Source organism: Antechinus flavipes, chromosome 4 (genome assembly GCF_016432865.1).
Source record: "Antechinus flavipes isolate AdamAnt ecotype Samford, QLD, Australia chromosome 4, AdamAnt_v2, whole genome shotgun sequence".
NCBI lineage: Eukaryota > Metazoa > Chordata > Mammalia > Dasyuromorphia > Dasyuridae > Antechinus > Antechinus flavipes.
Window position 1 is genome coordinate 347,378,309 of NC_067401.1, and position 544,318 is coordinate 347,922,626.

Genomic DNA, 544,318 nt, shown 5'->3' on the forward strand with positions numbered 1-544,318 from the left:
AGGAAAGCAAAATGCTAAGAAACTATTTTTACAAGATATCTCTGATAATGGTCTCAATTCTCAAATATATAGAGAACTGATTCAAATTTACAAGTATAAAAGTCATTTATCATAAATGATGATAGGATATAAACAGGTAGTTTCAGATAAATTAAAACTATTTTAGAGTCTATTGAAAAATGCTCTGAATCACTATTAGAGAAATACAAATTAAAACAACTCTAAGGGACTACCTCATATTTTTCAGATTAACTAATATAAGAAAAAGGACAAGAGAATAAATATTAGAGGAGATGTAGAAATTTTGGGGCACTGACACTCCATAAGTGGAGTTAAGAAATGATGCGAACCAGCATGAAGAGCAATTTGGACCTATTTCCAAAGAGCTGTAAGACTGGGCCTACCCTTTGATGCAGCAATATGACTACTAGGGCTGTATACCAAAGAGATTTTTAAGGGAGAAAGGAGCAAGGAAGAACATATTTGCACCAAAATATTTATAGAAGCTCTTTTTGTGGTGGCAAAGAATTGGAAATTAAAGGGTGCCCATAAATCGGAAAATGGCTGAACAAGTTATGGCACATGATTGTAATGGAAGATTACTGTACTGTAAGAAATGATGAACAGGCTAATTTTAGAAAAAAACCTAGAAAGTCTTATATGAATTGATGCAAAGTGAAATGAGTAGAATCAATTGAACGTTGTAAACACTAACAGCGATATTGTGTGACGGTCAGCTGTAAATAATTTAGCTATTCTCAGCAATTCAACAAACTAAGACATTTCCAAAGGGCTCATGATGACTCCAGAAAAAGAAATGATGTCTGAATGCAGATCAAAGCATACTATTTTTCACTTTTTGAATTTTTTCATGAATTTTTTTCTTTAAGTCTGTCTTCTTTCACAACATGACTAATATGATACTATGTTTTGAAAGATTGAACCTGTGTAACCCATATCCAAATTGCTTACCATTTCTAGGAGGAAGGGCACAAGAGAGAAAGAAAATTTAGAACTTAAAAAAATTTTTAGATGAATGTTAAAAATTATCTTTATGTGTATTGAAGAAAAATAAAATATACATTTTTAAAAACTATATAGCTATATATTCAGATAGCATATTCTTACCATTTACAGATGAAGGCAGCTACTAAATACTTTCCCCTTGATTCTTAAACTTTGGTATTTAACAATTTTATCTTCCAAACTTTGAGAATTATTCACACCCCTGATCAAGAAATGCTTGTGCTCATTTTACTGGCTATTAAAGGCAAGAAAAGAAGTGAAAATACTGGCTGTTGGCATTCCTGGTTTCTAGCCCCACTTCTGAATATACCTGTATGAATTTGGATAAATCTCCTAAAATGAGAGTTGATCAATGTTAGATGTTCTTAATCTTTTTGTGCTATGAATTAATTTTTTAGCCTGATGAAACCTATAGCCTCCTTCTCAGAATATCTTTTCAAATACTGAATTTCATAGCTTGCAACTTTGGAGTCAATCCTGGACTCCACACTATCTAAACCCCCAATCTCTTGCCAAGGTCTGTCAGTTTTACCTTTGGGACATCTCTCCATTATGTCTCCTTGTCTCCTCTGACACTGTTACCACTATAGGCCCTTCTCACCTCACATATGGACAATTGCAATAGCCTTTCGGTAGATTTGCCTGTCAAGTCTCTCCCTCTCCAAACCATCCTCTATCATTCATTATAGTCATTCTCTAAAGCGCAGGTCAGATCATGTCCTCATTTGATATACTCTAGTGGCTCCCTATTGCCTCCAGAATCAAATTCAAAATCCTATTTGACATTCAAAGCCCTTCATAGCCTATCCCCCTCCCAGTTTTTTTACACTTTATTCCATGACACATACTAAGAAGCCAGTGACACTATCTCAGCTTGGAGCATTTTTTTCCTTTCTGTGTCTCCCATGCCTGGAATTCTCCTTGCTCTGCTCTGACAAAGAACTTCCCTAGCTTCAGTCCCAAATAAAACTCCATCTTCTCCAAATCCTTTTAATTCTAACGCCTTCTTTCTGTTAATTAATTTCAATTTATCTCGACAAACTAATGTTGATCTTCCTAATGATGCTTTCTGAATTTATCTAGTCTGGACTTTGTCCCTGGAGTCCTTACCTGAAAGCTTTCCACCTTGGAAGAACATGTAACATCTCACCACTCCACTGACAAAACGTTAGTGATTTCACAGACACTTCTATGATATTAGGAAGCATCAGAGGATGCAAGGTCATCAACAACCATTTTATAAGATTTCAATCACGCCTGACTTCATAATCCCATTAGGGGTTTTCTTAACAAATTTCTAGAGAGGTTTGCCTTTTCCTTTTCCAGCTCATTTGACATGAGGAAACTGAGGCAAATAGGGTACGTGACTTGCCCAGAATCACACAGCTAGTACTGAGGTTGGATTTGAACTTGGGAAGATGAGTCTTCCTGACTCCAGCTCCAGTATTCTATCTACCTAATATGCCCAACTAAACACCAAAGAATTATATCGTCCTAATTTCTTTTGACGGTATGGTTTTAGGTTTTTCTTCAAAAATCAGTTGGTGATTGAGAAGCTTTAGGAACTTGATCGAGTACTGGAGTGACCATGTTATCTAAAATAGAAATGATTGCATTTTTCAGAATAAGGCTCACAATTCACTTGAAGCTAATCAAAGTTTTCAGTTCATTTTCAACTAAATTGACAGGTGGTAATTTCTTATAATCACACCATTAGCTTTGTCAGTATTTAGCAACAGATTCTACACTTTGTATCCTTATTAAAATCCATTTTGTTTTGATGATGAATCAGTATACAAATATGTATGTGTATGTATATATGTATATATGAGTGTGTGTATAGATATGTTACATATAACTATGTCATACATGTTACATATATTATATCAGAAGCATACTAATATACATTATACACACACACACACACCCATATATTGGGCAGTTTTGTGGCGTAATGGATAGAATGTTAGACTTTGAATCATTAAGTTCCAAATTTAAATCTCCCCCATGGACAAGACACTTCTCTTTTAGCCTGTTTCCTCAGCTGAAAGCTGGGGATAATAGCATTTATCTTACAGGTTGATGAGGATCAAATGAGGTAATATTGTAAAGCACTTTGCAAACCTTAAATATGTTATATAAAGTGTGTGTGTACACACACACACACACACACACACACACACACACACATATATATATATATATATATATATATAGAGAGAGAGAGAGAGAGAGAGAGAGAGAGAGAGAGAGAAAGAGAGAGAGAGAGAGAGAATGAATATATATATATAGTATAAGGTTGTTTCCAAGGTCTGTTTTGCATTCCCAAGTTGTTAAAAGATTTTTCTTTTTATGCTGAAAATAACCAGAGGTCCATGGACAAATTTCTACTTGGCAGCCATAAATAACAAGAGTTAAGTATTTTCCTTGAATGAATGCAGAGTTCTTGTAAACATTTCCTCATATTCTCTCAATTGCTTTAGATGTCAACCCTTTTGGGTCAATGAAATTCTAAATTTAGAATTTAACCCCCTAGTCAACATTAAAAAAAAAAAAAATCCTTAGTAAAGTCTCTTTAATGTTGGTTTAGATGTGCAAGGGAAATAACTTGTGTTATCCATCCTTTTTAAAAATTTCTAGTGCTCAGCTTCCATGAAATGGATTGCTTATGGAGATATAATGTCTGCTCTGTTCCTTTTTAAGTCTGTGAAAAATGTCATCCTGGTTAATAGGGTGATTAAAACTCTTTATGCTTCAGGAGATAAATGTGATTATGTTTGTCATATACTACCCAAGATAAAGACAGCAAGGAAGGCAAACTTGAAATTCCATAACATTTCCCCTCTTCCATATCCAGGAACATTCAGAGCTCAATACACAGATGGTACTCCACATAAAAGAATAAGATTATCTGTTAAACATTTTTCCCTTCCATTAACCAATTTAACAATATGCTTCTGATATAAAACGAACAAATGACAAAATCTTCTGACATCTAAATTCTGCCTATAGAAAAACACTTTTATTAAGATAGTAGGATTTTCACCTGTGATTTTTTTTTTTTTGCCTTTAAAAAAAATTCACAGTCAACAAAGGGAAATAATTCTAATTGTGGATACCATATCTTCCCATCATCTCATCTCATTAGGCCTCTTGATTCATGACCATTCTTAGAATGTTCATAATCTCAAACTGTTCTTAGCATCTTTTATATTTCTGTTCCCTCTTCTTGAAAGTTTTGTTAATATCAATTAGATCATATGGGTGACATTTGACAAAAATGAAACTCTGACAAAAATCTCATAATAAAAAATCTTCTAATTAAAAAAATTATTCTGCATGTATCCTCAGTTGTTCCCCACTAAAAGAGTATAGTAAAATCACATAGTACAAAAAGGTTATATGTAATCAAAAAATATATACATAAAACTCTTTCACGGGTATGGATTTAGAAGCATATGATAGTAAATGAAAAGCTGGCCTAGAAAGCAGGACCTGATTCCAAATCTCATCTTTAACGTACATTGGCAATGTAAATCTAGGGAAATCATGATACTTCATTAAACTCTCAGTTCACTATCAATCTGCAGCTGCTGGGTTTCAACTCCCTAGAATGAGATGCTGAATACCCTCCCCCACTAGTGTCTCCCTTCCCATTGCCCTTTCTAGATTTCTTTAGATTTCTTTTGAGTGTTGCTTTCTCCCATTAGATTGTAAACTCATTGAGGACAGACTCTTTCTTTTTCTTATTTTCTTAATAAATATTTATTCAATTCAAAATGTTTATTTAAATCAAAAAAATATTTACTAAGTACCTATCATTTGTGAGGCCCTGTACCAAGAGCTACTCATACAGAAAAAGGCAAAAGACACTCTCTACTCTTAAGGAATTTATAATCTAATGAGGAAACAACATGCAAACAAAAGTAGTCCAAATAAGCTATATACAGAACAAACAGGAAATAATTAATGATGGGAAGGCACAGGGATTAAGAGAGATAAGGGAAAGATTCCTTTAGGAGGTGGATTTTATTTAGGATTCAAAGGAAGGCAGGGAGGTCAGTAACTGGAGCTAAGGAAGGAACAAGTATTCAAAGCATGGGGGAACATCCAAAAAGAACACCCCAAACTGAGAGACAAAGTATCGTGTTCATAGAACAGACAGGACAGTGTCACTGGCTTCAGAGATTGTGTCATGGAATAAGGTGTAAAAAAGATTAGAAAGGTAGGAAGGGGCTAGGCTAGGAAGAGTTTTGAATGCTAAATAGGGCATTTTGTATTTGATTCTAGAGGCAATAAAGAGCCACTGGAGTTCACTGAATGGGGGCAAGGGTCATATGACCTCACCTGTGTTTCAGAAAAATCAGCTTTAGTGGGTAATGGAGGATGGACTGGAGTGGGGAGAAACTTGAAGCAGGTAGACCCACCAGGAATTCAGGAAGTAATTCAGGTGTGAGGTAAGGAGGGCCTGAATTACAGTAGTGACAGTGTCAGAGGAGAGAGAAGGCGTAACGAAATGATGTCACAAAGGCCTTGGCAAGAGATTTGGGAGTTGAGAGACAATGTGGAGTCCAGGATGCTTCCAAGGTTATAAGCCTGGAAGCATGGAAAGATTGCCCTTTGCAATAATAAAGAAGGAGTGGAAAGGGGCAGGACAGGGAATGTTAAGGGGAAAGAACATGAGATCCACTTTGGATATACTAGGTTTAGGACAACTACTGGATTCCAGGTATCTAAAAAGTAATTAAGGATTCAAGATTGGGAAAAGAAAAGCAGATCAGGGAATTTTCAGTACAAATAAAATAATGTTGCCTCTAGGCAACTCTCTAGCACAGCAGTATCAAGTGTTGAAGAGCTTCACTGGCAAAGGAGCGTTCCCTAGCCCAATAGTATCAAACACATGACCATATAGCTCATAGCACAACCAAATGTACTCAAAGCAGATTAAAATATAATGAGGAAACATGTAACAAAATAAAAATATAACAAAACATAAGATAAAGTTAAGATGTGTTTTTCTAAGTCAAAATATAAACCCACAGTAACCTGTATCTTGTGTTTGACACTACTGTCTTATACCAATGACCAATTTTTTTAAATTGGCATCGATTGGTTTAACACTAAAAGCACATTATTTGAAGCATATTTTATTTCCTTTCTTTTCTGCTTATTTTGAGTTAACAAGCTCCATACCATCTGTACATGTCCATCATCTTCGATCTAAATACTCATTTAGTATTTATACTCATTTTTAATATGTCTTCAATAAAAGCATTTGTGAAGTTCATTATGTAGAAGTAGCCACAATACATGCAACATCTACCCTGCCATTTATTTTGCCAATTAACACAAAAAGCATTTTCTGCACTAGTTGTCATCAACATTAAAAGGGAATATATATCACACAACTTGTAGCATACTGAAGGAGATGCTACAGTGGGGTTTACAAAGAATAAAGGATACTTCCTGTACTCAGGGGCTTATAGTATAAAAGTTTATTTCAAACCACGGTCATTTAAATAATTAATTAATCAATTATGAATTACAGCTCTATTTTCTTAGAAAACCTTGACTTTTTTCCCTTCTCCCAACCCCTTCTGTGGATCTGCATCTACATGCAAAGAAAAACAAGAAACTTGAATTTTAGCTATAGGTGGTTACAGGTACTTCCAGTACTGCTTACTCCATTTTGTCATATAGACCTAGAGGCACACTAATCCATCTATCAGGGTTTGTAACCTTGATGCATATTTTAAAAACTATCACTTCAAATGATTTTCTGATCTTTGTATTTGTCTTCTCCAAACTTTTCTCATTTATGTTACCTAGTTTAAAATGAAAGATGAGTGAGATGAACCTTGAGATGATATATATGTAGTATTATAAATTTTACTCTCAATTTCTTTTTAGTCTTAGATTTTTGTAATAAGTTGCATAAGAAATCCAAATACTGATTACAACTTGTTTAATCACAATTCAGCAATTTAAGTGTGGCATCATGGTTTAGACAAAAATGCTAAATTATGCACTTGACATTTAATTTTTTATTTTTTATTAGAACTAAAAGGTTTCATATTAACAAATAAATTTCAAATGTACTTTATTAGACCTGATAGCTGACTAATTAAAGCTTAAGCAATCATAAAAGAAACTTCAAATTTGCATTTTCAACCAGATGTTATTTCTCTGAAAAATTTACATAGTAAAAAATATTTTTCTTGTTTCTTTAAAAACTTTTAAGTCTGATAAATACAGTGATTGCAATTAGACACTGTTCTCTATTAGTTTCTATAAGACACCACAGAGCAACAGAGAATGTTTTCTTAATGATGAATTACTTAGAAATTTACTCACAGAAAATTCATTAGAATTATTAGACTAAATATTGAATGTTAGACTCAATAACATGTGAGTTTGGGTTAAAAATATTTGTTAGATGTGTGGATTTAATATTGTGCTATTTTCACTTTGATGATTAAGATAAAATTATGTTTAGGTAACTGGTTAGGTAAGTGTTTAGGAATCTGGTATCAAATTATCTACTAAATGTACACTTCATATTAGTGACAGCATGACAAAGACAACAAATTACTCTCATATTATATTAATCTGTTGTTTTTTATTTTCTTCAAAGCATAAAGACATGTAGAAATATATTGAGTGGCTTTTAAGTAGGGCACTGAATGAGTGAACGAAGGGCACAAAGCAAAGGAAAAATCATTTCAAACAAATGATCTAATATTATGATGTGCACTAGAGGTGAATAGTTGAACAGCTTAACTGGCTTTTATTGTGCCAGGTACAGCCAGATAATCACACAACAACATGAGAGCTTCCTGGAATTAACTCATTTAATTTCAAAGAATGAGTCACTATTATTTCATTACTATCTATGGCCATGCTAGTCAATGAGCATTTATTAAGCACCTACTACATGTCAGGCATTACATGTCAGTTCTGGAGATAAAAAGAAAGACAAAAAATAGTCCCTGATCTCAAGTAACTTATTTATGGTCTTAAATTTTTTTTAATGAACCATCTTTAAGTTTTAGCTTAGTCCCAACCTGGTGGTGAGAAGTATCAAAGGTTTTTAAATATTTTTGTCAGCATATTTATCACACAATTTGGCTTTTCAAGTGAAAGACTTGTTTTTAAAGTTTATAGAAATATATCTAACTTTCTATACTAGTATATTTTCCACAAAGGAAAGTTATTTATTTACTCACAACTAATGTTCTTTGAAACAACTCTCAAATCTTGGAAAACATGTAATCCCGTTTGATTCCAAGATAAAGCAAATGCAGAATGACTTTGAGTTTTCATAGACTATAGTGAAGATGCTGAAAGCCACAGAGTCCATGTTCTACCAATGATTTGTTCACTTTTCTGAATAGAAATCAATTTGATCTCTTTTTCCTTTAAAGAGGATGGCTATTTTAGCATGTCCAAGCTACTTCGCTCTAACAATCTCTTTGGCGTTCTTTCATGCTAATCTCATTTGGATTTCAGTGCTTCCTCCCATTCGACAGATGACCCAGGGTTCTTGGGAATCACTGGAAATATTGATTGCATTTTACTCTGAAAGTCTTTCATCTAAAAGAAGAAAAAAAAAAAATCAGTCATCAAATGTTAAAAGGAGCGGTAAATATCCAAAGCTCTTACAGACTAACACCTTTGCTGACTAGATAAAATTGCAATGCTCATGGATAAAGACCACAGAGTAACACCTGAATATAAACAACTAGGATCAAATTTTGGTTCTTTATATATTTATATATCTATATATCTATATATATCTATATCTATATCTATATCTATCTATCTATCTATCTATATATTTAAATCCAATGGAGTTATATGTAAGAATATACTTTATTTAAGAATTAGGATTACAAAGTGATGAAGTTTTTTTTTCAACCCTAAACAAACATACCACAATACCCTAAGTGACTGTTTCCCCTTTTACTGAAGCCACCTTGGCAGACTATACAATTACTTCAATGATGTTTCCTTTGCTTAAAACATTCTGGAAACTCTTCCTCTGATAGTGTCTTTAAAGCTTCTGGGGTATATATTTCCAAAATATATCAAGACTGTGTTTAATTTTTGTAAAAAGGCAAAAGCTATCTGAAGCTAAGTCTGATGAATAAGATAAATTAATAACTGATTAATAACATTTTTTGTTAATAGACCCCCAAGTGTTTTTTTGAAAGAAACATTCTGTGTGGTTTAAAAACTTATTCGAAAAGTTTGAAACAAGTTTCAAGAAGTTTCAAACCTCTAAGAGGAGGTTCCAGAAATACTTTAGAATAATGAATGAGAAGAATAATGGAAAGTCTCAGAATCTTTGATGTTTTCCTCAGCCTCCAATCCTATCCCTCTTCAGAAACTCTTTATTTCTGAGAGTATATATCACCTTTCTTCTAGACTCCCAGATTTTGAAGGCTGGCATTATCTTATTGCTCACTCTAGAACCCCATATATCCAGTCAGTTGCCAATGGTTGTAGTTTTTAATTCCACAATATCTTGATTTGACTCCTCTCTAGTCATAGGGTAACCATTCTAGGTCAGTCCTGAATCAGCTATCATTTAGATTACTGCAATAGCTCAGTAGATCTTTTCCTTCTCTAGGCCATCACAGTTACCAAACAATAGAAATGAACATATCATTCCCATCTTACTCTCATTATAACTGACTCAAATAGGAAAAAACATACATATTCAATATGGATAGAGAGATCTATCTTACCCTGCAGAAAAGCATGAAGGGAAGGGAAGAAGGGGGAAGGATGAGAGAAGGGAGGGTACATTGCGGGACAGGACTGGTCAGAAGCAAAACACGTTTGAGGATGGATAGGTTGAAAAGAGAGAGAATCGAATAAATGAGGGAGGGGGAATATAGTCAGCAAGAATAATTATGAAAAGAATTTTCAAGTTGTTTTTTTGATGAAGCTCTTTTTTCTCAAATGTACAGGGAACTGAGTCAAATTTATAAAAAATAAGAGCCATTCCCAAAATTGATAAATGATCAAAAGATATGAACTATGACCAAAGGGTTATAAAATTATGCATATCATTTGACTTAACAATACCACTACTAGGCATGAATCTCAAGACATTAAAAAAAAAAGGAAAAGGATCTATCTATCTATCTATCTATCTATCTATCTATCTATCTATATGTGTGTGTGTGTGTGTGTATAATAATATTTATAGCAGCTCTTTTCTCAGGGTAAAGAACTAGAAACTGAGGGGCTCCTCAACTGGAGAATAGTTGAATAAATTGTGATATGTGATTATGATGGAATACTATTGTTGTATAAAAAACGATGAGCAGACTATTCTCAGAAAAAGTCAGAAAATCCTCCATGAGCTCATGCAAAATGAAATATACTATGTACAAAGTAATAGGATGATCAGCTGTGAAAAAGACTGTTATACTCAGCAAAAAATGAAGGACTTATGATGAAAAATGCTATCCATACCCAAAGAATGTGTGTGAATACAGATTGAAGAATACTTTTTTTAAATTTTATCTTTCTGAAGGCTTTTTTTGGAGGGAAGGAGTGAAGATCTATGTTTTCCTTCATAACAAGACTAGTAAGAAATGTTTTGCATAACTTCACATGCTGCTCAGGGAGGAGCGAGAGAATTTGCAACTCAACGTTTTAAAAACAAATGTAAAAAAAATTGTTTTACATGTGACTGGAAAAATTACATACATGTCTATAATACACACATATACATAACTATAAATGTGTGTGTGTGTGTGTGTGTGTACATAAACAAACAAAAGAATAGATAGGATAAATAAATAAGCAAGCAAGCAAGCATGTTACTCTCTAGCTCAATAAGCTGAAAAAGTTTTCAGGGCGAGGGGGGGGAGGAAGAGGGGGAAGAGGAGGGGAGGAGGGAGAGCCAAGATGGCAGAGAGGACACATGCTTCATTCTGACTTCCCTTCTACCCTCACTATTGATTACCAAATTCAGCCTCTGAAATAGTGCTTGATTGGTAGAATCCACATATATTGGGAGTATAACAAATTATCAGCAGAAGATAATTTGGTAGATTGCCATAAAAGGTCTGTCTTGATTAGGCAGGAGGAGGCCAGTGCAGACAGGGAGGCAGAACACGGAGGCTAGCATATACTGAGCAGCTAGGGATGGGGGTGGTCTCCAGGGAGGACTCTACCACAGGTTGGCTGCTTTGCTTTTGTTGCAAAGCAGTAGATCAGCAGAGAAGTTACACAAACGCCAAAGGTAGAGTGTACTCCAAAACATCAGAGTTTCACAGGACCTGGCCACAACCCCCCAGCACCAGGAGTGACTCAGCAGGACCACAGCGCAGTCACATTACGCAGCACTGGGCTTTTGCCCAGGGCAGTGATGTTTCTGCAGGATAGCTACTGTTCCTCAGCTCACAGCTCTTCCCAGGGCAGTCACTCTAAGCAGCCCGTTCACAGGACAGGTACCGTCCATCTGTCCCTGTTCTGTACAGGAAGCTGGGAACTTCCCTGCCATGAGGGCAGATCCTAAGGGCTTTTAAAAAATGAGTAAAAAAACAAAGTGAGCTCTAACTATAGATAGCTTCTATGCAGAAAGAGAGCAGATTTCCAACCCTGAAGAGACTAAATAGCAGACAATCTCCAGACAAAAACCCAAAGGTGGATATAATCTGTTCCCCATCACACAAGGCTCTCCTAGAAAAAAATTATAAAAGATCTTAAAAGACAGCTAGAAGAAAAATGGAGAAAAGAAAGGGAAGCTCTGCAAGAGAGTATGGAAAAGGCATATAACTCACTAAAAGAAAAATTTGATAAAGTGGAAAAAGAAAACAACTTCCTAAAATGTGAATTGGAAAAGGTAAAGAACTCCCAGGGAAACAGAATTTGTGAAATGGAAAAGATAAAGGACTCCCAGGAAAGTAGGATTTGTGAATTGGAGAAAGAAAATAACTCAGTTTAAAAAAATTAGTGAAATGGAAAAAAATTCCATAGAGCAAAACAACTCATTTAAAATCTCAACTGGACATATACAAAAAGAAGTAAAAAAAAATTAATGAAGAAAATAACTCATTAAAAATCAGAACTGAACAAATGGAAATGAATGATTCATTGAAACATTAAGAATCAGTCAAGAAAAACCAAAATAATAAAAAAATAGGAAAAAAAAGTTAAATATCTACTTGGAAAAACAACATGCTTGGAAAATAGATCTAGGAGAGAGAATTTAAGGATTACTGGGCTCTCTGAAAACCATAATGAAAAAAAAGATCCTAGACACTATTTTCTAGGAAATCATCAAAGAGAACTGGCCAGATGTAATAGAATCAGAAGGTAACATGCCATTGAAAAAATTCATTGAATACCTTCTAAAAGAGACCCCAAAATAAAAACTCCAAGGAATATTGTGGCTAAATTTCAGAACTATCAGACTAAGGAAAAAAAAATATTACAAGCAGCCAGAAAAAAAACAATTCAAATACCGAGGAGCCATAATAAGGATCACTCAGGATCTAGCAGTTTCCACATTAAAGGATCGAAGGGCCTGGAATCTGATATTCTGAAAGGCAAAAGAACTTGGAATACAGCCAAGAATAAACTACCCAGCTAAGCTGAGCATTTACTTCCAGGGAAGAAGATGGACATTTAATGAAATAGGTGAATTCCATTTATTCCTAATGAAAAAAACAACAACAGAGCTAAACCAAAAATTTGACCTCCAAATATAGAACTCAAGAGAAGCATAAAAAGATAAAAATAACTCTTGAGAACTGTATTTCTGTTACAGGCATACATAAAGACCGCTTGTATAATTTGATTTTACTGTTATAATATTTTTTTAAAGGGAATTAGACATAGAAAGGGGATTGTATCAGAAAAAGGGAAAAGTGGAGGTAAAAAGAGGGAAATTACATCTCACGAAGAGACAAAGAAAACTATATATTAGGACATAAAGACCTTAAAATTAAATGCCGAAAGGCAGAACTGGTAAATGCATTCTTTTCAGATCATGATGCAATAAAAACTACATTCAACAAAAAGCTAGGGGTAAATATACCAAAAAGTAATTGGAAACTAAATAATCTCATCCTAAAGAATGAATGAATCATAAGACACAAATAATAATTTTACCCAAGAGAATGACAACAATGAGACAACATACCAAAATTTGTAGGATGCAGTTAAAGTGGTAATAAGGGGAAATTTTATATCTCTAGAGGCTTATTTGAATAAAATAAGAGAAAGAGAAGATAAAAAAGAAAACTAAGGCCTGGTTTTATGAAAAAACCAACAAAATACATAAATCTTTGGTAAATTTGATTAGAAAAAGCAGAGGAAAATCAAATTGTTAGTCTTAAAAATGAAAAGGGAGAACTTTCCACCAATGAAGAGGAAGTTAGAGCAATAATTAGGAGTTACTTTGCCCAACTTTATGCAATAAATTTGATAACCTAAGTGAAATGGATGACTACCTTCAAAAATATAGGCTGCCCAGATTAACAGAGGAGGAAGTAAATTGCTTAAATAATCCCATTTTAGAAAAAGAAATAGAACAAGCTATTAATCAACTCCCTAAGAAAAAAATCCCCAGGACCAGATGGATTTACATGTAAATTCTACCAAACATAAAGAATAATTAACTCAATACTATATAAACTATTTGAAAAAAAATAGTGAATGAAGGACTCCTACCAAATTCCTTTTATAACACAGACATAGTACTGATACCTAAACCAGGTAGGATGAAAACAGAGAAAAAAAAATATAGACCAATCTCCCTAGTAAATATTGATGCAAAAATATTAAATAAAATAATAGCAAAAAGATTACAGAAAATCATCCCCAGGATAATACACCATGACCAAGTAGGATTTATACCAGGAATTCAGGATTGGTTCAATATTAGGAAAACTATTAGCATAACTAACTATATCAATAACGAAATTAACAAAAACCAAATGATCATCTCAATAGATACAGAAAAAGCATTTGATAAAATCTAACATCAATTCCTATTAAAAAACATTTGAGAACATAGGAATAAATGGACTTTTCCTTAAAATAGTCAGGATCATCTATTTAAAACTGCCAGTAAGCATGTATGTATCCCCATATATAATGGGGATAAACTGGAATCATTGCCAATACCGTGTTTCCCCGATAATAAGACACTGTCTTATTAATTTTTTTTTGGACAGAAAAAACACCAGAGGGCTTATTTGCAGGGGAGCGCTTATTTTAATGAACATTGACAGCAATTTTATTAAACAGGTAAATGTGAACAAAAAAAGTACCTTTATTCAATAATGATCATGTCATCTTCTTCAACAACATCGTCATAAGTGTCCATACCCTGAATTCCGTCCTGGATGTCTTGCGCCTCTATTTCCTTCAGAAGAAGTGGACCCAATCTGTCATGCCCACCAATATAGCTCTCTTTAAATGAACATGTCTTATCCAGGTAACCTACTCATAGTGCCTTGGCGACATAGCTGTCAGTAATTTTATCCCATGACTTCTTCACCCAAGTCACGACTTCTTGCAGACAGGGCTTCACAAAGTTTCCACGCTGATTTCTTTCCATTCTATTTTCAATGTAGTCATTGACTTCCATGCGCAAATGGTCCTTGAATGGCTTGTTTATTGCAATATCAAGGGTGTGGAGATAGGCAGTCATTCCTGCAGGAATCATTCCTTGATCTATTCTTCTCTCTGCAAGGAAGTTCTTCATTTCTTTAGCGTGGTGAGTGCTGGCTGAGTTCTTCTTTTATCCTCTATCATGCCCCCTGAATTCTTCTTTTATCCTCCATCATGCCCCCTCATTCCCTCTTACATACTGGGTTTTTATGTTGTCCTGCCTCAGCTCTCCTCCGCGGCACTGCTCTCAATGGCGCCAGCAAGCAAATCACTAGGGAAGCACAGAATGACAAGCTCACTGCTGCAGCTCTGATTGGATGCAGCTTGGAGCGCGGCATGCGTTTCACTCGGGGGTGGGGGTGGGGGTACGGTACATACAGAGGGTACCGTAATGTAGCGTGTAGCGCAAGGGATCACCTTCACTACAGTAGCAATCTCCTAGGGCTTATTTTCGGGGGAGGGCTTATTTTAGAGGAATCTTATACAGTAAGGGGAGAGCTTATTTTCGGGATAGGTCTTATTTTCGGGGAAACACGGTAAGATCAGGAGGGAAACAACGTTGCCCACTATCACCATTACTATTTAATATTGTATTAGAAATGCTATTTTCAGCTATAAAAGTTGAGAAAGAGATTAAAGGAATTAGAGTAGGTAATGAGGAAACCAAATTATCACTCTTTGCTGATGATATGATGGGATACTAAGAGAACCCCAGAGATTCTATAAAAAAGCTATTAGAAATAATCTATAATTTTAGCAAAGTTGCAGGATACAAAATAAATCCACATAAATCATCAGCATTCTTATATATCACTAACAAAATCCAACAGCTAGAGATCCAAAGAGAAATTCCATTTAAAGTAACTGCTGATAATATAAACTATTTGGGAATCTGTCTGCTAAGGGAACGTCAGAAACTGTATGAGCAAAACTACAAAACACTTTTCACACAAATAATGTCAGATCTAACCAATTGGAAAAATATTTAGCGCTCTTGAATAGGTCGAGTGAATATAATCAAGATGACAATACAACCTAATCTATTTATTTAGTGCTATACCAATCAGACTCCCCAAAAATTATTTTAATGACCTAGAAAAAAATAATAACAAAATTCATCTGGAAGAACAAAAGGTCAAGACTTTCAAGGGAACTAATGAAAAAAAAAATCAAATTAAGGTGTACCAGATCTAAAACTATATTATAAAGCAGCAGTCACCAAAACCATTTGGTATTGGCTAAGAAATAGATGAGTCGATCAGTACAATAGATTAAGTTCATAGGACAAAATAGTCAATAACTATAATAATCTAGAGTTTGACCCAAAGACCCCACTTTTGGGATAAAAATTCACTGTTTCAGAAAAACTGCTGGGAATTGGAAATTAGTATGGCAGAAACTAGGCACTGATCCACACATAACACTATACACCAAGATAAGGTCAAAACGGGTTCATAATCTAGGCATAAAGAATGAGATTATAAATAAATTAGAAGAACATAAGATAGTTTTGTAGTGGCTAGAAACTGGAAATTGAATGGATGCCCATCAATTGGAGAATGGCTGAATTAGTTGTGGTATATGAATGTTATGGAATATTATTGTTCTTTAAGAAATGACCAGCAGGATGATTTCAGAAAGGCCTCGAGAGACTTACATGAACTGATGCTGAGTGAAATGAGCAAAACCAGGATACCATTATACACATCAACAACAATACTATATGATGATCAATTCTGATGGACGTGGCTCTCTTCAACAATGAGATGAACCAAATAAGTTCCATTTGTTCAATAATGAAGAGAACAAGCTACACCCAGTGAAAGAACTATGGGAAATGAGTGTGAACCACAACACAATTTTTCCACTCCTTCTGTTTTTGTTCACTTGCATTTTTTAAATTTCCTTCTTAGGTTATTTTTACCTTATTTCTAAGTCCGATTTTTCTTGTGCAGCAAAATACCTGTATGGATATGTGTACATATATTGTGTTTAATATATATTTAACATATATAGGTCTACCTACCATCTAGGGGAAGGGGGGGAAAGTTGGAACAGAAGCTTTTGCAAGGGTCAGTGCTGAAAAATTACCCATGCATATATCTTGTAAATAAAAAGCTGTAATAAATGAATGAATGAATGAATGAATAAATAAATAAATAAAAATGAAAAAGTTTTCTCTTGCATTTAGGATAAAATTCCTGTTTGGCATTTAAAATATTTAACAATCTGGTCCCAAACTATCTTTCCAGATATTATCTATTAGCCCCTTCCTACACTATATAGTTCATCCAAACTCTGTCCCATGGGACTAAAATGTATTCTTTCCTCATATTCATCCCTTAGAATTATTATTATTTTTTAAAAATTAGATTCATGCACTACCTTCCAATGAAGCCTTTTTTGAACTCCTTAGCTCCTAGGGATCTCCCTTTTAAAACTTACCTTATATTTATTTTGAATATACTTATAAACATACATATGGTGTTTGTCCCTTAGCATATAAGCAATTTGAGGGTATGTATGCCTTTAGATTTTCAGATTCTAGTGCCTGGTACACAGTAGGTGTTTAATAAATGTTTGTTGACTAGAAATTTTCATTTGAACATAAAAATGTTAACATATATTTCTTAAAACCCCAAGCCAGTGCCATGTTTATTTTTGTTCCTGCTTCCCAACGTTCTCAGAGATATGAAAGTAAGTACAAAAGGAATTTATTAAAGCACATCAGAAAGTGGAAAATGAATAGAAGCAAATAAAGACAAAGAAAGGGAATATTTAAAAAGTAATAAGAGTTCAATGAATACTATCTTAGAATAAAAGAAATAAAGGCTTAGAACATGGCAAACAATGAATAACAATGAAATGAATTATACTTTGACAGGAAAAATTCATTTTTCATGTGGGAAATCATTCCAGAATTTTTGCCTGTGTACACTCAGACCCTTGGCTTGTTAAAACAAAAAATATCAATTTATATAAAGCTAGAAGAATCAAAATGATTTTCAAAAATGGAATAGAATTAAAATAATTCCAACAACTTATTTAAACAAGTTTTTGACACTGCAAGCTAGGAAATAAGTGGAGAAAAGTACAATACTAACTATAGTAATTTTATACAGAAATTTAACAGATTTAAATCAAATGCATTAACTAGAAAAGACCAAAAGATCATAAAAAACTTCTTGGTTAGAAAAGACTTAACAAATGAGAAAAGTAGCAACCAAGGACAACATGAATTTACTAGATTTTATTAGATCCAAAACACTGGATTTTATTAGAAGAAAAATATATTTGTAAAACCTTATGAAGAAGGATAGTAGAAGAGATTATAGTATCATCATGTAAACTGAGAAATCAATGAAGGGAAAATAAATATAAAGAAAGCTTGTGAGAGACCCAACTAAACAAAGTCATCTTAGAATAAAATTGGAACTACACCCAGCGAAAGAACTCTGTGAGATGACTAAGAACCATTACATAGAATTCCCAATCCCTATATTTTTGTCTGCCTGCATTTTTTATTTCCTTCACAGGTTAATTGTACACTATTTCAGAGTCTGATCCTTTTTGTACAACAAAATAACGGTTTGGACATGTATACTTATTTTGTATTTAATTTATACTTTAACACATTTAACTTGTATTGGTCAGCCTGACATCTAGGGGAGGGGGTGGGGGGAAGGAGGGGAAAAATTGCAACAAAAGATTTGGCAACTGTCAATGCTGTAAAATTATGCATGCATATAACTTGTAAATAAAAAGCTATTAATAAAAAAAAGAATAAAACTGAAAGGACAAAAGAAGGAAAGATTTTTATAATTTTATAATAAATCCTTTTCCAGATGTGCAAAAAAATGAGGTAGAAATGACACTTAAGAGAAAAAAATGTGAAGACCATCTAGACAAGGTCAAATGTACAAAGAAGAGATGTAGCCTGGAGAAGCAATAATTCTATAGGAGTTGAGAAATCAATTCTCAGGATATCTTAAGGAGAGAAACATATCAAAGGCATGGGGAAATTCTTGGACCTTATTATTATCAAAAAGGTGATCAAGAGAATATCAGTACCAAATTATATGCCCACTACCCTATCCATGAAAATAACAGACATATATACTAAGGAATTCCTCAATGAGTATGTTAATAAGCAGTCTTCTGCAAGTAACATTCCATAACCAATTACATTTTTACCATCATATAATTGACTGATGGCTATAAAGAATAAAATGGTTCCCGGCACATAACTATATTTAAAATTGATTCAATAGGGTAAACACTTCTTTAAGGTCTAATTGCCAATAAATGCTATCTATACAAATTATACAAGATTCCTTAAAAGATTTAATAACAACAGGTAACATAGTTTAACAAACCTGGGACCACTAACATCAGGGGAAGCATTAAACAGGGAGATATGCTTGCAAGAAGTATACATCACTGTCATGAAAGAAATCTGAAGTACAATACAAGTTGAAAAGAGATTCTGTATAGACGATGAGGTGCTCTAGATATCCAATCATAAGTAATATTGTGTTGATCACATCAAATCCCAAATATTATTACCAAGTCACCTGAGTAAAATCAATAATCACAGGAGGAGAGGAGGGGGGATGGAGGAGGAGGCAGAGGAGGAGAATGCCTACAATCCAGTCTATTCAGCTTTAGGAAATTCCAAAAAGATTTAATGACTCCCAAATTCCCACTGAAAGAAAAGTTCTGCTTCTTAATATCAATACCCTATAAGAATAGTCATTCTTAATTGATAGTCAAAAAATATGAACACTCAGTTTTCAGAAGAAAAAAGCAAAACTAAACATAGTCACATGAAAAAATGTCCTATATCATTATTGTTTAGATAAATACAAATTAAAACAACTCTAATATACTATCTCAGACCCAGCAGACTATTTGGTAGAAAAAAAAATAAATATTGGAGATGTAGAAAAATTGGGACACTCATTGCTGATGAGTTGTAAACTGATCCAACCATTCTGGAAAGTAATTTAGAAGTACACCCAAAGAGCTAGAATGCTGTGCATACCCCCTGAACCAACAATACCATTATCCCCTTCCTCCCCACTCCTTCCCCCTTCCAAAAGGGAAAAGACCTATATATATAAAAATATTTATAGCAGCTTGTGTGGTGGCAAAGAATTGAAAATTGAGATGCCCATCAACTGGGGTTTGGCTGAACAAGCCATAATTTATGATTGTGATGGAATACTATTGTGCTGTAAGAAATGACAAACAGGATGCTTTCAGAAAAATCTAGAAAAAACTTATATAAGTATAAAGAGAACTTTATATATAGTAATAGAAATTCTGTATGATGATCAACTGTGAATGACTTAGCTATTCTCAGCAATACAATGATCTAAGATAATTCTGAAAGACTTGTGATGAAAAATATTATCTACCTCCACTGAAAGAACTGATGGAGTCTGAATATAAACTGAAACACACTTTAAAAATTTTGTCTTTTTGTTCTGTTTTCTTTTGCAACATAGTTAATATGGAAATACATTTTGCATATTAGAAATGTATAATTTCTATCAAATTGCCTTTTCAAGGAAGGAAGAGGCGAAGAAAAAAGGGAACTCAAAGTTTTAAAAAATTAATGTTAAAGTTGTTTGCAATAGAAAAAATAAAATATTAATATTTATTTCTGCTAAAAAAATCGATACATCACAGAAGAGTTAAATTTTTAAAAGGACCAATGGAGAACATGAACATACTGTAAAACATTACAAACAAGGAATTATAAAGAAAAATGAAATAAAGAATTTCATTAAATAAAAGTATAAGTGAAGAGTAACCTATTTATGTGGCAATAGTGTGACATAATTGTTGGACAGCTCATGTATTTCTACTTATAATTATAGTATCAAGATAAAATCAAATTTATTGGAAGTCAAGAGTTGCACATATACAAGCAAGTATGAATTACAAATAACATGGCTGGAGGGAATAACCAAAATGATTAGATTATAGAGTCATTTGGCTATTTGAGAAAGATCTCAATTTTCAATTTTAAAAAATCATTTTTTGAGATATATGAAGAAGTTTTTACTACACTAACAAACTGTTCTCTTTTATGTTAGAAGATATATACAAAACTGACTCATATGACAGGCCTAATAGGAAACTAACATTTTTATATATCATATAAACTATAATTTCAAACTTTGCTATATTCAGCAACCTTCATCTAAAAACTAACAAAAATAATATATAGTCCTCATTTTATGGAACAGATTTAAAACATCAAAATTGATTATAAAGCAAACCTTATGTTTCCATTAATTGCCATTATGAAATTGAAGATACATTTCCCTTAGGAAAAAAAGATCATTTAAATGTCTAAATAAAATGAAATAATTCTTGTAAAATACTTTGTAAATCTTAATTGCATAAATGTTAGTTATTATTATAATTAAATTGAAAACTTTTGGTAAGAAAGTGATTAAAATAGTTGTCAATTCTATAGTATGTGAATATTACTGTTTTACTATTACTTAATTTTTATGACTGAGGTATCCTCTCAATTTGTAGCTATCTAAGATTTTTCTCACACCCCTAAGATTACCATCTTATTAAAAATAAGATTTACCATCTTATTTACCATCTCTACATACATGGTCTCTTCTAATTTACTTTTTCTTGTTCAAGTATTTACAATGTTCAGTAATGCTGAGCAGCATTAATACAGGTGAGCTTAACAAATTATATATTTATAAAATTCTCTATGAAAGTTCCTTTAGAAATGTAATTACCACCCTTAAATTAAATTTCTGATAAACAATGATAATATATCTTTATCACAATAAAATCCCATTGAAATGTTACTGCCAATAGAAGAAAATAACTTTTTTGAAAAGTAATGCCATAAATATTACCTATTTATGTTTATCATAAATTAATCTTTTTGTGGAGGAGCTGGATCTGTACATTCACTGATGTAAGGAAATACCAGTGATGAAATGTTTTTCTACCAATGCTGAATATGTTGAATAGCAACAGTTCTGCAGTTTATAGTCTCAGAAAGACAGATTATGCAAGGTTACATGGCTAGAGTATGGGCAAGGTAGGACTTGAGCTCAGTCTTTTCTCATTCCAAAGTCAGCTCGCTCTCTCTACTCTGCTATGCTGTCTCTCCAATACTTTTGTTCATAGGGCATTATTTGACCAAAAGTATATTACTAGCTGTCTGAATTGTAGCCTTCACTCAATATAATCACATTTCCATGCACCAACTTTCAATGAAATTTTTTAAATTAGAGAAAAACTTTTGTTGTTCAGTCACTTAATTCGTTTCTGCCTCTCTATGACTCCTTTAGGATTTTCTTGACAAGGATACTTAGAGTGGTTTGCCATTCTGAGGAAACTGAGACAAACCGGGCTAAATGAAAACCAGTCACACATTGATTAGAGTTTGAAGCCAGATTTGTACTCAGGAAAATGAGTCTTCCTGATTCCAGGTCTAGTACTCTATTCACTGTGCCAACTAAAGGCCACAGAAAATATACTCATTTGAAAACTCTGAATGGATGCCATTTTGTTTCAAAATGCTGAATAACAAAACCAAAACATAAATGTAAATTGAATCTTAACTTCACTATTTTCAACAACATCTTCCTGATTACACAGGTTTGTACTTAAGTGTTATCTTCAATTCCTCATTTGAACTTGTTCCACATTTTCAATCAGTTGCCAAATCTTAATCTGGCTATTCTGACAACTCCAGAATACTCTTTCACTTTCCCTCTGCCTTCAACACTTCAAATGCCACTTTCTAGATGAAACCTTTCCTGAGGATGTCCCATCCCACCCCCCCAGTATCCTTCTATTACCTTTCATTTATTTTGTATACATATATTATATATACTTATATATGTGCATATTGTCTCCCCCAGTAAAAGGGATAATCAATTTCATGTTTCCCTTTGCATTTCTGAATAGCTATTATTTACACAGAATCTTTTAAAATGCTTATTGATTTTTTGAAACCTAAACATACCAAATTTGGCCAAAGTAAACTCAAAAGTATAATTTCATGAAACACATAAATACAAAATGTTAGGCAGATAAAAAGACTTCATTTTCATTCAGTCAACAATAAACTGCAAAAAATAATGCTATAATACAGCACTAGAGTACTTGGTGCTCTGTTCCTAAACAATGTCACAATTTGACATGTCATTGTATCATAAGGAAGTTACTTCAATTAGCCCATCTTCTCCTTACAATATTTCCTTAATCATGGTACAACAGAATATTTTTCTATCTTCACAATGAAATATTGTGATAAGCTCCTCCATTCAGCATGGCAAGGTAAATGCTAATTTCCAGGGAGTACTACTGACAAATGTCAGCTTGATATAGTTTAACTGAGAACTGCTGTTTAGTTTACAATGCAGATGCCAGAGCCTTTCACTTATGAATAGGAGTTAACATCTATAGTACTCCTGAGATGAGAGCTATTTGAACATATTAATTTATTTCTATTATTATATTAGCATATATAGTAATATAGGACATATAATCCCAGCTTTCCATTTTTCCAAGTTGCCCTAAGCAGCCTCCTTTTTATCTAATGATACCCTCTTGAGAAACTTTACTCCCTTCCAAATCCCTACCATCTCATATGCAGAAAGTTTAGAATCTATACTCAAGTCAATTGATTTAGAAATAAAAGTTAATGTGTAATGTTCTGAGAAATACAATCTTTGAAAGTAATCATTCAAACAGCCAATTTTTATTATAGTGAATAACATTACAGCACAATTCAAAAGTAATCTTCTATTAACAATGAAGTAAAGTGAGCAATAGGAGTTGATTCTACAGCCCTTACTTAAGTGTCAAAGCAAGGGAATTTTGCCAGTCCCAGGGTGTTGCTAAGACCCTACCCAATAAGATCAATTTGTAACATGTTTTGATTTAACAACCCAATATGCTCAGTACCCAGAGGCAGTTTCTAAAGTGATTTCACTAAGTTGAGTTTTATTTTTAGCAACTGTAAAATTTAGTGACACTGTCTTTTGCTGCCAAATAAATTACAGTAACTGTTCCACCTCTGTCAAGATTCTTTCTAAAAGCCAATCATATACTTTATTGCATTAAATAATATCTAATAGCTAAAGATCACTGTTATTTTCCTATCTTAACCTGATGATTCCATCTCATCTGGCAAAATCAAGAGCACCTAAAAGCAGCTTCCATTTCATAATGTCTTTTTAATGTGCACTGCTGACAGTATGTCACGGGGAGAAAAAAAAAAGCTTTAGGATTGCTCCATTAGGGAAAGTAGTTGTTAAGTCTTGCTTCGAGTAAAATGACAAAAAATAAGTTTCTTGATCAAGTGAATCCTAGAGTTAAAGTTTTCAAACACATGTACTTTCCAATATTCTTGCATTATTAAGCCAACCTAGATTTCTAGAAGACTTAGTTTCCTATATTTAGTTCATGTGTCAACAAAAAAAAAAGCTTGTATTAATTTCCATATGATAATTAAAGTCTCTAAAAAGAAATATTAATTGGTAGCAAAATATGGTATACACTTATCTTGTCCTTCAACATTTTTATACCCCATATAATCTCTGCTCAATTCTGGAGTATTCATTTTTGTGTAAGTGAATAAGTACACCGTTACTCTTACTCCAGTCTTCTTTCTTATCATTAATGTCACTGAGAATTCTGGAGATATGATAAAAAGTGAGCAAAGCTGAGAATAGACATACTGTGAAAAATTCACTAAATGTTCATTTTGGACAGCTATAAATCTTTATACACAGTAGGGGCGGTGTTACCTTTACCCATAATTAAAAACTATGCTTTTAAAATTGAAAAGAGAGGCCAGTGGTACTTTCTGTTAAAATAGAGAATGATTTTAAATAAGCATAAAAATAAAAACTTTAAAATTTTTCAAAATTTCAAATTTGGATTTAGATCACTTATTACAAAAAACAGAAACAAAAAAAATGAGCCAAACCCACCACCAACCACCACATAAATACTGAAGGTTAAATAAATAATAGTATAGTTAGCATCTAACATTATTATATCATACATGGAAATGCTCTTCTAAAATCTTACTTTAATGGTTCCCTTTGATATGGAACATCTCAAAAGTTGGCTCATTAGAACACGTCCTACATTTAATAAGGGAGTCCATCAAAATACTATGCATATTGTCTAAAGACAGACTAAATTCTGAAAGTCTCATTATTAGAAGACTGGATGCTAGGAGATGAATTTTTTTTAGTCAAAAACATAAAGTTACAAATACAAGCATATTCAAATTAGTTTTAAAAGGTGGTTTGGGAGAGAGAACACTAGCAAATAAGAGGGAAGGGTCAAAAAAGGCTTCATGTAGAAGAGGCTATTTGAAATTCATCTTAAAGGAAGAGAAGGACTCTGAGATAGAGAGGAGGAGGAAGGCATCCACAACATCAAGTGAAAAGGAGATGGATGTTGTATGAAGAACAAAAAGAAGGCACATTTGGCTGGACGACAGATCGCAGGTTACGGAATAATGTTCAATGAGGAAAAAAAGATTGAGGCCAGGCTGTGTAGGGCTTTAAAAGATAAGACATGGTTTACATTTATTGGAAAAGCAAGACAAAGTCACTCAAGTTGGTGGATAAGATCTTTCCAGACCTTCAACTCAAATGTTTAAAACTGACATGATCTTTTGAACAAAATCTGCTCCTCCTCTCAAAATCACAATAACCCAAACTTCTAATTTCTCTCCCTCAATTTCTAACATTCAATCAACTGTCAACTGTCCCAAAGACCCAACCTCCACCATATCCCTTTCATTCACTGTTAGATATAGATATAGATTCAGATATATTCAATTCAGACATAGAGATGATCATCCCTTAATGTAAGCATCATCCCTAAATGTTCTACTTCCATATTCATGAATTCTAAAATTCTTCTATCTTCCATCTTTCTCAATGATTAAACTTGTTCTCCACCCTCCCTGTAAATCCTTTGGTCTGTTGTTCAATCCAATACTACTGTCACTATCTACAACCTCTGTTCCTATTCACATGCTACTGAATAGAACTGGGGGAGAGGGAGAAATCACAAAATTATGCTAAATCCACTACAAATTTATGTTATCTAATCTCACTAAATCTTGAATTCAGCAAAATAATTCTTCTACTCCTCCCTAATTGATGATAATAATAGCATTTATATAGTATCATATGGTTTATAAAGCACTTTATGAAAAATTATTACATTCTCCATACCAGCATCTCCAAACCTTTTCATTTCTCTTTCAAATTTCCACAGCACTTTACCTGTACTCTTCAGATGAAGGCTTCATCAGACCTAATTTCACACTTAACCCAAAAAACTGAAACCATTCACCCAGCTCCTTCTTCTCCCTTCCTGCTCATTTTATATCATTTGGACTTTGCTCCCATCCCACTCCATCTCCTCCTTCCCTATGGTCTCCTACCTTTGATTCCCACTCCATTTTCTGCAGAAGAAGACCCCCCCCCACTATTGTCATTGTCTAACTTTCAATTTCTGTAATAGCTTCTTCCTCTTGACCTAACATGTCTCTACTATCATTAAAATACTTTAATTTGTTCTACCTATTCCACTTTTTATCCCATCTCTCTCTTTTCCTTCAAGGCTAAACTCCTTGAAAAATCCTCCACATTCCTTTCAATTTTCTTTTAAAACTTCAATCTGATTTCCAACTTCATCATTTAACTGAAAAATTACTTTCCAAAGTTACAAATAAACTCTTAATTGCCAATTCTAATGGACTTTTCTTGATTGAAATCATTCTTTTTTTTTTTAATTTTTTATTTAATAATTACTTTATATTGACACTAGTTTCTGTTCCGATTTTTTTTTTCCCCTCCCTCCCTCCACCCCCTCCCCTAGATGGCAAGCAGTCCTTTATATGTTGGATATGTTGCAGTATATCCTAGATACAATATATGTTTGCAGAACCCAACAGTTCTCTTGTTGCATAGGGAGAATTGGATTCAGAAGGTATAAATAACCTGGGAAGAAAAACAAAAATGCAGATAGTTCACATTCGTTTCCCAGTGTTCTTTCTTTGGGTGTAGCTGCTTTTGTCCGTCATTTATCAATTGAAACTCAGGTCTCTTTGTCAAAGAAATCCACTTCCATCAAAATATGTCCTCATACAATATCGTTGTCGAAGTGTATAATGATCTCCTGGTTCTGCTCATTTCACTTAGCATCAGTTCATGTAAGTCTCGCCAGTCCTCTCTGTATTCATCCTGCTGGTCATTTCTTACAGAACAATAATATTCCATAACATTCATATACCACAATTTACCCAGCCATTCTCCAATTGATGGGCATCCATTCATTTTCCAGTTTCTGGCCACTACAAACAGGGCTGCTACAAACATTTTGGCACATACAGGTCCTTTTCCCTTCTTTAGTATTTCTTTGGGATATAAGCCCAATAGAAACACTGCTGGATCAAAGGATATGCACAATTTGATAATTTTTTGGGCATAATTCCAGATTGCTCTCCAGAATGGTTGGATTCGTTCACAACTCCACCAACAATGCATTAGTGTCCCAGTTTTCCGCATCCCCTCCAACATTCATCATTATTTTTTCCTGTCATCTTAGCCAATCTGACAGGTGTGTAGTGGTATCTCAGAGTTGTCTTAATTTGCATTTCTCTGATCAATAATGATTTGGAACACTCTTTCATATGAGTGGTAATAGTTTCAATTTCATCCTCTGAAAATTGTCTGTTCTTATCCTTTGACCAGATTGAAATCATTCTTGATTCCCTTCTCAGCATCTTACATCATGGATCACTTTTTTCTGGATACTCTCTGCTCTCTAGGTTTTCACAACAGTATTTTCTTTTCTTGTTTGACCACTTCTTGGTCTCCTTTGCTGGATCTTCATCCATATCATGCCCACTAATTACAGCCCTCAAGGATCTGTCCTGGGTCCTAGTAATTTTATCTCTATACTATCTTACTTGGTGATCTCATCAGCTTTCAAGGGTTCAAGTACTATCTCTACACAGATCATTTCCAGATCAATATATTTAGTCAGTCTCACTTCTGAGTTGTAATACCAAATTACCAAGTGCCTTTTAGATATCTCAAAATCATGCCCCAGGGCAGCTAGGTGGCATAGTGCATAGAGAACCAGCCCTGACGTCAGAAGGTCCTGAGTTCAAATCTGACCTCAGACATTTAAAACGTCATAGCTGTGTGACCCTAGGCAAGTCACTTAGCCCCAAGTCATTCCATATTTGTGGTTATAATGAAACCCATTTTAGGGAAGAAGCAGCAGGAGCTGGTATAACAATGTGAGACTTTCTGATCTTGAGACAAGAGACTATGGTATCAAAATCAAGTCTGTCCAAAGAAATATGCTGGTTTGACTAGCAAATTATGAGATGAGATTAGTTTGGGTAAGGGGAAAAAATATGAAGGTAAGGCTTTGGGCATATATGACAACCCTGGGTTAAGGGGTGAATCTTTGAGTGGAGCAAAATACAAATTTGTCAACTAACATTTTACTTTTTTTATTCAATAGCATTTTATTTTTCCAATTACATATAAAAATAGCTCATTTTGGTATGGAGAATGTAAGATTTTGAGTTCCAAATTTTCTTTTTTCTCTCCTTCCCCTTTTTCCTTCTTTCCCAAATTAGCAACAATCCAATATAGGTTATAAATAATATTTTATTCTTAATAACTTACAAATTATTTTTAATTTTATTTTATTTTGCTGAAGCAATTGGGATTAAGTGACTTGTCCAGGGTCACACAGCTAGGAAGTGTTAAGTGTCTGAGATCAGAGAGAGCTCAGGTCCTCCTGAATTCAGAGCTGGTACTCTAGGCACTGTGCTACCTAGATGCCCCAAGAACTTGCAAATTACTTTTTATTACTTTGTTAAAAACAAACAAACAAACAAAAAAACTCCTTTTTAATAAAGAAAAAAATAAAGTAAATGTGTTGGTAGAGATTTTTGCCCCCATTCCAAAATGTTAAAAGTATTTTATCCTTTAAAAAGTTTCTTAACGAAATTAGAATGTGAAATCTTTGATTAGCAAAACAAATTAGAGTAGATTAAAAAGCAGTGAATATTTAAGCTAAATTTGAAGAAAAAAAAAACTTTCATGAAACCCTCCCAAAATTTCTACTAGAATTTTTTTTCCAAGTCTTTATTATAGGTGGAAAATCATAAAATATGGCACAATGGATAGAGGACTTCCCTAATTGTGTGACCCTGGGTAAGTCACTTAACCCCAAATGCTTCAAAAAAGAAAGAAAGAAAAGGAAAGAAGGAAGGAAGGAAGGAAGGAAGGAAAGGTACTAGATCTAAAATTATATTATAAAGCAGCAGTTACTAAAACCATCTGGTATTGGCTAAGAAATAGACTAGTTGATCAATGGAATAGGTTAGGTTCAAAGGACAAAACAGCCAATAACTTTAATAATATAGTGTTTGACAAACCCAAAGACCCCAGTTTTTGGGATAAGAACACATTATTTGACAAAAATTGCTGGGAAAATTCGAAATTAGTATGGCAGAAACTAGGCATTGACCCACACTTAACACTGTACACCAAGATAAGATCAAAATGGGTTCATGACCTAGGCATAAAGAATGAGATTATAAATAAATTGGAAGAGCATAGGATAGTTTACCTCTCAGACCTGTGGAAGAGGGAGGCATTTATGACCAAAGAAGAACTAGAGATCTCTATTGACCACAAAATAGAAAATTTTGATTATATCAAATTGAAAAGTTTTTGTACAAACAAAACAAATGCAGACAAGATTAGAAGGGAAACAATAAACTGGGAAAACATTTTTACAATCAAAGGTTCTGATAAAGGCCTCATTTCCAAAATATATAGAGAATTGACTCTAATATATAAGAAATCAAACCATTCTCCAATTGATAAATGGTCAAAGGATATGAACAGACAATTCTCAGACGAAGAAATTGAAACTATTTATAGACATATGAAAATATGCTCCAAATCATTATTAATCAGAGAAATGCAAATTAAGACAACTCTGAGATACCACTACACACCTGTCAGATTGGCTAGAGTGACAGGGAAAGATAATGTGGAATGTTGGAGGGGATGTGGGAAAACAGGGACACTGAAACATTGTTGGTGGAATTATGAACACATCCAGCCATTCTGGAGAGCAATTTGGAACTATACTCAAAAAGTTATCAAACTGTGCATACCCTTTGAGCAGTGTTACTTCTGAGCTTATACCCCAATGAGATACTAAAGAAGGGAAAGGGATCTGTATGTGCCAAAATGTTTGTGGCAGCCCTGTTTGTAGTGGCTAGAACCTGGAAAATGAATGGATGCCCATCAATTGGAGAATGGTTAAGTAAATTGTGGTATATGAACGTTATGGAATATTATTGTTCTGTAAGGAATGACCAACAGGATGAATACAGAGAGGACTGGCGAGACTTACATGAACTGATACTAAGTGAAATGAGCAGAACCAGGAAATCATTATATACCTCAACAACGATACTGTTTGAGGATGTATTCTGATGGAAGTGGATCTCTTCGATAAAGAGAGCTAATTCAGTTTCAATTGATCAAGGATGGACAGAAGCAGCTACACCCAAAGAAAGAACACTGGGAAATGAATATAAACTGCTTGCATTTTTGTTTTTCTTCCTGGGTTATTTATACCTTCTGAATCCAATTCTCCCTGTGCAACAAGAAAACTGTTAGGTTCTACACACATATATTGTATCTAGGATATACTGTAACCTATTCAACAGGTAAAGGACTGCTTGCCATCTGGGGGAAGGGGTGGAGGGAGGGAGGGGAAAAATCGGAATATAGGTGAGTGCAAGGGATAATGCTGTAAAAAATTACCCTGGCATGGGTTCTGTCAATAAAGAGTTATTAAAAAAAAAAAAAAAAGAAAATTAAGAAAGGAAGGAAGGAAAGAGAAAATCATAAAATATAAATTGTAGCTTTCAGTTATGTTTGTAGGTTTTATTTCTTTCACTCACAGTTACAAAAAGAGAAGCTGATAATGCATAATATCTATAAGTTCTATCACAAACGCCAAGGTCCTGAAATTATTCCCCTTGCCTACAAATTAATTTGAACTATAAGTTTATAGTTAAAGCTTAAAAAAAAAAAAGGATCTCATTATACATGGCAATAAGAAGACTATATGATGATCAATTCTGATGAATGTAGCTCTCTTCAACAATGAGATCATTCAAATCAGTTCCAATTGTTCAGTGATGAAGAGAGCCATCTACACACAGAGAGAGAAGACTGTGGGAACTGAGTATGGATCACAACAAATCCAAGAGTGCATTTTCACTCTTTGTGTTGATGTTTGTTTGCATTTTGTCTTCTTTCTCAGGTTTTTTTTCCCTTCTTGATCCGATTTTTCTTGTACAGCAAGATAACCGTATAAATATGTATACATATGCTGGATTTAACATATTTTAACAAATATAACATGTATTGGACTACATGCCACCTAAAGGAGGGTACTGGGGGAAGGAAGGAAAATTTGGAACAGAAAGTTTTGCAAGGATCAATGTTGAAAAATTACCCATGCATGTCTTTTATAAATAAAAAGCTTTAATAAAATAAAATTTAAAAAAAGATCTAAATCTCTTCTTGAAAAAGAGAGAGCTGGATGCTGATCCAAAGAGCTGCTTGTCCTCCAAGGAGTCCCACATACCTACTCCAGCAAAAATCTGAAATTCACACCAGATCAAAATATCTGATAAGAAACTAGCGTGACTTCAATCATCCCAGATTGTTATCAGCCAGAATCCTGCAGGTAACAGAAAAGGGTCTCTAGCAAAGCCAGCACCAATGCAGGCAAAGAAGATCAGCCTCCCAACATGAACAGCATAAAAAAGACCAGAAACACACACATAACTTGCAAGGCCCTGTATGCCTAGAAGCAGTAAAAATTAAGGGCCCTCCAAGAAAGTGCTAGGGAACTTAGGAAGCCCCAAGTATTAAAATCAGCCAGAGTTGACTGACTCCAACCAGGACAGACAAAGCATCGTGGACTCTGAGATGCCAGAAAGGGTTCTGAAGAACTAAGGTTCTGAACCTCAAAGATTCGGGGGGGGGGAGAAGGGGGGAAGGGAAAAAGGGAAAAGGAAGGAAATAAGCATTTATAGATGCTTACCTACTTTGTGCCTGGCACTGGACTAAGCACTTTCCAATTATTATTTTATTTTCCCCTTTACAATTATTATTTCATTTGATCCTTATAACAATTCTGCAAATAGGTACTACTATTAACCTCATTTTACAGACGAGGAAACTAAGGCAAACAAGGTTAATTGATTTATCCAGAATCTAACAGAAAGAAAGTGTCTGAGGCTAGATTTAAACTCAAGTCTTCCTGACTTCACAGCCTGCACTCTATTCTTTGTACCACCTACTCCTGGGAGACAGAGGTCAATTCAAGAACTCTGAGGAACATGGGGCAAGAACAAGCAGGGCTGACTACTGCCATCCAAAAGCCCAATGTAATATAGCACTCAGACCCGTCTAGCCCCTTTCTAGGAACTAACACTAAAGAGATGAGTAAATCAAAGACTACAGACTAGTATAAAATACTATTGGAAATCTAGAGATTCCCCCAAAGAAGGAATAATTAACAAATTAAAGCAAAGACATAAAGGGGGCAACTAGGTGGCACAGTGGGACTTGAAGTCAGAAGACTTGAATTCAAAACCTGCCTGACTTACTATGTGACCTTAGGTAAGTCATAAGTCATAATTTCCTTGTGCCTCAGTTTCCTCAACTGTGAAAAAAAGGAATAATAGCACCTATTTCATAGGGTTTTATGGAAATAAAATGAGTCAACTTATGTAAAATACCTTACAAACTTAAAAGTGCTTTAAAGTGAAACAGGACGGTAAAAAAGTAAAGAATTAGAAGAATAACAAGATTACAAGAGAAAACAGTAAACCTTACCCAAGTTATAGTCAGGCTGAAATTGAAATGGACCAAATAGAAATCAATGATTCCATGAAATATCAAGAAATACTGGAATAAAATCAAAAGGTTGAAAAAAATAGAAGAAAATGTGAGATATCTGTGATATATATCTCATATTTTCTTCTGTTTTTTATATCACAAACAACATAGAAAATGGGCAGAGACAATTTAAGAATCACTGGACTCCCTAAAAAAAGTATTTTTTAAAAATTCTAGACATATTTCAAGAAATCATAAATATATACTGTCTAGATCTGTTAGAACCAGACATAGGAAGAATTCACTATTCACTTTCTGAAAGAAAAGCTGAAAGGAAAAATCCGTAGATTATCACAAGCAAAATCCAGAGTTCCTAAATTAAAGGAAAAAATGCTTCCAAACATCCAAAAAGAAGCAGTTCATATATCAAGGAACTACAGTTAGAGCCAAAAGACCTGGAACATTCGTCTACAGGTGGGAGGAATACAATATTTCAAGAGGCAAATTAAAAGGGAAAAAAGAAAACAATCTTAAGGGTACTCTTGTTAGAATCCTAGTGTTAATTCAACTTGAAACAAGGTAATAACTCAAGGGAGATGTTAGAATCCTAGTGTTAACTCAATGGAATTGATACAATGCTTGTGTTCACACCTTTAGAGAACTCATATAAGCAAGAAGTATTTAAGTACTCATTGGAGTTCACACTTTTGGGAGATTCACAAGTCAGTATTCAGTATGAGATTCACAAGCCAGAAACTCATAATCCCACTCTCAGATCCCATAATACCACTCTCTCTCGGAAGACTCAATCTTTGAGATAGCATAAAAACAGCTGAGCTCAGTCAGCCTAGTTTGTTGAAAAGATTGAGAAGGGAGCCTCGGTCAATTCAGGAGAAGCCCTCTCTCGGAGGCGCAACCAGATTCATTCATCCCACTGTGGTGGCTGGCCTCCTGCACTTCCTCCACTGAGACCAAGGCTGGTCTGAAAGGCTCTCCAGAAAGCTGCCCAGCCCCAGGCAAGGAGACAAGACTCAGAAGGAGCACTCTGGGAGATTGAGAGCCAGAAGCCCTCTCTCGGAGGCAAGAGAGATTTATTCCATCTTCCACTTCTGTGCTGGCTGGAGCTGAAGAAAGCAGAGGCAAAGGACAACTGCAAGAGCTCTTGGAACCAAGCAGAAAGATAGGCCTCTAGGAAAAACTACCCGGGCTATGGAGGAAGCAATAAAAGATCTGAACTTTTAACATCTGGCTGCATTTGAGTGATTATCACTTTAACTGAAACTAAGGCTGCCTCCAGAAAACCTCCCCAAGAAACCTGCTCTTAGAGAGAACCATCTTATATTATATTTTAAAGAAGAAAAAAACCACATATTCTCATAAACTGGGAAATGGTGAATCAATATGGCATCAGAATATAATGGAATATTATTAAACTATAAGAGATACCTACAAGAATCCTGGGTAGTATGAACATATACAAAAGAAAGTTAGAAGAACCAAGAGAACAATTCATACAAGACCAACAACAGTGTAAAAAATATCTCTGAAAAACTTAACAATTCTGATCAATGAAATGACCATCTATATCTTTAAAGGATCCAATTTTCAGGGAATCTAAGCTATCTATTATCCTTCTAATTCTTTCTTCAAGAGTTTATAAATTCATTTTAAAAATATCTTTACTCATTTCTCCTAAGAATTCATGAAGTTCTTTAGAAAATCTATATTTGGAATATTGTGTTCAGTTTAGGGTGTCATAGGTTAAAAAGTACACTGATAAGCTGGAAAATGTCCGAAGAAAGACAACCAGGATGATAAAAGGTCTGGAGTTCATGTCACATGAAGATTAGTTAAAGGAACTGGGGACGTTAAGCCTAATCAAGTAGAAGATGATAGTTTTTTGTTTTGAAGTATCTGAAGGCCTAACTAATGGAAAAGGGATTCAATTTGTTCTATGTGGCAGAAAGCAGAAACAGAGGTAATGGGCAGAAGTTGCAAAGTAGCAATTGCAGGATTTAAAACCAAGAATTTTTTTTAATACTTAGAATTGTCTAAAAGTAGAATGTTTTTCCCTCATTGGAGATCATAAGAGGATGCTGGTCAGTGGGGATTCCTTTCAGATATTGGTTAAAACCAACCAGACTGGTTGTCAAAGGCCCTTAAAATTCTGTGATATACAAAATCAAAATGCCCCAATGTATGCTTAATGAATAGAAAGTTATTCTTTGAACCCAAAAGCATTCTCTTAAATAAAAAGAACAGTGCTGAAACCAAATTCCTTAGTTGTTATTTAAAAATCACAAAATTAACAAGGAGCTTCTGTTCAAAAACCAAATGGAGTAACTAAGCAATAACTTAAATATAAGTCATAGAATATGTCTTTTTTTCAGTGAAATAAAAATTTTATGTGCTTTGAAAAAGTTACTTATCTTAATTGGTTAGCAGATTAAAAAGAAATAAAAAGAATTTGAAAAAGTAATACTATAATCCTTCCCCCCAACAAAAAAATTTTATTTGGGGGCCTTAGGCTTTAACTAGAGACAGTGCTTATTGATTAATTTGTCCCTTTCCTTGGTATTTATTTTCCCTGCCACAATTCTATTTATTAATCATTTGAATCCAAGGAAACATACATGAATAAAGTGATTTGTGCATACAAATGATTTTCTTTTTGAGAAGAGATTTTAGTTATTCCAACACAAAAGAATATGTAAACAGTCATTTTGAAACTTAACTACTTCTGAAATATGTTATTCTAGGAATAATTTGTCCAAGATCTAAACTATTATATTTGAAAAAAAAAAAAAACCAAAAGACACTTTATTCCATGATACATTTTAGTAAGTTAATCCCTCAGTTACTTAGAGATAAGACTTTCAGCAACCCAACCATTTAGAAAAGGCCAAGATCTCACAAGAAAATGAAAAAGATCTCTGAAGTAAAGCTATCATAAAGTTCAAGTACTTCATTCCATAAGAGAGGCTTGTTCCACCCTAAGGCCTTCATAAGACAATTGAACAGTAAATTGTTTTTACTATAGATAAAATAAAATAGGCTAGCAGTGACACAAAGGAAAGACAGGATAAAAAAGTAACTATAAAAAAAAGTCTATTTATTTTTATATGTACAAGGCAAATTGTATTAATATACCTCAATAGCTCTTAAGGGCAACATGGTACTAAAGTCAAGTATAGTAAGCCATGCTCAAAACAATGTTCTTCAATTACCACGGAACTTTATTCAATAGATACTGTTTATGTCAAGAAAGTATGTAAAACATTTGTAAATAATTTCAACCAAAAAAGTATAAAAGATTTTTTTTTTTACCTAAAAAGGTGACATTTCAATTATCTGGAAAATTTATTTGATATTGAACACCTCATTTCCTGATATCATTATTGTGTATACATATATAGAAAAAGGAATTTTACTGTTATTTGTATACATACAAAAAGAATTTTCTTAAAGTTTTAAAATTATATTTAACAAGTTATAAGTGTAGAAGTGTAACCAGTAACATTTTAAATAGAACTTGGGAAAAAGTATCTTTTGAAAATATGTATCATTAGATATTCAGCTCATACTTCTCTAGATCTCTTTCCCTCCATATGTTCCTTTTCTTTTTCTTTTTCTTTTTTCTTTTTTGGTGAAAAGTTATGTAAGAAACAAGGAGGAGAAGTCATTCATGTTAAGATTTTTTTTTTTAATTTTAGGATAACAAGCATTTTTAGGATGATTAAACTCAATTTATGCCAAGCATGATGTTTTTAAGGTTTTTATGACCAAGTTTATCTTTTTTATTAATTTCTATGTTTAGATTCCCAAAATGCATAGGGCTCAATTCCTCTTTGAAAAGAAAACTAGTGGTTTAAAAAAAAAAGACACTTGGAAATGTTCCCTGAATAGCTTAAGTTTTCATGAAAATGCAAACAATTGCATCAATCATTACTTCTTTTAAAATTATTGCTTATAATTCAGCCTCACATTCACCAAACTGCTTTTTCACATTTATAACAAATAGCTTTCCTCACCAATATGCTATGCCAGTTATAGTTAAAACAGAATTTGAAATAAGGGTTACAAAGATATGTTCTTGCCATCACCGTTTTTAATTTAAAATAATTGATCCATAACACTAACTTTAAATAGTTAAAAAGTTACTTCAAAAACACATTCCATAAGCCTTAAATTTACAAAATATCCAAGAGCACTTACAATGGATAGAACTGTCCTCTGATGGAACAGTCATTCAAAGATCACTGTGATTCTATGTTCACTGATTTCTAATAAGCACTATCAAGAGTCAGAACAAGAAGGAACTAGACAGGGCACTCTGACATGTAGTAATCAGAATATGAGCTTCAAGTATGCACCCTGGGAAGAGAAACTCGTTGGAAATGCCTTGAGAGTACAAGAGTACAGTGTTTAGGAAGCAAAGAAGAAATGCAACAATCGTTATTGAGATTTCCTCTCCAGAAGCAGTGAAAATCAAGGCCACTCAGCAACCTCTCAGTGTTAATCTTCAAATTTCAACTTTCTACTGTATAGTAAGTGGAAAATAATCTTTTATAGGCCCCAAGGCAACCAACTAATGAAAATGAGAATTCTGGTAGAGTGTCAAGGAAGAATTATCTGGATAAAATTTGAAGAATGGCAAAAATAAAGAGGAAATGAAAGAGGGCTGGGGAACGTAGGTAGGGAATTCGAGGGTGGGGGAAGACGAGAACAAACATTTAAAAAATGCCAACTATGTGTCAGACACATGTGTTTTACAAACATTATCTTATCTGATCCTCACAACAATTCTGAATATACCCATTTTACAGTAGAAGAAAATGAAATAGACAGAAGTTAAATCACTTGCCCAAAGTCACACAGCTACTGGATTTGAACTTGTCTTCCTAATATTAGGCTCTATCACTATAACCTATCTCCTTAAACTGTGGTTCTCAATTCCATATATGGTCTCTTAACTAAATGTGAGGGTTGCAAAATTATGATTTATTATCAGCAAGTGTTTGATTTCTATATTTATTTTATATATCTCTATATCTGGGGTCACATACAAATTTATTGGGTAAAAAGAGGCCACAAGTGGAAAAAATTTAAGAAGTTCTGCCCTATACCACCTAGCTAGTTTGGAATGCCAAACATTCCACCAAGGATTAAACATAAGGAAAGGAGAATGAAAGGGGAAAAAAAATCTTTCTGAGGTATATCTAGAGACCTCTAGAGAAGATACTCAGAGTTCTAACTAAGAATTCTTGCACTTGAGAAAAATTCAGTGGAAATGGTCAAGTGTCTACTTAAGTAGACAGGAAAGAGAGGTCATGGAATTTAAGGAGAAATCAGGAGGGCAGAATGTTCAAATATATGAAATATTATATTTAAACATATATTAATATTGTTACTTTATGTGCAAACATTCTGAAGGTCAAATGAGATATCTGTAAAGCACTTAGCATAGTGCTTGGCATACAGCAGGTGCTATATATTTATTTCCTTTCCCTATCAAATTTGGAAATGATTAGAGTACAGAAGAAAACTATAAGTTAGATTTTAAATTTATTAGACAGGAAGAAGAGTGATTCTTAAGTCCATAAATGACAACAACAAAAATTTGTAAAGGATATAGTGAAATTTAAAGCTTCTAATACTTTAGGACCTCTTTTAAAAGATCTATAAGTACTCAAGAATTTGGCCTAATTAGTCAATCAACAAGCATTTATTAATTGTCTATGCTGTAAGTACTGGAGACGTGTGTGTGTGTGTGTGTGTGTGTGTGTGTGTGTGTCTGTGTGTGTGTGTGAAAAGAGACAGAGAGAGAGAGAGAGAGAGAGAGCGACAGAGAAACAGAGACAGAGACAGAGAAAGACAGACAGAGAGATGGGGAAGGGGGAGAGGAGAAAAAGAGGAGAGGAGAGAAGGAAAATGACTATATCAATTGTTGCAGATGGGTCTGTGGAGGACCATCCCAGGTTCAGGAACCCTCCTTTGTCATACCTTAAGACCAAACTGCTCCTGAGAGTTCTCTGATGAGTTGACCTTCAATGTCAGCCAGACACAATCAGCTCAGCAAAGAGCTGAACTAAAATTGCACTGCAAGAATAGTAACAACAAAAACCTTTAGATTCTCCCATAAATACAGACACTGTTAGGGGAAAGAGCGGCTTGCCAGTGGACATATGCACAGTGGGAATACACACAGCTAAGGCAATGTAGATCCCTGCAGGACTCCTGCCACCTTGCTCTCAATCTCTAATGATGCTTCTTTACACTTGGCTCCCAGCACTATTTTCTCTGAAGTATGGACTAAGCTTAACTAATAAAGCCCACATGCTAGCACCAAGAGGATCTTAGGGTGGCTAAGCAGGATCCTAGCTCCAGGTACCAGATTCTTAACTTCTATCAACAACTAGCATCTTCCACCCTGCAGACAGACAGACTCCCTTCTTGAGTGCCACAGACAACTCTCCTCAGAGATGACTTGCTTATTATTTAACACAGGCCCAAAAAGCATGGCTAATTCTTTATGCTGATTGCCAGGTGTCTCCACTCTGTTCTCAGCTGTCTTTATCTAATGGTCAAGGCTGAATAATCCATTTTAAGTTGGTAGAAGAACTTTTCATACTTCCTAAATGAGTAAAAGAATAATCACTTGTAGTAGCCAAGTTTCTATAATTTTCTCAGGTTGATTTATTAATTTCTTGACATCTTGTGTGGTTTTTGGAAAATTCCTTAACATTTTCATTTTACAAAGTAATTTGGGGAAAGGGAGGGAACTACTAGCAGTTGGGAGGATACACAAAGACTCCAAGATGGCCCCCAAGTTGAATTCTGAGGGAAATCAGGGATTCTGAGAGGCAGAGAAGAGGAGGGAGTATATTTAAGGCATGAAGGACAGTCAGTGTAAAAGCAGGTGTCATAACTCTGAGATACCACTACACACCTGTCAGACTGGCTAGAATGACAGGGAAGGATAATGCGGAATGTTGGAAGGGATATGGGGAAAACAGGGACACTAATACATTGTTGGTGGAATTGTATTGGAATCCTTACAAAGTGTTAAGTCATTAGAATTGATAGACAATAATTATCTAATTTAGCATGGTTCAGTATGATTGAGCTGATCCTATAAGGAGATGTTATGGGCCAGAACTTGAAACAAGGTACTAAGTGGAATTGAGGAGACAATGTTTAAATCTAGTTTAGAATTGATTTAATCCTACAACAAATAATGGTTTTCCAGTGATATAATGATTGGTGTGTACTCAGCGTACAGCATATAAGCAAGAAGCTCTCAGGGCCAAAGAGCGCTCTGGGAGACACAGAAAGACAGAAGCCACATTCCACCTTTGTGCTGGCTGGAGACATTTGGAGGGAGCTAGGGGCTGAAGCTCAAGACTTTGAAGGACACAATAAAGGACTGGATTTTAACTCCTGGCTGCATTTGAAGTGATTACTACTTTAAACTGAAACTAAGGGTGCCTCCAGAAAACCTCCCCAAGAAACCTGCTCCCACAGAGAACCATTATATATTATACAAAAGAAGACAACACCACAGAATTGTGAATACGTCCAACCATTCTGGAGAGCGATTTGGAACTACACTCAAAAAGTTATCAAACTGTGCATACCCTTTGATCCAACAGTGTTACTACTGGGCTTATATCCCAAAGAGATATTAAAGAAGGGAAAGGGACCTGTATGTGCCAAAATGTTTGTGGCAACCCTGTTTGTAGTGGCCAGAAACTGGAAATTGAATGGATGCCCATCAATTGGAGAATGGCTGAATAAGTTGTGGTATATGAATATTATGGAATATTGTTGTTCAATAAGAAATGACCAACAGGATGATTTCAGAAAGGCCTGGAGAGACTTCCAGGAACTGATGCTGAGTGAAACGAGCAGAGCCAGGAGGTCATTATATACTTCAACAACAATACTATATGATGATCAATTCTGACGGACCTGGCCATTTTCAACAATGAGATGAACCAAATCATTCCAATGGAGCAGTAATGAATTGAACCATTTACACTCAGTGAAAGAACTCTGGGAGATGACTAAGAACCATTACAAAGAATTCCCAATCCCTATATTTTTGCCTGCCTGCATTTTTGATTTCCTTCACAGGCTAAATGTACAATATTTCAGAGTCTGGTTTTTTTTGTATAGCAAAATACCAGTTTGGACATATATATTTTGTATTTAATTTATACTTTAACATGTTTAACTTGTATTGGTCATCCTGCCATCTAGGGGAAGGGGTGGGAGGAAGGAGGGGAAAAATTGGAACAAAAGGTTTGGCAATTGTCAATGCTGTAAAATTACCCATGCATATAACTTATTAATAAAAAGCTATTAAAAATTTAAAAAATAAAAAATAAAAGTCACGTATCTGCACAAAGAAAAAAAAAAGCAAGTGTCATATATGAGGAACAGCAAGGATAGTTTTGCTGGACACAGAGTGTGGGCAGGAAATTAATGTGTAATTTAGAAGGGAAAGCTGGAGTTATTATGACAAGCTAAATGGGAAACTGAGAACTTTATAATTTGAATCTACAGGTAATAAGAAGTAACTGAAGTTTACTGAGTAAGGAGGGGTGGGGAGGGTGGGGATATGGATAGACAGACACTTTCAAGCAGTGGTTCTCAAAGTGTAGTCCAAAGAATTGTTGGGGGTCTCTGAAACAACACGAAGATACTGAGAACAAAAGTTTGAGAATCACTTCTTTAAAGGAATCGCTTTGGAAGCTCTATAAATGGATTGGAGAGGGAAGAGACTTACGATGGGAGACCAATTAGGAGACTACAAATAATTCAAGTAAGAAATCATAAGTAAATTGATCATAATGGACCAACTGGTTTGGCCATTTCCTAGCTTATTCAGTAGGAGCAGAGGAGATGGATGATGAAAGTAAGCCAGGGTTGGATCTCACAAAGCCTGAGAAGTGACAAAAAAAGGGGGGATAGGATCCAAGAGGAGAGGAAAGTGTAGAATTGAACTAATTATCTGCTAGATCCAAACAGGAAAAACAAAATCTTTGATGAATATTTTATTTTCCTGAAAGATGGACAACTCATAGTTAGTCCCCAAAACTAAAAAGGATGAAGAGAATAACCTCAATATTCTTTGGGGAAATTAGGTAACATTTTTAATAACACCAAGATCTTCTCTGAAACAAAGGTCATCTTTTTTAGTGGGTGCATGCAAACAAAGAAGTGTATAGAAAATGTACCAGGGAGGAGTTAGGTGGTGCAATGGATAGACTGAAGTCAGGAAGACCTGAGTTCAAATCTGATCTCAGACACTTAACACTTCCTAGTCATGTGACCTTGGGCAATTGCCCCAAGCAATTGCCTCAGGAAAAAAAAAATGAAGAAGAAGAAAGAAAATGTACCATAAAGGATTTTATCAAAGAAATGTATGCACAGAAAAATAAAAGAATACATACTTTCCTGGTATTATGAACAAAGTATTACTGATAAACAGCTCATATGCTCCATTGGTATCCAGGGAATAAGCTGAATTTAGAGGAAGACTCCACCACTTTTGTTATATAGGTTTATGGGAGGACATGAGGAAAAGTCATCCATGAGAGGTTAGTACTGATGTGCTATCTGCTTCACAAGATGGAATATTTATATTCACAGATCCACTGACATCCCTTTCTCATACATTTGTCACATATTTTGCAATTTGTGTAATCTTTTTACTAGATTGCAGTTCATGTATTCTTTTTACTATTTTATGAACTCCATAATGAAAAGGACCAGATCTTTTTAAATAATTGTATAACTCCCAGTTCTAAGTACAGTGATCACAGAATGTTATAAGCATTTAATAAATGCCTGATTGTTGAAAATCTGCCCTATTATTATCTAGGTTTTAAGGGCAGGTCCCCAGTGAAGAAGTCAAAAATGTAAAATCAACTCCCTTTGAATTATAAAAGGACTGTATATAACAAGGGATTCACACAGTATGTGTATGTACAGATAGTCAAAACTCACTCTCTTTGGGTTTTTGGCAATCTGAAACAGAAAATCAATTTTCTCCTCACATAAAAAAATGGAAAAAGAATGGAAAGGTAGAGAATGCTAATTGTAGAAAAACTTTTTAACATTTTAAGGTTTCAAATTTTCTGACGCTCTCAAGTTTCAAAATCAGAACTAGAAACTCTATATGCTTTCTGGCTTTAAGGCAGAATTCAGTATAAGTAATTTTTCTGTCTACTTAATTTTAGTGAACTCCAGAAGGAAAAATCAGGACAGTTTAAAATACTGGATCATGAAGAAGAGACTACTTGATTGTTCCTAGGTATCTGTTCTTCATTATATTCTATTTTAAACCTTATCAATTAAGATAATTACCAAAAATATTTTTTAAACTAAATTTTTAACAGAAAAGAACGCTGATTTGTAAAAGCACTAGCTATATCTGGTTGTAGTTATTATCCATGCTTGTGTTTTACATTAGCCATTTAGATCATATGACCATGCAAGCTTCACTGCTCACCTGGGTGACAAATTACCTTCTATGCACAGAACTTAGAAAAAAAAATAAAGTCTTTTGAGAGTTAGTCTTGCCAACATAAACTAAAAAGATGGAAAAGGTCACGCCATTTAAACAACCTTTTAGGTTTAAATTGGCTTTCTCTGTATGATTTCCTACTGGGAAACAAATTTACTATAGGCTGACACAAATATTGCAATTTCTATTGTTAAATTATTTCATCATAAAATAACAAATTGGTATTCAGGTCTGTTGATTAACTTCCTATGAGTCTGGTTAGCTGAGTAATTTGAGAAAATGGAGTTTCTATGTTATATGGCCAAGTGATCAGATTCTAGAAATCCCCAGACTTTTTAAAAACTTATACATCGTCATAAAATAGTTACTTACATATGGAAAAATCTTTTTTAAAAAGACTGTCAGTGCTGGTTTTCCACTGTGACATCTCAGAGCTTAACAAAGCAACACTGACATGGTAAATGATTAGTTATCCAGAATAAAGGGGAATGGGGATTGGTTCTGTGATTTCACTGATAAAGCAAACTCTTGTATGAAGAAACTCCCCACTCCCTCCCTCTTCCCAGCCCCCATACACACACACATACACTCCTTACCAATGCAGGTCAGCATTTTTGCTATAATTTGTAGTTTTAGAGTGTTGCCTACAATACTGAGAAGTTAAAAGACTTGCCCAGGATGCCACAAACAGGATGTGTCAGAAGCAACACTGGAATTCTGGTCTTCCAAACTCATAGGTCAGCTTTTTCTCCCCAATGTCAGCTGCTTCTTTTACAAGGTAAGGTTTTAATATAATGAGATTGAAAATCAGTATCACTATTTTCTAACTAAGTTTTCGTGACTTTGCAAAATATAACAATGTGAAACTATTTTTATGTTTTAAAAATGTTCCAATAAGGTTTTGTTTTAAAAACAAGTAATGAATTCAAAATAGCGCAGAACACAAGCAGTATGGATCACAGAATGAGAAGAAAACATTACTTTTAAAATATTTTTTCCTTAATCGCAGAGATAATTTTCTAGTATTTCATAATAATTTTAAAGTTTTAAAATAGATTGAAATATATTATGAAATTATCTCCATTCTTTATTCCACATTCTCTCTTATCCTTGAGATTTTACTAATTACAGGTCTTCCAGAGGGCATGAATTGTGTCTTTATGATTTCCAATCATATTCTCAATAAATGTTGGCAGTGAAAATGATATGAACTTTCATTTTTGTAGGAACCATTAATCTGAGAAACAGAATGTAATGTTAGACTAGGTGCAAAATAATATATTATTTTAATATCATAATTGCACTGGAAATTTGCTTCCCTAAAACTGAGAAAAAAATCTACCCCATTTATTCAGCTATATTTAACTATTACCTATAGCTGAATAAACAAATACAAACTACTCCAGAAATATTTTCAAGTGTCACTAACTATGGGTCATTTTATTTATATGTTCATAAAAGAAAAATAGTCCTAAGTACAGCTGAAAATGATGAAACTACAATCACAGTCCATACCTTCAGCTGTATCTTCTCTAACACCTTGATGGCAAAAGAGTCACTCGAAATTACAATTATATAACAGTATTAATTAATAGCATGGGTTTACTTTAGTCCATTTAAAAGATTTAAAAAATGAAAGATGCTGATAAATTATTTTTAAAATAGTTACTACCATGAAGAAGATATTTTTTGCATTTAGAATGTAGTAAAAGCAGAAAAGGCTGAGAGTTAGAGTCTGTCTTGATGTGAGTTTCAGTTCCCCCCCAACTAGCTTGCCTCAGTTTCCTCATTTATAAAGAGGAGGCAATTATTTGTACTAATTTTACTGTATTGGATGTCCAGCAGACATTTTAAACTTAGTATGTCCAAAACATAACTCAATGCCTTTCCCCCTAAACTTTCCCACTTCCCTATTATTGCCCAGGGCACCATTCCATCCCCCCAACTCTCAGACTCACAACCGAGGCTTCATATTCAGCAGTTCAGTCTCTCCCATACCAAATTTGTTACCATTTCACTTCTGAAAAATCTCTCAACTACTCCCCCTCTATCCCCCCCAATTCTGACACCACCCTGGTACAGGCCTTTACCACCTCCTGTCCAGCCCGCTGCACAAGATCCTCTCTACTCCACCCCATCCTCTACTCACCTGCCAAAGTGCTTTTCCTAAGGCTCTGATATTCCTACTCAAACTCCACTGGCTCCCAATCATCTCCACAATTAAAACCGAAAATCTATTTGGTGCCAAAAGCCCTAAAGGATTTCATCCTAAACTTGCCCCAACTCCTCTACTCTTTCACCTTTCTTACACCTTACTCCCCACAACATGTACTTTTCAGTTCAGTGACAACGGCCTCCAGGCTGTTCTATGAACAAGACATCCCATCTCTGGGCTGCAGACATTTTCTCTGTTCTCCATGCCTGGAATACTCTCTTTCTTCATCACTGCCTCCTGACTTTGTTAGATTTTTTTTTTTTCCAAGTTGGAAGTCAAATCCCATTTTCTAAAGGAAGCATTTCCCAACTCCCCCTTTTTTTCCTAGTGCTGCTCTGTTAATTATTTCCTCTTTATCCTATCCACAACTTGTTTGTACAAATTTCTTGGCTATGTGTCCTTTTTTTTTGTATACAAGTGCTTAGGATAGTACCTGGCAACATAGTAGATATTTACTAAATGTTTACTGATTACAGACTAATTGTTGATTCCTTTTAAAGGAGTTTTTATAAAGTGGAAATGAAAACACAGGATTGGATTTCTAATTTCCATTAGCTCTTAAGTTCAGTAAGCTTATTTTTTAAAAAAATGACCAAAAAATATAAATGGAAATATCTTTATTCTTTTCAAAGAAATAACCATAAGGTTTGGCTTTGTTTTCTTATTTTTTTTAATCATAAGGATTAAAAAAAATAAGAAGAAAAAGCCAACAGAAAAAATAGTCTGAAAGAACTTGAAGAGATGTGTTTACTTCCTTTCGTGGCCAGCAGATGTAGCTGTGGTTTAAGGTAGTGAAAGTAAGCTTTTTTTTTTTTTTTTAAATTAAAAGCTCTCCAGGTCAGTCATCAGATGGCACTTTTCCTTGAGCTAGATCTACCTGAAGTCAGCAATTTCACACTGAAACATAATTAGATTTACTGTGTGAATTACTCCCCAAAGTGCCTTGATTCTCTATCTTGCCTTATACACACAGACCTGTCTTATTTCTAACTATATGCTAATGTTTATATATTAAACATGTTTTCCTTATTCATAGGGATTGATTTTTTCCTAAGAAATGGTGTTGATAAAATTTGATCACAGACAACTATAAATTTCCCTTTTTCTAATATCATAATTACCACATATATGTATATACTCTCTTGACCAAAAGGTAGAAACTTGAATCCCTCTGATTTCTATGTATCTGTGTGGAGAGAGAACTGAAGATTAAATTCTCTCACTGTGTGACTGACTACCGATAAAGAATTACACAAGAAAAATGACTAAAAGATGTTAAGCCTAGAAAATAGTGGGCTGGTCATACAGGTCAAGAATGGGACTGCCTGTATAATCCACTATACCCACACAATGTCAGTAGATCCACAGAGCTCCTCTAGAACTATGAATGGCTCCCCTGTGGAGGATTTAGAGGATATGAACAACAGTTGCACAGGAGGAAAGAGCATAGATGGGTTCTGACCTACAGTACTAGATAGAGTGTCCATGTAAATAAAATCACAGAACTAGTGACCAAGTATTACACAGGTCATGTGACCAAATGATGGAAGATGAGGCCTTTTCTACAATGTTCACTGAGTCCCAAATACTCTTCCAAAAGAGAAAGTATGTGCCTGAAGAAAAGCAATTACAGCTATCTCCACAGGCCAAAACATTAAAATATATAACAATGTAACACCTTATAAAAGCAGAGAAAATTAATCCAATACTTGTTCATTCAGCAAATCCCACCACAAGCCCCTATGCTCTTGACAACTAACAAAACCCAGCCTTCTGACGTGTGCTGGGATCTACTTAGAAATTTTCCAGCTGCAGCCTTGGTTTCTGCCACCATAACCAGCTCTTGTCCTCACCCCATCATCTTGACAACAGTAACAAGCAGAAGATCTCAACTCTGATTGATATAGAAAAGCAGACGCAAACTCTGCCAAGGGATGCAAAACTCTCCCGGAGAACAAAAGACAGAAGGTAGTCAGACAAGGTACCAGCTTGTATGAGGGAGGGATGAGGAGGAACTAAGGCTGGGTCAGCTCTGAGGTTCAGGTTCAGGAGAAATACATTCAAAAAGGGAAGGAGTCAGAAAGTGAACAAAAGGGGAATATAAGAAAAAAATGAGTAAAATTAAAAAGGTCTCAGAAAGCTGGCAAACTAAGCATCCCCTGTGCCTTAGCTATACTACTACTAGGCAAAACTTAACAGGATATCTTTTTAAGGAATGATGACTAAACAAATACTAATAGTCAAACAATGGCTAAACAAATTGTGGTTTAGGAATATATGAAACATTATTGTGTTAACAAGAAATGATGAAATGGACAGTTTCAGAAGAAACTGAACTGATGCACAGAGAAGTAATCTACTAGAAGAGCCATTCCAGAGAAAAACAACTTTGAAAGATTTTAAAATTTTGATCAACATGATAAATCACAAATCCAAAGAATGAAAAACACCTTTCACCTCCTAAGAGAAAGGTGACAAACAAAATGGAGAGAGACAGAGGAGTATTTTTAGACATGATCAACTTGAGAATACACTTATGTATCCAGGGCTTTATTTTTCAAAGTTTTTTGTTTTTAATTATTTGCTCAGTGAGAGAGTGAAGGGATATATTGAGATGTTCAGATTACTTTTTTAAAAAGAAAATAAAATCCAAAGAATGTTTATGTTGTGATACCCAATTATTATTTCATGATAATTTACTGCTATATAGTGGTGTTGCTCTGAATTAAATTTTAAGTACTGAACCACACTGCCAAAAAGCAATAATGAAAATATACTCCATCATCTTATTAAAAAAAAAAATTCTCAATTCACTGCCTAAATGGGGTTGGGACTGCTATTGACATTACTCTTATTGGGAATGAATGAGTAAATACTTGCTGACAAAAATGATGTGTTCAGTGTATAAAATTTAAAGTGGACATCATGGGGTAGAGCCAAAATGGCAGAGAGAAGACAGGTCTTTGAACTCTTCCTGGCCTCACTCAGAATCAACACCAGATCAAGCCTCTAAACAGGAGTGACAGAACTCACAAATATTTGGAGGGTAACAAATTTCCAGTAGCAGGTGATGATATAAAAAAGAAATTAGGGGGTATCTAGGTGGTACAGTGGAGAGTACTAGCCCTGAAGTTAGGAGGACCTGACGGGTAAATTACATTACATGTAGAAGCAAAAAAAAGACCTATTACAGCTGAGTGAAAGAAAGGAGAGAGATGAGCACTGTGTGAATCTTAATCTCATTTAATTTGGCTAAAAGAAAGAATATCAGACATATTTAGTTTGATATAGAAATTTGTCTCATCCTATAGAGAAAAAGGAAAGGAAAGGATTAAGTAAAGGATGAGGCTAATAGAAGGAAGAAAAGAAGTAAAAGGGGAAAGGGATAAGAAAGAGGGGGAAGGGCTGTAAAAGGGAAGGGAAGATTGAGAGACATGGTGGTCAGAAGCAAAACACTGATGAGAGAAAGAAGAAAAGGAAAGAGAAACATCTAACTTGCAGAAAATAAGATGGTGGGAAATACAGAATTAGTAATTTTAACTGTGAATGTGAATGGCATGAACTCTCCCATAAAACAGAAGCAGATAGCAGACTGGATTAAAAGCCAGAAATACCATATGTTGTTTACAAGAAACACATTTAAAGCAGAGTGATACATATAGAGTAAAGAATCTATTATGCTGCCACTCAAGTAAAGTGGACACTAGTGTTTTTAAATCATTGCAATGCACTGCTTGACTTCTTGAGAAGAGAAAATAGAAGAAAGTGAATAGGAATAGAGAGAAAAAAGATAGGAGTACAGAGCTTGAATGGCCAAGTGGAAAAATAGTAATTAGTGAGTTAACTTTTTTTTAATAGTAACTTATATTTTACATATATATGTAAAACTGCTAAGCAAGGAGAATCTCAAGTGAATAACTGATAAATAACAATTTTGGCAACCCTCTACCATTATAATTTTGTTTACATAATTACTAAGTACTAAAAGAATGACAATTTTAGATTAATGCTTCAAATTTTTTATAATGAAATTATAATGAAATTGACCAAAGAGATCATTAGAACTGACTACTTTGAACATATAAATTATTCTCTGGTGAAAACACAACAAAACCAAGTCAGGCCCTTATTAATTCCTTTATTAACTCTGGGCCTAATCCCAGCTACTTTATGTGCCTGGAAGTACTTTTGTCCAAAGAACTCTGAGTCCCAGGGCCTGTGCTGATATTTTTGGCTATGGTGGGTTTTCAATAAGCCATTTGTATTCATCAGAAAAGGTAAAAGTATAGCTGCAGGTGCACTTCCATTGCTCAATATATAAGACAAAGGTAGTTTGATAGATTCTGCCTGCATAGCTTGTGTTCAGAAGGCATTAAGACAGCATGTTAGCTACTACATTTCAAGAATACTATCATTTTTTGTGATCAAAGAAACAGTCTGATCAAATTAGGCTAACTAACATATAGGGGGTTGCTAAGGTAGTATCACAGTAACTGTTTTACATTTCTGTTTCTCATTCTGTAACACCTTAGTTTAACATATCTAAGAAAATACAGTGCCCAGATGAAGATTTTGGTCAAAAAGTGCTGAGCTCACAATGAAGCCCTCAGGATAGAAGAGGAACAAGGAAGACCTTTGGACAAGCAGAAAGAGGAAGAAATAAAAGATGAAAAATATTAAGAGGCCAAAGACTGAACACAGGAGAAGATACACATAGACAGATAAATGATATAGATACATAGGTGAAAGTGTTGAGCAAAGTAAATACATTATAGGAAAGCAAAATAAAGAAAGGATCTGGGTTCAATGGTTGGAAATCATGGGATAGAAAAAAAGCCTTCCTGAAAAGTCAGGGAGCAGTGGACAACCTGTGTTGTGATTGAAGTAGAGTGATACCAAGTGGCAAACTACACACAATAGCAAGTTGTTTATATGGTCCCACCTGCACAGTTTATACTTAGTGCATGTGCAGTGTTGCTTTGATTATATAAGGGTATTAGGGGATATAAAGGTGAAAGAATGAGAATAAACGGACTCCATATTTTCACCATCATCAGGAGTCTCGCCTCTTCTCTCTTCCACTAAGACAGTATGCTTTTTCACCCTAGTGTGGAGCTCTAGAAAGCAGAACACAACAATATCCTACTTTGATCAATGGATTATTTGAGCTATTTCTATTCATTTAGAAAGGGAAGAAGAAATGAATAAGCAAACTGATGTCTAGAGAACAGCTAACATTAATAGCTATTAGCATTTACATTATCATATGATAAATGCAATAAAGAGTTGTAATCCTAGTGTTACATAAGATTCAAAGGGAAAGTTGTCACCACCACAGGAGGTCAGGGAAGGCTTTAAGAAGGAGGCAGCATCTGAGTGACTTTACAGGATGAGGAGAAATCCAACAGACAAAGAGAAGGAGGATATTCTAGGCAGGAGGAACAACACAAAAAGTTGGAATATGAGATACCAAGGGCAAAATAACAAGAGGAAATAAAGAAAAGTCGATAGCAAATTGTCATGAGTATTGAATGCTATGGTCAAGATTGTGAAGTTTACTCAGGAAGCAAGTGAGAAGTTAAATATTTTTGAGCCAAGGAGTAAAATGATCATATCTATGTCTAACAAAGATTATTCCAGCCATGCTATAAGGGATAGAATCACGAGGAAGAATGGTGATTTAGTAATCTCAAATAATAACTGAATTTGGGGACTATGGAAAGCTTCAGGAATATTTTAGCCTGACTTACTCATTTTTCAGATGGAAAAAATGAAGATTTTTCAGAGGCTAAGTGTCTTATCCAGAATCACACAATCTCTAAAAATAAAAATACTGATTTCAATGACTATAGTGGTTATGGGAGGTTAGGAGAGCAGAGCATCAATTTGAAAATGTTTACCTCATTTTAAACTAAATTAAAAGTATTTGTAATAAGTCATGGAAGGATTTAAGCAATTTTATAACAATATGACTTTTGGGGAGAGATTTTTCTTTTCTTTTCAGCAATGTTTAAAGAAAAGAGGAATTATAAAAATCATTACTAATTTCATTACTTTTATTCACATATCAACATATAAAATTTATAAAATATGAAAAAAATAAAAATATATTGTCTTTTTGAGAAAACTACTGAGAAACTATTGTGACTGCATCAATAATTCTTTTACTTTTTTTGATATAAAATTCAAACTTCAGAGAATTAAGAATAGAGTAATTTTTATGATGGAATAACTACAAAACTCTTTCTACTTACTTAAAAAACCACCACAACAAATGTTTACATCTCCTTAGGTCAATTTATCAAATAATTTGTATGTCTTAAAGATCACTAAATAATGTGGAATTTTTAAATACTTTCAAAATGCATTAACATACTTTTAAAGTATGCTTGTGAAATCTGAAATCAAGTAGCATACTTCACAGAATTTTATAACTGATAGATGTAAAAGTCTTCTAGTCTGGGAATGTGTGTGGGAGGATATGGCATATGAACTTGAAAGGGAAAAAAAAAAATTACATCTTTATGTATAGCATTTTTTTCAATTATTTAAAATCATTATTCTGAAAAAAGGCCCAGATTCTTTACCAAATTGCCAAAGGGATCCATGATACAAAAAAGATTAAGAATTCCTGAGTACATTCTTTTACAAAGTGAGGTCTAGCTAGGTTGGTTAAGCAGTTTGTCCAAAGTCACAGGATTACAGAGAGGCAGAAATAGGATAGAACCCAGGTCATTTATATCCCTTGCTATAAGAAAAATTAAAAATTTTTAAAGGGTCATTTTATCACGTTATATATTATATTCAATTACTTAAATCATTGTCTTGTGTCAGTTTAATGTACAATGAGCACTAGTGAGAATTTGGACAACTTCAGTGGGCTCTATGTACATATGTGTGTTAGAGAGAAAAAACTAAAATTAGCTAAGTTTTTAAAATCTGCAGCAGATAGAGTGGTTATGCATACTAAGGTTTAGTTCAGAGAAAACAGTGATGGTACTTACACTGTGAACTCCTAAAGCTTTCCAGATGGCAAAACTGATTACACCAACACCACACCATGCGTAAAGTGACCCCCAACCCAACGCTCGCAAGGCAAGAGAAGAACCGCTCTCTGGTAAAGCAGCTGTGGCAGTAATTCCCTGGAAACAAAAACAGAATAGCAGGAGAATGAGGTGAGTCAGAATCATAGATAAGAAAATTAATCCAAGAATAAAAATTTATGAGCGAAAATCATAGACAGTACTACTAAAGACCTCACAGGCCCCTGAATGCATTTTACAGATGAGGAAATGAAATCTTGGGGAGATTAAGTGGCTTGTCCAGACTCATACAGCTAACAAGTATCTGACCCAGGATTCAAATTGAGGCCTTCCTGAGTCCAACTCTGGTGTTCTATCTACTAAGCCACTGGGAAAATGGCCAAAGGAGAGGTTATTCCAGGGACAGCTTTCCACCCACTAAATAAATAATACAGTAATAGCACTTTAAGATAGGTGAGGTGTTTTACGTATGTTATCTCATTCAATCCACACAAGAACTGTGAGGTAGGTGCTATTATTATGCCCTTTACAGATGAAGAAACTGGAGCCCAATATGTGAAGTGAGCTCTCTGGGGTCACACTGCTAATGTCTTAGTGGGAGCAAACTCATGGGTTCCTTACTGCAAAATCAACCTTCTATCTACTAAGTCAGCTAGCCGAAAGGGCTCAAGTCAGAGAATCCACCACAAAGTAACTGCTAATGGTAGCTGTTTTTAACTAGGCCTTTCGATCTTGCCCAGGCTAGAAGTATAGTGCCCACTTGAGCAGGAGCCAATCCCAATGATCTGCAAAGAAAGCTTGACCTGCTCCATTTCTAACCTGAAAACATTCAATCTTCCCTGGGTAGTTGGGTTCCTCCCCCATCCCTTTACCACACTGCTGCCAGACTTAGTACAGACAGGTGATGGGGTTTTATCCCTGCTGCTGCTCAGATTTCCTGAGTTCAAGAGATGTGTCAGTCTCAGCTACCTTGGTAGCAAGGATTACAGGAACATGCAATCATGTCTGGCCCACCAAGTTAATTCTTAAAGAAACAATCACTGAAGACCAATTTACCATCCTCAAATTCTTGCCCTCCTACCCACCCTCCTCTTCTCACACACCCAAACAATCAGCTTCATATAATGGAGATAAGGAGAAAAGTGTCTCAATTTTTCAAATATTTGGCATCTTGTATTAATAACTTTCTTACTTGATACTTTTTGTAGTTCTGTGTATTCTCATAATGTTTGTGTGAAAACTAACCTAATTGGTTACTAATTTAAGGCAAGAACTACGAATTTAAACCCTCTCACAAAGACCATATGCTAACCCTAGCAACCCTAAATTCAGCAAAGAGAAAACTGGTAGTCAGTAGAAGAGATGAGGCTGGAAAAAAAGTGTGCAGGCCTCTCTTTTCAATGTCCTGAGGCACCCTTTTCTTCACCCCTTCATGACCAGTTCCCAGAGGAACAGCCAAGGGAGTTTAAAGAAAAGAAGGTTGACAAACAGGTAACTTAGAATCTCCTAAAATAAGATCCCAATTGCTCACCCTTACCTGCTAAGAGACAGAGACTATATCTAGTCTTGGTGAAAGATGACAAAGAACAAAAAGGACTGAAGGAATAATACAAAAGCACAAGGCTTTAAGAAGGAAAAGAACTGGCATCAAGAAGAAAATTTTTAGAAAGTAAATAATAAAAAAGGCATTGATAAAGAAACAGACAAAAGTTGACCAAGAAATGATCAGACTTTCAGAAAAAGAAAAGTTTCAGTGCAAAAGTACTTCATAACAATGGAAAATAAATAAAAATCTCTTGAGGAAGAAGGTACCACAATCAATTCCATAAGACTTCTTCAAACAATGAACCAATTCTAACAATCTAAAAAATGATATAGAAGAGCATTCAGAAAATTAGTAGTTACCCTTCACATTCTTTTAGACCCCTTAACATGATATCATTATGTTAAAAAGTCAAGTTAACATGTGTCTGTGGCTGCTCAGCCACACTGAGTTCAGTGTTCTATCACAGGTTGGGCACAAAAATCCAAGTAAACATTTGAGATAGATTTTCTAACTCTGTACATCACAGACCACAGAACTCTCTCTGATGGGCAAGCTGTGCAGTCCTGTACCAGTGTTTCTCATGTCAAATAATCAATTCCAAAGTTAAGAGACATCTTGAGTGTCCTTGTATCATTTTTTCCTGGCTATCATGTAAGTGTTTGCCCTGTATAAGTTCTCCATAAAAGACTTTCTTGGCAAGCATGAGTTAGGCATTCAAATAACATGACCAATCCATCAGAGTTGCGCTCTACAGTAATTTAAATACATGATGGGTTAGTCTGAGAAAGGATCTCGGTGTCTGGTATCATATCCTACCAGGTAAACTTCAGAATTTTCCTAAGACAATTGAAAAGGAAACAATTCAGGTTCCTGGCATGGTACTGGTATATGATCTAGGTCTCATAAGCATGCAATAATGAAGCCAGCACAACAGCACTTGCAGACCGTCAGACCGGTAGTTGATCTAATACCTCTTCTCTCCCACACATTCTTTCAGAGCCTCCCAAATACTGAGCTAGTTCTGACAATGTGTGTGACAACTTCATTATCAATGTGTACAATCCTGGAAAGTAAGTGAACTTATCCACCTTATTCAAAAATTCTCCATTTCCTATCTATGGTTTCATATATGGATGGTGTAATGTTGGGTAATGGAGCACCTGTGGGTTTTTTTGATGGTGTTAGGCCAAAATTAACACATACAGCAGGGACTTAATTCATACTTTGTTGTATCTCAGCTTCTGAGGCTGCATTGAGTGTATAATGATCTGCAAATGCAAAATCATCCACCAATACTCCCTCCGCTTTAATCCTGGCTTGTAGGCTTTTCAAGTTGAAAAATTTATCATTAGTGTGATACTTGAATTTGATACCATGCTCATCCTCATTGAAGATATTTGACAACATGGCTGGAAAATTAAGTGAAAGTATAAAGAAGAGGAAAAAATTAGAGTTCTGGCCAGAAACTAAAGAAGTTAGAAAAGACAGAGAGGCATGCTTCACAGCATTCAATTATTTCCCCTCCCCCCAAAAAAGGCCACAGAATTTGAAAACAAAAATGCAAAGGAAAAAGGAAAAATGAAACAAAAGATTAAAAGTACACGTGAAAACTCTAAAAATCAAAAAAACAGAATTTGAAAGAATGTAAAAAGATTCTACTAAGAAACATTCCAGAAAAAGGAAAAACTATAATGTAATGACTTCAAAGACTAATAATGAAATTAAACTTTCATCTTTTAGAAGAGAGGTGATAAAGTAAAGAAAAAGGAATTAGCGGATAATGTCATATATTTAAAAATCATTAAGGAGACCAAAGCAATTTTGTTATTGTAGTGATAAAATGCATATATACATACATATATATATATACATATATAAAATAAATTAAGCATTCTTTATATAACTAAGCAATAACTGACCGTGTACCAAAAACTAATTTTATGTCAGGCAGTGTGCAAAGGTGCTAGAAATGCAAAGGAAAAAACCCTCCCATCTAGTTTTCCACATATTTGAAAAGTCTGTTGAAAAAAAAATTTTTTTAAATAGCACCTTGAAGATGAAAACTTGAATGCCATACTCCAAGAAATCATTCAGAAAAATTGCTCAGAAACAGTGTAAGCAAGAAGCAAAGTGCTGATTTAGAGCAGTTTCTTAAAATTGTAGATTTTAGAAATCTCAAAAAATTTGGCAACAATAAAAAGTATCTAATATTCTACCAAGATTTAATTCTTTATGTAAAAATAAACAAGCACATTTATTAGTATGCACATTTGCTTTCATCTTTAATAAGTGGCAAAACTGTATGTATACCAAATAATTATTATAAAATAAATTTCTTTATGATTTATCATCAGTCAATTATGACATATAGCTATTTCATATTTGTAAATTTTTATTTGCATATTATATACCCAGGATCACATAAAAATTTCTTGGGTAAAAAGGAATCATGAGTGGAAAAAGTTTAAAAAGCCCTGATAGAATTTCATACATCTATTGGTGACCTACGGAATATCAAAAGAAAATTGAAATAAAATCCTGTCTAACAGGCTACAAAGATTTATACAAGAAATCATTCATTAGAACCAAACTGGATTTATACTAGGAATGCAAAGATGGTTCAAAATTAGAAAAACAATTTAGTCATATTAGAAATAAAACCATTCAAAACTACAATTATTTCAATAGATGTAAAAAGTATTTGAAAAAAACACCATTTACTTGTGCTAGGAATCTAAAAAACAAAGGAGGGAACTTTGTTTAATATCACTAAAAATATCTAAAACCAAAATCAAGCATAACATGCAATGGAAGTACACTAAAATTTTAATATTTTGTTTTAACTACACCAAATAAGGATAGATTTAAAAATGAAGAAAACATTAATTAAAAAATGTTGACAAGAAAAAAATAAGACTGACAAAATAGAAATAGGAGAAAGAGTATTTGAATGCCAAATAGAGCACTTTGTGTTTCCTCCTGGAGGCAATATAAAGCCATTCCTGAAATGAAATGTCATTTGAAACACTAGCAAGAAAAAAGTAAATAGATATATATTACATACATATCCACAGTTCTGTCTGATTATAATCTTTTTTTGTTTAGGCTTTATTTTAGCAATTCAATTGTCCTTACATTTTCCTTTATTATTTCCCAGAACTTATTTTAAAATTTAAATATCAAAAATTCTTAATAAGATAATGAATATTTGCATATAGTGAATCCCCAAACCATGTTGTAAATACTGTACTACATTTTACAAGACTCTCCTGCATATAACTACATTTAGTATATACTGCTATCTCAATATTAGGGTGTATTTCATCTTCTTAATATTTACCTATACTTTTCTGAGGAAGTAGCTGGCAAAAATTAATAATCCTTTATACAAGTATAGATATTAAAGGACAAGACCATTAAGTAACTTACTCAGAGTTAATTGAAAGTCAATAAAACAGTGAAGAATAAAAGTTCAATAACTCTCATCAATCTCATTTTTAGAGAACATTTAAATTAAATCAAACTGATTTACTCATTAGCTCAAAAGATACATTTTAATCATGTAATCATATTTCCCTTACATTTTTGATATATGCTATAACCTTAGAAATATAATTTTCATTTTTATAAAATTAACACAAAGCAGTGATGTAATTTTTTTTTTCAGCCTAACCTTGCAGTTATCAGAAAACTGAATAATTTGGTTCTTTTATTTACCTAAAAGTGAAGCAGATACTTGAGGAGTTATTGGGAACTTAGTCACTTCCAACCAAACAGATTAATAATGCCTATTGGGAGAATTTGGGGAATTTAAGGGATGTTTTTTCTCCCTTTGGTCATTCTACAATATGAGACAAGATATTAGTACAGTGGAAAGAACACTGGATCTTGATTCTGAGAATCTGCGTTCAAATCCCACCTTTTCTACTTACTACGCAGGTGACAAGCCTCGTAGACTCAGTTTCTTTACATGTAAAACAAAGGAGTTGGATCAGATGGCTTAGGAAATCCTTTCCAGTTTTTTGTTTGAACAACTAGCATTGTAGAGAATGTTTTTTTTTATTCAACCTAAAATTCAATGTGGTAAGCTCCTACTGTAAAAATTCCTTCCACTAAAGCAAACTAACAGTTAAAGGGACCATGCCCTAGCCATATACCTAATTTGTGTCAGAAGTAGGCTTTGAATCTAGGTCTTCTTAATTAAATAATTGCCAAAACTTATAAATTATCTATATAACTAAAGCAAAAACCAGATATTTTTAAATTTCCTTTCAACAAACATGCCATTTAACTATAATTTTCTATAATTACTATAATTTTCAAATATTAAACTAGTCACTAATTTAAAATACATGGGGCCTTTTTTTTAAAAATCAGATTTACTCTGTCAATCAGATCACTGAAAGAAATTTTAAATAATTAATCAGCATTGTCTTTTTTTTATTATTATTATTCATATGTAGGAAAAGAGAGATAAGCCTTCCATCAACCAACATTTACTAAACTAATAACCTATTACTCTTTTAACCTTCCTAATTACTCAAGTCACTTCGAATGAACAAAAATATTCCTTCTACATTTATGAAAGAAACTATCAGTGTTAAAAACTGATTGTCACTTTAGTAGTCTCTAATCATATCTTTGCTTAAGTTCATTCTTTCTAAAACCTTATTAAGTATTAATTTCTTAAATGACTTACCCTTACCTGAAAAAATGATTAGAACTGGTATCCATGAAAAGATAGTGCTGTATAATCTTTTTGTTGTTCAGTGACTTTTTACTTGTGCCAGATAATTTGTGACCCACAAAGATATTGGTTTGCCATTTATTTCTCCAGATCTTTTTGAGATGAGGAACTGAGGTAAACAAGGTTAAGTGATTTGCACAGGGTTACACAGCTAGTAAATGTCTGAGGCAGGATTTGAACTCAGAAAAATGGGTCTAAGCACTCTATCCACTATGCCACCTAGCTGCCTACATAACCATATAGCAAATTATTCTTTAGCAGTTAAATCTACTAACTAGTATCAAGTTAAAAATAGTGTCCAATGACAGATCAGTAAATGCAAATACAGGGTGTTATTTCCCCGAGTCAAGTTAATTGATTGCAAAGTTAAGACTAGAAAATGTAGTCTCTTCGGTTCTGATCTGGTTCTGGTCCAGTTCTGGTCCCTTAATAGCAAACTACATCAATTTCTCTCAAAGTTCCTATGAAAACTAAAAGCTAAAAAAATGAGTTAAGCATTATCCTAAAAAATACAATAACCCCAGTTTATGAATGGGTTGTGCTTCAAAAACTTACTTAGAAGTCAACTGCTTGGAATTCATGACATTTTCCTATAGAATTACTATAAATGATGATTAAGTTCTCAGCCTAAACCACAAAATCCACCATGTACCTGAAATAGTCATTAAAAGTAAGGTTAGACCTGGATCCCAGACTCATATGAATACTGAATCCTTGAAGAGGCCAGATTAAGAAATCAACTCCTTGAAAGTCCAGTAGTATTAATGAAAGAGTTATAGGATCTGAGCTGAGTCTTTACAGGAAGTCAGAAAAGCTTGGAGGCACTTAATAGTGCTTAAAGACAGCATCCAACCATAGGGTACAGCTCTAGAAAAAGCATGGAATCAGGAGATAGAATTCTGTGTACAAGGAACATCAATAGATTATTTGTTCTTTGACTATAAAGTACAAGGATGAGAGTCAAGGGCAAAGAGACTGAAAAGATAGAAAAGCCAAGGTTATGAAAAGTTTTAAATGCCAAACCAAGGTTTTATATTTGATCCTGGAGGTAATAAGAACCTGCAGAGCTTTTAGCAGTGTCAAGGGTAGACCTGAAATCCAGGAAACCTAATGTGAATCACTTCCTATCTGTGTGACTCCAAACAAATTACCTAACCTCTCAGTCTCAATCTCTATTGTGTAAAATGGGAATAACACTCACCTCACAGAATTGTTATATAGATGAAATGAGATAACATGGAGCGCTGAACAAATCTCCTAAAGTACATGTTTGATCATGCCATCTTTCTACTCAACAAATTCCAGTGACTCCCTATTATCTCTAGAAACAATTATATTGTGAGCTAATCAATCATTCTGGAGAACCATTTGGAACTATGCCCAAAAGGCTATCAAACTATGCATACCCTCTGATCCAGTAGTGTTTCTACTAAGGCTTGTATCCCAGAAAGATCATAAACAAGGGAAAAGGATCCACATGTGCAAAAGTGTTTGTGGAAGCCCTTTTAAATACGTTTTTTCTGGTGATTAAGAAGCCACTATTCCTAGGAGCAATTTTAGTATTAAACAGTTTAAGGGTTTATTCCTTTATGCAATTCCAACCCCATCTAATTATAAATATCTACATGACATCTCTTTACCTTGTAATAGAATTGAAATTTTATTTGAAAACAGGATATAAATTTGTCCCCATTTTTAAAAAGTGTTAAGGGACAGGTCAATTCTCTGAGAGCTTCCACAGCTGAGGATCATAATATCTGAAGGAGTTGTAGGGCAGCCTTTGCTGATACAGGTGTTGCGGACTGGGAATGAGATAAATTGGAGGCAGAGGGAAGAGGAGAGAGGTCAGACAACAGCAACAGCCTCTCAATCTCCTTGTATCATCCTCTCACAAGAGAAGATCCATTCTGCAGGTTTGGGTTGGAATCTTTACAAACTGTTAAGTCATTAGAGCTGATAGAGACAATAGTTATCTAATTTAGCATGGTTCAGTATCCTATATCGAGCTTACAAGGAGATGTTTTGGGCCAGAACCTGAAACAAGGTACTAAGTAGAATTAATTGATACAATGCTTGTGTTCACATCTTTACTCATTGGAGTTCACATGTTTGGGAAATTTCAGGGTTTAGTATGAGATATCTGAATTCACACTTCCCTTGAAGCTCTTAGGGCCAGAGAATACGTTGGGAGATATCCCACAATTCCACTCTCTCATATATAAGAAACAGATAGAGGCTCTCGGAGAGCCTCTACATGGAGAAGGGAGCATCAGTTCAGTTGAGGAGAAGCCCTCTCTTGGAGGTGCAACCAGATTCATCTTCATCTCACACCACTGTGGTGGCTGGGCTCCTGCACTTTCCCCACTGAGACCAAGCTGGTCTGAAAGGCTCTCCAGAAAGCTAGCCGAGCCCCAAGTGAAGGAGACACGACATTCATTCCATCTTTGTGCTGGCTGGAGGCTGAAGAAAGCAGAGGCAAAGGACAAGCTGCAAGAGCTCTTAGAACCAAGGAGAGAGAGAGGCCTCTAAGAAAAGCTAACTAGGCTATTTTGGAAGGAGAAAATAAATGTTTGAACTTTTATCACCTGGCTGCATTTTGAGGTGATTATTACTCTTAACTGAAACTAAGGTTGCCTCCAGAAAACCTCCCTGAGAAACCTGCTTTCACCCAGAGAGAACCATTACGTTATTTTAAAGAAAAAAAACACCACAAGTGGCTTTTGTGTATTCCAACATAAAAGGAAGAACTTTTTTTTACTTAAAAATCAAATGAAATAAGAATTATAAAGCACTTAACATAATAATAATTAAGCGTGTAAATGCTTAATACTTTGTTTTAATAATTAATCCTTAATAATACCTTTTGAAACTAACAACAACAAAAATAACTTTAGATTCTATGTATATATTCAAAGATCTCTTAGAAACACCATCAAAATATCATTCCATATAGCAAAAATAATACAGATGCAAATGAATTATTAGATCACAAACCTTATTGAACCACTGAGGGCTTTTCTTTTTAGCTAATGACAAAGTGGTAAGAAAACCAGCCAGCATTCCTGCAGCAGCAGCTGTACCAAGAAAAATTCCACCTGTCAAAGAGTAAATAAAAAAAACTTAATAACCTCAGAAAAGTTTAAAAAAAGACTAAAGGAAGATTTCAAAAGAAAATTTAAGACATGCTCTGCACTCATTTATTTTAAAAAATCAGAAAGAAATGTTTATCGTCTATCCTGCAAAGGAGAAAACAGAAAGTTAATACAACTGTTTAGGATCTATATTTGTGTAAAGCCATAGGCTAGAAAAGTGATTTTTTTTTTTTATTTTGTTTTTCCCATTAAAATAAGCTCATTCTGAAAAGAGCAATCGAGGTCAGTTTCAAGGAAAATGTACTGAATGGAAGTCAGAAGTCCTGATTTCAGATCTAGATTCTGCCACTTAACAATGCTTGGGCAAGTTGCTTAATTTTTCTGAGACTGTTCTCTTCTGCTGCAGAAGGGGCTACCCAATATCTGCAATATCACCAGTGACGACCGCCGTACCTACCTCATAAGGTGACTGAGAATACTTGGTAAGCCTATAAGTCCTAACCAATGTGAGATAGTATTACACCTAAAGCGCCTTCCCCTCCCCAGACCCTACTGTCAGCCCTGGGTGTTGTTTTGGGGCTGGTTTATCTGGTCCTTAGGTTATCTGATTTTCTACAGATGGGAAAACCGAGGCTCAGAGCAGAGAGGTCTCCGCAAGCCCAACGGGTCGTTCGTTAGAGGCAGAGCCGAACTAAGCTGAGGGTCTACGGCCCCAGGGAGGAAGGGGGCGCACTAGGGTTTCCGCTCAGCCTACGCCTCCCACAATCACAAACATAACCTCTAAGGACAGCGCAGCAGCGCCGGGGGCCTGGGCAGAACCGCCCGCGCCGGGGCCGAGCTCAAGGCTCCTCAAGGCTCAAGACAGCTGCCGCGCGCACCTTTCACCAGAAACAGCCGGTTATCCGATGCTGCAGGCTGTTCCAAAGACTGAGGAAGGCCCCTGTTCCCGGAGCTCACAGGCTCCATAGTTGGATGGCGTTCGAGCCGTCCACCAAGTGAGCCCGGGTGGAAACAACGAAACCAGAGAAAGAAGTGCCGGAACGGTGCAACCGGAATCCAGTAGCGGGCAGGTCCTCCTGCTACCGGGTTCCGCCCTTCCACTTCCGGAGACTGAGCTCCGCGTGCTCTGGCCCCACCCCAATCTACCTCCCGGCTTCTGCGCAAACTCGCCATCGCGCCTCCGCTGGAGCACGTGGCTTAAGAGGCTATGTTCCTTTGAGCGGACCCTACTGGGTTAGGAGTGATGAAGAGCAGACGTATAAATACAAAGTATATATTATTAAGTAAGACCTTAGACCTCAAAATTCTGTTATTATCTAGCCACTGGATTAATTTTAATCCACTTGTTGCCGATCAAAGAGCCCAAGATATCTTGAACTCCTAGCATGGTTTATTAAATGTTTGGATGGATGGATGGATGGATGGATGACTGTTCATATACCACAATTTATTCACCCATTCTCCCATTGATGGGCATCCCCTCAGTTTCCAGTTTCTGGCCGCTACAAAGAGGGCTGCCACCAACATTCGTGCACATACAGTGGATGAATAAATGAATAGTTGGATGAATGGAATAATGAATTGATGGGTGGATAGATGGATAAATGAATGGATGGAAGACAAATGAACACTTGAATGGATGAATGAATAAATGAATAGTTGAATGAATAGATAAAATGATGGATGGATGAGTGAATGGTTAGATGGAAAGAGATAAATAAATGGTTGGATGAAGAGATAGAATGATGAATGAATTGGTGGGTGGATGAATGAATGAATGGTTGGAGGAATAGACACAAATAAAATATTTATTCAATACTTACAATAGCAAAGTTCTATACTGCATCAAATGCTAAAGATACAAATTGAAACATAAGAAAGCCCTTTTGCTCTCAAGGAACTCACATTTTTCAGAGGGAGACAACACATGAAAAGTTTCAACTATGAGTCAGATGGAAAGGAATTATGGTTCTTAGGGTACAGAGGTAAAATAATACTTCTTTGATGTCATTTTCATTGATAAGATCATATCACTTTCTGGTGTTGAACCATTGGATAGTACCAAAGACTTTAGTGACAAAAACTTTCTTTTCTAAATTTTCAGTAGATGGGACTGGTGCAACTACAGAAGTTGTGACCAGGCTGCATTTCACAAAGGTTGCTTCAGGCATTGGGATTGGGAGCATTGCTATTCCCAGGACTCTTGGGGTGAGCTCTCTCCATCAGGGTCTTCAGGGAAATGGTAGTCAAGGTGGTGAGGGTAGTCTAATCTGCTTGTCATATGCTGCCTCTTGTCTCTCAAGATATTTTGTTGCTTCAGGTAAGCTTATTTATCTACCTTGTACTTGGGAATTGGTGGGGATGGCTGACTCTTTCTCCACAGGAATTCCTTTCCTAGAAGATGCTTATGAAAACTAGTCTAGAAGCAGGAAAGGTAGGGAAAGAAGGGGAAAGTGCTACCACTCTCAGTATTCATATATTTATCTGCCTATTGGGTGGCAGTTGATAAGCAGTTGTTGCTAATAGGCAATAGGGAAAATTGAACCTTTTTTTGCACAATGGAGAATGAGTTTCCACAATGGCATTCTTGTCCATTCTTTCATTTTACAGATGAGATAACAAAAAACAAAAACAAACAAATAAAAACAGTTTCTCAGAGTGTTATAAACATAGTTTGTGTCAAAAACAGAATTTAAACTCAGTGTCCACACTCCAAATCCAGTGCTTTTTTTCTCTCCCACTTCAACCCCCATAAATGTTATTGTGCTGAACCTATATGAGGAACAGCTAGTAAGCTAGCTTAGGAGAAATAGCAAGTATATAATGTGACATCAACCTAGAAATATAAGTTAAGTCATTGTTATAAAAATCTTTAAATGTCAAGCAATGTCTAATACTTTCCTACTATATGACAGACGGTGCTAAGTGCTGGGAATTCAAAAATAAAAGGAAGTCACTGATATCAAAGATTTCACAGTCTAATAGGGGACACAGTATATAAAAAACTGTTACAATCAAGCTACATTCAGAATAAATTTGGAATCGTTTACACTGAGATGATGCTAGAATGAAGAGTTCAGGAAAGGCGTTTTTTATTTTTTTATATAGCTTTTTATTTACAAGATATATGCATGGGTAATTTTTTTCAGTATTGACAATTGCCAAACCTTTTGTTCCAATTTTTCCCCTCCTTCCCCTTACCCCCTCCCCAAGGTGACAGGTAGACCAATACATGTTAAATATGTTAAAGTATATGTTAAATATAATATCCATACAGTTGTTTTGCTGCACAAGAAGATTGGGACTTTGAAATAATGTACAATTAACCTGTGAAAGAAATAAAAAATGTAAGCGGACAAAAACAGGGATTGGAAATTCTATGTAGTGGTTCACACTCATAGGAAAGTCTTTCTTTTAGAAGGTAGGACTTGAAGGGAGACTGGAGCAGATTTGAGAAGGGGGTATATTCCAGGTATGGAGGATAGCCAAAATGGTCAGGGTTAGAAGATGAAGGGTTTTTTTTATTATTATTTGAGGAATAGGTAGGAGATCAATGTTATTGGATCACAAGATATGTGAGAGAGAAATTGTAAAGTGTGAGAAGTCTAGAAAGGTAAGAAGACCAAGTTAGGAATAGATATTAACATCAACCAGAGGATTTTATATTTTATCCTGGAAGCGATAGGGAATCACTAATGTTTTTTGAATGAGGGTATGTATTAATATAATCAGGCTTTATTATTATTTATTTAGTATTATATTTTATTAATTTAATTTATTATTATAGTCAGACTATATGCTTTAGGAATATTATTGAGACAACTGAGTGGAGGATGAACTGGTTGGAGAAATTAGAAAACAACCAGAATACTATTGCAATAGTCCAATCTCGAGGTGATTGAAGACCTTTACCAGGCCTTTACTCAGATGAGAGGAGTTAAATTTAAGAGATGTTGCAAAGATAAAATCAACAGGTCTTAGCAATAGTTTAGACATGGAAGGTGAAGGAAAATGAGGAGTTAACACATTGTTTGAAAACCTGTGTGACTAGGAGGATAATGGTTCCCTCAGCAATAATGGAAAAGTTCAAAAGAAAGGAGGGTAATGGTCCAGTTTGGGGCATGTTTAGTTAGGAACCTGTTTTATTTTAGTGATAATAAAGATCCAATGGCTTTCTCATTGCAGGAAAGGTAAGTAGAAGGGAGAGAATGTGGATCAGAAAATAAAATAAAATTTAATTTTTAAAAAAAGAACTAATGGTCACTGAGGTTTCTTGAGATAAGGTGATACAAGGTGTCTGATCTGTGGCCTAAGAATATCAATGTGGCAACTTATGGAAGGAAAATTAGTGATACTCAATAAGCCTTTTTTAGTGCTCATTCTGAACCTAGCACTGTAAGAAGATCTGGGGATACAAATAAGAAAGACAGTCCTTGTCTTTGAGGAGCTTACAATCTAATAAAGGAAGATATTACAAAAAAGGAAATTGCAAAAAGAGGAAAGGATGAGAAGTAGCCAGCAGGTGAGGAGGGGGAAACGATGAAGTAGAATCAAAAAAGGTGGTGATTGGTAAATTTTGAGCTTTTTTATAAAGGGATGTTTGAGAAGTCAGAGGAGTTAGGCAAGTAAAAGTGACTGATGAAATATTGAACACCAAAGCTGAAGCAATCTCTATGACAAGATTTACTAGTGATGATGATGATCCTGGGGGAAGCTTGTTGTTCCTAAAATACCAATACCAAGCAGAGCAACTGGTGGGAAATGAAAAGGGTGCTGTTTGGGGAGATGGAGAAACAAGATGGAAAAGATGAACAGATTATTAAGATAGTCCAGGTGAGAAGCAAGTAAATAATGAGGGCCTGAAATAAGATGGCTTCATAAGTGGATCACTGAGTGATTTAGCAATAGTATATTAGTTCTTCACAGATTTGACATAACAGCCACTAAATCCAAGAAGAGTCCTTAATCCTCAAAAGTTTGTAGTTTAAAACCTATAGACAAGCATTTTTCTAATTCTTGGAAAAGGCAGACAAAAAACCTCTATATAGTGCTATTTCTTCAGAACTCAAGGCTTCCTTTCCTTTAGCTGGAGGTTCTTCATCCTAGGCATCAAGACCTTTAGAATAAAGAGCATGGTAGTTCTAGCATGCTTATGCTTTCTGATTTAGCCTTTTCTTTGAACTATTCTTCCTAGTTCTGGCTTTAGGTTCCTCATTTAGAGACCTCCCCTTAGTGTACCATGATTATCTACTTATCTAATTTTCATTTCTGAATATTAAGCTATAAGGTTATGATTATTTGCCCAATAGTTGCCAAACAGTTCAAAATTTCAAGGATTTTTCACTTTTAATAGCATCTCTCATTTGTCTTCCAGTTAAATGAATGAGTACAAAAAAGATATAAACAAAAGCTAAAGGCAGTGAGCAAAGTCTTTTATATTGACTGAATTCCTGACCCTTTATATACTGATATGGAAGGATCAGATGATCATTAGATTTACTTCCAACACTGTAATGTTTTCTACAAAATGTAATGTTCTCTGTTGAGGTTTTCTTGGGGTCTCTGGGAGCAACCTTCGTTTCAGTTCAGTAATCACCACAAGTACAGCCAGGTGTTAAAGTCCAAATCCTTTATTGTCTCCTTTAAAGTCTTATCTCCTTCACTTGGGGCTCGGCTAGTTTTCTGGAGGCCTTCCAGAATCTTGGTTTCAGTGGAGAAAAGAAGAAGAGCTTGCCACCAAGGTGGTTGAGATGGGATGAATCTCTCTGAATCCAAGGGCTTGTGCTCCAGCCTTCAGCCTCTAGCCTTCTGTCTGCTTTTCCCTGACTTTCCCTGACTGAGGCTTCTAGCTTATAAACTCCACATTGAGTACAAACCAATCATTATATCACTAGGAAACCATTATTTATTGTAGGATTAAATTGATGCTAGGTTTAACCATTGTCTCCTCAATTCCACCTAGTACCTTGTTTCAAGTTCTGGCCCATAACATCTCCTTGTAGGATTAAATCAATCATACTGAACCATGTTAAATTAGATAACTATTGCCTCTATCAATTTCACTGACTTAGTACCTTGTAAGAATCCTTTGTTTTAAGTTCACAGTTCTGGCCCATAACACAGCACTAAATCTATTACCCTATGATCTTATCATCATCATCATCATCATCTTTTCCTCCTCTTCCTCTTTTTCCTCCTCCTAGTTCTCCTTTTCCTGCTTCTTCTCTATTACTACCCACCTATTCATCCCCTTCTCAGTGAATAGAAACCATCTCTTATAACAAATATCAGACTAACCTTATTTCCATTTTTGATAGGGTTAACAAGTCAGTATATCTGAGGAATGTTGTAAATAGAGTTTACCTCAATTTTTAGCAAAGCTTGAATGTTATTCTAATGAAAGATGAATCAAATCAGACTTAGTTGAATGATCTGACTTAAGAAAGTCATTAGAGGTTCAATGTCTACTAGAAAGAAGGGTGCCATAGAGATGTGTTTGGGCCCACCGTGTTTCACATTTTATCAGTGACATGGATAAAGGCAGAGATTTTTATTAAATTTGCATATAACAAAATTGGAGGGTAAAGCTAACCTTGGGTGATAAGAGTCAGGATCCAAAAAGATCTTGACAGAGTATATCATGGAGCCAAACTAAATAAGACAAAATTTAATTAGAATAAATATAGAGACTTACAGTCAGATTAAAAAAGAATCTCAAAGGTTCATGATGAGGGAAGTATGATGGGACAGTAATCTATCTGAAAAATAATTGGGTTTATTTGTTTGCTTAATGTCTGCAATTCAACAAATCAATTGAATCTACAGTATTGTGTGTCAGCCAAAAAGCTAATATATTCCTGGATTACACTATGAAAAAATTCAAGAATAAGGAGGTCATAGTCCTCTTAAACTATACCATCATGATTCAGCCACCTTCTTACCCTGGAACAGCCTTCCACCAGGCCAACCTTTCTTCCATTGGTGAACTCCTTCTGAGACCTCCATTTTGGAGACAGCCCAGGCCAATCCTGTTTCATTCTCCTCCCACCTGTGTTTCTGATTTTCTGAACTTTGCTCCAACACGCCCTCCCCCCTCCCAATCCTATTCAACTCTCTTTAATAGATTGTCTTCCCTCATTAGAATGTAAACTTTTTGAGAGCATAGGCTTGTCTTTTTGTTTGTTTGGGACACAATGCATAGCATAGAATAAATACTAACTCAGTATTTCTTGCCTTCATTGCTTACCTGCTTGTCCTAATCAGATTATATTTGGTGTAACATGTTCAGTTCTAAATGCCATAGTTTAGGGAAATTATAGATACACTGGAGAGGTTCCAGCAAGGATAGTGGAGGCAATTAGGTGACTCAATAGATAAAGTGCTAGACCTGGAATCAAGAGAACCTGAATTGGAATCCACTAATTAGCTTTGTGTCCCTGAGTAAATACTTAACCTCCATCTTTTCTCAAATATAAAATCCCAATAAACAGCTACCTCTCAGGGTTCTTGTGAGGAAAATGTGAGATAATATTTATAAAGCATTTTGCAAACCTTAAAGCTCTATTTAATAAGTAGCTATTATTATTTCTATTAGTAGTATTATCATCACTATTGTTAGGATTGTTTAATTTAGAAAGAAGTTTGGGGGAGGATGTGATGTGTGTGTGTGTGTGTGTGTGTGTGTGTGTGTGTGTGTGTGTGTGTGTGTAATTTGAAGGTAATCTCAGAGTGAAGACACTAACAATGAAGAAGACAAGAAAAAGGCTTTTTTGCAGAAAGTGGATGATTTTAGCCAAGACTTGAAGAAAGTCAGGGGAGCCAGAAGACAGAAGTGAAGAGAAAGGGCATTCTAGACATAGGAGGAAATGTACTGACGCAGAGTGATGGGGTGTCTTGTGCAAGGAAAAGCCAGAAGGCCAATGACACTGGATTATAGAGTAAGTGAAAGTAGGAAGTAAAGAGTGAAAAATCTGGAAAGCTAGAAAGGAGCCAGTCAAGTTATGAAGGACTTTAAAAGCCAAATAGAAAATAGAGATTAAGATATTTGATCCAGAAGCAATGAGTCAAAGTTCCAGAGGCAAATTTAGACTTGGTATAAGGGGAAATTGCCTTACAATTAGAGCTATTAAAAATGGAATGAGCTGTCTCAAGAAGTAATGGATTCCCTTTCATTAGAGGTCTTCTAGCAGAGATCTTTTAGATATATTGTAATGGGGATTCTTTTTTCATGCATAGATTGGACAAGCAGGTAGAATTTCCAACTTTGTAATTCTATTCTATAAATAAGCCTAACTATAATGTATATTTTTATGATCAAATAAAACTTTTGTCCTTTGCAATCTTTCATTCTTTTGCCTCTTTTTCTGCATTTTTTAAAATTAAAGCTTTTTATTTTCAAAATATATATGTGGACAATTTTCAACATTCATCCTTACAAAATCTTGTGTTCTAATTTTTTTCCCTCCTTTACTCCTACTCCCTCTCCTAGATGGCAAGTAATTCAATATATGTTAAACATATTCTGCATTGTTTTTTACATAGTTGAAAGAATTATAGATATTGCTTTTATAATTCTACTTTTTTATTTCATAGCATTTTGTTTATATAATTATATTGTTCTTTATAGTCATCTTAATTGTTTTACATCATTACGTTGATGTGCTCCATTTTTTTCACCTGCTGTCCTTCTATTGGATAGCTTACAATCCTCTTATTTTGAACAAAAATAAGTTGGCCTATGGAGGCTAATGATTTGGCCAAGATCATGTGGGCAAGTATTCCCAGAATGGCTGCAAACACCCAAATCTTCTAATCCCTAATCCAGGCACAACACTCTTTACCTGAGAGACTGTTAACACTTTAAAAATAGCCAAACAATTGACATTTTATTTATAAAGTCTGAAATGTATAAACTTCAGAGAAATAGCAGCTAAACACTCAGCCTTTTATGTAGCTATAATGAACAATGCTACACAAAGATTTATTAAAATAAATCACTATGGATGGATAAGTACTGTGGGTGCCCAAGAAGTCGAAACCATTTGAATAATTATACCTGCAGTTATTCTTGTCTTAATCGCCCTCTCCTCCCTTTGCATTCTTTATATAATAAATGAAATCTTTAATCCATACCTCACAATCAAAGCTATGGGTCGTCAATGATACTGAAGCTATGAGTACACTGACTACGAAGATCTTTCATTTGACTCATACATGGTACCTACCCAAGATTTGATTCCCGGACAATTCCGACTTCTAGAGGTAGATAATTCAGTAGTTCTTCCCATAGAACTTCCAATTCGAATGTTAATCTCATCAGAGATTAACTTCTGAAGCTGTCCCTTCTCTAGGGTTAAAAGCAGATGCTATTACAGGACAATTGAACCAAGCCACCCTAACCTCCACTTGCCCTGGAGTTTACTATGGCCAATGCTCAGAAATTTGTGGATCCAACCACAGCTTCATGCCTATTGTACTAGAAATATCAACCCTAAAATATTTTGAAAACTGATCGCATATAATGCAAACATCTTTGAGAAACCAACATAATACTTAAGTATTAGCAGAGCTTAATATTTCCTCAAAGCCTATGCCTCAATTAGAAACATCAGCTTGATTTCACGTTGCCGCCCTCACTCTTATCAATATCTTCTGCTTGTTCCAACTTCAAATCATTGGTATTGAAATAATTTATATTTATCCCCCAGAAGAAATCCTCAAACTCCCAGAAATTCCGTTCCTGTCAGAACTAGAGGATATGGACTTTTCAACAATGAGATGATTCCAGCAAATTTGCAATGGAAAGAGCCATTGGCATCCAGAAAGAGGACTGTGGGGGCTGAATATGGATCACAACATAGTATTTTTATCTTTTTTGTTGTTGTTTGCTTGCTTGCTTTTTTCTTTCTCATTTTTTCCTTGTTGAGTTGATGTTTTTTGTGTAACATGATAAATGTGGAAATATGTTTGGAAGAATTGCACATGTTTAACCTATTGAATTACTTGCTGTCTAGGGGAGGAGGATAGTGGGAAGAGAGAGAGAAAAAAATTAGAGATAAAGCATACATATATAGATGAAAAGGAAAACTTCATGGGGCTATCCCCCACCACTGTTGTTGTATGGTTCAAAAGGAGGCAGAATAGATATTTCCTTCCCTTTCTCTCCCCACTCTTCTCCAAGGGAGGCTTTAATTCTTATCAGGAGGTGAAGCAGAAATTTGGGCCCAGAAGCAACCATTCTGCTCTCCTTAGGTAGAGGGGATATTGAATTAGAATTATATCTATCTTGTTACATTAAAAAATGTTAGTCTGTGGGATGTGTTTGGTTCTATCTAACTTCTGACCAGTGTCACTATTTTGGGGCTAAGGAGGACCCAAGCACTATAGCTAATGATACAAATTTTTTTTCCTACTTAATACCAATTCCACAGTGAATCCACAGTGAAAAAATCCACTTATCCAAAACATAACAAAACAGAAATCAGAGAAAGTATGCATAAGATAATATAATCCAGACAAAACAAAATGAGAGCTTTCTCACTGGAACTGAATTAACTCAGCTCAACCAACAGAGAGATTTCTAGACCTTGTCCAAAAGGAAACTCCCTAAGTCTCTAGTACAGCAGGCTGGAGATATGAACATGATGAAGCTCCTCTCTTATCTACCCAGAATATTTTCCTTCAGCTGCCTAAATATATTTGGCCCCTACTATTTTCTTTTTAAAAGCTGGAGGCCAGAAACACTCAAAGCAATTCAAAACTTGAATAGCTCTGCAGAAGGCTGAAGAAGGCTGGAGCTCTCCTACTCTTGCCAATTCTGCCCCACCCCTCAGAGATGGCATTCATCTCCACCAGTGAGGAGAGATTCTCATATCAATAGGCTTTGGGACAAGGATTACACAGATAGAAGTCAATTCAATATCATTTGAAAAGTAGGCTAACACTGGGACCTAAAGAAATCTAGAAAAGTTTCCAACAGGATATGACACCTAAGCAAAATTTTGAAGGAAGCTAGAAGTTCCAAGTAGAAGTGAGGTGAGTGCATTCTAGGCATAATGAATATGTCAGTGCAGGATGCAGAATAAGGAATGCTGGTTTGAGAGAACAGCAAGTAGATCATATTAGCTTGAGCACATAGTGTATGAAGAAAAGTAATGTGAGATAATGCCAGAAAAATGGGTTGGAATGTATAAATATATATACATATATATAAAGATTTTTTGATATAAAGATTTTTTGAGTCCTGGTTGTTTTCTCTACTTCTATGGGACTCAACTCAAAAGCAGAGGATCAAAGGTATTTCTCTTACCACTTTAGAAATTCATAATTTAATTTTTTTAAGTTGCATATCTTCCTAAACTACTGGAAACAAGCATGGATTTTACATTTACAATTTTTTAAAGTAATTTAAGAAACACCTAATGGCAGCCAGCAAAAATCAATCACATTACTGTGAATAGAATAAGTGTTATTCCTTTTTTAAAAAAAAGTATCAAATTAAGAATCAGAGAAGTTAGGTGATTATCAGCAGACAGCTTTAATTTTAAAAATCACATACACACACACACACACATTCAAGTCTCCTAGTCTAGAAGATATCTGCCTGGATAGTGCATATTTGTGAGGGAAGTAGCATTCTAAAGCAAAAAAGCTGCAAATGTACAAATATCCTAAATTAAGATATTCAGCAAAAGAGTCCTAGATTATCTAGCATTTCTTTTGGCTCCCATCAGCACTACCCAAGCTGACAGTTCCATCAAACAACCCTGCCTGGTACAGAAGAAAATTCAATATGTTCATTTAGAAAGATTCCTAAGTAGTCCAAAGGCCACATACAGGAAGACTGCAAATGGGAATCAGATCATCTGGAATGATACAGAGCTCAAATGTTCTATGAAACAAATAAAGATCAGCTATTTCTATTAGGCTATTATTCAATTTGGAAACTGAAATAGAAATTGATACAAAATGGGAGAGACTACTAGGAAAGCAATCCCATCAGAGAAAGGGTACACAGCTATTCTGATGTATCATTCCATTTTACTGGAAATTCATAAAAATTACGCCCTCTGAGCACATTCTTATTTTAAACATTTTGGCCTCTTTGGATCTTATTTTGTGTTTCTGACAGCTATCTATACCTGCTAACATACTGCATTTCCCAGAGTTCTGGGAAATTTCCCAGAGTTCTGATGGCCTCACCAGCAATGACTTGTGATCATAAATGCTCTAGGTTATTTCACCTTTCTCAAAATCATTGTTTCCATACCTTAGTTTCTCCCTCTTTGAAGGAATAAAGTAAAATGGTATATTTTTTAAAAACCCAGACCTAGAACTGATACTAAGTGAAATGAGCAGAATCAGAATTTCATTGTACATGGCAATGGCGAGATTACACGATGATCAATTCTGATGGACAAAGCTCTTCTCAACAATGAGACATTTCAGGCCAATTCTAATGGACTTGTGATGATGAGAGCCCTCTACGTCCAGAGAAAGGACTGTGGGAACTGAGTGTGGATCACAACATAGCATTTTCACTTCTTTTGTTGCTGTCTGCTTGAATTTTATTTTCTTTCTCATTTTTTTCCTTTTTGATCTGATTCTTCTTGTGCAAGATAATTGAATAAATACTTATACCTATATTGGATTTACATATATTTTTACCATGTTTCACACATAATGGACTGCTTGCCATCTGGGGAGGGGGGGCAGGGAGGGAGGGAAATTGGAACATAAGGTTTTGCAAGGGTCAATGATGAAAAATTATCCTTGCATATAATTTGAAAATTAAAAAAAAAACTTAAATTAAAAAAAAAAACCTAGCACTATCCTATGCTAGTAGTCTCATGAAGACCTGTGAAGACTAAGGACAGTATCCATAAATGGGGATATTATTTCTGATTATGAAAGATCTCTGAGTCTTCCAAACTGTAACACTTCAGAACTAAATAAAAATTGGCAGGCTATAGAAACAAGATACAAATTTTTAAATAAAGAGCTAAGTGAAAAAGGTAAGATGCAAATATTTGAATGGCCAATGAAAGATCTTTCTGGAGCCACAAATATATGACTCAGTCATATTCTTTATCTTCCAGAATCTGCAACTGTTATTCTATTTCAAGTGTGTCCAATACTTCATGGTGCCATTCGTTCACCATTTTTCCCTCCAGCTCCTTTGACAAATTGAAGAAATGAGGCAAACAGGATTAAATGATTTTCTCAGGGTCACCCAGATAGTAAGTATGAAGGCCAGATTTTAAACTGAGAAAGAAGAATCTTCCTGACTCCAGGACCAGCACTCTATCTGCTGTATTATCTAGCTGCCCCTAGAGCATGTTACCCTAGAGAACTAAGAATAGACATCTTAGATAAGATTTTTCTCATTTTCTGAGCTAAAACTTTATTTCACTCAATTTTAAAAGCTTACCTACACTTCGATATTTTTTCCTTTGCTCTAATGGGAATAATTTCTACAATTTTTTTTAACATTTCCTTGAATCAATGAGTTTGCTTAATATTCAAAATTGTTTTTGATCTTAATAGTATCTGTAGAGAGAACTAAGCTAGCCAATGTGTTACTCTTCCTTTACAGGATCCAGGGAAATTGGCTTTTTTCCAAGTCCCTAAAAAAGCATCATATCCTACATACAAATACTAGACAAAAATATTTAAGATATGTGTAAGAGAGATTCTGGTATAATATCCCTTTTTGGAAATAAAAGAACAAAGGAATGATCAACCAGCTACGGCTGACCTGAATCCTTGCTTCTCTTCCTGAGCTAAGATATTGGCTATACTTTTAAACAGTGATTTCCTAACTATCCACCAATGAAGAGGAAATTAGAGCAATTATTAGGAGTTACTTTGTCCAACTTTATGCCAATAAATTTAACAATCTAAGTGAAATGGAGGAATACCCACAAAAATATAGATTGCCCAGATTAACAGAAGAGGAAATAAATTACTTAAATAGTCCCATTTTAGAAAAAGAAATAGAACAAGCTATTAATCAACTCCCTTAAAAAAATCCCCAGGACCAAATGGATTTACATGTGAATTCTACCATTTTAAAGAACAATAACTCCAATACTACATAAGCTATTTGAAAAAATAGGGAATGTAGGACTCCTACCAAATTCCTTTTATGATACAGATATGGTACTGATACCTAAACTAGGTAGAATGAAAATTGAGAAAGAAAATTATAGACCAATCTCCCTAATGAATATTGATGCAAAAATCTTAAATAAAATATTAGCAAAGAGATTACAGAAAATCATCCCCAGGATAATACACCATGACCAAATAGCATTTATACCAGAAATGCAGGGCTGGTTCAATATTAGGAAAACTATTAGCATAATTGACTATATCAATAATCAAATTAACAAAAACCATATGATTATCTCAATAAATGCAGAAAAAGCATTTGGTAAAATCCAACACCCATTCCTAATAAAAACACTAGAGAGTATAGGAATAAAAATGGACTTTTCCTTAAAATAGTCAGTAGCATCAGGAAGCATCATATGTAATGGGGTTAAATTAGAACCATTCCCAATAAGATCAGGGGTAAAACAAGGTTGCCCACTATTACTATTACTATCCAATATTGTATTAGAAATGCCAGCTTTGGCAATAAGAGAAGAAAAAGAGATTAAAGGAATTAGAGTAGGTAATTATCACTCTTTGCAGATGATATGTTATACTTAGAGAACCCTAGATAATCAACTAAAAAACTATAAGAAATAATCCACAACTTTAACAAAATTTTAGGATACAAAATAAATCCACATAAATCAGCATTTTTATATATCACTAACAAAATCCAATAGCAAGAGATACAAAGAGAAATTCCATTTAAAATAACTGTCAATAGTATAAAATATTTGGGAATCCATCTACTAAGGGAAAGTCAGGAACTATATGAGCAAAACTACAAAACACTTCACACAAATAAAGTCAGATCTAAGCAATTAGAAAAATATCAAGTGCTCCTGGATAGGTTGAGCAAATATAATAAAGATGATAATACTTCCTAAACTAATCTATTTATTTAGTGCTATGCCAATCAAACTCCCAAGAAACTACTTTACTGACCTAGAAAAAATAATAACAAAATTCATCTGGAAGGACAAAAGGTCAAGAATTTCAAAGTAATTAATGAAGAGAAAAGTAAATGAAGGTGACCTAACTGTATCAGATTTAAAACTATATTATAAAACAGTGGTCATCAAAATCATTTGATATTGGCTAAGAAATAGAGAATTTCTTAAGTTCACAGAACAAAATAGTCCATGGCAATAACAATGTAGTATTTGACAAAGCTAAAGGCTCCAGTTTTGGGGATCAGAATTCACTATTTGACAAAAACCCACACCTAACACCATATACCAAGATAAGGTTGAAATGGGTTCATGATTTAGACATAAAGAATGATATTATAAATAAATTAGAAGAACATAAGATAGTTTATCTTTTAGATTTGTGGAGGAGGAAGGAATTTATAACCAAAGAAGAACTAGAGAACATTATTGATCATAAAATAGAAAATTTTGATTATATTAAATTTTAAAAAATTGTACAAACAAAATTAATGCAGACAAGATTAGAAGGGAAGCAATAAATTGGGAAAACACTTTTACAACCAAAGGATCTGATAAAGGCCTCATTTCTAAAATATATAGAGAATTGATTCAAATTTATGATAATTAAAGCCATTTTCCAATTGATAAATGGTCAAAGGATATGAACAGACAATTTTCAAATGAAGAAATTAAAACCACATATAATCACATGAAAAACTGCTCCAAATCACTATTGATCAGAGAAATGCAAATTAAAACAACACTGAGTTACCACTATATACCTGTCAGATTGACTAAAATGACAAGAAAAAATAATGACAAATGTTGGAGGGGATGTGGGAAAACTGGGACACTGATATATTGTTGGTGGAACTGTGAACAGATCTAACCATCCTGGAGAGCAGTTTGGAACTATGCTCACAAAGTTATCAAACTGTGCATACTCTTTGATCTACCAGTGTTTCTACTGGGATTATATCCCAAAAAGATCTTAAAGGAGGAAAAGGAATCCACATGTGCAAAAATGTTTGTGGCAGCTCTTGGCTGTGTCAAGAAACTGGAAACTGAGTGGATCCCTATCAATTGGAGAATGGTTGAATAAGTTATGGTGTATGAATGCTATGAAATACTATTGTTCTGTAAGAAACGACCAGCAGGATGATTTCAGAAAGGCCTGAAGAAACTGACATGAACTGATGCTGAGTGAAATGAATAGGACTAGGAGATCATTATACATGGCAACAACTCTATGATGATCAATTCTGATAGACGTGGCTCTCTTCAACAATGAGAGGATTCAAATCAGTTCTACTTGTTCAGTGATGAAGAGAGCCATCTATACCACAGAAAGAACCATGGGAATAAAGTGTGGAATAAAACATAGCATTCTCACTCTCTCTGTTATTTGCTTGCCTTTTGTTTTCTTTCTCAGTTTTTCTTTTCCTTCCTTCTTGATTTGATTTTTCTTGTACAGTGAGATAACTGTATATATATATATATATATATATATATATATATATATATATATATATATAGGATGTAACATGTATTTCAACATATTTAGCATGTATTGGACTACCTGCCAGCTAGGGGAAGGAGTGGGGGAAGATGGGGAAAATTTGGAGCAAAAGTTTTTGCAAGGGTCAATGTTGGAAAAATTACCCATGCATATGCTTTGTAAATTAATTAATTAATTTAAAAAAATAAACAGTGCTCTCCTACTCTCTACAGAGGTAGAACACATAGCATTCCCAGGGAGCTAAACTTTCAATAATCTGTCTATATTACATGAAAATTAGGCATTTCTGTGTTAAGCAATCACATCTCAATTACATGGAGGAAACTCCTACTGCAGAAGCTCCCTCCCTCAAACGAGAGTGACAATTCACCTTTAATGTAGAATCAAAGTGTTACCCTGAGGACACAATCAATCAAGTGGCAAATATATATTAAATATCTAGGATGTGCCAAGCACTGGCTTGATGATGAAGAAATAATTCCTATGCTCAAGAAACTTACATTTTACTAGAAGTAACTACATACATGGCCACCTATATTTATAATATTTACAGAATAAATATAGAAAGAATAAGTGAAATAATAGAATATAAATGAAATAAATAAGAATAATCAGAGAGAGAAAGCACTTGCAGTTAAGAAAATTGGGAAAGGCTTGTATAGAAGAAGGTAGTGCTTGTTCTGTGTCTTGAAGGAATTGATAGATTCTATGTGGTAGGGGTGAAAAGAGAGTATAATCTGGAGAGGTTATTCAGCTAATGCAAAAACATGTATAGGAGATGGAATGTTGAATGTGAGAAACAGAGGTCATTTTTTTTTATTATTAAACTATAGAATGTAGGAAGAGAAGGAATATTTAATGAAGCTGGAAAAGAGAGGTTGGAACCAGTCTGTGAAGAGCTTTAAAAGTCAAATAGAAGAATTTATATTTGATACTAGAGGCAACAAAGAATCACTAGAGTTTATTGAGTATGTTCCCTATGAACATATAGGAAATCATTTTTGGAAGTTAAGTGGAGAATGGATTTCAGTGGGGAGGAAAAGAATGAAGGAAAGGAAGAAAGGAGGAAGGGAGAGAGTTGGGAGGAAGAAAGTATGGGAGGAAGGAAGGAAGGAAGGAAAGAAAAAAGAAGGAAGGAAGGAAAAGGAAAGGAAGGAGAAAGACTAAGCAATTAAAAGGGCTTAATAAAAATAATAAAAGAAGTATTCATTTAGCATTTACTATGTATATAGTATTGTGATAAGCATTAGAGATACAAATAGATGAATATCAGTCTCACCTCTTTAGGAACTAATGTGGTATGAGGGAAACGATGCATATAAAAGATTTTAGCCACAAATCAGATGAAAAAGATCCATTTTTCTTGTACTGCATTTACAACACACAGGTTAATTCCTCTTCTATAACTTCATTTCAGCTGATAAAGTCACATCAGTTTCTGATGTTGGTCAGTGCCAAAGACTATTTCTGACAGTGTCAAGTATTTTGGTGCTAGGAACTTTCTTTTCTTGGTCTTTAGTAGCCATAGCACCTATAATAGCAGTTGCCAGGCTACATCTCCACAGAGGTTGCTTCCCAGGATAATAGCTAAGGGCTCTAGGCTGGAAACATTTCTACTCCCAAGACTCTTGGGTTTAGGGTTTGGAGCTGTCTCCATCAGGATCCAAGGAAAGATTGTAATAGTCTGACTGGCCTAGCACATACTGCCTCCTGTCTCTCCTTACAGTACTTTGCAGGATCAACTAGAAATAGGGAATGTAAAAGAGGGCTGGATTTGGAGGAACTGGGTTTGTCTCTGGGATATACCCTTTGAAATGTCTGACAGGTAGTGCTTCAGGATTGGAATTCAGGATAGACTGAGATTGGTTATGTAGTCATTGAGTCATCTGGATAGAGGTAATTAATTAATCCTAAGGGAATTCATGACATCACAAAAACAGGTACAGGATAGAGTCTTGAGGAGCCCTCAGAGTTATAGGATGTGGTATGCATGATGAACCAAAAAAGCAGAATGAGAAGGAGTAATCAGGTAAGTAAGAGGTTAACCAAGAAAAAAATCATGTCATGAAAACCTAGAGAAGAGAGAGTATCCAGGACAACAGTGTCAAATGCAGCAGGAAGGTTAAGATCAAGGAAAACTGAGAAGAAAATATTAAGATTCACTAGCAGATGATATGGTTATATAACGAATGTACATCATAGGCAGTACTTTAATGAAGGTTTCTTTGACTTTGATGGCTGCTTCCCCCTCTGCTGCCCCTCTATTTTCTAAAATCATATTAACTAAGAAATACAAGTCCTTTAGGATGGAATGGATAGCACCCTGTGCCTAGAGTCAGAAAGACCTGAATTCAAATGTGGACCTAGTCACTTATTAGTTGCATGTCCCTGAACCAGTCAATCCTTTCTCCTTCAGTTTCCTTAACTATAACATGAGTTTAATAATAGCACCTATCTCCCAGGGTTGTTGTGAGGATTAAATGAAATAATATTTGTAAAGCATTTAGCACAGTGACTGGCACCAAGTAGGTATTAAATAAATGTTTGTTTCCATCCACCCATCCATTCTTCTATCCCTTCCTTATTTCTCTTCTTCCTTACTTTCTTTTTTCTTTTCCTCTTTCTTTCTTCCCTCCCTCCTTTCTTCTCTCCTTCCTTCACTTTTCTTATTACCTTCCTTCCCTCATGTCTTTCTTCCTTTCTTATTTCCTTCCCTTATTTTTTCTACCCTCACTCTTTCCTTTCTTCCTTCCTCCTCTCTTTTTTCTTCCTTCCTTCCTTCCTCATCCTTCTTCCTTCTTTTACTTCCTTCCTTCCTTCCTTCCTTCGTTCCTTCATCTCTTCCTCCCTTCTTTCATTCTGGAAGTTCCACAATATTCAAAGGCTTAATGTAAACAGTACAATATCCTCTGTGAAGAAACATCTGAACAAACTTTACTTTGTGCTTTCAGTATTTTTGCTGTTTGGTACATCATAATTGTCAAATAATTCAGCTAAGGATTTTTTTAAAAGTCATAACTCAATTTGAAAAATGCCCTTATTATTTGAATAGAAATATTATGTAGGTTTCTAAGGAATCCACTAAGTTTTCTGATGGACATCCAGTAACAACATTTCTGAAAAGCAAAGAAACAACTAAGAGTTAATTTCATGAGGAAAAACTTTTGCAAATGTTAATCCATTAGCTGGCATGTGTCTTCTGCATTCTACTTAGCCATTCATTGCCTTCTGTGGCCCTCACAGCCAACTGATGTAAGATACTAATGTAAGTATCTTTGAAGGGTTTTATAATCAATAAAGTGCAATATAAATGGTAATATTTCCTCTTACAATGAGCTGAAAATAGACCTCAGAAGCTTAAGTCTCATTATTCATTACCACTATCATTACTTATCTTGTAGAAACCTATTCTGTAAGTGTCCATGTTGAATAATATAATTTTGTCTTTACCATAGTAAATAGATAAAAGTCATCATTAGAGGTTCCTGCTCTTATTCTTTTCTTAATTGTAGAGTGCAGTCTTTCTATCACTTCCTATCTCAGGGGAATTATTTTTTGTTAATAATAGTCTCAAATTTTCCTGATAATTATCTTATTTCCCTAGTTATAAACTATCTTCTTACAAGAGTGAGATATAGTACTTCCTTTAATGTTGCAGCTATTTGAGAAGTAGATTTTGAAGAAACTTTTGAAATTGTCTGATTAAATCCCTATTTTTGAAAATGAGGAAACTTGAGCTCAAAGAGATTAAGTAATTTATTCAGGATCTCAGAGGTGCTAAAAAGCAGAGTCAAAATTCAAACCCTGGTTTCAGATTTCATAGTGTTCTGTGTCACACTATTTGTCATTACTATTAATCTTTTAAAGTGTTTCCTATTTAAAAATATCACAAGTATACCCCAACAAAATATATTTCAGCTCATTTATTATTATTTTTCTTAAATAATCATATACAGGAACAATACATTCACTCACATTTAGCATTCAGTGGTCTATAAGCACATGATAATAATATCTGTGGTGTCTACTTCACAGGAGTAAATTGGGGACTTAAACAGGTAACATATGGAAAGTGATTTGGAAACCTTAAGGTGTATTTAAATATATCACTTGGAATTGTTAATAATTATGCTTTTCTATTAATGATCCTTTCTACCAGTAGCAACTTTCAACCACAAAGATGAATTACTTCAATTATTTCAAAAATATTATCCACATAGTTCAGTTTTTCAATCTTTGAAGACAGAAGTATTTGAATATGCCAAAATTTGATTTTTTGTCATATGAAAATTATAAATTATGTACTACTAAATAATAATACCTTCAATTTTATTTCATTTTTATAGTTTTAAAATGTTTTTAGATTATTCCATTTGATCTTTACAACAATCCTATGAGATAGTGGGGGATACTTCCCTTTATTTGACCTGTGAGCAAATTGAGAGCCAGAAAAGTTATTTAACTTTTAAATTAATTGATTTACCTAAGGTTATACTTGTAGCAAGTGCCAGAGAAGGGCTCCTTACTCCAAGTCCATTGCCTCACAGAGTTATGAAATAAGTAAGTCAGAAAATACAATCAAATTCTAATTAATCAGAATGCTTATGGAATGGAATGTTTTGGTTAATTTAATTTTCTGGTTAATTGGGTTACACAAAAAGCCCTTTTTGTTTCTACCATTGTAGTTATTCTAATCCATTTGGGGTTTAGAGGGGATTCTGAAGAAGAATTAGAGCATACATTCTATGTTTAAAGCAATGTCTTTATTTAATTTCATTACAGTTTAAGGGAAAACTTTTCAGTTTAAGTTGAAATATTCAAAACCAAGAGAATAGAGAAGGAAGTTGGGTTGAATATGCCACATTGAGCCCAAGACAGCCCATGAAAATTGTTTGTTTGTTTTTAAATCAAACCTTCTCATCAATTTGTTTTCTTACAACATCTTTTCTCCTAAAAATGCCAATTAATTCCAATTCATCTAGCTTCCTGAAATTTCTGATTAATTGAGGTTCTACTACAGTTATTAAACATTGTACTCAGTTCATGACAATATAAGAAATAAAAGGAAGAAAAGAAATTTCTACTACCTTGGGGGAAAATGTCTCCATTTAGACAGGAAGTCAAAATGTAGCTAGCAAAACAAAAGTATAGTCAAATGTGACATAGACCATAAGATTGAAACTTAGGAAACAGAGCTAGGATTAGTTATTGATACATATGAAAAAGAGTCAAATTATTTAAATGTTTCTATATTTGAAAATATATATATATGTGTAGCTTTTTAAAAAACAACTTGAACATCATAGTTTTGTGGATCTATCAAATGTACATCAATAGATACATCCACTGTAGTGCAGATCTCAATTTAGTCATGCCTTTTTTACTTTGTGGATTATTATCTATATCCTCCTAGAAATCCTCCATAAAGGGATCCTAATGGAATATTATTGTTCTCTAAGAAATGATGAGCAGGATAATTTCAGAAAAATCTGGAAAGACTTATATAAACTGGTATTTAGTGAAGAGAGCAGAGCCAAGAGAACATTGTTACATAGTAATAAAGTATTAGTCACTTTCCTCTATCTCTTGACATTCAAGGGACATCAGATAAGCATTCAAGCTATCAATGAGTCTTTGCCCTCACTTCTAGACTGGCTTACTTTTTTTTGTAGTCGAGTATCTCTATGATGAATTGATAATAACATTTATGCCATTTCTCCTTAGTTGTTTTGGGGGTTTTTAATAGTAATATATTATAATCTGTTCCTGCTTCCCCCATGCAACCTAATCATTACCCTTTGTGTGACCTGCAGCTTTAATTCTTCAAAGACTTTAGTATTGCATGCTTTGTAGCATCAATAGAAGAATATTGACATAAAAATATGGACCTTTATTCAGGCATAATACAGGAAAATATACATTCACCAAAAGCACTTCATGGAATATATTCAATGAATCAACTAAATGGAAAAGTAATATATCATACTTAGTGAAGCATTCCAAATACCATTTTACTGATTGTATCAAGCAAAATCATTCTAGGTCCAAAGTGAGATGCATAATCATTCAAAAAATTCACTTAAACTATACACATAAGAAAAACTAAGTGAATGAAGATTGCATATTATTCAGACTATTGCATACAGTTGAATGAGAAACACATAGCGCCAATCCATAAGAACATATATATTTGAAGAGATAACTGTGAATAGATAATGAGCTGGCTCAGAATTGAAGAAGGGAGAGAAAGCTGTCTGGATCGTCTTCTGGGAAGTTGTGCAGTTATTTTAATGGCCTCAAACTTCTTCCTGAAACAGCTTTTTGATAAAATTTCTTTAATTCAGCTCTCCAACTATGTCCCTCTCTATTAAATGATAGATATTAAATGATAGGTATCCATGGTTACATCTCACTGGAGGGTATATTTACTTTTCAGTAAGTATTCCGTGTATTTCACTGAGATTTTATCTTTCTTTCTTCTCTTTGATTTATTTCTGTTTCTGAATATAACATCTTAGGCTGTTACTATATAATCCAATAAACTGCTTTATATAGTAAATTACACAGCCATTTGGAAGATAGTGCTTTGTTTGTGTTATGTCTACATGGCCCAGTGCCTTGTAAAAGAGAATTCAAGGCATTTGAAGGGTTCCCTGCAGAAAGGATTGTACAAAAATTAAAAGATTAATCCATCTATAAATTTCACTTAGTTAAAAAACTTTCATGACCCAAATCTATTGTATTTATAGATTACTAACAAAATAGTGAAAAGCTTCCTAGAATGGAAATCAGAACTAATTTTCTTTCCTAATTTTTCTACTAGTTAAGCTTTGTGATCTTGGAAAATCACAACTACTCTTTGAGCCTCAGTTTCCTCTTTTGCTAAATGAAGTGACTGGACTAACTTTTCTTTAATGTTCCATTGAGTTTCTCTGATTCTAAGAACACCAGTGGGTTATAAGATTATCTTTAGGGTCTTACTTTGTAAGTTGAGCCCTTTCCTTGTTCCTTTATTGTATGGTCAGACTACAAGTAAGTACTTGTTTCACTTTGCACTGGTTGTCTGAAATCAGGGATGTGCCTAGAATGGTGGAAATGTTGGGCTGCAAAAATGGCTTAATACAAATAGGAAGCCTCACTTTCCCATAGCTAATTTTGAGTTGTTTTTCACATTTTGACAGAAGAGGAGAAGCAGCTATTTGCTTAGAAAAACTTAAAACATGAATAAAAAGCCTTTTTAGAATTCTCAGTTTCCTAGGTTTTTAAAGCTATAAGGGAACTGAAAGATCATCTAGTGCAATCCTTTCTTCATTCCAAACAATTAGTGTAAAGGAACTTCAGTTCCCTAAAAATACATTCTGGATTAGTATAGTCTGGAAACAAAAATAGAACAACAGAAGACTATAATTTATTATGTAAAGCCCTCCTGTACATTTCTCCTTATTTGGAAGTCTTTCACTCGATTACTTCTCCTGCCCCCCAAACATTTAGGATTTCAACAAAATCGTCCTCATTAAGAATGAAGAATCAGGTAGCTCTTGGCCCTGCATCCAATTTTGTTTTTCTTTTCTTAATTTCTGTCAGAGACCTAATTGTCTGTGACCATAAAAATAGGTCACACACACACACACACACACACACACACACACACACACCAAACACACCAAACTCATACAGAGTACAGTGGAAAAACCAGTGAATTTAGTCAGAAGATCTAGTTTTGAATCCTATCTTTGGAACCAGTCATTCAGTTTTCTTAGGTATAACATGAGGAAATTAGATTAGCTGATCTCTAAAGTCCTTCCTAAATCTAAATCTGTGATGCTTATGTGACATATTTATTTGATACACTTGTCTAATTACCATCTCCTTACTCTATGTTTTTTCACTGGTTATTTTTCATGCCTGTTATCATCTTATTTCTCACCTCCACCTCCTGCCTTCCCTGACTTTCTTTAAGAGTCAGTCCATTATATCCCAGAGATCTTAAAGAAGGGAAAAGGAGCCACATGTGCAAAAATGTTTGTGGCAGCCTTTTATTTGTAGTGACAAGAAATTGGAAACTGAATGGATGCCCATCAATTGGAGAATGACTGAATAAATTGTGGTATGTGAGTGTTATGGAATATTATTGTTCTGTAAGAAATGACCAACAGGATGATTTCAGAGAAGTCTGGAGAGACTTACATGAATTGATGCTAAGTGGAATGAGCAGAAACAGGAGATCATTATACATGGCAACAAGTAGGCTATACAATGATCAATTCTGATGGACGTGGCTCTTTTCAACAATGAGTTGATTCAAACCAGTTCCAATTGTGCAGTAATGAAGAGAAAGGACTATGGGAACTGAGTGTGGATCATAACATAGCATTTTCACCCTTTCAGTTACTGTTTGCTTGTATTTTTGTTTTCCTTATCAGGTTTATTTTTTCTTTCTAGATTCAATTTTTCTTGTGCAGCACAATAACTCTGTGTGTGTGTATGTGTGTGTGTGTGTGTACATATATTAGATTTAACATATAATTTAACATAGTGAGGGGGTGGGAGGAAGGAGGGGAAAATTTGGAACAGAAGGTTTTGCAAGGGTCAATGTTGAAAAAATTACCCATGCATGTGTTTTTGTAAATAAAAAAATATAATAAATAAATAAATAAATGAAATTTTAAAAATAAAGATTCAGCCCAACACTCCTTTCAGTAGTGGCAAGAAACTGAAAATTGAATGGATGCCCATCAGTTGGGGAATGGCTGAATAAGTTATGGTATGTGAATGAAATAAAATATTATTGTTCTGTAAGAAATGATGAGCAGGATGATTTCAAAAAAACCTGGAAAGACTTACATAAATTGGTGCTTAGTGAAGAGAGCAGAACCAAGAGAACATTGTTACATAATAACAACAAGATTATGTGATGATCAATTGTGATGGACTTGGCTCTTCAACAATGAGGGAATTCAAGGCAATTCCAATAGACATATGATGGAAAGTGCCTTCTGCATACAGAGAGAGAACTACGAAGACTAAATATGAATCAAAGCATAGTATTTTCACCTTTTTTTGTTATTGTTGTTTGGTTGGTTTTTTTATCATGTTTTTTCCCTTTTGCTAATTTTTCTTGCCCAGCATGAAGAATAGGGAAACATGTTTAGAAGAATTGCACATTTTTAACTATAATGGATTGCTTGCTGTCTTGGGGAGAGGGGCAGAGTGGAGAGAAGGAGAAAAATTTGAAGCACAAGGTTTTGCAAAGGTGAATACTGTAAACTATTTTTACATGTATTCAAAAAAAATAGGTGCTATCAAAAACAAACAAACAAAAAAAAACCCCTCAAATTCCACCCACACACACACTTTCTATAGAAGGCTTTTCTTAGTTTCATCTTCACACTGTCAACCCTCCACTCCCCCATGCCTTCACTATGAGATTACTTTTGATTTACATTGTATATATCTTTGTATGTACATAGTTATTTGTACATTATCTCCCTTGTTAATATGTAAGCTCTATAAGGGCAGGCCACATATTATTGCCTTTTTTTGTATCTTTAATGTTAGTACAGTGCCTGGCACATTGTAAAATGCTTAATAAATGCCTGTTGACTGATTTAACAGAATGACTTGTTATTCTTACACTCTACAATACAAACACCTGTACAGGAAAAAAATTTTCCCTAAAGTCCTGAATAATCACATCTGACTTCCTTCTATTCTTTCTTCTGTTGCCATTCATCCTACTCATCAGCTATCTGTTTCAGTGACAGGAAACTGAAAGCATACAGAAACTAACTGCATTTGGAAAAAAAAAATTATGAAATATTTTATTAAAAACTACACTGAATGTCAAGTATAACTTGGTACACATGAGAAGTGAGTACATCAATCAAGTTATCCCACCCCATTTCAAGTAAGTGGTAATTGGTATACCTTGGTACCTTAATCTAGTGAGAATATATATTAATTAATCTATCATTCAAAGACTTTCGAGAGACTACATGCAAAAAAGAAAAAATTCTTGATCAATTGGAGCAATGTTATATAGGAAGAATATCTGGATTGGCAGGGGAAATTTGGTCATACCCTGAGGGAATTGTTATAAAACCAGAAGCCAATTCAGAACCAGAGATAGATTTCCACAAGCAGAGGGAATTTTTTACAGGCTTTTCTGACATCAGGTAGCTCATCATTTCATATAGAACAATAATATACCATTACATTCATATACCACAACTTATTTAGCCATTCCTCAATTGATAGGCCCCCACTCAATTTCCAGGTCTTTGCTACTATAGAGAGGGCTATTGAGTTTTAAACCTTGAGAGGAATCAATTGGAGAGAGAAGAGTAAAGCTTCTGATCTTGGTCTTATTAATCTCTCTTTCCCTCCTCTCCACTGATCAGAGGAAGACCTCATTACCTTTGGAAGTTTGGCACAGCCCATCTTCACATCTTCACATGAACTGGATCAGTCAATGGTAGTGTCTTTATCATAAGCCAAGGAACAAAATGGACACAAATTCTAAGCTCTATACAAAAAGCCCAGCCAAAAAAGTATGCCATTAAATGACAGTCATATAAGGAAGCACATTGGTAGCGGCTAGTGAGCTATCCTACTAAGCAAATAGCCCAGAGAGCCCTCAAGGCTATCCTCTATGTGAAAGAACCAGTGTTTCCCTGATGCAGCTTCTTCTCAGCCACAAGAGAAGACTTTACCTGAAAGAAGACAAAGTTGCCCCTGATGCCTGATTTTAAAAAGTGGAAAAATCCTGAGAGAGCCTATCTCAACATATCACAAAATCACAAAAATAGATTTTTTCTTATATGTGAAAATGTTATCAATTCTTTTTATTAAAAAAAATCAGTATTTTATTTATCCCAAGATACACTAAAAAGAATTTTTACATTTGTTTTTAAAACTTTGAGCTCCAAATTCTCTCCTTTTTCCTCTACATCCCCCAAGAATTGGTGGAGTCTTTCAATTTCTACTTTACCCTCCAGTTCTAGAATATCAAGATAGTTTTCCTTCATAATTTATTGAAAGATGATGTTGAGTCTCTTTTTTTCATCATGGCTTTCAGGTAATCCAATAACTTAAAAATTATCTCTCCAGTATATTTCCCTGATCATTTGTTTTTCCAGTAAGATATTTTATATAGTTTTCTATTTTTCCATTCTTTAAATTTTAATTGTTTCTTGATTTCTCATAAAAGCATTACCTTCCATTTAGTCAATTCTAATTTTTAGGGAATTATTTTCTTCAGTGAGGTTTTTCCATTTGTCCAGTTCTTTTTAAAAAATAATTCTTCCCTTTACTAGCTTTTGTACATTTTATCATTTGATCCAATCGGGTTTTTAAGGAGTTAGTGTCTTCAGTATTTTCTTGTGTCTCTTTTGCCAAACTGTTGACTCATTTTTCATTATTTTCTTGCATCACTTTCATTTTCTCGTCCCAATTTTTCCTCTACCTTTCTTATTTGATATTCAAAATCCCTTTTGAGCTTTTTCATGATTTGAAACCAATTCATATTTTGCTTGGAAGCTTTGAATGTAGGAACTTTGTTTTCTTCTGAGTGTTTTGATCTTTCTTGTCATCATAGTAATTTTCTATGCTCAGAATTTTTTTCTGTTATTTGCTCATTTTCTCATTCTACTTATTGACTTTTTAGCTCTTTCTAAAAGTTGAATTCTGCTTTCAGGGTCAGGGAATAATGATCCAAGCTTCAGATATTTTGTGTAGCTGTTTTCAGAGATAGTTCTAGGGACCTGTAAGTTTTCAGTGTTTCCAAGGTGATATGATTTAAGGAAAAGTGTGTTTACTACTCTCCTGTCTTGTCATCTAGTCTGTGAATGATTTCAAGCATTCTTTTCTGTTCTGGAACTGTGACAAGGTCCCTGTTCCACTGTGGACACAAGCTCTGGTATGCTCATGCTCCTCCTCACCCAGGGACTACCATTTAGGATTGCAATCTGAAAACAAGTATGGGGGAAGCAGTGGAGTCCTTTGTCAGTGCTAGCAAAGACAATCTTCTGACCAATGGTTTGACCCCCTTACTGTTGGTGGACTGAGGGCTCCAAAAGCATCTGGTACTGCTACTAATTCAACATCTCTCAGTTTACTGGGGCTGGGGTTGTGTTGTCACAGCCTGTGCTGGGCTGTGCTACCCTCCCACCTGGGTGCAACAAACCTTTTCTGCTGATCTTCTAAGTTGTCTTTGGCTGAAAAATTATTTTACCCCATCCTTTAATTGATTCTACTTGAGAATAGGTTTTTTTTTAAACAGAAAATATATGAGTATTTAGGCAAGTGGTGATGACTAGAAGCCAAATAAGTTCACCAAGACTGTCAAGCTCAAATAAACAGATTTCCTTTCTTAGCACGGTTATATTAGCAATCAGTAATGATGCAGTGAATAGAAGCTTGGTTTCAGAGTCAAGCCCTGCCATTGACATATCCTGCTTCAACTATCCTGTGAAAGTCACTTAATTTCTCAGTGTCCCCAGGCTACGGTTACAAAACAGTTGACCCGTACGAATTAAATCAGAGGTCTGAACACAAGTGAAAAATATAGACTAGTACATAAAAGAATGTTATAGACATAGTATATCTGGATTTTCCATTTCTTATACAACCCCTGGGGACATGGTAGCAAATGAGGCCTAATTAATAGTATAGTTAAATGGATTCATAACTGGTTGAATGATTAAATCCAAAGAGAGTTGATGGTTGACTGTGAGATTAATGTTGATGATACCTTTAGTATTGTGCCATAAGATTAAGCCCTTGATGCTGTCTCAATTCACTATTTTATTTATTTTATTAAATTTTTTTTAATTTTCAAAACATATGCATAAATAATTTTTCATCATAGTGTCATCAATTTGACCCTTGCAAAATCTTGTGTCCAAATTTTCCCTTTCCCCCACCCCATCCTGTAGATGGTAAGTAATCCAATATGTGTTAAACATGATAAAATATATGTTAATTCCAATATGTGTATACATATTTATATAATTATCTTGCTGCACAAGAAAAATCAGATCAAAAAGAAAAAAATGAGAAAGAAAATAAAATTCAAGCTAACAACAACAAAAAGAGTGAAAATGCTATGTTGTGTTTCCACAGTCCTCTCTTTGGGTGTACATGGTTCTTTTCATTACAAGATCATTGGAACTGATCTGAATCATCTCACTGTTGAAAAGAGCCACATCCATCAGAATTGATCATTGTATAATCTTGTTGTTATCATATACAATGATCTCCTGGTTCTGCTCATTTCACTAAGCATCAGTTCATGTAAGTCTCTCCAGGCCTCTCTGAAATCATCCTGCTGATCATTTCTTATAGAACAATAATATTCCATAACATTCATATACCATAACTTATTCAGCCATTCTCCAACTGATGGGCATATCCACTCACTTTCCAGTTTCTTGTCACTACAAAAGGAGCTGCTACAAACATTTTTGCACATGTGTGTCCCTTTCCCTTCTTTAAGATCTCTTTGGGATATAAACCCAATAGAAACACTGCTGGATGAAACACTGCTAGATAACCCTTTGGGCATGGTTCCAAATTGCTCTCCAGAATGGTTGGATCACTTCACACCTCCACTAACAACACTAACTAACTATTAGTGTCCCAGTTTTCCCACATTCCCTGCAAGATTCATTATCTTTTCCTGTCATCTTAGCCAATCTGAGAGATGTGTAGTGGTACCTCAGAGTTATCTTAATTTGCATTTCTCTGATCTATAGTGATTTAGAACATCTTTTCATATGACTAGAAATGGTTTCAATTTCCTCATCTGAAAGTTGTCTGTTCATACCCTTTGATCACTTATCATCAATTCACTATTTTAATTAATATGTGGATAAAAGATCTGAATGACATTATCATCGAGTTGACATGAAGCTGAGACCTAATTTACTGAATCACTGGATCCGTTTCCAAAATGATCTTGATAAGTTGAGCCTAACAAGATAAAATTTAATAGAAATTAAAGTTCTATGCTTAGGTTTAAAAAAATAACAACACAAATACATGATGAGAGGGATAAGACACAAATTTCAAGGGACTGAAAATTCAGCTTTGGTTGTCAACAAAGCTACAATAGCAAGCTTTATTAACAGAAGGTTAGTTTATAAAGCAACAAAGACAAAATATGTACTAGTCATAGTATATCTTTATTATTCTATTTATTTCTTAGTGCTACATTTTAAGGATACCATTGACAACCTTTAACTTTTCCAGAGGAAAATAACTAGTATGCTAAAGGGACATATCCCATATCATATGAAGCACAGTTGATTAATTGGAATGAAGGTGAGGTGTGTTTACATAAAGGAGGAAACAGATTTAAAGGGCCAAGTATATTCAAATATTATATAACTAATAATAGTACATAGATGATGAAATGGCGACTCTCAGAAGCCAACCAATATTAAATTGGAACTAATTCATTGTATCACTGAATTGTTATCCAAAATAATCTTGATGTGTTGACTCTAACAAGCTAAAATTGTTGGGAGGACTGATAAGTGGAAAAGAGGGCTGACTTATTCTGTGCTTCTTCAAAGAACAAAATTAGGACCAATGTGTGGAAAGAAGGTAAATGTCAACTTATTATAAGAATTGTCTTGAAATTAGAACTGTGCAAAAATAGAATGGGCTGCCTCATTAAGAGTGATGTACCTGTCACTGAAAGTGTTCAAAAAAAAAAGAAATTGGATGACTATTTGTCAGGTAAGTTGGAGAAATGATTCTTAAATTGGGAAGGAGATTGTACAAGATAACTCCTCTAAGGCCGCAGAATCAAAGAGTCTCAGAGTCGGAAGCAGTCTTAAGGGTCACCTAGGCCAATTCCCATCTGAACAAAAATCCCTTCTTTAACATATTCAACAAGTGGTTATCTAAGTTTTGGACAAATACCTCCAGTGAGGGAGAACCAGGGGTGTGCTCAAAATGTCTCACAACTAGATTTTTAAATTTTGGAAATCAGAAAATGCTACAGATCAGGGCTTGATTTATGGTTTTGCTTATTGTCTAGACTGAAGATAATAATGGAGAAAATGTTAATAATGTAGATTAAACTTGAAAGTAAATTAAGAGGTGACACACTAGAAAGAATACCAGTTCTAGACTCAGGAAGACCTGAGTTCATTTTTTTTATTATTATTTCAGTAATATTTTATTTTCTAATGACATGTTAACATGTCATGTTAACACCATAACATGTTAACACCAAACAATCTGATAGAAATTATACATGTATAATCATTTTAGCCATATTTCTATATTAGTCACGTTGTGAAAGAAAAATCAGAACAAAAGAGAAAAACCTATAAGAAAAAAAAGCAAACAAATAAAAGGTGAAAATAGTGAATGGGACTGATTGGATGAAGTAGTTCTCAGTATTGAGTCTGTTCCCAGAGCTGGGATCCTGGAGGGATTGGGGGGTGGAGGGGTAGGGAGTGGTAGTTAATATGAACTCTAGAGGGATGAACTTTGAACTCTGGGATACAGGAATTAGTGAACTGAGGAAGTGATGTGACCATGGAAGGCAGCCAACATTAGCTACCATTGGTCAAGGATGATTATGTCCTTTTAGTCTACCCAATGAAAAGGCTCAGATCTTTTGCTTTTAAGTCCTGGACAAGGCAGAAGCTTGCCAGGTTCCTAGAGCACATGTTGGGATGGCTCCCAGGTGTCTCTGGGCCTCTCCCTGCAGGGAGTAAATAAATGTTTTCTCTTTGTATCTGAAGATGTCTCTAATTAATTGGGAAATGGGGTCTTGCACCTCATCTGTCCCACACAGTAGTGTACTTTGATCTGCATTGTTTCCATGGTTCTCTTTCTGGATAAAGATAGCATATTCTATTGCAAGTCTATTGGCTCATTGTATTGATAAGAAGAACTAAAGTCTATCATAACTGATCATCACATTATCTTGCTATAGCTGTGTACAGTGTTCTCCTGGTTCTGCTCTTTTCACTCAGCATCAATTCATGTAGTTCTTTGCACGTCTTTCTGAAATCAGCCTGCTCATGATTTCTTATAGAATAACAATATTTCATAATATTCATATACCATAACTTATTCAGCCATTTCCCAATTAATGGGCATCCACTCAAGTTCCAATTCTTTGCCACCAGAAAAAGAGTTGCTACAAACATGTTTGCACGGGTAGAGAACCTGAGTTCAAATATAATCTCAATCACATACTATCTATGTGGGCAAGAAACAACTCCAATTTTCTACGAAAGAAAAGAAAAGAAAGTACATCATGCATACTTCCCCCCCTGCCCCATCCCAGAGCCAGTCATCAAACATTTATGAGCATTTTACTGGGAAGAATCCTTCCCACTTCCCATCCCCCACCTTCCCCAACCACTTCTCAGGGTAACCCATTCCATTTTTAGATATCTCTAATTCTTGCCTTGTTTTTTACTTATATCAAACCTACATTTGCTTTTTTTTGAGATTTCCATTCATTTCTTCTAACTTTGCCCTGTGAAATTAAGCAGAACAAACCAAAGACAGTAAACCATCTCCCTCTTAAGACTTTTCTTCTCTAGGTTAAACATCCCTAGATGCTTAATTAGTCTTTCCATGACATGATCTTGAGGTTTTTCTTCATTCTAGTTACCTTTCCCTGGAAGGCTCTATAGCATATTAATGCTTTTGCTAAAATGCAGTGATAAGACATCTCATGTGGTGTGGCCACAGGGATTCTCACCTTCCAGTCCTGAACACGGCCTTTCTTAATGAAGCTATTTCATATGGTTAACTAGTAGGTCTTTGCTGAAGAAACTGCTCCCTGCTTTGTAATTTTGACATGGAATTTTTAAAAATAGAAATATAAAATATAAGACTTTATATTTATCCCTATTCATTTTTTTTCTCATTTTCAACCTGTCAAGACCTCTTCACATCCTAACTTTCTCATCCAGTAGATTAGAAATTTTTTTCAGCCATTGTGTCATTTGAAAATTTGATAGACAAGTCATCTATAACCTTATCCAAGTCATTTGTAGAAATGTTTTATAACACAGAGACAAACACATCTCTGGGAACTCTTTTTTAATTTTTCTTTCTTTTTTCAGTTTCCTTGTCTTTACTTTTTTAAAATAATGTTTTACTTTTCCCAATTACATGTAAAGATAATTTTTAACATTCTTCTTCTTTTTTTAAATTTGAGTTACAAAATTTTTCCCCACATTCTTTTGTCTCCTCCTCCTTCTCTGAGACGCTTTCAAGAGATATTCTTCCAAACTGGCATTGAACAATTAATGGCTACTCTTTCTATCTGACCAAATTTGTATCCATCTAGCTTGAATATGCTCCATCTATTCTACAAGGAGAACATGAGAAACATCACTAAATTCTTTGTGAAAATATAGCTGATAGTTTGATATGATATCTCATTATTCTAATTTCATGTAGAATAGGTCACACCAGATTAGCCTCATTTCTTTTCTTGATTCTCAGTGAAGCTGTGCTTATTTTTGTGATTACCAATTCCTTTTCCAAAAGTTCACTAAACATTCATTTAATAATTCATATTAAATTTTTGCCATGAATGAAAGTTAAATTTACTGATCTATAGTTTTCAGGCTACAATTTGTCTTTTTAATCCTATTCAGGACAATTTTTGATCTTCTAATTTAATAAAGTACCTTTCCCATTTGTTATTGTGATATTTCAAAGATTTCCAATAGTAGATGGTGATGATGATGATGATAATGGTAACCAGTACTTTAAAATTTGACAGAAATCTTATCCTCATGACAAGCATCAGAAGAACATGCTAAATCCCTGTTTTATGTATGAGGAAACTGAGGCAGACAAAGATCAAGTGACTTGCCCAGGAGCACACAGATAGTGTATGAAGATGTATTTGAACTAGGGCTTTTCTCCAACAGAGCTTACAAGAACCTTCATCCCTTTGTGTTCACCCTTAGCTTTCCTCAACATCCTCATCTCATTCTGAGCATAGTGCCCCAAATGTTCTTTTAGGTCTGCACCAAATTTCCTTTTCTTTTTTTAAATATTATTTTCTTTTTTCCAAATATATGCAAACATAGTTTTCAGCACATACCTCTGCAAAACCTTGTGTTCCAAATTTTTCTCCTTTTCCCCCCATGACAGCAAGCAATCCCATATAAATTAAATATGTGCAATTCTTCTAAACATATTTCCAAATTGTTTTTGCTGCTCAATAAAAATCAAATCAAAATGAAAAAAAAAAACACAAGAAAGAAAAACAATAACAAAAAAGTGAAAATACTATGCTATAATCCACAGTCAGTCTCCATAGTTCTCTCTCTGGATAAGAATGACATTTTCTATCCCAAATCCATTGGAATGACCTCGAATCATCTCATTATTAAAAAGAGCCAAGTCTATCACAGTTGATCATCACATAATCTTCTTGTTACTATGTACAATGCTCTCTTGATTCTGCTCACTTCACTCAGCATCATTTCATGTAAGTCTTTCCAGACTTTTCTGAAATCAGCCTGCTCATCATTTCTTATAGAAAAATAATTTTCCATTACATTCATATGCCATAATTTATTTAGCCACTCCCCAATTAATGGGTATGCCATTACAAAAAGGGCTGCTATAAACATTTTTGCATGTGTGGATCCTTTTCCCTCTTTTATGATCTCTTTGGAATACAGACCTAGTAAAAACACTGTAGATCAAATTTAAAAACTCTCTGGGCATAGTTATAAAGTGCTCTCCAGAATAGTTAGATCAGTTCACAACTCCACCAATAATGCATTAGTGTCTGGGCCACATTTTCACAGCCATTCTCCATTATCTGCTTCTGCTTCTACTTTCTGCACATATTTAAAAAACAATCAGTGAACTCCCCATAACAATTTCTTAAGACAACTCTCCTTTTCTCCCTTAACTTATCTCATTTTCTCTACCATCCAAATTTCTTTCTTACAATGACTTTTCTTTCAACTCTAAAATTCTTTGTTTCTCTGAATGGCTAGAAGTTGTGTGATAGATTTCTAAAGAAGGATAATTATCGTTTAATTTAATTTAAACAGATAATTTATCTGTTTGTAGAGCATAGGGTGAAAGCAGAGTATCTAAAATAAAACGATTCTCATAATAAATTAATACTATTGAATACTTCTGCTAAGCTATATTTGCAATATTTCTAAATGTATCAAGTCAGGGACAACAATTCAGTTTAACTTATTATAGCTCTTTAAACTTACTCTTTTGCAACACTAAAAAAGATTCTCATCCCAAAATCATTTGTCACTATACCCCTTTACAGGCTTACATATAACAACTGGAAATTTGTCAATGCATTTGAATCAAGAAATATTTTATAAAACTGAAGGAAGAGTGGATAGGAAAGTGAAACTGAATAGAAACATAGTGAGGTTTATCTTCACCACATAAAGGAAGTATTTCATTTTTAAAAGACATAATCCCAGTAGCATAAAACTATAGCAAAAGAAATCAATCTGTTAAAAAATCTACTCTAATAATAGCACTAGTATTAAATGACTCTTTGAGATTTTCAAAACACTGTCCGTGTTATTTCATCTTATATTCCCAACCATGCTGGGGAAGTATATGCAATTATTATTCTCATTTTAGAGATAGAAGTTATGTGATTTGTCCAGATAGTAAGGATCTAAGGCAGAATATAAGTTGAGGCCTTCCTGACCCTAAGCACAGCTCTGTAACAACTAACCACAATGTCTATCCATGTGAATCTAAGCTATCTCTTATTAGTTGGAGATGGGGATGAAATTGGACACCATCCACATCAGTAACTATAACTCCAAATTTGAAAGGGTCTCTGAAAGGATATTTATTAAATTGGTACTAACATCCATTTTGTGGGGAGAGTTGGCAATTCTTTATGATTTAGGCCTATATAAATAATAATAATAAATAGCTAGTATTTATTAAGTACTTTACAAATATTATCTTAATTTTCCTCACAACAACTCTGGCAGCTAAATACTATTATAATTCCCATTTTATAGATGAGGAAATCATGGTAGACCAAAGTTAAATGATTAGCCCAGTAAATGTCTGATGCCAGATCTGAATTCAGATATCTCTGACTTCACATCCAGTACTCTATCCACTGTACCATGTTGATGCCTCTAAGTAAATGATACTTAAAAGTAAGGAGTACATGTGAGACCTCTTCAGATAAACATATTTCCAAATATATCCTTTTAACTACCTGTCCAGTAGACTATACTTCTATCAGAAGATGTCTATTCCTTTGAATAAAAAGCTTTTAACTCTTTTGAGATTCCCTAATTAAAATAAAAATGTCCCTAAGAGATAGGTTACCTTTAGTCCCTAAGAGTTAACAGTTTGGAGTGAGCTCAGATCATAGATACTTGTGGAAAAGAAAAATGTCAGAAAAGAAACATTGGAAGAGAAAGTAGTAAGGGGTCAAGTGCCAGTTGTGTATTTCACTTTCTTGACTATGGTACCTCTGGTATAATCCTAAAAAACAGTTCTAGAATATTTAGTCTCAGACTTTATGGACACTGTGATATTTATTCTGGGAATTTATTACTTATTATGTACTTATGATGAGGTTAGTAGCAATGCAGAGAGTTGAAGTATCAGAATCCTCTTCTGGTCAGCGCAGGTTCAACAATTCACAAACTTGAAATATTAATGGCAAAAAAGGAAGTTTTATTGTTGGTACTGCAGAAGTCAGCTTTTGCTAAGAAGACTGACTCCCAAGTGACAAGGTCTTGGCAGAGAAATAAAAAGGAGTTATCACTGAGAAAAGAATATCATCACAGCGGGCAGGGGTCCTGGCAAGCAGCTATGTCAATGAGAGAGTGTTTCCTTGACAAGGCATAGTCCTGCTTTGGGCTTCTGCAAAGAAACGAATTTAAAATTGCCCTTAAATAGGAAATCTGAGACTCTACAACTGACAGGACATGTATACAAGTGTTAATGGGGGAAGAGCACAAGGTGATACAAATTTTCAACCAGAGTAACTGCAAAAATAATGATATTTTTAATAGGACTAAGGAAGTAAATCCAATTCAGTGAATATTTACTATATACAAAGTGAGAGGAAGTATAACTTGACTTAGAGTTAAAAAGACCTGGGGTATAATCGTGGGCAAGTTACTTAAACTATCTGATCTATAAACAACTTCCTTTACAATTATTCAGGAGGTTACAGGCAAGTTTTGATTTATATTTAATGAAAAAACATCCTTTAACGTGATATTAACATGTGTATGATACCATGTGAGTCAAAAAAAAATTTAAGTATCTACTATATGTCAGGTATTAGCAAAAAAAAGGACTGGACTTTTGATTTTCCTCCCTTCAGATCCTCCACATGATTGTCCATTTACTTCCTCTGTTAAAGACCTTATCTCATACTTCATCAAAAAAATTAAGGCCACTTGCCTAGAGCTCTCTTCCCTGCCCTCCGCTTTTAGCAGAATCCCTCACTTCATATTAACAGGAGGAAAAAAAAAAACCCATTCACCGAGAACTGTCTCTTCTCCCCATCTCCTCATTATACATCTATCTGATATCATCATCCCCTTTCTCTATGCTTAAACACACTATCAGACATGACCCAAAAAAGACTGAACAATGATAAGAGAGGAAAAGAGATGTCCATATATAACCATAATATTAATTAGATATGAGGAAGTGAATAGGAAGGATCAAATAAAAAAGCATAAAAGATTTTATATAGGTTTATATGCATATATAGTATGTATGTGTGTATATGTGTGTATATACGTATATACACACATATTTACTTCATGCATTGTAAAGTACAGGCTAGCTCCTTGGAGGGCTTCAGGATCAGCCAGAGTCCTGGATTCTGGAGTCCGAAGTCTCCAGTCTCTCTCCTTCTCCTCCTGTCACCAAGTGCCTCTCACTTCTCTCCCTCAGCCCTCCAATCCTTGCCTATGGTTAGAGGAAGGATTGACCCTTCTAGCAGGGTCCCTTGCTCTTTACTAAGTTGCAAATTGATTTTGGATCAAAGAGGGTTGTTCAAAGTCCCCTTAAACTCCTGAAGAAATTCCTCTGCTTTTTCCAATATGGAATTGGACTATTGTAAGCAGTCTCACTGGACAGATTATAAGAATTATTGGAGGGAGAAGACAGAAGACCTGGCTTCAAATCCAGCCTCAGATATATCCGCTATGTCACCCTGGACATATCACTTAACCTCTGCTTCAGTTTCCTCAACTGCAAAATGAGGATAATGACATTGACTTCCCGAGGTAATTGTGAGTATCAAATGAGATCATCTTTATGAAATGCTTACAAACCTTAAGACACTATATAAATTCTAGCTCTTATTAATAATCAATAATAATGCCGAATTATTGCCACAGAGGTAAGAAGTAGCAGAGCCAAAATTCACACCCAGTTTCTCTCATTCCTAATTCATTGATTCAATTCACTAGAAATTTCTGTCTCATAGGATAAGATGAAGAGTGATGGGGAAGGAAACTCACAATTGAAAAAAAGGAGGTATCAGGAAGATCAGAAAACATCAAGGCTGAATCTGAATAACTGAGGACATAGTAAATCATGTTTACTTTAGGTGTATCTAGTGACTATGAATGATTAATCCCTTGGAGTTTAGAATTAGCCAACTTTTATCTAGTGCTTACTATGTGCTAGGCCCTTCTTTACAATTACTATCTTATTAGATTCTCACAACAACCTTGGGAAGTAATGTTATTATTATCCATATTTTATAGATGAGGGAACTTAGGCAAAGCTTAAGTGACATTCTCATAGTTAAACAGTTAAGCTGGATTTGAACTTGGATCTTTCTAACTCCAAGCCTAGTGCCCTCTATTCAATATGCCAGGTAGCATCCCACAATTTTTTCTAGGAATAGCTTGAATACTAACAAGTTGTTGAAATAGAAGTTACCCTAGAAACTCAAAAAAGAGTACCCTAGCAACCCCTACTAAGCTGTTTTTATTCTGTTCTGTCTCTAAGATATTCTTGGACCAGATTGTTATGATTTGTTGATTAGCTGGTTGTTCCTTCTGAATGGAAAAGACTGCACCTAGAAACCAAAGACCTTGATAATATAAAGACTTAAAAGGAACAAAAGGACAGCCCAGCAACTAGCATGTTTCTGTCATGGAGTACAGGATACATGTTTTTGTTTTTTGTTTGTTTGTGTTTTCTTTTTTGCATGGTTTCCCTCCCCCCCCCCTTTATCTGATTTTTCTTATGTATCATGAAGAATATAGAAACACGTCTAGGAGAATTGCACATGCTTAACCTATATTGGATTGTTTGTTGTCTTGGGGAGGGAAAAGAGAAGAGAGAAAGGGAAAAATTTGGAACACAAGGTTTTGCAAAGGTGAATGTTGAATATCTTTGCATGTATTTGGGAAAATAAAATATTATTAAAAAGACAAAGGAAGAAAGGAAGAAAAAGAAGGAAGGAGGAAAGGGAGAAAAGAAGGAGGGAAGCAGGGAAGAAGAAAAGAATGGAAAGAAGGAAAGAAGAAAATAGAGCGTAGCATACATTGTGACATTAAAATCTGTTAGGTTCAACTGGTTTGCTTCAGCATTTCCTCCTACCATAACTAGGTTACCTTGATTTATATTATCATCCTCATATACCATTTAACCCATACCTATACCCTCTACAACACTGCTTACAAGTCAAGGCAACAATCATTTATTAATCAACTACCAGTGCCAGGAATCATGCGTAAGAGCCAGGGATACCAAGAAAAGCAAACATAGTCCTTACCCCCAAGAAACTGGCATTCTAATGGGGAAGAAATCAGGTAAACTATTATATACATACAAGATATATACAAGATAAATTGGAGTCAATTTCCAAGTCAACAAGTTGAGAAGAATTTATTAATTGCCTCTTAAGGGTCAGGCACTGTGCTAAATGTTAGAGATATAAAGAAAGGCAAAAATGAACCAACCAAACAAAAATAGACCCAGCTCTCAAGAAACTCACAATTTTTTAAAAAACAGTATTCTATAGTTTTCGTGCTGCACAAGAAAAATCAGTTTAAAGGGGTAAAAAACACATAAAGGGGGGGAAACAAACAAACAAATAACAACAATAAAGAGGAAAATAAGATGCTTCAATCCACATTCAGTTTCCATAGTTCTCTCTCTGTATGCGATTGACATTTTCCATCCCAAGTCTATTAATTGTTTTGAATCACCTCCTTTTAAAAAAGAACCAAGTCCATCACAGTGGATCATCACATAATTTTGTTGTTACTATGTACAATGTTTTCTTGGTTCTGCTTACTTCACTCAGCACCAATTCATATAAGTTTTTCCAGGCTTTTCTGAAATCAATCTGTTCATCATTTCTTATATAACAATAATATTCCATTACATTCATATACCACAATTTTTGGTTATGGTATTTGATTCTACATTCTCTATGTCTATTTTTGGTTGAGGAGGGGGGCGTTGTTTGTTGTTTAAAGCAGAGAATTAATAGTTAAAAGAAGTTTTCTTATAGGTCATTAGAGACTTCTTTTACCTTGCTGAGAGTTAAAATTCTATTCACTAAAAAGCTTATCTTGTTCAAAGTTGCCCCTATAGATATTTTTCCACAATAAGAATATAAATACATTATAACTGAAACCCCATTATAAAGAGACAGACTTCTCTTCAGAGTCTTCTAATGGATCATTCATTTATAATATATAACATTGTTTCATTACTAACTTGGAGAAAGCTAACTTTTGTTAGTTTGTTGCTAACTTGAAGGGGAACCTGAATCAATACATGGATTGGCAACAGTTAAGTAGAAAGAGTGAGCAACTTTCAGAGATTTGATGTATAACAATGTGTTTATTCATTTGAGCCAGAATACTTGTAAACAACAAGGTTGATTTGATGAAAATGATGGGGAAAAATAAAAAAAACTAACAAATGAAAAACAAGAACTCCACAGAATTTACTAATTCATCCATCTCTAAGAAGGCAGCATTGAATTTCATCAAAAGTAAAGTGCAAAGATTAAAGAGATTCAGGATACTTGCCTCAATAAGGAAACAGATGAAATGCAGTTTTACACTGATAACAATCCAAAGAGCTGTTATGATGCCCTAAAGGATATTTATGGGGAAAAGACCTATGGTGCATCTCAGTTTCTCAGTGCAGGAGCCATATTGATTAGTGGTAAAGACATGACCCTGCACAGATAGGCCGAACACTTCTATAATATTCTCAATAGACTGTGACAGCAAGAGATAAGAAACAAGGTGGAAGGTCAAATGTGGTTTTCTCTTATTTAGACAATACAAGTCTGATAGGAAGAGGTAGGATTCTCTAGCAACCCCAATTACAAAATTCCTTTGGGAGAAATCCCATAACCTTGGGGAAATAGTCTCACTCTGGAAGACTGTATGGGCTTCTAGAGGATCTTGGGATTCCCTAGAAAATAGTGGATTGACTCCTTAGCAATCTGAAATTTAATTTATTTTATTTGGGGGAAATTCTAAATCCTGTGGGGGTGCCACTATGAATGTTGAGAACTATGGGTCCATATTGAGGGGGCACTCAGCAAGGTGAGAAGAAAAATTGTATTGATTATTTTAATTGATGGATTGCTATGAGTTCTTTTTGGGGGGAGTCAGTTTGACAGTAGCTGATCTTCCAAGCAAGCCTGGTACATTTTGCATGCTGCTGAGTGTGCAGAAAGAGACACTACTATTGTATGATAGAGAGACTGCTGAGTGCAAGACTGTAATGTTCATGAGAAACTTAAAGTAGTTCCAGAGAGAGAGAGAGAGAGAGAGAGAGAGAGAGAGAGAGAGAGAGAGAGATGTCTACATCTATATCTATATCTATATATCTATAAAGAGAGGAGGGATGAGAGGGAGAAAAAGTACAGATATATAGTGGAAGCTAGGTCTTTAGGTCCTGATTTCCAACTTGCCTTCCTACTAACTTCAAAGAGTGAACTTCTTCTTGAGTAATAGTGTTCCTTCTCTCCTGGTCTGAGCTAAGATCTTATCTTATTTCCAAATGAAAAGCTCAGTGTGTCTTATATGCTCTTTGCAATAAGTTTAATGTGTATAAATGTTCAATTTCTCTTTGCTGTTTTGCTTAGCTAAATGGATTTAATAGCTATTCACTATTTGAGATTTCCTTGTGTGTTGTCAGCATTTGGTAGAAAGAGACTAAGCTAATTTAAAATGAACTAAAAGCTACCCTTTGATGATGGGGGCAGCCTTCCTTCTGGTGACTCTAACTCCTAGACCAGAGATATCTGAGAGAGGCAAATATCTTGGGTTAGATTAAATCTAACCCAATATCCCTCTTAGAGACTGGAGAAAAGAGCTCTTAATCTTGATAACATTCCTGCAGTCTGTCCTTTTCCTCTGGGTAATCCTTGATTCTCCTTGTCTCTTCAGAAGAAGGCCAGACCTTGAATCTTATCTATCCATTTTGTGCCCCACATTTAGACAGCCCATGTGCACATACAAACTTTATTTTTGCATTTTTTGTAGGATGAAACCAGGATTGTCCTATACTCAAAGTGCATATTAGCTGAATATTTACATGATGGCTGAGGGATTTTTTTGTCAACATCTCTAGAAACCTAAATATAAATTATATTTTGAGATTCCCAGAAAAAAACTCTAGGCAAAGAATGAGTCAAAGAGTGATTTTTGAAAAGAGCCTCAAGGTTATCATATTAGTAGTCTGTCACCTTCCCCCACAACTTCCTCTTCCCATATCCCAAAGATTCAAGGGCTTCTCACTTGACAATCAGTATGAGAGCTAGGGAGAATGGCTCCATATGTATAGATACATATGTATATAATAAAAAGTATTATTAGACTGTAATTCTATTACCTTCCCCTATTAGAATGTTAGTTCCTCATTATTTTTTCCTTTTTTTCTTTTTAAATTTTCTTTAAAATTTAATAGTATTTTATTTTTCCAATTACATGTAAAGATAATTTTCAATATTCATTTATGTAAAATTTTCAGTTCCAAATTTCCTTTCTTCCCTCCTTTACTTCCTCCCTCCCCAAAACAGTAAGCAATCTGATATAGGTTATACATGTACAACCATTTTAAACAAATTTCAAATTAATCATGTTGTAAAAGAAAAATCAGAACAAAGGGGGAAAACCATGAAAAATAAAAGGCAAACAAAAAGTTGAAAATAGTACATTTTGATCCTTATTCAGTCTCCCCAATTCTCTCTGGATGAAGATGGCATTTTTTCATCCCAAGTCATTGGAATTATCTTGGATAAATGTATTGTAAACTCCTCGTTAGAAGGGATTGTTTATTCTTTGAATTGTCTTCCTTATGCCTAACACTGCCTGGAACATCATAGACATGTGATAAATGTCTATTTAAAAAAAATTGTTTTTCCCTTTTATATTCTTGTAAGTTCATTATGAGGGTCCTCCACATACCTTCCCTCTACAGCAACCTAGGGCCTCCAGGAGGAGAAATAACATGTCATCTCTCTGTTTTGTTTGTTTTTTTGTTTTGTTTTGTTTTGTTTTGTTTTGTTTTTGGTCTGTCTCAGTCTCTAATTCTTTCTTTGTCTCTAGGTCTCTCTCCCTTCCATTCTCTTTTTCTCTTCTCTCTTTCTCAACTGGGGAAACGAAGGAGGGGGGGTAAAATAGAGCAAGAAAGATTGCAATTTGGGTTCATCCAGCAGCTATTTTCTGATTATCTTAAATAATATAGATTCCTACATGGAATTTCTGCTCCATGATTCAAAGTATAGGGGACAGCTTTATCTCTAGGTTAGCCTGTTATAATTCTTCTTTGGTGGGACTGGATTATCAGTATTACTGCAAAATAATTTAGTTTGGGGTAACTATGTAGGGTATCACCATCTCTAGATAAATTGCCATTTTGGTCAACTGATCAGCTTCCTTTAAATTTGGAAAGCAGAAAACTTTCCACCAACACCTGTTCAGCCCAAGTTGGATGAAAATATAATTTCCTAAAATAGCTTTACTAGGTGCCAATGAACTGACGGAGTAAAGGAGACTGACTATTCTTTCTGGCTCTGGCCCAAAACCTAAGATCCATTATGGGAAAGACTGAATAGGTTCCATGGTGCTGATTGATATCCTTTCCATTTAGGGAGCATATGGGAAGCAGCCAGGAATATTTGCCCATAGAAAAAGACCAGAACATTGTGTTACTAAGAGGATATGTCATAGAACAAAAAAGAAAGAGAGAGAGAGAGAGAGAGAGAAAGAGAGAGAGAGAGAGAGAGAGAGAGAGAAGAAACAAATACTACAATAACAAAATTTAAAAGTACCACTACACTAGGCACTGTTTTAAGTGTTGAGAATACAAAGAAAGGCAAAAACATGGATCCTATCCTCAGGTAGCTCACATTCTAATGAAAAGCAGCCACCATTCTCTAATCTAGCAGTCAGGATAAAATGGAAATTATATGACCAGCTCAGAGGGGATTATCCCTTACTGTTTCTGCTTTTCCTTCTGTTAGTTACCCCTTTCCTTTTCCCTTTTCCCCTCCTCCTTTCCTGTAAGGTGAGAGTAGTTTCTCTGTAAAACCAAGTATGTCTAATATTCTCTCTTTGAGCCAAATCTGATGAGAGTAAGATTCACACAATGTTCATCCTCTTCTAAGGAGAATTATCAAGATACCTCATCCTCAGGTTTTCTCTGAAGTCTTTTCATTTGGAGAAAACAATGTCTAAATCCTCAATGCCACTTGTAAATGGTGATAGACAAAGACTATTCTAAAACTGAATTCTATCTGACTCTGACATTAATTTTGTACCTATCTTGTATGTAATTATATATACATATATGCATGTATATATGTGTGAATGGATATGGATATATGAGACAGATAGGTGGTCTAATAGATGGAGTTCCAGGACTGAAGTCAGGAAGACATCTTTCTGAGTTTAAATCTAGCCTCTGACAGTTACTGACACTTATGACCCTAGGCAAGTCACCCTCTTTTTTCAGTTTCCCCATCTGTAAAAAAGAGCTGGAGAAGGAAATGGCAAATTATTTCAATACCCCAAATGAGGTGATGAAGAATCAAACCTTACTGAAAAAGACTGACCAACAATAACTAGAAGACACACAAGTAAAAAACAATATGCTCAGGGATATGGATGGAGATTACACATATAAGGAATATGTATGATGGCACACAGATAAAAGAGACACATATGATTAAGTGACATGCTTAGAAGTTCAACTCATGAATTTATTATTAGTACTGCCATCTCCTGGATCTCAGTTGTTTTGTTTGTCCTTCATTTTTCAAGAAGATCAATGATAACATGGGCTGCTATCTTGATTCATGGGTGAATTGAATTCAAGTGAAGCAGAGTTCTACAAAATCATCATCTGAGTCAATAGAAATCCAATGACAAGATAAAAGTAAAAACAATTGAAATTGGTCCAGGATCCAGCAGATAACCTTGATGTTTTCAATGGCTGGCTAAGCTCTAAGAACTCCATAGTATGTGATTTAGCCATCTTCATCACTCTTGGAACAAATTATTCTCATCCATTCATTCTGCCAGGGGAAGTCTTCACATGCTAGATAGATATCCCCTTAAGCCACTGACAGGTTTAAGGCCTGTTCAGTTACCCTGGTTAGCCTGCTTGTCAAGATGGCTTATTATATAAACAATATAATCACTATATATGCTATGGTTTCTTGGAGTCATAGGTGAGATTTGGGTGACATTATCACACAGCCAAGATGGTCAGAAGTCTTTTCATTATACAGCTAGGTTCCAATGAGAGAGATGGAAGAACTCTTATTTTCTTATTAAAGAAGTTGGGATCATCCTCTGATCCAGAGTGAAAAGGGGGAAGTACCATTAGGAGCTTAAGGAAAAGCAGTTGAAGTATCTTTATGGATCTATATCCCAAAGAGATCATTAAAAAGGAAAAAGGACCCACATGTGCAAAAATGCATGTAGTAGCCCCTTTAGTAGCAGCAAAGAACAGGAAACTGAGTGAATGTCCATCAGTTGGCAAGTGGATGCCCATCACTTGAAGAATGGCTGAATAAATTGTGGCATATGAACATCATGGAATATGTTCTATAAGAAATGATGAGCAATAAATTGATTTCAGAAAAACCTTGAAAGACTTACATGAACTGATGCTAAGTGAAGTGAATAGAACCAAGAGAACATTGCAGAAACAACAAGATTATGTGATGATCAACTGTGATGGACTTGGCTCTTTTCAACAATGAGGTAATTCAAGACAATGACTTGTGAGGGAAAGTCATCTGCATACAGAGAGAAAACTATGGAGACTGAATATGGATCAAATGATAGTATTTTTATATATTGTTATTGTTGTCTGTTTATTTGCTTTTCTTTCTTGTTTTTTTTTCTTTCACCTTTTGATTTGATTTTTCTTGCACAGTATAATGAATATGGAAATATGTTTAGAAGAATTGGACACGGTTAACCTATAATGGATTGTTTGCTGTCTATGAAAGAAAGTGGAGAGGAGATAGGGAGAAAAATGTGGGACACAAGGTTTTGTAAAAGTGAATATTGAAAACTATCTTTGCATGTTTTGGGAGAAATAAAAAGCTATTTAAAAAAAAAAAGGAAAAGAGGTTGAAAGCCAATATCACTGAGAATCAATCTGATATGACTAAAAGGAGTTGCATGTGAGGTTTAAAAAAACCATGAATTTGAAGTGAATAAGTTAGTCTGACCTCGTGACTTCTTCCAACAGCATTTAGAAGTTCAGAAATAAAAGTAGAAAGGGCTGAGAAGGGGAGAGGGACACCTAGGAATGAAGACTGTTTGGAATGAATGGTATAAGGACAAAGGACCATGAAATTTGAGGATGAATAGTGCCTATGTAAATGAATAAAGTCAAAGGTGTAAATGGAGGAAATGAAGGCAAGAATGCAGATTATATAATGGGAAAACATGTAGGAATGGAAGAACTGGAGGCTGGGGAGAAAAATGAAAGAAACAATAGTGGAAAGACCATTAGATTTGTTCTGATTTTCAAGTGAGAGGACTTAAATTCGAATCCTAGTTCTGTTAGTAATAACCTGTATGATTTCACACAAGTTGTTTTTTACCTCTTTGAACCATAATTTCTTCAGCTTTAAATTGAGGGCATTGGACTTCAGAATTTTGAAGTTTCCTCTGAGCTCTAAATCGATGATATGATAGTATAATCAAATTTAAATGGAGTGAGGTAGCAGGAAAAATGGAAGGTGGTGGTTGATATATACATATATATGTATATATCAGTAGTGAAGAGAGAGGGGAATTTAGTCATTTAAGATCATAGAGGTGGAACAGTTTGGGGTGATGAATGAAATCTAAATTTCATGTCACTATAGGTGGCTGAGGTAGATAAGAGATGGACATTATAGGAGATAAGAAAGTTAATAAACTGAGGAGTTGGGATACTGGAAGAGACAACAACATAAATATTGAGATAGCAAGTTTTGAAGAGAGGATTTAAGACAAGACCATGATCCAAGTTCTGAACTTCGTACTTCAGTAAATATTGATGAAATATCTACTGTAGGCTAAGCACTGAAGATACAAAAAGAGGCCAAAGACAGTTCATGACCCCAAGGAGTTTACAATCTAATAGAAGGAGATTATATATATATATAAAATCTAGAGGGAAAGCTCTGGAATTAAGAGGGATTAGAAAAGATTTCCTATAAAAGGTAGACTCCTAGTTGGGATTTAAGGAAAACCAGATTGAGTAGTTGGAACAAAGAGGGGAACACAGGTATATGTGATAGTCAGAAAAAATGCCTGATGCTGAGAAATGGAACATCCCAAAGGCCAGTGTCCATGAACAGAATGGGGAGGTATAAGAAGACTAGAAAGGTAGGAAGGTGCTAGCTTATGGAGGCCAAACAAATCATTTTATATTTGCTCCTGGAGGCGGTAGGAAGTCTACTAGAGTTTACTGAGCAAGAGGGTGACATGATCAGACCTGAGTTTTAAAAAAATCACTTTAGGAGTTGAATGAATTGGAGTAAGGAGACTTGAGCAAGCAGACCCACTCAAAAAACATAAGAATAATTGGAGAAACACCTGGAACTTGGAAGACGGCAAAAGGATCTGGTCAGGGAGATGTAGATTGATAGACTGCACTTTGTAAGAGATTATTTTGAGAAATGGTCTAAAAGTATTAGTGGCGAGCAAGTAAATACCTGTTCCTTCTTGCATAATTTCTCTTCTGGAAAGGATGTGATAGTAAATGTTTAACAACTGCATCTCTAGGGGGAAATACATATAATTTATATTATTAATATTTTCTCTATAATTTTCTTATTCCTAAACAATCAACAAAATGATGTAAATGTTCACATTGAACAATTGGCTCTCATAAACATTTTGAATGGTTCTAGTACATTTCTGGACTTGAAATAAGAAGTAACTCAAACTGAAGAGTATAAAAGGAATGAAGTATTTTAGGAGAAAGCCATTTTTCTGTGATCCAGAAGATAACTATGAAATGAAGTGAAGAGATTGAAGAGGGCTTTGTTAACAATAGTGTTGGGCTTCCATCCCACATAGGCAGAGATGGTACAGGGCATATTTGGATTTGGAGTTGAAAAGACAGGAGTTCAAATTCTGCCTCAGACAATTACTAGCTGTGTGAACCTGGACAATTTATACAACCTCTTTTGGCCTCTGTTTTTTTTGTCAGTAAAATGGAATTACTGGCATCTACCTTATTGGGTTATTGTAAGGATTAAATGAAATTGAAGAAAGGACCCCAAAACTAAAACTGCTTGAAGGAGAAAATCTCCTTCAACTCTTCTTCAGTGAGGGACCCCCCCCCCCCCAGGAAAACAAAACAAACAGTTTCATTCTGTTATCTAGGTGGGGTTGGTTTGGTCCTGGGCAAAAGTATTCCAACACTATTGAATTAAAGAAACTCATTGAATTCTATTCAAATTCCAGCCCAAGCTGAAATCCAACTTGTAGATGAGCCAACTTGGGACTTCATCCACTAGCACCCTTCAGCTTGTTGCCAAAGCTCCTATTATAAAATCCTCTTTTTGCAGAAGTTCTAAACATGCCATGCTATGCCAAGGAAGCCTCTTCCCAATGGAATAATATTCTTTTCCAGTGCTATGCTCTCTTTATCCTCACCTATTTCCCTAACGAGATCTTATGCTTCTCTGTCAGGATTTCTAACCTTACTTCCCAATTCCTATAATAAATTTTCTCAATCTAGGTTTTTGGGTTTGTAAATTCCTTTACAGGGAATCCCTGCCCTTGTGCCAAATCCCAAGGGGATGCAGGGGAGCAAACCTCTCCCTTTAGTTCCCTGAATCCCGAACCTTATCATTTAACTCCCTGACTACCAGAAACCCTAATCACATTTTGGTTCCCTAAATCTAGACCTTATCATTTGGTTCCCTACAAAAGAGAACCCCAAAACCTAAACCTCATCACATTTTGGTTCCCATACCGAGAGCCCCCCAAAATAAACTTCACCTTATCAAAATGACATATATAAAGCATTTAGCTAACATTTATATGGCCCTTTAAGGTTTGCAATCATAACCAAAAGGAGGTTTAGTTGCTTTGCCAGCTTGTGGATATAGGTCAAAGGGAGCAGTAGTTCCTTTAAAGAATGCATCTTCTAAGGCTCTCCCTGTCCTGGAGGCTCAATTATCCTGGAGACAGTTCCAATCACTTAACTACCTGGAATTTTCTAGATCCCTTTCCTAAGGCATCTTTTGGCATGTCCATACTTTCTGTGAGAAGGTGCCTCCTAAAAGTTTCTAAACAAAAGCTTGTGCAAAGTAACTGTCTCAAGTTGACAAGAATTCACCAGAAAAATTCTCCTGTCCACTACTGCATCAGTATACAAAATGAGGAAAGTGGTAGTTCTATTTAGTTCATGTTGCCACATCTAAGGAAGAACATGGACGAAGTGAAATGGCTTCAGAGGGGGATGATCTAGTATACATATGAAAATCAGCTGAAAGAAACTAGGAATTTTTAGTCTGCAGATGAGCTAATTAGGGAAGCAGAGGGGGAGGTGAAAAAGAACAATAGTGCAAGCAAAAGGCAGCATTAATATAGGGCTTACTATGTGTTAAACATTGTGCTAAATGCCTTACAAATATCTCAAATGAAATATTATTGTCCACTTTACAGATGAGAAGATCAAGACAAAAAAAGATTTAGTAATTTGCCCAAAGTCACATAGTATCTGAACCAGTTTTGAACTTAGATCTTCCTAACTCTGGGCCCAAGTCTAGTATTGTGCTACCCACTTATGAAAGACACAATATCAGTCTATAAGTATTTGAAAATAGTAGAAATTGCAAAGAATCTGGTTTAGATTTCTTAACATCTTCCTAATAATTAGATCTATCAAGAAACTTAATGAGCTGCTTCACTTGTCCTCATTAAATTATTATTATTTTTTCTTTCTGGAGGAGTCTGGATGAACATTTGCTTTGGTATTGTAGAATGATTCTGGTTAATATATAATGTATTAAAAGGTTTTGCAATTGTCAATGCTGAAAAATTATCCATGCATATATTTTGTAAATAAAAAGCTATAATTAAAAAAAAAGAAAAAATGTATAATATATACAAATATATATATAATATATACAAAAATGTATAATATATCTCTCTGAGATACTATGAAGAAGGATATGAGGTTGGGCCCTCCTTCCCTTTTATCTGGGTTATTGCAACAAAAATCTGCCCTTTGGTTTCTCTGCTTTAAGTCTCTTTCCCCTCTCCAATCCATCCCTATTAGCTGTCAAAGTTTTCTTCTTAGAACACTTCTGTCCATGTTATCACTCTGCTGAACAAATGTCAGAAGCACTTTACTTCCTTTAGAATCAAGTAAAAAGTCATCGATTAGGAATTTAAGGCTCTTCACAATCTGAATCTAATCTATCTTTGCAGTCTTTTAATATGTTACTCCAGATATACTGACCTTCTTGCTCTTCCTCATACATGCAATCCATTTCCTGCTTCTGTGGCTTTACATAGATTTTCCTTCATGCCTGGAATGTACTTCCTCCTCTGCTTTAACTAGTTTCCTCCAAAAGTTCAGTTCACAGGCTGTCTTGTAAAAGACTTCTCCTGCTCTGATGGTTTCCTGACCAAATTACCTTTATTATATTTATTTTGCTTATGTTTATATGTATACATGTTATTCCTCTCAATAGAATTTAAGCTCCTTGGGGACAAGGAATGTCTTTTTTGTCCTTACAAATCTATCAGCCCAGAACAATGCATGGCACACTTTTGTTCAATTATTTTCATTTGTGTTTCTGCCCCTTTGTGAGTGATTCCATTTGAAGTTTTTCTGACTAGGCTACAGGAGTGGTTTGCCATTTCCTTTTCTAGTTCATTTTTACAGACAAAGAAACTGAGGCAAACAGGATTAAGTGACTTGCCAGATTTGAATTGAGGAAGATGAGTCTTTCAATCTCTAGAGCCAGCATTTTATTTACTGTGCCACTCAGCTGCCTCATTGTACTTGTTTATAAATACTTACTGAAAGATTTATGGATTGAGATACCTCCACATCAGGAAACAGGCTAAAATCACATAAGTTGTAGTTGTGGGTCAAGATTTACTCTGACTCCAAGTCTATCATACCAACTGCCTAATGCAAGTATGATTATTCCTATATGCTATCTATAATTTATTATCTTAGAAAGTTACCTGGGAACTCAACAACAACAAAAGAATCTTCAAAACTTCACATGCAATTGGGGAAAATTAAATATTACTTTAAAAGTGGATGTTATATGTAAATAAATTTTAAAAAAATTTTTAAGTTATCTGACACTTGGAAGAGAAATGATTTATCCAAGTCATAAAGTCATAAGTGTTAAGAAATAGGATTGGAACATAGGTTTTTCTAACTCAAAATCTAGCATGTTTATCACCACAGCCCTGAGGAGGAAATTGAGATTCAGACTGCCCAAGATTGTCACTTAGTGGAGGAGCCTTGATTTGAATTCACTTTTAAATTTGGATTGCAAAGATTATTTTGTCTATAATTCCTACCCCTTAATCTCTAAGGCTTGGGCATTGTACACATACTGATTTTCATCATCGTTGGTGACATAAAATGTCTTAATTTTAACAAATATTTATAGATCCTATAACTCCCAAATAATAATAATATTTATGCATATATGTATATGTAAATAGGCAGTCCCTAATTTACCGAAAACAGTTCATATTTGTCACATGTGGGTGGCCTATTGATCAGAATTTTTCTTCCCGGAGTTGTGTATTCTTTTCTCTTCCTTTCCTGTACCTAAGGCTGTGCTCCACACCCACCCCAATCTAGTTTCCAGACCAGCAGCTAAGTGCACCTCTTCCAGAAAGTCACTCCTTATCCCTTCCTTCTTTCCTTATAGGCCACATTTTGCTGATTTATTTATTTTAAACATTAAACTTTTTTTTGAGTTTCAAATTCTCTTCCTCCTTCTGATACCTTTCCTACCTGCTCAGATAGCAAACAATATGATACTCAATGTAAGAATGAAGTAATTTCGCTGAATTTCTTCCCCCAGACTATTGTTTCCAGTGTTAGATGGGTTAGGAGTGCACCTGCTAGAGTAAGTGGATATTTGTTCTCCAATAAGATTATATTTTCTGCAGGAAATAATGTTACACGCGGTGTTAGGGTTTATAGAGCATAGTATTCTACATCCAGGATGTTAAAGGGTTAAATAAGCTTTTGTGGAGTGGCCAGCGAACCTAACATTGTATCTATGAGAAAATACATTGAATTCTAAACAATTAATTTATGCATTTTAAGGACACCTTCTGAGAAGTTGGGGAATGCCGTTATTTTTCAAGCTACTTTTCCTAAGAACATCATGTCATTCCGTTTTAGGTAGCCATTAACTGCTTAATCTTCTCTATGGTCCTCTGCTTTGCTTTGAAAATATAAAACAAACCCCGCTCTTTCTGAATCTGATTCTGGTTTTATGTCTCTCCTCCATTAAAGAATTTAACCACATTAGCTATGTATATTTACATTTTCATTCTTAAAATCTTAGCTTAGTTGTTTTTTTTTTTTTTGGGGGGGGGGCGACCTATAATCCAGTTACTATTTATCTATTTTGTGTTTTTTTTTTCTCCTTATCACAACCACCTCGCCTCAACGTCCCTCCTCATTTTTTCACCCCTCGGAAATCAATGTCAAGACATTTAAGCACTTCACTGTGCCCACGAGGGAAAGTCATACTTCAAACTCTTCCGAGGAAAAAGCAATGTAGCAATTACTCGGTCCATTCTCGCTGCGAGGAATGCTGGGGTTTGTAGTCTTTGTGGTCCCCAAGTTGCAATTTTCGGGGCCAGAAGCAAAAGAATGAACTACAAATCCCAGAGGGCAGAGAAAGGAAAGTGTAAAATAAGAGATGGGAGGGGCAGAGGTCCCTTCCCTCTCTTCTCCACCCCCATCCTTTTATCTAACTACGCGCAGCTTGGCGAACTGTGGCATGGTCTCCTAGATCTCCCTGGCTTGCTTATTCGTCCAGCCGAGTGACGGCAGCAAAGCGAGGGAAGAAGGAAAGGAGGAGGCGGAGAGAGAGAAAGAGAGACTAGCTCCTCCTGCTTCTTTTAATGTCAACTGGGGGAATGGGTTGATTTGACACATTCCCAGTTGCTGGGAGATTACTCTGTGGTTATTAGGCTGGGAAGTGGAGGGATGGATGGGCGTGAGAGGAGGGAGAGGGGAGGCAGTTCCCACTCCGGCTGCTGTAGGGACTCCACAAAGAAAGAAAGGAAGACAGACAGCAACAGACAGGAATAAAAGGAACAAAGACTGAGGTCTAATACTGGGAAAGGAGGGGTGGAAAAAGACAGAGAACAGCACAAATAGGGCTAATGATAGAATCTATTATTTTGGGAGGGAAAAACAGAAGCTACTCCATTCCCCTGTCCTTCTCCCTTCCCCCTTCTCTCATTCTCTCTGCTTGGAGAAAAGAGCCTGGAGTCTTTAGTAGCAAGAAAGAGGAGTGGGAAAGGCTAATCTAGCAAAGACCTCTCCCTATGGAACTGGCTTCCTTGGTGAAAGAGAAAGAGGAAGTGAGCTTCTCCTGGTTTCCCTTTCGCGATTATGAGCATCAATTATTTCTTTAATTACTCCAATTCCCGGTCTCCCTCAGTGTATGGACGCCTCCCGCGATTCAGATGAAGAACATGAGGGTTATGTGTCCGTAAATCTCTAGGTTACTGGGGATGAGGACTCCAGGAAACAACCTGGAGTGTGAGGAGTGAAGAGACTGGATACTTTTTCTCTTTGGTTTCCTTCCCCATTCCCCTAGTAGTCTAAAGAACAAAGTGAGTCTCCTGGTTAGCTTTTTTGTTTTTATTTTTTATTCTTTGGTCCGGTGGCAGCTGCTGTGTATAAGAAGAGGCTTCCCAGCAGGGAGGCGGACAGAAGTCTTTGAGTGAGTGTGTTGCGAGTGCAAGCTGCCTAGGAGGCAGCCGCCTAGCGCCGCTTGCTGGGGGTGTGACCTTTGCTTCTCTCGGGGGCGAAGCGAGCTGAGGACCCCCGCAGCTGCTCTTCAGTACCACGCACAGCTCTGGAGCAAGGAGCAGGCGAGTGTGTTGGATCCCGAACAGAGACTAAGTCCTGAAGTGATGGGGGGCTGCATGAGCACGCTGAGACTGTGGGAGCTAAGCCCAGGGCAGGAAGGTTGCCCCAACTGAGGGGCTTAACCCCAAAGAAGGAGGAGAAAGAGGAGGAGCCCGGGGGTGCAGGAGCAACCACTCCCGCTCCACAAACGCTTACACCCATCGCCCACTTCTGGGCCGCGAGGAGGCGGAAAACCTCTGAAGCGCCCGCTGGAGCTTCTCTTAGTAGGAGCTGGGGAGGGCATTTGCAAACAAGTGTCTGTCGCGGTCTACCAGAAGCCCACCCCCGCTGGCGTACCTTTTCACTCTGGGACAGGCTTTTACCGGGCGAGCGGAAGACATTCAGCCACTCGACACACAATCCGCGAGCAGTCGCTGCCGAGATCTTGTCCTGCAGCTCGTCCTAGTCCATAGTTCCAGCTCCGCCGCGGCGGCGCAGGGTGTGGAGAAGTCCTCTTTGCAAACAGCTAGGCAGATTGGGGGCTCTCAGCGGGACTAGTGCCTGAGCATTTACAAGGATCTTTACCGACAAAAGCAACGTGGTTTTGTTTTGAATTTTGTTCTGCTTTCCTTCCCCCACCCCGGGAAGCTTCGGGGGTGGCTCGATCTACCTCCCATTTTCCATCTCTTTCTCTCGGGAGAAGAGCTGCCGCTTGGAGAATGGATTATAATAAACCTGGCGAAGGGGAGAGGAGCAGCTTGTGAAGCTCTGTACGAGCCCACCGCCGCTGCCCCTAGAGTTGAGTACCGAGCCCGCTACCCTATAGATATCCCCCAGCAGGGGTCATCTGGAAGAGGAATTTAAAATCAACTATCAGAGCGGAGAGAGGGGCGCGGAGAGGAGAACGAGTGTGTTGTGGTGTGTTGTGTGTGTGTGTCTGTGAGTGTGAGCGCGCATGTTTTGTATGTGCTGGAGGATGTCGTTTTTCCTTCATTGGGCTTAATTCCATGACCCCTCTAACACGTGATAGAATTTAATAATAGTGGGGTGGTGGGGGTTCCTTCCCTGAGGAACCTTTCTACTATGACAGCCTTGATCTCTAAGGGGTTAATTAACTTGGGCTACTTGGCGAAGTTATCACTAGAACGGTAACCTATTTGGGGAGTTTTAATTTGAGTTTGTGCTGGTGACCTAGGGACTCTAGAGAGTGGGGTTGTCTTAGTTAAGTGGTTTGTGCTTTTGGGGGGGATAGGGTGGGGAATTTGACCCCCCCGATAGTTTATCCTCTTTGATGACTCCTGGAGGCGGTGGGCCGATGAAAGACTGCGAGTACAGTCAGATCAGCACTCACAGCTCCTCTCCCATGGAGTCTCCTCATAAGAAAAAGAAGATCGCTGCCAGAAGGAAATGGGAGGTTTTCCCGGGAAGAAACAAATTCTTTTGTAATGGGAGGATCATGATGGCTCGGCAAACAGGCGTCTTCTACCTGACCCTTGTCCTCATCTTGGTTACTAGCGGACTCTTCTTCGCATTCGAGTAAGTGAACCATGCAAACCTATTACCCCTTGGCTCATGCTTCTTACTCTCACTCCACCTCTTTTATTTACTTTCGTTTTCTAGCTACTGTATATGTTATATAACCAACTCGGTGGGAAATTTTTAGGTTTGTTTTTGGATCTACAGAAATAATGCTCTCTTATGGCAGGTTTCTGAGAACAGAGGGAGAGTGCAGTGGGTACACACTTTGGTGAAGTCCCTGTGGCTTTACTGTTCTCGGGATGAACAGGGATGGAGAGTCACTGGTAACTGATTCTTTACTTTTTTCCTCTGATAAGTTCCAGAAATTGGCCAATTATAAAAAGTATTTAAAATTCACTGATAGGTAAAGACAATTGGGGCTTTTTGTGGCACTGAGCATCAAATCTTTGGTGCACTCGAACAGGTTATGGGAGATTTTGCTATTTCAGGTATGTAAATGCAACCAATCCAATATGAATGTGGATGATTGTAGTTTTAACATCTCTGAAATGATCAGTCTTTTGACTAATAGTTTATTTATTCCTGTTTGAATCTAAAATATTTCTTTGGAGTTGCCTCTTCACTTATCAGTAGGTTTTAAAAACAAAGTGTCTTCAGGAACAGGTGATTATGGAGACTTCAGGCCTTTTAACAGTGATGAAATTGAAGGCAAACTTATTCTAGAACCATCTTGATTTACTGGGAACAGAATACATGTGGCTTGTTTACTATTTTCAAGAAAACCAGATTGGGTCAATTGTAACTCTGCCCTTGTGCCAGTTTACAGAAGGTTTTCTAATTTATTAATAGATATTAAGTAAAACACTTTGACTACACTCCAGAACTAAATCAATGAATATTATGGAGTCCAATAATATGAGGTTAGATTCTTCTTTTGAGTCTTAGATGATAGATGAGCTCATGGTAGTTTGTGGTTGTTCCATATCTCTCCATCATGTGTGTAAATAGAGATATAGATGGATATTCTTTTAGCCTCAGCATCTGAGCTACCATGCAGGAATGATGATACTTTTTTTTAAAGTACAGATCCTCAGTTGAATCAGGATAATTAAATCAACAATGTTTACTTTGGGCCCTGATAAGTAGATATGGCTTTGTATCTTGTATTTCTTTTACCAAATATTGCCTGGAATACAAGTGAATAATCTCTTGAGAGGGCATTAACCTTCATATAGGGATATCTGAATGAATGAAATGAAATGAAATAATTTGTGTTTGAAAATTCTGCTAAGCTGAAGAAAAATTCTTTTTGAAGTAATGCAATCAGGATAGATTACTACTCTCCTTCCCTTCAATTTTCCCCATGTACTCCAGTTACCTACCCCTATCTTCAAAACAACAAAAAGTTCTAATTTAAATGAGTTTTCCAAGTGTTTCCTTAGAATTTAATAATTAAAACAATGTTATCTTTTTTGAGAATAAGTAGTAGGAAGTATTCCTGCTTCCTACTGGTGGACTAGTGATGTGTCTAGAAGAGGCCAATGTAACCAAAAGCCAGGGAGCTGTTCTGTTGTGATACTGCTGCTACCTTGCTGTGTAAACTTAGGATACTTGTTTTTTAAATGGAACCATTGAAAAGGAAAGCCATACATAGGCAATTTTTATGAAAACTACTGAATGCTTTGAATTTGAGTTCTAATGGAAAAGTCATCCATTTGAAGATGGACTACTAAATAAAATTCATTGTACTAATAACTTCTTATGAAATTTGTCTGAAAGATCACCAGTATTTAAGACCACATATCAAAAGATATGTTTTTTTTGTAGATTCATGGGAAAATGTACATGAGATCTTTGTTTTGATTTCATCTACTTTTCTATCCATTTTAAATATACAGATTTCTTAATTTTGTGACTTTATTGTTGAGTTTGGGCCATAAGTAAAATAATAAATGTTTCAAGTCATATACACTAACAACTCCACTTTATCATTAAGAAGTCCTTAAGTTATTACCAGCTTTTATTTTGTCTTCTTAAGTACAGCATCTTATAAAAATACCATAAATTCATTTTCATTTCTTGATGTGTTTCCTCATACTGCAGGGTATGTTTTTTTTCCTAAGTAAAAAGTTCCTCATAGTCATCACTAGCAGGTTGTTAAGGATCTTGCTCTGCGTCAGCATTGTATTAACTGGTGGGTGTAGAAATAAACGCTTGTGCTAGGATTTTATTAGCTACTATTTGCAGCAACATTTTAATATCAGCTATATGTCTGTTTATGTCATTCTTTCTGGGTTTGATTAGGTAATTTTGAAATTCAAGGAACCAGGTCATTCATCCTTGAAATAATGGTTCAGTGAAGAATGTTACTTTTGGAAACTATATAAATAACTGGATTCATATAGTTCTTGGAAAATTGATTTTTTTTTCCCTTAAGAACATATGCTTCCATATTTGCAAATATCCTCCACTTATTGCTGGTAATGGCATAGTGAAATAAAGTAACTTTGGTGAAATCAATTCCAATGTGTCTACTATTATTGCTGAAAGAATAGGATTAGTTACAAAATTGATGGAGATACTTCAATCATTTTCTAGGACATCCTACCTCAGCACAGAAGAATTAGGAGGCTTTTTCAAAAGGCAATAATAAGAATCTCAGCTCCATTTTTTGATTTGATATTGTATTCCTAGAACTTCTTTCAAGGAGGGAAGGGCTGTTTATATGTTGCCTCTCCCTAAAACCCCCCACAAAACATAAGGAATATTGATGAAATATAAGAGTATTTCAGTGATATGATCATAACTATCTTTAAAAAGATGGCTGAGAAAGCTGATTATGTGGACTATCAAAGTATCTCACTGTTTCCTGTTATTAGTAAGAGCCTCCAGACTATCTCTACAGCATAGTCAATCACATCTTTCAGAACTGTAATTTGGAAAGAACAGTGGACATTATCTTTGTAGCATGATAAATAAAGAAAATATACTGGAAGTACCTTAAAGACTGTTAGGTGACAGGTGTTAATATCGTATGTGTGGAAGTAATATGTGTAGTCCCCCCCTCCCTGCTAATGCTCATCCTTGCAATTATGTGACATATACATTGTATATAGTTTGTATATAAATAAATGTATGTGAGTGTGTGTACATGTTATTTCCCTTAATAGATAATAAACTTCTTGGGGCTAGGAATTATTTTATTTCTATCTTTTTTTCTCTTAATGGCTGGCAGAGTAGATGTTTAATAATTGCTTTTTTATTGATTCACACTAATGAGAAAAATAGGAATAATGTATTTCAGAAGTATTTAAACTTGTGTTTCAGTTTTTTATTTATAAAGAATAGTAATAAGATATAAGAATCATAGTCTTATGAAATCTATTTGTCTTAGAAATTAAAAATGATTTGAATATTTTTCTAATTCTTTTAAATACCTACATTTGTAATTTAGTAGGTAGTATCTGCCCAATTGTGTAAATGAGGAAGCTGAGACAGAAATGAGAGTTGATTTTCCCAAAGTTACTCAACAAATTAGCAGAAGCTGGGAAAGAACATATATCTCATTTCTCTTGGAACTAAGTCCAGGAATCTCTCAGTTGGTTTTTTTTTTTTTTTTTTTTGAGTGCCTTAAAAATATAAAGTACTTTGTAGCACATATGTACTATGTGCTATGTACTAAAGTACTATGTACACACATATATATTATATAAAACCCAGCAACAACTAGGATAGTTTCCCATGTTTCATTTTCTTGACTTTGAATTCTTTACTTCTTACTAATAAAACTCTTCTGATATTTATTGACCATCAAGGTTTTATTGCTTTCTCTGTTAGCTGGCTAGGGTGGTGTTAGGTAATTATTTTTAGGCCATGTCTGCATAAACATCAAAACTCTTTATGCAGCATAAGGGTGGTTATAATTGTAGGCAGTCATTTCTGTATAGCAGAATTATTACCTTCTGCCAAGAAAAGTTTTGATTATAGGTTTTGTGGAAACTAGTCTATTCCAAAGCAGTGGAAAATAATTGTCAAGAAAAGACACTTATAATCATCGAGATGCTATACCTGGTTACTTGTAGCAGTTTTAAATAGGAACTTAAATGAAACATTACTTTGGTTCAGATTTGGTTTAGAGGGTAATTTTTGATGGTTCTATTCATAAGTTTTGGGAAATAATGTAGTCTTGTTTCAAGTTCAAACTCTCTTTTCTATGACTTCATGCTTTTTTTTTCAGGTCAAATTCTTTTTGAATCAGATGTTCTTCCATTTTCCCACTTCCTTCTTCATTCTTCCTTGCTTTCCCCCACTCTCTTCCTGTGAGGAAATACCTTTTATTTTTTCTGGGATTTTTGTCATCACTTTTTAGGACTGACTTGGCAGGACATTTGTTTCTTACACACTAATTCAGTAGCTACCATCAAGTTGTGATTTGTTATGACCTTGTTGCCCAGAATGGCCAGTCTTCTCATTAGAGGCTGAGAAAGACTGTTTAGCACATGATTAAGGTAAATAATCCTTTCCTACAAAAAGAAGCATTTTAATTAATTCTTATATTTTGTTATGTTAATACTTTCTTTTTTATAATTTATTTTTATTTTTATTTTTTGCAAGGCAATTGGGACCAACTGACTTGCCCAGGGTCACACACATATAGGAGGTGTTAAGTGTCTGAGGTCAAGTTTGAACTCAGGTCCTCCTGAGTCCAGGGTTGGTACTTTATCTACTGTGCCCTTTAGCTGCATCTATCTTAATAATTTCTAAAGACCAATTGTGGAAAAATAATAGCTTCCATTTAGTAGGGATAGGAACTGGACCTGTGATTTCATTGGTATATGGAGGTCATAGACGATGAAATTTTCTCTACCTATGCAAGTCAACACTTTTCTTGTGAATTATAATCTCAGGGAGTTGACTAGGGTGAAGAGACATAAAGGAATTTTCTGACAACCAGCATGTGTCAGGTATGAGACCTAAATTAGATCTTCCTGGGTTTGAAGTGAAGTCAGCTTTTCTATCCACTACTTCCCTGTTACTTCTTTCATATAGTCTCTTCCTTAGTAACTACTTGTTAACTGGCACACAATTTACAGTAAAATTTAAGAAAATACAAATACTTCAGTACATTGAAGTACTTTGCACTCTTCCAAATATTCATTTGGTTTTAGTCAGTATATATCACTCTATTTTTCCCTACTCCACTATAAAAAAATAAACCTTTAATTCTTAGTCTCAGAGTATTTTGGACCACATTCAAAGCTCTTCAGGAATCTTTTTTCTTTCTTTTTTTTTTCAGCTAGTAGAATCTTAGAATTTGAAGGGTCATTTTTTTCCAACTTCACATCCAATTAAGGAATCATCTTTATAATAACTGACATGTGGTTTGTTATCTATATTCTGCTTAAACACAATCTCTCTCAACATGCTTTTCTTCTTCTGCTAGCTTTTCATGATTTAGATTTTTTCACCCTTATTGACCACGCAAATTCTCAGTGTTTTGAGGGAAAAGCTGACTACAGTCAACACTTTTCAAGATCAGAAACTAAAAGTAATATCATGGGTGCATATGTATTAAGTTTCTCTGTGTCTTCCCTGAGATTGTATTTTTCCAAGCAAGAAAATATTTTTCTTTTTCTGCATGGTTACCTACCTTCATTTTCCTGCTATATAAATTTAGTGTAAAGGTTAATTTGAAATTATCATATAATTTGGTATTATGGATGTACCACTAAGCCTGGAGTCAGCAAGAACTGAGTTCCAGTTTGGCTTTAAGCACTAGATTTATGACACTGATCAGGCCATGTAATTTTTATTTGCCTCAATTTCCTTTATTATAAAATGGAGATAATAATAGCATTTACCTTTGGGGGTTGCTGTAGGATCAAATGAGATAATAGTTGACATATAGTTTACACGCTGTTAATGCCACTGCTGCTGCTACTATTACTATTCTACAGCTTGCCTAGTAATTTTATAACCAAGGATCTGCTAGAGATTTTGATAAAAAATACTTTTAATTCTTAAAGCTTATTCACTTTCTTTGTACTGATCCCCCCCACCCCCCACCCTCCAACTCTAGGCAAACATTTTAAAGTAGATATGAACAGATCAGAAATATAGTAGTTTTCCTCATACTCTTCAACTAGGCTTTTAAAAGCTGCTAACTTAAATTCTTTTGAGGGGTGGTTGTCAAAGTATGTAAAAATTTTTATGGATGGGGATGGTATGTGTATGATAATGGGACATGCAACAAGCTGTCTTATGGCTAAATGCCATATTTTGGCATTTGTCTTAAGAAAAAATCTAAATCAGTAAAATCATGCCAGTATTAGTGCAAGTCACTTGGAAAGAGATTTAAGCCCATACGTTCAACTTTAGTATTTAGGACTTCTCAAAAAAATGCAAATTAATTTTCAATTTTGATTAATATGATCTAAAGTTTTTTGGGAGCCAGTATTCCTCTTTATAGACGTATTATCCCCTTTAGCTATAAAGTAAATGGAATTAAAAGATGGTCACAGGAAGTTATATGTATTATTGGGCCACCAACTTTCCAAATATAATATCCTCTCACTTCTTATTCTTAACTTCATGAGATACTGTGGATCATTTACTACTTTCTAAAGCCTTCTTCTCTCTTTGCTTATATATCATATGATTTCCCTTTTTCTTTGTTGTTTTCTTTTTTCTCTTGTATCGTATCATAAGACCAGAGTCTCCAAGTTTCTTAGAAGTCATTGAGCTCAACCTCTTCAATAATACTTTAAAAAATGGAGGCTAAGTGATTTTAAGATTATGTAAGTACATATGTAGCAGAGTTCTATACTTTAACTATGAATGTTCTTAAAGCTTAGTTTTATTCCTTTCTTTTTCCTGCATTCTTTACCTTCTTTGACTTACAATTATCAGAATTTCCCCTACTACTTGTCTTTTTAAGTTACTAGAAGGACCCGCAGCACACCCTCACTTGAATCCTCCACTGACACCTGAAATGTAACTCAATGATTCTTCCTAAATGGGTATTTCTCATGTTGCTCTAACTCTCAAATATATTTTTGTTCTTTTAGTCCCCACAACTGTATTTTCTGAATTATTTTTGAATTCTCCTTTCTTTTCATATGTACTCAGTAATCAAACTCACCAAATTTTATTCTGCAATAATTATTCATTTATCTGATGATTCAAAAAATATTTGAGTACCTACCATGTGTGGGTTTTTAGAATTTGTTGTTTCCCATTTTTTCAGTGGACCTTGTTGCTCTTACTTGTCCACCTACTGGTGCCTTCCTCCTATTTACCTAGTACATATCTTGTATGTGCATAATGGTTCTCTTGGTTGTCTCTCTGCATTGGAATGTGATCTCTTTAAAGGAGCAGACAAGTGCTTTTGCCTTTTCTTGTATCCCTAGGTCTTAGTACAGAATCTAGCACATAATAACTTCATAAATATTGTTGGTTGATTATGAAATCAATGGCTTCAGGGGTTCATCTCTTTAAGTCTGGATGGCCTACAGCCTCAGAACTTGTCTGTCTTCCTATAATTTTTCCCTACTCTTTGGTCCATATCATACCAGAATAATTTTTCTCAAACACAGTATTTGTCATATGTATAACAAAAACCAATTTAAAATATCTAGTATATATGAATCAGAGGAAGTTCTAAAGATTAGCCAGCATTTTTTTTTTTAGAGTAAGACTATTACATTTTCTGCCTCTTTAATTTTTCTTAGATCCAGTCATGTTCTACTATTATTTTTTGATCTGGTGTCTAAGTTGTGGGCTTCTATAAATTCATATTTTTGACTGAGTAAATATTCGGAGCTTAATGGGCTCTCATTGACTATAGTGTACCATTTCTTTACTTTTTTCCCTTAATTGAATAAAATTATTTATTAAAAATAATTTTTACTTCTTTGTGAGAGAGCTAAAGTCATCCTTTGTTGAGAAGCAACAGGACTAGGCCTTCGTGTTCATGTTTTTGAAGCCTTTGATGTGAGAACTATTTACCTTAGTCACAAAAAAGGTATACTTGTAGCAATGAAATCAAAGGTTCACTTTTTCTTAATGTGAGAGAAATACTTTAAGGCAGGTTAACCTTCCCAGCTTTGTTTGGGGAACAAATCAATTAATCATCAAATATTTATGAAACTCCCACTATATGCCAGGCATTCTGCTAGGTGTTGGAGTTACAAGTAGTACAAAAATGAGAATGCCTACACTCAAAAAGCTTGAAAGAGGAAGGGATGAGAGTGATACAGTATGTTCAAATGTAAGTAAATACAAGGTATAAACAATCAAATAATTAAATGATTTGTTGTTCAGTTTGTTTCATTTGGGTCCAACTCTTTGTGATCCCATTTGAGAAAGTTTTACCATTTCCTTTTCCAGCTCATTTTACAGATGAGGAAACTGAGGCAAGTAGGATGGAATGAATTGCCCTGGGTTCACAGATCTAGTAAGTGTCTGAGGTCAAATTTGAACTCAGAACAACCTGACTTCCTGACTCCAAGTCCAGCATTCTATCTACCTAGCTGCTCTAATTAAATAAGAAGTGCCTTAATAGTTGGAGGAATTTAACAATGTCTCTTGAAGGAAATAACTCTTGATTTGAAACTGAAAGGGATGGGGGGAGGTGTTTTAAATCAGTCAATTAGCTGGAATTTTAAAAATGTTTATTAAGTGAGTGACACTTTGCTAGGTGTTAGGGAAAGAATTACAAAGAATGAGATAATCCCTCCTCTTAAAGGGTTCTATTCAAATAGAGAAGGTAAGAAGCCTACAAATCTATGTGTATATATGTAGATATATAGACATATTTATATGTATAGATAGTTATAGATCTAGCCATATCTATCCAGTGTTGTAGGTGTAGATAGATCAATCTATCTATCTACAGATTAAATATAAACAAATACAAGATAGCTATGGAGGAAAATCATAAATAGTTGAGGGGATCAAGAAGTTTCCTATAAAAGGTAGAACATAGGCTAAAGTTGGAAGAAGAGATGGATTCTGTGAGGAAAGCATGATGAGGAAGGCCTGAGTTCAGACTTGGGGATATCAGAAGCAGGGTATGGTGTAGAACAAATAGAGAAGGGTACAACTTGGCTCTATCACACAGTTTGAGAGGAAGAGTAATGGCCACAGAGATTGGAAAGTTAGATTGGAGCAGGGTTGTGTAGAGCTTTGAAAGCTAAACAGAAGAGTTTATGTTTACTCTTAGAGGCAACTGGAAGCTACTATAGTTGACTGAGTTAGGGGTGTGACATGATCAGATCTGTATTTAAGAAAAATTACTGTGGTATTCATGTAGATGATAGACTGAAGAGAGGTGAAACTTGAGGCAGGGAGACCAATTAGGAGGCTGTTGCTGTCTAGGATGAAGTTTCTTAAATTGTGGGTTGTAACTCCATATGAGGTGAGGGTAACTGAATATGGGGGTCATGAAATTATGATAGAAGAAGATAAAAGAAGATAGGAAGAAGAAGAAGGAGGAGGGGGAAGAGGAGGAGGAGAAGGAGGAGGAGGAGGAGGAGGAGGAGGAAAAAGAAGAAGAAAGAAGAAGGAGGAGGAGGAGGAGGAGAAAAAAGAGGAAGAGGAGGAGAAAGAGGAGGAGGAGGAAGAAAAGGAGGAGGAGGAGGAGAAGAAGAATTGGGGACCACTGAAACTTTTTGAGTAAGAAGGGGGATGTGGTCAGACTCATACTTTAGAAAACCTGTCAGTCTAGCCACTATGTGAAATATGGATTGGAAAGGGGAAGGATTGAATGCACGAAGACCAATTATTGTGTAATAGTTCCACTGAGAAAGGATGAAGGTCAAAAATAGGGTGATTATTGGCATGAGAAGAGTGATAGGCATGAAAGTGAGATGTTTAGGAGATAGAATAGACAAGTCATGAGAGTGAAACTTGAAAATGAACCTGGGTACCTGAAAGAATGGTGGTGGTGTTCTTGTCAGAAGTAGAAATGGGGAAAATAGAAGTAAGGATAGATATAGAGCTTAGGATTGGAGGGCTATATTTTTGGAGTCTTCATGGTGATGATCCCAAAATTCATGGATTTATCCAAGAGGGAGAATATATAGAGAAAAGAGAAATGGGACATATATACCTATGGATTGGAAGCAGGAAAACATGAATGATGATCCCACATAGGAGAGGGAAAAAGAATACCATATAAAGCCCAGTTCACATAACCGAAGGAGAGAGTGTTCATAGTGCCAAAAGCTAAATGAAGGTCAAGGATGATGAGGACTGAGAAAGGATCCCTGAATTTAGCATCATTGGTCCCCTTGGAGGAAGCAAAATGGGTTAAATGCTGTGTACAGAAACCCTGATTGCAGAGGATTGATAAGTGAGGGGGAGGTGAGAAAGCAGAGAAAACAAGTGTAGACAGGTTTTTCTAGGAGTTTGGCTGTGAAGGGGAGCAAGCAGAAAGAAATTGTATCCTGTTTCCAAGTGCCAGTCATGCCACACTAAAATCTTTTCTCCCTAATGTAGTTTAGAATTACCATAGCATGTAATTTAAAGCAAACAGTTACTACATGTAGAGATCTTTTATGCCAGCCTTCTTTTCCTACTTAAAATTTATTGGAATCAATGTAGAAACGAGCCTGCTGTATTTTACGAAATAAGTTTTTTTTAAATTTTGTATGTACTCCAGTGACAAGTGTTATGTATACAGGAAGAACCTAATAAATGTTCAATAAATAATTGAATGAATGAATGTCTAGTGGTTGGTTGTACCATGAGCTTGTATAATAATGTTTATTAAATGAATGAATGAATCATTGTGTATTGTATTCAAAAACAATGAGCTAGCAAAAGGGCAGACGTCTTTGTTTTGATGATTGTTGTGTATTTTGACTCAATGTTTTGTGGTCTCACATAGAAAAGGGGAGCAATAAAGGTTTGTTAGAAATCTGCATTCCACCCAGAGGTTTTGATTTGTGATAGCTTCTCAATCATTAATAGCTGGCTTTTTGACCTGTGTGTCTACAGAGCTTCCTTGAAATGTAGAATGAGGTAATTCATGACCTCAAACCTCAAGTTAAGTTGTGACTTTTGAGTATCAGAGATTTGTGCAATTTAAAACAGTTCCTCTACTTATAATGGTACTTCTTCTTTTGGCCTTTAAATGCTGATCATCTCCTATATAGACTTTACTGGGTGACAGATACTGCCCATCAAAGCTCTTGTGACCTGTGCAGCCATATATAAAATTAAGGTATGATCATTATTGAGATGACAACCATTATTATGATATTTTAAAATATAAGTCTCAGCCATGTTAAATTCATAGTCTTATACTTTCTATTTTACCATATAGGCAGGGAGAAGATTATTTCCTTGGGTTGTCTCTCATGGCCATAGAATTGACAGAAATTCAATTCCTCCTTCAGATGATAGCCACCTTAATTAAATTCTAGAATGATCCTTCAATGCTAGAGGTTCTTAACCTCTCTTGTGGCATGCCCCCTTGTTGTAATCTGATGAAGCCTTCTCAGAATAATGTATTTAAATGCATAAAATGAAGATGATAAGCAAGGAGATAAGTTATATTGAAATACAGTCATCAGAGTATTAAAAATAGAAGTTCATGGACTCAAGGTTAAGAGTTTCTGCTTTCTATGCATTCAGTTAGTATGAGTTTATTTAGGATAATATGACAGTATTTGTTCTGTCAATCACAGGCAAATATGCTGTAAGTAGATATATATGAAAAAGATGTGCTTTCTGTTTACCAATGCTGAATGGCATGATATGATCTGCCCTTAGCCATTACACCATTATGATATGGCCAGTACAAGAATGCAGTTGGTTTTGGTTGTGCTAGTGCTATGGACCATGACAATCTTAAACCAGTGAGTAGTTTTGGGAGGCCTTGGTGCTGGAGGCAACCATGTGTGCTTCCCAGACCCCAGATGACCCAAAGGCTACTCACTGTTTATTTGCTCAGTTATCCCATTCCAGAGATGAAGTATACACCAAGTTCTCATTTAATCCACATCCTCTTCTAGCCAGGAAGCAATTCAAATTGTATTCTTTATTAAGACCAAAAGATGAGAGTTGGAATGGTAAAAATGCCAAAAGGCAGGCTCCCTTTGCTAATTTCTCCAGCCACAGAATATGCTAAACAGAAAAGGCTGAATGGTTCACCATAAAAATGTCATGCCATTGAAAATTAAGATAAGACACTCCTCCAGAATGAAGCAGATAGGAAGTTGTTTTTAAGGAAGTTTCATGTATTTGTTTGTTGTCTGGGAGGTGACCTTACTTGATGACTTCTCCCTAACATGGAATGTTAACTAAACAGAAATAGGGTGGTAAGAAAATAAAAGCAGTCACTCAAAATATCCTAATAACATTTATTAAGTGCTTACTGTATGTAAGACACCATGATAAGGGGACAGGGATGTGAGGAATGGTGAAACAATCCCTACCATGATCTAATGGGAGAAACAATATGTAAACATCTATGTTTGAATCAAGATACATATGGAGTAATTTGGAATTAATGTTAGAGGGAACGTACTAGCCTTCTAGGGAAGTAGGGAAAGACTTCTTGCAGGAATTGGAATTTTAATTCAGATTTGAAGGAAACTAGGGAAATCAAGATTCAGGGAAACGTTTTTTCAGGCATGGGAATTAGCTAGTAAAATGCCTAGACGTTGGAGCTGAAGCATCTTGTACAAGCAACAGCAAGGAGACCAGTGTTACTGGATGTGAAAGTATGTGGAGAAGAGTACATTTTAAGAAAACTAGAAAGGTAGAGGGGGATCAGGTTATGAGGAACTTTAACAGCCATTTAGGGGATTTTATAAATGAATTGCCCCCTTTCCTTCTCATTTTTTTTTTCTGGCTACTATGTGGACTCCTCCTTCCTCATTTTTCCGCACTGCATTTGGTGGTGGTAACAGAGCTAAAGATTCTGATGTAAAGAGCCAGACCCTATGAGGTTTCATTGCTATTCAGAAGTCATGAGGAGTTTACAGAGAGTCTACATATACTACAGAAATCTGAAATTTCTCAGGAATCGTTTGGTCAGTTTCTTTTAAAGAGATCGCACATGTCTTTTAAGCAAACACATAGATTGCCTTTCACTAGTAAATTTGGGATCTGAGTTTTTATTTGGTTTCATCATGTTTTCCAAATGGAATAATGTGAGAGTTAGAGATAGTCTAGAACAGAAGTTATTAAGGTGTTTTGGATCCCTTTGACAATCTAGTAAAGCCTATGGACACCTTCTAAGACAATTGTTTTTATATGTATAAATAAAATGTTTAATTACAAACAAAACCAATTATATTAAAACAATTAGAAGCGCAGTTTTTAAGGAACAAATTCATACACTCTGGATTAAGAAACCCCAATTTAGAAATGAGTTTGAAGAAATATTTTTTTCTTTTGAGCCAAGAAGAGTAATAAAACTATTTCATCTGGATATAACTGTTTATTGTAACTTGTGTAGCTGTAAAGATTTATCTTCTTCAAATGGAATGTAGACTTTGCCATTGAAATATGTTATTTAAAGATATGGTATATTTTTCATTCACAGAAATTAATTTCTCCTTAATAACTTTTATTTTATCTCTTTCTCTTCTTTCCTTCCTTCCTCCCTCTCTCCCTTCCTTCCTTCCTTCCTTCCTTCCTTCCTTCTTCCTTCCTTCCTTACTTCTTTCCTTCCTTCCTTCCTTCCTTCCTTCCTTCCTTCCTTCCTTCCTTCCTTCCTTCCTCCCTTCCTTCCTTCCTTCCTTCTTTCCTTCTGTCCACAAATGATACTGCTATTTACAATCAGTGTGAGGAAATATAATATAGTGGAAAGAGCACTGGACTTGGAGATCAGATTCTCTTTCTCCTAAAATAAGCATTTCTGTGTCTCTTCTCCATCTCCCAAACTTTTCTCAATGTTCTCTCCATAACATTTGTTTAGAATTATTTTTAAGGAAGTTGAAAGTAGTTTGGTTGAGCTCTACTTTGTAATCCAACAAAGCATGTCACTTCAATAACATGATTTTCTATTTCCACTTATCTGAAAAGCAAATTTTTCTCTTAGACAACAACCCACAACTGTGAACAAGTAAAAAAAAAAAACTTTGTAGAATTGAAAGAGTTTATTGGAGTCTTGTCAGTAACACTGTATTTTATTCTATAGGTGAAACCTCTCATTTCTTCAGAGTCAGTACATTCTTCCTTAAGATACAGTTTAAGAAACTTTCTTATCAGGTTTCCTAGCATGTGATAGATTATTAAGAGGGGAAGCACTCAGCCTCTTAGAGCCTGGCAGAAAGACAGCAGTGACAAAGGATGGCTGACTGGATATGAGTCAGATAATCGAAAAGCACCTATAGAACTATACTATATAGCATGGTCAAATAATAGATATTTATAATGATGATTGGGGTTTTGAAAAAAAATGGTAAATTCTTTTTTGTAGCCTCTATTTTAAGGAGACAAAGTAGTTGATGTAGTTTACAAAATTTTTAAGAATCAAAAAATGATTAAATTAAAGAAAAAGCTTCAGCATATGAATGTATAGTATTTGGTTATCTAGGAAATTCACTCATATGAAGTACTTCCTTCTAGAAGGAACTCATATAAGGAAGGTATTACGTTATTGTGGTACATCTTTTCTAATTTTTCTCATTTTCTCTTTTCACCTTGTGTGTGTTTTATCTTATGTTTTATCTTATGCTTAGTTTAAGATAAATTTACTTGTGGAATCTGTCATTCTTCTTAAGCCAAAGGTGTGGTAAAGGCTTTACTAATTCATTTATGGGGAGCCAAACATGAAATGTTTCCTGAGCCCTCACATAAATTTCTGCTTTAATCTGTATGGATAAGTCAAAGGAAGTAAATAGTGCATTAATAATAATAATTATTATTGTTATTATGCATTCTGATACATTTTAATCACTTCTCTTGTATTACATGGCTTATTTCCCCAAGATTCTTATTAAGAAGCTAGAAAAGCAGTAGTAACCGTACAGTTTACTGTGATGAAACATGAAGAATAGGAATGTTTAAGTAAGATAATGAAGAAATAAGGCCTTGTATCCAAGTCTTTTGGCTTCTAGTCCTGAGTATGCTTCATTTATGGAAATAAGCCTTATAAACTACTAGCTCTCATACTTTTCCATTTTTCTGGGTTTTGATGACAGTTCCATCATATTTCTTTTATCATCCCCCTATGGGGAGATCATTCATATCCTTCAGCAAAAGATTTTGCTGTCAAGTGTCAAGATTTTCTTTGTATTTGAAGGAGAGCTAGTGATGATCAGGTAGTTTCTTTCCTTTTTCTTTAGAAATGAACAGTACTATCCCCAAAGAGCTATCAAAATGTGCATACCCTTTGATCCAGCAGTTTTTCTACTGGATCCCAAAGAGATCTTAAAGGAGGGAAAGGGACCCACATGTGCAAAAATATTTGTGGCAGCCCTCTTTGTAGCGACAAGAAACTGGAAACTGAGTGGACGCCCATCAGTTAGAGAATGGCTGAATAAGTTATGGTATGTGAATGGTATGGAATATTATTGTTCTATAAGAAATGATCAGCAGGATGATTTTAGAGAGGCCTGAAGAAACTTAGATGAACTGATGCTGAGTGAAATGAGCAGAACCAGGAGATCATTGTATATGGCAACAACAAGATTATACAATGATCAGTTCTAATGGATGTAATCTTTTCAACAATGAGGTGATTCAGGCCAATACCAATGATCTTGTGATGAACAGAGCTATCTACACCTAGAGAGAGCACTGTGAGCATTGAGAGTGGATTACAACTTAGCATTTTCATTCTTTTTATTGTTGTTAGCTTGTATTTTATTTTCTTTCTCATTTTTTCTTTTGATCTGATTTTTCTTGTGCAGCAAGATAATTGTATAATTATGTATGTATATATTAGATTTAACATGTTTAACATATATTGGATTATTTGCCATTTAGGGGAGAGGCTGGGAGGAAGGGAAGGAAATTTGGAACACAAGGTTTTGCAAGGGTCAATGGTGAAAAATTATCCATACATATGTTTTGAAAATAAAAAAGCTTTAGTAAAAAAAGAAATTAATAGTACTTTGAAGTCCCAAAATATTATTATTACTATTCCCCCGTGTGGAGGGGGAACAGCACATAATAGGGACATATATTTGTAATCTTAGCTACCCTAGATGCTGAAGATGGTGGATCTCTTGAACTCAAGAATTTTGAGCTAAAGTAGGCCATGTTAATTGGGCTAAATTCAGTGTTATGATAAATGAAGAGGCACCAGCATGCCTAAAGTAGGACCCAGCTGGTCCATGTTTGAATTGGCCAATAAAAGTGCTGGACCAAGAGTCAGGAAGACTCATCTTCCTGAATGGACTACTGTTTCTAAAAGTATGATTCTGGGTAAGTCACTAAACTCTGTTTGCCTCATTTTCCTTATCTGTAAAATGAGCTGGAGAAGGAAATGGCAAACTAAGTATCTTTTCTAAGAAAACCCAAGAAGTCATGATTGAAAAATGATTGAGCAGCAACAAAGAATTAAAATAGAGGATTCAAACCAAGGTATTCTGACTCAAAATCCAATGTATTCATTGCACAGTGATTCCTCCTGCAGGTAATACCGAGTGATAAGGTGATAAGGCAAAAGAACAGAAGAATCAGGGGCTAGGGAAAGAGGTAGTGATTTGTGGGAGGTTTTTGTTTTTAAGTGTTACTGTGATCACTTCCTAGTGCTTTGAATTACCCTGTAGATTCAACTTAATTAAAATCTTCTATGTAAATCTTTATTGATTCTCCCTAGCTGCTAGTATTTTCCCTTCCAAAACTGCTTTATGATCTTTTTTTTTTTTTTTTGTATTCTGCACATACTTTTGTGTTCAATTTTTCAGTGTTGTCTGACTCTTTGTGACCCCATTTAGTATTTTCTTGGCAAAGATGCTACCATAGTTTGCTGTTTCTTTCTCCAGCTCCTTTTACAAATGAGGAAACTGAGGCAAATAGAACAGTTAAATGACTTGCCAAGGGTTACGTAGCTAGGAAGTGTCTGAGGCCAGATTTGAACTCAAGAACATGTCTCTCTGACTCCACTGTATTACCTAACTGCCCTCCATATACTTACGTACATATTATCTTCCATCTAAGTTCTTGGAAGCCCAGAATACTGAAAAAAAAAAATACACATCATAGGTGCTTAATCATTGCCTGTTGATTGTTGATTGATTCTGTTCTTTCCAGAGATGGCTGCCCATTCCATTCCCAGTCCAAAAAACATTGCTGTAATCTAAGCAGTGCCTTAGATTGTCCTCTCCAACTTGGAGACTTGGATAAAGATTGCTAACAATGATGACTATGCAGTCTTTTACTGACAATAATGCCCTTGTGTGAAGGAACTCTGGCTGTTGCTCAGTTAAGACAACAGATTTTAAGCAAAAGAACACATTTTGATCTTCAACCAAAAAAGATATTCATTTTGAGATTTCCTATTACACAGTGTTCTGTTCAGCATCATTCATTATTTATTTGTTAGTTTTTATTTATATAATCCTTTACAAGGATTTACAATTTCCTTAAAAGGAGAACTCATGGTTGGACAAAGAGCCATAGAAATATGGGGCAAAGTAAAATTTTCAGTAGGGTTGTTTCAAATAATATAACTTATAAATTTAAAAAAAGTTAAAATTAATTTTTTAAATTATTCTAAGTGCTGCTAAATTTAAAAAGTTTAATGTTATTGCATTTCAATCATTAATGGGACTAAAGTTTATTAGGCAATATGAGCATACTTTTCTCTTTATTACATATTTTTTAAAGTTTTCACAGTTAGTAATCCTCTGATACAATATTATCATTTTTCAGATGACAAAACCGAGGCTACGGAGAAGTGAATTACCATAGTTCACACAGCTTTCAGCATTGGACCTAGTAGAAAACAAACATTTCCTAACTTTTCAATCGGTGATTCTTTCTACAGCACCATCTTGCTGCCCTCAGTTTGTTTAACCAAACATGAACAACTTATATTGGATTACTTGCTGAATTGGGGAGGGAGGAGGTAAAGGAGGGAGAAAAAATTTGGAACACAAAATGTTATAAAAATAAATGTTGAGAATTATCTTTACATATATTTAGAAAAATAAAATACTATTGAGGGGGAAAAATGTATAGTGGAAATAGAAAAAGAAAACTGTTTATCCCATCAGTTAATATTAAGCATTTTCTATGTTACAGACACTGTGACATAGAATACTATCACATAGAATACTGAGGATACAAGTATACAGAATGAAATGATCTCTGCTGCAATAAGTACATATTCTTAAGAGCTATTAATAAAATATAATTTCAACAAAACAGAGCTATTATGTGTTTTGTTTTTACATTCTTTTTTGAACAGATTAATGATCAGATCGTTGTATAATACCTGGCACTTAATAGATGCTTAATAAATGTTTATTGAAAACTTGTATTGGAGGGCAGCTAGATGGTGCATGGAATAGAGTACTGACTTTGGATTCAGGAGGACTTGAGTTCAAATGTGGCCTTAGGCACTTAACACTTCTAGCTGTGTGACACTGAATAAGTCACTTAACCCCAATTGCCTCACCAAAAAAAAAGAAGAAAGAAAAAGGAAGGAAGGAGGGAGAGAAGGAAGGAAGGAAAAAGAAGGAAGGAAGGAAGGAAGGCAGGCTACTTTAATAGAAAGGTCATGTATATGGCCTGGTTAATGAATTGACTGATGTTTATCAAAGGCAAACCAATCAAATCAATCAGTAGTTTGTGTCTGTATTGATAGCCTTATTTCTATTTTAATGATTTGTTCATTTAATTGAATATTTTTATCTCCATTAGGAAATCTTAGCGCATTAAAGCATACAAAACTCAATTTAGCAATGTAAGTCACCAACATAATGAATCCATTTGTCCCTTTAAAGAAACTTATTGATGCATGAGATATTCTAATGATGGTTGTGATAGGAAACAAATTGAAAATGGAAATAAACACAAGGGCACTTCTCTCTATTTGATGTTCTTTGATATATTTTTACCATTTGGCTTTAGCAATAAAATAGATAAGGAGCAGCTAGGTGGCAAAGTAGATGGACAGCCAGGCCTGGAGTCAGGAAGAATTATCTTTCTGAGTTTAAATCTGGCTTACATGTGCTAGCTGGGCAAATCACTTAACCTTGTTTGCCTCAATTTCCTCATCTGTAAAATGAGCTGAAAAAGGAAATGGTAAACCACTCCAGTATCTTTGCCAGGAAACCCCTAATCGGATCATGAAGAATCAGACACAGCTAAAAAACAAGGCAAATGGCTATAAATCCTAAAGTTTGTTTTCTCTATTTCCTTCTTTACTTTACTTCCTTCTTCTCAATGCTGATGTTTGAGATAGCTTATATGTTATAGTGTCACATTAGCTAATGAGATCTTACTTGTTAAACTAAGCTAAGCTAATGAATTCTACTTAGGTAATCAGCTGGAAAGAAATGATTTTTCTTTTTTGGTATTCCTGTATCACCCAACTTACACATTGTGAGCTAAAAATTCATTGGTAAGTCAGTTGCTTAGAATACAGAATGCATTTTTTGAGTAGAAAGAAGAACATAAATTGTATTTAAGTTCTCAGGCTAGACTGTAGAAGGCTATTTAATTTACATCATAGCTGAATTTCCATTAATGGTAAGAAACTGAATCTGGGCTTTTTCATATGAAAAGCATATGAAGAGAAAGAAGAAGCAGGGTTTCTTTTCTTTCTTGGACACAGAATACTTCCTAAGAAATGAAATTTATCTTTTAATTATAAAGTTAGAATGCTCTATCTCTTGTCTTAATGCTTTTTACTACCTCCTCCATGACTGGAATATTCTTCCATCTCTTAGGTTGGAAAGGAAATTCATTCTCTCTCTCTCTCTCTCTCTTTCTCTCTCTCTCTCTCTCTCTCTCTCTCTCTCTCTCTCTCTCTCTCTCTTTCTCTCTCTCTCTTTCTCTCTCTCTCTTTCTCTCTCTCTCTCTCTCTCTCTCTCTCTCTCTTTCTCTCTCTCTCTCTCTCTCTCTCTCTCTCTCTCTCTCTCTCTCTTTCTCTCTCTCTCTCTCTCTCTCTCTCTCTCTCTCTCTCTCTGTCTGTCTCTCTTTTGCATTGGCAGCTAGATGTCTCAGTTCTGGACCTGGAAGTAGGAAGATCTTCCTGAGTCCTAATCTGATCTCAGACACTGATTTGCTGTGTGATCGTGAACAAATCACCTGACCCTGTTTGCCTCACTTTCCTTATCTGTAAAATGAGCTGGAGAAGGAAATAGAAAACCATTACAGTTTATTTGCCAAGAAATCTTCAAGTGGGATTATGAAAAAGTTGGCCATGATTGAAACCTTTGAACAACAGCAATGATTTTTTGCTTATGAGGAAACAGAGGTCTCCTCTGAGGTCAAACACCTAATTGGTATAGCTGGGATTTGAACCAATGACCAAGTAGTTCCAAATCCATTGGTCTTTCTGTGAGTGATGCTATCTTTTTCATCCACTTTTGATCCTTTCTCTAGAACCCCAGTTGTTAATATCCTTCTGAAGTCTTACTAAGCCTGACCTGTGGTGTTGTTTCCTTGATGTTCTATAATAAGCACTTCTCTCCTCTCATCACCAATGAAGATTTTTACTCCCTTATTGTCTTAGCCAGGTATAAGTTGCATCACAATTTGTTTCTCTAAATGTGCATGTGCACTAATAGGTAATAACTTGTCACTCAGTAACTATTCAAGAGGTCATTTCTAAATCCAGGAGTTTTCTGAACTTTCTTTTTTTTTTTCTATTGCTTGAGTCTTTGGTCTTGTGGATTTAGTTTATTGATTTTAATTGTTTTATTTATACGATTATTTATATTTTATATGTATATATTATTATTTATTGTTTAACTAATTAAAAGTATGCGAAGATGTAAGTCTCTTCCTCAGACTATTTTGCTGTATGCACTTTATCTCCTTGTCCACCTACCTCCCCACCCCCATACACAATCCAGTCCTCCCACTCAACAGCTTATCCTTCTCTAATTTAAAACAAACAAACAAATCCAAGGCACAACTGGATTTTTGGATGAGAATTTAAATTTACTGAAATTTGGATTTATGGAAGTTAGAATTGTTACACAAGCCACAATTCTTAAGTTTACATATAAAAGCTTAAGTTCACAACAAGAATGAAAATACCATTTTCTGAAATTTTGTTAAGTACATGTGAATTTTATTACCTTGGAAATCTAAGTGAAAAAAGAATTTTCTCTTCCAAAGTTGTATTTTTTATTAAGATCTTCTGGGGAAAAAGTGCTTATCTCATTGGTTATTGCTGAATTTGTTGTTGTTCATCTGGAATGACATTTGTGTTTTCTTATATTTCCTCTGCTAAATAGACTACAGCATTCTGTCAGTCAGGTTGTCACTTACCTCATCCTTCCTCTCTGAGAAAACATCTATTTCACTCATTTTGTTAAAAACTTTGAGGGCTGAAGAAGTTTCCTATTATAGTAGTAAGTTTATTACTTTAAAAAATCTACTATTGATTTCTTACTGCCAAGTAGGATCCTGTTCACATCTTACTTAGGGCATGCCCTCATTTTTTCTGAATCAGGCAAAATTTTCTAATTAATTTACAAGTTGGTAAGTTCCAGCTTATTATCTAAAATGTTTAAAATTTCACTCCATGATAGATATAGGATCCTAACAAGATATTCTAATTACAAAAACATTTTATTGCAAATTTGCTGTTAAAGAAAGAAAAATTTTACAAGCCTAGCAAGTATTTATGATGTTTATAAAGTTGATGTCTCTTTTTACATTTTAATAATTTAGAGGGTTTCTTTATTACCTACATATCTTAAATGATATTTGGAAGTCACCAAAATCCTTGACACTATACAGTGGTTCAACATCAGAAACAGATGTGGTTTTATTTATGGTAATAGCACTAAGAAATAGGATATATTTGTGTTTTACTTCACCTCCTATTAGTATTAAAGTTCTTTGAGAAAAGGAACAATCTTGCTTTTGGGGGGAATGAAGAAATGGGGGAAAGGTCCTGAATCTTCTTTGTTTTTGGTATTCCCAGCACTTAGTATAGAACTTTGCACATAGTAAGCCTTAATAAATGCTTTTAAGATTTATTTCTTCAAAAGAACATTATTAAAAAAAATAAATATAATTGTATTACATAGTTTTACAGATTGTTGTTTTTCTTTTAAAATATCTATTACAAATTCTCAGAGGTGGAATGGGCCTCACAGCTTATATATGCCCCAGCTTAAACAGTGGGTTGCAACCCCATGTTGGGTCTCATAACTGAATTTGGGGGATCACAAAATTATGACTTATTATCAGTAAATATTTGATTTGTATATCTGTTTTACATACCTATATATATGGGTCATGTAAAAATTTCTTGGGCAAAAAAGAGTTCTGAATGAAAAAAGTTTAAGAAATCCTGATCTAGTCCAGCCTTTAGCTTGTCCCTTGTACAATTTCTCTCAAAGATTGTGATCTAGCTTCTGCTTGAAGCCAAACCTGACAATCTATTCTAATTTAACAGGGCTCTAGAAGTTGAAAAACTTTTCCTTATATGGAACTGAAATGAAACTTTAAAACTTCAAAGTTCTACTATGTAAAGCTGAAGCAAACCAATTCCAAAGCCTCTTGTATATGACAGTCCTTTAGATTTGAAAAGATAGTTGTCCTGTCCCATTTAAATCTTTTTTATTCTAGGTCAAAATCTCCACTGATCTTTGCATTACCATGATTTCAAGTTCCCTGGTCACCTCCCTATGACATACCCTCACTTAATAATTTCCCTTCAAAAATGTGCCTAGAACAGAACAAAATACTCTAGAAAAAATTTGATCAACAGAAAGTTAGTAGAAAGTCTCCTTCTGGACACTATTCTGTGAATATAGTTAAAAGTTATATTGGTTTTTTCAGCTGCCATGTCACTAACGCACATTGAGGTTACAATACACTGAATTTTTATTTTTTATTTTTTATTTTTTTATTTTTTTTTAATTTAAATTTTATTTTATTTAATAATAACTTTGTATTGACAGAATCCATGCCAGGGTAATTTTTTACAACATTATCCCTTGCACTCGCTTATGTTTCGTTTTTTCCCCTCCCTCCCTCCACCTCCCCCCCCCTCAAGATGGCAAGCAGTCCTATATATGTTGGATATGTTGCAGTATATCCTAGATACAATACATATTTGCAGAACCAAACAGTTCTCCTGTTGCACAGGGAGAATTGGATTCAGAAGGTAAAAATAACTCGGGAAGAAAATCAAAAATGCAAATAGTTCACATTCGTTTCCCAGTGTTCCTTCTCTGGGTGTAGCTGTCTCTGTCCATCATTTATCCATTGAAACTCAGTTAGGTCTCTTTGTCATAGAAATCCACTTCCATCAGAATACATCCTCACACAATATCGTTGTCGAAGTGTATAATGATCTCCTGGTTCTGCTCATCTCACCCAGCATCAGTCCATGTAGGTCTCTCCAAGCCTCTCTGTATTCATCCTGCTGGTCATTCCTTACAGAGCAATAATATTCCATAACATTCATATACCACAATTTACTGAGCCATTCTCCAATTGATGGGCATCCATTCATTTTCCAGTTTCTAGCCACTACAAACAGGGCTGCTACAAACATTTTGGCACATACAGGTCCCTTTCCCTTTTTTAGTATCTCTTTGGGGTATAAGCCCAATAGAAACACTGCTGGATCAAAGGGTATGCACAGTTTGATAACTTTTTGGGCATAATTCCAGATTGCTCTCCAGAATGGCTGGATTCGTTCACAACTCCACCAACAATGCATCAGTAATACACTGAATTTTTAAAATGAGATATTGTCTTCTTGCATCTCTTCTGGCTAGTACTTGTGCAGTTCATTTTTTTCAAACCCAGCTTTAGGACTTCACATTTATTCCTGTTAAATTTTGGTTAGTCTATTTTTTTTTAGCCTAAGGTTTTTTTTTTTTTCTTAATTCCTTATTTTTATTCTAGAAGTGGGGGGCAGGGAGAAGTAAATTAGAAACAACTGAAGGGGGAAAATAGCATTTTCCCAAAGCAGAAAAGTACTTAATCATTCATTTCAAAACAAGCGCTTATTAAGCACCTATATGCAAAGAAGGAACTGTGCTTTAAATCATGTGTACAAAAAGTCTCATACTGAGCTTTCTTTTTGTTTCCCTGGTGAGTCACATTAAGGAGAGTTGAGTGTTCCTTAAGTGGTGAAAGAATGCTTTGAGTAAAGACTGTTTTTCGGGCACCTTCTTTTAAATGTCAGTACCCTGGGATGAAGTTACATTAAACTGAGGAGATAATGTAAATTTCATAAGACCCCGAGTAGATTCACTTTTTTTCCTTTTTTCCTTCTCATCTTAGTTGCAGTGATTTGAATTTACCTTCTTACTGACTTAGACTGAATTTGTGATTGAGTTTAGATGCTGAGAGTGTGCAAGATACAATAGAATTCAGGAAAGGAGCTAAGGAGAGTGTTCTCTTGGGTCTGAAATTTTGTCTAAAAGTCAGCCCCCTTTCTATTGGTAAATGCTATAATTAGTCTCTTTGAAAATCGATGGTAGCAGTTTTCTTTATACTTCCTAATGATGGGATCCTAATGATGTTATGTTAATGTGTTTCCTTTGAGTGTAAAACAGTCAGAATTATGGCATTTAAAGGAATATTCAAATATTTGACTCTAGGGAAATATTCCAGTCATAACATATCTTTGATTCTAGAAAAATACTCTCTGAACAACTGTCTACCACATTTGGCCAACTGAATCCTCAGGGTCTGCTAGTTAGAGTTCATAGTCTCAGGTTCTCAGAATGACAAGTGTCTTGTGTGTGTGTATTAATAATGTGAATAGCCAAATAGCAAAAGCACTTTCAGTACTAGTTCCCATTTTCACATGATTGTATCTTTTAGATTGTTCTTAGGACTAAGATACTCAGAGTTTCTCTGTGATTTGTTAGGGACCATTTTAAAAATAAAATCTCTTGAGGGAGTAAAATTTCATGGGAACAAAAAATAGACCAGGGGTTCTCGAATAGATGCCTGTCATATTCTTAAATACTAAAGTTTTTAAAGAAAATCACATCAGCATTCTTTGAAAAACGTACTCCCGTCTTATAAAATAATTAGCATATCAGATCTGTAAAAGACCTTAGAAATTGACTGACCCAGTGTCCTTCTTTTATTTCCTGCACATGGTAGTTTAAAGAGGCTGTTACTTCTTTCTCACATGCACTTTATCCACATACATACTATCCTTAGGAGGAGGGATGCCAACAGATTGATCTAATTACCTAAACAAATAAAAGATTGTTACTAAACTCTCCCTTCTCCTTAATATGTCTGATGGAGGAAAAATGCCAGGTAATTTATGGCATCTTACTCTTTCATTTTGAGTAAGCATAGGCTTTCCACTTTAGCCAAGCCATTCTCAGACTAGCTGCTGGGTAGGGAAAAGTCCCAACAGCTGGTGCTTTGGGTTGTGCCTGCTGGGACAAGGTAGCTTGGGAATTTCCAGGTGCTGTAATAGTCACCCCTCCATAAGATGAGACTGGGGCTCCTTCCCTTTCTTCTTTCAAAGTCTCAGTAATAACTACTCCATGTTCCCAGCCTTCACTTCCTTCATTCCTTGTAAGTGGTGGAAAGGCAGTTTCTTCAGCACAGGAGCTACAGGGAGTGAAAAATAGTATGGAAACGGGACTGTCCTTCCCCTTGGGCATGGTTCTATGTGTTGAACAATGGCATTGAAGTTATACATTCTCAGACCACACATGGTTAGAACTAATTTTAATGATTAAATTCTTATTAAATATTAAAAGAATAAGAAAGAATCATAACATTTGATATTTCTTGATATCTCCAAATTTGCAAGTTCAATAAATTTAATTTTATATAATTCAAAGAATTTCTCAGAAATTTGCAAAAGAAAAACAATGCCTATCCTAGGTCTATTTTTTTGTTCAAGTGAAATTTTACTCCCTGAAGAGACTTTTTTTTAAATGGTCCCTGACAAATCACAGAGAAGCTCTGAGTATCTTTGCCTAAAGAACAACCTAAAAGGTATAATCATGTGAAAATGGGAACTCGTACTGAAAGTGCTTTTGCTATTTGGCTATTCACATTATTAATACACAGTTATGCACAAGCCAAATGTAACTGATTTTTAAAAGCCTTACATTATTATATACCCTTTTTTGTTCATCTACTGCTGGGAAAGTTGCTACTTCATTCCAATTCCCACTTTCTACTTTAGTTCAAGACTGACTAGAGTATGAACTTAAAACTAAACAAACTTTTGGCCATCTAGCTAAGGGAACTTTCACCATTTGCTTATCAAGAGTAGAATAATCAGGAAGTAGATGTTTCTTGTAGGTGTATGAACATCCTCATAAGATCTGCCCTACAAGATTTTGTGATGGAAACATTGATATGGCCCCAAAACAAATATCCTCTGAAGAGGCCATATTTTTTCCCCAAACATGGCTTGTGTAAAAGTCAAACTTCTTAGAAGTAGCACTGGACCTGAGTTAGGAAAACCCCACTTCAAATCTGATCTCAGCTACTTAGTAGTTCTATGACTGGGCAAATCAGATGATCTGCTTCAGTTTCCTCATGTTATGGGGATAATATTAGTATTATTTACCTCATAGGATTGTTGCGAAGATCAAATGAGGTATTTGTAAAGTTTTTAGCATGGGACCTGGCATAAAGTTGGAGCTTAATAAAAGCATGTTTTCTTTCTTTCTTTCTTTGCTAGTCTCAATTTCCCAGTCTTCATTAATTTTCTTTTACCTGCCAAGATACTAGGAATATCATGTTGGTGTTGCTATTACTTTTAGGAAAAATAACAAGTCTTTTTTTTATAGAGTCATAGAATTTCAGTATTGGAAGGAAACACAACAGGCCATTGAGTCTAACTCTACAGCTGAAAAAAATTCCCCTTAAAAACTTGCAAAGAATGGGCTTTAAATTTTTGCCTGAAATCCTATGAGGGGACTCACTTGCCTGAAGCCACTTTTTCCACATTTAGATTAGTCTAATTGGGATCAAATTGAACAAATGTAATCCCCCTCTTCTGCTGGGAAGGCTGGAAATTAGATACTTTTAAGACAATCATCATGGTTCTCCCTGGGCTTTTCTTTCTCTGGGTTCAACATCCTTAGTTTCTTCAACTATTTCTCATTTCTAATACAATGTAAACTGGTTGTTCACCTCTGAATGCTTTACAGATTATTGCTGTCTTTCCTTAAATGTGGAAGAGGACCTCTCAAAAGGTCTGTCACTATTGTTTACATGAAAAATTTATGTAATTATTGTTCAGTATATATCTAAACTTTTTTGAACATACTGCTTTTTTTCCCTTTCAGAGGGATTTCATCATAAAGTATATCCTATAATCAAGAGTTGCTGATATTTGGACAATATAGAAGAGTCAAATAAATAAATAAATAATTTGGAAAAAGTTTATTTTGAAAAATTTAGTGATGTCTAGGGAATATTCTAAAGTCTCAGTTACTTTATGGAGAAAAACTATCATTATTTCCCACAAAATGACCTTTTTTTGCCTTTGTCCAAGACTGGGATGAACAGACCACATATCCTGCTCCTCATGTTATATTTAATGGTGCATTTTAAATGAATTAGTTTTGACACTTCAGACCTGATTCTTAGACTCAGAAAAGGTTAGGAAAGATGTGGGACAACAACAGCAATTCTCCCCATTTCCTACATATCCCATGTTGCAGAAATAATAGATCATCAAGGAGTGACTGATATGGGAGAACACTTTGAAGTTGGATACCTTTCAGATGCCTTCTCAGCTTCTCCTTTTATTCTCCTTTCCTATTTGAGTTTATGAGTCATCTATTCCATTGAGGTTGGGGAGAGCTCTGGTTTTCAGAAAAGGATTGATGAGATTCTAATATGTTACACATTCCAGGTAACAGAACGGAGCTATCTTTATATCTTAGGTGGCACAGTGTATTTGGCTCTAAACTTGGAGTCAGTTCTAATCTAGGCTTGAATACTGATTAGCTATGTGACCCTAAGGCAAAATGCTTAAAAGCTCTCTCTGCCTCAGTTTCCATATTTGTAAAATGAGGAGAATGTTAGCATCTAACTCCCAGAATTATTCTGAGGATGAGATAATATTTGCAAAGCATTTTACAAGCTTTTAAGAGCTACCTATATAAATGTAGCTCTTGTTAGCTGTTGTTCTCTAAAGTGACTAATAGTGCAATTTCAAGTTCAGGGCTGATCAACAGGGAATTTACTTTTGTGAATGTTATCTTTTGTTGTAATGAATATGTTTTATAAAAAAAGTTCATTGTATATGAAAATTCATATCTGTAAAGATTCCTCTTTTTTAATTATAGGTTTTTATTTTCAAAATATATACACGGATAATTTTTATATTCATCCCTACAAAACCCTGTGTTCTAATTTTTTCTCTCCCTTTCCCTCCTCCCCCAGTCAGCAAGTGATCCAATATATGTTAAACACGTGCAATTCTTCTATATATATTTACACAAATATCATATTGCCCAAGAAAAACCATATCCAAAAAAAAATGAGAAAAAAAACAAATTGCAAGCAAACAATAATAAAAAAAGTGAAAATACTATGTTGTGGTCCCACTGTCCTCTCTCCGGGTGCAGATGGTTCTCTTCATCTCAAAACCATTGGAATTGGTCTGAATCACTTCACTGTTGACAAGAACCATGTCCATCAGAATTGATCATCATAGAATTTTGCTGTTGCTGTGTATAATGATCTCCTGACTCTGCTCATTTCACTTAGCATTAGTTCATGTAGGTCTCTCCAAGCCTCTCTGAAATTCTTCTGCTGGTCATTTCTTACAGAACAATAATATTCCATAATATTCATATATCACAATTTACCCAACCATTCTCCAATTGATGGGCATCCACTCAGTATCCAGTTTCTTGCCACTACAAAAAGGGCTGCCACAAACATTCTTGCACATGTGGGTCCCCTTCCCTCCTTTATGAAGATTCCCTTTTTATAGGGAATAGTATCATCACAATCATCATTGACAGCAGTTTTCAGTCTGGGTGGTTTAGCAGTCATAGCCCTGGGCATATTTGGCACACTCCACTGGGTAGCAGAAGGTATAGCAACAGGTCTAACATTTTCAAGAGCATACACAAGTGCAAGAGCTGCCTCTGATTCAGACTCAGTTGGAGTCCACTGCTGATAGGTAGTTGTAGGCAACTTTTATATGTAATGCCCACATAATAGTAAACACTTTTTTATTTTCATCAATCAATAAATTTATTAGGTATCTGTTGTGTGCCAGGCATTGTATTATGTGTTGGGTAAACAAAAGTAAGTAAAATATAACAGTCATGACCCTCAAGGAGCTTATAATCTAGTGGGCCAGAATTTCGGAAATCCCTAACTTCCGAAGTTCAACACTAAATACAGTACATTTGAAAGGCTGGTTCTTCCCATTTTGAAAGTATGTTCCACTAAAGATTCCACTAAAAATTAATAAGTGCAAGATCACAGCAAAATATATTTTAAATGCATAAATGAGATATTATTTTGAGTCTAGTCAGCTTAATTAAATTGGTTGGCTTCCTTGTGAATTTGTGTTTTTTTAGAAAGAAGAATTAGTCTTCATGTTTAAAAGGGAAAGGGAGGCAGGAAATATGACTTTGGCAATGCAAGACCTGCAAAATTTAATAGCTTTGAGTATATGGGAAAAAATAATTACAAAGTCATTATCAAACATCTTGTAGAGAACAGGCTACTGATTAAGAGCCAGAATAATTTTGTAAAGAATTAGATTTGTCAATAATTTAATCTCTGGCTACAGTAGCAAGTGTGGTAAACGAAGGAAGTAATATTTCCTAGTTTTAAGAATCTTTGTTAACAATAACAACTACTACAAAAAATACAACTTATTTAGCATAGAGTGGATAGAGCTCTCTGTCTGGGGTGAGAAAGAACTGAATTCAAATTTGATCAAGACTTTAGCTGTGTATCATTGGGCAATAAGTCTCAATCTCTGTTTGCCTTAGTTTCCTCACCTATAAAAAGGAGATTATAATAGCACTTTCCTCTCAAAGTTGTCATGAAGATCAAATGACAGATTTATTGTGAAGTGCTTAATGCAGTATCTAGAGCATAGCAAGTACTAGATAAATGTTATTTTCTGTTATGATGATTTTATTATTGTTATTAATTTCTTTTGGGTCCTTTTCTCCACAGCACTCTTCACTTATCATGAAGAAAAATGACTAACTATAACCTAAATGATAGAGCAGCCTATATAATAGTCTAACATTTGGGTAGTCCTCCAGCCCTCTATTGAGAGGAGTGTGGTATTTTTGTTTCTTTGACAACATGCTGGTTCATTCAGGTTCTTTTGGGAGATAATGAGTGGATTCTTTCAGCTTCTGCTTTGCCCTCTGTGTCTAAAAACTGGGAAGTTTTCTTGAAGAGTGATGTCTATACATTTCCACTCCTTCTGTTTTTGTCCAGTTGCATTTTTGATTTCCTTCTCAGGTTATTTTTACCTTATTTCTAAATTCAATTTTTCTTGTGCAGCAAAATAATGGTATGGATATATATGTACATAATATATACATATTATGTACATATATATCCATACCATTATATCCATACCATTATTTGTATATGTGTGTATATATATGTGTATATGTATATGTATATACATATATATATATATATAGTATTTAACATATACTTTAACATATTTAACATGTATCGATCTACTTGCCATCTAGGGGAGAGAGTGGGGGGAAGGAGGGGAAAAGTTGGAACAGAAGGTTTTATAAGGATCAATGCTGAAAAATTACCCATGCATACAATCTTGTAAATGAAAAGCTATAATAAAAAAAAGAAAAGTGATGTCTATGGTGTGTGTGTGTGTGTGTGTGTGTGTGTGTGTGTGTGTGTCTCCCCATGTTGTGTCTTGCTTTCCAGGTAGTCCAAGGTTTCTTAAATTATCTCTTCTAGTTTTGTTTTCCAGTTCAAGTTTTTTTTCCTATGAAATTTTTCACATTTTCTTCTATTATTTTCAGATATTTGACTTTGTTTTGTTATTTTTTGATATCTTGTGGAATCATTAGTTTACATTTGGCCAATTCTAATTTTCTTTTTTTTTTCTTTTTTTCTTTTTCTTTTTCTTTTTTTTTTTTTTGCTGAGGGGTTAAGTGACTAGGGTCACACAGCTAGGAAGGAATTATTTTCTTCAGTAAGATTTTGTACCTCTTTCTCCCCCCAATCCCCCACACCCCCCCAAAAAAACCTTTCTTCCCTAATTCTTTTCTTTTCCCATTTTCCTCCTACAGCTCTAATTAGATTTTTTAAATAATTTAAAATCTTTTTAAAATTTTCTTTATTTAATTTTTCTATAAATTCTTTTTGGAGTTGTGTCCAAGGTGCATTTTGGATGGTATATTTTTATTATCTATTCTCTGGAACCAATAATGAGCACCATCCTCTAATCTAAGTCTAATTATCTTTTAATGTTATATTCTGTTACCTATTTGTAGGTATACAGAGGATACCATGTTAGAACTGCCTGGGTTTTGCTCTAGAAAGAGCCAAATTTAAAATGATCTTAGTGAATTGGAGGATGGGAGATAATGAGGTTAAATGAAATTTGTAAAGGAAATTTATAATCAAGTTGAGTCAAATCAACAAGCATTTATTAAGCACTTACTATGTGCCAGATATAGAGAGATTTTGCCCTCATGGAACTTAGATTCTAATGAGGGAAGACAACTTCCCTCTGAATTGGGGAGGAGTGTATCAGAGGAGAGACATGGTATGTGGTAAAGAAAGTTGAGGGAGTCAGGAGTATAGCCTGAAAAGGAATGAAGATTAATGGTTGTCTAGACATCCTCCTTCTGGTTCTACTTTCTTTGCTTATTTTAGCAAGACTTTTGAATCATTCCTGGACAACATTCTCATCAAATACACTTGGAAAACCTGATATTTAATCAGATCAGTTGCCACTCATCTGCTCTTTAATGTGGAACAAGTTAACTCACCTCACTAGATTTAATTTTCTCATCTATAAAATGAAGAAAGTAAAATATATGACTTTTGTAAGGTCTTTCCAGATTATGCATACTAAGGTTATGGAAGGATATGGTTTAGACCACATAATAATTAGATCTACACATACAAGTGTTTGTAGGTTAATGGTTATCAATGTGATCATTGGTCTACCACACTATAAATATATGATGGTTTATGGTTTGTATTGTCACACACCAGATAACCACAGTCCAGTATGGTTATCAGTAGATCAGTATTGTCAGTCTGGAGAGGGGAGAGGGTAGGTAAATGCAATATAAGAGGTTGGTCCTGAGCTCAAGGTAACTTAAAATCTTCATCAGTGATAGAGATAATGGAATAGGAGGTATGCAAAGGATGCCATATTAAAACTGTCTGGGTTCTGCTGTAGAAAGAGCCAAATTTAAAATGTTCTTAGTGAATTTGAGGATGGGAGACAATGAGAATAAATGAAACATAAAAGACTTGGAGTGAAAAAATAAAGAGTATCCATCATGCTTAGCACTAGTTTGGTCCTTAATAAAATACTGAGTATGGTTCTGAATTCAATAGTTACAGAAGGGAATCTTAAAGATCAATAAAAGGTTAGAAGATAAGGAACAAGATACAGTTTTCCTGCTTATCCATTTTAATTAGGTCTTTCTGCCCACTTGCTGTCTTGAGAGTTCAGAAGCTACTGTTACTTCTGTTGCCACCATCCAGTCCCTTCAGTGGTGTTTTATCTACATTGACTCTGGATCAGTCTCTACCTTTGTGTCACAGATCTTTTTAAAAATCAATTAAGTTAAGTTTTTTTATTTTCAAAATATATGGAAAGATAATTTTCAACATTCACCCTTGCAAAATTTTGTGTTCCCAATTTTTTCCCTCCTTCCCCTCCTCAGCCCCTCCTGTAGATGGCAAGTAATCTGATATATGTTAAACATGTGTAATTCTTCTATACATATTTCCACAATTATCATTCTGCAAAAGAAAAATCAGATCAAAAAGGGAAAAAAGAGATAGAGAAAAAAAAGCAAGCAAACAACAACAAAAAAGGTGAAAATTCTATGTTGTGATCCACATTCAGTCCCCATAGGCCTCTCTCTGAATGCAGATGGCTCTCTCCATCACAAGTCTATTGGAATTGGCTTGAACCACCTCATTGTTGAAAAGAGCCATGGTTGTGGGCAGCTAGATGGTGCAGTGGATAGAGCACTAGTCCTGAAGTGAGTAGAACCTGATCTGACCTCAGATACTTAACACTTCCTAGCTGTGTGACCCTGGGTAAGTCACTTAATCCCAGTTTCCTCCATGAAAAGAGAGAGAAAAAGACAGAGAGAAAGAGAGAGAGAGAAAGAGAGAGAGAGAGAGAGAGAGAGAGAGAAACAGAGAGACAGACAGAGAGAGAGAAACAGAGACAGACAGAGAGAGAAACAGAGAGACAGAGAGAGCGTGCGCGTCATGGTCATCAGAATTGATCATCACATAGTGTTGTTGCAGTGTACAATGATCTCCTGGTTCTACTCACTTCACTTAGTATCACTTCATATAAGTCTCTCCAGCCCTCTCTGAAATCATTCTACCGATCATTTCTTATAGAACAATAATATTCCATAACATTCACGTATCATAACTTATTCAATCACTCTCCAACTAATGGGCATCCACTCAGTTTACAGTTCCTTGCCTCTACAAAAAGCTGCTACAAACATTTTTGCACATGTGGGAGTTTTTCCCTTTTTTGTCATCTCTTTGGGGTATAGGCCCAGTAGAAACACTGCTGGATTAAAGGATATGCACAGTTTGATAGCCCTTTGGGCATAGTTCCAAATCACTCTCCAGAATGGTTGGATCAGTTCACAGTGTATTAGTGTCCCAGTCTTCCCACATCCCCTGCAACATTTGTCATTATCTTTTCCTGTCATTTTAGCCAATCTGAGAGGTGTATAGTGGTATCTTAGAGTTATCTTAATTAGCATTTCTCTGATCAACAGTGATAAAGAGCATTTTTTTTTCATTTGGATAGAAATACTTTTAATTTTTTCATGTGAAAATTGTCTGTTCATATCATCTGACTATTTGTCAATTGGAGAATGACTTGTATTCTTATAAATTTGAGTTAATTTTTTATATAATTTAAAAATGAAGCCTTTATCAAAACCCTTAGATGTAAATTTTCCCCCCAATTTTCTGCTTCCTTTATAATCTTGTCTGCATTGGTTTTGTTTGTATAAAAACTTTTTAACTGAATATAATCAAAATTATCTATTTTGCATTTCATAATGCACTCTAGTTCTTCTTTGGCCATAAATTCCTTCCTCTTCCATAGATCTGAGGGGTACACTATCCTTTATTTTTCTAATTTGCTTATAGTATCACTCTTTATGAATAAATCATGAACCCATTTAGATCCTATCTTGGTATAAGGTTTTAGGTGTTGGTCAAAACCTAATTTCTATCCTACTGTTTTCCAATTTTCCCAGCAATTTTTGTCAAATAGTTCTTATCCCAGAAAGTAGGGTATTTAGGTTTATCAAACATTAAATTATTATAGTCATTGACTATTATTACTTGTGAACTTAATCTTTATTTCTTAGTCTGTACCAAATGGTTTTGATGACTGCTGCTTTATAATATAGTTTTAAGTCTGGTACAACTAGGCCATTTTCATTTTTTTTTCAATTAATTTCCTTGAAATTCTTGACTGTTTCCTCTTCCAGATGAAATTTTTAATCATTTTTTTCTAGCTCTTAATTTCTTGGCAATTTGATTGGCATAGAACTGAATCAGTAGATTAATTTAGGTAGAATTGTCATTTTTGTTTTATTAGCTTGGCCTACTCATGAACACTTAATATTCTTTCAATTGTTTAGATCTGACTTTGTGTGGAAAGTGTTTTGTAACTGTATTCATATAATTCCTGATTTTGTCTTAGCAGATAGATTCCCAAATATTTTATATTATCTACAATTATTTTAAATGGAATTTCTCTTTGTATCGTTTGCTGCTGGATTTTGTTGGTAATATATGGAAATACTGATGATTTATTTTGCATCCTGCAACTTTGCTAAAGTTGTTAATTATTTCTATTAGTTTTTAGTTGATTCTTTAGCTTTCTCTAAGTATACCCTCATATAATCAGAAGATCTTTTTTTTACTTCCATCTTAGGACATAAGGGACATAAGAGGAAATCTCATGTCTTGGGCTGGAAGAATGTTTCAACCTGACCTTTTGTTGGGGCTATAACTCCAGAATTCAATTTAAAAATTGTTTGAAAGGGAATATTGGAATATCTCAGTCAGTCGAGTGTTTGCTCTATTCCATCAGTTTGGTTCCACTGCAGAAAAGTTACTTTTAAAGTGCATTAAAATTCCATGTTTTATTTTGGACTCAGTAAAATTACTGAGTTTCCATGTTTAGAAATTCAATGCCATATAATTGTATCATAGACTCTACTGGAGAAGTAGACTAACATTACTACGAGTTTTGAGAAGAATTACTGGAGAGTGATGTTTTCTGCAGCAGGTAGGAATGTTGATGGATGATGTATGGTATAAGGGAGAATCATTTCTCATGGGTGTTGCAACTGGAGAGATAATCATGGTGGGATCAAAGGAACATATTTAAAAAAAGAATAAGGAATGTGGTCAGTTCTGTCAGCACTTGTGACTCAGACACAGGGAATAGAAATAAGAAGTAGCAAAAGTTCATTTTCAAGTAATTACTTTCGTGCTTCTGAGTCCGATTTCAGGTTGCCACAACAGACCCACCAGATTGTGTTTTTGAATGCTGAATGGTGGTTGGCCTCCAGCTTAATTTCTTTCACACCAGTCAGAGAGACATGGATTTGTAATATGTCTTTGAGTTCTCCAGACTGAGTGACAGAGACATACCAGTTATTCACCTTATCTGTTGGCTATGACAAATCAGCCTCTTAATAACAACCAGGATGGTCCTTTTGTCTAACTCTGGCTTGATGAGATAAATGTCTTAACAGATTCTATTCCAAATGAACAGTAACCAACTCAGATAGATTTTTTCAACCAGATCAGTCCATTGATCTGTGTGAGCAACAGATCTGGGCTTGTCAGAGTCAAAACTATTGTGTTCGTAATTCTTCATCGCCTTTCTTTTGGAAATAAGGTGAAAGGTCTATAGGTTATTTGAAGAATCTGGGTAATCAGAATTGTACCCAAGGCACAGATATATAAATCTTCTAAAAACATTTTAACCTTTAGGAAAATTTCCTTCACAAGTTGAGACAGCCCATGTTTGACATAGCACAAACTACCAAAACAGTTCAAAAGATCAAACTATCAGATACCACTGATTATTTTGTTATGTGTACATTTTTGGAGGCAACCAGGGTTAAGTGGCTTATTGAGAGTCATTGTTTCAGTGAAATGTCTGGAGTCAGCTTTGAACTCTGGTCTTCCTGACAAGTACCAGTGCTCCATCCACTGTACCATCTCACTGTCTCAGTACCACTGATTATTGAAGTAACAGCCTCCAGGCAGGTCTGAGACTTGCTATTTTTGTATCTGAGACACATTGTCTCAGATATAGTCTCCCATTTCCTCTCTAAATGGAATTAGTTCACATAACATTTGTACTGAAAGCCTTATATTTTGTTTTTTATTTATCTATGTCCACCCCTTATTTGCTTCTTCAGCTCGTTTCTGAGACCTTGTACCATGTAGCGTCTATAGGAAAAGCTTAATAGAGTGTTAAATGTAGTGCATTTGAACAAATGGTGCTTTGCAACTGCTTCATGAGTGAATGAGTTAAATGACTATTGGAGTGTACGGCATCTTGAGAAGTGGTTTCCTAGTGTACCATGGAATGAACTTGTGCGTGTCTGGCTCTATCAAGGATAATATTGTAAGCTACTTGAGGACAAGGAGTGCTTAGTACAATTCAAGGTACATAGTAAGTGTTTAATAAACATATGTTGATTGGTTGATTAAAGAAGGTGATGTTATAGGAAATTCAGGATCTCATAGGTTTATTTATATTTTTTAAAATCATTTTCTCCCTGATCTGATGTGAATAATGTAAAATGAGGAGACTAAACCCTGCAAAGGGGATGGAACTGGAGGTGACAAGGGCCTGGGTTTGGTTGATTGAATGATTATTTGTCCTTCATTCTCAAAGAGGACCAAAGAGATGGGGTAGGGGGAGTGATATGACATGTGAGTAATTGGGATTAAGTGAGGAAAGACTTTGCAAAGTTGCCAGCCTCACTTTCTTCTCCAGAGTCATCTGGGTCCAGTGGCAAGCGATAAGTAAGAATGATTACAGATGACTTTGGATGCATATTGGAGAATTAATGGTTAAAGAAAGGGAGTGTAGAGAAATTAGTAAGAAACACTGACATCATTTACCATCATGGAAACGTGTAGTATAACATTTCCAACTCTCCTTGTGCAATCAGTCTATCATTGAAGAAGTGTTTGTTGAACATCTGTTGTGTATCTAACACTGATGTTAAAAGTCTTAGGGCATACAAAAAGCACTGTAATTGGATTGCTATACCTTGTCTTGATACTATTGACTTTTAGAAAGAGGCTGCAAGCTATCAACCCCACTTGAAGGGAAATTTATACAAAGCACTCTGCCTTCCTTCTAGATAGGCTGCTGATGAACAGGGGGGAGCGAAATTATGGTAATTGAAGAACGAAGGGAATCATCAATAAGAGATGATCAAAGTGCTGTTAGACATGTCACAATATTAGGGATCTTAATGAAACAAAAATAAAATAGAATAAGAAGTAAAAAGTTTATTCAAATTTGTCAAAAGAATCACAGCTCTCAGATTTCCCCTCTGGTATGGGATCAGATTATAGCTAGATAGATTAGAAATTACCTGATAGGAAGAAATTCAGAAAATGTATAATTTACTGATTAAAAAAAATCCAAATATGATCAGCAAACCTAAATTTCCTTTTTGGGGTTAATTCTATTAAAGAAAACTTAAGTTATAATAATAATAATAATAATGACAAAAATAATCATAGCATTTTTTAAGGTTTGCAAATTTCTTTACAAACATCTCCTCATTTTACAGATGAGAGAACTGAGGTATACAGAGCATAATTTATTTGCCCAATGATTTGTAGCTACTAAGCTTTCTGAGGTCTTCCTGAGGTCTTCTTTTCTATTTCACTTTGGATGCTATTATTATCCTCTATTAATTTAAAAGGTTCTTTGAATCAAACAGGTTTTTCTTATAGAAGTTGAGGATGAGATTGAGGGAATGGAAGGTAATGACGATTTGTTAGAATATCCTGCCAGTATAAGCCTTTTTTCATATGAACTGCCCTTAAGGAATAATGTATCTCTTTGACTGGGGAAAGGGTTTATCTGGCAGTGGTTTAGTTAAAGAAATAATGAGAGAAAAAGTGTCAGTGGTACAGATTTCATAAGAGACTTAAGGCCAAGTTACCTTTTTAAAAAATTTCTTATGGTTAAAAACCCATCATGAGAGTTTAATTTCTCAGCAGTTAATTTTTCTCCCTGTTTGGAGAGCTCCCTGGAAAATTAGAATTAGCATTCCCTGGGAAGACACAATCAAGAATTGGATGTACAAATCTTTTTCAATCTGAGTACATTCAACATGCAATACTTAGGATTTCCAGAAAGATATGTCAATTCATTTTATGCAATCAGAAACCCTAATTTAAGAAATTTTGTGGGGTGATGGAGATACTGTGTGATATTGCAGCCCAGGTGCAAGTACATCATTAGTTGGTTAGTTCTATGGTCTCAACAGGGTGGGTACTTCTTTCTGGAAAAAATATCTTAAATCATTTTTGCTTTCTCATTATGTGTAATTCTTTACCATACTTTCCTAAAAATCATTCAAAAATAATTTTTCTCCTTCCTCCAAAGGATAGTGATTTTATCTGAGTCCTAGGGGTTCATGGATACCAGTGCAATTTTGAGGTTCTCCTATTCTTTAAAAAACATTTTTTTACTGATATTTTTTCCAAATACATAGAAAAATAGTTTAAACCTTCACCTTCACAAAATCTTGTGTTCCAGATTTTTCTCCCTCTTCTTCTCCCTCTCCCCTTCCCAAGCAATCTGATATAGTCTAAATGTGTGCAGTTCTTCTAAACATATTTCCATATTCATCATGCTGAACAACAACAAAAAAATCAGCTCAAAATGGGGAAAAACACAAGAAAGGGAAAAAATAGAAGCAAGCAAACAAACAACAACAAATGTAAAAACACTATGCCATTATCCACATTCAGTTTTCATAGTTCTTTCTCTGGTTGTGGATGTCACTTTCTATCATGTCTATTGGAATTAAGGTTCTCTTCCTCTTTCTGTGTGACTACCTATCTTCTTGTCTGATCATACATGTTCTTGATGGTAAGTTTTATGACTCTTCCTGTTCAGAAATTATCACTGGCAATGTGCCACAGCTTATTTACAGCTAAAACTTTCTGTTCTTCACAAGACACTCCATTTCCTGACTCCAGGCATTTTTATTGGCTGTCCCCCTGCTTGCAATATTCTCTCCTCATCACCTGGCTCCCTTCAAATCTCAGATAAAATCTAATCTTCTGTAGAAGCCTTTCCTTGTTCCCCCTTAATGCTAGTGTCTTCTCTCTGAGTATACATTCAGTTTACTTTATATCTTCTACAGTTATTTGCATTTTGCTCCCTATCCTCCCTCCCACCCCCACCCCCATTAAATTGTAGGAATTGTTGGACCTTTCTTTGTATCCTTTGCATTTAACCTAGTGCCTGGCACATAGTAAATGCTTAAAAGATGCTTGTTGGCTAACTACCTGGCTTTATTAGCTATTTTAAGTATCTAGACAGAAGGAGAAAGTGGGGAGTAAGGTCCTAAGAGCTGCAATTCTGGATTTCCAGTTGAGAGAGAAATTCTTATGATCCTGGAAGCTAGCAGGGGAAATTTTAGAAGCAGGAGAGGACTGGAAAGGAGAACATAACTGCTAAGTAAAGACTACACTTCCCCATATTCCTGCAGGCATTTCGTTTTTGGTACATTAGTGGGTCATTGGATTGGAACCACCAATCCAATACCAGTGATTTGGAGCAACATGATTTATTTTTATAACTACATTGGGATTTAATTTAACATTGGACTTTGTTAGTGTCCTTTATGCAAGAAGGTCTCCTACATGGAATTTTTGAAGACTGGTTTCTTCTAAATTTGTTACTGGAGTTTTAAAATTAACTCTTGATTATCCACACTAATGAAGAACAATGGGGAAGATAATTCAAATTTTGTTCACATTTGGCTTTGAGTTTTAGAGAGAGAATTTTATTTTTTAAATTGATTTGTTTTAATATGTCTATAATATTAATATATGTTCATATAGTATTTGTTTTTATTTATATGTATAATTTTATACATTGTCTATTCCTTTAATCACACTGACAATAGATAGCCAGGAAAATTAGAAGAAGTGAAACTTTCCTAAGACTAAAAATTTTCTGCAGTCTGATTCAACATAACTAGTATTTATTTGGTACCCGGGACATGCTAACTACTGTACTAGGCACCAGGAATACAAAGACAAAAATGAAAGGATCTTTTCTCTCAAGAAATTTCATTCTATTGGAATTGAGAGATTATGCAGATAAAAGAGATATAAATCTCCTAGGGTCTCAGATGCTTGTTTTTGAAAGAACTACTAGAATTGTGTTTATAGAATTTTTGGAGTACTGTTGACATACTAGTTTAGATGAAATTAATCAATAAATTAATTTTATCCCTTCATTTAAACTTTCTCATGATGGCACTGTCCTGTTCTGTGCTGCCATTTATTATGATCAAATGAGTTGGAGAAAATTATCTAAAAATAATATAGGGGCCACCTAGATGGCTCAATGGATAGAGCACCAGTTCTGAATTCAGGAGGACCTGAGTTTGGATCTGAACCTAGATACTTAACACTTCCTTTGTGTGATCCTGAACAAGTCACTTAATGGCAATTGCTTCTCTCTTCTCTCCCATTTGTAATTACTAAAGAAATCATGTCTTGGTATATAGTACTTATGTGAGCTTAGACATGTCACTTAACATCCATGAGCCTCAATTTTTTTCTTCTGTCAAAAGAGTGGAGTCTAGAGAACATGGCCATTTAACATATATTAGACTACTTGCCATCTAGGGGAGGGGTAACAAGGAGTTACCTTGTGTGTAACTGAAACACAAGGTTTTGCAAGAGCTAATGTTGCAGAATTATCTATAAATATGTTTTGAAAAATAAAAAGCTTTAATAAAAACATTAAATTAAATAAACTAATAAATAATATACAATGTATTATAATAAATAAATAAATTATTATTAAAAATTATATAAAATAAAAAAGAGATGGCCACTGAAGTAATTACTTAAACACTTAAGTACTTCCTGTGTGCTGAAGAAGTCACAAAGATAAATTAGATATAATGTTTACCCTCTGAGAATAAAATCTAGCAAGAGAACAAAGATAAATTAATAAAATATCAATTAGAATATGATAAGCAGAATATATAATTTTCTGCGAACAGGTAAGAAGGAGAAATTATTCCTATATGGCTCAATAATTTTGAGTGATGGAAAGGCCTCCAAATTATTAACTTGTTCTGAGCTTTGGGTTGATGTAAAAAAAGACAAAACTTTAAAATTGTAGTTAAGCCACTTTTACAGTCTTAAGCTTCATCTATGCGGTGATTTCTCCTTAAGCCAAACAACTTCTTAAATTATTTTCCAATTTGAGACTTCTATGAACTGATGCTTAGTGAAGTGAGCACAATCAGGACAACCTATGCCATAACAACCACACTATAAAAATAACCAACTTTGAAAGATCTGTTAAGTCTGTTTGGTGCAGTGAACCTCCATTATTTCAGAGGACCAATAATGAAGCCTGAGAGATGATGGACTAGATGTACAACTGAGACACTGCTTTTGGAAATGGCCAATAGAGGATTTATTTTGCTTAATTGTAATATTCATTACAAGAGTTTTTCTTTCCTTTTTTTCCTTCTTCCATCAGTAGGATATAGAGAAACTTTATTTTTTAATTGAAAAATTTTAACTAAAAAAGAAACTTTCTAACCCAAACTTCTGTCAATCTCTATTGTTGTGATTATGTCCTTTTCCCTGGGAGTGACATGGTATGTAGTTGAAAAAATGTCAGAATCTTAAAGGTAAAGATGGGAATAAAATGACCTAGGTACTTAGGGAAAATGGGATCTAGTCCCAGTTTTGTGAATGAATCATCTGTGTGATGTTTGGAAAACTATTTCACATTTCTGGTCCTCAATTTCTTCATCTGTAAAGAAAAGGGAATTGAACTAGATGATCTCAGGACTCTCTTCTAACTCTAAAACTATATTATACATACTACTGAAAAATGATCAAAGCCCATAGCTCTCTTTAATTAATAATGGCAAGCATTTTTTAAACTTAGCACAGTACCTGGCAAATAGTAGACAATAAATGTTCACTGATTAACCAATGTAGCATTTTAAGGTTTGCAAAGCACTTTGAAAATTTCTCTTTTTATGCTCACAACAACTCTGAGAGGAAAATTCATATGAAGAAATTGAGGCTAAAAAGACTTGTTTAGAGCCCCACAGCTAGAAGGTATCTGAGGTTGGACTTGATTTCAGGTCTTTTAAACTTTGAGGCACCTAATATGAAAAGCACACCAAAATGCATGAAAAGTGCTTTGTGAACCTTTAGTGATTAGTTTATAGGCAGCTAGGTGGCTCAGTGGATAGAGAGCTGAATCTGAAGTCAAAAAGACTCTCTTCCTGAATTTGAATTTGGTCTGAGACAGTACTTGTGTGACCCTGGACAAGTCACTTAATCTTGTTTGCCTCATTTTCCTCGACTATAATATGGGGATTATAATAGCACCTTCCTCTCAGGAATATCTCCCAGAGATAAATAATTGTAAAGTACTTAGCACAATGCCAGGCACATAGTACATGTGCCATATAGAATATTGATATAATTGATCAACTAGACTATAGAAGTCCAGAATTCTATGAACAATTTATTTCTTCTGTTTCATCTGAAAATCCAGCTTCAGTTTACTTGGAATGTTTTTTATGGAATTTTAGACAATTTTGGACATAGAGATAGGAAGGGGAAATGAAAATACTTTAATGATAGGATTTTTAAAATTTTGTTTTTGTTTTTCACAGCAATATTTGCTTCTGGATGCCTAGGGAAATAGAAAAAAAAAGGAGTTTAGATTTTGTCCACTTATGTTACATTATGTTACATTATGTTTTCTACTGATCTTTGGCCATTGTAAGAGCAAATAGAAATGAGTGCAACTTAGTTATTTTAAAGTACTTAGCAGAGCAAGAAAATTGAGTCCATAGAAAGACAAAATAGCAAATTTAATGTGAGAGATGACATTATAGTGGTCATTGAAGCACTTCAATGGGCATCTGGAGACCAAATCCTTATTATTACTGAACCTTAATTGAGGCACAATTCAACTATATGTCAATTACCATAATGTCTTCTTTTTCTCCACTATATTAAGAGTGCATTGCATTTCCTGCCAATATATTGGTCAGGTGAAGATGTGATTAGTAAGAGAGTCAGTCTAGAATCAAACATTTCCTTCTTTTGAAGACACATTTAAGGTTACGGAGGCAAGTAGTGATATTGGAAGATCTTGCTAGTGGTATTGTATGTAACTTCATCCCCGACCACCAACATTTAAGAGAAGGTGGCTAAAGAACAATCTTTACATAAAAGAATTGATCAACAGTGCTTGAATTATACACTCAAGATGTTGACATTGTATATGCATGTACATAGTTGAAGTTTTAAAGCTTTTACAGCATCAATCTTACAATATTTTCAAATTCACAATATTATTGGGAAAAGGCTTAGGTTAGTGAGATTAGTTATTTTTTTATTTTTTTATTTTATTTGTTGATACTAGTTATTAAAGAAACCATCTACTCCCTCTTACACATAAGGAAACTGAGGGCCAGGAGGTGAAGTAACTTGCCTTAGTAGTAAACCCACATCACCTAACCCCAAATCTTTTCATTCCCCCAGAATTGCCCCCGAATATAATCATTCATTTCTTACAGCACTTAATGGTGGTTAAAGCACAGAATGCAAATAAAGCAGACTTCTGGTAGCTCAGGCCAAAAGCTCTCTTTATATACTCTTTGTGTTGTCTACTTACTCAGCAGAAAAGTTATCATTTATAAAGCAATTTAGTACTTTATGTCCTCAGAGGATAGGCACAAAACTAGGAACCTACCTATGTGAGCTTTTTCTTTAGGGTTTTCCAGAGAACCAAATATTTTTCTCTGGTTGTGCTGATATTCTAAAAATGGAAGAAATTTCTCTAGAGAATGAAGAGACAGAAGTGGTTAATAAGATTAGATGAAGAATATTGTTGCTTTGATGATAGTTTTTTTTTTTTAATGTAGTGAACTTTTTACTTTTCTCCTCTGTCAAATGTTTATTATTTTTCTTCATCAAGACAATGAACCTTCCAGAAATCCTCTTTGGCACCCATTATCTCCATTTAATTAATTGAGGAAGGGCTGGGGTTGACATGGTCAGACTTGAGCTTTTGGAAGATTATTTTGGCAGAATGGGGAGAGATATGAATCAGGGAGACCAATCAGCAGACTATTGCAATAGTCCAAGTATGCAGGGATGAGTCTACAAGAGAAGGGAAAGCAACAGTGTGAGTAGAAGAAAGAGGATTTATATGAGAGATATTGTAAAAATGGAAATGCAAAATTTGATGACAAATTCAAATGAAGAGTTGAGCATGACACCAAAATGGGTACTGAAATTGAGAACCTGGATAACTAGAAGGATAGTAGTGTCCTTGACAGTAATAGTGAAATCTGGAAATCTGTGGGGTTTAGGTGGAGAGATAATTCTATGGAAAGATAACTAAGTGAGGTATATAAATAGAGAAAAGAAAAAGGTCAAGGACCAACCCTTAGGGAATTCCCATAATTAGGGGGAATCATCTGGATGTAGATTCTGCAGTGGAGACAGCAGTCAGATGGGAGAAAGAGAACATGCCATGAAATCCTAGAGAAGAGAGAATATCAGAAGAAGAGGAGGAGGATATCAAAAGTCTTCTGAGGGGTCAGGAAATAAGGGTTTTGAGAAAATCCATTCAACTTGACAATTAAGAGTTCATTAGTAACTTTGATGAGGGCAGTGTCAATTGAATGATGAGATCACTGCTAGGTGGCAGAAGGTTTAGAAGAGAATGACTGTACTTTTCCCTAGATACCTTCTTGCATAGACTTAAAGGGGGAGGGAACGTTAGAGTAGAAAAAAAGTTTTAGGGAACCTCACATGTCAGATGTTTGGTGATTATTGGTAAATTATGACCACTATTTGATGATCATTGGTTCATTATGATAACTGTTTGGTGATTATTCATTCATTATGACTACTGCCTAGTTATATCCTAGCATTCAAGGGTGAAAATTTGGAAAATGTATTGGATAATCACCATAAGAAGAAATATGAAATTCCTCTGGCGAACTTCATGAGGACTCTACTCGAGATAAAGGACATTGATGCCGTTTCAGAGTTGTGAGTTACTGTGACAACATATATTCCTTAGACATGTGCCTCACTCTTATTGTACTTTAAATAGGTGCTCATTCTCCCCAAAGAGAGAATGTATATTTATAGGGGAGTGTGCCTCAGATTTGCAGCTTTGTAATTGCTATTCTTATTTTCCCATTTCAGTACACATTTTTGTTAAGACCTAATTGAGTGTACTGGTTGATTATTCATAGAAGATAAACAAGCAGAGGTTCATGAACTGTACTTTTGGGGAGGTGGTACTGCAGAATGGATCTCCTATTGCTGAAAAGTTTGAAGAACCTATATAAGATGGGAAAGCTTTCCAGAGGAGTTACTACATAAACTTTTAATATTGGTGCTTTTCAATTTTTTTTCTGTTGTGAACAGAGTACTATTAAGCTCTACCTGTATATATTATTGACCTTCTACTTTCTGTGATTTCAAAATTCTGACATATACCAGATTGTTGTATAATATCAATTATTTACGGAAGAAGTGTATGTGAGGTAGAACTCTTGGACAAAATTAACCTTAGACTTCATGTTTGCATGCTTCTGAGGAAATTTAAGTAACCAGAGGGCTATTTCCATTCGGTAAATATCTAGATTTCTTCCTGTATGCAGGAACACGAATCTCTTTGGCTACAGGAGAAAACACAGCTTAATATGGTGCATTTCACTTACTTTACTCTTTTTTGGGATGGGGTGAGGGAATAGCTAAATTTTTTTGGCATTCCATTTTAAGACTGATAAGGGAAATGTTTTCAAAAGCTAAAGCAGCCATGCTGGGGTTAGCATTCTCTTACTTAATAGGATTACGAGAATAGTGCTCACCTTAAGTGTCACTGGCTTGTCACGTGACTTGGGGTCTTGGTTTCCCCATAATTTTTAAAAGATAGGAGTCTAAATATTTTTTAAAATATTTGGTAATAACATTATAGATGTTAGAGTTCAGACTACTAATTTAGAATTTGTGATCAGTCAGGTGCTAAGATGAAATCTATTTTTGCTTCAGCAGATCTCTTTATATGTAGTATAAGTGAATGGGACAACAAGATTGAAAGAATATTTCAAATATTTAGAAAAGGGAATAATTATCTTTTTGGTCTGTAAAAATTTTTATTGATAAATTTTGTTTTTATATTACCTTATTTTTTTCAAATATCTCTCTCCTTTCTCTCCTTTTGAGAGAAACAGCTCTTATAATAAATTATAGAAGACAGGTGGACCAGAATGGGGCCATACTTGGGATTTCTTTCAGAAATAGCTAAGGGATAGGATGAACAGATTTTGAACTTGGAGTCAGGAAGATCTGAATTCATGACACTTACCATCTATTTCATCTTGGGCAGATCACTTTATTACTGTCTTGGTTTTTTCTGTAAAAAGTTTTATTTGTAAAATGAGAATCATAATAGAACCCACTCTTCTCCCATGGTTGTTTTGAGAATCAAATGAGATAATATTTGTAGTGTTTTGAAACTTTAAATCATTATATACAAATGCTAGCCATCATTATTGTTATTATTATTATTTATTTTTAATTGGTACCAGGAACTCCCGGTGAAGAAATTTCTTCTATCAGTGCAGATCATCACCTATATTTCTATACTTTTTTTTTGGGGGGGGGGGTGGGCAATGAGAGGTTAAATGACTTGGTTGGAGTCACAGAACTAATAAATGCCAAGCTGTCAGCAAACTTTTTTTAAACTATGATCTATATTATATATATATATATCATATACTATGATCCAAAAACTATATTGTGTTGGGGATAATTCTTTCTTCAAATAGCTCATGTCTAATGGTAGAGATGACTTGGAAATTCCTAAATAAATACAAGATAATATGGAGAATTGATGGAAAATAATCTTAGACTTAGCAGCTGGGGGAACATAGATATAAAAGAAAGCCTGGGAAGCTAAGAAGTGGAGGTAAGAGAGCTGAGCATTCTAGAGGTAGGACATAGCCAAAGCAAAGGGATTGTGAGGAACTTCCATTAGGCCAATTTGACTGGATCATAGTATGGAGGGGAGTAGAGTATAAGACTACGAAATCAAGTCAAGAAGCATTTATTAAATACATACTGTATGCCAAGCAACACACTAAATGCCAAGGATGCGAAGAATGACAAATTTCTACCTTCAAATTGCTCCCAGTCTGAGGAGATGAGACAACATGCAAATAACCATCTACAAACAAGCTATGGGGGCCACATAATCAGCCGTACATTTTAAGAATCACTTTGGCAGCTGAGTAGAGTTGGAATAGGGACAAAGTTAGGACCAAGAGGCCATTGTTCACCAAAGCAGGACTTGAGCTCAGGTTTTCCTATTCATTATTTTATCTTCTCCACAAATAATAAAATAATTAAAACTAAAATAAAATGGGGAGGGAAGAGAAAGTAGTTTTAACCAAAATTTTTAAAAGGCAACATTAACTAAAACTACTACTGATTCACTCAATATATAGAATGTGACCTAGGCAAAGTCCCCACCTTTTTTATGGAATAAAACAAGCATCACATAACAGTATAATTTAAAAAAAAAGATTGAACATGAAACTGCTGATCATTGTGTGCAACTTGCTATTGCTTTTAAATAAATAAATAAATAAATTTATAATAAAGTTATCATATGAACTTCTTTTTTTCTTTCCTTTCCCCCTTTTTCCCTTAACCCTAACCCCTAACCTCCTTCCTAAAAGTGGCTACCATTATGTATATGTGTATACATATGTATGTATGTAAGTATGTGCTTATTACTTTCTACATCAGTCTTTCTATGCTCCTTGTTTTCAAGAACTCTAGAAATGTATTTACCTATTTGACAATACATCTTTGTAATAAGGATTTTGTTTTTCTTCTTTTCTCAGTGGGAAGGTTAGAAAAGTAGGAGAAAGAGAAGGTGGATATTCATTTGAAAATAAAATTTAGTTTTAAAAAGAATTTCTAACATAGTTATTATAATAATGGCAATAAAATAATTAACAATTTCCATTAGCTTAGAGGGTTATGGTTTTTATCCACATATATTAATTCATTTGAATCTTCAGTAACCCTATAAGGTAGACAAAGACAAGTATTATTATATCCTTTTTGCCCTTGTAGAAATAGACACAGAGAGAGGTTAAGTGCTTTGTTCAAAGTCACATACTAAATAAGGAACTGAGCCAGCACTGGTCTTGTGATCAGTGATCTTTCATTATATCACAGAAGTAATAAAATGAAATTTCTTTTTTAAAATCTTTTTTTAAACTTTGGACTTTACCTTAATTGATTTTATAATAACTTTTTATTTTTCCAAATACATGCAAAGATAGTTTTCAACATTCACCTTTGCAGAATCTTGGGTTCCAAATTTTTTCTCCCTTTCCCCTCCCCTAGATAGCAAGCAATCCACTATAGGTTAAATGTGTGATTCTTCTAAACATATTTTCATATTTGTCATGCTGCCCAAGAATAAAATGAAACTTCTTTATAAATTATTCTGTAATAGACTATTTTCCTCCCCTACTTGATCATAATCATAGGATTTTATAGCTAAAAGGGAGATTAGAGAATATTTAGTCCTAACCTCTCATTTTATGAATCAGAAGGTAGATATTAAGTGACTTATCCAAGATCATTCAGATAGTAGCAGAGTTGAGACTAACCCTGGTATCTTAAGGTCATATATCATTTACGCAGTGCTTCGCAAACATTCAGGTGCTATGAAAATCCTAACATTTACTATTATGAAAGTGGGGATACAGGTGTGAAGTGTTAAGATGTGTGTCAGAGCCCTTTCAAGGGCTTGGTAATTCAATGCTTGGTAAAATTGGAATGTATGCTGGCTTGCAGATATTATTTTCAATTTATTTTTTTAGGCCTGATGTAACTTAAAAACATGAACTTGTTAGAGTATGGATTATTCTGATAACATTTTCCTAAACTAAATAAGGAAAATTGTTTCAGTCTTATTTTACAAATGAGAAGATTCAACCCCAGAAGGAGTTTGTGATTCTCTTAAGGTATATATCCTTATAGACTTGAAACCAAAAATGGATAAATGGCTATTCCCCTGAAAAATGTGACTTAAGAAAAAACAAACAAAAAAACCAACCAAATGAGTCATTATACTGCCTGTTGTCATGCTTATGTTTTCTACTGACTTCAATAAAAGCTTGGTTGTGCTAGATAGTCTTGTCTTTATAAAAGCAGTAGAAATTTTGCTTCTGAATTTTAGCAGAACTTTTACTTATAGAAGTATGATCTTGTACTAGTCATAGACCTCTCTTTTTAAATGTTGTATTATCCACTGACATTAAATTCTGTTGATATTTGTGAATAAAACCATGGGGGAAGGTATTTAAATTTATTTTTTCTTCAAATTAAGTTTATAAGTGCTCAGAAAGAGAAACACTTCCAAAGCTCAAAGTCCTTTTAAGAAGAATATTACTACTGCTTATGTAACTGCTGGAGCAGCAGTAATGAGATTTTTCATTGTTTTTTTTAAAAATTGTTGTTTTTCAGTAGAAAAGAAGAGTCAGAGAAGTGGAAAATTGGCAATTGGCAAGGGATATCTAAGATAAACTTTAATTTTGACCAGGAGAAATAGAGTCAAAGAAAAGTATTCTTTAAATTATAAAAAGCTGCACAAATGTCAGCTGTTATTATTATTGGGTATTATTATTTATTGTTTTTATTGAATATGGGAAGTAGCTTGGTATGAGAAATAGAGCACTGGTTTGGGGTTTTCTGGGTTCAGATCCTGTTTCTGACATTAACAAGCTTGTGAATTTATGGCCAAATTATTTAATCTCTTGAGCCTTGGTTTCTTAAAGGTGTAAAACAGAGATAATAATACCAGTACTACTTACTCTTTAGGATTGTTATGAGGACTAATTGGGATAATGTATTCAAAGCACTGCAAATCTTAAAGTGATACATATGTATATATGTTGTACATATATTTATATGTATAAGCATATTCATTATCAGTTATGTTTTTCTTCAGTGCCATTTTGAACCAGAGAGAAAGAAACAATAGGAATAAGCAGCTTTCCTGAGGCTGAGCTTGTATATCTTTAATGGGAAACTATTTATTTCCTTAATTAGCAGACTTAGTCAAAACTGATGTTCTATTCTGATGACAGCATCTATTTTTAAAAGTTTGCTCATAAAGGCTTTTAGAAATGTGGCACTAAATACTGAAGTATTGTGATTCTGGAAAAATTCAAAATTTGAGGTAGATCTTCTAGGAAGAATGAATTTGTGCCTAGACATTGTAATTCTTTAAGTTTTGTTTCAAAAGATATTTTCCCAATGTTAATATGGAAACAGTAATTATTTTTTAAGTTTTATTTTATTTTTAATTTGTAAAATAAAATAATCATTTCTATAACATAGTATAATAAAAAAAGATGATTACAAATGAAACTGAAAGTCGACCATGTACAACTTGCTATTCCCTCCAAATATATAACAGTTATGTAAATTTCTTTTTTCCCCTTCTTTCTCCTTCTACCCCAGAGATGGCCAGCATTAGACACAAATAGGCATAAATATGTAAAATTATTCCATATATCTCTTTATCAGTTCTTTCTCTGAATGCAGATAGTGTCTTTCTTCATATATCCTTTGTAGTTTATTTGGGCATTTATAATAGTCAAAATAACTTAGACATTCAAAATCATTCTTAAAACAATGTTGTTATTATTATATACAATGTTCTCTTGGTTCTGCTGTTTTTGCTCTTCATTATTTCATACAAATCTTTCCATGTTTTTCTAAGATAGTTGAGCTCATCATTAATTATTTCAAAGTAACATTTATTCTAATAGTTATCTTTTAATACTAAAAATAATTGGTTGTTTTTTGTGCATGTGCTTTGTGATATGAAATCTCTATTTAGAATAAACTTAACCAATACCAGTTTTTGTGACAACTATTTAAATTGTACAATTGATTCTTATGAGCAACTAAACCCCCTTTAGGGGCTCTCTTTAGCTCGGAAATTTTTATAAATTTTTTGTGTCTGACTAATCTGGTGAAACCTATGAACCCTTCTCCGAATAATGTTTCAACATTCATAAAATCAAAAACTTAAAATTGCAAAAAAAAAAAAAAAACAATTGAGCTAGTTACCAAACATATTGCTAAAAATAAGTTTATGGACCTGAAGTTAATAACTCCTGTTTAGACAATTTGATCTTATTTTAGTGATGATACACCTCACAGTTTTAAAAGTACTTCTGAACCTATGACTAAATATTTACTTTACTATGATCTTTTTTCAAGAAGTTAACAGTTAAAGTGCAGAAAAACTTCTTTATAGCATAACCTCATTTATAACATGATCCTTAGGACAAGGACCTTAAAAAAAGCAATAGTAGGACTCTGATTTTTGTCTAATACTAGCATTGCAACAAAAAAAATAGTATTATGGATCTAATAAAGCACTTCTTTGAGGTACACTGTGATCATATGAACATTTAGCCCCTGCAGGGTTTTTTTTTTCCTGTTACATTATGCAGTTTTTTTTTTTTTAGGATAGTGCTTAACTTTAATATTTTCTAATAGAAAACGGGTTTAAAGTGCTAGGGTATTTCTTCCATGAGCCAAGTTCATTTTTTCACTGGTCACTAAATATAGCCTCACTTTACTTTGTCACTTTTGTGTTTCTTTTCATCTCGCACAGATGTTAAAAAACACAATAAAGTGACAGAAAAATATTTCTCTTCCAACAACATAGATTTTTACCTCCGTACCTCCATTATGTCTAGCCTTGACTATTATTTCTTTTGTGGAAGATTCCTCAGGAAATTAAACTAGGCTTGTAAAAAAGGGAGGCACAGGGCAGTTATTTTTCAAATTGATAATTAGTACACTGATAGCAGTTTAAATTTGTTCTGTGCCTTAATCCTGTTATTGATGCAGTAGAAACAAAAAAAATTGTTTCTTTAATAATAGTAATAATGTGAAAATCATCTTATTTATTTTTATGAATACAAGACACTTTTGCGAACTGAACTTTAATTTTTCTTAGTTCTTCCTGTCTTCCAGAAGACTGTACTGAAGATGGGAAGAGCACAGGCTATTGGAGCTTTAAGCTTACCTGTGGGAGATATCCTAAGTGAAGAAAAATTTGTTTCTCCTGATCTGCCTAAAACAAAGTACCTAATCCAATCAAGTATCTTTCTTCCCCCACTACCCCTTAAAAACAATTGCTGAGAGTTGGGATTTGTATCTTTTCTAGATGCAGTGAGTATAGTTCTTAGTACATTAGTAATAAATGCTAGTCAGAATAATTCAGATACTTTGGATTGTGATTTGATGTTTTGATTGTTTTCTCAAGTTTTTTAATTTCTTCCTCTTATGACTGGCTTGATAGAAGTGGTGTCAAGGTCTGAGTTCACAATGCTTCTGTTTTCTGGGATGTTTCAGTTGGCTTTCAGTGAAGTATGCATTGTAGTATGGTTTTATTTGAGTTATGATTATAGTCATTATATCTTGGTTGTCAGTAACAACGAGCCACTTTCTTTCTCATTTGATCCCTTTAAAGTTCCTTTCAGAAGGATATGGGGACTGCTTTATTCTGTCACATGGAAGTGATCCTGGGTTCTTGAAGCTTATGCTTATAAACTCAATTAGGTTCTACCAAATGAGAAAATTTTCATGTACAGATCCAGTGATAGACTGTTCTCCAAAGACTTAACTAATTAAGTGCGCAAAGGCTTATTGAAAAAAGACAGCAAGTAGTGATTTGGATTATACAACTTATGAATAAATCTATATCATAAAACAGCTAACTAATGGATAAAGGGAATAGAGGTATGGACATGAAATTCAAGAGATCTGAGTTCAAATGCAGACTCAGACACTTGATAAATCACTTTACCTCAGTTTCCTCATCTTTAAAAGGGGATGTTAACACCTGCTTCCCAAAAGTTGTTGCAAGGAAACAATGAGATAATATTGAAAAGTATTTTGCAAATTTTAGAACACTACATAAATGGTAGTTACTGTTGTTGTTGTTATATATCTGTAGGTGTATACTAAAATATAGTGGATTTGTGGTCTGTGTGGATGGAGGTAATAACCACCTTGCTGAAATCACAGATCTTTTGAAGTAACTGAAATTTAGCTCACTGTGTGTGCTTGAATCAGTACCCTCCCTCCAACTCCCTTAATCAATATGAATGGTCTTTTTAAATGGGAAATTTATGCTGAAATTTTCTATGTGCAAATATTGGATCTAAGTTCTAAGTCTGGGAGAAGACATAGTGGTCATCAAGTCCCACGCCCTGATTTTATTGATGAAGAAACAGACCCAGAGAGTTTATAATTCACCTAGGACTACACAGATATTAAATGATAAACACTAGGATTTGAATTAATGTCCTTTCTATTTTTGTGACTGTATAGTTTGGAAAAAGCTGAAGATGCAGGAGAGGCCTGGTGAATCTATTCTTATCTTGGTGTTAGGTCTTATCCAATTATTTAGCCACAACCCACTGTTCTTCCTATAAATGATGCTTTACTTAGCTTTTTTTTTTTTTTTTAAAAGTAATACAAGTCAAGTTGTGTTGCCAGCATTTGTGGATAGAGGTCACTAGCTTCAGAAAAGCATGGGAGTGATCTATAGGATCCTGAATTCACAGAAAATCTTGGAAGGGGTTGGAGAAAAAATTGTTAAGGAAATAAGAGTCACTAAGAATGAAAATTGGCCTACTTTTCATTTCAGACTCTTCATTCTATTTTCCCATCTTCCTGTCTTTGCACATGTTTCCCACATGCTTATATTATGCTGCCTTTTCAGCTTTACCTTTTGGAATCCCTGGCTATATTCAAGGTTCCCTTCAAGCGCCACCTTTTTGTGACCTCAGCTCTCTTCTGTTAATTGTTAGAAGTTTCCATTGAAATTACTTTGCATTTATTTCATATATTTTGAGAATTTATTGTTATTTTCATTTTTGCCATTATATGACCTATATAAAGTGAGTACAAAGTACATTTTCATATTATCAAGCATTTGTGGCTTTATAAAGATACAGACTTCTCTTTTTTTTTTTTTTTTTTTGCAAGGAATGCAACAGGGAATAGCATCTGTATGTGAGTTTTTTCACAAATTTGAACAAATTGCTTCATTGGTTGGTGCTGGATATTTTTCATAGGAAAGAGAGATTCATTTAACAATTGGTTCAGCTTGAAAATTATATGACTAGGTAGGGATGTAACCTTGTCTTTTGTTTCACTTCTTGCACTCCTGCTAAAAATTAGCAGTGTTATTGATTTTCTATATTTGGTAAAGCTGCTTCTGGTAATAATTGTAAATATTTAGTATGGTAATGGCTGCTGCAAGAACCAAATGAAATTCACACACAGATTGTGTGTGCATGTGTGTGTTTGTGTGTGTGTGTGTGTGTGTGTGTGTGTGTAAAATTACTCTGAAAATTTTAAAGTACTTTATAAATATTAGCTATTATTATTCCTGTTAAAATTTCAGAATTAATCTAGCAGTAAATTGATAGGTTAATATTATCTCTTATAGACTATCATATCAGAGGAGATAGAAAAAGTATCCCCATTTCTTTACTTTAATATTAAAGTAAAAACATGCTGAAGTAGAGTTTGCATTGATGGTATTGTTTTTTGTTATTTTTTTAGTCTTTTCATTATTTATATGTTTGTTTAATAATAGCTTTTTATTTTCAAAGTACATGCAAAGATAATTTTCAATGTTCACCCTTGCAAAATCTTTTGTTCCATATTTTTTCTTCCTTCTTCTTTCTATTCCCTCTCCTAAGCAGCAAGTAATGATGGTATTGTTTCAAAGATATATTTTGGACTTTCTTTTAAAGCCTCATAAATCATTTCAGAATGGATCAAGAGAATAATTTTATATTTATTCATTCATTTAATTAAGAAATCCTTAGTGGACACTGCCAATAAGCAAGGCACAGTGCTAAGCACTAAAAGGAAATACAAAGATATACATGAAACAGTTTCTTCACTCAGTTTTCAATCTAGTAGAATAAATACAAATAGGCAGAATGCTTTCCGTCAGGGTCAGCTATAATCCTGTTCTTCATTTCAACAGTGTCATAAAAGGTAAAAACTTGATTGTGTCTGAAATATTCAGGTTTAAGCCATATTTTTTTTGAAAGAGATGACAAACTGCTTTTGGAACAACTTGCTGTTCCAATGAAAATTTTGGGGTGGAAGAGGCAGGCATTCCTCCAATAAGTGATCCTTTGATAGACTTCATTGTAATTTAATTCAACATTTAACTTTTCTATCAGAGAAAGTAAGAAATGGTCCAACTGCCTCTAGGCATAGAAAATTTTTGTATTGTTTCATGCTAGAAACTTAATTCATCCAAGCTGTTCATGCAGAATTTTCTGAATGACAAAATTAGCTGTCATACCATTTAAACCATTGGTCTGAGCCACTTATTTTAGCCTATAGTGAGCAGCAAGATAATACAGGAAAAGCAGACTATGGAAGATCATTTTCCTTTGCTTTCTTCATGAAGTTAACACACATTGTTGACATTTAAACATGTGCTGGTTTTTTGAACATTTTTGCTATATTAGAATCCAGATGGTCTTTCCAAAAGGAGCACAGTCCCTGCTGATCAAGTGGGAAGTCGAAAGAAAATGCTGCTTCCTGTATCAGAATCTACTTTGCAGGCCAATATGAGAAGTGGGTAGGGAAGGGTATGCAAGAGACTAAGAAAATGGAGAATGAAAATGTCTGCTCAGGAAAACTTGATTGCTTCATGATGATGATTTTCAGATTGTCACTCACTTTAGTCAAAGCTACAACTAAAGCATTTTACTATCCAAGATGCAAAGTTCTGCTATTTTTAATAAAGTTTTTTGAATTGTCCATGGTTACTTTTCCAAACTGGCAACAACAACAATATTTTATCATGTGATTTAATATTTGGAAAGCTAGCATTTTTTATGTCTAATTGTTTGCTTAAAATTTATATAATAAGAATTTAGTATTAAATACTGGTAGTTTTCATTATTAACTGTGGCCAATTTGGCCTTTATTATTATTATAGTGTGTCTTTTCTTATATTTAAAGATTAGTTGTTTTGACCATCTCCTTGATAATTCAAAGTATTTTTGGTTACTTGATAATAATATCTTATCTAGTAGATGTTCAATAAATGTTTGTTCATAGAATGAACAAACATTTTGCCAAGATTTTGCAAAGAAAACAGTCTGCTCCTTGCATTCATTTCTTTCCACCCATATGAAAAGGGCCCCTTGCCCTCTATTGATCAAGCCTCTATATCTTGGCTGCTGGAACTTGGGGATAACCTTGATAGCAAAGGGTGATATAGGTGCACCCAAGAAATTGGGTTCCCTGCCTACCTCTGGTTCTGATGTTTCTAAGGTTTTATGATTATTATAACAATTTCAAAAAATAACTTTCCTAACCTAATGATAAGGACAAATCAAGGAGATCATATTTCCGAGAAATACATTATGTGTTACATTATAATATTTTAAATTTTAATTGACTATCTATGTGATTTTATACTAGTTACCATCCTTGGGCTTCAGTTTTCATATACATAAAGTGAAGGAATTGCATTCAAATGTTCCTAAATTCCTTTTCAGCTCTAAAATTCTATAACCCTAATTATGGTTGTCCGCTTGTAGTTAAGGGTAAGAGGATGTGATATTTAATGGGTGTGAGTACATCTATGCTTTCCAGCACATGTGCACATGTGCGTGTGTGTCTGCACACATACACACACACACTATGTAGAGCATAATTGGTGGGCCTTACTAGCCTTGACAAGTGTTTCTTTCAAGAAGAGCCTTTAAAAAACAAAATGTGACACCACACGTGGTGTGAAAAATGTTGAAAGCTTTGAAGTCTTCCAGTTGGCTAGAGTGAATGTTTCCTGAGGGAACACTGAACTTTTGTGTAAAAGGAAACACAGCAGTGACTCGGAAAAAAGTTATTTCTTTTTGTCTTTTTAATTGCATCAGCATGTACCTTAGCCAAGTACTAAGCTTAATGAATAGCTGGTTGCTCATTTATAAACCCATGTGGTAACTTTGATGATGCCCTGGTGTGTGATACTTATGACACATTATAGTTTCATGTCTAATGAATTTTGGGGGGAAGCAATCAAAATTAGAATTATCCTTTAGTTGCAAGATGTAGTTAACTCTTAAGTTTTACCAGTAAAAAAATTTTTAAGCTCAAATCTTTGAGCTCTTGGCTAAATATGTACACACACATATACATTCTTACATATACAAGACCATCACAAAAGGAACATAGTTTCTTGTATACATTCATATCTAGATTTCCTTCTTAACCAATCATCCCATTTCCAGTCTTTTCTCTAGTCTTACTCAATACATGATATAATCAGTCACAAAGAGCCTTTAGTAGCGTTCATTTTCTGTTGGCTAAAACTCCATGAGCTGCATTCAATATATCTTTGTAGTCTTTTCTGATGTGACTCCCTTTGTGGACCCAGTTTTAGACCAGGACTTCTTAAACTTTTTCTACTTGCAATCCTTTTTACCCAAGAAACTGGGTAAAATACTATTAAATATATTTATTATATTAATATAATATTAATTATAATTAAATACTATCAAGTTCATCTCCATAAACCTACAAAGTGAAGGCTAGATTATTGGAGGACGGAATCTTCTTCATATTGATGTTGTTTCACAAGAAGCAAATGAAGAGATCAATTATTTCCTTTGATTTATGAATGGAATAGTCTTGGCAATTAACTCATTCGTGCAACAAACATTTATTGACCATATACTTGGTAAGGCATTATGCTAAGTGCTGTAACTCACTTCAGGCTAAGTGCCTGAACCAGATTAAAATTTAATTGGAAATATTTAATAAAATAAATAAAAATACAATATAACACAGAGAATGTTAATGTGTGGTTTTCTAAGTCAATATCTGGCCAGCAGACATCCTTATCTACAAATTAATGGCTCATTTTTATTTGAGCTTGACACCACTTGTTGTATTAGGAAATAAACATGAATGTTCCTGTCCTCAAGGAATTTACACTCTATGATGGAAGACAAGACATACATAAGTAACTACCATAAAAACAATGTAGTAAGTAATAAAGTGAAACACAAAAATTTTTCTATGGAAGTTCAGAAATGGGGGAGATCACTTCTGACTTATAGGGTAGAGACAAGTTTTAAGGAATTGTCACTTGAGCTGGACCTGGAAGACGGGGAAGGATTTCAGTAGTCAAAGACTGAGTGGTACAGTGTTCTGAGGCATGACATGAGAAAAGATACAGAGGTAAAAAAGTGTAGGTAGACAGTAGTTAAGATTATCTGAAACCCAGCTTATTAAACTATGGGTCACTATGCCATATAGGATCTCATAATTGATTGTGGGGGGGGGGCAGTGAAATTATTATTTATTATCAGTAAATGTTTGATTTGTACACCTATTTTTATGTACCTATATAATCCAAGTCAGGTAAAAATTTCTTGGTTGAAAAAGGAAAATAGTTAAGAAGCCCTGGTCTAAAACTGGGTCCACAAAAGGGAGTAACATCAGAAAAGACTGAAAAGATATATTGAATACAGCTTATGGAGTTTTAGACAACAGAAAGTGAATGCTACTAAAGACTTTGTGACTGATTATATTATATATTGAGTAAGACTAGAGTTTGTTGGATGGAACACTGGACCTAGAGGCAGTGAAATCTGAATTCAAATCCTGTTTCAGATACCTATTACCAGTGAGCAAATCATTTAACTTCTTTCTGCCAAAGTTTCCTTAGATATAAACTTATTTTCTTAACAACAGCCTTTAGCTCAAAGGATTATTGTAAGTATAAAATAAGATATTTGTAGAGTCCTTTCTAAATTTAAAAGTGATATATTAATGCTATTATTATAATAATTATTATTATTTTATATCATCTAGCTTTTCCTCTTTATACCTCCTCCCCTTTCCCAAAGAGCCATCTCTTATAATAAATAAAATTTTAAAAGTAAAAGAAAAAAATAATCTAAACCAATCAATATATTGGAAAAATACAATGTGACATATAATATTCCATGCTTGTGGACTCCTGCCCAGACTCTGCAAAGTAGTGGTCTTCTTTGAGGGATGAAGCTTTTACTTTATAATTTTTCAGCATTCTTTTTTGACTTTTTTTGTGGTGGTGGTTCTTTCCATTTGCATTGTTCACAAAATACTTTGAAAATGGAATTCCTAATATGAATTTACTTAGCTTACTAAAACTTTATCCTCAATTATTGGGTGCATAAAGATCAACAAACAGCAAGCTTACCATTTTGAATTATAGAGAAGTGACAAGCAAAACACTTGAGGTTTGCTATTTTCATTTACACTATTTATAGACCTATTGGCTTAATGACTCTAGTTCCATCCTAATGTCAGAGAATCCTTGTATTTGTATGTGAGAGGTCTATCAGTGTTTCACATAAGGAAAAGAAAGCTGTTTATAGAGTTTTGTTCCTAGGCTGGTAGAAAAACATGGGATTGCCTTTTGGATTGTTTCCTGAGTTTTATCACTGCTTTAAAAAAAAAGAAGAAGAAGAAGAAGATGCTGAAAGATAATTAGCACATTATGGTGGAAAGAACACTGGATTATTGTTATCATGTATAGATGTATATCATTACTGCTAATAATAATAAATAAAAACATCTGGCTTTGAACTCCACCTATGACATTTTTCCCCCCTGAGGCAATTGGGATTAAGCGACTTGCCCAGGGTCACACAGCTAGGAAGTGTTAAGTACTGGGGTCAGATTTGAACTCAGGTCCTCCTGACTTCAGGGCTGGTGCTCTATACCCTGCATCATCTAGCTGCTCCTGGAACTCATTATATAATGTTGGATGAGGCACTTGGTTATCTACGAGCCTCAGGTTAGGTTTCCATTTCCAAATATATGATTCTACAGTGATGATGATGAAGAATGTCTTTGAATATTAAAGACTTTTCCTTTAAGAATTTTAGGAGAATTTTGTTCTCATTTAGGGCAATAAGAAAAGTTGTTAAACATAGTGTGAGTGATGGATATAGATGAAGACTTTGAAAGTGGATGAAGTGGACATTAACTCAAGAAATCAGCTTGGTCTTTAGATTTGGCAGGTGAATAAAAGAATACTGAGACTTAGAGTGAAAACAATTTAATACTTTTTTCACAGCACTGCTAGGGGGTAATAACACCTACCTCTTTCTAATAAAACCTAAGATATTTCATAAAACCAGTGCCTTCAGAATTAAAAGGGATGGTAGTGGGTCTAGGCTGCTTGCTGTAAGTGTCTGATCATATTTTTCTGTTTTTTTAAGTTGTATGATATATATTTTTAACTGATTTTCCCAAAATACTCTCTACTCCACTGATTTCTCCTTTGTAACCAAGAGAAAACGTTCACAGGCTCATGTAATCATAGATTTACAGTTGAAAGCAAATAGGGGTCATCTGGTTCAACTTCCTCATTTTATAGATGAGGAGACTGAACTTACATAGAATCCACAACTTCCAAAATGACTGCATTGGACAGAGCTCACCACATTCCTCTTCTAGCACTGCCCTTCCCCCATCCTCCCTACAGACCGGAGGGAAGTATGCTAAAGCATCTGTTCTCCAGTACCAAGATTAGCCTGACCTAATAATCAAAAAAGGACACACAGGGAGATAATACGACTGACTACATTAAATTAGACCAATTCCTTTTGTAATAAGGTCAGATTTAGATACTTGAAAAGATTTTTAGATTAATATCTGGACCTTGAATTGTACTTGGAAATGCACTGGATGTCAAGTGTAGTTTATTCTTTTCGGTGTGCAAACTACTGTGTATTTGTTGCATCTTTTAAATTGTTTTCATGAGCATTCAATGTACAACATGCTACTGGAGAGTCAATGCGGAATTCACAAAAGTGTGGGTCTCTAAGTAATAACTATATTAAACTCTATATTTAGGCACAGTGGAGTAAAGAAGCATTTCTATTTCATTAGCTATTAAGAATCCATGAGAAGATATATATAAAATCTCAACTAAGGAAGTCCAGATTTCTGCTGCCCCAGTTTTACATATTCAATTCATATTCTCATGATTAAGAGCAGCAGTATTCAAACCCTGAATTTTTGTAGGGAACAAATTACAGGTACCCAACATGTTACTATTGGTTACAAGGTTTTAGAATATCATATCCTATGGCAGGTGGCTAAAGCCAAAGAAGTGACAATGAATTTGGCTTTTAAGGAGGCGGGCAGTGGGATAGCCTTTGTCCACATTTTTTTTCTTATTTAATAAGTCTAAAATATTGTCCAAAATGGTGGTGATGTCCAAGAGCTTTTTTCATTTGGAATCCGGCATTCATGCTGAGTTTGTCACTTTGCAATTTAGGGAATTAAATTACCAACAATGAGTTCTTGTCCCAGCTGACTTGAAATCCAGAGAATGCCATTTAATTCTATTTTCTGTCACTGTGATTTCAGCCAATAAATATTCCATTTCTTCCTCATCAACATTTGTTTTGAAATTTCAGATCTTTAGATATTTCCTTCACCACTGTTTAAAAATACTTCCCACCTTTAGCTTGACTTTGAATCACTTTAATAAATTTACTAAACTGCTTTATTTAGGGTCTTTAATAAATTGCTGGATGCAATTTTAGAGTTATGAGCTTTTTTTTTCTGTTGAGAACACATAAAAATGGTTTAGGGCTTGCTAGATGGAAGTGTTTGAGAGGAGTCCCTAAAGACTGAGGGGGAAAAAAAGAAAATATTTTATCTCGGAGTTATAAATCAATTAATTTAATTTCAATACCTAGGAAGTTATTAGAAAAAATTATCAGATAATCAATTTGCAGTTAGAAGAAATAGCTGATATGAAGGAGCAATTGGTATGATTTTGTAAAGATTAACAGCTTCTTTATATGATAATGCAATTAAGCATTGCAGCACACCAATGAATAGTTAAGTTTTGTGTAAGCCTTGAACTCAAATTCCACCTTAGACACCTACTAGCTGTGTGAGCTTGGGCAAGTCACTTTAACTCCTCTGTGACTCAGTTTCCTTATCTGTAAAATGAGCTGGAGAAGGAAATGGAAAACCACTTCAATATTTTTGCCAAGAAAACACCAAATGAGGTCATAAAGAGTCAGACCTGGTTGAAGTGACTGAAATATAATAATAATTGAGTGATAAAGTATGGTAGTGAATGAGACATAATGACCAACTACATAGACATGGAGAAAGCATTAAAACATTAATTTTTTGCACTTTACTAAGTCTTTTGATTCTGTCAAGAATGACATGTTCATGAAGAAATTTTAAATATGTACTCTAGAAACATAATTACTATTAAATTTAAGGGAACATATTGGCAGAGCATCTTTAGTAGCTTAGCATCGGGTCACAATTGTAAGCATCTCAAAGGCAGGGACCATACCTCTTCTACTCACTGCAGTGCCTAGCACAGCACCTTGCATATAGTATGTACATAGAAAAAGTAGTATGTTGTAGGGGAAAGAGGACTGGGCAAAGATTCAAAAAAAGAAAAAGAACTTAATATAAATCCAACACAGATTGAGTAATATGATCATAGATCAGTCCCTTAAGTTCTATGAAACTAAATTTAATCATCTGTAAAATTGAGAATAATAATTTTTTTTTGTTTGTTTGTAAGGGAGACACTTTATAAAATACTATTTAAATAGTATCTGTTATTATATGTGCTCATAATGTTTTGATGAATGAATGAACTTTGTTAAAGGGTTGAACAGAATGTCTTTCACAGCATTCAATGTTGGCAACAACCTGTGCAAGGTTTGGGCTTGCTAGGTGAAAGGGGCTCTTAAGAGACTAAATGGGAAAACTGCGTATCTTGGGTTTGAGAATCTCCTCAATCGATGAGTAACTACTCAAATTTTCTAATTCTTTACTACCACAAAAAGAGCTGCTATAAAAATTTTTGTATAAGTAAGTCTCCCCCCATCCCATTTTTATATCTCTTTGAGATACAACCTAATAATGGTACTGATAAGCCAATTTTTTGTTACTTTTTACGCACAATTCCAAGTTATTTCTCAGAATGTTTGGATTTATTCACACCTCCACTAACATAATATTAGCATCATAGTCTTCTGATAGCCCCACCAACACTATTTACATCTGTCATTTTTACTAATTTGCTGGCTCTGAGACAAACTTAGAACTATTTTAATTCTTTTATTATTAGATAATTGAAGTAATTTTTATAAAATTGTTAATAGTTTGCAACTTCAAGTACTATTTGTTCATATTCTTTGATCATTTATGAACTGGAGGAAAGACCTATATGTAGGATCATTTAATGACCAAGGTGAAGGAAGGCTTTATCAAATGCAAAGATTTATCAAGTTGGGCATAAGTTCTAATGTCTTAAAAAATGAAAAGACAATTCATAATGGCTTTGATGAATTGAATACATGATTCATAGTACTGGGTGAGCTTTCTTTGGGTCAGGTGCATATTAGTACATTGACTTTCTTGACTTCACCAAATCTAACACTCTTTCTATCCTGACCCTGAAAGATACTTTTCCCCTTATTCTCTAATTACTAAGGTTCTATCTGTATCTCCACTTTGAAGAAGTGCCCTGGGCAACCATATTCACTCCTTGTCTCCTTATTTGTTTCTCCTCCCTTCTCTGGATGTGAATTTCCATCATGAGTCTTTTGAAACTCTCTTGGATCCTTGTATTGTTGAGAACAGAAGAGTCTATCAAAATTGATCACCAGAACAATAATCCTGAGTTATTATTTAAGATACAGCTCATTTTGTCACTTCTTTCATAAAACCTTCCTAATTTCAGCTGACAGTAACCAACAATCTTCTCCTTTGACCTTCACATAGCATTTGATTTCGTAGTTCTGTAATGGATTGAGTATTATTGCATTTTATTTAATGTATTTTAGTTACATATGTATATATGTATAAAATCTTAACTTACTAGATTGTTATCTTTCTCAATGAAAGCAAGGACACATGTCTTATCTATGAATGAACAAATGCTCAGAACGCTAGGATCTAAACTTTGTATCTACTCTTAGTATTTAATACTTCACATACAGTGAATATTTGATAAAGTTTTGTAAAATTAAAAAATTTTAACAGGAAAACTGAGAAGTCACAGCATACTTGGTAGGGAAAAGTGATGATATTAGATATAGATGAAACCACAGATGTAGAAGCACCAATCTGAAGCCCTTATCTACATGTTAGCTTTTTCCAGGCAAAATTATTGCCCCTTTTTGGTAAATTTTTTGGGGGGAAGAGAAGCTCTTTAGTTGTGATTACTTTCAGGTGTTCTTGTTCCCATTCCAAATATTTTGTTAATTTGGTTACTTCTTCCTTGATTCCTTAGAATCTTCTTGCTACTTACAAATGCTGGATTGGCAGATGTGTTGTGTGGGAGTAACAAAAATTTCTTATGTTAATTTCTTTCTAGCTAGCACATGTGCCAATGTAAATGTACCCTCTTGGACACAACCCAGCAACCCTTTTCTTAGGCTTTTTTATAAAAGCTTTCCATCCCCAAAGGGTCTTCATGTGCTTCATGAACTGATATGCAAAACATATTTGTATATGGATTTAATTAATTCCATTCTTAAAATGCAGGATTAAATCAGAAAGGGGAATCCCTCTGCAACCCCATTTCAATTCTTTCTTTTTGTGGGGAAGAGAGAAAAGAATTATCAAAAGAAATCCTATAAGAAAAATGTGTCTATGGAATAGACATTAGAAGTCAACAAACAAACATCCTTAGGCTGTAAAAAATAATCAAATATTTAAAGCAATCACAAATCTATAATAACTATATCAACTTAACCTAGTCCTAGAAAATCTCAAACTTTAAATCTTGTCCTGTTGCAAAATCAAAGCTCATGCTAAGAAGGTCTATGTCTAGATGAACTTATAAATAAATTTGTGATATAAATTTAAAATTTGGTCAGGACTGTTCTGTTATAACAGGATTTGTCCATTTGAATGCTTGTCTTCAGTATTTCAAAGTATGTGATATGTGCTATGTGGTATAGCGGGAAAAAAAAAAAAAAAAAAAAAACACTGTATTTTGATTCAGATATCAGGTTTCAAATCCTGGTTCTAAAAGGAGGTTAAATGATATTCCCTAGTCATGGAGATGGAATTTAAACTCAGATCCTTTGACTCCTGAGTGCCTCTTCTTTGGTTCACATAATACTAATCCCTTTTATTTTTTTCTCAAATTCAGGGTTTGGAGGAAATTCCTCATTTTGTGTTGTATATACAACATCCTTTGAGGGCAACATGAGAAATTCTGTCTGCCAAACTATATTTATCTCATAAAATTTCTTTACAGATTCATTTGGATATAGTGACGTTTGATGTTCCTAATTAGACCTGGTTAGTAATGCCTGTATGATGATATCAGTCTGAGATTATATACCCCTCCTGCCTTATATCTGTTATCCTGAACCTAAGTTAGATACAGATAGAGATGGTTGAAGATGCACTTAAATTTCCTTGGTTGCTTTTTATGTACTATCCAACTTATCCTACCAAACTTCTTGACTTCTGTGTGAGCCCTGAGAGGCTAGTAATCCTCTGTGCTGTCTTTGGTTGGTTTTGATGATTGGGGAAAGTGGGGAAAGAGGTGTCTGCTTTCTAAATTTGACTGCTGATCTCAGTCTCTTAACTAGCCATTAGTTTTTCCTTTTATTTCTTGTAGTTTTTGTTTGTCTTTCATTCTCAAAGAGGATCAAGGACTTCAGGAAAGTGATGTCTTGATTTGCAAGTGAATTAGATTTAAATGAGAGGAGGATCTCTGCAAAGTCACCCAGATTCACTTTCTTCTCTAGAGCTATCTGATCCAGTGGCAATACATAGATCAGGATGACTGAACATGGTCTCAAATATCTGATGGCAAGATTATGAGTTACAGTGAGAAGAACACTGGTTTGATATCAGAAAATAAGGGTTTGAAGTCCATTTTCAACATTGTTTACTTGTGTAATCTGTGACATGTCATGTCACCCATCTTGGCCACAGTTTCCTTATATGTTAGAAGAGGGGATTCCTTCTAGCTCTAAATTCTTCTGATCTTAATTAATTAATTTTCTGTCTCTGTCCCTCCCTCCTCCTCCTCCTCCTTCTTCTCCTTCTCTCTGTCTCTCTGCCTTTGTCTGTCTCTTTGCTTTTCTCTGTCTCTGTCTCTGTCTTTCTCTGTGTATCTCTCTATTTTTCTCTTTCCATCTGTCTCTGTCTCTGTCTCTATCATATTGTTTGGACATTAAGAGTTAGTTAAGTGTCTATATAGTCAGTATGTATCAGAGAAAGCTTTTGAATCCAACTTTTCCTGACTTACACCAAATTGCTCTTCTCTTTGTGTATGTGTAAACATACGCAAAATATATTGACATTTGTACACACAAACATATATGAAATATTATTAAAGGGACTTCCCCAGGCTTATTTCCTCATCTGTAAAATGAGGGGGTTGAGGACTCCAAAATGTCTTCTAGCTATGATTCTATAAAGCTAAAATCCCTTACTTTGTCCACCGACCCATCCTACTGAACATCCTGAGTGCTTTTGGACTAAGAGAGTACAAACAGTTTGGAAAGCCAACGGGCTGTAGCAATGGGGAGAGAGAGAAATGCTAGGGGTGGCTGCTTATGTTGTGGGTCTAGATTCAACATGATTTCTCTTGAGATAAATGAACACAAATGTTTATTTCTTAGCTGTTAAGAGTCTCACCTGTTATCTCATCCATCTTCAAAAACAAAGTTTCCAGAGATGACAAGGAAAAGGATTTGTTTATTGGTTGGTTTAGGAAAAATTTTGTGAGAAACTTCAGTATGCTATAATCTTATTTATTGAAAACCTTACCTCCGAATTCGCCTACTTTCATGTTTCTTAGCATAACTGTGTTTTGTGTGAGTAAAACTGCGCTCACAATTAAATAAGTGAAGGAAGGTAACGGAACAGGCTGAGCCATGGAGTATTTTGAATTCTGACCCACTTGAGAAGTGCCATTGAAAGTGCCACACTGCGTGTGTCCTGGAAAAAATCTCAACTTCTCCATGCCTCAATTTATTCATTTAATAAATGGTAATAATAATTCATACCATCCATCTCAGAAGAGACTATTGAGTTCTCTGTGGTTGGGGGTTACTAATACTTAGAAAGTTCTGTGAAAACTCCCAAGTGGAACATTAATTGCCAAAGCAGTAACAGTGACTCTGCTAATAACAGGCTTTTGCTGGCAAAAAAAGGATGAGTAGATGAGAGAATACAGAGATTTTCTTTCCTAGGTTTCATAGATTTCCTGCTTTTCCCAACTCCCACCCTCACTCCCACCTCCCTTTATTGTGCTATTTGATTTTGACAAAGTAAATGCTATTTGCATTGACTTCGGTGCTAAATATTATTTGTAAAGCTATTGCTGTAGTTCCCTAGCATTTTGTTTTCTCTCTTATGTAGAAAGCATTCCCTTGAGTGTATATTAGATATGATTCATTTTATCATAGAAGTAGCTTGAGGGTAACCCAATTGCTAATGCGTTAAGCTCTTTCTATCAAGTGTTGTCTGAAAAATAATTTGATGTTCTAAGTCTTACACTTAATCAGTAGGTCTCCTGATTAAAGGTACCCAAATTGCTAGCAACATTCTTGCAATTTTAGTCAAAAAACTCCCTAAAAACTAACTAAATAAAACCTTCATTTTTTATTTGATCATGAAAACATGGTCAGAATACATCATTAAGTAAAAATGAAACCGCATTCTTCAGCAGTTACAAGTCTGATGTCAACTGAATCAACTTTTTGTATGAAAATGGGACTGTCACTAAGACTGTACAACATCAGTTCAGTCCAAGTGGAGTTAAATAACTATATCATTTATCTCATTCTTTCTTTCCATTTTAATTCTCTTTTTCTCCTTCCTAATTCATATATCTAAAGTTGCTTCATCTGAATAGCTGACCTATATAATAAAATACTTTTTTTAGGAAAGTATGTGATTATAACATGTGGGCATTGTAATGTGTGATTGTAAGTCCTTAGGACCTGAAAGAAAGTGGCAAATAGGAGTTTTACTTTAAAAAAAAATTAAAATAAGTCATAGTGCCAATATTGTACTTATTTCAATTACTGGATTGCTGTTGTCAGTTAATAGCATTATGGTGTAATTGATAAATGTGGAAAAGATACTACATGGTTTTGTAAAGTTAAAATCAATAACTTTACATATACATAACATATAGCATGTTAAGGTGAACCATCTGTCTATAAATAATTAATGTTTCATATCATGAAGTCAGAGAGCTTATTGAGAACTTATTTCTGCATTACACTGTGGGAAATGAAGGTAAAATGTGGTTCCTTCCCCCAAGGAGATTACAGTCCAATTGGAAAGAGAAAACTAAGGCACATGAAATGGAAAGTAAGACATTATAAGATTAAATGCTAATTACATGGTACAAAATAATATATTCTATGGGAGTTCAGTGAGGGCTAGAGTAAACCAGAAAGGCTTTGAACAATTCAGTCCAATTCAACAAGGATTTATTAAAGAAAAAGAAAAAAAAAAACCTAGTTCTTGAAGAAAGTAAAAGATTCCAAGATGCACAGAGGTGCCTCTTGAGAGGCTGCATCTCAGGTAAATGGGACAGTCTGCACAAAGGTACCCAGTTGGGAAATGGAGTACTGAATTTGGAGATAGCATGTAGGGTAATTTGATTGTAATGTCGTGTTTGTTAAAAATAGCAGCATGAAATAAGCCCAAGAAAATAGATTTGAGCCAAATTAAATGCCTGCTGAGGAGCAATGGGGAGTTAGTGAAGGTTCTTGGAGGCATGGTCATAATTAGGACCTGAAGAAGACCACCTTGGTAGTTTTGTGAAATGTGGAAGGGGGAGTGATTGAAAGCTGAGAGTCCAATTGGGAGACTGTTGAAAGAAGAAAGATATTAAATGATAAGGGCTTTAAGTGATGGAGGCTGTGTGAATTGGAGAGCAGGGTGGGGAGGATATAGACATGCTGTGGAAGAAGTAGTATTTGAATAGAAAAAAGGGAGAACATTTTGGTCACGGATAACAAAATGAACATAGTGTTTTGGGAGAAAACTGATTGGAGAAGAAGTTTTGTATCAGGTGATAATGGGAACTAAGGATGAAGTGGGGATCATGAAGGGCCTTCAGAGTCAATCTGGAGGACTGTAGACTTAGTCAGCTCAGGTAATGGGATGTCTTCATAAATTTTCAGCAGAAGCATGCCATAATTACAGCTGAACTTAAGATAGACCGATATTCCACTGACATGCTGTTCGTCCTTTTTTTCCCCAAAAGGATCAATGACATCAGAAGAATGTTTTGACTTGCAAATGAATTGGATTTAAGTAAGGAAGAGCTGTGCAAAGTCATCAGCCTCATTATGTCCTTAAAGGTTATTAGAGTTTAGTGGCAGGACATTGGTCAAGTCAACAGGCGATGTCCCAGAAAGCAATGGGACACCATGGCTTTTCAGACCAGGTCTTCTCCAGATCTCAGCTTATCTGAGGCAAAACCCATTCAATAATTAAAGGCTAGAAAAACTGAGGCAAAAGATGGCCTAGTTTGCTTTCACAAAAGAGTCAATCTGGAAGGGAAAGATCCTCAGAGTTTCTGGCTGAAACAGGAGCAGTTGCTATTTACACTCACTCTGAACCAATGAGCAAGTGAGGCTTGAACTGGGACCTATTATTGGCCAACTAGTGATAGACCACTGACAAGTAAAATGAATTTAAAATATGAGTCTAGAGGGAAGGAGCAGAGCATCTAAGAGGCACCTACTATATGCCAAGCATTGGACTAAGTGCTTTCAATTATCTCATTTGACTAAAGTCAAGGAAGTCTTTTAAGAAAGTGCTGTTAGCTAGAGGTTGATAAGATTCTGGAATAGGATGATGGTAGTGGGAATGCCATGACATACATAGAAAGGAAACATTTTATTTATTTTTTAATAATAGATTTTTATTTTCAAAATATACGCAAAGATAGTTTTTAGCATTGACTCTTGCAAAATCTTGTGTTCCAAATTTTTCTCCCTCCCTTCCCTCATCCTTCCCCTAGACAGCAAGTAATCCAGTATAGGTTAAACATGTGCAATTCTTCTGTATATATTTCCACATTTATCATGCTGCACAAGAAAATCAGATGAAAAAAATTAAAAAATGAAAAAGAACAAAAGCAAGCAAACAACAACAAAAATGATGAAAATTCTATATTGTGATCCATCCTTAGTTCCCACAGTCCTCTCTCTGGATGCAGATGGCTCTCCATCACAAGTCTGTTGGAACTGGCCTGAATTACCTCATTGCTGAAAAGAGCCAAGTCTATCACATTTGATCATCACGTAATCTTGTTGCTGCTGTCTGTGTACAATGTTCTCTTGGTTCTACTCACTTCACTTAGCATTATTGAATATTCCATAACATTCATATACCATAACTTATTCAGCCATTCCCCCAATTGATGGGCATCCATTCAGTTTCCAGGACCTTGCTGGACTACAAAAAAAAAGAGCTGCTACAAACATTTTTTCACATATAGATCAAAAGGAAATATTTTAAAGAAACATTCAACAGGATTTTTGTTATAGTCTATGAGTATTGATGTTTTGAACTAGAAAGCTTAGCTTGGAGAACTTGGAGACTTGACTAGTAAATGCCGGGGTAGATTTGAATCCAGATGTTCCTTATTCCAAGCCCAGCTCTCTGTACATTATGCTTTGTTCACTTTCTTTTCTGAAGGAACAGAGGCTGTATCTGTATTTCTATTCCTATAAGAGACTCTCACATGAGGAAACTCACTCTAGTAATGGAGGTTATCACCTTCTTTGAAACTCAAGTCATATTTCCCTAGTGCACTGAGTGATTAAGTGATTTGCCCAGGTATACCTTCAGAGTCAGAACATGATCACTTATCTCCTTGGGCCCAAGTGCAATTGCTTCTACTCTCTGCCTCTTGAAATCATAGTAACCTCAAATTAATAAGGTAAATTCATGTCATTCAAAGGGGTATAAGAGTTAAAGTAATTCTTCCTTGATTTCCCTCCTAATTTCTTCACTCATAATGCAGCAATTTTGATTAGACAAGGGATGTAATGGTTTATTAAAATAAACCGAGTCATGCTAGAGAGAAGTGAAACCTTGGTTTGTCTTTCTTGTCTCTGTCTTCTTCCTGTTACATCTCTATTTCATGTGGTTTCTGACCAAAAGAAAAATTTCTATTTTTAAAGCAACAGAAAGATGCTTTTCATTCTCGGGTTAAAGAGGCACACAGTTGGTTGTTTAAAGCTTACAATGCCTCCCTTTGCTTTATCAGTCTTGTTATTAAAAAAAAACATAAACCTTTTTCATGGTCTTAGGATAGTGAATGATTTGACAGAAGTCAAAGATATCTTGGGTATAAGGAGAAAAAAACCTAATTTCATCCAATGAGCTAAGACTTTTGAAATACTATAGCAGTTATCTGGAAATCTTTTAAAAAAATAAAGATTAGTCTGGAAGCAAAATTTCCTTGTTGCAGTTCTGTCATATAAGGACTTTAGGTAGTTTTTTTTTTCTTAAACTATATTTAGATGCTGAAAAAATAAATAGCTGAGACAAGATGTTTTAGCTTAGAAAAACTCTGGGAGAGAAAAGTTAGGGTGTAAAACTAACTACTTCCAAATGACTAGTGTTAAATAGTAATTAAACCAAGGCATCAGCCTCATCACCCTTCTCTCAACAAATGTGTAGGCACAAATTGATCTCTTGAGAATAATTTTTTTCATTGGTTCAGGGTTCAGCCACAGTGTTGAGTCTTTTAAAGGATAAAACACTTTGTGGAGTACACTGTCTGAGAACAATTATGGTTTTGGTGATTATCCTTCATAATAATACCAATGAAAACATCTTTTAGAATTGCACATTTAACCTATATTGGGTTGCTTGCTGTCTTAGAGAGGGGAAGGGAGAAGAAGAGAGAAAAATTTAGAACACAAAGCTGTGTTGTTTTTTGTTTTGCAAAGGTAAATGTTGAAAACTATCTTTGCATGTATTTGAAAAAATAAAATACTTTAAAATACCTTCTCCTTGGTAGCAATTTTCATATGTTATCACATTTGAATCTCTCGACAGTTCTGTCAGATAGAGATCCTTAAAAACTAGGTTGAAAGTGGTGTCTCTGTAAATTTGAACACAGCTCCTCCTTTGACTTCCAGTTCAGTGTCTGTTTTATTTTTGCCTCTCAGCTTTGGACTCATCTTGTTTGTAATTGATACTTGTTGAATTTGGGAGAGTGGAAAGTTGATTTCTACTTCAGACCTTACTTACCAGGGTTTGGCTTTTTTGAGTGCAAATCAAATGATCCTTTGCTGTACATCACACATGCTTCAATCACTTACATTTCTTATATGGATAATTAGAGAAGCATTCCTATCTAAAATGCTCACCTTGAACTTCTCCAGGTAGCCATAAATATCCTACTCATCCTTAAATATCTTAATCAAATTCCATCTGATTACTGAAACCAGTTTTAATGAATCAGATTCACATTGATTTCTGTTTTCCAACTTCATTTCTATATATTGTTTATTTTGCATAATAAATAACATTTTATATTACATTTCTTTGGTATAAACCAGTGATTTTACTGATAAAAGGAACTTCTGAAAAGAAAACTCAGTCTCTAACAATCTGAGCTAGCAACTTCTTTGTAATTTTATGTGAATGTGTGTATACACATTTACACACACACACACACACACACACACACACACACACACATCCTAGACCACTAGGGCTGAAGTGACTTGCCTATATAGCCTGTTATCTGTCAGAGTTTAGATTTAAACTTACATCTCCTTGGCTCTGAAGCCATCTCTCCCCTCTCTCTATTATATCACATTTTCCCCATATATACTATGATACAGTAGATAGAATCTTTATTAAAATTTATGGGTAATAATAATCTCATCACGATACTACCAACTTAAGCCTTGATTGACACTATATCCCTCAACTTCCTCTCTTCTCTGAATGCAGGATATCAAACTTCTTAGGACTTAAATTTCCAAATCATTGCTCTTTCAGGTATTGTATTGCCATTAAACTTTGTATTGGATGGAGAAGTATTTTGCCTTTCATTCCATTATATCCTATAATTAATATGATATGATTTAGTACAACTGGTATTGTTGGAGTGGGAATAAAGCAAGATGGGGTAATGATGGTTACTCCAACTGAATGTTTTTCTGCATAAATTGGATTAAAAAGAAAACAAAAAATCCTACCATTAGATGATTACTATACATTAGTCATTATACCAATTCATAGTTCTCCAAAATCATTTTGCTCACCCAAGTCCTATTCAACTCATCTTATATTGATTTTCCTCCCTGACATTTCCCAGGACTTTGGTCTTTTTGTAACCAGTCTTTTTGTAACCATTCTTATCTGTTGTTGGCTACACAAAACTGAATTCATCTAGGCAAGCAGTTTAAGTGGACCCCATACTGTGCTAGGCTCTGTAGAGGAATTCCAATTAAGAAAGGGGTAGATTTGTCCTGGTTTTCATTTTCTTTGGGGAGATAAGACATAATATGTATATGAAATAATAAGAGAGGAAAAAATGAGGCAATATATAATCAAGTTTTAGATTGTGTGGCTCAGATGGTATATTCTATATACTGGTCTTGAGAACAGAGATCATATCCTGTTCTTGTTTGCATCCCTATAGAACCTAGAATAATACTTTACATAAACAGCAACTGAATATATATTTGTCAATTGGTTAATACTGGGTTTTAGAAAAAAATTTTTTGGTTGCTTTGGGTTATTTAGAAAAAAACATTCTGGGGGAGGCAGGTCTTGAGTTGAACTTTGGAGGTTGGGTAACATTTAGGTTGAGGAAGTAAGAGGTAATATGAGCAAAGAAGGATATGGAAGGGAATGACAATTGCCTAGGGAGATTGTTAAAGAGAACTGTCTTGAGAAGACTAATAGAAGAAAGTATTTGGTTTCAACAAATACTTGGAAATTCCCCCTATAAATATAGATCTTCTGAAAAAAGAAAAAAAAAAGGAGAGACAAAATGAAATGCTTTTGACAGCTTCCCATTTCCTGTAAACTTATTTTTTATATTTTTTTAAGCTTGTGATCTTATGTCTGAGTTTGTACATTCCTATCCCTAGTAATCTAATTGCATTGACTGGTAAATTCAGTTATATAGCTAGCTGGCCAACTTAGGCAACCTACTAGTTTGATTTCCTTTTTTCCTCTGATGCCTGCATCCAATGAATGGATTAGTAATGAAATTACCCAAAACCCCCAAAATTACCAAAACTAGCTGTTTGGTCATCTTATAGGCACACCTGCTGAATGCAGGATATCAAACTTCTTAGGACTTAAATTTCCAAATCACTGCTCTTTCAGGTACTGTATTGCCATGAAACTTTGTATTGGGTGGAGAAGTATTTTGCCTTTCATTCCATGATATTCTATAATTAATGTGATATGATTTAGTACAACTGGTATTGTTGTACTTTTGCTCCTTTTCCATACAAAATGTACTAGGGAATGAGAGACAGGAATATTAAGAAAATCACCCAGTACAACATTTCCTTGAACCATCTTCGTTTTCTGCTTTTTCTATGAGAGAGTAAGAGCTTTATCTTATGGTACATCTTAAAACACGGGGTAACAACTAGGGTAAATATTTGGAAATGTTAGTAAATAAATTTATCAGAAAAGAGATAATTCAGAGCCCACTGAATACTCATTGAAACTTTAGGGTTTCTCATTCTCCCGGTATCTGAATCTCATTCCTGTCCCCAGGAACTATTTCTCTGTTGAAATAACAGAACCTGGCTTGGTGGAATCAACAAATAATTGTTAAGCTCTTACTATATATAAAGACACTATGCTAAGTTCTGGGGATACAAAGAAAGACAAAAAAAAACCAAACAAAAACAACATGTTCCCTGCTCTGTAGGAGTTCCCAATTCTAATGGAAAGGAGAACATGGAAATAACTATGTACATATAGAATATATACCTTATAAATGGAAGATAATTTTAAAGAAAGGGACTTCAATGGAGGAGTGAGGTTGATAAAACAGAAAAGCCTCCTGAGGTGGGATTTGAGCTAAGTCTTGATGGACAGATGAGAATGATTTATTTCAAAGGCCATGGATGTGATTAAACAGGAATTGTGGCTATAGGTTGGTCACACATTAAAAATGCCATGATCATCTACTGCATCCTGGGCTAAACACCCTGAATGGTCTTACCATTGTACTTTGATGACTATGGAGGAGAGAATGAGACTGATAACTTTATGCAATTCTGTCTCACTTAAATCCAATTCCTGTATAAGTTAAGTTTGTGATGTGGATATAAGGTGTACTGAAAATCCTAAAGTTCTAAATTAGCTATGTGATATCATTAGCACCCATGATGCTTTGAAAATAAAGGACAAAAAACAGTAAAGGGAAATGAGGTGTTAGAGATGAGGAGGGAGGGTGTTTCAAGAATGGGGAAAACTAATACAAATAAAATGAACACTACTTTTTAAAACTTTTTTTATTATAACTTATTATTGACAGAACATATGCATGGGTAATTTTTTACATTATCCCTTGAACTCACTTCTTTTCTGACTTTTCCCTTCCCTCCTTCCACCCTTTCCCTACATGGCAAGCAGTCTTATACATGTTAAACATGTTAAAGAATATCTTATTCACAGTATATGTGTGCAGAACCAGACAGATTCAGAAGGTAAAAATAACCCGGGAAGAAAAACAAAAATGCAAGTAGTCCACATTCATTTCCCAGTGTTTTTTCTCTGGGTGTAGCTGATTCTGTCCATCACTGATCAATTGGAACTGAATTAGATCTTCTTTTTGTTGAAGAAATCCACTTCCATCAGAATACATCTTCATATAGTATTGTTGTTGAAGTGTATAATGATCTCCTGGTTCCGCTCATTTCTCTTAGCATCAGTTCATGTAAGTCTCTCCAAGCCTCTCTGTATTCATCCTGCTGGTCATTTCTCACAGAACAATAATATTCCATAACATTCATATACTACAATTTACCCAGCCATTCTCCAATTGATGGGCATCCATTCATTTTCTAGTTTCTAGCTATAACAAACAGGGCTGCCTGCACATACAGGTCCCTTTCCCTTCTTTATGATCTTTTTGGGAGACAAGCCCAGTAGAAACACTGCTAGGTCAAAGGGTATGCACAGCTTGATAACTTTTTGAGCATAGTTCCAAATTGCTCTCCAGAATGGCTGGACGTGTTCACAATTCCACCAACAATGCATCAGTGTTCCAGTTTTTCCACATCCCCTCCAACATTCCGCATTATCTTTCCCTGTCATTCTAGCCAATCTGAGAGGTGTGTGTATAGTGGTATCTGAGAGTTGTCTTAATTTCAAAAGCTCATTATTGATGTGTTTTTCTTTGATAAACTTAGTGCCAATGGATTCCTGAGTTTATAATAATTTGGGACTATTTTGAAAGTAGCCAATGGGAAAAACCTGTGACCTCCCTTCTCAGCATGCTGCTGTTTTAGGACAGAGAAAAGTAGCCAGTGTTTATTTCACAAAAATAAAGCTATATCTTCTTACTCTGACATTTTGATGGACCCATGATTTCATTGAGGTGGTTATTCCTGCCAGTGTAGATCACAATCTCTACATCATCTCTTTCTACACAAATATTAACCCAAAAGATAAACTTTTGTGTGGAAAGAACTTTCTCTGGAACCCTTAAATTAATATCTTGGTACCAGGATAATACTTAGGCTTCCCATTTGCTATTATTTGCTCTCGTTGCTTTCTTGCTTATTTTCTTTTTTAGTCATATATGTTCTCAACAATATTTTTAGATCACTTCTTGAAAATAAGACATCATGGGTAATATGCTGTGGCCTACTTATGTCTACTATAGTTCTCTTTCCCCTCCTATTTCATGTTGATGTGAGGTAAAATTTATGGGAATCTTGAAGTAGGAAATATTGAAATATGGTCTGGGTTAACATTCCAAAAATAGTTGAATAAATATCCCATTCACCATTCCATTCCTTCCTGGGAACATTCCTCACTCTTATAGCAAAAAGGATCTTTTTCTCTCATTTGTTATCTTCTCAGTGGAGAAGAGATCCTATTGTCCATTGCTTAAGGAAATGAGAAAAAGAAAGACAATTCTAAGATTCAATCAATAAACATTTACTAAGCATCTACCGAGTGCCAGTTACTGTGCTAAGTGCAGGGATTACAAAAGAAAGAAGTCCTTGCTCTCAAGGAGTTTATAATCTAATGGAGGGAACTGGAAAAGGAAGGAGGAGTGCAGATGGAACATAGAGATGGGTCAAAATATATCCCTATAATCTCTGTGATTATAAGCAAGAATGGAAACAGGAGTTAATCTTTATTAAAAGATAAGTCACTATCCTTGATCTAGTTCTCTAAGAAAAGCATTTTGTTCTTGACTGGCCACACACTTTTCTTGGAGGCTATCAGGAATCTGGAAAGGGATTTAAAGAAAATTACTATTTCTTCTTATTTTTAGTTTTATGAAAAAGGATATTTTTAATATACTTCAATGATAATATCATGGCTATTGACACTTGTTGGTACTTTTGTTGAAGAGATGTGTTTCTGTAATAAACAGTAAACATGGATCACTAGATCATAGATATCAGAGCTGGAAGAGACCTTAGGGACCATTGAGTTTATCCTTCTTTTCCAGGGAGGATACTGAGAACCAGAGAGGGAAAATGCTCAGTCAAAAACATCTGAGGCAGGACCTGAACCTGATCGTCATGATTCCAAGAACATTTTATATACTCTGCCATGCTGCTTCTCCAAACAGTTTGAGATTCATTCATTCATTCCCCAAATACTTATTAATTGTCCTAGTATAAAGCATTGTGTTAAGTGTTGAGGATATAAAGGTGTTATAACAATTATTGTAATGTATATATTATAGTTATGCTATTAATATATTAATATAATTATAACAACATCAACTAACATTTACATAGCACTTTAAGATTTGCAAAGCACTTATACAAATAATATCTCATTTTATCCTCACAATAAATAATCCTGGGAGTTAAGTGACATTATTATCCCAATTTTTATAGATGAGGAAACTGAGACAAATATGTTAAGTGATATGCTTGGGATCAGCACTAATAAGTGCATGAAACTCAGATTTTCCTGATTCTGATTCCAATATTCTGTCCCCTATACTATCTAGAATATCTATACAGACATCAATCTCTAGGTATATTTGGATATATACATATACATACATATATTTTGTACATGTAAATAAATAGGTTTATTTATATATATAAATTTATATATGTAGACACCTCAAATTCAGACTTTGCTTTTATGTTTCTTCTAATCTGTTAATACTTATATGATCATTATTATTCAGTTTAGCTCCTTAACCCTCAGTTTCCTCATCTGCAAAATGGGAAAGTTGGACTAAAAGGTCTCTAAGGTTCCTTCCAAAGCTATGTTCTTAGCAGAGAAGTTACCACAGACAGATCTGCATAACTTATGGACTGGATACCTGGGCACATCTGGGGAGAGTATGATTGTTCTTTTAAAGAAAGTCTCCCATGGCACACAATTTATAAAACAACTATACAAATAATGATATCAAGAAGAATATATTGAATATAAAGGAGAAGTCCACATCCAAGTACAATGTGATATACTATTTTACAGCTAAAAGGAATCATTTAAGAAAACAGAATCTGCATGCGGATAAAATGTTACTTTTTAATAGAGAGTAATAGGGGCAATTAGGTAGCCCAATGGATAAAATTCTGGGCCTGAAGTCAGGAAGACTCATCTTCCTGAATTCAAATCTGGGCTCAAATGCTTACTAACTCTGTGATCCTGGGCAAATCACAACTCTGTTTGCCTCAGTTTCCTCATCTGTCAAATGATCTGGAGAAGGAAGTGGCAAATGACTGCAGAATCTTTGCCAAGAAAACCTCAAATGGGGTCATGAAGAATCAGGCACAAATGGAAAAAAAAATGACTGAACAATAGCAACAATAAGACAGAAAAGGGAATCTCTCACATTGACATTGCTGAAATGAAAACCTTCCAAACTTGGAATTCAGATTATTTTCTTACATGCATTATTGGGGAGGAATGAAATATTGCTGAGTGCTGAAACATAGGGAAGGTGGGAGGACAGAGGCCATGAGGATCATCCACAATGGGAGTTCTACAAAATGAACAAGCTACCGTACTTATTCAGAAAAGGATGATTAAGACAGTTATTGAAGAACTGTTCCACGTCACCCCCAAAGAAAGAACAAAGGAAATAAGCATAATTTGTGGCAAAAATAACTCATTTTGGTTACTGTCAGTTCTTTCTTTACAAATCGTAGGCATAGATCATCATCATCAAGTTATTTAAAATTTATATTTAGTGTTTGAATATATTATTGGGATTTATAGCACATATCCTTTCTAGATATATTTAATTTTGTTTGAAGCAAAGGCCAGGAGCCTGCTTCTCTGGGATATTGAAGGAAGTATTCTTTTTTAGGGAATGGATCCCTTTTTTCTTCAAAATTTTATGATTCAAAAATCTGTGATTAATAAAAATTATAGAAATTCAAGTTTGGATGGCATTTTGTTTCCTGGGACTGTGGATGTCTCCATGGACACCTGTAATATCGTGACACATAAAATCTATGATTTCAAGGTTTCCTGAGGCAGTTAGTTGGCTTACTGGATAAAGTGGTCAGACTGGAAATACGAAGACCTGAGTTCAAATATGGCCATAGACATAATCCTGGGCAGATCAATTAATGGTTTTTTAGCTCAGTTTCCTGAACTTTAAAATGAAGTTAATAAGAGTACTCATCTCTCAGATTTGTTATGAGGATCAAATGAGAGAATATTTCTAAAAAGTTGAGCACAGGGCATGGCACAAAGTAGACACACTTATTCCTTTCCCTTTCCCAGCAAAGTGCATTACCCTGGCCCAAGGATCACCAGCATCCTAGAGACCTGCCATAGCTTAACAGACATTGAATTTCCTGGGGTGAGGTTGAACAGATTGACCAATGTCATCCGTGTTTATGACTAGTATGATCCACCAGTCCACTACTCCCTCCTAATTTAGACCTTTTTGTAAATTCAGAGTTCTTAGCATGGCCTTGTTTTGTTTTTTATTTAAAAAAAAAAAAGAAAAAGAAACAAAAAATTTCCTTTCAGTAAAGGAACACTCTCTAAATGTTTTATTTTGTGCATTTAAAAGCATTATTCTTAGAAGAGATCAATAGGTTTTACTAGACTGTCAAAAGGGGTCCAGGTGACTGGATAGAATACCTATGGCTTTGATGGATCCAGGTAGACTCAAATTTCTTCCTAGCAGCATGATCCAGGGAAAGACATTTAACCTCTGTTTGCCTCAGTTTCTCAAGTGTAAAATGAGAATAGCAACAGCACCTACCTCATAAAGTTGTTGTGGGGATCAAATGAGATAATTGTAAAAAAAAAAAAAAACACACACACTTAACCTAGTGGTTGGCACATAGCAAATGCTATGTAAATTCTTATTCCCTCTCTCCTCACACACCAAAAAGTTAATGATCCCTGGCCAAATTAGTATGCAGTTACTAGTTTTCATTTTAATGTTACTTTAATATTAAGCAATACTCTTCCAGTTCATCATAGCGTTGCTTAATGCTCCCTACCACAAGCAGAATCGTTTATTTAATTTTATGCCCAGATTCAAAAAGCTGCATTTATAGGGTTTATTTCTTTAGATTCCAGAAATATATTGCTCATTTTAAAAAAAATGGTAACCATCATATGCTGCCTAAATGTGGATAATGTAAGCCTGTTCGTTTAGTAGAGCTTACATTACCTTCATTGATGTGCTGTCAAGGGAGTTTGGACTATGGATTTCATAACCTAAATTAAAAAGAAGGATGTTTGACAAATCTTATAGAGATCACCTAGAGCATGAGAAATGTTCTTCTTTATTTGAGCCCAGAATAACTACATGCTACAGACTCATTTGTACCCCTCCAAGTTCACATGATGTTAAATATTTTTTAACAAAAACTGCCTGTCCAAAAATTCAGTTATAAACAAGATTTATTCATGAATAACAACGTAAGTTGTTATTCATCTTGACATCTCATGGGAATTAGGGAATTTTCTTCAGAGTGGAACCCTAAAGGGACCTGTATATTCATATTTCTCCTATGAGTTTAAAATGCTAAATGGATAGACCCCATTTTATAAATACAGTGATGCTTCATTATTTTTGAAATTTTATTATAAAGATTTATTTTTGGAGGGTTGGTTTTTTTTTTTTAAGTACCTACAATTTCACTGATTGGGAACTCCCTGGTGAATTATTTCTCTCCATCACAACAAACCAGCTACTCCCCTGCAGCTTCTTTAAGAGAATTGCAGGTGGGATGGGGAGTGAGGAAGAAAGAAATGGAGAAGTTAACAGACCATGTCCAAGATCTACCCAAACTCTAAAGAAGGAAGAAAAGAAGGAAAGAAGGGAAGAGGGGGAGGGAGGAGGAGGAGGAAGAAGAAACATCCATTTTATTAATCACCTACTATATGCCAGGCACTGTGCTCCCATCGGAGAAACAGGCAGTTATTATACCTATTTTACAGATGAGGAAAGTGAGGCAAGCAAAATTGAAATGAGCTGTCTAGGGTCGTTAGAATTAGCAAGTTTCTGAGGCTGGATTTGAATTCAGGTCTTTATTTTCTTTCTGACTCCACCTCTAGCATTCTATTTATTCTGTCACCTATTTGCCTAATGTTAACAATATCAAAATATTACGAGTGAGATATTAACAAAAAACATTCATATATTACCTTTTCAACTGCTCCCAAACTCTGGGCCTCTTCGCTAAGTTAACTTTATTCTCCATTGCCATCTCTACCTCTGCTTACCTGCTGTTAAGCTCTCTTCTATTTGCCTTAATAGGCTGGAAGTTAATGGCTTTCCTTGTTTTTCACTCAGAAAATGACATATTAAATGTAGACTGTTGAACAAAAATAAGGTGGATGCTGCTCAGTTTCCCCACATATTTCCTTTCTAAGTTCTAGGATTCTACAATTTCGTATAAGAATTTGCCCTGCCAGTCACTACTATCCTGACTCTTCATTTTTCTATTGTTGAATTTATACATATGTGTCCTACTAAGAAGACTTGGAGAGACATTGGAAACAGGTACAAGAGGCTTTTGGTAAAATGTCTATTTCCAGATGATTTAGAAATACTAATGGATGCGTGGGAGGAAATCAATCAGTCTAGAGTCAAGAAGACCTGAAATCCAGTTATGTCTAAAAAACTTAATAGTTGTGGGACCTAGGAAAGTAGCTTCATATTCCTCATCTATAAAATATAGGTAATAGCACCTACTACCATAAGTTCTTGTGAGAAAACATTAGATAGTATTTAGGAAGGGTTTTATAAACCTTAAAATTCTATATACATGCAGCTATTATTATTATCTATTAAATAGATTTATATTCATGCAATATTTATATTCTAGCCAGAATAACTTCCTTCAATAACAATCCAGAGAATAATTTTTCTGTTGAAATTCACTTATTTAAATATAAATGGTTACAAATTTGACTAACTAGTGATAAATATTTAACATTAACTTTATAGTAAATTAGTTCTCATGAGAATCTAGTTTATCTTATGATCCCAAAGAGTAATCCTCAAGCTCCTTCCAGATATTTTCTTGTTAGGCATTCTCCACTCTCAAATCCAGAATTTTATCAGATACATTTTTCATTATGACTACCGAGGGAAAGAAAAGAAAGACTACAACCCAATTCAATTGATTTTTTAAAAATGTCTCTAATGTATCCTCAGACTATTAGACCAACTAATTTAAAAACAAATTGAGACTAGCACTCAAATTCTTTCCCCAGCACAATATCTTTTCCCAGTTCTGGAAATTTTTACATTTCCTACATCTGGGTGGTGGTGGTGAAGTGTTATTGAATAAAAGCTAGAAGCCAAGTTTATTTTATCTTTTGTTAATGCTGTGCTTTGCATCTAATGCTGTGTTCAAATGCATTTTGATCCATAGTTCAATCACTGGATGTCAATTTCAATTGAACCAGAAAGCCTGCTTTCTTGGATTTATTTAATAGTTCTATGGATGATGCCCTTGGTTACTTTAGACTGAAAATAGGTCCTTTGGTTTGGATGTTGCCCATTTTAATACTCTTATCAGCTGAAGGGGCTTTGTCAATTTTGTTTCCCAGAAGCAGGTTTGTGGTATAATCTTTCCTTGGGAGGTGCTACCAGACATCTGTTAGAGGCAATAAAGGGCCTTTAACATTAAGTCAGCGTGGCATTTATCTTTCGCATTACGTTTCCTGGGAAGTTTGCAAAGCATCTCCTAATCTAAATTGGCACGACATAGGAGCACTACAGAACTTCAGATGCCTACAAAATACAGCCTTAGTTTTGGGGAAAAAAATTGTACTGGTGTTCACAAGAGTATGAAGGAGTCTTAAGGGGTGCAGAATAATGGATCTCTGTATTCTCTGATAAACAAATGCCATGATTTTAAAAGACAGAGAAAAGGAAAAACCTATTTCATCTTCCAGACCATATTATATAAAGAGGTTTATGGTGATTGGCTGATTATTGGGTAACAAAATTAGAGAGGGAAGGCACTTGAGAGATCATCTATTTCTCATTTTACAGATGGAAATTGAGTAACTTGCTCAATGTCACACAACTACCCTGACTTTGAATCTAAAATTCTTTTCTACTGTCTCATGTAGTTGTTTCTATTTGATATAGAATTAGAACTGTAGACTTACAGAGAATGATTGAGGGATAGAGGTCATCAAGTTTCACCCCATCATTTTTACAGATGATCAGATTTGTAGGTGAAATAGCAAGATATTTGGAATTGTATCACTTGGATTCAAATTTTATCTCTGCTTGACTATGGGCAGGTTATTAAACAACTTTGAGCCTCAGTTTCCTCATTTGTATAGTAAGGGAGGCCCGGACTAGATGGCTTTTTAGGCCCCTTCCCTTTGATGCTAGAGGTTAAGTGATTTGTGCAGAGTTGCAAAGCTATAGTTACATGCCTCTGACTCTTTTAGTTTCCTGACACCCAATCTACTGGTGTTTCCACTGCATCCCCAAAGGAAATAAATCAGTGGTTGCAGGACTATTTGATTAAAGTCTTAAACCTCCATTCTTAAATATGAAATTTTATATCCTTTTGGTGTTGGGAGTGATTTGGAAGGAAGCCCACAAGGCTAAAAGAGGGATACTTCAGAAGTCAGAGGGTAGACAATGATGATGATGAAAGTCTCCCCCATTCTCCATCACCACCTTGACTCTCACAATGTTCTTTGAAGTTAACAGTAGTCATAATTAACAGGACATACAATTGCTTACTATAGGAGCAGGGTAAGAATGGCATGCCACAGGGTAACTAACCAAAGCTCCTTGCTGTTTTTTAGACAGCAGGAATCAGTTAAGAACCAGAGTAATTTTCTTCATGAGGAATATAATGCAGTCTTTCTTATAGTCAGCTGGGGACATAAGCCATCCTTGTTAGGAAGAGAATGACTACCAAACATAACATCACCCCTTTCTCCTCTCCCCCTCCTTCCAGTTAAAGCAGTTAGCTTTGGAGGAAAAAAATAAAGGAACATCTTAGTCCATTGTCTGCTTTGGTTCTATCAACACTTATCTCAATGTCAGATGATGAGCTCAGATAGCTGACAAGGGTAAATCCACACCCCCTTAGTGAGATTTTTGGGGAAGGAAGAGATAACATCAGAATAAGAAGATAGTAAATAGATATTCGGCTTTTCACAGTAGTTTTGGTTTTCAATCCAGTTCATTTAATTTTATAGTATTTTAGCTTCTGATTATTTTGTAGGGGTCAGAGCAAGTTACAACAGCCTAATAGGCTATACTTTTTGAAGTAAGTGGGCAGTGCTGTTTCATGGACCCTCACTGTCAAAAATCTTTACATTTTGCTGTAAGCTGTCACCAGCCTATCAAAAACAGAGAAACCAATTTGGACAAATTGAAAGAAATTTATAAAATATAAGTGAAAATAGAGTAAATTGACTTTAAAGTATGGCATTTGTCTTCAAACAAGTTCATAGAAATGTTGTTTTGAATAGAATGTGGAAAAAAATTAGCATGTCTTTCACCGACCATTCCCACCCTCTTTTCCCCATGACCCTTGACAGCTCTTAGCATTCCTGTTTTCTGTAGTCACCCTCTATCAAATTGATTGATCTCAGTTTAGATCTTGATTTTTTTTTCTTTTCAAATGTGGGAGGGTTTTTTTTTTTTTTTGGGGGGGGGAGTTGTTTTTTAAGGGATAGCGATGTTCAAAGCAATTTCTGATGGTTGTTAACAGAAAAATCTTTTCCCCCTTTCCTTCCTCCCCTAGTTCCCATGGTGATTTTCTTCATTTGGTTAAGCATTGATTTTGTGTGTTTTAATTAGGATCTAATAGTCCCCAGGAGCAGAGAGTACTGCCATTTAGGAGTTTTTATTTTGTTAATGTTTATATGACACAAAACTGTAAACAAATCATTTTGGACCTATTTGTAAGGTGGATAGAGAAGAGGAAAAAGACAGAATACATATTGTTTTTTGCCTCTCTCACCCCCAACAACAGTCTCCAAAAACCCTTAGAGACAGCCTTGTAAAATAGAGGTTCTTAAAATTCATTGAATTTCACTGCTTAATCAAGATTAAGATTCCAAACCAATTACCAGAGCAGTCTTAGATTGTATATAGTTTTGAACAGGTGGAGGATTGAGAGGTATTTCTGAAAAAGAGGCTGTGAGACAAATTTATATGAAGCAAATACTATTTTCCCATTGGTGTACCTTGTCATTTTAGAAATTACTGAGTAATGTGCAATTCCAATGTCTCATAATGGTGTGAAGGTGACCTTGGTTTCTTGAAAGCTATGCTCTTGGAACACAAACATTGGCAGTTCTTAGCCAGCTGAAAAGGCTTCAGGTACAGACTCGGGGATGGAGAGAACCTGGTGATGGTATCTCAGTCTCAGTCAAACTCATGGTCTTTTTTCCCTTAAGCCAGTCTTCCAAACTCTCTTTTGCTATCAAGGGTACCACCATCCTTCCTGTCGCTCAGGTTTGCGATCTCACTGTCAGCGTCTATCTCAGTTGAATCTTCCCTTTCATTCATCTCACACATAACTAATCAGTTGCCAAAACTGTGGAATTTTGTGTTACACTTTTCACATATATTTCCATTTCTCTAATCCTACAGTAAAGGGGAAGAGAATGATCATTCATATAATGTCTTACTATATGCCAGGCACTGTCCTAAGCCTTTCTTATAAATTTTATCTCATTTGAGATGCATGATAATACTTCAAGGAAGATACTGTTATTATCCCCATTTTACAGGTGAGGAAACTGAGGCAAAGAGCACTTAAATGACTTGCCCAGGGTCACACATATACTAAGTATCTGAGATTGCTTTTGAACTTAGGTCTTCTTGACTCCAGATTCAGTGTTCTATTCCTTGTACTACCTTGCTATCATTCTAATTCAGCTCCTCATGCAGTAAGCCCTGCACTGATCTCCTTGGCTTTAGTTTTTTCCTTATTTCAATCCCAGCTAAATGATGCACTGAATAGACTACCCAGCCTGGAGTTAGGAAGATCTAAGTTCAAATCCAGCCTGAGATAGTCACTTAACTGTGTTTGCCTCAGTTTTCCCATTTGTAAAACGAATTGAAGAAGAAAGTGACAAACTACTCCAACATTTTTGCCAAGAAAATCCATAATGATTGGGGTCTTGAAAAGTTGGATATGATTGAAACAATCAACCAACAAACTCCAATCCATTCTCCATACAGCTGCCAAAAGGTTTTCCCAAAGTATATGGATTGTCATTATCTATTTGATAAATCTATTTGTTATCTATTTGATAAATGTTAACTTCCTTATGACCTCTAAGATCACATCAAAACTCTTCTGTTTGTCATTTAAAACTCTTTGCAATCTGATCTCTTTTTATCTATCTAATCTCTTCCTCCCATACACTAAGATCAGTGATATTGGCTCAGTTGCTGTTTCTTTACCGTGTTTCATTTCCTCATCTCTCATGGCTCTTTCCTCTTCCCACTTACTGAGCCCATATTAAGATTGCCTTTTCTTCACTTCTGCCTTTTAAGAGTCTCTGGCTTCCACAAAGATTAAGCTCAAACATCTTCCTATAGGAGTCTTCTCAGTTGGTATTGATCATCTCTTTAAGACTATCTTCTATTTATTCGGTTTATGTCTTGTGTGTACTGATATATGTACATATGTCTCCTTTTAGAATGTATGATCCTTGAGGGCAGTGATACTTTTCTCCTTAATATTTAGTGCAGTCACATGATAGGGGCTTAATAAATGCTTGTTATTGATTGATTGAGAAGCTTATGGTCAGAAAATTTGCCATGGCAACTTATGAGGAATTATGTAATGTGATATATAATGTAATATAAACTTTGTTTAGTATAATTACTTCAGTTTCATCCGAAAATGTAATAGCACATTAACAAATATCAGCTTCCTTTCCTTCTTCCATCTCCTCCCCACATACACTCTGATCCTAGAAATGTCCCCAAGCACATGTAAAAAGGCCTCTGAAATCTAGGCAGAATGCTTGGACATTTTCATTGTAAAATATGTGGATTGTAACCTTCAGAATGGATAACCTAGGAAAAACTGAGAAGGGAGCTCCAGAGATGAGGTCACATAATTTCTTGATGAATTCATGAGTGAATGATTGAAAGAAACATTTGTTGTTTCTATGTTAAATTCAATTTACTTGCAAGTCAAGACATCACTTATTCATGATGTCATTGGTGGTTTTCTTTGAAAAAGAAGGACAAACAATGACAACATGTTCTAAGTTTGCTAAGCACTGGAGGTATAGCAAAGTGAGATAATCATCCCTCTCAAGGAGCTCATAATCTAATTGGAGAAAACAACATATTTAAATATATATATATATATATATATATATATGTATATATATATATATATTTGATTTTTCTTTAACTTCTCTATATTAAAGTATAATTTGAATTTTTAGGACTTACATGTGAAAGAAACCTCTGAAATCATATAATTTAAATTTTCTCATTTTATAGATAAAAAAATTAAGATCTAGGATTTGAACTTGGGCTTCCTGACTCAACACTCATTGTTCTTTCCAACATATCACAAATTCTGGAATTAGAAACCCATTCAGTAGAATAGTGATGCTAATTATGAAGCAAGACCTTTGAGTTCAGTTGACATGAAATCTCTCCCTCCTAGGTAGAAAACGGGAATATAAATTTGGTTCCAAATTTTTCATTACACCCTTGATTATAAAATAACTTGCATAAAAATGGGTATGTTGTACAAAATTACTTCATTCTACTCACTCATTATAGAAAATGATTTTGAATAAATTGGGAGTAATTTAATTCCAAAAAGAATAATAGCTGCTCACTACCATGGAATATTATTTGTTATTTCTTACTTAAAACTATACCCATTAGAAAATGGTTACTTACCTTTGGTGAAAATAACAAAAGAGGTAGGGGAAAAAAGAGTATTCCAACAGTCTTTAGCTACTGAAGCTTAAAACTTCACTAAGGCTTTTGGGCCATTCTGTATATTTATCTTATTTGAGATAATAAGCCAAATGTACATGATATCAAGATCATTTCTTTTCCCCAACTCCAGGCTTAGCAGGAAGTTAAATAAGTATTGACTGAACTTGTCCATGTGACTTATCATGGAGAATATGACATCACTAGATTGGAACGGAGAAGTATACTTTGATGGGTCAGAAAGAGCTTGTTCATTGGTAGGGCTAGGGAATTCCCAGGTGGCCATTAGCAAGGGCACAAGCACAAGTCGCTCTACATTGCATCTCATTGTAAACTGTACAGGGGATTCCCTCCATGCAGATGTGACTACAAATACTTCATAAAATGAGGAAGAAGGGGAGTTTAGTTGACATAGGGCAACCAGATGGTTTTAAATGAAAGTTCCCTTCTGGCCAGGGCCTGGTGAGATTCTATGAATAAATTTGATTGTAAATTTTAATCCCTCATTGTTGAAAGATGATTGTTACTAAAAATAGCTATAATTGGAACAATAAGTTAAGGAGCCAGACAAAAGAAGGCTATGCAGATCATTGTGAGTTGGGGAAGTTTGTTTTCTTAAATGCATCATATGTGTCCTGTTTGTTATGAGACCTACAACCTTCGTGGCATTCCAGAAGCAAAAGCATTCTCCATTGGTGGTGATGGGGGCGGAGCAGATTCTCTATTCACATATATGATGATAAGTAACAAAAATTATTATGAACAGAGTTCCTACATTTTTGTCAAGGTATCTAAGTTATAAGCTTTCTATTTATTTTAATGATTTACTCTCTTTACTATGTTCTCTTCCTATTTTTCAACACTTTTTATGTTGACTTATCTAGGTAGGTCATCATCTAGATCTATCTATCTATATATATATATATATATGTCACTATCTATAGATTTGGGCAATTAATCATTAAGTATATATTAAGAATCACTTATTGTGTGTCAGGCTCTGTGCTTGGAATCAGGGAATGCAAAGACAAAAATGAAATAATCCCTGACTTCTTGGTGAAGGGCTAACATTCTGTTAGGAAGATAACATGTGTATTGATAAATATATATATATAATACATGCAAAAGAAAATAAAGGTAATTTTGGAAGAAAGGAAATGCTTCTTCAAGGACTTTACATTCTAATGGTGAAGATAGCACACAAAAAGCTTATGAAAGAGACAGAGCGATGAAAGGTTCCTGTGTGAGGTCAGAGTATTCAAATCTGGAAAGGAATAAGCATTGATCAGTTTAGATCCTTCCAGAAAATGGAGGCCCAGAAGAAATTCACAACTGATAAATGGGCTGTTTGAGGGTGAGGAGACCCCAGACACACGTGGAGTTGCCAAGATGAGATTGCAACTAAGGCTTGGTATTGAAGATCAGAAAACCCTTTATATAAAAGTTGGAGCTCAAACTGAGCTCTGAAAGATAGAATGGTATCTAAAAAGGTTTGAAGAAAGAATTGTTTTTTACATTTAGTACCCAGCTGCCTGGAAAAAACAGGAAGTTATCAGATACTGTCAACTCTAGTCGTGGTAGAAAAGGCCAGATCCTCAGACAGCCTATTATCCTACCATAACATTTAATTTGTAAGCTTTTTTATTGTTAGAAGTAATTTTTAAAGATCTTCAATAACCTGTGAAGCAGGAAGAATAAATATTAATGTTTCCATTTTACAGTTGAATAAAATGATGTCCAAAGGGTTAAATGATCTGTTCATTATCAGTGAATTTTAAAGTCAGGATTGGAACCCAGATCACCAACTCCAATCCTCTGTCTCCTGCAGCAGTCACATAATTGTTATCTACTCATGTGTATCTATCTTCTGCCATCACTGCAATGGTTCTGTCTTAAACAATCTGTCATTCATAAGGCCCAGAGATTAATGTACAGTGTTTTTTAATTACCATGTTGGGTCAGATCAAGATCTTTCCTCTGATGATGGCACTTGGGGATATTTTGAGAAATGACATGGTCGCTCTTCTTCAAATCCAGCCTCAGTAGGCTAGGGTGTGACCTCCCAAAAATGGCAGTTTCTTGTAATGACTCATGGGATTTTTCATGCATGAATTTAAACATTTTCAAACCTATTTATATTTTTAGTCTGCACCAACTCTTGGGAGTAATGAGTCCCATAAACTTACTACTTACTATGTAAAGTAGAATTATTCTTGATTCTAAAGTTACCTCTTTCAAAATGCAAAGGATTGCACCTAGTTCTGTCATTCCAGATTTGGCACTTTATGTAAAAGTGATGAAGACATAATTGGAATGGGCTTAAAGTTTCATTTTCATAGACATTGAAAATAACCCCTATATTGCTTTTTCTAGTTTTCATTCCAGATTTTGGAAAGAAAACTATATACTGTTGGTATTATAATAGAGCTTTCAAGCATTTTAATAGCAGAATCACCTTTAGATTAAAAATTTGCTCTACTTTCTGGCTAATAAGAAATTATTTTTTCATCTTCCTTTGTTGTCAGGGCTGTTACCATACTGACAAATCCACATTAGGAAAAGGGGGAATTACCATTACTTGTCACAGATTATAGATCTTATGAATGAAGTCTTTGTATCTTGTTGTATTTAGAGAAGGGTTATTTTTACGGGCTACCTTTTCTTTCCAGGAATACCCCCATTTTTATTTCACATTTCAGTTTCCTGAAATATAAATTAGCATACTTATCTAATCTTTCCTTCCATCATATGTCTTTCCTAACCAAAGGAAAAGGATTATTAAATGCTTTGTCCTGAATTCAGATTTTTCCTTTAATATATCCATGAGGGTGGGGTGGGGAGCAATCTCTAGATATGCTTAATTTCTTGTCTTACTCAGCAGACTTTATTTCTATGCACCCCAGAGAATAAGAGAAAACCTGCCTCATTTCTAGAGTAGTTGCTAGTGATGTTAGGAAATAGAGATCCCCAATGTCAATAAGAATAATGGTGCTTTATTAGCAGTTCCTTTCCAGAGGAGATGCCTGATATGAACTGCAATCATACGCATGTGTGGGAGAATATATTATTTGTGTGTATATACACATATATACACACACATATTCATAGACACGTATGTGTGTGTATCTATAACTGCCCCCTTTGGTGGAAAGTTGGAAAGTACATACTAGATAATATAAGAAAATGGATCATAATAGTGGTTCTTAACCTTTCTTGTGTATGTGCCATAGACTCCTTGGGAAGTCTGGTGAAGCTTTTAGATCCCTTGTCAAGAAAAATATTTTATAATGCATTAATGTACTATGATTACAAAAGAAACCAATTATAATTGAAGCACAGTTATCAAAATATTCAAAACAAAGTTAAAGGACCCAGATTAAGAACTCCTGTCATAGAGTTTTTCCTGCTCCTTTACGATTTAGATATGACACTGGTAGGCACAGATCCAGGAGTAGTCCTTCTTTGCCATTCCTTTTTTCTTAATTAAGATGGATGCATAACACTTTACCTGTTACCCATAGCTAATAGATAATAAGGTGATTTAAAAAAAAAAAGATTGAACTAATTAATTAATTCTCTTGAATTTTAAAGTTCATTTGAAGCCATACAGACACATAGGAAAAAGTCAAATGTACTATATACCAAAGCTTCTTAAATTGTGGGTCATGAACCTATATGGGATTATGTAACTGAACCATTTATATGATCAAATAGTCTGCTAAAATTTAATTCTTTATATAAAGATAAACAAATCCATCCATCTTATTAGTATGCAAATTTGCATTTGTCTTTAATAAACAGTAAAATTATATGTATAACAAAGAAATGTTTTAAAATAATTTTTTATGATTTCTTATTAGTAAATTCTTTTATATACCTATTTTATATGCCTCTATATCTGGAGTTGTGTAAAAATTTCTTGGGCAAAAAGAAGTCATAAAAAAGTTTAAGAAGCCCTGCTTTATAGTATAAAGTATCACTATATATCCCCTGTCATTTATTTTATTTTTTTAAGAGTCCTAATCCTAGTAGGGTTTTTTAAATTTCAGAATCAAACAAAATTTTAAAAATAATCATATCATTTTAGGGAGAGCAAGCATGACAGTAAATAGAATGCTAGAGTGATAGGAAGACCTAGATTTGAATCCTGCTTCCAGAAAGATAATAACTGTGGGACCCTGTTCAAGTTACTTTATCTTTCTGAAATTCTGTTCCCTCATCTGTAAAATGGGCATAATAATAGCACATGCCTCAGAGAAATGAGGAGCAATAGAAGAATATATAATCTTTGCAACTCTTAAAGCATTGTGAGAATGTGAATTGCTTTCATAATCATCTTGTTCTTATTACCAACTTCCAGTATTGGATGAAACTCCATCCTCATAGGTATTACATTCAGGTGAGGGTTTTTTGTGGGGTTTTTTGAGAGATCAACTAGAGAGTTACTGATTTTTTAAACAATTAAGATTGCCTTCTACATCTTGAATCTTGGACTCTGAATATGAAGGAAACTTTAAAGCTACCTAGACCAATTCCTCCTAAAGCAAGGATCTCTCTACATTATTCTTGAAAAGTAGTGCTCTAGCTTCTATTCTAAGACCTCCAGAAATGAGATCCTTAACTGTTTTCCAATGAGCCCATTCTACTTTGGGATATCTCTAATTAGCTAGAGAGTTTACCTTTTATGGAGCCAAAGTTTGACTCTCTATGACTTTCACCCATTATTTCTAGTTCTACCCTCCCAGGTCAAGTAAAATTTAATCCTTCTTTCCTAAAGAGAGTCCTTTATGCACTTAAAGAATCAGATGAAGTCTTTCTTTCCCAAGCTAAGATTTCTTCAGTTGTATGGCATGCACAGGTTTATGGTATCTCTTTTTCTCCTTGTCCCACCACAATGTTGGTTGCTCTTCTTAGGATATACATCAGCTACTTCTCAATGTCTTTTCAGTAATGCAGCATCCAGAACTGAATATAATATTCCATTTATGGGCTAACCAGGGAAGAAGAAAGGAGGTTTACCCCTCGCTTCTCTCCTTTTAAATTGTACTTTTGTGAAAGTCTACTACTGGATTACCTTTTAGACTGCTATATTGCATTGTTCACTCCTATAGAACTGTTCATATTTTTGCCTTCTTGTACATTTGTAAATTTTGACATTTTGAATTTGTGTACTAAATAACTCAACTGAAAAACAGTGTGGTATTAGAGAGTCAGGAAGACTTGAGTTCAAGACTTAACTCTGATACACATTAGTTCTGTGACCATGGACAAATTACTGTATCTCTCATTAGCCACAAACCCTTCTTTAAGACAGGGGTTCTTAAAAAAAAAAAAAAAGACAGGAGTTCTTAACCTGCAGTCCATGGGCTTTTGTGCACTTGAAAAGGAAAAAAAAAATCATTATTTTCATTATCCTTAAACTGAAATTTATCGTTTTCTTCAATTTTTCAAAAACATGATTTCAGAAAAGGGGCACCAATAGCCTTTAATACTCTTCCAAAGGGGTCTAGGACACAAAAATGATTAAGAACCTCTCCTCTAAGATTAAAAATTACAGAAGGTCTCCTTTGTGGATAGATTTTGCATACGGAAGTCAGCCCCAGGACATAACAAATCAGAGCAATTTAGAGATTGCCAAGCTTCTCTGGGAACCAGACATACCCATTCACATCCATTCATATATAATCAACCATGACCAGACTATGTCTGGCTACCTGGCAACCAAATCCTCTTTTCTCTCCCATAGGTACCCTTTAGGTTCTACAGTACTTTTTTTCCTTTTAAGGTTATTCTCAATATTAATTCTAGCCAGATTTCACCTGTAGGAATGGTTGTAGGTGAAGCATCACACAGCATGATTTTCTCACAGCCTGCTTCTTAGAAATAGCCCTGGATATAAGTGTACTAAAGGAGGAATCAATATTTTTTTTATTCTGAACTGAAGAAATAGAGCAAGTATTTCCATAACATAATAGAATAGAAAAAAAAGATTACGTATGAAACTGCAAAATCTATTATGTACAACTTATAAAGTAAAGTTATCATGTAACTTTCTTTTTTTCCCCTTTATTCTTCCTTCTCTAGAGGTAGCTACTCTCTCTCTCTCTCTCTTTCTCTCTCTCTCTCTCTCTCTCTCTCTCTCTCTATATATATATATATATATATATGTGTGTGTGTGTGTGTATACATATGTGTGTCTATGTGTATATGTATATATATAATATATAAACAAAAATATGTAAATATATGTAAAAATCATTTTCTATATATTTCTCCTTATCAGTTCTTTCTTTAAATATAAATAAGTATTAACTACATATATCATTTGTATTTAATGTGGGTATTTATTGAAGTCAAAATGACTTTTTAAAAGATTTTCTTAAAACAATATTGCTGTTACTATATACAATATTCTCTTGGTTTTCCTCATTTTGTTCTTCACTATTTTGTGCGAGTCTTTTCATACTTTTCTAAGATCATCAAACTTATCATTTATTTAATATTGACATTTCTGGGGTTACTATTTCCACAAGGCATTTTTGATCATGACAGGCCATATTATACCAAATACATGGGAGATGGTGAGCTACTCTCTTCTCCAAAATGGCAAAATGGCAAAAACATACAGGCCACAGGACAATGTCTGGACTGTTTCAGTCCTAATCTAATAATTATTCTTTTTTAAAGATTCAGGAATTTATCCTGCATCATATTCTGTAATCCAGAAACTTTTATTCTCAGTTATTTACTTTTCAAGAAAGATTCTAGCTGACCACTCAGCTTAACTTCTAATAATGTAAGGAACTGTATTCAATGGTTCTGCTAAAACAATACTCCTAATTAATTGTGGTTCATTCAGAAATGGGATGTATTCTATATTATGCTTTTTAGCTGGGGAGAAGGGAACCATGAAATTGCCAAAAACAGAGTATCATATCTACAGAAAGGTTGAAACAATCTTTCACATAAAACAATATATATACAAACATAAACAAACAAATAAATAAATACTATTTAAAATAAAAACAAAACTTTGGAGTTATAACCCGAAAAGACAACATCAGGGAAGTACAAGATGTTCCAAAAAGTCTTAGTATAGTTTTAAGCTGTTAAGGCTTAAACAGTGTGACTCCAACTTAGATTTAATGTTCAAAGGTATAATAATCTAGATCTGACATTTTCATCATTTGCTACTGGAAAGGGACCAATGGTGGCTTGTTACCACGTAATTATTTGGCACACCTTTAAGCTGTTAAGGCATAAAACTGTACTAAGATTTTTGGGACACTTTATATTTAAAGTGGGAAAAGATGAAGGGAACATTGTGGAAGATGAAAAATAGGTGACCCTGAAGCAGTTTTCTGTTAGCTAAGTCATCAATAAAATAAAAAATGCCAAATGCTGTTGAAGGATAACTAAGCTTTGGAAAGAGAAATAGCAGCAACCATGAGAATGGGATATTCCAGAACCAAAACAATGATTCTAACTCACCTTTGATTTCTCAAAGAAGTATCCATAAAGGATGCGTGAAAACAACATAAGTCATGTTGCTGTGTGTATCAGACTTCATGGGTGGCCTGATTCAAGATGCTTTTGCTGCTCCAATTAGGGGAAAGGACTGTTTCTCCAGTGTTTACAACACATATAAAGTTTACAGATGGATACAAGAGCAAATAATTCCTGTCTTCAAGTCAAAAGCCAACTATTCAAGGGCCTTTCAATTATTCTCAAGGTATTTGACCAGAATTTCTCAGGCTTTTCTTAATTTTGGTTACAAAATTATGCTTCTCACACCCCAAGTTTGAGATGCTCCTACTGCCAGTATGTTCTTTTATTACAACTACAAAATTGCAAACAAATGAACAAAAATCCAATCCCCAAAATCTTTAGCATTGCTATAATATAACTAAATTATTTTTCAAACTATATTCTTCTTTGAGGGAATGGGAGGTAAGACAGGGAACATTTACATTAAGGACAAGAGTGTGATGGTGTTGGGAAAAGTCTTAGCCTCTTCTATTTATTACTTGGAGCAAGTCACTTAACATTTCTGGGCTTCAATTTCTTTGTCTCTATACAATATAGGATTTGTAGAAGATGATTATCTAAGGTTCTTTTCTTCTGAGTTCCATTATTTTTATACTTGGGAGAGTATACATTTATCAAAGGTGATACTAAATGACCCAGCTTATTAATTCTTGGAAGAACAAAGGGATTCGGATATTTCAAGGCTCAGATAGTGATTAGTAACTCTTCTTTGCCAGCCATATGTCCGTTTACTCCTGTAAAATTATGAGGACGTGGATTTTAGACATTTTTTTTAACTTGCTCATTCTCAGATTTACTTATAATCACATGAATGAATCCTCTCTGGTGGTCCACAATGTCTGTTCTGCCTATTTTTTCCCAGGGATTTCTAGTGAAGGAGGAAAAGGAATTTCCATTGTACAACCACTCTCTAGAGGGAAATACCAGCATATGTTCAGAAGTCATTTTGCTTTGGTTAAAGCCATTTTATTATGTGAAAAGGAAGAGGTTATCACAGGAGGATGTGATCTAAAATTAAGAGTTTGAGAGCTAGAAATAGCTGGGAAAATAGCTGTCACCATGTAGAAAAGTGAACCTGTTTCACTGAGCACAGCAGTTTGAAACTACCTATGGTGAGAAGACTCTTGACCCATAGGTCTAAGAGAGAGAGAGAGAGAGAGAAGGAAACAAATGTCCTTAATAGCCTCCAATATCATGCTAGCTCAATGGCCCCCATGAATATCTTGACATATGCTGCCCAGTGATGGGAGAACAACTCTGTGGTTGGATGCTTTAAATGCTAGAATATATAACCTAGTGTGCCTCTGGTTGGGATAATTTGTATGTTCTAGGAAAGCAATAATAGAAATAGAATAGACTACCTTTTCTTCTCCTGGACACATTCATTCCCTCAATCCTAAATAGTCCATTTTATAGATTTATTACATGTTGTTCTACATGTACTCTTCAACCAACTGGGCCAATTAATTATTCTTTATACAGTGTTCCCAAAACTTAAAATTGTACTAAGATTTTTCACACATTCTATATATGATTTTTCATCCCCAATTTCTTCTAATTCCTAACTTCTTTCTCAGCTCAGTTACCTATCAGAGGCTTACAGTAGAGACTTTTTCCATCCTTCTCTTTGTACCCTCATTGCCCAGCACAATTCCCAGCACAATGTCTGGCACATTTGTTGAGATGAATCAAACATGTTCAGGAAAGTAAAATTAGCTCCCATGTCACTGAGAGAAACATTTTAAAATTTGACCCTTTGCTTTGTACCATTCTGATGTACTTATCATGGAATATTGTGTTTTATAGATGTTTGTGCTGATACATGATCCCCTTTTTGATTTCAAGCTTTGTGAGGGCACACAGGACTAGTTTTACCCAGACTTAGCATATTTCCTATCACCTGGCACAGTGTTCTGCAAACAGAAAGCACTTATTAGAGATTTGGTTTCATAAACAAAGGAAAGAGATAATAGCACTTTAATTGTGGAAAATCCTTATAAGAATTCTGGCTGAGATTTAATATTTCAGCAATTCAATTCAATTTGACTTGATTCAACAAGCATTTGTTAAGTGCTTACTGTTGCCAGGCACTCTTTTGGGCACTGGGAGGCAAAGATAAAGCCTCAGAGAGCTGATATCCTATTGTTTCGATGACTATAACAACTGGACTTTGGCATGAGGTGACTATGCCATTTGGTTCTCATGCTCTGTTTCCTCTCTTTAGATGTCATGTCACCAAAGGAAAGACAGTTACCATTAGTTATAAAGATGGTTTTCATGTCAATTCTGGCCCTCTTCCCACAGAAAGTCTGGCTTTGCTTTAGGGTTATGAGCTGGAAAGTTAATTCATAAAATTGAAGCGATTATCCACAAAATGGGAATACGACAGCATCAGCAATCAGAAGGAATATATTTTGTTTACATGGCAAAGCACCATAATTCCAGTGTTAACATCAGAGGGCCTTCTGCGTGCTGTTGAATCCATGAGATAATCTCCTAAGAGCGGATGCTAGCTGTTTGTAGTACATTAATATGTCAGTGTTAGTCTAAAGGCAAACACAATTTGAATGTGTGTACAATTCCTACAGAAAAGGAATCAGCTCCTCCTTTGTAAACTTTCTGATCACTCTGACAAGCAAAATGGATCAAGCTGGGTAATTTTCTACTTCTGCTTTTCTCCCCTGTCGTTTGTTTGTTAGGCAATAATACTTTTCTATCAGAGAAACTGAAAAACATGCATTTGGGAGGGTATGCGATTCCATGAGTTTGTTGTAGAAAAGTGATGAAGGCTTTAATTGGGGTAGGCTTATGTTTTAGTTACAGGTTTATACAGATGGCAGCTTTAATCTAAGCAATGTTTGAAGTTTTCTAGCTTTTATTGAAACCAGCTGCAGACAAGAGGAGTCTCAATTTTATATCTGAAAAACATGATCAGAGGCACTAAGTAATGAGGTGGTTGTGCATTAGACCGCGCTTTTGTCATTAGCCCAGAAGAAAATTAATATTTCACAGCTACTGTACTTTGGGAAAGTAAGCATAACAAGAAAAGCAGGAGTTTTGAAGACATTCCATCTATTTTTAAAGCTGAAATACAGTTTTAGTTCAGAATATATGCCTACCTGATTCTGAATATGGAAATACCCTAAATAGTATGTTTAATATTCCTTGTCCAGTTGAAAGAGTTTTGCCAATTCTATAGAAAGGTTCATTGCAGCGTATAATCTCTTTGTTCTTTTCCTAAAAACATCTTAAGAGGATTCTAGCTAAAAGACTGTATTAAACTTCCCAGAAAGCTGACAAAGGAAAGAAATATTTCTATAATCATGAATTACCCTAGGTATGTGGTGATCATTTTTGCGCTTGAGAATGAGAATAAAATAGGAAAATTAATACTATTATATTTTACCTCCAGGCCCTTTGCTGTTTATTTGTATTTTTTTTTAACAAGACACTGGAGATTTGTGACTTCTGTTGAGTGCATGGAGAGGTGTGTCAGTAAGTGTTTAACCACAAGCTCTCAAGAGAAAAATGTAGCAGGACACATTTTTGTTTTATTTCTTAAATTCAGAATAAAATAAATATGATTTTTAAAAATTTTATTTGTATTATTAAAATTGTCTGTTTTTTGAAGTCTTAGGCCAGCAAATAAAGCAATAAATCAAGCTCTGATTTACAGCATCTGTAGATTTTTGAGGTGTATATGCTCACAATGTAAATTTAACAATTGACTTTCCTGAACTGACTTCCCCTGAATGTCATTATTTCCACGAGATCATAGCCCCTCTTTGACCTTAGTAAAATTATCTTTGTGGGTTGTCACATTCTAAATAAATAATAATTGAATAAGAATAAATAATTAAATAAATAATGAGTCTTTCTAGATGTACCTGGTTGCTGTTCAATCAGTTCAGTCATGTCCAACTCTTTGTGATCCCATTTAGGGCTCTCAAAGGATTTAGCAAAGATATTGGAGCGTTTTGCCATTTCTTTCTCCAACTCATTTGACAGATGAGGAAACTGAGGCAAATAGGGTGAGTGACTTGCCACAATGTTAGGGTAGATTGGAACTTAGGTTTTTCTGACAATGGGTTCTATGTCCTATGTACTGAGCTACCTACCTGCCCTAGATGTATCCAGGTTAATACTTAAATGACAAATATGGAGTTTACTATCTCTGGATTTGTATTCTTTGCCTTTCTACTTTGGTAGTTAGTAAACAAACAAGTCATTATTGCTTATATGTGTAAGACGGTGCGTTACGTGTATATAAAAAGAGACAAAATATAATTCCTGCTCTCAGGGAGCTAACATAACAGGAAAGAGAACAAGCAAACAAATATGTGCAAACAATCTATATATAGGATAAATAGGAAATAAGAGGGATTGGGAAAGGTTTCCTGTAAAAATACGATTTTAGTTGGCAGAGAGGAGGGAGAGCATTTCAACTATGGGGGACAGTCAAAGAAAATGCTTTAAGCCAAGAGATGGAGCATCTTGTTCATTGAGTAGCAAGGGCCAGAGTCACTGAAACATAGAGTATGAGTTAAGAAGTAAGATGCACTAATTTATACTTTAATATATTTAACATCTACTGATCATCCTGCCATCTCGGGGAGCGGTGGGGGGAAGGAGGGGAAAAATTGGAACAAGAGGTTTGGCAATTGTCAATGCTGTAAAGTTACCCATACATATAACCTGTAAATAAAAGGCTATTAAGATAAAAATAAATAAAAACAAAAATATAAAAAAAAGAAGTAAGATGTAGGAAGAGTAGAAAAGGTAGGAAGGAGTAAAGTTATAAAGAGCTTTGAATATCAAACACAGGATTTTGTACTTGATTGTGGAGTCAATTGGAGTTTAGAGGGTATGAAGGTGACTGGATTAGACTTGTGCTTTAAGAAAATCACTTTGGTGGCTGAATGAAGGATTGAGAGACTGGAAGCAGGCAGATCCACCAGAAGACTATTGCCATAGTTCTGGTGTAAGATGATATGATCCTGTACTTGTTATTATCAGAGGAGAGAAGAGGGTATGTATTAGAGAGATATTGCAAGAGAGTTAGGAGGGAAAAATAATGAGTTCAGTTTGGGACATGTTGAGTTTAAGATGTCTATTGGCATCCATTTGGAAATGTCTGAAAGGCAGCTATACATGTAATTTAAGAGATCAGCTGAGAGGTTAGGGCAAAATAAATAGATTTAAGAATCATCAGCCTGGAGATGATAATTAAGTCCATGGGAATTGATGAGATCACCAAGTGAAGAAGTAGAGAGGGAGAATTGAAGAAAGCCCAGGACAGAATCTTGTGGGATATCCAGGATTAGAGATCATGACTTAAATGAGGATCTAACAAAGCAAACTGAGGAGAAACTGGATAAGTAGGAGGAGAAATAGAAAAATAGTGTCCTGAAAAAACTAAAGAGATGAGTATCAAGGAGAAAAGGGTGATCATCAGTCTCAAAGCCTACAGAGGAGTCAAGAAGAATGAGAACTGAGAAAAAGCAATGGGATTTGGCAATTAAGAGATCATTGGTAATTTGGAGAGAATAGTTGTGGTGAAATGAAGAGGTCAGAAGCTAGATCATAAAGGATTAACAAGTATGTGAGGGAAGTAGTTGGAGGCATGGAATTATTGAGAGTTTTTTTTTTAATTCATTTTGAATTTAAATACAAATAGGCAAAAAAAACTCACCCCCAAATCCAATTATTTCCATGTACCCAGGACAACATAAAGAGAGCATTCAGTATGAAACCATAAATTTCTATTTCAGACTGTTTACTTTAAAAAAATTAATAAAGATAATTTAATAATAATAATAAAATTATTTTCAAAGCTACCCTAATTTTCTTTGCTTCATTCAAAGTTTTCTTTTATTCAGTGCTTGCTATGTACTTTTTATTTCTTTTCTCCCTTTTTCCCATACTGCTATAGAAAAGTCTACAATTAAATACAAGCACACATATGTGTATGTGTATGTAAAATCATGCTATTCATACTTCTATTTATCAGTTCTTTCTCTGGTTGTATCTTCCTTGAAAGGTCCTTTGTAGTTGGTTTGAGTACTTATGATACTCAAGATGAATTAGTCATTTAAAGTTGTTCTTTAGACAATATTTCTATTATAATGTTCTCTTGGTATTGTTCATTTCACTTTTATTATTTTCCATGTTTTTTCTAAAAATCATCCAGCTCATCATTTCTTATAGCATAATAATATTTTATCACAATCATGTACTACAACTTGTTTAGCCATTCTCCAATAGAAGGACATCTATCATTTAGCTTATCTGAGAGTGATTTTAATTTGCATTTCTCTAAATCAATAATAGTTTAGAGCATTTTTATATTACTATATATAGTTTTGATTTCTTCATTGAAAAACTGCTTGTTCATATTCTTTGACCATTTATTAATCAGAAAATAATTTATATTCTTATAAATTTGACAAAGTGTTTTGACTATTTTAAGTGAGGATTTTTTAGAGATGGAGGCATATTTATAGGAAGTGAGGAAAGAATGGACAGGAAGATATTGAAGATAAGTGAAGGGAGTAGGGATGATAGAAGGAGCAATAGGATGGGATGAAATGGAATCACTCAAATAAAGAGAGGAATTAGTCTTGGTAAGAAGTGAGGTCATTTCATCATGTGGGACAGGGCTAAAGGAGGAGAAAATGGTAGAAGACGTCTGAATGCTATGAAATGAAGAGGGGAGAAGAGAGAGTTTCTTATAATTGGCCTCAATTTTTTCTGTAAAATATAAGATAAAGTTGTTTGTTGAGACAACAGGGGGAGAGTAAAGAGCCATGAAAGAGCCATGGAGGAGGGCTGAAAAGGATTGGAAGAACCACCGTGGAGAGTGAGATGATGAGTTAATAAGGGAGATATAGAAGGATTGTCTAGTATCAGCAAGGGCTCAATTAAGGTTGCATAACACACATTTGTAGTGGACTCAGAATGTTAGGAATTGACATATTTTCTTTTCTACTAGCACAACCTTTGAGGACTCATGGTCTTCCCATAATGAGACATTAGAATAGGAATTCAGTGGAGGATTTATTTATATTAGTGAATCAAAAGGTTAAGGAAGTTTTTTTTTCCTTCTCTTCCTTTGAGACAGCATAGAATAAAAAAATATATATTAATATAATAAAATGGAAAAGAATTTAATAGAATAAAAATTTTACTTGGAGGCAGGAAGACCTGTTTCATATATTTACTAGATATGGGTCTCATTTCCTCATCTACCAAGTGGTTATAATAATACTACCTTCCTCACAGCATTGTTGTAAGGTTCAAATGAGAGTATGTATAAAGAGTTTTATGAATTTTAAAGCACAATATAAATATAAGCTATTATTTTTCTCTTTCAGTAGCATCAGGATGCTATTTTGATTGTGAGACCAATTTTATGACCTATAATATAGAAAGTTTGTAACAATATAGTAATCTGCCCTTTAAAATAACTTTTGGTTAGCAAGTGTGTGATGATTTTTATACTCAAATTGGTTTTTAATTAAATGCTGTTCACTGTTCTAATACATTTGTCTATTTAAATCAAATTGATTTTTAACACAGAATTATTAGATAATTAAAGTAATTCAGTGCCACATCTTGGATTAATAAGAAGGTACTAATTTAGGAGGACATCATTGAAAAACTTTGCGTAAAGCAAGTGGTAAGAAATTTGTATTTCATTAAGCATTCACTGACCTCTATGTCACAAGTAGAATGTGAAAGAAAAATTTTGAGGATTCTTTGGTTCATTTTAATGGGCTTATTTTCAAAGAGTGAGGTGGTTTCATTCATTTCTCTTTTTTTTATTTTATTTATATATCTAGAAGGGACTTTCCAGGATAGAGGCAACATTGGCTTTAGATGACTGATTTCTGGGTTCCCAAAGGCTGTGTGATTGCTCTTACTGTACAATTCCAGGGTTAATTAACCCTGAGGTATTGTGTTTTTAGTAGTGAACCCCACACAGGTTTGCTCTTCATTAGCAATTAACCAACCAGACTTAATTAACTTTTAGAAAAGATATTCACTACAAAGTAAAGAGCATGAACAGTCACTACAAAAATTTCTCCTAATAACTTGGGAACTCTTCCAGAGATCTTGGGATGGGGTGGCAAGGGGAAGATTGGGTATAAACTTAGAGTACAGAGGTGATAAGTGTACATGGAAAAATTAATGGCAAAAGGGTACCTCACAAATCTTGGTGCTGAAAATTCCTTTTCAATATCTGTAGAGTCTTCATGAATTCCCCATTAGTTCTTTGCTGACCTTAGCACTTGTGAGACATTAGTCTTAACTTTGTCCTCATATAATATAAGCCTTCAGCTATACATATCTGCAAATGGACTCATTTTTTTTAAAAAATAGCTTTTTATTTTCAAAATACGTGCAAAGATAGTTTTCAACATTCACTCTTGCAAAAATTTGTGTTCCAAATTTTTTCTACTTCATTTCCCCTCATCCCCTCCCCTAGACAGCGAGTAATCCAATATATATTAAACATGTCAATTCTTCTATATACATTTCCACCATTATGCTGAACAAGAAAAATCAGATCAAAAAAGAAAAAAATGAGAAAGATAAAAATCAAGCAAACAATAACAAAAAAGATGAAAATACTATGCTGTGATCCACATTCAGACCCCATAGTCATCTCTCTTTATCACAAGTCTATTAGAATTGGCCTGAATCACCTCATTGTTGAGAAGTGCCACATTCATCACAATTGATCATCATATAATCATGTTGTTGCCATATACAATGTTCTCTTGGTCCTACTTACTTCACTTAACATCAGTTCATGTAAGTCTTTCCAGGCCTTTCTGAAATATTCCTGCTGGTCATTTCTTACAGAACAATAATATTCCATAACATTCATATACCATAACTTATTCAGCATTCTCCAACTGAAGAGCATCCACTCCAAACTGACTCTTTTTATATGATTTTATGATTGCTTAAACTGGTACTAAGCAGGTTATATCTGGGAATAATTAGACTATAAGTTCCTTGACAGCAGAGATTGCCTTTTGACTTTTTTTTTAATACCCAGTACTTAGTACAGTACACTAGACATAGTAGGTCCTTAATAAATATTTATTGGTTGAGTGGACATACTCCAAGGATTGATGTCTACAGTCCAACCCACACATCCTCCCCAGTTTATGAAGGCCTTTTCTTGCTATAAGATGGTGAAATGGAGTAGTAGCTTTATTTTATAAATTAGGAAGTTTAAGCTCAGAGGAGTTAAATGACTTTCCTAAAGTCACATAATTTGAAATTTGAGCCCATTCTTATGTTCTTTTCAGTATAGGAGCCATTCCTGATTCAGGCTACAACAACCTCACCAAATACAACTCTGCCTTCATGTCACTGAGGTTAGAGTTTCAGTGCTCCGACAATCTGGAAAATCCATGTTTAAAAATCCTTCCTTCATACCAGAGAAGTCTGAATTTTTTTTCTTTTTCTCTTATGGGGGTGTTTACTGTATCTTAGAAAATTTCGGTTAAATATTTGGTCATAGACTCTGTATTGTCATAGACTTTGTGTCTTATCTATGGCTTCTGCAAATCTCCCTCCAAATTTTCATTTAATTTCTTATGCTGACCCACAATATATCAAAACCTCAGTGGCGAAAGTCGAGATGTAAAAAGGATAACTGTACTTTGCTGCCTTTCTATCTAGTCTAGAGTTATTTCTTTCACTTTTTGACTTTCCTGAGGTCAACTTAAACAGCCTGGAGATGGAATAATAATAATAACTCCTATGTGTATATAACTTTTCAGTGAACAAAATCCTATATATGCAGGTGTGTGTGTGTGTGTGTGTGTGTGTGTGTGTGTGTGTGTGTGTGTGTGTGTGTTTCTACAAAATCAAGTCCTGGTACTTAATAACTGCTAGTTATTTGACTAAGTCATTACTACTGGATAAAGTAGTAAAATACTTTCTATTATTTGTCCTCAGTTTACCTTTTTTCAAGTTTTATTGGGTATCCCCTAACCTAGTATCAGTATTTCAGAACTTGGAACTCACCTTTCTTGTCCGGGGGCATTTTCTTGGTCTTTTTGCTTTCTCAGCAAAAGTTCCCTGAGTCTAAATGAGTTAAAAATCAACTAATTTTGCCAGAGGCTCCTAGGTTCACTATAGCTATTCTTGGAGATATAAACAAAAGAAACCATAATTGCCTTAGATCACTGTTTACTCTTGAACTTGCAAAGGCTGTGATGGCTGGCAAGTAAAGGCTCCCATTTTAAGTTCTAACCTGAGGGCAAAGACAATTACCTCCACGTGGTTAGAAAATTTACTCAGGAGGACATTTAGTTCTTCTTTCTCCTGTTTCTCAAGAGCCAAAGGATGACTGGAACAGAGAGATTCTTAACTTTTTTTTTCAGGATCATAGACTCCTTTGACTGTCCCATGAAACATTTGGAACACTTCTCAAAATAATGTTTTAAGTAGATAAAACAAAATACATAGAATAACAAAGAAAACTAATTGTAGTGAAATTCAGTTTCAATAGGACAATTCTTTTTTATGGATTGGTGAACAATTATATATATATATATATGTATATATGTCTATATTGACATATATACATATATAATTTTCCTGTTACGTGTAAAACTGTTACATTTGTTTTTAAAACTCTGAGTTCTAGATTCTTTCCCCAACTCTTCTCTTCTCACTGAAAAGGCATATGTGAAGTTGCAATAGCACAAATTCAAAGACCCAAGTAGAGAAATTCTAGACTAGAGCATGAAATTAGTTTAAGGGCTAAATTTTTTTTTCATATATTTGATGAGAATCTGTCAAGACAGTGCTTCTGGCCTTTCTAAATAGACTTTGGAAAAGTTGAACTTTGACAGAAGCAAAAAAAGCTAGAAGAATTATTCTATTCTTGATCACGCAGGGAGAGATATAAATTGGTGGGGGTGACATGAGTGAAGTAGTTTCAGCAGCTATCCATTTTGGAGAGAGAAATCATTTTCCTTCTTTGTTTTTTCTGGTCTACCTGTCCTTTTTATGTGTACTCAAAGGCCATGAAGTTTTCCATGATGTTATTCCCCAATCCCACCCACTAGGTACTAATGAGCTTCCTCTTTAGGACTCTTAGAGTACTTTGCTTTGTGATGTTCTAATGTACTTGTCATATAATTGTAGCCCTTATTTCATTCAGTGCAGAACAGCTGTGGTGCTATGTTGGAAGTGTATAGATCAGTTGGTTTGGGCTTCATGCCAGATTTGCTGGGTTTCTCTAAAATCATCTTGACTGAGTTTATATCCTACTATCAAATCATACAAGGACATGCATTTTAAAGCAAAAAAATTAATAGGGATTAAAATAATTAAAGGAGTAGGGAAAAGCCTTTTCACAATATATTTTGAAAATTGGGTCTCATTCCTCTGAGTGAATCATGGGGAAAACTTGAAAACCAAATTGACTATCATCTCATGTTCTAGTATAGGGTATGGCTAATGTGTCTTGCATGATTGGATCCAGGAGTGGGAAAATATGAACCCATTTGCAGTATTTGAGTCATATAGTAGGAAGCCCTGCCTCTTAGCTTACTTTAAAGAGTTCTTGACAGCAGGCAAGCAGACTGTACTACTTCTGTGTCCCCTTCTCTTATTGGGCCCCCATAATCACCTCCTACATATGGGTTTCCCTTCCCCCCAACTCAGAAGTCTGACTGCACCAATCAAAGTATGTGATTTCTTATGTAATTGCCTTTTGTCTCAAAAAATGAAATCTTGGGAAACTCCTCCCGATGAACGAGACATCCTGGACTTGGACATCATGTTTTTAAACATCCTATTTTCCCCAAGTTAATCATGCCTACTTCTCCTCCTCCTCCTATTAATAGTTAACACTTATATGGTATATTAAAGTTTGCAAACTGCTTTTCACGTGTTATTTTCATTCTATCCTTACAATAACCCTCTGACATAGATACTATAGTTAGCACATTTTTCAATTGAGAAAACTGAGGTACAAGATAACATCAAAGTAAGTGTCTGAAATAGGATTTGAACTCCTCTTCCTGACTTTGTCTAGCCCTCTGTAGACTGTGTTTGCCAGCTTCCAGCCCCACTATCTAAACGGACTGGTCCTTTCACCATTTTTGATAAATCTGAACAACAAAAAAAGGTACTGCAGAATAGTTTATATCATATCTTCTGGACAGATACCATCTTTTTAGATTATAAACTTGAGGGCAGAGACTATTGTGTCTGTTTTTTTCTAAACTTTTTGCCTCCCTCACCCTGCACTAAGCAAAATACTGTGCAGTAAGTGATGGTTTTGTTACATTTGTTGCAGAAAAGAAATTTAACCTGTTTCTGGATTTGCCACTGACTTGCTACTCAGTTTAATCTCTATTTCTTCATCTGTTTAAAAAAACAGACTACTTGATCCCTAAAGCTGAGTTTAAGGCTTCTCCCACTTTCCTATATAATAATACCTATTATCAATATTTCATGTCAGCATGACAAAAGATCATACCCTATATACCTTTACCTCATACCCAATATACCTTTCAAGGTGATTGTGAGGATAAAATTAGTTAATATACATTCTACTCATTTGATGTAAAATGCATTTAACATACTTTAATATGTACAAAAATCTTCATGTTCATTATTCATCTCATTTGTTCCAATAAAAAGTCAGTTGTACTATGAATATAATTTTCTCCTAATTACAAATGAAAAAACTGAGGCACAAAAGGAATTAGGGGACTTGCCTGTGGGTAGGCAATTAGTACTTGAGTCTGGTTTTATTGACAACAGGTTGAGTCCTCTCTTACACTCTACTACCCATACTACTTTAGTATCACAGAGGTAATAAAGGAACTTAAAAAGCTTAAAATTGAGCCATTTTGTTTACATTCACAGCAGGGGCAAAGGAGTACTATATATGGATCATAAGTCATAGTTCTTGGAGTTGGAAATGATTTTAAAGTGAATTACTCTGACCTCTTATTTTAGAGGTTTAGCAATTGAAAATCACATAGCAGAGGTAGAATGCTCCTTTTATGATTTTATATTATTTTGAATTGAAAAGCTATCTGTCTTTCTGTCTATCTGTAGAATGGATAGGGAACCAGCCTCAACGTTAGGGAGAACTGAAGTCTGAGTTCAAGTCCTGCTTCTGTGTGATCCTGGGCAAATAAGTTAATCTGTTAGTGATCTAAGCATTTCATTAAAACTATTTGTCAGTTTGCATTGGTAAAGGGAGTTTCCTACACCAGCGAAATCACAGGTCTAGACACACACACACACACACAAACAAACAAACATATATACAAAAGAACCAAGTTGATTTTCAGTATTCTTATTCTTAGTATTCTCAAATTTTGATCAGTAAGATATAAATTAATGAGTGTTATTTTACAACTTTAATTCTGTTTTGTAATCATTATAAAATTATATAATCATATAAATTATGTTTTCTATATTTCTACATAACTAATAGCCAATAATAAATTCTATAGCACTTAGAGGTTTGCCAGTAGCTTATTCTCTGAGTGGATAAATACCTTTTATAAATGAGTATCTGTACTACTCTAGGTATATTTTAATGGGGCAGTTTTACTTATTCTATTCTATAAACAATTGGGTAGACATTTTCTCTGTCAGCTCACTAGGTGGAAATGCCCAAGCTAGCAGACTTTTAGTATGGACTCAGCAATAGGTTGCTTATCTTTCAAATGAAGAGTCTGGATAAAAATATGGAAAAGCTTAATGATAAGAGTAAATTTTCAACCACATTAGCTTATTGGAATTATCTCTTAAAAGAGACAATGTGGTTAAAGATTCACCTGTGGTATTAACTTTTTCCTGATTTTTATCCAGGCTTTCTACCTCAAAGATAAACAGCCTCTTGCTGGGGCTATGGTAAAAAGTGTCTAGTCCGATTGGTTCTGAATTGGGAGCAATATATTCCATTTTTTTTCTTCTTAGACAGCCTGGAGCAGGATCCCTCAACTTCTGGGGGCTCACCAAATTGATGCCATACTTAATGCCAATTCCAATTAGCTTGGCTTACTTCAGCTTACAATTCCTGAGCTCAAGAGATGCACTAGCCTTAGCCTTTCCGGTAGAGAAGAGATTACAAGTATGAACTAACCTAGCAAGCAAAAAAAATTTAAATTATGTTCAATACTAGATATTATTTAGTCATCACTCTTAGCTTCTATTTAATGATACTCCCAACCTGTATAGAAGAAAGAAAAAAATCAAATTTTGAATAAATGTGATTTTCTTAATCTTTCCCTTTCTGACTTGTCTTATTTTGTTTTCCTCTGTCCCATCCCCCTATTAGTAGTAGAACCTTTCCTCTTTAAGGTAATAACTTCCTTTTGATCTCTCTGTGTCTTATATTTATTTACTTATTCACATCTTATCTCTCCATTCGTAAACTTCTTGAGGGTTGGTTCTGTTTCTTTTTTGTATTTGTATTACCAATGTTTGGCACATAGTAAATGATTCACAAATGCTTGTTTATTGATTGATTTATTTCCAGCTTGGTTCTCTCATTTATAGGGGTGATAAGGAAACTCTGAGTTTAGGGAATACTGGGGGCCAGAAAAGTTATGTCTTGCTTTGTTTGGTTTTCTCTTAATACTTCAGTGGCTCTGAAATCCTATATCGAAATGGGTACTCCCTTCATAGTATATCACAATATACAGATCATGTTTTTCCTTTCTTTCATCCTTTTTAATTCTTATTCAGGTCATTCTATACATCATACAGGATTTCCCCCAAAATCCGGGGGACACTTCTTTGGCTTGTCTGTTATTTTATGAATTACAGTGCAAAATTTGCACAGGTTCTCTATCTGTTCTCCTTTGCTATCGCCTACCTCCTTTTCTGCTCCTACATCCCTTAGTAAAGACTTTTATGCCATGTTTATTCTCACATATTATTGGTATCTTTCTCTTATCCGTTGGGTAATCTGTGGGTTTTGTTGTTATTAACATTATGACATGTAATCACATGCCCTCAGTAGACAATATTGATCTTTTGTGGTGGTAAGCAGCTTAGGATCATTGAAAGCTCCATTCACTTTTCTGAGGATGATGGAACTCAATATCCTTCTTTTGATTCTGAGCCCAGGTCATTATCCATCTGCAGCCCCTGTCAAGACATATTCAATTCAATTTTCAAGCTTCTATTAGCTGCTCAGACTATAACAATAACCTCCTAATTGGTCTCTCTATCTCCAGTCTCTTACTTTTGCAATCTGTCCTCCACACAGTTGCCAAATTGATTGTCCAACAATGTCCTTCCCCATTCAAGAAACCTCAATGGCTTCCTCTTGCCTCTAGGATAATATCTAGTCTCTTTGATGGGCTTTTATAGTCTTTCATCCTCCAATTACAGCCCACCTCTTTCTGGGCTTATTGCCCATTATTCTACCTAGTCATTCTCTTGTCCACGTATACTAGGCTGCTTGCTGATTTCCCATATGCAACATTTCATCTTCCATCTGCATCTTTATGCATGCTGCTTCCATTGCTAGAATGTACTCGCTCCTTACCTTCATATCATAGAAGTTCAATTCAAGTCCATCTTTTATTGAAGTCTGTCTTGATTGGTCATATCTTTCCACCAGATACTATTTTGTGCTTAATTTTTCTATATATAATTCCCCACTCCAATAGAATGTAAGCTTACTGAGGGAAGGAATTGTTTGTTTTTTTTCTTTAAATCTCCCATGCTTACCACAGTGCTTGGCACAAAGTTGGTTGCTTAATAAATGCTTATTTTATTACATTGAAAATAAATGCCAATGACCTACCTTAAAAAGGCCTTCCTATCCAGCTACAAATTATAATTAAGACAATATATATTTTTCAGCCACATTTTTCTTTGGCAAAGTGGAAGAGATGTGCCAATCTCTTTTGAATGATTGTGATATTGTGTAAGGAGGCCAAATGATCTTTCTAGTCTCAATGAAATATGATTTTAAAATATATTTTTAAAGTCTTCAATACAATTTTTTTTGACTTGATCACCTGGGTGGAAGCTTAAAGAATGTATTAGGTGACCCTTGAAATTTCCTCTCAGCTCTGAGATGTAGTGAAAAGGATAATCCTTGGCAGATAAGTCACTGAGTAATTAGATTGCTAGACCTAGGGATCAGGAAAACCTGAGTTCAAATTCCATCTCAGAAACTTGCTAGGTAATTAGAACATTTAATTTCTGTTTACCTCAACTTTCTCAATTGTAAAGGGGCTAATGGATGCACCTACCTCTCAAGATTGTTGTGAGATCAAATGAGATAATATTTGTAAGGTAATTAGCACAATGCCTGGCAATAGTCAGTGCTATGTAAATGCTTAAAATTACTAAATTCTCATTTTCTTTCCTTGGAATATCTCAGATAGTAAAGAGGAAGCAGTGTGCTAGAATAGCAGGAACCTTGGGTCTGGAGTCTTGGTACCTAATTCAAATCATGTCTCTGAAACTTACTACCAGCAACTCATTTAATCTTCCTGGAGACTTCAGTTTTCTCACCTATAAAATGAGAATCTTGTATTAAATAACTGTTAAATTGTATAATTAAATTGTACTTTTTTTGATACAAGGGGATTAGTCAGTTGGTTTGCCTTTCTAAATACTTCTTGCAAAATCAAAGAACCAGTCTACTACAAATCTCAAATCAAATTCAAAGGCAAATGTGTTTGGAAAATTAATGACCTTAAAGCATCTCCTTCATCTGGTTAAGTGAAGCTGAGCTTTGGCAAAGCAAGAACTTGATCTCAGGTCTTGTGTGGGTTTTCTAGGGTATTATTTCACTGTACCACCTTGATAATAAGTAATTTGGAACTGATATTAAATGAATGTGGTTTGCTAATATTTTGGGAAGACAGGAAGAAATTTAGTACATTTTACTAAAATGGAAAAAATGATTCTAAGAAGAAAGGAAAAATTCTGTAGAGGCTTTTGCAATGTGATAAACTTAGGGAAAACGTAGATGCAACAAGGAGGGAAAGGAACCTGAATTTTAGTCTTGACTTGGCCCTAAGTGTATAAACTTGATAACCACAATGTAAACCTTAACTCCTCATTTTTCCCTCACATTACCTATATCCAGTCAGTACTGAAATTTTAATATTTCTACCTCCCCACCTCTTTCATCTATTCCCTTCTCATTCCCCATACTACTACACTACTACCACCTTAATTTAGGCCTTCGTCACCTCCTTTTATACTGTATTCTTGAACTATCTTTTCTAATTGTTTTTCCAACTTTAAGTCTCTCCTCCCTCCTATCCACTTTTTATAGAGATGCCAAATTGATTTTTCTTATGTGAAAACATGATCACATCACTCACCTACCCAATAAACTCCCGGAGTTCCCTATTATCCAAAGACTTACATTTTGGATTTATGAATAATAGCCTCAGAGATGGATTTGAATTCTATGTTTGTCTTCTTTTTCCCCCATATAATTTTGTTTACTGATGGTACCATACAATCAAACACATATACACATAGCATAAATATTCCCCTTGAACAGTGTTTACACCAAGCTCTTTCCACTAAGCCCTTTGCCTCTTTCTTATCCTGTTCTCACCAAATGTGTCTTTTCTCTGTCTATCCTCACTATCACTCCAAAAGACATTTCATATTCCTTTCTTACATCCCATTCATATCTGTCCTTTTTTTCCTTACCTATGCAATGAGAAGAATGAACTAGATCATTCCAATATCCCTCAAAGTTTCAGTTTTTTGAAACCTTCCAAATGTAGTTTATTCTAAAACATCAATAAAAAAGTACATATAACAACAAATCCAACATCCTCAAATATAAATGTCTAAGAAAAGGACATTTTGAATTCATTATGTTAGATAATGTAAGAACTCTGTTCAATTGTCTTATTTCATGTATTCAGGAGTGTGGTATTTAGAAATTTGAAATGTGTGTGTATATATGTGTGTGTTTATTTTATGGGGAAGATACCTTTGAATAAAATTTCATGAGAGGGTGGGGTGGACCTTGAAAACTAGAAAATAAATGTGCAGACACATCGAGGAAATGGCTAAATACAGGTGAATCATTCTTTAGAATGATGCTTTTGTGTCATGTGAGAAATAAGGAGAATCACAGTTCCTTTTAATATAAAAGTGAGGAGGAGATAGACTAGGCTTCATGTGTATTTGCTGAATAGTCATAGCAGTCACTAGCCACCCACAGGGTGGCTGCTGATTCAGTCTGTGCCTTTTTGTTTCCTGACATTATATTCCAACACACCCATGCCTTCACTGTTTGCTGAGCACCACTGTGTCTGTCTATTGTTGTGTTCCCCAACTATTTATTTTGAAGCTGCAGTTGTTTGAAGTACCATACTTCAGCACATCCTTGGCTATATCTACATTTGTCTTTTGATAAGGCAACATTCTCATTGTGCTATTAAATTTGTTTTCATCTAATTACATTGTTTATAGGAAAATGACTGAAATAGCTCATATTTGTAAATCTTGTACAAGTCTATTGTGTCTTACAAGGAGAAAATAGTCAAATCTGGCCATAATATAAGTTAAGAACTTGTTTTTCTAAGTGCCTTTTGTAGTGTTGTAACAACAGTAATAATAATACATTTACATCAGAGGAGGAAGAGTATATAGGATAGAGGCAGATCTTCCTTGGAGTCAAGTAGACAGTCATTTATGTCCTGATTCTGACAGGAAATGGTTTTTCCTTAAGTTCTCCATGGCCTTGGCAACTCTTTAAGACTCTTATATTGCCATTCTACAATGGCAGAGTTTTCTTGACGGGACTTTCCTTTACCAATGAAATCACAAGTTTGGTCCAATAGTTAGAACTTTTATATGGCCCTGTCCATGGTGCTTTCCCCTCAATGGGTTCCTGAGCAAAATAGTAGAAATAGTATTACCTCTCTTCTGTGACTATGGAAATGTTAAATGACCTGCTCAGGGTCACAGAGCAAAAAAATGTCAGATGTGAGATTCAATCCTAAATCTTCTGATTCTAAGACCAATATTCTTCTTAGTAAAACAAACGATTTATCTTATTATATGGAACCTGGGTACCAATGATATGTTACTAAAACTAGGGGCTAGTCTGTAGAATTGAATTTTTTTTTTTTTTTTTTTTTTTGCTGAGGCAATTGGGGTTAAGTGACTTACCCAGGGTCACACAGATAGGAAGTATTATATGTCTGAAGCCGGATTTGAACTTAGGTCTTCCTGACTTCAGGGTCAATGCTCTCTCTATCCACTGTGCCATTTAGCTGCCCCTAGAATTGAATTTTGATCTTTATTGTTAAATTTCTTGCTATAGAATATGAACTGTAATTTGGGATATAGCATAAGTATTTTTCAAGTAACCCTAGGAAAGCATTCTTCTGACAAAAGGACTTTGGTTAGAGAAGTATTCCATACCTTATTGGAAATGATTTTGATCATAATATCTAACTTTTGGATCTGGCTGTTAATTGCAACATTACTTAACTCTTGATTGATCAGGACATTTTCTATAGTTAGTCATCAATAAATGCATACTAATTTGAGGTAATTTGGAAACAATGCAGATTTTCCCCATGATCTGCTGTGAAAATGTGTGTGGGTACAAAGGACTGTGGTCTTTGGTCTTTCTTATACCCCCTAGGGCTTAGTACAGTACCTGGCACAAAGTAATCATTTAATAAATATTTGTGAACTGGCTGACGATGGAATTCTATATAAAATGAAAACATTAACTTCCTTTAATAGTTCTTTTGATTCCTACTCTCATTCATATGCTTTGAAACACTATCAAGGGTTGAGTGATTTTTATCACATTTGGGGAACTGGAGAGAGATTCTCTAGATAATATGACAAAAAATTAGCTTATGATTGTAATCAGTTAGAAATTTGGATCTGGAGGCTATAAGTAGTATAATGATATGCGGTTATTGCTTTTCATGCTTACTGCTGTACAGCATGTTCTGTTGGTCCACTGAGAAAATCTGCCTTCTTCCTCTAAATCACTATTGATCAGAGAAATGCAAATTAAGACAACTCTGAGATACCACAGCACACCTCTCAGATTGACTAAGATGACAGGAAAAGGCAAGGACAAATGTTGGAGGGGATGTGGGAAAACTGGGACACATAGATTGTTGGTAGAATTGTGAATGTATCCAGCCATTCTGGAGAACAATTTGGAACTATGTTCAAAAAGTTATCAGATTGTGCATATCCTTTGACCCAGCAGTGTTTCTATTGGTCTTATATCCCAAAGAGATCTTAAAGGAAGGAAAGGAACCCACATGTGCAAAAATGTTTGTGGCACCTCTTTTCGTACTGGCAAGAAACTGGAAACTGAGTGGATGCCCATCAGTTGGAAAATGGCTGAATAAGTTATGGTATATGAATGTTATGGAATATTATTGTTCTATAAGAAATGATCAGAATGGATTTTAGAAAAGCCTGGAGAGACTTACATGAACTGATGCTAAGTGAAATGAGCAGAACCAGGAGATCATTGTATACGACAACATCATTATTATATGACAGTCAGTTTTGGTGAACATGACTCTTTCCAACAATGAGATGATTGATGCCATTTCCAATTATCTTGTGATAGAGAGAACCATCTATGCACAGAGCGAGGATTGTAGGAACTGAATGTGGATCACAACATAACATTCTTACTTTTTTTGTTGTTGTTCACTTGCATTTTGTTTTCTTACTCATTTACTTTCTTTTTTTTTTAATCTGATTTCTTTTGTGCAGCAAGAGAATTGTACACATATGTTTGTACATATTGGATTTAACATATATTTTAACATGTATAACATATATTGAATTCCTTGCCAGCTAGGGGAGAGAGTGGGAGGAAGAAGGAGAAAATCTAAAATGCAAAGCTATGGTCATTGTTATCAAATTATCCGTGCATAGGATAATTTTTGAAAATAAAAAGTTTTATTTAAAAAAAGAAAAGAAAATCTACCTTCTATTTGAATTGACCAGCAATGTCTTTGTAGTCCTCGGGGACCTTACACTATCATGCTGAATATTTCTCTCTAAATGAAAACTTCTCCCCCTTGTGCCCTAGGGAAAATACCAAATAATCTTTTTGAAAAACAAACCAAGAACCTTCAACAATCCAGGAAAGTACTAATAATGTCAATGTGAGAGACCTTAACCAGGAAGTCATGATAATGCTGATTGAATTCTTAATATTTTTCTATTAAGGTAGCATGTTTAATGTGATTTCCTTATAGTGCACACCAAAGTGTATTGAAATCCAATGTGTTATTACTCAGAAACAATATAAACCCTGCCATTCTGGGCTTTCTTTCATAATTTTTTAAAGAATATTGTTTTTCTTCATACTGCTTCTCTGTAAGCATTTTGGGGCAAGGCTTACATTTGCAGGCTTTTGTTATGCTTTTTTACATATTATTTTTAGATATGATATCTGGCTGGAAGTGAAAGATAGTATATTGTTTATTCAAAGAGTAGGAGAAGGTTCATGTTCATTAAAGAGAAATGACCTTTGGAGATGTGTCAGATAGTTTTCCATAAATTTCAGTATCAATGAAATACTTCTTTATAGGCAATTAAATTGGAGATCTCCTTCCCTGCCTCTCCTATCTCCCACCACAATGAAAGCAAGTTCATGATAGTAAGGTTGATGTTTCATAAGATGTAGCACTTTACCATCATACACTTATTTAAAACAACTTTACAATCAATTGTGACTGACGTAGGCAGTATCCTTCTAGGGATAGTCAGTGTTGTTTGATTCATAAAGAAAGTGATAGCGGGAATTGGACTGTGACTGAGCCAAGAATGGGATTTAGCCTCTTTTCCCCCTCCTCTCCTGAACCACTTTCTCCCTTCCCTGGGAGGTAGTGAGGAGGTAATGAATAGGGGTTGGGAATGTACAATGTGTTCCCATTACATTGAAGGGACAAGATTCTTTCTTTTGGAACTCCTTCAGATGTTTTTGCATGATTTGATAGCTTTTTAAAAAAACACATCTTATTTCTGTAGTAAATGGCAGCTTAATGTGTTTGTACACTGGAATGGACTCACTCTGGCAATTAGGCTCTTGGATAAAATCATATTAGAAAAGAAATATGCCAAGAAATCCCTCCTCTATTAGTTTTTGTTTTGGAATTATGGGTAATCAGGCTGAAGGAGTTGGGGTGATTTAGTTAATTTTGTGATGTGGCAGAAAGCCTGGTAGAGAAATTTGGGTAGATTTCATCCTCAAAATGAAAGCTGGAACTTCTTCTACATGTTTCTATCCTGGAGACTACAATATAGGGGCAGAGTGATTCAGCTCAATTGAACCCACATTTATTAATCCCCTATTTCATTTAAGGCACTGGTGATGAGGGAAATAGAGAAATGAGTGAGGCATTGTTTGCCTAAAACTGCATGGAGTTTACAGAAAAAAGTAAATGTACAGAAATAACTACATTAGAGATCAGGATATGAGTGTTTAATTGTTTTGATAGTTTTAGCAGAGGTTTTTAACCTGGGGTCCATGAACTTGTTTTAAAAATATTTTGATAACAATATTCTTGTATAATTGATCTCCTTTGTGATTATATGTATTTTATTTTATCCATTGCAAAACATTATTCTGAGTCGCCTGTGGGTATCACCAAATTGCCAAAGGAGTTCTTAACTTTCCTGAAAGTTGAGCTTCTGATTTAAAGTATAGAGAAGTCACAGCTAAGTAATGAATTCAGTCAGGGCAGGGCTTGCTGGAAATTATTGCTGAACTAGGAAAAATAGATAAAGTGTTCAGTAGGGAGAGATGTTGGGGTGAGCATTATGGATACATAGAAGACAAGATTCACTTTTACTATTTCATTGCCTTATTTAAAATTTTATTTATTTATGTGGAAATTTTATTGTGATATAGCTTAGCTGAGCTTGAATTAAGCCATGAAGAGATAAATTTTTTTAAGTGTATTTTCTCATTGATACTGTCTCTTGTATTGAAATTGGAACCCCCCAGTGATTGCAATTTATAAACATTCAAATGAATTATCATTTAGAATCTATATTTTAAATCTGTCACTTTTCTTCCTTTTAAAAACAAGAAAACTAGAGAGGGATATTTTTAAAGCCTTCATCCATCTTTCTCTCTAGACAATTTTTCAAGAAAATAAGATTTGTGTTCCATTTATTGGCATTGTAGAAGAAGCCTGTTGTTTGAAAGTATTTAAACAAAAGATTCTATACCACTTTTATTCACTGTTGAGGCATACAGTAAGTAGTATTCTAACATTTCAATAATTTGTGATTTAGCTGGCGTTGTAGACTCCTTCTGACACAAGGGATAGAACACCGGGCTTGAAATCAGGAAGACTCATCTTTTTGAGTTCAAATATGGCCTCAGACATTTACTACTTAGACAAATCACTTAATCCATTTGCCTTAGTTTCTTCAGGAAATGGCAAATCACTACAATATCTTTGCCCAGAAAATACTATGACTGAACCCAATTCAAGACTCTTACCGATTGATTGTAGTACCTCTGTGACTTGATAGATGTTTGTAGACATCTCTATGATTAAAATATCTATCACTCTAGGGCTAACCAGATAATAAGCTCTTCACATTTAGCTAGCCTGGTCCTTGGATAATAGACATATAGCCTCATAACCAGGTCCATCTTCAATACCTTTCTAGCTTAGCAGTACCTGTAGAACTTGTGTTCTTTCAAGAATAATCAACAAATATTTGCTGGAAAATTTGGAGTCACCTCCATTTCACACTGGAGTAAGATTTTGACACCAGGAATCTCATTATTTCAATGGTTATAGCCCATCTTGTGAATTTGCACTGCCTGAGATCCTAAATACATAGCAGTGCTTGGCAAATACTTTCTGAATCGACCTGAATTTGTCTGGCAAAATCCTAACTACTTATGGATCCAGTGTTACTACTTTACTTATTTGTTTGTATCTGCAAACCTCAGATGGAGGGGTTGGAATGAGAGGTTTTTAAAGTGTGTGTGTGTGTGTGTGTGTGTGTGTGTGTGTGTGTGTGTGTGTGTTTTAAAGACACTTTACCCCAGTGTTGGTTATGAGTTAATTCTTATGCTATTATTAAAAAGAGAGTTGAAAATAACAATTAATCCAGTTTAGAGAGCCAGTACTGATAACTGAAAATTATTATTTTTCTGAAATTTTGGCACCTGAGATAAATATAAGAATATGCTCAAAGCAAAAATCATAAAGGATTCCCTTATTGATTTGGAGGAGAGAAACAGGACATGATGGAAAAAGAGTTTAACCCCAGCATGCCATCTGGTAGATAATAGGTAAACTAATTATTCTTCCTAAGTAGTCTCTAAGTTTTTATTGTTTTTAAAAACATGCAAAGGAAAAAATGCAAGTACTGTCTGAAAGAAATCAAATATTACCTTCTAGATTCTCCAAGGTTTAAATTCAGTGCTTGGGACAAAGTACCGGTCACTCCATCCTAGTTATCAGTCTTGGGTTTGCTGGAATTTAAATTAGTTGTGAAACTTTCACTTATCTCTGAAGCAGAAGATTAATTGATTTGTAATTGATCCTTCAAAAAAGCTTATTCCTTTGGCAAATGTTGTTACAGACATGCTTTACAAGTGAATCCATCAATCTGCAAGCATTTCTTAAGGTTTTATATTTTTTAGTAATTTTCGGTTGTGTCCAACTTTTCATGACTCCTTTTAAGGAGTTTTGGACAAAGATTCTGGAATGGTTTTGGGCAAAGATCCATTTCCTTTTTCAACTCATTTTATGAATGAAGAAACTGAGGCAAATAGAGCTAAATGACTTGTCCAGGGTCACCCAGCTAGTAAGTATCTAAAGCCAGATTCTATCTCAGACCCAGAACTCAATCCATTGTGCCATATAGCTAGCTGAAGGACATAGCTTTCTACATGCTAAATGCTAAGGATACAAAAAAGAAAAAATCAAAACTTTTCCAATAGTCTGATTCTAAGTGATAGATTCCAGTATCCTGCCTTAATATCTTTTCTTTTGGCTCCAAAGGAATAGCATACACTAGAATTTTTATTAAGACTTTTTCTAGAATGCAGAGTCAAGACCCAAGAGTAGAAGAAGGATGAAAGTTATTATGAAATGCTGTGAACTAATTAGATTTCACTCCCCAGTAAGACAGTTTTTAAAAGAATCATCACAATTATTTAATGCTTTTAATAATACCCAAGGTGTGACAGCATTTTGGGGGATAGAGAAGCCAGATCAGCATAAATAATTCTTATCCTTGCCATATCGCCTTGTTCTGCACACAGAAAATATTGACACTAATGGGTTATTCTTGCAATCAACATACATTAGAGCTGATTCTCTGATTCTCTATTTCTAGATTATATTCTTCCTTTGAATTTTGATGTTGGACTTGTCCTAAGTAGCTTCTCTCTTTTTAATCCCTCTCTGGTTCAAGACAGATCAGTGATCTGATTGTGCATTTCAGTCGTTTGGGACAAGTTTTAGGTAATTGAGACTGCACTAATTATAACTGAACCAGAGCCAGGTGGAAATAATTGCCTGCCGTCACAGACTTTTCACTTCTTATATTGGAAGCCAGCAAGGTCAATTGTTTTTTATTTCAGAATATTGTCTGTGAAGGCTGTCCCACTGGAATCTTCCTCAAATCAACAAAATAATTCATTCTAACAACACTTATTGTGCCTACCATGTGCAAAGTACCAGAGGGGTAAAGCTAGACACAGATCTCACTTTCAACCTAAAATACACTTTTCCTTCCTACCTCTGTCCCTCATGGTCTGAGAAAAGCTAGGTCATTCAGAAGGTGCTTTAACTGTTTGGAAATTCAATCTTAAATTAGAATAATTTGAGTACAGAATTATTCTAAATCCAGGTCTTTTGAAATGGTATTACAAACATTCCTGAATCTATACATTGACAAAACTTTATTAAACTCCTTATCATGAATTAATAAAATCTACAAGTATTTATTAAATTCTTACCGTGTGCTAATAAAAAAAAAAAGTTCTGGATTTCAAGGAGTTTACACATAATAAAATGTTTGTTGACTGACTTTCTAATGGAGGAGACAATATGTGGATATACACATATGTTTGATGTAGATTCAAAGTAACCTTAAAAGGGAAGGCATCAGAAGCTGGGGAGGTTGGGAAAGACTTACAGAAGAAGGTAGCCCTTAAGCTGAGTCATGAAAAAAGCAGGCTTCTTTAGAGGTAATGGTGAGGAGGGACAGCATTTCAGACATAGGATTCAGCTATTCCAAAGGCATAGAGTAAGGAGATGGAACATAGGATGTGAGAAACAGCAAATAAGCCAGTATCTGGACTAGAGCATGCTTGTGGGGAAGCAATGTATAAGAAGACCAGAAACAAAAGAAGGGACTGTGAAGTATATAAAGAAGTTTAAATGCCAATCAGAAGAGTTAATATTTGATCCGACACGTAATAGGAAGTTAGGGGACTTTACTGAGTGGGATGGGTAATATAATCATACCTTCGATTTAGAAAAATTGCCCTGGAAGCTGTGTGGAAGATGAATCATTATGGGAGCGGGGAAGATAGGTAAATCAGTTAAGCGTCCATTATAATAGTCTAGGTGAGAGATGATGAAGAACTGAACCAAAGTGGTGGCTGTGTGGGCAGTGAGAAAAGAATAAATCAGAGCTATTTCAGAGGTAAAAATGGCAAGATTTTTAGTAACTATTTGGGGTGTATGAGAGGGAAGGAATTTAGACTCATAAAATTTAGACATAAAATGACATAGAATGATGATGGTGTCCTAGATGATTCATATGGAAGTTCAGAGTTAGGTGGGTTTGCAAGGAAATAATGAATTCTATTTTGGAAATGATGAGTTGAACATGATACCTAAGGGGCATCCATTTTGAAGTATCCAATAGGCAAATGGTGATATGAGCCTGGAATTCAGGAGAGAGGTAAGGGCTGAGTAGATCTGTGAATCATATAATAATGGCAATGAAGAAGAGCTAGTATTTATGTGGTATTTTAGGGGCAGATAAATGATGGAGTGTATAGAGCTCTGGGCTTAGAATCAGAAAAACTATTCTTCCTAAGTTCAATAATGACCTCAGACACTTACTAACTGTGTGATCCTGGGCAAATTATTTAATCCTGTTTGCCTCAGTTCCTCATTTGTAAAATGGGCTGAAAAAGAAAATAGCAAACCACTCCAGTGTCTTTTCTAAGAAAACCTCCAAACAGATCATGATTGGTACATCAAGGTTTGTAAATTGTTTTACGAACATGATCTCATTTTATCCTCATAACAACCCTGGGAAATAGATGCTATTATTAGCATCATAATTTTACAGATGAAGAAATTGAGGCAGTAGAGGCTAAATGACTCACCCAGGATCAGTTACACAGCTAAAAAAGAGTCTAAAGCTGAATTTGAAATCAGGTTTTTCTGACTCCAGGTTTAGGTTCTATCTATATAGAGATGATTCCTGAACTCAAGAAAGCTGATGAGATTACAAGAGAGAGAACCTATAGAAAGAAGTGCCCAGGGTAAAGTTTGAAGAGCACTCATAGTTAGTGTGTATGATATGGGTTCCAGCAAAAGAGACTGAAAAGGAGCATTATAAATCTAAATAAGTAAACAAAATTATAAATCTAAAAGGATCCAAATGCCAGATGTGAGCACCAAATGTTTATTAACCCCTCTTCCTATAAGGAATTTCTTTTGTTCTGGATCTGTGATTTCAACTAAATGGGAAAACTCCATTCCCTGATGTAGATATGCCAAAAGTTGGCACCTTCTTGTTTGGGAGATGCTGAGAAATTCGGTGATTTGTTCATTGTCATACAGAAGAATTGAGTCAAACATTGCTCCTATATGGTTTGAGGGACCCAAAGGCTGACCCTTTATCTAATACTGTGCTGCCTTTTTCAAGAGGAAGAAAATAAAAAGTTAAGCCTTTATTACTAATTGAGTATGACTAAGTATCTTCAAGGATGCAGACAAGAAAATAAAAGTGGAGGAGGAATTCATTTCTTACCAGTTGAACTTAATATAGATAGATAGATCGATAGATATAGATATAGATATATAAACTTACAATATACAGCTTTATCTATGACTCATTCAGCAATGACATCACTGATTTCATTTTCATAAAGTAGGTTTCTCTATTTTGGTTGCTCAAGATAGAACTATTAACATGCAAATCAATTAAAATGGAATAATGCAATGCTTTGCTGTGTTTTATTACTATATGTCACACATCATAAAAAATGGTATTCTACCTTTCAAGATAGAAAATCACATCCATCATCCCCTTTGTTTCTCTCATAGGAGGCAAGATATTTATGTTTGTTTATGCGAGGCACTGGTATTAAGTGACTTGCCCAGGATCACACAGCTAATAAGTGTCAAGCATCGGATGTCACATTTGAACAAAACTGAGGCAAATAGGATCAAATGACTGCCCCAAATCACACAGCTACTAAAAGATTAAGAGGCTAGATTCAAACTCAGGAAGATAAGTCTTCTTGACTCCAAGCCCTGTATTCTATTCTATTATCATCCAGTGGCCTAACTTTCCCAGAAGCTTGATATTTAATGGAGTAGCTCACATTGTATCTTGGAATAGAGCAAAAGAAGGTAACATTGAAATACAGCTAAAGACTGAGATATGATAGGATAGCTAATTGGTGCAGTGGATAGAGCATCAGCCCTGAAGTCAGGAGGACCTGAGTTCAAATTTGGCCTCAGACACTTAACACCTCCTACCTGTGTGATCTTGAGCAAGTCACTTAATCCTAATTGCCTCAGCCAAAAAAAAAAAAAAAAAAAGAAAAGAAAAGAAAAGAAAAAAAAAAAGAATAAGATATGACTACCAAGGAATGAGAGTAAATCTCACAAGACTCCAAAATACATAAAAGCTTTGTTATTCTTTATCATGTTGTATCATGTCAGAACCTGCTTCTAGATTCTCTATTAAAAAACCCAAAATCTCTATGTTGATGAAACTTAGAACTCATTTCTATGAGCTCCCCACCATAGTTCCTTTCTAATCTCAACTTTCTCCCCAGAGATGCCCAAAACTTTGGCCAGTGTTTAATTGCTTAGGCAGTATGTATATACCCTCCAAATAAATTAACATGAAAACTGTTAATTTTGTTGACTATATGTTATGCCCCAATCATTTTTATTCATAATTCTATGATGATATTTTAAAAGTTTATTTAAATGAGAATAAATAATTAGATAATTGCTCTAGTAGAAACACATACAAATAGATTCATTTAGCAAATCTTTATTGAGCATCTTATGTTAAATATAGATATAATGGATATAAAACATTTTTTAAAACTTGTTATAATTATGATGGTGATGATGATGGTGGTGGTGAGGATGAGGATGAGGAGGATATTCAGGATTGATCATGATTGATGATGATGTATTGAGAGCAGAAATAAAAAAAAAAACTGAATACAGAATCTCTGCCCTTGAGGAGCTAATAGTCTAGCAGGAAAGACTATGAGAATGTTGACTAACATGATAAATGAAGTTCCAGTTATAAAAGTTGTGATTTTCAGAATCTTGGAGCTGAAGAAACCTCAAAAGTGATCTGGTCTAATTCATAACTCACACAATCTTTTCTTGAAGAAGTATAGTGAGAGTGACTCTCATCATGTATATATATATTTGAAAATATCAATTAGTTTTAAGTTGAGAATATTCATTAAAGCCCAAAAGACAATTATAGGAGCAACAGATAATCAAACATATGATATAAATTGTGGAGGGAAGAGTTGAGAGTATTTAGTAAAAGATAATATTAAAGTATCTTGAAACGTATTTCAAAAAAAGTTTTGGATATTCATGAATAGAAGGAGGAGAACATTTGTGACAGAAGGGAGAAAATAGTATGTACAGAGAAGAGGGCATAAGGGACAAGAAGAGAGAGACAATGGATACAATAACTACATGGATAGCTCATACAACTTCAAGTATTAGGTAGACATTCTTTTATCATTTGACTTTTCCCGTGGGAATGGCCAGGCTGATCTCTTTTGAGTGGTTGTATGTCTCATCGAAGACACCTTGAAATATGGTGAAAAACAGTCTATTATTCAGCAAAATGACATCCACAAACAGGTCCACGTAGATAGCCTTAGGATTGATAGGGATTCTTTTTTCCATTTGGACTCTCTTCCATTTGGACAGTATTCATAACAGTGGTGAAAGTCTTGGACAGGTTTCACTGTTTTATGCCTTGTTTGATATTTACAGTTGGAGCATTATTGAAAAAAAAGTGATCTTATCTAACAAGGATTCTTATATGATCTTTACATATGCAAGGGACAGTTGGCCTATTTGGAAGAAAGCTTTGGGGCTGTGCTTTTCTCTGCCAAGTCAAATGAATTTTAAAAAATAATAAAAATACATAATAAAGATAATAGGATCTTGTATTCTGGAAGAGAATATGATCTACAAGAGAAAATCATCATTGAAAGCCTATTTGTTCTCTTATAGTTTAATAATGATACTCTCAGTAAATCTTGGAGTATTCTCATAAGGATTTTATAGAGATTAGAAAGCTCACATTTGTGTTATTTTAGCAAAAAGGAAAGAAACTGATTCAGGTCTCTTAAGAGATGGTAAAGAAGATGGAGTGCTGGATTTGGAAGTCAGAAGTCTTGAGTTAGCATTTTGCTTCCACAGCTTACTAGCTGTGTAATTCTGGGCAAGCCACTCAGCCATAATTTCCCCATTTGTGAAATAGAGCTTATAGTATCCACCAATAGAGTTACAGTGAAGATCAAATAAGATAACACTTACAAAAACATTTTGTAGCCCTTAAAGGGCTGTATAAATAAATGTTACCCGTCATTATCATCATCATTATTTTGTGTCTTGGCAATAACTCATGTGAAAAAAACTTATAGATTTTAATTGGTCACATGCTTAATATATCAGTAATATGATATGAATTCTAAAACAGTTCATAAAATTTTAGTTTGTATGAACTGAAATATAGTGACTATTGGAGCACATCTTAATCATTGTACTTAATTCTGGCTATTTCATTTCAAAGAGTATATTGCTCAACTAGAATTCATTCACAAGAAAACAAGTAGAGTGTTGAGGATGTAGAAAACTGTCATATGAGAAGAGTTCAAGAAATTAGGGATATTTAGACCATAGGAAAGAGAATTTAGGGGAGGAATAATAACAGCCATCAATTATTATTTGAAGGACATGATATAAAAGAAAAATAAACATTTTTGTGGTGATCTGGAGGGTATAAAACCAGTGGTCAGAGTTTCCAGGAAGACGGATCAGTGATTTTTTTTCAAGACTCAATTTTACTTTTTTGTTATTATAAACTTGACAAACATCAACAAAAATGAATATTTTATATATAAATAAAAACAAATAGATTGCATGTGAAGTCACAAATCTCTATTACAATACAGATTATTTTTAAATGTATATAACAAATTCAACAGTTCATTCTAAAGTTATTCTTCTTGTCTGTCTTTATCTGAATTTATTTGTTTTCTTCTGTCTTAAAATGTTTCATTAACATTTTTCTTTCTTTCTTCTCCCTTCTCTCTTCTCGCACCTCTTCTCTCTTTCTTCCCTCCATGCCCCCCCCATTCCTTTTCCACTCACCCCTTCCCTTCCCTTTCCCCCCTCTCCTCCATTCTTCTTCTCCTCCCTCTCTCCCTTCCCTCCCCTCCCACTCTCCTCTATTCTTTTTTCTTCCTTCCTTCTTCCTTCTTTCTTTCTTCCTTTCTTCCTTCCTTCCTTCCTTCCTTCCTTCTTCCTTCCTTCCTTCCTTCCTTTTTTCTTCCCTCTCTTCCTTGCATACCACTTCATCCTCTCCATTAACATTCAAATTTAAGTTCATTTTGGGTCCTTTCTGCTTCATGAAACTCTCCCCCGCCATATCATGTCACAGTAATCTTTCTCTTCTGAACTTCAATAGCATTTATAATATGTACCATTTATTTAGCATTCAGCCATATCCTACTTTAAACTGTTATTTCACTGTTCATCTATACAAGTCTTATGTAAAGGACAAACCTGTCCATCTTTTAATTCTTGGTTTTCCCCATAGTTTTTTTGCATAGAGTTTTATTTGTGGGAGTTACTAAAAAAATGTTTTTGGTTCATTGTTTAGACTAAGATGTTGCCTCTGGAAACAGAAAAGAAAGGGTGAATGTGGGAGCCATTGCTGAAGAAAAATTGATCAGATATATTCAATTAAATCCTTGAAGAATATGTTTTTTATGTATGTAGCTGTGTTCTTACATTTCTTAAAAATTCACTTTAGTGAATGACAACATAATTTTTCCATTAAATTTAATTTATAAAACATAGAAGTCAAAGAAACAAATTGAACATTAATAGAAGGCAGCCAGCAGGACTTTCATTTGGCTGACATTCTATTGTTGACGGATGTCAGAAATGATTGGTGCCTGCTGTCATTTCCATTATCTCCTGTGATCCATAAGCAGACAAATAAGAGACTGGGAAAGAAAGTAGAGAAGACCAACTGTTTATGAAGCAATAGGATAAGTACCAAAGGTGTGATGGGGACCTAGATCATAATGCTAATGATTATTTCAGTTCTCAGAAGTTTTATGTGCTGATCTGCCATTTGTACACTAGCATTCTGCAAAAAATCCATCAGCTGTGTTTCTATGGTATATATCAGAATGGGGTTCTTAACAAGAGGTTATCTGTATCTCTTGGCCTCTTAGCTGTTCCTTGTATATTATTCCATCTCCCATTTCTCTGACTTTGCCTGAGTGGTTGGTGGTATTTGAACCCAAGTTCTCTGAGAGTGTCCAAATCCAGGACACTCCCCACTGTACCATCCTGGGTGGTCCTGCAAAGGCAGGATTGCTGTGTTGTCCACAGTCTATTTTTATGTATAGGTCATTCGTAAGTCAGGAATTCACAAGCCAGAGACTTCTTGTACTCAAAATGTTTCTCTTTTGGAACATCAGAATAACTTGATAAAGATGCATGTTTCTCTATGTCAGCACTGTGACATGTATAATTGCATGAGTTTTTTAGGAAATCTGTCTACATTCTGTAGCAGTGTCAAGGTTGGTAGACCTAAAATTAGATTCACCAGCTGTGTTTGGGTTTTCAAGACGTATCCTTAGTACCTTCAATTCCCTTCGCACCTCTATTTTGTGCTCATGAGTAACCAACATTTCAAAGAGAAAAACTGTTTTCTCAGTACCTCCCTGTATGTGCCTTTCCTTTCTTCTTCTTATTGGATGATGGTGGCAAGATTGAATCTCTTACAGGAGAACATTTTCAATCACTAGAAGGTTTGACATAAAGACACTAGATGGAAAGAAATAGTTTCAAAATGTGGGAATAGGTTAATTGTGGGAGGGTAGAAGGAATTGATATGGTGTTAACAACCAAGATAGTGTATGGATTAACCAACTAGCAGCGGTAAGAAGCAAAAAATATTACAGAAACAGCCAAAAGCAATTGTGAGTCTCCTGAAAAATCTCTCTTCTCCTCATTTGAACATTTACTAAAAACCCATAAAGCTATGTAGGACCTTATGGTAAGGGATCTTTGTATGAGACTCATCTGTCTGGAAGATTTCTGTAGGGCTTATCTTTGAAAACAAACAAAGAGACATCTGGAATGGTTGGCAAGGTCTAGTCCTTCCCCTTCTTCTCTGAAGGTGACCTTGATTCCTTTTTTTCCATTCCTTATTATAATGGTCAGGATCTTATCAGTTTGTAAGAATTAGATGTAAGAGGATGCTGGTAAATGTTTAACAACTGCCTCTCTTTAAAAAAAAAAAAAGGCACAACAAAACACTTAAATTTAATCCTTATTTTTGACACTTTCTCCATCATATTCTAAAGCCTGGATGATCAATAAGACAATACATCAAAGCCCAATTTGTAGGATTTGTGCAGTTGTAAATGCTTATACTGAAAATTTAATAACCAATTCTTAGCTGGTGCCATCTGCTATAGCACACCTCTGCACCTCATATGTGATACTTTGATTATCTTGATTCAATCTATAATTTTTTTCAAGTGAGATCTTGAAATTTGGATGACTGGAAAGTTCTACATTTATCCTGGGCAAGACAGGAAAGGGTGAGATTCATATTGGTGAAACTTAATGGATAATCAAGAGATCACTAATGTTCACATTTTTTTGCCCTGCTGTGGTATATAAGAAGGTATCAGAAATGTGGCTGATACTCCAGAACTCTGGCTCCCTAGCAGAAGGGTCCTTTCTCAGGAAACATGGATGAACTCTAAAGTCCCTTCCATCTTTAAAGCTGTGAGCAAAGCACCTGAATTCATCATCTAAGATATTATGGTTATTTGCTCTCTCTCCTTCCAGAAACTACGATTCCACATTCAAGTAAATGGATTTTATCTGCTTTTTCTATAGTTCTTTATAGGTTTTATTTCTCACCCCCATATAAAATACAAATGATAAAAATCAAATCAACATTCTTTATGGGAGGGATAAAAACAAAAATCTTTTTTTTTTCAAGCTCACATTTCCATTGAACTCTTTTGAAAGTGAGTTTTCCGTGTTGGATGTTGCTTTGGAATTTTTGACACAATGGCAAAAGGGAAACAGATTTTGAGCCAGCCTTTCCTATGTGACACTTCCTTGATCTCCTCTTACCAGCTCTCTTCTTCTGCCTCTGTCCTTTGGGACAAGTGCATTCTGTAGGCTTTCCAAGCTACAAAGAAAAAGCACATCGAAGCATCAGGTCATAGTAGAGAGCCAAAAGGAAAGGTTCATGTCAGTATGGACTTGCTGATGTTCCCGGAAGACTACAACCTGTCACAGCAAATCTGTTCCTTTAAAAACTATCTGTTCAGTACAGATTCCTCTATTTCATTCAGGAAATGTAAAATAAAGCTTTTTTTTTTAATGCTAATAATTATGCAGGAGAAAAAAGTGAAGTTGCATGTTCAAACCTCAAGGTCCAAGATACATTTTCCAAGTTGAATATAAAATCCTGAATACAAAGCTCAAATTAAGTAATACCAACACTGAAACCAATTGATATGTGATTCATGGAGATCAACAGATTCTTGGAGAATGATTTCTTATACTGGCTGGATTTTCCTTCCTTCTTATAGTATTTAACAACAGAGCTGTAAGGATCAAATAAGAAAATATATGCAAAGTGCTTTTCAAACTTTAAATCCCTCACAATTGCCAACTATTATTGTGATTATGATTATTTCCTCCACTAATAATCTAATTCAACATAAATTCCCCAGTTTATCCTTAGAATTGTGTTTGCCATGATTGCCAAATAAAGTCTCCTTAGGTTGATTTTTTTGTTGTTGTTCATTTAAAATGTGTTTAGAAAACACTCATACCCAGAGACTTTAACGTTTGTGATCTAATTTTGTGGACTGACCAAGGTATGAAAAGACACTTCAAGTTTTAATGTTTGAAGCATTGGAATCAGCTCCAATTGGAAATGTTGTTGAATGACTTATGGAGAAGTGGGGGAAGAGGACTTTCATAACCTTATTTCAAACTTGTCTAGATTGTTGTTGTTCCATCTATTAAATGAAATTAATATAAATTGTTTACTTTTCCTGCTCCATAGTGTTTAATGGGGCATATATTTATTATGAGCCCAAATATAATTTGGGGACAACATGAATAGAGTAGACAAAAATAGTTTCTCTAAGAAACAAAGCTTATAATTTAAGAAGACATAGACACAGATACCACATATTGCTTTTTGTTTTGGTGTCCTAAGAATTGTATAAATAAAGTATTAAGGGAGATCACAAATGAGATAAGTCATTTCTGGCTGAGCTAATCAGAGAAGGATCAATAGAGGATGAAAGATATTGGCAAAGCTCTCAAATCCAGTCACCCATTTTATAGTTAAGAAAACTGAGGCACAAAAATATTAAGTGATCTGCCCAGGTCACACAACAAATATATAAATGAGGGGAGTTTTGAACCCAGCTCTTCCTAATGCCAAATCTAGTATTCTATCCACTACTGCATTCTGTTTGTCAAGGCATCTTGGAAAGACTAGTAAAGTTTACACAGATGGAAATGGTATTATAAACAGAAGAAAGGTATAATTAAAGACATAGAAGTGGGATTGTGTAAAGAATAATTCAGAGAATAACGAGTAGTCCAGTTTGGTTAGAGCATCAATAAGGGGCTTATGGAAAATAATACTAAAAAGCTAGGTTGAGGCCAGGTTGTGGAAGACTTTGAGTTACAGACCAAGGATTGTGGACTTCATTAGTCAGAAAACAGAAAACCATTGAAGGTTCTCAGGCAGAAAAGAGTAGCAGGATTGTATGGGTACTTTAGGAACATTAATATTGACCAGAAACATTTTCAATATTTGAGTGACTGAATGGTATCCAGCCCTTTGATACTTTCTTGTATTGAGTCGTAGGTACAAATATGGGCTCATAAAATACTTTGAACTTAACCAAATTGTATTCTAGATTTTAAAATTACCATGGATGGTTTGTTCATTTCTTGATATGTGTTTGTTTTGGTTATTTTTACTAGAAATAACTAAACATTTAGAAAATTTTAACTTTGGGGCAGCTTAGTGACATGATGGATAGAGAAAGTATTGTCCCTGGTTTCTAGTTCAAACCCAGTCTCAGACACTAGTTGTGAGATTCTGGACAAATCACTTAATATAGGATTGGAACAGTTATGTGAGGAAACTCTTCTGTTCTGACTTAGACATTCTTCAGTCCCCCTTTGCATAACTGTCTGCCCCTAGGTTGTTAGAAGCAGATTGATTTCCTTTACTGTTTCATTTTTTCCCTTCTTATTCACTCTATCTGTGAATACAGAGATAAACAAAACACTTTGGGGTAGAAAGGGAAACAAGGGCTCTGAGATGACTGAGAATGAACAGATGTGAAAGAAATATCTGCAGAATGACTTGAAGTCATCTTTTATTGTGTTGCAGGGATCTGGTTGGAAAAGTAGCAGTTGCTTTTGGGATAGTAGGGAGTTAATAACATGATGAAAATTGAGGAGCATTATTTTATCAGCCTTGAAAAGGAAGATTAAGATTAATAGAGAATAGATGCAGAAGACAGTCTATGAGACTGCTACATTTATCCCAGTGAAATGTAATGCTTAAGAGTGATAGATAGAGATGAAACTGAAAGACATTACAGAGAAAAGAGGAAGAACTGATCAAATTTTGGGATGGGAGAGATTTGAACCTGATGGTCCCAAGATTTTGAGATTTGCCTTCTAGTTCTGAGAATGGTGGCAATGATATAGAAGCTGGATAGAGGGCTACCTATTTAGAAAAATAATGAATTTGCATTCTTATGTTTTAGGTCTTGATGTCATGCCTAAGTGAGGTTGTCCTTTGTAATTAGAAATATTAGAGTAGGGTGAGAGATCATGACTAAAAATAGAGATTTGATAGAGATTGAGAATATGAGGTGAAGGAAAAGAAACATCCATCAGCAAGTATTTATTAGTTTAATATTATATATGATAATAGTGCTAAGCACTATGGGAGTCACAAAGGAAGTCCAAACCATGATCTTTTATCATCTAGGGTCTGATGATAATGGCAAGGAAGCAAAATGAAGACGAGATAATTAAAGAATAAATTAACTGTTAAAGACAATCCTGGGCCTCTTTGAATAACTAGACTCTAATTCCAGGTGCACCACTACAGTTACAATCTATGTTACTGAGTATCTGCTCTACCTGAACTAGGCACTGAAGTAGTCTCTAGGAATCTAAATATGGGGAAGACTTTGCTCTTAAAAGCTTGTCATCTAATTAAATAATTTTGCCAGGTCACTTCTTTTCTTTGCATTTTACTTCCTGTCCTTTAAATTCCACTTTATCCTAAAAATCCACTTTCTTTACACAATTGTGAGAATCAAATGAACTAAAGTTAATGAAAATGCATTGGAAGATTTGGTTTGATCAGTAAGTCTAAAATATTATTATTGAAGAATTCTGAAGAGACCAGGAGAAGGATAGATCAATGTTGGCTACAGTCATTGGAGAAGTCTTTAGTGAGGAGGTAGAAAATTCATTAGGTCTTTGAGATTAGGCAAAAGTTAAGTAAGTAGAGGTAATGAGGAAAATCATTCCAGAGATAGAAAATGGCAATATGAGCAAAGATCAAAAATTGAAAAGAAATGAATGGAATTTGGAGGATAGAGAGAAAATCCATTGGACTGGAGGGAGGCTAATGCGTGTGGTGCATAAGTAGATACTTCTCAGATGCTTATTGAATTGGATTATTGAGGAATAATTTGAAAATGGGTTATAAAGTATGGTGAAAGTAAAGTAAATGAATTTGAACTTGTGTTGTGTCTACTATGTCCTAGGAATTGTGGAAGATCATTGTAGGTGAACTGGGAAAAGCAAGATCAAAGAAGCTCTTGGAGAAAGGGGGAGGAACTAAGGAACAGAAATGTGTAGGGAAAATAAGATTGGATGGTGCAGTAGATAAAGGACCAGACTTGGGAGTCAGGAAGATGTGATTTCAAATCCAGCCTCAGACTCTTCTAGCTGTATAACTGGGCAAGTCACTTAATTCCTATTTTTTTTCAGTTCTTCATCTGCAAAATGGGTTTACACTGGAGAAGGAAATGACAAATCATTCCAGTATCTTTGCAAAGACAGAAGTCCATTCAGTCATGTAGAGTTTGGTAGGACTGAACAAATGAACAACAATAATAAGACTGTGGGCAGGTAAGGATATAATATAAATTGAAGTATTCCTCCAAATTAAGGAGAATGGGAGGTAGATCTAAAGAGAAAGAGAAGACAGAGGATTTTATAAAAGAAATTTGGAAATGGTAGAATCAATTATTTACACCCTAACACCTATAATACCTTAGCAACTTTTTATTATCATGGGTAGGGAGAGAAATCTCAGCTTTTTTGAATGTTATAACACTAGAACAAATTTCCATATTTCTCTTAAAATGCCTTTTCTTCCTCATAATCATACTTATTTAGAATTTGCAGTAACATAATTGAGTAAACACAATAGAAATGATTTCAATGCAAAGAAGTTGGCCAAATTTCTTCACATTAAATGACATTTTTCAGTTAAGGCTAATTTTGATTTTTATCCACATTTAATTTCCTTGGAGATCAATGGCTTTTAAAAATGTAACTCTCTTTTTTGATACACATTTGGTCCTAAAAGCTTCACATTAATTTGATTCTTGGGGTTAGTAACAGATTAAGAAAAGGAGAAGTGAGCTTGAGGATGTTTTTTCCTAATAGTTAGAAGGTATGTTCAGTTGAGAAAACTTTGTAAGGGCTAAAGAAGGAGACATCCTATTCAGTTCTCAATTCTTTTGTGTTTCCAGCCTATAATAATCTTTTAAATAAATTTCCATTGAGGAACAAATTATTTAATACCAGAATCTCAGAGTTGGAAAGATAATCAGAGATCATCTAGGATGGAGACTCTTCACTTGGAGTTTGATCTCTGAAGAATCAATGAACTTGGATGGGAAAAAAATATATCTTTATTTTTAAAAATATGTGAGAGTAATGCAGCATCTTCTTCATTTACTTCGAAATATTCTGAGAAGGGCTCCATAGGCTTTTCACACTCTATGACACACACAAAAACGGATAAGAATCCTTGGTCTAATCCAACTTTTATCTGAACAGGAATTTCTTCTGCAGGATATTCAATCATTTACTCATTCTCTCCCTGAAGATTTCAGTGAAAAAGAATGCATGTCTCCCAAAGCATCCCAATGAACTTTTGGATAGCTCTAATGGTTAGAAAGTTTTTCCTTATTGATATCAGGCTTAAATTCATTTCTCTGTAGTTTCTGCCAGACAGTCATCCCTTTTTCTACATGCAAACCCTTCAGCTACTTTGAGGTAGCCATAATATTTTCCCTAAATCTCTTTTTCTTCAGGCTAAGCATTCCAAGTTCTTTCAACCAATGTTCTGGTTTTCCTTCTCTAAAATATGCTAGCTTATCATTGTTCATCTTCAAGTGCAGCACCTGGGACTGAACACAGACTCTAGATCAAGGGCAGAGTTTGCTAAGGTTACCACTTCCCTTGTTCTAGACATACTTCACTTAATACAACCTCATGTTGCATGAACATTTTTAAATGTCATGACACCCCATTGACTTTTTGAGTCTATAGTCCACTATAACCTCCAGAAATTTTTCACACAAAATGTTGTCTACTCATGGCTCTCCCATCCTCTATTTGTAATTTTTTAAGCCAAAGTATAAGACTAACATTTATCACTATTAAATTTAATCTTATTAGATCTGGCTTGTCATTTTAGTATGTTTAATTCTTTTTGGATGCTTATTTTCTCATTTGAGGTGCCAGCTTTTTCTATGAAGTTTATGCCATCTGTAAACTTGATAAATCTTCCACCTGTGCCATCAGCAGTCATTGATAAAAATGTTGAACAACCTAGGGCCAAATGTTTTTCCCAGTATCTAACAGGTATATACCCTTCAATTATAGAGACATTCCTTTTGAGCTGATTGTGATATAAGAAAATCTGTGTTTGGACCCTGTTCAAAGGAGCTTAGTTACTGTTCATTCTAAGGTGGCACACATTCTATTGGCACTATATGAAGGCTCCAGTGTTACATTTATAGGTGCTATTTTTTTTACTGCTTGGATCATCTTGAGCAGCTGAGCAACCAACCACCTGCTTACAATTTTACCGTGGAATATGTTATCTGGGAATTTGTTTTCATTTCTTAGTCTACATTTAGGAAACTAACAGGTCTAGATATAGAGGAAGAATTCATACCATAGGAACTCCTTTAGGAAACCCTTAAGAAGAAATTGATCTGGGAACCAATATAACTACTCTTTTTCCAAAGCCAGAGTAACCCCAGAGATACAGTAGACAATTGAATTCCATTTGGACAGTATGAAGGACAACATGAACATTTCCAAATGTGAATTTAGCCCATGGTCAGTAAAATTACTTTTCTGTGAAGCTTTAGAACTCTAAAGGAAATAAATGACTTTCAGGAGCTCAAAATGTGAAACGAAAACTCTAAATGTTTTTAAGTCTTGGGTGAAGATTAGAATCAAGACTTGGCTTGCTTTGTTTCACCTTTTTCAGACCTTTTTTTTTGGCAACCTCACCAACCCACAAGCAGATAGTCTATCATTAGAAAAAATAAATTAACATTTCTAGGAAAAAGAGCTCCAATATCTTAGATTTGTTACTAAGTTCATTTTTTAGCATGATTGGAAATAGGTTCAGTTTTCATCATTACTACTCTGTGGTAATTCTAGTACATGATTATGATGTTAAATTATAAAAAAGGATGTATAAAGCAAATGATTTGGATTTTCTCTGTTCAGTTTTAGCACTGTGAAATTATCTTTTTCTTGTAGGCATTATACTCAGTGCTCATTGAACACATTTTTAAAATTTCCGTCGTTTTGTTCTTTTGTTTTTCCTTCCTCCCTTCCTTCAAGTCTGTTGATGGTAATCTTCCCCTTTCTTCCTACTCTTTACTACCACCACCTTACATTTGGCTTACCTGTGTTTGTTTCTACTCTTAAGTGAGCTTTGATATTGTTTAGAAAACCAGAATAATAATGTGTAAATTCCAAGATCATGATTAAAACAATGAAATACTCCAGTATTTTTATAAGATCCATTTATTGTGATTTTTTTTTAATAAAAGAACACTGCTCTGAGAACTTAGCCCACCCTATATCCATTGTAGCTTGAGAGATTTTTTCTTTTGCTTCTAAGATGTAGCATGTAATAAGCTATGTAATTTACACCCAAAAAATCTCTTTGAAGGGAGGAGAAAAACACATCCAAATGGACATGATATATGGCATTTCTGAGCATCTAAATTTCAACTTTAATACTAAAACCTATATCTTGTTTTCTCATTGTTACAGATGTAGGCACAAAGTTGTTAAGAGTAGAATTGCAATTTCTGTAACTCCCATGTGATTTTCATTTCATTTTGGAAGAGATAGGGCAGAATCACACTTGGTATTTGCTTTACTCCAGAATCAAATTCAGTGTTTTACTGTAGCATAGATGGATTCTGTGAATAGGAAGAGATTATAGTTTGCTTCATCAGGAGTCTGATTTTTTCAATAGGATCAGCTGTCATTACATGATTTAGATTGCTATGGTTCTCTTATTCTTTTTTTTTTTTTAAAGAAAATGCTTTAATAGTTTGTTTTACTTTCAAAACAAAAATATTTCAGGCATATTGTTTGTGGTAAAAAAAAAAAAACAATTTATTTTTTTAGGGTTGAATTGAATCACAAAGGGGAAAGGAGTGGGAAATGACCTTTTAACTACACATGATTTGAAATTTTCATTCATTCAAAAATTCACACAATTTATCATATAAGTTCTCTAATAAACTTATGGAATATTTTATATTATAGTGACTTGTGTTTGTGTCTCATCCCCCAACTATATCTTTTTTGTGAGATTGTAAATTCCATAATATAGGAACTGTCTTATCTAATTTTGTACAAACTTTTACAGACAGCAAGTGCTTAACAAATATCTGACTAAATGAATATATACACAGCAGCACCAGTAGCATATACGTAAGGGAAAATGTGCTGAGTTGTTTATGTTATCCAACTATAGAGAAAATGTAGAATAAGAGTGATCATGGAATCATAGGATTTCAGAAATTAAAGGGACCTGATAAATCATCTAATTCAACTCCCCTATTTTTCAGATTTGGGAAATCAAAGACAGGAGAGTGACTTGCCCAAAATCATATAATTAACATCAGAACCAAGAAACAAGGTCCTGTACTCACATCACAGTATTTTTCCATTAAAAACTCTGATCCCTCCGCTAATTCCACTGTTTAGCATTGACAAGATTTAAGGAAGGCTCTTTGAGGTAGATAAACATAGTATTAGATTAACTGAATAGTTCCAGCCATTTTGAATAATTGCAAGAAGGAATTGTCACACTTACTCCTGGAAATCTAATTTATTGTTCAGTTATTGAAAAATCTTATCTTCTGCCTAACCACTTCTAATTATGTACTCTTTCTCAAAATCATCAGCCCATGGGAACCCCTGCTTTACCCACAGACATCCTGTGGTACAGACTAGAACTCAACAGACTGATCTTTAATTGAGAGGACTTCCTGCTATGTGGGTGGGTTAGATGTGGGGGTGGGGAGAAGGAAGGGAGAGAAAGAGAAAAGCAAAGAGGGAGGGAGGGAAAGAGAGAGGTAGAGAATGAGAATACTTTGAGCTTCTAGAAACAACATTCAGGGTACATAGCTTATTTGGGGAAACGCCTCCATGTAAAAATTCCATAACCATCATTTCTTTCTGGGTCTCTTTTCAGGTCTTGGGCAATCAGTCAATATTCATTACTTAAGACTTATTAGATACTAAGCTTTGGCAATACAAAAAAAAATCAAAACATTCCCTATACTTAGGAAGCTTACTGTCTAATAAATGAGACAAGTCCATATATAGGTATACATAAGACATAAAGCAGACACAAGACACACCTTACAACAAACTTTGGGGTAATTGAGGATTTGATGAGAACTGGAGGGAGAGACAGATTTAAAAAAAAAAATAGGTTGGAATCAGTAAGCATGCTTAATAACATATAGACTGTCGGGAGAAGGGAAGCAACATGATTACTGCCAGAAAAAATAATGATTGTCTAATCTTTCTGAGTTCTTTGAAGAGCTAAAAAAAAAAAATATGGACAAAAACAGAGTCAGTAGATGTCATCTTTTTTAGATTTTCAAAAAGATCTTGACAAAAATTTCACATCAAAAGCCATAAAAAAATCGTTACCATGGAATTTTCATGTGTGTATAAACACGAGAATTTAAATAGTACAAAAGTTAAAGAGGAATGTAAGAAATGTCAGTATATGATTTATGAAATGATGGATAGGAGTGGGAAGAAGGAGGAAATGACCAGAATTCACAAGTTCTCCCTGCCCCCCTCCATTCAAGTCGTGCAAATAGTCAAAACAGAAGACCATAGTGAGGTCTTCAATTATTTAGATGCTACATTGGTTATTATTACTTTATTTAAAAAAAAAAAAAAAAAGGATCCAAACTTTTGAATGCAGTTCTAAGGTCAATGGCATGGTTTTGAGTGTTTCTTTCTGAGACAAGAAAATGTATCTAAAGAAAAAAAAAAAAACTCAGCTCTTCAAATTTTACCAAACAGCTATTTTTAAGAAACCTTGATTTTCCAGATTTTATCTCCTTTCCCACTTGTTGTGGACAAGTTAATTTTGTATTGGTCAGATTTATGATAGAGTAAATAGAGTACATTTTCGTACTATAAAAAAGTATATTGGAGTCCTGTGCCTCATTACTGTGTACACTATTATGATGCTTAGTTTATAGGATTTAGGATATAATTTTGTTATTCTAGTTATATATATTCCATCCAGACTAAACTAATAGCCATTCACAGATCTCTTCCCACCTTTTTCCATTTCTAAACATTTTTGTACATCTCCACCCACCTCCCTTTTCATCACTCAAAAATCTCTTTCTTCAAGGCTGACCTGATATTCCACCTCCTACTTGAAGCTGACTCTGATTCCTCCTCATAACTCAACTTTGGATTTCTCCTTTTGATGTGATCTATGATGTGGGGTTTGGGACCAAATGATGGCAAGCCCCCAAAATTGGAGTTTAGTCATGTGGAGAATTCCCAATGGCCATTCTTTTTGTCAAAAGGTAAATTTATTTAGGTGAACAGGCTACAGATAAAATGAAGGGATACAATACACACTGGGAATGGTAAATATGAAATAAAGTGAGAGAGCATATGAAAGACAAGTTCCTCAGCGTAACTCACAATTACTCAGTAGAAAGGGAGTCCTATGAGGTTGGAGCATGCCCTTGTTTGGCAGGTTAAATCCTGAAAGGGATTTAGCACCTTAAACGAGTTACTTAGCTGTAAGGAGGAGAAGTGGAGTTGGGAAGCATAATGGAGTTAGGGAAGATACCACATGGCATGGGGGAAGGGGAAGGACAAACCCAGAGGAGATTAGTGACTATGGCATGGACTATAAATTGACTTATAGGGAGAATTTAGCTTCAGGATTTGATATAACTTGTATTTCTGACTGGATTACCCCCAGTGGGGTAGGACCAGGGAACTAAACTGATCTCAGTTATCTGAGCTTCTTCCTACCTGCCCCAGAGAATAATTTTTGTCAATTTTTCAGTTTCTCTTTACCCATCACAACTACCATTCAGGACCTCATCACTTTGACTTATCACATACTACCTTGTAGTAATTTGTGTATATGATATAATATTTTTCCTGCCTTCTCCCCCCATTTAATTTTAAGTTTCTCAAGAATCACTAATATGTGGGGAGTTTTTTTTTCATCTTTGCAGACTCAATACCTTATATAATCCCTGGTTCACAATAAATACTTAATTATTGAATGTAATTGAATAAAGACACATATCTGCACTTTGCTTTTATGATATATAATTGGTTTTATCTATGAGTGGTGAATAGAGTCTTAGAGTCAGGAATACATGGATTCAAATCCAGCTTCATATATTCACTAGTTAAATCACTAATCAAGTCACTTAAACTCTATGTGCCTCAGTTTCTATAGCTATAGAACAGAAATCATTGTATCTGCTTTCCAGGATTGTTGTAAGGATAAAATGAGATATTTGCAAACCTTAATGTGTTAAATAAAGTAGTTGGACAGAAAAAACCCATGTATCCCTCTAGATAGGGGGTAAAGAGGGATGGCATTATTGAGAATTTAGCTCAAACTTGTAATTTTCCCTTTAGAAGAAAAAAAAAATCTGTAACATAAATGAAGAAAATGCCTAACTTACAATTCTTTTCTGAAATCTGCTTTCTTTACTTTTTTCCTGGCTATTTTTCAAGACCAGCTCACTGAAATAAGCTCTTTCATCTTACTTAGAGAGAATAAGATTCCCTCATATCTTAGTCTTTTAATGCCATTTTTCATCTGATGAAATATCCATCTGCACTAAGCCTGGCCACCTAATATTTTAATGTTTTGTAGGTTGATCACCATCATGGGCCTATTTTCAAGTAACTAGTTTCCAGAAATTCTCTTAGCTGCTTTTCAGGGATTAAAACAAAACAAAAAATTGATCCCCCAGAGGAATCGGTTCTGCCCCAAGATAATGTTCCTTTTCCTATGGAAATGTATGTAATATTTTCTCTCCTATCCCTCAGAAAACAAAAATATTCTACAAGATATTCTGTTAGACATAGGTGTTACAAAGAATTTTTGTTACAATAGGTTCCCAAGAACATCATTCATATATAGATATATGTTTATAAGTATGTGTGAATATGAATAAGTATGTGTGAATATGAATGATATAAAATATCATTTTATTATATATTATAATAAATATATAACATATCATATTGTGTGTTATAATAACAAATTATTATGTATATGTATAATATAATAAAATATTAAGTATAATATAATAGCATAATATATGAATAATATAATAAAGTACTCTTAAATCAGGCATTATGTTTCTGCCCAAGGACTTGGTGTCAAATAAAAAAATTTAAACTAAAAATGATTTCAGTAATCAAAAGAATCTTAGGAAATGATCTTCTCTACTAAAGCTGATTTGGGCAGCTTCTCTGTCAAATTCTAGCACTCTATCCACTGCCATTAGCTGCCTCTATTCCATTTGACTTTCTAATAACCAAGTTTCCTTTGAATGAGTACTTTCTTGTATCATCTTAACCCCCTTTGAGTGTTTGGTGTTCAGCTGATAGAAAACCTTTTTAGTTGTCCTCCAAACCCCAGTCATATTTCTTTTAAAATATAGAGTGTAGATTTGAGTCAAAGGTCTGTATTTTAAGCTATCATTTCAGTCATCTAACCAGTGCTGACTACAATGGAATTATTTCTTCACAAGACTTAGTGTGCTAGGTCCTTGTTTATGCAAACCAGTGTGGTGTTTGCTATTTAAACAGCTCTCTCCTACTGACTGGAGAAAGCCTGGGTGTTACTGATGGCAAATAAGATACTGAAAAGTCTTTGTTATGGAGCAGGGTCAGCAGAGGTGCAGCCTCAGTTTCCTCTCATAAAATTATTAGATAACTACTAAAAACTCTACTAATTCTAAAGTTCTTTGATTCTATGAAATATGGAAGATGGGTTCAGTTTGTATAAAAAAAAAATAGCCTGCAGTTCTAATGTGCATGGATTTTTCAGTTCCTCAAAAGATCATAATCTCATTAATTGAATCATTTCTGCTAGTACAGATTGCTTTTTTTATCCCATAAGTGCCCATCCTATTAGTGGCATAGAGTAGGATAAGCAGGGATGGGATTGGAAGGAACTCCAAATTAGCAGAAATCACAAGTAAATTTGAATTTGTTTTTGTGTATAAAATGGAATCATGTGTTTATGCACAAATGGATGTAGCTTGTTTGTATACATTTTTTTGCATGTTGTCTCCACCCATTAGATTGCAAGCTTCTTTTTTCTCCAATAGTATTTCATTTTTCCAAATACATGCAAAAATAAGTTTTCAATGTTTACCTTTGCAAAACTTTTGTGTTCCAAATTTTTCTCTGTCTCTCCCTCTTCCTCTACCTATTAAAACATCAAGCTGTCTGATATAGATTTAAACATATGCAATTCTTCTAAACACATGCAAGAAAAATCAGATCAAAAGAGAAAAAAATATGACAAAGAAAAAAAACAAGCAAACTACAACAACCCCCAAAATTGAAAATACTATGCTTTGTTCCACATTCAGTCTCCAGAGTTTTCGCTCTCTGGATGTCGATGACACTTTCCATCACAAATCCATTGGAATTGGCTTGAATCACTGCCTGGTTGAAAAGAGCCAAATCTATCACAGTTGATCATCACATAATCTTATTGTTACTATATACAGTGTTCTCTTGGTTCTGCTCACTTCATTCAGCATTAATTCACATAAGTTTTTCTAAGCTTTTCTGAAATCAGCCTGCTCATCATTTCTTTTTTTTTTTTTTAATTTTTTTATTATAACTTTTTATTGACAGAACCCATGCCTGGGTAATTTTTTTACAACATTATCCCTTGCACTCACTTCTGTTCCGACTTTTCCCCTCCCTCCCTTTAACCCCTCCCCAAGATAGCAAGCAGTCCTATACATGTTGAATATGTCACCGTATATCCTAGATACAATATATGTGTGCAGCACTGAACAGTTCTCTTGTTGCACAAGAAGAATTGGATTCAAAAGGTATAAATAATCCGGGAAGAAAAACAAAAATGCAAACAGTTTACATTCATTTCCCAGTGTTCTTTCTTTGGGTGTAGCTGCTTCTGTCCATCTTTGATCAATTGAAATTGAGTTAGGTCTCTTTGTCGAAGAAATCCACTACCATCAGAATACATCCTCATGTAGTATCGTTGTTGAAGTATATCATGATCTCCTGGTTCTGCTCATTTCACTTAGCATCAGCTCATGTAAGTCCCTCCAGCCTCTCTGTATTCCTCCTCCTGGTCATTTCTTACAGAACAATAATATTCCATAACATTCATATACCACAATTTACCCAACCATTCTCCAATTGATGAGCATCCATTCATTTTCCAGTTTCTGGCCACTACAAAGAGAACTGCCACAAACATTTTGACACATACAGGTCCCTTTCCCTTCTTTAGTATCTCTTTGGGGTATATTGCTCATCATTTCTTAAAGAAAAGTAATATTCTATTACATTCATATACTAAAGCTTATTTAACCATTCTTTAAATTATGGGCATCCACTCTGTTTCCAGTTCCTTGCAACTACAAAAAGGGCTGCTAGCAAAATAACTGTATGGACATGTATACATATATTGTAGTTAACATATACTTTAATATATTTAACATGTATTGGTCTACCTGCCATCTGGGGGAGAGGGTGGGGAGGAGGAGAAAAATTGGAACAAAATGTTTTGCAATTGTCAATGCCAAAAAATTACCCATGTACATATCTTGTACATAAAAAGCTATAATTAAAAAAAGGGCTGTTGCAAACATGTTTGCATACATGGGTCCTTTTCCTTCTTTTATGATCTCTTTGGGATACTGACTCAGTAGAGGCACTTTAAGTTCAAGAAGTATGCACAATTTTATAGCCCTTTGGGCATAGGTCCAAATTGTTTTCCTGAATGGTTGGATCAGTTCACAGTTCCACCAACAGTGCATTAGGTTTTCCCATATTCCCTCCAACATTTATCATTATGGTTTTCCTGTCATAGCCAGATTGGAAACTTCTTGAGGCCATGACTGTCTTTTGCCTCCTTTGGTATTCTCCGCATTTAGCACAGTAGCTGTCATATGATAGAGGCTTAAAAAATATTTATTGACTAATTATTGATTTATTAACTTGTTGGGTTTCCCTTCTGCCCAAATGTCATGAAATGCATAATAGATATTTTTATCCATCTTGTTTTTTTAGTTGATGATTAGGTTATTCTCTTTGGAATTACTAAGGATACATTAAAGAAAATTTGTGATATTTTGAGCTTGATAAGTTTAGTACAATGTTATCTGTAAGTTAAATTGGAGTATACATAAGCAGAGTATGTTAAGGTTTATAGAGAAACTTGAAGAAATAAAGGCTTGGGTTAAAAATAGATGTACACATCCTCAAAGTCATCAGATAAGTATTCTAAATCTTTTTAAATGACTGGTTGGAGAAGCTAAAGATATGGTTTTGGAAGTTATCTGCATTGATATTAAAAGACTTGGGAAATTATCCAAGAAGAGAATGTAGGGAAATAAAATCAGAGAGCCAAGGGTGGAACTTTGGTGAATTATTGACATATTCTTTATAATTTTCTAAAGTCTAGACAATAAATCAAATGCAAATTTATAGCATTTGACAATATTTAAAGTTAAAAAAAATTTCACACCGAAAATTTAACAGTTGAGTTAGTTTCCACTGGATCAAGCACACTCTGGTGTATTAGGGAAAAGACCGTAGCATCATGTAAACCATGGGGATACAGACTTTATGTCATTAGGAGGGAGGGGAAAAGGAAAGCCATCAAATAAGACTGAAAAGAAGCTCTTGGAATAGAATTATGATGACAAAGCATCAAAGAGTTAAAAGGACAAAGAATTTCAAGAAGGAAGGAGATGCCCCTTTATTCACTTCATCTCCTCCAATCCTTAATTTTGAATCCTTGTCTTAATTTGGTCAATTCTTTTTTTTCCAACTGGGAGTGAGATTTCTTCAGCTCCCAACAAAGATTTTACTTGATGTTGATACAAGAAAAGTATTTTTTTACACTCAAGAGATGCTTGAATTATAACTACAATGAATTTTTTAAAATAATTCTACTCCAAGAGCTTCATAATAATGATGTACAAAATTCTTCTTTTCCATTAAGGGGATTCACATATTCAAACAAAATACTTGAAGTTCAGAGTAGTGTGGGGTAATAGAAAAGGATATTTACCTTACATATTGTCAAATGCTATAAATCTGCATTTTATTTATTTATTTTTCTTATTCTCTACACTTTAGAAAATTATAAAGAAAATGTCAATGATACAAATTAAGCTTTGAAGTTTGTCATTTATATATCCTTTCTCCCCTCCAAACCTCGCTGTCAACTATTTATCAAGATGCCTGGGAATTGAAGTAAAAAAAAAAAAAAACCCTCTACAAACTTGAAATCATTTTATAATTATGGTGATCATTAGTAAGAGATGGTAGCATTATTTTATCTCTTAATCTTACCATCTGCAACGAAATTCAAAAAAACAAAAATTTAAATTCAGTCTATTTTGAAGACTCCATATTTATGAATATTGTTAGATTATTATTCTAGAATAAATAGTATATATTCATTGATGGTGATTGTTATTCAAAATTTATGTATATTTTATTAAAAAGGAGTTTAAAAATGGACCATGTAAGAAGGAACCTGTTTATTCATTGGTTCTTACTATTAAGCACAGACTTTTAATAGCTTAATGTACTACACAAGATGGAACCAAAACTGACACATTAACATTTTCTCTTTCTCTTTGTGGCATCAGTTCCACAAATGGATACTGTAATTTCAGAAGTTGTCATTAATGTTGTTGTACAAAATATATTATAACAGTGACCATGATAGGAATTTTCTTGTTTCAAATGTGAGGTCAGATCCTAGGATACCTCAGTTGTTTCCAAAAACAACTATATAGTGTGTCCCAAAAAGTCATATTATACTTTTACTATGCTTAGAATTGCAATACAACTTTTGGAACACTATGTTACCATACCTGTTATTGATATGTTGGTTTCTATCCAGTTGTTTCTATCAAATCTTGGGCCATCTTAACATTTACATAATTCCATTTCCTCTGCCTGAATCCCTTAAAGAGTCAAACAGGTATTTATTATACTCAGTGCCAAGCATTAAAATATGAATACATTTTGGCTCAATCCATTATTGCCTCTGTGATAATTCATTTAGCTTCTCTGGACCTTAGTTTACATATCTATAAGATGAAGATTTGGACTAGCTAGCTTTGACAGGTCCCTTGTATTTGTAAACCTTGTAACCCTATGATCCAGTAATTATCAGGAAATTCATATTATTTACTATGATAAAGCCAGTATGAGAAAAGGAGCAATTGGCTTCAAGTCTAGGGTTTACTTGTATTTTCTCTTATCTGTCAGACATCAAGCAAGTCATTTCATCTTTCTGCCCTCCAAAGTCTTTTCCACGTCTAAACTTTGATGACTCTATAGCAGAATATTTCAATTTTCTTTTAATTAGTATTGACTCTATAACCAAAATAAATTTTACAATCTACAAACCAGTATTTAAAATGCTTTTTAAAAAAACCTCAGTTATCAGAAATTAGTAAAAGCTCAAAAGGAAAATTAGATTTAATTAGTTTCCTCTACCAGTTTGATACTTGCATGATTTTTCTCACTATCCATGATATAGAAGTTCTCAGTTGACTATATTAAGGAATGTCTTGTCCATCACAGGTGAATGTCAAATGAAGCTCATATTATACCTACTATTACCAGGTGTTCCCCACTTTTGTTTTCCTTATCCCTGTCCAAGGGTGTGGGAAGCAATAGTGGAAGTCTTTCTGCCAAACAAAGTAGTACAGTAGGGTGCTTCATATTTTCACCAACAGTCTGTCAGACATCTCTCCTTGGCTGTCTCATAGGCATCTCAAACTGTGTACAAAAGAGAACTGATTATTTTTTTCCACCAAAAAACCATCCTTCTAACTTCCCTTTCAATTTCAGAGCATCATCATTCTTCCAGTCATTTCAGTTTTCTTTTATAGTCATCCAACTCTGACTCACTCTTCACATGCAATTACTTGCCAAGTCTTTATTCCACAGTCATATCTCTATTGTCCATTCCCATCTCTCCACTTACACTGACCTGTTGCAGTATCTCCTTGCCTCAAGTTTATTTTTTCTCCAGTCCATCCTCCATATAGTTCCTAAATTGATATTTCTGAAGCATGGATCCAACCATATCACCTCTACCTCCGCATGCCATTTAAGGAACTTCAAGTGGCTTTCCATTTAACTTCTAGGATTAAATACAGATTCCTCTGTCTCTCAATCTTCACAATCTATTTCTGTCTGACTCCCTTTCCCCTTGTCCTAGGCTGATATTTCATTGTTTTTTCTCACATATTCTATGTTCCGGCCAAACTACTACCAGCTGTTTCCCTTACCCATGTTTTTGTCATTTCCACCTCCTAGAATATCTGGGTCACTTCAATGCTCATGTACCATCTTCTATAAGATATATTAGAGACATTTAAATGATGTATTACATGAAGTACTGGAAACAAAGTCAGGAAAATCTGAGTTCAAATCCAGTCTCAGACATTTACTAGCAATGGGACAAATTAGTTAACTTCTGCCTCAGTTTTGTTATCTGCAAAATGGGCATAATAATAGCACCTACCTCTCAGTTGTGAAGATAAAATGAAATATTTGCAAAGTGCTTTAAAGCACTACATAAAATTATCATTATTATTTCCTGAAGACCCCCAGTAATTAGTATCCCATCCCCACTGAAATACCTTGGTAGTTATTTAGTAATTATTTCTATGTAGATATTCTATTAACTTTCTCTCTCTCTCTCTCTCTCTCTCTCTCTCTGCAATTGGAGTTAAGTGACTTACTCAGGATCACAAAGTTAGGAAGTGTTAACTGTCTGAGACTAGATTTGAATTCAGATCCTCCTCCTGACTTTAGGGCTGGTGCTCTAACCACTAGCTGCCCCGCTTTGTTTTCTCTTTTTGCTTGTGTCTCTGTCTTTCACACCACACACACAGAGTATAATGTAAGCTCTTTGAGAACAGAATTGTTAAAATTTTTGTATCCTCACTTCCTGCAACATTGTAGGTATTTAATAAATATTTGTAGAATTGAATTATAGCCATAGAGCCTGAAGAACTTTAAAGATAATCTCATTCAGTCTCCTTATTTTACAACTGAGGAAACTGAGGTAGGAAATTTCAGAGGTGGATTCTGAACCCAAAACAAGTGACTCCCAAACGAAGATACTTCATTACCAGTACCATGAAGTGTCTCTTTCTCCAATTAGTGGCAAAAAATAAAAAATCCATGTTAAGAAAAGTTATTTTGGTGTAATTTTTATATTTATTTTATATCTTATTTAATGCTTTCTTTAAAAACAGGACTTTTGAAAACCAGCACAGTATCTAAAGGTTAAAAAACACCTTAACTCATAGTTTCTCTAAAATCTCACAGTTAATCAGAACTCTGTTTTTCATACTTAATAACATAAAACTCACTTGGCTTGCATTGACAAAAAGGGTAAAAAAAAAAAAAAAAAAACCGACATCTTCATCCAACTCACCACCAAGTTTGTTCCAACCTGGATAAAAGGGTTGAAATATGCTAGACCATTCTCCAGCCTCTGGCACTAATCCTCAAAGGAGACCTGCTATCATCACCTCTTCACACATAGAGATGGACTTTCTTTTCTTTTTTTATCCAGAGGATAATGTTTTTACCTACAGGGTAGATTTTTTTTTTTAATGTTGTTTCTTTGTTCCAGTCCCTACTTGTGTTATTCATCGAACCCCAACAGAGTTAACTGAAGCTGAGTTGGGCCACAGAGAAAGAAAGGAGTTGGGAGGAAACACATGCGTGCTTCCTAACTCACTCTGTGGTAAGCCGCCTCTAAGTACATAGAAGTCAGGGGTGGGGGTGGATGGGGGTGTGGTATGGAGGAGCCAGGCTTCCTCGAATTCACTGGATTACTTTGCAAGCTTTGTTTGTTTTCCCGGTGTTTTAGGTTCTCTCTTGTGTGGGAGGGCTGATGGAACAAAGACCACCCACCTGCAGTTTTTCTCTCTTTCATGATCTTCTTTTTTATTCTCACCACATTCCCCTACTCAATTGTGAACACGGCTGTATTTCGGCATTAAAGAAGTACCCTCAAACAATTTCCCCTTAAGCTCAGTGAATGTATTTGCCCTTCTTTAGATATGCATGCAGGATCTCCGGGGAGAATTGTTTTCTTTAGCAAAAGTGGCCCCAAGACTTGTTCAAAACCATCTATTAATTCATTGCTTCCTTCATTCAACAAATGTTTATTAAGCACTGAATTGTTAACTGCTTCACATGTTTATTAAGCACCTACTTTTAGGGAATCTATTGTTATGAAAGCTGCTTCACAGATCCCTCTAGGAACTAAAACTGGGATCTGCAGACAATAGTATAATTTCATACTTTTTTCCTGTTTCCAAATCCACCCATTCCTCAAACTCATACTTAACACAGATCTCTGAAAACAAAGGGGGTATATCTGTAGAGCAAACACACAAATATAAATTACAAATTGTCTATTTGGAAGAAATTTTTGATGGATAACTAATGTTAAGCAAAATCAAAATGGTCTTGGGGAAAAATTAATATAAAAATATGCAAAAGTGTTTTTATACATCCAATATACAATATACACTATACAAAGATAGATGAACAGATTAGATGCCCTTAAGAGGTAAGAAGTACCTAGATGGTACCATGGATAAGGAATGAAAGTTGAAGTCAGAAACACCTGAATTCCAGTTCTGCCTCAGACTGACTGCTTGATCCTGGAAAAGTCACTTAAACTCTCTATTGTTCAATTTCCTCATCTGCAAAATTTGATTAATAAAAACACTTATATCTTAGGGTTTGTGGAAAGTAAATGAGTTACCATATGTAAAGCTCTTTAAAAGTTTACTTCTGGGGACAGTGTAGGTGATGCAGCAGATAGAGCACCAGCCCTGAAGTCAGGAGGACCTGAGTTCAAATTTGACCTCAGACACTTAACACGTCCTAGCTGTGTAACCATGGGTTCACTTAATCCCAATTGCCTCAGCAAAAAAAAAAAAAAAAAAAAAAAAAAGTTTACAACTATATAATAAATACTAGCTCTTCTTATGGTCTTTATGGTCACAGCTGTTGAATGTGACTCACACTTTGACCAAGAGCATGAACATACACAGAAAAGAGAAATCATGAGACAACCTGCTCCCTCATTTTATTTTTTCCATCACTTCCAGACTTGCCACAGATCACTGCTGTTATGTCTCAAAGGTCATACATGTTTTTAGTAAAGAGCTTCTTCTTGAATGGGGGAAGGGTGTGTGTTTTCAAGGTTATATGCCAGATTTGTGGGTCAGAATCTTTGAGGGAATATTGTTCATTCAAGAGTAAAAGTTAGCTGAAATTAAAGAAAGCCCTATCTTATAAAAAGTATAAGACCAGAAAAGTGGAAGTGCATCTGGCTAAGCAAGGTATCAATAGGTTGAAATGGAAGGGGAGGGGGCATTTCAAGAAGAAGCAATGATGCGGACAAATGAGAAATACATTTGTTTATAAGTTTATGTACATATATTCATGTATATATTTATATGCTTACATGTATAAAAATAATTACTAGCATTTCTGTGTTGCCCACTATGTACCAGGTATGTTTAAGCTCTTTATAAATATCACAAATTTGTGACTGTCTTTTTATTTTTGACAATTTTTTTTAACTTTTTATTGACAGAACCCATGTCAGGGTAATTTTTTACAGCATTATCCCTTGCACTCACTTCTGTTCTGATTTTTCCCCTCTCTCCCTTTACTCCCTCCCCCAAATGGCAAGCAGTCCTTTATATGTGAAATAAGTTACAGTATATCCTAGATACAATATGTGTGTGCAGAACCGAACAGTTTTCTTGTTGCACAGGGAGAATTGGATTCAGAAGGTATAAATAACCCGGGAAGAAAAACAAAAATGCAAGCAGTTTATATTCATTTCCAGTGTTCTTTCTTTGAGTGTAGCTGCTTCTGTCCATATGACTGTCTTTATGAATATCTGGGAGGTAGGTGCTATTATTATTCCAATTTTACAGCTGAAGAATCTGAGGTAAAAAGAGATTATATGATTTGCCCAAGATTACAGTGTCTTAGACCAGATTAAAATAATTTTTCCAGATGCCAGCTCAGTACTTTATCATACATAAGTGTGTGAATATGTGTGGATGGATGTGGGTGTATAGACACACACACACTCACTCTCTTTGTCTCCTCCATTAAAATGTAGGCTCCTCAAAGTCAGGAACCCTTTCAACTTTTGTCTTTATATCCCAGTACACAAAGTAGGTACTTCATAAAGGTTTATTGATTGATAAGAAGGAAGCCTTATTGTAGAGAACTAAGGAATTTGAACAATATCTGAAAGACACTGATGACATTTGATAAGAAGAGTTGGGGCGTTATAAGTATGCAGTTAGGAAGATAAGTCTGGCCTTAGTGGGAAGGGTGGGAAAGCTAAGGTTACTGAGATCAATAATACACCTCAGTTGGAAGTACTTCTCTCATGGTAGTTAGGTACTCAAATGTAATCAGTAATCTGATTTTTTGTTTATTTTTTTAAAATAACCCAAACCCAAAACAAAAAAAAAAAAAAAACAAGATCAAATGCTACACTGAATATTTGTTGAGTAAAGTCAGAAGAACTGAAATAGGAAATGAAATTAATTTTGCATAAGATATAAAACAAAATGGAGAAACATTGGCCAAATATACCCAATGTCACTCAATAAACAAAAACTAACTACTGTCCTTGGACTTGTGAACACTATCCTAACTGCAATCCTTTTGTACAAACATAAAGCTCATATCCTGTAGCAATTCTCTAAATCCACTGGCAGATTAGAGCTCTAGGAATAATCCTGAAATGCTGGAGGTGTAGAGTATTAAATTCAAAAGCCCCAACCGAAGTGCTTTTCTCAATGATTATCTGTTGGTATCAATTAGTCAGTCAGACTTAATTAGGTTTTAGTAGGGAAAAGAGAGGGTGATATTTATTAAAGTAACTAGCATTTATATAAAAATTTAAAGTTTACCAAGTACTTCACACATGATATATACCATTTGATCCTCAAAACAGCTCTGAGAGATAGAGGCACAGAAGGTTTAAGTGATTTGCCCAGGAGTCACTTATTAAGTGTCCACGGCAGAATTTGAAATTAGGTCTTCTAATTCTATATCCAAACTGTCCCCCCATTCCCTATTCTGTAACATTTTCCTACAAGTATATATAGTACCCCAGAGAAAGTGGGGTCAGTTCTAGAGCACATGTAGCAAGGAGTTCCTAGAAATCCTTTTCCCAGAGTCTTTAAGATGTTCCTTCATTTTAAATATAATGTAAATTTTCTATTGGACTTCTTATAGAGCTTTGAATGTATTTGTCCTAATGATATCCAGAATGTCCGTACCCTTGGTATAGACTGACATTAACATCATTTTTAGGGGGATCCAAATCTTCTAGTTTCTTTAATTTTGTAGCTTCAACTGCAATTTTGGAGAAATTTAGGCAAGATAGAGATTAGAGAGTTTTTAATATTTTATTTGGATTTCTGAGAGGGAGAGATTTTCTGGGACCAGAGGATCCATTTTGGTCTCAGGACTGATGTCTTAAAGCATTCAGCATCAGCATCAAATGTGAGATTTTTATATGTGGCTCCAAGATTGGGGAGAAAGGGGTGGAATCCAAACACTGGTAAACTCGGGAATTTACAGAAACAGACCATCAATCTGGTTCTGACAGGGTGGGAATGAGGGCTATAACTTCTTGTTAATTTAGGAGGATTTAGGAGCCAGGATGTCTGAATTCCCCATTATCTGGGATTATACATTTACAGTTTATGACTCTTTTGGAATGCCAGTCTCCACAGTCCTAATGCCAGTCTCCACAGTCCTAATTATCTCAGTCCTAATGAACAGGAAAGGAGGGTTGCAACCAGGGGGATTGAGGCAGAACAATTAAGGGAATTGAGGTAGAACAATTAGGGAAACTGAGGCAGAACAATTTAGGGAAACTGAGGCAGGAAAATTGGGGAAACTGAGGCAGGATAATAAAAGGAAACTGTGGCACAACACAACAAGATATGGTTTCTCAGTGTCAAACTACTGTTGGGCTGAATAAAACAGTTCACTTCTCAGGATTCCAAGGATACACAGAATTTGGCTTCTGGAAAACTCCAGTATGGACCTCAGTTCTGAGACCTTTGACTAATGACTTCTGTGACCTTTCAATGCTCACAAGCTTGTAACCTAGTCCTGCCTATCTCTTTTAATTTCTTTCACTTAAGGGCAAAAAAGCATAACACAAGAGGATAAAAAAAAATTGCACCAGCATTGTCACAATCAAAAGTTGGCCAAGTGGGGAGAGTAGTGCATTGGTGCCCAGAATTGAGGGGATGCTCAAGTACTGGTTGAATTTGATGACCTCTTTGCTTCTTTCTAACCTTGATTCTATGGATGGGGAAAGGGAGTAATCATTCTTAGATTAAAAAAAGTTATCACTCATTTCTTGCTTATACTTTGCAAAACCATTTGTCCTTTTGTCACTCCAACTTCATAACCATAATACACGGACCACTGATCAAGTATTTGGCAAATTACATTAAGAATAATTACAAGGTACTTCACAAATACTAATACTAGATTTTAAAAACTAAATTTGGATTCATTTTTTTCAGATTCAAAGCCATATAGTCCTGATAAAAATGGCCTTTAACAATTGATATTGAGAAATTTTATCCTATTTTATATACTTAATGTCTAGATAATTTCAAGTTTAATTTAAATATAATAATAAATATTAGGCAGTCTAATGTTCAATACCAGCAATACTACTGAAAATATTAATCTTGATTTAGATTATAATTCTTAAAGAAATAGCTACTTGGTGTAGGGGAGAGAGGGATGGGCAAACTTGCATTTGGTGAAATTTTTTAAGGAAATAACTTCTCATTTGGTCTCAAATGAAAGCAGCTGTTTTGTATACAGTTGTGAAGGCTTAAAACTGTCTTTCTCTTTGAAGCGCTCATTATCAGACGAGACCACATTGGCACTAGAATTAAAGATCTAATTCCAGATGGCAGATATTTAGAATTTTTAATAAAATTCTTAAATTAAAAAAAGTTATCACTCCTTTCTTGCTTATACTTTGCAAAAACAGAAAGCTCTAACCGGAAGTAGAGATGAGAAGTAAAATTGTGAATTTTTAACAATGAGATCTAGCATTTAGCAAGGAATAGAACCAAAGGAATGAATAGAACCAAAAAAGAATTTAAAAAGTTGGAGATTTGGGGCAGTTAGTAGGATCTGAGTTCAAATATGGGTTCAGATACTAACTAGCCCTGGGCCTGGTCAAGTCTCTTATGTCTAATTGTTCCAGATGAGGAAGGGGAACATTCTAGACATGAAGGACAATTATCAAAAAGATGCAGAATTGGGAAATGATGTGTCAGATGAAAGCAACATTAATAAAAGGCCAGTGTAGATGGATCTTAGCGTAGGTAGAGAGGAATCGAATCTAAAAAGAAGGGGGAAACAGGAAAGGATTAGATTATGAAGGGCTTTAAAAGCCAGAGGGACGTTTTGTAGTGTAATCATTTGTCTCCCTCAATGCATCTTTTGCTCCAATCCTCCAGTTAAATTGTTAATTTTTAAAATGCTTCCTTGGTTCTCACCTATATTTGACAATTTATTTTGTTTTCCAGTTTTGGTACTGATTTTTATATGTATATTATTTATTTATAATTTTTATATTATATGTTATATAATTATATATTTATATATGTTTATATTTATATACTGCTTTAAGAGTACAAAGCATTATGTATTATCATTTGATACAGCAAATCTGGAAGGCAAGGAGTCCAGGCGTATTATCCTCATTTTGCAAATAATAATAACAAACATAATCATAGTTAGCATTTATATAGAACTTTAAGTTTTGCAGCTATCTAAATACCTGTAATGTATTTGGAAAAGAAGTGGATTGTAGATTAAACACTGGATTTGAGAGTTCTGTACAGATTACACCACCAGCTTTGACTTTGAGTTAGTCACTTCACTGGGGAGCAAAAACTAATTTGATGGAAATTCTGCAATGAAAATTTTTCTTAGCAACCTTTTCTAAGGGAAACATGGAATGATCAGTCACATATTCAGTAATTATGCTCAGGTGAATCTCTGCTTTGTTGGGACAGGTAGGTGGCAGAGTAAATAGATCATTACTCCTGGAGTCAGGAAGACCTGAGTTCAAATGTAGCTATAGATATTTACTAGCTATGTTCCCCTAGGTATGTCACTTAACCCTGTTTACCCCAGTTTCCTCATCTATAAAATGAGATGGAGAAGGAAATGTCAAATCATTCCAATGTCTTTGCCAAGAAAACTCCAAATGGTTCAGATACAACCAAAATGAATAAGAATAATGACAGCTTTGCTGACCTCCCAAAATTTCACAGGCACTAAAATTATGGAAATAGCAGTTTGGGATAGTAAACTTGTTACTATTTTAAGCAATATGTTATAATGAAAAGATTTATAGATTGAGAGTCAAAAAAATCTATGTTCAAATCTTGCCTATGCCATTTATTATCTCTGTGACTTTAGACAAGTTATCTGTTATCACGTAATCCTCAGTTGCCCTATTTGTTAAATAAGGAATTTAGGTTAAATGGCCTCTGAAACCCTGTGCAGCTCCAAATCTATGCTTTTAAGTAATTGTCAGTGATAAAATAAAAAAACTGTCCTTTACTCTTAGATAGTTGTTAAGTGTTTTAGTTATTCACATGGGTGACTAGCATAGTTCATTCCTCTAATTATCCATTCCCTGATGAGTAATTTGAGTCCCATTGAACTATCTCATACTTGGTAATATCTAGATAAAAATAATTGGTATTCTGAAAAACACTACTAAAAAAATCTCTACCTGCTTTTTAAAACTCTTTTTAAATAGATTCTCAAGCCTTTTATTCAGTTCCCAGATTTGTTAAATGCTATAGCTATTGATCTTGTTGAAAAGAAGTTTAAATTATCAAAGAAATATTTCATGGCAGGAACAATTTCCAGATATTTCATCAGGATAGCCAGATTTGACTTCTCCTGCTATACCTGTGCTACTGATCTGTAAATAAACAAAGTTTCTCCCAGATATTCCCCAATCACATGTAAGAATGTTTCCAAGGTTTCTCTCAGAACCAAGATTCACTCTTTTTCTTCTTGACTTTTTTTCCCCTCAAAATGATGTAGCAGTTAGTTTCACCACTGGCAATCCTCAGGAATTTTTCTGTGAGGGTTAAAGTGAACTGAAAAGATTTTTGATCTCAGAAATGTTCTGGGTTTTGTTGTTTTCCTCCTCAATCCCTAGTAAGGAAGAAAACAATATGAAAATGGTTTGAGAAACATAATTAGATTTGGGTGGGAGGGTGGAAACAATGGTAGGGGAATGATTTGGGTAACAATCCTTGGTATTTATTTATCACTTTTTTTCCCCTAAGGAATTTAAGCTTTAATTTGATGAATATTTATTAAATACCTGCTATATACATGACATTGCTTAAAATTGATGGATTTATAAAAACAATAGGACACATGCCTTCATTATATTCATGGTCCAGAAAGGGTATAGAGTATGTTTGTGTGTGTGTGTGTGTGTGTGTGTGTGTGTGTGTGTATGAAATATATGCAAATAAATATGCAGTCTTGGAATCTTATCAGAATTTCAGGTTCTTGGTTATGATTTTAAAATCATACCAGGTTGGAAGTTTCAAAGTCACTGTGTGGTATAGAAACTGGTTATTTGATTTTTTTTTCATTTAGTCACATTCTTCAATTAATTTCATTCCAAGAAAGTGATTTGTTCCCTGAAAAAAAAAGTGACTTCTATACTTTAAGCAACTGGACACTTTGGGAAAGTTTTTCTTCCCCCCCTGCCCTGAAAGAATTTTGGCATCTATTACCACCCCTCAATATCCATATGAGGTTTAGATTAAAATCATAGATATAAGATTAGAAGGAAATACATTTTGTCAACTGTGTTGCATATAAACTAATTTTTAGTCACCAACAAAAGCAATGCTAACCATGACTGTGACAGGTATTTGTTTTGAAATGTTAACTATTGATAAAGCTTGGCTAACAGGACTCAGATAATCAGATGCTGTTTTGGAGAGCTGTTGACTAAGCTACTACCTGAATAATACTTGGCACAGTCCCAAGTTGTAGGTATTCATCCCTTGAAATTTGAGTCCCATTAGACTTATTCTGTGCTCAGCATATTTAGAGACAAAATATTTGTAGAAATCATCTCTGCCTTAAGTTAGATTTCTATTCTACAAACAGATTTTAGACATTTTCAATAACCTTTTGTAAGCAGTGCTTCAGATAAATATGTTTGATCTTGTTTTCAGTGATGCAGTTGTGAACAATGTAGCCTTGTGTATGATTGTAGCTTTAAAGATCAACATGCAATCCAAAAACCTTTTTGCATTGTATTAATGCATTAGTGCATATGTGGCACTAATCCTTCAGTCAGCGCTAGGATTGCTCTTTATAGATTCTGAAGGAACCTATTGCTTGCTTTTTTACCTCACTAAAATGACCTAATCCCTAACTAGAACAGGGCGAGAGCCTTGCTTTGCTGAAAGCTACAAAAATGGAATATTATGGCTTTAATGCTTTTACATTTCAACGTTTACTCTATTTATATTTTGACACCTTCCTTTTTTCAGCCTTAAGAATAAACAAAGAAATTATTAGATGACCTCCTTCTTCCTGCCCTTTCCCCCTGAACAACAGTTGAATTTTTCACTGGATGGTGGGCTCCTTAGCTAATGGATTTCCTGGATTATGGTTTTCTGGGCTCTCTCTATCCATCTAGGTCAAATTTCTAGTGTCTCTCTCTATATATAATTGGAGGCCATATATGGTGCTGTCTGCCCAGGGTGTTAAAATTGCTTGTTTGGGCTCTGCTTGGTACTTTTCCTCAGAATGAATTATGCTAACTATCATATCAGCATATACTTGGGTTATTGCTTCTGTTTAGCAGCAACTAACTTCATTGCTGTAATTCCGAGACTTTTAATTTGGATTTCCTCCATTTAGTTGTTGTTGTTTATTTTTAATATTTTGGTAATTATTTTAATATAAATAATAAATAATATTTAATATAAATATTTTAATATAAATATAATATATTTAATAATAATATAAATATAGTTAATATAATAATATAACTTTGTATTCCTGTATATTTTATTTTATACCCTTAAAACCATCATTAGGAGAAAGAATAGATAGACTTTATTCCCCACACACAAACAGTTAACAACATTTGCTCTAATCTGTCTTTTCAGTGGGTTTCTTTAACCTTTCTTTTTGTTTCTCAAATGCTTATAGTCTGTCATTCAGTCAAATGTGAATCTTGTGCTCACAATGAAAATCTGCAAAGCTTGCCGGGCAAGATAGTCCAAGATAAATTCAATTTTATGCTGTCAATGTATTCTTAATTATATTTCATGCAGGTAATTAAAATTATCAGAAAAAAGTAAAAACAAATACATTAAATATTCATATAATTGATCAAGGAAATTACAACTTCTTCAAAATACCACTGAAAAAAGTGTGACATTAGATCAGATTAGCATCTTGTTACTCTGAAAATCCATTGTGCCTTAGCTACAGTTGTAAATGTGAATACTAAGGAGCTAAATTCTTGTATACTTCTGTTTGTTCTAACCTTGCCTTCCAATTGATATCAAAATAGCCGATTGTGTTGGATAATTATATGGTAGCTCACCTCCCTCCACCCCCCCATCATGGCAGAGAAAAGCAGTCACCATGTATTAATGTAAAAGGAAACTACAATGTAAAACATGAAGCATTGTAAATGATATTTACTAAGTGGGAAGAATATGACAATAAATGAGAAATGCATTAATAGGAAGGGGAAGAAAAATAGCAGAGTGGCAATTTAGACAAATGAAGACTAAGCCACTACTTTAATTGAAAATAAACAGGGAAAAAATTGAATGACATTTAACAATATTCTCTCAAGTTGGATGTCAAATGACCTGGGAGTCAAATGACCAGGTTAGCTAAATCTCTTATGGGTAAAATTTGGGAGAATGTCTGTCTACATTGATAGGCTTATTGGGAGGATCAAATAAAATAAGACTTTGAAAGCTCTAATGTGACATATACAAATATGTTATTATGATTATTCAACCCATTTTGTTGACTTATAAGCAAACTTATTTAGCTCAAAATATCCTCCCATTTTTGTGTCGTATTGTAGTTGGCTTGGTAATTGGGCAATCTGGATATATTGTTCCTGAAGTTTCTTCCTTAAGTATATAATAGATGGTGCAGTGTATAGAATATTTTAAAATTTATTTTATTTTAAACTTCTGAAATAAAACAAGCATTTCTGTAACAGCATAATAGCAAAAAAAAAGATGAAACCACAAATTGTGTATAATTTCCTATTTCTTTTAAATATATAATCATTATAATGTAAATTTCCTTCTCCCTGCCCCTTTTTTCTTTTCTCCTTCCCTTCCACTCTAGAGATGGCTACCATTAGACACAAATAAATATATATATGTAAAAGATCTAAACTCAGGAAAACCTGAATTCAAATCCCAACCTTATGCACTTAATAGTGATTTGTCTCTAGGTCTAAGACATTCAAGACTCATTCAAGTTGCTCTAGATTCTAAGTCACTCAGCCTCTTTCTTTCTCCATTTTCTCTCTGAAAATGAAAAAAAAATAACATTTACCTCATTCTGTTGTTGTGGAGATCAAATGAAGCAACATATTAAGTACTTTGCAATTTCATTCATGTGTGTGTGTGTGTGTGTGTGAATATATATATAATGGATTATAATGAGCAATAATAAATATATGCTAAGCAGTTTTCTTCAATCAGAGGTACACTATTAAATAGTTTTTGAAAAAAATGTATTCTTTTTATGAGGGCAAAAGAGTTGACTTTGGAAATGAGGCAAAGACTAATTTATAAGCCAGATGTAAATGATTAGTTATTTTCATCCCAAGTATGTTATATTTGTCCTATATTAACCAACTAAAAGGTTGTTAAGTGGTTAATGGTGCCAGGTAGATGTGCTTTTTTAAAGACCAAAATTATTTTCAATCCTGAGGGAATTTTGTAATGGAAAATTTACTTCTATTTTGCATAATTTTTAAAAATTGTGTAAGGTGTTAAACTGCCCTTTTCTCCCAATATGTAATATATAGAGAAAGGGAGGATCTCTATTTATTTAGGGCAGCAGAGATTTAAATGAATCTGTCAGGCAAAGTGATATAGAGACATTTTATTTTTCAAAATTCCAACTACCGGTTACTCTCTAGCCGATAGATCCAAACCTTGATTTAGGAAAGGTAATCTGACAGTAGATTAAATACTTGACTTGAAGACAGGAATCTTATGTTTGAATGTCCCTCCATGTAAATTGTGGCTATAGGTAAGTCAGTTGATTTCTTGAGGTTTCAGTTTCCTTATCTAAAAAAGGAAAGATCTGAATTCCAAGATCTCTTATAGCTCTATAGCTCCCTCTCTATGACTTCCAGGGCTATCTTAAGATAGAGTATTTTTTTTAATCCCATGGCATTTTTGGCATACCATTCCCACCCCAGGGCTATTCCAGGGGTGACAAGGAAAGAAAGATTAATTGTAGGTTATACTGAGGAATTCCAATCTGCTGTTGTTGGGAGAACAGTCCTAGAAGGCCTAGTTTTGTTTAGAGCTTTCAGATCTCTGGAGGATCCAGTAGGGTTAAATCTTGGTCAGTGTTGAAACAAACTTTCAAGAGAGTACAGATTGGTACAAAATGTCCAGATTTATACTGGATGTTACCCAAGTATCCCCCTGACATTCCAGAATTTGTATAAATTGCTCAGATATGGAGGGGTTATTGACAATAGGGTACCATGACCAATAACAATCATTCTCTGTTGTTACCTATGTCTGACAGGTAGCCCCATGGCTCCTAGAAGGCACAAAGGTACTTGATTATAGAATCTTGGATTCTCAAGGTTAAAAGAGGTCTGAGAGCCAAAGTGGGTAGTTCAAACTTTTCTTGAAGATCATCAAAAATGAGGGACAAATTACCTCATAAGGAAGCCTACTCTACTTTTAGACAGTTCTAAATGTTAGGAAATCTTCCCCTCTATCAAGCTTGAAATCTGCCTTTCTGCCATTTCCATCCATTGTTTTCTACCTCTGCCCCCTGGGGCCAACAGAACAAACATAATTGCTGTTCCATATGATGGCTATTCACATATGTGAGGACAGCTTTCATTTTCTACTCCCCCCGCAAAAAAAAAAAAAAAATTCCAAAACAAAACAAAACAAATTCTCTATGTTGAGTATCCCCAGTTCTACCAACAAATCATTTTTGGTAAGTATCCTTCACTTTTTTGGTGTCATGGATCCCTTTGACAAAGCCTGTGGATCCCTTCTCAAAGTAATGTTATTAAATGTATACAATAACATAGCATTTAAAAGGAAACATTTTTTTGAAATAGTTACCAATTAAAAAAAAATTAGTGTTTACAGATCTCCTGGTATTTATCCATGTACTCCTTATGGGTCCATGGGCTCCAGAATAAGAACTCCATGAGAAAAGTCCCACACCAGTTACATTTAATAGCTCCAAATGTCCATTGGTCTTTCTTCCCTTTCTTTTCTGTATCACATTCTTCCTTTCTTTAACCTGCTGGTCCAAATTAGGATTTTCCTTTGCCTTTTTTTTTCTGTTTTCTCTTTAAAATACTTCTTTTATTCTTTCAACTAATTCTGCCTCATAAATAAAGGAGGTGTTTCCCTCAATCCTTTCACCTTCTCCCTTAGGAGGGAGATCAGAGGGAGGGAAATAAAGGATCATCCTGATTTATAGCTTGCTACTGGACTCAGATATCTCTGGAAGGGAAAGTAAGGCAGGTAACCTTATACAGAACTCCCTAAATTTAAATCCAATTCACTTGCATGTCATGACATCACCTCCCTGATGTCATGGTCCTCATCTAGAACGAAGGGGAAACAATAACAACAGTAGGGAGACCAAGCATGTCTTTCAAATACATAACTATTACTTGGTACTAGCAGAAACACACACATTATTAGCAACAATATCTGGGAAATCTCCCCCTTTCCTTGCTGGAGCTTGGGTACTCACTCAGTTCTCAGATGCTTACTCATAAGGCTTACTCTCACAGCATCATACATTTAGAGGCGAATGGAACCTCAGAGACTATCTAATCTATTTCCCTCATTTTATTGATAAAGAAACTAAGCCCCTAAGAAGTTGTGTCTAGTCCATGATCACAGATTTAGTCACTGTCAGAGGTAGTATTTTGGCCAGAGGTGTCCATCCTTTCTGTGGTGGTGTTCCCTGCTTATTTGCTCAACTATGTTTGATCCCATAAGCTGGTTCTGCTGAAGCCAGAAGCAGACACTAACTAAATCGAGCTACCCTGCTGTCAAGTGCAACATTGAACTTGACTTCTTCCATCTCTTCCTCTCTCTTCTCTCCTTTTTTTCTGCTGATCAGACTTCACTGTACTTATATACCTTGCTTCTTTGCTGTCTTAATGTACTGTGAAATGTTCGGACAGCACAATTCCAAAACAGTGAATACATACATAGGCTGTTGCTTAAATGCAGCGTTATCTTGAAATCAATGGAGATGAACTTGACTTTCTCAGGTGCCTCTTAGCCCTCTGATTTTTTGTGTGTCATGGATCCCTTATCAAAGTAATGTTTTTAAATATATAAAATAATATAGAGAGAATTAAAAAGGAAACAACCCTTTGTGGGTTCATGGACCCTAGGATAACAACCCCATATTTGTTCACTCTAAATGTCCACTGGCCTTTCTTCCTTTTTTTATGTTTCATATTTTGCCTTTCTTCAAACTTCAACTCCCTGATTTAAAGACAAAGACAAAATAACAGCTCACCCTGTGAGGGAGCCACTTTCTTAGACCAGAAACTTGAAGCCTTGTCCCTTAATTACTGATAGCAAACATACAACATGAAACTGATAAAGGAAATGGTGGAAATCATGTGAAGCAGTTGTCATTGATAATGCATCATTGTTTTTCCTGTATACACTACCAATAGAAGAAACTTTTTTCTTTTCCCTCCCACCACTGTTTTGAATTTGACACAAGCCCTTCCCACTGAGACCTGTGTCCTTCCAGGCAGTTAGGTGGCTCAGTGGGTGTGGAATCAGGAAGACCTGACTTAACATCTAGCGTCTACCACTGCTGTGTGATCCTGGGCCAGTCATATAACTTCTGTTTGCCATTGGAGAAGGAAATGGCAAAGTATTCCAATATCTTTGCCACAGAACCTCATGGACGATACTGGCATATTATGGCATCACAAAGAGTTGGATACTAGTAAATAACAACAACTTCCCAATGATAATCTATCTAGTAAACAATACCACTTTGATAACACATTAAAACAACACAAAAAGACCTCTTGGAAGTCTGCTTTTACAAAAAAATGGAAAGTAAATGAGACAAAAAGACTAACATATATACATATTGCATTCATCTTTTCTTCTATATGTTTATTATCATCATATTGAATACATAGTCCTATATCTTTGTTGACACTGACCAATAGGTATATCTGTCCATGTCACAAGGTTCTGAATTATTGATTTTTTAATATGACTTATGATAACAATCCCTCTTCTTGCTTTCAATATCCATTGTAATAATACCCTATTTATTCAAAGATTAGATTTCCAGAAAGTTCAATTCTGAATAGTGAATCTTAGAAGCCGGGAAAAAATGGAAAAGTTATTACAAAATCTTTACACCCTGTTCTAGAGAAAAGGACCAAAGACTTTTCTTAGGCCAGAGTGAGGCTTAAGAGTTTCACATAAAATTAAATTAACTGATTTAACAAATGAGATAGTGCAAGCATATGGGGATTAGACCACTCAAGCTTGAAACAATAAGAGTGGCAGTTATAGAAGCTTCAGTGATAAGTGTAAACCAAATAACCCTTGAGGTTATTCCTATATTTCAAGACAAGTACAGTAATTGATTACCCTGAATTATGAAGAAGAGATTAAAGTAGGAATTCCCTAGTTAAAGAAGGCAGAGTATATTCCATTTTAGGAAGATTTTCATCAAAAAGAGGTACTTTTTTAAATTTTAAGAAAGAATGTATACTTTAAAAGAGGACATTTTTTATTTAGTTGAAAAAAATTTCCTTCCATGGAATATCACGTCTCCAATGATGGCTTATAAAAAAGGTCTCATTGAATCAAGATTAAATTTCTTGAGTTTCTTGCTAAAGCTTCTATTTCAAAAACTCTGTGCTATAGCCTTTCTTCCATTTTCATGTTCCCTTTGAAATAATAAACAAATGAATGATAAAGCATTTGTTCAGTGTTTCCTATGTGTCAGGTACTATGCTAAGTGCCAAGGATATAAAACACAAGCAATTGGAAGATTATCCCTGTTCTCATAAGCAAATTAAGATTATCCCTGTTCTCAAAGAGTTTATACTCTAATGAGGAAAGACAGTGTATAAAGAGAAACTGGAAAGGAAAGTGGCATTATTTGGAAATACCTTTTTTGTTTTAGAAATGGACATGTTGTGTATTGGTCAACCTGCCATCTGGAGGAGGGGATGGGGGGAAGGAGGGGAAAAATTGGAACAAAAGTTTTGGCAATTGTCAATGCTATAAAATTACCCATACATATAACTTCTAAATAAAAAGCTATAATAAAATAAAAGAAAGAAAGAAATGGACATGTTGGTTCAATTCTAGACCAGATAAAGTAAAAGGATGCTCATTTAAGTCTAGAAACTCAGGGGCAAGGGTTAGGTGCTTCTGGAGGCCACAAGTGGAGTTTGATGAGAATGGCCATTAATATAAACCCAGGGAATAAGATACTGAAATGAGTGTCATAAAGCAGAATATTGTCTTTTGCATTTCTGTTTCTGAAAGTCAATAAGCATTTGTTAAGCACCCATTATGTGTCAGGCTGGGCAGTTGGTTGCTATAGTAGATAGATCACTGAGCTTGAAAGCATCTTTAATGTTTCCAATCTGGCTTCAGACATTTACTAGCTGTGTGACTCTGGGCAAGTAACTTAACTGTGTTTGACTCAGTTTCCTTATCTATAAAATGAACTGAAGAAGGAAATGGCAAACCACTTCAGTGTCACTGCCAAGAAAACTCCAAATGGGATCACGAAGAGTTAACCACTACTGAAACACAACCCAAAAATGTGCCAGACATTCGATGAGCTATTCACACAATTGTCAAGCTTCTATGCTTGACTCGCTTACCTTCTTTTACCCTTCTGTGAACTTAGAACTTTCAGTTTGGTGTACTGGAGCAAGAATAATGTAAAAATAGGTCTGTCAGAACTTTTATTGCTCCCTTTATTTCTTTTTTCCTCTAGTTGTTTATGACTCATCTCTATATACTCAGTGATGTTGCAAAATCAACTCACCTCACTTTTCATTTTTGATTCTTGAGCTAATCACCAGGTGCTATCTTTTCTTTCTTTGGGCATACAGTCCTGAGCTTTTGGCTTCCCTTTAATTGACAGTGGTGGCACAGTGGACAGAGCTGCAGGTCTAGAGTCAGAAAGATTCACCTTCCTGAATTCAAATCTGGCTTTAGATTCTTATTAACTGGATAAGTTACTTAACTCTGGGTGTGCCTCATCTATAAAATGAACTACAGAAAGAAATGACAAACCACTTAGAACCTTTGCCAAGAAAACCCTAAATGGGATGATGAGTTGAATATGACTGAAAAACCATTAAATTGGGTGTCTATTTACAGCTGTGGGCCTATTTGGATCAATAGAAGAATGACTTTTCAGACTCTGGGTTTTTGTAAGGTTATTTGCTTAGTTATGGTCTTTAGGTATTTATGTGAAATTGTTGATATATATATATATATGTGTATATTACATATATATATATACACACACACATATATATGTATATATACACATATACATATATACACATTTATAAGTATGTATACATGTGCATATACATAAATACACTGTACTATAAAGATCAGAGCATGCTATACATATAGGATTAGCGATTAAGCCAGCAGTGAGCACACCTCTCATAAAACCACCCTCTAATTTTAGGAATGAGGAAACTGAGGACAAAAGGTGGCTTAATCAAGGTCCCATAGATAATAAATAGCAGAGCCATGATAAGTTTTATGAAAAAGAATTTGTGAGAAGGGCAGAGTATATTTATTAAATTTATGGATTACACAGCAGTTATTCTTAATAATAAGAATTATCTTATATCCTGTAAAGTATTGTCTCTAGTTTAAGGATTTTATGAAAACATTATTGCTGAATCCAGTTGCCTTTCTTTGCATCTCTAAATCATGCTCTGATATTTCTCCTATGGTAGCATATTTGTTTACAAGTGTACAGTTAGCATCTGTATCAACAAGTGAACAAAAGAACAAGTATTATCACCTAAATTTATTATACTTGTTTTTTCTGTGACCTAGATAAAGAACAACATAAGACACAGAGAGAATTTTTTTCTACAGTGCCTATAATCATATTCTACTTATAGTTATTACTTTTGTTGTGTTCTTTAGTCATAGCTTTGATAATCTAATCTCTTTTTTATGCTGGGTGGCACCAGATTAAAAATCCTGTGGGTTGTCATTGTTTCAGTTCCCTCTTTAACAGGGAATATTGGTTGTATCTACATTTATGTGATTTCCTGAGTGTGAGTACTCCATCCTCCAAGGCAGATTGCAGTCCCTTTATAATTGAATAGATAAGACTTTGAGAGCTGCTGTGACTTCCCCTTGATCACAAAGCTAATGACTATTCAAGGTAGCTCTTGCTCCAAATCCAGCTTCTGTCCACTACACCAATCTGCTTAGCTGTTTAAAGCTGATTGTTTTTACAATTAATGGATCAATAGATGGTAAGCCAGTTTAAACATTGCTTGATTACCATTTGCCATTTACATTTACATTTGTTTTCCCCTGGACCCGTGAGAAGGGGGAGATTCCTGATGCAGAAATTTCCTCTGCCATTGCAGATCAGCAGTTTGTCTCCACTCTTAGACAAGAAGTTGCCTGGGGCACTGAGAAGTTATTATTTTTCCATGGTGACACACATAGCTGCTTTCCATGGTAACAGAGACAGACCTGGAACCCAAGTTTTCCTAACACTGCTATAGGTCCTTTCACCATGCTGTCTTTCTGGATGTTAAATGCTTAATGTTAAGATTTTTACTATTTGACCATTTGCTATGGGATAGGTGTTTTTCTAAATTGAAGAGTTTGCGATTTTTTTTTAAAAGATGGAAAATCCTAAAGTTAGAACATAGTATTAAAGAAAGAAATGTAAAAGACAATTTCCAAATGGACCAGTTATCTATCAAGAAGAAAAGCCCTCATAAAATTTAGTCCTAATCATAGCCAATCATTTTGGAAATGAATTTCACTGGTCACAAGAACTCTGATATATTTAAAGGAATCTCAGAGTACTTTGATTTCCCCAACTAGATCTCACAAAACATTTTGTTTTGTACCTTTCTTATGTACCCATCATGTGATGTCTGGTATCTATCAATAAGAACAGAGACCATCTCTGCCTTGCCTAAACCCTTTTCTCTTCCCATTTTCCATGTTACTGTCCAGGGGAGCAGTCATGGTCACAAACTCAATATCATCTTTACTTCCTCACTCTCAAGTCATCTACAATCTGGTGTTATCATTTCTCCTTTCACAACATCTTTCTTCACTCACACATAGCCACCTTTAAGATTGCCCTTCATTAGCTCTTACCTGGATTACTGAAGCATTCTTCTGATTGATCTCCCTCTATGTCAAATCTCTTCCTTCTCCAATCCATCCTCCATACAGCTGCCAAAGTAGTTTTTCTAGAGCACAATTCTGACCTTGCCCTTCGCTACTAAAGAAATTCTCACCACTTTGTTACTTCTAGGATGAAATATAGAGTTCTTTGTTTGGTTTTTAAAAGTTCTTAGTGTCGCCCTTTTTTACTTTTCCAGGCTTACTCTCTGTTCTTCTACACACTCCACAATCCAGGTATAATAACCTACATAACTGTTACTTGTACAAAACAACCTGTCTCCTCTCTCTTAGTCTTTGTTCTGACTGTCCTTTGCCTGGAGTATTCTACCTTCTAATTCTTTAAGGTTCGGATGAAGAGCTGCAAGAAGCCTTTCCCAGTTTCTGTAGATGCTAGGGCCTGCTTTCCATCTATCCTATATTGAGCTTGTATGTACCTACTTATTTACATATTGTTCCATCCTCCCAACCCCACTCCCATCCCAACTAGAATATAAGCTTCTTAAGGGCAAGAGATGTTTTTGTCTTTCTTTGGGTATTTAGCACTCAGCATAGTACCTTGAATATAGTAAGTTATTTAATAAATTCTCATTAATTGATTGAGAGGGCATGCATGGTGTACTGGTCAATACTATATATTATATATATATATACTATGCTATACTATATACTTATACTATATACACTATAGCATATACTATATACTTCTTAAAACCTGTTTTTTTTATGTGAGAGTCAGATGTATTTTTCTATCTGAAGGACTAAAAAAAAATACCATGTCATTGCATATAGTCCTTCCTATATGGTTAGTGATAGTGAGCTTTTTTATTTGTATATCCATGTGTACACACAAACTACAAATTGTTTTGATATGAAAAAAGAATTCTATTTCTGAGTCCAATGTCCAGTAGATTTCCTCTCTGCATCTAGTTATGTTGTTCTTTGAAGTAAAGATAATGTCCAAAGAATGTCCTGTCAGAAACAAAGCTACCTAGCTACCTAATAATGTAATCCAGGTTTCCAATTCACAATGTTTCAGGAATTCAGTCAAGCATATATCTTTCATCTACATATTCAGTTATATGTTTTCTCTTATGATTTAAATTAAATTTTTGCTTCTGGACTAAACTTCACAATATAAATGTAAAATCAACTAATGTTGTTGGATAAAGAATGTCCACATGGGAATAAAATAATTAGAACTGCTTACTGTGAGATAATATTTTTAAAATGCTTAGCACAATTCCTGGCACATAATAGGCATTACAGAAATGCTTATCATTATTATTATTGTTACCTGTGAACTCTGGGGCAAGCAGTTTACTGCTTTTGATAGGCAGTAAATGCTAAACTTAGACTCAGGAAAACCTGGATTGGAATCCTGTGCAGTCTTGGACAAGTCAAACAAAATTAACCTCCCTGAGGTCTAAGTTTTCTTATCTGTTAAAATGAAAATAGTTGGATTTAATGACCTCCGAAGTACCTTCTAGCTTGAAAAACATGAGCCTGTGATTCCTTCTAGGCTTCAATTTTTTTTCATCTATAAATTGAAGATTTTGGACTACATTATCTCTTAAAAGCCCACCTTGGAATCTGAACTTGGTATGTATGACTAAGCTCTAAGCATTTCCTGGCACATGCTCCAGCCACGTGCTCCAGCCACTTTCTTAACCATTGAAACAAATTGTTCTCATCTATCCATTCCGCTGGGGGGAAGTTTTCACATTTTGGGGGTAAATATTTCCCTAACCCATCTTCCCTTAATCCTGTCTTTTACCCTTAATTTGGTTTAGCCTGTCTGCTGAGATGGTTGTATAGCCAATGCACATATTTCAGCTTTCTGGAATCACAGGTGAGAGTTGGGTGAAAGATGGACACCAGCACCTTTGAAAGTCATCTTCACTTTTGTTCTGTCACTGGAATTTGGTGACTCTGGAAGAGAAAGTGAAACTGAAGACTTTGCTCAACTCTGCTTCATCTAAATCCAGTTCATGGCAAGTCATTATCTATGATATCACTGGTCCTTTTTGAAAATGAAGGACAAACAATAACCTCTAAATCTAGGGATCCTGGTTTTTATCACATAGTTTCACATGATGTACCAGCAAGAACCATTCTGATCTCATTTGTCAGTTGTTAGACAAAATACCAGAAGAATGAATTTTTGTAAAAATTTAAGTTAGTGGCAAAAACTGAACTCCAAGCTCCCTAAGACCTCCAATAACAGAGAGCTCATGACATATGAACAGTGTTAATTAAAGTTTCCCTTAGAGGAGACCTAAATTTGCCTCTCTACATCTTCTACCCAGTTCTTTGTGTTCTACTTTTGGGGACTGAGAAGAGTGAATTAAACTCCTTTCCCATTATTTCATTATTCCTCTACTTCAAATATTCACATGCTCAACCTTTGATAGAGCCTTCTGAGTTCATATCAGTCTGATCAGCCATGGTTGGACACAGCTTTGATTCCAACATAATGGTGTCATATTGGTCCACTTCAAGAATGGACAAGAACTCCTCCGGAACTAGCCAACCAGTTCCTCCTATTCCATTCTCACTGCTCTTCTTTATCTATGAATCACAGTAAAGTAGCCTCTTCTATATAAATTAGTTCGTCTATCATTTCTGGAAGACAAAAAAGTTCACAATGACAGCTAGAGAGGGGGAAGCTTCTGAGAGATTCATTATTTCAACATTTGTTTTCCACTTTGCATTGAGTGGGCTCATTTCTTTTAAGTTGTGAAGATGAATCCTACTAGAGTCCTCTCTTTTTTTTCCTCTTCCTGCCATTTGTTGAAGGAGGTTTCAGAAAGTAGTTCTCCGCCTAAACTCTCTACTTTCTGCAGCATTGAAGCATGTATGTAGGTCACAGTTTCTCACTCAAAAATAGGAATCCATTTGGTGTTTATATCTTTGGCATCTGTATCATTCATCTTGTATAAAATCCAGACTCTTAGGCTATGGTGTCTTCCTCTTCACAGATGGAGATCAAAATTAGAGATTCCTGTCTATGGTTGCTCAGAAATGTAGAAGCCTTTCTCAATTTGAGTGTGTTTCTCTGTTGATGACATAGTTTTATAGCCATTGATCATGCTGGGTCAATGGATTGGGTGAGATTTTCTTCATTAGTTCAGTTTCTTTCCTATAGCCTGACAGTCACTGTCAGAATAAAGTCTGCATATCGCCTGTTCCTGTTCCAAAAGTATTGCAAAATTGTTTTTTTATTCTTGGTTATTTTTTCTTCCCTTTTTTTCTATGCAGCAGTTATAAGCATTGTGTTTAAAGAGGACCCTGTAATTGGGATCTTTTTTCCTTTTTTTTTTCCTGAAAGATATATAAATCTTCCAAAGAGAAAATTGTAAACTGCTTACCTCTGAGAAATAGCAGCAATTATATTCCTTACTTCCCCATTTGAAAGCTCTGTCTTATTTCCCAGGTGCAATCTGGTATCTCTTTCTTCTGGTCAATTCTGAGTCCAACTTTTTTTCTAGTTATAGCATTTACCAAATTGCACATCATAATCCATATCTATTTTTTATCCATTTTGTTTTTTCATTAAAGATGATTAGACCCATTTCTTTCATGTAGTTGTGGCTTTGCAATATTACAGGGTTCAACACATCATCTACATATGTTAATATTGGAAGATAGAAAAATTCACAATGACAGCTTCTGAGCGATTCACTATTTCAACATTGTTTTCCACTTTGCATTGAGTGGACTCATTTCTTTTAAGTTGTGAAGATGAATCCTACTAGAGTCCTCTCTCTCTCTTTTTTCTTCCTGCTATTTACTGAGAGAGGTTTCAGAAGATTAAGTAGTTCTCCTCATAAATTCTGTACTTTCCCACTTATATGAAAGCCTTCTGTTTGGATTCTGAACAGGACATTTTCCAATATTATGGAAGCTCTTAAAACATAAAACCACACTAAGACTTTTGGGACACTCCATATATCTCCCTGTTTTATCTGTCATTTGATATTAAGAGAATTCTGAGTTGACTCCCTTGTTTTTCTGTTACAGTATTCATTCATTCTTTCAGTCTATCAATTACTGAAGCCCTCTAAATGTGAGTGGTGCTATGTAAGATAACCATCTTACATGGTGATTAAAAAAAAAAAAAGATAAGTAAGATGTAATTCCTACCCTCAAGGAATTTATAGTCTAGTAGGTGGGAATAAGACAAGCACATATATAAAAATAATAAGGGTAGAATATATCAACAGGTACAAAGTGCTAGGGGAATTAAAAGTAGCTCACTACCTGTTGAAGAAATTCAGGAAGACTTCACAGAAAAGAAGATATTTGACCTCTGAGGGGAGCACGTGATGATTATAATTCAATTCTCTGATGGGTTGTTAGGTGGATCATCCTTGTTCTTGATTTCACAGAGCAGAATTAGAAGAAATGGATAGAAATTACAGAAAGGAGATTTCAGTTCCATATAAGAAAAATTTTGTAATGATGAATAGCTATCCAAAATTGGAATAAGTTTTCTCAACCAGGGAAACAAGAAAGACTCTTCATTAATGGAGACTTCAAAAGGAAGTTGGGTTTTTTTTTTTTTTTTTTTTTTTTTTTGTTTTTTTTTTTTGGTTAATAAGGGTTGTTATAGTTAGTTGATTGTCAGCTAGTTGATTCCTGACATCCTTTTGACCATAACCGAGTTGCCTAGGTCTAAATGAGGAGTATACTGGAGTTAGTTCTTAAAGGTTAGAGAGAGCCATTTGTTAAATTTTCAGTGTGAGCATTTATACTATGAAAAATGGCAATGTAAACTTATTATTTTGTTGATTATCTAGACTTGAGAAAGTGGTGAAGTAAATGTTAGTAATTATATGTAAAAATGTACCATGCCTTTTTTGGGGGAGAGCTGATTGTTAAACATTTATCAGCACATTCCTGCCTTTGTTCCCCAGCCACCTGCATAATATCACCTATTTTTCTACATTCTCCCATGAATTCGCATATGCTCATTCAACCATGTGGCTGATTTGATCAATGATATACCTACTCTATTCTCTCTGATTCCCCTAAATGCAGGCCAGCTAACAGCAGGTTTGGAAGGAAGTGCTAATGCAACCCACCTACTCATCTCAGCTGTTCCCCAAAGTCCTGATGGTACGGAGGGGAAGATTGTAATTATTTCAGGAAGCCTCCAGAGAAAGAAAACAGTGGAGAAAGATGTATTAAAAGTGCAGGAGAAGGGGGAATAATTGATGCATCAAATTCTTGGATGAGGCAGCATCAAGATAAGATAGAGAGCAGAAGTAGAGGATTTGGCTTGGGGGAGAAAAGGGAGACAGTTCTCTGAAGCAAAGGTGAAGTGAAAAACAATAGATGAAGAAATGAAAATGGAAAGGAGAGAAAAATCATGTAAGATGGACTGAATCTTTTTAATAAAGTAACTGAGATCATCTGTGAAGATTCAAGTGCCTGGCCTTGGATGCTTAAAAGGAATCAAAAAAGATTTGAAATGCCAACATGAGATGAATAAAAGGATTCTCAGGCAGCAGTGGAGGCAGAGTTGAGCTGAAATAGCATTTATCTCTAGCATGTCCTGTTTAATCCTCATTCAATGTGTTCAAATGCACAAGTTTTCTTATGTGATGACACTACAGGAATTTCTTTGGTCACTAAGCTTTAAGATCTCTTTGAAAGCTTTCAAGAGTTCTAGTGGGTGGCTTGAAACTAAAGATGTTTTTTTTCTTCCATTGGGTTTGAAATCTAGCTTGTTGGACTTCAAAGGTAGAGCAAAAATTTTATGAGTTGGGCATTTTTCATAATGGTGGCCCCATGATTTCTAACTCTTGTCTGTCATATTCTGTAGTGTCTAATTGTCTCAAGAGGGAAAGGGTGAAAGCCTATGAGCTTCAACTTGTCCTTGCTCAGGTACTTCTTTCTACTAGAGAAGAATTGTCTTAGGATGGGAAAAAATGCTGGGTTGGAGTCCAAAGACCTGAACTCAAAGTCTACCTCTCCTATCTCAACAAATTACTAAACTTCACTGGGCCAAAGTTCCCTTCACTGTAAAATGAGTAGGTTGGACTTTATAATCCTAAGATCTCTCAGCTATAAATATGTGCTTCATTATTTGATTAGTTCCCCCTAGCCACTTTTGTGTCTTACTCTGCTCCCTTTCAGCATACATTAGCAAATTGTTTGTTTAAGGCATTTCCCTTGTGGTCAGGGAATGCTTCCACAACTTTTACTTTGTCAATGTGGGACAACCTTACTCCCCTTGGATATTTTTCTTAGCCTTGAAGAGTGGGAATTTACCTGACCTAGTTTTGTCAAGGTAATTCACCAAGCTCAGGTATCAAGAAGGAAGATATGATTAGCAGTCTCAAGTGATACAGAGAGATCCAAGGAACATGAGGATGGATTAAAAGGCCATTGTGTTTAGCATGAAGAGGACTTAAGTGACCTTGAAGAAAATTGTTAGCACAAAAGACAGATTCAGTGAGTTGGGGAATAAGTAGAATGAATGGTAAGGAAATGGAGGCAGAAACTATATAGACTTTTCTTTCTAGAACTTAGGAAGTAGATAGGGAAGCAAGAAATTGAAAAATATCCCAAGGGGATGATCAAGTCAAAGAAAGAGCTTGAGCTTTTTAAAAAAACTATATAGGACATTTGAGAATGTTTATAGACTGAAGGAATCTGTAAGGGAGGAGATTGAAGATGAGAAATATGGAATGGTTGATGCAGCAAGATCAGCAATGAGATGAGAACAACTATTTCATTGTTTCATTGCTTTATTCATTCAATAAAAGTCTAGTGATTACAACAGGGATTGTGAGAAGTATAAGGAAGAGTAAAGTATAACCCTTGTCCTATGGAAATTAAAGCAGTCTACAAAATTCATTTCAGATGTAGTGCTCCTAAATGATCCTTTGTGTTGGGAAAAATGGCACCAAATTTCAATTTCAAGGAGACTAGAATTGTTTCTTATGAATAAACTAGGCAGTTACCTAAGTGCTGAAATTTCAGAGTGGTATTAATAGTGTTATTTAGTCATTTTTCAGTCATGTCTGACTCTTTATGACACTGTTTGAGGTTTTCTTAAACATACTGGAGTATGGAAGATTTGCATTCTATCCATTGCACTACCTACCTTCCCTTGGTTACATATTTACCATTTCACAACTAACTGGAGAAAAAAGTTGAAATTCCCATTATCTTTGTTGATTATTAAAATACATTTTATTCAGTAGAAAAAGACACCATCTCACAGACTCTTTTACAAAATGGTGTCTCACATCCTTATATTAAAATCATTCAAGAATCTTTGAAGATGTAGTAGCAGAAATAATCCTACTCAATCATCCTCTGATAATGCACAAAACATTAGGCAAAGGTTTAAAACAGGAAGTTCTCCACTATAATGGAGAAATAGTGCAAAGTGTAGGTAAAAGACAGATACCCTCTAAATGATGTCATCCTCTAGGTTCCTCTGTTTGCAAATGAAATTGTACTGATTGCATTATCTATATTCATGCAAAGGCATTTGGTCTTTCTATTCATAAAGGAAAGACCAAGTGAGTGAAGTCTATCTGTTCCCCAGATTTCAACATATATGTGGAAGAAAATCCTACAGAGCTGTTTCATTGTATCTGAAACAGACACAGTGTTGGGCCCAGAATTGAACAGGGCAAAAGAACAGATTGGATTGCTTTCAGGAAATTGTAAAGCTCCTTTAGTGGCCTCAGACTTACCATGAAAACAGAGATCCATATTTTAAATCCTAATATTCTACCTCTTGCTGTATAGCAATTACACTTGGAATGCAGCTGCCTCTGAAGATGGCAAGTATAGATGGATTGAGCTCTGTAGAGGGTCACAGACAGTGGGAGAACTCTGGATGAGGTATAAGACCCTTCAGCCCAGAGGGAACCTGCTGACAATGTCTGGTTTGGCTCCCCTCTCCCTAAGGGCTCTCACCTTTCCTGAGAAGTCAGAGAGGGTGTGAGCACCTGTGTTCTACTTGAAGGAAGGGATACTTACAATAAAGAGAAGAATTTACATATCAATAGCAGGGTGCTTATAGTTAGCACTTGCACAGTGTGCTGTGCAAGTAGGACTGGTAGTAAAGCTTTTCTAGATGATGCCATGTTATTCAGAAGTTGGAAGTCCATTCAGGAACTACTGTAATTAGAGGAATTTCTTTTCCCAGGACTACTTTTTGTGGATCCAGCTGTGTTTATGGTATTTTAGCAGCTGAAGAAATTAAAGCTTTTAATTTCCCAATAAAACAGATCTTTCTGTCTCTTGTTTGACAGGGTCTTTGCTTTTCCACCATAATATACACACCTCCCACCCATGTATAATTCAGGCACAAAACCTGCAGCTTATCTAAATTTAAGAGAGAAAGAGTTTTAACCTCCTGTCTTTGTCTGCAAAAAAGGAATGGGATTATTTGTAGTATATTCATTCTAACTGTATAATAATTTCAAATCTCTCACAGTGAAGCTTCTGCCCCTCTAAACTTATCTAGTCAAGACTATTTGAGAACAATTGTTGGCAAGTGTTGCTATGCTAAGCTATGTCTGTTTTCTAAAGGGGCTGAGGCAGCTCATTCTTGAACTTTAGCCTTCTATACTAGGGTAACATTTGAACAAAATTTCCAAACTTATCAGAGATACAAGTTTTAAGAAAAACAGTCTAGGATACATAAAAGTGGGGTTTTCTAAATGAATCTGTCAATCAACAAACATATGTTAATTCCCTATTACATGCTATGCACTGAGCTAGACACTAGGAATACTATTAGAAAATGGAGTCTGTGAACTCATGGAGTTCTCATTCTACTAGCGAGAATTCATGAATATAATGTTACTTTAATTTAATTTAATGTTAATTACATAAAATGAAGATGACTAAAGATTTCAGTGATTTCTGGAGACTTTGATGCACTTTTAGAAGTGGGATTTTTCTGTATCATGAATTCATTGTTGAATAGAACAAAGATAGGACATGGGAATATTTTGTGTAGTAGTACATCATGGAGGCAGTATGGCCTAGTAGGAAGAATGATTGACTGGATTTCAGGGACATTAAATTTAGATCTCTGGGCTTTCCTTAAACCTATGAGAAACAGGTCCAGAGAGTGGAATGTAAGTACCTCAAGAATGACTTACTTATAGCTAGCATCTAGGAGAGTTCCTGGCACATAGCATTGTTGCCCTTGTTACATCATTTTTCAGTCCTGTTCAATTCTTTGTGAAGCCATCTGGGGTTTTCTTAGCAGAGATACTGAAGTGGCTTGCCATTCCCTTCTCCAACTCATTTTACAGATGAGGAAATTAAGGTAAACGGGGTTAATTAAGTGACTTGCCCAGAGTCACACAACTGCTAAGTGGCCAATGCTGAATTTGAAGTTGGGCCTTCCTGACTCTAAGTCCATCTATAACTGCTTTAAGTTTAGAAAGATTTAGTAGTGCAATAAATGCTTGTTTATTTAATTGGGGGGTTTTAAGCAGAGCTATTACTGTATCTACTTAGGCTCATAGATCACAGTTCTTGAAGCTGAAAGTATATTAATGAGTATTTGATGTGTTGTTTGTTTGAATAAATCTGAGGTACTTCTCATTGATCATGATGAATAGTGTCCTTCCATATCTTGGGGAGTTATTTGAGCTAAAAGAATCATTGCTGATAGCATAAAAGATGCTCCAGACAAGGAATGATTTCTTTTTGTCTTTGTATCCTCCTAGTATAGAGTCTTGCATATAATAAGCTTTTCATAGGTACTTGTTAAATTGGATTTAATAATGTACTAAATGATTTATTTTTTCCTTAATTGGTCTCTGGAAATGTTCATAAGTGGTTTAACCCTTTCAATGGGGAAAGATAATTGTTGAGTTGTATCTGTTTCTTCATAATTTCATTTTGGAGTTTTCTTGGTAAAGATATACTTCTTTAAATCATTTTACAGATGAGAAAACTGAGGTAAACAGGATTAAATAACTTGCCTATGGTCATACAGCTAAGAAGTGTGTGAACCTGAATTTGAATTTAGGAAGATGAGTCTTTTTGATTCTAAACCCAGTAGTCTATCCCCTGCATCACCTAGCTGCCCAAGGTGCAGCTAGAAGCAATGAAGACTTGTGTTCTATTAGTATTAGCTACATGTTCCATCACAATAAACCACTGAATTCCATAGTCCTACCAAAAGTCCATGAAATGTTGGTCTCAGTGTTTCCACTCTAGTTATTTTTCCTATTATTTGGAAAAGGTGAGCTAAATAATAAGACCTATAAAGCAGTTTCCTTCTAACAACTCAGTGAGGTAGATAGTTTGTGTATTATTATTGCTATTTTACATATGAAGAAACTGGGGCCCTGAGATATTAAGTGATTTATCTAGGATTACACAGTCTGAGATGGGATTCAAACTCAAATCCCCCCACTCTTGGTCCTTTGCTCTTTCCTTTCTTGCATCAAAACGCCAAGCAGACTTTAACATTTTATGGTTCTACTTTATTGCCTTTGAGCTCAGTGGTAATTAAATACAAATATAATCTGGACAAGATCTTGATCAACATGTGGTTCCTTTTGCATCTGCTCTTACTCTAGACCACTAATGCCATTTAGGGTGGCTAACCACCCTAGGGTGCACAATCAGAAAGACTCCTCTTCTTGACTTCAAATCTGGCCTCAAACACTGAGCAAGTCACTTCACCCTGTCTGCCTCAATTCCCTCATCTGTAAAATGAGTTGGAGAAGGAAATAGCAAATCAGTCCAGTATTTCTGTCAAGAAAACCCCCAATGATGTCACATAGAATTGGACAGGACTGAAAATGATTTAAGAACAACCAATATCAGTATGACCTCTGTCCCTTACTCAATAGGTTTCTTGAATGAATGAGGGCAGCAGTTGTTTAAAAGTGAATTAAAGTCCCTGAACTGTAGTAACTTGGATATCAGAAACTGATATTGGCTAACTCAGACCTGTAGTATATAATACATTCATCTTTCCCTGTCTCATCACACAATTCCCAAGAATAATCCTCGAGTAAAAGTTTGTAAAATTGAAATAAAAGGGAAAAAAATTAAAGCACAAAAAGCTAGGGTAGCAATCTTCTTGTGGGAAACTCATTTAAGCATAAAACAAGTTAAGTGTTTTCTATGGCAGAAATCCTTGTATCCCTCTCCTGAAAATAGATTGTGATTTCGTTTACATAGCTCATTAACCTCCTTTGGATAGGTTAACTCCAGAATCTTGGCAATATTTTCCAAGCTTTGGAGTACAGATTTACATTTCTCAGCATTTTGTCCCTACTGAATGTTACTGTGCTATCAGAGACAAAGTTGAGTATTAAGTGGGGGAAGGGAAGGCTTGGTTCTGTTTTAAGATCTCCAATATCTGTGACTTCTTTTATGGAATTCAAGAGAAGGGAAAAGACTAAAAAGATATGTGGATTGTTGATATATACTAACCATGTGCATTTGTAGATACAATATTACAATGAAGATAGATTATGTAAATAGGCTCGTTTTCATTCTTTTTGGAACTTCTTTCCCAAGGAATCCAAGGTGGGAAGACAGGCTTTGTCAATGATAAATTTGGGGAGGGGGTGTGCAAAATTTTCCAGAAAGAAAATTTACATTCCATACTGGTAGAATGTAAATTCTTAATGTAGATGAATTTTTCATGGAAATCAATTTTTCTTCTCTAGATAAGCCTTCAACTTCTGCCTTGTTGTTTATTATTAATAATACTTTTTTTATTTCTTTTTCTCTTCCTCTCTCAATACTTGCTCCTGACAGCTGTCCGTATTTAGCCATGAAAATCACTCCAGCTATCCCTGTGGTTGGTGGGATCCTGTTCTTCTTCGTGATGGGTACCTTACTTCGAACAAGCTTCAGTGATCCTGGAGTACTACCCCGAGCAACACCAGATGAAGCTGCTGACCTGGAAAGGCAAATAGGTAACGCTGAAGGTCTGTCCTTATCTTTTTGATCACTTGCCAACTCATGTTCCCTTCCTTCATGGTATGGAAGAAACTAAGTCAAGCCCTGAAGTAGAAAGGGCAGAAGCATTTCCAGCTTTATGGGGAAGCTTATTATGGAATAAGATGAGACCTTCAAATCCCAAGCAAATAGGAGGTGGGCTTTTGTGGTAAGAGGTAAGGTGGTGTGACTGGTGTAAAATACAAGAATAGATGACACTATGGAAGTTCCTGAGGCTGATACAACTTTAAGGTGGTGGTCATGATCTCATTATTCCAATTCAATTTACCCAACAAATTTTTGTTCATGTAAAAGTGTGAAAGAAGAAAAAAAGATCATAGGTTTTAGCATGTGACCCCTCCTTCTAGCCTTTAGTTCATTATATAATTGAAACAAAGGTTGGTGAAGTGACCTCATCCACAATTACCTCAAGGAGTAAGTAGTAGAGCTGGGTTTTGAAGAAAGGCAAGGCACTAAGCTCAGTCTTCTTTCCATTTAACTATCCTTTGTTTTCCTTGTTCTTAAAAATAAAATACTCATCACAGAAGACTTTCTTGATTCCATATTTTGTATGTGTGCTCTCTCTTTCTCTCTGTCTTTCTCTCTTCTTTCTGTCTCTGTCTCTGTCTCTGTTTCTCTCTCTCTTTCTCTCTCTCTCTCTCTCTCTCTCCCTCTCTCTCTCTCTCTCTCTCTCTCTCTCTCTCTCTCTTTCTCTCTCTCTCACACACACACACACACACAATGTCATTCAGTGTTAACTGGGCCAAACAACTTAGCGCAAGCAACTGCCCAGCTTTCTCTGGAAAAGAGTCAGCAGTAAAAGAAGAGAAAAAAAATAAAGTTACTGCTCCCTGATATTTCTCTCATTTTCATTGTAAGTTCTCTATTTTTCATATATTCTTGAACAGTTCTATTCATCCAACCTGGGCTTCATAATTTCCTTTTTTTAGTGACCAAATTAACTACATAAAAATGTTCATTTCTATTTATGAACTGAATAGTCTTCCCTTGTTTTAGAGTATGCTTTGAGTGTTGGGTTAAAGTCCCAGGACAGTTTTTGTGTTTGTTGGGAAATTAGTTTCAGTTAATAAAATCTGAAGTTCTTTGAAATTCTGACCCCATGCAGATTAAACTGAAGGGAAACAATGAGCTAGTCTTTATTCTTATCTTCTGCCTTAAATAGAAAAACTGACACTTGGAAATTGCAAATGGGCTCTCATAAGCTTGAAAATCTGATGAAGGTGACTAATGAACTGCCTTGAATCATGGAATCATGGAAAAGTGTTAACATAAAGTCATGGTTTGAAAAATGTTATTTAAAATATTTCTTTATCTTTATTTTTATTGCTGAACATCCCTCTTCAGTCATCACTATAGCCAGAAATAGATTCCCTTTATCTTTGCCTTTTAGTAGCCACAGTAGTCATATTCAACAACTGAGAACAAAATTTGGCCTCTGGTAGTTGTAGTGTAACTTGAGTAGGGATAGTCCTACTGTCATTTTTCTCTTAAATTCTAACTCTAACCTAATATTATTCCCTTTCCTCCAATCATTCACTCAACAAATATTTTTAATCCCTCACTATGTGTAGTATTCTATGTTAAGCAATTAATAGGTGCAAAGATAATTAAAGTCCTTAATATTTATCATGTATTATTTTATATCACAGCTATTCACCTGCAGTTCATCGTGTTCTTTCCTTGTCAAACAATTCCTTGATGGCATTCTTTTACTTCACATTCTTTCCCCTCATCCTCTCCATGGAATTTTACTCTTCTTCTGTTATCTTCTTCAGAAGTAAAATAATAATAATAATCATAAGACAATTTTTGTTTAAATCAAAAAGGCCAGTGGTAACACTTTCCCAAACAAGTATATGTCTTAAAATCATGTCTGTCCATTTTTATGAATAACATACCCATCCTTTCATATGCCCATGGCTTCTGCTGCTTCTTCATCATTTATTTCATCAATTTGGAGATCCCCTTCACCAATGGGAACTCTTGGAATGGGAGCTCCTTCCATCAATACAGATGAGAACCATGTACAATTTGGCTTACAAGTTAGAGGGAGTTGCTTGAGGGATAAAGAATGACATTTTTCCAAGAGTAACATGCTTTGGGAAGAGTAATGTTCAGGATTTTTATACCCAATTTCTCCTGCCTCTAATTTGATCTAGGCTAAAGGAAGGTCTTTTATATCCTACTCCTCACATCCATTTGGGAAGGTCATGAGATCCCTGACTAAAAGACCATGTGCCAGTCCAAGTTGGTTTCCCACTGTGATGTTAATGATAATTTTGCTTTGCTCCATCTACTCTCTGGTCTGGTTCTCCTTTTATTTAAAATGGCAGTGCATGACTGATGTCTATTAGCTTAGAGCATATTAAAAAGAAAAGAAAAAAAAGAAGAGCTTCTACTATTTGAAAGAAAACAGGGCAACTAATTGGGACAGTGGATAGAGCGCTGACTGTGGAATCAGGAGGACCTGAGTTCAAAAGAAGACCCAAAGTTTATTCAATTTCTTTGAGGACCGCTACTACTTATTTCCTTTAAATCTGCTACATCTCACCATTAAAATACTTTTTGTTGGATTGTTTTGTGAGAAAGACAGAGAAAAATATAGTTACCAGGCTATGTAGCTTACATTATTTTGCATAGCGAGGCTAATGGCTCCTAATCTGAACTGGAGTCTAACCTGATCTATTCCCTTTTTTTCAGACTGGTGATTGCCTGGTAGTTCTTTATATGGTTTATGATTGACATACTGAGTCTCCGATTTGATTTCCCTTTCATCTTGAATCAATTCTCTCAATAATTTCTACTGATTCAAAAGAGGAAAAAATATCTCAAGCTTTCCTGATTTAAAGGGAATATTTCTAATTTTGGAGATCCAAGTGGTTAGAGAAGAAATTTTCTGGGAAATTCCAAACAACCTAATTCCCTTCCCAAGTTGTTTGAGGACCTGATAGCATTTGGCCCAGTGAGCATACTTCCTTTATTCAATGGGGTTTTTGAAGAGGCTGAGGTAAGGAAATAGTGTGGGTCCAAGAGAAGCCAGAAATATCTTCAGCAAAACTTATAGGCCAATAGAGAAGAATACATCCTGTAATTAAAGAAGTGACACACTAATTTTGTAGGCAATTTAACTTAATTGCTCTGCTAAGTCCTTCTCTAAGGCATTATTGTGGGATGGAGGTAACCTTCAGTCCTTAAAGACTATACTCATAAAATACAAAGTCTGACAAGTCACATCAAGGTGGAAAGCCTTCAAAAAGGGTTTTGGCTATTCTGTATTTGTCATTCAAGTTCCAATCTAGCTTAGTTCCAAGAATATCACCCCTAAAAGCTGGGCCACCCAGTGTGGATTTTAGAGGGGATCTAATATATGTTATAAAACTATCTATTATAGCATGAATGAGTGATGTGTGTTCCACATTGTTGAAAAAAGGCCTCTCACTAATGGGACAGCAGATCCTTGAAGTATAAATATAAGTAATTCTTATGGAGTTTACTGATGGCTGAGACAGGATGTGCAATGAAACCTTCACACAAATGAAAGCTGACATCTCGGAATGTTAAAATTCCTGATTGTCATTTAAAAATATACAACCCAGGAAGAGCCAGAAAATAGAAGTCATACCTCAAATTCATGATATATTTGGGAACTAACCACAAAACTTGTGAAAGGTCTAGTTTTTAGATGGGCGTAGGGAGGTCCAATGTTTTTACTTCTTAGATTTAGACATGAAGGATACATGCGTATATGTATAATGTACATATGTGTTTTCAGTCATGAGTGAATACCTGTGTGGTTCAGAACTTTTTATTGTAATCACTTCTAATCGTCTTCCATTTTAAAATTAAAACCATAGGAATATGTCATGTGTTAAAATTAAAACCAGTTGTTAGTACTGGCTTATTTGGCTTTATTTTGGTAAGGAAAATTTACCATGTAACGACTGGGAATGGAAAGTTATGGTAATAGAAGTATTATAATTAGTTTTATTGAAGCAACGTCTGTCTTTTGAAGGGCATCTTTTTACTGATTTGCCATTCTTATCTTCCAAATAGCCTCTTGAGGTAGATAGACAATAGGCATTTGGTTTGATAAGAAAGCAGAATAAGTTGGTAATGGAGCAGAGAATAAAAATGAGAATTCCTGATTACATTTACAATTTTGGAATTAGATTGTTTCTCCTGAAAATTGGATCTTATTTTTCATTCATCTACATATATATGTATATGTGTGTATGTATGTACATATATATGATTTTGAAAATATATCTGTAAAAAGATGATGGAGTTACTTTCAACTGTTATATCACCTCATTTTGGAAAAAAATGCCTTCTACTAATTTTCATGTATTTAAAAAACTAATGAATCAGGAAAACAATGACACAAAATAGGAGTTAGCAAGTTTTTGTATTGCCCATGAGCTAAGAATGGGTTTTGCAGTTTAAAAAGCTTTATTTAAAAATTTAAGAACTATTCTTGACTTAAGCAGTACAAAAACAGATGGCTGACTGAATTTGGCCTGAAGTCTGTAATTTGCTGACCTCTGGCGTAAAATTACAATGTAAATACTTGCCAAAGAATAGAGATCTATTATAATAACTGTTACAATCATGGTATCTTCAGCAATAACAATTAGCATTTATTAAGTGTCTACCATGTGCTAGTCATTGTCCTAAGTGCTGGGAATGCAAAGAAATGCAAAAATATGGTCCCTGCCCCAAAGGAACTCACTTTCTAATAGGAGACACAACATGCAAATGACTACATATATATGTTATATTCTATAATAAGGGATAATCTTATTGGGAAAGCTCTAGTTGTCTATGGAAGGCAGTGGAGGTGGGAAGGGAGGTTGTCTGTGGAAGACAATAGGTTTCTGAAGATTTTTAAAAGGTAGAAAATACAGGGGCCATAGAGTACAAGATTGTGGTAATGATAACTAATGGGAAAATGTGTTGAGTTTTTATATACAAAATATTTTGTATTAATGTCATTTCTAATTTTCCAGGATGGGAAAGGTCAGAAGGAGAAGGGTTCTTCCAAGAAGATGTGAATAATTCTCTTTCCTCTATGCCCTATGAACAAATACACTTGCTGATCATTATTCTGGTTCATTCATTCCAGGATGTCACCATTCTCAATTTCTTCATATTGTAATTCCTTTTCTTTTTCTCCCTAATGTTAAGACAGAGACTTTTGATACAGTCTAATTTCCTCTCTACAATTGGTCTCCAAAATTCTCTATCTAGAGTTCCCTAACTTTTTCCTTTTTGAATAAAAGACATAGTTGAAATCACTCCCTGGCAAATGAAAACAACAAAGGGGAGAAGATATTAGGATAGCTGATAGACATACACCTTGTGGAATACTCCCAAGAAGAGGATGTAGTGAAAGAAATAGGGACATAGCATCTGATGTAACATTTCAGGATGCCATGGAAAGGAGAGGTATCCAAAAGAAGGGGAGGGTCAAAAACATATTTATTTAGCCATATAAAAATTATTGATTATTGAATCATGAAAACAGAATCTTTACAATGACTGTGTGACTTAGTTATATAGTAATCATGTATTAAGGACCTAAATGATAGCATGATATTCTGAATAAAGGGTCAATCTCATTTCATAACCTTATGGGTAAATCTTTGGTCCTGTTTTGCTTGTCTAACATAGGCCAGGAACCCAACTGTTCTATAAAGTTGTTAGCTTGTGAAATGGCTAAAAATATGGAATGAAACATTCTAAATTATAGAACTAAAAGCCAGATGTACAGCCACATAACTTCAGTAAGTAAACTATAGAAACTAAAATAATAGAAATGTTTTAATGACTCTCTTGAATACCATTATTGTTATTACTTCAACTGGGACCTCTGAGACACATATGTGGGCGAAGAAAAAAATAACTCCCTTGATTTAATCAGTAGATATTTCAGAGGACACATTAAGATGGATCCTTCCTCCCTTCTCCCCTCAAAGGTATGTTTACATGAAAGGGGTATACAATACTAATCTGATAACAATCCATGCAGGTGTGAGATAGGGGAAGTTAGAATTTTTTCCTTGACAGTACTTAAAATGGAGAAAAGGCAAGCATTTGATGCCTGGAAAATAGAAGTATTTTCTAAGAATGGGAATGGTGTGAAAGGAACTTGTCATTAAAGGAAACAAAGAGGTTGCAATGATTTTTTTTTTTTGTAAAGGAGATTTGCAGTGAGAAGAAAGTAGAAAAGATAGAGGTCTACAGGATAAAAAGAGTAGAAAATAGCAAGGCTGAGAAGTAATGAAAAACAGAGTAATGAAAAAGATTAAAGACAAGGCCAAAAAAGGAACTGGGATTTATTGTGGCTCAAGAGCAGGCTTCGTGGGAAGGATTTCAAGAAGCAAGTTTAAAAAGCAGTTAAAAATTCTGTAAAGATTTCCTCAGGGAATAACTTTTTGAATTGATTGGAGAATATCTTCACACAACTTGTTTCAATAATTCACTTTTCATAGAGTGCCTATTTGGGTTCTGATTTAGATGAGAACCACTTGCTAAACAACACTTACTTTGGTGTCCATATGGTCTTAGATAACTTCTGGACAGTATCCCAAGACCCAACAAAATCTGCATTCTCTGTCCTTGTTATAATGCTATGAAGTTGTCACCCTGAGAATCCCATTGGTGGAATTTTTGTGTTAAATCCCATGGATAAATTCCATTGTGGACCTCTCACCCCAATACCTTCTATATCAGTTTTTTTCTGTAGCACAGAGATCAGCAATTGAGGTCATGTGAAAGAATAGAAAGAGTGGTTACATATAGCATGACACAATGGATTTGCAGTCAAATATCACTTCTTTAACTTCCTATGTAGCTCTGGGAAAGTAATTTTACTTGAGGCTACATTCTGAGTGTCATTTTCTTTATGTGTAAAACGAGGGAGGTAGACCAGAACACTTCTGAAGTCTGTGATTCTTTGAGCATTTTTGAGTGTTTAGGAAGAATTAATTATGCTCCCCAACAATCCTTGAAGTTTCTGAGTTGAGGAAGATTGGGTTGAGTCCACACGATATCACAATCAACCAATAAGAATTTTTAAAATGCCTATTTTATATCAGCATTATAATAGACATTGGAGATAATAAAGACAAGAGTGAAAAAGCCCTTACCCTTAAAGAACTTATAATCTAACTGGAGGAAACAATGCATACCTATTATGTACATAAAAATAAATATAAGGTGATTTTGAAAGGAAAGATTGAGTGGATAGGAAGGGGAAATGAAGAAATGCTTCATATAGAAACTGTTTTATAAACTGAGCCTTGAAGGAAACTAGGGTTTTTGAGAGATGAAGTTGGGGTGAAATGTCTGAAGAACACTTGTTGAACCTTAGTTTGTGGAGGAGAATAATGTGCAGTAAAGCTGGGAAGGTAGTTTAGAACCGAGTTGTGAAAGACCTTGAATGACAAACAAAGGAGTTTATATTTTTTGTTCAATAGGTAATTGTTGTTTAATTGTTTTTCAGTCAGATCAGATTCTTCATGACCCCATTTGGGATTTTCTTGGGCAAGATATGGAGTGGTCTGCCATTTCCTTTTCCAATTCATTTTACAGATAAGAAAATTGAGACAAGCAGGGTTAATTGCTTACTTAAGGTCATACAGCTAATAAGTAAGTATCTGTGACCAGATTTGAACTCAGGAAGACGGAGCTTCCTGACTTCCTAGCTTTCTATCTACTATTCTACCTAGTGGCCCCTTCAAGAGATAAGAAGTAGAGTCTCTGTCAATTTTTATTGAATTTGTTCAATTGTTATTGAAATGTACTCTCTTCCCACCTCTTCCTTTGCTATCATGAACCAATTCATGCCTCAGTAATAAGTTGAATATTATAGCAAAGCTTTGTCTAATCCAAGTGCTTAGCGAATGGAGTATTTTTTAACGCTCGTTACGGAAAAGCTTTCCAAAGTGTATTAGTATATTTCCTATCCTTAGCAGTAAGTACATTAAACAAAACATAACTTTTATTTGATGAATGAGGACTCTGCCTTGTGCTAGCATCATTGTTCTGAACTTTAATAGGATAGTACAATAGAAAGAGCAGCTAAGTGGCTCAGTGGATAGAGAATTGGACCTGAAATTAGGAAGATTCATCTTTTTGAATTCAAATCTGGCTTAAGACCCTTACTATGTGACTATGATCAATCTCGTAATCCTCTTTGCCTTACTTCACCTGAAAAAATGAACTGGAGAAGGCAATAGCACATTATTCTAATATCTTTGCCAAGAAAACCCAAAATGGAGGCACAAAGAATTGGACAGAAGACTGAAATGACTTAACAATAATTATAATAGATAGAAAGCATAGAACTGTATCTGTGCTGACTCCAAGTCATGCTAACAGAATAACAATCCCCCTATACACATTTCTTACCCTATATAGTTGATTGAGGTTGTACTATTTATCTCAATCAGAACTTTGAAGCTAAAAGAAATAGCGATTATTTTGTCTCATATCTTATTTTTATAGTTCAGCAAATTGTTCCCCATGGAGGTTATATAACTTGCTATAGCCATCCAGTGATCAAATTGGGACAGATCCACTGAATTATAATCTAACAGTTTTCAATGTATTATTCATCCAACAAGCATTTATTAAAGGCAATGAACTCTGCTAGGTGTTAAAGGAAACAAATGGACAAGGAATTCATGTCCCTACTTACCCCATTCACCCCTACCTCCCCACCCAAGAGTTGGCAATCTAGTAAACTCTACCCTCAGTTATGAAGTAATGTATGTTTTTGATTTCCCACTAGCTGTTAAGTTCCAGGATTAAAGCTGTCCCTTGAGCTCCCCTTGATGGGAAGGAGTGGTCTCAGAAGGCCCTGATCAAGTATATAGCTCAGTTAAATCAAGTAGCACAAAATGATGACATTTCAAATCCCTATTGATACCTACCATTTGTGCCTTAGACCCTGAGGCAGCATCACTGCACAGTGAGGACCAAATGATTGAGTCAGCCCTAGGGAAATGCATACAGAACATGATGTGGTAGTGCTCTTCCTGGAACAGGTATGTATCTTCCAGGAGGATACATCAACACATACTTACTTAAGGAGAGAGCTTACCATTTCAGTCAAACAAACATGTGATAAATGTTTATTCCATAAAGCTATGTGCTAAGTCCTAGAAATACAAAAAGAAAAATGAAGTAGTTACATTTCACTGGAAGAACATAGCATATACTTTAGTATGTCAAAGGTCTTTGATTATATCTGAAGTTACATTTCACTGGAAGAACATAGCATATACTTTAGTATGTCAAAGGTCTTTGATTATATCTGAAGATAACCTTCCGCCTGTATAGATGGCAATTTGTTTATACTTGTACTCATCCAAGGATATACAGAAAGAAAGTTCATGATAGATACAAAATAATATTAATGATACTGAAAGAGTAGTTCTTGTATTTTTAAAACAGGAGAGAGTAAAAAGATTTAGGGGGAAACACTCAAACTTTATAGTTTTTTAAAGACTCCTGAGAGAATGTAACTACTATGTTTCAACTTTTCTTTATGTTCAAAGACTAATTTATCTTTACACTTGGTACTTTGATGAAAGTTTAAGATACAAACAGGCAGGCTTTCACAAATGATAGTGTGTATAAGTTGCATAATTAGCAACAGATTAAAAAAAAAAGATGAGAATCCACTCTATTGTCAGTAAATTACAAGAAAAAAAGTTATTTTATTCGTTAGGAAAAAAGATCTCCAAGATGTCTCTCATGAACTTGCTAAAATGATACATGATTCCTTGGTATATGTAACAAAACCCTCTAGTTGTTAAGGTCAGGTAGGGCATAGAATAGGGAGATATACATCTGTATGCTACTATTGTGAAGAATGTCTGACAGAGATTCCAAATAGAAGATGTATTCCTATACAAGAGAAGGTGAAGTTTTATAGATGTTTGCATGCAAGTGACATTTTGTTGATTTCTTCCAGCCTTGGAACATGATAGTACATCCTAAATCAGATTCATAATTACTCAACAAAACTTGGCCTAACTAATATATCCTGATATTAGTACAATTAACTGGACACAGAATTGAATAGAAGAGAATTGCCTGTGGGAAATTACACCAAGCTCTTAATAAACTCTAAACAAAAGAATACCTTTGGTCTCGCCCTTGCACTCTGGGTAAATACAAAGTTAGGTATATAGCTTTCAATCTATTACCATTTAGGAATTGTGCAAGAGAAGCAGTGTGCCTGGGGAAGGAGGCAGGCTGTTTGTAATAAAGAACTGGAAACAAACAATATGCATCAGTTTGGAAATGGATAAATATATTCATGGCACATGAATATAATGGTGCATTACTGTACCACAAGAAACAATCAGTCTCATGAATATAGAGAGGTTTGGGAAAATTTAACTTAACTGATGCAGAGAGAAGTAAACAGAAAAGGAAAAGAGTATGCAACAATGTAAATAGCTCACGCTTATGCACTGTGTAAATATAATAACCCAACTTAGATCCAGAGAAAAAGATCTGAGACTAATTCAATAGATTATTGATGTCCCGGGAATCTATAATCAAACACAGATATATTGGTTGTTTTACACTTATAATATCTGAACAGAAAATCTCTTGATAAAAATGATGAGGGAGATTATCTTGCAATTGGAAGATCAGTTAAAATGTGCAGAAATTGGAGACAAAGAATATAGGTAGGATGGCAGGTCCTGACTTGGAATTCATGAACTTTTATTATTTGAACTCATACTTTAGGATTAGATTATTTAGTTTCTGATTAATTTGGGGTCCTTAATTTTTTTTCTTATTCATTTTGTCAGTAGAATTATCTAGTTCTGAGAAAAGGAGATTAAGATTCTCTTCTAGAATAGTTTTGCTGTCTATTTCTTCTTGCAACTCACTTAACTTCTTCTTTAAGAATCTGGATGTTACACTATTTGGTGCATATATGTTTAGTATTGATATTACTTCATTACCTATGGTACCCTTTACAAGATGTCATTTCCTTCCTTCTCTCTCTTTTTAATTAGATCTATTTTGCATGGTCTCAGATCAGGATCACTATTCCCCCCCCCCCTTTTTTTTAACTTCAGTTGAAGCATAATATATTCTGCTCCAGTGTTTTACCTTTATTCTGTATGTATCTCTCTGCTTCAAATGTGTTTCTTGTAAACAACATATTGTAGGATTCTGACTTTTAATCCACTTTACTACCCACTTCTGTTTTATGGGAGAGTTCATCCCATTTACATTCACAATCAAGATTACTAACTGTATTTCTTGCCATCCTATTTTTTCCTAGGTTATACTTTTCTCCTTCCTTTTACCCTTCCCTTCCTCACCAGTGTTTTGTTTCTGACTTTTACCTCCCTCAATCTGCTGTCTCTTTTATCAGTGCCTTCCTTTTCTATCCCATCCTCTTCTACTTCTTCCCTCCCTTCTATTACTCTCCTCTTTCCTCTCCCATTTCTTATAGAGTGAGATAAATTTCTATACCAAACTAAATTTGCTTAATTCCTCTTTGAGCCAAATCTGATGAGATTCAAACGATGTTTATTCCCTTCTTTCTCTCTACACAATAGGTATTCTGTGTCTCTTTATATGGCATTAATTTACCCCATTTTATTTTCCCTTTCCTCTTCTTCAAGTATAATCTTTTTCCATCTCTAATTGATTTTTATATCATCACATTAAAGTGAACTTATACCTACACTTTCTGTCTGAGTATATACTTCTTTTAATTGCCCTAACAAAGATACTCAAAGTTCTCAAGAATTACATGTATTATTTTCCCATATAATATGTAAACATTTTAACCTTTAAAATAACAGTCTCTGTTACCACTAAACAACTTAGATTGACTAAGATGACAGGAAAAGCTAATGGTAAATGTTGGAGGGGATGTGGGAAAACTGAGATACTAATGTATTGTTGGTGGAGTTGTGAACTGATCCAACCATTCTGGAAAAAAATTTGGAACTATGTCCAAAGGGCTATCAAACTGTACATACCCTTTAATCCAGCAGTGTCTCTACTGGGTCTGTATCCCAATATCATAAAAAAAAAAAAGAAAAAGAACCCATTTGTGCAAAAATGTTTATAGCAGCCCTTTTTGTAGTTTCAAGGAACTGAAAACAGAGTGGATGCCCATTATTTAAAGAATGGTTGAATAAGTTATGGTATATAAATATTATGGAATATTATTGTTCTGTAAGAAACAGTTAGCAGGACGATTTCATAAAGGCCTGGGGAGACTTAAATGAACTGATATATTAAGTGAGAAGAACCAAGAAAAAAAGTATATACAGCAACAATAAGATTATGCAATGATCAATTCTATTGGATGTGGTTCTTTTCAGCAATGAGGTGATTCAGGCCAATTCCAATAAATCTCTGATGGAGAAACATCTGCATCCAAAAAGAGGACTGTTGGCCCTCCATGTGAATCACAACATAGTATTTTCACTTTTTTTTTCTTGTTTGCTTGTTTTTTGTTTTCTTTGTAACTTTTTTTTCTTTTTGGTCTGATTTTTCTTGTGCAGCATGATAAATGTGGAAATATGTTCATATTTTGTACATGAACATTGTACATGTTTAACATATCAGATTACTTTCTGTCTAGGGGAGGAATGAGAAGAAGGGAGAGAGAAAATTTGAAACACAAGGTTTTTCAAGGGTGAATGTTGAAAACTAAATTTGCATATATTTTGAAAATAAAAAAGCTATTATTTAAAAAAAAAAAAACCAATACCCTTGCTCCCTCTCTCTCCCCCTCCCCCATTACTGTTTTATGCTTCTCTTGAATCTTGTATTTGGAGATAAAATTTTCTGTTCAATTCTGGTCTTTTCATCTGAAATGATTGAAAATCTCCTATTTCATTGAATTTCTTTTCCCCTGAAAGATAAAGCTTAACTTTTCTGGATAATTGATTCTTGGTTGTAGTCCAGCTTCCTTTGCCTTCCAGAATACCATATTCCAGACCTCCAATCCTTTAATATGAAAGCTGCTAGATCCTGGGATTCTGCCTCCTCAATATTTCTTTCTACTTGCAGTATTTTTTCTTAATCTGATAATTCTGTAATTTAGCTACAGTAAGGATGTTTCTTGGAGTTTTTATTTTGGGGTCTTTTTCAGGAGGTAATCAGGGTATTTTTTCAACGACTATTTTACCCTCTGGTTCTAAGATATCAGAGCAATTTTCCATTATGATTTCTTGAAAGATGTGTCTAGGTTCTATTTTTGATCATGGCTTTCAGTTAGTCTAATAATTCTTAGATTTTTCTCTCCATAATCTATTTTCTAAGGCAGTTGTTTTCTCAATGAGGCATTTTACATTTTCTTCTATTTTTTCATTTTTTAAAATTTTGTTTGACTGATTCTTGATGTCTCATTCAGTCATTGTCTTCCATTTGTTCAATTTCAAATTTTAGTAAATTATTTTCTTCAGTTAGTTTTTTTAAACTTCTTTTTGCATTTGGTCGGTCAATTGCACTTTTAAAGGTGTTGTTTTGTTCCATGGATTTTTCCCCATATCACCAATTCTATTTTTTAAGAAATCATTTTCTTTCCCCATTTTTCTGATTCTATTCCTTTTTTTTATTTTAATTTTAATTTTTATTTATTTTTTTAAATAACTTTTTATTGACAGAACCCATGCCAGGGTAAGTTTTTACAACATTATCCCTCGCACTCACTTCTGTTCTGATTTTTCCCCTCCCTCCCCCAGATGGCAAGCAGTCCTTGTTAAGTAGTATATCCTAGATACAATATATGTGTGTAGAACCGAACAGTTTTCTTGTTGCACAGGGAGAATTGGATTCAGAAGGTAAAAATAACCTGGGAAGAAAAACAAAAATGCAAGCAGTTTATATTCACTGCCCAGTGTTCTTTCTTTGGGTGTAGCTGCTTGTGTCCATCCTTGATCTGATTCTATTCCTTAAGGAGTTGTTTTCTTCAGTCAATTTCAGTGCTTCCTTTTCCAAGCTGTTGGCTTTTTCCCCTCAAACTTTCATAATTCTCCTGCATAGCTCACATTTCTTCTCCCCATTTTTCTTCTCTCTTTCTTTTAAGATTATTTTTGAGTTCTTCCAAGAGAGCCTTTTGAACTTAAGACCAGTTCATACCTCCTTTAGAGGTTTCAAATGTAGGCATTTTGTCATTGCTGTCCTCTTCTAGGTGTGTGTCCTGATCTTCCCTATAACCATAGTAGCTCTCTATATTCAGAGCTCTTTTTGGTTTTTTGTTCATTTAAAAAAGTTGAGCTCTGTTCGTATGACACAGTGGAGATTGTCCCAAGCTTCTTACACAGGGGGACTGGGGCCTCTCACTGACTTTTCACTGCACTGGCTGCAGGCTTTTCTGTGTTGGGTTTGGCTATTCTAGTTTTGCCTGTTTTTCTGGGGTTCAGGGGCTCACAATTTTCCTTCTATGCTTGCATTGGAGGTTTCACAGCTGGCTACTGATCCTCTGGTTCTCTGAACCAGTACAGAATAGCCAATATTGCTGTATTTTGGCTAAGAGCCTCCCACTAAATTCCCCACACAGGGCCTCCCTGCCTTTGCCCTTCTGGCCCCAGGCCTCCATGCACTGAGCCTGTACTGGGCTGTGTTCCCCCTTGCCTAATTCAGACAGATCTTTTCTGAAGCCCTTCCAAGATATCTTAAGCTAGAAAATTATTATACTCAGAATGCTAGTGGCTTCTGTCGCTCCAAAATCCATTCAAAAGATTGATTCTGAGGGGTGCTGGGAAGAGCTCAGGCAATGTCATAACTTCTTTCTGCCATCTTGGCTCTGTCCCTTCCATCACCTTTTTAAAAAATGTTTATGTATAGAAATCTAGACAATTCTATCTATATGAGTGTTTCAATAAAAAATTTTTATAATGCTGTTTAAAAACATTATTCTGTAAAAGGGCTTTATCAGAAAGCTGAAAAGAATCCATGATTATCCCAAAAGGTTAAAACTTTATAACTAAGATGCTATTGCAGTCATCTAAGATAAAATATTGTGGGTCTAGATTATGTTAGTGGCTATGGAATAATACCATGACAATTTTAGTGACAGAACTCAGATAATTTATAATTAGAACTTATTTTGAGTAGGATCTCCAAAATATCGTTTTGCTAGCTTTCAATTCCAATCTAATAAATTGTTTAAATTTTTTTTAAAAAATCAGCAAATTCCTTCTATCATAAAAATATGGTCTTGATAAAAATCAGGGAAAGTCAAAACAGAGAAAGAAAACTATAAATAAGTTTCCCTGATGAATATTGATGTAAAAATTTTAAATACAATACTAGCAAGAAGATTACTGAAATATGTCACAAAAAGAACCCTTAATTATCAGAGTAGGTTTGTTCTAGGAATTCAGGACTAATTTAATGTTAGGAAAAGTATAAACATAGTTGATCATATGAACAAGGAAAACAACAAAAATCATATGATTATTTCAATAGATGAAGAAAAAATTTTGGACAAAATATACTACCCATTCCTGTCAAGAAACACTAGAACGCAAAAAGATAAATGGAACTATCCTTAAAATGATAAATACTAGGTAGGGGCAGCTAGTTGGTGTAGTGGATATGTAAAGGACTGAAATCTGAATATGTGCACTGGAATCAGACAACCGAGCACTTAAGGCTAATTACCTATTAGACAATACTCTATTAGCATATGCTTGGAAAATGGCCCTTCCCACTATTCTGTGCTGGCTCGATTTTTTGGTGTATAGAGATAATTGTAGGAGGGATTAGGGAGTGGAGGAAGACAAGTTAGAGTCACTTTGGAGGAGAATGAGGAAAAGGGAAGTTAGGAGGCAGAGAGCTTGTGGTGGCTTCATCCATCTCCTTTACTTCTCCCCCTAAAGACCAAGGACTTTTGCTGTTCCTGACTCTGGCTGATCCTGGGGTCAACAGGGAGGTAACCCAGACTTTACATGGATAGAGCACCAACTCTGAAGTCAGGAGGACCTGAGCCTCAGACACTTAACACTTTCTAGCTGTGTGATCTTGGGCAAGTCACTTAGTCCCAATTGCCTCAGGGGAAACAATGATAAATACTATCTAAGTAAGACTAAGAGTGAACATTATCTATAATGGGGATAATCAAGAAGTCTTTCTAATAAAATCAGGAATGAAGCACCATTCCTTATTATTATTCAATATTATACTACAAATGCTAGCTATAGCAATAAGACAAGAAAGAGTCAATGAGAAAACAAAATTATTACTCCTTGTAGTTGATACAATGCTTTATTTAGCAAAGTAAAAACTAATTGAAATAATTTAAAATCAGCAAAGTTTCAAGATATAAAACAAACCTATACAAACTCCTTGTAGTTGATACAATGCTTTATTTAGCAAAGTAAAAACTAATTGAAATAATTTAAAATCAGCAAAGTTTCAAGATATAAAACAAACCTATACAAACTATTAACATAAAACATAGGAGAAATTCCATTTAAAATAGCTATGAATAGTCTGCCTGCTAAGAAAAACACAGGGATAATATGATCACAGTTGAAAGATACTCTTCATACAAATAAAGACAGATTTAAGCTATTAGAGAATCCAATTGTGGATATTCTATCTACATTGATTTACTTACAGTTCTGTACCAAACTACCAAAGCTAGAAAGCTCTACATGGAGCTAGAAAAAAATAATAACAAAATTCATTTAGAAGAACTAAAGGTCAAGAATATCCAAGGGGAAAAAAAAAACAGAAAACACCTTTCACATAGATGAAAACAGATCTAAATAACTGGAGAAATATTAATTGTTCATAGCTAGGCTGAGTCAATAACAATACTATTTAAATTAACTTACTTATTCAGTATCATACCAATACATTCTCAAAGAATAATTTATAGAATTGGGGAGGCAGAACCATAAGATTCAACTGGAGGAATAAAAGGTCAAGAATATCAAGGGAATTACTGAAGGAAAAAAAAAACTCTAGGAAGAAAGTGGGACTAGCAGTACTATATCATATACTATACTAAAAATCTGTAATCATCAAAACAGCTTGATATTGAATAAGAAATACATTGAACAGTGGAACAGATCAGGTACAAAGAGGCAAATGAGCACAGTATGTGTTTGTTAAATCCTCAGTCCCAGATATTGGGTTAATAATTCACTATTTGACAAAAACTGTTGGGTAAATTAGAAAGTAGTCAGACCAAAACTAGATATACATCAACATCTCATACCGTGTACCAAGATAAGTTAAAAATGGGTATGTGATTCAGCAAATTAGTAAATCGGGGAAGAAATTGTCTACCAAATTTACATATAGGGCAAGTGTTCATGACCTGACAAGAGACAGAGAGATTCCCAGAAAGTATATTAGATAATTTTGATTACATAGAATCAAAAAAGGGTTTTTTTGTGCAAATAAATCAGCATAATTAAAATGAGAAGAAAAGCAGGAAACTAGAAAAAATACTTTGTTGCAAGTTTTTTTCTATTTAAGGTGTCATTTCTGAAATATAGGAAAGTGGATCAACTTTATAAGAAATAAGAGTCATTCCATAATTGATATATTATCAAAAGATATGAACAAGAAGTTTTCAGAAAAAGACACAATAATAATATGAAAAAGAATACTCAAAATCATTGATGATTAGAGAAATTCAAATTAAAGTAATACTGAGGACTACCTTGCATCCTTTAGATTGGTTAACATGAGAAAGAAGAAAAACAACAAATGTTGGAGGAGAAATAGGAAAATAGATATACTAATACACTTTTGGTATAGCTATGAATTGATCCAACAATTCCAGGAAGCAATTTATAACTATGCTCAAAAATTATTAAATTATACATATCTTTTGACCCAGTGATCTGCTATTAGCTTGTCATTGATTCCTAGGAAATATTTAGAACAGATTGGTAAATGGAGAGATAGTGAGTGTAAGAGCCAACAATGGTTCACCAAGAACAAATTTAAATAATTTCATTTCATTACAATGGTGTTATTAGGCTATTACACAATAGGAATTTATAGCCAAATGAATGATCGTTTTCAAATAATATTGATTAATGCACAACGTCATTGTCAGTGCACAATGTCAATGTACACTATGCAAGGAGGTGTCTAGTATGTGCTCTGTGCTCAAAGGTTTCTTTTGAGAGGAGGGGTGATGGTCATATAGATGTATAATTTGTAGTTAGAAGATATTCTCAGTAAAGAAATTCCTTACATCAACAACTCATCCAGTGCTCTGCTCCTTGTAGTCTTAGAGTTGTCTTAGTTTCAGTTTCAAGATAGTGTTTAACTACTTAAAATATACACTATGGCATTTTGCCTGCCATCAGTCACTTTGATGGAACAGTGGGGGTATCTCCATATTCCTTTTTTCTATTTTTTGTTATTCAGTTATTTTAGTCCTTTCTAATTCTTTGTTATCTCACTTGGGGTTTTTTTGACAAAGATACTGGAATAGTTTTCCATTTCCTTCACCAGCTCATTTTATAGACGAGGGAATTGAGGAAAACAGGGTTAAGTGACTTATCCAGAATCATATAGCTAGGATGTATCTGAGTCTTAATTTGAACTCAAGTATTCCTGACTCCAGGCTCAGTACTCTGTCCACTGTGCCACCTAGCTACTTAGGTTGGCACATAGGAAGAGAAGAAACCAGTAGATGATGATTTACCTAGAAAAGGGTTGAAATGCATTTCTTACAGTGAGGTTTTCTTTAGTCATCACACAGTGACCTGAGCTTGCCTGCCTTCCTCACTTCCTGTCTCTTTCTCTCTGCTGTCTCTGTCTCTCTTTATCTCTCTCCCTCTCTCTGTCTCTCTCTATTTCTCTCTCTCTCTTTCTTTCTTCCTCTCCCTCTCTCCTTCTCTCTCTCTTTCTCTTCCTCTCTCTCTTTTCTTCCCTCTCTCTCCTTCTCTCCCCCTCTCTCTTTCCTTTTCTTTCCCTCTTTCTCTCTCTCCTTTCTCTTTCTCTCTCTCTCTGTCTCTTTGTCTCTGTCTCTCTCTCTATCAGTCCCTTTGTGTGTGTATGTGTCTCTCTGTCTGTCTGTCTCTGTCTCTATCTCTCTCTGTGTGTCTCTCTGTCTCTCTGTCTTTCTCTGTCTCTCTGTCTCTGTCTGTCTCTCTTTGTCTCTCTGTCTCTGTCTCTCTCTGTCTCTGTCTCTATCTCTCTGTCTCTCTCTGTCTCTCTGTGCCTCTCTTTCTCTCTGTCTCTCTCTCTCTGTGTATGTGTGTGTGTCTCTCTCTCTCTCTGTCTCTCTCTGTGTCTCTCTCTGTCTCTGTGTCTCTCTTTCTCTCTGTCTCTCTCTGTGTCTCTCTTTCTCTCTGTCTCTCTCTCTCTCTCTGTGTATGTGTCTCTCTCTCTCTCTCTCTGTGTCTCTCTTTCTCTCTGTCTCTCTCTGTGTCTCTGTCTCTCTGTCTCTATCTCTCTCTGTCTCTCTGTGCCTCTCTTTCTCTCTGTCTCTCTCTCTATCTCTCTGTGTCTCTCTTTCTCTCTCTGTCTCTCTCTCTCTCTTTCTTTCTTCCTCTCCCTCTCTCCTTCTCTCTCTCTTTCTCTTCCTCTCTCTCTCTCTCTCTGTATGTCTCTCTCTCTCTCTCCTCTCTCTCTCTCTCTCTCTGTCTCTCTCTCTCTCTCTTCTCTTCCCCTCTCTCTCCCTTTCTCTCCCCTCCCAATTAAATAAACTCTGCTGCATTCTGATCACATTTTGGAATGTTTATAGCCCAAACCACATATAAAATGTTGACTGAGAGTCCTTTTAGCCTGAGCGTAAAGCTGCACTAAGATAAAAGCAGTTAAAAACTACTCTTCCGTGATGATAAATGGTTGTTGGTTCTCTTTAATCAATATTTTAATAACTACTTGCACATTTTGGCAATTATGAATACAGATAGTGCTGCTAGTGATTATCAGAAACAGATTGCAAAGGTGATTCATTGGGATATAGTTGGCCATTAGAGAAGTGAGATCTCTCTGTGACAAGTGTTTTCCATCACAAGCATCTGGTGGCTTGGCAAGATACTCAAGCAGGTGTGCTGATAGCTATCAAGTGGCTATGCCACTGATGAGGATAAATTATCTGGGTCTTTGCCTCTGAAGCTTTCTTCTCAAAAGAAAACTTTGCTTCTCAGTAAATGCATTTAAGGATTTTAGCCTGAATAAACTCACTGCCCTTCTTTATGTAATTAGGAATTTCATGTGATCACAAATTTGCCTTGATTGGCCATTGAATGAGAGAGTTCTGTTTGCTTTGATTTGCAGTGATACCAGTGCTTGCTTTAAAAGCTGCAGCTAGGCTGAAGGGGATACTAGTCCACTTTTTTGTAAAAGATTCCGAACTGTGACTAGATCAGAAATGATGGGAGTTCAAGCAGATGATGTTTTGACCCATGGTCCTCTGTACTATTCTTCTTGCATCTGAAGGTTGAGGGAGACAACTACTGCCATTTATCCCTTTTCAATTTCTTGGTTATTACCCTTTTCCCATTTCCTGGAAGATATATCCACATCTTCTCTGGCAATGTAGGAGACTTCCTAGAGAGCCATTAATGGTATAGTAAATGCAAAAGAATCCCTTAGATTCCAAGTGAGTTCTTTCCAATGACAATCCTATCCTATACCATCTTCTACCAGCAGCCTGATGTTTAAGGTCTCTTCTTTTCCTCTTCCTACATTTGTCCCAGGCACCACATTTCTGAATTAAGGACCTTTCCACTACTTTTTTAGTGTCTTTTCCTAGAAAAAAATACATTCTTCATGACACTTCATGATCATGATCTTCATGATCAATTCCTCATTATTTTTCTGAATAAAGACATGATCTTTGCCTCAAAGGGAATATAATCTAATCAAAAGACAATATATGATTTTCCCAATTTTACCCCCAGGCTTCAATTGCCTTCCTACCCAAGAAGATTCATTCAACTTTGCAGTCCCTTTCTTAAATTGGTGAGCTTCTACTAGAATCTTTATTCTGAGAAAATGTCCAGGCCATTAATCCTTCACTCGTATCCCAGGCCCCTACTTTACTCCTTCTTTCTATTTTTCAGTTTCCTTTTATGTGTTTTCTTCCCTTGTTAAAATATAAGCTCCTTGAAAGTAGGTAATGATTTTCTTTTTTGCTTGTGTTTATATTCTCAGCTTCTAGCACATCATAAATGCTTGTTTGCTTGACTTGACCAAGTGAAAAGAGTTAAATACTCATGTTTCTATTCATAGTATATGTGATTTTTCCAAACTTTCATGCTCTTTTTCATTATCTCCATTTGAGGGATTTCTGTTCATTCTATTTATACCAAATATGATTATTTACTGAATGAGTGAAACAGAAAATAAGAAACTTAAGAGAAAGACAAGGGGATACCATGCTAGGAAGAACTGCAGGGAAAGTGAAGCTCATGGGGTCCCTTGCATGATGTAAGTGCTCTCCTAAAGTAATTAATCACATGTTCTGCAGTGAGGACTATCAGAAATAGGCATAGGAAAAATAATTAAGAATATTCATTTAAGTCACAGTCCTAGTGATTTATGAAGTTGTGGGGTTTTTTTGTTTGTTTTTTGCTAAGACAATTAGGGTTAAATGACTTACTTAGATTCACACAACTAGAAAGTATTGTGTCTGGATCTAGATTTGAACTCAGATCTTCCTGTCTTTAGGGCCTATATTCTATCTACTCCACCAGCTAGCTGCCCACAAGGTTGTTGTTGTTTTTTTAATGGGCATGAGTTTTCCTCAAAATTATCATTAGTAAATAAGAATACTAACCTGAGATATTCTGGTTACCTACATATTAGTCCTTGGATGGTCATAGGTTCTGGTAATATAGAAGTTATTTTTTAAAGAATAGACTTTTAGTTCCCTAAGTCTAGGTTTTATTTTGTCTAGCTTTTAGGGTTTGTTTTTTAAATTATTTTCTTTTATTAGCTTTTGTTTTGTTACTAGAGATCTGTTTATGTTGTGAAAGTTAGCAAAGAAATTATAAAGAAATGTTAACTGTATTTTCACCTTTTTTGTTGTTTGCTTGCTTTTTTTCTCCTCATGTTTTCTCCCATTTTTTGATCTGACTTCTCTTGAGCAGCATGACGAATATAGAAATATTTTAGAACTGCACATGTTTAACCTATATCTGATTGCTTGCTGTCTGAGGGAGGAAGGTAGGGGGGAGAAAGGAAGAAAAAATTGGAACACGAGGTTTGTAAAAGCCAATGTTGAAAACTATTTTTGCATATATTTGGAAAAAAATAAAATGTCATTTAAAAAAAAAGAAACATGTTAAGCTTACAATAAGAAATCTCAGTGATTCAAAACAAAGGGCTGTTTTTTGTTGTTGTTGTTGATATTTTGTCTTTAAAGAGTGATTTCAGAAATAAATCTCCAAATTTCCACCTTGAGGCTGGTTGTTTTTTCAGTCCCTCAATAAGCATTTATTAAGCATAAAATTCTAGGCACTATGCAAGATGCTGACAAAAATGAGAAAAAAATGAAACATTTCTCCACACAAGAAGATCATATTTTAGGGAAAGAAATAACATGTACATAAGTAAGGATGAGGTGGGAATTTAGACTTGTGATTTCCTTCACATAGGGATCTCCTAGATGAGAAAACTTCCTTTACCAAGGCAGGCCAGAACAGCACAATGAGAAGATGAGTGACTGCTCAGGATTATAATATGTGTCAGAAGAAGGATTTGAACCCTTCTTGGCCATGAGGCCAATTCTTTATTCTTTATGTCTTAGTATCATATATAAAAATCACATTGAAATAGAAGCAATATCATTTTGGAAGGAAGGCTGCTAGCATCTGGGCCATCAGGAAAGACCAGATATAGAGCATAGCATTTGAATTGAATTTTGAAGGAAACCAGGAATTCTAATAAGCAAAAGTGAGGTGAGAGTATTATGGGTGAGGAACAACACGGAAGCTTGATTTATTATGATGCCATGTGAATGAAAGTGATTAGTGTAAAAACTAAAAAAAAAAAAAAAAAAAAGTTGATTAGATTGTTTAGAGCATGAAATGTCAAACAAAGGAGCTTATATTTGATTTTAGAAGTAATAGGGAATTGACAGTGGATAGAGCACCATTTCTGGAGTTAGGAGGATCTGAAGTCAAATCATGCCTCAGATATTTACAAGCTGTATGACTGAGCCAGTCATCTTGGGAAAAAAAAAAAAAAAAGAAAGAATAGGGAACTGTTTGAGTTTTTCAGGTAGGTGAATTTTCTTTCTTGTTAGTTGGGATATAAGTTAGTGAGTATCAAATATCTGATACTAGATTTGAACTTGGGTCCTTCCAATTCTAGGGAAGGTATTCAAACCACTGTACCACCTAGCTGCCCCTAATCAGACATACATTTCTTTCTTTAAAAAAAAAAAAAATAGCTTTATTTTCAAAATGCGTACAAAGATAATTTTCAACATTCCCTATTGCAAAATCTTATGTTCTATATTTTTCTCCCTCCCTCCCCACCTTCTCCCTTCCCTAGACAGCAAGCAATTTAATATAGGTTAAATATGTTTGATTCTGCTAAACATATCTCCACAATTATCACGCTAGACAGAAAAATCAGATCAAAAGGGGAAAAAAATAGAAAGAGAAACATAAGCAAGCAAACAACAACAACAAAAGTGAAAATGCTATGTTGTGATCCACATTCAGTCTCCATGGTCCTCTCTCTGAACATGAATAGCTCTCTCCATTACAAGTCTATTATAATTAGCCTGGATCACTTGATTATTGAGAAGAGCCAAGTCCATCACAGTTGATCATCACATAATGTTATTGTTGTTGTACACAGTGTTCTGTTCATTATGCTCCTTTCACTTAGCATCAGTTCATGTAAGTCTCTCCAGGCCTCTCTAAAATTATCCTGCTGATTGTTTCTTAGAGAACAATAATATTCCATAACATTCATATACCATAACTTATTCAATCATCCTCCAACTGATGGGCATCCACTCAGTTTCTAGTTCCTTGCCACTCCAAACATTTTTGCACATGTGGGTTCTTTTCCCTTTTTTATGATCTCTTTGGGATACAGACACAATAGAAACAATACTTAGTCAAAGGGAATGCACAGTTTGATAGCCTCTTCAGGCAAAATTTCAAATTGCTCTCCAGAATGGTTGGTTTAGTTTACAACTCCACCAACAATGCATTAGTGTCCCAGTTTTCCTACATTTCCTTTAACATTTATCATCATCTTTTTCTGTCATTTTAGCCAATTTGAGAGGTGTGTAGTGTTATCCTGCAGTTTTCTTAATTTTTATTTCTCTAATCAACAGTAATTTAAAGCATTTATTTATTACATGACTAGAAATGGCTTTAATTTCTTCATCTGAAAATGTTCATATCCTTTGACCATTTATCATTTGGAAAATGGCTTGTCTTCTTATACATTTGATTCAATTCTCTATATATTTTAGAAATGAAGACTTTATCAGAACCCTTGAATATAAAATTTTCCCCCAATTTTCTGCTTCTCTTCTAATCTTGGCTGCATTGGTTTTATTTGTACAAAAAAACTTTTTATTTTAATATGATCAAAATTATTTATTTTGCATTTCATATTCTTCTTTGACCATAAATTCCTTCTTTCTCCATAGATCTGAGAGAAAGACTATCCCTTGTTCTCCTAATTTGCTTATAGTATCACCCTCAGACTATCCCTTGTTCTCCTAATTTGCTTATAGTATCACCCTTCATGCCTAAATCATGAACCCATTTCGACCTTTTCTTGGCATAGGTTGTTAGGTGTTGGTCATTGTCTAATTTCTGTCATACTATTTTCCAATTTTCCCAGCAACTTTTAATCAAACTTGCACTTTAAGAAAATTTTCTTAATTCAGAAATAGTGGCACACACCTTTAATCCCTCCAAGTTGGAAGGCAGGGGCTTCAGATTGAGTTCTGAGTTACAGTAGGCTAAATTGACATTTTCCACACCAAGACTGATACAAGTTTTATAAATGCCTACATTACCACTCTGCTTAAGGAGGGGAGAACCAGCCCTGGTTAGAAAAGTGAATAAAGTTAAAACTTCTGTACTGATCAATTTTGGAATCAAGCTGCTATGTTTCCAATCTGGAATGTAGAGACCCAATCTGAGGGATAGGAAAGAGGGAGATGGGGGAAGTGAGGAAAGGAGAAAAACATAGAGAGACAATAACAGAGACAGCAGAGAGAGAAGAATAAGGAGGAAGAAGTGGAGGGAGTAGGTCAGAAAGGGAAGCAAGAGGGGATAAGGGAGGGAGGGGAGGAGAGGAGAAGAAAGAAAATCACTTAACATCTGTGCAGACGATTGAGCAGGAAGAACCTTAAAGCAGAAAGACCAATTAAGAGTTTATTGTAATAGTCTAGGCAAGAAGTGTTCATGTAGGGAATTATGATAGTTGTGTGAATATAGAGAGGGAGACAGATGTAAAGGGTATTGTAGAGATAGAGATGTCAAGATTTGAAATCTGATTGCAACGATGGAATGATGAAAAGTGGTGACTTGTGTATAACCCTAAGTTATAGTCCTGCCTAACTAGAAGGATGGTCCTCTGAAAGTTTTGGAGACTATTGAGTTCAAACTAGAAGGAACTGAGAAATTTGTTATGAATGCCTAGAAGAGAGTGTTCTAATGCCTTGATCTTTGCCATTAAAATGCTCCTTGTGTGGCAGTAATAGTTGGAACCTGCTGAGTCATCTAGAATGGGGATGCTTTACTTGGCTGAATATGAGGCTATGGAAAGCAAGATTCTGGGTTCTAAGCTGGACTTCACCCCAATAAAGTATTAAAGTATTAAGATTGTTAACCCTGGGCAAGGTCCTTCCCCTCTCAGCCAAGAGACTGCAGCCCAATATGACCACAAAATATTGAAAGTATTTGTTTCTCTATCCTTTCAGTCAGATGTTATATTCTGCCTAGCTAACAATGTTTGTGGATGTGGCTGTAAAAATCCTTACAACAATGAATGAGTTATTTTGCATTTACTTTGCATCTGTTTTGTATTCAGCAAGTATTTAATAAGTGCCAACTACCTGTTAGACATCTCAAAATATGTCTCATCAACATCTTAAAAAAGCAGCATATCCACAAATTAGCTCACTCTCTTATTTCCAAATCCTCCCCTTCCTTCCTTCCTTCCTTCCTTCCTTCCTTCCTTCCTTCCTTCCTTCCTTCCTTCCTTCCTTCCTTCCTTCCTTCCTTCCTTCTAATGCTCCTTCTCTCCTCTCAGCCTCTTGGATTTCCTGAACTTCCTTCAAGTCACAGCTAAAATCAGCTTTTCCTGACAATCCTTCTTCATTCTAATGCCTTCCTCCATTCATTATTTCCAATTTGCCCTGTACATATTTGTTTAGACATAGTGATTTGCTATTGTCTCACCATTAGACTGTGAGAGCAGGTATAGTCTTTTCCTCTTTTTTTATATTCCCAGCTCTTAGCAAAGTGCCTGGCACATAGTAGGTACTCTATATATTATAAATTTATATTTATTGACAAAGACTGACTGCCATCTGGAAGGTACCAGGCTAGGCACTGGGAAGTCAGAAAAAAAACAAAAATTGTCCCAGTTTGACTTGTTTGCAGTTGCTGGGGTTTTTTTTTCCTCTCCAGAACCTCTACAGTTCCTCTCCAGAACTGTGCACAGTACTTGCCACATAGTAGCGCTTCTTAAGTGCCAGATGAATTGAATTCTACTCTTCAGGGTTATGATACTATGTGAAACACCAAATGTTACACTTTAATTTTCAGAAATAGAAACTTAATTTTTCTAGCTGTGGATGACTCAGATAGATTTTGTGATTCAGTCATTGTGGAAGTAACCAATCAGATAAAGTCCCTCAAATCTCGTGTTTCACAGAAAAAAAAAAAACTAATAGCTTTTATTCAATATCTCATTAATGTTATAGCACTGAACAATAATCCAGTAATATTGAACTGGTTTTTATGATAGTGTGTCTGCTAAGAAGCATCTAAGGGGCCTCTGTGGATAAGAACTCTGGATCTGGAGAAAGGAAGACTTCAGTTTAAATCCAGTTTTTTACTAGTTCTGATAGCTGTCTGCCTCAGTTTCCTTTTCTATAAAATGAAGATCATGTTTGCTAGGGTTATTATGCAGATCTAATGAAATAATGTTTGTAAAGTATTCTGCAAATCCTTAACGTGATATGTAAATGCTGGCTATAATCATTATTATTTTTCTCCCCACGACAAAGTAATAGCGACCACTACAAATCTTTGGTGGGCTCAAGATTTTACTCCAGCATTAAAAATGAGTCTGTACAGTGGTTGGTCACTAGGGACCAAGCAAACCTAGCCAGTAGTAAATCATTTTATCTTAATTTTATCAGCCCACAGACATTTTTACTGCAGGATTCACATAGTTCTTTCCTCACTTCTGTCATAGCTATGATAAATTTCATGGCAGTGAACATCAATCTCCAAAAGGAATATCACACATACTTGTCCAGGAAAGAGAAAGAGAACAAACGTTATTAAGCACCTACTATATGCCAGGCACTCTGATAAGTGCTTTATCAATAATCTCTCATTTTGATCAACCCTGGGAATTTCCTTCATCATTCTGATTTTACAGCTGAAGAAACTGAGGCAACTAGAAGGTAAGTGGCTTGCTTGCCCAGAGTCACAGATAATATATATCTAAGGGCAGATTTGAACTCATCCTCCTGAATGACTCCAAGTCTAGCGTTCTGTCTACTGCTCCACCCAGTTGCCTTTGGAGATGGGGAAGAAGTATCAAATGATTAATTTAAATAAAAAATCTTACTCGCTATCAAGACAATTTTTTTTTCTTTTAAGACCTAATCTCATTTCTCCCAACCCTGTCATTTGAGGTCACATGCTATCCTGTCCATGTAAACCACTAATAACTAGGCAAATGGTTTAGTCTAGTAATTCAAGCAAAAGTCCTTCCTAAGTACTAATATGGTTTGGTTTGGGGATTTGGGATTTTTTTCTTTTGAACTCCTCTGCCTCTTCACCCCTCAATTAACAAGTATTTGATTTCTTACCCTGCCATCTCCAGTTGAAAGAAAAAGAAAAGCAAAAACTTTGTAACAAATATACTTTAATGAAGCAAAACTAATTCTGTATAGGCCATGTCCAAAATGTGTATCTCATTCTGCAGCAAGTCCATCATTCTTCTCTCTGGAGGTATATAACATTTTTATTATAGAATTATGGAACTATGATCAGTCATTGCTTTGATCAAGTTCTGAATGTCTTTTAAAGTTCTTTATCTTGACAATATTGTTATTATTGCATCATTTGTTCTCCTAGTTCTCTTCTCTTTACTCTGCCTCAGTTCACGTTAAATTTTGACTTTATTAAGTAAAAAAATCATAGAACTTCAAGTTAGTGGTTAAGAAAATTTACATAATTTGATTTTGATTATGAGTAGGAAGATATGAAGTTTTTACTAATTGTTTTAATGACCTGACTGGACTCCTTAGTAGATTTTTAATTAAAACCAGTCACATGTAATGTGAGCAGCATTGTGTATTAAAAATGATGGGACACAAGTAAAATGTGAACAATCATCACTGTCCTTAAACACTTTACTTTCTAGTTGAGTAAAAAAAGACAAAACAAATACAGAAGAAGATATTAAAGAAAATATAGTCAAATTAGATATGTCAGCATGCCAAGAAAGGATGTAGGCAAATCCTAAGTAAACAAGATTGAAATTTTCTAAATAGCAAGAATATTTTTCAGTGTGATTCAATTAAATTCAATACTTATCTGATACCTTCTATGGACAAGGTACTATTGGAATCAAAGAATAGAATAGAAACCAGAAAACTTTAATAGACTCTGCTTCAAGGAGCTTGTAACAGGAGAGAAATGGGCCTATATAGAGATAAAAATGATAGAAATACAAGCTCTATTGGAGAGGAAGAGCTTTACTTTTTCCTGAGTTCATCAGAGAAGACCTCAGGGAATTTTACAAACTGGAGGAAACTTAGATCTTTTCTTCTTTTTTTTTTTTCAGGCATTAACAATTTCAGCAAGAACAAACATGTATTAAATGCTCAGTATGTGCAGGACATTGTGCTAAACAGTGGATGAGATAAAAATTTAAATGAACTTTAGTCTGGTTCTTCATGTAGTTTACAGTCTAGAAAGAAGACACAAACAGAGATAACTATGATGTGCAAAATTACATGATAAATGATTTAGAGCAATGTAAAACAGTGAATGAACTAGCATTTATTAAGTACTTATTGCATGCCAGGCACTGTGTTAAGTGCAGTGGATCGGAAAAAGGCTTACACTCATAAGGAATCCATAGTTTAAAGAGGCAGACAATATAAAAACAACAACATACAAGCAAAATCTATATAGGATAAGTTATAGATGATGCATTAAGACTAAGGAAACCTAGGAAAGATTTCTTGTAGAAGATGGACTTACCTGAGCCTTGAAAGTAGGCAAAGAAATGAGGAAGCAGAGATGAGGAGGAAGAACATTCCAGGAATGGGAGATGAGAATACCTGGGTAATAAATAGAGTGTTATACATGAAGAACTGCAAGGAGGCCAATGTCACTTATTATAGTTCATGGAGAGGACTAGGGTATAAAATGTCTGGACATGTAGGAAACGGCCAGTTTATAAAGGACTTTGAAAAACGAAGGATTTTTATTTGATCTTGGAACAAAAGGAAGCTACTCATTTTTATCAGATAGGGGATTTTATGGCTTGAACTGCATTTTATAAAGACCTATTTGACAATTGAATGGAAGATAGGTTAGAGAGGGGAGCAGGAGACTAAGGAGCAGGCTGTTGAAATAGTCTAAATAGGAGATGATGAGGATCAGGGCCCATTCCAGGATAATTATAATGTTAGAGGAGAGAATGCAGCATAAGGTAGAAATGACAAGATACGATGTATAAGAAATAATTTTTTTTTTTTTGCTGAAAGAGGGAAGCAGGGGTAATTTTCCAGAGGAGTTGGTATTCATGTTGCACCTTAAGAGTAGACAAGACTTCACTAGAATAAGGTGAGAAGGCAGGATGTTCCAAGTAGGAGAGGTGATGTGAATAAAGATGCAGAAATGGGAATGGGACAGGCCATGTTCCATCCCATTTTATGAGTGTCTTGTTAACAGAGATAAATAGTGTTCTGGCCTTAAGATATTGCTTCCACCATAGCTGGAAAGGTAATATGGCAGCAGATTATGGAAGGTCTTGGGTGCCAGTTGAAGAATTTGAACTTTACTTGTTAATTAGCAGAAAGCAGATTTTTGAGAAGAGTAAGAGGAGAGATCCCTCCCTTTTGGCAGGGATATGAAGGACAGATTGGAAAAGGAATATGGGGCCCAGGTAAACATAATGCAATATGATAGTGAAGACTTGAACAAGGAGAGTGGCATTGTGAGGGAAGAAGAAATAGATGCAGAAGATAGATCAACCAGAGATGGCTGAGAAGTAAAGAAGGAAGAGTTAAAGATTGCATTAGTATCTTTTTTATTAAAGCTTTTTGTTTTGAAAACATATGCATGAGGATGAATACAGAGAGGCTTGGAGAGACCTACATGGACTGATGCTAAGTGAGATGAGCAGAACCAGGAGATCATTATACACTTCGACAACGATATTGTATGAGGATGTATTCTGATGGAAATGGATTTCTCTGACAAAGAGACTTAACTGAGTTTCATTGGAGAAATGATGGACAGAAACAGCTACACCCAAAGAAGGAATACTGGGAAATGAATGTGAACTATTTGCATTTTTGATTTTCTTCCCGAGTTATTTTTACCTTCTGAATCCAATTCTCCCTGTGCAACAAGAGAACTGTTCGGTTCTGCAAATATGTATTGTATCTAGGATATACTGCAACATATTTAACATATATAGGACTGCTTGCCATCCTGGGGGGGGGGGGAGGAGGGAGGGAGGGGAAAAAACGAAACATAAGTGATTGCAAGGGATAATGTCGTGTAAAAATTATCCTGGCATGGATTCTGTCAATACAAAGTTATTATTAAATAAAATAAAATTTAAAAAAAAAGAAAGAAAACATATGCATGGATAATTTTTTAACATTGATCCTTGCACAACCTTTTGTTACAATTTTCCCCCCTTTCCCCTCATGTCCTCCCCTAGATGGCAAGTAATCCAGTATATAACATTAGTATCTTAAGCACAGGAGAATGGATGAATAGTAGTATTTGACAGAAATCTATAAACAGATTCTACAGAACGGGTTAGAGGGAAAAAGAATAAACTTGTTTTTGGAGATGCTGAGTTGAAGTATGAAAAGGACAGATAGATGGAGAGGTCATATAGACATATGGAGATGTGCACCTGCAATGAGATGATAATTAGAAACAAAAGAAAAAATATCTATCTGATTTCTCCAGCTCTCTTTTTCCCTTGTGCATGCCATCTTTATAAATAACAGCAACTGGTTTCTTTCTAGTGTCTCCCAGGAATTCTCTTTTTTTAAAAACACACTTTTTTCAGGACTGAAGGAAATTAGTTCTGACAGCTGTACCATACATTTAGAGAAGCTAGTCTTTGCATATAATCATTAGGCATAACAACACATATGGTCAGACTCCTCAAAAGTCAATAAAAACATGTTAGACTTCCTTTATAATAATGATACATCCCATTCTCGTTGTATGGTTTCTATTGCTCTCCCCTTTAAAAATGACTGTGGGTGTTTGTTTTCTTTTTGAAAATAATCCCAGATTGACCCTGTTAATCTCTAGCATCATACAATTTTCAGCTACTTCTGACAGTGCAAAAAGCATGCCCCATGGAAGAGAGGATTAGAACATGCCTTGCTTTTGTCTTCTCCAGAAGAATTGGCTTGCTCTAATAGAGCACAAAGATATTTCTGGTACTGCTAAGAAAAGTTAAACAAAAGCTGAAGAATCTTGGAATTTCACATGAACAAAAATGCCCTCTGCTTTTTTTCATTTAAAACCCAGGTTTTGTCCTCTAGTGGAAAAATTATATAAGTAAATAGAACAGTCTGAGTCTATTTTTATTTTACCCTGATTATATAGTATATTAGTCCAATTGGTTAAGTTCATGGGTTTATTCTCATAGATTTATTCCTCCAACGGACTTTGGATTTCATGTAATCCAACCCCCATCATTTTATAGACAAAGTACCTGATTACTCCCTCTGCTCTGCAAGTTTCTCTAGGTTCTTACCTATACCTGTAATCTTCAACCTTTTTGATTATGTACCCTATTGATAAAAAATTTTTGAACTTGTACCTCCAATATGTATATATTTACTTATTTTTATAAGTTGTAATTTATTTGTGCTATTGTACTAATAATTATGTACATTTTAAAACTTACACAAAAATGGACATTTTAAAAGAGTGAATTAAAGATGAAATAATATTCCATCCTCAGGAGCCACAGGAGTTTATTGAGTAGGGAAATGATAGAGTTAGACTTGAATTTTCTACACACAAGTTTCTTATGTAAGCTGTGTGTAGGGTGAATTGGAGTGGGAAGAAGTTTGAGTCAAAAAGATTAATGCTCTAGAAGGTTGGTACAGCAATCCAACAGAAAGGTGATGAAATTCTGAATTAGAGTAGTGACTGTGTGAGTGGATGTGACGAGAGCAGATGTAAGAGATGTCATGAAGAGGAAAATGATAAGACTTGGCAACTGAATGGATGTGGGAAGTGAAGGAAAGTGAGAAGTCAGAGATGACAGAGGAATTCTAAAGAGGAACACATTTAGAAGGAAAGAGATCAAAAAGGTCAGCAATGTACATTACAATTCACACAGATCTCATTTTGTGTGACTCACTCCAACTCAGAAGAAACAATTAGGTGAGGTTCAGATCTCTTACTCACCTGTCACAAGCCAGAATTCAGAGCCCATCCTCTGAAGGATACTTTTAAAAGCCATAGGATTATCTGGGAGATATGGGGCAGACATTCTCTGAGAAGGGAAGAGTTCCCAATGGCCCCAGTGGCTTCTATTGCTGTTGCTGCTGTGAATGGCACAGTTAACTTAGTGTCTTGAGGGAAATGGAGAAGCCTACATTCTGAGCAGAGAAGGTTGAACAATAGAGAAGATTGAAAATTTGCAGAGCAGAAGGAGTAATCAGAATTGGGGCATGTTGAGGGATAGTGGTAGGGGTACTGGGTTGAAAGTGATCATAAGGAGAGTGACAAGTGAAACATTTTTGATTATTCACCTAACCCTTAGTTATTCCAGGACTCCCTTGCAATCATGCTACGACTCTTTTTTTATATTATAGCATTTTATTTACAAAACATATGCATGGATAATTTTTCTACACTGACCCTTGCAAAACCTTCTGGTCCAACTTTTCCTCTTCTTCCCACCACCCTCTCCCCTATATAGCAGGTAGTCCAATAAATGTTAAATGTATTGGACTATGTATATATGTATAACATTTAATGTTAAAGTATATATTAAATCCAATATACATATATATATATTTATACAGTTATTTTGCTGCAAAGAAAAATTGGATCTAGAAAGAAAGAAAAAAATCTGAGAAGTAAAACAAAAATGGAAGCAAATGATAACAAAAAGAGTGGAAATGCTATGTCGTGGTCCACACTCATTTCCCATAGTTCTCTCTCTGAGTGTAGCTGACTATGACTCTTATTTTTAATAGCTTTTTATTTTTTTCAAATACACATAAAAATAGTTTTCGGCATTCACCTTTGCAAAAGCCTTGTTCCAAATTTTTCTTTCCTTCCTCTCTGTGCCCCCTCTTTCCCAAGCAGCAAGCAGTCCAGTATAGATTAAACATGTGTAATTCTTCTAAACATATTTCCATATTTGTCATGCTGCACAAGAAAAATCAGATCAAAAGGGAAAAAAATACAAGAAAAAATAAACAACAACAACAAAAAGGTGAAAATGCTATGCTTTTTTCTATATTCAGTCTCCATAGTTCTCTCCCTGGTTGCAGATGGCTCTTTCTATCACAAGCCTATTGGAATTGCCTTGCATCATCTCATTGTTGAAAAGAGCCAAGTCTATCATAGTTGATCATCACATAATCTTCTTATTCTTCTATGTACAATTTTCTCTTGGTTCTGCCCACTTCACTTAGCATCAGTTCATGTAAGTCTTTCCAGGCTTTTCTTAAATCAGCCAACTCATGTGATCTTTATTTTGAAGAAAACTGGCCTAAGATAGTTAAATTGAGGTTCTTTGACTTTGAATTCAGAGGTCATTTCCACTGTACTTACATCATAACCAATAAAGGCTTTATTTTTCCTTTAGTTTCTACTGTATATATTAGCTTTCTTTTTAAGTCCTTCAGTTAAAAGAAACATTGTGAGGGCTTTCTGTGACTATTAATAGTCTGATTATTTTTATTTATTGCTATTTCAAGGAAAAAAAAAAACTAGACCTTTTATTTAATTCTTGCAAGAAATTCCTGGTGACAAAAATCCTTTTACCATTGAATCTGTTTTGCAACTTATTGTGTTAGAATGTTGCCTGGAGCACAGAGAGATAAAAACACCTTGGCCTAAATTTCTTGACCAATTGATGTGTCCAAAGCAAAGTCTGAGTACAGATCCTCCTAACTGTGGAGTCTGTCTTCTTCCCTCTTTTTTGTTTCTCTTTATATGGTATGTGTGGTTCTTTTAATCAATTCTTTCTCTCTTTTGTTGATAAAAGAGATATAAAATTTCCTTTAAGGACTGCTTTAGCTGTCCTTGTTTCATCAGTGCTGTCATTTTCCTTGTTGAAATTATCTATTGTTTCAGAGATTTGTTTTTTCATTCCGTTCCATAAGAGTAGGTTATTAAGCTACTCTTATATGTATTATTAGTAGCTATTAAGCTACTATTAAGCTAAATGTGTGTGTGTGTGTGTGTGTGTGCACGCATGCGTGTGCATGTGTGCAGAGTAATTGGGATTAAGTGACTTGCCCAAGATCACACAACTAGGAAGGGTTAAGTGTCTGAGGTCACATTTGAACTCAGGTCCTCCTGACTTCAGGGCCAGTGTTCTAGCCACTGCACTATCTAGCTGCCCTCTCCAATTATTTTTAATTACATTGAATTTCTTCAATGGTCCTTTATTAAACAATATTAAATTTAATAAACTTTACTTAAATTTATTAAATAATTCTCATGTAATTGTAGTTAATAAGAAATGTTTAATAGTTCAGGTGTTTTGTATTTGTTTATAAGGGCTCTAAACTTTAATTCATAATTTTCTGGTGGTTTTTAAAAATATGCTACATAATATTATTCAATTCCTATTCAGTAATTGCCAAATATCTATCAGAACTAATTTTTCTAAATTCCATATTTCTTATTTATTTAATTTGATTTGTTTAGGTTTTAAAGGGAACCATTAAGGTCTCTAGCTATCACAACTGTTACTCCCTGAGCCTTGTTTAGCTCTTCCTTTGAATATTTAGATGCTTTTCTACTTGATCATATATATTAAGTACTGAAATTCATTGATTGTCTATGGTACCTTTTAGCATAATATAGTTTCCATGAGTATCTCTTTTAATTAAGTCCATTTTTGCCCTTGCCTTTTCTAAACACATTGCTCTATTCCTGCCTTGAGTTCAGCTAAAGTATGATAGATTTTGCTCTAGTCTCTTATTTTAACTTGCTATGTGAATCTTTTTTGTTTCAAGTACCTCTTTTTTGAATTGCTTAAGTTATCATAAAAACTATACAACTATGTATAGCTTGTATTATCTAAGGAGTTAAAATATGAAAAAGCTAAAGCATATTTCCTATAATAGATCAAGATTTAAATGTATATCTCTATTGATTTTTTCTGGTCCTCAACCATTTAGACATTAATATAAGATCATAGCTCTAAAATTTGTATTGAATTACAAGTATGTCTTATTCAGTTTTTTCACTTTACAAATGAGGACACTGAGTCATTAAGTGATTTTTCCCCCAGTATTGTATTGGAAATAAGTGGCAAGATAAAACCCAATATCTGGTATTTCAAACTATACCATGCTGCCTTTTATCACTATCACTTTACATTTCTGAATATATATAAATATTGCTATAATTAAGTATCTATTAATATCATAGAATCATAGATTTAAAGCTGTAGGGGATTTTGGAGGTCATCACTATACAAACCAAGAAATTGAAGTCCAAAGAGATTGTCTTGCTCATATGAGATGATTTGTCACAAGGTCAGGATGCAGACTTTAAAATGTAGCATTCTTCCTCCTAAGACTATGCTGCTTCTAAATAAGTTTCATTCTTTATTGAGAAGTGGAAATTAAGAATGAAAATTGATGTTCACTCTTGAGTCACAGTTACAATTTGCTCACTCAGATTCACCTAGTAATGTTATTTATCTTTGAGTATCCACCACACCTTCACAACTAACTTTGCTTAATTAGGTATAACTTTATTGAGTCTATTTGAAATAAACCCTCCTGTATACATATTATAGCTAAGATTCAAATTTTGATTGTCAATATTTAATGCAGTCAGTAGCTAATGACATCACATTTCAGAAAATAACTATTTCATATTTAGCCAGCTAATTTTGAAATGAGCTTTTGAATAATATTAACATTTTTCATATTCAATATAGATATTTTCTCTATACTGTTTTAATTCTGTATCATTTGTTAATTTAATTTGAATAGCAGAGAGATGAGTTATAGCAATAATAGTAGTAGTACTCAATTACAAAGAACAGTCAGTCATTATTTTCACCTGCACAATAATCAAACAAATATTAAACTTAAAAAAACACTGGTATTAAGATGATTTGGCCCAAGACCATTCTTGTATTTGAACTTTAATCAGAATTCCAGAATTGGAATGATGATGGTGATAATAGCGGTGGTGGTGGTAGTGATAATGATGAGGAGGGTGTAGATAGGAAGCAATATTAATTACATAATGGATAGTGAGGAAAGTGAATGCCTGGAGTGAGGAAATGTAGATTCATGTCTTGTTTCTGACAAATAGTGATTCTATAACCTGTGGTAAGTTATACCACTAAGTATACCAAGCAACTTTTAAAGAAAGTGAGGGAAAAATGAGGGTAGGGAATAAATGTTTATTAAATTCCTATTATGTCATCTTAAACATAATTCTGTGCTTTAAAAACACCAGATTTGATCCTCACAAGAACTCTGAAATCGGTGATTAAGATCTACATTTGACAGTTGAGGAAACTGAGGTTAAGGGACTTGCCAGTGGTACACAGTTAAGATTATAAATTGAGGAACTGTTGCTCATCTGCATTGTATCGTTTCCCATGCCCAGGCAATCACAGATTCATTTCAAAATAATAACAATAATAACTCATATTGATATGGTGTGTTGAGTTTTACAACATCCTTTATAGCAGGATTTCTTATTTTTTTTCCGTTTATGTCTATCAATTAGAGAATGACTGAATATATTATGGTAGTTAAATATAGTGGAATGTTATTGCTGTATTAGAAATAACAAACAGGCTGATGTCAGAAAAGCTTGGAAAGACTAAACATGAACTTATCTTGAGTAAAGAGAGCAGAACCAGAACATTGGCCACGGTAATAGAAAGATTTGTGATGATCAACTATGAAAGACTTAATTCTTCTCAGCAGTACAGTGGTCCAAGATAGTTTGATAAGAGTTTATATAGAAAATGCCATCTGCATCCAAAAAGAGAATGTGGAGATTTAATGCAGATTGGAATATACTATTTTCACCTTTTTTTGTTTACTTTGCTTTTCCCTTTTATTCTGATTTTTCTTTTACAACATGACTAACATGGAAATATGTTTAAAATAGTTATATACATTTATAACCTATCCCAGACTGCTTGAAGTCTTGGGGAGGAGTAAGGAAGGGAAGGAGAAAAATTTGGAAATTTTACAAAGATGAATATTAAAAACCAACTTAGATCATATGTGGAATATTGTGTTCAATTTTTGACCACACATTTAGGAAAGACTGACAAGTTGGCACTAGGTTCAAATAAAGGCTATCAGGATGGAAATCAAATTTTAAGTTATGTCATAGAAGATTTTTTTTAAGTTGCCTGATGTTATATGGTGTGTTAGCCTATTGAAGAAAAGATTTAGAGGGACATATGATTTCTCGACCTTTGGAAACTTGAAGGTTTGTCCTATGGATCTATAGCCTGTGGGTAAAAGTGACATAAGAGGTGAATAAGAACTCTGGGAAAAAAATGGAATGGTCTGCTTCAGGATGCAATGAATATCCTAACACTGGAAATGCTTAACCAGAGGCTAACTGGCCAGTAATTAATTCAGGTAGGAAGATGTACAATACATACCATAGCTCTACTTGTTTCTATAATTCTTAATTCTTTCTGAACAATACCATTCTATTATCACTTCTTACTACTTCCATGTATGCATTATATATATTTCTTTTTTTCTTTTCTGATTCTCTATCTTTGCTCTCAAATCTCTTACCTATCTCTCTCTCCCTCTCTCTCTCTCTCTCTCTCTCTCTCTCTCTCTCTCTCTCTCTCTCTCTTTCTCTCTCTCTCTCTCTCTCTCTCTCTCTCTCTCTCTTCTCTCTCTCTTCTCTCTCTCTCTCTCTCTCTCCCTCTCTCTCTCTCTCTCTCTCTCTCCTCTCTCTCTCTCCCTCTCTCTCTCTCTCTCTCTCTCTCTCTCTCTCTCTCTCTCTCTCTCTCTCTCTCTCTCCCCCCTGTCATTCTACATACTTGACAATGTCCTTTTCTACTCTTCTCTCTAAAAAATTCTACCAGCTCAAATCTCATGTCTCCCCTGAAACCTCCTTTAGCCACCATAACCTAAAGTGATCTCTCCATACTGCTCATTTATATTGGTGCCAGATCATGGACAGTCACAGAAAAAGGAAGGTCATGAAGAATTGGATTGTGTAATGTGATCTGGGTCATCAGAACAAAAGGCCAAACCAGTTGGCAGCTATGAAAATTTCTAAGGGTTAAAACCAAGATTGGAATCTAGGAGACATAAGGCCAGATTTTGAATATAGTAGACAGAAAAAGGTCAGTAGCCAATATTTAAAGTAGACAAGAGGAAATAGATATGAATCAGGATTTAGGGTTAAATCTGGGCAGAAACAGGTAGGTAATGAATATATATCAGAAGTTAGAAATAGCATTTCAGATTTCCAGCAGACTGTAGGAATCAGGTTTTGACTATTGACTCCAGAACAGAGATTACCTTCCATTTTCCCTAATCAAGAGTATTCTTCTTGGTGTCATAAGGTAGCTATTAGAGCATGCGTGTATTTTTTTGTTTTGTTTTATTATATAGTAGATTATAGATAATAATTGCAACAAGAGTCTCTTTCCTTTGGGAAATCTTCAATTTTCTCATTTTGCCTCATTTCCTTCTGAACCTGCCAGCATTCATCTCTATATCTGGCTTCCAGTTCATTAGATTATAAACTGCATTTGATAGTAAGTTCCTGTTTGTATCCCCAGTGGTTAGCATAGTGGCTAGCATATAATAGGTGCTTAATAAATGTTTATTGATTGATTGACAGTTCCTGCTTTACTTTTTTTCCCAGTTGCCATCTACATGGATCATTGGAATATATTCTTTACTATTTAAAGTCACTTTGCTTGCCTCAGATTCTACTGTGCTCACTTTGCATTTTCTTCTGTTACCTAAGAACAAGGATTTGAAGTCTTTAGTCCTGACCTCAAAACTCCTAGTTTTTCTAATGTTTTCTATATTTTTCACAGCACATCCTATTCTTTCTGTCCTTTGCTGTCTGAGCTATTAGGAGTTGTTCCTCTACCTTTCTCTTGTTCTTCAGATCAGCATGCTTTTGTCTACCATATATACATGCAAACACACATCATCTCTCTTCTTTTTAATTCTGCAGGCCTTTGGGGTGGAGGGAGAAGGAGAGCTCTAGCCAGTTGCTCTCTATTGATCCTCTCAATACCATCTGTGCAACCTCTGAAAATTATATTTTGTAATGAGACTAGGTCTTACATATCTTTATATTAGTACTATATCTTGAAGGGATAGAGACTGAACCTATGATTTCATTGGGAATTTCTAGATGAGGCAAGTCCCTCTGTGTGTGCAGATTAGCACTCTTTGGGTTATCATACAGAGTTATCTAAACTCTAAAGCACTGAGAGATTGTGATCTGTCCAGGCCACACCATCAATTTGTGCATCCATGTCTTCATACCCCCCCAAGGCCAGCCCTCCCCTTCAACACAGTACTTTCACCTAGTAGATGTATAATAAGCATTTGTTGACTGCCTGATTGATGAATAAATGACCGTAAAGAAGCAATCCATCCTTTTCACTTTCCATCACCTGGCTATAAACCAGGTAATAGACCCTTGCACAGAATTTATATTTTTTTAAAATTTATTTAAAAGATTTTTACACTGAAACACCAATAACTAAATAATAGAAAAGAACCATTTCACATATTTCATAAATCTTCAAATTCATTTTATCATTTTCTTTTTTAATTGTGAATTTAACAGCTTTTACAACCTGGAATATCCAAAGAAAAAACATAGAGAAAAAAGAATTGTATTGAAACTGAACTTCTGTTAAAATGTGCTGTTTTAAATGTCTAAATTAAATTTAACATATTCATCACAAAATTGTTGAGAAAATTTCTGTCTCATTTTGAACTTTTCTACAAGAAGATTTATCAGACACAAAATTTACCACAATTATCTCCTCTGGAGACAAATGCATCAAGACATGCATATTTTGTACTCCCTTAAAAGGAGGTACATAGATATTTATAGGTAGACTGTTTAGTTCTAATTAATTCACATTTAAAAGAATTCAAATAGCCACTATATTATCTCACCTAAAATCTCATCAGCGTTTCTGTCTTTCTATGCTCTTTGTCATTCTCAGAGATAGTCATCAAACAGTTCTTGTCAAAGTGCTATTAAAAGAACCCATCTTCCTTTAAGATAGATGAGACCATTGTGCAATGCAGTTTATGAGTCTTAAGCCCCAAGAGGGCTGATGAAAAGATGCTTAGGAAAATTCAGTAGTTGTAAAATCCAACTATTTGTATGATATTTTATACAAGTATACTTCACTCTAGACAGTAGATGTGCTCTGAAAAAAACATAATGGAGCTCAAATCATATTTTCCCATTGACTTATCATTTCTGAGATGCTACTTTGACAGCCTCTTTCAGTTAATGAACTGTAAAACATAAGTGCTCAGAGGTATTCTTCAATTTAAAGGATTTCACTAGCAAATCCTTTGATAGAAAAAAAGAATCCCCTGGTTAATAATACCTCCTAATCTATCAGCTTTGCAAGTTTGAATTTGGGGGCATTGTGTTTTCTTTTCCAATCTAACTCTTGTGTATAATTGTAAATATGTGTGCTTAGTAACAGGGAAGCAAATTGATCTAAGTGGCTAGAGCTGGCCTGGGAGCCAAATAGACCTGGATTCAAATCCTGATCCATATTGACTCTGTGATCTTAAGTTACTCATGCTTCCCCTGACCTAAACAACACTCTGAAAAACAGAAATGTGGGGTTCCTTCCTCTCCAAATGATGGAAGCAATTTCCGAAATGAAAGTTTACTTGAAGATCACAGATCTCAAACAGTAACATATTCAATTATTTTTTAATTTTGAACATTTTGAATTGAACATAGTTCAATTATTTTTGAATTTTGGGCAGGGATGGGCAAGTTCAGGTGCAACTGAATTTGCCATGTGCTCTGCCATCATTCTTGTCAGGAAAGAAGACTTAAATGAGCTATTTCTAAAGTAGATTTGATAATAGAACTTCTTAATATATAATTTCTTTTTTGGGGGGGGATGAAAATTTATTTTTAAACCAAAATGTGCTATAAAAACAGTATTAGTTGTATTCACCTATCTATGCATTGATTCTTTTTTTTTAAATAACTTTTTATTGACAGAATTCATGCCAGGGTAATTTTTTACAGCATTATCCCTTGCACTCACTTCTGTTCCGATTTTTCCCCTCCCTCCCTTCACCCCTTCCCCCAGATGGCAAGCAGTCCTTTACATGTTAAATAGGTTACAGTATATCCTAGATACAATATACGTGTGCAGAACCGAACAGTTCTCTTGTTGCACAGGGAGAATTGGATTCAGAAGGTAGAAATAACTCAGGAAGAAAAACAAAATTGCAAGCAGTTTACATTTATTTCCCAGTGTTCTTTCTTTGGGTGTAGCTGCTTCCTTCCATCATTGATCATTAGTATATAATTTCAAAAGATCTCAGGTAATTTGGGGGTATCATTCATAGTATAATAATAAGCTTTTTAAGTTTGCATAGTAGTTTATATGCCCCAAAGCATCTAGATGGCTCAGTGGAAAAAGTTATCTTGCATAGAGTCAGGAAATTCTGAATTCAATTCTGACCTCACATACTAACTAGCTATGTGACCCTAGGCAAGTCATTTAACTCTATTTGTCATAATCTACTAGATTAGGAAATGGAAAGGTACCCAGTATCTTTGTCTAGAAAACCTTGTAGATAGTATTGACATGCTATGGTCCACAAGGTCACTAAATATCAAACATGCTTGAACAACAAAAAATTACATACTTTTCATATAAAAGAGGGGCAACTAGATGGATAGGGTAGGGGCAAGAAATCAGAAACAATGAGTTTAAATCTGGCCTCAGACATTTACTAACTATGTGAACTCATGCAAGTCACTTAATCCTGTTTATCTATTTCCTCATCTCTAAAATCATCTGGAGAAGGAAAAAGACAATCACTCTTCAAAGTGATTTTTTTGAGATTTTTTTGAGAGCAAATATGGACAGATAAGTCATCTATGAGTACGGACTCACTGAAATCAAAAGGACTACTCTGTCATCTCTTTTGTCATCTTTTGCCATTAACTAACGATGACTGGATTTGTTAAAAAAAAAAAATAGCTCTTATAAAACCATACATATGCACCAAGAAGCAGGGGCACAATTATTGCTAAGAAAAAGCAGTATTACTGATCAGAACACTAGCCTTAAGGGCCCCCAGTATATACAAAAAAGGAGGAACTTCACAGACATGGGTCATCTTAGTCTCCTTGGATGAGAGAGAAGTTTAATAACCTCTATCTACTAATGGTTGAAAGTGCCATTGGTTTCCAGATCTATTCTTTATATCTAGTTATCCACACATGTTGTTCATGAGAACAAACTCCTAAATCTGAAATAGTTTTTTGTTGGATTGTTTGGGGTATATGTGTGTGAGGGGGAACAGAGAGAGACAGAGACAGAGAAACAGATGGCTCACTTTTCAAATCTTTACATTATATGGAGTTCAAAAAAGGGCGTATAGAGATTTGCCTGGGTTGACCTCAAGTATCTAGTTGGTAGACTCCAAAAAAAGGGCAATTTGAAATATATTTTAGAAGATAAGTCTGGCTCTTTGGGGGAACCCAAAACAAGCATTGTTTAGGATCTAAGCATTCCTTATAACCATCTGGTTTCCCTGGAACATTTCTGGGTCAAGCCTGACCTCTATGGTAAATTTTTGGAGTTAGACAATTTTTTACACTACATAAAGCTAGGTTCAAACAATATTAATAAATGATAAATAATAATCCACAGAAGATTGCAAACACACACCCTTATCTATCCATCCAGTGGTCTTCTGTTAGCAATCTCAGAAAAGTAAGTATATTACAAGATCGACATTTGTAGCAGCCATATAGTGGCCTTTTGGGGATGGACTTTCCAAGGCAAGATATAACAATCAATCACTTAGTAGAGAGAATTTAGCAGGGAGTAACTAGGTAGTGAAAGGTAGCAGAACATTTTAAAAGTAGCAAAAAACAAAATGTGGAATGGAAATGTGGTTGTCTTTGAATAGTCATGGTGTTTAGGCTCTTGAGATGACAGTATAACATTTAGCACAATGTGGGCACATAGTGGGCACTTAATAAACACTTATTTTCCAACAAACTGAGTCAGTCTTATTTAATTTCATGTTGTATGTATAACATCATAACTGTTGGAGATAAAATGCATTTACATAGTGGCTCTAACTTTGCAATGTTGAAATCACAAAAATGTTACATATTGTCATCCATTATCTATTTCATATTTAAAATAACTTTAAAAGCAGACAAGACAATATTTTTTCCCATGTTCAGAGAACTTGTAACAGTTCTAAACTAATAGACCTGAATAATCCAGGTCTCCTGACTCTCTACTCCCATTCCACTGGGCCACACCATTAAGTTTTATAGCTATATTGCCAAAAGGAATGAGTTTATTTGTGTTTCTCTTTTGCTTCCCTATCCTGAGTCCTAATGGAACTTGTCTTTTCAAGTTTTTCCTCAAGCTCAACTTTACAACAAAGTTAGAAGCATATAAAGATGAGGCTTTGAACTGAAAGACCAGCAGAAGATGACATAAGGCTTGTTTGCCAATAACTTCATCAATGGTCAATAAGAAATTTAAGAAACAAATATTTCTTGGTCTTCATAATTGTCCTGAAAAGTTCATAAAAATTCAGGGAACTTCTAATTAAATACAAATTTTTATCCTTACTTTTAAAGAAAATCTATATCAGATCTGTAGTCTCACTCATTTCTAACCTTATCTTTTAGGAAAATTGGAAGAACAATAGAAAAAAAGATTATATGGACCATATGAGTGACCAAATTACTTTTAAACTCGGGATGCAATTGGCTGGGATCCACAAATGATTTGCTCAGATCCATTTATCATTTAAAATTTGCCCACTTTTTTTATTGATTATGGTTCATAAAATACTAATAACTCATTTATATAGTCTTTAAAAGTTTACAAGGCTCTTCTATCTGTTCTATCTTCAATAAGCATTTATTTAGTACCTATTGGGGCAGATAGATGGTGCAGTAAGTAGAGCACCAGCCCTGAAGTCAGGAGATTCTGAGTTCAAATCTGACCTCAGACACTTAATCTTCCTTGCTGTGTGACCCTGGGCAAGTTACTCAACCCCGGTTGCCTCAAGGGGGGAAAAACTTTTTTTTTAATTTAGTACCTACTATGTACAAAGAGAAGATAACTGATAGTTCTGGTATCCAACTTTTCTGAATCATGAAATAGAGCATGAAAATCCTGGATGTGTATTGTATAATCCTATAGTTGAGGGATGATGTGATGCTATGGATGAAGGGATAACACTATATTCTTTTTCCCTTCTGCTCTCCCCTCTTTTTTTCTCCTTATTTCTTCCTCTTTCTCTCTTCCCATTCTCCCCCTCCCTAACTTGTTCTACCTTGCAGTATGATTGATGTCCACATATCAACCTACAAAACAGACAGAGACGGAGAGATAGAAACAGAGAGACATAGGTGCCTTGAAGGTACCTATATTAGAAATATGTACTTTATGAAGAAGAATATAAATGTACATGTAAATAAGTCAGGAAATGTCTATAAGCCAGAGGATGGATTCATTTTTATACCTTGTGTTTGTTTATATAAATTAATTTATTATTTATTATCCTAAGCTACATAGAGTAGTCTTGGGTCTGCTTTAGTGGAAAAAGAGGGGAGTTCTTCCATGCCGATAAAATCATATAACCTTTGCATTAGACATATCTGTGGCCCAATCCACTCCCCAGAAATAATGGGGGAACTCATGCTCATTTCATGAAGCAGCCAGTTAAATCTTTAAACAGCTTTGATGGTTAGGAAGTTCTTCCTTATGTTGAATTATAACTTGTTCTTTGTTATTTCTATTTATCTCTTCTGCTTCTGCCCTCTAGAATAACACAGAATAAATCCAATCTATCTTCTACATAATAACCTTTTGGAGAAAACTATCAACCTCCTACACTCTCAAAAGTCTTCTCTAATGTTCTTACTCCCTTCAGTTGCTTCTCGTGTAGCAGCATTATACCAAAAGCATCATCAGCTATTGTCCTCAAGAAATGTGTGTTTACTATGAATCCATGTTACTGAAAATGGGGAGCTACACTTTATTTTATCTTTATAAAATAATTTTAAAAGAGACACAAGAAGCACCCCAATCTTTCAAAGGATTCAAAATAAGTGCCCTTTCCTCCTAAGAAGAGCACTTGTGTCATGGGGTTTCAGGTGCTATTGGATATTTTGTCGTTCTCTACAATCTGTTGCTTGTGTTTCTATAAACTAAGCCAAGGCAAAGTGAAAAATGTTCCTGATATAAATTGCTCCCACGTTTGACTGCTCTAAAAAATGGTGTCAGATACCACAAGCTTCTTGTGGCCAGTTTATTAAAAGATCTTGGACAATGCAACAAAATGCCTGTGAGTAAAAATTTGTAAAGTTATTATTTTTGAGAAGTTTCTTTTTTCTTTCTCTCCACTAGATATAGCAAATGGTACCAGTTCAGGGGGGTATCGCCCACCTCCCCGAACAAGAGAAGTCATCATCAATGGCCAGACGGTGAAACTAAAATATTGTTTCACCTGCAAGATTTTTCGTCCTCCTCGTGCTTCTCATTGCAGTCTTTGTGATAACTGCGTAGGTAAGTTGAAAAAGAGGCTCTGTGTGTGTGTGTGTGTGTGTGTGTGTGTGTGTGTGTGTGTGTGTGTGTTTGCTGTCCGTAGAATGCTTATGTTCATGTATTTGTTAAAAGGACAGGTGCTCTTCCATTAACAGACACTACTAAAAGGAACTGGTTATAGACACTTCTTACGTACTTCTACTGTGTAAAACCCAAATAGAATTTAAGCTTTGAGTAAGGATAACCTCTTGTCATTGATCCCAGTTCCCTAGGTTCTTCGATGGTTTCCATATTCATCACTCTTTCTTTGCTTGCCTTTCTCTCTGTTCCTCCCTCTTTTTCCCTGCATCACCTTCCCTCTCCTATTTCTTTTTCTCCCTCTTTTCTTTCTCCCTTTCCCTCCCCCCTTCTTTCTCCCTTTCTCTTCCTCTTTCTTGCTCCTCATCCTTCCCCTGCCACTTGTTCTACCTTGGGGTATGGTTGATGTCCAGGTATATGAGAGAGAGAGAGAGAGAGAGAGAGAGAGAGAGAGAGAGAGAGAGAGAGAGGGAAGGAGGGGGGGAGGGAGGGAAGAAGGGCAGACAGGGAAGCTGACAATAGCAGCCTTAATAGAAACAAGAGACAGTACATTTTTTCCTTAAGATTCTGTGAACTGCTAAGGCTGAAGACCTGATACTGCTGTTAGGGTGACTCAGTCATAGGATTGTGCAATCATAAATTTAGAACTAGAAGGGACTTAAGAAGCTATCTGTTTCAACCCCCTCATTTTATAAATGGTGGGAACAGTATCAGAGAGATTAAGAAACTACAAGAGCCCTGAAGCTTGCAAGTGCCTGAGGCAAGACCACCTCAGGTCTTCTTGACTGCCTCCATTATGCCAGAGTCCTTTCCTCCTTTAAGTCCTAGGGAACAGCTGGGACAAGGGACCTAGAGTTATGGAACAGATTGTGGGCCATGTAATGTTACATATAGGTCTTTATATTTAGAAGCCCCAGTTTTGATACCGGCTGGGAAGTCTGTCCAGAGGAAGAAATATTGCAAAAGGGGAAAGATCCCTTCCACATCCCCATCACAGAAGAGGGAGCCCAGTATAGAAAATAGGGAAACATGAACAATCTCACTTTGGAGATTTTAGTCCTATTAAGGCAAATAAAGTATGTAAAAAGGTAAAATAGAAATACATAAAATCATAGGATCCTAACTCTACAGCTAGAAGGACCCAACTTCTGATTTTAAAGATAAGGAAACTGAGGCTGAGGGAGACAAGTGATTTATGCCATGTGACACAGGACTCTCTGATTCTAAAACTTTTTCTCTTTCATTGCATCTTTTTTTTCTGACATTCTGTATTTCATGAAGTTAACCAATTGGCTCTATCCTTTATTTTTTCTAGTTTGAAATGTCTTTGAAAAATAATATCTCATATTCTGTCCCCAATTACATGTAAAAATATTTTAACATTTGTTTTTGTTTTAAACATTTGTTTAACATTCTGTCTTTCCTTCCCTCCTTTCCTCCCTTTGTGAGAAAGTAAAAAATCTGATATAAGTTGTCCTTTTGCATCTTTTCGTGTATATTGCTGACTTTTGACATTTACATAAACCAAAATTCCTACAATTATGTATTATAGACTTTATGTAAAAGTGAGCTGAAGATTAAAGCTGATGAATGACCTTTGAAATCCTCGGTATTCTCAGATATTTGTGATTCTGTTCACAGGCTACACACTATTTGTTATGAACAACTTCTTGTATTGGGCTAGATAACTCATTAATATCAGGCAGCCATCAGAAGTTAATTTGGGCCTAGGTACCTGGCAACATTCATGAGTCATAGGCAGAAGAAAAGAGGGGGAAGGGAAAAAAAACATAAGAACATATTATAAGAATTCTTATCCCAAATCAGATCCACAGTATCTGACAGAGAAAACCAGGAAATTTTGTTGGAGATGTGATTGTGCTTTTCTCCATGAAATGACCTCAAGGTCATGAACTTACCTCAAGTATCATTAGTAATTCAGTCCTTAATAAAATTATGAATCTGTCATTGGCTAATTTTTTTAAAATCCTATTTCTATTGCCACTCAATAGGATAACAAGTTCCATAATTTTAGTGCTCACTGTTCAAAGTAGTTCTTTTTTTTTTTTTTTTTTTTTTTTGGCTTTGTCCTCATTTACTTTATCCTATTTCTAGTATGCTGTGATTTGTCATGAAGTGCAAGTTTGTCCTTTCTGTGCCCTTCACAGTTTTACAGACTCTGATCCTAACAGATCTTAGCTTTCATCTCTCCAGAAAGAAGATTCCTAATCTTTTTGTCTGTTCATATTGAGTACCCCTCTCTGTTCCCTTGATCATTTTACCCTGCTACATATGAAACTTTCCAAATCAGTTAGGTCTTTCTAGAGATCTGACAACAAGGATTCATAGTGTTCTGGTTCTCCAGATCTCTTGGAGACATTTTAAAAATTGAATTATGAAATTATTTAACCCATAAAGTCAACATCACAGCTGCAGTTTTAGAGAAAAGTGAACTGTTTCTGATACACTTCCTGATAATTCTCACCATTCTGCTACCCCATTTGACTAAAGGAACCCACTGGGGCAATGTCAGTAAGCAGCATTTGATAATGACTCCCAAGGTCTTTTGCTCAATGCTCATCACCCTTCCTCCTGTGGCTTTGATTTTGGATAATTTTCAACCAAAATGAATGCAATACCTAAACAAATTGCCCACTTTAAAGCTCAACTGCCATTTTTATAGATAACTTTGCTTTTATAGGTAATACTGCTTCTGGCAAGTTCCCTGCAATTTATCATGGTTGGCTTGGCATTTTGGAAGCTATAAGATTGTGATGTCATTTGCAAACCTGAAGCAGTCACTGTGTCTTTCTCTTACATGTTATTTATGAAAACTTTGAATTTGACTCATAGTTGTTCTTATCTCTTGAGACCTCAACATTTACTCTTTCCCATATAAAGAATTGCCTGTTTTACCCTATCATTTACTTTTCATCTCTAAGCTAGTTTTTTCCATGATAAAATATTTTGTGATATTCTACAGTGATTCAGTTTTTAAAAATAATTTTTGGATTAGAATTTTTCCACACATAAATTATTTGCATTTGTTTCTGCTTGTCCATATTTTTGTATATTTATTCTGTTAGGTTCTTATCAAAATATTATTTCCTTTTCCTCCATTGATTTCAATAATATTATCCTCTCTTTTCTCTTTCTTCTAGTTACCTCTAATGCCTCTAAGAATATCCTCTGAACCCCCTTTTTAAAATGAAAACCACATTGGTAATCTACTAGTCCTTCAAGATGATGGCTAAGATAATGCAGAGTTTTGTCTTCCAGATCTCTAGAAAGACATATTTTTATTGACTTGTGCCAATATTTAATTGGTATTTAACCCACAAACATGGCATCACATATTGTGCTTTTATGCAAAAAAAAAAAAGGAATGATAGTATCTAAGATAATATGCACAAAGGAAAAAAAGGAAGAGGAGGAAGAGAAAGGAGAAATTAACTGGGTACATGTGGCTAGGAATAGGAGAATGATATCAGCAATTACATCAGGTAGCACTGAGAGCTATAGGCTGCCTAATCCTGGAACTAGATTATACTTCATGGAGAAGATTTGAGCTTGGCTTTAAAATAGCACACACACAACTATCCCCCACTTCCCTCTCAAAAAAGAACACAGAGATTCAAACCTGTTTCATTTTGGTTTTCCAGCTAATTAGACTAAATTTGGGAATTTAGCATGACTGATTAGCACACTAGTGATCTGGACCTTTTGCATTCAACAAAACAACATGGAAAGCAGATGTCGCCAACCAAGAAGTGTAATTGCAGAGTTTGCCATAGTTATATTTTTAGAGAAAAAGCATTTATTGAAAAAATTCTACTTTTGCTGCAAGATGAAATCTTGAGTTGAATACTGGAAGCCAAGAATGGAAATTGTAGCATCCTTCCCCCTAAAATGAATTGGTAGATGATTCCTTGGTACACTATGTAGATGTCATTTTTGCATCATGAAGGAGAAAAAAAGCAATGAGTAATATATTTTTATTCATTCAGTAGAATTTAATCCAATGTAAAATAATATGGGTTTAGCATGTTTAATTGGAAGCTATGAAGCTTTTAGGTAATGAAAATCTATTAAAAAACCTAATCAATCTTTTATCCATCAGTAAGAGGAGAACTGCAACAGCAAATAATGTGAGAATCTCCTTTATGTCAGATGACTTTTAAACAAGTAGGCATGATGGCATTTTACCTGGGTTGTAGTGGCATCTAAATCACTATCAATAGAAAGCAGTGCTTTCTATTTCTTTCTTTTACATCAGAAGATTTTACATATTGAGTATAGAATTTTTAGATTTTTTCATTTAGTTAATATTCAAAACCATAATTTTTTAAGCAATTGGGGCTGTGGTTCTAGAAATACTTTAATAATCTCTAATTTCCATTAAGTAGCCAAAGAATAACCAACACAACAATAACAACAACAATGGTAGCATCTTATATGGTACTTTAAAATCTGCTAGGGTTTTTAAATATGTTATCTCATTTGATCCCCACAATAACGTTAGAGTTAGGTGCTGTTACTATCTCCTGAGAAACTGAGGCTAAGTGACTTGCCCAGAGTCTCACATTGGAGGCCAGAGATAAACTCACTTCTCCCTGATTCCAAATGCAACTCTAGCCACTAAATTCCATAGTTGACTTCAGAATGCAGCTCAAGTAAACAGAAATCTAAACTTGTAAATTCTTCTCAAATTATTATTATCAAGTGAATATCTGCATCAGTAATATTTTCATGGTACGTAGAACCAGAGAAAAATGCACCTCCTTCATTTTGGTCTCTTATTTTTCTCAGAACTTGAAACGTGAGGCTTCTTTTCCTACTGAGCACAAATTTCTGTGTATTAAAGCATGTCACGATAGCTTACCAATGCCCTTTTGTCCCACTTCTCATGCATTCCCAACCTTCTCTTCCTTTGCTAATTCTCCCCTTCATCTTATCAATAGCATCCAAATGGAAAACAAACCTAGAGGAAAAACTCTTCCTAGCTCAGTTATAGTTCAGTATAAAGGACTAAAATTACCTACAAAGTGGCAAATTTCTAGGTTTTGCAACCATAGGATGCCAGAACTGGGGAGAGAAATGGAAATTATTATAAACCAGGCCCGCGGGCCAGACACAGCAGCTGAGGACGATTATCGCCCTCACCCAGGGCTATGAAGTTTCTTTAAAGGCCCACAAAACAAAGTTTTTGTTTTTACTATAGTCCGGCCCTCCAGCAGTCTGAGGGACAGTGAACTGGCCCCCTATTTAAAAAGTTTGAGGACCCCTGTATAAACCTTAAGAACACAAGCCAATTGTCAATCCAGAGGTTGGTTCCTGGAGTTGCAATGCAGGATATGAATAAAATTTTCAGATTTTGCTTTTTCAGTTCTTAGACAAACAAAAGATTCAAGCATTTAGTCAATGAATTCTTTTGAAGAATTCTATCTGGATTATCCAGGATCATTGTCCAAGCTGCTATCAAAAAAAAATGAGAAATTCAGTTCAGTTCCTTGGTGTAGTAGATAGAAAGCTGTTCTCATTGTCTGGAAAACTTGGATCCAAATTCCATGTTGTTCATTCATTTCAGTCATGTATGATTCTTTCTGACCCCATTTGGTATTTCCGTGGCAGGTACTAGAGCAGTTTGTCATTTCTTTTTCTAGCTCATTTTACAGATTAGGAAACTGAGGCAAACAAGGTCAAGTGATTTAATCACTTCACTGTGACTGGGGTCACACAGCTTGTAAGCCTCTGAGGCTGGATTTGAACTTGTCTCCTTAACAACAGGTCCAACACTCTATCCACTGTACTACCTAACTAACCTAGGTTTTGGACCTGAGCAGGTCACTATATTGTTATCTTCTCCTCATAAGTATGAGGACAGAAAAGAGATTACATAGTTTTAAGACAGAGCTGATGGAGAAATGCTGACAAGAAGAGGTAGGTGTCTGGGTAAATGCTTTTTATCTCAGTAAAAGACAATCCTGAAGAATACCAAATTTAAGTTGCAGTCTGCTAGCTGTGGGCCATGAAAAGTACCCAAGCTAGAAAAGATAGATTGTCGATAATTTGACCCAAAGGACATAATTACAACATTAGCATTAAGATGGCCCAGCTCATGGGATCTCCTAGACAGAAATACTTCATCTTGGTGGAGGGTAAAGTTGTGGGAAGTAGAAAAAAAGATGGAAAATGGGCTAGAAAAGTCACTGTCATACATTTAACCTTACCATGCCTTCTTTAGCCCAACATTTTACATAAACTCTGATTGATCTTATATCAAATTGAAACTTTTTACAGTTACAGAACATGATTTTGGCTCCACCTATGCTCATTTTCCATGCTTTTTACTTTTTTCACTTGTTTTCCTTCTTGGGGGTCCTTACTTAGTATTCAGCAATTGCATCTATTCCCACCCACTGTTTTTTCCATATACTTTTTTTCCTTCTAATTATATCTAGAACCATCTTTCTTCTCTAATTTGACTAGCCATCACCTTGTCTAGCTAATCTTTTTTTGAAACCTCTATACTTTATGTATATTTAACATTTTCATTATTACATTACCATTTTACTTTCTCCAAACAATAGACAGTGAAAAAGTGTTTAGTTAGGTCAAAGCAACTAAGAAAAATGAAACTAAAATCTACTAACCTTTCTCATCTTTCAGAAGCATTCATCTTTTAAGCGAGTGATTATGTTATTTTCCTAAATGTATACAAAAAGTAGACTTCATAAAAGTCCTATTCCAATGCCTCATCATGGCGCTTTGGTGACCTGGGCTTTCAAAAGCTTATATCTTTAAATTATCAGATATGGTTTAGGTGATAAACTGGGTCAACTGTCCAAGGGCCATACAACTTAACAACAACATAGTGATTAATATATATGCATATATATGTGTATACATATACATATGTGCATTATATGTACATACATTTATATACATACACATATTTTTATGCATAGAGAGAGAATATGCACACAAATATACATACGTATAGGATCAAAGAATTCTTAAGATTCTTAGCATTCCCTTTTCTATTCTCTATCACTATTACTGCAGAAACAGATAGGAGTTGAGCAAGACCAAGGGACACGTTGAATTTTGTTTGTGTCTCATGGATTCCTGTGCTCATAGAATTCATCACCCAGTGAATGTACTGCTGATGATGAGCTTCTGCATAATGAGCTAGACTGGTCCTTGGAACTGGTCTTTGTAACTGAAATTGGGATTTTTCTTGGTAAAGAAACTAGAGTAGTTTGCTGGTTCCTTCTGCAGCTCACTTTACAGATGAGGAAACTGAGGCAAACAGAGTTAAGTCACTTTTCCAGAGTCACACAGGTAGTAAGTGTCCTAGGTTGAATTTGAACTTAGCAAGATGAGTCTTTCATAGCAAGATAAGCGCTCCAAGTCCAGTGCTCTATTCACTGCACTAGCTATCCCTATTAATCATTTTGATTTCCTTTGTAGTCCTATATATTTTATTTTATTTATTCTTAGAATAAATTTATTCTAAAGTATTCATAGAATTAAATTTTTTATTTTATTTTTTTTAATTTTTCTTATTTTTTTATTTTATTTAAAATATTATTCTTAGAAAGGGGGACATAAGCTTCACTGCACTGACAAAGGGATCTATGGCAGAAAAAAAAGGATTAAGAACCTATGGTTTAGTCCATTCACAATAAAAACATCAAACTGTTGGTGCTCTCAATTTGTGTTCCTCTTTTGATCACCAACAAGTTGACATACTACTAAAGGAACTGAACCACATCAACGTTGACATTCTTGCTATAAATAAAACTTGAAGATGTAAGGACATTGCAGTATTTCACAAAGACAGATTTTTTTTTAAATCCTGCTCAGCTTGCAAGCAGCTTTACCAGCTTGCAAAATTGTCACTGACCTTTCACACATTTTTCAAGGTTTTTGCAAGGGTGCATCTCATGGCAGTAAATGTCTCTAGGCTGAAAAAGCCTGGTAACTGTGCAGTGATTTGTGTTCGCCATTTTTATTAAAATTCTCACTTGCCTGTCAACCCAATTTCTTTCAGAAACCTCAGAAGTTACATTCATTTCACATGGGAGAGATCTTCTATCATGGAGCAGGATCAGATCACAATATAGCAATTTATCCATTATCTTTAACTGATTGTTTTTGGTTCAAGGAATAAGATACCAGAGCCAAGTCAGTTCCCCGGTCTTTTGATCATGTTCCCCACCCCTTTTCTACTCATCTACCACCTCAATCTCCCACCCCCATCACAATCCAGCTGTGGGCAAATTATTTTATCACCGTTTTACAGTTCATAAAATTTAATTCTTCTCAAAGCCCTAATGGAAATGTTAACAGCATCAGCACTTCCCTTCCCATTCTAGAGTATATTAAGAATAAATCCCCTTTGATAAGAAGGGGAAAAACCGATTGCACCTGCTTTATTCTTGAATCCTTCTATCTAGGATGATCTTGAGAATTCCATGGTTCTTTGGAATTTTGATAGTTTAGTTACGGAGTTTTCAATACCCCAGGGTTACCACATGGAAAGCCTCTAAAATTTTTCAACAGAGTTAATGACTATTGTAGCAGAAGTATCATAAAAGATCTGTTTCCTGTTTTTTCCTAACTCTTATCCTACTCTATTCTAATGATGTCATCTCTTTGAGTATCTCACATGCCATAGTATAGAACCCATGCAGAGAGAAGATGAAAAGAAATGGATTCTCATCGTACTTAGTAAAAACCAATTATAGAATTTTTGTCCCTCTTCCTCACCCCCATCTTGATCTCAGTCAGGAACTAATTCCTGTAGAAGAGCATAAAAAATTAGGTAGTAAATCTATTTTTGTGTATTTACATTTATACCTAACATAATACAAAAATACACATACACACACACCTTACCCATCAGCATTCTTTGAGATAACAAAAATAGATATATTCTACAGGTATTCTATAGATTCTACAGAATGTAGAATGCAACACATTCCTATATTTATAAACATAAGTGCATATGTATGCAAGTATACAGAAACCTATTTGTAAATGTATATATCAATGCATTTATATATCAATGTATAATTATACATTATATGTATAAAATATGCATATATCTCCTTTTGCCACAAAATGATACACAAAATGATACAAAATGATATATTTAGATGATATGCATGTACACACCTATGTATGTACACATAGGTATATGTACACATGTGTGTATACAAGTATATTGTCTAGTTTGTATTTTTTTTCCAGTTATGTCTTATTTTTTTTAATTATAGCTTTTTATTTACAAGATATATGCATGGGTAATTTTCAGCATTGACAATTGCAAAATCTTTTGTTCCAATTTTTCCCCTCCTTCTCCCCACCCCCTCCCTATGGCAGGATGACCAATGCATGTTAAATATATTAAAGTATAAATTAAATACAATATAAATATAAAATGTCCAAACAGTTATTTTGCTGTACAAAAAGAATCGGTAGTCTCACTCTTCATGACCCCATTTGGAGTTTTCTTGGCAAAGATAATGAAGTGGTTTGCCATTTCTTTTCCCAGATCACTTTGTAGATGAGGAAACTGGGATAGACAGATTGAAGTGATTTGTTCAAGGTCACAGTGTCTGAGGCTAGATTTGAACTCAGGACTTCCTGACTCCACACCAGTGCTCTCTCTCCATACTCACATACCTGTGCTTTCCTAAGTGTAGGAAATTGTTGGTACTGACCCCCTCCCATGTCCACCCCTCACTAAGGAATATTAATGAGCATAAGTTGGTCTATATCTTAGGCAGTGGTTCTCAAACTTTTGTTTTCAGTATCTTTATCCTATTAAAAATTATTGAGGATCTCTCCAAAGAGTTTTTGTTTATCTGGATTATATTTATAGACATTTACCATATTGGAAATAAAAACTATTTTTGAATTTGTAGACCCTCTAAAAGGGTTTCAGAGATCCCCAGGATTCTCTAGACCATACTTTGAGAACCACTCTTAGAATCTTAGGGAGATGTATGGAATATTAAAAGGCTAAATGACTTGTCCATCCATGATCACACAGTATGTTTTGGAAGCAATATTTAAACGTGGGTTTTTCATAACTCTAGGATTAGCCAGGACCCCATATTGTATCTCATGTTTCAGGTGGAGATATAGAAATCTTTTAAAGCAAAGGTTCTTGATCTGGGTCCATGAAATTTTTAATGTAACTTGATAAATATAGTTCAAGAAAATTAGTTTCATTTGTTGTTCTATATATTTCATTTCATGCATTTAAAACTTGTTCTGAGAAGGGGCTCATTTGTTTCACCAGATTACGAAGGGTCTGTGATAATTAAAAAAAAGGAGTTTAAGATCCTCTCAAAGGAAGCATTTTTAAATTAAAAAGTACTTGAATGCTTCGAATATTCAAGTCACTGTGCTAGATACCAAGAGATTTACAAAGAAAAATTAGATTTGATCTCTGCCCTTAATGAGCTCACAATATAATTGGAGATTATAGTATCATAGGATTCTGGATTTAGAGCTGGCAGAGAAAGACATCAGATGTGATTTAAGCCAACCTTCATCAAAGACCACAGTGATTAGAGGCATCAGACTTTTAATTATAATAATTAGTATTAAAATATTAATTGATACCTGGATGATCCTAGGCAAATTATTTAACTGTTTGCCATCATTCCTCATGTTTAAAATGAGATGGAGAAGAAAATGGCCAACGATCCCAAGATTTTTGGATCCTCAAAAAACCAAAATGGGGTCACAAAAATTAGAAATGAGTGCAAAAAATAAAAAATATCATAAGGCAACATTTGATGCTTGGAATATTCAGGACTATCCTAGGATATCTCTCCTATTCTAATTTTGGACTTGCCCAAGATCCTGAAGTGGATCAGATGTTCTGCAGGTATTAGGGGCTAAAAACAGCTTATCATTTTTGACTTACAGCAGTAGTGAACACTGCTTGTGCCTGAGCCTTAATTTGCTAGGAATGTTGCTTCTGTCTCACTTCATCCCATTGAACTTCATCAATGGTTGGGAAGAAAAGAACCCTTTTAAGATTCTTTTTGCCTTTGAAAGAAGATGGGTTTGGTCTAAAAGTTAAAGGAAGTCTGGCTTTTTGGGGTTTTTTAAGTAAACCATTTCCTTTATATTTTGGTTATATAGCTAAAAATGTTTGCATATTAATGAGCTATGACAATTTGTTTTGTAAGTTATAAAAATGATGTTTTTTTGCATTTTAAACTAACAAAGTCAAAATTAATCACTGTGTTTCAATGGGTTAGTAAATTTAGTTCTTTAAAAATATTTTAATAATTTGATTTTTTAAGTTTATGGAATAACATAGTATAATAAAAAAGTTGATTGCACATGGAATTGCAAATCTATTATATACAACTTGTTATTCCTTTTAAATATATAAGTATTATGTAAATTTTCCCCCCCAAACCCTAGAGATAGCTACCATTAGATACAAATGGTATAGATAGGTAAATAGGTAGGTTGATAGGTAAGTAGGTAGATTGGTAGATATACAAATATAGATAAAGATATCCATGTATATTATTTTATATGGATTTCTTTTCAAAAGTCTTTTCTCTGGATGCAGACAGTGAATATAACACTAATGAAGATGAAATTAAAGCAATCATAATGATTTTGCTCCATTATATGCCAATCAATTTAAGCGAAATGGAAAAATATTTATAAAAATATAAATTGCCTAGATTAGCAGAGGAGGAAATAGAATAGTTAATAACTGCATTTCAATATTTTTTCTTTGTAATCCTATGTAGTGGCTTCCTTTTATAATTCTGTGTTCTATTTTATGTATTTAAAAACATTATTCTGAGAAAGGATCCATAGGATTTGCCAGACTGCCAACGGGAGGTTCCTTGAAACAAATAGATTAAGAATCTAAGAGTATGACAATGATTTGTATTTGAAATATCTTTTTTGTCCTGATCATAATATTTTGTGTATATTCAATACTTTTTAATCTTTCCAAGCAGTTTTCCGAAGCCTAAATTTTTTCCAGGCATATCACATCTATTAAGTTATCATTACAATCTTGTGGAGTAGGGAAAGCAGGTATTACTATCTCCATTTTATAAATGAAGAAACTGAGGTCGGTGGAATTTAGGAACTTGCATAAGGTAACATTGTATGTCCGTTGCAGAACAGGGACCACAGTCTAGTTTTCCCATCTTCTATTCCAGGATTCTTCCCATTGCACCTTGGCAAAGTGTCATAGATTTATGGGCTCAGGACCTGGAAAGAGTTCAGCTGAATATAGAAGTTTGTGAGCTTCATAGACACAGTTTGAAAACCTGTGAAAACACATTTACACATAAAGACAGACAGACACACACACACACACACACACACACACACACACACACACACAAAAAATACTTGCTGTGCTCTATTGCTACCGCTTACATATGCTAATATTTACCACCATCAGATCCCTTTTCAACAAGAAGCTATTAATTTAGACTAAATATCATATAGTAGTCGGTTTGATTTGGTTTGGTTTTAAAAGTCCAGATGGAAATTTTTATCCTGGGATAATTAATAAGATTTTTGAAGACTGAAGTTAAACATATCTTGAAGTATTTCAGGCTGGTATTTTTCTTTCAACAAGAATTGTTTACTGTGCCTTAGTATTTGTGCTTGGTATGGTCTAGCTGGGTGGGATCAGGCAAAAAGAATCATCTTCATTTGTTGATTTTTCTCAGAAAAAAATATTGTGAGGACAATGTATAAGAAAGTATTTCAAAAAAATTTTTAAAGAACTCCTTCTGGAAGATATTTGCATTCTTCTCAAATTATAAAACCAAGTTATCTATGCCAATTTTGAGTTTAACAAATGCTCTCTTGGTAACCCTGTTTATGGGTTCCATAAAATAAGTGGAAATCGTAAGAAAGAAGGAATATGAGAAGTAACTTAACCTCTCATTGTCTTTATCTTTAAAGTGAAGGAATTGGACCAAATGACCCCCAAAGAGAGAGACATATTGAAAGAGGAACTAACATTTGTTTGGTTATTTTTAAGGATTTGTTTGCTAATTATGAAAAAGAAATTCGTGTTCTTCCTCTGACACAAACTAGGTTATGATCTGTATGGAAGTCCCATAACTTCTTAGTACTCTAGGCAGCTCTCCAAGACCCTATAGTTGCAGAAGGCTGGTTCCCTGTGCTAATGAAGTCATATGTCCAGTCTTGATCTTTATCCTTTATAAAAAAGCACTACGATTAACATATAAGATTTGGAAGGAAATGAGATAAAGGCAACTCCTTGGCAGAGACCTGAGTAGTGTGGAAGAATATAACATTTTGTTGGGTGTGAAGCTTCTGTTTTACTCAACTCCAAGGGAATCATAGAATCCAGAATGTTAGGAAAAGCTTGTGGTGAAGTAGAAAGAACATTGGCTCCAAAGTCAGAGGATCTGTCAGTCAATAAGTCAGTCAATAAACATTTATTACCTCATGTCAGATGAATGACCTTGTTGAAAATCACTTAACCTCCTCTCAGATCCCTTCCAGCTCAATCCTATCTGGCTACGAATTGGATCCAAGTATACAAATTGCACATCTGTGATTTCATCAACATTAGAGAACGCCTTTCATCAATAACAGGTTCAACCCATCAGTGACTTAGTAATAGTTATAGGGAATTGCTCAAAAAACATCAATACAATCCTGTGGTATTTAGAAGCAAATCTTTAAAAATCATATAGTCCAATAGTTCTCATACTTTTTGGTCTCAGAAGCCTTTTTATATGCTTAAAAATTATTCAGAATCTCAAAGAGATTTTGTTGATGTAGATTACATATATTGCTATTTTATTATTATTCATTATTATTGATATTAATAATAATAATAATAGTAAACATTTATATTAGAACTTAGTATGTGCTGGGCATTGTGCTAAGCATTTACAATTATTTTCTCATTTGATTCTCAGAAAAACCCTAAGAGATAGATGCTATTATTATCCATATTTAAAGTTGAGGAAACTGAGGCAGAGACAAGTTAAATGATTTGCCCAGGGTTAGACAGCTAGTAAGTATCTAAGATTGGATTTGACCTCAAATCTTTCTGATTCCAAACCCATTAAAAAAATTTTAATTTTTTAAAAATATATTTATTATTTCATTAAACTATAATAAACCTATTACATGTTTTAATAAAAAATAATTTCTTATTTTAAAAAACTATTTTCCAAAAGAAATTTAGTGAGAAGGGTGACATTGTTTTACTTATTTTTACAAGTTTCTTTAATGTCTGTCTTAATTGAAGACACCTGGACTCTCACATCAATCTGTGGCATCCTGTTATTTTGGTTGAAGTATAAGAAGAAAATATGGCTTCACACAGATATATAGTTGGAAAAGGAAATAGTGTTTTAATAGGTAAATTATATATTAGAACTATTTTGAAAATAATTTTGACCTTCCCTTTGATCCTGAGAAAGGATCTCAGGGAAGGGTCCTCTAATAGCACACTTTGAAAATAGTGATCTAGTCCATTTTATACTCAGTAGGAACTGTTCTCCATCTAATACCTTTAGCATAACATATTTCATATAAATATATGTAAATATGTTTGCATGTGTATAACCTATATAAGATTGTTTGCTGTCTTGAGGGAAGAGAGGAGAAGAAAAATTTGGAACTCAAAATCTTAGATAAAAAGAATGTTGAAAATAATTTTTACTTGTAATTGGAAAAATATTATTTACAAAAATTTTATATATGTATATAAATATATATGTTACCAAACAGGGATTGATATTGTTTAATAAAAGGACTATTATAATACTGTCATCTTCCCCTGCATTCTCCAGTGTGTCCTTTCTTAGTTTTACTTGGTATTTTTGTTATCTTAGACTCGCAGGGGTTCTCAAACTTTTAAAATAGGGGACCAGTTCACTGTCCTTCAGACTGTTGAAGGGCCGGACTATAATAAAAACAAAAACTTTGTTTTGTGGGCCTTTAAATAGAGAAACTTCATAGCCCTGGGTGAGGGGGATAATCGCCCTCAGCTGCTGCATCAGGCCCTCGGGCCGTAGTTTGAGGACCCCTGTTAGAGTATTCATTTGTTTACCACTGAGGAAAGCTGAGACCAGGCAGGGTGAAGCCTTTCATGCAGAGGTAGAGTATGCAAAATTGTTCTTTGCCCTTTTTGCTTCCTTCATCACCCCTTAATGTTTGTTGACAATACTATCGAAGGATAATTTCTTATTTAGTCATTTTTCAGTGGGGGTTTTCTTGGCAAAGATCCTGGAGTGATTTGCCATTTCTTCTCCATCTTATTTTACAGATGAGGAAACTGGGGCAAACACAGTTAAGCGATGTGACTAGGGTCACACAGCTAGGAAGTATAACCTCTTGGAGGCAGGAACTATTTCATCTACCTTTATATCTTTAACACCTAGTACAATGCATGGTACATGGAAGACACTTAATAAGTACATGTTGCTTGATTGATATTTAATGAACAGAATCTTTAATATTTTTAAACTAAGCTCTTTCTGGGAAAAAAAAAGGATTTTCTTTAATAAAGTTTCAAATAACTGTAGTATCCAAATCCCACTGAGGTTTTATGTGGTACATTTCCCATTGCTTTCTATTGAGAGGTAGCCAGAGTAACATTATATATCTTGTAATATTTTCTTGGTTTTGGTGAGCCTGAATTAACTTTCCAATCATATCCTAATGGAGTGGCAGCCTGTTTATTACATGACAAAAGTGATCATTTGTACCACCAAATGACATTTCTGTGCAAACCCATTGCCTACTAGTTCCTGATGTATGGTTTGGGTTTTTTTCGGTCTGATGAACTAGAAAAATTGCTACTTCTTCATTTTTGATCATGCTGAAACTTCACTGTGAGACAGGAAGCTTGCCATATGATTTTGTGAGGCTCTTGTAATACGACGCTTCATTCATGTTCAAATAACTAAGTACTTTTCAACCTCCTTCCGCACAAACATCACATTTCCAATAGCTCTCAATATCAGAATGTCTATCACATCATTTTCATCTTCAGTTTTCTACATTGTGCCACAGATTTCTCTGTAACCTCAAAGGAAAATATTCTTGAAAAATGTATTTCTTCAAAAACCTACATTTATTTTTAATGTCAATTGTTGCTGCAGTTTCCAGAAACTATGTTTAGAGTACATACAAACCTCAACCCAGCTTTCTGGAACCCCGGAGAATTCAGAATGACTCCAAAACAAAAGTGGAAATCCCAAGAAGATATCTATAGCAGTGAAGGAATAATCAGTAATAAGGAAGGCATTTGAGGAGAGCTGAATGTATGAAGGTTACCTGTGACATGTGGTAATCAGTGGTCTCCTTGGCAAAAGGAAGGACTCCTGCCAGTGGTTGGAAAGGTCTGTTTAAGGTCAGCCTTTCTGTAGTGTCAGAGAAGTACATGTGTGACCTCTGTATTCTGAAAAATAAGAAAAGGTGTAAAAAAGGAGAGAGAGAAAAGCTGTCAATGAGTGTTCTAGATTAGAAACAGCACAACATTGACAAAGGCAAATGGGAGCAGGGGAGGATAAGTAGGTGTTGTATTAGTAGCCAAAGTCAAAAGACAAAAGATGGGACAGCTCCACCATCTTCGGGAAGAGGAAAGCTATAAATATTTGCATAATTCACTTATCCAGAATGACCTATTCTCTAATGAGTCTAGATGAGAGAAATTTTGAAGGTGGATGATAGATCTGATTAATTTCACCTCCTTTCCTCCTAAGGGAAAAGCAAAAAGCAAAACAAAACACAAACTTCCATCCCTGTTTTTTTGGAAAGTTTTTGTTAGAGGGCTAATACTTCTGTTTTATTCATGCCCATTGGGAGAAGCCAAAAACTTCAATGAGAATATGTCAAAAATAAGATTATAGGAATAGAGAATCATAATCTGTCTTCCAAATCCAAATAAAATGCTCTTTCTGTCACATTATACAACAGCTAACAAAGAAAACAGCCAAATCCATGAGTACTCATTTTCACTGGCCAGTTCCCTTCTTTATTTGTTTAATTGCCTTGATTCCACACTGCTAGAAACAAGCAAGACAACTGGGAGTTTTTACAACCACTTATGGAGAAACATTCACCTCCACTTTCCTCTGGATGCTATAAGGGAATATAGACAGTTATTACACATGGATGGGACCCAGGATACACAAAGATAATCATGATAATATTGATTTGCTTACACTGAAAATATAGTCCAATTTACACAGTGCCTTACTACACTGGTGCAGAATGACTTTGACCAATCTCATAACACCAGCAGGTAAGTAAATTGTGTCCACACACATACACACACACATATTCACAGATGCCCTGCCCCCTCTTAGAATAAGCAGCTCCACATTGCTTCATCTCCCTCTCTGAGGAATTCTCATAAATGGGCCACTTTTTCTCTGCCTCCCTAAAAAAATTAGGCATGAGTTCTGTATCTATTTCTATTTCTCCTTCTGTGACTGTCTTTCTCTGCCTTTCTCTGCCTGTTTCTTTTTTTTTTTTCTTTTCCTCATTACTTAATCCCTTCACTAGCTCTGTGATTCTAGGCAAATCACTTTAAATTCTATTTGTCTCAGCTTCCTCAAATGTAAAATGTGAATGATAATAGTACTTACCTTGCAGGACTATATTGGATCCTAATTATCATTACTTTCCATTCTGCATTATCAAGAAGCATCTTTTAAATAATTTATTCTAGAGTTTTGTCAAGAATTGAAGTTAAAGTCACCATCTGATAATTTGAAGTCACCTTGCTTGTTTTGTAAATCAGGACTGTGTTTGCCTGTTTTTTGGTACTCACTTCTTCAGCACTTACCTTTGCAAATTCTTTCAGTATCCTGGTTGTAGATGGTATGGACCTGGTGACCTAAACTCCCTGAGGGCAGATAAATGTTCTCACTATTTCCTTTTCTTGAAAGATTGGATTAAATCACTTTTAGAGATCTTTCCCACTGTGTTATTTCTATTATTTTTTAATATTTTCTCTTACCTCCTGGCAATCTATAGATAGTGTTAGTAAACCATTGAGAACTGTAATTTTTCTGCGGCCAGAATCATGTATCTTCCTATCATGGCTAGGAAGCATATCTACCCCAAATGGTATCCTAAACAAAACCCTAGTGGCCCGGACCTAGTTACAGATCTTGCCCTTATTCCTCAAAATCCACTGTCATGGGGTTTTAATCTGCTACGAGACAAAAAAGAACTCCATCCCAGAGCAGAAACTATGGAATGCTGAATAGCCCTCTGATTTCTGTTTTGGATGATGTGGTATGATTTTGTTTTGTTTTTTAAATAAATATAGATCTATTTTCTAGACCATAGTGTCTCAATGAAGGGCTATTTTGCTTTGTAGCATAAACAATATCTATCTATAAATGTTTAAAAAGCAATTCCTATCCCTCAGGATGATGTGTGGTGTATACATATAACATTTTATAGTTTCAGATTGCTTTTACAGCCCCCCACTTAGTTGTGACCTGAAGTAGCTCTGTAAAAACACCAATTCCAGTGAATTCTCATTATAGTTTTTTTTAAACATTATTCCTCTATAGAACTATTTAATTGTGTGCCATAGTGGCATAATTAACTCGGACTCCTGGAAAAAATGGCTTTAGTTAAAGCAGCCATGTTTCTTACTTTGCATCATTTTACCCTGAGACATTCTTCATCTCTAGGTCCAGGTCAGCTTCTCCTGGGGTGAAGTGCTTTGGAAAAGCCATACCCCTCACAATGGGAAAATAACATCTGAGAAGATTGCCTTGCCTCCTCTTAGTACTTTCCAGCAGAAAACATTAGGAAGAAAAAGAACAAGAAAATGCATTAACTCATTCTGATTTGCCTAGAAAAGAGACATGTTTTATAAGATTGTGTTATTGCTTGCTGGATTTTACAGAAGTGGGTTTGACCTAAGAATCAAAAATTTGGAGGAGAAAGGAACTTCAGAAGTCAGTTGCCTTATTTTTTTTTTAATAGATGAAGATAGCATCTTCTTTCATAGGTCCTTGGTAGTTAATTTGGGTATTTAAAATAGTCAAAATGGCTTAGTCACTCAAAGGGGTTCTTAAACTTTCCAAGTTTAGTCTTTCCAATTTCATGTTTAGTACTCGATCCCCTATGCCACCTAGCTACTAAATTTTCCCTTTGACAATACTGTAGTTGGCTGGTTCTCCATTCTACTCTGGCCTTTTAGTTGTAGGATTTCAGCACAGTCTTAACCAAATAAAAAAGATTTGAGAAATAGCTTTAAAGACTCCTCTCTTTTTTCACTTAAAATATTTAGAAGAAAGTCCTGGCAATGGCTCAAGGGAGTATGACATCATCTTCCTTTCTTCCTTTTTTCTTCTTCCCCCCTTTCTCCTTTTCTTCCTTCCTCCCTCCCTCCCTTAATTCCTTCCTCCATCATTCTCTTCCTTCTTTCCCTCCCTTCCTTCCTAATTTCCTTCTTCCTCTCTTCTTCCCTTCCTTTTTTCCTTCCTTCCTTCTTTCCTCCCCTCTTCTCTTCCTTCCTCCTTCTTTCCTCCTTTTCTTCCTTCCTTCCTCCCTCACTCCGTCTCTCCCTTCCTTCCTTCCTCCATCATTCTTTTCCTTCCTTCTTTCCTTATTTCCTTCCTTCATAATTTCCTTCTTCCTCCCTTCTTCCCTTCCTTCTTTCCTTCCTTCCTTCTTTTCTTCCTTCTTTCTTTTCTCCTTTTCTTCCTTTCTTCTTTCCTTCCTTCTTTCCTTCCTTCTTTCCTTCCAGGAAGGTCTTTCCCTCCCAGACTGATTTTTTAACTACATAAAAGGGGCCATTATTTGCCTCTTTTCCTACCTAACATTAATCACTAAATGGACATTGCCTCAATCAAACTGAGACCTGGGAAAGACTCAGCTTAAAAAGCCTAAGCTCTTTCATTGCATTTGGGACCATCTCTAGTTATTCTGATCTATATCTGGCTGCTATTTCAGATGGCTCTGGAGGAGAAGGGGAGGCTGGTAACTTTTCACAGTACTTTTGCTAAGGCAATTGGGGTTAAATGACTTGGCCAGAGTCACACAGCTAGGATGTCACCTAGCTGTCTTACTTAAATTCAATTCACTTATAAGTCATAGCATCACCTTCCATGGCATGATTGTTTGCAAGAACAAAGGACAAAACAACAAATGAACTAGAGCTGGAAAAAGATGATCTTTTCCAAGAGTCTAAGTTTACAGAAAAAAAAAAAAAAAAACAAACTAGGATCCAGATAGTTATTTGTCCTGGGGTCACAGAACTAATTCTTGAGTTTGGTGAATTTAGTGTCTTCTGCAGGGTCAATGGATGCAGAATAAATGTTTGCAAAGCAGAAAGAGCAAAAAAGAAGGGAAAAAAAAGGAGATACTTAAACTCATTGAATAAAACTTCTTTCTCATGGAATTTTGTCTATTCAGTCTAATTTTCTCAGCTATCTCTAATTACAGTTTCTCTTTCTGATCCTCTTCTCATCCTCACCCCCTTAGGCAACTGGTAGCATAGCCGATAAAGGCCTGGGCCTGGATTCAGGAAGACCTGAGTATATATAGTAGTTGCTATATAAATACTTATTCGCCCCTGCTCCTTTTTTGAAAATCATATTCACTGTTTTCCAAGGCTCAAAGGTTCACTTAGATTAAGATAAATTAGATTAAAATTCTTTCCTAAGAATCTTATTTCTTGATTTGGTATAGTTAGAATTTATAAGGTTCATAGCTGCCATCTAGCCCAATCCTTCCTTTCAGTGGTAAAACTGAGTTCCAAAAAAAGTTGCAAGTTGCTCAAAGTAGCACAGGTGATCAAATAATAGACCCAAGATGCATTGTCAGCTCCTTGAATTTCAAATCCAACATTGTATTCTCTTTGCCATACTACTAGATGTAAACCAACTTATTTGACATGTTCCAGAAGATGGAGACCACTAAAAAAGCAAAAGTTGGAAGCTATAAGATAGAAAAATTTTGCCAACAAAACACAAGAAGATCTTGCTTCACAGAAAGCCCCCCTACATTCCTAGACAGATACCAAAAGAAGTTATCTTCGGCAATATTTGAAATTCCATTTCCAATGTCAAGCCCGAAGCTTGAAACTTGTTTTTGTCAAAAGTGGTTATACTGTTGTTATCATCACTTCCATGTCTACCTTTGAACCTCAGATCCAAGAGATCTGCAACAGCACGAATTCCTTTATGTTCAGGAATTGCTGTGATCAAAGAGTACAAATTTTTTTAATGTAAAAATCTTCCTATTTCACAGCTTTGAGAAACAGGGAAGTCTGGGTCACCCTATGAACAACCCATAAAACATTTTACTAATCTTTTTAAATAAAACATCAAAATCTTTTTTTCAATTTCTAGGGGGGAAAAAAGCAAATTCTAGGGGGAAAGAGAAAGGAACTTCCCAAGCAAAAAAAAGTTTTCTCTTTTTTTCTGAGAATTTACAGACATATGAATTAAATATAAACCCCCTTATTCTTTCTGTTACTATCTCGTAACATTTATTTACATAGCATGAATTTTCATCTCTTTATGATTTTCAGAAGTTTTTCACAATTAAGTGAAGCATAATGCAATTTTATTTATTCTGGGCAATGTCAGTTTCTTAATGACCTTTAATATGTTTAAATATTTGTTCCTTGCTTTTCTAATTTGCTAATGATGTAATCTTTTATATGTGAGTAAAGTATTCATTTGAAACTTATCTTCTATATGGTGCGAAGTATTGATCCAAATCTAAATGGGTTCATGGAGCATAAGGCTACTAGATATTTTGCTTCTCACAGTTAGTTGGGAGGGTGATAGAGTACCAGAGCTGCATTTAGGAAGGCTTAAGTTCAAACCTCCTCTCGGACACTAACTAGCTAGTTACTTAACCCTGTTTGCCTTAGTTTCCTAGTTTGTTAAAATGAACCCCAAATGAGGTCATAAAGAGTCAAAAATTATAGAATAATTTCATTTTGTGCAGTCAGGTGGTTCAGTCAAGAAAAAGTATCTAATGAAGAAAAAATCTTAAAAATGCAATCCTTTCATCTTGTCTTCTAGAGAGTAAAACATTTGTTCCCAATTTCAAAGGCAAGGCTAGTTTTGTTTATTTTTTATAATTAAATTTAAAATGTTTTCAGTTAACAAAAATGGATTTTTTTCTCTCCATTCCCTCTACTATTGAAAAAGCAAAATTCATGTATCCTATTATTTTAAAGTATTCCATACTCCATCATGGCTGTCTCATACCTATGCAAGTATAGTTTTTCCCCATTAGGAAATCACAACATTGTAGGTTTCTAATTTAACAATTAGTATCACTTTTGAATTTTTTAAAAAAGCCTTTCTTCTTCCCCCATAGAAATTATTCTTAAAGAATAGTGAATCAGATGAAGGGGTTTTATTAATAACAATAAGACCTCCTATGCTAATTTTTCTTCCTCAGTGGCAAGTCTTTTCCACTTTTGAGTCATTTAAAATGATACTTGAGTATCACCCCCCCCCCAGCGACTAAGGGGACATTGGTTAGAGCATTTGACTTAGAATCAGGGAGATCCTCAGGCTGGACATGTCAATTATCCTCTGCTCTGGTTTTCTCAACTGTAGCATCTTCCTCCTAGGATTGTAAAGACCAAATGAGATAATATTCGTTAAGTACCTTGACAACCTTAAAGTATTACATAAATTCTAGCTATTATTGTTGTTGTTATTGTATATTTGGGTATCACTATTCATAGTTGGAGTCTCTGCTTAAATAAAACAGTACATGGAAGAGCTGTGAACTGACTCAACCATTCTAGAGAACAATTCTGAACTATGCCCAAGGGGCTGTAAAACTAGGTTTACTTTTTCATCCAACAGTGCCATTACTGGGTCTGTATCCCAAAGAAATCACAAAAAAGGGGAAAGGACCCACTTGTGCAAAATGTTTGTACCAGCTCTTTTTTATAGTGCAAAGAATTGGAAACTGAGTGGATGCCCATCAATTGGGGTATATAAATTGTGGTATATGAAAGTAATGGAATATTATTGTTTTATAAGAAATGATGAGCAGGCTGATTTTAGAAAAGCATGGAAAGATTTATACAAACTGATGCTGAGTGAAGTAAGCTGAACCAGGCAAACATTATACACAGAAACAGCAAGATTGTGTGATGTTCAGCTATGATAGATTTGGTTCTTCTCAGCAATTTAGTGATTCAAGGCAATTCCAATAAAATGTGAATGTCATAAGCAATCAGAGAGACAACTATAGAGACTGAATGCAGATCAGAGAATACTATTTTCACCTTTTTTTCTCATGCTTATCCCCTTTTCTGATTTCTCTTTCAACATGACTCACATGGAAATATGTAAAAATTGAATGTACATGTATAACCTAAAAAATTAAGTTAAATTTTTAAAAATTAGATAAAACAATGCACATTGTACATATCCATATCTCTGCAAAAGGAGTGAGCGACCAAACCCCAAAATGTAGAAATCATGATCAATCAGATGAATAGCTCAAACTGTCTTTTTCAGATTGTATCTTTCAGATACTTTATTGAGAAGTAATTTTACCTGGACAACTTCTTATAAGCCCAAACAATATCTACAAAGGATCTTTATGAAGGTGTCAGTAGTCATCTTGTTCTGGTGATCATGATAGTCAAAGATCATTTCTTCTTTTTCTAGGAAAAATGTAAAGTTTTATTTGATCCCCTTCTTCTCTACCTTCTGTTTTCCCTGACTTCCTTCAAGTCTTAAATCCCACCTTCTAAAAAAAGCCTTTCCTAATCCCCTTTAATGCTAAGGTCCTTTTTGGGACTGCCATTGCCACAGTTGGCTCGGCTCGCATCGCTCTCTCTTAGCTGATTTGTTTCTCTTCTTCTTTTTGCTTTTGCTGCTTTCGACAACTTTTTCTGTTTGTTAAGTGTCTGAGGCTGGATTTGAACTCAGGTCCTCTTGACTTCAAGGCTGGTGCTCTATCCACTGAGCCATCTCCTCCCCTTTTTTTTTTTTTTTTCACACTTTGTTATTTATAATATTTTGTCATCTGAAATACATTTAGGGATTTTAAGAAATCAAATAGCATTTCTTCATAATCATAATTCCTTGCTTTTAAGTGATACTTTTAGTTACAAATTGCACTTACTTCTATTATACTGTTTTTGTGTCATACAACTCTTATGAAGTAGGTAATATTCTAGTAACCATTTTATAAACTGGAAAACAGAGCGAGAAAGGTTCAATAATTTTCCCCAAAGTCACACAGTTTAGTAGAATAAGATGTTATAAGAATTAAATTATGAATAACCCCTTTCCCAGCTCAAACTTTCCTATTGAGTCAACAAATCAGCTAAGAGAGAGCGATGCGAGCCGGAGCCAACCGTGGCAATGGCAGTCCCAAAAGTCTCTCCTCCCCTTCCTTTTCCACTCCCCTGCCTCCACCCACCAAAATCGTCATTTCCTATACAACACATCAGGACTTGCACAAAGAGTGGGTGGGGGCCATTCTTTCTCCAAGCTTATATATTAATAGAGTATGGTCCAATTACTATTTAGCCTCATGTGCTTGGGACCTCAGTGCATCAACTCAAGCCTCAGCCCATTACAGGTCCTCCTTCTTTTGATTATCTCCACTTAATCCTGTCTATGTGTTATTTGTACGTAATGGTTTGCGTGTTGGCATTAGACATTAGTCCCATTAGACTAGGAAGCTTCATGAGGGCCGGAATTATCTTTTGCCTTTCTTTGTATCCCACCTCCTAGAATAGTACCTAACACAGAGTAGACACTTGTAGTTTATTGAACGACTATTCTGTAGGCCTAAAATAGCTTGATTTGTGTTGGCAACTTCTGTGGGGCAAGGACTGTCATGAAGTAAAACTTTGATGGCAATGATTTATGTCCTTGGCCTTCCCCTTTGTTTTCTCCCATGCTCTCAAAAAAATAAAATTTTAAAAACATTACAGAACATATGTACAAGTCACCTTGTCTTGATCCAAATCTGAACATTTCTAGGATATCCCTACCAATTCACAAGACATATTGTCTATATTGGAAACTATCAAAGGTCAAGTGAACTAACACCATGACTGAAAACAGCCCATTTCTGGGTTATTTCAAGACTTTGATCCAGGAAATTAGGAGTCGGGAAGATGAGATGGTGTGAGAGGGCTCTTTGACATCCTCCTATATGTAAATGCGTGGTGAGAATGATGAGGGACAAGTGTTGTTATTGCCAGGTTTGTAATACTAACTCAGACCAACAGAAACAGGTTAGCCTTCTACCTTCACATGTTAAATCTGGGGAACCAGTTCTGAACAGATCTGATCTCCAAGGAACATTCCTGCAATCTCTCTATAGATTATATATCATAAGATCACAATTAAAGGTAGAAACATACAGATTATCCAGTTCAACAATCCCCTACCACCAATTTTTGAAATTAAGAAGCTGAAATTATATGTCATAGTACCGCCTATAATCTGATCTATCAAAGGGACTGAAACTGGCAGTTCTCTTGAGCTCAGTAGTTCTAACCTACAGTGCAGTATGTCAATAGAGTGAACTCTCACAAATGGGTGAGCTACCCTAAGGACGGGGTCAACTAGCCCAGATCAAAAACAAAACAAGTCAAAGCTCTTGTGTTGGTCAGTAAATCCCTCTACCTCTAACCCAGGCAAGTCTTTGAATTTCAAAAGTTCAGAAAATGAGTCTCATTGAAATAAAGTAATTCACCCACAATTTGTAATTATATAACCAAGATTAAAATCTATGTTGTCAACTTCCAGATCCACTTTTCTCTTCTTTACATTATTCTATCTCTAATATTGCCATATTATATAGTTCCTTGTATGTCCAAGGACCTTTGATTTTTAAAGGAAGTAGAGAATATAGTGGTTTAACCTAAAAACCCCAGTCTTCTCTACTGAGAACCTGGCTAAACAGCCAATTCTTTTTATTGCTAGTACTGAAACTATTTCACTACTACATCTTCTGGGTCCAGGCCTAGTATATTTCATCCTATAAACTGATTCCATAAGAAAATTTTTCTATATAGCCTAGTCAAATTGGTAATAGTGGAAATGACTGACAGCAATGAAATCAGTCTTTTATAGATTCCCAATTAAAAAAAACACACACAAAAATCCTCACTTTTAGTGTCACCAGCTCATTCTGGTTCCTATTTGATCTTTGAAACTGACCACCTTTCTCAAAACCTTCACAACTGATGGCCACATTGACCCAGCAATCATTGGCTCAGTTGCCCATGCCAAATATGATGAGTACCAATATGTCTTTAGTTTTATTAAAACTGATCCGCAACTTTTCCAATGCACTCGCGATTGTGTCACTGATTTAGTCCCAAGATTCCCATCCTCATTCATCCTGAGGCCCGAGATCCAGCTGCCTCTCACTCTTGATAGGGCATTGGTGATGTTTTTAAAAACTATCTGTCCATGATTACATGAAGGAACTAGTGACACTGAATAGGATTTTAGATCTCCAAGTCAAGAAGTCTTGACTTTAAATCTTAACTCAGATACTTACTAGCTGTGTGACTAGTCAAATCACAATCTCTCTGAGTCTCAATGTATTCATTGATAAATTATTATCATTATTGCAATTTATCATTCAGTTGGACAATCTCCCTCATAAACATGCTTAAGAGCTCCTAAGATACAATAATCGCTTGCAGGGATAATAGAGTGTTTATTTGCTTGTTTGGCAACTAGGTGGTATAGTGTAGTGGATAAAGCATCGGACTTAGAATAAATGGGAATAATAGCACAAACTTAAAGTGCTCCAAAGTTCAAATGACATAATGTATTTAAGAGCTAATAATGGTAACCTACATTTATATGTTGTTGTTATTGTTATTCTTTAATTATAATTGTTATCACATCGTTAATACAATCATAATCGGAGAACTGTATCATTTCTCCGCATCGCTGATCTCTTGAGTCACCATTCTATATAATATACAATGGTACAGGTACCATTTTATATAGAGCTGGACATCTACATAATATATCTTCTGAATCTAAGCAGCCATAACAAAAGGAAAGAGTGTCTCAGACCACTTCAGTCATGCCCTTTTTGTTCACTTTGTAATACACACAAATGCATCCCAGCATTTTTTTTTTTTGCCATTGTTTTTCAGATTCCATTGGATCATAGTAGGGTGATGACATTTTAATTTACTCACAAGTTTACACATACCTGAACTAATCTGTTCAGTCTAGACCTATTTTCACAAACACAACTTCTATGTGCAATGAGAAAAATAATCAATTTTATAATATGGAAAATAGAATTTCTTGGACTCTTGTCAGTTAACAGAAAAGATGGAAACTCAGAAAGTGGATGTGGTTCTTTCATGAAAGACTCCTAAGAATTGTGGGTTATTATTAGAATCCATCATTCAACCCTGACAGTCTCCTTCACATGCTTAAGAACTCTTAAGATACAATAATAACTTGTAGGGGTAATTGGGTATTTATTTGTTTGTTTGATAACAACTAAGTGGTATAGTGTAATGGATAGAGCACTGGTCTTAGAATCAAAAAGACCTGAGTTCAAATTTGGCTTCAGATGTTTATTAGCTATGTGATACCAGGCAAACCATTAATCCCTGTCTGTTTCCATTTTTTCATCTGTTATCTAAGGATAATAATAGCATACCTCCTAAGATTATTGTAAGGATCAAATAAGATAATATTTGTAAAGCACTTTGCATACTTCAAAGCCCTCTTTGAATGCTAGCTATCATTACTAGCTATTACTTGTTATGAAGCCAGATGTTAGAGCAGATGAAGCAAATAAAAAGGGACAAAATGAAGACGAGAATAAAAGATGTTGATCAAATAAGGCATGAAGGAGATAGAAGAGAAACTTAGGTGGGAAATGAATCTGGGGTTTGGGAAGAAAAGTTATAATAAGAAGGATGGGGAAGATAACCTAGGTCAGCAACATTCAAGAATAGAAACAATGAAAACATCTGAAAATTAGCCAGAAAGAAGAGCTGATGAGACAGAAATGTCATTATGTCAAGAGATGAGGGATTCAAGAGCAGAGAAAAGAGGCTTATTGAAATAGCTCACCATAGAGTTAATATTGTGAATGGAGAGGAAAGAAGCCAGAGGAAGTGGGAAGAACTGGAAGGACAGAGGTAAATCAGAGGCTCAAAGATGGTAATCTCAAAGATTGTAATAAATTGAAGAGCAGGTTCAGCTGTCAGGGTGTGGAAACAATTAAGAGATTGCCCTCAGATGCGAATTTCCAAGTTTAAGATTGAGGAACTATAGTAGGTTTGAGTGATGGGAATGTCTAAAGTATGAATGACTGAAGCTAGTGGATGGATTCCTTAGAGTTGAGAAGGTTAATGAATTGTTAAAGGAGTCATCAATGTGATCTTTGGAGTCATCAACAATGGTAGTAGAAGATGAGGTAGAAAGGAAATCAATCATCCAGGTATCTAAGTCATTGAGATAGGTGGGGGAGCACTATGGAAGGGAATGTCTTGCAGCAATAAGCATCAAGAGAAGTTGGTATAATAGGATGCCATGAACATCAATGGGGTGATATTTTTGAGTGAGAACCAAGCAAAAATGTGGAATTGGGAAGAGGAAGCAAGAAGTGTAGTTTCTTCTCCCTATCAGTTGTAGCAATTTCTAAATATTGTAGGGACAATAGGGAAGTGTTGGGATACATAGGCAAAATAGTCTTTAGAAGGAAGTTCCTGTTCAACCAGGGCTGTAGGGAACTCTTGCTTAGAGGTGGACATAGATTTCATTAACTCTTACAATGTGGTCTAAAACTTTTTGGGGAAGTTATCAGAGGCAATAGAATTAGAGTCTGACGTTTGAACACACAAAATGTCTGGTGAAACCAAAATTCCAGACAATTGAAGATAAAGTGTGCTTCCTGTTTCTTGAGAAAGGGATGATGAATTCAAAATGCAGAATGAAAGTCCTTTGGAGACAGTCCAAGGGTATTTACTTGATTATGGATATTTATTAGGAAGGTTTATTCTTTTTTTTATTCTTCTTTTGTCCAAATGATGGAGGGGAGGAGGAGAGAGAGAAAAAAATAAATGCCTATTCATTGGGGGAAAAAAATTAAATTTAATATTTAAAATAGCCTGGTGATAAAGTAGAAGAGGCTGTGTGGAGTACAAGGCATGGCTAGTGGTTTTGTTTTCTTCTCTTAAGTTTTCATTTTGGTAAGTGTGAGTCATTTCCATGTTTTTGTGTTTATTTAAGATCATGGCTTATGGCCTCCTAGAACCTAGATACAGCAAACACTAGAACAGAGAGAAGGCATAATGGTCAATCTGTATTTCAAGTTCAGTCTGGAGCCACCCATTCATTTGTTCTGGCTAATTTTTCAACTTCTTTCTCCTACTCCAGGGGATTCCAAGTCAAGGGAATCCCTCACCCCTTGACATAATGAGTTTTCTGTCTTACCAGCTCTTCTTTCTGGCTAACTGTCAGATGTTTTCATTGTTTCTATTCTTGAATGTTGCTGAAGAAACCACACCAATTGAAGCTACTATAAATTTATGCTACCTGACTGCTGTATGACAATATTTGGATTTTTTTTCTGTTGTTCCCATTCTTCTGTTATAGAAGCTGTCTATGTTATTAGCTGGGGTGGGGAAGTAAGGTCCGTTTCTAAAAGGCTTGAAAGGAGCCACCATCATTTGAGATAGCAGCAAAGAGCATAGCAATCTCAAAGGAAAGTCAGATATCAGTTAATTCCATGAGGAAGAAATAGTATGAGGGGAAAGTGTATAATAAATAAGAGTTTGTTCACAATAAATTGGTGGTTCCGAAGGCCACAGTGAAAGGAACGAGGAAGATGAGGTCTGAGGAAGTATAAGGTTGAGCTAAGGGAAAGTCAGTAGAAAGGCAAATGGAAAAGTATCAGGGAAATGGGGCTTACACCAAGAGCACTGGGGGGGGGGGGGGTTATAGCAGTGATCAGGAGATCAAAAGGTTAAAACCCAAGTTGCAGGAACTTGGGAACCATAGGTAAGAGTTACTTGATTTATTCTTAATTTTCCTGGTAATGTTCTAATTATTATAATTCAAACACAGGCATTCCCTTTAATGTTGCATGTATAGATATAGATAACATATATGACCCTTTCTTGGATATGATTATAAAGTAATGAGACTGGTTTTCCTGTGGCTCATAACATTATTTCTATATAGTGATGTCTCACATAGACATATATATGTATGTGAGTGTGTGTATTTGTATGCATATATATATATATACATATATATTTATTTATATGAAGATAGAATGGGGTACTGAACTTGGGGGAAAAAAACATAAAAAAGAGATGTCATATGTCTAACGTTTTTCCTTCCCACCCACAGTGCAAGCTTCCGAAATGTGAGTGGGTGTGTTGCAATATCACTTTGAATAGATCAGCTGAATAGTAGAGAAAAGAAAAACACTTTGTCATTACTTGGAGAGGAAAAAATAAATCATAAATGCATCAAAGATTTCACTTTAAATTCTCATAGTGACAAGAAACCTTACACTTACTTTTAAAAACCCAAGACTATTAGGGATATGGAACAGATTGGGATTCTAGATACTTATATTTTGAAGAAGGCCATTCACCATTGATCAAGAAGAAAGATTTTTGGGGAAGGAACTACAAAGCTGGAGTGGGGAAAAAATAATGGGATAAGAAAGAAAAAGCATAGATTGAATACTATTTTCTTTTTTTACCCCCAGGCATCCCAATTATACTCTTTGTCCCAGAATTCCCTAGTCTTAGTGTCTATCCACCATGAAACTGAGGAATTCCCATATAGACTACAATTGCCCATCTATGGAACAGTAATAACACAGTGAATAATAATCTACACCTTGGGAAGGAATACCCACATTGATATGACCCTATATCCATTTGAGTATTGTCAATAGAAAGAAGATCCTTAAGTCAAAGTTAATATGTAAAAGCAAAGAAACCTTATTTTTTCAACCACAAGGGTGATTTTAAAAATCCTATTAACATTTCTAAAGTGGCAGTGTGATAAAAAGGAATATCTTCTTTTAAAATCATCTCAATCATGCATTTAAATTTAGATGAAAGGGTAATGTTGCTCTTGAAATTTCATGAAGCTAAATACGTCTCTAAAAGATTAGTTTACAAATACCTATGAAGTCATCATTTTGGTATATTGTTTAAAGGTTTGGTGTATTTTTTTTCTCAAGTAAAGAGACATTTTATTAATTGATTTCCATATTTTTTTTCTGCCTTTCATTTCAGAACGGTTTGATCATCACTGTCCCTGGGTAGGCAACTGTGTGGGGAAAAGAAACTACAGATTTTTTTATATGTTTATTTTATCTCTGTCTTTTCTGACAGTCTTTATATTTGCATTCGTTATCACCCACGTCATTCTTCGTAAGTATGCTGGCAAAATCAGATTATGTATGTAGTCATTTGCTTGACTTTGGTTTTTGGATTTCTTTGACTTTGATTTACTATTTTGATCATCCAGGATTCTCTTTTTCTTTTTTTCCCTTCCTTCCCTTCTCCTTTTCCTCAGTTCTCATCTTCCCCCCTCCCTCTTGTTTTTTTTTTCTTCACCTTTCCTTTTTTTTTCTTTCCTTTCCTCCCTCTTCCCTATTGCCCTCCCCAGTCCTACCAAGAATAGTATCCAATTAGTGACCAGTTCAGTCTTTCCTTTACAGAGGTTGTTTTCTTGGTACACTGACATAATTTTCATCTTTCAAACCCCAAAGATATTATGTTGCCTCATCTTCTCTTCTTGTGGGTAGTTCATTTAAGTTAAAACCCCACACTTGACCCCTAAGGCTTCAAATATTGATAGTTTCGTTGAGCTAGACTTTTTCTGGGGGTTCCCTAAAACAAGAGTATATTGTATATGACTGGCCTGGAATTCTTGGGTAATTTTAACTTCTTTCCCTTTCTTTTTATATCTCCTTTCTCCTTTCAAATTTAGTTTGTTTAAATAAATACGACTTCACTGCCATATGCAAGAGTTTGTCATAAAAATGTTCAGATTTCAAAGAGATATTTGAACAATTTATTGTCTAGTGAATAAAGTAACTGTGAGAAAAAAACACTCTTAAGAAGCACTTACCTAACTTACTTAAGAATGTTGATTCAAATAATTTTAAACTGATTTTGCTGAGATGAAGATATTTATTCTCTCCCTGCTAACCCTGAGTTCTCATTCTGAAGATCACTAAGAATTTCTTTTGTCCCATCTTCTTACTCTTCCCTTTGTCAGGTAGTGATGAGAAGGGAGTTAATTGGCTTTGGGCTATAAATTTAAGCCTTTAAAGCTCCATTAGGGTTCCATTAGCAACATTAAAAGACTAACATTATTTCTTATCCACATTCCTGAAGTGTAACCACCCATTAGAAGGTATAGAGCATCTTACTGGCATGCTTCCGGAGGTATCTGAAAATAGGCTTCCTCTTCTTTCATCGTAGCAGCTTTAAAACCTCAAATGGAGTTGTTAATGCCAAAGTAAGGCATCTAAGTTTTTCTCCTGCCCTTTTTTTCATTGGGGGAGAGTAATAGGGGAATGGAAAGGATCAGAAAAAAAAAAGCTATTTCTTAGATATTATTAATATTTAAATATTACAGTAAATGGAATGCTCCAAATTTTAAAATGCATTTCAAATAATAGTAACAATATTCTGGAACTAAGATCCTTTCCTCTGAATTGGAAACAGACTGGTTTGGAGCAAACTAAGTACATGAAAACCATTGTGCAGTCATTTACACTTGATGGGTATTCTTGAAGAAACTTAAGATCCAATTTGGAAGCCTTCTCTAAATTATTCAGCTCCTTCAAATAATGTAAACTATAGTTCCCCATGGCCACCTTTCTTGCATGTTATAAGAGTTAAAGAATAGTAAGTGCCACACAGAGCAACAAAGAGTAATGAAGGGAAAACCAAGAGTATCCCTTAGTATTTTCAGAAGAAATAACTACCCAACACAAGAAGGGAAAAGTACACTAGCGAAATGCACTGATGCTAAATCAGTATGATACTTTTAAACACTCCAAAGTGCTTTCATATCTATCTCATGGTATTTAATGGGTTGACTCAATATTTTTAAAAGATTATTTACAGAGATACAAATTGTTCCCTTTAATTTTCTGTGCATGTATCCCTCTCTCTCCACTACTTCCTAATATCTCATTCTCTTCTCTCTCTCTCTCTCTCTCTCTTTCTCTCTCTCACACCCACACACATTAAAAACATGCATTCTCAAGTGGGAAGTTACAACCTAATCTTTGTTGGCAATTTGGGTTATGATATACAAAGATCTCCAAGTGAAAATTCTTAGTTCATTTTCCTCAAATTTACCTCACTTATCAGCAGCCTTTTTTTGCTTTTTTGCAACACTGATTGTTCATCAATCTTCTCATGGACAATTTTTTTTTAATCATAATATTTTCTTAGACAAAAAAAAATTAAAATCATTTTCTTCCTTTGCACATACCAAAGAAATAAAGAAAAACAGACCAACTCCATCTTTTTTACCATGTGGTCCTTAGAGAGAAGGGAGAATTTCTTCATATGATTACTATTTTCATCTCCAAATTCAGAAAACATTGGTCAGGGCCAAAATCTGCTTGATAAGCTATTATCTATGCCCACAGCATAAGAAAGGCAAGAGAGAAAGTCAAAGGAAAGGAAAAGAAAGAATATTGTTATCTTAAAAGCATAGGTTATGCACAAAGGACATAAGTTTTGAAAGCCACAATTTTAGATTTCTAAATAGAGAGATGAAAGTTTTAGAAAAATGACTTCATTTATTTTCAGTAAGGTAAGGTTAAGAAATAACATTTTAGTGTCCTATCTTCCTTAAGACTTAAGCTTCTATTGGTTTTTGACTATTAGGGGTTTGCATAAGAGCAAAGAAATAGAGCTTTATTTATCCCTGCTGGTCATGGGAATTGAGGCACTTTAAATATCAATTTTTCCATTGTTTGTTTCTTACACAATTCCTCACATCATTTCCTATCAACTCCCATCCATCTTCAATGCTACTCTGCTTCACAAAGGTGTAGGATAGATACAGGGAAGACGAATAAATTGTGAATTAGTTGGAGAGGATGCAACTTTTCAGGTAGTTCCAGAATAAACTTTAGAACTGGAAAAGCAAGCCATCAATCGGTAGCTGTCCTCTTACCTAAAATGACAAAAATTACTACACTCATTTCAAATGGTATCTCTTGATAGCCCAGCTCCTTTAACACAACTAGATTTCAGGGGAAGCCACATCTAGTAGAACATAATGATGACAGATAATAGTCAAAAGCCTGAAGTAACCTAAGTAGCTAATAACGTCAATGGTGCTTCTGCCCCTCTGGCAGCAACTTGTAAAAGAGATTCCACTCTATAAGCATCTTTTTCCAAAGCAAAATAACATGTCATTGCATAAATCATAAAAACAATGTCCTGTGACCAAAGAAAATTTTACTCAGGCCTTTAAAGAAATGTGTTTTCTTTCTTTGATAACTCATTTTAAATGTATTAAATCTAAAGGAACTAAGTTATAAATCCAGAATTTGTGATTTTGTTTATGCTGGGTGCAAAAATCTTTTATAATGGAGCCCATTTTTACAGGACTTTCAGGTTCAAAAGTTAACAGATTTTGAGAAAACAGCCTTTCATGACAGAAGGAAAAAAATAGTATATGGTGTTTTGTTTTCATATTAAAATGAAGAAGAAAACAAAGGCGTAATCAGAACTGTAATTGATGGGGAAGTATGCAGACATCCATCTGCTCTGGCTCAGAAAATATCTTGCAGATGTTAGGTCTGATTATGAGTCTTGCTATATTCTTGTTCAATAGCTTTAGCCGAATCTCAGTCTTCTACAAGTAAGCTGCCTGCTGTAGCACTTACAGAATAGAATTATTTAATTGATTTTTAGACACCTACCATTTTCATGCAGATGTAAGCTCACACAGCATGAACTGCACTTTATTTGGGGAAAAAAAAATAACAACATTGCTTTGATGTTAAATCTTGATTTCATTTCCACAGGTTCCCAGCAAACAGGTTTTCTAAATGCTCTCAAGGACAGTCCTGCAAGATATCCTTTCCATTTGATTTCTGCTTGCATTCATTTTGAAGATGATAATATGTGGTGTGGGGATTATGATTCCTTGATTCATTTTATTTCTTTCTGCTCCATCCCTGGTTTCAGTTCCAAAAGATGTAACACTCTAAGATTCTCTGTGGCGCAGGAAACCTCCCTTAGCTAGAGACTATGCAGCTAGTATCCCCTGAAATCATCTTTGGACTGATGAAATAACATACTTGACTTTTCCATTCTAAATTACGAATGATATTGCCATGAGCCAAGTAGGAAAAACAACCACTTGGATTGTAGTTTGAGCAAAAAAAAAGTAAGGTTAAGGATTCTACTTCTTGCATTTTGATCAGGCAAGGTATCTGTCCACCATACATTGCCTTCCCACTGTGGGAATGTAATCCTTCGGTAAACTGGAAATCAATTGAACACAGAATGCAGACAGGTCTGATTCCTCTTGAGGGCAGGAGAGAAAAGTGAACTGTGAGTCAGTGTGTGATGAATAAGAGTCACTGAAGACCTATATACTAGCCCTTGCTCTGTCCCTACTTACTGTAGATGTTGGAAAAGTCACAGCCTTTCTGAGCTTCTTCTGAAAGGAGGAAATAAGTCTAATCAATGAAATAAGCATTTATCAAATCATGACTCTGTGCCAGGTATCATGTTGGGCACTGGGAATACAAAGAAAAGCAAAAATAGGTATAATGCATCACTCTCCGCTACCCACCTCTCGAGTTTTCTCAAATGAGATAATAAAGAGAAAGGGAGTTTTCTAAACTACATCAATACTACGTAAATATAGATTATCCTCTCATCTTTATTATTAGTGTGGCATTTAAAGGTAACAGTGACTTTTTGCCTATATGGGTAAGTGAAGAACCAGATCATTGTTTGATCTGCATTCCATGAAAACAGTTCATATTCACTGTCATTTGGACCTACGTGGATACTATCTTCACCCTCTGAAAACTACTCTAGCAAACCCAACAGACCCCTCATGTGCTGAGCAAATAATGATCTAAGGAAGACAATTTGACAGGTACAGTAATTTTCATTTCTTGAAAAGAAAGAACAAATCCAAATCAGGAAGGGATAAGTTTTAGAATCTAGATCCAGTCCAGCTCTATAATTCTCCCTTCTTTCTTTTTCATGAAACTAGTTGATTTGGACTTGAACTCTTCATTTTTTTCTCTTAAAAATGATTGTTATCAGAGCAACTACCTTGATGTAGTAGATAGAGCCTGAAGTCAGCAGAGCCTGAGTTCAAATCTGATTTTAAGACACTTACTACTTTCTGGCTGAGTGACCCTGGGCTAGTCACTTAACCCCAATTGTCTCAGCCAAAAAAAAAAAAAAAAAGATTGTTATCTTATAATGGATAGTTTAAAAAAATAAAATAACTTAATATGTTTATGGGGAAGTAATATCATATAATGAATAGATAAAGATATTCTTGAAGTCAGGAAGACTTGCATTCCAGGTCCTTCTCTTAACAGATTGACTGTGTAACCCTGGCAAGTATTTTAGCTTTTCAACATTCTAGGTGACTCCCTAAAATTATTAATTCCAGAGAAGGTGCTGCTTTATTAGTAAAGGGAATTTACTCATCTGGGAATTCTTTCTATCAATGAAATCACAAGTATATTCCCTCTGTCTAGTTTAATGTTGAATAATATAGCAACAAAATAAAGACTGACCCATGTTCTTAGGACCTAAACAAGAAATTAGTATAAATCTAAAAAGATTCTGATAATAGGCCTAAAAGGCATATAGTTTTTCTTTTCTAGTCAATTTTCATTTTGTTTTTATATTGCTCTGTACTAGAAACTAGGGGAGAAATCACATATAGTAATTTATGGGAATTGGGGAATTGGAAAATAAATTCTTACTTAAGGAATGTCAGAACTACAAAGATCACCTTACTCAGAGACTGATAACTTTTTGTAATTTCCCCTTTTAACAGCATGGTAAAGTCTATAGATCCTTCTCACAAAGTTTCTAAATTCATAAAAGACAAAGAATTTTAAAGGAACCCAATTGTATTGAAATAATTATCCAAAAAAAAATTTTTTTTTTTTGGTTTGAAGATCCCAGGTTAAAAATATTTGATCTAGTCCAACCTCCTTGTTTTAGAGATAATGAGTGAAAGAATGGACCCATACAACTAACTTGTGAGGCAGCTAGTGAAGTAGTCATTAGAGTGTTAGGTTTGGACTTGGGAATATCAGAGTTGAAATCTTATCTTAGTACCTTATTAAATGGGTAACTTTTGGTGAATCACTTAAGATGTCTTTGCCTCAGTTATATCATCTGTAAAATGGAGAAAGTTTGTGCTTATGGCCTCTAAGATCCCTTTCATCTCTAAACTTATGACTCTATGAACCAAATTTGGTTCTATTTTGATCATTCTGCTACTTGTGACTTTTTGGGACTCATAGAAGCTAGGATTGGCTAGAAGAAAGGGAGGAGCATTGGTAAAGTGAACTCCTATAAATCAATTATCAGAAGGTAACAGAACTCTTCCTTTCCTCGAGAAGAGACACACAGGATTCTATAAGAATCAGGTCTTTTTCAGACATGTGGCAAGAGGAGTTTATCAGCGCCTTTTCTATTTGGTTCTTAGTATTCATCCTTCTAAAAAGAAAATAACATCAATAATCCAATACTGTTCTGATTTGTTCCCCTGTCCCTGGAAAGGAGCATCTAAAGGACAAGTTTACATGGCGAAAAAATGTATTAGACAGATTAATTTATAAATGTTTCAGAACTTAACTGTGGGCTTGGTTTCTGCACCATTGGAATATTTTCTGTAGTCATAAGGGTGGCTGCTTTCAAACTGCTAAGTCTTGGGCACCTGTTTCTTCTCAAGAGCTGCACGACAAGGGTGGGAAGCCTGCTGAGTTCTTCGAATTATAAATATTAATAACAATAAGATGTTTTCTTCTGGGAGTGGAAAGAATGCTTCCTTGCTGAATAAGTACTGACAGAGAACACAAGGAGGTTTGAGCAGCCTTGTATTGTTAACTCCTGCAAGGAGCTGAGCTCCCCAGATCATCCTTCCTCCTGCCTCCAGATTTCCTCAACCCTTACCTCCCCCAAAAAAGACAAAGTTTAGCATATTTTGTTATAACTGTCTTTCTCCTTTCTTGCCTCAGGCCTTCCAGTGATTTCCATAGAATATAGTTTAAACTATTCCAGAAACACTTATTAGCAGTGGTAACTTCAAGTGCTTGGAGTACTAGCGGAAGAATCCTGTTACTTCTGACTTTGTTGACCACTAACTTACTGTCCAAACTTGGGTATAAACTTCCACAAGCATTTATTAACTTCCTATTATGTACTGAGCACTAGGGCAGGCACTTAGAGGAGATATAAAAGTTTTAATATAAAGAGCCCTTGCCCTCACCTATAAATCTGCAATCTGATGTTTCCCTGACTTAATTTTCTACATAGAAAAAAAGATTAGTAACATCAACTCCCAAATCATCCCTACCCCATAAGAAGACTGGCAGAATTAATTACCTTGAATATAAAATCATTTTAGAAGAAACATATCCTAAAACTTTTAATAATAATAATGTTAATAATTACCTTTTAAAATTTCCTGCCTCCAGCTGTGATTGTTCCTTAAGTTTCCAAGACAAAACTGTCCTATTCTATAGGACATTCTATAGTTGTTGGGTTTTTTTTTTTAATAAAAAAAGAAATAAAGGGAGAAAGGGAGGGAAAGAAGGAAAGAAGGGAAGAAGGAAGGGAGGAAAGAGGAAAGGAAGAAACAAAGAAAGAAAGGAAGGAAGGAAGGAAGGAAGGAAGGAAGAAAGGAAGAAAGAAAGAGAGAGGGGGGAGGAAGGGAGTAAGGAAAAGACAGAAGGATGAAGGGAAGGAAGGAAGAGGCAGAAGATAGAAGGAAGAGAAAGAGGGAGAGGAAGGAGTGAAGGACAGAGGGAGGAAAGGAAAGAAGAGAAGGAAGGAAGGAAAGAAGGAAGAAAATACTACTAATAATACTATGACAGAGTAGTTGAGACTTCCACTTAGGCTTTCTTACCACTTTTCCAATGAGTAGTTAAAGACTTTAGAACATAATTGGACCCAGCAAATTTTGTGCTGTGAATTGAGCAAGTCCTATTCATATGTTTTTAATTAGGCAGCACATACAGTTCAGATCCTGGGTTTTTTTCCATAATAGTTACTATTTAACATATTTGTGGCTCATTCTGAGTATAGTTGACAAGAGACAGCAACAACCAACCTAAAGTTGCATTTAAAAAATAATAAATCATGCCTTCTGGCATTATCATCTTGAGTTTAATTAGATTTCTATATAATGGATATCACCCATTTCTCACAAAGGAGAATACATATTTTGCTAGTAGTTCTACACGAACATGTTAATACACGTTTGCCAGCACCTTGGAATAATATATCAACTAGAAAAATCCTATTAAGGAAACCATTTACAGGAGGGTTAGAAAAAAGGATTTTAGAAGGGAAATGATCAAGGTTTGTTGTTCAGTCATTTTCACTTGTAATCCCATTTGGGGTTTTCTTGGCAAAAAATACTGGAGTGATTTTTTCTTCTTCAGCTCATTTGACAGATTAGGAAACTGAGTCAAACAGGGTTAAGTGACTTGACCAGGTTCACACAGCTGATAAGTGATTAGGGCCAGTTTGGAGATCGGGATGATGTTTTCCTGATTCCAGGCCTAGTTGTCCTGATCAAGATTGGTCAAGAGCAAAATTTTGCTTTTCCTCACATACAAATTATTCAGTGGTAGAGGTCTCAAAATTTCTTCTATGATTTAATTTTGGAAATTCATGAAAGCCTCAGCTCTGTCTTTTCTCAATGTCCATGACATATATAAGTAGTAACCCTTTCAATAAATAGAAAGTTTCAATTTTCTTTTCTCGGTGACTATCTTCCTTGATATTGTCAAGAATATAAAAGTAGCAACCAATAAGTCATACAAACTCATATCAAAATATCCTTGACAGGATGAAATGGGATTTTATGCCAATTGGGCCCCTCCATTGTTGCAAACAGGATTAAGTAATTTCCCAGTGTCCCTCAACTAGTAAATGTCAGTTTTGAACTCATGAAGTTAAGTCTTCCTGATTCCAAGTCCAGGGCTCTTTTCACTTTACCACTTAGCTGCCCCCAGAATGCACTAGTGGTCGCAAAAACTGAAGGTCTAAAGTGTTCAGGATTGCCCTGGGTTTAGGTCCATACCAAATGAATTTGAAGGGAACTACCTCCCTATTTCCAAGCACAGGGATGGTTCAAGAGTTCAGGTCAGGTTTGAGTTACTTTTCACCTCTTTGCTCTCCTTCCAGTTCAGATTGACTCCAGGTAGAAGAGATAAAGAAATGCTGCAGGATAAAGCTATTCCACAATCGTAATTGTGAAGGAAAACTTAAACTCTCATAAAGTCCTTGTTGACTTAAAAAATGAAGATGTGTTTTTTGTAGATTATCCTTGAGAAAGTATTTTTCTGAGTACCTCTACTTACTTATTGCCTAGGTCAAGTCTGTAATTCATCAACAACTGAAGAGGTGATCATGTAGCACCCAAAGCCATCACAAAAGGCTCATTGAACAAAAATCCTTTTCTTTCTCTGCTCCTTTCACTTATCTGGAAAAGTTCAGAACCAAGAAGATATTAAGCATTAGAGACCAGAAAGTCATGCTAACCATTCCCAGTAAGAAAGAAGATGAAGAGAGAAATGGGATGAAGAGATGAGGAATCTGTGGAGATCTTCCCAAATGGAAACTTCATGTAATGACTTCATTATTTCATTTGTAATTATTTCCAGAAACATCAGAGGACCATAGATCCAGACTTGAGACTTTAGAGGTCATCTTGTCTGACCCCTCATTTTACAGTGGAGGAAGCTGAATCTTAAAAAAATTAAGTGACATGTCCAAGATAAATGCTGGATTTGATATTCAAACTCAGATTCTCAAACTCTAAATCTTCTTTGGATTGCACCAGGTTTCCTTCTCAGAAGCATCAAGATCCACATAAAAATGCATAAACAGACTACAAAGTAAAGTGATTTTTTTTCTAGTCTACATGCCATTGTTCCCTTCCACTAGTACAGATAATTGAAAGTTTCTAGTAATGAGGTAAGCCTACCTATCTGAAACACTTGTCCAAGAGAGCAATTGTTCCTTTCAGCACAGAACAAAAGGAGTAGATTAAAAGGTGCTATTCATCAGTGATCCATAATTGAGCCTGTCAACTAGAAGAAATAAGAACTGGAAGAAATATGCTTTGGTTGTGTTATATTTTGAGAAGAAAAAAAGGAATTTTATATCAGCATTAGGAAAGACAGGGTAGGATAGAAAGTACTTAAGCTTGTTTCTTGTGCATTGTGTTCTACAGGTTGCTTTCTGATGGATAAGGCTGACATGGCAAAAAAAAAAAAATTGGTCACTCGACCTTTCATCTGCTGTAGTACATGAAGATTTGTGAGTTTGATATATAGTTGGTGCTGCTGTTCACACATCCTCTGCTTTTAGATTTAGAATTTGTCCAAGTGTCTGCCTGAATAATATCAAGTTCTTAAGGTGGTGGTTATTGTACAGTTGTTTTCAGTCTTGGCCACAAAAAAATACTAGAGTGGATTGCCAGTTCCTTCTCCGACTCATTTAGCAGGTGAAGAAACTGAGACAAACAGGATTAAGTGACTTGCCCAAGATCACATAGCTAGTAAGTATCTGAGGCCAGGTTTGACCACAAGGTTTCTTGACTTTAATCCCAATACTCTATTCACTGAGCGATCTAGCTGCCTCATATACTACAAAATATATTTTACAGAAATATATTTTAATTACTGAAATATATATATGAATATAATATATATGGACACAATATGCAGGGATCATTAACATAGTAATATATTAGAATATATTATATACTAAATGATCTCCCGTATATTGTATTTATCTTTATGTAAGTATGTGGCTGTATATAAAAAATGCATGCTCTAAGTTATCTCTATACTATATTCCTATATATGTATATTATTTAAACCTATGTATTTACATACATATATATAATATCTATTTTCATAATAAAAAATAAGAATAGGACAAAAGTTTCCTCATAGTGAAACAGTTCAATCCTACAGAATATTTTTATTAAAAGATCAAAAATTATTGTTCTAGAAAGGGAGATTTTAAAAGTATTTACCTTGTAAAAGTATTTACCTCAGTAAATGCTAAAAACAAAAATGATAAGAACAACAACAAAAACCTGGTGAAACAGACTAAAGAAAAAGACCCTTGTCCACTAAACTAAGGGTCCATAGGTATAAGAGGAAGGAGGGTAGAACCAGAATAAAGACAATTGAAGATAGAAGAAGGAAAAAACTTGGGGGAGGGAAGAAGGATTAGTGGTAACTTATATTTGTATAGTATTTTATATATTACAAGATACTTTCACATATAATAGTACCCTAGAGATAAGAGAGGGAAAAAGTTGAAGAAACAGCAAAGGGAAACAAGTCACTTTGCTTATAACCCTACTCAATTGCCATTCATTTTAAAAAAAAAAAGATTTCAGAAAGCTAGAATATTGAGCAAAATCTGGCAAGATTAAATTTCATGAGGAAAAATGCAGGCATACTTGGCTTCAAACATTGAGTTTTACAAGTACAAGATGAGAGAGGTATAACTAAATAATAGTTTTACTCTGATAAAGATCTAGGAATTTTATCTGACCACAAGTTCAACATAAGTAAATGCTTTGAGAAAATAACGTGATATTAGGCTACTCAGCGAAACAAATAATGTACAGAAATGGCTCTACTATACTCTGCCCTGATCACATCACAACTGAAGTCCCAAGTATAAGAGACTTTGTTTTTATTCTGTATAGATTTTAGATTTTTTCTTGCTTTCTCCCTCCTCCCTTCCTTTTCTCCTCCTCTTTCTCCTCCTCCTTTTTCACTCTTTTTGTCTTTCTTCTTTTCTCTCTCCCTCTTTCTCTCTCCCCTTACTTTCCTCCTTTCATTCCTATTCTCTTCTTCCTTGCTTGCTTCCTTTTTCTTTCTTCCTTTCTTTTGCTTTAACTGTTTTGTTTCCAACCAGTCCAATATAAAGTCCTGGGGAGCAACAAGTTTAATTTTATATTTGATATACAGTAAGCATTATAATGGTTATTGAATGAACAAATGAATGAATATTTGTTTTGGGGTAACACATATTAGGAAAGACATTGAAAAACTGAAAGGTGACCAAAACGGAAAACAACAACAACAACAATAACCACCAAAAAAGGCTCCAAGGTCACAATCTGTGAGTACAATGACACCATGAAGAATGTGTTTCATGTTCTGGAAGAAAATTTGAAGTAGCATGATAGCTGTCATCAAATACTTGAAGGGTTGACATGTGAAAAAGAAACTCAATTTATTCATCTTGAAACTGATGAGAGAATTAGTTGTAACCAGTGGAAGCTGTAGAAAGATAATTTTAGATTCAATTTAAAGGAAAAACTTAGAGCTGTCCCAAACTTAAATGGGATGAATTTTTGGGAAGAAATTCTGTCTCTGTAGAACTAGAGGTGTTTGATCAAAGGCTATATGAGCAATCTTTCTTAGGAATGTTGTAAAGACTTATATTAGTATAGGTTAAACTTGTTGGCCTCCAAGATCTCTTCCATTTTGGAGATACTATCATTATATGACCTTCCCTCACACTATAAGATGGAGGATCAAGCTGCTACAATCACTTACAAATACTTTCAAGTACAGAGCTATTCTTTTTAGCTAAACTTGTATTGGTCCGTTCCACCACTGCCCTAACTTCCATCTGCACTGTTTTTTCCTCCTGTTTTTCCCTACATCTTCTTTTTTCTTTCCTCTACTTTTGACCAATCCCTTTACTTCCTCACTGCCTTAATTCATTTTTCATAGCTTATCCAGTCATAACTGAGTAATATGTGAATGAGAACAGGGAAATTGTAAGTCCTGGAGCCAGAATGGTCAGTGGTCTGAGTATCTGGAATTAGGGAGATTGTCCAAATTGTCCTACGGAAAGGAACAGAATAACCCACCACAAACAGGACTTGTTCTGTTGTTCTTCTACACATTGGTCAAGTAGTCCAAAATAAGAAATCTTCTCCCTAGAATATAATACCCATCTCACTTTCATTCATTCAACAATGTTTTTTGAAGTCTTCTATTGCATAGGATAGTTCTTAAACTTTTTCCATTCATGATCCCTTTTTACCTGAGAAATTTTTTTTGTGATCCTGGGTATGTATGTATATAAAATATGTATACAAATCAAACATTTACTGATAATAAATCATAATTTTACAATCCCCACATTCTGTTACAAGCCCCCATATAGGGTCATAACCCACAGTTTAACCACCTGGAATGTAGGATGCTATACTAGGCATTAAGCAATAGTTAGATTACTAAACTTCCTACCTCCAAATCCCAAGTTTAGTATCAATTCACTATCTTTATTCTCTTAACAAATATACATATTGAGCGCCAATTCTAGCAGAGCCCTCTGATAAGCATTAGAATAGATGAAAAGTTTGCATGTGACAGAGTCCTGCCTTCCTTGGAACTTGCAGTCTAGTAGAGGGTTAAATCGCAATACAAAATATTACTCAAAAATAAGTATTAAGAAGTTGTAAAGCAACGTGGCTGTGTGATATCTGAGGGGGGAAATTATTACTTGCCAGAAAAATCAAATAGATCATTTTGCAAGTGAGAGCCAATGTGTTTATCAGGGGATAGGGAACCAGTCCCAGAATCAAGAATCAGCAAGTATTTATTCATCAACCAATCAAATATTAAGGCACTATTATGAGCCAGGCACTGTGCTAGGTACTAGGAATAGTCATGTATTTAAAGAAGCAAAAAAACCTACCCACACCAGGTATTGTATATTTACATATGTTTACATACAATACACATTACATATGTGATATGATTTGCACTTCTGTTGGATATATTTTGTATTATATGTGGGCATGTTGTTCCCTTCTCCCTATCCTAAATAAGTATAAATTTCTTGAAGATGGGAATCTGAAGGTAGAGTACAGGAAATATCACCAGTCAGTTTGAAGTTTCTATTCTAATCAATTTTAGACCTGATCTAGAGCTGGCCATTAAGAAGATTAATCTGGTCTTGGTATTTTAGATGGATTGGAAGGAAAAGAGATTGCAAAGTAAAGAGATTAGTTTAGGTGTTAGTATAATAGTTCAGACGTGACATAATAAGGGACAAAGCTAGTTCACTTGAGAGAATGGGTATGAAAGGTACTGTATATGAAGAATTAAACAGGAATGGGCATATTGGATGTGTGGATTTGGGATGATGGAATGCCAAAAGTCAAAGATGACTCAGAGGTTCCAAATTCAAATGGGAGGGGAAAAAATGGGTATAAGGAAAAAGAAATTTAAAAGAAATAGAATATAATTAATTCAGTTTTAGGCAAATTTTTGGAGAAAGTAGGAAAGATCACACTCAAACAAGCTATCTTAACCTCTGTCCTGACTTAATTTTACTAACTTCTTTGCATTTCTTGAATGTACAAAGTACATGGGGGAAAAAAATGTCATGTTTCCAATAATATGGTATGGCAAGAATGCTTATCCCAGGTAGGATCAAGGCAATGACACATTGATAAAGCACTAAAAGACTGAAATAGTTAAAGAGGAAAAGTGCTCAGAAATAGCATTCTAGAAACTTGTGGCATATCAATCCCATAGCATCATCAAGATATTAAATTCAGTTGGTTTTTTTTTTTCCCAACAGAGCAAGACCTTAGGTTAAGGGAATTCCTGCTGAGAAACAATAATTTCGATATAACACAGAATTATCATAATTTAAAGGAGAATCATTTTTAATCACGAATTATTATTCAGCTCTCCCTAAATGAAAAGAATTTTCAATGGTTGGTAAATCAAGTACTAATTGATTCCACATTTGTGGTGGCTTCTAACAGAAAAGCCTTTTTTATCCCCAATTTACATTCATTCTGTGGCTAACGGGTTTGAAAGTCCCCGAAGAGTACATTGTGTGGGATTTCACATTCAAGTGCTTTGAAAGAATGAATTGAATTCCTAAAATTTAAAAAAAAAAAAAATTTTGCACCCATAGGGAAAGTCCAAAAAAAAAAGTTTAAAAAGTTAATCAATCAACAGTTATTCATTAAGTGAATTAGGAAGCTATGAATCAGGTACTGTGTTGAGTTGTGAGATACATCCATACCATCAAGGAGCTCACAGTTTGAGGAGGGAGACAGCATAGAAGTAACTGCATCCATTCAAGATATATTGAGTGTAAATGAATGATTGCCAGCTCAGAAGGTGCCATCACTTATTTAGCCTTCATGATTTCAGATTGATTTTACATTATTGATTTCTTTTGCTAAGAACAAAATCATGGTGTTCAGTAGCCATATCCAAAGAACAGGTTTGGTACAAATAGTCCCTGGAAACGAGGTCCGTGGCAGAGGAGACCTCGTTAAAAAACGGAAGTTAATGAGGTCTGAATTGGGTCATGAGGAGTTGCTGGTCAAAAATGGAATTTAAGAGGCAGCCAAGTGGTACAATGCATTGCCCTGGAGTCACGAGGACTTGAGTTCAAATCCAGTCTCAGATACTTGTGAATATATGATCTTTGGCAAGTCACTTAACCCTAATTGTCTCAAAAAAAATGGAATGTAAGAGGCAGCATGATGTGGAAAGAGCTTGAACCTGGATTATTGGAAACGCACATTCTGGTTGTGACTCTCCACTAATTGGCTATGAGACTTTGAGTAAGTCACTTTAATTTCTGACTTCATTTTATTCTCTTTAAAGCAAAAAATTTGGTACTTGATAGCTCTAAGAATCTTTCAGATCTAACGTCTGTGCCTTTGTGAAAATAGAGACTGCAACTAATGTGCGGCTCATTTGTAGTTGCAAATGGAACAATGGAGGTACCGGATTAAGCGACCTTTCAAATTTCCTAACTATGGTGCTCAGGTTTACTAACTTGGTGATCTTCCCAAGACTCGGGATGCTTCCCTAACCCAACTAATGGGTTTCTGACGAGTCTGTCTCCAGTGTGTCTCTTGGAATCGGATGGGGACAAACTCTGATCATAACTTTGGCTTCTTTTAGGCAAAACAATAACTAAGAACCTTTGAAAGCCTTCCATGGTATGAAGGGCAATCTTTGAAAGCCTATTGCACAACTAAGCAGCTAGGGAAAATAATGCCCAAATGATCCTAATTGGACTTCCAAGCTTCAGAGTCTGTCATAAACACAACGGAGTAGTTCGTGCTCCTGGGCACAGTGATGGGCACTCAGGTGACACATACAAGTCATGTTTCCATTATTCATTTCTAAGGAGCGCAGGGGCATCTCGTTGATGAGGAAAACACAGTGACAGTTTCTTGGGTCTAAATATTAAGTTGCATAATGTGTTGATCTCGTCATGTTTAAAGAACAACAAGGGAAGACTGCCGACATCTGCTCTCCCATCAATGTCTTTCCTGTGCATTGATACTGGCTTTGTCTTACTTTGGCTTTTAAAACATAATGGATGAGAGCACTTAAAAAGAAGCTTTAGCAGTCATAAAACGATAAAATCAAAGGACAGAAAAAGATATAAGAATCTCCTAGTTCTATATAATTCTAATGCGTGCTATCACAATAGTGCTGATAAAATACCGAAAAATTCCCCATCCTGCAGCCCCCAGAAAGAACAGAACTAGAGGGATGCTCTGGTAGCTTCTCTGGCCGGTTATGCAATCCAAGGAGTTCAAAGTGAGGAGCCCCTTCCCCAACTGCAATTAACACAGTGTATCAGATGACTGATTGATCGCAACAATTCTACCATTTCTAATCTTAGAGAGTTACCTGGAGGACTAAGAGGTTAAGCAGTTTGTGCAGAGTAACAACCACCAAGTGTCAAAGATGAATTGGATCCAGATCTCTCTGACCCCAAGACTGGCGCTCTGTCCACTTTAGACAGAAATACTATAATCAGCCTAATTGTCCAAACCACAGCTGGGAGATCTCTTGAGTACTCAGATGGATTGTGTGATGTCATCAATTTAACGATGCAGATTTTGATTTCTTCCTGCCTGCCTGTTCTATATACTTCTTATCTCTGTCCTCTCAAAGCTTCTCTACAGGAATGCCATTAACATGCAAGAAGTTTTCCTCTATTTCCTGTTTCTCTGGTGGAGAAATCCAGCTGCCCTTCTCTCATCTCAATGTCACATTATGGGGCTCTTGCCTATTGTATCTCCATGTCATACATTTCCTTAGAGCTGGATAGTGAGATTACCTTTCATGGAAGCCATTCATTCAATGATGGGTTTCATAGACCACTCAACTACCTTTAGTTCCTGGGTCCAGTAGGCTTTAACTTCCCAACAGAAACAAGGGTATGTGTAAGGAAGGAGAGTTGCCATTGCTCAGCATGTGTTAGTGGTAAGGGACCCAGGGATTGATTATAATGATTATTCCCCCTTTTCCCTTCTTCATAGGATCATAGATCTAAAGAACAAGAACTTGAAGACATCTCAAAAATCACCTAGCCCAAACCCCTCATTTTACAAATGAGGAAACTGAGGCATAAGGGAGATTTTATTTCAATTTTTGTGCCTGGTTTTTTGGTGTTGTTTTAACCATACAGTTTGTTATTATCTTTATATTGAAGAAAACAAAGCAAAATCTATTCTTGTGAATGAAATAACTTTTTTAATTTCCCTATGATAAAGAAGAGGAAATCTGGAGTAAAGACATACTGTATAGCCTGTTAGCCTACTTAACTTTTTAATTACAAATTTTGTGATGTTAGCTTTAGTATAGAACTTACAATTATTTTATATTAAACATTACAGTAATTCATAAAAAACAATCAAATATATACTTGGATAAAGAAAGCTCTGCATAGTTATCTAGACCTTAATTTTTAAATCCATTTCTGCCTCCCACAACTCCTTTCCTGTTTCTCTCTCTCTACTCAGACAGCAAAGCCTAAAACACATTATTCTTTTGCTTCTTGGCATTCATTATTTCCTGGGCTTTTCAACCTTTTCTGCACATTCCACAGCTTTCTTCCATCCTTTTCTGGGGAGGGAGGTGGAGAGCGGACAATAGAAGGGGAAAGGAAAAGAGGGATTAGTTAAAAGGAGGAGTAAAAAAAAAATCTGGTATACCATGAACGTTCTCCTGAATCCATGTCATTTTGACATAGCTATTAGCTAATAGTGGAATCGTTCTGCTATTTATAGAATTCCTCTGAAGCACTTAAGAGATTAGTATAGAAAGTGTCACATTTATTTAACTGCTTTCATGCTGTTGATTTCTTGTGAGCTGCTAGAACTCAGCCTGCAATTATAACAGTGCTCCTTTATGAAGATGGTTGTTGAAAGAAGATTTAGTGAGGAACAGGAGCCAAAAAATAAATAAGGAACGTCCATTCTAAAGGTTATGTTTTCAATTGATGAACATAAGCAAAAGGACCGTCATGAGGACAATTTTGAAAATTTTAATTTAATGTTTAAAAATCTATTTTTTCATCCGACCACACCCCTTACCCCCTTGAAAAAAATTCTTATAATAAATATGATCAAAACACTTTAACTGATTGGATCAAAAAGCTTGGAGCTTATTTAATCAGAAGTCTCTTGTTTATATAACATGAATACGTTCTTCCAGATAAGAATTGAAAGATATAGGACAAGTTGAAACCATCCAAAAATGAAATTATCTTTTTATCAGACAAATGATTAGTTAATAACAGTTGTAGAAATCATTCTATATTTTTCACTCATGTGATTCTATATCTTATTAAAGAAAGTGAACATACTTGTGTCCTTTCTTCATGATCATTGTTATGTTATGAACATCAGTTATCACACTATGCTTTAATCGATATTAAAGTCAGAAATTTCTGAGTTGTGTAGCACTAAGTTACTGTACTAAAGAATTGTAGTTGGGTTTTTTTATTTTTAATTTATGGACTAGAACAAGTACTTCCATAACATGTATAATTTTTTAAAAGATGATTGTACATGAAACTGCTAATCTAGTATATACAATTTGCTATTTTTTCAAATATACAACAAAATTATCATGTAAATTTCTTTTTTTCTTCCTTCCTAGAGATGACTAGCATTAAACATGAACAGATGTGTATGTACATATGTATGTGCATGTATACATATATAAAATTATTCTATACATAAATCTATTTATAAATTCTTGGATACAGATAGCAGCTTTTTATGGTTGACCTCCATTCAATCAGCAATTTATTAAACATTTATTAGATGCCAAGCTCAAAGCTGAGTGCTAGGTATTCAAAAATAAAAATGAAAGTGTCCTTGTGCTCAAGGAAGTTACCTTGGGATAGGGAAGACAACAGGTACACATACAGATAGGAACAAAAACTGAGTAGACACAAGGTAAGTAGCGATGAGGGAGACAATAACAGTGTCTTTGCTACACAGGGACAATCAATTAATCAACAAATGCTTATTGTATGTCAAGCATTGAGTTAAATTCTAGAGATATAAAGAAAAGGAAATGGCAGTTCTTGTACTCATGGAACTAACTAATGGAGAATAAAAATAAATCTTCACATAAAAGGCAATATACAAATTAGATGAAAAATAGCTTTTGAGAGGATGGCATTAATAAAAAGGGTGGGAAAAGCCTTCTGCAGGAAGGTAGCCCTTGGGCTATGTCTTAAAGCAAGCCAGGGATTCCAAGAGCTGGAAGTAAAAGGGGACACCATTCTAGGCAGTACAAAGAAAAAGAAATGGGAGATGGATAGCATCATGTGTGAGGAACAGCTGGTTTTTAGAGCATATCAAGAGTTGTAATGGATAATAAAACTGGAATAGATACATTGGGATAACAGATTGTGAAGAGATTTAAATGCCAAGCAGAATAGTTTATATTTGATGCTAGAAGTAATAGGGAACACAAGATTTCATTGAGTAGAAGGTGGAATAGTCAGACCAGCACTTTAGAAGCTATATGCAAGATGGATTAGAATGAGCAAGAACCTTATGGCAGAGAAACCAGTTGGGAGACTGGTGATGAGTCCTTGGACTATGGTGATAGCTACGTGAGTAAAGAAGAGATATTATAATAATTTTAATGACAATTTGTCTCAAAGACATCTGTCTCCTACTGCCAGCCCTTTGTCTGGTTCTAATCTTTGTTGCTGCTATATCTGATCTCTGCCATGATTTTTTTTATCTACTACCCTATTTTCTACAATTTGCTTTTTCTTTCTTTATGGTTGCTTCTCTTTTTTCCTGTTTATTTTCCATTTCTCAGTTTACACAATAATGATGGATGAGTTTCAGGTGTAATTTCAGGTTTTTGCATCTTGTGAATATTTTAATGACTGCTTGCCCTCCAGAGGTTCTTTTGTTCACTGTCAGAAATAGTTTTTTTTTTTTAATTATCTGGGTTTTATCCTCTCTTAGATATCTAAGGTTGCAAGAAGCCCTCTAAAACATGGCTCCCTCCTACCTTTCCAGCCTTCTTACAACTTAAAAACCTTCTATATACACATAAGATCCAGGGACACCAACCTCCTTGCAGTTCTTCGTAGAAGACATTTCATCTCCTGACTCCACGCTAATTCTGCCCTTTGCTTGAAACTGTCCTTCCTCATCTTTGCATCTTCAGTTCTTAGTTTGACCTTCAAATCGCAAGTAAAGTCCAACTTTCTCATAGAAGCCTTTCCCAGTCCTCCTCAGTCTTAGGGCCTTTCCTCTATTGATTGTCTTCAGTTGACCCCACATATATCTTCATAATACATAGTTATTTATATATCATTTTCATCATTAGAATATGAGTTTCTTAAAAGTCAGTCTTTTGTCTTTCCTCATATCCCATCACTTCACATAGAGCCACTGGTACATAGTAGGGGCTTAATAAATGCTTATTCATTGATTGGACAATTATCTGGTACAATTATCTGTCAGCCCTGAGACAGAGTTTAAATACAGTCTCAGATACTTACTAGCTGTGTGATCCCAAGCAAGTCACTTAATTCTGTTTGCTTATCTGTTAAAAAAAAAAAAATAATAATAAGCTAGAAAAGGAAATAGCAAAGCACTCCAGTATCTGCCAAGAAAACTCCAAATGTGATCACGAAAAGTCAGACAGGACTGGAATAAAAAGCAAAATTGACCAATAAGATGACTGACATCCAGACAAGTGAGGTCTCAGATTAGAGCAGATAAAGCCTCCTACTTACGTGTCTTGGTGTAGAATAAGAGCTGACAGAGCAGGGAGTCATTCATTTTTTCTCCTTACTACTTTGTATACTATCCTCCCCCCATTCATGTTGATAATGCTCAGCTAATAGTAGTATTGCTAGGCATGAAATTTCATGGAGTAAGTTATTCCTTTTTCTGAACTAAATATGAATAATCCCAAAGCCTGGGGAAAAAAATCAATGGTAATGTTTTGTTACTTGATATATAGCTTCTCTCCTTAGATGCATTAGTAAGTCATGAATATTTACTTTCTCTAGCCCATAATTTATTGATGAGGATGCATGTTGTAGTTTTAAACTTTCAGACTCATGGTGCATATTATTTTCCCTGAGAAACAGAATTTTTAAACACTTATGAGATAGAAAAAGTCTTCTGTCTTTTCAAATCACTACAGTCCTATTTCTTTATTGATTTAACTCATATTATAAAGAACACCAGACTTCTCCTTTGGTTTATATATTACAGACACATCCTGTGGATTGTTAGACTTCCTCTGAAGTAGCAGGCAATGAGGAATCACAGGGGCTTCTCTTTTATTTGTCAGGAGCCCATGGCTAGCCCTATCCTTAATCTGTCCCCTATGTAGTCAGTCAATAAATATTTATTAAGTGTTTACTAAGTACCAGATGTTGTGCTAAGCATTAAGGGTTACAGAGAGACCAAAATATGGTACCCATCCTCAAGGCATCATACCTCACATCCTAATGGGAAAGACAAGATACCCTCCAAAAAAAAACTGTACATAGAAGATATATAGAGTTTAAATGGAGAGTAATTTTAGAGAAAATTACAATACATCCATTTATTGTTGACCGATTATTTTTCAGAAAATCAATAAGTATTTCCTGAGCACCTGCAATGTGCAAAGTACCATGGTGGGGCAGCAGGCAGTGACATAATGGTAATAGCATTCAGATGGTACTTTAAGATTTCCAAAATATGTGCCCACAACAGTATTGTATTGTACAGATTGGGAAACTCAAATACAAAGAAAGGGCATGGAGATGTAGTGAAAAGAGCATTGATTTTGGAATTTGAAAAGACTTGAGTTTGGATCCCAATTCTACTCATTATCTCATCTATAGGCAAGCCATTTAAACCTCTCTGAGTCTCAGTTTCCTCTTCTGTAAAATGAGGATTTAATACTTGAAGTGGCTGCTATTGTGAAGAAAATGTCTTATAAATATTAAAGCTTTATTAAAAAAATGTGAGTTATTATTAAGGGACTTGCTCATGATCATATTGTTAGTAACAGTGGCAGAATTGAAGCCATGTAATGATGATGATGATTTTGGACATGGCCAAAGTGAGGATTTATAAAATATATTTTATATTTATATTTATATAATATATTTTATTCATATAGATGTATATACTTTTACCTATACACATATATATCTGTGTATATATATATGTATATATATATATGGATGCTATATATAAATGTTGGAAGGGTTATCTTTTTATTTTTTCATTGTTCATTGGGGAAATGATAGATTTAAAATGCAAAATGAGATACTTTTTTAAAATTTTTTTATATGATCAATGGGATTGTTTTGATGCTCAATGCATATTTGTTATGAGGATTTTACTTGTGCTTTTTGATTATTCAAATAGAGAATGGGGAAGTGGGACAGACGTATAAAATAAATAAATAAAATGGAGGGGAGAAAGGATTGAAATTCTGCCTCCAGTAATAAATTCCCAGTTACTATATTCAAGGAGTTTAGTTAGAAAGGGAAAAAAAAAACTAACAAAGATAATAGCACAACGAATGAGACAAGACCCAATATGATTATATGCTAGCTAATACAATATAAACTCTCATTGCTGCAAGTGCCCAGACCTAAGTGATAGGTCAGATAGAGAAGTAGATGAGATCCAAAATGATCAGTTAAGACTTTATAAAGATTTGCTTGAAAAAGAGGCAGGATTTGAAACAAATTGAAGGAAAAGGAGAGGGCATTTCAGTCATGGGGCACCACATGTATGAAGTCACAGAGGCAGAAGTGAGCATTATATACTTACAGGACAGTGAGGGGACAGCCAGAAAGGAGCAAAGAATGAATGTCAACAAGAAAATTGTTAGATAATTAGAGTAAGATCGAATTAAAAGCCTTAAAAACCAACAAGAGGAGTTTACATTTGACATAGTAGAAAATAGGAAACTTAAAAGGATTTGGGGCTAGAAAGTGATATGATCAAAATTATTTTAGTCTGGCAGTGGGGGGTGTGTGTGTGTGTGTGTGCTTGTGCAAATATAGATATAAAAAATGTATTTAAGTAGGGAGAGCCAGGAAACTAGAAGGTGATGTCTTCAGGCATAAGGAGAAATCAGTTGTATTAAATGGTAATTAAAAAGGGTATTAAATAAGATGTCCTTGACCAAATAATAAATATGTTTATGGGCTCATTATTTTGCAGTGGAAAAAAATAGGTAATGTCCTTGTTGGTATTAAACTCATTTTTTAGATAACATCTTAAGCTGTGTGAATTTTCCCCTTTCGTTTCAATTTACTTCCTTGACTTTAAATCACTGTGCTGGAAGCTGTGGTGTGTTTCTTTTCTGTTTGGTCTATTGTCGGTCTCTCAGGTTTCCACACATATTTGATCAGCTCCAATCAAACTACAAATGAAGATGTAAGTGACTTTATGAGATATGTGCAATGTTTATTTATATTGATTAGAAAATGAGGTGGGGAAGTCAGAGTGATTTTGATTTTGCTTCTATGGGGTGATTGTTGACTGACTTCAATCCTATCTAACTCTTCATGACCCCATTTGGGGTTTTCTTGGGAAAGATACCGGAAAGATTTACCATTTCCTTTTCCAGATCATTTTACAGATGAGGAAACTGAGGAAAACAGGATTAAGTGACTTTTCTAGGTCACACGGTACAAGCCATTTAAATTTTGCTCTTTTTGGAACAAACAGGAATTATTAAAAAGAGCATTTTAAATTGTTCACATGTTTAAATCCATAAACATTATTTTATCTTCATGTATAAATAAGTTCACCAGTAGGTCTGGCCAGAAGATCCCTAATACAGAGCACCAAAAGTTGGCTTTATGATTTAAAAATCATTTCCTAAGAGATACACTCCATCTCAGAGGAAGCATGGAGAAATGGAAAACAGGTCTTTCCTGTAGTCAGGAAGAGCTGTATTCAAATCTTGCTTCTGAACACATACTGGCTGAATGGCCCTTGGAAAGTCATTAACCTCCGGGTGTTTTAAGCAACCAGCCCAGAAGTTTGGGGATAGGAGCTACTATACTTTGACAATGAAATTTCCTCATTCAGAGTGTCCTATATCAATGAAATCAGAAATCTAGTACAAAACAACAACAATTTTGCATCTATTTAAATGGAGAGACTTTATTATGATATGATATGTTAGAATAAAAATGTGCATTCCATCTGTGTTTTATACTTCTGTTTAAATTCTGGGTTTGATTGTCTAGTTCCTGTTTTTAATTAAACCTCTTATCCAAGTTTATCTTTCTCAGAATCCTGAATGATGTTACAATAAGGGCATTAAAAAGTAATTTTGGAAGATAATTCTCAAGCCAGTTTGAACACAAACTTAAAAAAAAATTATTACAGAAGCATTTATAAACACATGACAAAAAAGAGCTAAAAAGATCTGCAAGGTTAGCCTAAAAGAAGACATGTGAAAATTGATAGAGAGATAAATTAAGCTTTTGGAAATTAAAACATAATACATTAATTCAGGAATTATAATACTGTGTATTTTCTATGAACTTTATCACTGGAAACCACAAGAGAGAGTCTTTGTGATTCTTAGATGGATGTTACAGAACAGACTATTGGGACAATGCTTTGAGCCAGAATTCTTCTAGTATATATAAATTACTTCCTGGAAGAAACATTAATCACTTTGGGGAGCTACATCAACTCTATCTGCCATCTATTTAATTATTGATTGCTTCAGAACACTAAATGAAAGCTTGGAAAAAATATTCTTTTTACCTTTTAATATCACATGGTCGGAATTTAAGGTGAGAGCTCTCTATTAAGTCACTTTCTACTTTAACTCATTTGCTCAAAATTGAAATTTTAGGATTCTAAGGTTTAGGAAAAGTGTATTTCATGGTTTCTTTTACAGAGAAAAAAAGCAATGACCTGAAAGTCAGTTTGCCTAAATTGTGACTTCAATAAAAGGAATGCCATGTGTGATAAATTCTCCATGTCTTTCAGATTAAAGGATCTTGGTCAAATAAAAGAGGTAAAGAAAATTATAATCCCTACAGCTATGGAAACATCATTACAAATTGTTGTGCTGCCCTCTGTGGGCCTATATCTCCAAGGTAAGCTTTCCAAAAAGTCATGTCCTCTCAAAGGAATGGTTTCATTATAGATCTAAAGTATTAAACATAAATAAATTAACTCCTTAAATTGTAGTTGTGCAGGGCAAAGTGAAATAGTGATTTGATCATCTGGAGATTTTGATCTAAGTAGACAACCGAAGGTAGATTTTTTTTTTTTAAGACCTAAATTACCCAAGCCAGCTGTCTGTTTCGATTAAATTCACCAGATGGTTGTGAGAGTCCCACTTTGTTTTTTTCTGATGTAAACAAATTTTTTTGTGAAATTGAATAGGGATTTTTTTGTTTGCTTGTTTGTTTTATGGAATCAGTGTGAAACATAAAAACTAAATCCTTAAAGTCTAGTAAGCCCCTGTGATGTGATTAATCATGAAGTCAATAAGTATTGATTTCTCCCCATGTGCCTAGCACTGTGCATATGGTAAGAAGTTGCCTCAGGCCAGAAGAAACAGCATCTGGTTGAAGAGATAAGATTAATATACATTAAATTACTGGAAAAGAGTACAAGAGACAGCAAATAACCCAATGCTATATAATATAGCCTGCAAATTCTGATGGATGTTAAAAAAAGGAGAAGTCTACATGATCTAGGGTATTATGGGGTAAAATTTATTGTACCAGCTTATCTCTGTGTAGCTCTTGCTCAGCTGATTTTTAATCCTAGCATGGGTTTTCATCTGGGACTAACTCCATTAGATTCCCCATAACCTCCAATATCAACATGTATCTACTGAGTACCTAAGTATGGGAGTGGAGGGAGCTGCAGAAATGGGATGGACACTAGACTAACAAATCCCATATCTTTGATCTAGATAACCTTTCTAAAAGTATCAGCACACTGCCACATTTTCCATTTTTCCTTCTGAATACGGTAAAAATGCAAATTACATTAAAAGTGGGAAAATATCTACTTTACTCTGAGTTAGGACAACCCTATGCCTATTATGCTTCTGGGTCACCAAACTCCATGATCAGTTGGAGTTCATGAAACATCAACTATTATTAAGGTACAAAACATTATTGAGTAAAGAAGTATTATATAATAAAAAGAATTAGCAATGTATTCATAAGACATAATTTTAATTATATACTATTTTGAATTATCTGGATTATTTCATTAATATACATAATTGAAGGTTTTTTCTATTGCAGTTTCTTCTGAAATTTAAGAATATTATTAATAGTTTCAAACAATGCGTAGCTTAGGATTATGATTTTAAGCTAAAGTATATCTAGAACAAAAAGGAATTCCACTCAAAATAACTGTCAATTGTATAAAATATTTGGGAATCTGTATGCCAAAGGAAAGTCAGGAACCATATTAACACAACTAAAAAACACTTTCCATACAAATAAAGTCAGATCTAATCAATTGGAAAAATAAGAAGTGCTCATGGGTAGGCTGAGCAAATATAATAAAAATGAAATACTACTTAAATTAATCTACTTATTTAGTGCCATATCAATCAAACTCCCAAGAAATTATTTTAAAGGTTGGACAGTAAAGGGTCTGAGGTTCATGCCATATCAAGACTGGTTGAAGGAACTCGGAATACTTAGCCTGAATAAGTAAGAGATGACTCTAGGGGAACATGATAATCATTCCATGTATTTGCTGGGATGTCAGATGGAAAAGGAATTAGAATTATTGTGCTTGGCCCTAGAACTATGAGCAGTGTGCATAAGTTAAAAATTTAGATTTGAAGAAAAGGAGAAACTTCCTAATAATTGGAGCTATCCCAAAGTAGAACGGATTTCCTTGAAGGTCATAGGTTCCCTATTGAGTGTGTGGGAAAGGAAATTTTTTTGTCCAATACAAATTAGAACTGTTGACCATAAGAGATCTTCCAATTCTAATTTTTTTATTATTCTGAACATTAAAAAATACAAAATATATCTTCTTCTGTTATGTTAAACAATCAAAATATAGCCAGCTAAAGTTTTTCAAATGACATACTTAGAGATGATCAGAGGACTTAAATAATGAAGAATTGAGAATAAAAGAAGGTAGCTTAGAGTTTTGCTGGATGAGGACTCCCAAGATCTAGGTAACTGTTCACATTATGTTAGAAGGGTTGGTTCTGAGAATCAGTTAAGAATTACTGATTAGGCAAAAAATAATACATAGAAATGTTCGGAAATTTTCATCTTTTTATGACTCAGGTTGTGTCTCGTACTTGTAACAGAAAAAAAGTCAGCAGGTCTCATTTATCATGTGTCCCAATTTTTTTTTCCTTTTTAAAGAAAGACTGAGGTTTCCTTGTAAAGGAAGGATTTATAGAATTTTTCTTTTTGTAAAAATATTTCCCCTTATTACTAGTTCTACCCTTGTAGTTAATCAAGTTGTTCACTTTCCAAATACAATTTTGAAATAACAAAAATTAATTTTAACTGGGTTCAATTTAAGCCTTTGAATATGTTTGGCTGAGTATGGTTTTTGTTGTTTTTTAACTCAGTTAAGAACAGGATTGATTTCAAATGTGTCTATTCTATTTTCTCACCTACTTAAAACATGAGAAATTTTAAAGAAAATAAAAGAGGAAAAAAGTGTTCTTTTCAATTTTTTCTTAAAATCAAATCCCTCTATCTATTTTAAAGGGCACACATGCACATGCATTTCACACACACACACACACACACACACACACACACACACAGACTTATCATCAGTCTTTTCTATAGTATTGTTATTTTGTCATAAGGAACAAGTACTTGTCTGGAATAAAGTCCACAAGACTGCCAAATTGATTTATGGATGTACCTTTAGACACTGAAGAAGTCAATAATAACAACCAGAAAATATGGTCAGATTTAGGTGATGGTGGGAGAATAGGTTGATTTTATTTTTAGTTTTGCTTTTCAATAAAAGTAAAACAGCCCAAAGATTTTTGCCTTTAACTTTACTAGTTCAGTCCTATCACAGAACTCTGAAGACTTTCCCCATGTTTTGAACACTCCTTTTCAAAGATTCTAAATTAATTCCAGGGGAAAAGTCAATTTTATTCCAACACAGGAGACGTAACCTATGACTGAGAGCTTGGATTTTCTGTTGGCGATCTAGGAATGAACAAAGGTTATACTTGCCTTTTAAGATGTATGTGGACATATTTAACATATATTGGATAACTTGCCCATCTAGGAGATGTGGGGTGGGGAAGGGAGGAAAAATTTGGAACACATGGTCTTGCAAGGGTCATTGTTGATAAATTATCATTGAATATGTTTTGAAAATAAAAAGCTTTAATTTAAAAAAAAGATGTATTGGACATAATCAGGGGCTTATTCAGACTGTGTCATCAATACTATTAAATCATTGAACTGATTTATCTATTGTAAAGAGAGACTGAGAATTTCCACTGTGCATATTTTCATCATATTTTTCTCCACTTCCCGATGAGCGGAGAATAACCACCAGAAAGAGAGCCACAGGACTAGAAAATATCATCAAAGACCATCTCATTAGAGCTATTCCTATCCTACTCTTCTCTCCCTTGTTCATTCCCTTCCTCTATCCCCCTCCAACACTCACCAAGAATGTTCATTCTACTTCTAACAGTCTGTGGAAAGAATCAATATATCTTGGTGAACCATTCCAGTATCCAACAGCCTTGACTCTAAAGAGGGTCTTTATACCTAATTTATACTTCCCTCACAATGAATTAATTCTCCTCTTCCTTTTCTCGCAATGGAGACAGAAAATGACTACTTTCCAGTTTTATTACACTGATCCTAAGTATATTTGAAGCCCTGAATCTCCTACAATGAAGCTCTTATATTTAACAATTATTTATCAAATGCTTGTTCATCTATGGTACTATGAAAATGTTAAAAGACATAGAGATGTGTATAGTCATAGAGCTACTGTATTTTACCTGCTTTCAAAAAACTTCCTTTCTCTAATCTAGGTTATACAATTCTCACTGCATTTTCAATCAAGCATTAAGCCCCTGCTATGTGTCAGGTGTGCTAAACTCTGAGCAAACAAAGGATAAAAGACACCTTGCTTTCGTGGAGCTTCCAGCTATCTTTGCAGTACTGTCACTTATACAAAAAGGTGTTTTTAAGTATTAGATGTTCAAACAGGTTATAATCAGTCAGTTAGTAGACAAGCAATTTATTAAATGTTTACTATGGCCAGACACTGTGCTAAGTCGTGATCTAATCTAATGATTTAGCCAGTACCAAGCACAATTAAATTCAAAGTTGTTTTTTTATATATACCAGTTTTTAATATGTCATCCCTTGGAATATAAATGATGCCCTAAAACAAAATCTTTTTGAAAATAAAGAAAAAATGTGTGTATACACACTGAGCAATAATTATCATCCATTGTCCATCTCAGACCCTAGAACATCATGGGGTTTTTGCTCACCTAAAGAGAAAGCCAACACAGGTAAACTACTTTCACTTGTTCATTGCCCTATCAGCTGACCACTTTTTATACTTTTCATATAACTAGGGAAGGAGGGAAGAGTAAATAGGGATAGAATGTATAAGAAATTCTGTCAAATTTTACTTACTTTCCCAATGAAGCACCCCCATTCCCCTTTCTTGAGTTATTAATCCATATACACAAACATGCACACATGAGCATATGTGCCCACAAATACATACACACACTCACCACACACACCTTAGCCATCAAATTCTCTGGTGATTTGAAAATGAAGTTCTAACACAGAGCTAAACTTAGGCTAGAGTGAATGAGGGCTGTCTTTAGTATCCAACTTTACTTTGTTTTTCTTCTCCTTTGCTTCTACTGATCCACAGCATCCTTATTTTGTTCTCTAGTTACCCTATTTAGACTTACTGAACAAATAGAATTTGTCTATTTCAAGTCCCTCAGATATTTGAAAATGTCTATCCTGCCCCCCTTGACTTTCTTCTTCAGGCAAACCATTCCAGTTCCTTCAGTTGTTCCTCAAATAGCACCTTCTTCATCCCTTCAACATCCTAGCTGTCCTAAGAATTCAAGAGTCTCTCTTTGGCACCTTCAAGTCAAAACTCTGACATGGAAAATGTTAAAAACCCTTTCTTACCCCAGTATTTTTAAAGAGAGATGAAATTATACATAAGGGATTTTCCTTTTATTTTAAGACAAATTTTAAAGCTCCATAATTTCATTCTTCATTAATGCCTAAATATGAATGTGATAGATATTGTAATTATTTCAAAAGTGATATTCTAGATAGTAATATATGACTTATGTTTCAATGAAGTAATGGGAAAAGTACTGAACTACTCAAGTCAGGGAGTATTTATTAAGCATTTACTATGTTCCAAGCACTGGGGATACAAATACAAGCAGTATGATAGTACCTGCCCTCAAGGATCTTACATTCTAATAATGGAAGAGAGCACATAAAAAGAGGGTAGAAAGTAATAGAGATGGGGGGAAAAGGGACAGATAGAAGCTACTCAGGTGGGGATCTGGTAAGGAAAGTTTGATGAGTCAAGAAAAGGACCTGGAAAGGAATATTACCTAGCATTTCTGAGCCTCCATTTCCTCATCTACAAAAATGGGGATATTCACAGAATCACAAACTTAGAACTAGAAGGGATTTTAAAGGTCACCTAGTTAAACATCTTAATTTTACAGATGAAGAAATTAAAGCTCACAGGTTAAGTGACCTGCCTAAAATCATCAAAGTGCTAAATAGTAGAGTCTAGATCTACCCAGATCTTTCTCCAAATTCAGCATTTTTTGTACCAAACCACACTGCTCCATACAACCCTCCCCATAAAGTTATTGAAATAACTGAAAGCATTATATTAATGTGAGTTATTATTAATATTAGAACAGTGCCTGACACATAGTAATAATAGAGACCAAATTCTACACCATATTTGTATGAAATTGTCCTGTGAACTTTTATACTTTGAAAGATCCTTTATTTCAACACTACACACATATTCTTCCTGACTTTGATTAAAACCACTTCATATTTAATGAGTAGCTATGTATATAAAATAAATCCTAAATAAATAGCTAATCTAGAAATGAGGGTTTTTGGCAATCAGTTTACTCATACACACATACACACACACACACATACCCTTACACCTGACCAGTTAACTATGTTGTGATCCAAAATGTCTTTGGAGAGAGAAAAAAAAATAAAAATATTTCTGAACAATCTCTTGTGTTCTCAAGTCACTCTCCCTACTTTTTCTCTTTTCTTTTTCAGCCTAATTGATCGAAGAGGATTTATTCAGCCAGACACACCACAGCCAGCAGCACCAACAAATGGAATCACCATGTATGGGGCCACACAGTCTCAGAGCAATATGGTAGGAGCCAGTGCATAGCAGTGTTCACCTGATTTCCTATGAATGTTTTTGCTTTTTGCTTTGATATGAGCTAATCAAATAACACACTAACATACTTCTTCCTGGAAGGAAGAGCAATGCCTTAATCATCAAATCTCAAAGGAGACTTATCAAGAGAAGACAAGGTTTTTAATTAAGGTATACAGGTGGTTGCAAATGCCATAATAGGGGAGGGTGGGATTCCAGCTACAAATTATATGACGTTATGGTTTGTGATATTGATTCTGTGATTTGTGGCCCTGTGTTGATCCCTGCCAAATATTGAACCAGACTTATTTAAGTGCCATTGGTGAAGTGGATCAGATACTATAAAATCTGCATTCATTTCCTAACTCAGACACTTTCTAACTGAATGATTATGTGCAAGTCACTTAACTTTCCTGACTCATTTTCCACATCTGTTAAAAAAAAAAAATTCCTATAGTACCTACCTCACAGGGTTGTTGTGAGGACCAAATGAGAAAATGTGTATAAAGTGCTTAAACTGGTATTAAAAATGTCTGTTATTGTTGATATAAATTGAAAACAAAATAGGAAAAATTCACCTAAGGCAAAATTGTGAAACAGATGAAGTTCATCTTAGGCAACAGTAGGCTCACTTTTCAGTCCACTTTCCTCTGCTTTTTATATTTCTAGCTCCATATACTCTGGTATCTCAGAACTTTAAGCTAATATTTTATTATCAGTCATTTATACTTTTGTGTGAATGAGTTTATCATTATCTTACCTGTTCTTGGGTTATTTGCATTTCAAGTCTTCCCTTGGATTGTACAGTAAAAGGTTTTCATTCTACTAGGAAAATTTAAGGCATCCATAAATCCAACTGGTTGTAGAGATTTTGTGTCATGGGACCAAATTGTCTAGAAGCCTTGATTTCAGAAATCAATTTAGACCTAAAAGTGCTTCAAAAATCTTTATCATTGATAGTCACCAATCTTCCCAAAGCAGGTCCTTATTTCTGCTGATATTGCTAAATGGTATCTTCATGGCTCCTAATCATTTCCCTCTCATCTTTATTAGGGTTGCATAGAATTTCTTACAATAAAATTCCAACTCAAAGAATCTTAAGACCTAAATGACAATTTCCCAGTGCATTTGATTTCTTTTAATAACTTCAAAAGAAGTTCACAGTTCAAAAACATATTTAGATGCTCAGAGTTAGAGATATGGGCTAGAGCTCTCATTTCATTGATACAGAAAACTCCCAGATAAGGAGACCTTCTTTTATCAATAAAGATAGAGATAAATACCTTCCCTACAACTGAAAGTTTGCCTTTGCAGAGGAGTTAAGTGACTTATTCATAATGATGCTATTACTATATGTAGAAGGCAGGGCTTGAGCTTTCTGGACTCCATGGTCAGCTCTGTCCATTATACAACACTACCTCCCCAGTGACTCGGGACTATATAAAATGATTATTTGTTGTATATTACAACAAACACCAGGAAAATCATATTCTTTATGCCAATCAGGCATCTCTTTTAATCAAGTGAATTCTAAAAGCGAATTTATTGTATACACAGTGCTGAATTTTTGTAGAGAGTTTTTTTGTGAGAGTTTATCTGTCCCTTCTATCTATACCAAGATAGCCTCACATATCCAATTCACTTGAAAATCATATCAGCTTCCGGTTGTCTTGGTCCTCTAGGAGAAGGAAAGACAAAAAAACAAAACAAAAACAAAATAGTTATGGAAAAAAGATACAGAAATAGGAAAGGAGATGGGGAAGAAAAGGAGAAGACTTCCCGAGACTCATTTAACTCAAGAGGGCCCTTGGACAATGGCCACATAATCTTCAACCAAGCTTTCCAGCTTGGTAGGATCTGCCTATTAACAGCCATATCCATTTCTACAATGATGAATGAATGTATAATGATGACAAAATTTAGCATATGCCATTCATAAATTTAAAGATGTTATTTTTAGACATAAAAGCACTTTTTCATTTTTAAAAATTGTGCAGCCACTATTGTTTTGCTGGTGTGTATTTCTTCTCTGTATTCCACATCAAATTGCTAGAGTTAAAAAAAAGATTTAATTTTAATATGCTGCCATCATCAAACTACTATTTGAAGTCCTTCAGGTTAGCATATTATAAAACATTACATAATTAAAAGCTAAAATGAATGCTCTAGATCAAAAGTACTTCAATTCATCAAGGATTTTATTATGAAGTAGCTATTATGTTAGGCTGTAAAGCTAAACAAAATAAAATGGTGACTACTCTCAAGAAGTTATACATTTTTCTGGTCGATATTTGTAATCCTCTTGCTGTTAAGAAGATATATAGCAAAGATTATTGCTGCCTTGTGAAGCAAAGGCAGGAAAGCTAAACAAATCCCAATGAAGAAGGATCGGCTATATCTCAGCTCTCCAATGAACTTTGGGCCCAATATGGCACAGTAAATATGACTGCAATGTAGTTCCAAGAACACAGGACCAGGATTAGTGCACCCAGATACTAGTCCTACCTCAGAGGCCACAATCAAGTTATAGGATTTATATCTTGTAAGTCTCAGCATCCTAAATCTGAAAAATGGTAGAAAATTCACCAGATGATGACTTCCCAAATCTCTTCTAGCTTTAGAAGTTATAATTCTATAGAAATACATACTCTAACATAAAAATTATTTAGAAGAAAATTAAGATTCTGGAAGAAATTATTGCTCTACCTTATTACTTTATCAATTGTGTAAATATTCCAAGACTTTGTAGAGCTTAAGCTAGATAGCACAACAGATAGAATACTAGACCCGAATTCAAATCTGGTCTCAGACATTTACTTGTCATATGACTCTGCTATTTCTCATGTATTTTTTTAAAAAATGAGCCAGAGAAGGAAATGTCAAACCATTCCAGTATCTTTGCCAAGAAAACCCAAATGGGGTCATGAAGAATGAAATGGCTCAACCCAGAGAGTGTTTCCACTTTATCTGGGGTTAAATGAAAATAGTTCTATTTTTCTTATGATTTCTGCTCCCCCCCAAAAAAAAAAATCCAAACAAGCAAAACTATTTTTTGAAAGATAACTGCTTTCCAAGCCAATATTTCAAGTGAGACAGTTTTGCTTATTGTTTTCCTGAAACTAGCATAGTACCTGATCCATAGGGACATAGATGTATTTTTTCTTTGATTTCAGTAGTTTAAATAACTCCATTGTCAAAGAACTCCTTCATCTAATGCAGATGGGCAACTTCTCTGCTACTTATGGTCTTAAACTTAGAGAAGTTCAAATTATTTAGACATTTGCCCTAGATCTCACAAGCTGAATGTGTCAAAGAGAAAACTTAAAGGCGGGTCTTCCTGGCTCCTGGCCTTCTATGCCATACTACCAGCCATGTAGGAAATATTTAATGAATGTTTAATGTTTAATTGCTTGATCTTTTTTAAGGAAATTTTGGCATCAGGGTTACTTTCCCATGGAATTCAAGAAAAGGGATAGAAGTATGGTCTAGACAAAACTGAGAGTCATTTACAAAGTGGAGGGGAAGACAAAGATAAGGCAGACAACCATCTGAGAAAACAAAACAAAACAAAACAAAACAAAAAAACAATTGACAGTAGGGCCTAAAGCAAAAGGAAATAATTGATATTAAATTTTAAGAAAAAACAAAGAAGTTCCATGTAATCCATCCAGATGTCAGAAAGTCTCCAACTAAAAAAGTGGGAATTTCTGCCTAAGGCAATTTCTAGTATTTCCCCCCCAAATCCCCATTGTTTTTGTTTCTTATTATACATCGGGTAATGTTAGTACTAAGTGGAAGTTATGTACCTAACAATTTCCAGGAACTGTCAAAACCTAGAGAAATGAGCTAAAATATTTCAAGAGTGCCAACTGAAATTAGTCTTTGGGGGCAAAATTTCACATTCCTTTGCTTTGATTTATTCAGGCTGGCACATAGAACAGGCATTCCAACCAGGGCCTCATCAGTCAAAAAAAGTCAGCAAGTGTTCATTGAGTCCCAACCATGTATCAAGCTCCATGCACAAAACAGCATGATGAAGAGTTTCTTTCCATCTGTTTCAACATTAGTTGTTCAGATTAATTTCTGTTCTGTGGATAAACATGATTTGTATTAGTAAAATCAATTGACATTTGTAGAAACTTACCTCCTCACCTTTTATTAAATGATTAGCATGCTTAGTTACCCACTGAATTAAAATATCGTGTCCTAGTCCACCCGTTCTATAAGGTATTTAATAGCAAGGATACCATTAATAAAATACATGAAAAAATAAAAAGATTTCCTGTTCAGATGAGGGCTGAGCAGATGACGACTAAGGTCCCTTATAATCCTGAGCATTGCTTTCCCCAGCTTACAAATGTGAACATTAAAGCAGATGGAGTTTAAGTAATAAATCCAGAACCATATAATAAATTTCTTGTATATCTAGGAATAGGAATAAACACAGTGATTAATTAGAACATAATATTATTTAGTAAGACAACTCAGTGGCTTAATAGATAGAGAATTGGACTGAGGTCAGGAAAACTCATCTTCCTGAGTTCAAATCTGGCTCAGATATTTACTGTGAACAAGTCACTTAACTCTACCTTAGTCATCTGCAAAATGAGAATGAGAAGCAAATGGCAAATAATTCCAGAATATTTGCCAAGAAAATCCCAAATGGGATCATAGAGAGTTGGTCACAACTAAACAGCAAAATCCTCATATGGCATAATTTTGAGACCTTACATTATCCTTAGGGCCCTCTGCTAGATGTTCTCCAGCCTATAATTTTCTTTCATTTTTGAGGTGAGCTGAACACTAAACTCTAGATGGGGTCTAATCTAGGAATATCCTTCATGAAGAAATTACTCTCTTGATGCAACTCAAGATGACTTCCTTCAGCTCAGTTTATAGATAAGGAAGTAAATAGGGTTAAGTGACTTGCTTAGGATCATACAACTACTAGGTATCTGAAGCTGGAGTTGAACTCTATCCACTGTACCACTTAGCTGCCCTTACAAGTTGTAATATTACTATTATCTTCTCTTTGGGTCCAATAATTCAAATAGTTCTGAATATATCCATCTTTTTCCACAAGAATAACATGAAAACTTTTAGCAAATGTTTAACTAAACTCTAGATCAAGGGTCCTCAAACTTTTTAAATAGGAGGCTAGTTCACTGTCCCTCAGACTGCTGGGCCAGACTTTAGTAAAAACAAAAACTTTGTTTTGTGAGCCTTTAAATAAAGAAACTTCATAGCCCTGGGTGAGAGGGATAAACATCCTCAGTTGCCGCATCTGGCCTGCGGGCCATAATTTGAGGACCGCTATGAGTCTAGATAAACTATACTTATAACATTTCCCCAATTTATCAGGTTAGAAACATTATTTTTTAAAAAAAGGACTAAGGTTGTTCTTGAATGGCATGTTCTTAATGAAGCCATACTAGCTCTCTTTTAAAATCAGCATTTCTTTTTCTAGATGTTCATTAGTCTTCTCTTTAATCATACATTCTAGAATTTTATTAGGAATATGGCACCACTTTGGAATGAGTCTTGAAACTTGCAAAGAGCTTCTGGGCAAGCAAGAACCAGCAGAATTCATAAGCTTTTTTAAAAAATATATAGTCAGAAGATCCCTCATATATACTCTTTTCAGTCAATTTTGCTATCACTCTTCCAAAAGCATGGAAATGAACTGCAGGGAAGGGACAAAAGTCTCTTCTAAAACTCAGAGGCAATTTAGGAATGAGCAGTAGAATGATGACTATGGTTTGGACTGAATTTCTTACCTTAGTCACACTGCTTCCAATCAATTGGGGAGAGAGTAGAAGGGAGGAAGGAAAGATAAAGATATATTCTTAAGCATGACTATTGAATAAAAAGTTATAAAGACCATAAAAGTTAAAATTCTATTTTGCCTCCTGTTTCGTTCAGATACTTTTTTAGTCCATGCTAAGGCCTAAGGCAGGCTGGTATAGTACAGTCTCTGAATTCAATCTCCCACTTCTAACTCCACTGTAGTAAGATCCCCAGGGTAATCCTTAGGGATCATAAGGTGATCTAATGCTCATGAGCTCCAATAAATATACTTGCCAGTTTCTGTCAATTAATTGGCTAGCCTAAATTAGCTTTTTGAAAGGGTTATTTACTAGTGATATGTTTGGCTCCCAAATACCCCCCAAAAAAATCTGTAACACAGTCTCTCTTAAGTACATGTGGAGGTTTGGGGAGAATAGCTTCAAGTTTAGAGCACATGTGTTAAAGGGGCTAATTTACAGCTCCCCAAGTACTTCTGCTAGAATCCTTAAGATGTTTCCCCTCAGGTATGATATAATTTTCTATTAGACTTCTTGTGAAACTGCCTTTCACTATTTTTTAAAATCTTTCCTTTCCTCCTGCAAGGTTTGCAGACCTTACATTAGCTGTTATTGTTCTGAAAACATTGTCAAAAAACTGATGCAAAAGTCCAAATTCTCCACTCCTCTAAGACTCTGAAACTCCTCTTCTGCCCAAAAGAAAATGGGAGAAGACACCAAAGCCAAAATTCCTCCTCATTCCCAGAAATTTCTTTTCAAGAGATTGAGATTTTTTACTCCCAAAAAGCTATTTTGTTCCTCACCTAAAGCCTCAAGACCAATTTGGAAGATAGGTAGTCTGAGTGAGTCTCATTATAGAGAGAATGTTTCCATGCAACAATGAGAAAAGTACTATGGAGCAGAACCCTCAAACACCTCCATTTTGTGCGCCATTGTGAGTCTTTGAAATGTCAAGACAATCAGAACCACCAAGTTAGTCTTCTCTTGCCTTGATACATGAAATACCATACTATTAAGGATAAACTTCTTTAGGACTTTTATACTAAAATATAGCTTAAGCATTTTGTACAATGCCAGACTCACCATTCGTTTAAATTCTTCAGTTTCAAACTGACTCAACATTTGATAGACAATCACTGTCTAAAAACACTGCTAATGTAAAATTCTAATTCACCCAGCAGGTTTTTAAAAACATTTGAATTCTTCAAGAATCTTTTTTTCATTTAGACTAAAGGCTGTGATTGATTTTATTCAGTGGAAAATTGCTGTCACCTGATCAAGTATCACAGCATAGGATCTTGACATTTTAAGTGAAGATGGAATAATTGTCTAGGCTGACCCTTACCCTTACAGGTTTTTTAAGGCATTAAAAGCTTGGCTTTTTAATGAAGGCTTATTTTCTTATGGGATCCTTAATGTTTTGCATATTAGATAATGTTTTAAAAATTTATTGCAAAATTTTTATGAACAAATCAGTTTGGAAGCTATCATATCCTGTCTCTCTCTTCTATTCAACAACAACAAAAAAAAATCTGATTACTTCATTGTTGATTTTTGAGAGATTCAAGCTATTTTGCCTCATAATACTTGAAGATTACATTTAGGATCAGGATTCATCTAATTGTTATGAGTTATTTTATCCAAAGCAAATCTTATTTTTTGGTCTAGTTGAATGCTAATAAGGATAATATATGAAGAAAGCTAATAAGAAATAAAAGGTCAGCATATCTTAAATATTTTCAATGGCTTTAAACTCTGTGTATATAGCTCTTTCTCCTGACAAATCTTCAAGGTGTGATGGCAGAATGAAATGGTCCCAGCAGTCTACCAGGAAGAAGGAATTCTCTGAGATGTAATGATGTGGTCAAAGCAGAATCATTTAATTAGGGTGTTTGCCTTGGCAGAAATTTAACCACAAACCAATGGTTCCCCACACTTGGTTTAAACTTTAATAAATTCCCTTCAGGGAGGTTTTGCTTCATTTTACCTCAAAGGTTCTGAGTGGCTTTAGACTTGTTTTCCCTCTTCTCTCCCATTGTGATTTCTCAGATTATCAATTAGGGTTTAGGCTGGCATCTCCTCCAGTTTGGTTAGAAAAGGGAGCATCAAGTACTGCAAACTACATTCATAGTAATCATATATATATATCTATGTGTATATGTGTGTAGTGTATTATGTGTGCTATATACACTTGACCTTACAAAGCTGCCTTTTTTACAACAATCTAATGAGATAAGTCATTGTAGATATTATTGTCTCCATTTTACTGACTAAAAAAACAAGGTTTAAAAAGGTGAAGTGATTTCTCCCATATCAGACAGACAGTAAGTGTTAGGCGTATGAGACAGCTTCCTGGATTCAAATTTGGGCCAGACACTTATTAATTCAGTGACTCTAGGGAAGTAATTTGACCTAGTTTGCCTCAGTTTCCTAATCTGTAAAATGAGTTGGGAAAGGAAATGGCAAACCACTGTAGAATCTCTGCTCTCCTCCCCCCCTAAAAAAAAAAACCTACCCAAATGGGATCATGGAGAGTTGGGAATGACTGAAAAACAACTTGACTGAGAGAACATGAATCTAGTTTACACTGTCTGTAGATGCTATACTCGTGGCAAAGACTGAGAAAAAATCTGAGGTGATCTCCGCCAAATTCATATGCCTCTTAGCTCCCTAAGTGACCTCCACCAGCAGGAATATGCTTACTGTGGAAGTCACCAAATGCAAAGCACTTGCCCTCCCTCAAACTTTTACATGGGGTAGCAGCCTTTTTCCATCACGAGACAGAAAGAGAGAATTAAGTAGGTTTGCTATGGGGAAGTTAATGTATCTCTTCATTCTGACACGGGTTTGAAAGTTCTAACTAGGAATATTTAGGTTCTGCATAATTTTTAGTCATTTAAAAAATCCCTCCTTCCTTCTCTCCCCCATGAAGGGATGGGGTCTCTAGTACAGGGTCCTTTATAAAGGACATTTGCACAAGAGTCAGGGCTGGCCCTGGACCTAATTGTGTAGGAATTAAATTTTGTCTCCATCACCACTTTTCTCTGGAAAAGGATGCTGCATTCAAACCCCTTTGAGTCTGATCTCTGGTGTCTTCCCACCTGTATGATATGGGACAAGCCACTCTCTGAGCTTCTCTCTAAAATGAAAAGATTGGACTAGATACTTTCTGAAGTCTGAGGTTGTTGTTTTTAAACTATTTTTGTTGTTCAGTAGTTCATACTTGATTCTTCGTGACCCTTTTGGGATTTCCTTGGCAGACACTAGAGTAGTTTTCCATTTCCTTCTATAGCTCATATCATAGACAAGGAAACTGAGGCAAATAGGATTAACTGACTTCCCTAGAGTCACAGAGGTAACAAGTGTCTGAAGCCATATTTGAGCTCATAAAGAATAGTCTTTCTGACTGCAGGCTTAGCTCTCTATATAGTGCAACACCCAGTTTAAAATATACGATCAAATAAGACAGCCTGTGTAAAACATTTTGCAAATCTTAAAATACTATACCAGTGTTATTATTATTTATTTTTTGCGTTGATCTTACAAGTACCTAGTGCCTTTATGCTCTCAACCCTCATCCTTCCTCTATAAATTGAGAAAGTTACATTTGATGGCCTCTGAGATCCCTTCTAGCTGTTAGTCTCTGATACTTCCCAGAACTATTCCCTATCCATCCAAACCAGCTCTTAGAATTCTGTCATTTACACCTTATGCGCAGGGGTCCTCAAACTAGGGCCAGATGCGGCAGCTGAGGATGTTTATCCCCCTCACCCAGGGCTATGAAGTTTCTTTATTTAAAGGCCCACAAAACAAAGTTTTTGTTTTTACTATAGTCCGGCCCTCCAACAGTCTGAGGGGCAGTGAACTGGCCCCATATTTAAAAAGTTTGAGGACCCCTGCTTTATGGAAACAATTTCCACAATGGATCATAGAATATGAGCACTCAACTACAAAAGAATAAGCCTCTGGAAAAACAAAAAAAATGACATATTCTATATCCATTCATCTACTGTCTCCTTCCTCTTCCATCCCAGTCCCATTTTTATTTTTGTTTATGTAATAACTATGGAGCCACATTGGTATAAAACTCTTACCACACCCCTGTCATAGAGAGTCTTTGTCAATGTATTTCCTTTTCTGTTTTTCTTTTAAGCTTTTTCTGATCACTACCATCAAGGGAGGCGTTGTCTTCCATGAATAGAATTTCATATATAAACAAACAGGTGAGAGAATTAATAAGGAGAATTAATTAAATTTATAATTAATAATTAATAAGGAGGTAGAGGAGTCTTTCTAGTATCTCTGAACTCCTAGCTTTCTTTTGGGAGGTGAATTTTCATAGACCAGAGTAGGATTAGCTGGTAGATTGAATATGTCATTACCCCCACCTTCATTACATTTTAGACAATATATTGTCTCTATAGTTTCTTATGCTTTAGAGTAGGTCAGATGCAAACTAAAAATCTGTGATAATCCAGTTCAAGGAAATTTCCTTCACCCTGTCCCCTCCCCCAAAAAAATCCTTCTTTCACCTTTCCTGCACCTCTCTTCCTCAGTCCAAACATAATATGTATGTATGTATGATACTGATTTTATATGAACTGATTTTAGCTAGTCTTTTATGAGTGGTCAGATATTATACACAGCCATGAAAACCTTTGCCTAAGGAAACACTAGGATCAAATAGGTGGTCCCAGCAGGCCCTACGGGAATTCTTGGCCTAGTATAAAAGCAGTGTCAAAGATCAGAGACGGTACTCTAGAATAATAGTACCCAAAAGTGAGCTCATCCTGTGCCCATGAGACCAGTGGATGCTTAACCTGCTGCTATCCCCTTTACCAGTCATAAATGTTACATGTAATTATGAAGCCTGAGTCTTTTGATCGGAAAGGATGACGTTTGTCCTCCTGGAAGAAACAAACAGTGAGTCAAATATCTTTATTGGTCAAGATTATTTCAGTCTTCATTCAGTAATCCTTTTGCTTTTGTATTTAGGTTCTAGTATCTGAAGCCTAAAATGAAAATGAGTCCTTATAAAACTGTACAAAAGGAAAATAGAAATTGAAGATAAAATAGTATCCTAGAAATTAGAACTGAAAATTTTCAAGACTTCTACACCCTCTTATACTCTGTTATTGAAGATTATATGGGTACTGGTAAATTATAGCCAGAACAGGAAGCAAAAATCCCTAGTTAGATCAGTTTTACTATTTGATAGTATTGAACAGATGTGAAAATTCATATCTCCAAATGCCAAAACTTCATTTGGGCAGTGAATCAGCTATCAAAGTGATATAATTGAAATAATGCAAATGTCCTGTTACTATAGATATGACCTTTTGTGCAATAAGAGAAACATGACTTGATCTGGCCAATACTAGACACCGGCTTTCTGTTCCATTTAACTCATAAAGAATTTCTCAGATATATTAGTATGAGGAAGAAATGACAGTGTTTATTTCTCACTTTACTCTTTTCACTGAGTAAACTGCTACTTTCCATTAACATGGGTGCTTATTTTTACTAGGGAATTTGCAGTTTGTAGGACTCATTAAAGTATGACCTCAGTCCAAAGACTACTGGACACATATGCCAAGACAGACGTGGTATAGTGAAGATTTTAATAAGAAAAGAGGGAAGAATAGAGTCATCCTTTACTGGCAGCCTTGCTAGAAAAGCAGAAGAAAAAAAAGGAAAAGCGTAAGAGGAAAAACAGAAAAGCCAAAAGGTGAAGGGTAAAAAAATCTAAGAGGAATCCCTGTACATGTGATTGCAGATGCACGTAAAGAATTTTACTCTTAGAATACAAAGAATATCTCCCTTAGAATTCCAGCAGTTTGGAGACATGAGGAGAAAATTTTAATCATTTTCCATCTCAGTATTCCACCCATGAGTATTTTAATGTCCCTTTTTGAAATGTCTCCAGTCTAGAAATGATTTTTACAAAAATGAGGACAATAGTAGCAATATTGTAGATTTCTATGGATGGACTCATTGAATTATATTATCAATAAGCTCAGATAGGATGAAATTATTCACTCTCCTGTGGGAGTAGAAGGTATCAATATATTTGATTCAGTGGACCTGCAATCTAATCACACAGGTCACTTTTCCCCTTTTATTTTCTTGGGCAAGTCAGTTTCTTCCTCTATGAAATGATATAAGCTGGACTAAGAAATTTCTCAGAGATCTTTTCTGTATTCTAAATGCTTTCTTGCTCTAAATCTATGATTCTATAATCTTTTGGCTCTATGGTCTGGCCAATGCTTAGGAATCAGCCAGAAATCAATATGGAAGCTATCCAACAGGAATAATCAATTCCTCATTCACCCATTTAACTATATGTTCAAAAATTGAATATGGGCATTCAAATGATGATCAGTTATGGTTCATTTGGTCTTTGTATTCCCAGGGCCATGCAAAGTTCTTTGTACACAGTTGGTACTTATTGGATTAGAAAATTACAAAACATTATAAAATATTTTCAAACTGCATGTGGACATTTTTGTTGATATTCCCAAGAACTATAGTCACTCATAACATCCCCAGAAAAATAAAATGGAAGAATCAGGAATGAGAGGAAAAGAACAATTGTTAATATAGAGGCAAACTTGATATGTAATTTCTTCAGTACAAAGAACTCCTGCATGAGACACTTCCCTCTACCAATGTAAGTCATCCCCTTCTTTTCAACTTGTGGTTTTAGGCACTAAGAATCTGCCCAGGGTCACACAACCAACATGTGCCATGAATCCCAATTTTCCTGGCACCTAAGCCAGCTCTCTCTATCCATTATCCTATACTAGCTCTCCTTCAATAACCAGAAAGAAATACAGATAATTGTATTAGGCTCAGAAATAGCATTTTTGTTTGTTCTCAAACTCTACTTAAAAAGCAGTAGCTAAAGTCAAGGACTCAAGTCTACACTGAAAATAAAGTAGACATTTTGTCCAGTATTTATGTGCTTGCTTCTGTGTGGCTCTCATGTGGATTAAAAAAGACAAAGTATATTTCTCCCAGCTATATGTTTGGATTTATTTAAGCCCTTAAGCTCTATCCCTGATAAACTGGACGAAACATATTTCTTGCAGTTTTGACTGGTGCGATTCAGCCAGTGTTTGTTTCCATTTTTAATGGTGCATGTCTTTGGCAGTGGTGAAGTAGAAGATCTATGAAAATGCCCCTTGGAACTTGTTACATTTTTTAAAGCATAAAAAAGGATGCTTTTTTGAGCTTAGGTTCACATAGAATACATCAAACTGTAACGTCAACAGGTTGAATCAAAAGGAGCAATAAGAAAGGCAACCAAATGCAGTTGGGTCTTTAATTTTGAATGTCATGGGGGAATCTAAGCAGTACTAATAGTGACCATGGTTGGAAATAAACAAGGAACTAGGAAGAAAGAGGGATGAAAAAGAAAACAAATCTATTAGTCAATAAACATTCACATCCCTGCCCTCAAGAAGCTTATAATCTAATAAAGGAAAATAACATTCAGAAGGAAGCTGAAAAGGGGAGTAGGAGTGAGAAGGACGGTACTCAGCGTGGAGAGCATGCTAGAGGCATCTAGAGGGGTGCAGCCAACTGGGAAATGAAAAAATGGCAGGTTTGGTCATCTCTCAGAGAAGTTCTCCACTTATCCACTTCAGTGGAGGGACAAACATATGTGTGATCTAAAATTGAAGGAATCTTGAAGAAAGTGAAGAAAAAATGAGGATTTAGAGCTGAAAGAGACCACAGTGGCTATCAAGTTCACTCCCCTCATTTCACCAATAAAATACCCAAGACCCCAAAAAGTTAAGCAATTTGCCCATGACTGCATAGCTAGCAATAGAAGCATTCTGTCTACTACACCACAATGTTTCTCTAAAGAGGGAAAAAGCATCCTCATCAGTAGCATTTATATACGCTTTTAAAGTCTGAAAAGCACTTTAATTCATTTGCTCCTCATAGCCCTGTGAGGTTAATGATATTATTATCCCCATTTTAAAGATTAAAAAACTAAGGTCAAGTGACTTGTCCCAGGTCATATAGCTGCTACGTGTCTAAGGCAATATTCCAATCCCAGGTCTTCCTGACTCCAAGACCAAGCTCTATTCATTGTGCCACCTAGTTACCACCTAATAATATAAGCAACAATTGCCAGATTTTACTTTTCTCAAAATATATTAAAATATAGCAGTTGGTCTTTAGAGAGCAGCTCAAAATTTTGTAATTCTCTAAGTATCACAGATTGTCAATCCCCGTAATAGAATTTACCTGAAAATCATGAATAGAGAGAACCTTCTTTTCCATCATCAAAGAAGGAATCAAGCTTCCGTTTCGTCTTACCTTCAAATCAGGGAAGATTTCCATTGGTGAAAACCTATTTTCATGAGAGAACTGATGTGATTCTCATTTCAAGAAAGAACAACTAATTTGGGATTGTGAGTTCTCACAACTGGAATCTTGAGACTATATTTGTTGGCAAGACTCCAGGAATATGGAAAGGTTATATTTAGTCATGGAGAATTGGAAACATTATAGAAGTACTAGCTGTCATCAGTAATTCCAAATGGTAATTTTTCAAGTAAACTTCTTAGCAAAGACATTATATTCAAATCCCTGGGATACTTGCCAGAAAATGTATGTTTAATCAGAGAGGCTTCCTCTTATTCCTCCATCCTGTCAAGATTGAACCAATTTCCCAAACTGTACAGAGTTCTATTGCAAAAAAAACTTAACATAAAAACAATGTTGACATGAAATTAGAAACCAGACTTAGTGTCAATTGCTTAGCTACTGAAGGAGCTGTATTCAACATTCCATTAGAAAATATAAGAATGGAAGCAGAAATTCCCTTCAAGGAGAAAAAAAGCCAGGTTGCAGTGGGCTTCAGGAAGGATTCGAGGTCAAACTGGTAAAATTCATATCAAGTTAAACCTGCTCTTTTGACCTCATCCTCATTCCCTTCACTCCCACATACCTTCAATGAGCCTAAGTCCTACAGTGGAAAGTACGGTGGACTTGGAATCAGATGATATGCTGTCAAAACTGTGATTTATTAGCTACTGAACAAGTAAGTCATTGAACCTTTCTGGGTTTCAGATGTCCTCATCTGTAAAATGGGGATAATAATAACATCCACCTCACAGTTAGGTAGCACAGCAGGTAAGGCTGGCCTTGGAGTCAATTCAAATTCAGCTTCAATAAGTTATTATTTAAGTGGCTCTAGGACAGTCTCTTAGCTTCTGTTTGCCTCAGTTTCCTTATGTACAAGGTAAGAATAAAAATATTCATATCTTCTACCTTGCCAAGGTCTTTGGGAGGACCCAAAAAATCATGTATGTAGAACTCCTATAGCATTATATAGAGATGAATTTTTGTGAAGATCAAGTGAAAGGAATGTCTATAAATGAGAGTTGTTTGTTATTGCTATTATTGGACTAGAGAAAAATTCAACTTTTCCCTAAGGGTTGAGTCTTTACTTTCATATATTTTTTAAAAAGCAATTCTTTCATGCCTTGTGCTATGAGGAAAATATGCAAGGTACTGTCCTGGAAAGAGAAAGTCAAAAATTAAATGGTTCCTGCCCTCGGGGGGCTTACATTCCTTAGGAAACTGGGAAGACAACAAAAAAGACCAAGCATAATTTGTATAAAATAAATGCAATGTAATTTGGTGGGGATGGAGGTGGAGGGGGGGTGCAGATCAGGAAAGGACCTGCTGTTGGAAGTAGCCCTTAAACTAACCGATGAAGGAAGCCAAGAATTTCAAGAGGTGGAGATGAGGAAGGATTGCATTTCAGACATGAAGCACAGTTTGTGCAAAGGAGAAGTGTCAGGAGATGAAGTGTCATTTGCAGGGAACAGCAAGTAAGCCAATTTGGCTGAGATAAGTACAGGATGGGGAGTAATGCAAGATCAACGGAGTCAGACCGTGAAAGATTTAAATGCCAAATAGTGAAGTTTCTATTTTATCCTAGAGACAAGAGGAAGTACCTGAAGTTTCTGGATCAGGAGAATCTCATGGTCTGACCTATGCTTGAGGAAAGCCTGTTTGGAAAGAGTATGGATTATATAGCTAGCAGCAGCCGGGTGGTAGAGATGATGGAGGGTTGAATCTCAGTTTAGGAAGACATGAGTTAAATTTCTCTCCCAGATACCTAATAGCTCTGTGACCTTAGTCACTTAACCTTTGTGCCTCAATGTCTACAAATGTAAAATGCAGGAGTTAGAATAGATGACTTTGTCCAAGGTCCTATCTGATCTATACCTCTAATCCTGTTTGGAAAAGGAAAAGACAGTATATTAGTACCCAATTTTCCTACATTCCCTCCAACATTTATCATTTTTCTCTCCTATCATATTAGCTAATCAGATAGGTGATAAAAGGATATCTCAGAGTTGTTTTGATTTGCATTTCTCTAATCAATAGTGATTTTTTCATATGATTATAGATAGCTTTGAATTTTCTAAAAACTACTGGTTCAAATCCTTTGACAATTTATCCAAAATGTGTATTCTTATAAATTTGTGACTCTGTCATGCTTAAGAATTGTTAGAAGGAAGTTCTAATAATAACTATTCATATATCATTCGACTGCCATGAATTGGTGGTCTATCCTACTCAGCTACTCATATGACTGAGCTCTTCTCCCTCAGCCCAGATCATTACACTGTCCCCAAACTGTACAGAGTTCTATTGCAAAAAAAACTTAACATAAAAACAATGTTGACATGAAATTAGAAACCAGACTTAGTGTCAATTGCTTAGCTACTGAAGGAGCTGTATTCAACATTCCATTAGAAAATATAAGAATGGAAGCAGAAATTCCCTTCAAGGAGAAAAAAAGCCAGGTTGCAGTGGGCTTCAGGAAGGATTCGAGGTCAAACTGGTAAAATTCATATCAAGTTAAACCTGCTCTTTTGACCTCATCCTCATTCCCTTCACTCCCACATACCTTCAATGAGCCTAAGTCCTACAGTGGAAAGTACGGTGGACTTGGAATCAGATGATATGCTGTCAAAACTGTGATTTATTAGCTACTGAACAAGTAAGTCATTGAACCTTTCTGGGTTTCAGATGTCCTCATCTGTAAAATGGGGATAATAATAACATCCACCTCACAGTTAGGTAGCACAGCAGGTAAGGCTGGCCTTGGAGTCAATTCAAATTCAGCTTCAATAAGTTATTATTTAAGTGGCTCTAGGACAGTCTCTTAGCTTCTGTTTGCCTCAGTTTCCTTATGTACAAGGTAAGAATAAAAATACTCATATCTTCCCCTTGCCAAGGTCTTTGGGAGGACCCAAAAAATCATGTATGTAGAACTCCTATAGCATTATATAGAGATGAATTTTTGTGAAGATCAAGTGAAAGGAATGTCTATAAATGAGAGTTGTTTGTTATTGCTATTATTGGACTAGAGAAAAATTCAACTTTTCCCTAAGGGTTGAGTCTTTACTTTGATATATTTTTTAAAAAGCAATTCTTTCATGCCTTGTGCTATGAGGAAAATATGCAAGGCACTGTCCTGGAAAGAGAAAGTCAAAAATTAAATGGTTCCTGCCCTCGGGGGGCTTACATTCCTTAGGAAACTGGGAAGACAACAAAAAAGACCAAGCATAATTTGTATAAAATAGATGCAATGTAATTTGGTGGGGATGGAGGTGGGGGGGGGGGTGCAGATCAGGAAAGGACCTGCTGTTGGAAGTAGCCCTTAAACTAATCGATGAAGGAAGCCAAGAATTTCAAGAGGTGGAGATGAGGAAGGATTGCATTTCAGACATGAAGCACAGTTTGTGCAAAGGAGAAGTGTCAGGAGATGAAGTGTCATTTGCAGGGAACAGCAAGTAAGCCAATTTGGCTGAGATAAGTACAGGATGGGAAGTAATGCAAGATCAACGGAGTCAGACCGTGAAAGATTTAAATGCCAAATAGTGAAGTTTCTATTTTATCCTAGAGACAAGAGGAAGCACCTGAAGTTTCTGGATCAGGAGAATCTCATGGTCTGACCTATGCTTGAGGAAAGCCTGTTTGGAAAGAGTATGGATTATATAGCTAGCAGCAGCCGGGTGGTAGAGATGATGGAGGGTTGAATCTCAGTTTAGGAAGACATGAGTTAAATTTCTGTCCCAGATACCTAATAGCTCTGTGACCTTAGTCACTTAACCTTTGTGCCTCAATGTCTACAAATGTAAAATGCAGGAGTTAGAATAGATGACTTTGTCCAAGGTCCTATCTGATCTATACCTCTAATCCTGTTTGGAAAAGGAAAAGACAGTATATTAGTACCCAATTTTCCTACATTCCCTCCAACATTTATCATTTTTCTCTCCTATCATATTAGCTAATCAGATAGGTGATAAAAGGATATCTCAGAGTTGTTTTAATTTGCATTTCTCTAATCAATAGTGATTTTTTCATATGATTATAGATAGCTTTGAATCTTCTAAAAACTACTGGTTCAAATCCTTTGACAATTTATCCAAAATGTGTATTCTTATAAATTTGTGACTCTGTCATGCTTAAGAATTGTTAGAAGGAAGTTCTAATAATAACTATTCATATATCATTCGACTGCCATGAATTGGTGGTCTATCCTACTCAGCTACTCATATGACTGAGCTCTTCTCCCTCAGCCCAGATCATTACACTGTCCCCAAACTGACATATAGCCACACATTCAGAAAAAGAGAATTGAAAAATGTAGCACCCATCATCCTTCTGAAAATCCACCATTAGCTCTTCTAGTTCTTGAATGAGTAAAACCATGGACTTTACACAATGGAAAAATCAGAAAGAAGGTACTTTTCTCAGAACAGTGAGAGAAATGTAGTAAGGAGAGGAAAGAAACAAACACATGTATGATATAGTAAGATAAGGAAATAATATATGCTTTTTAGATTTTCAGGAAGACAATAATCTGTCCTGGTCACAGAAGTAACTGATATCATTGTAATACCCCTGTTCTTACAGTAGATAAGATGCTTATAGAACTCTGTATTCTAAAGACACAAGACAGAAATCCACTGTTTTAAATCTATTGTCTAGTTTAAATTTCTATCAGGTTACGGTGGGTACGCTGTATTTTGTACTATAGAAAGAATGGTTTTGAACATTTTTAAATTAAAGTTGTTTTTTTTTAATTTTTAAAATATATGCATGGATAACTTTCAACATTCACCCTTGCAAGACCTTGTATTCCAAAATTTTTCCTTCCCTTCCCCCCAAGATGGCAAGTAATCCAATATATCATGTGCAATTCTTCTATACATATTTGTATAAATATCATACTGCACAAGAAAAATCAGGTCAAAAAGGAACACAATGAAAAAGAAAACAAAATGCAAGCAAGCAACAACAAAAAAAGAGAAAATACTCTAGTGATCCACAGTCAATTCCCACAGTCCACTTCAATTGGTGCAAATTGAACATCTTTAATGAGTTTAGTCCAAAGCATCTCAACCTTTGATAACAAAGTTTAAGATGTTTAAGTCATATCAAAGGTATTTCAAACTGTCTCTCAACCAGGTCTTAGACTAAATAGGAATCTAGGAATCCACTGCCTATGCCTTTCCTGCACCATTTTGAAAACTTCATAACTGGCTGAAAATGAGTCAGTAAAAATGTGATGTATGCCATACTCTTCTGTTAAGCATTGAGAACCAAACTGAACCATCCAGGGGAACTGTTTTCTATAGTGGGAAAAGAAAATGCTTAACAGTTTTAGGTACTGGCTCTGCCCTTAACTAGCTATGTGATCTTTGCAAGTCACTTCCCTTAATCTTAATTTCCTGTCTGTGAAATGCATGAGTTAGACTAAACAACTTCTAAGGTCTCTTGCAACTCTGAAATTCTATGATTTTAAAGTAAGGCACAGTTTAAGACTATCTTAAGAAAAGTATGGTTCATCCTATAAAATTCTTAGGTTCTCATAAGCAATTAAAAATGAATCAGAGGGAGAGGAGGGAAAAAAGGAGATACTAGAAAAATGTTGATGTAAAAATATAAATCAATATTTATTTTAAATATATACATATATTAAAGTATTTTATTTTAATAATTACATTGTAAGACAATTTTTAACATTTTTAAAAATTTTGAGTTCTAAATTTTTTCTTTCCCTTTGTCATATTCCTCCCTTCCTCAGACAGTAAGTAATTTAACAAAGAATATATGTGCAATCATGTAAAACATTAAATATTTATTTTTAAGTGAACCAAAGGTGTTGATGACGGCAATAATGAATGTTTAGCAGTAGAACATTCTTAGGCTTATGGAGACCAGTCAATTCCTGGGATTCAGAAGTTTCCAAATTTCAAAAATATTCTAGCAGATCTGTGATTTCATCAGTGGGTAAATTCATCCCTCCAGCAATGGATATCATAATTGTCCAGGCTACTATATCTCTACAATTTCTTTCTCTTACTATATTTTAAAAACTATATGGAAGAAACCCCTCATAGTATATAAAAGGATATATACATATGTATATAGATATAGTATTTTGCTTGTTTAACATTAACTTTTTTAAATTTTGAGTTCTAAATTTTCTCCTCTCCATCACATTCTCCCTCCCTAAAATGGCAAAGCAATTTGATATTTCTCTTCCTTGATGCTGGCAATGACAATTGTTTAAGTGAATCTATTTTAAAGTTATGATGGTAGGAGATCATTGTACATGGCAACAACAGGATTGTGCAATGATCAGTTCTGATGAACATGGCTCTTCTCAACAATGAGATGATTCAGGTGATATGTGTTAAACATGTTTAAAATATATGTTAAATCCAATATATACATATATATTTATACAATAATCTTGCTGCACAAGAAAAATCAGATCAAAAAGGGAAAAAAATAAGAAAATAAAATGCAAGCAAGCAACAACAAAAAAAGTGAAAATGCTATGTTGTGATCTACCCTCAGTTACCACAGTCATCTCTCTCTGGGTGTGGAAAGCTCTCTTCATCACAACATCTTTGGAATTGGCTTAAATCATCTCATTGTTGAAAAGAGCCATGTCCATGATCTGATATTTCTTATGAAGCACAATAATTGTGGAAATATATATAGAATTGCACATGTTTAACATATATTGAATTGCTTGCCATCTAGAGGGAGTAGGTGGGGGGAAAGGAGGGGAAAGATTCTAATGATCTTATGATGAACAGAGCCATTTGCATTCACAGAGAGGACTGTGGGAACTGAGTGTGGGGACCACAGCATAGCATTTTTACTTTTTTGTCCTTGTTTGTTTGCATTTTTTTATTTTTGATCTGATGTTTTTAATATATATGTGTGTGTATATGTATTTATGTATATATACCATATATGTATGTATATATATGTTTTTATTAAAGCTTTTTTTATTTTCAAAACATAAGCATGGATAATTTTTCAACATTGACCCTTGCAAAACTTTGTGTTCCAAATTTCCTTCCCTTTCCCTTACCCCTTCCCCTAGATGGCAAGCAATCCAATATGTGTTAAACATGTTAAAAATATATGTTAAATCCAATATATACATATATATTTATACAATAATCTTGCTGCACAAGAAAAATCAGATCAAAAAGGAAAAAAAATAAGAAAATAAAATACAAACAAGCAACAACAAAAAAAGTGAAAATGCTATGTTGTGATCTACCCTCAGTTACCACAGTCATCTCTCTCTGGGTGTGGAAAGCTCTCTTCATCACAACATCTTTGGAACTGGCTTAAATCATCTCATTGTTGAAAAGAGCCATGTCCATGATCTGATATTTCTTATGAAGCACAGTAATTGTGGAAATATATATAGAATTGCACATGTTTAACATATATTGAATTGCTTGCCATCTAGAGGGAGTAGGTGGGGGGAAAGGAGGGGAAAAATTTGGAACACAAAGGTTATGCAAGGATGAAGGCTGAAAATTACCCATGCCATATGTTTTGAAAATAAAAAGCCTTAATAAAAAAAACTGAATCATAAAAATAAAAAATAAAATTATGGTTGTATAGATGGACATACTACCATTGTTACATAAATATTTACCAGAGCAGTATACATAATATGTTCATTTAAGTGGGTTATTTGGATGCCGGTATGAATATTTCCCGTGTTGCCGTAAATACCACAGTGAAACCTGGATATCTGTGCATGCAGTGCTTTTTGGCAGTTGTCTAACTGAATCATCACTAATGAATTTTTCTCTTCTCACATCTTATTCTCTCCATGCCTCTCTTGCCCTTGCGTTTCACTCTCTGCTCCTGCCTCCGACTTCCCCAACTCGCTGCCCTTTCCGGCTGCCTCCTGCTCTCCAGTGTGACCAAGATCAGTGCATTCAGAGCACCAAATTCGTTTTGCAGGCTGCAGCTACCCCGCTGCTCCAGAGCGAACCCAGCCTGACCAGCGAGGAGCTCCCTCTGCCAGGAAAGACCACCCTGGGCACCCCCTGTGCCACTTTGTCCCTGGGGCAGCCCACACCGCCCTCCTCCATGCCCAATCTCACATCAGAGACTGTTTTGACAGATATGATACCATTGAAGGAGGATCATGATGGCCACCAGTTCCTCACACCCGAGGAAGCCCCTTCACCCCCTGGGATGTTGTCAACGGGCAGTCCCATCACGCACAGTCACACCCTGCATGTCCTAAGCTTGGCCAGCCAAGACTCATTGCATGAAGACTCAGTCCGTGGCCTTGTAAAGCTCAGCTCAGTCTGACCGATGTGGACGGTCGGCACAGGGGGAGGCGCGGTGCACTTTTCCTGGGACTTTGATCTTCTGGAGACCACCTGCAGAAGCCGACAAAAGCGATCTTCCCAGCAAAGAACTTCCCAACACTCCGTCTTCTCATTAGCCTCGTGGTCTCATGAGGAGGACTTCCGATTGTTGGTTAAACGAACATCTAGAAAGTAGATGGTTCGATTTCAGGGGGCATTTGGGGGCAGGTCCTAAAGCTCTTAATTTTGTCTTATTTGACTTTTCCTTCCCTTTCCCCAATTCCTCCTCCCCTTCCCATCCTTAATAAAAACTGAAATTGATACCAACAGTCCAGTTTTCTGAAGCCTTGGGCAAGTGGGAATTTCCCAACAGCTGGAGTCATATTTCTGAATTTTTATTTCAGTAGAAGAAAGATTTTGGGATATAAATGGCACATTCTGTGTTCTCTATTATTGTAATACACACTGGTTAAGAGTTTATGATATTTTGTGGTCAGACTGAAATGCACTTAAGTGTTATACTACTAATATTTGAATTTGGCAATTTCCATTGTTTATTAATATAAAAAATTTTAAAGAAAAAGAGACCAGCTGGGGGCTTACATGCCACATTTAGTATGTGTCACAATGGTGTTGGTATCAACAAGAAGTGCTGCTTTTTTTTTTTTAAGTTGTGACTTTCCAAGTTCAGTTTCATCGAAGGACAATTATCAAACTGAAACCAATGGACAATGTTATTATTTCTCAACCATTCAATTTTATTATCTGTGGATTGGTGGTGCCTACAATATTCCTGGGTTTTATCACATTTCTTATGATTTCATCTTCTGTTAAATATTTAGATTAGGTATTGTGTTGTGCCATATCTGCAGGGGATTAGAATCTCCCTACTGCGGGTGAGATTTCCAGTGGACATCCAATAAAAATGCCATCCTCCATTTTCTGGATCTGCGTACAGTTATCCTTATAAAGCCTAAAAGACAAAACCCTCTGGAGGACCAGCAAAGGGTTTGTGATTGTTGAAATAGACTGGCAGAGAATAAGCCTGAATTCATAGTGAATCAGATCAATGGATATCATACTGATGGGAAGGTTTCTTGGGTAAGAAGGTGAATTTCTGTCCTGTTTCTAAGCACTGATTGTCCGCTTATGGTTTGTTATTGAGGGAATTCACTTGTGTTTGCATTATGTAAAATTCAATGCTGCTGTAGACAGAAGATAAAGGAGTCATTCAAATAGGAGATTGGCTCTCTCCTCTGTTCATCCTGTTCTGTGTGCTGAGGGCAAAAGGAAAGAAAACAGGGAACCTATTGGAGGTGTCCAAGAGTTAGTCAAAGGAACCTGTGGCAAGTATGTGCTGAGATCTCCAGGGCTCATTTCTCTTAACCAGGCCATTAATCAGATTAGAATTAGGAAAATTACCAACTCATCCCTTTCAATTTATAACTTGGGGCAGGGATTAGGAAGGACATTGTATTTCGTTTAAGGAATAATCAACTCAGGGGCAATTGCAGGGGACCCAACTTGATATTGAGAAGTATGCCATGTACTTTACTTGCCTTCCTCTTCAGATACCTGCAATGATTTCTTCTCAGGACAAATTAAATTCTGCAAGCTCAAAATAGTGTGCTCTGTTCATATGACTGGTTAAAAAACAAGATGCATTTATTATTGATCAAGATGCCCAGACATTTTGAATTAATGGGATAAGGCCATTTCCTCTAATATAAAGGGAAAGAAAATGACCATCTTGTTTGAAGAAAAAGTAGGGAAGGGGGGAGAGAAGCATAATTTGGGTCCTGGAACAAAGCCATCTTCTGAAGGCATTGAAGCCACAGCCAGATCTCTTCTCATAACATTAAACTGTTTGATTTCTCTCACTCTGAGAATATGTGATCCTGTGTTTACTGGTGGTCCCCTTACCACTATCATCACTCTTATTCCTTACATTGACATGTATAGAAAACAGAAAAAATAAGTCACAGGAGCAGTTTTGGTTTCCTAAATCTCCTGACCATTCCTTCCTGATTATAATTCTTCATGTGAACTAGAGACTTATACAAGAGTTGGAAGAATCAAGAAAAACTTGGAAGTGACTTTAAACTGTGCCAAAGTGTGATGGGCTGCCTTAGGAGACAAAGAGCTCCCCATCAACAGAGGTATTGAGACTGAGGCTCAGTGAATATTGGTTGGGGAGGTTGTAGGAGAGTTTCTTGTACAGACATGGGTTGGAAAGGATGGCCTCTGATATCCTACACTGAGATTCTGTGATAAACAAAACAGGCCAGATCTCCCACAGGCACAATTAATTCCACAAAACTCTTTGCACAAAAACTTAAGCCTGCCCTTTACCCAGTTCATTCTTTGTGAAGAAGTAAGACAACGTGCCTTCCTGATGTGGTTCCCAAGAACAGGGGAGAGGACAAAGGCAGCTCAATAGAGAAGCAACCGACATCATGGACAGAGCCTTGGCCCTGGAGGGAGGATGGTCCTAATTCAAATCCCACCTCAAAAACTTGCACCTTGTGTAAACCTTAGGGCCAGTTTCCTCACCTTCAAAATTCAAAATAACAATAACACCTACCTCGCAGGGTTGTTGTGAGGATCAAATGAGATAATATATGTAAAGTGCTTTAAAGCTTTGAAAGTATGACAAAAATGTTAACTTTCAAGTCATGGAAAGAATTCTGAACTAGATCTGGGAGGCCTGAGTTACCGTGTGACCATGTGTAGGTCAGTTTTAATTCCTCAACCTTCATTTTCCTCATCTAGACAGATTCTTTTCCAGATTCCTGCCAGCTCTAATGTTCAAATGTTCTATGATTTTTCTAGGATCACAATAGACACCCCACCTTAATCTGCAGACTTACAATGAGTCCTTATCCTCATGGATGTTGGGTGTTCATTCATATGACTTTTTTTCTCCTCCTTTATCCTTACCCCTCACCTCTGCTTTTCCACTAAGCAACCACTACATTATTTATCAAACTCTGCTTTCAAGTGAGCATGGCTATTCAGGATTTACTATGCTATTAAAACTTGGATCATTATCGAAAGAGCCATTTCTCCAGGGGATGTGAATTTAGTTCATGCAGCCTGTCTCGAGGGGCACTGCCCCCTTGCACTGTGGTTAAAAGGAAAAGTGAGGGCTGGAGGATTAAATGCATCTGTGTTTACACTGGCTCTCCCCTTCCTATTGCTTCCAAGGTTAGTTTCTGGAAGCTTGAATGTCCTTCACCATCCCAGGGTGACATGACCTAGTCTATATTTTTAGATATTTGCGTAATTCAAGCAAGCTATAATCGAATATGTTTTGATATTTTACAAACTGTCATTGTCATAGATTGATTGTTCTCTATGTACCAGTGAAGTAAGATAAATATTTTACAATGCTACTAAAACTTAGACCATTATCTCATGTACACACAAGCTTTATTGTTTAAAGATTCATCTGCTTTCAGTTTTCCCAAGAAAGCTGAAGCAGAATATAAGCTGCCCAGGCTCCTTCATAGGATGACTGAGTTTCATCCAATTACCCCTGGCTTCTGAAAAGGAGGGCTGGCCAAAGCATCATCAGATCTGTGCCTGTGAGTACTCAGTGACAGGGCACTCTGGGGCCCCGGGAATTTGCTGTCACATTCTGTCAGGCAACCAAGCTGAAATATGACAGTTTCCTTTTTCTTTTTCCAAGTGGTCCAGCCTATCAGAATGATGCAATATCCTCCTTAGAATCTTATTTTGGACATTTCTTGTGCCCCTGAGGGCCTATTTCTAATCCCACATTAGCAGGCCATGGCCAATTAGAGAGTCCCGTTTCATTGTTTTCTTATCCTGTTGTTTTTATGATTGGCTCATCAGGATTAAATGTGAAAAGTAAATATTATTTTGTTTTCCACTTTGTAATCTCATCCCAGAACTGAGGTTTTGTTATTGTTCTTTCTCTCTCACTCTTTACCCTTTATGTATTTGGTTGTTATTTAGGAAATTGCATAGGATTGTTGAAAGAACATCTTATAGCCCCTATGATCTTGGATCACTCACTTAATTTCAGTGAGTTGTCATTCCCTCATATGGAAAATGAAATTATCAGTTGCTCTCAAGGTTCCTCCCAATTCTAAATCCTATGATCCAATGCTTGACCCTTTTCCTAGCTACCAACCAAAAGAAATGTAAACCCCACACTTCACTGTGTTGCATCAGCTCTCCTTGGCACTGTGGCCTTGTGAGGACATCTACTGGAAAATGCAGAGAAAATGCAGAAAATACTTGAAAGCTTTGCCATTCAGCGGTTCCTGAAGGGACTGCAGTCAGTCCAGTTTGCAAAGGAAGAGTCCTTCATCACCTTCCACCTTCACAGAGTGACTTCCAGGAGCAAGAGTTTCCCATGGACTTTGTTTTCCCTTCTACAACTTGGTCCATAGCAACTCCTCTGGGACATGGGGGTGGGAGATGGTTAGAATTCATCTGTTCTTTTCTCTCTCTCTCTGTCTCTCTGTCTCTCTGTCTCTCTCTCTCTCTCTCTCTCTCTCTCTCTCTCTCTCTCTCTCTGTCTCTCTCTGTGTGTGTGTGTGTGTGTGTGTGTGTGATATGATATATTTTCATGGCTGCCTGGCAAAGTATCAAGAATTTGCTTTTATAATCCTAAGGGATTTTTTTAAATGTCTTTTTTTGTGATAGTCTTGAGAAGAGCCCAATATACAAATTATTTTATAGGGCTGGGTGGAAGGGATGGAAAGGAAAGCAGAGAGATCAAGAAAGAGAGCAAGAGAGCAAGAGCAAAAAAGAGAGAGAGAGAGAGAGAGAGAGAGAGAGAGAGATTTTGAATATTGCTGCCTTATGACTGTTTTGAAGCTGAGCCTAAATAAAAGTAATGTTTACAGTTCTTTTCATCACATATCTATGAGCCTGTGGAAATCTAATGTTTTCTTATCCAAAAGGGAGAGGCTTTAAAATACATTACCTGCTCCTCTTCCATCCCTATAGATGAGTATACAATTCTAAATCCTCTATAATGATATTCTACTGGGTGCTTTCCATATCACTTCCTAAATACTGCCTCTAACTTGTTTCTTTGAAATGTGTCCCTTTCCATCTTTTAAAATAAGTTATCATCAATAGATTAGATTAGCTACATTGTTCTCATTGTAATCATAAATGTCCAAGAGCATTACATTTTTGTAAATCAGTGAATCCTCTAGCAACTTGCCCAATGTACATGGTCCGGATAATGCAATCAAGATGGATTTCCAAATACAAGCATTTACTACATTAATTCAGCCATTAAAAATAATTGTGTAGATATAAGATTAGATTGCTTCTGGAGCAACTGAATTTGCAGCTGCCACAATGAGATGAATGGCTTCAACTGGGATTATTTTCAGATCTCATAAACCCCAGGAATTATATGCAGAATGAGTTGGGGAGCAGATGGACATTTTGTGCTGTTGCAAAGATTTTTTCCTTCCATCAATTGTTACATTTTTAAAAAGAAATGTGGTATTGATTTATGGAGTTCTGAATCAATGATTGTCTTAATTGTCCTTGATATCTTAACATGCACAGTTAAACTGAGAGGCCATATGGTCCATCCAGTGAAATTTGTTTTGCACTGTTCTGTGTGAGTGGAGATTGTTTTAGCCTATGGTGGAATATGACTTTGAAGCTCTAAGGCCCTTATACTCGGGGACAGCTTTGGTTTGTGCTTTATTCTAATTGAGCATTCTGGTATACCCCCAAAACAATAAAAATAAAAACTCTTGGTATATTCAGTGCTCTGAAGCTGAACAATGAAAGACATGTGGGCCATGCCAGTGTGTATTTTCAGAGATATGTATGCCTATCTAAGTGCCTCTTTGATGTTTTAATCAATGCTTGCATAATTGATTTTTTAAAACCCACTGAACTGAATTAAGACAACATTTTTTCCTGCCTCAATAAAAGCTGTTCATGGTATCGAATGTAAAACCTCAATCTCTCTCAACACACATATGGTCACAATAAGTCAATCCAATTATAATCGGGTCTACATGAGACAAAATGAAGGGCAGAAATGGCATGTACAAAATAAATTTGAACTGTGTAGACATGGCCCCATCTACATAATTGATGAAAATCTATATTGATTATTTAATCCCAAATTATCCAGATTGATTTTTCATAGATTCTCAAACTTTTCAGTCCCAAAAATACTTCAGCAGAATAAACCACCTGAAACCATATCTCTTCCTATTTGACATCTTCTTTCACTTGTCTCTGTCCCTCTGTCTCTTTCTTTCCTTTTTTCCCCTATTCCCTCTATCTCTTTCATCCAAACGCACCCACACACATGCAGAAACACAAATATATAAATACCATCGGAATTAAGCAGCATCAACTACATGCCATTAATTATCTTCTTTCCAACAGAGTTTATTGTATTAAAATCCCTTCTAATTGCTCTTTACCTTCAGCAAAGACTTCCCTTCCTACTTTCTAATGAAAATAGACCCTATCTTTTAGGAACTCACTCGTCCACCATCTTCTCCACTTCCAAAGATCTGTTTCTTCTGTCATCTTCATTTTCTTCCCAGCCCTCTCAGAAGAGACGACCTTTTTCCCCTTCAAAGTTAATTGCTCCATCATCCTCTCCTGTCTCTTTTAGTAACATTTTGTTCCATCAGCTACACCTCTATTTTGTATTATCAGTTTTTCCTTTTCTATTGGTACTTTCCTGTCTTCCTTAGAACATTTTCAGTTTCTCTGTATCTTGTTTTTTAAAATGGTTATCTACCATTATTTCTTTATATAACCAAATTCTGTCTCACTAGCTAGTCCCTATATAAATGCTATTATTCTTTCTTCTACATTGCTTATGACACTGCTGATTGAATTTCAACTCTTGAAATTCCATCAGGGATGTGATTGAAGTGGTTCCTGCAAGAGGCTGAATTGGGTGACATCTAAAATTCCTTCAAATTCTAAATTTCCATGAAACTAAAATATTAGTTCTTCCTTTGCCAGTATCCTGGTTTTCTTTCCTCTCCCTTCAGTCATTTCTCTCTCATATTTTGTTGGTTCCAATATTTCTTCCTGGCCCCAAATTAGTCCTCCAAATTTCTTTTAGTCCCCTACCTAAGTCTTCCACTCAAGCAAAACTGATTTCTTCATCCCTCCAAAACTAATTTTTATATTTCTATGGATCTGTGATTTCTTCATTATGAATACTACCTCCAGTGGTGCAGTTAACCAACCATTCATGTCTTTATGAAATACTTGTCCATATGCTTTGATAAATCTTCCACTGGAGACCCTTGAGATCACCAAAAGCATAAGAACTGTCTAGTTTTCCTTTGCTTCTGATATATTATCAGCCCACATCCTTTTCTGATCATAGATCTTTTCATTGACATTCTTAAATGGCAATATATTGTAGCCTCTTCATACCCATTATGAACCTTTCCATTTAGTGTACCTTAACTTGAGTTCTTAGGAGACTGGAGTATTCCATGATTTGCAATATCACCAAAAGAATATTGATTTTTAAAAGATAAGTCTTTGTTTCAGGAAGAAGCTTGAACCATTAAAAGAATGGGATGGAAAAAGCATTTATTTATTCTCCTATGTTCCAGGAACTGTGCTAAGCACTTGACAAATAACATCTCATTTGATTTTCACAATTATCCTGTAAGGTAGATACTATCATTATCCTTGTTACAATTAAGGAAACTGAGGCAGTCATGTTAAGTGATTTGCCTAGAATCACCTAGCTAGCACGTGCCTGAGGCTAAATTTGAATTCAGGTTTTACTGATTCCATGCACATCACTAGTCACTGCATCATCTAGTTGCCTAAAAGGACCACACAATTTTCTAAAAGCAATCCAGCTGCTTTTCTTTCTATTCCATTCTGGCACCAGCTCATTATTCATATACAATGTCAATTTGAGATATATATACTGAAAGACCAAATCCATGAGTTCTCCCTCCAACTGCATACTACGGTCTGGACAAAAGGCTTTCCTTATCCATTTGTTTCCTTTTTGTATTGTTATTTCCTCTGAATGTTCTTAGCTTGGACTCTTGAATAATTATGAATCTAATTTGGAAAGGCCTGCAATATTCTGTAGTTTCATGCCATCTCTATGATGCCATCAACAAATAACATCTAGAGGATCTCATTCTCTTTAAGGAATCCCTTCATTTTGACACAATGACTTTGAACCCCCAAAGACCCCAAAATGTCCCTATCCTATACCCCATGCTATTCTATCTATCTAAGATCTCCACTCCCCCTCCCTAAGGTCTTCAATTGTCTCTCCCTTCATACTCACTCCTCAACTCTTAGAGTACTTAATCTGTTCCATGTAATACTCTCTCTAAAGTTATACTACCTTCTATTGTTACTCATCTTTTTATATATACATATATATGGCCTGCATCCCGTTGACTAAATTATCTTTGTGGTCAGGAGCCATGTTTTTCTCTTCAGAGAGTCTCAGAATTGAAAGTCTCTCAGAGGGCATCTAGTTCAGACCATACTAGACCAACAATCCCCTGCACAACCCCTTCAGTGACACTTCCTGAAGCAGACCCTTTCCTCTCTTATTTTCTGTTGAGACAATTAGGGTTAAGTGATTTACCCCAGGGTCACACAAGGCCATAACTGAACTCAAGTCAAATCCAGGACTTCCGTCTCCCGTTCTTCCCTCTCAGGACAAGCAGAATGAGTCTTCTTCCACATGACAACCCTTTAAATATTTGAAGGCAGCTTTATCTGATTCCCCCTAAATTTTCTCCTTTCCAAGTTATTTCCAATTCTTTCAAGGGGTTCTCATATGCAGCCTCACCATATTAGTCATTCTGTTCTAGAGACACTTCATTTTGCCAATGTCCTATAATTTTCATCCATAAATGGCAGTATTCAAACTGTTATGTGACCAGAGCAGAGAATCACTGCCCCTAGCCATGAGCTGCAAGCACAGTGCTGGGTGTGGAGATAGCACTGGATGATCCTTTAATGATTTAGTTACAAGATCCCACTGCTTGCAAAATCCTCATTGTCAGAATCTCTCACCTCTTTTGTTCAAACTCCTTGCAGAGATATCCACTTCCATTTCACTTTGTGTGTCAGATCTGACCCAAATGGAAAGAAACCAAGGGATTGAAAGTTAATATGTATATAACACTTTAAAATTTGCAAAGTGCTTTACAAATCATTGGGTCCTCCCCAAAATTCCAGAAGGTAGATATTAATGTTATCCCCATTTTACAGATGAGAAAATTGAGACAGACTGAACAACTGAATTGCTGAAGGTTCCACAGTTCTCAGGTCACATTTGAATTCTAGTCTTTCTAACTCCAAGAGTGGCACTCTATTCGCATTGCATCTCTACATAGAAAGTCTATTTGACGTGGAATTCCAATTCCAGGTTTTACTGAAAGATTGAAGGTCAGAATTTTCTCTGCAATATCCTCAGTGCTAACTAGTTTTTTATTTTATTTTTTTAATATAAATTAGAAGTTTTAGTTCCTGTTATATGTCATCACAAGCATTTATTAAACATCTCCTATATTCCAGAGTCTGTGTTAATCTCTGGGTAGCCTAATGAAAGTTCTGATTATAGCTGAACTATGGTGGTCCTTCTAAACCTTTTGGTTCTGATTCAATGGGGCTTTTAACAATATAGATTATGTTCAATTTTAAGATATGACTTTGGTTGTGTTATTTGGGAATTGAATGGGTTTATTTTATTAAATAAATATTGAGAATTTACAAGAAAGATGCCATGTCCTGTCCATCTCCTTATTTAATTTCACTAGAATGCCAGGCCTGGATTCAAGAAAACCCAAGTTCAAATTTTGCCTCAGATACTAGCTGAGTGACACTGTTTGCCTCAGTTTCCTCAGCTATAAAATGAGCTGAAGAAGGAAATGGCAAAAAAAACTTCATGACCCCAAAGGGATTAGGAAAAGTTGGGCACAACTGAAATAACAACATCAAAGAAACAGTTCCCAAAAAAGGCATCATTACAAAAGTCCATTTGTATACCTCAGTTTGTTTAGAACTTGAAACACAGTTTTCAATAAGGAAATATTAGGAAAAAATGCATATCTTGCCCCTGGACCCAGATGACTCTTGAGCAGAAAGTAAAACATACTCTCACTTAAAATCCAATTTACTTATATGTCATGGCATCAATCCTGATGTCCTGATGTCATGGTCCTCTTCAGGAACCAAGGATAAACAATATTGAGGGGAAATGCAAATATATATGTATGTATATGCATGTATATATGTGTATATACACACATACAAAACAATATATGTGTATATATGTATATACACTTAAACATATACAAAATAGTGTGTGTGTATATATATATGTGTATATATATATGTATGTATGTATATATATATATATAAATAAAATAATATATGGGTATGTGTGTGTGTGTATATATATATAATATATATATATATACACACTTAAATATATACAAAACAGTATGTATATGTGTATGTGTATATATATATATACTTAAATATATACAAAACAATATGTATATGATGTGTGTGTATATATACATATATATCTGCAAACATATACAAAACTATATGTGTATGTATGTATTTATGTATATATTTACAAACAAAGCAATGTATGTATATATACTTAAATATATACAAAACAGTGTGTGTGTGTATCTGCAAACATATATAAAACTATGTGTATGTGCATATATATATATCTACAAACATAAAACAATATATGTATATGTATATATATATATACTTAAATATATACAAAACAGTATGTGTATATATGCAAACATATATAAAACTATATATGTATGTGTGTATATATATATCTACAAACATAAACAAAACAATATATGTGTATGTATATATATACTTAAGTATATACAAACAGTATGTGTGTGTGTATATACATATATATATATGCAAACATATATAAAACTATATGTGTATGTGTATATATATTTACAAACATAAACAAAACAATATATGTGTATGTATATATACTTAAATATATACAAACAGTATGTGTATATAGATATATATATATTTGCAAACATATACAAAACATTATGTGTGTGTATATATATATATCTCTACAAACATATATAAAACTGTATGTGTATGTGTATATATATATATATACACTTAAATATATATAAAACAGTATGTGTGTGTGTATATCTTCAAACATATATAAAACTATATGTATATGTGTATATATATATCTATAAACATAAACAAAATAATATATGTATATGTATATATACTTATATATATACAAAACAATATGTGTGTATATATATGCAAACACATACAAAATTATATGTATATGTGTATATATACAAACATAAACAAAACAATATATGTGTATGTATATATATATATACTTAAATATATACAAAACAATATGTGTGTATATATATATGCAAACATATACAAAACTATATGTATATGTGTATATATATCTACAAACGTAAACAAAACAATATATGTGTATGTATATATATACACATACAAACACACAAAACAATATATGTACATATGCACGCCTATGCAAAGTAATATGTACGTGTATATACATACACACTTAAACATGCAAAACAGCATGTGTATGTATATGCACACCTATACAAAACAATGTGTGCCTATATATGTACACACATATACAAAACTACACGTGCATATATATGTGTGTGTGTTTATGTGTGTGCGCACACACACACACATAACAAAGTGCACATAGAGTTTTCAGAAAGAGGGCAGCACCAAAAAGGGGGAGATCCAGCAAAATCCCGATGTAAGAGGTGACTCTAGCTGAGATGTAAAGCAAATGCGGAATTATAAGAGGTAATGATGAGGGGAAAAATTCATTCCATCCATGGAAATCATCCAGAACAAAGACACAGAGACAGGAGGTAGAATATTTTATAGAAATCACTGAGGGATTGCAAAAAAGTCAATGGGGAATAATGTGTGTGAAGGGAAATGATGTATGAAAAGTCTGGAAAGGCAGGTTAGAGCTAGGATTTAAAAGGCTTTATGTGTCTAGCAGAGAAGCTAGTGTTTTATACCAGAAGCAAATGCAAACAATTGTAAGCACTCAAAACCAGCAAGAGGCAGCTAAGTGGTGCAGTGGATAAAACCCTGGCCTAGAGTCAAGACCTGAGTTCAAATTCTGCCTCAGATACTTATTAGCTATGTTGTCTTGGGCAAGTCACTTAACCATGTTTGCCTTAGTTTTCTGATCTATAAAAATGAGCCAGAGAAGGTAATGACAAACCAAACCAGTATCTTTGCTAAAGAAGCCCTAAATGGGGTCATGAAGAGTCAGATATGACTTTAAAATGACTGAATACATCAAGAATCAATCAAACAAAACCAAAAAAATGAAAAAATAGAAGAAAATATGTAGTATCTCATTGGAAAAACAACTGATCTGAAAATAGATCTAGGAGAGACAGTCTAAAAATTATTGGACTTCCTGAAAATCAGAATGAGAAAAAGAGCCCAGACATCATCTTTCAGGAAGTCGTCAAGGAAAACTGCCCTGATATCCTCAAATCAGAGAGTAAAACAGCCATTGAAAGAATTCGCCAATCACCTCCTGAAAGAGACTCCAAAATGAAAACTCCAAGAACATCATCGCTAAATTTCAGAATTGTCAGAAAAATGATCAAATAATAATAACTAGAGAAAGAATGAAATTGTATATCAAGCAAGTATTTCCAAGTTGAAGACTATTTCATGACAAAGAATCCATATATAATTATGCTTTTAAATAACCTCATGCAGATAGATGCACAAGGTGGCAAAATGTATTGGAAGTCAGGAAAGCAAGGAAAAGCACTAAACCTCTCTCAGACTTGGTTTTCTCATAAGCAAAATAGGGTGACAATGGTACCTGCCTCACAGAGTTGTTTAGATGAGGTAACATATGTACAAAACATTTTGCAAATCTCAAAGCACTGTATAAATGCTATAGCTCTTTTTAAGTTCCATGACCTTGAATATCCCTTCAAGCCTCAGTTTCTTTCTCCTGTGAAATGAGGTTATTGGACACTTTTTCTAAGATCAATTCTAGATTTATGAATACTTATTATAGTTTTTAAGGAGAAATAACAAGAGGTCAGCTCAACTCAATTTAGTTACATGTGTGTTTGGAATAGATAATTCTACGCACATTTACCCAGAATAACCACTATATAATTTCTGTTTTTATTAGCTACAGAGCACTTTGGACCAATGACTTGCTCCAATGCTTTCCCACCAAAATGAATATATTATCTTAAATATGATTCCTTTAAAGTCTGGGTTGCAAATAGCAGATAATGAAATCTCTTTCCCTGAGTAATTTTTGTCTTTGCAAAGATTTCAAAATACTCCAATTTCATTTGCCCTCTGTTTAGGTTGTCTCTATGAAAACACATTTTTCTTTTGTCTTCAGGGTCCTTAGGAATTTTAGCTAAAATGTATTCCTGGCAAAAATTCTTAATGATTCAGCATTTAAACCCAGCTTGACCAAACATAGATGGCTCCCCGGAGACCATGCATCATTTTTTTCTTCATTTTTTTCATCCAAATGATCTGAATGAAAACATATAGTATGCTTTGAAGAGTACATAACTGACATTGTGTATCATGCTGAGAAATATCGATTCTGGGAAAAAGACTTTTTTTTTAATAGTGTCTTCTTAACCCTGATCAATACACTCTGGATGAAATACAGAAGAGATGACAAGTATGTAAGGTTCCTTATTCCCCTTTATTGGAAAAATCTATTCTGCAAACCTATCTGTGTGTCTGCATCTTTATTTCCTGAGTCAGATCCAGTCCAAGGACTAAACATAATTAATTTTGTTAGGTCTGGAAAACACATTGGAAACACAGTTTATAAGCAATAACAAGAACAGATAGATTTAAATGGCTCTGGACTATCCAAGTTTTTTCTCATGGAAATTCCAACCAATCAGTGTCCCTCACATCCCCTGAATCACAATTTCAAATCAACTGCCTCTGATTTTATGGTACAATTCTATCAGTGGGCATATGTTATCACATCTAGAATACAGGTATGTATTGTTTGGGTTCTTGATGTGTTCTTGAAGAGCTGTTCATAGATTTAATTTTGCAAATAGGTCCAAACTTGAAATCCATTAGGGTAATTCTCTATAAAGGAACACTAAGATGAATACTTTAGCAAAGTTGAATTTTTTTTCTAATAATCTCCTTTTAACTTACTTTTTTAAAAATCTTGCATGAAATGAATGAAAAAATATTTACTGAGTGCTTGTATGCTATGAGCAGCTAGATGACACAGTAGAGAAAACACTGGTCATAGAATCAGGAGGACTCGAGTTAAAATCTAGCTTTAAATGAAGGTATATACTATACATGATGCAAATATTATAAACCAACAGGAACATTTGAAAAGTAGAAATTTCCCTTTTCTCACAGACAAGATTTTGTTGGATTGCTCTATAAGAACCATGCGAGGAAGCAAGAACCTCAAGCTTTCCTAAGGGGAGAGAAAAGATATTTATGTAGTACCTACTGTGTGCTAGGCACTGTGGTAAGTATCTTTTTACAAGTGTTATTCATTTGATCTTCACAACAACCCTGTAAGGCAGGTGCTATTTATTATACTTTTTTACAATTAAGGAAACTGAGGCAAACAGATTAAGTGACTTGCCCAGGATCACACAGCTAATCAGTGTATGAAACCAGATTTTAATTGAGGACTTCCTGACTTCCAGGATTCCAGGGACAAGAACTTCCTGACTGCTTTTTACATGATAGTACAATGCTGAATGTGGACACTTTGAAATGACAAAGCTGTTTCCTCATTGGCTAATGAACTGAAAAAGCTAATGACAGAAGACTTTTTTTTAAAAAAAAATAATGTTTTTTTTAATTTTTCCAAATATATACAAAGATAGTTTTCAGCATTCACCTTTGCAAAACCTTGTGTTCCAAGTTTTTCTCCTTTTCTCCCCTCCACTCCTCCCCTGGACAGCAAATAATTCACTATAGTTTAAATACATGCAATTCTTCTAAACATATTTTCATATTCATTATGCTATGCAGGAAAAATCAGATCAAAAGGGGAAAAAAACCAACACTACCCTAAGAAAAGGTGAAAATACTAGGCTTTGATGTACATTCTCTCTTTGGATGCAGAAGACTATCTCCATCCCAAGTCTATTGGAATTGCCATGAATCATATCATTGGTGAAAAGGTCCATCACAATTGATCATCACATAATCTTGTTGCTGTGTACAACATTCTCTTGGTTCTATTCACTTAACTTAGCCTTAGTTCTAGTAAGTCTTTCCAAGCTTTTCTGGCAGAAGACTTTTAAAAAAATAAAAACAACTTCTTTCTTGAGCCCTTGCTTTGTGTTTTCTATGTGTCCAGAATTTTGCCTTGTCTCTATATTTCACCTGAGGGGAAGAAGAAAATAGACCTCGTTCCTTCCACCAACCTGCACATCCTTCCTTTATATAGGCACAGACTCAACTAGGCAAGTTTACACCTTGGTCTCTGGTGGGTTTTGGTGTTGAGTTTCTATTCTCTTTCCTCAATAGATGTTTAAACATTAGTCTCCAAATGGGTATTTTCAGGCTTGGATAACTTCATAACTTTAAGATAATCAGATATCCTATATTCAATGAATAGGACTATGTGGGGGAAATTTCTTCATCAAATAAAATGACAACCAACAAGAAGCAGGACCAATCCTGACCCACTTGATCAGAAGAATCGTTTAGACCCAGCAGGACCAAAATGAAATGTAAAATAATGAATCAGCAATCCCTTATACTGCTTCATGTTCTAGCGAGGTTTAAGTATCTGTCTCCCAAAAGAACATAACAGTAGTCATGTTATTTCTGCATCCTGTTTCAAGTCATTACATCAATGCATTCTCATTAGACTCTTGGATTTTCTTAAGTCTTTTGTGTAGGATGTAAATACCTATCCCATATCTGATTCATATCATATACTGCCTACCTTTCTACTAGCACTTTTCAGGAAATTTGAGATATGAGAGCAAATCTAAGATGCAGATAATTTGTCCCTAGAGCCTCAGGACAAAGATAAGGATTTAACAAGGTAAAGAGTATGAGAAAAGGGAACCCACATCCAAGCCCTTTCATAAGAGGTGAGGACTGGAGCCACCTGGACCATATGTCTGCTTTCAGAGCATAGAGGCTCCTTAGTGGAGAAGAGAATGGTGCTATATCTCAGCCTCTGAGGACTGAGCAGTAGTTCCTTAATATTAGGCTTACAAATCTCTGAACCTATTTTTATTGGTAAAATCTTTAAAAGTCACTAAGGCTTTAGAAATTGAGTATGTCTGACAGCAAGTTCTCCAGTTTCAGCCCTTCTTTTACAGGCTTCCCCATCAGTCAAGAAGGTTCTGCATTCTACATTATACAAAGTAACTGACATTACTTGCTTCTACCAAGTATCTTCTCATCAGTTCATCATCAGTCAGCATTGTTTGCACAGTAACTGTGTCCCATCCTTTCCCACACTGCCATTTACCTGTCAAAGAAGAGAAAGAGATAAAAAGAATCACTAAGCACAAAAAGGGAAGTCTGATTCCATTTCTGTAACCCAGGGCAACATGCACCATCAGACCTATAGTTAACTCTCAGTTGCTGGTACTAATGGAGATGGGCACCTAGTCCAGAACAATAAATAATCTCAAAATTATTTGTGTGAGATCTGAGGGTGTATTTTAGGGTGCTGTGACTTCTTCATTAGACTTTACATGTTCATAGGCAATAAGTATTAGATTTTTTTCCTCTGTTACAGGGAACCAAAATTCCAATCCTTATTGCCTATGAACATGTAAAGTTACAGGGAAGACGTAGATAGGAAACTCCTTTTTTTCTTTTCTTTTCTTTTTTTTAACTGAGGCAATTGGGGTTAAGTGATTTCTCAGGGTCACACAGCTAGGAAGTGCTAAGTGTCAGATCAGTCTGAACTCTGGTCTTCCTGATTTCAGGACTGGTGCTCTCTTCACTGAACCATCTTGCTGCCCCTGGAAACTCCTTTTTTCAATGCAAGTCTCTACCTTCTCTGCAACTTAAAACTCTTGGGGAAGTGAGAACACAGGTGAAGTGTCAGTTAGGACTTGTGACTCTGGGGCTAGCTCCCCCTCCACTATGATACACACACTGCCTCACACTATATTCATATTACATGTCCACATTAAAATTATTTTGCATTGGCTAGACTCTTAGACTAAACAGCAATGAGAAGCATTCTAGGAGTTTGTTTGGCAGGCAGAGAAGTCATAATTATTTTGATATGGCTCTTTAAAGTTTACAGAGAAAGCACTCTCCTTGAAACAACCAGGTAGGACAAAGAATACAAGCATTATTATCCCTTTTTTTAACAGATGAGTAAACTAAGAGGCTTCAGACAGACTAAATTACTTGCCCAGTGTTGATCACACAACTAGTACATGTCAAGATTTGAACACAGGTTTGCAATTCCAAGTCCCAGATCTTTTTTCATGATACTTCCAAACAAGGATGAATGATAGCTATGAGCTATAAAAACTAAAAACAAAAACAAAATAATAGATCATTGATCATTATATGACTTTTCTAGATATGTGGCAAACAAACACATAATACAAAATTAAACTGGAACCCTCCAACCTTCTATGTCCGATCACCTTATTTTATAGATGAGGAAACTGGGTCCCAAAGAAGGAAAGTCATTTGCTTAATGCCACAAAGAAAGTAAGCATGAATAAAACTGAAAAAGGAGTCATTAAGTTTATGCAAAGCACTGTGCGAAATGTTTGACATATAAATAGAAAAAATTTCTCAAGAACATCCCCCCTCTCATTGGAGGAAACCAATATGGAAAATCCCAAGAGTCTTTAGATAGCATCAGTAGGTAGTAGTAGCAGTAGACCCAGGGTCTGTATAGAGACAAGAATGAATGCCTTTCATGATGAGACCTCAAAGAAGGTAAGAAACATTTTTTAAGTTCTTACTGTTTGCCAGGCACTCAGCCAAGAGCTTTACAACTATTATCTCATCGGATCCTCACAACAATCCTGAAAGATAGATGCTTTTATTGTCTCTGTTTAATAGTCAAGGAAACTGAGGAAGACAGAGGTTAAATGACATTTCCAGAGTTACATAACTAGTAACTGTCCTAAGTCATCTGTCCTTTAAGCCACTTAGAAACCTGAATGACCTTAGGACACAACTTCAGGGATGATGAGTTTTGGTAATCCTCTCTTTCACCAGAAGTAATGAGTGACTCCCTTCTCATCTAAATGTATGAGTGGTCAAGCAGTCTAGATGGGAGTGGATGGCCCGGGGTAGGGATGTGGATGGTCCAAGGTAGGGAAGAACATGAAAGGAATCTAAGAGGAAGTAGTGATGGCTAACCTAAGCAGGATCTGGGTAGCTTCAGAAGCAGGATCTGAAACCATTTGCTATGACTTCAAAACCAATGATACAAGTGTACCACTATGTCTCCTTAATCATGCTTATTAGTCCAAAACCCTAAAAAACAAATATAATTCTTTACACACAGCTAATGACCAAAAGCTATAGAGATCAAACTGACATGAGAGGTAATGTGGTACAATGGGAAAAAAACTGACTCTTTGAATTAAATAGCCTGAATCTAAATCCTACCAGAAAGTGTTCTGTTCATAGAGTAAGTTACCTAGTTTCCACGATCTCAGTTTCCTCATCTCTAATATAAGGAATAGCCTTCATGGTCTTTTCTGATTCTAGGTAAAATGTCTTTATTTTAGGAAAACTAAAAACTTCCTGCTAGGTATACTTACTGAAAAAACATATTGTAATCATGATTAAAAACTGATTTGAAAATCTTAACCTAGGTTCTACGTAATGACATACAATTGTTTCCATGGAACAGCAAGTGACCTAATTTCAGAAATACAGAAAACTGAGAAACTAACCTCCAGACTCACATTGCCTATCTCACATCCCAAACTGAATGTCCTGCAGACATCTTAAACTCAACATATCCAAAACTGAACTCTAACTTTTCAGTCAAACTCTCTCCTCTTCCTAACTTCCCTGTTGTGGAGATCACCACTCTCTCAGTCACCCATCAATGAGTTAGTGTGGTGTCTATCCCATGCAAGTGAAGATTTCCCCAAAAGAAAGGGCACGTGAAACCAATTTCTTCCAACGACCATGAAAGCAACTAAAGCAAGCACTATGGTGTGTTTAGAGCTTGGTCAGACACCCAAAGATGTCAAGATCATCATCTACTGTATCCTGGGCCATCTTTGCTATTGTCTTGCTGTGAGATTTGTTTGAGTCTGGAAGAAAGAATGAAGTGGATGACTTTGCATGGCTCTGTCTTAAATTCAATTCACAGAGACAAGTCAAGAGTCAAGATATCACCTCATGATATCATTGGTCCTATTCAAAAATGAAAAATGAACAACAGTATGTTTACACCTAGGGCTACACTATAGATATCTTCAACTCTCTTGTCTCTTTCTGTCTCTGTCTCTCTCTGTCCCTCTGTATGTCTCTCTCTGTCTCTTTCTCTCCTCTCATCTCCTCTTCTCTCCTCTCCTTTCCTCTTCCTTCCTCTCCCCTCTTCTCTCCTCTTCTCTTCTCTTCTCTTCTCTTCTCCTCTTTCTCTCTCTCTCTCTCTTTCTCTCTCTCTCTCTCTCTTTCTCTCTCTCTTTCTCTCTCTGCCCCCTGCTCTCTGTTTCTCTTTTCTCCCTCATTCCTTAATATACAATCTATTGATAAGTCCTATCAATTCTACCTGTATGTCTCTCATATATTTCCCCTTTTCTCTTCTTTGACTCTGCCATCCTTCTGGGGTAAGTTCTCACCATCTCATAGCTAGGCTATTGAATAGCCTGGTAATGCTTTGTTCCTACTCCACTCAACTGGTCATTTCTTACAGAACAATAATATTCCATAACATTCATATACCACAATTTACCCAGCCATTCTCCAATTGATGGGCATCCATTCATTTTCCAGTTTCTAGCCACTACAAATAGGGCTGCTACAAACATTTTGGCACATACAGGTCCCTTTCCCTTCTTTAGTATTTCTTTGGATATAAGCCCAATAGAAACACTGCTGGATCAAAGGGTATGCACAATTTGATAATTTTTTGGGCATAATTCCAGATTGCTCTCCAGAATGGTTGGATTCGTTCACAACTCCACCAACAATGCATTAGTGTCCCAGTTTTCCCGCATCCCCTCCAACATTCATCATTATTTTTTCCTGTCATCTTAGCCAATCTTTTGCCTCTTTTTGTTGCTTTCAAGGAGTTTACATTCCAATAAAGGAGACAACATGCAAATAAATATATAAAAGCAAGCTGTATGCAAGAAAAAAAAAAGAAATTAACAAAAAGAAAGCATTAGAACTGAGAAAAGTTGGGAAAGACTTCCTTTAGAAGGTAGGATTTTATTTGGGATTTAAAGGAAGCCAAGGAGTTCAATAGTTGAAGCAGAGGAAGTAGGGTGTTTCAGGAGACAGCCAGAGAGAATATTCAAGGTCGGAGATGGAGCATCTTGTTCATGGAAAAGTGAATGTTACTTCCAAGACTGTGTAATAGAAACAGAAAATTCTTCTTTCTCATTTTCTATAAGGGAAGAAAGCCCAATGAGTTTGTAGATCTTCAAACCTAAATTATTCTATAAAGTTCTAATTTTTAAAATAAGAAATTAACAAACGTTCCTTTAAATTGTTAAATTGACAATCCATCCTTCCTTGTTCATCTCTTAATGAAAAAACTTTTACTGAGTGGGTACTATTCTCTAATATTATAGTACATAAGTACTATGGTGGAATTTTTTTAAATGGGTAAGACATTTTCCAAACTGTAAGGTATTTATAATTTAATACATTTTTGAGCATTTCTCAATTAAAAATTAATTATAAATACACTTTACATTGAAGTAAGCCCATTCTTCCCTACTTGCTCATCAGGTGTAATGGGCTGAGGCTTGAGTTGATGCACTGAGGTCCCAAGCACATGAGGCTAAATAGTAATTGGACCATACTCTATTAATATATAAGCTTGGAGAAAGAATGGCCCCCACCCATTCTTTGTGCAAGTCCTGATGTGTTGTATAGGAAATGACGATTTTGGTGGGTGGAGGCAGGGGAGTGGAAAAGGAAGGGGAGGAGAGACTTTTGGGATTGCCATTGCCACGGTTGGCTCGGCTCTTAGCTGGGCTTCCTGTTGCAACTACCTATATTTGCTATCGCAATCTTTCTTGCCTATATTTGCTATTGCAATCTTTATTCACCTCTTCACTTCAATAAATATTGAAGATTTTCCCCTTAACCTGAATTCCTGACTCCGGCTGATTTTAAATACGCGGTCATTACAATCAGGATTATAAATCCTGTTAGAACTTCTGCAAAGATGTCTGGGCATACAGGGCTAGATATATTGGGGCTGCTTTGGGCTCCAAACCAGGGCCAATTTCCAAATGAATGAGGGCCTAATCTCCAGCTCAATATAGACTTTGGCTATGCCTCAGGCCAAGATTTCCAATTGAATGAGATTATTTATCTGGGTGTTGCCTTTATGGACCAAAGAGTGTGCCCCTCCTAGAGGTCGGGAGGGTTTGAGACCCCCGAATCACCCTTCCCCTACAGATTCCTTTCCAACTTTTCTCCCCCCAAACATTAAAGGAGACACAGTTTACATTAAAGTTATGAGAGTTCATAGAAAGGATGAATCTCTTCTAGTTGAGAGAGTAAAAACCCTGAAAGATTTAGCCAGCTTTTATAGAGACCTAAATATTATATGTAATTTGCCCATTGTTCTCTAAGAACAGTTTGAGAAAAGCCAATATTTCTGCCTGTGGGAAAGATCCTGGATTTTTCTAGGTTATGGATTTTTAATACAATTGTGACAATTGCTTGGGTTTCATGGTATAAAGATATGGTAATTGTGCTTTCTTTTTTAAAAAAAAAAAAAAAGAAAAGAAAAAGAAGTCATTGGAAAATATTTATTGCAGCCCAGGTTTAAACAAGTATGGAATAGCAATCATTTCTTTTTCCACAAATGAAATTCTGTACAGGCAGAAGGTATTATACCTAACAAATATGGTATGTACATTTTATTATGGTTATAAAGTTACTAACTTAATATATTCAATTATTAGCTCTTAAAGAGAAAATGGGAGAACTTATGGATTATTCAGACCCTTTGTCTTCCTTCTTTAATTCATAGGAATAGAAATAGGTGGAAAAAAATTTAGAGGTCATCTAATCCAACTCTGGCTCATAAAAGTCCCAATGCTTTCAGGATATCTTCTCATAAGTATGGTGAATATAGGAAGGATTCAAAAGACCTTAAGCTATCTTCAGGGCTGAATTAAAAGATTCTATTTCCTTTGAGGTATGTGACATTTAGAACTATTTCTGAATAAAAATTGAGGTTGTTACTGTTCACTGCCCTCTTCAAATTACTTATTTAATTATTTGTGTAATTGTTTGATCCTTCTCTCCATTTCATTTTTGTCTTTGTAATCCCTGTGCCTAGCATAGTGCTTTAAACATGCTGACATAGATCTCTGACCTCATCCATCTGGGTGTGTCTTTCAATAATACAGATCACATTCACACTTAAACAATCTATGTAACTCTTGTCCTTGTCTTCTCATAAGTTTAGCACAGGAGGTCTGCCCTGGAGACCTGGAGATCCCTCGGAACCTAAATAAGAAAAGGCCTCATGTAGGCGATCCTTGAATTCAGTCTTGAAGGAATCTCGATATTCTAAGGAGCAGAAATAAAAAGGGAATGAATCCCAGGCATGGAGGACAAGTCTATGCCTCTAAAGGCACAGAAATAAAATATGGAATCCTCATTTTCAGATAAAAAGATTCATTTGGCAAGATCATAATGTGTGGGGAGGAGAGATGATGGAATAAGATTGGAAAAATAGTATGGAGCCAGGTTGTAAAGGACTTTAAATGCTTACTGGAAGAAGTTATTGAATCAAAGGAAGAGTTTATTGAAAAGGATTGAGACAGTCACACCTGTATTTCAGGAAAAATCACTTTGGCAGCTACATGGAGAATGAGTTACAATAAGAGATTATTATATAATCCAGAAGAGAGATAAGAGTCTGAACCCAAATAGTGACTGTGTGAGTGGAAAGAAGGGAATGGAGACCTGGAGATATGGAAGGAAACCTGAGGACTAAGAACCATTACTCTGGAAACTATGTAATCCCATAGGATGTTTTTGTCTTCTTTTGAATCATCAGCTAGCAACTCTTTCTAGAGGAGATTCTGATGGGAGGAGATGAGTCTACTAGCACTCTACAGCATCCCCTATCTCTGGTTGGCTATACTCTGTCAGCATTAGACCAGGCTTTAAATAATGTTAAGTAGTATAACAACCAATTAAAACTATTGATGAATAGCCTGAAAGCTGATTGATAATTTCACCAGTTAAGATATTGGAGTGTTCAGAATCCCTGCTTATCACTCAGAGAGTTCCTGAAGGAATGATAAATGATTTACCATTTATAACTTAAAGATATATTCCTGGGGGCATTAAAGAGAATGTGGGGGGGAGAATGGTATACACAAGAATGAGCTAGCAACCAAGCGTTTCTAGATTTCCCATGAAGTGTATTAATTTTAGAGTTACTCAGTTTCCTTTGCAAAGTTGAAATAAATTGAACTTTCCACATATCTAATTGATGACTCTCAAGTGATGTAAGAGAAAAACCAGATAGATCTTGAAGTTTTATTGCCATAGGCATTAGAAAAAAATGAAATATTGAGGCTCAAACTCCATTGTATATGATTATCATCTAAGAAGGTTCTCCTCTCTCTCTCCCATACTTAAAATAATTTTCCCAGAAAATTTGTAATAGTATAAATAAATCCAGCTCCACAAATGATTATATTTTCATAAATCCTCAACTAGAATAAGAATGATTACTTTGATTTTTCACATCATCTACTTCTATATAATTGAATCAATTTGTGAGTTTTAAAGTGCTTATAAATATCAAGTGGTAGAATTTTTATAACTAGTGCTCTAATACAGTCTAATTGAAGCAACATTTAGGAAGCACCAACTAGGCCAATTGTGTGAGGAGCAGGACCAAGAGGGACCAAAGAAAAAACAACCCTTTACCCTCAATCAATCAATAAGCATGTATTAAGCCTTTACAATATGTCAGGCACTGTGCTAGGAACCAAAGATTAAAACACAAAAGAAAACAGTCCCTGATCTCAAGGAGCTTACATTTGAACCAAAAAGCCAACATGAACATAAAGTTACATGCAAAGATGATACAAAGTAACCTAGAGTGATGACACTAGCAACTGAAGGAATAAGAAAAGATCTCATACAGAAAGTAATGCTTTAACTAAGAAATGAAAGAAATCAGAGATTCTAAAATGTGGAGGAGGGAGGAAGGGCATATTTTTCAGATCTAGAGGCCAGGTGGTTCAAAGGAAAAGGCATGGTGATTGGAAATGGAATATTGTATGGGAGGAACAGCAAGGAGGACAGTTTGGATTTTGGATAAATTATAGACTATGAGCAAGAGAGTAATGTTTAATAAATCTGGAAGGATAGAACGGGGTCAGATTATAAAGAATTTGAAATGCAATAGGAAGTCACTGGAGTATATTGAGGGAGTGATATAATCAAATCTTTGCTTTAAGAAAAACACTTTGTTGTCTATGGGAAGGATCAATTACAATGAGGAGAGACTTGATGATGAAGAGAGATCAGTTAGGAGGCTAGAGGTAATAGGTCCTGAACTATAATGTTTAATGGAAGGACATAACATGTACACATAAGGTCTAGGAAGACTGTGCTGAGCTAATGTACCCTGAATTTTACACTAGTCTGTTATAACTTTTTTTTTTTTGCTTTTCTAGGGTTTTTTTTTTGTTTGTATGCCTAATTCATGAATCTGTCCTTTCTCCCTTTTGTTGATAAAAGTATTTAGAGATTAAATATTCCTTTAAGTACTGCTTTAGCTACATGCCAAAAGTTTTGATAAAGTGTCTGTTGTCCTTTTCCTTGATGAAGTTTTCTATTCTTTCTAGGATTTGACCTTTGAACTATACTTTAGAATTAATTTTTTTACTATGAAATTAATTTTTATTCTTTTTTCAAATGCTTTTATTGAATATGATTTTTGCATCATCAGAGTAAGATATGCTTAATTTTGTGTGTGTGCGTGTGTCTGTGTGCGCGTGTGTGTTTATGAGGTTTTTATGCCTCAGTGGTCAATTATGGTAAAAGTACCACATACAAAAGACAAGCAAGCAAGAAAGAAGTATGTGTGTGTGTGTGTGTGTGTGTGTGTGTCTAGCTCTGAAAGGATTACTTACATATTATGGTTTTGCTACTATTTCTCCCTGCAATTCAATAAACTTTTGCTTTAAATTTAGATTCTGTGTTATTGTTGCATTATGCAAAATATTGATATTGTTATATGTGGTACTTTAAGTATAAAATGTTTTTTTCCTTATCTCTTTATATCCCTTTTTACTATTACCTTGTCTACAATAATGATTGTTGATCTTTTTTTGCATAAAATATACTAGATTTTTTTCTAGTCCTTTAAATTTCTTATAAACAACATATTGCTAGATTATTCTTTCTAATCCATTCTACTGTCTTCTTCCATTTTATGAATATGAATTCATACCATTCATATTCGTAGTTATGATTGTTAATTGCATATTCCTCACCAACCTATTCTTTTGTTTTTTCCCCTCTTTGCTCTCTATGACTTTTTTTAAGAAAGAAGATGGAAAGATTATACTTAACACTAATGATATATATTCGAAATGATTCATTTCCACTCATTCCTCTTCTCTTGTCTTTATTCCATTCTCTATCAAAAGGTGGGTTTTTTTTTTTACTTTTTCTTTATTTCTCTTTCTCTACCCTTCATGATTAATCCTCTAACATTTATTTTGCTTATTTCTTCAATGATTTTGTCTTCCCTCTTAAACCCCATTCTCCCCCTACCTGTCACCTACAAATTCCCTTTTGAGTTTAGTGTATTTCCACATCAACTGTTTATGTTTATATGTATGTGTGTGTTCAACCTTCATTTGTCTAGTATAGATTAAAGTGAGATGTCTATTCCCCGATCCCTTTTTTTCTATTTTTGAATACTCTTTGTTTTATTCCTATTATGTGAGATAACTTAAGTTCCCTCATCTTTCTTTTTCTTTTCCAAGTATATTCTCATATCTTTCTGCTTTCAAGACCACTGAATAAAATATATCTATCCTCAGACCTACTGTCTATCTTATTTAATTCCTTTTATGATTCTTAAAAACATTAGAGTTCTAAGAGGACATGTTTCTTCTCACATTAGAATATAAACAATTTAGTCCCTTCCAATTATCCCGGTATATTTACTTTTCTGTTTCTCTTGACTTTTGTATTTGCATTTCAAAGCTTTTAGTGAGATCTAACCTTTTCATCAAGAAGGCTTAGAACTATTTCACTAAAGATCATCTTTCCCCCTGTAGGATTATACTAAAATTTGCCTAATTTGTTATTCTTCATTATAGGCTTTTATCTTTTACCCTTTGGCATATCATATTATAAACTCTTCTCTAGCTGCCAAATTTCATGTGATCCTGATTGAGGGCCCTTTGTACTTGAACTCTTTTTTCTAGTTGTATGTGGCATTTTTTTTGTCTGGAAGTTCTGAATTTTGGCTATCATGTTCCTTGAAGTTCATTTGGGAGTTTCTTTAATGTTTTCCTTCTGTTAATTTCTTTTCATTATATATAATTTGCTTTTTTTTTTCTTTTTTTCCCTACTCAATTCTTCCTTTCAGGAAGTGATTGGTATATTCTGTTTTCACTTTTCTCTCTGAGCCATTATCAAATATGATTTCTTGAAATATAATATCTAGGTTTTTGTTTCTTTGTTTTTGGTCTTGATTTTAAAATAATTCAATGATTTCTAGATAATGTCTCCTTGAACTGTTTTTCAAGTCAATTTCTTTTGATATGATACACCTTTTTCTTTTTTTCCCAATATTTTCTTCTTTTATTATTATTTCTTCTTGTTTCATAGTCATTGTTTTCCATTTGGTTCACTCTAATTTCAGAGAGGCCAATTCTTGGGCAAAGTTGACTACTCTGTTCTAAGCTTACCATCCTTTTGTCCTAACTGATATTTCATTTAACATCATTTTTTTTTTAACCTCTTGCTTCATTTCTTCCAGATACTATTGTGTCCACTATTGGAACACTATTATGTTCCTTTTTGTCACTCTACTTGAACTTTCTGTAGAATTACTCTTCCGAATTTACCTCTTGGGTTCTTTATTTTCTTTAGCGTTTTATTATGTTTACTCATATCTCCAATCTGAGTTTTAGGATTGCAGGTTTATGCATGACTCATACTGCTCCCTTCAATATATTTGGAGAAAATAGGCAGATCTGAATGGGACTGATTGGATGAAGTTTTCTCACTTTGAGACTAAGTCACATGATCCCTATTCCCATAGTCAGAAGATGAGGTCTTGAACCCTGGATTGCAGGGAGTCACATGATCTCTAAAGGTCAGACCCTCAGGAAGTGATATGACCCACAGGGAGCACACAGCATTGGTGACCACTGGTCAAGGATGGCTACCCTCTTTTAGTCTATCCAATGAAAGGCTTGGGTCTTTTCTTATTTAACCCAGTGTTCTACTTCCAGCTGGTCAGATCAAGCACATGGCGGGAGCTGGGAGAGCTCTAGACCTCTCCCTGCAGGTTCTAAATAAATGATTTCTCTTTGTATCTAAAGATGTCTCTGATTAGTTAATTTGAGAAAGGGGGTCTTGTACCCATCCCACACAGGTCCATTTACTGTGGTAAATGGTATATGAAACCAGGTCCCATCTTCTGCAAAAATCCTGGGTTTTGTCTCAGCTTCTTAATTTTTGCCTCAACTTAAATTTGGGCTTTGGTCCTTTCCCTGGCTTCTTTTTATTATATAGTCCCAAACCTGAAGTCAGATCCATACCTTGCTATGATCCTGACAAATCCCAACTAGATATTGTTGATTGTATTGATTCCAAGCCTACTGCAAGACCCCAGCTGGTACTCTGGTTGAGCGAGTCCTGTTGTGGCTAGGGTAAGGACTAGCTAGACACTGGACTGGCCCCATCCTTTGTGGTTCCAGTATGGCCACAGATTTTTAAAGGGATCGTACCAGAATGGAGAGTCTGGGTCTTGGTTTGTCCCTGTCTCCTATTATGAGTTGGACATGGGCTGTCTAACTGCCAGGCTCTCTGGCTCCTGGTGCCTGTCCTTTCTCCTGTTATAGTTTATGTGCTGAATACCTGAGCCCTTCACTGAACACTGATCTAGATCTGTCTCCTACTATGAGTCCAAAATACTTAGACATTTTGTCTTCTGCCCACCTGGCTTATCCCTTCTCAGAATCTCTACAGGATTCTGGCAGTCTTTCTAAGCAGTCTTGGAATGGATGTAGGAGAATACAGACAATTTTTTTTCATTTTTCCTCCTTGTGTATTTTTAGAATTATTAGAGTATTTGTAGGGAATTTGGGCTCCTCTGGATATGAACACACCACCATCTTCCCACAATTCCTAGTATGCTAGTCCACATACCAAGAGTTCCAAGTTCCCCACAGCACACCCACATCTCAGTTGCAATTTGCTGCTGTACTTCCAAGATTTCATTGATACAGACACATCACAATAGCAGCTCAGTCGTTTGCATCCGCCACTATCAATCCTGGAGAAGTAAAGAAAGATTAGGGTGAGAGCATGAAAAGGCAGAGGTAAGGGAAGAAGAGCAAGGAATGTCAAGATTTGAAGAACGGGTCTGTAATTTCTACTGCCCAGGAATCCTTTTTTTAATGTGCTACCATTGTTCACAGCAACGAACTCTTCACTATGAACAAAATAAAAAGTTTTAGAACAATTTATGTACAAAGATAAATAAATATGTGTGTGTATGTTTTTTTACAAAATAATTTTCAAAGAAAAAAAGCCATTAACAAATAGGAAGATCAGGAAAAGCTATGAGTAGGAGATGGCACCTGACCTTGCATTTTGCTCAGGTAAAGACATCATTCATTCCAGACAAGAAGGATCACCTTTGTGCACGTGCAGAGAGGCCTGAGGCATAGTACTGTATTCTGGGAACAACTAATTTAGTCACTTAGACTAAATAAGAAGACATAAAGTGGGACAATATGAAATAAGCCTGCAAAGATAGATGGGAGTCAGTAGTAGACAGCCTTAAATGTCAGAATTTTGTATCGTATCCTAGAAACAAGAGGAAACATTTGAAAATTAGAGCAACATGGGACAGGGGAAAAGAATGTTGGATTGGAGTCAGAGAAACTGAGTTGATTCCCAAATGTATCACTTATTACTTGTATAAAGTTGGACAAATCTCTTCATCTGTCTGGGCTTTTCCTTCCTCATTTATGAAATGAGGAGATTAGAATTAGGTCAGGAATTCTTAATCTGGATTCTTCAGAGGCAAATCATGGACAAATTTTAAGGGATCTGTGTGAATGTGGGGAGAAGGGGGAAGTTGTCTTTATTCTCACCATCCTCTAACTGAAATTTAACACTTCTTTCAATTATAATTTTTTTGAGGTTATTCTGAGAAGGAGTCCTTATTAAATTGCTTTAGAAGTCCAGGATATTAAAAAAAAAAAAAGTTAAGTACTTCTAAACGAGATAATCTTTAAGACCCTTTCTAGCTATAAATCTAGAACCTATGGAAAAAAAATTTTGAATGAGAAGAGAGGTGACATGATCAATATTAAGGACATAAGCTGACATATTAAGGATCTTTTTGTTTTGTTTTTTGCTGAGGTAATTGGGATTAAGTGACTTGCCCAAGTTCACACAGCTAGGAAGTCTGAGGCCAAATCTGAACTTAGGTCTTCCTGACTTCAGGGCTGGTACTCTATTCACTGCACCACCTAGCTGCCCCTGGCATATTAGTTTTTAATGTGAAATAATTATTTGCAAATATTTGAATCATATTTTGCACCACCTAAATTTTACTCCAGAAAAATCTCCAAATATAGCTTCATGTCTCATTTCCCGTTATGATCATAATCTTCCTTCCTATTTTGAATGTCTTACAAGAAAATAAACTTTTGTGATAGCTATAATTGAGTATATCTTAAGTACATGAAGTAGAAAAAAAAAAGCTAACATAGAATTGGCAAGCTGTTGTTTGCCACACTCAGGTAAAAATAAATCATGCTGAGCAGTAACACTTCATAAAAGAATGAATTTACACTTAACTCTTTCCAAGCATTTGGTCAAGGAGACCTAATATTTGTTTTCTCCAAATTCTTAAGTCATAGAATGGTGAAAATATACTGTCTTACCATACCTCATTTGATTCATGGGCAATTTATTAAAAGTGGTCCCATGCCAATTAGGCTTGTCTCTTGATGGTCTCATTCCAAGAAGTTCAGTTGTTTTGGGTTAAATTTTTGTTAAAGACCTTGTTCAGTGTAACAGTTAGACAATTCCTACCATTCCTAACAGACACTTCCTCTCAAGTCCCTGATCCTATTCTTTGGAGTTGGGGCAGAAAACAGAAGGGAAAATTCATGATGTGCAGAGCCATAAAGCTAGTATATGTTTGGGGGTAGATTTAATGCCTCCCATATTGATGGATTTATGTATACCATGTATATCTGTTTCAAGTGAGCCCCTTCAGAAACCTGCTAATCTCATTTGACTTCCTATTTCCTTCAGTGTTTTCATCTCCCTTCCTGAGATGTCAGGGAGGGCGTGACCACCTTCTTTTTATGATATTTTCACTCCTTTTTTGAGCAGTCAGGGAGGGCGTGATCACCTTCTTTTTGGGGTTCTCACCTCCTTGAGAAGTCAGAGAGGTCATGACCACCTTATGTTCTAAAGCAAAAGAAATCAGGAGATGTTGGAATCTTTACAAATTGTTAAATCATTAGAGTTGAGAGAGACAATAATTATCTAATTTAGCATGGTTCTGTATGATTGATTTGATCTCACAAGGAGATGTTATGGGCCAGAAGAAATAAGGTACTAAGTGGAGCTGATAGAAACAATGCTTGTGTTCACACCTTTAGAGAGCTCACATAAGCAAGAAGCTCTTAGGGCCACAGAGCACTCTGGGAGATTGAGAGCCAGGAGCACTCTGGGAGATACAGAAGCCCACAAGCCCTCTCTCGGAGGCAAAACAGATTCATTCACTTCATCTCACACCACTGCGGTGGCTGGGCTCCTGCACTTCCCTCACTGAGACCAAGGCTGGTCTGAAAGGCTCTCCAGAAAGCTGTCCAGCCCCAGGCAAGGAGACAAGAGTCCAAAGGAGCACTCTGGGAGATTGAGAGCCAGAAGTCCTCTCTCGGAGGCAAGAAAGATTCATTCCATCTTCCACCTTTGTGCTGGCTGGAGGCTGAAGGACAAACCTTTGGATTTGGAGATATTCAGAGGGAGCTCTTGGAATCAAGCAGAGAGATAGGCCTCTAAGAAAGCTACCCAGGCCAAAGGAAGGAGAAAATAAACATATGCATTTTATCAACTGGCTGCGTTTGGAGAAATTATTACTTTTAACTGAAACTAAGGCTGCCTCCAGAAAACCTCCTCAAGAAACCTGCTCCCAGAGAGAACCATTATATTTTAAAGAAGAGAACACCATAGTAAATTATTAACTCTCTCAACTTTCTCATATGTAATATAAAATTGGATTAGATTGTCTCTTAAATCATTTCTAGCTCTAACTTCTGTGATCCTGTCATTTCTCTCACCAGGAGTTTCTTTGCTTTTATTTTAATCCCAAGAAGGCTTTTCCAGTAATCAAAGCTTTTTAAAAGGGAAGTGGGCTGCCTCATGAAGAATGGGCTCCCCATCATTGAAGGTATTCAAGTAGAAGTTTGATAACCACTTGATTCTATAAAGGGTGTCAGCCATCATGCAGACAATCTAACCCAAATCCATTCCATAATTACATCTCCTGTGATTTTGTAGACTATTTAAGGTCACTAAGAGTGAATCTATTCATTTTGTAAGAGTTGGTTTTTTAATTGTTGAATTATTGCTGTTCAGTCAGGTCTGATTCTTCATGACCCATTTGGGGTTTTCTTGGCAATGATACTGATGTGATTTGCCATTTCCTTCTCCAGCTCATTTTTACAGATGAGGAAACTGAAGCAAACAGGGTCACGTAGCACATAAGTATTAGGAATATTTTCTAATAAATCTTCCTGACTCCAGGCCCAGAATTTTACCTACTGGAATCACCTAGATGACCCCCTATTTGTTTAAAGCTATGTGAAATCTGGCCTATATTTATCCTCAGTATGAAAAGTTGTATTATAAAATAGTTTGGCCTGAGAATCAATCGAGTACTTAATTAACAATCATTTATTAAACATTTTTATAGTCCAGGCACTGTACTTAGTCCTAGTTATAAGACAAAAGTACACAATCTCTACTCTCAAAAAGCTTTCATTCTAGTGGAAAAGAATATGATTTTTTAACTAGGAGAGAAGAGAGGAATTAGAAATAGTTGGGGCCCCGCAGCCTGTAGAATCCTAACTTGTCCTGATAGCTCAAATAATTGTAGAAATATGCATAGAAGAATTGCACATATTTAACATATATTGATTACTTGCCATCTAGGGGAAGGGGGATGGGAGAGAAGGGAGGGAAAAAAATTTGAAACACAAGATTTTGCAAGACTGAATTTTGGAAACTGTCTTTCCATATATTTTGAAAATAAAAATCTATTATTTTAAAAATAATAAAAAAAAAATCTTCTACCTCAATAGGAGGCTTTGAGCTGCACCTCTTTTTGCTAGTCTTACTAAAGCAATTCTTTCAAGTAATTGTGTGAAAAAGGAAACTACTGACTGCTGACGCTTTTTAAAAGAATAGGAATGGCTTTATCAAATAGGAGGGCAGTTAGGTGGCCTAGTAAATCAAGCTTAAATATAGAATCAGGCTGATCTAGTTCAGACATTAGTAACTGTGTGACCCTGGGTAAATCACTTAACCTTGTTTGCCTCATTTCCTTATCTGTAAAATGAACTGGAGAAGGAAATGGTAAATTACTCCAGAAACTTTGCCAAGAAAACCCCAAAATGGGGTCATGAAAAGTCATATACAACTTAACAGCAACATCATCAAATAGACATTGTGATGTAGTAGAAAGATCTCTGGATTTGAAAGCCAATGACCTGCATTGGAATCCTAATTATGTTCCTGTAACATTGTGCAAGTTGTTGAAACCCTTTGAAACCCAATTTCTTCATCTGTAAGGCAAATGAGGTAGTTGGATGACACAGTAAATAGAGTAGGAGGGATAGAGTCAGGGAGTCCTGAGTTCAAATCCATCTTCTAAAACTTACTATCTCCATGACTCAGTTTCCTCATCTGTAAAATCAAGGGGATAAGAGGACCTACTTCATGGAATTGTTGTAAGAATCAAATGAGTTAACAGATAAAGTGTTTTGCAAACCTTGAGTACTAGCTATTACTATTATTGATCAATCTAAAGGAGTTGAAACCAAATGGTCTCCAAGGACACTTCTACTTCTAAATTCTTTAATCCCACAAGTCACCTGACCTAGTCTGTTACTATAGAGCATGCGGTTCTAATTTTTATTTTTATTTATTTATTTATTTATTTTATTATCACGGCTCTGTTGGTAGGCAGGTGAAGGCTATAGACCTCCTTAGAATAAGTAGTTGTCAGTAGATCTATCCTGCTAATATCTATGGCTTTCTGAGGTGCCAATTTTATCTCCTCCCTGTTGAGCTCTTCCCTTTTCAAAGTAAAATCAGAGCTTCCTGGTGCTCAGTAATTTATGTTTTCCAGGTGAAGAAAAAGTAATGAAATCTTCCTTTCTGTTAGTTACAAAACCAACACTTCTTATTTACTCATAACATAATCTCCCAACAGTTATATAATTTATCACTTGGACGTCCATATGTGATCTGTGATCATGTATATTTTCTGTGTTCCTTCTGTGACTGGTGGGATGAGAATCTGTGGGGATTTACATCTGTAAAGGAGGGAAAGTATGGATAGTTTTGTTATCACTTTGTTATATTGTTTAACTAAATGTGATTTTTCTCCCCCAAACTAATGTGCTTTCTGGCTGACTAGTAGGAGTAAATTCATTACTAAAGGCTCATGAGTTATGATTTTGGACTGCACTCTGCCCCACAAAGTGCTTTAAATCTGGGGTAACCTTTCTAGGGTTACTAGGGTTCCTAGGGGCCCAAATATGAGAAGCTTTATCTGATGCTACATAAAATATACCTTTATCTTGGTCTTTAACTTTTCTTGTGTCTGATCAGGATTACTTTTCTAATCAAGGCCCTTTTTCTAACCTTTGCTGTTTTTGCTATTATCGTTCATCAATATACTAAGATAAACTCTAATGGGAAGCAAAAAAAAAAAAAAATAGAATCCTCCATTGTGTTGGATCATATTTTGTGCTGTATGCTGTGTGAACCATCTTTGCAAAGTTCAGATAATCAAGCTATTGTTTAATTTATTAACTTATTTTTGCAAAACATCATCAATCTTTTCTTGTTTGCAAACTGAAGTATGGGAAAATTTGGCAAAGCAGCTTTTATTTTCATGAGATGGATCGTGCTGCCTTTTCCAGGCTACTAGTAGTAAGTCCAATACTCATGACTAACCTGGCAAAGAAACTGGAAAGAAATACGAATTTGAGTCTCAGTGCTGCATCTTTGAAGACTGGGTGTGACTCTTTTATTACAGTAAGTCCCCAGTGAAGTCTAAACTAGCCAGCTCTTCAATGTTAACTTTCTTCATAATTAGAATTAGATTTAGTAAGCCTTCCACACCCCCAAACTCATATGTATAGAACTGGAGGTTAAATGATGACTTTAACTTTGATAGAATCATGATTTTCTTGGTGTGAGTGCTCCCTCCACTGGTGTACGCCTTCTAATTATGTACAGTTCTTATCCAGGCATTCCCAGAAATCAGCCATCAAGGATCCACCCAAGTTCAAAAGGCCTTTTTTTTTTAAGTTATTTTTCAAAGTTTCATTGATTTTTTCCCCTCATATTGCTATCATTTCCAAATACCTCACTCCCATAGAATCTCCTCTTCTAACAAAGAAATATAATACATTGATCATGTCTGACATGTTATTCTTCTGCTATGAGGAAAGAAATATTTTACTCCAGTACTCTGAAATTAATAATGACCATTATTTTGATGTAAGTAATAATGTTTTTTGGTATTATTGTTAATACTACTGATCCAATTCTCTGAGTATTGCTTGTATCTCTCTGTCAGTTCTTAAAATTTTAGCAATTTTTTTTGAATTTTTCAAATTCATCATTTCTTACAGTTCAAATTTCTTTTGACTTCTCTTAGTTTCTACTGGTCCATTTCTTATGATTCAATATTTTATTACATTTATATGCCATGATTGGTTCAACCATTGTCTGATTATTGATTAGGTAAGCTTTTTTTTTGCTACCACAAAGTGCTTTTATGAATATTGTAACATATTTGGAGTTTTTCTTTCTGTCAAAGGTTAGGTAGCATTTACTGAGTTTTTACATAGTTTCAAATTGTTTTCTGGAATAGTTGGATCAATACACAGCTCTGCTAACTGTACATTATTGACTCTATCTTTTTAAAACCCTTTGAACATTTACTATTTCCTTTTTATAATATATTTGCCAATTTGATAAATGTAAGGTAAAACCATAAGATTATTTTAATGTATATCTATTTGTTGCTAGTTATTTGGAATATATTTCATATAACTATTGATCATTTTAATTTATTATCTTGAAAAGTGTACCCTTTGACCACCTATTTTTTGTAAGAACATTTCTTGGTCCTATAGATTTTTATCAGAAATATTTGATACAAAGATTTTTTTCCCCTGAATCTTTCCCTCCTCTCTTGGTCAGCATCACCTGCATCTTGAGGACACTATAAGTAAACTGCTTGTTCAAGAAAATTATAATCAGCTCGGTCCTCAGAGACCAAGATCCTGGCACCAAAAAAAAAAAAAAAAGATCTTTTATGGGTCCTGGTCAAGGCTTGGCTTGTGGAGGCCCTCAAGGGAATGAAAGGAGCAATAGAGACCCTTTCAGGAGCTCAGATTAAAATAGATCTGTTGAATCAGGAGGAAAATGTTGAAAAGCTTGAAAAAGGAGAGATGCTAGCTTTCAGAAGCAATCAAAGTAGAATTAGAGTAAAAAAACTGGTTGAAGGTATCATCAGATGGTATCTACCAATCTCCCCTGATGCTACAGATGCAACACAGAGGGCTGTTGCCTAGATGTCCATTCAGGAAAAGAAGTAATATATAGCCCAACTGGTTTTTGTTAATTTTATACAGATAAATTGTTTTACTGTTTTAAAACTTTTTTCCTAATTGACAAATTCGCTTCTTATATTTGCTGCATTTATTTTGTTCATACAAAAGCTTTAATTTTTTATAATTGAATTTTTTTTGTTCTTTTATACTTTTAATATTTGCAGGGTACCAAATAACTACTTGGTCTGTTGCCTGTCATTCTCAATAGATGACTGTTCTTTTTTTCCCCAGCAATACATGTTCTTCATAGTTTCTTTTATATCACTTCTCATGTACAAGTCAGCAAAGTAACATGCTAATAATGCCTGCTTATGCCCCCTTAGATAATTGTGTGGGGGGAGAAGAAGATAAAGAAACCTAAAACATTAAAATCCCCAAATCCATTGTGTTAGTCTATTATATCTTGCATAGGTACTGGACATGGACAATGAGCTAGCCCAAAATTGAGCAGCAGGAAGAAAAAAGGTTTTATCTTTCCTGGACTTTTAGATTACCTCAAACTGTTCACTGCAATAAAAGCACAACATTTTAACACAAATATTCTTTCACTGATTCCATGGTGACATATTACTACAATTTTAAAAGAATTAAAATTAAAATTAACTCTGTCATTCAAAACTTAAATTGAACCCAACCACACTGGTCTCTGGCACTAAGAAAAGATTCCAAAATGGGCTATAGTATAGATAAGACTAAAAAAATAGATCATAAGATTCAAAGTTTAGAGATCATTCAATCCAATACTTTTTATTTTATAGATTAAGGAACCAAGGCCAGAAAAATGACAGATTTGCATATGCCCAATTGAGTTACAAGTTACAAAAATAGGATTCCAATTAGGGATTCATCTAAATCCAAATCTCTACCCAACATCTCTTGCTGCCTAATAGTGAATATTAAGAACAATGAGCCCTCCTCTCTCTTGTAATCTCAGCAGCTGGCAGAATCAGGATGCTGGATTTACAGCATTCTAGTCATTGTTGCTGATGTTTTTTTTAATTTTTTTTTTAATATCTCTAGTTCACTGGAAGGAAAAGAAGGCAACTTTTGTTGTGAGAAAAAGGAGATTTGGGGAAGAATAAGACTAATAAGTTTGTAATTGCCCACAGATCTAGAGATGAACTAGAAAATTTTCATTGTAATTACCCTGGGGAATTAAGATATATATATAAAACATATATATAATATATACATATTAATATATATTATTATATGTAATTATATAGCATATATAATAATATATAGATATTATTCTTCTGAATAGGCTAACATTCAATAAATAAAAGAAAAAGTGGAAGAATAAAGAAGGTCTTTACCATTGAGATTTCCATTGGATTATATTTATGGCAAATTTGCTGGGTTTTAAAAATATATTTTATAAATTTAGCTATGTAGGAGATATTAAAGGGACAAACAAAAATCTATTGGACTTGTTGATTTATTGTTTTCGAGAATCTAGGAGGAACAACTTTCTATAGAAAATTGGTTGTAATGTAAAACCCATTTTTGAAATGCACCTATTTTCACTTGTAAATAATTTATATGCATTTGAGGAGAGGAAAGAAAAGGGTAGTAGCACTAGGCAAATTCAGTGTTTAATGTTTTTGTCATTCTAAGTTCATCATTTTTGTTTATATCTTGTCCACTGATACTTGCCTAGCCACTTTCAATTTAGTCTGTTATCTGGAATCTAGAAGACTTACAAGAGCATTCTCAAAATGTTCTTGATTTGATAGAGCAGCTGGGTAGTGCAGTAGATAGAATCCAGACCTAGAGTCGGGAAGTCCTGTATTCAAATTTAGCCTCAGATACTTATAAACTGGGTGACTGGGCTAGAATTAAAGTCTAGTAATATAAATCTTCTAAAATATCTCCAATTGCCTTGCAATAAAGAGGAAAGAATAAACAAATAAATAAATAAAGATGCCATTCATATATTGCATGTCTGCTCCCAAAATATCTAGATCTCTGGGCAAGAAGATAATAGGACCCAAGCTTCCAACTGGTACTGACATAAGCTACAAGGTATTATTCATTTGCCCCAGAACACAATCTGTATACAGATATACTTTCTCATTTAGATTCATTTCCTAATCGTCTACTTCCATTTCACATGGTCTCAACAACTATTCTCTCCCTCCTTCCCTCCCTCTTTCTTTCCTTTCCTCCCTCCCTCCCCACTTCTCTTTTTCTCTCTCTCTTTCCTTCTCTCTCTCTCTCTCTCTCTCTCTCTCTCTCTCTCTCTCTCTCTCTCTCTTTCTCTCTCTCTCTCTCTCTCTTTCTTTCTCTCTCTCTCTCTCTCTCTCTCTCTCTCTCTCTCTCTCTCTTTCTCTGTCTCTCTCTCTCTTTCTCTCTCTCTCTCTCTCTTTCTTTCTCTCTCTCTCTCTCTCTCTCTCTCTCTCTCTCTCTCTCTTCTCTCTCTCTCTCTCTCTCTCTCTCTCTCTCTCTCTCTCTCTCTCTCTCTCTTTCTCTCTCTCTCTCTCTCTCTTTCTTTCTCTCTCTCTCTCTCTCTCTCTCTCTCTCTCTCTCTCTCTCTTTCTCTGTCTCTCTCTCTCTTTCTCTCTCTCTCTCTCTCTCTCTCTCTCTCTCTCTCTCTCTCTCTCTCTCTCTCTCTCTCCCCAAAATGTTAATTACACAAAAAACTATCACAAATAGTGAAAACTGAGTAAACCCTATTTATCCAAGCAGAAAGCAAACAGGAATCAGAGAAGATGCACAGATTAGACTGCAGCAGACAATATTCAGAGTGATGAGCTTTCCACTAAGAGGGAAATACATCACTACAACCTGAATAGACTTTCATTTAACTCAAAGGGAAAACATCTAAAATCTCTGAGGAGGCAAATTAAAAGTAACAACAACACATGAACATTTATGTAGTGCTCTCCATGTACCAGGCTTTGTGCTAAGTGCTTTACAATTATTATATCATGTGTTCCTCACAACAACCCTAGGGGATAAATGCTATTATTATCCCCATTTTACAGATAAGGAAACAGAGGCAAACAAAAGTTAAGTGACTTGTGCAGTTACACAGTTTGGAAATGACTGAAGCCACATTTGAACTCAAGTCTTCTTGATTCCAGGTCTGGCACTCTGTCTACTACATCCTGTAGCAGTCCTCAAAATCAAGGACATTTAGAAAATCAAACTTTCCTCTCTGTTTTGCCTTCCAAAATCCATCTAAATTTCTCCTCTGAAAGGGTCTAAAGTCTAAAGCCATTTGCATAAAACAAAGAAAAAACATATATCTCCCAAGTTTGGGACCTACTATCCCTCTCTCCTTACCATTGAGAATCAAATAATCATTCTCTCCTTCAATGAGGGGAGTTTTACGCACATTTTCCAGACTTGAGCTATCTTGGCAGACAGACTAAGCCAGGTTTAGGGTAACCAACAAGACTCAAACCTGTAGGTGTCTTAAGGGAATGTAATGACCAAACATGGGAACATTTCCCTTAGCAGAATGGGCAGATCAGGACAATTTGCCACTGGACTTTGATGATCCTGGAAGAGAGAATGAAGCTATTGACTTAGATCCAATTCACATTCAAATCAAGACATTTCCCCATGATGTCATTGTCTCTCTTCAAAAACAAAGGACAAACAATAATACTAGCACCAGCTATTTGCTAAATTAGAGAAATAATGATTCCAGAAATAGATGGTAAAATTCCTGGAGGACATGATTAAACAGCATGGGAGATGGTATAAACCAGTAGAAGGTGTTGGGAAGGGAGTCCCACATGAGCAAGAAGATTTTAATGATTCTTTGGTTTGACAAAATGACCCTGGGCATGGTGCAACCTCTCTAAGATTCGTTTTCTTCATCCGTATGATAAGAATAAAAATAGTATCTGCCTCATGTGTTACTGTGAAGATCAAATAAGATGTCATGTGCAAAGGACTTAGTGTCTGGTCCATTTTTGGTGTTGTTCAGTCATTCTCAGTCATATCTAACTCTTCATGACCCTATTTGGCATTTTCTTGGCAAAGATACTGGGGTAGTTTGCCATTTCCCTCTCTGGCTCATTTTACAGATGAGAAAATCGAGGCAAGCAAAGTTAAGTGACATGTCTAGAGTTACCCAACTAGTAAAAGTCTGAAGCCAGATTTGAACTCGCGAAGATGAGGCTTCCTGACTCCAAACCCAGGACTATAGCACCACTACGCTGCCCCTTTTCTACTAAGAATGTGGCTTTTAAATCAGTCTTAAGTTTTTTAGTGTCATGTACTTCTTTCACAAGTTGGAGAAGCACTTCTTAACAGAATAAGGCTCTTAAATGCCTTAAAAACAACAACAAAACAACAACAAACAGCATATAGGATTACAAAGGAAACTAATTATATTGAAAGATATCTCAGCTTTAAACTATATCTCAGGATCTATACCTTCTAACATTCACCCTTTGCCCCTCTAAGAATTATATTATATTAATTTTGTAATCAACATATCACAAAATGATAGGTTTAGAGCTGAAAGAGGTCTGCGTATTCCAAGGGTCCTCAAACTATGGCCTGGGGGCCAGATGCGGCAGCTGAGGACTTTTATCCCCCTTACTCAGGGCTATGAAGTTTCTTTATTTAAAGGCCCTCAAAACAAAGTTTTTGTTTTTACTATAGTCCGGCCCTCCAACAGTCTGAGGGACAGTGAACTGGACCCCTATTTAAAAAGTTTGAGGACCCCTGGACCAATGGTACCAAATTCAAATTAAAAACCACAATTTAACATTATCTATATTGTGTTATGTTTTTATTTGTTATTGAACATTTCCCAAGGACATTTTAATCTGGTTCTGACTGGGAGTTTTCCTGCCTCTGGGTTTCATGGGAATTTGACACCTTTGGTCCAGACTAATCCTCACACTTTACAGATGAAGAAACTAAAGTCACACAGGTCTTCTGATTCTAAATCCATATTCTACTACTATACCACATTGTTCTCTATCCATTCAGCTCCTTTCTATTTGGAACATGGTCTTTTAAGTGAATTATGGGTTTCATTACTGGCTTTTCTCTGCACTTAAACTATATGCATCCCCATGGCTACCAATTACTAAATTGGTGATCTAGCAGAAGTGTCAAACTGGGTGGGAGGAAGTTGTATGAGACCTAAAAAACTTTTGAGTGCTATATAAACCAGATTACAATGTAGTTAGGAAATGTTTTTGAGAAAATTGTTTTATTTTCCCAACTATATGTAGAAACAATTTTAGTATTATCTTTTTAAACTTTGAGTTCCAAATTCTCTCCCTTTCTCCCCTACCTACACTCCATTTTGAGAAGGCAGAAATTTTTGTATAGATTATACCTGAGTAGTCATAAAATTCATTTCTAAATGTTACAAAAGAAAATAAAAATCCCCCAAAAAAATAAAGGGTTTTTTAAAAGTATGTTTCAATTTGTATTCAGATTCTATCAGTTCTTTTCTTGGAAATGGATAGCATGTTTTCATAAATCTTTCCAAATTGTCTTAGGTCATTGTTTTGCTGAGAATTTTTGTCGATTTGGTCACTTCAGTCATGTGCCATTCTTACTGACCCCATTTGAGGTTTTGTTGTCCAGATACAAGAAATGGTTTGCCATTACCTTCTCTAGCTCATCTGACAGATAAGGAAACTGAAGCAAATAGGATTAAGTGACTTGCTCAGGATCACACTGCTAGACAGTGTCTGAAGTTGAATATGAGGATAAAGTTGCTGAGAATAGCTAAATCATTCACAGTTGATCATCATACAATATTGCTGTTACTGTGTACAATGTTCCGGTTCTGCTCACTTCACTTTGCATTAGTTTGTGCAAGTCTTCCCAGATTTTTCTGAAATCATCCTACTTATCGTTTCTTATAGCACAATAGTATTCCCTCACGATCATATACCACAACTTATTCAGCTATTCTCCAATTGATGGGCATACCCTCAATTTCCAGATCTTTGTCACCACAAAAAGAGCGGCTATAAATGTTTTTGTACAGATAGGGCTTTTTCCTTTTTAAAAAATCTTTTGAGATACATACTTAATAGAGGTATTATTGAATCAGTATGCACAGTTTTATTGCCCTTTGGACAGAATTCCAAATTGCTTTCCCAGAATGGTTGGATCAGTTCACAATTCTCCCAACAGTGCATTAAGGTCCTAATTTTTCCAAATTTGGGAGATGTTTAACAATATAAATACAAATACAACTAGATAATGTTACTATATGTTTTTCTAAGTCAATATCGAGCCTTTTCTATTTGAGTTTGACACCACTGGTCTAGATAGACAGTCAATACAATCATGAAGTTAACTGCCATCCTTTTCTAGGTAGCCCTTAGGCTTAAGGAATCAGGTGTGACTACTTTCCAATAACATAAAATGATGAAACTTTTTTTTCCTGAGGCAATTGGGGTTAAGTGACTTGCCCAGGGTCACACAGCTGGGACATGTCAAGTGTCTGAGGCCTGATTTGAACTCTGGTCCTCCTGATTTTAGGGCTGGTGTTCTATCCACTACACTACCTAATTGCCCCACAATGAGATTTTCTTTAAAAAAAAAAAAAAAAGTGACAGATAAGGGAATAGTGCCCTTCCCAGTGTCTCAGATAATGAGAATAATAGCCTATTAGCTAAAATTAGCTAGAAAGTCACCATAGCATAGTGGATAAACCTTGGAATTAGAATCAGAAAGACCAAAGTTCAAATTCTGACTTTAACACTTATTATCTCTGTGACAATTAATTGGCAGGGTGGATAGAGCAGTAGGCTTGCAGTTAAGAGCTAAGTTCAAATTCATCCTCAGAGAGTTACTATCTGTATGACTCTGGGCAGGTAGTTTCCTCATCTGTAAAATAAACTGTAAAAGGAAATGGCAAACCATTCCAGTATCTCTGCCAAGAAAATCCCGAATGGGATTACAAAGAGTGAGACACAAATAAAACAACTGAACAATAATTACAATCTGTGAGACCTTAAGCACATTAATAGCTTCTCTGGATCTCAGTTACTTATCTGTTACATGAAGGCATAGACCAAAATGGACCTTTCTGCTCTAAATCAACGATTTACTACTTATCCTCCTTATTATGGAATTACTCTATATTCCATTAGTCCTTGTAGGAATGGATTATTTTTGATGCTAAACTACATTCACCAAAATTTTGACAACTGCCAATTATTTATGATGGTCAAAAAATATATATATATATATATATGTAGTCCAGGAAATCCTAGACTCAAGGAAGCAATGAGCTGTCTTCAATGCCGGGTAGAGCAATGGGCTTTCTGGCTTAAGGAGACACCAAGGGATTTTGCACATAGTATGTATGTCCTGGAGCTGATCCAGGTCTGTTTCCAACACTGTTTCTCTAAGTCAGGACTTCATCCTCCAGGAGAGGTTCCAGGAGGAAGGAAGATATTTAGTCTCTTACAATATAGCAGAAACATCACCATCAAGAGAGAAAGCCATCTTGGGTAAGGTGATTTTATCCAAATGGTTTTCTCGCCCAAGTTCACTTCTTCCCTATAGATGATATCTTCATCCTGACACACTCAATGCTGACTCCCTCAGATTTTGGAATTTTTTGTATAAGTTTATGTCCACATGGCTTCCCTCCTTGGACCTCACATATTAGAGAAGGTAGAGGCAATATGGCACAGGGACCCAGACACAAGACTTTGAATCAAGATCATACTTTTACAATTGAAAGGGAATTGGAGATAAAGGTTATCAAATCCAAAACTCCATTTTCCAAAAAGGGGAACTGATTCTCAGTGAGGATAAAGAGAGAATATGATAAGAAATATTTGAAACCCAGGTCCCTCTGATTCAAATATAATGCTGGTTTGCAGCTTAAATGAAATCACATATATAAAGCACTTTGAAGAACCATATAAATGTCAGTTATAATTACTGTTATAATTAACATGTACTATGTTACAGCATGTACTATGGAATTATCACTCATCTCTTTCTCCCACAAGGGTTCTTTTCTCCTATTTTTTGTTAAATACTCGTATTTAACAATTTAACAATGTATATTCATTGTCCTTTCTCTGTAGGGCTGGGAATATGTTAACTTCCCTAATCTAGATTCTTCAGAAGAAATTGTTTTCAATTTGATAACATACACCATCCTGACCAGCTTCTTCTTATCGCTCTGGAATCCTATCTACTTCCTTTTATTCTGACTTCCCTCCTGTGTTTTTTCTTCCTTCCTGTCAAGGAAACGTTATCTCTGCAACATCCTAGGGGTGGAAATGCAATGCTCATGATCTTTCACCTTCTCTAGCATAGAGAATCACCTGCATATATAGCAAACTAACTGATTAATGAAAATAATAAACCCCATGAAGTAATCAAATATATTCAGATCCTGGAATGTACATAATTAGTGACAAGCTAAGGCAAGAAGATGAAAAACACATATCTTTTAATTAGAAGTCTCCTCAGGGTTCACACATCTTGGATCTGAAATTGAACTACAATCCTATGTAAGTCTCCCTGAAAACTTCCCCATATGAAATACCAGGGTCAGATATCTTTTTGTTTTCTGTGAGTGTGCAGGGGTCCTGGGATTTGCCTGTCATTGCCTTGCTCCCTTCCATCAGCAAAGTAAAAAAAAAAAAAAAAAAAAAAAAGCAGAGAGATGATAATTCAATAATTCAAAATAAAAATTCAAAAAATCAAAAATATTTATATGCCTTGGGGCCTTAAATAAACTACAATGCATTTTTAAAGTCAGGAATATTCATAAACACCCATGTATACATGCACACACACATTCAGACCTTCAGTAACTGACCCTACTCTGCTACACTCAGCCCTGCTGTCATAAGCCCTGGACACGGAAGGATAGAATTCTAGATGAATAAATTCACATATTTCAAGGCTTCAAAGATGCACAATTCTGTCTGCGTGGATACTTCTTCCACCAATGCCAATCACAACCTTTCTGTACTTCAGGAGTTAGTTCTCAGGGGTTGTTGCTGAAAAATTCATCATAGCCAACTTGGTAATGATAATCTTCCTTTAACCTAGCTGGGCTGAAGAAAATAGATTCATAGCCTCTCATCAGGCCCAAATCACAAAATTTTTCCATCTTATTAAGACCCTTCAGAGCTTGCATGCAGTTGACAAGACTTAGAGGGAATATGAGAGCTGTCTTCAAGTATTTGAAGCACTGACATGTGAAAGAGGGATGATGTTCTTTTTGCTTTGTCCTAGACAGCAGAGAAATAGATTTCAGCTATAAGGAAAAATATCTTATGAAATTAATTAAATTAAAACAATGGAATAGGCTGCTTTCAGGGAGGCGGCAAATTGTTTCTGGAGTTTTTCAAGCAGAGGCTGTGTAATTGTTAGGTGCATTGAAGAAGGATTTCTTATGGAAATGGGACAAGCTGTTCTTTGTAGCTACATGGTGCAATGGATAGAATGCTAGACTTCGATTTAGGAGGAGCTGAATTCAAATTCTGCCTCAAACACTTATTCGTTGTGTAATCTTGGTAAATCACTTAATCATCCCCAGTCTCCTCATCTATAAAATGGAGACAATCACAGCATCTAACTCAAAGGGTTATGTGGATCTATAGGAGATAATAGATGGAAAAACATTTTGCAAATCTTAAGTGTTACATAAAGTCTAGTTATTTCAGTAATGTTTGACTCTTTGTGACTTTATCTAGATTGACTTTCGTTCTGTTTTTAGCAAAAATATTGGAGTATTTTGCCATTTCCTTCTTCAGTTTATTTTTAAAGAAACTGAGGTAAATAGGGTAAAGTGACTTGCCAGTGATTGGCTACCTTTCTATTCTGTGATTCTAGTTCTCGAATTCAGAGTCTACTGTCAGATATTCTCCCGATTTATTCCATGTAACATGATTAACAAGGAATTTTTTTTCTCAATTGTTTCATTGTTAGATATGGAACCCATTCATACTTTTTATATGCCACGTCCCAGAAACTTTCTTGGATAATATATGTCCAGCTATAAAATGTCCTCATCTTCTTTAGTAGTGTGTTCTTTAGTTTTATATCTTAAATTAGTTGCATCAGAGATAGCTAGAGGGTTCATTCGGTTCACTAATAACCCTTGTAATACCTCAGTTCATTTCCCCTGTGTCCCAGAAAGAGGTTCTGTAAGGATTATTCAGCTTTACACAGAATCCTAAGGGTTGGTTGGGACGAAGGCAACAGGAAAAATCCTGGAAGATCTGTTTGCAAAGTTCAAAATGTCATCCTCTCTGGTAAATGACATTTTTTTTCCAAGTTCTAAGAAAGGAGGTTAGATCGGTGCTTCTGTGTGCCAGGAGAATCTATCTCTAATTACTCTCTTAACAGTTCAGCCACTGAGATGTGAAGTACCTTTTTCCCATGAAGCCAATTACTGGCAAATATACAGACTTCAAAGATACCCTGGGAGTAGATTTGGGATGTTGGCTGGAGTCCTTTAAAGTCATTGAAGCTAAAGTAGACACTTTGGGCTCAAGAACTTAAGTGTTTTGATGCTTTGAGCCACACATAGGGCTGAAGGGGGGGAGGAATTTTTTTCCAACTTTGAGTAACGCCAAAGGTCTAATAAATTTCTATAATAGGTACCTTCTCTCCTGGCTAGAAAATGAAATGATAGCATGCCTTTCTTTTCCCTCAGTCACATCACTAGCTCCCCAACCAGCAGGCATTTCCAAATGTTATTTCTTTAGAAGCAGAGGGGTACTAATGCTGTCTGATGCAAGAAGAGAAAGAGTAATTTTTTTAAATCTATACCTAGTTCACTGGCGACTCTGACTTTTGTTATTGTTGTTTTTCAGTTGTATCTAATTCTTCATAACCCCATTTGAGGTTTTCTTGGCAAAGATACTGGAGTGGTTTGCTCTCTGCAGCTTATTTGACCGATGAGGAAATGGAGGCAAATAGGATTGAGTGACTTGATCAGGGTCACATTACTAGGAAGTGTCGGAGACTGGATTTGAACTTGGGAAAAGTAATCTTGCTAACCCCAGGGCCACCACTCTATCTACTGTACTATCTGGCTGCCCTCTTACTGGCAACAAAGAATCTCAAGTATGGCAAATTGTCAGGTGGATTGATATGGATTTAGAAGACCTAAATGAAAGCTCTGCTCTCTCACTATCTATTTGACTTTACCTCTCTTTGCCTTAGTTTCCTTACTTATATAATGATATGAAAGGATTTTACTGGATGATCTCTAAGATTCCCCTCAAACCCTAAATTTTATCAGCTATAAGTTTACATTCTTCTAGCAACAGCCAGCCTTCTTGACTTGTTCCTTTGATTGAGAAAACTTTCCTCTCCATTTCTTCCTAAAATCCATCCCAGCAATTATTAATTGTACCCATTTTGTATCAGTCCCTTGATTTGTCATGCATGCCTTTTTGCCAAAGGACCTTCAGAGATTTTTTGAGAATTCCCCCTTAGATAATGTTGTATAAAAATTATCCTGGCATGGATTCTGTCAATACAAAGTTATTATTAAATAAAATAAAATTTTAAAAAAAAAGAGAATTCCCCCTTAGACCCTGAAATAATTTTTGAGATAGGCAAATAATGAATGTCAATTTTTCTTTCATTTTCATGTAAGATGTGTTTTATTAATTATACTTATTTAAGGAATTCCATAGTTGGCATCTTTCAGTAAACTCGGTTAATTATGCAAAATCCTCCATTTTTTTACTATTCTGAATAAATAGGAATTTATTTTTAAAATCAAAAAATAAAATATCAGCTGTTCTAGTATCAAGTGTACTTTTAAAAATGTAATTACAAGTTCCAGAACTAATGAGGGAAACATGGAATACAATGCTCTCTTATCAGAGTTTAGTGAATGTCAGTTGACAGCCAAATATAATAAAAGTACAGACAGATGAATGCTAATTCACACAGTAAATAAAGAATGATGCTAGCATGAAAAGCAAGTCTGTTCACCGAAGCTTTCCTCATCTCACTGGACATATACTTTTTTCCTACCATGTTGTGCTGAATAAAATATCATATAGAGATGAATTATTTCTTTCTCTCTCTTTTCTCAAAGAATTTATATTCTAGAGTCTTCACTGGGCTTATATCCCAAAGAGATCACTGAAAAAGAGAAAAAGACCCACATGTGCAAAAATGTTTGTAGCAGTTCTTTTTGTTTTGGCAAAGAGCTGGAAACTGAGTGGATGCCCATCAGCTGGAGAACAACTGAATAAGTTATGGTATAGGAGTGATAGGGACTATTATTATTCTCTAAGAAATGATCAGCAGGATGATTTCAGAAAGGTCTGAAAAGACTTACATGAACTTATGCTGAGTGAATGAGTAGAACCAAGAGACCTTTGTACACAGTAATAACAAGATTATGTGATGATCAAATGTGATGGACTTGACACTTCAGCAATGAGATGACTCCATTCCAATAGTATAGAGATGGAGAGAGCCATCCACATCCATGGAGAGAATTATGGAGACTGAATGCATATCAAAGCAAAGTATTTTCACCTTTTATTGTTATTTTTTGTTAGCTTGGGTTTTTTTCCTAATTTCCCATGGTTTTGTTTTGTTTTTGTTTTGATTTTGATTTTTCTGATTTTTCTTGTACAACACAAATAGGAAAATATGTTTTTAAAAATCGCATATACTTAATCTACATCAGAATGCTTGCTATCCTGGGGAGGAGGGAGATCAAGGAAGGAGGGAGAAAAATTTGGAACACACAATTTTACAAAGAAAAATGTTGAAAACTATCTTTACATGTATTTGAAAAAAATAAAATACTATTAAAAATGAAAAAAAAAAGATTACCTTTATCTTTTCTAGATTAAAAAAGAATCTATATTCTATTTGGCTATTGACCTTCTTCAGACTATGAGTGAGTGATTGCCTTGAAAAGATTTTCATTTGAATTTTGGAGGGGATATGGGAAAACTGGGACACTGATACATTGTCGGTGGAACTGTGAATGGATCCAACCATTCTGGAGAGCAATTTGGAGCTATGCTCAACAAGTTATCAAACTGTGCATACCCATTGGCCCAGAAGTGTTTCTCCTGGGCTTATATCTCAAAAAGATCTTAAAGTAGGGAAAGGGATCCACATATGCAAAAATATTTGTGGCAGCCCTCTTTGTAGTGGCAAGAAACTGGAAACTGAATGGATGTCCATCAATTGGAGAATGGCTGGATAAATTATGGTATATGAATGGTATGGAATATTATTGTTCAGTAAGAAACGACCAGCAAGATGATTTCAGAGAGGTCTGGAGAGACTTACATGAACTGATGCTGAGTGAAATGAGCAGAACCAATAGCTCATTATACATGGCAACAACAAGACTATATATGATGATCAATTCTGATGGACGTGGCTTTCTTCAACAATGAGATGATTCAAACCAGTTCCACTTGTTCAGTGATGAAGAGAGCCATCTACAGAGAGAGGACTGTGGGAACACAGTGTGGAACACAACATAGCATTTCTACTCTCTCTGTTATTATCTGCTTACATTTTGTTTTCTTTCTCAATTTTTTTTCCCCTTTTGATCTGATTTTTTGTGTGTGTGTGCAGCAAGATAACTATATAAACATGTATACATATATTGGATTTGACATATTTAACATATACCTGCCATCTAGGGGAGGGGATGGGGAGAAGGAGGGGAAAATTTGGAACAGAAGGTTTTGCAAGGGTCAGTGGTGAAAAATTACCCATGCATATGCTTTATAAATAAAAAGCTTTAATAAAATTTTTTTTTAAAAAGACTGTCATTGAAACATTTTATCCTAGATCTCTTTCAGCATCTTCACAAACTCAGGAGCTTCTGTTGGGTAGCAATGTTTTCTCAAATTCATTTTTTAATAGCATAGTCAAATTTAATCTGACTATGGTCTCCAAAAACTAAAGCCCAAGAACTAAGCCTCAAGTAAAGAGAAAAAAAGAGATGTGCCTGCCAAATACAACCTATAATTATTTTCTTAAAGATAACAAGAACAATTTATAGGCTAGGTAACATTCAAATTACTTCTGAGGAAAGTACCTGATTTGATTCCTCCTTCCCTTGAGGGAGGAAGAAGAGCACCCAAAACATCAAAGACCATGCTTACTCTAGACAGGAAAATTTGAGTTTTCCCAGATCCTGGAACTACCTTAAATAAACTAGTAGTTCAGAATTGCAGACCAGAGCTACAAATCACTTTTCACCAATGTTCCCTCTCAGTTTTTCAAACAAATAAGTTATGTTTGCATAGACAATAGTACATAGAAAATAGAAGAGTGAACAGTTCTAAATCTATGACTTATAAACAAAATTGTTGTCAATGGTTGTCCATGATGTTATTCACATTTTTATCCCTCTTATATATGAGTGTGTGTGTGCATGTTATCACTCACATACATGTTAAAAAAATATCTTGGATCTAACTCTTCAACATCTTAAATTTCCTATAATGTGGAAATTTATTTGAGCCCATTTGAGCACAAATTAAATGTTTTCCTTCATGCTTACTAGTATTTCCCTCTTTTATTCCTTCCCAATTATGAGGTCCTTGAATAGACCTCCAATACACACCTACTAGTCCAATTGTACTTACCGAAGTGATCAAGAAAACAGGAACTCTAATATATTAAGATATGGATGATTAGTCTAACATAATTACTCTTTCTAGAGCTGGCCAAAGGTTGGAGATGAGGGGGGTGGTTAGGAAGACAAGGAGTAATGGAGGCATGAGACAGGAGACATTGTTAGAATGTTACAAAAATCCCAACACATTGAGGTAGAAAGTAGGAAGGAAGGAACCAATCAAGAGGGAAGTCCCATATCTGTCAGACAGTCAAAAATACTGTTACTGTAAGCTAAATATATTGCTAAATACTGGATGATACAAAAAACACTAATTATAGTCTTTATCTTCAGGAGGTCACATTTGAATTGGGAAGATAATATGAAAATGACTAATTACATGGAAACACAGATTAACAACAAGACTTTGAACGTAATAGATTGAATTTTTCAAAAAGCAAACTATATAATAGATATTCGTGATTTCCTACATAATAGTCTTTTTCTATTCTATTTTGTATATGGAAAAAGTTCTCTTCTTGTTTTTGACAGAATTCTGAATTTTACATTTTTTTAACTTACTAGGTTCTTAAAAGTTATATAGATGAAAGGTAATATCAGAGGGGAGACAGTCATAATTGGTAGGACAAGGAAAGGTCTCTTGCCAAAGAAACTTGAAATTTGAGGGAAGTAAGAGGAACCCAAAAAGGTTATAGAGCCAGTGGCTGAAAAATCAATAGATTCACTTCAGCTAAACCCTCTAAACTTATAGGAACTGATCTAAAAAATATTTTCAAGATTGTACATCGTTCTTTTTTTCTAAAGGCACAATAGTATTAAAGTAATAATAGAATGTACTCCTGACACATCTTTGTGAACTCTAAGAGAATCTGTGTAATGTCTAGCTCTGAGCATACAACAATTTGCTTTCAGCTCTGAGTCCCTAGAATGAATAAATGACTGAAGTATTCTATAAAATATCATAGGCACCTTGATTTAGAGCTCCAAAGGAACACGGGTCACCTGGTCCAACTACCTCATTTTACAGATTAAGAAAATGAGACCAGAGATGCCAAAAGTCATGCAAAAGTAACTGTCAAATGAAGTGTTATAGACAACGTTTGTTATGAGTACTAAGGAAGGAAAGGCAGAGATGAGATTAGAAATATTTTTCTAAGAGGTGTCTGATGACAGGGGTGACCCACACCAATCATCCCAAAGGACTGGAATCCTCAGAAATCCTCCAGAAGGGTCAGTGTGGATCACCACTGTCTTGGAAATCCTTCAAACAACTCTCTGAAAAAATTTCAATCCTTAATCTTTCATCTCTCTTTTTTAGTATATTATCATTCTATTTAGTATATTATCATTCTTCTATATACCAAAGATTGCTAACTAGAGTACAGAACTTAAGAGTTATGAAGTCCTGAGTTCAAATTAGGCCTCAGATAATAGCATTGTGATCCTGTGCAAATCACTTTACTCTATCTCCCTCCGATTCCTTATCAGTAAAATGGGGATAATAACAACACCTACCTCCCAGGATTGTTATGAAGATGAGATAATATTTGTAAGGCACTTTACAAATTTTAAAGTACTATATAAATGCTAGCTATGATTATTGTTATTCAATTATTATATTGTAATAAAAATTGACACAGTCCAGAAACAATATCATTCTTTCCTAATTTTCATTAGCATCAAGATTTTAATAACTATTTTCCTGAGATTCTTTGTCTCTGCTAAGAAGGGTGAGTAAATGCTTCATAGCCTCATTTTTCCATTAGGCAGAGATATTCCTACTTTGAGGGAGTTTCAATTATTGCTCACACACTCCTGCATTTCTTCAAAGGGGGAGAGCAGGCAGAGAAATTTTAAAAGCATAAGTGAACTTTGGCTCAAAGCAAGATGTAAGATTCTTCAGCCCATTAAACACAGAGTATCTGTGATCCCCTGTACTACAAAGGCTCCTAAAGAGGGAAATTGAAATGAATTCATCTTTGGTGAATTTTCCCAGCTAAGATGAAGGATATTGAAACCGTGTCTGGTATTCCTTTGCCTGTCAACCCTCACATCTTGTTCACCTGAGGGCATGTCTTTGAAATATTCTATGAGAATCAGACTTTTTGAATCAAAAGGGGCCCTAGGGATCATTTTGTCCAACTCCATCATTTTACAGATGAGGAAGCTGAGTCCTAAAAACATGCCATTAATGGGGTAGGTAGGTGACGCAGTGAATAATTCTGGAGTTAGGAGGACCTGAGTTCAAATGTGAGGTCAGCTTTAGGCCAGACATAGCTTACTAATTATATGATACTGGGCAAGTCACTTGACCCAATTTGCATAGGTGTTGGGGGGAAGGGAGGGGAGAAAAGGAAGAAAGAAAAGAAACATACCATTAAAATTCCATTTACTCCAGGGATTATTTTTCCTTAGGCAACTTAGGGATCTAAGCCAAGTGAACTATTTTTGTTTTCATTATAAAAATAATAAATAGTAAAATAGTGCATAAATTCAAAAAGGTATCATAATCAATTACCAATAATACCAAAATGATATCATTTCTTAAAAAGTTATTAGACTGGGAAACAGCAGCCTTGGCACTGAGTTCCAGCTTCATCACTAAAACATGGTGTGAACTTGGACAAATTCTTTAACTGATCAGGATTTCAGATTCATCTCGTGAAATGATAAGGTTAAACAGAATCATAGATTTAGGATGAGAAGGAGTTTTTGAGACTATCTCATCTGACTCACTCATTTTACAGATCAGGAAACTGAGAAAAGAGATATACATATATATGTTCCAAGTCACACAGATTTCTAAGGATTCTTCTGTTTCCAGATCTAGCATTCTTTTCTTCATACCGTGCCAGATTGTATTAAAGGCCCCTTCCAGCTCTAAATGCATGGGATACCACATTATCCAAATAAATGAATACCTCTTTAAGTTGTTGATGCTATTGTTGTTCTTGTCAGACCTGGTTTTATGAGTACAGGAAACTCCCATATGTAAAGTTTTTTTTCCTAATATGAACAGTTAGCTCATCTACAATTTACAGAGTTGCCTAGGACACTATTAAACTATATCTAAGTAAGATCTGAATCTTATTCTCCTTGATTCCACATCTAATTTGTTTCCAACTGTGTCACACTGCCTCTAAGAGGCTTCATGATTTATTCATGTGTATATATGAAAATATACATATGCAAAATGTATATTTATATTTATGAACATGTATACAAATAGGTGGGCATATATATGTTAAATGTGTATAAATAATATATGTGTATATGTGCATCTATGTATATATATAAAAAGATATAACAAATCATGTATGCATTTGTGTATACATATATAAATAGTATATGTATGCATATATTAAATGGAAAAACAAATCATGTGTGTATATTTATTGTGCATATGTATATAAATAATATATGTGCATTGCATCTATGTATGTATATATAAAATGGTATAGTAAATCATGTGTGTCCATACATGTGTATTATATAAATAGTAGAACAAATAGTATATAGGCTTATATGTGGATTTATATGTATGTATGTATACAAATATGTGAACAAATGCTTGCTTATGTATATAAACAGTAGATATGTATATATATACATATATAAACCATATGCTTATATGTGCATTTATGTGCATATATAATAATATAACAAATTATGTGTGCATATATGTGTATATATAAATAGTAGAACAAATATATACATGCATATATGTGCATTTATGTATGCATATGTATACATATGGGTGAGCATATATTGTACATGTATATAAATAGTATATGCATATGTGCAAATATGTATATATATAAGGATATAACAAATCATTAGTGTGCACATATGTGTATATAAATAATAAAACAAATAGTAACAAATAATATATGTGTATTTATATATAAAAACAGTAGAGCAAATAGTATATATGCATATAAGTGCATTTATATGTATGTGTACAAATAGTATATAACAATAGTAGATGGGATCAGATTTTTTTTTAAATTTTTCTTTCTTGTGGTCTTTCTCTTTTGTTCTGATTTTTCTTTCATGAGACTAATGTGGAAATATGCTTTAAAAGCCTTAAGCAAAAGTTCAAAAGTTTTAAAATGTTCAAGTAGCAGAGAATTATGGAGTTTAACTAGTTCATAGTTTAGCAGCTAGATAACCCTCAACAGAGCCCTTGACTTAGAATTAGGAACACTTGAATTCAAACCCCATCTGAGATAAATGCTAGTTATGTGTTTCCCTGGGCAAGTCATTTCACTCTGTTTGCCTTAGTTTCCTCATCTATAAAATGAATTGAAGAAGGAAATGGCAAATCTCTCCAATATCTTTGCCAAGAAAGTCCAAATGGGGTAACAAAAATCACATAGGATTGAAAAACAACTTTAATTTTTAAAAGGCATTTAACAAACACTTGTTGAATTGAATTGAATTAAAATGTAGGTGATTGGCATTTAGTCACCATTCAATACTGAGTAAGTAGAAAGGGATTGTTTGTTCAAGGAAATTATTTTTTTAAAAAGTAAGTTGGAGTTGGTTTTAACTCTAAGATTCGGTAGACTTTTCTGAATCCTAAAAAAACATTCAAATGGACATGTGATCTTCCTGCTATGAATGTTTGCAGAGATAAAGAACATAATCCAACTACACCATTCTATCTTGTGGGACTCTCTCCATGTCCTTTCATAACTTTGCCAGAGAAGGTCATCTCAGCATCCTGGCAGGAAGTTTCCCCAGATCCTCGAGGAGTGTCATTAGGATACCAACGGAAGCCCCAAATCATTCTCTGGTTAGGGCATCTTTCTCACCAGGTAATCAGCCCATCCTTTTAGGTCCAACATTTCTTTCATGTCATCTCTTACTACCATTTTTCTTCCCAGTTTCCTATTCTTTGTGTGTTGCAACCTGGGAATAGCCTTTGTTGTCCCTTGAGTGATACTCATTTTGAATTCTTTAGAGACTACAATGTTTTATGACTTGCAGACAAACAATAACAATAATAAAATGTTAGTTTTTTTTTAAACAGGTCTTTTTCTAGGGGAAATTTGGGGTTATAAAAGTACTGCAAGAAATGTAAGGAAAGATAATGTCATCAGGGTTCCTTAACAATGCAGCATCACCATCTGGTGGCAGCTACTCCAGCATTATAGATTCCAGGATTCTGAAAATGATAACTCATTTCTAAATAGAAATATTACTAATTCAGCTATAACTAGCAACTGAAGACTTTACAGAGGGATAACCTGGGCACCAGAGGTCTCAGGTATATTCTCAATAATGCCTGTGGAAGCCATAGGTGTATAGTGGGGTTGATAAAGGATGATGGCATCTAAGGGCAGTTAAAACTCACATTAGATAGAGTACCAGGATTGAAGTCCAGAAGATCTGAGTTCAAATCCAGCCTCAGACACGTATTAGCTGTGTGACCTTGGGCAAGTCACTTAATCCTACTTGTCTCAGTTTTCTCAACTATAAAATGTGATGGAGAAAGAAATGGTAAATCCCTCCAGTATCTTTTCCAAAAAAAAAAAAAAAACCAAATGGGAGAGCATGAAGAGTTGGACACTATGGAAATGATTGAATATATAATGGCACCTAAGAAACATCATACACACCCCAAAAAAAAAAAAAAAAAAAGTCAGCTCAACTTTTACCAATTACTTTCCATTGGCTGGGCATCCAATAGAAAGAAGCTGACTTTCTGCTTTTTCCCATATTTGGAAAATACCTAGAATAACATAGATCTCATGTCACTGAGCCAGAGAATCTTAGAAATGGAAAGAACCATCATAAGTAATCTGGTTCAATCCTTACCTGAAAAAGAATGCTTTCTACAATTTTACCACAAAGTAGTCAGTTAGCCTCTACTTCCAAGGATGGGGAACTCAGTATGTTCTGAGACTGTCCATTCCATTTGGATACTGCCCTAAGGATTTACTAGCTTTTTCTTGAATTGATGCTAAATCTGCTTCTCTGAAAATTATTGTTCCTTATCTGTTCCTTTTGGCCAAGCAGCAACTTAATTCCTCTTCAAATAGTAGAAGACATTTATCCTTCCCTTCTATGTCCCTTCCAAGCTAAACATCTCCAATTCTTAAAAGTGATTCTTGTATATCATAGTCTCCAACCCCCTCACCATCCTGGTCACTCTCCCTGATTCCACTCCAGAGTCAGTCAGGCACCAAGCATTTATTAAGTAGCTACTATGTGCCGGACAATATGTTAAGTGTCAGGAAAACAAAGGAAGGCAAAAGACATTCCCTCCTCTCAAAGATCTGATAGTCTAATGAGGGAGACAACATATGGACAAAATATATACAGGATAAATTTAGGATGATCTCAGAGGAAAGGCATGAAGATGAAAAAATATTGAGAAAGAATTCCTGCAGAAAGACTACAGCTGAAACAGGAAAGCCAGGAGGTAGAGTTGAAAAGGAAGAGAATCCCAGGCATGGGGGACCAACAGTGAAAATTTCCAGGGTCAGGAGATGGAGTCTTTTATGTGAGGAAGAACAATGGTCACTGGATCACAAAGTATGTGAAGAACAATAAGATATTAGAAAGGTTTGGTCGTTGAATGCCAAACAGACAATTTTGAATTTGATGCTAGAGCTCACAGAGAGTCACTGGGGTTTGTTGAATAGGTCATCCCTGACCTTAAGGAAGATTATTTGAATACTGAATACACTGCAATAGGGCCAGGAAATGTGTGACCAGCAGGCTATAATAGTTATGATAGCAATCTAGAAGAGAAAGTTCTCCTCTCAATATTTATGACTATCTGAATATAATTATCAATAGCACCTTTCCATTGAATAATGAATAATGAACATTGAACAATGTACTTAAGATGAATTTAAAAAAAGCCATTAATTTTAGCAGCTTAGCTAAAGCAAGTGAGTCACTGACATTCGGATGTCAGGTTTACATTTCTGGTAGTTAATAAAGTTAATAAAGTGGTGAGTTCTCTTTAAATCTGTTATCATTCAAAAGAATTAGACTGCATCCATGCCCTCCGGACTGGGATTCTCTCTACCAAACAGGTTTGTCTTCCCTTAGTTTAAAGGAGTACAAGTTAATTTAATCTTCCGGGGATGTGGCTCAGGTTACTTGTGACAGCAGCTCAGCTAAAATGCTCAGGAGCTTCCCATCCTGTTTTTCTATCTGCTGCCTTTTGGCCTCTGGCAATAATAGCATGGCCCAGAAATCTTAGCTCCTGTCAGTCACTGCAATATTGGAAAAGAAAAACTTTCAAGGGTTTGTGACTTACAACCAAAGGACAGAAGAGATACTAAGGAGAGGATGGGCAAAGGGAAGGAATCCTGGGGATTCAGTTCAACTCAAAAGACACTAATTAAACACTTATTGTACACAGAGCACTAAAGGACATACAAAGTTTACCTAAAACATAGTCTCTCTTTGGGAAAGTATATATGCAATCTAGAAAGGGGATGTGACATGTAGATATTGATGTGTACATATGTACACATAATTTATGATAATAAATGCATAACTGGAATAGAAGTTTTATATCAGTCAAGAAATATTCCTTCAGACCTTGAACTAAGTTCTGGAGGGAAAAAAAAACATGGTCTTTGCCCATTTGGAGTTCATAGTTTACGGAAATGATGTTCAAACAACTATATAGACAGAAGATGTATTCCCTATAAATGGCAGGTAATCTCAGATGAAAGGCTTTAGCAGTAGGGTGACTCGCGAAAAGAAAGACTGGGAGATTTTGACTCACACTCATCAGATTGGCAAACAGTATAAAGAAGGAAATAGTCAATGTTGAAAAGCCTGAGGGAAAAACAGGTACATTAAAATATTGTTGGTTGAACTATTAAGTGGGGCAGCCATTCTAGAAAACTATTTAAAACTTTACAAGAAAACTTATTATATTCTGCTGACCTTTTGATCCATTAAACTCACTATTAGGTACCTACCCTATGACAGAAAAAATAGTCTCATATATAATAAAATATTGATATCATCACTTCTTATGATAGTAAAAAGAAACAAAGAAGTTAAATAAGCATTTGTCAAACAGAAAATGACTACACAAACTACCTGAATCTATTGGAATATTATTTGTGCCACAAGAAACAACAAACATGAAGAATTCGGAAAAACATGGGAAGATTTGTATGACCTGACACAGAATGGAAATAGCAGAACCAATAGATCTTTATTCTTAATGAGCATACTAATATACACAAAGCAAAATTAAAAAGAAATCAAACTTCTATTGGGGTTAATTACATGGGACAATTTTGTTTCCAGAAAACAGCAAGTAACCCATACACCTTTTTTCTTGGTAGTGAGGTAGAAAGCTCTAGATGTGAAATATAGTATATATTGTCAGAATTAGTTGCTTTTAATTATTATGCTTACCTTTTTTTTGTTGTTGTTATAAAGGATAGTTTGTTTTGGGGAAGAAAAAGGAAGTGTACCAGGAAATTGATTTTTAAAAAAGGAAATTTTTAATAATAGCTTTTTATTTTCAAAATACATGCAAAGATAGTTTTCAACATTCATTCTTTTAAAATCTTGTATTCCAAAATTTTCTCCCTCCCTTCTCTCCTCCCCCTCCTCTAATCAGCAAGTAATCCAATATAGGTTAAACATATGCAATTCTTCTAAACATTTTCACAAGAAATTTTTTTTTAAAGAGCATTAAGGGGAAAAGTACTGAAGAAAAAGATTTGTTTTTGTGTTTATAAGATCCCAGTCTCTAATCTCTTGTCTCTCAATCCTCAACCATCCTTTGTGAATATATGGATGGAATTATTTGAATTATCCAAGGCTGCTTCCTAAAATACTTATGAGAAGAAGGGCGAACTATTCATTCTCTTGTCACATTACAGGAAGAAATGAGTTCAAGTCCTGTTTCAGGACCTTAGTTTCCTCATATGTAAAATAGGGATAATAATAGTACTTACCTCACAAGGTTGTCCTGAGTGTCTAATAAGACAACATATGTAAAATGTTATTGTTATTTGGTCATTTTAGCTGTACCCAACTCTCCGTGACCACATTTGGAGTTTCTTGGCAAAGATACTACAGAGAGAGTAATAAGGTTAAGTAATTTATCTGAGGTCAGATAGAATTCAGGTCTTCCAGACTTTAGACCTACTGTTCTATCCCCATTGCCATCTGGATACCCAAGGAAAAGAAAGATTTGTAGTCTTTATTATATTTTTTTTAATGCTGACTATATCTGATTTTAGAGGCTTTATAACAAAGATTAAGTCTATGAAGAAATAGGTTAACTCTTCTCCATTTTCACAAAATATTGGTCAAGAGGGACTGAATTCAAGTGAAACAGAAAGGATTTAGGATTTAGATGTTAGGAAGACTTTTTTGCTTGAGAATGTTGTGAAACATTAGAGCACAATACCAAGATAGATTGTGGCGGCTCTTTCTTTGGAAATCTTATCAGATTAAATCATTCTCTAAGTATGTTGAAAACAGGGAATTGATTTCTGGCCTTGCCTCTTAATACCAAGGTCATGGTGTCTTCTTGAGGAAGGCCCTTAACCCTTTCAATTAGAAAATGAGGAAAATTGTATTCTATGACCTCAAAAGTCCCTTATAGCTCTAAATTTGTGCTTTTATGATGCTGTAAATTAACTTCCAAGGTCTAGTCCAACTAGGAACTTTTAACTTTTTCTTTAACTTACAAGATCAGAGATTTATAATTAGAAACATTAGAAAATATTTAATGTGGGCTAAGGAGACTAAAACACTTCTGTAAAGTCACATGATTAGAAAAATGAGATTTGCCCTCATCATTTCTGACTTCAAAATCAATGCTCTCAGTAGGGTTCATCATAATTACTTTAAGAAGGAGAAAGCTGGTAGGAAAGAAAGCAGAAACTTGTGACCTCTAAACTTTATTTTTTTATTCTATCTAGTGCCTTATAAATGTAAATATTCCATTTTAAACCAAAAAGAAAAGCAGTATTGAAAAGAGGAAAAGAAAAGAAACCAAAAAGTATTAAAAAGCAAAGGGATGTAGAAAATTCAGTGTCTCAAAGATTTGTAATCCCATTTGCAAAACTAAACTCAAGAGTTTCAATGATCAATAAAGTATTTGAGGTCAAATATTCATTAGTTATTACATTTTCAAAATAATTGTGTGATTTCCACCACAGGAACTGAATTAATTGAAACTGCTTGAGATCACATCATTTTGACAGTTTTTAGACATAGAAAAGTCACATTACCTAAACAATAGCAATAGCAAAAAGAACAAAACAGAAGAAAACACAAAATACAGGAATAAGTTATATCTTTATAGGAGGGATTCTGATGGTTTGATCGGTTCAGTTGAGTAAGGCTGCCCTATTTTTTCTCCCAGCAAATCCAGGGTTATCTGAATTTACAGCTAGATAGAGTTACAGGGTCTGGAGTTAGAAGGACCTGAATTCATATCTGGTTTCATACACTTACTAGCTATGTGACTGTAGACAAGTCACTTAACCTATTTACCTCAGTTTTCTTATCTGTAAAATGAAAATAATAGATAATGACAGAAACTACCTCAAAAGGTTGTTGTGAGGATTCAAATGAGATACTATTTTTTTATTAAAGCTTTTTATTTTCAAAACATATACATGGATAATTTTTCATTATTAACCCTTGTAAAACCTTGTGTTCCAATTTCCCCCCCTTCTTCCACCCCTTCCCTAGATGGCAAATAATCCAATATATGTTAAACATGGTAAATCCAATATATGCATACATATTCATATAATTAGGCACAAGAATAATCAAATCAAACAGGAAAAAAATGAGAAAGAAAATTTAAAAATAAAATAAAATGGAGGCAAACTACAACAAAAAGAGTGAAAATGGTATGTTGTGATCCACACTCAATTCCCACAGATCTCTCTTTGGGTGTAGATGGCTCTCTTCATCACAAGATCATTGGAACTGGTCTGAAGTTTCTTGGCTACAACATCCCATGGTTGACTCATTCATCTATTTAACACAGAAAGTCTAACTGTTGCAAATAAGTAATGTAAAATCAGGATAAGCATTATTTCAACCTTTGTACTCAGCCAAATATTTAGAGCATTATTCATCAAACTTATAATAGATTTTTAAACCCATTCTGACATGTGACAGAATAGCAGAGCAAGGGTCAATTCTTTCTTTGATATAGAATATTGTGGATTTTCATTCCCTTTAATACTTAGTCCTTCTGACACATAGTGCATCTATAAACCACCTTCTAGTACCCCAGAAAATGTGCTTTATCTTGAACATCATTCCTCCTGTTTCAATCTCTATTTCAACCCCAACTCTGGCTGGGTCAACACCAGCTCTTTCCTGACCCTCTTCCCCTACACTTTTTCTAAAATTTTTTTATACAAGTAAAAATTTGAAGTTCAGAAAGGGAAGGAAATGTGTCCAGGTAACAGGGGGCAACACAATGGCCTTAGAAGAAGGAGCCATTGTGTTGTCATTGCTAGACCACTCTGCTTTTTTCAAATGTGAATGCTTAGAAAACTTTTTTTTAACTGCTGCTTTTTAAATATATAAATACAAAACTCCCATGCTAGTTTAGGAAGCTTTCCCATATGTTGAGTGAAATGTCATTATAATTATGGATATCTGGTGTGTTAACTAAGATACCTTAATAAGACATCTAAGGAGTTTTAGCAAGATACCTATGGAATCTTATGGAGTTTTTGTTATGTAAGTAAGCAGCTTTAGTGGAGTTAACAAGGAAAATTGGTGAGGTAACTAAAAGGCCTATGTGAGACTTAAGAAGATAACTGAGAAAACCTAGTGAGATAATGAAAGAATTTTAGTGAAGTAATGAAGCAGTATTGGTGAAATAATGAAGGAGATACTAAGCAGAGGTGAGATAAGGATGGATTTTGGTGAGTAAATAAAAAGTTCTGGCAAGATGACCAAAGAATATTTATTCCTTTATAATCCTTGTTTGTCTTTAATTCAGAATTATCTTGGAAAGTTTTAGTTCCATTCTCCAGGGGCAATTTTAGCCATGATTTCCATCTTTTGGAGCCAACCAAGGATAAACAAATAAAAAAAAAAATTTCATTTATTTTACTCGTAACAAATCCAGCACAAGAATATGAAAGAGTTAGTCATAAGATAAAAATGCATATGTTTGTAAATCAACAGAGAAGCGTTCTAAATAATAGTTATTCCTTTCTCAGTGGAAAGTTAAAGAATCTTTGTGAATTTAAAATTGTTCCAGCTTGAAACCAAGTCATTCAAGTAAATTTTGATCCAAAATAGACTTTTAAATTTTCTCTGACCGTGTATTCACAAGCATGAAAACAAACAATGTTATTTTCTATATTATTGAATCAACATTTTAAAAATTAAAACCACTCTGTTTCTGAAACGCCATGTTCTTGGAAAGTCTTGGTTCTACAATACATTTTAGCAAAACAAAATAGAAATAGAATACCAAACAGAATTTATTAAATGAACAAAACAATTAAATATATAAATGAAATCCTAAGCTACCATCTTACAAAAAGTTGCTTATTCAGAAGATATCAAGGTTTTCTAAATAAGAAAACAAGAATTTCTATTACATATAGCTTTGTTGAAGTACTAAAGAGCTTTGACAAGTTAACTAAGCTTTGATGAAGTTACTAAGAATTTTTGATAACTTTCTGTTCTCCTCCTGGTAGAAAATAAAGTCACCCTTAGAAAACAGCAGAGGAACCAAGGCTAGAAATGTATATTCTGCTTCCTGTAGAACCACACAATGACATCCCCATGGACATATGTAAGACATCCCTTTTTACATAAGATGTATACTAAACTTAACATGTTAGTACCAACACTGTCTTTCTTGTCTGTCCAATTTTAAACTTGATTCTGCTTTCTTGTGTGTATTTTTAAAATGTTTTGTTGGTATTTTATTTTTCATTTTAATCACTAACTTCATACAGTGTTCTCAACTTTTCCTTCCACACCCAAAATAAAAATCTTCCCTTTGAGCAATTATTGAGCAAAATAGATTCATACAATGAGACTGTCTAGAACTATATGTGTCATTCTCTACCTTTAGTCCATCACCTTTCTGTCAGGTGGGAATCATGATTCATTATCGCTCTTCTGTATTCAGGGGTCCTCAAACTACGGCCGCGGGCCAGATGTGGCAGCTGAGGATGATTATCCCCCTCACCCAGGGCTATGAAGTTTCTTTATTTAAAGGCTCACAAAACAAAATTTTTGTTTTTACTATAGTCTTGCCCTCCAACAGTCTGAGGGACAATGAACTGGCCCCCTATTTAAAAAGTTGAGGACCCTATAGATCAAAGTTCCTAAGTCTTTCAGAGATGTTTTATTTTATATTCTTGTGCTCATCATGAAAATCCACTTTCTGGTTCTGTTCACATCACTCTGCATCAGTTCACACAAGTCTTTCCAGTTTTACTAGATTCTGTTCCTTTTGTCATTTCTTATATCATCATATTTTATTTTCTTTATAATAATAGCTTTTTATTTTTCAAAATACATGCAAAGATACCTTTTAATATTCACCCTTGCAAAACCTTGTATCACTAACTATATTCTATTATATTTTTATTCCATGCTTTGTTTAAAGCAACTGATGAGCACTCATTTTGTTTCCAGTCCTTTACAAAAAAAAAAAAAAGGAAAAGTGTTATTAAAAATATTTTTGTACATATGTGTCCTTTCCTTATTTCTTTGTTCTCTTTGAGTTATGTTTCTAGTAGTGATATTGCTGGGTCAATGGGATATGTATAGCTCGTTACATTGGAAGTGGAGTTCCAAATTTTTTTCCAGAATTGCTCCCTCTATTCAATCTCTTTATCTATTAGATCCTTCATCTCTCTCCAGGATGCACTATTGTTTCATGTTGGAAGCATTCTTTATCTCTGAGGCTTCACTTTAAATTGACTCATTCCCATCATATCCTCTAATGACCTGGGCCAAAGATATATATTTTTTTTCCCTGAAGCAATTGGGGTTAAATGACTTGGCCAGGGTGCCACAGCTAGGAAAGATTAAATGTCTGAGGCTAGATTTGAACTCAGGTCCTCCTAACTTCAGGGCTGGTGCTCTATCCACTGAACCACCTAGCTGCCCAAAAGATATCTCTTTCATAGAACTTTTTAAACTATTTACAGAAATTTCTTCATCCCCAGAGCTCATTCTATCTCTGTACTGTATTTCATTGATCTCTCCCTTACAAAGCTTCAGATTCTATCAACACTATATCTTGCAAGGGGTGAAGGAGACACTATTCCCCAGTTTGACTTCCATGCAGCTATGAGCACATGGCATCTAAAGAGCATGTCTTGCCTGATGCTGAGTTTTGACTTTGCTCTTTTGTGTTGGTTCTTTCCCAATTTCATATAAATGAATAACCACACCAAAATGAATATGTCCAGGCTTGGAGATAACCTTGTGAATTTAACAGATCCAGAGGGTCCTGGGTTTTTTTAGTCAGAGTAAACTCTCAATAAGGGAAGGAATCTCTTACTTGGAGAGAAAAAAAAGGAAAAAAGGGACAGAGGGGAGAAGGAAGTGAGGAAAGAAGGAAAAAAGGAAGAAAAGAAGGCAAGAAGGATGGAAGGAAAGAGCAAGAGAAGAAGGAAGAAAGAAAGAAGGAAGGGAGGGAAAGAAAGGATGGAGGAATGAAGGAGAAAATGGGAAGAAGGAAGGAAAGGAGAGGAGGGAAGGAAGGAAGAGAATAGGGAAAGAAGGGAGGAAGAGAGGAGAAGAGCAGGAAGGAAGGGAGGGAAAAAAGGAGGGAGAGAGGAGGAAGGAAGGAAGCAAAGAAGGAAGGAAGGAGGAAGGGAGGGAAGGCAAGAGGGAGGGAGGGAGGAAGGGAGGGAGAGAGGAAAGAAGGAAGGAAGAGAGGAAAGAAGGAAGGAAGGAATAAGGGAGGAAGGAAGGAAGGAAGGAAAGAAGAAAAGAAGGAGGGAGGGAGAGATAAGAAGGAAGGGAGGGAGAGAGGGAAGAAGGAAGCAAAGAAGGAAGGGAGGGAGGGAGAGAGGAAAGAAGGAAGGAAGGAAGGAAGGAAGGAGGGAGAGAAGGAAGGAAGGAAGGGAGGGAGGAAGGAAGGAAGGAAGGAAGGAAGGAAGGAAGGAAGGAGAAAGAGAGAAGAAGGAAGGAAAGAAGGAAGGAAGGAAGGAAGGAAGGAAGGAAGGAAGGAAGGAAGGAAGGAAGGAAGGAAGGAAGGAAGGAAGGCAAGCAGACGCAATTATTTATTAAATATTAACCTTTTCCTTATTTACTAATCTCTGTTTCAGTTTCCTCAATTGTGAAATGAGGATAATAGTATCTGGCTCCCATAGTTGTTCTGAGGGTCAAATGAGATCATATTTGTAAAGTGCTTAGCACAGTGTTTGGCACATAGTAGGTACTGTGTAAATGTCAGCTATTATTATTACATTATAAGACGTTCATACTCGAAGTGGAGGAGAAATTCACCTAGTTAATTTCCATTTTTTTCTTAAGCAAATAAGTTGTTCTTCCAAACTAAGCTTAAAAAAAAGTTCAGCTGCAGGCAGATAACAATTTCCAGAAGTCCTAAGGGTCCAATAGTGGGAGTGGATGTCAAGACTTTAAGTCCTTACTGCTGTTAACTAAAAGTCACAATTTCATAAGATATAGGTAATGGCTAATATATTATAAGAAAAATGAATATACATGTAGAGTTTCTTCTATCATCATTATTTATCACAAAATATGTGAGTTGTTTGAACAGGGAAAAACCAAAGTAAAACATAGTGTCACAAAATTAGGAGACACCCTTTTTTTCCCAGCACTAAGACCCAGCAAGCAGACTGTGCTTTAAACTTGCCATAACAACAATTTCTTATGGATATTTCTGGCAAAATCATATGGTTTTTGTATTGTTTTGATCCCTATTTCCCAGGGACCTGAGAGATAGAAGTTGCAGCAGAAAATGATCAATCAAAATTTTCTGACATGCTAATAGTTTTTGAAGTACTGTGTTCACAATCACTCAATAAACAAACCAGGTGCTTCACTCCTGTTTCCACCACCTCAGCTCTGATTCTATACTACGCTGAACAATCATATGGCTCAACAACCCTAACAACTTGAGACAATCACAAGTTTCAACAATTCTAATAACTTGGAAACTGTTCCCATGGAACTCAAGAATACTTATATTTGCCCAAAAAATGGGACTGACTGGATATGAGGGATGAGTTATTTGGGACTGGCAGAATTACTTGAAAGATCACACAGGTAAAAGGTAGTGGTCAGGATTTAAACCAATGTTCCCTGACCAGCTCAATTACATTTTGCACTACACTGTGCTATCTCAAAATTCTTTCCATGTCCAATATTTTATCCTTTTTATATCATCATTATAATAACTATCATAACAGATGCTCTGTAAAAATTGTTGCATGAATGAACTGTGACTTGGATTATCAAGTACCTTTTCTTCTAATAGCACAATGTGCTTTCCTGTAGATATACTATCTCATTTTTTGTTTCATATCCTGAGGAAATAGAATAGCAGGTCTTATTGTCTCTACTTCTTAAATTAAAAAACAAACCGATATATAAAGAAGTTAAGTGAGCACTTAGAGAGGGAGCATTCTCTTCCTTCCTTCCTTCCTCTCCTTTCCTTCCTTCTTCCCATTTTCTCCTTCATTCCTCCATCCTTTCTTTCCCTCCCTTCCTTCTTTCCTTCCTTCCTTCTCTCACTCTTTCCTTCCATCCTTCTTTTCTTACTTTTTTCCTTCTTTCCTCACTTCCTTCTCCCCTCTGTGCCTTTAGATTTTACAATTCTGAATTATGCTTATATGTTCAAGTAGATCCTAAATTCTTGTCAGGTTCTGATATTTACACCAAAAAAACAAAGCCAGAGGACAGATGACTTGCCCATTCATTTAAATCATGCCCAACTCTTTGTGACACCATTTGAGGTTTTCTTGGCAAAGATATTGGAGTAGTTTGCCATTTCCTTCTCCAACTCATTTGACAGATGAGGAAATTAAGGCAAATAGACTTAAGTTAATAGCCCAGTGTCACACAGTTAATTTGTCTAAGGCCAGATTTGAATTCAAATCTTCCTGACTCCTGGATAGGCAATTTTATTAGATTAATTTTAATTCACACAAAGTGAGCCCAAATATCAAACATGGGATCATGACTGAGATGACAAAAAAACAGGGTTTCAGGTAAGGAAAGAGGGTTTCAGGGCAAAGGTAGGAGGATAGGAGGAAAGGCAAAGTTGCATGTGATGGTCTTCAGGCCAAAAGAGAAGGAGGAAAAGGGTTTAACCATAGTCCTTTATTATTATTATTATTATTATTATAGCTTTTTATTTATAAGATATATGCAGGGGTAATTTTTCAGCATTGACCCTTGCAAAACCCTTTGTTTCAACTTTTCCCCTCCTTCCCCCCCACCCCTTCCCCCAGATGGCAGGTTGACCAACACATGTTAAATATATTAAAGTATAAGTTAAATACAATATATGTATACATGTTCATACAGTTATTTTGCTCAACAAAAAGAATCGGACTTTGAAATAGTGTACAAATAGTCTGTGAAGGAAATCAAAAATGCAGGCAGACAAAAATAGTGGGGATTGGGAATTCTATGTAGTAACCATAGTCCTTCAAGAAGTCATTCTTGGACATGGCAAAGCCAGCTTGCCTCAAGTTCTCATCATTCTCCTAGTTTATAGAGTGGGGAAGCATAAGTCATCTCCACATCAACTCCACATCAGAAGAGCTCATTTCTCCATAGTGATCATATCCTTTTATTGAGAGGGAAGACCAGTCCTAGTTCTCTGACATCTCAGAAAAAGAAACTGGTGAAGGCTACTCAGTGTCTGGTCCCTAGCTCTGACCTCACAGGAGTTGAACAACTACCAGGATGTATGTACAAACAATTGATTAGAGCGACAACAAAAAGTATGGCAAACAAAGCATTTATAGAGAGACACAACAGTCAAAGAAGTGAGCAGGGAAAGGGGGGATTGTAGAGGATGCCTCCATCCCCTGTGTCAGTTTCAACAGACTAAGGATGCCTCAACCCCTTTGTGTCAGTTTCATCAGGTTAAGGATGCCTGACTCCCTTGTCAGTTTCACCAGACTAAGGATAACTTGACCCTCTTGTGTCAGTTTCATCAGGTTAAGGATGCCTGATCCTCTTGTCAGTTTCACCAGACTAAGGATAGCTTGACCTTCTTGTGTCAGTTTCAACAGATTAAGGATACCTCAAACCCTGTGTCAGTTTCACCAGACTAAGGATACTTCAACCCCTTTGTGTCAGTTTCATCAGGTTAAGGATGCCTGACTCCCTTGTCAGTTTCACCAGACTAAGGATAGCTTGACCCTCTTGTGTCAGTTTCATCAGGTTAAGGATGCCTGACCCTCTTGTCAGTTTCACCAGACTAAGGATAACTTGACCTGCTTGTGTCAGTTTCATCAGGTTAAGGATGCCTGACCCTCTTGTCAGTTTCACCAGACTAAGGATAGCTTGACCTTCTTGTGTCAGTTTCAACAGATTAAGGATGCCTCAAACCCTGTGTCAGTTTCACCAGATTAAGGATACCTTAATGCATAAAACTGACTCATCACTCCAATTTAAAACTCTTCAATGGTTCTCTATTGCCTAGGGAATAAAGTTCCAAAATGGTAAGCTGTCATCCCATGCCTTCTACATTCTTCCACTATTCTACATTTCTAGCCTTACCTCCCTTCCACGTTGCAGTAATCTAGCCAAATTGAGCTACATTCCATCATCTGTATTAACCCACTTTTGTACCTCACTTCAATTGATCCATCAACAAACATTAATCAAGGAACCATGCTACACAGTTTTGTTTTTCAGTTATTTCAATTATATCCAACTCTGTTACCCCATTTGGAGTTTTCCTGGCAAAGATACACAAGTAACTTACCATTTCCTTCTCCAGCTCATTTTATAGATAAGGAACTTGAGCAAGCAGAGTTAAGTCAGTAGTCCAGGTCATACAGCTAGTAAGTGTCAAAAGTCATATTTAAACTCAGGGAAATGAGTCTTCATGACTTCAAACCTAGAACTCTATCTAGCTGCCTGTGTTATCACTTGGGATACAAATATAAAGAATAAAACAATCTCTCCTCTAAAGGAATTTATAACCCCTAATGATCCCCTAAATCTAGAATGATTTAGAATTAGAACTCCTCCCATATCCCCCTATTTATCAATTGTTATCTTGCTAACAATATTCTCAAGTTAAATCCTCCCTCTTCTATCAAAGCCTTCCTTGACTTGCCTCAATTTCCTCTTGGTGATAAAACCAGGCTCCCATCTATCAGGAGAAAGGTAGTAAGTAGTATACAAATAAATATTTAACAATCAACTCTCTGAAGGGGACACACTTTGAAATTTAATCTACATCTTTAAAATTCACTTTTCTTCAATCTAAACAATCAACAAGACAATAAATGAAACTTTGATTTGTAGTTTTGTTCATTTCCAAGGTGCCCATTTCCTCACTGATAATTTAACAATGGGCTCTCATGAGCCTACACAACCCTAGAAGACGTAGACCATAAGTGTAAAGGGGACATATGTTATCAAATATGAAAAATGTATCCATTTGTTTGTTTCATTACAAAGGATAGTTCTTTTATAGGAGTGTGGGAGAGGGACTCATTGAAAAATGCCAGTGATATTTTTTAAAGAGCATAAATAAAATAGTTTTTAAAAAGTTTTCCCAAAAGGCTAAAGCATTTCCTATCAGAACAGAAATCAGAGGAAAAGGAAATATTGTCTAGCACCTGACTTTTCTGGAAGGCAGGACTTTGCCAATCTTGACAAGGCAGACGTCAACATTTCCTGGTTTAGTTATAAAGAGAAAGAGAATTGTTTGCTAATTGACCTGAATTTTGGAACTATTCCTTAGAGAGAGAGATTTAAAGAAAAGGCCACATTTTACCTGAAGTTTCTTCTGAACTTGATATCCAAGCATTTTAATTATGGCTAAAAATAAATTGATAAAATTTTAAATTTCAGGGACTGAATGTGTTACAAGTTAAACCTTTATGCCAGGAGAGGGCTTTTCCTTCCATTCTTGATAGGGTTTCCTCTCCACCATTCTTCCCCTTCCTTTCCCCTCCCCCTACCCTCGTTGATATGAATCATACTGATGAGGTTTAGGTTTTGGGGTTCCCTTCTGTCAGAGAACCAAAAGATGAGATCTAGATTTAGGGAACCAAAATGAGATTAGGGTTTCTGGCGGTGAGGGAGTTAAATGATAAGGTCTAGTGGCAGATTCTGGGTTCAGGGAACCAAATGGAGAGGTTTGGCTCCCTAAATCCCCTTGGGATTCAATGCAAGGATAAGGAGTTTGGGGGACTCTCTTCTGGTGGCACAAAGGTTCTCTGTAAAGGAATTTACAAACCTGAAAAGGCTAGACTGATAAAAGAGGTTTAATATTGGCATTGGAAAGTCAGCCTTTACTATGCAAGAATAGAAAGGCTGAATTCCTCAGTGGAGGAGTTCTGGCAGAGAAGTAAAGTTTAGAGAAATCCCAATAGAAAGGCATAAAGTCTGGTTAGGGAAACAGTTGAGAATAAAGAGAGAGTAGTACTGGAAGAGAATATTATTCCAGTGGCCAGAGGCTTCCTTGGCATAGCATGGCATGGCATGTCAGGTCCTCTGCAAGGAGTTGTTCCAAGTTGGCTCTTTTTATCTTGATTTTCTCCTTCAAGGAGCTTCAAGTGCTTTACCTCATGGCTCATTCCCAAAGTCAGAGAGAGAGAAAGAGAAAGAGTTTGGGGACTTCTTCTTCAATACTGATATGATTTTTTTTTCATATAAGATAAATTGCCTGTTCATGCATTTGTAAAGGAATATCCTCAAACTATTACTTTGGTTTAAACTAGAGCAGTGATGCATCTCTTAATCAGAAACTTCAGTTATTCAGAAAATGGATAAAAAATCAAGACTAGGCATTTTTTAAAAATCACCTCTGAACAATTCAAATAAATTCATTTATTCATTCAACATTTATAAAACAAGTTCCATATTAAATCAAGGCTATGGTAGCTTAGAAAGCCTCAGTTCAAGCTAGAGCAGATCGAGGAAAGTTTTAACAACAACAACAACAAAAAAAAGCATTTCTCTTAAAAGTATTGTTAGTAGGATGATAATAGACACTATATCATATGGAAGGAGGGAATTACAGGCTTAGGGAATAAATAGCATGAATATAAACTCCTTGAGAGGAAAGATTGTTTCCTCCTTTGAATGTCTATTTCCTACATAAGTAACAGTCAGTGCAAAAACAGCAAAAGAAAACGGGGTGTTCTATAAGTAGGCCAAGGTAGCTGGATCCCAGAATGAATAGAGGGGGAAATAAGAAGAAATTATTCATGTACATACTAGCATTATAGAGGATTCCTTGGTAAATTAAACCAAAGAGATACACTCACTGAGACAATAGTGTTCACTGGCCTTCTGACTATTAAAGTCACAAGGGATATCTATGACCACTATGATGGATGATGCCCTGTGGATCCACATAAAATCAGGATTACCAAAAGATGATTCAGTTCTCTGATGGCCTTATTTGTAGATAACAATATGTTGATTTCCTCAAAGAGCCCTCCATGGACATTCAACGGTACATGTAGTAAGCACAAGTAGTAGTAGATGGACAGTCAAATGGTACCCGTGAGATATAATTAGACGAAAATAGACTCTAGCATATTGGGTGAATCTTCTATAAATGCAGTAAGGGAAAACATTTTTAAAAATCCCACAGGATGAGGTTTGGAGGAGATGCAATTTGTACCAATAGATGGCGTATCCACATTGGTGAGATCAAATATCTCATCCATCAAAGATCCATCCAAATCATGGATGCTGTCCTGTGGGGTTTGGATTAAGTTACAATAGACTACTTTTGGTCTCAGGTTCCTTACCTATTTATCACAAAAGAAATAAAGAAAAAGATAACTATAAAATTCTTTGGACAAATCACAAAAAACGGTCTTTTATAAATATGATTATATTTAATAAGGATTACATTAATGAGAATTCTTACCAAGCTTCTCACCTACTCTCTCACTCAAATGATAAAGCCAAAATCTCAAGTGTCTTGCAGAAATGTATTTCTTTTCCTATTTTCTAATAGCCCTATTCAGAGCTATTATTTGCAATGAATGCTTTAGTCACTCTATTCCATTCAGGGAACAGCTACTCAGAGAGAGTGGGCATTTCTGCTCAAACCAATTTGACAGGTATATTTCAGAAATACAGACAAAGAACAGAATCTTGTGCTACAGCCCAGATTTTGGAATTTTTTCCCACTCAAAAATTTAAAAGAGGAAAGGAAATGTTTTTCTTCTATTTTGTCCCTCTCACTCAAATGGACTATAATGTGACATCTTTATGCTAATTCATGTTTGAATAAAGATATTTAAAGTTCTATCATTTAAAAGTAGCCCTTTTTAATTCTGCTTTTCTCACTTTAAAAAGATTTCATTTTGCTCTTTTGGAGAGGAAATGAGTTTCAATTACACTTAATCCTAACAGTGCCTTTTCATAATTCACAGAATCACAACTAGAAGGCAGAAAGTTAAACTCATCGTTAATGTGCTTCTGCTAGAATTGATTCTCTTCTCTCCTACATCTTTGATCTTATTGGGTGTTTTAAGTGAAGCAAGGTCAGAACATTTTGGCTGTATAGAAAGATAAAGTGAATGAGTCATAATTTTTGAAGTTTTTTCCTTTGAAGAATTAGACTCAGTTTTGAGCTTGATAAAGAAAATTCAGTGACCTGACCATGGGTCTATAGTCACTTTTGATTCAAGGAAAATTGGTGTCAAAAACCAATTCCTACTTTATTTCAATTATTGCATTATAGTATCTCATCAAAAATAACATCCCCAATACTAGAGGCAGTAATACTTCAAGTTGATAATTAAGTCATTTCCTGTCTTGTTCTGAAAGCATGTATATTTAAAAGTTCTTTGCTTATTGATTGTCACTCAACCTGGACCTAATTCTCTGAAGTCAATTACTTGGAGGACAGGTCACATATTAGGGAAGGTCAGATTCCATCCAGTAGAGGGCACTGGTGCTAATAAATCCAAAATATTTCCATAAGGAAAGCACAATTGTGGGATATATATAGATATATAGATATAGATATAGATATAGATATAGATATAGATATAGATATAGATATAGATATAGATATAGAAATAGATATAGATATAGATAAAAGAGCTGACATCTAGACCCAAGGATGAAATAGCCATCTTCAACAACAGAATTGGATGTTAGCCATTATCTTTTTGTATTTCCTATTACTTGATCACATTAAGTTGAAATATAACTAATGAAAAAGCAGAGTCCTTTTTGTAAGTGTTCTGAAAGATGGATATTAAAGCAGAATGATGTTGGTGGTATTTTTCACATCACTGTTTTTGTAAATCTAAAACAGAGATGATAACTTCCTAGCTGTGTAATCTAAAATGTGTTTGCCTCAGTTTCCTTATCTATAAAATGAGCTAGAAATGGAAATGGCAAACCATTTCAGTATCTTTGACAAGAAAATTCCAAATGGGCTCATGGAGCATTAGATACAACTGAACAACCATAAAAAATAGAAAAAAACACATAACTATATGATGAATTAACTAAACAATGAGAAGTGAGTTTAATAAAAATAACTTTTAAAAATTCCTTATAGGTTCTTTAAAGTTAGTAGGTTATCTCAGATATGTAAGTATATATATATATATATGTATATCATTTATATGGAATAATTTTCTTAAAGGTTCATTGCCCAAAAATTATACATGCCTTCAAAGGTAAATTATGTTGGCACATTGTTTCCTTTTGTGGTGAAAGTTCAGAGAATTCCCAAATTTTTATTTAATCTCTTACAGCTGAAATTCAAGGAACATTACCAAAAGTATAGTAAGTATATCCTTTAAAATTGAAACAGTGTATAGAGCACTGGGTCTGGAATCAGGAAGACCAGAATTCAAATCTGACCTCAGATACTTGTTAGTTGTGTGATAAATCATTGCTACAGCTTGCTGAGCAAATCATTTAAGCTCTGTCTGCCTCAGTTTCTTCTATTGTGGCATGAGAATAATAATATTAATAACATCTATCTCCTAGGGTTGTTGTGAGGACATAATATTTATAAATTGTGTGACACAAAAGTAGTAAGCACTTAATAAATGTTTGTTCCCATTCCCAAACTTTTTTCATTTGGTCAATAAAGTTCATAGAAATCCATATGTAAGGCAATTGTTTTTTATATAACCAATTTGCTTTTAGAAAGAAGAAAACTAACTTTAATGGAAAGAAAAAGAATTAAATAAACTTGTAGAGGATATAAGATACATAATATTCATATGTGAACAATATAGCTGCTAAAATCACAGAAAAAAAATTTTGTGCATGAAAAATTGATAAAATCCATAGATTTTACCATAGGTAAAGAAAGTTTTTCTCTTAACATGAGAGAAGAGACACAGACTGTTAGGAAGATTCAGTAGGAAATTGATCCTCAGATGAATGGACTTAGAGAACCTTTTAGAAGACAGAAATAAAAACAAAAATGATTTAAAGTAGCAAGGCATTGTGGGCCTTCAGCTCATTTGCATGTCAGTGATTTTGAATTTAAAAGGTTAAAACTCACAAAGTAGTAAATTAACTGTAGACTGTAAGAAGATTAAGTGAGGACTGTGAGTTTCATAATTCACAGAAAGTTGGATTTCATGAGTTTTATTTCATAAGGAAAAGATGAGTCACTAGTCACTAACAGACTGAGCTGAGTCATTAAAGTTTCTTAATCTGGGATCATGGATAGATTTTAGGGAAACCATCAACTTTAATGAGAGAAAAAAATTATATCTTTATTTTCACTAACTTCTAGCTGAATTTTAGCATTTCCTTCAGTTATTTAAAAATATTATTCTGAGGAAGGATCCACAAACTTCACCAGATTGCCAAAGGTTATGAAAAAAAAAAGTTAAGAATTCTTGCATTAGAGGCAGTAAAGTATCCAGGTAAAGAGCAATAAAGGACATAATGATAGCTGACTATGAAGAACCAGCAGCAACATCCAGGAAATTTTCTACTACTGTATGTGGATCTTGCTGATGGAGAAGAGGAATTGATTTGGGGACTTTGTAAAGAAAAGACCGTGCCCTAATGACTGGAAGTAAATTGAGCAATGATTCACTTCAAGCTGTTACTCTCCATGGCCATTTAAAGTTTGAGAAAAGTGGAACCTCTCAAAAGGTTTTATTTGCTCTCTACTATCTTGGCTGAAAAGCTGATGGGGGAAAGACAGATTTTATAGATGTTTTAACCTAACTATAATTTAGACGTTAATTGGGCAAGCAGTAGTTCATTTTGTGAGAAATTGGCTGTTGTTTTTTGTATTGCTCAGAGAACCAACATGAGAAATTTTCCCCCCCTTTTAAAAAAATATTTTATTGACATATTTTTGTTTTACATAAAATAAATTTTCTTTTATATAACTTCCTCTTTTTCTCTCCCCTTCCAGAGAACAATCGCATATTTTTTTAAAAAAATTTTAAGAAAAAAAAGGAAAAAAAATCAGTGAAATCAATCAAAACATGGGGAAAAGCTGACAATAAACACACACACACACACACACACACACACACACACACACACACACTCTGCAAAAGAGCAGGAAAAAGTATCTTCTTATATCTCTTCTTTAGGGCCATCCTTACCCCTTGTGATTTTGTTATACACAATTTTTGGTGGTGATTCTTTTTGTTTATCTTGCTTTCATATTACATATATTTTCTTGCTCTACTTATTTTTCCTTTGCAAGTTTATGTCAGGGGCAGCTAGGTAGCACAATGGATAGAGCACCAGCCCTGAAGTCAGGAAGATCTGAGTTCAAATCTGTCCTCAGACACTTAACATTTCCTAGCTTTGTGACCTTGGGCAAATCACTTAACCCCAATTGCCTCAGGGGGGGAAAAAAATCTTTGAAGCAAGTTTATGTCTTTCCATTCTTCTCAGTATTCATGTCACTTCTAAAACCACAATAATATTCCATTATATCTATATACCATTATATACCATAATTTATTAATTTTGTCATTAATTGACATCCACTTTGTTTCCAGTTCTTTGCTATTATATATATTTTTCTGCATGTGGGGCCTTTCTTTCATCAATGACCTCCTCTTGGCCCAAGCCTCACTTGATCATTGTTTGGGTTTTGATGGCTCAGAGTGAGCATAAATAGTAATTGCTTCTATTCTGGTCAGAAACCCTGAGGATCTTCCCTTTTCAGAATTTTTTTTTTTTTTAAGTAGAAAAATTAGATCATCTTTTGCCTTATTTCTTACCTATCCTTAAATCACTGAATGGGTGTTCCCTCAGACAAACTGAGACTTAGGAAAGACCTTAGTTTAAAAAGATCAAGGTCTCCCACTGGTATCTGGGGCCAATCTGGTTATCTTGACCTATATCTTGCTACTGAATTCAGATAACTCTGAAGGAATGAGGCTGAGGGGCTTGTCCAGCCTTGCTTCATTTATACCAAATTCACTTGCAAGTCAAGATATCCTACTCCTGATAAGCTTGTTTTTTAAAGTTATTTTATTAATTATATTTCATTATTACTGATTTCCTTGTAATCCTATGCATTTTAATTTATTCATTTAAAAACATCATTCTGAGAAGGGGTACAAAGAGCTCATCAAACTGCTTAAAGGGTCTATGACACATAAAAGTGTGGTACTGGCTGATGAAGTACCTGTGTTTTCTTGGTGTTAATTGTTAGGCCAAAATTAACACAAGCAACAGAGAATTATACAGCCTTTTCAAGTTGAATTTACCATCAGTGTGATAACTGACTTTGATTCCATGTTTATCCTCATTGAAGGCATTTGACAACATGGTTGAAATGTATGGAAGAAAGCACACAGTCTTGTTTCACTCCATTGGTGACTGGGAAAGCTCAAGAGCATTGTCTGATTAACATGCCATCATGAAATTGACATACTAGACTGGTTAACATACCATTATGAAATTGACACACTAGCCTGATTAACACGCCATTATGAAATTGATGTACTAGACTGATTAACATACCATCGTGAAATTGACACACTAGCCTGGTTAACACGCTATCATGAAATTGACATACTAGACTGATTAACGTACCATCATGAAATTGACACACTCACCTGGTTAACATGCCATCATGAAATTGATGTGCTAGACTGATTAACATGCCATCATGGAATTGACACACTAGATTGATTAACATGCTATCATAAAATTGACATGCTATACTGATGAACTTCTCCAGACAATTGAATTTTGACAATAATTTTCCATAAGCTCTCACAACTGACAGTATCAAAGACCTTGGTCAGATTGACTATTGTTGTATACAGACCTCTGTTCTGCTACTGGAATTTTTCCTGGCGTTGTTGGACAGCAAACACCATATTGACTGCTCCCGGCCCCTTCTGAAGCCACACAGGCTCTCAGGTAGATGATCTTTTCTAAAATGTATTGAATCAGCCTATTAAAGAGAACTCTGGCAAGAATTTTTCCAGAGATCCCCTGTGATTGTCACAGGATAATCTATTCTCTTTACCTTTATAAAAGATGGACAATGGAGGCATCCTTGGTGGTAGAGTGAATAGAGTGCTGAGCCTCAAATCCAGACCTGTAGCCAAGAAAACCTGAATTCAAAACTAGTCTCAGATACTTACTAGTTGTGTGAGTCGGGGCAAGTTATGTAACCCTTTTTCCCCCTGTTTTCTCATCTAAAATAAGCTAGAGAAGGAAAAGACAAACCACTCCAGTATCTCTGCCAAGAAAATCCCAAATGGGGTCATGAAGAGTTGGACATGGCTGAAGTGATTAAACAAGTCTAACCATATAAGAGAGGTAGTCATAGTAAAGGAAGTCAGAATTACAAAAAAGGAGTGGATTCACCTAAAAACAAGGTAAGAAGAAAATTTGACAGAAAATAGTGAAAAAAATTACAGAATGTACAAATAACCATATGTCTTTGAATGCCAGAGTTTGGGAAGAAAAGGTTAAAAATAAAAGCAATTCTCCAAAGACATTAGATAACTCTCTGCTGTGATCTAAAGACTCTGTATTGACAATTTCATTTTTAGCCAGTAGTCTTTCCCCTATTTTTATTGATTTCACTGCATTTCTGACCAAAACATATTTCATCAAAGCACAAAGTGTAATAAGAATCCCACTTTCTCCATAAAACCTTCTCCACTCAAATGGGAAATAAGAATCTCAGGCCCACCTAATTCTCATAAACTTTCCACTTATCAGACCCTTTAACACATACATGAACATAACAACTATACAAAATATATGAATGATTTTTTTTTAATGTACTACCTTTTATCATGGTAGAAAAAATCATTTCCCAAAAGTGTCTGTTCATATCATCATTATCTATTTTAGATTTGTAATTAGTAATTAGGCACAAACTTTGGGAAGAGGTACTTACATGCAAATTCTCAAATTGAAAGGATATTTTAGCGATTAATCAATCCATTGAGACCATTTAGTATACATTTAATCCAACAAAACTATGGCATTCATTTTACCTATGACCCATGAAGAACCCTGTATATGATCTAAAGGATTCAAGATGATCAGTCAATTGCTGAGGAACTTCCAGGATATTTAGAATCGAAATAATTTTTCCAAGGAACTTTTCAGGATTCTTTTATGAAATCATTTGATTTAAGCCAGGAACTAATGACAGAACATCAAGAAAAGTGACCAAGAATGGTCACTATTATTCTCTTTCATTCTCAAGTGCTAGGCAAGTAAGGTGAAGGTAAACAAAAGAACAAATTAATTTTGCAGACACATTAGCAATGAAGGGGTCTGGATCAATCAATAAATCAATAAACTAACATTTACTAAGTACTTACTATGACCCAGGCTGCCTTACTAGATACGAGGAAAAATAAAATAAAATAAAAACAAAAATGAAACCATTCCTGATCTCAAGGACCTTACCTTTTTTTGGAGAAAATAACATTTACAAATATAGATGTAAAGTATCAGTTTCAAATGAATGAATCCAAGACAAATGAATCGAATAGCTACTCTAAGTAAAAAGAAAATGGTTTTCTTTTTCTGGAGAGAGATTACCAAAGCATTTTTAGCCTTATGGACTACCAATACAAACATCCAGGATGATTTACTATGTAAATTTACATATTTACTCTCTGATTTGTGATGCCTTATTATATATGATAATTAAAAGCTTATTATTTCCTACATGTTTTACAAATCTATTTGGTTAGCGGTTCCTCAAAAAAGCCTTGTGAGCCAGATTAGAATTTTTAGTTCCATTTTATACCTGAGGAATTGTCAGAGGTAAGTGCTTTGCCCAAGTTCCTTCAATTAGTGACTAATAGAGAGAAGTAGGCCTTGTTAACTACATAAGCTACTGGACCACAGTGTCTGTTCCTCTATAAATATTTCATATGTAAAATAGGCAAGAATATCCACAACTCAAAAATAATAAATCCATTCAGAAAGTAAAACAAGTGTCAAGGTTCATTAATCAAGTGTCCACCTTTTCCCATAATTGATCACAGTGAAAGATTTTCCAGCCCTACATACAGGTAAATTTGTAAGTACTTTATATATGCATTTCTATTGTTGGATGCTGGCAATTATTGGGCTGTTAACTATCTTGACTGAGTGTGGACTAGGCCATTCTAAAAAAGTTTGAGCATGTTCTGAAAATCTAGGTTTTACACACATACATATTCTGCAAATACTCTATTAACTTTTAGATTGAAGTAGTTAGCAAATATGAAAGAACTTGACCCTCCTTTTCAATTCTATTGGTTTTTTTTCAATTCTTTTTCTTTTTTTAATCATGAACTTAAATACCAGTATGTCACTATTCCAAAAAATGTTGTATATGAAACAAACTTCTGCTATCTACAGCTTGACTTTTTCCCATTTATATTAAATTAAATTTAAGAAAATTAAAATTAATATATTAAATAGTAACAAAATAATCCTGTTTGCAGCCTCTTCTGAGCTGTTTTGTTTTGTTTTGTTTTCTTCTGTGTTTTTTCAAGTATTTTATTAACAAGCTCTTTTTTTTTTCCTTCTCTATCACTGCACAACTCCTTTACCCCCTCAAATAGAAGCTCTCTCTTATAAGAAATAGGAATAATCAGGCAAAACAAATTAACCATGGCCATGTCTGAAATTATATGTTTCATTTCACATTTCTCTAGTCCATTATTTCTCTCCCAAATGGAAGAGAAGAAAAGAGAGAAGTTTTACCATCAGTTTTCCAAATTAATGATTGATCACTGAATTGATCAGAACTCTGAAGTTTTTTCAAAGTTGTTTTCCTTCTTATCATCATCACATAAATTGTTCACCTAATTGTGCTGATAAAATCAATTTGTATAAATCCTCCCAGTTTTCTCTGAATGCATCTGATCAGTCATTTCTTGAGCCACAATTCATTCACCAAATGATGGGAATCTGCTTTGTTTCTGAAAGATTAAACAATAAAAAATGGCCTTACAAGTGTTTTTTTTTGTTTTGTTTTTTTTTTTGTTTTTTTTTGTACAGATGAGCCTTTTCCCTCATTCTTTAATAGTAAATAGAAACACAGTGGTGAGCTCACTGGGACAAAAGACATGGAAAGTTTAATGAATTTGGGGGAATAGTTCCAAATCATTTTCTAGAGTGTCTGGACCAATTCACATCCCTACTAACAGGATATTAGTGTGCCTGTCCTTCCATTGCCCCTCCAACAGTTGTTATTTTTATCTGTCACCAAACCCTCTTCCGGAGTGAAACTGAGACAAGAATCTCAACTGGAGGAAGGCAATGTGCCCTATCCCATCTCTGCAAACATAGAGGAATTGAATGTTAGACGTGGAACCAGCTTTATTTAACATTTAGTCCAATTCTTTCATTTTGCAGATGTGGACAATGAGGTTCAGGGAATATAGGTGATGTTTCCAAATTGACCCATCTAAGAAATAAGAGAACAGAGTACAAACTCAGGCAACATAATTCAGATCCAGAGTTCTTTCTCCTATAATATCCTGCTAAAGATGGTGTTCTTTCTTCACTGCTACTTAAATCTACAGATAAAAAAAAAAAAAAGCAAAAATGAAAAGAACCATAAATTTAAAACAAGAAAGAACCTTGGAGGTGACATAATTACAACATTTACATTTTATATTTAAGGAAATTAAGATTTTGAATAACATTATCCAAAACCACATAGGTAATAAGTAGTAAATAGCAGAGTTGAGATTTGAACTCGGGTTCTTGACTCCAAACCCAGTGCTCCTTGCATTGACTCATCACAATAACATCACAATAACAGCATGCTCATAATAAAATTGACTTGTGTGCATAGTTTATGTGTTGTAATATTTTGCAGTCATGCTTCATAATATGTGATAACAGCAAGTATCCAGTGGAAAGGTAGAAAAACCAGGTGGACTACCTGGGAATTGTTTAGTTCATAAATTGTTTTGCCTCAGAGATCATAATGAAACATTTGTTTATGAGGGTGGGGACTCCACACATAGCAGAGGTGATCTCAACCAGTGTGGAATGAACCTGGCATAGAGTAGGAATATTTCTGGAGAGCAGAGGCAGTGAGCTGGAGCCAAAGTATATGGCATAGATACTTCCTCATGAAGTCCAAGAGTGACTAAGACAGTTTTGAAAGTACTGTATGGAATGACATGATCAGGTCAAAAAAGTTTACAGCTACAGCCTCGTAATACTCAGCTGTATTAAAAATACCGACAGTCCCTAGTACAGTATAAAACAAAATTTAAATGTCTCATACTATGGGAGTTTGTGTCAACAAGTCATCAACCCTAATTCAAATTAGCCCCATAAACTGCATGCAACCCTGTGATCTTGTGTGGAAATACAATGATAATTTTCCTCAATAGTATTTATTTTCTAAATATACATAAAGATAATTTCCAAAATTCATTTTTGTAAGATTGTGTTCCAAATTTTTCTCTTTCCTTCCCTCCCTTACTCTTTCTCCTCCCCAAGATAGCAAGCAAACTGTTATGGGTTAAACATGTACAATCATTTCAAATGTATTTCCATATTTGTTATGCTGTACATGAAAAATCAAACTAAAAGGGGAAAAAACCACAAGAAAGAACAAGCAAACAAGTAAATAAAAAAAAGGAGGGGGGGGAAATACTATGTTTCCATCAACATTCAATCTCCATAGTTCTCTTCCTGGATGTGGATGAAATTTTCCATAGCAAATCTTAAATGTAATGATAATTAAGGAGAACCTGACTTTGGCTCACTTGATCTAAAGTTGTTCTCATTTTCAATATTCAAAGACCACTCTTCCCCGCAAATAGGATATCATTTTGTCTTCTGTACTTTGCTTTGGACCAATGATTTCATTAGTGTGGTACTCCTATTTACGCAAGCACTCCCATACCTGTGATTTTTTTTTCCTTTATCCTATCCAAAGTGCCTCCGTAAGTATCTGGGGACATTGATGAAGCAGTCAGGTATGTGTTCTTTTAACTTCTTATTACATGATTAATTCACCTCCTTTTATGACATATATAACAAAAATTTAATTAGTCAACTACTATTTAATAAGTGCCTACTATTTGCACTTAAGTGGTACAGCAGGTAGAGTGCTGGGCCTGGAATCAGGAAGATTCATACTCCTGAATTCAAATCTGGCTTCAGACACCTGTAACTCTAGGCAACTCACTTAATCCTGTTTGCATCTTCTGGAGAAGTAAATAGCAAACCACACCAGTACCTCTGAAAAGAAAACTCCAAATGGAGTAAGAGAGACACAACTGAAAGAACTCAACAACTTTTTGCAAGGTACTGTGCTGAGGGCTTGGGATGCAAACTAAAGGCCAAAAATATTCCAAAAACACAAACTAAGGTAATCCTACTTTCAAGGAACTTATATCTTATCCATGGAAAGAGCCAGCTCCATATCTTTAATGTTTTTTGTATTTGATTCTTTGGCCATAATGTAACAACTCCTCCCCAACACACAAAACACACACACACCTGCAAATTGAATATGAAATTCTTAATATAAATAGATTTTTCTTTTGGTTACTTTTTAAGAGAAAAAAAAACAAATAAATTATGTTTTTCAACAAGATTGCATCTTGAAGTTGTTGAGTTTTTTCTTCCAATTCTTGGAGAATAGGATAGTAATAATAGCTAACATTTATTTAAGGTTTGGAAAATGTTTTATAAATGTTATCTCAAATGATTCTCACAACAACCCTGGATGGCAGATCTGTTTTAACAGATGAGGAAACTGAGGCAGACAGAGGTGACATGACTTACCCAACAGTATATGGCTAAAACCTGAATCAGGATTTGAATTTTGATCTACCTGATTCTAAATCCAGGACTCTATCCATTGTACTACCAAGGTGATTCCCAAAACAGACCAAAGCAACCAAGTATGGAAGACCTGAGACATTCTCTAGGCTCACTGTGATGATGGTTTCACCTTCTAGAAACCAAGGACATTTTGAGGAGAACTGAAGCAATATACTTCTGTATGAAAACATTTTCTTTTTTAGTTTTGGTTAATATATTATTTAAAATCCTCACATCAGTATTCATAAATAATGAAAGCCAGTATGACAAATTGGATGGAAAGAAAATATTGGAGTCAAAAAAAACTTGCTTTCAAGTCTTGTCTCTTGCACAAAGTGACTGCAACTATGGGGAAATTCATAGTCTCTCTCAGTGTTCCTGGCAAATCTCTGTGACTGTAAATTATAGGAAAATTCTTTATCTTTATTGGTAAAGGTAATTTCCATACTGGGAACTCTCCACATGTATAAAATGACAGATTTGCATTCTCCAAACACCAAAATAAAAAAAAATTAGTGATACTGTTTTACAGTTTTCTAACCCTCTTGTCCTTTATATTCACTTTCCTCTAGGTTTCCATGATATTACTCTATTCTAGTTCTGTTTCTAATCTCCTTTGCTGAATCTTCAGCAAGATCATGCCTACTAATTATAGATGTCCACCATAGTTTTGTCCTGAGGCTTGTAAAGATATTTTCTAGAGACAATTGAAATAGAAATAAGAATTTCTTGATAATTAGCACTTTACTAAAGTAAATTGGATGCTTCATAAGGTAGAGAAGTCTCTTTGGAAATATTCAAGGACAGAAAGAATAACTACTTATTAAGAATATTATAGGATATATAGAAAACAGAATTATATATGTCATATATAGAATATTATATATACAGAATTATAGAATATATAGAACACAAAAATACAGATTTCTGCATTAGTACATATTCAGTTAGATGAACTTTGAGACCCTTTCTGACTCTGAGATGCTATACTTCATTTAGTTGATCTTCATTGGGGTCATTCTTTCATAGAAAATTTTTTAATTTTTATTTTCCCCAGTTACATGTAAAACCAATCTTTTTGTTATACATGAATATTCTTTTTTTACATTATTTCCTTATGAATCATGTTGGGAGAGAAAATCATAACAAAAGAGAAAATCCAAAAGAGAATAAAAAAAGAAAAGAAAAAGAAAGTAAACATAGCATATATTGATTTACATTCAGTCTCCATAGTTCTCCCTCTAGATGCAAATGGCATCCAATCTATTGGAATTGCCTTGGATCATTGAACTATTGAGAAGAACCAAGTCTGTCATAGTTGATCGTCACACAAGCTTGCTGTTGCTGTGTACAATGCTTTCCTGGTTCTACTTGTTTCGCTCAGCATGAGTTCATGTACATCTTTCCAGGCTTTTCTAAAACCAGCATTTTCATCATTTTCTTGGAACATATGGATCTCATGTGAAATGAAATGTTCATGCAGTAATCCTTTAGAATCCAGCAACTTTTTTTTCTAAGATCAGAGGACAGTTCAAAGTTTGTGTTTTTAAATTTAGTTTCTTTTTCTAATTAATATGCAGTTTTGTTTTCTCTTCCTTCCATTTCACTCCAAATGAAAAATAAAAATAAAACCTTCATAACAAATATAAATAGTCAAGCAAAGCAAATTTTCTTATTGGTTATGTTAAAAAAGCTTATGTCTTGTTCTGTATTTTGAATTCATTATCTCCCTATCTGATCAACCAACAACTTTTATAAGCCTTCTCCAATGACATGAATAATGATTCTCTGTTCCCCACTTCCTGAAGACCAGGTGTGTTGTATTTTCCTTCTTCCCAAGGATTCCTTAGTACCCTTAGGGGGCTGGAGGTCTCTTTAACTCTGCATAGACCCAAGCCCCCCATAAATTGTGTTTCCCTTATTTTAGGAGCCTCTATTTTCTAATCCCACTTAACAACCCAGATCAGCTTTTACAAAAGAATATTTACTTTGGAGTCAAAGATATAGCAAGAATATACACATAAATATTTTCTTCCATCTGGAGGAAAGCCTTGAGCCCTCCACTGTAGAGGGCCACAGACAGTAGGGGAACTCTTGGTGAGGGATAAAACCCTTCAGCCCAGAGGGAACCTGCTGACAATGTCTGGTTCAGCTTGCATCTCCCCTTGGGGTGTCTCACCCTTCCTGAGATGTTGGGAGGAGGGGGAAATGACCAACTTTGCTCCACTTGAAGTAAGGAATACTTATAATAAAGATGCATTTACATATTAATAACAGGTGGCTTATAGTTAGCACATGCTCAGTGTGTTATAATGATGTGATTGTAGTAAAGCATTTAGGGAATGAGAGAACTTGAAATAAAGGGACTCCATTTTTGACCATCCTTGTGGGTCTCCTGCTTCATCATTCCTCCACTAAGACCAAGGACTCGGGCTGGTCCTGATATCCTCCAGAGAGTTAGCCAGATGGTATATTTTGGCACTATACTCCACCTTCTCAATCTCAGGGGAGGGAAAGGAAATTATGTTCACAGCTTAATATAGTCCCATCAAATTCCAAGTCCAAAGCCTCCTTCTGGGTTTCATCCTGGAACCCTGGCTTCTCAGGGCTTCCCTGATTAGCTGGTTGCAACAATTAGCCTGGAATACTGAACTCCAAGATTTCCTTACCTGACCAAGTACAAAACTCAGCACTTAAAATTCAAAAGGACTATAAATAAACAAGATGAAATCCCAGAGTCGTTTTCTCAGGGGTATGGGAGTTGAGGAAAGGGAAAGGTGCCCCTGAAGCCCTTCCTGGCCTAGGGTCCTGTGTGGTACCCTGGAGGTGAGGGAATTTTAACTTTCACCCTTGAAATTAAGTGGATGCCCATCAATTGAGGAATGGTTGAATAAGTTGTAGTATATGAATGTTCCGGAATATCATTGTTCCATAAGAAATGATGAGCAGACTAATTTCAGAAAAGCCTGAAAAAACTTATGTGAATTAATGATAAATGAAATGAGTAGAACCAAGAGAACATTGCATACAGTAAAAAAACAAAAAACAAACAAACAAAAAAAAAGTGCTGATCAATTGTAATGGACCTGGCTCTTTTAAACAATGAGGTGATTCAAGGCAATTCAATATACTTGTTATGATAAGTGCCATATACCTCCAGAAAGACAACCAAAGGGATTGAATATGGATCAAAGAATTGTATTTTCACCTTGTTGTTGTTGTAGTTTGCTTGCTTATATATTTTTCTTTCTCTTGTTTTCCTTTTTCCCTTTGGATCAGATTTTTCTTGTGTAGCATGATGAATATGGAAATATGTTTAGAACTGCATGTGTTTAACTCACATTGAATTGCTTGCTATCTTGGGGAAAGGAGAGAGAAGGAAAAAATTTTGGAACACAAGATTTTGCAAAAGCGAAAGTTTAAAAAAAAACTATCTTTGAATGTATTTGGGAAAATAAAATACTATTTTTAAAAAAGTAAATTCCTTACCTATGCCCTGGAAAAAAAAAAAAAAAAGATCCAAAGCAATATCATTATCTTCTTTGATGGAAGACTGATATAGTAGAAAGAGTACTGAATAAAGTGTAAATGAACCTGGATTCAAATCCTGATTGTCAATTCTACCCACCTACCCTGATTTCTCACTTATATTTTCTTTCCATCACAACCAAACCATTCTAACTCAGAACCTCAATACCTCTTTCCTGGACTATTTCAATGACCTAACTGATGTTCCATCATCCCATTTCCCCCCTCTCAAATCCAGTTTCCACATCACTACCAAACTGATATTCCTATAGGATAGATCTGACCATGACATTCCCCTACTCAAGAAACTTCAATGGTTCATGTTTGCCTTTAAGATAAAATACAAATTGCACTGTTTGACATTTAAAGCCCTTTATAATCTGGCTCTAATCTTACCTTTCCAGGCCAAATTATACATCACTCTTTTCATATTCTACATTCCAGCAAAATTAACTAATTTGCTGTTCCCAAATACACGATATTCTTTTTCTTCCTACTGTACTTTGTATAAGTTGTCCTTAATGTAGAATGTTCTCTCTCCTCAATTTTACCTCTTGGGATCACAATCTCCCTTTAAGATCCAACTCAAGAAAACATTGATGGACTGACTGAGGATGAGGAGTAGTATAAGTTGCCTGCATAAATACTTAAAAGTATCAGTGCACAATGGAGTTACTAGCTTAATTGCAAATGGACTTACTCCAAGGCTTTCAAGTTGCACATTCAACCTTATATACATAGGCAATATCTATGAAAAAGAGGGTACCCATTTCAATGTTATTGTTGAGTTTTTGTTTGTGTTCAGGAGAACTCTTTGTTAAAGATTAAAAATTTATGAAGATGGGGCAGCTAGTTGGTATAGTGGATAGAATCCTGAAGTCAGGAGGATCTGAGTTCAAATCTGACCTTGGACACTTAATATTTTCTGTCTGCGTGACTTTGGACAAGTCACTTAACCCCAATTGCCTCAGCAAAAAAAGAAAAAAGAAAAAGAAATTCAGGAAGATTCTACAAAGTACTGTTAATTCCCTAGGTTTGTAGGCAATATAAAAACTGAGAATATTTTATTAATTTAGAACTCAAATTGAGTTAAGTCCAGAAGGAATTTTCTCTCTGTCAGTGTTATATTTTATTTTAATAATTCAAGTTAAAAATTCCATCAGTCTAGACTAAAGATAAATGGCCCTGCAATTTGGCAAAAGTCTATGAATGAACAATTAAGTGAATGGCATTTATTTAGTTAAAACAATGCCTAGCTCCATGTTTGAATACATTTCTACATTAAAAACATAGGCTAGAAAACTATTGAAATGAGAAAGATACTCTTATTAAATAGGTATTTCTATGTGTTTATAATTAGGGAGAGAAAAGTAATTGAAAACCCAAACAGAAGCAGCATGTTATAGAAGATTTGGGTATGAAAGAATCTTAGTTCAAATTCTAGCATACTTATTACAGTGTAAATGTAGGAAAGTCACTTAAGTTCTTCAGGATTCAGTTTCCTCATGTGTGTAATGAAATTGTTCACCCAAGTGATCTCCAACCTCTTTTGTAGCTCTAATTCCTATTATCCAGAGTTCCAGCCAATCTATAATTATTCTATACTCTGCAGCTTTCTTCAAAGTCAATAGTTGTTTAGTTGTTTTAGTAATATCCAACTCTTTGCTACCTCATTTGGAGTTTTCCTGGCAAAGATACTGGAGTGATTCATCATTTCCTTTTCCAGATCATTTTACAAATGAGGAAACTGAGAGACAAGGCTAAGTGACTTGTCCAGGATCATTCATCTACTATCTCAAGTTGAATTTGAACTCAAGAAGATAGAGATTTCCTGACTCCAGACCCAGCTTTTTACACTACCTTGCCCCTTAAGTCAATAGAGCAGCCATCAAAATTGGCCTAGGCGATGATGATAAAAGATGAGTATAGTCAAAGTTGAACATCCCATCGGAGGGAATGGACCAATTCAGTCTCTGAAGGGAGGGATTGTGCCAAACTAACAAGTATAAACTTCTCCTGCTTCTATGAAATGTTAAGATGATTCCTTAAAATTCTTCTTTAATAAATTTTCATTCATATCTGATTTTCAGTGCAAGAGTGTATTTCCAACACTATAAATTAGTCCAACCATTATAGAAAATTTGTTGAAATTATGCAAGTAAAGTCAGTAAATTGTTCACACCTTTTGATTGAATAATCCAATTAATAGGCATTTACCCCAGGAAGGTCAAAGATAAAAAGAAAGGTACATCAATACTAAAATATTCATAACAATGCTTTTTGGGTAGCAAAAAAAAATGGAAATAATGTAGGTTCCTTTTACTTTACAAACTTTGGTACACAAATATAAAGAAATATTATTGAATTGTAAGGAATTCAGAGAAATATGGGAAGAGACAACATACAAACAATCATATACAAATGGAGAGGAGGCACTAGCATTAAGGGGGAATCAGGAAAGTCTTATAGAAAGTGGGACTTTAGTTGTGACTTGAAGGAAGACCAGCACATAGACATGAAAAGGGAGACAATGAAAATTCATGGAGTTGGGCGATGGAATGTCTTGGAGAGAAGAACAGCAAAGGAGACTGGTACTGTGTTTCTTTAAGTTAATGAAGTCCATTTAAACAGATATACCACCTATATGGTACAGACAAGAATAAGAATATCAGATGGAAATTTACCCTATTACCTCCCAAAATTTTTGCATAATCCTTTGCAATTTTTTACTAGGACTTTATAGACCATCTTTTCAAATGAAAAAACAAAACAAACCCCAAGGTAAACAAGATTTTTAGCATTTCATCTGGCTGCAATAAAATTCATGTGCTCTTAGATGAATCTTCATTTATTCCTTTAAAAATAAGCCTTTATCTTAAGTACAAAACATGTAGTCAATACATTAAGCTTGTAGGAAACCAAGTTTTCTAAGTTGTATTGCCCTAGTAACTTCAAATTTTTTGTTTCTCAGAGAATAACATTCTACCTAAAAAGCCTTAAAAAGGCTCCCTTAACATCAAGGACCATCAAGCAATCTTGTTCCCAACTATTTATCCTTTCTATAATCTCATTCAATCAGACTGTAGGCTTAACCTTCCCCAAATCTTGAAGGAGATATGTCTGGCATTTCCTTCCCACCCCCTCTCCTTGTACTAATTTCCCATTCTGTGTCGTTTCTTTCAAACAATTTAGTGTCTTTATGGTCTTGCCTCCCTTTTCTTGCTCTCAGATTAAAGCCTGCCATCAGCCATCATTATTTCTTAGGACAAATTTAACTTAATTATATGATGGAATGTAGGTTAAAGATGGAATACAATGAGAAATAAGCAGACAAGTAGAGTGAGCCTGAATGATTGGAGAACATAAAAACATCTTTTTTATATTTTTCTATGCATGATATATAGACTTGCCTTGCTCCTTCAAAATGGAGAAGGGAAAAAAAATGGATTTAAAGTCTTGAAGTTTTCATTATTTTTAATGTTGATAAATAAGTACATATATCAGAATGTTGCTTGGGGTACTAAATCATTGAATGACTTGTCCATACAGAAGCCTGTATATGTCAGAGGGAAGATTTGAACCCATTTCCTTGACCAACATATCAATAAAAATATTCAAATAAGTAAAACTTAATTTTTTTAAAGAGATTATCTCATGCTTCTGTGAACTTGCCAGGACAGGACTGACATTTGAGTTTTGTCCTCCTTGGTTGGTCAGCTACTTGATAGCATTTATTCAGTGTCCCACTATATGGAAATGAAGTTACATATTGGACTTTAGTCTAAGATAAGGCAGAGAAGACTGGAAGGGACCAGCCCTATAATCTCATTTATTAAAAAAAAAAAAAAAAAAACAACCTTTAGTGTGGAAGTTCTCTTCATCACTGTAGATCAGCAATTCTCATTAGTGATAATTTTATAGTCTTACTTGGAGTGGTAAATGATTAAATGACTTGCCCACACACAAATAGCCTGTATAGGTCACAGGGAAGAACTGAACAAAGTCTTCTTGGGTATAAGGCTTGTTTTTTAATGCACTCTGTGACATTACCTTCCCTAGCACCACACAATATCAGATATGATGAAAAACTGTTGAAAAAAATAGAAAAAGAGTCTAATATATATCCACATATGTGTAGATATATATGTGTATGATTATACATAAAGGAGTATATATGTGTGTATCATATATATAAGTATATATATATTGTATATATAAGGGAGTATGTATGTATACGTGTGTTTATATATGTGTATATATCTATATATTTACACATAGATATGGATATATGTGTATATCCATATCTATATATTAAAATGCAGGTAGAATATGATTTCTCACTCCACACCACAACTCAGCTGAAGTCACAGAAAGCAAAGAATAGAATCAGAACATGTTAATCACTAGAAATGGTTAAGCACTGATTTTTTTATTAAGTGCACATATCTCACTAATTGTCAGAAAAGGAACATCTTTATTGACTGAGAAAAGAAACCTAAAAGAAATGAGCATAACTAATCCCCCTAAAAGGAAGAGGAAATCAAGACTCTAAGAAATTGTGGAATAAGACCTTGGCTTGGCTAATTTTAAATTTTGAAAGAAAGAAAGTTAATTCATATATTTTAACATATTTAACATGTATTAGACTACCTGCCATCTAGGGGAGAGGGTGAGGGGAAGGAGGGGAAAATTTGGAACAGAAAGGTTTTGCAAGGGTCGATGTTGAAAAATTACCCATGCATATGTTTTTTAAATAAAAAGCTTTTAATAAATAAATTATATATATATATATATATATATATGAGAAAAAAAAGGTTAATTGACATTAAACATTAAAACAAACCTTTTATCTACTTGGTTTTTTGATGATACTAATTTTTCATATTATATACTTGGGAATTTAATCATATAGTGGTTTTTTTCATATATTGTTTAATTGTTTCATTAGTGTGTGTTGAATTTTCAGTTACCCTATAAAGTATTTCAAAAGGTAATGACTTTCTCTTATACTTCTTATGTAGACATTATGGGAAATGTGGTCATTTTTTTTCAGTCATAACAGATTCTTTATAACACCATGGAACATTCTGTCCATGAGGTTTTCTTGGCAAAGATGCTGGAGTACTTTGCCATTTCCTTCCCCATTGAATTAAGGCAAATAGAAAGAGGTATAATGACTTAGCTAATAAGTATCTTAGGCTGCACTTGAATTCAGATCTTCCTGACTCTAAATCTTACTTTTTATTTACTGAGCCATCTAACTGCCCCATTATAGAAAATACCCATATTTCTTATGGGTCCTAGAAATATAACAGCATATAGTATACAAATAAAAATTCCTTCCTGACTTGAACTGAGCCTTAAGTCATGACAGAGAAACACAAGCTACAGAAGTTAGCATATGATAATGAGAAGTTAAAAATGATTTTTAAAAATCTTTACAAAAAGAGAAGATAAAACTTCACATTGAAATAGGGACTTAAATAGAGATCAGAGAATCTTAAGGTTGGAAAGAATCTTAAAGTTGATTTAACCCCATCCCAACTTAATTCTGTCAAACTCAATATGAGTAATAAGACTGCCAGTAAAGCAATGGGATTAATGGATATGAAATGTCCAGGGTTGGGGGAGGAAGAATAATCAGTGCACTTAAAACTTCTCATATAAAAACAATTGAAAGAAATAAAAGATGTTTATTTAACATAAAAAAGATAATCTGGATTGGAAGTAGGGAAATGGGGAGGAATGGGAAGAATATTAAGAGGTTATCCCATGGAATCTGGGGTCAGTAGATAGAGCACCAATCTGGCCTCAGACACTTTAGCTGGGCAAGTCATTTAACCCTGATGCTTCCATTTCCTCATCTAGAAAATGAGTTAGAGGAATGGAAAACCATTTGGGGTTTTAAAGAGTCAGACATGACTGAAATGGATGAACAACTACATGGAAGCTAAACTGAATTTAATTCTGCTTGGTTCTAGAGGGAATAACTAGAACCAATAATTAGAATTTAAAAGGAAGTAGGTTTCACAACAACATAAAGGAGAATTTCCTAACAATTATGTTATTTAAAAATGGAATGGTCTGCCTTATAAGGTAATAATTTCTCTATTAGTTGAGGAGTCTAGTCACCAGCTAGCTGACATAATGGATAGAGTACTAGATCAAAAAAACCTAAGTTAAAGTCCAGACACAGACACTTACCTTGTACAAATCATTTAAACTCTCTTTATCTCATTTTCCTCAACTATAAAATGGAGATAAGAATAGAACTTACCTCATAAGGTTGTTTAAAATGAGATATTTGAAAAGTGTTTAGCACAGTGCCTGGCACATAGTAAACTCTATATTTATTCTCTTTCTTTCCTCCTCCTTCAAGGAGAAGCTTAAAGATCATTTCCAAGTTGTTGTCATGGTGATCCTTATATCTGGAAGGGAACTGAAATAGATGACCTTTGAGGTTCCTTAAAAGCTAAGATTCCTAGTTAAGAGTGAAAGATTAAGTCTGGAAAAAATTCTACTTTTCTTTTGTGAAATGTTTTAAAAGAGCTGTAATTCCCTTTGTTATAGTTTTAGGGAATTGATTAAATCAGTTCCAGATTGATTGATTGGTTGAATTATTTCCCCATTCTCCACATCTCTTCATAAATTACAAAAATTAAAAATCAAATAAAAGAAATAATAAGATACTCATCTATTAAACTAAACATAAAAAAGCATTTCTATGCACTATTATCCATTTATGAAGAAGTTTCCCTGATTAATCAGAAAGGGAACTTGACTTTGGCTGGTAAAGCCTTGGCCATCCTCCTAGTAGCCCTTAAAAGAAGTGATAGATTCCAGCTCTGAGCAAGTCACATAAAAGACCCATAGAGCTAGAGAAGGGAAGGCCACAAACAGCCATTTGATTCCATAAGAACAAAAGAATGAATAGAAGCACCTGCCATGAGAAATGGGCTTGATCTTCATCCAGGTCATGTCTGCTAACCCTGGGTGTCCCATAGGGCTCTGTCTGGGGCCCTTTTCTCTTTTCTGTAATATTTCATTTATTAATTTCATCAGTTCCCATGGAATCAATGATCATTTCAATTCTGGTGATTTTCAAAAATGTTATCAAGCTGTAACCTCTCTACTGACATGTAGTCTCGCATCTCAAATTGCCTTTTAAATATCTTAAATTGGATATCCCCTAGATATCAACATGTTCAACATGTCCAAAATTGAACTCATTTATCTTTACTCCCACCTCCAAACCTTTTCCTAATTTCCCTATTACTGTTAAGGACACCACCAACTTCCCAGTTAACCAGGTTCATAATCCAGGTATCAAATTTAACCCTTAATTTTCTTCCACACCTTCCCAAATTCAATATGTTGCCAAAGCCTGTCAATTTTACCTTCATAATACACCTTGCATAAGTCCCCTTCTCTTCTCTTATATTGTCACCACTTTGGTGCAAGGTCATCACCTCACACCTGGATTATTGCAATAATTTTGCTGATTGGTCCTCCTGCCACAAATCTCTCCTCAGTACAATCCATCTTCCACTCAGCACTCAAAATAATCTTTCTAAAATGGATTTCTAACAATGTCACCCTTCCTACACTCAACTAACTCCAGTGGCTTTCTGTCACCTCCAAAATTAAATATAAAATCTTGTTTTGCACTCAAAACCCTTCATCACCTGCTCCCCCTATCTTTTCAGTTATTATTCCATATATTGAGATTCCATGTACACTAGATTCCTTGCTGTTCTTCACACAAGACACTCTATTTCCCTTCCCTAGTAATTTTAACTATTTCTCACACCTGGAACATTCTCCCTATTCATCTCTGCCTCCTGTTTTTCCTGGCTTCCTTCAAGTCCCAGCTAAAACACCACTTTGCAAAAGAAGCTTTTCTAATCCTCTTCAATTCTAGTGCCTCCTAATTGTTGGTTATTTCAAATTTATCCCATATGTAATTTATTTATATGCAGTTTTTTGAATGCTGTGTCCTCCTTTGGACTCTGAATTTCCTAAAAACATCTTTTGCCTTTATTGGTATCCTCAGCACTTAGTTTATTGACTGACAGCGGTCATCTAAAAAATAAAAACATGAACAGATAGCATTGATCAAGATTTCCCGGTGCTTCTGAAATGACCAAAAAACATTGGTGATTTTTGTTGATCCTGTCTTTGTTGCTTATGTTATGGAGTTGTTCTATCAGTAAAAGTCTTGCAAACAGGACTTTTAACAAGCTCTTAAATAAATAAATCCTCCTCAAGGGGTTCTAAGACAAATATAGAGTATGTTAAATTCTATCTTAGGGAAATAGTTTTTATAGTTAGAGTAACAGTATGTTAATATGCCTGACTTTATTTAATAGATACATGCCATAAAAAGTTGTATAAAAATCTGTTTTCTAAGTCAAATCCTAATTGAAAAGCAGAGAAGGAGCTTGAAATATACAGAAATCTTGTTGTGAATTATATTACATGAAGAATAGACCTTTTGTAAAATAATAAATTATTATCCTTATGATAGTTTTGCATAAATACAATTTTTTTCTATATTGGAATTGTCTAAAAAGAACAAAGATTCTATTCTATTCCTTCTAAACTATATAATCAGTATGGATTGGCTAAATAAGGCTAAACTGGGACACCTATTTTTAATGAGCTAGGGCAGGGACATGCTAAATACTACCTCAATTTGACTACATACCTTCCTGAGATCATTATCTGCTTAAAAAAATTCTGAGCTATGACAAAGACACTCTTCAGGAAACGGCCATATATAGATTGTAACAACTTTAAAATTTCAGCAAATCTTATTAATAGCAATGAAAAAGAAATGTGGCTTAAAAAAAAAAAAAACAAATTTAAAGCAAGAAGGAACTGAATCAGGAGGAATGCTAAAAGAGCTGAGGTCTGCCATTTTTATTGTTCTTTTTTTTTCCAGGACTGAGATTGTGAGGTTTGAGGTATATGGGTTGCCACCACAATTTGTCTACTTTACAAATGAATACACTGATTTTGGTTCTGGTTTTCCTCATCACTTTTTGCTATTAACTAATTAACTAACTCTGTCCTATGCAATGTGTTTAAGGGGGAAGAAGAGGTAGATCATAAGCTGCTTTGCAGTCCTCAAAGCAGGGAAAATGCTCTAGAAAAGACAAGAAATCTGGTCCTGCTTTTGCATTCTTCAACAGATAACGAACAATGTTAAGTGTTTGCTTATCTGATGAATAACTCACAACTCAGTCCACCACCATCGTTGTTTTCATCTTCCCACTGTCATCCACCTTTCATGCTGTTGGGTTCTGTTCTTGGATCTCCAACTTGCTGCATTCCTTGGGATTCAAGAACATAGCAATAGAGAAGGTAATCAACTGTGGAGCTTCCCAGGACCCCAAGTTAGTTTTCATCTATTCACTTTGCCATCATTCTTGAGTTGGAATGAAAGTATCACTCATTGGAGATGGTAACAATTCTTTTTGATGAACCCTAGGGTCTCTGTTCCTGATAGACTGTCTTCCAAAAACCATTTAACATTGCATAATGACATATAATAATTCTCCCAAAGTTTTCCTCCACCCCGTTCACCCCTATCGTTCCTGAATTTCTTTAATAAGTATCATTCTTCCTCCCAAAACATATGTGAATATAGTAATTTGAAACACCAAGTGAGGATAGTCTTTACTTGCTATAGGAATGTTTAAAGTAATAATCTTGTTATATTCTCAGAATATAACATTGAAAATTACTTTCCCCAACAAGAAATCTGTAATAGCATCCCCTCTCTTGTCCAAAATTCTGAACTTTTTGGAGATTTGGGATGACATTTCTAGTCTCTAGTTTTGACTTAAGACTTAAGAAAGTCAATTTTGAAAGAGCCATAAAACATAAAGCTATAATTAGTTTGTGATGGAGAAAAGCTTCAGCTTACTAACTGATACTTCTGTCACCAAGAGTTGTTGGGAATAGAAACAGGTACTACTGAGCCCAAAGCAATGAATGGTTTTTAGGATCCTTTCAAAAGCAGGTCACAATTCCAGTAGGTCGACTCTCTGGAATGTATGGAGCAATAATGATCCTTCCACACCTCTTGCTTCCTTACTATATATGGGAGTCGCTTATATACAAACATGTTACTAATTACAGAAATTCCTTCCTTGTGTAACAGGAGATACTATTTTGACAATGATGTTGAATAATTGAAAAATAACCTGGCAAAAATCCATGCCTCCAGCCCCAATTGAAAAGATTTTTGTTAAAGAATAGGAAAAATATGCTTGAGGTCTAGAAATCTTAACCTAATCAAATTCCTTAATTTTATTTACAATACTTAAGCGTAGGCACTTAAAACAAATGTCATGAGATCCTTCCAGTTGTATTTACATTTTTTTCAGCTTTATCAAGCTGTTGTGATTTTTTTTTATTTCCTATTATTGTCCAAATAGCCACACTGAGTAGGTCTGATGATAATAGAATAATGAATGAGATAATTCTATAATGATCTTCAAAAAGTAAGCTGTTGTCTTCACTATTAATTAGATTCTTAACTCAAACCCCAAACTCTTATCTTCTAAGATATTAAATAAGAATATACCTTAATCATAATGAAGACATGAAGTGTGTCTATTAAAAAAAAAATTCAGCTTTTTGGATGGCTCGTAAAACAGTTCTAAAGGCAGTTCCCCCATATTATGTTCCACAGTATTTAGAGCAGGATCAGTATCACTGTAATAATGATTTTATCTTACAGGGTAACTGCTTTGAAGGACAACATTAATTTGGGCATGTAAATTTTGGACACAAAAATTTTTTCATTACTTTAAAAAAATATTTATCATGACTTTAAATGATCTTGTGTGATCAAAAAACAAACAACAACAACAACAAAAACCCACTCCTAAACATTACTTTGAAAATGATTTGAAAACAAAGAGGTTGATATCTGTAATCCACAAATCAGTGAGATTGACTTCTGTGCCTTGCAAAATTCTAAAACATATTATTAAAGGAATGGCTTGTTAGCATTTATAAAGGGAAGCAGTGATTATTAAAAGTCAATGTGACTTCAGCAAGAACAGGATATGCTAGACTAACCTGATTTCCTTTTATTTTTCCACTGGACCTTCAATTTCATCAGGATAAGGAATTCTGGAAAGGAAACTCCCTATTCCGGGCCAGATCTAACTCAAACCAGTCCAAAAATTCTTTCTTTTATGACTACCATAAAAATAACGTGACAAATAATGTTATTAAAAAGAAGATAATTCCTTATTGAATATTCAAATGAAATACTTCTCCCTTCTGCATTTAATTTTATCAGGACAATATACAAGGTCAAAAGGTTGAGCAATGGGGATTCCATCAAAGGCCCATAGCTTGGGCATTTTATGCCTCAGAAAGCCAAACAATCTCTGGGTTCCCTTAAACTATCTAAAACAGGTGACACTCCCACCACACTCCATCTACCAATTCAAATAAGCAGCCTCTTTGAAACTAGTAAATCTTAGAATTGGAATTCTTACCTTTTTTAGTGCCATAGATTTCTTAAGAACTCTAGCAAATTCTATGGATCTCTTCTCAAAATAATGTTTCTAAATGTATAAAGTAAAATCTATAAGGTTACAAAAGAAATCACTTGTACTGAAATAATATTAAAAACAAACAAACAAATAAGTATAGTGACCACAGGATAAGAACTCCTAATCCTCTAAACCAGTGGTTCTCATAGTATGGTCTAGAGAATCCTGGGAATCTCTGAAACCCTTTTAGAGGGTCTACAAATTCAAAAATAGCTTTTATTTCCAATATGGTAAAAGTCTATAAATATAATCCAGATAAACAAAAACTCTTTGGAGAGATAATAGGATAAAGATACTGAAAATAAACGTTTGAGAACTACTGCAGTCTAAACCCTACCACACTGAGATTAAGTAATTAATTTATTGAAAGTCACAAAGCCAACATGTGTTAAAATGGCATTTGGACCCAGGGTTTCTTGTATCCAAGGCCAGCTCTTTATTCATTAGGTCACACTGCCAACCATGATTCCCAGGCATAGTTTTAAAATAAGAAATTCTTTCCCCAGTCTTTTACTTTCTATAGGTTTGTCAATCACTAAATTTGTATGTGCTTTTATTTTTTTTTAATACAGTTCCAGATGCTTTTGGTGGTAAATATTTTCTACTATGTTATAAAACCTGAGAGTACAAGCCCACTTATGTCAGTTTAGTCTTGATAGTTTGACTAGTATTGCATTGAATGTGTAATTAGTTATGTTAAATATGTAAAATGGTTATGAGAAAGAGAGAAAAATTTTAAAATTACAAAAAAGGAAAATGACAATATAAAATTAAATTAATATTAGTATTGATTAATGTTAAGAATATTACTTATAAATTATTGCAATAAAAAGAATGAAAAACAAGATTATAAATCTAAAAGGAAAAGTAATAGCAAAAACAAAAGAAATTAAGAATATCATTGAAAAATATTAAATTTAGATATATGCGAAAAGAGAATCTAATTGATTAAATACAAATCATAAACTGGCACATTTGGACATTAATAATGTCACTAGACCACTCTCAGAGCAAAAATTAAGATGAGTTATCAACAACTTATCCTGAATCCTGAATCCTTATCCTGAAAAAAAAAAATCATACCTGGCCAAGACAGATTAAAACTTTCCCAGAACTATATAGACTTTATGATATAAGCTACCTAGAACTACACAATTAAACTAGAACAATGCTTTTATGAAACAAATACATTTATTGATTTTGAAATCTGGAAAAAATAACGATTAAAGAAATCACAGAGCAAATTGTCTATACAAAGTTGGTTCAACATCATAAAAATTATCAACAAAGTATAATATATGAACTAAAAATCTTTTTTAAATTTCAATAGTATTTGACTTTTCCAGTTACATGTAAAGATAGTTTTCAACATTCATTTTTATAAGATTTTGAGTTCCAAATATTTTTCCTCCCTCTTCCCTCTCCTTCCCCAAAACAATAAGCAATTTGATGAATATACAATCCTTTTAAATATATTTCCATAGAAAAATTAAAACAAATAATGGGGGGGGGGAAGCAAACAAAAAAGGTGAAAATAGTATGCTTCAATCTGCAATCAGTCTCCATAGCTATCTCTCTAAGCGCAGATAGCATACTAAAATCTTTTTTTTAATCCAACAAGGTTAGATCAGCATATTCAAAAAAGCCTTTGCTCAAATCTTATATTAATTCATCAATCAACAAGTATGTATTAAGCACTGACTAAATACCATTCTCATATGTGAAAGGGGTTTATTTTTTAAAAAGTCTTACAATTTTACTTCCCTCTGCACCCATTACAATCCAGCTATTCTGACTTACTTGAAATGTTTTACATTTGTGATGGAGACCCTCTATCTCAGAGATGGCTCTGGTTCTTTCCCAGTCTATAATGTTCTGTTCTGTATATAGCTTACATATAACTATTTATTTACATATATTCTCCATCTACATAAAGCATTCCCTTCTTTTGTACATGCAGTGGTTTGCAATATGTAGTAGTATGTAGTACTACTGGTATGTAGTAAGTGCTTAATAAATGCTTGCTTTCTGTCTGATACCATTATACTATTACTGCTGTTTTTGTGTGATATGTAGTCTCTGACAGTATTTCACTGGTGTTCTTGTCACTCTTAGGTACTATTTCTCCATTGGACCCATGGTCCACTGAACACATGGTTATGGAACTTTTCTCTGTCTCCATTTACGGATGAATCATCAATAGAGAGGCTATTTTGTCATAAAAATAGACAAGAACTTGGAAATTTTTAGTCTACAGCTTTAAGCTTCAGCTACAGAAGAAGGGGGCTCTTCCATACTTAGGAACAGACTAGCAGAGATCTCTTAGCTGCTCTTTAGAGATCTCTTAACTGCTCTTTACTCATAAGGAAAGGAATCTGTCAGGTTCCCAGACCCTTAATTTTGAATTTTTTTTTCTTTTCTAAAATGATCAAAATCTTTTGGAACATAAACCAGATAAATAAACCCCATAAGCATTTAATGTCTAAAATGTGTCCTATTGCTTACCAAGAACAATGTCTGTCCTACGCCTCTAAATGACTTAGGGTTAGAAATCTTTTGTAACTTACAATTGTTTACTTAATTCCTTTGTCCTCAAACTCATTTCAGTTATAGGAGTAGAGTTCATATTCCACCAAAGAAATTTCAGAAAAACAAATTTTTTCTTCAGTCCATGATCTTCTGGGACTCATATAAATAATTAAGGAAAGAAAAAAAAAAAAAACCCTCTAGAAGCCAGGTGGATGCAAGTGTTAGATATTGTTTTCTTCCTCCATCCTGTGAACCAAATTACTGCTTTTATTATTTATATATAGTTAGCAATAAACTTTCCTGGCTACATGGAGTAAGGAGTGGGAAAGAAAGGAAGATTATAAAATTTAATTCATATAATCCAAAAAACTTTAATATTTTATTGCCTAGATCAAGATTATTTATTTTTCTGTGTCATGGACCTGCTTTGCAGCCTGGTGAAGCATATGCCTTGTCAAAATAATTTTAAATAATTTAAATAATTAAAAGAAATGCTAAATTTCAGTTAGAAGTTAGTCAAAATAAGGATAATTTTTTTTCATCCAAATTAATAAATCACCTGAAATCTAGCCAAAAAAACCCAAAGTAGAAGGGTCAATAAACTCAGATTAAGAATTCCAAGTTATCTAGATATTTTCAATAAGTTATTTTTTTAATGTTACATGTATTATAAGTATATAAAAATGTAGCAATGTAATATTTTCCCTAGACATAGACAGAAATGGAGCACAAATACTGTCAATCTCTTATCCCTGACTGATCTATCATTTTTTCTTCACATACATTTGCCCCATGACCCTTAGAAAAAGAATAGTAAATTGGGCAAAGGGGACTGGTCTTCTGATTTTAAAATGATTTACTTATCTCTAGGTCTACAGTCTTTCATAAATGTAATCATTATGTTGGAATGTAATTGGTGTTTCTTCATTTAGTTTTTTGAATGCTGTATTTATTCTCCTAAATACAAAAATAACAATAGTACTGGAAGATAAATACAGCAGATGGTTGAAATGGAACATATCTCAATGACTAGGCGCAAGGTTTGTGAAAACCAAACTGACTTCATTTTGTGAACAACCTCCATTTTGAGACTTATTCTTATCAATCATCTGATTTCAAGGAATTCTACCTGCTCACTCATTTCCTTCCAACTGAGGAAGTTTCAGATCTTTTCTCTAATAAGAAATCTGATTACCTAAACCTGTTTTTGTTGTTTTCTTTTCATATGTAAAAATCCGTGCAAACTCTGTATTTAGGATCTTTGTGCCTTCTGAGTGCCATGGATTCAAATTTATTCTACAAATGAAGGCTTTACAAATAAATTGCATTAAAAATAATAATAACAAAACACACAGCTTAGACTTTGTTTCCTCAGCTATTAAAAAACACTTGTGATTTTTCTTGTAAGATGATCTCTTCATAAAGAACACATGTAGTCAAATGCTAATCCCTTTATCCCTTTGACTGAGCTATAAGAAATTAGGAGAAATGGCCTCCAACCTTTAAAAAAGGCAATCTCTTTATAGGAAAGTACCCAATATCATTTTCTCCTTGGACTTCCAGCAATGGAGAGAGGATTTTTGTCATTACGTAATGGCAATGCAACTATAATCATACAACAGCAAGAACAGGTACTTTCCTAAGTCCCTGATTATTTCTGTTTTGTTTTTCTTTCCCTGCATACAAGAGACCAAACAGCAGTTCTAAAATGCATATTTCAATCTTGTCAGCTACCTTGTAAATTTAAGAGGTTAGAAATTACCACAGCTAGATAAAAAAAAATTACCTTTTACCTCCCAAGAAAGTATCATGGGAGCAGAAGACTGTGATTTTATGTTTTAAGTATTTGTCAATGTACATTTGAATCTTTTGTATTTAGTCTTTTGCATTTCTTATGTACAAGACATAAATAGCTGTCCTATATCTGATATCTACTACTTTGCATGCTTAATAGCTTCCTAAAAGAGACAGTGTTAATAATTTTGAGAATTGAGCATATACAAGTATCATAACTTTTTTTAGAGTTTTTCCCATGAGTGTTTCTCAGGAGTGGAAACATAATGAGCCAAATAGGATAAGGAAAGCCTTATCTTTTTTTAGAGACTAGATTGAAGCTGGGTCCTCTTGTATCTATAACTAGGGCCTTTTTTGAAAGAGAACAATCCTCTGGTCATAGATAACAGAATTGTAATAGGAAGGAGGGACATAATATCCTCCTTTAAATAAAAAAAAAATCTGAATTTTAAAAAAATTCTTTATAAGCTATTTCTGGTTTTTCATCTTTTTTAAAAAGGAAGTTTGATTTGAGGAAGTAAAATAGTTGCAAGTTTAGAAATTAGAATATGAATTCTATATCTGTCATGGACTTGTAGATCACAAGATAGATCACTTTGCTTTTATGATTGCATTATAGGAACCCATTTAGAAAAATAAATGTTCCCTTAAATCTTTAATACATCCTCTGATGATTAGAGGATCATAGTACAGGACTAACGATGTCATTCCCCTATTCAATAAACTCTGGTGACTTCCTGTTTAATAATAGTAATAACAGACATTTTTATAGTATTTACTATATGCCTGGCACTATGCAAAACTTTTTACATTTATTACCTCATTTGATTCTTATAACAACCCTGAGAGGTAGGTATTATTATCATCCCCATTTTATACACAAAGAAACCACCTAGCTGTTTCCTCTGAAATAAAATATAAAGTTATAATATGTAATATTATGTATGTATGTATATATAAAATATACTCATGTGTATATGTATATAAAATATAAGTATATATGTATATAAAATATGTACATAAAATATAAAATTAAAGCTCCTTACACCTTAACCTCTTGCCTTTCCAATCTTACTTTTGTCTCACCTCACATCAAATGATCCATCTTCCAAATCCTTGCATTTGGCTTGGCCCTTGCCTGAAATACTTTTCCTCTTCACTTCTGACTCCTAATTTCTATGTTTTCCTTCAAGATCCAGCTCAAATCTCATTCCTCTCCAAATTCTTTCCCTCTAAGATTACCTTATATATCTTACTTTATATATCTGTATGTAAAGATAGATAGAAAGAAAGATAAATAGATAGATAGATGCAAATAATTAGAGGTAAAGAGAAAGATGAGAATACTCACTCTTGGCCACAAATTTCCAGTAAACAAAGAAAGTTATCTATTTAAAATTGTGTCAGTGGAAGGATAGGGGAAGTTTGAAAAGAGTAGGAAAGGTAGAAAATGGCTGTTGTGAAAGAAAATGTGAGGAACTGAAAAAAAAATAAAAATATTCAGCAGCTGCAAGAATTCAGGGCAAGCAGGCCGAGTATGGAACTGTCTACATAAAACATACAAAAGCCATATTAATAATTCTATGCAACACAACTAGACATTGTACTTCTTCTAGATGGATCTATAAGAACAATGGAAAGATTGGAGAGATGATGGAAAGATTTTTCTGAAGATATCATTGTTTTCCCTCCCTTGAAAGGGATAGTACTTTGTTTAAAGATGGGTTTGAAACCATCCCAACTTCCCTTTTGCTCTGATGTCTTTTGTTACTGCATTTCTATGAAGAGTGAAGGACCTTGACAGCTTTGAAGGGTCCAAAGAACATTGGACTTTCCCATCTTGCCATCCAAGTCTCAATATCATATGTTCAAATAGGACAGCAGAGGCTTTCATCTTCACATCAGAGTCTTAAACATGTCCTAGGGTGAAAGCAATGTCTTCATCAAGCCCAGAACAGACTAGATTTATAAATCTACAAATCCCAGGAAATAGACTATCCCATGGCTAAGGGAAATTTCTTGAGCATGTCATGAATAGAAGAAAATGACTTTTAACAACCAGGAGATGTGAACTATTCCTTGCTTCTCAAACCCACTTTCACCTGGATTTGGTATGTGTTAGAAGGAGAATGGATGGGTCACAGGTATTGTGGGAATGATTTGTAACTACTTTAGTAAATACCTTTCTCTAAAAGCTACTTGAGTCTGGATAATTAAGTTATTCTTAACTGATAACCTTGGGGAGAAGAATAACAGGAGAAGCTTGAGCCAATGATATTAGAAAATTGCCCTCTGGACACCTGACTCATTAGTCAGAGTAGGAGTTGGGATAAGGAGCCCCAGAGTTTACAAGGGCATGTACTGCATGAATTAACATTTTGGAAACCAAACTTTACCCAGTATTAAAAGAAACTAAGTGTAGAAAAACTATGTGAAGTCAGAGTATAAATCTCAAATTAAAACTTGGCAGAACAAGGTCTACAGTAGGTCCTTGTCATTCCTTTCTATGGTAAATTGGATTGATCTTTAAAGCAAATATGTAATGGTTCTATAAAAGAGCTTTTGTGTAGCTATCTAAATCTATGTAGAGAAGAAACAAATGTTTGCAAGGCCAGACTAAAATAGAAAGAGATATCCTAGAACAAAGAGGTTTTATAGACATCTGCCCTGGAAAAGTAAGGCATAACAATGCTATTTATGTATTTTGTAGTTGGAAAATTTCTTTACACATATCTTTATCATATATATGTGTACATACACATGTCTTATATATACATATAAAATCTGTTTATACACTACAGAATAGCTGTAGAAACTTTAAAGAAGATAACTATAAAAATTAGTCTCTTCCCTCTTGCCCTTATTTTCTTGTTTCTTATTTTGGGAATGATAATTTGATAGTCATTTTATGGTTATAGTGTTTTTCCTTTTTCTCCATCAGCTCATTAGGACCATTAGGAGTCCACACTATTCTTTTTTTCCATGATAATGGAAAGGTTCAGAAACTCCACTAATCAGAAGCTACAACCAAACAAGCAAGAAAAGTACCATGGAAAGAGTGTGTTTATTGTTCTGTCCTATGTTCCTGGAGGCAATTTGCAATCTCCACATTCATTCCTAATAATTTGTGTATACGTATACCTCCTACCTCTCATGAATCTTTTCATCTTTCTCCTGTATGCTTGTCTTCCCTACTGTAGTGTGTGCAATTTGCTATTATACATTGTTAAAACTAAGTTACTTGTAGAGAGCAGTTACATGATTGAGTTAATATTTTTGTTGATGTATAATGATTTGCATTTTCCTAGGAACTAAAATTTCTCTGATATGATTAATCTATATTTTAAGTCTCTGCACTTAGTAAATTTACTCATGTTTTTAAAGAAAATTCTAGACAAGTATAAGTTGTTTAGTATAATCTCTCAAAAGAAATGCTTTTGGGGAAAGAAAGAAAGAAAGAATGAGAGAGAAAGGAAGGAAGAAAGAGAGAAAGAGGGAAGGAGGAAGGAAGGAAGTATTATGGGAGCCACCTACTAGTGGCTACTGGGGATCTAATTCTGACCAGCATAATAAAATCCTTCATGTGAGAGGATGATAATGATGCCCTTGTAAACTCTGAGCCTCTCTCTGACCTCTCTCCTCTTCCCTCTTGTCTCAGATTTATTTCATTCCCAATTCCCAAGCAACATCTGCATCAGTAAAAGGCTGATTTCGAATTCTTTTAAGTGTGTTATTCACAGCTGTGGGGTTTTTCGAGAACTGACCTGCCCTTTTTGCACTTAGGCATAGTAGGTAGAAAGGTAGGTAGGTAGATAGACAGGGAGGGAGGGAGGGAGGAAGGAAGGAAGGAAGGAAAGAAGGAAGGAAGAGAGGGAAGGAAGGAGGAAAGGCCCCCTGTACCATGTTTTAAAGGAGGATGTTGAAAAGTTGTAAAGTACTCAGAGGACAATAAACCAGGAACTCAAATTCTAATGAGCAAGACAAGATAGAAATAATGACAAACAAGATATATACAATGTAAATGGAAAGATTTCCAGTGTAAATATCAGGATAGTAAAGGACATAAAATTCATCCAGAAAACATTTATCTCACAACCATCCCCTTCTTTCCACTCACATCACCCTAGTCCTGGTTCTTATTACCTCCCAGCCATCCTATTATAATTCCTAATTGGATTTCCTGCCTCTGTTCTCTTTCCATTCCATCTTCCATCTAGCTGCCAAACTGGTGTTCCTAAAGTGCTAGTTTGGCATGCTATTCCCTTGCTCCCTTTTGTATCAAAATAAAAATTCCTGTTTGGCTTTTAATGCTATTATTATCCAGCTATTATGAAGTACAAAGTTTTATTTTGGAGATGTTAAGTTTAAGATACCTATAAGACATCCAGTTTGAAATGTCTAATAAGCAGCTAGTAGTGTGGCATTGGAGTTTGTGAGAGGCTAGGGTAAATATACACTTTTGGGAATAATTAAAGACATGGGAATTGAAGCCTAAAATTAGAGAGTACAGAAGGAAAAGAGAAGAAATATCAGGATAGAGTAGGATAGAGTCTTGGGAGACATCCATAGCTAATGAGAGTGACATGGATGAAGATCCAGCAAAGGAGAGTGAGAAGTGATTGGAAATATAGGAGGAAAACCCAAAACAAGTAATGTTGGCTTAAAAAAAATCTAGAAAAGAAAGAATATCTGGAAGAAGAAACTGGAAAAGAGCATCAAAAACTGCATGGATTAGATTTACTCTGCTTGGTCACAAAGGACTAGAAAAGATGGATGGAAATTGCAAAATTTAGAATTAATATAAGTTTTTTTTTTTAATCTTAACAATTATAACCATCCAAAAATGGGATTGTTTGTTCTGCAGGTAATGTGTTTCTTTTACAGCAAAGACCAAATGATCTTGTGAAGAGTATTATATAAAAAGCATTCTTTTTTCAGATAAGGGTTAGACTATATCTCTGCTTGTTAAACTCCCTTCTAAACTATGATGATCTACGACTATTTTGTGTTTAATTATTTGCATATATTCTATTATATTTTTCTTACTAAATGTTCCAAGGACAAGAACTATGTCTTATTCATTTTTTTTTTTATCCATATATCTCTCCTAGTGTTTAGCTGTGTCTTATACTTAATAAGAATTAATAAATATTTTCTCACCTTCTTGAAATCAGTGCCTTGTTGTGGTGGAGGAGTTTGTGCAGCTCAATGAAACTATGAATTATCCTGTGCAAGGTGATAGGTCAGAGTGGAGAGTTCTGACAACAACCACAACGACAACAACAACAAAGGTAAATCAGTGGAGAAGAAAATGGCAAAACACTCCAGCATCTTTGCCAAGAAAACCCCAAATGGAAGTCACCAAGAGTCATACAAAATTGAAAAATGACACTATTCATAGGAAGATACAATCAAAGTCACTAACAGAAAGTCTTCTCTCTAAAAACTCATCAAAGTGATGAGATTTCCCTGATTAACTCCATGAATAAATATTTTATTTTTCTTCCCCAGATATCTAACTCTGAATTTGTTCATTTAATCACTCTGAAGAGTGATTTCCCATCGGCTGTGCTCATTGAACTGAACTCCAACAAGATCATGCTCCCAAGATACCTTGGTCACCAGGAAACTCTTTATCCTGCAAGATTGCATCAGCTTTGGTATTCACACCTCATCTGTACCCTGTGCCCCTCTGATTGGAGAACTAGAGAGCAAGGCAGAGAACTCCCAAAGCCTCCATTTAAAGAAGGTCTGCCAACTTTTCATTTCCTGCCAGCTGCGCTCTTTGGACTGAAGTCAGCTATTTGCTGGCTCTCTAAAAAACTGTATGTAGAAGCCACTTTTAAGATTAATTATTAACATTTTCAAGTCTAGACAACCAACAAAACTCCACCATTTCCCAGTGCCCAGGGTACTTTTTATATTCCACTCCTGCCCTCCATCCCATTCCTTGGCTCATCAACCTTTTGTGTATTATCTTCTCTCATTAAATTATAAGCTCCTGGAGGGTAGATGTAACTCAAGAAGTCCCAAAGTCACTTGGTATAGGATTGTTCTTTATTGATGGAGATCAACATGTGAGAGATAGCCTTCACTATCTAGGGACTGGATTTCCTTTTTTTTTTTTTCTTCAATTTGAATCCCCAAGGCTTAGCACAGTGACTGGCACATATTGGGCACTTAATAAATGTTGGCCAATTGATTGACTAGTTGGGTTGTAATCTGCCTTATTGGAAGAAATAAACATGAATATGATCACAAACCTCGATGTATTTTTTTCCCCTTCTACTTAAGAATTCTTAGTAATAATGCCCTATTTTATATTCTTTTTAATTTTTTTAAGGGGGACAACTAGTGGATACTTTGGTCTTGTAGTCAAACTTCCACTAGCTGTCCCCTTAAAAATTCAAATCCAGTCTCAGGCACTTGGAAATTTATAAGCTGTGTGAACTGGGACAAATCACTTAACTCCAATAGCCTCATCCCCCCAAAATTTTTATTTTGTTTTATTTTTAATTTATGGAATAAAACAAGTTATTTCCATAACAATGAAAAGATGATTGTACATGAAATCTATTAAATACAACTTGCTGTCCTTTTAAATATATAACAAAAAATATATAACAAAAGTTATGTAAATTTCTCTTTTCCCCCTTGTTTTTGAATGCAACTATAAAAGTTCTCTAAACTTTCTAGCTAATATTGTGTGCCCAAATTCACAATAGCTGCTTTACCAGGGAATGATTGAACAAGGTTATAAAGCTCTTCATGATCACTGGACAATAATCTCTGGAGATTATCCAATTGCAAATACACCATCATTAAATCCATTTTCATGACAAATCAGCCTGGCTAATCACTCCTGCAAGGAAAGCATGGTTATCTATTGTTGCTCAGATTAGAGAAAAGTATTAGTGTCTCATAAATCCCTTTAGCTCTTCTCTTCAAAGAGCTTCTTTAGCAAAGAAGGAGTAAGGAATATATCTGGCTAATCAAACTAATATAAATTCAGAATGCTTTGCCACAGTTTTGAAATAAATAGTCCCTATGAACATTTGGATGGACTCTCTAACTTTGTGCATCTTGCATTTCTTCTGAGCTAATTCAATTTTGTTTTGCTCATAGAGCACAGCACCTTCTCTGATGAGGGCATGCCATACTGGCCAGTGCCAGTATCTCCTATGTCAATTCTAAAGTTCTTGAGAGAAACCTTGAGAGCATCTTTGTATCACTTTTTCTGACTATCACATGAACACTTGCCCTGTGTGAGTTCTGCATAAAATAATCTTTTTGGCAAGTGTACATTTGGCATTTGAACAATGTAACCAGCCCAATGGAGCTGTGCTCTCTGTAGTAGAGTTGGAATGCTTGGCAATTTAGTTCCAGAAAGGACCTCAGGGTCTGGTATCTTGTCCTGCCAGGTGATCTTCAGAATCTTCCTAAAATAATTCAAGTGGAAGCGATTCCGTTTGCTAGCATGGCACTGGTAGACTGTCCAGATCTCACGGGTGTACAACAATGAGGTCAGCGCAATGGCTCTGTAGACCTTCAGTTTGGTCGACAGTCTAGTAACTCTCCTTTCCCACACTTTTCTCCACATCCTCCCAAACACTGAGCTAAATCTGGAAATTCTTGTTTCAAACTCATTATCAACGTAGACATTCTTGGAAAGTATACTGCCAAGTAAGAGAACTTATTCACAGCATTCAAAAATGCCTCTTTCTCTAAAGCAATCAATCCATCACATAAGAAAGTGATTCTTCTCTTAGACAAAGTATTTTCTAATAAAGAATATACTAGATCTGGTTTTGAATCCCATC

The 544,318-nt window shown here is 35.0% G+C and overlaps 2 protein-coding genes across 5 annotated transcripts; one reads left to right on the forward strand and one right to left on the reverse strand.

Annotated features, from left to right (window-relative positions):
- Positions 1 to 6,506: 6,506 nt before the first annotated feature.
- On the reverse strand, positions 6,507 to 62,901 carry TMEM242 (transmembrane protein 242). The gene is made up of 4 exons (XM_051997998.1): positions 62,719 to 62,901; positions 61,743 to 61,843; positions 52,417 to 52,554; positions 6,507 to 8,619 (listed from the first exon to the last, which is right to left on the reverse strand). Exons 1-4 carry the CDS (start codon positions 62,804 to 62,806, stop codon positions 8,521 to 8,523), a joined length of 426 nt encoding a protein of 141 aa, XP_051853958.1. The 5' UTR covers positions 62,807 to 62,901; the 3' UTR covers positions 6,507 to 8,520.
- A 53,033-nt stretch (positions 62,902 to 115,934) lies between these two features.
- Positions 115,935 to 433,625, forward strand: ZDHHC14 (zinc finger DHHC-type palmitoyltransferase 14). 4 transcript variants are annotated; one of them, XM_051997999.1, is made up of 9 exons: positions 115,935 to 118,567; positions 300,460 to 300,632; positions 346,942 to 347,100; positions 378,458 to 378,595; positions 382,231 to 382,279; positions 402,089 to 402,191; positions 403,770 to 403,879; positions 410,087 to 410,189; positions 432,287 to 433,625. In XM_051997999.1, exons 1-9 carry the CDS (start codon positions 118,323 to 118,325, stop codon positions 432,686 to 432,688), a joined length of 1,482 nt encoding a protein of 493 aa, XP_051853959.1. In that variant the 5' UTR covers positions 115,935 to 118,322; the 3' UTR covers positions 432,689 to 433,625. The 4 variants fall into 4 exon arrangements, with proteins under 4 accessions (XP_051853959.1, XP_051853961.1, XP_051853962.1 ...); XM_051998001.1 differs by having other exon boundaries at positions 432,332 to 433,625; XM_051998002.1 differs by having other exon boundaries at positions 300,460 to 300,620; positions 432,332 to 433,625.
- Positions 433,626 to 544,318: the final 110,693 nt, after the last annotated feature.

Coding starts and splice junctions, on each gene's coding strand:
- TMEM242 (XM_051997998.1), bottom strand. CDS start 62,806: ATGGAGCCTGTGAGCTCCGGGAACAGGGGCCTTCCTCAGTCTTTGGAA. Junction 61,844..62,718: donor CCGGCTGTTTCTGGTGAAAG/GTGCGCGCGGCA, acceptor ACTCTTTGACAG/GTGGAATTTTTCTTGGTACA. Junction 8,620..52,416: donor AAGCTTTAGGAGTTCACAGT/GTAAGTACCATC, acceptor TTCTTCTTTTAG/ATGAAAGACTTTCAGAGTAA.
- ZDHHC14 (XM_051997999.1), top strand. CDS start 118,323: ATGACTCCTGGAGGCGGTGGGCCGATGAAAGACTGCGAGTACAGTCAG. Junction 347,101..378,457: donor TCTTTGTGATAACTGCGTAG/GTAAGTTGAAAA, acceptor CTTTCATTTCAG/AACGGTTTGATCATCACTGT. Junction 378,596..382,230: donor TATCACCCACGTCATTCTTC/GTAAGTATGCTG, acceptor TCATTTCCACAG/GTTCCCAGCAAACAGGTTTT.